This window comes from Eschrichtius robustus, chromosome 19, assembly GCF_028021215.1.
Source record: "Eschrichtius robustus isolate mEscRob2 chromosome 19, mEscRob2.pri, whole genome shotgun sequence".
Lineage (NCBI taxonomy): Eukaryota > Metazoa > Chordata > Mammalia > Artiodactyla > Eschrichtiidae > Eschrichtius > Eschrichtius robustus.
In genome coordinates, this window is record NC_090842.1 from 51,131,236 (window position 1) to 51,705,539 (window position 574,304).

The 574,304-nt window shown below is 46.1% G+C and overlaps 13 protein-coding genes, 1 non-coding gene and 2 pseudogenes across 26 annotated transcripts; 9 read left to right on the plus strand and 7 right to left on the minus strand.

The window, feature by feature from the left end:
* Positions 1–1,436: 1,436 nt before the first annotated feature.
* ANKRD27 (ankyrin repeat domain 27) lies at positions 1,437–53,225 on the minus strand. 5 transcript variants are annotated; one of them, XM_068527403.1, is made up of 30 exons: positions 53,120–53,225; positions 51,592–51,734; positions 46,123–46,254; positions 38,838–38,948; positions 36,767–36,923; positions 35,882–36,036; positions 35,378–35,437; positions 34,841–34,894; positions 34,669–34,734; positions 34,504–34,580; positions 33,545–33,666; positions 32,397–32,475; positions 31,765–31,897; positions 27,013–27,105; positions 25,829–25,956; positions 25,242–25,324; positions 24,300–24,415; positions 23,214–23,306; positions 21,630–21,827; positions 19,922–19,981; positions 19,712–19,831; positions 18,602–18,646; positions 16,499–16,621; positions 8,570–8,767; positions 7,764–7,883; positions 6,431–6,592; positions 5,273–5,384; positions 4,312–4,390; positions 4,047–4,119; positions 1,437–2,784 (listed from the first exon to the last, which is right to left on the minus strand). In XM_068527403.1, the coding sequence occupies exons 3-30, from the start codon at positions 46,222–46,224 to the stop codon at positions 2,551–2,553; spliced, it is 3,153 nt and encodes a 1,050-aa protein (XP_068383504.1). In that variant the 5' UTR covers positions 46,225–46,254; positions 51,592–51,734; positions 53,120–53,225; the 3' UTR covers positions 1,437–2,550. The 5 variants fall into 5 exon arrangements, with proteins under 5 accessions (XP_068383504.1, XP_068383502.1, XP_068383505.1 ...); XM_068527401.1 differs by lacking the exon at positions 53,120–53,225 and adding an exon at positions 52,804–53,012 and having other exon boundaries at positions 51,657–51,734; XM_068527404.1 differs by lacking the exon at positions 51,592–51,734.
* Positions 53,226–53,451: 226 nt separating this feature from the next.
* RGS9BP (regulator of G protein signaling 9 binding protein) lies at positions 53,452–56,686 on the plus strand. The gene has a single exon (XM_068527797.1). The coding sequence runs from the start codon at positions 54,335–54,337 to the stop codon at positions 55,046–55,048; it is 714 nt and encodes a 237-aa protein (XP_068383898.1). The 5' UTR covers positions 53,452–54,334; the 3' UTR covers positions 55,049–56,686.
* A 7,718-nt stretch (positions 56,687–64,404) lies between these two features.
* Positions 64,405–70,722, plus strand: NUDT19 (nudix hydrolase 19). The gene is made up of 3 exons (XM_068529017.1): positions 64,405–65,268; positions 69,193–69,400; positions 70,288–70,722. The coding sequence occupies exons 1-3, from the start codon at positions 64,555–64,557 to the stop codon at positions 70,491–70,493; spliced, it is 1,128 nt and encodes a 375-aa protein (XP_068385118.1). The 5' UTR covers positions 64,405–64,554; the 3' UTR covers positions 70,494–70,722.
* Positions 70,723–86,060: 15,338 nt separating this feature from the next.
* Positions 86,061–168,289, plus strand: TDRD12 (tudor domain containing 12). 2 transcript variants are annotated; one of them, XM_068528345.1, is made up of 32 exons: positions 86,061–86,129; positions 94,369–94,527; positions 100,473–100,609; positions 102,169–102,288; positions 107,149–107,204; positions 108,595–108,680; positions 112,977–113,166; positions 113,635–113,724; positions 123,432–123,529; positions 124,969–125,045; positions 128,827–128,907; positions 130,321–130,381; positions 130,724–130,831; positions 133,063–133,248; positions 134,858–135,014; positions 135,497–135,624; positions 137,309–137,500; positions 137,745–137,873; positions 138,768–138,885; positions 139,489–139,628; positions 139,762–139,982; positions 142,820–142,919; positions 154,228–154,415; positions 155,140–155,350; positions 156,579–156,671; positions 158,578–158,750; positions 163,963–164,072; positions 165,169–165,229; positions 165,318–165,431; positions 165,518–165,671; positions 165,756–165,840; positions 166,278–168,289. In XM_068528345.1, the coding sequence occupies exons 1-32, from the start codon at positions 86,106–86,108 to the stop codon at positions 166,367–166,369; spliced, it is 3,939 nt and encodes a 1,312-aa protein (XP_068384446.1). In that variant the 5' UTR covers positions 86,061–86,105; the 3' UTR covers positions 166,370–168,289. The 2 variants fall into 2 exon arrangements, with proteins under 2 accessions (XP_068384446.1, XP_068384447.1); XM_068528346.1 differs by having other exon boundaries at positions 165,756–165,830.
* On the plus strand, positions 88,034–88,501 carry LOC137753729 (2-iminobutanoate/2-iminopropanoate deaminase pseudogene; annotated as a pseudogene).
* Positions 168,290–168,434: 145 nt separating the features above from the next.
* On the minus strand, positions 168,435–204,883 carry SLC7A9 (solute carrier family 7 member 9). Of its 3 annotated transcripts, none has more exons than XR_011071433.1 (14): positions 204,818–204,883; positions 204,082–204,195; positions 202,404–202,551; positions 201,882–202,124; positions 201,322–201,447; positions 200,986–201,085; positions 200,168–200,212; positions 199,556–199,679; positions 198,610–198,713; positions 185,855–185,951; positions 184,705–184,854; positions 171,074–171,248; positions 169,101–169,215; positions 168,435–168,644 (listed from the first exon to the last, which is right to left on the minus strand). XR_011071433.1 is itself a non-coding variant. In XM_068528347.1 (13 exons), the coding sequence occupies exons 2-13, from the start codon at positions 204,166–204,168 to the stop codon at positions 169,151–169,153; spliced, it is 1,464 nt and encodes a 487-aa protein (XP_068384448.1). In that variant the 5' UTR covers positions 204,169–204,195; positions 204,818–204,883; the 3' UTR covers positions 168,824–169,150. The 3 variants fall into 3 exon arrangements, 1 of the variants encoding a protein (XP_068384448.1); XR_011071434.1 differs by having other exon boundaries at positions 168,483–168,647; XM_068528347.1 differs by lacking the exon at positions 168,435–168,644 and having other exon boundaries at positions 168,824–169,215.
* An 11,538-nt stretch (positions 204,884–216,421) lies between these two features.
* On the minus strand, positions 216,422–292,949 carry CEP89 (centrosomal protein 89). Of its 4 annotated transcripts, XR_011071533.1 has the most exons (20): positions 292,842–292,949; positions 289,516–289,622; positions 284,234–284,392; positions 281,290–281,476; positions 271,713–271,815; positions 269,074–269,102; positions 266,965–267,007; positions 264,501–264,719; positions 263,023–263,168; positions 254,430–254,480; positions 254,182–254,265; positions 251,755–251,858; positions 248,752–248,867; positions 246,857–247,037; positions 233,305–233,472; positions 232,580–232,721; positions 229,000–229,089; positions 223,935–224,104; positions 218,217–219,240; positions 216,422–216,859 (listed from the first exon to the last, which is right to left on the minus strand). XR_011071533.1 is itself a non-coding variant. In XM_068528936.1 (19 exons), the coding sequence occupies exons 1-19, from the start codon at positions 292,878–292,880 to the stop codon at positions 219,000–219,002; spliced, it is 2,376 nt and encodes a 791-aa protein (XP_068385037.1). In that variant the 5' UTR covers positions 292,881–292,949; the 3' UTR covers positions 216,422–218,999. The 4 variants fall into 4 exon arrangements, 3 of the variants coding, with proteins under 3 accessions (XP_068385037.1, XP_068385036.1, XP_068385038.1); XM_068528936.1 differs by having other exon boundaries at positions 216,422–219,240; positions 263,023–263,165; XM_068528935.1 differs by having other exon boundaries at positions 216,422–219,240.
* Positions 292,950–293,249: 300 nt separating this feature from the next.
* Positions 293,250–295,891, plus strand: FAAP24 (FA core complex associated protein 24). Of its 2 annotated transcripts, none has more exons than XM_068528447.1 (5): positions 293,250–293,374; positions 293,563–293,681; positions 293,795–293,934; positions 294,093–294,245; positions 294,992–295,891. In XM_068528447.1, exons 2-5 carry the CDS (start codon positions 293,576–293,578, stop codon positions 295,238–295,240), a joined length of 648 nt encoding a protein of 215 aa, XP_068384548.1. In that variant the 5' UTR covers positions 293,250–293,374; positions 293,563–293,575; the 3' UTR covers positions 295,241–295,891. The 2 variants fall into 2 exon arrangements, with proteins under 2 accessions (XP_068384548.1, XP_068384547.1); XM_068528446.1 differs by having other exon boundaries at positions 293,250–293,370.
* Positions 295,892–297,212: 1,321 nt separating this feature from the next.
* Positions 297,213–354,596, minus strand: RHPN2 (rhophilin Rho GTPase binding protein 2). Its single transcript, XM_068528445.1, has 15 exons — positions 354,519–354,596; positions 341,682–341,797; positions 327,873–328,001; positions 325,143–325,218; positions 317,046–317,123; positions 316,548–316,672; positions 314,990–315,156; positions 312,788–312,975; positions 312,224–312,380; positions 310,542–310,661; positions 308,388–308,582; positions 304,232–304,308; positions 303,727–303,873; positions 303,261–303,416; positions 297,213–297,872 (listed from the first exon to the last, which is right to left on the minus strand). Exons 1-15 carry the CDS (start codon positions 354,585–354,587, stop codon positions 297,606–297,608), a joined length of 2,067 nt encoding a protein of 688 aa, XP_068384546.1. The 5' UTR covers positions 354,588–354,596; the 3' UTR covers positions 297,213–297,605.
* LOC137753193 (translationally-controlled tumor protein pseudogene) lies at positions 344,343–345,251 on the minus strand (annotated as a pseudogene).
* Positions 354,597–363,357: 8,761 nt separating the features above from the next.
* On the plus strand, positions 363,358–406,662 carry GPATCH1 (G-patch domain containing 1). The gene is made up of 20 exons (XM_068528924.1): positions 363,358–363,571; positions 368,760–368,894; positions 371,272–371,357; positions 374,017–374,177; positions 374,775–374,872; positions 375,398–375,456; positions 376,169–376,411; positions 377,485–377,632; positions 380,865–380,944; positions 383,554–383,758; positions 385,661–385,957; positions 386,935–387,113; positions 387,383–387,510; positions 388,512–388,648; positions 388,989–389,155; positions 395,336–395,549; positions 399,176–399,283; positions 401,239–401,336; positions 402,775–402,923; positions 406,376–406,662. Exons 1-20 carry the CDS (start codon positions 363,499–363,501, stop codon positions 406,404–406,406), a joined length of 2,796 nt encoding a protein of 931 aa, XP_068385025.1. The 5' UTR covers positions 363,358–363,498; the 3' UTR covers positions 406,407–406,662.
* Positions 406,663–407,998: 1,336 nt separating this feature from the next.
* WDR88 (WD repeat domain 88) lies at positions 407,999–455,164 on the plus strand. The gene is made up of 13 exons (XM_068527117.1): positions 407,999–408,400; positions 420,790–420,900; positions 425,475–425,563; positions 426,625–426,688; positions 429,261–429,399; positions 430,763–430,892; positions 438,721–438,908; positions 440,982–441,064; positions 442,577–442,645; positions 450,196–450,288; positions 452,214–452,373; positions 453,973–454,314; positions 454,743–455,164. Exons 1-13 carry the CDS (start codon positions 407,999–408,001, stop codon positions 455,162–455,164), a joined length of 2,292 nt encoding a protein of 763 aa, XP_068383218.1.
* On the plus strand, positions 454,456–454,529 carry TRNAT-AGU (transfer RNA threonine (anticodon AGU)). The gene has a single exon. It is a non-coding gene; the product is annotated as a tRNA-Thr (tRNA).
* An 18,563-nt stretch (positions 455,165–473,727) lies between the features above and the next one.
* On the plus strand, positions 473,728–485,840 carry LRP3 (LDL receptor related protein 3). 2 transcript variants are annotated; one of them, XM_068527605.1, is made up of 7 exons: positions 473,728–473,954; positions 475,873–475,920; positions 481,213–481,387; positions 482,785–482,999; positions 483,461–484,577; positions 484,828–484,960; positions 485,185–485,840. In XM_068527605.1, the coding sequence occupies exons 1-7, from the start codon at positions 473,882–473,884 to the stop codon at positions 485,767–485,769; spliced, it is 2,346 nt and encodes a 781-aa protein (XP_068383706.1). In that variant the 5' UTR covers positions 473,728–473,881; the 3' UTR covers positions 485,770–485,840. The 2 variants fall into 2 exon arrangements, with proteins under 2 accessions (XP_068383706.1, XP_068383707.1); XM_068527606.1 differs by having other exon boundaries at positions 473,729–473,954; positions 481,249–481,387.
* Positions 485,841–487,140: 1,300 nt separating this feature from the next.
* Positions 487,141–502,420, minus strand: SLC7A10 (solute carrier family 7 member 10). Its single transcript, XM_068528262.1, has 11 exons — positions 502,261–502,420; positions 493,048–493,252; positions 490,796–490,947; positions 490,410–490,535; positions 490,181–490,334; positions 489,293–489,416; positions 489,107–489,210; positions 488,652–488,748; positions 488,313–488,462; positions 487,517–487,694; positions 487,141–487,274 (listed from the first exon to the last, which is right to left on the minus strand). The coding sequence occupies exons 1-11, from the start codon at positions 502,409–502,411 to the stop codon at positions 487,141–487,143; spliced, it is 1,575 nt and encodes a 524-aa protein (XP_068384363.1). The 5' UTR covers positions 502,412–502,420.
* A 59,740-nt stretch (positions 502,421–562,160) lies between these two features.
* Positions 562,161–564,691, minus strand: CEBPA (CCAAT enhancer binding protein alpha). Its single transcript, XM_068529010.1, has one exon. It carries the CDS (start codon positions 564,606–564,608, stop codon positions 563,544–563,546), a length of 1,065 nt encoding a protein of 354 aa, XP_068385111.1. The 5' UTR covers positions 564,609–564,691; the 3' UTR covers positions 562,161–563,543.
* Positions 564,692–574,304: the final 9,613 nt, after the last annotated feature.

Genomic DNA, 574,304 nt, shown 5'->3' on the forward strand with positions numbered 1-574,304 from the left:
ATTTGAGATTTTACTATGTTTGAGAATTGAAATTTGTAACCATAGATGCTGAAGAAAGTCAGTGTTAGAATAAAGTGTCTAGTATTCTTGAATAAACGAATGAGTAGAACCATTAAGAACATCAAAAATTTTTCAGAGTAACAGAGTAAATCATCAAAAGTAAAATGTGATCAAGGATTTTGAAAAAAAAAAAAATCCCAGTTACAGGTAAATTTTGTTTTATGTCTCGTTTACATAGAAATGCTGGCGGGAGACTAGACAATTCTCAGCAAGTTTGCTGCACACTTTCTCTTGCAGAATAACCACTGTCCTGATGGCAGCTACCGATGTGAATGTGTTTAAAGATTGTCAACCTCCCATCCTTCAGAGACACGCGAGAATGGAAAGTGACTCTGTACAAGGATAGAGGTTCTTGACTGCATCAAGGGGGTGGGGTACGTTTCCGTCCACGGGGTGGGGGGGTGGTTATTCTCAACTTTCTAATTTAACTTTGAATTCAGAACATTCTTACACAAAATAGAAATTCGGGCATTACCAATTTGAGTTGTCAAATTTATTTTTAAGTGGGAAAGTAACTGGAGAAAAACACAAGTGTTTTTAAAAATAATTGAGGTAATCACTTCAGATTGCTCACCCTGCTGATTACCAAAGGAGCTCAAAAGGAATCTTCTCCCCTAAGATTGACAGTCCCATTCATGGTATTTACATCTCTAGATGAAGGGCACACCAAGCTGGAATCTGCCAATTCAGGTGACACCGCCAGCCAGGGCTTGACCCCAGCTCTTGACGGTGCAAGCAAATTAGCCCCTTTATTTCCATGAACCTGGCTCCTCATTTGACAATTCTACCAGCCAGGACAATTGTTAGAAACTAACTGGGGGTATATGTGAAAGTTTTCAATATTATATTGCACCACCTCCAAAATTAGGTGATGTCAAATATACGTATTTGCATCTTGGAAATGGCCGTGCTGATAAACTGCATAGGGTCAAGTTTCTTAATTAGGATGGTAGAGAAGCACAGCAACTTAAGTCAATAAGGTGGTTTTGTTTAAAAGTGGGGGAAAGGAGTAAAAATAGAACAAAGAAACTTGCAAAGCAACAGTGCTTATTTCCTGTTTGGGCTAAGAAGCTGTGTTATATTCGGTTTTGCTCTTCTGACGTTTGTTAGAGGAAATTCAAACATCCTTGTGGGGGCCCTAGACACTGGGCTTACTGGATTAGGTAAGCCTTACTCAGGGCACGTGGGTAATGATCTGCTCCAGATGATCCAGTTTACATGCTTCAGTCGTACTTACATCTATAACTGAAAAATAAAATGTATCTCCATCCAATGGGGGAAGATGTTTCCATATACAAAGCACATGTTTATAGCAGAAAGGCTGAGAAACACATCTCCCTAGCAAAACAAACTCAAAAAAGTATACCGTGACACGCTCAAGAATCATAAAGTTTACTGTTTCTTTTCCATCATTTGGCACATGTCCAAGGCACATTAGAAAATTAAAAATCATAAATTACTTTGTAGAAAAATAATCAGCCCCTCCCTTCTGTACATAACGCAAGTGTTTCCAAGAACGTGCACAGAACCATTTCCCTATTACAAAGTTGTTTGAAAATGTACTCTGGACAAACCCATGTTTGCGGCTCTAGACCAATTGGTAACAAAAAAGAGTATAAGCTATAGAAATTTATAAAAAGGAATAAATGGCAATAAATTCTAATTTAAGGTAACTTTGACCTGGTTTGTGCTGTAAGTTTTGAATCTGAATCAAAAGACTAAGAAAAGGTGTGCCAAGTCTACTGTCTAGTTCAGGAACCATCCATCAGGTGTGACATTTAAGGGAGGCTCTTAACGGAAAGGGATTTTTCCAGAGACACTGCTACAGGTGTATAAGTGCAGTGATCAATTATCTGTACTTAATTTTTTAGAAGAAAAATTATACCCAACTTTCCCCACATACATAGTGTAGAACATGTCATATGTGTCCTTTCAACTAAAATGAGCATTAAAATGGCATTTAGGCATCTTTGGGTTCAAGTGTTGCTTGCAAAGGGACATTTTTCAGGTCCTATTTCCTTCATTCCAACGCAACGTTTCTGCCCGGCCTCCACGGTACCATGAAACCTAAATTGCTTTCCTTCAGCTTATCGCAGAGGGAGGAATCCTTTTAGCTGTGGTTTGCAAGTTTATACACATCCCAGAGGTCTAGCACCTTTCAGTAGAAGGAGGTCAGAATCTGGTGATGAAACCTCTCACTGTAACCAAGGAACCCTAATACATAAGAAGAAGCGTCTTAAGGATCTGGACACTACTGGAATTTTTGTCCTTTCCTTTTCAAGTGTATCCATTAGCTTTGAAGATGAAAGAGATAGTGATTGATAGCTTTTTGTTGTTGCATTCTTTCCATCAGCCACAGAAAAGCCTTCAGGACCTTTCTGCTTTTCTCTCAAGACAAACAGTAAGTTCATTTAGTTCTAAGCTGTACTCATGCTTGGCATCTTCTTGTTGAGGGCTCACTTCTTGGCAGTAGATAATTCCTTATTACTGTTAACGTGGGGAAATGCTAGCCTCTTGGGGAGTGGTCAGGTTGCCAGTAGTCTCTGGGCCCTTGGGTACAACCGCATCATTGACTGCGTGTCTACGGAGCATTCGCCTTTGTCCGGGAGCAGTTTGTCTCGGTCCAGGCCTCTCCGGCTGACCATCCTTTCCTTTGTCAGCCGTCTGAGAGCTGCTCTGGTCTGGCAGGTTATTCTGCTTCCGAGTGACTCTTTGCCTCCCTGGCTAAAGAAAAGGTATGATTCAAACAGTTCACATTTGTGCTATACTTGAAACAACCCACACAATAACAGCTACCCTTGAGTGCTTCTATGTGCCATCCAATGTGCTCAGTACTTTCCAGGCATAATTTCAACTCTTAACATCCCTGCAGTGAAAGTATGACATTTGCGCACTCCATGTATCAGACACAATGTAAACGCTTTACATGTTTTCACATTTAATCTTTACAACTCTTAACAAACAAGTGTGTACTATTGCTATCCCCATTTTACATACAGCTGAGGAAACAGGATCAGCAAAAGTTAAGCAATCTGCCTTAAGTCCCCCAGCTATCAAGGGAAAAGCTAACACTTGATTGAACCCAGGCAGATTTCAAAGTTTGCAGGTTTCCCAGCCAGCAGCAGGTCTATTAGCAAAGCCATGGAAGATTAACTATGAAATCAAAATTAGTCATCTTAACAAAAATCACTAATTCTCTAAAAGATTTAGAACTTCAGTATATTTGTTCCAACAAGCCTATGCCACACATACTATAAATTCTATTTCTCATAAATAAGGCATATATTATATTGGCAAGCAGCAACAAGAAAAGCCATGTTTCAGCACGGTCCTACTGTATAGCACAGGGAACTATATTCAATATCTTGTAATAAACTATAGTGGAAAAAATGTGAAAAAGAATATGTAACTGAATCACTTTGCTGTACACTAGAAACTAACACAACAGTGTAAATCAGCTATACTTCAATTTAAAAAAAAGCAAAGCCAAGCCATGTTTTCTGAGAAGAGCCACCTAAAAACACCACAGAATGTAAAGCAGGCTTCTTTTTATAATGAGAATTAAATAGTGCTATAGGAAGATGGCCACATACAGAATTGTCTATATGAGCAACTTTATACCATACTTGAAGTTTTTACCCATCTATATACAAATGTGTTTTCTTCCTTACATTAGTGATTAACACATTAGTGAATTTGCTTCCATAGTAAAATGTGAGATAGTTCATCTAGTAGGCACACTGTAAACAGCATCTTTCCATGCATTACAACTATTTCCCACTTTTTCTTCACTTTCCTTTCTCAGCTCAGAAACGCATTATTAAATATAACAATAAATGACCATGCCACTGAGGAACTCATTTTAATTGTTAGTAACTCTTATCAGTGAAGGGAATAATGAAATGAGAAATGTGTTTACCATGGATTAGTTTTGAAAAGTTCAGGCTTGAAAAAGTAAGATTATAAGCCAGTGTTTAATAACTCACCTCATGCAAAGAATCTGCTGCAAAATTAGGGACACTTCTATCTCTTGCCATAATCTCCCTTGAGGTCCTTCCCCTGAAACCCAAAACAAACTAAAATAAACGTTTGGGATAGTGGTGCAAAATACTCTGGTTGGCCACGAGGTGGAAGCATTTGATGAGTGGAGGGAGATTTATTTATAACCCATTAAAGCTGCATATAACCTGCTTGAGTTGTAAGTAAAGCTAAGGTCAAAAGCACAGAAATCAACTCGAATCTTATACTCACTTAAACTGACCAACTGAGTGGACAAAGTAAAACTGTCTTGTAAAAGGTTCATCTGGTAGATCATACATTTTGGAGTTCCCTGTAGATAAAAGGATAAACATCTGAAAACTTCCAAACTAGCTTAAGAAGTGTTTAAAAATTATAGCACAGATGCAAACTTTCAACTTTCTTTTTGTTAAAGTTTAACAAACTTTAGGAAATTAAGCACTGCATTTGATTACAGAAACGTATTAGTGGATACCTATTTATTGCTGTGTGAACCCCCATGAAACAAAGATAAACCCTTAACACACTGATATCCCCCAGGCACAGCCAACTAGGGTGAGACAGCCTCAGGATTATCCAGATATGTGAACGGGCTTATTCACATGACTGCATTGCAAACTACAATTGCAATTTTTTTAAAAAGTTGAACAAGGACCCATCTAAACTGTAACAACTTTTTAAAAAAGAGGAAAATACTTCAGCCCCACCCCCTGTTTGGCAGCTGCTGTTCTAATGACCATCTACCTCTGCACACCTGCAGATTAAAAAAGAAGTCTTTAAAGGTAGCATTTACCCCAGATGTCCAGGAAGTGCTGAGAAAAAGGCCTGGATTCAGAACATGAGACATGAAAGAAACTACCAGAGGTGGTCCCTCCTCCCTGGTTGGCGAGTGGAGGCCTGACCTTCAGGGTAATGCCCAGAGTGTCCATCTTACCTCTTTAGGGAGCATCACAATCAAGCAGAAAGCCAGCATCCAAACAGTGGAGGAGAAAGGATATTACATACATTTCTGGATGAAATGTATGTTACAGGATAGATGACACAGGATATAGCATACATTTCTTTGGTGCCTGTATCCCACCCCCAGTCATGATTATGTTTTACATTTACAATTAAGTGAAAACCAGCAACCAACCACTCATGAACTTCCAAATAAACCCAAGTTGAGAATTACAGAAAGTATGTGAGTTCTTACATTTTTTCCTGATCTTGACAGTAACATACTCGTCGTGGTCTGTTTCTCCAACATCATCTAACGTGGCCACGCAGCTTGGTACTACCTGAAGCAACTCCATTATTTTTGAATTCTACAGTGTGAAAGGGAAAAGGTAACAGTAACGTTTTTTATGCTTTCTTAGCAGGTTATTGCCTGTTTTTGATCTAAATGTCAGTGTTGGCATGGCTGGGCAGAAAAGCTAAGAAGCAGCTACAGACAAAACTTTGAGGCCATAAAGCCTAGTGGTGGAGAACAGCACTGCATTTGGAGGATGGCTCTGCTCTCTACTAGGTGGTACTCTGGGCCCGTGTTTCACTGCTCCGTGCAACTGGGTTGACAAGAATAGGATCTATTATTGTAGAGTTATCATGAGGTTATCAAGCGCCCAGCACATAGTAAGTGCTCAATAAAAGATATTCATCATTTGAGAAAGTGCTAAATTGAAAGTATAAAATTTTTCAATTCTGTTAAGGAACACAATTGAAAATTAGAAATTAATATACTAAGCCTATAAGTAGGTTGGATTTATGGTGACTTTAATATGTCAGTGGTGTCATTTAACAGCCTAGTAGCTGTCTACCTGAGTAGGAAACTAGATAAAGATTCAACATGAAAAGAGGAACAGTAAAGAGGTCCCTCCTTTAGTCTCCTCCTATTTCCTCACCATTTCTCCATGGCGCACGTCCACGCACTGGGAGGGTGGTAAACCGCGCATCACACTTCTCCTTACAGAACTCAAGGTTTGTTCACTAACTGCACACACTCCCTCCCTCGTGCTGCTAGGACCACAGGCGTATTCCCAGTGCAGGGAGGGTGAGACCAGGATGCTGTGTCAACCTGCTCCTTCCCCACGAGTACCTAACTGCTGGACTGTGTGCCAGAGGCGCCGAGGCCTGTGGTGGGTAGGGGGCACCTCTACCCAGGCCTTTGAAGACTACCCCAGCAGGCCGCCTCTGATCAGGTGACCAAGGACCAGGGATGCAGCCACACTCACAGACTTCCAGCACACCTACTCAGCCTGGCACGGCAAGTCAGAGGTCTGGCTACCGCTCTTTCAGATCTGGTTTAAACACAGGGGATCCCCGTGAGCTGTAAGGGAGCCTGGGACGCCCTCAGCAATGAAGCGCTCCCACCTACCTGTTCAGCACAGTCTATGGCTGTGCACTGCCTCTTGTTCAAGACCTGAACTGATGCTCCATGAAGCAGAAGCAGCTCCACCACGAAGACGTGCTTTTCTATCACAGCCTCGTGCAGTGCTGTGTTGCCCTTATTGTTAGAAGCATTAATGGAGGCCCCATGCTAGAAAGAGAAACGGCACAATCAGAAGGAATGTTGCATCGATGTGGTACCTATATGGGTGTGCCCTGCAACGTTCTTTCAACTTTGCTGTATGTCGGAAATTTTTTTAAGATGTTAGGAGTACGAGTAATACTGAGGAGAAAAGATTTATGTACAAAGATATTCATGGCAGCATTTATCATTATAACAGGAAAAAAAAATAAAAGTCACCTAAATGTATTGAGCAGAAACAGTTAAAAACAAAAAAGACCATGGTACATCCATAATTATGCAACCACTAAAAACTGAGGTTTTAATGAACAGTTTTCGGACTTCCCTGGTGGTCCAGTGGTTAAGAATCCGCCTGTCAATGCAGGGGACACGGGTTCGAGCCCTGGTCCAGGAAGATCCCACATGCCACGGAGCAACTAAGCCCGTGTGCCACAACTACTGAGCCTGTGCTCTAGAGCCCACGAGCCATAACTACTGAAGCCCGCTCGCCTAGAGCCAGTGCTCCGCAACAAGAGAAGCCACCGTAATGAGAAACCCGCACACCGCAATGAAGAGTAGCCCCCGCTCGCTGCAACTAGAGAAAGCCCGCGTGCAGCAACGAAGACCCAATGCAGCCAAAAATAAATAAATAAATAATAAAAACAAATTAATTATAAAAATAAAATAAATAAAATAAACAGTTTTCTATGTTAAGTTAAAACAAGCAAGATAGAAAACAATACTGATCTAAACTATGCACATTTTTAAAAAGTCACCAAAGTTAGTTGCCTTTCAGAAACAGGGTTATGGAAAAGTTGGGTTTTTCCCTACTTTTAAAAATTCTTCCTTCTACAGTCAACACATATACCCTTTATCAAGAGAGGAAAAAAGGAGCAGTGACATAAAAGGACATTCAGCTCACACTGCGGGTAACAATTCAACTGACCTGGTTAAATGAGGCAAGATCCAAACCCTCAGCAAAACGGCGTCTCAGTCCTTAACTCTGCATCCCTGATGCAGCTCGGACGCTGAGACCCCGTTATTGCAAAGCTCCCCACCCCAGGGCCAGCTTAAAGCAAAGGCCAAGCGGCCTCCCTCTCCCGCCCCTCCCCGGTGCACTGCCAGAGGCTCGCCGCGTGGCGGTATGCCCATCACCAAGCTGTGTCAGCAGCTCCTGGGCTGGGGGTGAGGGGGTCCTTACCTGCAGCAACAGTGCCGCAACTTCGTGGTGGCCTCTGGAACAGGCATAAAGGAGGGGTGTGTTTCCACTTATATCCTTTTTATTGGGTTTTGCATTAGAATCTAGTAGACATTTCACCACCTAGGCCAGAGAAGAAAAGTGTTCAACTTTAATTAAAATTTGCAGGGAGAGATCCTCTAACTTGCTATTCCTTTGAATTTTCTGTAAGCTTATCTAGAAGACTCTTAGATCCATGTCTGACCCTCAGGAGAAAGCAGACCAGTGAAGGGGGAGGGAGTAACATTTGCTGAGGGTCTTGTGTGTGTGGAGGCGGTGTACTAGGCATGCGTGTTTTTCATTTAGTCATTCCGTCTCCTCTGTGGAGAGCTGTAATTATTACTCCAGTTTCACATGTTAGAAAACTAATGCTAGGCATTACCTGAAATATGATTCCTAGCTTTAAAAACCTTACAGTGGAACTAATAAGGAAAAATGAAAAAATAAATAGATATTGAACTGTTTGGCACAGATGACCAACACCCAAGAATCAGAGAGACAGCTCCCGGCTGGGGTGAGAATCAGAATGACAGCCTCTGTGCTGCCAGACGTGAATGCCAGTGGCAGGGGGGTTGGCGCCACCCCCAGAAGCCCCAGGGTTCTGTGTTCTGTTGCTGAGTCGTCCTACCGTGTGCATCTCAGAATCTCGGCGCTGGGAGGAAGGAAATGGGCCCGTCCTCTGGGCCAGCAAGCAAACCCTTCCCTCGGCAGCACTCCTGCCAACTAAAGTTCTAACCCTATACACGCTGCCCAAGAGCCAGGACCCATACCTGGAAGTGGCCCTTCTGGCAGGCCAGGTGGAGTGGGACAGCCTGCTTTGCATCTCTGGCCCCCACACTGGCACCGTGCTTCACGAGGAGGAGGATGAGGTCCGCCCTACCATGCAGGGCAGCAATGTGCAGTGGGGAGGAACCATCCTGGTTGGTCACGTTCACACCAAGCCCACTGGCAGGAATCTTTGCCAGCTTCTAATAAGTGCAGAATGTGGAAACGGAAATGTTGTTAGTATTTAAGGAAGTCGGCTGAAGGAGCCAAAGCCATCCGTCCCTCACAGCCCCTCTGTAAAATCTGGAATCACAGCGGCATCCTGAACCGGGTTGCCCACAGGTGAATTACTACTTTAGAAAGGTATGATACATCGAAGGATTAACTTCCGTTTTCAAGAAAGCAAGCCCCCTACAATGATACCGTTTTATGCCATGGCAATTGAACGGGGAAGGCAAAGTCTGTTTGACAGATGGTGCTGGAACAACTGGACATCCACATATGGGAAAACTGCCCATCAACCCTTACCTCACACCAAACACAAACACTAAAATGCGTCACAGACCTAAATGTAAAAGCTACAGCTATTAAACTTCTTGAAGTAAACACAAAAGAAAATCTTTGCAACATTGGGATAAGCAAAGATTTCTTAGATAAGACACAAAAAGCAAAAGCCATAAAAAAAGTTTGATAAACTGACTTAATAAAAATGTTTAATGTTTGCTCTTTGCATGAGGCAAGTAAGAAAATGAAAAGGCAAGTCATAGAGGGGAGAAAAATGTTTGCAAGTATGTGTATCTGACAAAGGACTTGTACCAACCAGAATTTAAAAGCAAAACAAAACAAACTCTTACAACTCAACAAGACAATCCAACTTTAAAAAAAAAAAACAGGCAAAAGAAAAAAAAATACTTCACTCTGTATGACAGACTCTAGGTCCATCCACCTCACTACAAATATCTCAATTTCGTATCTTTTTATGGCTGAGTAATATTCCATTGTATATATGTGCCACATCTTCTTTATCCATTCATCTGTCGATGGACACTTAGGTTGTTTCCATGTCCTGGCTATTGTAAATAGAGCTGCAATGAACATTGTGGTACATGACTCTTTTTGAATTATGGTTTTCTCAGGGTATATGCCCAGTAGTGGGATTGCTGGGTCGTATGGTAGTTCTATTTTTAGTTTTTTAAGGAACCTCCATACTGTTCTCCATAGTGGCTGTATCAATTTACATTCCCACCAACAGTGCAAGAGTGTTCCCTTTTCTCCACACCCTCTCCAACATTTATTGTTTGTAGATTTTTTGATGATGGCCATTCTGACCGGTGTGAGATGATATCTCATTGTAGTTTTGATTTGCATTTCTCTAATGATTAATGATGTTGAGTGAAGTAAGTCAGAAAGAGAAAAACAAATACCGTATGCTAACACATATATATGAAATCTAAGAAAAAAAAAAAAAGGTCATGAAGAACCTAGGGGTAAGACGGGACTAAAGACACACACCTACTAGAGAATGGACTTGAGGATATGGGGAGGGGGAAGGGTAAGCTGTGACAATATAAGAGAGTGGCATGGACATATATACACTACCAAACGTAAAACAGATAGCTAGTGGGAAGCAGCTGCATAGCACAGGGAGATCAGCTCGGTGGTTTGTGACCACCTAGAGGGGTGGGATAGGGAGGGTGGGAGGGAGGGAGACGCAAGAGGGAAGAGATATGGGAACATATGTATATGTATAACTGATTCACTTTGTTATAAAGCAGAAACTAACACACCGTTGTAAAGGAATTATACTCCAATAAAGATGTTAAAAAAAAAAATAGGCAAAAGATTTGAAAAGACTTCACAAAAGAAGACAGTTGAATGGTCGGTCAATGAGCACAGAAAATAACATCTTTAGTTTTCAGGGAAATGCAAATCAAAATCAGGAATCACAAAACCAAAGGGTCAGAAAGCAGATCAGTGATGGTCAGGGGATGGAACATGGGATGGGGCAAACTTCAAAGGGGCAGGAAAGAATATTTTGGCTGATAGAGATAGCCTATATTTTGACTGTGCTGGTGGTTACACATTCGTTTGTCAAACCTCAGAAAACTGTTTGCTACTTATCTCTGAAGTTCACCTTCATTTTTATCATGGAACTTCCTTTTTATTCACAATGGTTTTAAAACCAATCATGAGGATATAAGAAAAATCCATCAGTAATTAAAAGGGCAAACAAAACAAACCAATAGAACTAAAAACAGACATTAAATTGTGATGTTGAATCATATATTTGATAGTGGAATTAATGTCAATGTTTTCTGTGATTGATCAAGGACTAAAACTTGGGTTATTGGGGCTTCCCTGGTGGCACAGTGGTTGAGAATCTGCCTGCCAGTGCAGGGGACACGGGTTCGAGCCCTGGTCTGGGAAGATCCCACATGCCACGGAGCAACTAGGCCCGTGAGCCACAATTACTGAGCCTGCGCGTCTGGAGCCTGAGCTCCACAACAAGAGAGGCCGCAATAGTGAGAGGCCCACGCACCGCGGTGAAGAGAGGCCCCCACTTGCCGCAACTAGAGAAAGGCCTCGCACAGAAACGAAGACCCAACACAGCCATAAATAAATAAATAAATAAATAATAGAAAATAAATAAAAGTAACCCAGAAGGAGTGCAATGTAGCATCTCTGTTAAAAAAAAAAAAAAAAACAAAAAAAAACTTGGGTTATCTAGTTCACTTTTCGATGATTAAAAATGTTATCTCTTTAAAAAGCTATGCTAAATTTAAAGGGTGAATTTCACTGTATATAAATTATACTTCAAAAAAATCAAAAACAAGCAGATGAAGAAGTAGAAGGGAAGAACATGATGAAATACCACTGCACACTTACCAGAATGGCTAAAGTTAAAAAGTCAAAATACCAAGTGCTGGCCGGGATTTGGGGCAACTAGAATTCTCACACCCTGCTGGCGGGAATGAAAAATGCTACAATCACTGTGGAAAACTGGTCATTTCAAGTTAACATATACCTCCTGCATAACCCAGCAATTATACTCCTAGGTAATTACCCAAGTAAAAATATATTTACACAAAGAACTGTACACAAATGTTCACAGTTGCTTTATTCACAAAGCCAAAAACAGGAGACTACCAAATGTCCTGATTCCAGGTGTTACATGTAATCAACAGTTTATTCTTTATCGCTGAACAGCGCCCCGTGGCATGCCCCTGCCGTACTTTGTTTAGCAGTTCACCCACTGAAGGGCACGTGGGTTGTTTCCAGTTTGGGGATACTGCAAATAAAAGTTGCTGTGTACATCTGTTTACAGGTTTTTGAGAGAACATAAGTTTCCATTCCTCTAAGATAAATGCCCAGGAATGCAATTGCTGAATCATGTGGTAATTACATAGTAATTCTATGGTTAGTTTTATAAGGAACTGACAACAAACACTGTTTTCCAGAGTGGCTTTTATATTCCCACCAGCAGTGGATGAGTGAACCAAGTCCCCCACATCCTCACCGGCATTTGGTGGTTTCACTTTTCCCTAATTTTTATTTTAGCCATTCTGATAGGCGCATAGCGTTATCTCACTGTGGCTATAATTTGCATTTCCCTGATGGGTGATGACCTTGAACATCCTTTCATGTGCTTATTTGCCACATCTAAATGCTCTTCAATGAAATGTCTGTTCATTCCCTTTGCCCATTTTATTATTGGTTTGTTTTCTTTCTTTACTATCGAGTTTTGAAAGTTCTTTATATATTCTAGGTTCTGGCCCTTTGTCAGATATGTGCTTTGCAGGTATTTTCTTTTAGTCTGTAATCTGCCTGTATAGCTTCTTTGCACGGGCTTCCACAGGACAAGTTTGTAATTTAGAAGTCCAGCTTATCCATTTGCTCTTTATGGATCATGCTTTGGGCGTCAAGTCTAAGAACTCTTTGCTTAGCCCTGGATTCCAAAGATTTCTTCCTGTTTTTTTCTAAAAGTTTTATAATTTTACATTTTACGGTTAAGTCTGTGATCCATTTTGAGTTAATTTTTGTACAGGGTGTGAGTTCATGTTGAGGTTCATTTTTTTGCCTGAAGATGTCCACTTGCTCCAGCACTGTTTGTTGAGAAGGCCGTCCTTCCCCCACCGACTTGCTGTCAGTCAACCTCAGTTGACTATATATGTGTGGGTCTATTTCTGGGTTCTCTGTCTGTCCTAGTGATCTGTGTGTCTGTCCCTCCACCAGGGCCACACTGTCTTGATTACTGTAGCTACACAGTTAGCCTTAATATTGGGTAGAGTGATCCTAATTTATTCTTCTTTGCCAGGATCGTTTTAGATATTTTAGGGTCTGCGTCTTTCCATATAAATTTTAAAATAAGCTTGTCTAGACTGTCTACAAAAACTTTGTTAGGATTGTGATAGGAATTGCGTTAAAACTGTAGATCAATCTGGGGAGAAATAACATCTTTACTAGGTTGAGTCTTCATGATCTGATATATCTAAGTATTTACGCATTCTTTGACTTTTTTCATCATTTTGTGATTTCCAGCATACAGATCCTGTCCACGTCTTGTTAAGTGTATACCTAAGTAGTTCATTTTTTTTTTTGAGCAGTTGTAAATGGTGTTGTATACATAGCATGTGTTCATTGATGTGCTAGCTGTCTAACTCAATGTGTATGTCCCATGCTAAGAAAATTAATTTGACTTTACAAAACATATAATGGTGTTATCCTTTGTACTGCAAGATAATACTACTTTATTAAAAAAGCTTCACCATGGATGTCTCTAACCTAAGAATATTGAAATGACTGAGTTTTTCATTCACTTGTAGCTTTTTCAGCTACAGGGTACTGTGTACATTGGGATGTACAACTTTTCTTCTGTCCGCATGCTGCTGGATATGTACAGTCCAAAAACTGACTTCCCCAAGGTGGGCTGCTGTGAAAAACAAAGGGATTAAAAAGGCAGATGCTGTTTCAAAGGATGTGATGTGAATGAAGCAGCACAGCCCTCAGGCCCATCAGTGACTGTATGGCTGGAAGCAGTTACTGTGTCTCTGCTGTGCTTCTGGTCATTTACCCACTCTGCTCTCCCCCACCTCACAGTTCATTAATTGTAGCAAGAAACTGAATTACACATTACAGCATCTGTTGAATTTATTGGATAAATTTATGTTCCTTGCTCTTTTAAAGCCTACTATCTTTTTCTCTTTTTGTAATTTCTCAAAAAGACACAAAAGTAAATTGCTTCATGCTGTGATTAAATTAAAACTATTCTTCTAGCCCAGTGTTGTGTTTAGAGTTTGCTCAGCGATGCAGAATAAACCGGTGATTACACACAACAACCTGGAAATCAGTCTAAGTGAACAAAGCCAATCCCCAAAGGTTCCATGCTGTATGATGAGTTTTATATAACATTTTTGAAATGACAAAATATTAGAACTGGAGAACAGATTAGTGGTTGCCAGGGGTCAGGGATGGTGGGTTGGGGTGACAGGGAGAGAGGTGGGTGTGATTATAAAAGGCAACATGAGTTATTCTCCTTGTGAGGAGAGAACTGTTCTGTACCTTGAATGTGGTGGTGGACACACAAACCTACACACGTGATAAAACTAAACAGAACGCAGGACAGTAATGGAAATACAAACAAAAATAAACAAATGGGACCTAATGAAACTTAAAAGCTTTTGCACAGCAAAGGAAACCATAAACAAGATGAAAGACAACCCTCAGAATGGGAGAAAATATTTGCAAACGAATCAACGGAGAGAGGATTAATCTCCAAAATATACAAACAGCTCATTCAGCTCAATATCAAAAAAACAAACAACCCAATCAAAAAATGGGCGGAAGGACTTCCCTGGTGGCGCAGTGGTTAAGAATCCGCCTGCCAGTGCAGGGGACATGGGTTCCAACTCTGGCCCAGGAAGATCCCACATGCCGCAGAGCAACTAAGCCCATGCACCACACTACTGAGCCTGCATGCCACAACTACTGAAGGCCGTGCGCCTAGAGCCCATGTTCCGCAACAAGAGAAGTCACTGCAATGAGAAGCCTGCGCACCACAATGAAAGAGTAGCTCCCGCTCGCCGCAACTAGAGAAAGTCTGCACACAGCAACGAAGACCCAACGCAGCCAAAAATAAATTAAAAAAAAAAAAAAATGGGTGGAAGACCTAAATAGACATTTCTCCAAAGAAGACATACAGATGGCCAAGAGGCACATGAGAAGATGCTCAACATCACTAATCGTTAAAGGAATGCAAATCAAAACTACAATGAGGTATCACCTCACACCAGTTAGAATGGGCCTCATCAGAAAATCTACAAACAATATAGGCTGGAGAGGGTGTGGAGAAAATGGAACCCTCTTGACTGTTGGTGGGAATGTAAATTGATACAACCACTATGGAGAACAGTATGGAGGTTCCTTAAAAAACTAAATATAGAATTACCATATGACCCAGCAATCCCACTACTGGGCATATACCCTGAGAAAACCATAATTCAAAAAGACACATGCAGGGCTTCCCTGGTGGCGCAGTGGTTAAGAATCCACCTGCCAATGCAGGGGACATGGGTTTGAGCCCTGGTCCAGGAAGATCCCACATGCCGCGGAGCAACTAAGCTGATGGGCCACAACTACTGAAGCCTGCGCGCCTAGAGCCCATGCTCCACGACAAGAGAAGCCACCACAATGAGAAACCTGTGTACCGCAACGAAGAGTAGCCCCTGCTCGCCGCAACTAGAGAAAGCCCACGCACAGCAACAAAGACCCAATGCAGCCAAAAATAAATTAATTAATTAATTAATTATTTTTAAAAAAAAGACACATGCACCCCAATGTTCACTGCAGCACTATGTACAATAGCCAGGACATGGAAACAACCTAAATGTCCATCAACAGAGGAATGGATAAAGAAGATGTGGTACATATATACAGTGGAATACTACTCAGCCATGAAAAGGAATGAAATTGGGTCATTTGTAGAGACATGGATGGACCTAGAGACTGTCATACAGAGTGAAGTATGTCAGAAAGAGAAAAGCAAATATCGTATATTAACGCATATTTGTGGAATCTAGAAAAATGGTAGAGATGAACCGGTTTGCAAGGCAGAAATAGAGACACAGATGTAGAGAACAAATGTATGGACACCAAGGGGGGAAAGGGGGAGTGGGATGAATTGGGAGATTGGGATTAACATATATACACTAATATGTATAAAACAGATAACTAATGAGACCCTGCTGTATAGCACAAGGAACTCTACTTCACCTTGCTGTACAGTAGAAACTAACACAACATTGTAAAATAACTATACCCCATTTAAAAAAAAAAACAAAACTAGGCAGAACACGTAAATAAACACACGTGCAGGCATGTGCGCACACACACACAAGCACAAATAAAACCGGGGAAATATGAGTAAGACGGATGGATTGTATCCACGGTAATATCCTGGTCGGGATATTGTACTGTGCTTTTGCAAGCTATTACCATCGGGGGAAACAGGGTAAAAGGCACAGGACTCTCTCTGTGCTTGGAGGGAGGGTCCTCCCGCACAGGGTGCACCAACGTGAGCAAAGGCAGTGGGCAGTGGCTCTTGCCTGCATCCTCCCAAGGGACCACGGCCACATGGACGGAGACGCCTGGGCATGTCTGTTCATAAGCTCCTGCCTTGTGACTCAGGGGCCTTGAGAGCCACTGAAACACTAAGCCCGCGTTCATGACCCTGTTCCCTGACCTGCCCATTCAGAAAGCAGGCAGCCGGAGCCAGATCCTGCATGAATGTCCACTTTCCTCTACCTTAAGCTGTATCTCAGGGGACACCTACAACCAGCCACTCGGCCGTTAGCTGGCTGAGAAGCAGACAACTTTCCTAAGGGGAAAAAGAAGAATTTGCCCTCTACCCCCATCCCCCAACAGAAGAAAAGCCAAACCTTTTGAGCTGGAGCACATTTGGGGCACTGGCACAAGGGGTGACAAAATTCAATATCCACCGCCCTGAAAGCATCCTCCGCTTCATCCAGGTCCTCCTCCATCCACTCCAACAGGTAACGCACCTGGCACCGGGCAGTAAGGAGAAATAGGGACTTAAAACCCATCCTCAGCTTCTTTACAAGTTATGGTATCTTAGATAGACAGACAGACACACAGACACACAGACACACAGACACACACACACACACACTTCTCTAATCAGGACCTACTGATACATTTCCTCAACCACCAAAGTAACTTATAAATGATGGCTGCTCCCTCTTGAGGATTCCAGGGTTCACCTGTGCTCAAGCCTTTCTCAGTCCTTTCAGTAGTGACAGAGAGAGACTGAGCTCCCATTTCTGCAGCTTGCGTTAGACTCTTTTCTTCTATCTTAAAAAGGGGCAGAGCGGTGTTGCTTCAGGGTGACGGCTTTAGAGCCCTAGTCCTGGAGCATCTCGTGAGCACCTCCTCTTACGTCGTCTCACTGTCCGCTTTCAACACCGGTCCGTCTCATCCTACAGGGGAGGAGACTCACTCCGGGGCCACTGGTTCAAGGCCACAGGATGAGGAGGTGGTGGCCAGAACCTCATCACAGGCTCTCTGATGCCACGCCAGTGTCCTTTCCACTTTAAGGCCCTAGCCCACAGGTGAAAGCACTGAAAAGACCCCTAACAGGTCAAATTTATGTTCCGGTAAACACAAGTTTCTAGGATATTAAACGTGAGAAAAGAAAACAATATAAATACGTTTCTAGGCCTGGTTCTGAGCACTGAGGAAGTCAGCAAAAGCCTGCAAGGAGTGACAAAGGGCCCCAGGAAGACCCGTGCAATCCCAAACACCCCCGCTCCAGGTCCCTTCCACGTTTCTGACAACAGATGCTCCTCAGGGTGGAAACACCAAAGGCCTCACCTGAACCGGGGCCTCACCTAACAGACTGGCGGGGACGGACCGGACCGAGGGCAGTTCCTCTTGGTGATTAGAAGGAACAAGACGGGGGAAGGGAGCCGAGGGGCGGCAGCCTCAAGCACAGAGCAGACGCATCATGACACAGGGGTGGTCACAATCTCTTCTCCACACTGGCTCTCGCCGCGGCTCATAGGGAGCCTGAGGAACTCTTCCTTTGCTTCCCCCCAAGAACACTGGGTGCCCTGGGGCTGGTCTCTCAAGGGGAGCAACAGCCAGATCCAGATGCCTGTGTCCTCCCCACCGAGTAACCATGTGTCAGGCTGATGGATTCACAGTGGCCTCTGGGCAGAGGCTAAGACACTGCCAACCATCTTCCGATTCTTAATACTCTGGAGGCTGTGATGATCAGATGCCAGGAACTTCTGTCCACCACCTCAAGCTCCATCACTGGCAAAAAGCACTCTTGAAACACACATCCCTGTGAAGCGCTCTTGTAAATCTGATCCACTCAGGCCTCCTAATCTGGTAAGCGCTAATTTACCCCTCCTTTTAAAGTGGAAGACAGAACAAATTCCTTTCAGGAAGCCAAAGGCAAGCCAGGGGAACTGCCCATGGGCATCTCCAGTGATCTCATCATAGATGCTCCCTGACACCTTAGCACCATCTCATTCGGACACTTGCTTGTGAGACCTTGGAGCCCCAAGTCTGAGACTCAACTTCCCAGCCAGGGATTCACACCGCCCACAACTCCTGCAGGGCCACACCAACACCCTCTGGGTTCTGGCCTCCCCTTCGCCACCTCCACCCTTCCCCACCCGGTCTGTTCACCCTGCTCCCAGCTAGTGGACTCTGGCCCCGAGCCCGCACTCTGTGCCCCTGGACACAGGCTGGTCCTCTTGCCAATATCGCTGCCCTCCTGGAATATGAATGTCTAAAGGGCAGGGATAGGCTCACACTGCAGCTTTATTCCACCTGCCTCGTTACTTGCAGGGGGCACGTCACATCCCATCACCAAGTACTCATGAAATGCACCCCTTCTGCGTGAACGTGAACAAAGAACCCTGACAGCTCCTGATTCACCTGGAGACAAGACACATGAGCACAGCTGCTTAAGCCGAGAGCAAGCTGCTTGAAATTCACTTCTAAAAACTCACCATTTCTAGGTCACCATCAGCAATGGCTCTTAAAAGTTTTTCTACCTTAATAAAAGGAAAAAGAATGTAAGGAAAATTATAATACAATAAGAATAGAAATAATAAAAACAACCTTCTGAAAACCTAGTAGCTTTCCTGTGTCTCTTGATCTCATTCAGTATCTTTCAAACACATCCCCAAAGTTGTTCAGATAGGGCATCCAGGAGGGGCCGGCGTGCACCTTCCGTGTAAGGTCTGTAAGATGACCCGCCATTCATGTGGCACGGTGGGACGACAGCCACCTGGGAGCACAGGCGCTTCCTAAGAGGGCAGAAACCCTTCAGAACTGCATCTATTCAGCTCTCATTATCTGCCAGCTACAGGAACCATGAGGGCAGGCACCCCCCTAGGAACGACTCCAGGCCTCTGTTAGACTCTGGAGCACGCCTCTTGGCTTTCTTTGCTGTGGTTCTGCATCGGGCTAGGCTTACTGGCCCTCCGAGGGCAGGTCACAGCCTGCGCGTGACAGGGGAGGAGGAGCCCGGGGTGGAGTCAGTGAGGGCTCCCCATCCGCAGGGGATGGGCACATCCACGCCACGGTCTGCTCTGTGGGCTGACGATGGACAAGGTCTAAGGTAGGTTAGACGGAAAAGAACACACAAACAAACAAAACAGGCTATGAGTCAGCTTTTACAAAACGCAATGTGTGAGAACATGTGCACGTCTACATAAACTCTGCAGGAAGTCAGGAACGAGACACATCAGGTTAACAGGGGCGCTGACGGAGCGGGAGATAAGGGCAGAGAATTTACTTCGTAAAATGATCTTAAAGCAGTGGACCTACAGGTGACTTTACCTGTACTTTTCTTAGAATACCCCCCCCATCTCTCTCTCTCTCTCTCACACACACACACACACACACACACGTCCGTCCGTGAAGGGCAAGCAGGGTGAGGCTGGCCGGGCTCCCCTCAAGGGCACTGACCTTCGCCACAGCAGACACGCTGCCCCAGCGGCGGCGAGCAGGCTGGCGGGGTGGCTCTCGCCAGGCCGGGGCTCTCTAGCTGGCCCCCAGAACACAGGCCGCCCCCCGCCACCGCCCCTCTCTGCCCTCCGGTCCGGGGGCCTCACCTCCCTGTAGTCCTTTCTGGGCTCCTCTTGCCTGGAGCTCAGCGACGCGGAGGAGAAGCTGGAGGCGGAGGAGCCCTGGCTGATGGAATCCACGGAGCACTGAGGGGGCCGCGCGGGCACCTGCAGCCAGGGAGCCCAGTGAAGGGTGGGTGAGGGCCAGACAGAGGCTGGTCTCAAGTAGGGCCGGCAAGCGCAGCCCCGTTCTCTTACCTCTGAAGACTTCTGCCCCATCTCGACGGACGGATGGTGGGCTTCCATCATGGACAGAATCTAGGAGGCCAAAGGGGACGCGAAAAGTACTGAGATGGGTCGCCAAGGTCTCATCACCCCTATGGCCCCACTGCACCCACCTCCTCGGAAAGCCACGTGGCCCAGCCAGGCCCTCAGAGAGACAGGGGGGACACCAAGGCCCAGAGCGGGTGGGAACCTACTCAGGACCACACTAAGTTCAGCAGGAGGAGCCAGTGCTCCCCACGAATGGCTCAGTGGACAAGGGAAGCCCAGGCACAGAGGGGCCTCAAAGGCTGCCTCATCCAGCCTGGGCTGGTGGTCCACAGGCCTGAGTGTGACCGTTCCACTGGCAGCCACGGGCCTTAAGTGGGACCAGCTCGGAGCTGAGCCCAGAAGGCCGTCTGCTCCTTGTGTCTGCAGAGCTCCCTCGGAAGGGCCTTTGGAGAAGCTCCAGTGCAGAGGTGCCCTCAGCCCCTCATGGGCATCTCAGGCCAAGGGTGGTATCACCCAGTTCCGTGGCTCTGGCTGCTACAAAGCTGAGACCCCGGGAGGGCATGGGCAGCTGAGGCCCCCAGGTCAGGAGCAGGGATTTAAACCTTCAAAAACCACACTCCTACAGGTCTTATGTTGTGTTCTTATCACACACACAAAATAATAATAATAATCTATAAATAAAGAGGGCGGGAGGAAACTTCTGGAGGTGATGGATGTATTTATGGCGCAGATTGTGGTGTTGGTCTCATGCGTGTGGACTTGTCTCCAAGGTCATCAAGTTGTATACACTAAATATGTACAGCTTTTTGTATGTCAATCATCCCTCAATAAAGTGGTTTAAAAACAAAAACTGTGCTACTCCTATAAGAAGACATAAACAAACTAAAAGAACTCCCTAGAAGAGGACTGGAAATTATAAAACATCAAGAGGCAGAAAGTAGGGCCTGTGCAAAGGGAGACACTTGGAGACCTGTATTAAAATGGCATCACCTATGTGAGCCACTAGCCGGGATGCTCTGGGCATCAGGACCTCGGATGGCCATCGCACGTGGCCCTAGGCTTCCTCTGGCTAGCTGGCCAAACACGCTTCTCTGCGGACACCCCTTCAACAGAGCTGCTGCTGGGAAGGCCTGGCCTCTGGAAGTTCCCATCGCTCCCCACCTGCTCATGAGCAAGCAGTGCACGACATGTGGCCCCAAACTACGTGCTTCCAGAAGTTACCAGCAGGACGTGCTAGTAGTTCATTAATGAACAATTTATGAAGGAAATTACACCCAACGATGTTCGAAGTTGGCCAAATCAGAATAAAGTTTTGGACGCTGAGGGTGAAGGAACAGGAAAACAGAGCTGATGCTTGCTGCTTCCAACACCCCGTCCCCGCTCTTCCCGGCCGGAGCCACCGTCCCATTTCCTCTCACTCCACCTGCCCAGAAACCAACAGCACTCAGAGGCCAGGGCAAACTCTGCTGGGAGCAGCTCTTGGCATGACACTGAGAAAAATGCCTACTAAGATGGAAAATAAGATGAATAGGTAAAACCCATGAACGACCAGGTCCCGAGCGCAGCAGAGAGGATGCGGCCAAGTTCTAGCCTTGGGGACTAATGCACAGTGTGAACAGCACGGCCAAGACGTAAGCTGCGGATGCTGATATTGTTTAAAGTCATACTGCTGCTCCGAGATGAAAAAGGCTACCTTTGAGTTTAATGCACACTTGAGGGGCGTTTCCTTCAGCCTGTTCTGGATCTCTGTGGACGCTCCGTTCTGTAGCAACGTCTCTATGATGCTTTGGTAACCCCAGCGGGCAGCGATGTGCAGGGGAGTGTCTCCTTTCTCGTTACCAATATCTAGTCTGCAGGACTGCACGTCATAGTAGACCAGAGCCTTCACACACTACAAACAGAATAGGAAAGGCCACCGTGAACTCACACGCCCGGCCTCGGGCAGATCTGTGCAGCCCGCAGCCTCGGCCCACGTCCCAATTCGATCAAGGCGCCATCTGCCAAGCAAACATACAGTAACAGAACATTAGACCTCCAGGGTTCCAGATCACCTGATCAGGACACATCGTTCCTGTTTTTTTTTTTAAAGAACCCAACTGTCAATCAATAAGAAATGGCTGAATAAATTGTCACACATCATGTGCAGAAAGGAGTCACCAGAGCAGGCCTGAGACCGCCATCACTGGAAAGGCCTGCTTGCAAGGCTGGGCCCCTTGACTTGCGATGTTCCTTGGGAGCTTGGATTTGGGGAGTGTTCTCACAGTCCCCTGACTGATGAGAGGGGCTCACTGGGCCTAGTTTGTCCAACAGTGGTTTATGCTGAACACCTGCTGTCCTTCTGGGAGTCTGGAATGTTGAAATGTTCTAGGCAAAAGGGTGTTCACACGACCGGCCTCCAACCAAAATCTTGGGCATTGAGTCCCTAATGAGCTTCCCGGGTGGAAAACACTTTGCACGTGTTGTTAACGACTCGTTGCTGGAGGAATAAGCTGTCCTGAGTGACTCCACAGGGAGATGCTCTTGGAAGCCTGCACCTCGTTTCCTCTGGACTTCATCCTTGGACCTTCCCTTTGGCTGATTTTGCTCGGTGTCCCTTTACTGCAATAAATCACAGCTATGAATACAACCATATGCTCATCCTGTGAGCACTCCTAGCAAACCACTGAACTGGGGAGTGGTCTTAAGGTCCCTGACACAACACACGTCATAGACTTTGTGTAGCGATTACAGAACGGGTTAGATCTACATTTATTGACCTATGGGATATCCATGATTAAGTTAGGAAAATAAGCTGCATAAAATTGTGTAGGGTATGATCTCGTTTTCACTCATCAACCACCTAACCCAGGCTCAACCCACGTCTGTATAAATCTACCCGGATATTACCATGGAGAGAAGCGAGAGAGTGGTTAGGAAAAAAAGTAACACACACACACACAGAGTTAAATATTAAGCAAACACGGAAATGATGAAATTCCTTGATATTTCTTTAAAAACATAACATGTAAAAATTGAGTATGAAGAAAGGTAAGAAGCAGATGGTAGCGGGGATGAATGCACATGATTTCATTTCAGGAAAAGACAATTACGTTTTAGATTTCTGTTATTTCAATACAGCATCTGTAATGTGTTTTTAAATTTTTTAATTAAAAAAATTATCTGCCAAATGTTCCAATAACTGTCGACATAAAATACGACATTCAACCAACTGGAAATTCACTTTTCTCTGTGAGAAAGGGTAAACACGGCCGCCCTCGGCGCAGCAAGGACCACTTACGTCTTCGTGGCCGTAGGTGCAGGCCAGGTGCAGAGGGGTGTTGCCGTTGTTGTCTTGCACTTCGGCGCTGGCTTTGTAGTGCAGCAGCAGCAGCTTCCAAAGGAGAGGGGAGCGCAGTGAGCACCAGCAAGCCCGGGAGTGCAGGCGCATGCTTCCGCAGGAGCACGGCCTCGAGCCTCACCGCGGGAAGTCGCTGGTCTCCATTTTCAACCTTATCTACTTACACTACAATTAAAATTATGTCAACCCTATAATAGAAAATAATCTGAAAAGGAATATATACTATATATAGAGAGAGAAAAACATTATATATATATACACACACACATATATATCTGAATCACTTTGCTATACACCTGAAACTAACACACTGTAAATCAACTATACTTTGAAACAAAAAAATTTTTAAATTTTAAAAAACAAAAGCAAAAAATATTATCATCACTCTCATCCTTCCTGATAAAAAGTTTAGAGATTACTTAAAAAAAAAAAAAAAAAGAGTGGATATATGTTTATGTATAACTGATTCACTTTGCTGAACACCTGAAACTAACGCAACATTGTAAATCAACTCTACTCCAATAAAAGTTAAAAAAAGAAAAAAGAAAGAAAGGAAAACAACCCCCATCAATCACTAGCAGTAACTGAGGCACTTTATGTACCAAACAACTTAAGCTGAAATTGAAACATCACTGACTGGCAAAATAATTTTGCCTTTCTAGTTTCTGGCCCGTCTTCTCATCAGTAGGTGTTAAGTCTACGGGAAAGTCCATCTCGGGGCCCTATTTAAAATATTTCTAGTATCCTGGGGGTGGGTGAAGGAAAATCCTATCTCATTATTAAAAAGTATGATACCAAAAAAAAAAAGTTTAGAGATTAAAAAAAATCTACAGCCCTACCCTTCTTCCCCCATATTACCGTGACATTTCAAATCTACACCTAACAGCTTTTGCCCAGCAGACCCTCGGCGAGGTGCCTGAGACCCCAGCCCTCCCTGCAGCCCAACCAAGCCAGCGTGGAACACAGGAGGGGCCAGCCCTGCCAAGCCGCACGCAGAGCCCAGCCCGTCCGAGCCCAGCTGCTCACCGTCACGCTCTGACAGCCCTTCTGACACGCGAGATGGAGCGGGGTGGAGCCGTGGTAGTCTGTAGCGTTCACCACCGCGCCCTTGGAAACCAGAAAGTCGATGAGAGACGCCTGCCCTACAGAACAGAAGGGAAGAGAGCGGGCTTTCCAAACCCTGCAAGCGAAGCCACGGCATTATTTCACCCTCTCATCCCCCGGCACGAGACACACCGGGAGGCATTTTTCTGCTTGGGGGGAACCAGTGCTAACGTGAAGTCAGACTCTGCAGATTCCAGACATTCTGGGGTGGCCCCTGGAGGGGACTCAGCTCCAGTCCAGCCCCCAGCCACAGAAGGTAGGAGAAAAGAGCCTTAGATGTCCACAGAAGAGTCCATGGTGCATCAATCCACAGGATGGAATACCGTGCAACCAGTAAAAAAATACTGACATGGAGAAATGTTCTTAACGTGTCGCCGAGTGAAAAAAGCACCGTACAGAAAAGTATGATCCCCACAGCATCATCTGTTTTATACACACACACTCACAAGCATGCTGACATTTCAGACAGTCATGAATCAAAATGATCTCTGGGAGACAGAAGGATGGCGGGTGATACTACAGATGTTTGTGTTTTCTACCTTGAATGCACACATTTTTTTTTGCATGTGCACTTTAAAAGACAGTATAGCACAGAGAACTATATTCAATATCCTATGATGAACCATACTGGAAAAGAATGTTTAAAAAAAAAGAATAATAAAATAAATTAAAGACACTAAAGTTATTTTTTTTAAAGGAGGAGTATAAGAACCCCAATTCTGAGGCCATTCTCATAGTGCAGATTCAAGCCTTCCCTGGCTGGACCACCAGCCCAGGGGCAGCGCCAGGCATCCACACGGTGAGACCCAGCAGCCACCCTCTCTCTGCAGGGCCGCCCTCGGCCCCATCCCTTTGCCCACGTACCGCAGAGGGCAGCCACATGGAGCGGTGTATGACCCCTGTCGTCTCTGGAAAATGGAGTAACAATGGAGGGGTCATTCAGCCTCCTAAAAGAGAAAGAGGATACAGAGAAATACACCAGGGTCCTGGGACAAGAAGACAGATCTCCGGGTATGATCCAAGCTGGGTCTCCTCTACCGTGTCCCAGAGAGCAGAAGCCCCGACTTCCGCAGGGCCTCTCTCCCCACCCACCCCTCCAGGCCTTGACAACCAGCAAAAGAGCCCAATAAGGATAAGGGGAAACCAAAAAGGTTACAGGCGGGAGCTGACAGTCCTCCCATCCTAAAACCCACTTTCCGAGCCTGGGGCACGCCCTCTGCCCACCTCCCCTGGTAAAGCAGCCGAGCAGGGTGCCAGGTATGTTTACAATCTTTATTCCACCTGATTCTCCAAAGGGGCAGACGTTACTCTCTCCACTTCACAGCAGAGGAAGCAGAGTGCAGCGAGGATAAGTTCCTTATTCCAAATCTCACAGCAAACAAGTGGGAAAGTTCCGCCCAGGCCCCGAGTCTCCCCCTTCCTGGCACTGAGCCCACATAGGACCCTCGTACCCAGAGACGAGTTTCTCACAGTCATCACAGAAGCACAGAGGGTGACACATCTTTTGGACGGCATCTTTATCTCGGTCTTCCTGGCTCAGAACTCTTTCCACTTCTTTCTGGTTACCTGATGCGATGTGCTAAAAAGTGACATCAAAAGCACTACTGATATGAAGGAACTATTCGCTCTCTAAGGTGTGAATTTTCTGAGCTTCCTTACAGAAACACACATCTACGTATGGATGGATGAAACAATTTGCTCTCTGGGACTTGTTTCAAAATAATTTGGGTGGATGGGGAAAAGTGGGGGCGGGGGATAGAAATGAAACAGGATTGGGAGATGGCTACGCAGGGGTTCCTTCATTGCACTACTCTCTTTTATTTTTATAAATGTTAGGGTTTTTCCAAAACTAAAAAAAACAACAATATGACAAAATTTCCAGAGCAACAGGAGTAGGGGGGCAATACATCCTGAGCCTTGGTGTAGATTTTGACCCCTCATTAGAGGGTCAAATCGTCTTGTAATCTAATAGAGCCTTGGTTTGCAGAACAGCTGCAATTATCACAAGACCCCATCAACAAGCAAACCTGCAGGGCTCACCCCTGTGATGCCTGGATGTATTCCCCACAGGGATGTTCTGAGGGGTGCATAGCTCTGGGTCCTCCATGGAACCCACTCTGGCCCCGGGTGGCCCTCTGACGACTGCCTCGTAGGGAACCTCGCCAGCCTCCCAGCGGCAGATCAGATCTGAGGAAGGAGCCGCCTGCCTGTGCCTGAGGATCAAACGACCACCACGTGCCTTGCTCCCAGCCCAGCACACTCACACAAACATCTGCAACTGGGGCTCCCGGAGCCGAGAAGAGGCACCAGTTCTGGCAGAGCTGCCAGTGAGGTGCCACTGAGCTGACTGTGAAGGACCGGCCATGTTTTGCCAAAGGGGGAGAGGAGGACAGCCGGGCAGAGGGTTCCACACGCAGGGCCCGGTGCCCTCGCTATGCTGCCCAGAGGGGCTACAGCGGAGCTCACGTCGGGGGAGACGGGCAGCCGAGCGGATCCAGCATCCCTATCACTCCCTCGAGCACAAAACGAACTCCTGCATTGAACTACGCAGACCACCCTGACGGATTCTACAGAGGTGTGGGAGGATGGAGAGCCCCTCACACATCTGTGCCCGCAGGACCTCTGCGTGTCTTACCTGAAACAAGCAGTCAATGGGAGTCGAGGTCATCTGAGACAGCAAGCTCATTCTCTGCTTAAGGAACAGTCTGTCGCCAAATCCCTCGGACTCCTGCAGGAAAAGCCGACAATCCGTTTTATCACACGTCATGAGCTGTCAGTGCAGATCCTTGAAAACAGAGGACCCAGGAACGATCCCTGCTGTTTCCCACAAAACAGGACCGGCAGTGCCTCTCCCCGCCCCAGGGAGCTGCACAACAGACCCTCATCAGGCTCGGAGAGGGGCTCCCCGTCTGCCTCTCCAGGAAGTGGGGCTCGGATGACAGCTTCCCAGCAGGAATCTGGGAGGGGGCAGCATGCTGGCTCCGTGTGTGTGTGTGTGTGTGTGTGTGTGTGTGTGTGTGTGTGTGTGTGTGTGTGTGTGTGTGTGTGTGTGTGTGTGTGTGTGTGTGTGTGTGTGTGTGTGTAATGTGGCATCTCTCAGTGTGAAAAGTGGCATGCACACAGCACCATCCCCCACGTGGAAACCTGGGTTGTCCCGGCCTCCCCCTCCTCTCAGAACATCTGTCCTAATGCCTGCAGAGCCCCTGTCCGCTGCATGTTACCTGGGCCCACAGACAGAGGAACCATGTGACAGGCTGGTCTACCCTTCCCAGTGTGAACCAGCAAGAGAGAGAAGGGTCCTGCTTTTTGAACATACTTACTAAGACATCAGACAACACGGCCACTGGCCCAAAGTCCAATAAAATATGGGGTCCACCCCAATGAATAAACTCAGGTCTTCATAGTGCAGGTAATTTTTACCTAGATATAGAAATCTAAAAATGTATCCTTTCTCTATGAAATCATTTCTAGTGAGACACTTCAATGCTCACTTGAGCACCTGTGACTAAATTGGTAACAAATTAACTTCCTTGAAAAGAATCTTGGTGGGAGACAGATGGAATTGTTTCCAGCCAGCTGCTGCCAGAAGAACTCACCAAACCCTGAGAAAATTATGGGAACATTTCTCTCTGTGGCCCCCTAGGTTCTGATGAAGAGGTCCAGTTAAAGAGAGAGCTGTCAGCACTTCTGGGGCCCACTGCCAAGCAGGGCCCCTCATGCCAGCCGCCCTCACGGGGGCGTCTTGGCAAACAAACACCAACCCTCAGACATAGAGCCACCTTTGCTCCCAGTCGGTATATGCTGTGTAAGGCTCGATCAACCTGTTTTATTCAGGGATTTACAGCTGAGCTTATTGTTCAGGTAAATTTGGGGCTCTTTCCTCCACTTAGGTGACTGTTTGAAGGGCACTGATGAAAAGAGGCAGGTCTTCCAGGACTGACTGGTCAGGGAAGAATGAGCAACCAGAAGAGATAGCATATCAGCTAAGACCAATTCGGGAAAAGGGTAAATACTATTTATTGGAAGCCCAGTAATGCGAAAAAGAACTGCAAAGCTGGAGCAGAGAAGGGTGGAGAGCCTTTCAAGGTTCTCCTCCATTTTTTTCTGTCCACAAAGGTAAATCTAGGGTCATCCCAGTAATGGTTATTTTCAAAAAAGCTCAAGTCTTCATTAATGAACATGCTTAAAGAATGTTTATGGTCATCTCAAGTATGATTATGTCTTGGGGAGAAAATTTCTGTGAAACTATATTATAGCATATAAAGAGTCACTAGTAAAACATTATTTGATTTCCTAACACTTAGTCCTTAATGCTTTTCAGAAACCTCACCTGCTGTGTGGAGATACACTTGGGCTCTTTCCCCGGGAAATTCTATCAATACCAACAAGCAGCCATGGCCTCGCACTTTCCTAGATGGAACTGCACTAAGGCACAGGCAATGCCACAGACGGAATCCCAACGCTGGCATCACAAAAGACAAGGAAGCCACCACAACACCTGCTCTGTCCATAAAGGTAAAAGGACATCTCTCAGGCCTGACCCACTCAAGACCCAAGGCTCGGGCGCCATGGCCAGCCGAGAGGATGGTGCAACCTTGTCGCAAGTCCAGGGGGACCAACCACCCTCCCATCCGGGAGGGCAGGACCAGGGTCTGACAGCCCAGACAAGAGGGGCGCACTGGGCTGTGTCCCCCGCCTTGCCCACCCAAGCTCATGGCCATCCTTGAGGCTATCCACGCAGGATGCACCAGAGAGCCAGGAAATAGAGACATCCAGATGCAGGTGTTGCAAGATCAAGGAAGGGCATCAGTATCACTTCACACTTCGAAAAGGCACTTTCAAATATGCCATTTGATCCTCGCAACCACCTGGCAGGGGTGAAATACACAACACGATCCCCAGTGTAGACAGGAGGGACAGAGGCTCAGAGAGACAAACAGACTTGCCCAAGGGCTGCACGCAAACCAACAACCAGCACAAGAGGGGCCGCCCCTCCAACACTCCCACAAGCCCACTTGGAATATTTTCTGAAGGAAAAGTGTGTGTGAGAAGCTGCCTGTTAAGAGTTTGGTCAACTACCTCTCTACTCTCTGGCCAAAGGCCTTCAAGCATTGGACTTCCTGCCTACATGCCACGGAAAAGTAAGAAAGCAGGATGGTTGTGGTACAGGATGGATGCAGCAAGGGGGGATGGGAGCACCTTCAAGAGGTGGGCACCTCCCTCCAGGTGACAAGGGGCACCCCTGGCCCCAGCAAGGAGCATCAGGCAAGTCCTCTGCAGGGTAGTGGGTCCAGGAGGGGAGACCCATCAGAAGGAAAGAACCAGAAGGGCAGGGCCATGATGGAAAACCTCCGCAGGCACCACGGGAACAACACGTGTTCCTAGAACCTCACAGAAGACAATTCAAACTAAGAAATCTTGCTGCCCAACTCTGGAAGTGAGCAGCATTTCTTTTTTTCTTTTTATAAATTTATTTATCTATTTATTATTTTATTTTTGGCTGCACTGGGTCTTTGTTGTTAGGCGCGGGCTTTCTCTAGTTGCGGGGGCCACTCTTTGTTGCGGTGCACTGGCTTCTCATTGCTGTGGCTTCTCTTGTTGCGGAGCACGGGCTCTAGGCGTGCCGGCTTCAGTAGTTGCGGCATGCACGCAAGGCTCAATAGTTGTGGCTCGTGGGCTCTAGAGCGCAGGCTCAGTAGTTGTGGCGCACGGGCTTAGTTGCTCCGTGGCATGTGGGATCGATCTTCCCGGACCAGGGCTCGAACCCGTGTCCCCTGCCTTGGCAGGTGGATTCTTAACCACTGCACCACCAGGGAAGCCCCGAGTGGCATTTCTGACTCTGCAGACCTGTGTGTATGCAGAGGCGCCCGTGAACACACACATGTGCATTCTAGAATGTTAATGATTTCCCCCTAAATTAGAAACAACTTTTCACGAGAGTCACAGCCAGCCACATCTGAGATGAGATGCACAGCCTCTAATTTCACCTGCGTATGTGTGTGGGCAATCAAATCAGAGCAGAACTTCTTTCTTCAGCAAGCACCATGATACTGTTGGGCTACGTGCCAGCAAGTGCAGCATAAGCTCAAATTCTGGTTAAAAATATAATTGTTAAGTACAGAAAAAAGACATATACCAAAATGTTAATAAGTCATCCCCAACTAGTGTGTTTATGGGAGGCTTTTGTTGTCTTCGCTGCTACTTTTTATATTTCACATATTATTTATAAGCAAATAGTTTTCTAATCAGAAAAAAACAGAACTATTCATTTTGGGGAAAAAGTATACAAGGCTATCTACAATACAATTTCAATTATGTAAAGTATACATGGCAAGGAAAAAGACTAGAAAATATATAAACATGTTAACAATGAATGAATTCAGGAAACTGCTTGTACCCGAGTGCTCCTGTCTGAACAGGGCTAAGTTCTTTACCACGTGTTTCAACTTATTACTTTGGGAGTTTCTAACATCAGGGGAAAATTAAGATCAAGTGAGTGTTCCATCCTCAGGACTCTTGGTGTGTTTTTGTTGTGTTTTTTTTTTTGGCTGCGTTGGGTCTTTGTTGCTGCATGCGGGCTTTCTCTAATTGTGGCGAGCAGGGGCTACTCTTCGTTGCGGGGCAGTGGCTTCTCTTGTTGTGGAGCACGGGCTCTAGGCGCGCGGGCTGCAGTAGTTGCAGCATGTGGGCTCAGGAGTTGTGGCTCGCAGGCTCTAGAGCATAGGCTCAGTAGTTGTGGCGCACAGGCTTAGTTGCTCCGCAGCATGTGGGATCTTCCTGGACCAGGGCTTGAACCCGTGTCCCCTGCACTGGCAGGCAGATTCTTAACCACTGGGCCACCAGGGAAGTCCCAGGACTCTTGGTTTTTAATACAGAAATCTCTTCATTCGATTGATTTCAACTTTCCAATTTCTGTGAGTACTGTCACGTTTTGCTGGTTGGTATGCAGTGAAATAAGCCAGCAGTGCAATCTTGGTTCAAGAGTCCCACAGTTCTCATGGGAACATAATCGCCTCCACTAGCCAAAGCTCACCAACCAACCAAGAAAATAATAATAGGGTCACTGAGTCCTGAAAACTGCAGACGTTAGCAATCTCATCTCTTGCCCATCGTGATCAGGATACCCCAATTCACCGCTTCTAGCTTCCCCTTCTGCCCGTGTGCTTTTGAGGATGACAAGGATTAATGAAGCAGATCAACAACGTGAAAGCCAAGATAATGCGCAAACTTTCACAACCTACCGGGTGCTAGTGTTCACTCACTGGGCTGAGGCCCCATTCTCTCGGGAGAGCATCTCTGACTGCCCCTCCCCCACACCACCCTGAGAACCCCATCACACACGCCGTGACACCCACAAAGAAAGGGCAGAGAAGGAGGGAGGTCTCACCGGTGGCTTAACGGCGAGGCTTCCCTGCCGAATATACTCAATTGCAGCCTCAACTGAGGTCAGGCAGTATCCCAGTTCATCTTTTGCTGAGCTGCTGAATCTGAAGTTTTTGATATAACTCAAATTTGCCATCCTAATAAAAGGAAGAAAAAAGTTTTATTGTTGTATACCCAATTAACACTTTGGCAGAAACAGTGCTATTGGCTCCATCATCAAGTCGGTTAGCTCCTGGGCGCTAGGGCTGCTTCTCCCTGGATCTTTATTTAGAGGGAGCACAATTAGGAAAATAAGTAAAGCTACTTGCGACTTCCCTGGAATGGGCTAGTTTTTAGAAAGCTGGTTATTAAAAAGGGAACTTGCATTTCTGTGGGAAAAGGACGGGCTTTGGCGCCAGACAGAATTGGCGTCTGCTTCCCGCTCAGCCACTGACTAGCCACATGCTCCAGAATGAGAAACGTAAGCTCGCTGGGCCTCAGTTTCCCCACCTGTACATGGAAGGACAGCCACCCTTTGCAGGACGAAGGCAGGGCAGTACCTGGCTCATAAGGGGCACTCAGTTTCGTAGAGTGACACTAAAACCACCCCAGTACAGTGCTGCCATTTTGAAAAAGCATTTTAACAAAAAATATTACCAATTAGGGATCTCTGTTTTCACAAGCAAATACAACAGGACTGATAGCAGATCATCAGCACACATGGTCTCCAAGTTAACTGCAAGAGAGAAACACATGTTCAAAGCCATCCTGGGACTCAAATGGACCGACAAGTGTTATCAACTCCCCACCACCATCCAACCCACAAAACCACAATCCAGGAAGATGACACATCAGGGAGAAATTCAATCGCACAATTTCCTTTCTAGTGTCCTGAATAGATGTCAGACTCCAGGGGAAAATGAATGCTTAGCATCCTCAGAACATGTGCAGAAGAAGCAAACTGCAAGCAGACCACCCCTTGCTACCTCCCGGGACAGATAAAGAGCCCGAGGAAGTCGGCAGTGGTGGATACAACTTGAAGGTGTGCCAGAGCCACTGCCAAAAGCCTCTTTCCTCCTGGGATCATTTCTGTTTTATACACCTCAGAGTCTAATGCCGATTTACAGCTTGACTCTATTTTTTTTCATTAAAATTTTAAGTAATCCATTCACACATTTAAAATTTCAAACAGTACAAAGAGCAAACCGTGCACATCTCTCCCATCCCTGCCACCCAGACTTCTTTCCCAGAGGCCACTGCTGTTGCTTCCCCCGTACCTGTCCACAGACAGTCTATGATCTCCCCATTGTGTATATGGATACAGAGTCGCCCCCCTTTCCGCAATGCTGCTGGAAGGGTACCGTACACACTCCTGTTCATTTCATTCACTGATAATAACGCTTCGAAGATCACCCCCTATCTGCCCACACAGATCTGCCTTCTCATTACTTTTTTCTTATTTTGTTTTTACTTTTTATAATGGAAAATTTTTAATGTATACAAAATTAGAGAGAACAACTTAACAGTTGAACCACCATGTTTCCATCACCAGTTTGGCTCGTTTTTGAGGCCGCTGCTTCTCCGCCAGCATTTTCTCACCCTAAAGATGCCCCACCTATTCCCCCCCCGACCCCCATTACTAGACACCCACTCCTCAGATCAGACTCCGGGGCACTCACACGGAAATGCTCTGCTGCACAACAACCCATCTCTGTGACCCTTTAAGACGGCACTGCTTCTCAACAGATGTTTGCATCTGGACGTATGCAGCCACCCCACTGCCAGCCCCTTCGCCGAGCACACACCTCTCTGGCTGGGAGACTGGGTGATCAGCTGCACCACCTTCCGCAAACAAGCCAGCTTCTGCTGTGGGGACGTGCACCTGTTCAGCTGAGCCAGCTCCCTCTTGGCACGAGGTATGTTGAAGCTGCAAAATAGTTTGGAAAGTGACCACATAAGACCACGGTGTGAGGGCCCTCCTTCTTGGATCTAATCCCATACCTCAGGTTCACATTTCTTACAGCAAACCGTAAGTAAAGACAAACAAAAATAGAAACTCAGAAGTAATCTGACTCGGGTCACTGGCAAAACCCAGCAGCTTTCAAGGTGCCAATCAAGCTGCCAGGTGATGTAGCTGCACCAGAAAATTAGAAAAAAAAAATCAGCAATCCTTAGCCCCAGAGTGAAATAGGCCAATGGGCGGGGGGGGGGGGGGGGGGAGTTTAGACATAAACAGTTTAGATTTTTTTTTTTTTTTTTTTTTACTTTTTGGCTGAGCTGCGTGGCATGCGGGATCTTAGTTCCCCAACCAGGGATCGAACCCGTGCCCCTGCAGGGAAGCACGAAGTCTTAACCGCTGGACCACCAAGGAAGTCCCTAGACATTTTTGTAATAAAATGAAACTTAATCCAAAAGGAGATGCCCCTAAGGCAGGGGTCCCTCAGACTGGCAGGTGAGGAGAGACATCTGTGTGCAGGGCCCACTTGGGTGAGCTGCGTGCCTGCCCAGAGACCAGCTGTGTACGACCCCACCCCTTCTGGCTCCCACTCACCGGATGCTGGCAGACGGGTGCAGGAGCATGCCAGCTCCAAAACAGTCATCTGCCAACTTCAGCCCCTTTATCTTTGGTCACAAATAACTACCCTGGCTCCATGGTCTGAACCACGTCAAATCAGTGCCGCCACTGCTGCTTTGGGGGTGGGGGGGGCATGGCGAACGGTGCCCCAGCCCCTGAGGACACGGCCACAGCAGCGCAAACCCTTACCTGAACTCAGGTTTCACACCAATATCCTTCTGCTGAAGATCTTGAAGGCTCCTTGTGATTTTGTTAAAGGCAGCATCCTAACAAAGAGATTTTAATGGAGCTTCAAATGTCTTAAAAGGCTTAGAACAGGGCTTCCGTCCTGGATGATGATGATGGAGAACCTACCTCGCTTGCTTCCATGGTCCCCACATATTTAAAGATCAGGTCGTAAATATCGTGCTGGACATACATCTGTGAAATCAACGGGACCCAGTTCAAGGCATGTGAGTCGGGGGTGGGCAACAAAGGAGCCCCCGGCACTGCCGTCTTCTCTCCCCTCGCTGCCCTGGCCCCTTACCTCTACAGCCTGCTTCATCAGGTTCATCTGGGCCTCCTGCTTGGCGAGCACTTTCTGGAGGACAAGACGAGTACAGTTACAGAGCATGCACTAGCATGTGGGCAAACTGTAAGTCTCTCTCTCTCTCTGTTTTTTTTTTTGGTTTATTTAGTTGATTCACAATGTTGTGTTAATTTCTGCTGCACAGCACAGTGATTCAGTTATACATATATATATACCTTCTTTTTTTAATATTCTTTTCCATTATGGTTTATCACAGGATGTTGAATATAGTTCCCTGTGCTATACAGTAGGACCTTGTGGTTTGTCCATCCTATATATAATAGTTTACATCTGCTAACCCCAAACTTCCACTCCATCCCTCCTCCAACCCGCTCCTCCTCGGCAACCACCAGTCTGTTCTCTATGTCCGTGAGTCTGTTTCTGTATCGTAGATAGGTTCACTTGTGGCATATTTTAGATTCCACGCATAAGTGATATATGCTATTTGTCTCTCTCTTTCTGGCAAGTCTCTCTTTTGAACGTCGTGCTGCTTACCAGGTGGGAGTCCCTCAGCAGCTGCTGGAGGCATCTGGTGTAGAGAGCATTCACGGAGTCCTGTGCAACACAGAGCAGACAGAGAGGTCACCCTCGTGATCCGAGGCCACGACACAAAACCCAGGACGTGTAACGTGTCCTGGGGCAAAGAGAACACTTCACAAAATGGATTTCCTGAGTGACAAGCTCTAAATCCTAAAGCAAGCTTATCAAATCAAGTGTGTGATTTGTTTTTCAACTTGTTTTAGGTATATGCGTTAAAAGTAGGAAAAAAGATCCCCCTTAGGGTTAACATAGATGATAACGATATTCATTTTTATACTTCTCTGTGATTTTCAAGTTTTCTACAGTGGTCTGTACTACTTTCATAGGTAAAAAGAAACATTTAAACAAAACTTCCAATGATGGAGGCAGCAAAGTTACAGAGTGAACCGAGAGGGATCCTGGTGCTCTGAACTGGCCTGAGACAAGGCACGCCTAGCAAAGCAAGACACGGCCACTGACTATGTGATGACGGAGGCTCCTCCTTTCACACTCTCTGAACGTTCGCTGGAAAGAGGCAATGTTCCTGTCGAATCTCTCTGCATGTCTTCCCAAAAACTCTCTCACATCTTCGATGGTTTTCAGGGAAAAGGCATCTGAGGGTGTTGAAGGCTCTTCTGAAAAAAAGACAGAGGGTCGGGCTGGCTGAAGGCTTCACTGTTTCCTAACAGGGCAAGTCCCACAACCCTTTGCCCTGCTCCTCTGGGATCTGAGGCTCCATCTTCCACAGGAGGAGAGGGATGACCTTATTTCAAGATATCGCCCAAGAGCAGCCCAGTTGGGGGTCCAGAGAGCCTGGTCCTCTTGAAGCCCTTTCCTGGGACCAAACCTGAATTATCTGGGACCCTAGGCATGACCTGTGAGGCTGTGGTGAGGAAGCCCTGATTCCTGACAATAAGAGCCTCGGATAGGAGCGTTTGGCACATTAATTGTTATCTCAACTTCGTGGGGTACCCAAGAATTATTATCTGGTAAAAATAATGAGATCTCAAAGAGGCACAGCAGTGGGGCTGGGTGGGTAATAATGCTGTAAGAGGTAGCCCTAAAGCCGAGGCCCAGAGACAAAGCCAGGGCTGCCACTTTGCACAACTCCAGGGGGCGACATTCCCACTAAGGTCTATGTGTGTAACATCCAACATGTACAACCACACACAGCAGCCTAATCCACATCACCTTGGCTCAAGATGACTTTCTGATTAAGTTTTAGGGGGAATTATTGTAAACAGTTATGCAGGTTTCTAGCGGGCTCTTGAATATTTTATAGGATGTTTACAACAGCTGCGTCAGGAGGAAGTTCAACAAGCACGTTTCTCCGAATCAGGAGAAAGGGGTTTTCTCCCAGAATACCTGAACTCTCTCTCTTTTCCAAAGGATGGGCTATGCACAGTATGCTGAAACTTTCTTCTTTTTCATTGTAGAAAGTTTCTTCAAAGAGAATGGGCACTGAGAGAAGACAGGCGAAACCAGCTCCTAGTTTAATCCTGTTTCCTTGGATAAAGACATCCTGGAACAAGAGAGCCGTCACTGCACCAGCAGCCCGTGTGACTGCCGACCCCTCTCAGCCTGGTCCGCATCCGGCACTTCAGCCCACCCGCCTGCCTCTGCTCCAGTGTGGGTTTGCGGGGGGCACCAACACTCTTCCAGCTTGCTTTTTGGTGCTAAAATCTTTTCTTCCCTCTTTGTTCACCCTGTCACTCCAGCTACATAGTACCCTGATCCTTTTCACATGTTGCAACCCAAAAGCACTGTACCCTCCACAAAAGGAAAAAGTAAGAAGGTTCTCCTCTCTGAATAAGAGATCAGAATGACCCGATGCTGCAACCCGGCAGCGCCGAAGGATGCGCGCTGCATCCCCTCCATGGCTCATCACTCTGGCCGTGGCCAAGGTGCCCGGGAGGACCAGCCACGATGAGCCCAGTGCCTCTGTTCTCTTGGTAGATTTGGGTACCGGGAAGAGAACAAGTAAACTGACGGGCAGCTGTGGTGAGCAGACCCCTGGCAGGAAAATAGCAGCATGCTTGGGAGCCATAGGGCTGCAGACCACCCCTCACCCCAGACTGGTGTACTGGTACCCACCCCCCTGGACCCATCCCTCCTCAACCCCCCCAGTGCCCACGGCCCCGGCTACACCAGTGTGGGCCCCCACTCCTGACGGCGGGTAGGCTGGGGACCACGGCCAGTCCTGACCAGGGATGGAACCTCCCCCTCTCGGAACCTAGCTGCTTCCGCTTAAAAAAAATAAGAGAATGCCTACCCCAAAGTTAACATCAACAATGAGACAGACTGACGTCACGTGCCTCCTGACACGATGCACTGAGAGAGATAAAACACCCTTCCGAGGCGTTCCTACTGAAAAGGCATAACTGCGATCTAATCATGGGAAACATCAGAGAAACCCACACTGAGGGAGAGTCTACAAAGCAAGACAAAAATGTCAATGTCATGAAAGACACAGACTGAGGAACCGTTCCAAATGGAAGGAAACTAAAAAGACTAACCACTGAATACACTGCATGATCCCAGACGTGATCCTGGATCTAAAAAAATAGATCTTTTTTGCTATAATAGAGTATTACAACCAGCAGAATTTGTTGAAGGACAGTATGCTGGGACTTCCCTGGTGGTCTAGTGGTTAAGACTCTGCACTTCCAATGCAGGGGGCGTGGGTTCGATCCCTGGTCAGGGACTAAGATCCCACATGCCGGGGTGTGGCCAAAAAAACCAAAAAAGATTAAAAAAGGACAGTATGTTGGAGAAGCGTATTCTATCAATGCTAAATTTTCTGTGTGATCACTATGCTGTATTACATAGGAAATACACGTTGTTTTGAAGCAAAGGGACATGGTGTCTGCAACTCTTACTCTTTCTGAAAAATGTTCAGAAAAAATAATAATGTGTGTGTGTAGACAGACAGAGAGATAGACAGATGGCTAGATGGGGATAGGGGTGAGGAAATAAAACAGATGTGGCCAAAATGCTAACAGTTGACCAATCTGGGCAGAAAGGAGGTATGTGAGAGTTCTCTGTACCTTACTGAAACTTTCTATAGGTTTGAGATGATTTCAAAACAAAAAATTCTTAAATTAGAAATTCATCCCTGATCCCAAGGGCACTGGGGATAAACAGCTTGCTCTGACAGGGCCTCTCTGGGGAGGTGTCCCAGCCACTCCCCGACTCCCCGGCAGAAGACCCGTGGGCTGAGGGAGAGGTGCCCGGCCCAGCCTCACCTCCTGGCTGCAGCCAGGACCCTGCTCCCCACCGCCAGCTCCTCCGCCCTCAAAGGTAGCTGGGCTGCTGTGGTATCAAAGCCATCATGTAACACAGACGTGAACGGGTGAGAAGCAGGATTCTCTCCCCTCCCCCACTCCCAAACACTGAGTGAGTGGCCCTGGTTGACCCACAAGAAACGAAAGAATACCTTTCCATTTAAGGTCTGAAAGTGTTCTTCCACTGGGATCAAAATATAGGACTCAAACTGACAAGTAGACTGAACACTGCCTGACAGGCTTCCTTTGCAGGGTACTAACACCTGGAAAAAAAAAAATTAGGGTGAACACTCAAGAGACGTGTCATTTACAAATTCAGCAGAACACGAGGCATCCAAAGACGCTCCAATGGAACTGCCATGGGGACCTGCTGGCAGAGAGAACCTCTGGGGTCACTGGCCAAAGGGGAAGCAGCTGATCTGTTGTCACTGTGGAAGCTGAGGCCCCCACCCAGCCAAGGGAGGCAGCACACGCCTCTTCCATCCCGGGGCCTCAGACCGGAGGGCTCACTCTCACCCCGCTGGGCTCTCCCTGAAGCTACCCCAGGGGCCCCCTGTCCTCAGCAGGCTCAGGAATGATTCCAGATGAAGAAACGATAGTTTGGAAAGTACAGAAAAGTGAAACTAAAAAATCACACGGAATCCTACCACCTGAATGATAAATGCAGCACAATGAAGACAGTTTCCTTCCCGTCTTCTTTCTATGCTTTTTTAAGCTGAACTGTGATCACAGTTTGTTTTACCAGCCACAGAAATACCGTTTCCTACTGCAGGCTGCCACCTCCACCAGAGATGTCTCAGGTGCCAGACTGTGTCTCTGGGGCAGGCTCAACCTGAAACGTGAATTTTGGTCCCACCGTGGCCACCGTGCTGACCGGGCACAAGCTTCTTTGCTCAACGCAGCAAAGGCAAGGACCTGCCCTGGCAACCACACGTGGATCTGTGCTTGGCCCAGGGACTCAACGTTTAAGAGGAATCTCTCAGATTCAAGTGCACCTGGAAGACGACGACCAAAGTGGTGAAGTCCCTCAGAGCCCCAGCTCCTAAAGCAGCCTGGCACAAGGCAAGCAGCTTCTGCACTATCCCCACTGTACAGACAAGGAAACTAAGGCTCAAGGAAGTGCAGCAACTTGTCCAGGGGCACGCAGCCAGTGAGTGACAGAGCCAGGACTCAAACTCCTGCCCCCCACCTCACCACAGCCCCATCCTGTGGCCTCCTGCAGGCCAGTGCTGGGAGCAGGGAGCACAGCCCAGCATCTGCTAGTTTCCTCTGTGAAGACACCATGAAACTCTGGGGTCTTCAAGAGCAGTTGTCATTAGGAGCTTCCTCAGGTAGGTCAGAAAGAGCTTCTCTCCCCACGAGGGATATGCCAATTGCTCACGGCAGAAAAGGGAGGCCCTCGTTGATGGAAGATCACAACTGTCTATGAAGCGGGCTTGTCCCTCTGCAAAAAATCAAGACTGAATCAGACCCAGAGCTAGACTTAACTACCAAGTTCAGGAAATACAGAGACCAGAGGACCATGGTAAACACCACCACAGGGCTGCAACCGGCAAAAGCCAGAAGGCAGGAAATTCCACAGGATGAATGACCTTGATACTTGAATTGTAAGGAAAGAAGGAAAATGAGGAAAGTGGGGCTTATAGTTAAAAAAAACAGACTGTGGTGATGATCTCACAAGTCTACACACATGTCAAAATGGATCCAGTTTTACACACTGAGTAGGTACAGTTTAGTTGTTCTGCTCAAAGTTTAGCTCAAGAAAGTTAGGAGGAAAAGAGATTTAAAAGGCATATCAAGCAACAAAAATTTACTGTATAGCACAGGGAACTATATTCAGTATCTTGTAATAACCTATAATGGAAAAGAATCTGAAAAATATATATATATATATATAAAACTCAATCACTTTGCTATACACCTAAAACTAACATAATACTGTAAATCAAGTATGCTTCAATTTTTTTTAAAAAGGCCTACCAATCCAGAATAATGTGTGGATCACCTTTGGATTCTGATTTAAACAAACCAACTGGAAAAAAAAAAAAAATTATGAGACAATCTGGGAAATTTCGACAGTGACTAGACATTTGACAACAGTTGAGTTATTGAGGAATTTTTTAGCTGTGGTAATGCTATGTGATTTTTTTTTAAGTCCTTATCATTTAAAACTACATTCCTACATATTTACAGATGAAATCACATGACTACCTTATATAATTGTCTGGAATTTGCTTCAAAATGATCCCCTGGCCAAGGGGAGAGGGCAGCAGGGATAGAAGTGAGATGTGCTGGCATCCGAGCCAGGCACTGCAGAAGCTGAGTGATGAGGGCGTTGGGTGCATTGTATGATTTGTTCCACTTGTACATGTTTGTTTGAAATTAAACATAATAATTTTTTTTTTAATTTTCAGATAGCCAACTTTATTCAACTAATTATTAAAATTTGAGTTTAGTTTTTCTGTTTTTTCTTCATTCAATATTCATGACACTGGGCACTGTTGGAGATACGGTGCTTTGTCCTCATGGACATTACATTCTAAGTGGAGGATACAGATTTCTGAATAATAAAACACATATTCCATATATCCGTAAGTTCTATGCAGAAAATAAAGCAGAATATCAGGACAGAGAATGACTGGAGTGGGGCAAGGGTTCGCTAACTCAGGTAGAGTGGTTAGGGAGGTCTCTGAGGAAGTGGCTTTTGAGCAAGGAATGGATGGAGAGAAGGAACCACCAACTAAAGATCTAAGGGAAGAACATTTTTGTCAGAAGAAAGCATGTGCAAAGGTCCTGACGTGGGAATGGGCTTGGTGGTAGCAGATGTGGAATAAGAAATGGGGGAGAAAAACATAAAAATTTTAAATGTTAATGAAAGTGCAACTTAAAGAAACGGGAGGCCCTCAGGTATGAGCCAGAACTGAGAAACAGCCTCAAGGTTCCTAGGTGGCCTCAAGGCAGCCGCGAACACAGAAAGAAGATCTTGGAAACCCGAGGGTTGGCCCCAGGCCAGGGGACAGCATCAACCAGGCCTAGGGGCCAATTGCCCCACTCTAGCTCAGTGGATGAAAGAGTCACATAGTCCCATCTGAGGAAGGGCCTCCGAGGGACCAGCCACTTCAGAGGTGCTTCAGAGACACCCCACCCCTGTCCCCACACCTGTGACTGCATTCTGTGAGCCTGTTTACCACACCTTCTCCGCCTCCTTAGCTTGAATAAGGCATGACCGGCTCCTGCTTCACTGAATCCCCATCACCAAGCACACTGCTCACCATACGGTAGGTGCCAATCAATATCTGTTGAGTGCACTAGGGGCCTCCAATTTCAGGGACTCCCCCAAAGTTTTCAGGCCCACAATGCTGCCCGGAGCATTTCATTGCAAGCACAAGCCAGGGCTGGCTCTCTGTGGCCCCATCCATCTCCACCAGGATCCTGCTGAGACCGGGGTGAGGAAGCCAGCCACAGAGGAGTGGGGTGGAGCAGCTATGAAGCCGCCCTCCGGAGACAGGGCCAGGCGCCTGGGGGCTCTCGTGAGATGGAGGTTCAGACTGCCTCTGGAACAGAGGTCATGGAGTTGGGTTTTTTTTGTTTGTTTGTTTTTTTATTTGTCTGCGTTGGGTCTTGGTTGTTGCGTGCGGGCTTTCTCTAGTTGCAGCGAGCGGGGGCTGCTCTTCGTTGCGGTGTGTGGGCTTCTCATTGCGGTGGCTTCTATTGTTGCAGAGCACGGGCTCTAGGCACGTGAGCTTCAGTAGTTGTGGCTCACGGGCTCAGTAGCTGTGGCTCGCGGGCTCTAGAGCGCAGGCTCAGTAATTGTGGTGCATGGGCTTAGCTGTTCCACGGCATGTGGGATCTTCCCGGACCAGGGCTCGAACCCATGTCCCCTGCATTGGCAGGCAGATTCTTAACCACTGCGCCACCAGGGAAGTCCCGAGGTCATGGAGTTTTAACAGCTGGTGTGGAGGACACAAACTTTACAGTGACCAAGCAGACCATAAGTTAGGGACCTACTCAGTTCAGAGCTTAACAATAAAACTTCTTATTATAGCCCCTTTATAAAATTTTTTAAATAACTAATAGTCATTAAAGAAAAGAAAGAATAAAAGCAAGAAGCAGCATTAGTCTTATTACCCCAGGGTGCCCTCCTGACTTCTCCCCAGGCTGGGTCAGCCACTCCACAGGAGCCCATGACCACTTCTGTCCTAATACTCATCCCTCTGTGCTGCAAATAGCCTGTTTCTGGGATTCCCTGAAGGCATGCTGTGTTCCCCATTCATCCGTGTAACCCTGCAAACCCAGCACAGTGCCTAGATGTTCAATGTCTGTCACCTGAATCTGTACTAAACAAATCCTGAGAACTGGAATTTGGACCTCAGCACCCTTAGCTGAGCTGTATGGGTATTTACTGGAAAGTCAGTTCTCTGGAACATGGAAGCCATTGCTGCTGGGTTCTCAGGCTAGCCCTCAGAAGCCTGAGTACCCCATAATTAGAGGGCCACAATAAAAGGACCAAATTTAATCCCCTTTTGTCATTTTTGTTTTTCCTACAGGCAAATGGACCCACCCACAATCCACCAGGGAAACCTAGAGAACTTTTGCCAAAGCTCCATGAACAAGAGACCCAGGGGTACAGCAGGCCTGCCCAACTGGCTCTGAAAAAGCCACGGTGCATAATAGCTGGATGGTTACAAGAACAGGTGACCACGAGAAGCAGTGTGTGGGTGTCACAGGCCTCTGGGATTGGAATGGGGGGACGTTGGGAGAGGAGCCTCCGCGGATCAGTCAGAGAGCAGATGGTGGAGGACATGGAGGCAGTCCCATCAAAGGCGGCCAAACCCGAGGAGGGGCTGGGGCAGGTGAGGGGCCAGCCAACCTCCACCCTCAGCCGTCGTGTGAGGGACATGTGAGGGCGGGGCCCAAGCTCGGCTTGCAGGGGGAAGGGGGAAGGCGGTTAACCCTGGGGGTACACACATTCAAAAGTCGTGACTTCACATTTTTAGAGTCCAGTAAAGGACTCTAATCCCCAGGGAAGATTCAGGGGCCGCCAAACTTGGCCCAAAGGCCAAGCCCCATGGAAGGAAATCCAGCATTCACCAGCTGAGGCCACGTGGGTCCTTCAGCGGTGGCAGAAAGGATGAGCGCTCTTCTAGAGGCCACTGAGATACTCTACTTTTTCATTCAACCAACGGACACGGAAGGAGCACTACGACAGATTAGACAGGGATGAGCCGGGGCTCCATCACATGGCCAGCAGTTGGCAGGGGCTAGTCACCAACACCTGGCCAGGCTGAGCAGGATGGCGAGAGCTAGCTCCCTCCCACAGCTGACCTGTGCTGGGGAGTTGGCCTTGCTGATTCTCGAGTCCACCGAACGAGGCCAAGGAAGGCCTGAAATCTAGTGCTGCCCAATGTGGGCCCCAAGCAGCCCCTCATGGATCTCAGTGGGGGCTGCAGTAAGGGGCCTAGGGCACCACTGGAATGCAGGATGACACAGCTTAAGAAGCATCTCTCTGCAAATTTCCTGAGCTGTTTTGCAGATGTGAACCACGCTGCCCCACAAATGGAAGAACTACTAGAGGACCATGAGCACATAGCCCAGGCCTCCTGGAGCCTAAGGACTGATAACCCCTGTGACACCACCCTGATGCCTCACCATCAGCCAATCAGAGAACTGTGTACAAGCTGATCACATACCATTCGACCCCCCCCCACCACCCCCCCGCCTTTAAAAATGCTTTGCCAAAACCCTTCAGGGAGCCCGAGGCTTTTCAGCGCACGAGCCACCTTGTCTCTTTGCGTGGCCCTGCAATAAACCTTCTGCTCCAAAAAAAAAAAAAGAAGCATCTCTCATTCCTCGGTGTACCTGAAAGGAAGGTGACCAAGGTGATTCAAAATTCTCTTTTTGCTGAAGTGAACTCAATTGGGTTTTCACTACTTGCAGCTGTAAAAGCACCTACTGGGCAACAGCAACCGTGCTATGGGCTGGCGACACAGCGATGAGCAAGACAGACAGGTCCCCCAGGCTTCCTGAGAAAGAACAGCGGGGTCTGCAGTGCAGCATTTCAAAAAGAGAAAGTTACATATGATGACACACTCTTACCTAGACAATATTTTTTTTAAATATCATAGAACAAAGATGGGAAGGAAGTATTTCCCAAGTGGGGTCAGGCCCTCCCAGTTAACATGATGGCTTGGCATCCTCTACTTTTTCTCTGAGACACTTACCAAAATTAGTAAATAGGTACCCACAGTGTGACCGTCTCTCCCACTAGAATTTCAGCTCCCTGAGGGTAAAGATCATGATGCCTATTCATAGTTTTGGCTGAATCCCCACATCAAACATAGTGCCTTGCATACAGCAGCATTTAATAGCTACTGTGAAATAAATGGATGACAGTGAATGCCTTTGGTGAGCTTTATGAGATTTTTATTTTCTTCTTTGGAAACAGCTCTATTCTCTAATTTTTTTTTTTATAACGAAGTTTATGACTTCTAAAATGCAAAGTAAAAGAATTCTGGGAGAAAGATATTAATCACAAAACCAATCATAAAAACAAGAAGGGACTTGAAAAAAAAAATCAGGTTTCTGAGGGCAGAGGGTTGGACTGGGTATGGGGAAAAGCCAGTTCCAAGCTTGCAGAGAAACCCGAGTTAACTGATTTCTCCATTGGTTCAAAGCCTCAGCCGCCTGACACACCTAAGATCGTATCACATGGCAAGAGAAGCAGGTACACAAGTAGGAGAAGAAAAGAGGACAACGCAGGAAAAGAAGAGGGCCCAAGGCAGATGGGTGGCACAAAGGCGCCCAGCTCGCTGTGTCCCACGGTGTGTAAGTAAGATGCCTGCCAAGTTCACCAATCTGGGAACCAGAAAGACCTATAGCACAGGGCCTGCCCTCCCTCCAGGCAGCAGACTATGGTTTCTCTCTTCTCTTGCTCCTGTTCCCTGGCTGCTCCTGTAGGCTTCTGAGGTTGTGGCCTCTATTACAAAAGTTCTCTCGGTTCTTTCTCTTTAGGAAATGCCTTTGAAGGTGACATACATGTGTGTGTATACACGTTCCCTTATCCTATGGGAGTGAGCACCCATCTCACAGACGAGGAGGAATATGATTTCTGCCCTGGAGAAGCCCTCCTGGTCCCCATGGAAACAAGAGAAACAGAGATGAATACCGTGAGACCAGTGACAACAGGGGCTGAGAGTTCAGAGAAAGGATTACACCCTGGGCTGGTGCAGTCCCAGGAGGCTGCCTGGAGGAAGCAGCTTGGGGCGGTCCCTCTCTGCTCGTTCACATACCGAGCATGGTCTGCGGCTTGGTGCACTTAGCAGGCCTGTACCTGACTCCCTCTAAACTTAACTGAAGTCTACCATATTTGTGGCCTTGTCAGCACTGCTCGGTCCAAGCCTAGTGGAGAAGGACCACCCTCGGGATCGATGCACTTACAATGCCACGGGTTTGGGCCACCTTGTTGCACAAGTCAGGACGCCACTTTTGAAGAGCCAGATAGAAGGGATTTTTCAGGAGGTCCTCATCATACAGAGCCATATGGACTTCAGATGGGGCAAAAAGAGTCTCCTGGGACGAGAGAGGAAAAAGCAGTAAATGACCACTTTCAGAATGACCTAACACATAAAAGTCCTGATCTAACAATTTCTAAAAAGCATCCCTGACACATATTACTCTACACTACAGACCTAACACGCCATCAGGAAAGATCAAAGATAACCCACCAATTCCAAGATGACTTTTTTTACAGGTTAAATGTATAAATTATGTTCAGAAAATCTTCTTGACTCCAAGTCACTGCAAAAGTTAAAAATAGCTGTTTTTAGAACATCATACATGACCCAAATTATAACATTTTAAAGATATGCATGTTTTTAATGAAATATTTTTACCATACAGAAAAGTAGAGTAATAATGCTAACCTACCACCCAGAATTACCGAATCTTACCACTTTGCCATATTTGCCTCAGATTTTCTTTTCAGAAATAAAGTATATCAGAGTAGACTGGATCCCCCATGTGCCCCTCCCCATCCCATTCTCTCCTCCCCTTTCAGAGGCAACCACTATCCTGAAGTGGTTTCTATATCCTTCTTGCTCATGTTTGCACTCCTTTTTAAACTCATGTATTCATAAATAATATAAAATCTTGTTTTTAAAAATATTTATTTATTTTTTATTTTTTGGCTGTGTTGGGTCTTTGTTGCTGTGCACAGGCTTTCTCTAGTTGTGGTGAGCGGGAGCTACTCTTTGTTGTGGTGCACGGGCTTCGCATTGTGGTGGCTTCTCTTGTTGCGGAGCACGGGCTCTAGGTGTGTGGGCTTCAGTAGTTGTGGCACGCAGGCTCAGTAGTTGTGGCTTGCGGGCTCTAGAGAGCAGGCTAAGTAGTTGTGGCGCACGGGCTTAGTTGCTCCACGGCATGTGGTATCTTCCCGGACCAGGGCTCGAACCCATGTCCCCTGCATTGGCAGACGGATTCTTAACCACTGCACCACCAGAGAAGTCCTAAAGTCTTGTTTCATGGGCTCCAAAATCTACATAAATGGTATCACACTATAAGTAGTTTGGAACATACGCTTTTCAATCACCATTATGTTTTCAAGTTCTAGCCGTGCTGATCCATACGGCTCCCATTCATTCACTAACTTCTGCTGTACAGTATTAAGTGAACATGATACAATTTATTTATCTAATATCCTATACTTAAGTTGCTTCCACATTTTCACAATTAAAAGCAATGCTAAAATGAACACTCTTATACCCTTATGTATAAAATTACTTGGTTATTCCTAGTTCTTTGATATCACATGAACTAGAGTCAGCTTATCAATTCCATGAAAATTCCTATTGGGATTTTTATTGGAACTGTACTAAATTTATGGACTGGAGAGTCAACGTCTTTATAATAATGAATCTTATCATCCATGATCATGGTATGTCTTTCCACCTTCATCCTCTTTTATGTCCTCCAATTAAATTTTCTTCATTAAAGATCATAGATCATATAAAACTTTTATTAGACATTATTTATATATTCTGTATAGATTTGCTCCTGTTGTGAATGGGGCCTCCAATGCCCCTGGTCTGTTCCCCTTACCATACATCAGTGTGGTTTTACTGAACTGTGAGAGAGGAATATGAAAAATGGGCACAGAAAAGAAGTCAGAGTTTTAGCCATGTCATTTCACCTCTCTGAGCCTCCATCTCAGTCTGTACAATGGACAATATGAATACCTGTCTTGCAGGATTCCCATTTACATGCTACCTTCACTATTTTTGCCACACTGCACACCAATGTACCGCCACTTTCTGCTAGCCCACATGGTGCCTTTTTGAGAATTACAAAAAGGCACCCCATCTTCCCAGTAGGTACAGTCCTGTGCCAGGGCACATGGCTTAGTAAGCAACTCATAGGCTATATATCAGCCTAGTTTGCCAACACCTCTCCTCCCCTGGGCAGGACACCTGTGCAATAAATAACCTGTACAGTTGTACACAATGGCCCTATTGTTAATGTTTGACATTTTCCTTTAAACACCTACTCCCATTTAAAATTTATTTGTAAAAGAACCCTTATTACTACTTTACATGGAAAAATAGTATCACTTCCCATTAAGATCATCTTAAAATTAAACATTATAAATCCAATTGACATTATTTAAAATCTGGCTACATACCACTGCCTGCCAAAGGTTCTGAACTTGAGCCTGAGGCTTCTTCTCTTCATTAAAAGAAGAAAATTAGCAACTATTAAAGAGCATCAAGTAAACTTACGCTTGATACAATCAGATGAATGAAATATGAGTGAAAAACTGAATTACTTTCTCATTATGTAACAGTATTCCCAAACACCTCTTTGGGAAAACACCAGAACAGTATGCATAAGTGCATTATGAATTCTATTCCTTATAGCTAATGTTAAAAACAGCCACCATTTGAGAGCATCCTTGGTCAGGCACTGTGATGACGTCTATACATCCTCATCCCATGTTAATGTTCACAATAACTATAGATAATTAACTATAACTAATGCTCACAATAACCATAGGTATCATTAGCCCCACGTCACAGATGAAGAAACTGAGGGTCAGCTGGCCAACTCCAGGTTAGACAGATGTCAGAATTTATTCTAACACCCATCCCTTTAACCACTACATTCATCATGTAAAATAATTATGCCTGGATTAGGGGTTATTTCATGAGCCACAGATGCACAGACTCTACACTTCATTTCTCCTAAAGGAAAAGTCCCCATGACAGCCACACAGGCTCAGCATCAAATTCTCTTGGCCTGGTCCAGCCTGAGCTGTCTTAGCTGCAGGCCATCCTGGGGACTGCCTAAAGAAGGCCCCTGAGCTCCCTGCAGATCCTCTTAGGGAGAAGAGCCTAGCATGAAAATGACTACGTATAATCAATCCCTTCACAGGCCCCAGCTCTGCAACCATTCAGGTATTTGAATTGTTGAATTCAATTATTACTGGAACCCAGATAATCCTTTTATGAGTCTCTACCAGAACAACTGGATAATATAATTTTGCTAGGACAGAGTCACAAGAAAACAAAATTCTTCCTGGTTCCCGACACAGCTGGTTCTACATGGCGGAGCACAAAAGTAAAGATGCCTTACATAAAAACCACATGAGAAACAGGATGCGACAAGGTCAGACTAAAGCTGGGAAGGGACACTCCTCCTTGCTCCTCAGACAAGATGCTGGCAGAGCACCAACACCCCTGCCCCCAAGATGGGCTTTGATGGAGGAACTAACCACCTAACTGGGAAGCAAGAAGAGTTAAAAAATAATAATAATAAAACAAAACAAAAACAGAACAGTGCCAGGAGAGGTAAGGATGAGATAGAGAAGGGAGCAACAGGGAAGGGGTTGGGGTGGGGAGTGTGGGAGGCATCCTTGGCAGGGACCAGAGCAGGGCCAAAGGGTCGGGAGGTGGGAACAGGTTCCTGGTGAGCATAGAAAACTCAAGAATAAACTTTTTTTGACTAGATGTGAAAATGAGCTCTGAGAAATAATAAGAATCCAAACACAGCAGGTCAGAGAGGGGCAGCATGGGAAGGGAAGGGCCCTGAATGCCACATTAAAACATTCAGTTCAAATGCATGAATGGTGTAAATACACAAGACTCTCAGCAAGCATTGCTGGTGAATGAGATGGAGCTGGCTGGTTTTCAATCCAAGTCATATGCTTTCTCTTGGACATCAGTCTCCTGGATGCCAATGACTGGATCCTCTGTCCAGGAGTAGGGATTCAGAGACCTCTGTCCAGCACTGTTCTCGACCTTTCTGTCCCAGTGTTAAAATATGTAATAATGTTTAATGCCAGAGTTGAATTCTTATATAGCGGCACATGCTTTAAAATAATCTGACAAGTTTACTTGCAAGAATTGGTTTTATATTTTAAAATACTGAATAACATGTAAAGTAAACTGACTTTTCCTTGTAAAAGTGGAAAGGCATGTGAATCCTCATATATAAAACTCCTTAAAAAAAAAAAAATTCCACCCCTTCCTAAGTGCAAATGATGGGATGATTTATAGAAAATCCAGTGAAGTTAGTCAGAGATACCAAATAACCCTGCACGTGAGTTATCTGAGGTTACTCTGAACAAGACAGCCAAGTGAGGCCTCAGACCCGTTCTGGGCATTTTCGGAGGTGGTGTGCACTCGTGGTTTTGTGGTCTTCAACCGTCCTGCCAGCCCGGATGAGTCTGGGTTGTCAGGGACCATCTGGTGACAGTGTGCAGCCTGGCTCAGCAGAATCCAGCCCAGGAAAGTCTGCACCTCCCAGAGATGCACTCCCTGCTGAAATCTCACTGCTGTGGCTTCTCCTGCCCTGCCAGGGCCCTGACCAAAGACCCCCACCAGGCGTATTCTCCAACTGGCTTAATTTGTGACTCAGAAGGAAAAGGCCAAAAGGGAAAACTTTTTATACATCTATGTTTAATACCAAATGGAAGCAATTTTATGATGTAACGTGTGGTATTACAGTCACTTGCGTCCTTCTGGCCTGTAATGTCTATGGCTCCTGTCCATATGTCTCTCAAAGCTCTTCTTCAAAGCACTATGAAGCCTCGCTGCCTGGCTCACTGCAGGCATGCAGTAACTGCTGGTCCACTTGAACAAAATGATAGTGACGTGTTAGAAAAAGATCAAGCTCCCAGGAAGGGATCATCTCTCACAGGAGCTGGAAATCCCCCGCCCAGATGCAGGGGAGGGTGAGGGGCTGGCCCCAGGCGGTCCTGCAGGCACTGGCAAAAAGCCATAAAAACGAACAGCTCAGAGCTGGCTAAACACAGTGACTGCTGGAATGTGGAGGATCACGGTAGGAGAGAAGGCCTCAGGGCTGGAAGAGGGGTGTGACCACTCACAGAGCGGGGAAGTTAGGAGAAGCATAACTGCCCCTCGGAATGCCACTCCACCACCCTGCTCCTAGAATTGCAGGGGAGCCACCAGCACCCACGTCCCTGCCAGTATTTTGGGCAGGAGGGCAGGAACTTCAAGGACCACTGCTCAGTGTCTGTCGGATGTGGAAGCAACCTCAGGACAAATCATGTCCAATTGTTCGGGTCTGAATCCTTTCTAGATCTGGTATCTATCATCGCATGGTCACATTCCCCTGCTCCCCTAGGAAAGGAGGACGTTACTGGACACCCACCTAATCCTGGCACTTCATAAACAGAGGGACAGGCCGCACAGAAACACTAACAGAGGCAGACGTGTGAAGAACAAAGCCCCAGCAGCCGCCCTCATATGAGGGCAACACAGTCCAAGAGCCACAAGGAGGCACAATCAAGACCTTGACCCAAGGCCCTATGCAGACACTTACTGCTGCTCTCCCTGCAGAGCTGCCAGGTGGGATTATTTCCAGTGACAAGCCAAGGTAAGGAGAACTCACCCAAGGTGTCCACCCAGCTTCAGCAGCCCAACTGCTTTCCTGCCACTAGGGCTCGTGAGAAGTACCTGTGTCTCCTCCCATCCTGCACTTCTCCCTCCGAGGCCTACAGGCCCTGCCTCTTGATTCACCGCAAACCTGTCCACCTGAAAGACACAAAGTGATCTTTCCAACACTGAAGTCTGTGCAGGATTCTTCAATGACTTCCCCTCCACTCCCTACCAGATGAACTCTCAACTTCTCTTCTGGGCATAGAGGGCCTCTCACTCCTGGCCTCCTGCCCACCTCTGCAGCTTCATCTCCCTCTGCTGTCTCCAGAGCTCCCCAAAGAGATGCGCTCTCCCTCCTTTTACCCATTTTGTCCTAAAAACTACTCTTCCTCTGTCAAGGCCCCATCTGGCCCATAGGTGGCTGACACCCTCCACCTCAGAGAATGGCCAAGGGCCAGAGTACCACCCAACCCTGGCCACAAACCACCAGTGAAACAACCAATTAAAGGACAGACTGCTGAGTGAGAGCGAGCCCTGAATCTAGCGCTCTGGACCCCAGAAGGCTGCCTCAACACCAGGCCCGGCAAGGCGGCATGGAAATGTAAATATCCTGCTAATATCTGCCGCTCTTCTCTAGGGCTGGTGGGAGGGTACATTACTTAATCAAAATAGGGGCCTCTCTCCCTAAAACCCACAAACTTGGAAAATTCCAGCTCGCATGGCAAACTAGTAGTCCCTACAGTCTCCCCTGCCCCTCATTCCCTGAATGTCCTAAATCCTCAATGAAGACGCGCCACTTGCTCTCGTGGCCCTGCACGGGCCGCGAGTGCCCACGTCCCCAGCACCTCCAGGGGCGGCCAGAGCGGCACGGCCTTGCTCTCGAGCCTATGGGCAGTCTATTTTCAACGAAAAGAACTGAACAGACCCAGAGTCCGGAACACCTCTTGGTGCTTCATAGTCTTCCTGGGGAAATCTTTACCCAGCAGGAAGACGAGACCCCACTCCATGAGAGGCAGGCTAGCAGGGATTCCCTCCTCTCTCCCCCGCGCTTTCATTACCGCGGTGACCACGACAGCTCGACCCGAGGCTCCGGACCCCCACCCCCACCCTCCCCTCCACCCGCCCCGCCAGGCCTCCCTTAAACCGCGGAAACCACCCAGCCCGTGAGCGACAGCCCTGCCCACTGCCCCCAAGTCTGACCTCCCGGGATCCCGGACCTGCTGACCTGTCCTGGAGCCGCGGGAGTCAGAGGGCACATTCTTCGCCAACCCCACCCCTAGCCCCGCAAACACAACAGAGGGGCAGAGCGAGCCCGGCTGAGGACAGGAGCCGGAGAGCGCGGGCGGGGCAGTCCACCCGGCGATGGGCCGGGGCCCTGGGGGCCACCCGGAGACCGCCAGCCCAGCTTGGGGCGCCGGAAGAGGAAAGGAAAGAGCCCCTCCCCCTTCCAGCTCCGGGGCCCCGCCCGGCCTCTGGGCCCCGAGGCGCAGCAGTCCCGAGGGAAGGAGGGCGCGGGAGGAGACAAGAGGGAGGACACTTACTTAAAAGGCTACATAGTTGCACTCCCCGCTCCTCCCAGAGCTGCGCCGACCCCTCCCGGCCCCTCGGTTCAGACCTCAGGCCCACCACCCCAACGCGGCGGATCTGCTCCACCGCCCACCCCCGTTGGGCGGAGCCGCGCCTCAAGATCTCTGGTCAGCCCAATGAGAGGTCGTCTTTATTCAGAGTGACGCGTGCGCAGAGCAATCATTGAGTCCGCCCAGCCGGGGGTGGGGCTCAGGCGGCACACAGCACTTCCTACTCAGGCTGGACCGGCCCAGAGCCACCGACTGCGCGTGCCCGGAATGGGAGTGGGCGGGGCCGAGAGCAGATCTGATCCAAGGGGTGGGGTCCAAGCTCTGTTGCTGGAAAGCGGGCTGGACTAGGAAGGGGAGATTCTGGGAGCCGTCCCGCCCCGCAGATCGCCCTTTACTGCTCGTTTTGGGAGACGGAGGTGCCCAGTCCTACGAGGCATACCACTCCATCGCTAGCAGGGTCTCAGAGCTGGCGGTGGCCATCCGCGCCCGACTGAGTCAGGGTACCTGGGTTCTAGCCCCTTCACTTGCATGGACGTGGCGTGATCTTAGCCGCCTTTTTTTTATCGAGCCTCAGTTTCCCCTTCCGTAAAATAGAGGAGGATTGGATCTGACGAGCGCTAATATTCCAGACAGTAATGGGGTGCGGAGGGGGTGATGGGGACCTACACGTGACCTCCCGCGTGGGGCCCCGCCTATCCCTGGTCCAGGGGATGGAAGCGCCCAGCGAGGACGGGAGGGGGTGGGCGGATCCTAAGAAATCCGACCCGGCCGCCCTTGGCAGCAGCTAAGGCGGAGGGCGCGGCTCCGCGGCCGGCTAGCCCTGGCGACTGCACCGGAGGAGGATGGCGACCGCAACCCGGGCTTCGCAGGTGGCTACCGTGGAGGCGAGGGCTGCGCAGAGATTCGGCGTGTGACTAGGAGCGCACCTGGGGAGGATGGACGAGGGGATGGGAAACAGCTAACGGGGCTCTCTCTCCGCGCCGAGTCCGCGGAAGCGCACGTCGTGGATCCTGAGCGGCTCCGTCGACAGCAGCGGCAGCGCCTAGCTCGTCTCAGGCCATGAGGAGTGCTGGGGCCGCCTGGCCAGGGGACGCCGTCGGGGCTGGCTGTGTCCTGCTGCGCTGAGGGCGTGAGGCTGAGAGGGGCGCAGGCGGCCGGGCTGCGCCGGAGAGCAGCGCCATGACGAAGGAGGAGTGCAAGGCACTACTGGACGCGCTCAATAAGGCGACTGCATGCTACCACCACCTGGTGCTGACCATCGGCGGCTCCGCGGACTCGCAGAACCTGCGAGAGGAGCTGCAGAAGACGCGCCAGAAGGCGCAAGAGCTGGCGGTGGCCATCCGCGCCCGACTGACAGCTCCGCTGCGCGACCGGGGCCTGGGCGCCGAGGAACGCGCCGAGTTCGAGCGCCTCTGGGTGGCCTTCTCTGGCTGCCTGGACCTGCTGGAAGCGGACATGCGGCGTGCGCTGACCTTGAGCACCGAGTTTCCGCTGCATGCGCCGCGGCGGCCGCTCGTGCGTACCGGGGTGGAAGGCGGCGCCGCGAGCGTAGCGGCGCGCGCCCTGAGCGCCCGCAGCCTGCGGCACGAGGCAGAGCGCGGCTTCGACGTGGAAGACCTTCACCAGCTGGAGCGGGAGATCCTTCAGGTGGGCGAGATGATCCAGGATATGGAGATGAAGGTCAACGTGCCCCGCTGGACGGTGCAGGCCCGGCAGGCGGCAGGCGCCGAGCTCCTGGCCAGCGCCAGCGCCGGCGTCTCCTCGTTGCGCGGTGTGGCCGTAGAACAGCGCACGGGGCCCTGCGACCTGAGCAAGGCCCTGGCCGCCACCATCTTCAGCGCCGTGCTGCTGGCGGCTGTGGCCTTGGCCGTTTGTGTGGCGAAGCTGAGCTGACCCGTACGCGAACGACCTCCGCCGCCACTACTCGCTACCCGGGGACACCCCTCGGAGAACATCTGCAACCGCCAGGACTAGGGATGGGAGTGGGATCTGGCGTGTTTAAGGGGAGCGGTTCTAAAACCCTGCGTGTGTACGTGTATGTTTATACGCGCGTTTCAAGCACACATCTGCCTGGGCAGAACATGGCTTCCTCTTGATGGCCCGGGAGGAGTTAATTTTGCGCGGGCCACCGGGTCATTACCGCTAATGTATGCAGGAGCTTTATACCCTATTAATAGAAAACCGTTCGTAGTGACCCGAGATTCCTCCGAGTTAATAGGTTACCGCCTGTGCTGCGGGGGCGTGTTTACACGGAGTCTGAGCTTGGTGTCCCCACTCCTGCCGGTGAGTCCCATTCTCCAGGTGGGGCAGTTTGGAAAGAGGGTGAGGTGCAATGAAGTGTGTTTTGGCCTGTGTGTGTGTCTTGGTTTTGTTTCCTAGACAAGAAAACAAATTGCAATAAGAGGTAAGCAGTTTTTATTACCTTAATCCTTTGGGGCCTAGCTTAGGAGAGTGTGCAAATAGAAGTTCATGCAACGTGCTTTCTTTTAGCACACGATTACACACTTCTGCACACCCTTGCCTATTGAAAAGGGCTCTGCCCAGTCAGCCTGGAAGGGGTGCAAGCTTTAGGAAGGGCCACCGGCTATCTAAACAGGCACTTTCTCCTTGGTTGGGGCTTATTTTTGTTCCAGAACTAGACTAGAGTTTTTTATCCTCCTTTGTGGGAGGGCTGGGGAATCCTCTTTGGAGCCCTTAATCCTGTCTATCCCTTGGAATTTGCTTGCTGGCCAGTAGGAGAGCTGGCTTTGGAGGGAGCTGCACAGCTCCCTGACCTGGACACTGACCCCTGAGAGGGTCAAGTGGCATCACTGGGCACAGAGGTCTTGAGCCAATTAGCCCTGAGACTGGGTTAGAACCTAACAGCTTTAACTTCAAATTTAAGGAGATTAAAAAGAAAAAATCATTTGTTAGAAAAATCCTGTAGCCACATTGTGTACTGTCAAAGCTGTTTTTTTTAATAAAGGACATTTGGCCACGAATTCATATGGGTGCCAATGAGTCATACACAGTGTCTTTACTTATATACTTAGATTGCTAAACATACATCTCCAACTATTTTTAAAATCTGTCTTCTTAAGGCAGGAGATCATAGCATAAACTACTGGAACCACAGATGTAGATGACAGAAGTTAGGTGGCCCTAGCCTCTTTGTGGCAGTAAATAAGGAAATGTGGAAAACACCTTAGGTCCCAGGCTGGAATTTGCCTGAGCACTGCCACCAGCTCCCACCTGTGGATCAGAGAGAGCCTTGTTGGGGAAGTAAGCCTGAGAAAACAGATGCGTTTAACTCTGAAGGTAGTTTGGAATAAAACCCAGAGATTGGTTTGGCTGAAAAGTGACATGGATTTTTTTTTTTTTCTCTCATTTTCACCCCAGAAGTGAGAAAGGGGACTAGGAGGAGGGAATTGGCAATTTTTCACAAGGGCAGTTTGGAGGGTCAAGGGTCAGAAGCAAATAGCAGCAGTAGTGCTGTCTGGGCACCCAGTCCGACAGGCCACCCTCCCAGCCTTGATCACCCACTCTCACTCCCACTCCTCCTGAGCACACAGATTCCAGTACTGTAGATAGTGAAAGCAGAGGATCTGTTTTGTGTGTCTCTGTGATAATGGTTTTAAAAGAGCCACGAAGTCTTAAGCCGATTAAGAGTTCTATCACAATAACTAATAAAAGCAACTCCTTCTGCTTCATCCAGTCTGGGTGACTGAATTGGGTCATGTCAAATTCTTTTTACACCTGCCTTCCCAGGGTACCTTCAGAAATGACATAGAAAGTTTTCTAACTCCCCTCTTCCTCATCCCACATGCAACACAACACAGAAGCTCTGTCACCTTCCCCAAAGTCTCATTTCTTTCAGGCAAGAGGAGGCTGGGGGGACTTCCCTGGTGGCTCAGTGGATAAGAATCCACCTGCCATTGCAGGGGACACGGGTTCAATCCCTGGTCCAGGAAGATCCCATGTGCTGTGGAGCAACTAAGCCCGTGCACCACAACTAGTGAGCCTGTGCTCTAGACCACAACTACTGAGCCCGAGTGCTGCAACTACTGAAGCCCTTGCACCTAGAGCCCATGCTCCGCAACAAGAGTGGCCACCACAATGAGAAGCCCGCGCACCACAACGAAGACCCAATGCAGCCAAAAATAAATAAAATTAAATCTTTTAAAAAAAAAAAAAGAGGAGGCTGGGGCATATTGTGACCCAGTGTTGGAAAATATCCCTAAATATATTCTACTGTCTCTAAAACTGTGATTCTTTGTCCTTATCAACGAGTTTTTGTTCATGATTCATCAGAATCTATTAAAGAAACAACCCATCAGAAGTTGTGTAATCCATTGCTTCTCTGCCTTTTGGCTAAGATCAAGTGTGGAAGTTGTGTAATCCATAGAGATCAATTGGGACAAGCAAATTTTTTTGTTTTCACTCTTTCCACCCACTTGGCAGATCCTTGAGTATTTACTTACATGTGCAATCAGATGTGTACCTGATTCTGAGAATCCTCTGCTTACTGAAATTAGTGATAAAGTATTGCACACACACCAAAAAAGCTGAATTACAATAAACATATTTATCCTGTGGACATGTTAACCTAAACAACTCTTTGAAAATGTTAAGCATTTGTAATATTTGGCATTATTTGGAGTTATAACACTGCCTAACAGGACTTTTGCTGTATGATGTAAGCAAAATCACTTTCTGCTTGAGCAATATGCTGCTCAATAGCAGCAATATCTCCCTGCTCTCATTTCTATGTATAATTCAAGAGGTTGCTTTCTGGTAGAAGCCTGATTCAATTTAGATGTTGGATATCAAAGTCATTAATTTTCTAAAACCATTTGTTATGATCTTATACCATGATACAAGTGATTTAAAAAATTACAAATATTTAATATAGGGTATATATGATAATGGTCAGTGTTAGAGTCTACTTTCCTAAATTAAAGGTACAAGTTAAAGGATAGATCTTTACCTCAAAAGTTAAGTGCTATTATAAATCTCTTGTAAAGTTAATACCTGTAAGAGAAAACATGCCTGGCTTCTCTTTTGGGAAAAATAGCACAGCTTTATCTGATACTGAGAAGACAAGAACTTGGAACGCCAAGGCACTTATCACGGGAACTTTCAACTATTCGTATTAGAAAAAAACAGAAAACATGATAATGTTTGTAGAAGAAAAATATGCCTGGCAAATTCTTTTTTCTGTTCTCTAAGAATGTATGCTTTTAAATGCCACAAGGGAAAATATTTTTGGTAAGTCAAATTAGAGCATAAACTTCACGATTTACCTAAGGGTTACAGTAAGCTACATAAGAGATGTGTGCTGTCCAATGACTAAAAAGCAGTCTGGGTTGAAGAGAGTTCTAGTTTGCATGAGGACCCTGATCATGCTGCATTTTCCTTTTCAATGTGCACATTGATACATTTTTAGCTACACAGTTACTTCTCAGAATGCAGTTCTCTGTTCTGTAATGAATGTTTGTGAAGGGTACAAGCCCCAAAGTGTGAGCCTGTAAGGCAGGCTAAGAAAGAAAAGTGCTGTAGGACTGGCCTCTGCCTTCCTTTGGGGAATGCCTCCTCCTGCAACGTGGGACCAGCTGTGATGGGCAGGGCTCTGCCTTTCTCTCCGAGTACCTCAGACAAGTCACTGACCTCCCTGTGCCTCACTTCCCTCATCTGTGAAATGGGCGGGGGATGGGGGTGGGGGCTGACTGATTAACTCAAAGTTCCCTTCCAGGGCTTAAAACATTTAACAGAATGCAGTTCAACAAAAAAGGGTTGTTTTGTTTGTCTGGGGTTTTGGTGGGGAGGGGGTTGTCATTGTTGGTTTTGGTGTGTATGGAAACGGAATCTTAGTTTGTCTAAAATTGGTCTGTTTGTAAAATTCCATATGAATTTTAAAAATCAGAATGAACTAAGCTTACTGTGATTTTAGTTCACATCAGAATTAGTGTCTGGACTTAAAAGCAAATTTGTATAAATGCTACTTATTTATAGTGTTTAAATTAGATTAGGAATTTAAATTCAGACTCTAAGTCTGAGTCCAAGAAAGCCTAGTGATTATTAAACAGTTTGTTTTACCCAGCAATCTAAACTGATTCTGGTAAATTACAGATGTGAAATCCCATCATTTGTCATGGAGTCTAAGAGAATCCTATTCTGTAACTGACCTGGTGCCCTCAGAAGTATAATTGCATTGGCTGCCTGATGTTGGGAAACTAGCACAGCATGGGCTGTTTTGTATGTGGCAACAGATCTTAGTTGGAATTAAATGCTCCGTGTCTACTGTTTGAATGACACGTCTAACTAAATGGCTATTAATAATTAAAAATTAAAGATAACGTGCAGCATTTATAACTTAGTTGAAAAAGGCACCCCCAAATGATTCAGCTATCAACTCTTATGATTTTTTAAGATATTCTTAATCTTCTTCATGCACATTTATTTTTTATTTATTTATTTATTTTTGGCTGCGTTTGGTCTTTGTTGCTGCGCGCGGGCTTTCTCTAGTTGTGTCGAGCTGGGGCTACTTTTCCTTGCAGTGCGCGGGCCTCTCACTGCGGTGGCTTCTCTTGTTGCGGAGCACGAGCTCTAGGCGCGCGGGCTTCAGTAGTTGCGGCACGTGGGCTCAGTAGTTGTGGCTCGCGGGCTCTAGAGCACAGGCTCAGTAGTTGTGACGCACGGGGCTTAGTTGCTCCGCGGCATGTGGGATCTTCCCGGACCAGGGCTCGAATCCGTGTCCCCTGCATTGGTAGGTGGATTCTTAACCACTGCGCCACCACGGAAGTCCTTCATGCACATTTAAATTGAAGTGAATATCCTGATCAACATATTTACCCTTCACATATTTCGTTACATAAAGAGATGTTCAGAAAGACTCCAGGATTATAAATCTCCAAGTGCTTTTCTACAATACAATTATACTCATCTTTTAATGCAGGATGGAATCCAGGAAGAATAGTAGGTCTCCACATAAACGATCTTTGGCTGTGGTCAATATAGATCAAAGTCATGTTCAAATACTGTTTCTTTGGCTCTTAGGAACCGACCGAAGGTGCAGGAACTGACCACATGCTGCAGCCCTCTGTCCATGAGCACAAGATGGATTTCTGGAAAAGCATTCCTCTCTTTCATTTACTTATTTTCATCTCATTACACAGAGGATTGCGGGTGTTTTCATTGCAGTACTGTGAGATCTTGGGCATCCTGCTTCTTTGGTGTTTCAGTTTAGAATGTTATAACCTTAAGGCTTATATGACAAACGTAAATAAGCCAAATGAGAACTCCTGTTGGCAAAACGATTTTCAAGAGTCCTTCTAACATGCTGTTGTCAGAAAGCAAATTTGAATGTCCTTTGTCTGTAGGTATGTGTTAGGCACATAGAGAAGATCTAAGAGGAAATATACAGAAATGAAAATGTACGTTAAGGTGGTGGAATTATGAATGGTATTTTTTCAATATATTTTTATTTAATATTGTTACATTGTTTTTACAATAAAAGTTTGAATGCTCTTATCATCTAGAAAATATTAGTTATTAAAATATAAATTTTAACAGTTAGGGTCTCATTTATAATGAGAAACAGTTTCAGAACACACACCCCCTCCCCCACCCCGCCAGGCGCCACAGACAGGCAAAGCAAAACTTTTGGAATCTTACCTGCAGGGAATCAGAAGCACGTTTTGAAATGCAGCATCAAGACAGAATAGCATCGAGGTTAGGAGCACTGACTATGGAATAGGGTACCCCTGAGTTCAGATCCATTCTTATTGAAGATTTTCATTAATCTCCCTGACCTCAATTTCCTTATCCTTACAATGGGAGTAATAATAGGGTATACTTCATAGGGATATTGAGATAAGACTTTTTTCAGGCACAGGGTTCAATAAATGTTGGCTGCCTAAAATGGGACGGTTGGGCAAAAGAAGCAATATATATGAAAACATTAACTTTCTATAACTTAGGTAAAATCTGCTGGAAATCATTTTGAAGATTAAAACTAGATAAACTTGTCAATGAAAGAAGGTATGTAATAAAAAGGTCAAGGTTACAGAGGGAAATTCAGGTTGATCTAGAAGTTGGAATCTGTACATTTTTAAAGTCAAACTTATTGAGGTATAATTTAAATACAGTAACATTCACCCTTCTTAGGTGTGCAGTTTTGAGTTTTGACAAATATGTACAACCATGCATCCACCCCTGCAATCAAGATACAGAATGTTTTCATCACCACCCAAAAGTTCCCGCATGTCCTTTGTAGGCAATCCTTTCCTCTCACCCCAGGATCTGGCAACCACTGATCTGATTTCTGTCCCTACAGTGTTGCCTTCTCCAGAATGTCACCTAAGTGGAATCTATGCATTTTTGAGAAAACATATTGTGAACCTTTTCTAAACCCTTTTCAAAAAAATTTTGAGAAATCATTTTTATGTGATGATTCTTGGTGCACTGGATGTTGCTGGTCATTCATAGGTGAATTCCATTTAACTGCAGTGACATGCCTTCGTTTCTAGGCAGGTTGAACAAACTCTCCTGCTACTGTGGATTCTCCAAGCTGAAGTCATCTCTCCATGGCTAGCCCCCGCATCCTCTTCCTTTCTTTTTCCACTGAAAAACTTGATAAATAATGGATAACAGAAATGAATTTGGGCTCAGTGAAGTAGAGATTGAAATAAAAGTCCACTTGGAGCTATGGGTAAGAAACAATATGACATGTTTGGAAAGTTGTTTTTTTTTTCTTTTAGGATCATGCATGTTCCGATAAATCAAATAAGAACATTTCTTATTGTAAAGATAGCTGGGGAAGACCAGACCAGTGGAACATAAGAACCAAGACTCAAGTGTCCTTCTCTGAAGTAAGCAACTGTTGTCATAAACAAAGTGAGTCAACTCTTGTGATCAAGTGGCACATGGTAACTGCTAGCCCTAGTAGGGGATGGTTGTGTGCACTTACTGTCAGGCCTGGGGTAGCTGGCACTGTACCCCTGGCAGAACAGGGCAGGGCAGGACACTCGGAGGACACACCAATAGGTCTGGAGACAGATTCCAACCAACACTTGCTGCACATGTGACCTTAAATAAATCACAATCAACTGCCTTTCCATATCTCTTGCCCATTTTCTACACAATTGGAGGTTTTTTCTTCTCAGTCCTTTGTGATAAGCATTAGAGATAATTTTCTCAGTTTATTATATCTTGGACTTTCTTATGGTGTCTTTTGTCATAATAAAGTTATAAATATGCATGGTGTGTCAAATTGATCAATCTTTTCCCTTATGCTTCTAGATTTTGAGTCAAAGACTATAGAGGAATTTACCTATTTTCTCCTAATGCTTCGATGGTTTTTTATCCACTGTGGTAGCCAGCCTCCAAGATGACCACCAGTGGTCCCCACCACCTGGTGTTTTCATGTAGTCCCCTCTGACACGGAATAGAGCTGACCAGAGTAACAATAGGATATTGTGGAAATGATGGAATGTGACTCCTGAGGCTGAGTCAGGAAATGCATCATGACTTCTTCCTTCCTCTCTCTTGGAATCATTAACTACCATGTCTCAAAGACATCCCAGCAGCACTATGGAGAGGCCAATATGGTGAGGAACTGAGGCCTCTGGCCAACAGCCATATGAGTGAGCCATTGTAGAAATGGATCCCTCAGCCCCTAATCAAGCCCCAGCTGACATGCTCACCACAATCTCATGGGAAATACTGAGACAGAACAACCCAGCTAAGATGCTCTTGAAATCGTGATCCACAGAAACTGTGAGATAATAAATGTTTATTGTTTGAAGCCACCGAGTTTTCAACCTCCCAAGCTAAAACTTTAATTCTTTCTTTTCCCTTGCTCTGCATATTCAACCAATTACCACATTACCTCAAGTCTACCTCCTAAATACTCTCTAGTGAATCATTCCCTTCTTCCCACCTCATCCCCTCTTCACAGCCACTCTCCTAGTTTAGACCCTCACCATTTCTTCCCCAGCACATTCCACGGGCTTCCAGAACAGCCCCATCCAATTGAGTCATCATGCTGTTGTCAGGGTGACCTTTGAAGATATGAACTTAATCATGTCACCACCTTTTATGGCTTCCCATGGCTTAAAGCACTGAAATCACCTGGAGAAGTTGGGGGATTGTTAAAAACACAGGCTCCAGGGTGCCATCCTAGACTCCACAATAGACTGTGAAGTGATTGTCTCAGAGCAGAGACCCATGCAGTGGGAAAGCAGATAAGGGAGGGGTCCCTAATTGTGGATTAGGTAGAGACTCAAGATGGATGAAATTTGGCAGACTCCACCCCCCTCCCCCAACCTGCCAGTACATGTGTGCTCCCTTGGCCTCTTGTGTGTTTTTCTAAACATGTGGTCTTGTTTCCTGTTTCTGGGATGTGGTCAATACACAGGGATCTGCATCTTTAGAAAATGATGCCAACAAAAATCAACCTAAATACTGCTGGTGCCATCTCTGGATTCTCCCCCAGGGAATATCCCACATTAAAATGATAGTTTGAAAATGAGGCTCAACAGTAGTCTATATGCTCATCCAGACACATAACAAATGCGTGATCAACTATAATAGCAATTGTGGAGAAACTGTTGGTAACTAATAAGGAGCTATAAAAGAGAAGACTGCTTTAACAGGCTCTTTCTAAAGGTGGAGCAGAGCGAAATTTCCATCTCTAGGCTTGGATTAAAATTCTCCCATGAAAGTGGAAATTATCCAATGACCTAAGATGCTTAAGGTGTTCCCAGGTGCCCTGACAATAAAAGGTGTCCAGATCACAAGACAGGAGCTTGTCTGGGGATTCAAGGAGGACCTTTCACACTCAGACTGTGCAGTGTGAAATTTGTAATTTGGTATCTGGTTCATGCATCAGTTTCTCATTGCTGGGGTTCATGTGAGCCTGCAAAGCTCGGACACCTAGCCCTTGGACGCCCCCCATATCCACCCCCACCCCACCCCCCCCGCCAAAGGAAACAAACCCTCTTTGTTTAATTGAGAAAGTCCTAGTTCTCAGGTTTTGGTCGGGGAGGTGTCACCAGGCCTAGGTTTGCATCGCACTTTTACCTCGACAGGTCATTGTGCGATCATAAGCATTCCTGCTCTTGGTCCAAGTGTCCTGAGTGAGGGTGTTGAGGCCCTCCTAGCAAGCGGCTGTGACAGCCCTTGCCCCGCGAGAGTGACCTGGCTGGGAACAAGGGCACTCGAGGCGGAGCTTCTCCGCGCTGGCACATCCCCCTTACAGGCAGGCGCGGGTGAGGCCAAACAGCCCGTGTTCACCGATCGCCCAGCGCGCACCTTGCCGGGAGTTCACCCAGCGAGACGCCGGCCTCCGTCCTCAAGCCCGGGTAAAACTCCAGCCGCACCAGAACCCTGAACCCGGAAGCCGCGCGCCGCCACCCGCCATGAGCGGCCCCCTGCGGCCGGGCCCAAGCAGTTGGCGCCGGGCGGCCACCGTGGTGCTGGCTGCGGGCTGGACGCTCCCGGTCCCCGCCGCCCCGCCGCGGCCCCCGCCGCCCGCCGAGGGCTTCCGGCTGCTGCTGCTGCTGCGCTCCGCGCGCCAAGGCTTCTTGCCCGGGGCGCACGTCTTCCCGGGTGGGGTGCTGGACGCGGCAGACCGCTCGGCCGACTGGCTGCGCCTCTTCGCGCCGCACCACCGGCCGCCCCGCTTCGGCCTGGGCCCGGCGCCGCCCCGACGCGCCACCTTCCCGGTGCTGCCCGAGGCCAGGCCCGGAGCCGCCGACGGGGACGAGGCGGCGCTGCCGGATGACGTTGCCTTCCGCATCTGCGCCATCCGCGAGGCCTTCGAGGAGGCGGGCGTGCTGCTGCTGCGGCCCAGGGGCCCCGGGCCCGCCGCGCCGGAGCCGGGCCGCGCCCTCGCGCCGCCGCCGGCCCTGGCCGATTGGCGCGCCCGCGTCCGCCGAGACCCTCAGCACTTCCTGCGCCTGTGCGCTCACCTAGACTGCACTCCCGACATCTGGGCGCTGCACGAGTGGAGCGCCTGGCTCACGCCTTTCACGCAGCGCCGTGGCCGCCGCTTCGAGACCACCTTCTTTCTGTGCTGCCTGTGCGAGCCGCCGCCGGTCTTCCCCGACTTGGTGGAGGTGGTGGACTGCCAGGTAGGGCGTCCTCCCGGCGCGGAGTGGGGATCCACAGGAGCTTGGGAATGAGGACCCCACCCCCGGCCGGCGGCCCAGGCCCACCCGGAACCTCCAGATAGGCTGGGCCCAGAGAAGCTAATTCGCTTGCTCAGGGACATACAGCCAGTACGCGACTGAGCGGGCATGGGACCCAGGTGGTCCGGCCCCCGGCCCAGCAGGCCAAAGCCATGACCTTGGTGAACTGCTTTCTACTTTCCCCGGCTTCACAGTCCCAGGGCCTCGACGATGTCTCCCCACGCGGTTTCTCCAGTGGGAGGCCAGCGGAGACGCCGGGAGCTCTGCCAGCGCTGATCAGGTGCCAGGCTCCTTCCTAAGCACTTGCCATGCATTAACTCATTTCAACCCCCAGCAGTTTAAGTGTTTCCTCATAGTTCAGTCTTTTAAAATTTATTTGAGGCTGTTTCATTTGAGACTTGTTTTATGGCCACGAATATGGTCTACCTTGGTGAATGATCCCTCTGCACCTAAAAAGAATGTGTATTCTGCTGTATTTGATGGAGTGTTTGTAGAACTGTCAGTTAGGTTAAGTTCGTTGATAGTGTCCTCAGGTCTTCCATATCATTTACCTGTTCCATCAAGTACTGAGAGAGGAATGCTGAAATCTTCAAAGACTAATTGCGGATGTGTCTTTTTCTCTTTTCAGTTCCATTTGGTTTTGCTTTGTGTGTTCTGAAGCTCCCTTGTAAGGTGCTGCATAGGACTATTCAAGCTTGATGGATTGAGCCTTTGATTGTGATGAAATATCTTTCTTTATCCCTGGCAATATTCCTTATTCTGAAATCTGAAGTTTACCGTCTGATACTAATATAGCCGCTCAGACTTTCATTTGATTAGCAATAGCATAGTATACCTTTTTCCATTCTTTACTTTTAATCTGTGTCTTTATATTTAAAGTATGTTTCTTGTAGGCAGCATATAGTCTTACTTCTTTATCCAATATGACAGTTTCTGCCTTTCAACTGGAGTGTTTAGATCATTTGTATTCAGTGTTATTCTCAATAAGGTTAACTTCAAATCTACCATCTTGCTGTTAGTTTTTTAATCTGTCCCCTCTATTCTTTGCACTGTTTTTCTTCTTTTCGTGACTTCTTTTGGATTAATTGAGTATTTTTAGGACTCTGTTTTATCTCCATTATTGACTTATTAACTATACTTCTTTGTGGTTGCTTTAGAGTTTGCAATATACATCTCTCATTTCATGTGTAGTATTAGAACCTTAAAATAATATACTTCCATTTCTCCCCTCCTGTCATTTATGCTTTTGTTGTCATACATTTGACTTTTATTTCTATTATAAACTCTGTAATACACTCTGATTATTTTTGCTTTAAACAGTCAATCTGTTAAAGACTGTGAAAATGAGGGGGAAATGTCTTTTATGTTTACCTGCATATGTACCATTCTTAGCACTCTTCATTACTTTGTGTGGATTTAATGTACAACTGGTATCTTTCTGCCTAAAGAACTTCCTCTAATATGTCATTTATTTCAGATCTTCTAAATTTGTTTAGAATGAATGAATCTAAATTCACTCTAAACAATGAATCTTCTAAATTTTGTTTGTCTGAAAATACTTTATTTTGCTTTTGGTTTTTGAAAGATATTTTGGCTGGGTATAGAATTCTATGTAGGTTAACAGTTTGGGTTTTTTTTTTCTCTCTCTCAGTACTTAAAAATGTTGCTTCATTATTTTCTGGTCTGCATAATCTTCTGTTGAGAAGTCTGCTTTTTTTTCCTCCAGTTTTATTGAGATATAATTGACATACAGCACTGTGTAAGTTTAAGGTGACAGCATAATGATTTGACTTACATATCCCATGATATAATTACCACAGTAAGTTTAGTGAACATCCATCATCTCATAGAAAAGTTTGCTTTTAACTCTCTGTTCCTCTGTACATAATGTGTGTTTGTGTTTTTGGTGTGTGTGGCTACTTTAAATATTTCCTCTTAATTATTGGTGTTCAGTAATTTGACTATGATGTGCGTGGTTTTCTTTTTGTTTTATTATTTAATTATTTGTTTCTTCAAATATTTTTCACCTCCCTCTGTTTTCTGGGACTCCATGTATGTTGGACTACTTGATAATGTTCCACAGGTCCCTGATGCCTTGTTCATTTTTTTTCCATCTTTTTTCCTCTCTGCTTTATTTTGAATAGATTTATTGCTATGTTTTCAAATTTTCTCCCTTTTCTTTCTTATTTTTTTAAATAAATGTATTTATTTTATTTATTTATTTTTGTCTGTGTTGGGTCTTTGTTGCTTCGCGCAGGCTTTCTCTAGTTGTGGCGAGCGGGGGCTACTCTTCGTTGCGGTGCGTGGGCTTCTCATTGCAGTGGTTCTCAACATGGGATGATTTACCCATCCCACCCTCAGGTGCATTTGGCAATGTCAGGAGACATTCTTGGTTGTCACAACTCAGGGACTTCTACTGGCTTCTACTGGATAGAGCCCAAGGATGCTGCTGAATATCCTTCCACAAAGAATTATCTGGCTTAAAGTGTCTGTACTGCCTAAGTTCAGAAACTGAGGGGCAACAGTGGAATTTAGAGCCAGCACCACCCCCCCCCCCCACCACCCTGTGAGTTTGAAGCCCAGGTTTTTTAGTTAGAGGAGCTTCCTTCATTTTCTCATCTGTAAAATGAGAGTATGCAGGGTTATCCTAAGGATTGGAAATATTTTATGTAAAGTATTTTTGCTCAAAATACTTTTACTAGTAACTAGTAAAACTAGTGTTTTACTAGTGACAAGTAACCAATAAACAATAAGTTATTTAAGTTATTTTAGCCTATGGTCTAGACCAACCTGAACAGGTTGAATTAAGTGAGTTAATGCCTATTGTTTAACCCTTTATTTCATTGTTACCACTGAACTCACATGGATACCTTAGAGATTGGGTGGTCCTTTGAGGCCAGAGCTTTGTTTTTCAAAATGTAGCCTTGGCCAACTTTAGAAGAATCTAGGGTGCTTATTAAACATAGATTGCTGGGCCCCATAGATTGAAGATTTAACAAGTTTCTCAGGTTTCTCATACAAGCTTGTAAACTTTGGGCCTGTAGTTATTCAAGGCAGTCAATCTCAACTCCCCGGCTTTGGGTGTGAGAATCAGTTTCCCCAGTGTAAGGAGATATTTAGTAAACCAGTTAAAGAAAGACCTGTTGGGGTTATTTCATATTAATTGAATCAGCGCTTTTTATCTAAATGTGTATGGAAGGAAGGCTTGGGAAAGTGGGCAGGTCACAGCAGTGAGGCCACTTAAGTGAAATGGGTAAGTGCTATCTGGTTGATACCGTGCAGTTATTACACTCCTGGGATGATAGACTGAGTCATGTCTCTTGACCTTCCTGAAAGCTTCTCTTGCTCCGGCCTCTTTACCTTCATTGTAACACATGGCACATATCACGCTACATTTTGTTTGCTGAAGGCCCTATTAGGGCCTGAGAGATCTTTGTCTCACCCACCACCACATCCTCAGTGCCTAGCCAAGGCACCCATTTATGGGAGGAATGAATGGACACTAAATTCTCAATCTGCTGTCATGAGTTTATACTTCAGGGTCTTCCTTTAGGAGTGACCAGAACCACCTTGCCTTCCTAGCATCTCCTGCCTTTTATGCTGAACAACGCTCCCAGGTCAACCCTTTGTGATCTATCCTGGTTTATTTACTAGTTCTCAGGATCAATGTCCCAATAATCAACCTCTGAAGGGGATCAACCCAGCTTTCTTCACCAAATCTTTTCATGTTGTCTCAGAGGAATCTAGCAAGACACATTAATGAATTAATATTACATTTTCAATTAGCTCTTAGGTACTGATCTAAGGATCTCGAGTTGTGTTGTCTATAGGATAAACTTCAGGAAGCCTTACCTTTGTCTTCCGCAGTGGTCATCTCCGTCAGAGGCAACTGAAAGCTTCATATCAAAGGAAATTTGGCTTGCACCTCCACAGTTCTACGAAATAAGAAGACTAGAACACTTTGCCTCTCTCTCTGACTTGCACAAATTTTGTTTGGATCGTGAATTAGAAGGGGTGGAAAGATGGCTGCCGATCACATTATTAACTGCTGATGGAATAATCCAGCTTTTACCAGGTAAATCAGTGAGTTATCAATGTTTTCATTAGTATTCACATTTAATGCTCTGGGCTGTATGGCAGTATTGTCTCACACAGAGACATGAATTAGTCTCTGTTTTACATACTACAGAGGTACTAATTAAATAAGATCAAGGTCTGTAAGATATTCATAGTATTTATTATAACCAGAAATTCTGGACATATTACTTTATATACAGTTATATAAATATATTTCCTAGACACTGACAAAGTTCTTTCTCATATATTAGCTCACTTTTTTACATTTTAATTTTAAATTATGCAAACTTGTAAATTGTACTTATTTGATTGAAAGAGAGTTTGTTGGCGGTCAATTGTTGTTGGGCGAGTACAGGATAGAGGTTTTGTAGCCACTTACAGTGGAGTTTTGTGACCTGTCTCACTTACGGCTGCTTATCTCACTTCTCAGAATTGTGAAAGTATTTGTTATTCATCCTACAGTGGGACAGCTTAGCAGTTTTGATGTGTAAATAATAATTTCTGTAATTTAACCTTAAAATGGTTAAAGCAGCCCACATTGAAACACCAAAAATATATGGATATCAAGGCCAACATTAACATTGAATGGGATAAAGCGAGTCATGAATTAGTATAAAAAATTATAGTTCAGAATGAAAAAATACTAGTCATAAATATTTATGTACCCAAAGAAAATTCTTGGCTGGAAAATGGAGAACTGGGGAGGGTAGGGGGGTATTAAAAACACAAGAAATAAATTGAGATAAGCACAAAAAATTAGGATTTTTTAACAACTAACTCAGTTCCAAACACCTGAAATAGATAAAAATAAACACTGATTTATATATCACAAATATATTGGAATGTTTTATAAAATAACACTAAAATTAAAATATTATTTTTCAGGAGATGAGATGTACTTAGAAGATTCAAACTTTTTAGAAAATCTTATGTCCACTGAAAAAAAGAATGAAGAAATCATGAAAGAAGGCAAGAAATTTCACCGAGTAGTGATGTACAATCGCCATGATTATAACATCCACGTGACAGTTCAGTCAAAGTATAAACATGTTTATCCTAAGAACTATGTAGTGAGTAAGAGCCGTCTGTAGAGAATGGCTTCTTTGTAAGCTGGCCTCCTTGAAGTTGTCCTGATGAAAAATGAGGGTTGACTAGACGTGCCTGGAACTTAAGGAACTTTGTGCCTGTAAGTTCTAATACTGTCTTTCATATTTCAAGTGTATTACGGAGCTCTCATTTTATTCTTTAAACCTTACAGTATCACACAAATATAAAGTATTAATGATCTTGTTACCAAAATGAGAAAAAAATTTTCACGAGGGTTTCCACTTCTGTATTGTTTTGTTATCAAAAGTTTAAATAAGATGTTCTACTGTATTGTCTTTTAACTGTATTAGCACTCTGCCTGATGTGCTGGGAGATTGATCCATGAATTCCTTAGACTTTCTGTTGGAATTAATTTAAGGGTGTATGATTAGATACATGGTGAACAGTAGACTGAGATGACCTTCAAGTGACAGTGTCATTATTTTCTTATGACTTTAGCTTGATGATTAAGAAATAATTCTGTTTAAAACTAAATGGCATGAGTTATTAGGTTTACCAAATTGGAAGTTAGTTCAGTGACTGTTGTAAAGAAATATGAAGCCATAACAAAAGCCATAATTATTTTTACCTTGGAGGGCTAGTTAACAGAATACAAAGAGCTTAGAGGGATGTAGAACTATTCATCATTTAATGGTGCTTACTAATGGTGTTTGTTTTCAGTGTTTTTAATATGGGTAATTTTTTCACCTCCTCTTAAGAGGAACAATGTTTATTGATTAAAGATGGGAAATGGTTTAGACGCCAGTTCATTTTAGATCTTTGACTATATTATGCATTGTACATTGAATTTCATTTTTCATGAAATGTTCTGGTTTTCCTACCTATAAAATAGAGCTATTGATAATTAAAGTTTATGTGTATTATTTAATCCTGATTAGAGGAATACATCTAGATCAGTGGTTCTCAATCCGGGCACTTTTGCCCTTCAGGGGCATTTGGCAGTGTCTGGATAAATTTGGGTTGTCACAACTGAGAGTGCGATGCTTCTACCATCTAGTGGCGAGAAGCCAGGGTTACAGTTTAATATCCTGCAATGCACAGGACAGCCACCCACAGTGAAGAATTATCTGGTCAAGTTTGAGAACTCTGATCTAGAGGAAAATCTATTGTCTTTGGTAAATGGTTCCAACATGAAAATTTTGAGAGCCACAGATAGAATTAGCATTCAGTCTGGCTTCGAATCTATAGACGTTCTCCTTACTCACTTTTGGCCTTGGGCATACTCTTCTTTCATTCTCACAGAAAACAGAATGTTATGATTGGAAGAACACCATGATTTTGCTGATGAGAAAACTGAGAAACAGATTCACAGAGTTAGTTAGTGCCACGGCCAAGAGTAGAACCTGATTCTTTTTCTAGCAAGTGGCATCTGTTGCCTGTCACTAAAAGCAGAGGTCTGAATATGTCTGCCCATCGCATCTTGGTATTACAGTCGCCAAGGAAACCACAACACAGCCAAGCATTGGATGAAACAATGCTTTCCTCACATAAAGAGGCAGAGCAAGATCAGCTTTTGAATGACCTCCGTAAGAAACCAAAACTGGGCTGGCATCAGGCTAATATGTTCTTGTCCTCACAGTTCTTTGTTAATATAAAACAAGAGTGCCCTATAACATGGGAAATATAATAAGGACTTGAATGTAAGGGGACTTCTTCTCTCCTGGGGGATGATTTGTTGGGGGAGCCCTCATATATGGGCATATGTAGGTCACATTCTTTAAAAAGGAAATTGCTTGCCTTCCACTTTCTCTTTTCTCTTCTCACTGGCTGGAAATGGTGGCAACTGGAGCAGCTACCTTGGACCCAGAGACAGAAGACAGATGTTAAAGCATAACTGCCTGTCACTTGGATTGCTCACCTCTTGCTTGTTATGTGAAAATGAAAGTACACTTATATTTTATATAAACCACTATATTTTAGGATCTCTTTGTTAAAACAGTTTAGCTTGTTCCCTGCTCTATACTTTTCCCTCCTAAGCAGGTTCCCTCAGCATAGCCTTCCCTGTATCAGAAGGGAAGTTAAGTTACCAGTTACTGAAGGTAAAAATCTGAGTCGTTCATGATTCCTCCCTTTCCTTCATTCCTATATCCAGGTGACTAGTAAGTCCTATTGATCTATTAAACACAATTATCTTGAAACTCCCATCTGCCCACCTCTGCACTGCTATCGCCTTAGTCTAAACCATAGTTGTTTCTTAGCCAACTGTAACAGCTTCAGAGCCAGTCTCTTCATTTTCGTTCTTCCCCCTCACAATGCATTCCTCCTGAAAAAGTGAACTTGACATTGAAACTTAAGTCATGTTCTGTCAGTGCCCTCATTAAAGCCCTTCCATGGCTTTTCCTGACACTTAAACACTAAATTTGTGGTCTACAAGGTGCCACCTTTCTCTCTGATGTCATCATACACCCCTCTCCCTCTATAATCCCATCAGAAGGGTCTTCTTTCTCTTCCTTGACTGCTCAGAGTTCTTTCCCACCTCAGAACCTTTGCACATTCTGTTGCCTTGAGACAAACCTGGATCTCTGAACTGTTTTTGTTCTTGGGTCTCCTTGTTACTGTAGCTTCAGAAAAACAGACATTAAGAACAGAGGTTGGGCATCTAATGTGGATTATTGGCATGTCTAAATGAAAATTCCAGAACAAATAAATAGAAGAAAAGCATTATTTAGAGAACAAAGTTTTCTTGAGCTGAAGGAAAATATTGATCTTCAGATAAAAAGGTCCTGCTATGGTCAAAGCAAAAATAAGAAAAATTGTTCAATACCTGGATGACATTTTGAATTTCAAAGACAGAGAATGCATAGATTTTCAGGGAGAAAAAGAAAAGATTACTCACAAAGGCACAAAATCTTCTTAGTGTGTATCACACAGTAACGTGATAAACTGGACAGCATATATAATATTCTGAGGGGAAAAGGACGTGTGTGGTCAGTAATTTTATATCAACCATGTGTGAAAGCCACAGAAGTAGTCCTTGTTTATATATGGGCTCTGAAGATTCCAGAGCTCTGAAAAATTTGATTTGATAGAAATACTATAGATAATTAAAATTTTGATTATTGGAAATAAAAACTTTTGAAGTAGAAATGCATGGTAGAAGTCCTAATGGTGAGTGTGGAAATAAAATACAGGAAGTAAGTATGAATAGTTAAATATGGCTAAAAAGCATTGCAAATGTTAAAAATAATTCAAATTTTAATGTATTTTGTAAAAAAAAAGTAACTTTCTTATAAAAATAATTTGGTTCAATAATCCCAGATTATGTTATCATTAACAGGAAGTGGCTACGGGAGGAATAAAAAAAAAAATGAAAGGAGGGAATCAATAACTGCAGGTTTGTGATAATACCTGTTTAAGTGTTTTGAAATGCAAAAGTGGCTATTAGAATTTAAAACAGAATGGTCACTTTTCAAATCAGTCAAAAGCAAAGCACAACCCCTAATGCAGAAGATAGAAAATATGAAAATGGCAACAAAACAAAAGCTTAGAATAAGACAGTTCAGGTAGGAATAAATATCAACCATGCTGATGCATGAAAATGGGTTAAAGTTATTGAATGATAAAGAATCTTAGATTAAATGTTTTTAAACCTAGTTATCCAGAGGAACTTGAAAAAGAAGAATAAACCAAGCCCAAAGTTAGCAGAAGGAAGGAAATAATAATAGAAACTTGAGCAAAAATAAATGATATAGAGATAGGAAAACAATAGAAAAGGCTAACAAAACTAAGAGTTGATTCTATGAAAAGATAAAATTGACAAACCATTAGCTAGACTAACCAAGAAAAAAAGAGGGTGCAAATCAATAAAACTATAAATGAAAGAGGAGACATTACAACTGATACCACAGGAATAGAAAGGATCATAAGAAACTACAATGAACACAGTATGCCAAAAAACTGTGCAACCTAGAAGACATGGGTAAATTCCTGGAAACATAGAACCTACCAAAACTGCATCAGTAAGAAATAGAAAATCCAAACAGGCCAATAATGAGTAAGGAGATTGAATCAGTAATTTAAAAACAAAATAAAAACCTCCCCAAAAAGAAAAACCCAGGACCAGATGGCTTCACTGGTGAATTTTACCAAACATTTAAAGAAGAATTAATGCCAATCCTCAAACTTCCAAAATTTGAAGAGGAGGGAACACTCCCAAACTTACAAGGCCAGAATTACCCTGGTACCAAAGGACACTACAAGAAAAAAAACTACATGCCAATATCCCTGATGAATACAGATGCAAAAATTCTAAAGAAAATACTAGCAAACTGAATTCAGCAGCACATTAAAAGGATCATACACCATGATCAAGTGGGATTCATCCCTGGAATGCAAGGATGGTTCAATACGCAAATCAATAAGTGTTCTACATCACATTAATAAAATAAAAGATAAAAATCACATGAGCAACTCAATAGATGTGGAAAAAGTATTTGACAAAATTCAACATCCATTCATGATTAAAAAAAAAAACTCAACAAATTAGTTATAGAATGAACTCAACATAATAAAAGCCATAGATGACAAGCCCACGGCCAACATCGTGCTCAGTGGTGAAGGGTTGGAAGCTTTCCCTCTAGTATCAGGAATAAGACAAGGGTGTCCACTCTCACCATTCCTATTCAGCATAGTACTAGAAGAAATCAGGCAAGAAAAAGAAGTAAAAGGCATTCGAATTGGAAAGGAAGAAGTAAAATTGTCTCTTTGCAGAACACATGATTTTTTTTTTTTTTTTTTGACTTAAAATAACACACATTTATTCTCCTGCAGTTCTGGAAGTCAGAAGTCTAAAACTAAGGTGTTGACAGAGTAGCTGTGTTCTTTCCGGGGGCATCAAAGGAGAATCTGTTTCTTTCTTTTTTTTTTTTTAATTTATTTATTATTATTATTTTTATTTATTTATTTATTATTATTTTTTTTCACACACACACACACACACACTGTATTTTATTTTTACAAGAGATAAATAGACTGACACCAAGCATTGTACGTGGATGACCACAACAAAAGCAACAATGATTGCAATTACCAAACATGAAACACACTCATACTATGTCATAATATTGACATTCAGTCCAGTAATCCTCCACTGTAACAGCTCCTTTACTTTGCAGTGAAAATTGATTTGTATATTCTTTGCCTCTCAGTCCTTGTGGGATTTTTTTTTTTTAATTCAGACAGAAAGTCACAAAAATTATACTCATCCTCATCAGTTCACTCAGTCCCATGTAATTAATTTTTTTTTTCATCTTGATCTTTTGTTAGCACTTTTATGAGTTCATCAGTTTTTCATTAGAATTCTGAAAATGCTTATTCATTCAGTTCAGCAGTACAGTCAGTTACCAGAAACCTGTACTTGTCAGAGTCTTTTCCATGAATTTCTTGAAGATGAAACCCTTTTATAGGAACATATTTGCAAAATCATCAGAGTACACCCAGAACTGTCTGTAAATGACAAAAGACTTAAAAATGACCACGGTTAAAGATTTGATGAAAGGTCATAATAATGCAGTTGACAAGAAAATTAGTTATTTCTGAGATATACATTTTAAAGTAATAACTAGGATTATGACTTATAACATTATACCAGAACATATAAGATTTTTAGAAATTTCATGTAATGTCTGAAACATTTATATTAACATGTTTCCATACATATTTCCATACACATACAAATATAAGATTTTTAGAAATTTCATGTAATGTCTGAAACATTTATATGAACATATTTCCATACAAATAACCCAATGAAAGTTTAGTATTAGTTGTTATGTTTGTTTTTTTATACTGCAGGTTCTTATTAGGCATCAATTTTATACACATCAGTGTATACATGTCAATCCCAATCGCCCAATTCAGCACACCACCATCCCCACCCCACCGCCGTTTTCCCCCCTTGGTGTCCATATGTCCATTCTCTACATCTGTGTCTCAACTTCTGCCCTGCAAACTGGCTCATCTGTACCATTTTTCTAGGTTCCACATACATGCATTAATATACGATATTTGTTTTTCTCTTTCTGACTTACTTCACTCTGTATGACAGTCTCTAGATCCATCCACGTCTCAACAAATGACTCAATTTCGTTCCTTTTTATGGCTGAGTAATGTTCCATTGTATATATGTAACTTCTTACAATGTTCCATTGTATATATGCAACTTCTTTATCCATTTGTCTGTTGATGGGCATTTAGGTTGCTTCCATGACCTGGCTATTGTAAATAGTGCTGCAATGAACATTCGGGTGTATGTGTCTTTTTGAATTACAGTTTTCTCTGGGTATATGCCCAGTAGTGGGATTGCTGGGTCATATGGTAATTCTATTTTTAGTTTTTTAAGGAACCTCCATATTGTTCTCCATAGTGGCTGTATCAATTTACATTCCCACCAACAGTGCAAGAGGGTTCCCTTTTCTCCACACCCTCTCCAGCATTTGTTGTTTGTAGATTTTCTGATGATGCCCATTCTAACAGGAGTGAGGTGATACCTCATTGTAGTTTTGATTTGCATTTCTCTAATAATTAGTGATGTTGAGCATCTTTTCATGTGCTTCGTGGCCATCTGTATGTCTTCTTTGGAGAAATGTCTATTTAGGTCTTCTGCCCATTTTTGGATTGGGGTGTTTGTTTCTTTAATGTTGAGCTGAATGAGCTGTTTATATATTTTGGAGATTAATCCTTTGTCCGTTGATTCGTTTGCAAATATTTTCTCCCATTCTGAGGGTTGTCTTTTCGTCTTGTTTATGGTTTCCTTTGCTGTGCAAAAGCTTTGAAGTTTCATTAGGTCCCACTTGTTTATTTTTGTTTTTATTTCCATTACTCTAGGAGGTGGATCAAAAAAGATCTTGCTGTGATTTATGTCAAAGAGTGTTCTTCCTATGTTTTCCTCTAAGAGTTTTATAGTGTCCAGTCTTATATTTAGGTCTCTAATCCATTTTGAGTTTATTTTTGTGTATGGTGTTAGGGAGTATTCTAATTTCATTCTTTTACATGTAGCTGTCCAGTTTTCCCAGCACCACTTATTGAAGAGACTGTCTTTTCTCCATTGTATATCTTTGCCTCCTTTGTCATAGATTAGTTGACCATAGGTGCGTGGGTTAATCTCTGGGCTTTCTATCTTGTTCCATTGATCTATGTTTCTGTTTCTGTGCCGGTACCATATTGTCTTGATTACTGTAGCTTTGTAGTATAGTCTGAAGTCAGGGAGTCTGATTCCTCCAGCTCCATTTTTTTGCCTCAAGACTGCTTTGGCTATTCGGGGTCTTCTGTGTCTCCATACAAATTTTAAGATGATTTGTTCTAGCTCCGTAAAAAATGCCATTGGTAATTTGATAGGGATTGCATTGAATCTGTAGATTGCTTTGGGTAGTATAGTCATTTTCACAATGTTGATTCTTCCAATCCAAGAACATGGTATATCTCTCCATCTGTTGGTATCATCTTTAATTTCTTTCATCAGTGTCTTATAGTTTTCTGCATACAGGTCTTTTGTCTCCCTAGGTAGGTTTATTCCTAGGTATTTTATTCTTTTTGTTGCAATGGTAAATGGGAGTGTTTCCTTAATTTCTCTTTCAGATTTTTCATCATTAGTGTATAGGAATGCAAGAGATTTCTGTGCATTCATTTCGTATCCTGCAACTTTACCATATTCATTAATTAGCTGTAGCAGTTTTCTGGTGGCAGTTTTAGGATTCTCTATGTGTAGTATCATGTCATCCGCAAACAGTGACAGTTTTATTTCTTCTTTTCCAATTTGTATTCCTTTTATTTCTTTTTCTTCTCTGATTGCCGTGGCTAGGACTTCCAGAACTATGTTGAATAATAGTGGTGAGAGTGGACATCCTTGTCTCGTTCCTGATCTTAGAGGAAATGCTTTCAGTTTTTCACCATTGAGAATGATGTTTGCTGTGGGTTTGTCATATATGGCCTTTATTATGTTGAGGTAGGTTCCCTCTATGCCCACTTTCTGGAGAGTTTTTATCATAAATGGGTGTTGAATTTTGTCAAAAGCTTTTTCTGCATCTATTGAGATGATCATATGGTTTTTATTCTTCAATTTTTTAATATGGTGTATCACATTGATTGATTTGCGTATATTGAAGAATCCTTGCATCCCTGGGATAAATCCCACTTGATCGTGGTGTATGATCCTTTTAATGTGTTGTTGGATTCTGTTTGCTAGTATTTTGTTGAGGATTTTTGCATCTATATTCATCAGTGATATTGGTCTGTAATTTTCTTTTTTTGTAGTGTCTTTGTCTGGTTTTGGTATCAGGGTGATGGTGGCCTCATAGAATGAGTTTGGGAGTGTTCCTCCCTCTGCAATTTTTTGGAAGAGTTTGAGAAGGATGGGTGTTAGCTCTTCTCCTAATGTTTGATAGAATTCACCTGTGAAGCCATCTGGTCCTGGACGTTTGTTTGTTGGAAGATTTTTAATCACAGTTTCAATTTCATTACTTGTGATTGGTCTGTTCATATTTTCTGTTTCTTCCTGGTTCAGTCTTGGAAGGTTATACCTTTCTAAGAATTTGTCCATTTCTTCCAGGTTGTCCATTTTATTGGCATAAAGTTGCTTGTAGTAGTCTCTTAGGATGCTTTGTATTTCTGCGGTGTCTGTTGTAACTTCTCCTTTTTCGTTTCTGATCTTATTGATTTGAGTCCTCTCCCTCTTTTTCTTGATGAGTCTGGCTAATGGCTTTTCAATTTTGTTTATCTTCTCAAAGAACCAACTTTTAGTTTTATTGATCTTTGCTATTGTTTTCTTTGTTTCTATTTCATTTATTTCTGCTCTGATCTTTATGATTTCTTTCCTTCTGCTAACTTTGGGTTTTGTTTGTTCTTCTTTCTCTAGTTCCTTTAGGTGTAAGGTTAGATTGTTTACTTGAGATTTTTCTTGTTTCTTTAGGTAGGCTTGTATAGCTATAAACTTCCCTCTTAGAACGGCTTTCGCTGCATCCCATAGGTTTTGGGTCTTCGTGTTTTCATTGTCATTTGTCTCTAGGTATTTTTTAATTTCCTCTTTGATTTCTTCAGTGATCTCTTGGTTATTTAGTAACGTATTGTTTAGCCTCCATGTGCTTGTCTTTTTTACGTTTTTTTCCCTGTAATTCATTTCTAATCTCATAGCGTTGTGGTCAGAAAAGATGCTTGATATGATTTCAATTTTCTTAAATTTACTGAGGCTTGATTTGTGACCCAAGACGTGATCTATCCTGGAGAATGTTCCGTGCGCACTTGAGAAGAACGTGTAATCTGCTGTTTTTGGATGGAATGTCCTATATATATCAATTAAATCTATCTGGTCTATTGTGTCATTTAAAGCTTCTGTTTCCTTATTTATTTTCATTTTGGATGATCTGTCCATTGGTGTAAATGAAGTGTTAAAGTCCCCCACTAGTATTGTGTTACTGTCGATTTCCTCTTTTATAGCTGTTAGCAGTTGCCTTATGTGTTGAGGTGCTCCTATGTTGGGTGCATATATATTTATAATTGTTATATCTTCTTCTTGGATTGATCCCTGGATCATTATGTAGTGTCCTTCCTTGTCTCTTGTAACATTCTTTATTTTAAAGTCTATTTTATCTGATATGAGTATAGCTACTCCAGCTTTCTTTTGATTTCCATTTGCATGGAATATCTTTTTCCATCCCCTCACTTTCAGTCTGTATGTGTCCCTCGGTCTAAAGTGGGTCTCTTGTAGACAGCATATATATGGGTCTTGTTTTTGTATCCATTCAGCCAGTCTATGTCTTTTGGTTGGGGCATTTAATCCATTCACGTTTAAGGTAATTATCGATATGTATGTTCCTCTGACCATTTTCTTAATTGTTTTGGGTTTGTTTTTGTAGGTCCTTTTCTTCTCTTGTGTTTCCCACTTAGAGAAGTTCCTTTAGCATTTGTTGTAGAGCTGGTTTGGTGGTGCTGAATTCTCTTAGCTTTTGCTTGTCTGTAAAGCTTTTGATTTCTCCATCAAATCTAAATGAGATCCTTGCCGGGTAGAGTAATCTTGGTTGTAGGTTCTTCCCTTTCATCACTTTAAGTATATCATGCCACTCCCTTCTGGCTTGCAGAGTTTCTGCTGAGAAATCAGCTGTTAACCTTATGGGAGTTCCCTTGTATGTTATTTGTCGTTTTTCCCTTGCTGCTTTCAATAATTTTTCTTTGTCTTTAATTTTTGCCACTTTGATTACTATGTGTCTCGGCGTGTTTCTCCTTGGGTTTATTCTGTATGGGACTCTCTGCGCTTCCTGGACTTGGGTGGCTATTTCCTTTCCCACGTTAGGGAAGTTTTCGACTATAATCTCTTCAAATATTTTCTCTGGTCCTTCCTCTCTCTCTTCTCCTTCTGGGACCCCTATAATGCGAATGTTGTTGCGTTTAATGTTGTCCCAGAGGTCTCTTAGGCTGTCTTCATTTCTTTTCATTCTTTTTTCTTTAGTCTGTTCTGCAGCAGTGAATTCCACCATTCTGTCTTCCAGGTCACTTATCCGTTCTTCTGCCTCAGTTATTCTGCTATTGATTCCTTCTAGTGTAGTTTTCATTTCAGTTATTGTATTGGTCATCTCTGTTTGTTTGTTCTTTAATTCTTCTAGGTCTTTGTTAATCATTTCTTGCATCTTCTCGATCTTTGCCTCCATTCTTATTCCGAGGTCCTGGATCATCTTCACTGTCATTATTCTGAATTCTTTTTCTGGAAGGTTGCCTATCTCCACTTCATTTAGTTGTTTTTCTGGGTTTTTTTCTTGTTCCTTCATCTGGTACATAGCCCTCTGCCTTTTCATCTTCTCTATCTTTCTGTAACTGTGGTTTTTGGTCCACAGGCTGCAGGATTGTAGTTTTTCTTGCTTCTGCTCAGAACACATGATTTTATATATTGAAAATCCTAAAAACTCCACTGAAAAACTGTTAGATCTAATCAACTAATTCATTAAAGTTGCAGAGTACAAAATCAACCTACAAAGATCAGTAGCATTTCTATACACTAACAACAAATTATCTGAAAAAGAAACAAAGAAAACAATCCCATTTACAATAGCATCAAAAACAATGAAATACTTAGGAGTAAATTTAACTAAGGAGGTGAAAGATCTCTATCCTGAAAACTGTAAACCATTGATGAAGAAAAGTGAAGACACAAACAATTGGAAAGATATCCCACATTCATGGACTGGAAGAATTAATATTGTTAAAATGTCCATACTACCCAAAGGCATCTATAGCTTCAGTCAATCGCTATCAAGATTCAAATGGCCTTCTTTTTTTAAACAGAAATAGAAAAAAAATTCTAAAATTTATATAGAACTACAAAAGACCCTGAATAGCCAAAGCAATCCTAAGAAAGAAGAACAAAGCTGGAGGCATCACACTTCCTGACTTCCTGACTTCAAACGATATTACAAAGCTATCAGAACAGTGTAGTACTGGCATGAGAACAGACACATAGACCAACAGAATAGAATCGAGAGTCCAGAGAATGAAACTAGACCCCTATCTTATACCACTCACAAAAATCACTCAGAATGGATTAAAGACTTAAATGTAAGACCTGAAACCACAAAAATAGAGGAAAAAGTTTGTTGACATGGGTCTTGTCAATAGTTTTTTGAATATGACACCTAAAGCACAAGCAACAAAGTTAAAAATAAATAAGTGGGACTACATCAAACTAAAAAGCTCCTGCATAGCAAAATAAATGATCAACAAAGTGAAAGGGCAACCAAATGAATGGGAGAAAATATTTGCAAACCACACATCTGATAAGGGGGTTAATATCCAAAATATATAAGGAACTCATACGAGTTAATATCAAAAATGCAATCCAATTAAAAAATGGACAAAGGGCCTGAATAGGTACTTTTCCAAAGAAGGTATTCAGATGGCCAATAGGTACTTGATAAGGTGCTCAACATCACTAGTTATTAGGAAAATGCAAATCAAAACCACAATGAGATACCAGTAGCTCACACCTGTTGGAACGGTTATCATCAAAAAGATAAGAGATAAGTGTTGGTGAAGATGTGGAGAAAAGGGAACACCTGTGCATTGTTGGTGGGAATGTAAATTGGTACAGCCACTATGGAAAACAGTAAGGAGGTTCCTCAAAAATAGAACTATCATATGATACCCATTTCTGGGTATATATCTGAGAGAAATTCTGAAGAGATATCAGCACCCCAATGTTCTGTGAAGCACCATTTACAACAGCCAGGACATGGAAACAACCTAAGTTGTTTCCATCAACAGATGGAAGTGTCCATCAACAGATGAATGGATAAAGATATATGTATCTATCTATCTATCTATTTATCTCTATATATGTATGTGATAGAATACTATTCAGTCATAAAAAAAAGGAAATCTTGGCATTTGAGACAACATGAATGGACCTTGAGGACCTTATGCTAAGTAAAATAAGTCAGACAGTGAAAGACAAATACTGTATTATCTTACTTATATGTGGAATCCAAAAAAAACCTCCTAGAAACAGAAATCAGATTTGTGGTTGCCAGAGGTGGGGGTAGGGTTGGGGGAATTGTGAACGTGGTCAGAAGTACAATCTTCCAGTTATTAGATAAATAAGGTCTAGGAATGTAATGTACAACATGATGAGAATAGTTAACAATACTGTATTATGAATTTGAAAGTTGCTAAAAGAGTAGATGGTAAAAGTTCTTATCACAAGGGGAAAAAATTTTGTAACTGATGGATGGATGGTGGTGATGGATATTAACTAAACTTACTGTGGTAATCATTGCACAATGTATACATATATCAAACCATTATGTTGTACACTTTAAACTTATACAATATTGTATGTCAATTATATCTCAAAACTGGAAAAAATTAAATCTAAATATAAGTTGTTTAAAAACAGTACTGCATGAGGGCTAAAAATAAAGAGGGGAACACAAGCAAGAAGAGCTTAGAGAGTACTAATCAGATGAGATGGAATTCATCATAGGAACCAATAAATAAAAGTTAATTTTAGTTTGATATATACAGTTAAAAATGAAGATACGAGAATCTTGCAGTGAGTAACACAATATTAAGCTATGGAAAAAATACATTAGAAACAAGGATAATCTGACAGATGTATACTATTAGTGGGAACCATGACAAATGCCTTCTCTGATGCACAGAACAAGTCCATAAAAGATAACTGAGGTGTCTGGGAAAAACCCTGGACAGGCATCAGGCTTCTGCTTTTGGGTTGAATGACATAACTGCAAAAGTTCATTCCCTCTCAACTGATGCAAAATAAATACAACTTTAAAAGTTCTTCTAGGGCTTCCCTCGTGGTGCAGTGGTTAAGAATCTGCCTGCCAATGCAGGGTACACGGGTTTGAGCCCTGGTCTGGGAAGATCCCACATGCCGCGGAGCAACTAAGCCTGTGCACCACACCTACTGAGCCTGTGCTCTAGAGCCCGTGAGCCACAACTAGTGAAGCCTGCGTGCCTAGAGCCCGTGCTCCGCAACAAGAGAAGCCACCGCAATGAGAAGCACGCCCACCACAACGGAGTAGACCCCACTCGCCGCAACTAGAGAAAGCCCGCGCGCAGCAACGAAGACCCAACGCAGCCAAAAATAAATTAAATAAATAAATTTAAAAAAAAATCAGCTGACAAAATGATGAAGCCAAACTTGTTTTTTATTCCTCTTTTGTAAAAAGGAGAATATTTTAAAACGGGGGAAGTATAGGCTGCCTTTGAGAATTGATGACTCCAGGGTAAGATCGTTTGAACTACATTTGGTGGGGGAGAGATCTGGGAGGGAGGGGAGCAAAGAGTGTCCTCCTGGTGCCCATTTTTCAGAATTATGTCAGTACTGGAAAACTTAGATCAGCTCCTACCGATACCTCTCACCCTACCATGAGCACACCGACAGGAGAGACTGGTCTGAGCATGACGGCAGGTCCTGCTATCTCAGACTCCCCCTCTTGCCATTCCTAATGCTTTGTCTTCTCTCCTTTTCTCCCTTCTCTTGGGGGTGGGGAGCAAAAAAAATATAAGAACAGATCACTCTCCACTAAGCCCTTTGCAGAATGAGAATTTCATTCCTGTGATGGGAGAGACCTATCATCACCCCCATGGTGCCTTCAAGAGCCAGTCTGCTCACGACAGCTTTTGGTTGCTTGCTGTGCCATGAGCTAGCCATGTTTCTGACTGACGGATATTAAACCTTCCTGCATTCCTGGAATAAGCCTTACAGCCTTCCTGGCCATGGCTTAAATTTTTTTTTTTAATTTGTCCTGGGTTTTACTTGGTAGCATTTTATATGGGATTTCAGCACCTACATTAGTCTGTAGTTGTTTGTGTTATCTTGATCAGGTTTTGGTACCAGGATTTAACCATCTTATAAAAATGCACCTTATTAAAATCTTTTCATCTTCTTATCTTTTCATTACTTTAAAAGTGCTTCCCACTAATTGGGGGAGTGGGGAGACAGGTACAGATATTGACCCCCTTCAGCCTCAAGAGGCCTGGGTGGCTGGAGCGCCATGCAGTGAGTTCCCATTTCGACAATCTTGACTCTTCATCTCAGTGTGATATATAAATATTTTCATTTTCTGTGAGGCATGCTGTGAAAAGTTTGGGAAACACCATATTGTAGCATGGTACCTAGTCAAAGGAAAAAAGTGTTAACCCCACACAAAGAACTGGGAGAGGGCTGGAACTTCCCTGGAGGTCCAGGGGTTAAGATTGTGTGCTACCACTGCAGGGGGCAAGGGTTCCATCCCTGGTGGAGGAACTAAGGTCCCGCATGCCCTGAAGTGCGGCCGAAAAGTAAAAAATAAAGAAAAACAAAAAACTGGGAGAGGGCTGTACTCTGCATCTTCTTCGGGGCTTGGGAACTGCCTCTGAGACCTCCTGTTTAAATCCGACCTGGTGATTTCGCTTTTTTTTTTTTTTTTTTTGACAAGGTCTGGAGCTTTCAGGTGATCTGGGCCGGGTGACTGGGGGGGCGAGGCCTGGTTAGCCCCATTCAGTAACATGTGAACTTCATGTACTTTGCGTTGTGCTTTCCTCCAGACTAGCAGCACATTTTTCCTGCTTGGGGCTTTAAGCACATGTTTACCTGACCCCGTGAACTCAAACTTACATTTAAAACTGAAGGTTTCATGTGAGCGCTCGCGAGGACCCAGGGAGCGAGCCACGTGACGCCCCACGCAGCTCCGCCCCCCGTCCGCCCCCGAGCGCTGTGAGCAGGGCAGCGGCCAGCTGTGCTGGCGGTTGGCGCACCACGTGGTTTCTGGAATCCTCCAGGCGTGCGCTGGCTGGGGGCGGGCGCAGGGGGCGGGGCGGGAGCCCTAGCGCGCCCTCGCCGGCGTCGAGGTTGGAGGACGGCGCGTCGGCTGCGGTTCGCTGCGGTGCTGGGCCAGGGCTGCGGGGCCAGGGCTGGGCGCGCGGGCTCCGCGGCGCTGACCTGGGGAGGAGGCGCGCCTCCGCGGAGGCCGGCCCTGCAGGAGACTCCGTTTTCGCCCCCAAAAGTTCATCTCGAGGGAGTAGCGACGGGGAGACCAGGAGCCGGGCGCGGCCGCTGCGCTGCGCGTTTTTCCGGGGCGAGTCTGCCGAGTGGCCTGCGAGGCTCGGGGAAGATGCTCCAGGTCCTGGTGCTGAAGGTGAGCGAGCGCGAAGCCCCTGAGCCCGGCCGTTCACCCGCTCCCCGTGCGGGGTCCGCCCCCGGGTGGGGACCCGCGGGAAGGGGTGCCGGATGAGATCCCGGACGCTTAATTTCAGATAAACAACGGGAAATTTTCGTTCAAGGCTGCCCCATGCAGTATTTGGGATATACTTAGAGTAAAAAAAATCATTCGTTGTTTCTCCGAAATTCGGATTGAAGCAGGTGTCCTGTATCTAGAACCTCAGGGGGAGGGACGGACTCTGACTTCTTCTCCCGGTCCCGGTTCGGCGCTGGGTGAGGCCCCCCTCGCGCCCCCGGTCCGTTGACCTATTACTCTCCCCCGACGCGGGTCCTCTCCGGCCGGTCCCCACCTGCATTGGACAGGGGCGTGGGTGACCTGTATCTCTCCGAACACACGCCCGTCCCGGCTGCACTCGTGGGGACCCCTGCCCGCTCGCGCCCCAGGACTCTGGCGGCCACCCCCTCCCCACGCGGGCTCCTCGGGACTCGCGACCTTGGAGTCGGGGGCGCAGCGGGGGTTCGCCCCGGAGGGGGCCTGCAGAGTGACCCGAACTGCAGCTTCTCCTTTGAGTGAGGTGCGTGCTCCTTAATGATGCCAGAGACCGGGAAAGCACATAGTGTGTTCAAGGTGTGTACTTGCAGGAAGGAGTTTACAAACCAGAGCAAAGGGGTGGGTATTGGGAAAAGGAAATATAAAGAACTTTTTGGAAAAGATCATACTTCAGTGGGCAGAGGAGAGGCATGATGGCATTTAGGAAAAAAAAAAAAAAAAAATCAACCTTCCTGCTCCTGTTTTATGTAGTTTATACCAACAGATTCACAAGCGTTTGAGGCAGCTGATTCTTACAGAGGATTTGCTCTGAGACTTTTAGGGTTTTGAGATGTAACTGGCAAGCTCCTCTCCACCACCTTCCCTAAATAGTCTGATTTCTCCTTTAGAAAGACAGGGCTCTTCCAGGGGGTACAGATGCTGCCATGTGCAAATCCATTGGGGCAGAACTTTGGAAGGAGTTGCTGGACTCTCACTGCCTCTAACTTGGGAACCCCTTTTTTCTCAGTTGGACCCAAGAACCCTTTTCTCTACCCCCTCAGCTCTGGTCTGGCCCCACTGCCGGTTCTTACCCTGCTCACACTCAGAGCAAATTTTCTATCCAATATAGGAGTATTTCCTCAAGTGTGGTACCATTACCAGCTGTAGTTTTCCAGATTAATTTAGCTTTTACGTGGATAAATTTTTTCCCCCAAGTTTTTACCAACAGATGAATGGATAAGCAACATGTAGTATATACATACAATGGAATATTATTCAGCCTTAAAAAGGATGGAAATTCTGATATATGCTAAACATGGATGAATCTTGAAGACATCATGTTAAGTGAAATAAACCAATTACAAAGGGACAAATACTGCACGATTCCACTTATATGAGGTTCCTAGAGCAGTCAAATTCATAAAGACAGAAAACAGAATGGTGGTTGCCAGGGGTTGGGGGGGGGGGCATGGGGAGTTACTGTTTAATGGATACAGAGTTTTAGTTTTGCAAGATGAAAAAGGTTCTGGAGATGGATGGTGATCAAGGTAGCACAACAATATGAATGTAGTTAATGCTACTGAATATGGTTAAGATGGTAAATTTTATGTGTATCTTATCACGATTAAAAATAAATTAAAAAATTTTAACAGTTATGTATTTGTAATATATTTTAGAAATAAAAACATCATAACTAGCATTACAGACCTGTTAGGATGCGGCTAAGGGAAAAAAAGGTGTTGATTAAAAATATATATAAAGGAAGCAGCCCAGGCAACATGCAGTTGTGTCAGAAGTGAGGAAGGCAGAATGCAGTGAGACCCAGAAGCACTGCGGGAGAAAAGGATGTCATGTCATCCTTGATCAGAAAGGTGAGCAGCACAGGGAAAGCCCCAAGGCCATTGGTCCTGCAGTCAAGCTTTGTTAGTGGAAAGGATCACTTACATTTCAAGACAGCTAGGTATGGACCCTTCAAAGGGACAGCTTGTGCCAGGAGGGGTGACAGAAGGAGCTAAACAAGGCTTGGAAATCGGGGTGAGATTCTGAAAGCTGCAGGCTGTGACCTCAATAATGTGGTAGAAGCAGCTGTTCTGCTGGCTGAGTGTATGACTTCAGTACCGTCAGTGAAGTCCACAAACAGAATGTCAGGAGCGGTTTTCCTGCTGGAGCTGCTTACCAGGTTGCTGCTTTGTTCTGAGGAGACTGGATTGAGATTGAAGCAGTAGCTGCCCAGGGACCTCTCACGACAGTATGACCAAAAGTGGGCCAAGTGCTATTTAGTCTGGAATTTTCATAACGTTTTAAAATTAACATCTTAATTTTTATAATTGATGTTGGAAAGTAAACTTGACTAAAATATCTGAAGTTATTATGCAAATACCATATACTAAGGGGAACTGAACATGAACTGATGATTAACAATGAGTCCAATTACTGATGTTATAAATTATACTTACACCCACTCATGTTACTGAATGTGGGAAAAGAGACACTCATTCCATAGTTACCCAGATAAATGAAAGTAAAGGGAAATAACATGTAGGAAACATGAGTTACTATTCCTGAGAAATAATAAAGAACACACTTTAATTCAATTAAATCCTATTAATTTAATGATGTGAGATATTTAGTTCTCATGCCAGATAGTTGATTCTACTTTTACTTGAGTAAAAATAAAGTATTCAAGTTTGAATGGTAGAGGTAAGGAGAAGAAAGTGGACCAAAATATTATACAGATATTACTTTTCTAATGGAAATAACGTAGACATGCAGGGAAAAAAGTGTGTAAGGCTGGTGACTGCAGTGTGGCAGCATTGCCTTATGGCATTGGCGGGAAGCAGCAGGCCCCAACTTTGGTGTAAGAGACGGGGTGGGAGGAATTGTGAGCCCATCCCTGCCTGGTAAAGCACATGGAAGAAATTGCAGCTTGAGCCACTTGTTCTTCTGGCGGGTAAAACTGAACCTGGCCTACATTTTTTAGGTTTTAGTAGCAGATTAACAAAAAAAATTGAAACAATCTAGAAACTTCAAATTATCTATGATGCCTTAAAAATATTTTTAAACATCTTTCCCCATCTTAATATTTTGAAGATTTTCAAACTCGAAAACAAGTTACAAAAACAATATTGAGAATAACCATATACTCTATACCTAGAGTCAACAATTGTTAACATCTTGTCATATTTGCATATTTCTTAATAATATATGTATATAAAATTGTTGACTTCTTTTGCCGAACCATTTGAGAATTAGTTGTAAACTCTAAATACTTATGCGTGTGTTTCCGAAGAACAAAGACTTTCGCTTACATAACCACAATGTAATTATCACACTTGAGAAATGTAACATTGATACACTAATATGAAATCCATACTCGAATTTCTCCAACTGTGCCAATAATGTATTCTGTAACTTGTTTTCTCTGATCCAGGATCCAGTAAAAAATTATACATTGCATTTAATTGTCATGGCCTTTTATTCCCCTTGAATTTGGGTCAGTTCTCTGGCGTTTTTGTATCTTTGATGTCATTGAAATTTATGAAGAGAAAGGGCAGTTGCTTTGCAAAATACCCTTCAAGCTGGATTTATCTGTTTCCTCATGATTGTGTTCAGGTTAAACATTTTTAGTAAAATACTGCATAGGTGATGCCACATCAGAAGACAAGAAGCTTTTAAAAAAAATCATTACTTTTGATGAAAAATAATTTAAAAATCCAACTTTTATTAGGAAATACTCTAGACATACAAAAAAGTATAGAAAATATTATAAACACCTGGACATCTATCACCTAGCTTTGCCAGATTTTAATATTTTGCCATATTTGCTACATATCTTTTTTAACCATAAACTATTTTGTTGTTTTTAATGTAGAGTTCTGCGATATTTTGAAAAATGCATAGTCATGTAATCACCACCACAGTCAAAATACAGAGCAGTACCATCACCCCCCAAAATTGCCTTGTGGTCCTTTGTAGTCATTTCTTTCCCCCACCTCTAGTCCTTGGCAACCACTGATTTGTCTTCTGTCCCTATTAGTTTTGCCTTTTTCCAAAATGTCATAAAAATGGGATTGTGCATATGGAATCATACAGTAGTATGTAGCCTTTGAGTGCAGCTGCTTTGACTTACCGTAATGCATTGGAGGCTCATCTATGTTGTGGCACTTGTTAGGAGTGAGTAGTATTCCATTGTATGGACATGTGACAATTTGTTTATACCAGTCACCAGTTGAAGGCCATTTGAGTTGTTTCCAGTTGAGGGAGATTATAAATAAAGCTGCTAGGAACTTTGCATACAGGTTTTTGTGTGAAGACAAGTTTTTATTTCATGGGTAAATCAGTAGGATTACCTGTATGTTTAATTTTATGAGAAACTTTTTCAAAGTAACTGTACCACTTTACATTTCCATCAGCAGTGCTCTACATCCTCACCAGCACTTGATATTGTCAGTTTTATACATTTTAGCCATTCTAGTAGGTGTTTACTGGTATCTCATTGTGGTTTTAATTTTAATTTCCCTAATGACACATGTGTTAATCATGTTTCCAGGTGTTTGTTTGCCCATCCTTCCATCTTTTTTTGTCAAGTATCTGTTCAGATCTGCCCATTCTTCTAACTTGGTGGTTTGTTTTCTTATTATTGACTTTGTAGAGTTCTTTATGTATATTGGATAAAGTTCTTTGTTGAATATGTGATTTGTAAATATTTTCTCCCCGTTGGTGGCTTATCTCTTCCTTCTCTAAACAATGTCTTTCAAAGAGCTGAAGTTTTAAATTTGGATTAAGTCCAGTTTATCAATTTTTGCTTATACAAATTATACTTTTGGTGTTTTATCTAAGAAATCTTTGCCTAACCACAGTCACAATGATTCCCCCCATGTATTCCTCAAACATTTTTTATAGTCTTATATTTTACATTTAGATAAATGATCCATGTGAGTTAATTTTTGTATGGAAAAAATCCAAGGAATGGATCGAGGTTCATTTTTTTGCATATATCTAATTGTTCCAGCATCGTTTGTTGAAAAAACTATCCTCCTTCCATTGAATTGCCTTTGTGCCTTTATTGAAAATCACTTGACTACACATGCGTGACTCTGTTTCTGTTGTGTTGATTTATGTATCTATGCTTTCTCCAGTACCACACAGTTCTGATTACTGCAGCTTTATATTAAGTCTTGAAATCAGATAGTGTGTCTTCCAACTATGTTGTTCTTTTTCAGAATTATACGGGCTATTCTAGTTCCTTTGCCCTTCCAATAAGAATTTCATGAATAGTTTGTTGATTTCACAACTCCTGCTGGAATTGAGTCCTTTTTATAGACCATTTTGGGGAAAATCAAAATCTTAACGTTCCATGAACATAGTATATTTGCATTACAGGCCTTCTTTGATTTATTTCACCAGTGTTTTGTACCTTTTAGCATGCAAATTGTTCATTTTTTTGTTAGATTTATTCCTAAGTAATTCCTGCTTTTTGGTGCTATTGCAAACGGTACTGTTTTTAAAATTTAAATTTCCAATTTTTATTGCTGGAATGTAGACGTGCAGTTGAATTTATTATATGACCTTTTACCCTGGAATCTTGCTACAGTCACTTATTAGTTCTAGTATATTTTTGGTAGACTCCTTAGAATTTTCTGCATAGATATTCTTATTGTGAATAGAGACACTTTTCTTTCTTCTTTTCCCATTTTCCTGACAATCTTTTCTTATTGTACTGGCTAGGACCTCCAGCACAATGTTGAGTAGGAGTGGTAAGCACACCACTAATAAATTTTTTATTTTGTTTGTTTCACTTTTTGGTTCTAGAATTACCCTTTTCCGAAGGTTATTTTTTTTTTAATAGTTTCCATTTCTTACGTGAAATTCTCCTTTTTAAAAAACAAACTCACTATAGCCATCTTATCCTTAAGTTTTTGAACATGGTATTTATAATAGCTGCTTTTAAGTCCTTGCCTGTTCACTTCAACATCCGGGCAGTCTTGGGTTCACTTTCTGTTGGCTGTTTTTTGCCTTGGCTGTGCACTGCATTCTCATTTCTTTGCCTGTCTAGTATTGTTCATGCTACACTAGGGGTTGTGGTGATTGGGAACTACTGTGTGCTCTGTCAGCGCTTTGGGAGGCTTGGTTTATAGTTCTTTGGAGACCTCTTGATTTTGCCCTTGTTGACAGAGCACATTCTCTTTGTCCTGCAACATGGTCTTTACTCCTCAGGCCTGGCACTGCAGGGGTTCTCAGGGAGCCTGAGGTGTTTACTGAGCCTCCTTAACTCCTGCTCCAAACTCCGTTTTCCTGTGATGAGTGTCAAACAGAATCAAAGCCGGACATTGGTTAAAGCAGTGAAAACAGATTGTATTCAGTGACTGCTGATGTAAGGGAGGGAGCTGAGTTCCGTTCCAATTTGTGTGGAGGTGACCGGACGTTTTAAAGGGAGAGTGAGGAGGACGAGGGGAGGGGCTCCAGTGGAAAATGACAGAGGGTGGGTCAGTGTCACTGTGGTGGGGCAGCTGTGTCCGCTGCCTCTGGGGCCAGGCTTCTGAATTCCCGCAGAGACTGGGAGGCCGGGGCCCTGTCCTTCCAGATGGTTACATCCCAAAGGAATTGGTTATCAGGTCCTTGAGAAGGAATACTCCAGAGTGGTAGGAGATACATACACATCCCAAAGGGATAGGTAGGCTCCACAACTGAGGCCCTTTTCAGTAAGTTCTGTGACAAGGGAAGGTCAAGGGCCTGTGTCAGGTGTTGGCTGGGACAAAAGTAGTTCTTTCTCAGGCAGGCATTGTAGAGGGGACATGGCCTTATGCTGTGAGTTTGGGTGGCCTCTTAGTGCAGAGGTTTGGGCAGTCACTCTGTGCCCAGAGTCCTGCAGTTCTCGTGGGCAGAAGCTGAAACTGTATTTCCATCAGCCTCCCGACTGTGGCTTCTCCCAGGACTCCCTGGAGTCTCACCATGCAGTTCAGGCTCTGCCGAGGATTTGAGGGGTTTTGTGTGCAGACTTCAGGGCTCTCCCCTCTGTGGCTCAGCATTTCTCCCCTTCATGTACAGCTGCTCTGGCAGCCCCAGACTCCGTTCTCTGGTTTCTCAAGCCACAAACAGGGTGGCTTCTGCTTCAGTTGTGTTCTGCACCCCCAGGACTGGGGCTGTTTTCAGGGGAAAAGCTGTTTATGAACATGGGTCTCACCCAGCCATGTTGCCTCCCTTCAAGGATTGAATCTCCCACCTGCTTTTGGTCACTCTTCAGTGCCTTCAGGTTGTCATTTTCTTTTTTTCCAGGGTTTATCATTGTTACTTGCAGGTGGGTTAGTCCATATGAACCACTCTGCCATTACTGGAACCAGAATGGCCAGCTGTTCTTTTTTCCAACTATTTATTATAAAAATGTTCAAACATTCAGAAAAATAGAATGCTTATGTACTCCTGTCACCAGGTATCTGGGATCCAAAATCTTGGGATGTCATTGCTTTTAGGCCCTCTCAGTAGACAGGAAATACAGTACATTTGAAAAATCATGAGCTCTTACTGATATTTTCAATTCAAATTTAACTTTTCATTTTATATTTGTATTCTTTCTCTAATGATGAAAATCTTGGTTTCTAATAACACTAATAGATAATAAGATACATTCAGAGAAGTCTTTCATCCCTCTTCCTTCTACCCCATTCCTGGCTTCCTCTGTAGGTAATAATTTGTATGTTTTTGGTTTATCTGCCATTTCTTTATTTTAACATGAGCAGAATGCACATACATTCACATTTCCCTCTCTTTCTTATGAAAGACATAGAGTACAAAAAACGCTGTTCTCAACCTTGCTTTTGTATTTTGTTATGGATATTTTGAAAGTACAGATCAAGGACATTGATCTCTGTTTGCTTTTTCAGTCACAGCACATGATTCTAAATTACATATTATTGGTTACGTGTTTTAGAGTTTTATCTTTGCATCTTTTATCGTTTTTCCGAGTTTTATTGAAGTATAATTGACATATGACATTATATAAGTTTAAGGTATACAAGGTGATAGTTTGAGGGTCTTTTATCTTCTATCTGACCATTTAAGACAGAAGTACTTGTCAAGAATTTGTTAGAGCACTTAAATTTGAAACAGTTACTGTGATTCTAAGGTTTATTATTTTATGGTTCCACTTTTAAATCATGCATTGTTTTGTCTTTTAAAAATTTTACAGATCGAAGATCCAAGTTGCTTCTGGGTTATTATAAAAGGACGTAGTCCCATTTTAGATAGTGAAGTTGACTATCAAAAACTAAATAGTGCCATGAATGACTTCTATAACAGCATGTGTCAAGATTTAGAAATGAAACCACTAATGTTGGAAGAAGAGCAGGTATGTATCTAAATGTGCTTTAAACAACATGTCTTGAAATACTACTCAAAATGTAGACTGTTTCAGCAACTCAGATGATAAAAACTTTTAGAGTATTTCAACTGCTTAAGATCATTGCCTTGTGTTAGGTTCATTTGGTTGCATAAGAGTTGGGCTAGTCATGGAAAGTGACAGTTCTTGTATCAGGTTCACATGGGGCAAGAGGAGATGGAGTGTCATCTAAATTCAGGCATAGAGTCATCGTCCTGGGGCTGGGAACCAGAGGATCATTCTAGATCCGTCACAGGGACCTTAGCAGAGGGAGCATGGGGGTTTCCAGTCTAGGGCCAGTGCCTCCCTTTTGGTTGCTTGTGACTTTGACCAACTCGTGGTGTTTTATTTTCCTTACTCCACATTGTGGCCCCTCCTTCCTTTCCTGCACCCTCAGCTCTGTGCCCATTGTCTGCTTCTCTCTGCAGGTTAGTCATTTCTCAGAAGAATTTGAATTTTTATAACAGTGTGATAGGAAAAGATTTATAAACTATGAGAAACATTAGAAATGATTTGAATTCCTCAGCCCACCCTAAATAATCATTAATAACATTATTTTTGGGGCTTCCCTGGTGGCGCAGTGGTTGAGAATCTGCCTGCCAATGCAGGGGACATGGGTTCGAGCCCTGGTCTGGGAAGATCCCACATGCCGCAGAGCAGCTGGGCCCGTGAGCCACAATTACTGAGCCTGCGCGTCTGGAGCCTGCGCTCCGCAACAAGAGAGGCCGCGATAGTGAGAGGCCCGCGCACCGCAATGAAGAGTGGCCCCCGCTTGCCACAACTAGAGAAAGCCCTCGCACAGAAGCGAAGACCCAACACAGCCATAAATAAATAAATAAAAATTTTTTAAAAAACCATTATTTTTTGCATGCCATTTACTTGTTTGTTTGTTTGTTTTTTAAATTTATTTATTTTATTTTTGGCTGCGTTGGGTCTTTGTTGCTGCACACGGGCTTTCTCTAGTTGTGGTGAGTGGGGGCTACTCTTCGTTGCAGAGCACGGGCTTTAGGCGTACGGGCTTCAGTAGTTGTGGCACATGAGCTCAGTAGTTATGGCTCGCAAGCTCTAGAGTGCAGGCCCAGTAGTTGTGGCGCACAGGCTTAGTTGCTCCGCAGCATGTGGGATCTTCCTGGACCAGGGATCGAACCCGTGTCCCCTGCATTGGCAGGTGGATTCTTAACCACTGCGCCACCAGGGAAGTCCACCGTTTACTTGTTGAAGAAACGAAACCAAGTAAGTTGTCCTTTTAAAATATTCCACGTTCTGTATAGCCTGGTTGCTTCCTTGTGGTGGTGGTGAACTTTTCCCTTCATCCCCTGTATTTCCTGCAGACTGATAAATATAAAGCTTTGATTACATTTATAGTCACTTTTTTTCCCCAAGAATGACTGGTGCTGTGAGGTTCCTCTTGTATTGAATTGGGAGAGAATCTCACTTTTGGTGACGCTGAGGTTGACCGCTGCATTCAGATGGCGGCAGCCTAAGTGCCGCCTGTGGTTCCCGTCAGCTAGTAATGCTGTCCAGTGACCACCACCGCCCAAATCAGCTCTTTCATTTATGCTTGCAAAATGGTCATTTTCACATTGCTTCTGCATTCATGAGCTGGAATTCTTCCATAGAGAACTTTCCCTCATCTGTTAGAACTGTTTGGCTTCCTGAAGTAATACTGGAAAGGTGGAAAAATTGCTTGATTCTTTCCCGTATTAATTTTCCTGTGCCTAGTTATCTACATTTACATCTAGAGGTTTGTTTTGTTTTTCTCTCCTTGTTATTTTTAAGTACTGTATTGAACTCATGGCTTTTAATGTATTCATCAGTTGTAATCATTTTTCTTGATGCTTAAATTATCTCTTTATTGGCTAGAGGAAGCCCTAGTATACCACCTTTTCAAAGTTAACTGACTGTGTGAATTATTAGCTACAGGTTTCTTTGACTTAAGCATGAAACAGAAATACCCTCCATCCTTTGGCACAATTTCTCCTGAATTATTTGAGTCCTGAATTATGTGAGGCTCTCAGGAACACATCCCTTGCAGAATAGCTGCCCTGTGTTTTCCAACTTCAGTTCCCAAGGGCAGGGATCTCCACTGTCCCACTTCTTCCCTGTTGGGCACAGCTCTCCCCGCTGAGCCACTTTATAAGCCTGTGGTCAGCATATGGTTTGCCTGTCTGTGGCCTGGCAGTCCCATGGGACAGTCAGGATGCCAAGCACTGTCACTCTAGCAGGGCAGTTTCCCTAAAAGGGGGCTGCAGGTATTTATGCAGTCATTCACTGAGTAGTTTTTGAAGACATAGTACCTGCCAAGCACTGTTCTAGGTGCTGGGAATATGGCAGTAAACAAAAAGACAAAAATCCCCTTCATCATGGCACTGACGTCCAGTTGTGGCTGATAGCAAACAAATGTTAGAGGGTGGTAAACAGGCATGGGAAGCAGAACCGGGAAGATGAGCCTGGGGTTGTGATTTCGTGTTGTCCTGGCACATGACTGACAATTATTTGTAAGTTTTGTTTTCTGATTTAAGAAGGTAAGGCAATGCATTTTCCTTATTTCACTTCCTAAAAATTCTCCTTAGTTAAGAAGTCAAAGTGATTGTAGTAAGAAAACCAATGAAATAGAATTCAGGTGCCCTGTGTTCTTGTTTTCCCAATAAGCAGTGTTTAGCTTGGGGTGATCCAGCCTCCTTGCATCTTTAAGGTAAAAGGTATGAGATGATGTTGAGAGTACCTTTTAGTTCTCTCATTATTGACTAGAGATTTTTAATTTAATTTTTAAAATTTTTATTGTAGTATGGTTGATTTACGTTATGTTAGTTGCAGGTGTACAACAAAGTGAATCTGTTATACATACATCCACTCTTTTTTAGATTCTTTTCCCATATAGGCCATTATAGAGTATTGAGTAGAGTTCTCTGTGCTATACAGTAGGTCCTTATTAGTTATCTATTTTATATATAGCAGTGGGTATATGTTAATCCCAGTCTTCCAGCTTATCCCTCCACCCCCCGCCCCCCAACTTACTCCCCGGTAACCATAAGTTTGTTTTCTACATCTATAACTCTATTTCTGTTTTGTAGGTAAGTACATTGGTACTCTTTTTTTGGATTCCACATAAAAGCGATAGCATATGATATTTGTCTTTCTCTGTCTGATTTACTTCACTCAGTATGACAATCTCTAGGTCCATCCATGTTGCTGCAAATGGCATTATTTCATTCTTTTTTACGGCTGAGTAATATTACATTGTGTATGTATACCACATCATCTTTATCCATTCCTCTGTCGGTGGACATTTAGGTTGCTTCCACGTCCTGGCTCAATATTGAGCTCAATAAAATAGTGCTGCAATGAACATTGGGGTGCATGTGTCTTTTCGAATTATGGTTTTCTCCGGATATATGCCCAGGGATTGCTGGATCATATGGTAGTTCTATTTTTAGTTCTTTAAGGAACCTCCATACTGTTCTCCATAGTGGCCATACCAGTTTACATTCCCACCAACAGTGTAGGAGGGTTCCCTTTTCTCCACACCCCCTCCAGCGTTTATTGTTTGTAGATTTTTTGATGATGGCCATTCTTACCGGTGTGAGGTGATACTTCATTGCAGTTTTGATTTGCATTTCTCTAATAATTAGTGATGTTGAGCATCTTTTCATGTGCTTTTTAACTGTCTATATGTCTTCTTTGGAGAGATGTCTATTTAGGTCTTCTAACCCACTTTTTATTGGGTTGGGTTTTTTTTTTTTGATATTGAGCTGCATGAGCTGTTTTGTATATTTTGGAGATTAATCCTTTGTCAGTTGCTTCATTTGCAGATATTGGGTTGGCCAAAAGGTTCATTCATTTTTTTCCTAAGATGGCTCTAATAGTGCTTGGTTGTCTTTAACTTCATTCAAAACAATTTTGTTAGATTGTATGGTGACATATCAGCATGCATTTAAAAAAAATAATCAAAATTGGTGAATTTCTGTGTAGCCATTTTAATATTGAAGATGGAAGGAAAAAAGCAACATTTTCCGCATATTATGCTTTATTATTTCAAGAAAGGTGAAAATGCAACTGAAACGCAAAAAAAAGATTTTGTGCAGTGCGTGGAGAAGGCGCTGTGACTGATCGAACGTGTCAAAAGTGGTTTGCGAAGTTTCGTGCTGGAGATTTCTCGCTGGACGATGCTCCACGGTCGGGTAGACCAGTTGACGTTGACAGCGATCGAATCGAGACAGTGATTGAGAACAATCAACGTCATACCACGCGGGAGATAGCCGACACACTCAAAATATCCAAACCAAGCGCTGAAAATCATTTGCACCAGCTTGGTTACGTTAAGCGCTTTGATGTTTGGGTTCCACGTAAGTGAAGCGAAAAAAAAACCTTCTTGACCGTGTTTCCGTATCCATTCTCTACTGAAACGTATTGAAAATGTTCCGTTTTTTAAACAAATTGTGATAGGCGATGAAAAGTGGTTACTGCATAATGATGTGGAATGGAAGAGATCGTGGGGCGAGGGACATGAATCACCACGAACCACACCAAAGGCTGGTCTTCATCCAAAGAAGGTGATGTTGTGTATATGGTGGGATTGGAAGGGAGTCCTCTATTATGAGCTCCTGCTGGAAAACCAAACGATTGATTCCAACAAGTACTGCTCCCAGTTAGACCAACTGAAAGCAGCACTCGACAAAAAGCATCCAGAATTAGTCAACAGAAAACTCATAATCTTCCATCAGGATAACGCAAAGACTGCATGTTTCTTTCATGACCAGGCAAAAACTATTACAGCTTGGCTGGGAAGTTCTCATTCATCCGCCGTATGCACCAGACACTGCACCTCCAGATTTCCATTTATTTAGGTCTTTACAAAATTCTCTTAATGGAAAAATGTTCAATTCCCTGGACGACTGTAAAAGGCACCTGGAACAGTTTTTTGCTCAAAAAGATAAAAAGTTTTGGGAAGATGGAATTATGAAGTTGCCTGAAAAATCATGAAAGGTAGTGGAACCAAAGGGTGAATACGTTGTTCAGTAAAGTTCTTGGAGAAAATGAAAAATGTGTCTCTTATTTTTACTTAAAAACTGAAGGAACTTCTTGGCCAACCCAATATTTTTCTCCCATTCTGAGGGTTGTCTTTTTGTTTTGTTTATGGTTTCCTCTGCTGTGCAAAAGCTTTTAAGTTTAATTAGGTCTCATTTGTTTATTTTTGTTTTTATTTTCATTACTATAGGGGGTGCTTTGAAAAAGACCTTGCTGTTATTTATGTCAAGAGTGTTCTGCCTATGTTTTCCTCCAAGAGTTTTATAGTATCTGGCTTTACATTTAGGTCTTTAATCCATTTTGAGTTTATTTTTGTGAATGGTGTTAGGGAGTGTTCTAATTTCACTCTTTTACATGTAGCTGTCCAGTTTTCCCAACACCACTTACTGAAAAGACTGTCTTTTCTCCATTGTATAGTCTTGCCTCCTTTGTCAACGATCAGGTGACCATAGGTGTGTGGGTTTGTCTCTGGACTTTCTATCCTGTTCCATTGATATATATTTCTGTGTTTGTGCCAGTACCATACGGTCTTGATTACTGTGGCTTTGTAGTATAGTCTGAAGTCAGGGAGCCTGATTCTTCCATCTCCATTTTTCTTTCTCAAAATTGCTTTGGCTATTCATGGTCTTTTGTATTTCCATACAAATTGTAAGTTTTTTTGTTCTAATTCTGTGAAAAATGTCATTGGTAATTTGATAGGGATTGCATTGAATCTGTAGATTGCTTTGGGCAGTATAGTCATTTTCACAATATTGATTCTTCCAATCCAAGAACGTGGTATATCTCTCCATCTGTTTGTGTCATTTTTGATTTCTTTCATTAGTATCTTACAATTTTCTGAGTATGACTAGAGGTTTTAACACTGAAGTTTTCTTTTTATTTTGTAGGTTTGTGTGGTTTATTGTGAGGAACTGAAGTGCTGGTGCAGGGCTGTAATTAAGTCAATAGTGTCTTCAGCAGACCATTACCTCACAGAGTGTTTCCTTGTGGATTTTGCCAAGTACATTCCAGTGAAATCCAAAAAGTATGTATGTATTATTTATTTTGCCTTATGCTCTTTAGGGGACAAATGTCAGTTTTCAAGGAGAATGTCAATTTTCAAAGTAAGGGGCGAGAGCTTCAAGAAGGGAAGACTTGCAGGTTCCGGTTTTACAAGCAGTGAATGTAAGAGCAGGTGCTCAGGATGAGGACTCAGCAGGCGGCTCCGGCCCTCCTTCTGCCTTCCTTCCTAGAAAGTGCAGGTGCTCTCTGTCAGCTGCTCTCCTGGCCTGGCGTGGCATGTCCCCTGAGTTTGCTCAGGTGATGGAATGGGTCCTTCGGGTTGCCTGGCTACCAGGAGGCAGAGAGAAACTCTTCTTGTTGCCACAGAAGGGGTGGTTTGCTGGCACAGCCTCAGATTGCAGAGAGCAGAGCGTGTGTCCCTCGTTGTCCTGCTTAACAGAGTGAGGGTGTGACTGTCACAGAAGACGGGAGGCCATTCAGAGTGACCCTCCGTGACTCCAGGACCACACACCACGGTTCCCTAGAAAACACTGTCAGCAAGTCAGTCTTGGTGTTTGTGGTAATTTTTTCATGGTTTCCTATCCCAGAGTCAGAGGATATCAGTTTAATAAATAATAAATAATAAACATGAGGACCCTTCTTCCGAAAGAGAAAGAGCGGTCCCAGCTGCAGGGGAGGCGGGTGCCCTGATGGGGAGTCTGTGTCAGGGAGCCGCTCCCACAGCGGGGCTGGCAGGTCTTCATGGAAAAGGAGGTGCCTTTCCAGCTTGTGGTTCTGCACCCTTATAACCATAGTGGTTATTAAAAATAACATCGTATTTAATGGTTTGGAGAGATTTCCTCTTAGTATTTGGAGTTTTAAGTTTAGTTTGTTTTGGGCAAGAGAGTCGTATGATTAGAGCAGGGAGGCCCGGAGGGGCGGTTAGGGCAGCCGCCTTTTCTAAACTGTCCGCGACCGAGGTGGCCAGGCTGCCCACACACGGCCCCTGAGAACCTGTTGATGTCGAAACCATATGTTCAAGTGCTCTGTTGTTTGCCTGAAGGAGAATGGAAATAAAAACGCTGAACAACTTATGAAACCTCAGTCCATCAGCTCTTTTGTGCAAAGTTGACCAATACTAATTCTTAAAACATCTGCTTATTTACAGAAGCTTCAAGGTAATTCGGGTCGTGTATTTGAATTGTATTTTAAAAACTTAAATAGAATTTGCTTCCAGGTTTGTTCGTTATTACCCAGTGTTTCTCAATCTAAGGAGACAGTGTTTTTCTAATGCCTCCCCGCCCCCATGCCATGAAATTTTAACGCCAAAGATTACTGAGTATCTTTTATGTACTATATGTATATCTGTGCTTTATACATAAAAAAGGAAGATTTTTCTCAGCCCCCAAGAACCAGTTTTCACCTTGCTGGGCAAATGTCTCCAAGCACTTGCTGCTGTTGGTGGCTATAATAGAAACAGAAATAATCATGTTTTGTGTGTTTTGTTTCATGTTAAGTATTTTAATTATGTAGGTGTACTTTAAAGAAATATGTTATATATAATTTTTTTAATCATGGAACTGTTTCTGTTTCACTGTTAAGCATCCGAGTTGCAGTAGAAACTTTTATGCGGCTTCCCTACAGAGCAAAAAAATTCAGACTATACTGCACAAAACCTGTCACATTGCACATTGACTTCTGTGAAGACAGCACTGAGATTGTGTAAGTACAGCTTCTAACATATGCTGAATCATTAGTAAAAGTCTTAAATTGAGTGTATGATGTTTATGTGAAATCAGATCCTCTTGAGAAGTGCTAAGCGATTTCAAAGGTCTCTTTGTCCTTCAGGAGGTGTCTTCTGAGTCACTGTGTCAAACCTGGCCATGTAGCCCCATCTCCAGAGGCTGTGGTGTGAGGGGGTTAGAGTATGGTCTGAGCTCTGAGCTATTCGGCTTCTTAACTTACAAAAAGGGATAAATTAAGTGTAAAGAGAAACATTTATACATCGGATCATGGAGCATTAAAAGAAAGTCCATGACATCCTTCTCCAGCCCCCTTTCCTCCCTCCCTCCCTCCTGGGAGGCCTCTGTGACCTGTTCAGGCTCTGAACTTGCAGACCTTTTTCAGTGCTTTTATACACATTCACATGCGTGGAGCTTTTAATGAAAATTAGAACACACTGTCTTATTGGCAAATTTAACTTAAGAATGTATTGAGTTGGCCAAAAAAGTGCCTTTGGTTTTTAAGTAAAAATAAAGGACACATTTTTCATTTTCACGAAGAGCTTTATTGAACAACATATTTACCCTTTTGTTCCACTACCTTCTGCCATTTTTCAGGCAACTTCATAATTCCATCTTCCCAAAACTTTTATCTTTTTGAGCAAAGAACTGTTCCAGGTGCCTTTTACAGTCATCCAGGGAACTGAAATTTTTTCCATTAAGAGAATTTTGTAAAGACCTAAATAAATGGAAATCTGAAGGTGCAGTGTCTGGTGTGTACAGCGGATGAATCAGAACTTCCCAGCCAAGCTGTAACAGTTTTTGCCTGGTCATCAAATATACATGCAGTCTTTGTGTTATCCTGATGGAAGATTATGCATTTGGGACTTCCCTGGTGGCACAGTGGTTAAGAATCCACCTGCCGGTGCAGCGGACACAGGTTCGATCCCTGGTCCAGGAAGATCCCACATGCTGCGGAGGAACTAAGCCCATGTGCCACAGCTACTGAGCCTGTGAGCCACAGCTACTGAGCCCACGTGCCACAACTACTGAAGCCGGCGCACCTAGAGCCCCGTGCTCTGCAACAAGAGAAGCCACCGCAACGAGAAACCCGCACACCACAACGAAGAGTAGCTCCCGCTCGCCAGAACTAGAGAAAGCCCCCGTGCAGCAACGAAGACCCGGTGCAGCCAAAAATAAAGATAAATAAATTTTTTTTTAAAAAAGTGGAAGCCAAATGTTTAAAAAAAAAAAAGTAGAGAATCGTATGCAGAAATACGGTCAGGAAGGTGTTTTTCGCTTAACTTACGTGGAACCCAAACATCAAAGCGCTTAACGTAACCAAGCTGGTGCAAATGATTTTCAGCGCTTGGTTTGGATATTTTGAGTGTGTCGGCTATCTCCCGCGCGGTATGACGTTGATTGTTCTCAATCACTGTCTCGATTCGATCGCTGTCAACGTCAACTGGTCTACCCGACCGTGGAGCATCGTCCAGGGAGAAATCTCCAGCACGAAACTTCGCAAACCACTTTTGACACGTTCGATCAGTCACAGCGCCTTCTCCACGCACTGCACAAATCTTTTTTTTGCGTTTCAGTTGCATTTTTACCTTTCTTGAAATAATAAAGCATAATATGCCGAAAATGTTGCTTTTTTTCTTCCGTCTTCAATATTAAAATGGCTACACAGAAATTCGCCAAAAAATTTTGATTTTTTTTTTTTAAATGCACGCTGATATGACAGCTGTCACAATACAATCTAACAAAATTGTTTCGAATGAAGTTAAACACAATTAAGTGCTACTAGAGCCATCTTATGGAAAAAAAGAACAAACCTTTTGGCCAGCCTAGTATTTTGAAGTTCTTTGCCAGTACACGTATTCCCTTCTACTTTCAGTTGTTTTCCTGGGTGAATACAGTTGGCATACTTGCTGTCTTTAACCACTCCCCTCTTGATAGCCAGCTAGATTGTTACCAAACCATTTTGCACTGTACATTCTCATAAGAATATAGGTAAATCAAAGTGAGATATATAGATGCAGAAATGTATACATGCATGCATGCACATGTGTACACATGTATCACACACACACACACACACACACACACACACCCCCACCCCTGTCTAGTAATTTGACCACATTGCCAGTGTTTGTACAGGATGGGTCCCTGCATGGGGCAGTGCTGTGTCGGAGTTCTGACTGTGATCTTTGCTGTCTTGAATGAGCACTACCTGAGGTCCTGGGGGTAGCCCCATCCTCCACCTCCAACACTGTGGCTTTGTGGGAGAAGAAGCTATGGGAAGCAGCACGATTTTGATTCAACTTGCACGTCCCGGTGATGTTGCATTCTAAGTTCTCTCTGAACTTGGAAGTTGCCTCTCTTATGGATGCTTTTGTGGGATCTGTGGAGACCCTCCCATCTCCATGCCCCCAGCCCTCATCACCTGTAGCTCCCTTGGGATGATGAATGCATCACTCTTGTGGCTGCCTCGGAATCCACACTGATAAGCCAGCTGGTCTCTGCTGAGGCCGCTGCTCCGCCAGGCTGCCCAGCAGCGCCTGCCCCCTTCCTGTCCCTCTTGCAGAGCAGCCAGCTCTCTGTGCCCAGCTCTTCCTCAGAGGCAGACCCCTGTCTTTCTCACGCCCCCTCTGCATTACCCCGTTCCCAGCGCCACCACAGTGCTCCCCAGGGGCCTTCCCAGCCTTGGACACACCCAACCCTAGGAGACCCTCAGTGTAGGCGAAGAAGGGCTTCAGGTAAGTGATCTTACTGGGTTTTGATCACCTTCTCTGATGTTGCTGGTTTTGTGTTTGCGCCTCATCTGGAATGTCTGTCTTAACGTGTGTATTACGGTTTTTGTTAAATTGCCCTTCCAAAGGACTAGTGGTCTGTACTCCCATCGCTGGGTATAGAAAGGGCTGCTCTCCCCACACAACGCAGAATATCATCAGGCTTTTTAACTTCTGCTTGTTTGCCGGACAATGCTATTTTGTTTTAAGTTGTATTTTTCTGACTTGTGAAGTTGGGTATCTCTTGACATAGTTAGTGTGTGTGTGTGTGTGTGTGTGTGTGTGTGCGCGCGCGCGCCTGTGTTGAGAGAGAGACACACATACACAGACACACAGACTCATTGATTAACCTGTGACAGACTTGTTGACTTACTTGTTCATAGACTAGATTGATTGATTTTTCTCTTGGGCCTTTTCCTTATTAGGAATCTACTACATTTTGTTAAAAAACAAAAAGCTTATTAGGTAATTTTTTGTATAGCAAGGTTTTCAAACCACTGTATTCGTTTGTTTGTTTGTTTATACCTCCCTTCGGAAACCCTTTGTGATTCTCTTGAAGTAATGTGCTTAGTATCTTAGTAAAAATAAAAATAACAGGGCTAAGTGCTTTATGTACATTACCTCATTTGATCTTTGAAACAACCCTTGGAGGATGGTGATGGCATCTCTGATACATAAAACCAGTGGAGAAACATAAAACGTATCACTCCAACCTTACTTTATTTTATTTTTGTTCCATGCTTCCAAATACTGGTTTTTCATGATCTTCCACTGCCTATAGCTTCTCCTGCGATTTTCTTTCCAAAGCATAGTGTGACTCTGACTCCAGTTTGGGAGTGTGTGTGTGTGTGTGTGTGTGTGTGTGTGTGTGTGTGTGTGTTTTAACACACCACCAAGCAATTAAGGCAGCTTAACCTGACATAGCATCAGATCCCACAGGTTAAGGGCTCCACCCTACAAGACCTCCCCCAGCCCCCCCGAACTTCAGATGCCAATTTCAAGTCTGGGTTGTCACCTGTGCTTCTGACTGGGATGGCTATAAATGAGAGGTTCCCTTCTTGGGTTTGATGAATTTGCTCTCAGAACTCAGAAACATTTTACTTACTAGATTACCAGTTTAGTATAAAAGAGATAACTCAGGAGCAGCCAGATGGAAGAGATGCACAGGGCAAGGTGTGTGGGGAGGCGCTTCCTTCCCTCTCCAGGCACACCTGTCCCCCACATCTCCACGTGTTCACCAGCCCAGAAGCTCCCAACCTGGGCCATTTTTGGTGTTTATGGAGGCTTCATTACCTAGCCATGATTGATTAAATCTTTGGCCATTGGCAATTGATTCAACCTCCAGCCCCTTTCTCCTCCCTGGAGGTCAGGTTGGTGGGACTGAAAGTTCCAACCCTCTAATCACAAGGTTGGTTCCCCTGGCAACCAGCCCCCATTCTTAAGTTACCTTGGTGCTTTCCACTCGTCACCTTGTCACTCTCATCACTGAACTCTGTGCCAGAAACAGGGGCAATGACAAAATACATATTTCTTATCATAAATCACAGTATCACACATAGGAAAGGACAAGATGATAGGGAGACATGGGACACGGTGAAAGGGGTACCACGAGACAGTAGTGGCTGCGTTTCCCACAGCCACTTTTAGAATGTTGGTTTAACCAACACGTGTGGAGCCCTCGCTCTGTGCCAGCCTGTGCTGAGCAATCCTCACTCAGGGTCCCTGTCCTGGGAAGCTAGCGTTCTGGCTGGGAGACAGGTGTCGCAGGTAATGGAACGATGGTGTTGGGACAGATGATGCCGTGGAGGTGGGCACGGTAGCTCAGGAAGCCCCAGAAAGGGGCCCATTCTCAGCGAGTCTCTGCACTGGCACAGGCGGGCATGGAAGAGAAGTTTGCTGTGGGGTGCAGCTGGGATCATCACCCCCAGGCCAGAGCCAGACTCCCCATTACCTGCATCATATGTTCAGCGTGTAATATCAGAAACATCCAGTGTATAATTTACTAAATGATGTTAGCGTACTGGCCTCGGCTTTTTACTTAATGAAGTTGCCTCTGTTCTCTGTTCCAGACCTGCCAAGAAGTGGGACAGTGCAGCTATTCGGTACTTTCAAAACATCCTAAAAGGTGAGGCAAGTGCATGATCACTGCAGCCTGCTCTGAACTGACACCTTCTGTTGATGAGGGGGTTTGAGATGTGCGTGCTTAGCTGTTTGACCCCTTTTTGGGGTTCATAAGTGACCTGGAGCTTCTTCCACCCCAAGTGTCACAGTGACTCTGCACCCCTGGAATTTTTGGGGTGGATGTGGGCATCAGTAATTGACAGGTGAAATCAGGAAGGAGCTATGTGGGTGAGGACCCTTACACAATAATAATGCCTGTCTCTTAGTTTGCATAGAAGCTGCAGCACTGCAAAATAAATGTACGTGCATTTCATTGAACCAACAGTTGATGAAATGCCTAACTTTTTTTTAGCGAGCAAGGGGTAGTAAATGGATACTTACTGTGTGATCACCGTCATTGCTAATGAAGATGTGTAGAATGTCTCAGTGCCTATTTAGTGTGCTCTTTTTATTTTATATCTTTGGCTGTAAAATAGACTCTCATTTGTGACATCTGTCCTAACCCCTGGCAGTCTGAGCCAAATAACTGTGCCGAACTCCAGGGCTGTTCTGAGGAGTAGTGAGTTTGCATTGCCTGGGGTGCTGGCCCCTCTCCTCCACTGCCCCACTGTCCAGGTAAAGGAGCAACCAGAGGCGTTGCACCTGGGAGAAATGGGAGGGAGGGGCGCCTCTGGTTTTGTAGCTTGGGCCCTTGTGAGCCCACAGGGGGCCCGGGAGACACAGGTTTGGAGGAGGCAGAGCGCTTGGGTTGAACACCATCCTGCTACGTCTGCGTAGCCTCCTCACCTGTAAAATGATAACAGCGCTTACCCCAAAGTGTTGTGGTAAGAGTGAAATGCAGTACGTTTGTAAAGGACGGAGTGGAGTGCCTATTGGTGCCCACACATGGAGCTGCTCTGTGGGGCATTTGGAGGGGTGGAATGGACTCAGGTGAAAGACTGTGACTCGGCACGTGGGTTTGGGAGTCACTGGAAAAGAAGAGAGGGCCCAGAACTGTGCTCAAGGTGCTGTCACGGGGTGGCAGGAGGAGGATGGCGGGCTGAGGGGGACGGAGGACACATGGCTGACTTCGTGCTGGGAGAGCCTGCACCTTGCCTTGCCCAGTGCCAGACCCCTTCTGCGGGAGGAAGCTGTTGAATGTTGTGGCACTGGGTAATCGTGAGTGGTTAGCAGAGGTTAATAGGTGAGAAATAGTCATAGTTGTTTAAAGCATACTTTTTTTTTTTTTTTTTTGGCCTCGCGGTGTGGCATGCGGGATCTTAGTTCCCTGACCAGGGATCGAACCCGCACCCCCTGCAGTGGAAGCGTGGAGTCCTAACCGCTGGGCCACCAGGGAAGTCCCTCAAGCATACTTTTAATATCAGCTACTTTATGTTTTGATTTATGCTATTTAGCAGCTACCCAGGTGGAAGCCAAATTGTGTGCTGTGGAAGAAGATACTTTTGAGGTTTTCCTTTATGTAACTACAAAAAATGAAGAGGTAAGTGAAAGAATTGTATTCTTAAAATATTATTTAGAATGCTTATTTTAATAAAACAGTACACACCTAGGAAAACAATGTCATTCACACAGCATATAAATTTTCTTAATCTTTCAAGGTCTGGCTTAGATCAGAAGTTAGCCAGGACTGTTTTTCTTCTTTTAATACTTTAAAAAACTACTTTAGTATTTTATTTAGACAGCATTTTATTTAGTAATGGACAAGAAATTATTCCTATAGCGAAGAGTGTGAAATGTTATTTTCTTGTAAGAGGACGTAATTTTCTTGAATACACACATTTGGTGTGGTTTTAGTTCCCTGCTTTTTCCTTTCCATAATTTTCTCATTGTATAGACTATGCTCACTGTAAAGAATTCAGATACCATAAGTAGAAAGGAAGTGGGCCTCACCTGTGAACCCCCTCTTTCCTCCACCCAGTAATTAGCTGTTCACCTTTGGCTGGCTGCCCTTTATGAAGGGTGGTATGAGGAAGCAGCAGCTCTGTACCTTGTGTGGAGGTGGATAGAGCTGCAGATCTAGGGCTGCTCAGGGCCCACAGAGGGCATCTAAAACCTGTATTTATTTTAAAACTTTGTTTTGGAACAATTTTACACTTACAGACGAGATGCCAAAATAGTGCAGAGATTTTTGTATGTGCTTTACCTGGGTTCTCCTAATTTTAACCATACAAACAAGTAGTACAGTGATTAAAACCAGAAAATTTACACTGATAAAATATAATTTAAAAAAATCTACAGACCTTATTTGAATTTTGCCGGTTTTTCCACTAATTTCCTCTCTCTGGTTTCAGATCTGATCTCAGATCCCACATTGCGTCTGACTGTCAAATCTCCTTAGTCTCCTCCAATCTGTGACAGTTGTCTTTCCTCCTCTTTTAAGACCTTGTCACTTCTGAAGAGTACTGGCCAGTTATTTTGTAGAATGTTACTCAATTTGGCATTATTTGATGTTTTCTCATGATTAGCTTGAGTTGTTGCATGCTTTTAGCAAGAATGCTACAGAAGTGATGCCCGTCTCAGTACGTCAGAGCGGGGGTTATGATGTTGATAATGTTTTATTATTTGTCATCTTAATCATGATCACCTGGTTAGGGTGGTGTCTGCTAGGTTTTTCCTCAACAGAGTTACTGTTTATTCCTTTTTGAAATTATTAAGTATCTTACGGGGAGATACTTGGAGACCATGCGGATAGCCATCAATGACTCTTGTCTGCAAAACTTATTTCTGTGGTGTTTGCCCATTTCCATCATGCCTTCTGCATTTTTAACTGGAATCTATGAAGAAGAACTGACCCTTCTTCCCATTTATTAATTGATTCAATAATTTATCTTAGTATAGACTCTTTGGATACTTATTTTACTCTGAGGATATAATCCACCATTATCATTATTTTCCTGCTCAAGTTGTTGCAGATTTAGTTGTTAGGAGCTTCTTCAAAGTGGCTGATGTGTCCTTTCTACGTGCCCCATCATAGTTGAAAACTCTTACTTTCTGGTACCACAGGATGCTCCAGGCTAATTTTGTCCTTTTCCAGTCCCAGCCCTAGAATCAGCCACTTCTCCAAGAAGTGGTTCCTTTTATTGAAGAATGGTCTTCAGATATTAAGATCAGGGCACTAGGTGTGCTCATTATTACTACTGGGGTGTCGTTGATTGCAGGCCCTCTCAGCAGACAGATAGGAAAGACATGTATGTATGTTAAACCACTTACACAAACATTTACACCACACGTTACAGAATTTTTTTCTGGTGATGAGAACTTTTAAGATTTACTCTTAGTAACTTTCAAATATGCAATACAGTATTATTAACTATAGCCACCATGCTGTACATTATATGCCCATGACTTACTTGTTTTATAATTGGAAGTTTTCACCTTCTGACTCCCTTCACCCAGTTCATCACCTTCCCCCCGTATTCCCCCCAACCCCAGCTCTGGCAACCACCAATCTGTTCTCTGTATCTATGAGCTTAGGTTTTTTTTTTTTTTGTTTATTTTGTTTTCTTTTGGTTTTAGATTCCACATACCAGTGGAGATTATATAGCATTTGTCTTTCTCTGACTTATTTCACTTAGCATAATGTCCTTAAGGTATTGTCACAAATGGAAAGATTTTGGGTTTTTTTGTGGCCAAATCACATTCCATTGGGTATATGTATATACAGCACATTTTTTTTAACATCTTTATTGGAGTATAATTGCTTTACAATGGTGTGTTAGTTTCTGCTTTATAACAAAGTGAATCAGTTATACATATACATATGTCCCCATATCTCCTCCCTCTTGCATCTCCCTCCCTGCCACCCTCCCTATCCCACCCCTCTAGGTGGTCACAAAGCACCGAGCTGATCTCCCTGTGCTGTGTGGCTGCTTCCCACTAGCTATATATTTTACGTTTATGCCACATTTTTTTTATCCATTCATCCACCCACGAAAGCTTAGATTATTTCCATTAACTTGGCTATTGTAAATAATGTTGCAGTGAACATGGGGATGCATGTATCTTTTCAAGTGAATGTTTTCATTTTCTTCAGATAAATAGCCAGAAGTGGAATTGCTAGACTGTATGGTAGTTCTATTTTTAATTTCTAGAGGAATCTCCATGCTGTTTTCCATAGTGAGTATACCAACTTACATTCCCACCATAAGGGTTCCTTTTTCTCCACATACTTGCCAGCACTTGGTGTTTCTTTTTAACAACAGCCATTCTGACAGATGTGAAGTGTTACCTCACTGTGGTTTTTTTTTAAATTTATTTAATGAATTTATTTACTTTTGGTTGCCTTGGGTTTTTGTAGCTGCGCGTGGGCTTTCTCTAGTTGCGGCGAGCGGAGGCTACTCTTCGTTGCAGTGCGTGGGCTTCTCACTGCGGTGGCTTCTCTTGTTGCGGAGCACAGGCTCCAGGCGCGTGGGCTTCAGTAGTTGTGGCTCACAGGCTCTAGAGCACAGGTTCTAGTTGTGGCGCACGGGCTTAGTTGCTCCACAGCATGTGGGATCTTCCCGGACCAGGGCTCGAACCCGTGTCCCCTGCATTGGCAGGCAGATTCCTAACCACTGCACCACCAGGAAAGCCCCTCATTGTGGTTTTGGTTTGCATTTCCCTGATTATTAGGGATATTGAGCATCTTTCCTTGTACCTGTTGGCCATCTGTATGTCTTCTTTGGAAAAAAGTCTACTCAGATCCTCTGCCCATTTTTGAGTTGGATTATTTGGGGGTTTGTTTGTTTGTTGCTATTGTTGTTGTGTGAGTTCTTTATGTATTTTGGATATTAACCCCTTATCAGACAAATGACTTATAGATATTTTCTCTCATTAAGAGTCTTTTCATTTTGTTGGTGCTTTCCTTTGCTGTGCAGAAGCATTTTAGTTTGATGTAGTCCCACTGGTTTATTTTTGCTTTTGTTGCCTTTGCTTTCGGTGTCAAATCCAAAAAATCATCTCCAAGACCAGTGTCAAGGAGCTTATCACCTATGTTTTCTTCTAGGAGTTTTATGGTTTCAGATCTTATATTCAAGTCTTTAATCCATTTTGAGTTTGCTTTTGTATATGGTGTAAGAACGTGGTCCAGTTTCATTCTTCTGCATGTGGCTGTCCAGTTTTCCCAACACTGTTTTTTGAAGAGACTGTCATTTCCCCATTATATATTATTGACTCCTTTTTCATAATTTAATTGACCATATATGTGTGGGTTTATTTCTGGGCTGTCTGTTCTGTTCCATTGATCTATGTGTCTGTTTTTATGCCAATACCATACTATTTTCATTAGTATCTTTTGTCCATTTTAAAATTGGTTTTGTTTTCTTTATATTCAGTTTTGAGAGTTCTTTATGTATTCTGGATACACGTCCATCCAGATATATTATTTAAAAATATTTTCTCCTTTTCTGTGGTTTGCCCTTTACAGTATCTTTTGAAAAGCAGAAATTTAAAATTTTGATAAAATCTAATTTATCAGTTTTTTCTTTTATGATTTGTGTTTTGTCTTCACCCTCTTCCCAGATCTTTGCCTGGCAAAGTCATGTTAGTTCTCAAGCACTTTCAAATAGACGTTTTTTAGATTTTGTACCGTTTCTTACTGTTTTTCTTATCAGGAAGGTTGGTCAGAAGTATCTAGTTCACCATTACTAGAGCAGAAGTCAAGAGATCAATTTCTATCAAATTATGTTCTATAAAATAATTTTTCTGAAGATTGAAATTTTCGGTTAAGTTTGGCCTATTTTCTGAACAGTCACCTGAGTATATTTGTCTTATTCATGAAATGTTTAAAATTATACAGGTTTGTGTTAACGATGATCTGGTTGCAAAGAACTTCGCTTGTTATGTATCACCCACGGAGAATAAAAACCTTGATTCTTTAGAGAAACCAAGATTGAGTATAAAGTCAGCATCCTTTTCCAGTAAACTCAATCCAGCACTTGCTCTTTGGCCAATGTTTTTTCAAGGAAAAGATTCTCAAAGGATGGAAAGTGAGTGGATTTCACCAATATGTTTCTCTTAAACTGTCTTATTTATAGGAATCTTAGTGTATTGATATAAATTGTTGTACAGACTTTTCCCCGTATGGAGGCAGAGACTTCGACTCTGAATTTAATATTTGAATTTTAATCCTGGTGAGTTTGTTACAAGTTTTGAGGTTCTAAAAGAGCTGCTGCAGTTTGTTTTTATGAGAACAGGATAAAAAACTATTGTCAATTTCTTATTAACATGGAGTTATATTTTCAGAAGTCCATGTGTTCATAGTTTAAAGATATTATCAAAACAAGGTTTTGTTTACTGTTTTAGATACTTTAAAAAAGAGCCATTTATTAGCATGAAAATATGAGAAGAGTCAGTCACGGACAATGCAAACAACTTTAAATGTTTCTCTCTACATCCACTTTTGCATTTTGGGTTTTATTTCATGCTTTTACCCTGAAACGTATTCTTTCTGTCAGAGTCAAGTGGTTTAACTTTTCTGGCAAAGTCTCTCCAGCATCCGTGGCCCAAGGGTGTCGGTGACCTCGGGCCAACCGCTAGGATCCTGGGTGAGTTCTCTTTTGCTCCATTTCATAGGCAACGTAAAAGAACACTCTTAACTATCTAAAGATTGTAGGGGTTGTTTAGAAGGGCTGTGGTAATTCTCTCTCTTTCTCCCTTAATTTAATGGAATCAATTTATGATGTAGATGCTGACAAAGATAATTTGCCTTGCAGTCCATAGGATTTTACCATAACATAAAGAACATAACAGGCACTTGTTCATGTGTAGGACTGATTTATTGCAGCCCATCCATAGGCCAGTGATTATTATTTGTCTTCAGAATACACATATGGATTTATGATTGATTTTTACTTTAAGCAATAGGATGCATAAAAATAAGAAAGAGGCGGGGGCTTCCCTGGTGGCGCAGTGGTTAAGAATCTGCCTGACAATGCAGGGGACACAGGTTTGAGCCCTGGTCCGGGAAGATCCCACATGCCGCGGAGCAACTAAGCCCGTGCGCCACAACTACTGAGCCTGTGCTCCAGAGCCCGCGAGCCACAACTACTGAGCCCTTGTGCCACAACTACTGAAGCTCGCACGCCTAGAGCCCATGCTCCACAAGAGAAGCCACCGCAATAAGCCCGAGCACCGCAACTAAGAGTAGCCCCCGCTCACTGCAACTAGAGGAAGCCCATGTGCAGCAGTGACCCAGCGCAGCCAACAATAAATAAATAAATTTATTTAAAAAAATAATAAGAAAGAGGCATTTATGAAATCAGAAATATCCAGTCTTTAATTCCATATCTCCAAGGTATTTAATGAATTGGATTTGTTGGGCAAGGGTGAAACATGCCAGCCACTCTGATGCTTGGCTCACCCTCTGTGGTGATTCCTCTGTGATCACTCTTACATTGGGTGTATGTATACCTATTGATATTTCAGAGATATCCATTGTGAACTTCAAGTAAAGTAAAGCTTTAGTCAACTAAAATATTCCGTGCACCTTAAATTTTTTAAATTACCTTGGTAATGTTGTTCATCATAGAAAAATACAGGTAGTTTTAAAAGCCTGTCACCTTTGATGTACCTACTTATTAAAATTTTACAGTTTTTTTTTTTCCAAAGTTTTCCAGATGTGAGGGTGTGTCTTACAGAAATGGGATCCTACTATACCTACCTCTTTGTAGTGGTTTTTCACTTCTTTCTAGGTCAAATGCATCCAGTATAACCTCTCTGAGGTGAGACTCTGTCAGTCCACTCCCTCCTCTGTGGCACCGGGAGGCCTTATTCCCTCCTGCTGAGTTGGGCCGACGGGCTCTCCTTGTGCAGAGTTTGTGTGGTGGATGTTGGCACGTGTGGCCCCCACCCATATTCTGATGTGCCTCCTGTAGGGGTCCCAGATGGGAATTTCTGCTGAGAGGAGCCCATTACTAATGGGAATGTGTTATTTCCGTCTGTGTTTTTTCCATTTCCACGAGAGCAAGAAAAATACCAGGCACTTAGATCGTGTTTAACCACTGCACAGCTTTCCATTGTATAGACATATTATTTCAAGTAGCCCCAGATTGCTGGGCAATAATTGTTTCCTACTTTTCTTTATTACAATCAGTGTTGGAATGAACTCTGCATATCTTTGAAAAGGAAAAGGTTGATGGTAAACAAAAGAAAGCTAATGTGAGATGTGACTGGATTATCATGTAAGAAACAAAATTATTAGATGTTACTTATTCAAGCAAAGATTTCCTTTTTCTTGTTAATTATTATGAGGAGCTATTTCAATTATATTTTTATTAAGTTTTGATACTTCTTGAAGTTGCCTTATTTTTTCAAAAATCAAAGTGTAGTACTTTTTAATACTTGGCTAAACAGTCAAATAGTATAGAAAGGCTGTAATGAAAAATAATTTTCTCTTGTCCAGCTTCTTCTCACCCAGGCCCCTCCCTAGAGGTAAACCGTTTATTTTTTCTTAGCTATTTATCTTGGCAGTTATCTTTAAGTTTTAAAATATTTATGATTATTTTACTCTGCCCAGGCTTATGCATTCTAGACCTTGTCCTGACTTCTGCAGCAGGTTAGCTCTCACACCCCCGTTCCACACGTCTTCGGTCCTCAGATACTCAGGAAGCGCCTACTGTGTGTCAGGCACTGTTCTAGGATTCATCAGAAAAGGAATCAAAATCTGTTTTCCTGGAGTTTACTTACATTTTCTCAATAAAACTTTTATTTTAGAATGATCACAAACTTCGAGAAAAGTTGGAGAGCATTACAAAGAACTTGATTTTATCCTAAACCATTTGAGAATAAGTTGCCGACTGGAACACCCCAGCTCTCTCCAATACTTGAGTGTGTTTTTCTTAGAAATAAGGGTACTCTCAAAAATATTCAAAGTACAACCCATCTAAATCAGAAATTAACGCTGATACATTGTGATCATCTAACCCTCAGCTACCATTGAAATTTTGCCAGTTGTCCCACTAATTCCTTTGTGGGAGAAAGACGGAGCTCAGCACCACGTGGTGCAATTCCCGGCCTCCCTCGGTCTGCAGCAGTCATCAGTCTTCCCTGGGTTCTCCTGACTGTGACACCTTTGAAGATTATGGACCAGTTATTCTGTGGAATGTCATCAATTGTGGCAGATGATTTCCTGTTCCCAAATTCATTGATTTTTGCTCTGATTTTTATTCCTTTTTTCTGCTTACTTTACATTTAATCTGCTGTTCTTTTCTAGTTTCCCAAGGTGGAAACTTATATTATTAATTAAAATTTTTTCTTCTATTCTAATATAAACATTTAATGATATCAGTTGCTCTTTACTGCTTTTGCTGAATCCCACAGATTTTGATAAGTTGTATTTTTATTTTCATTTAGTTAAAAATATTTTAAAATTTCTCTTGATTTCTTCTTGATCCATGTATTATTTAGAAGTGTGTTGTTTAATCTCCAAGTATTTTGGGATTTTCCAGCTATCCTTTTGTTATTAAGTTAGTTTAATTCCATTGTGGTCTGAGAGCATACACTGTACAATTTCTGTTCTTTTAAGTTTATTTAGGTGTGTTTTATGTGGTCTGTCTTGGTGTAAGTTCCATTTGAGCTTGAGAAGAAGGTATAATCTGCTGTAGGATGAAGTAGTCTGTAGATATCAATTAAGACCAGTTGATTGGTGGTGCTATTGAATTCAGCTGTACTCTTAACTGATTTTCTGCCTGCTGGATCTGTTCATTTTTGATAGAGGGGTGTTGATGTCTCCAACTGTAACAGTGTTCTCATCTATTTCTCCTTGCAATTCTATCAGTTTTTGCCTCACGTATTTTGATGCTGTCTTGTTAAGCACATACAGATTAAGGTCTGTAATGTCTTTTTGAAGAATTGGGTCCTTTATTATTTTATTTATTTATTTACTTATTTGGTTGCACTGGGTCTTAGTTGCAGCAGGCGGGCTCCTTAGTTGTGGCTCAAGGGCTCCTTAGTTGCAGCACACAGGCTTAGTTGTGGCATGTGAACTTAGTTGCCGCATGCACGTGGGATCTAGTTCCCTGACCAGGGATCAAACCCCAGCCCCCTGCACTGGGGGCACAGAGTCTTAACCACTGCGCCACCAGGGAAGTCTCTGGGTCCTTTATTATTATATACTGCTTCTATCCATAATTTTCCTTGTTCTGAAGTCTACTCTGTCTGAAATTAATACAGCTACTTCAGCTTTTTTTTTAAGCTATAAATTTTTTTATCGAGGTATAGTTAGTTGATGTACAATACATATAAGTTTCTAGTGTACAACATAGTGATTCACAAGTTTTAAAGTTTATACTCCATTTATAGTCATTATAAAATATTGGCTGTATTCCCTGTGCTGTACAATATATCCTCGTAGCTTATTTATTTTTTATGTAGTAGTTTGTACCTCTTAATCCACTACCTTTTTTTTTGTACCTCCCCACATCCCTCTCGCCACTGATAACCACTAGTTTGTTCTCTGTATCTGTGAGTCTGTTTCTTTTTTGTTATATTCACTAGTTTTATTTTTTTAGATTCCACATATAAATGATATAATACAGTATTTGTCTTTCCCTGTCTGACTTATTTCACTAAGCATAAATCCATCCATGTTGCTGCAAATGGCAAATTTTCATTCTTTTTTACAGCTGAGTAATATTCCATTGTGTGTATATGTGTGTATGTGTGTGTATGTACACACACATACACACATATACACCACACTTTCTTTATTCATCTGTTTATGAACACTTAAGTTGCTTCCGTATCTTGACTATTGTGAATAATGCTGCTGTGAACATTGGAGTGCATGTTTCTTTTCAACTTAGTGTTTTTGTTTTCTTTGGATATATACCCAGGAGTGGAATTGCTGGATCATATGGCAGTTCTGTTTTTAGTTATATATATTAAAGACCTTTTGTTTCCTTTGCCTTAGGAGACAGATTCCAAAATGAAATATCACCTACTGTATTGTGCTGTACAGTAGGACCTCATTGTTTATCTATTTTTTTTGGGGGGGGGGCGTGGTGCCACAAGGCTCGCAGGGCCTTTGTTTCCTGACCAGGGATCAAACTCGTACACCCTGCAGTGGAAGAGCGGAGTCCTAACCACTGGACTGCCAGGGAGTTCCCTGTTTATCTATTTTATATATAGTAGTTTATATCTGCTGCTCCCAAACTCCTAATTTATCCCTCCCTCCCCCTTTCCCCTTTGGTAACCATAAGTTTGTTTTCTATGTCTGTCAGACTGTTTCTGTCTTGTAAATAAGTTCATTTATCCTATTTTAGGTTCCACATATAAGTGATATCATATGATATTTGTCTTTCTCTGTGTGACTTCACTTAGTATGATAATCTCTAAGTCCATCCATGTTGCTACAAATGGCATTATTTCATTCTTTTTTATGGCTGAGTAGTATTCCATTGTATATATGTACCCCATCTTCTTTGTCCATTCATCTGTCAGTGGATATTTAGGTTGCTTCCATGTCTTGGCTATTGTAAATAATGCTGCTGTGAACATTGGGGTGCATGTATCTTTTCGAATTAGGGTTTTCTCCAGATACACACCCAAGGGTAGGATTGCGGGATCATATGGTAACTCTGTTTTTAGTTTTTTAAGGAACCTCCATACTGTTCTCCATAGAACCAATTTACCAATTTACATTCCCACCAACAGTGTAGGAGAATTCCCTTTTCTCCACACCCTCTCCAGCATTTATTGTTTCTGGACTTTTTAATGATGGCCATCCTGACAGGTGTGAGGTGATATCTCATTGTGCTTTTTTTTTTTTCCTTTTTTTTTTGGGCTGTGTTGGCTCTTTGTTGCTATGCGTGGGCTTTCTCTAGTTGTGGCGAGCAGGGGCTACTCTTTGTTGCGGTACATGGGCTTCTCTTTGAGGTGGCTTCTCTTGTTGCAGAGCATGGGCTCTAGGCGCACAGGCTTCAGTAGTTGTGGCTCGTGGGCTCTAGAACTCAGGCTCAGTAGTTGTGGCGCACGGGCTTAGTTGCTCCGTGGCATGTGGGATCTTCCCGGACCAGAGATCAAACCTGTGTCCCCTGCATTGGCAGGCGGATTCTTAACCACTGCACCACTAGGGAAGTCCCTCGTTGTGCTTTTGATATGCATTTCTCTGATGATTAGCGATGTTGAGCATCTTTTCACGTGTCTGTTGGCCATCTGTATGTCTTCTTTGGAGAAAAGTCTCTTTAGGTCTTCTGCCCATTTTTTAATTGGTATGTTTGTTTTTTGATGTTGAATTGTATGAGCTGTTTGTATATTTTTGAAATTAAGCCCTATCAGTCATGTTGTTTGCAAGTATTTTCTCCAGTCTGTAGGTTGTCTTTTGTTTTGTTGATGGTTTCCTTTGCTGTGCAGAAGCTTGTAAGTTTAATTAGGTCCCATTTGTTTATTTTTGCTTTTGTTTCCTTTGCCTTGGGAGACTGACCTAAGAAAACATTGCTAGGATTTATATCAATCTCTGTCTTTTATTTGGTGTATTTAGACCAATACCGTTTAAGGTGATTATTGATTTAGTTGGATTAATATCTGCCAAACTTGTTACTATTTTCTATTCATTCCCTTTGTTTTTGTTCTTGTCTTCCACTTTTTGTCATTTGTAGCTTTAATTTAGCATTTTGTGTGATTCTGTTTTCTTTTTTAGCATATCAGTTGTACTTCTTTTTTCACTTTTCTGAATGGTTGCCTTAGATTTTGCAATATACATTTACAACCAATCCAAGTCCACTTTCAAATAACACTATACCTCTTTACGGGTGTTGCTAGTACCTTATAATAACAAAGTATTCCTAATTCCTCCCTCCTGTCTATTGTATCATTGTTATTATTCATTTCATGCATTCATAAGTGTACATAGGTGTGTGTGTAATTTATGTATATTTATATATTTTTATATGTATATGCATAAGTAATTAAATACATTGTCGCTATTATTTTGAACAAACTGTTATCTATTACATCTATTTTCAAAAAGAAAAAATTTTAATTTGCCTTCACTTATTCCTTCTCTAATGTGCATATCCTCAAGCTCAAAGATTCTTTCCACAAATGAGTCCAGTCTACTAATAAGCCCATCAAAGGCATTCCTCATTTCTGTTAGTGTTTTTGATCTCTAGCATTTCTCCTTGATTCTTTCTCAGAATTTCCATGTCTCTGTTTATATCACCCATCTCTTCTTGCATATTGTTTACTTTTTCTATTAGAGCCCTTAGCATATTAATCATAGTTGTACTAAATTTCTGGTGTAATAATTTCAACATCCCTGCTGTGTCTGACTCTGGTTCTGATTTGCCCTATCTCTTCAAACTGTCACCTTCTTTGCTTTTCGATATGCTTTGTAATTTATTTTTTTGTTTAAAACCAGACATGATATACTGGGTGAAAAGTAGGCCTTTAGAGAGATGGTTGTAATACATGATGTAGAGGAAGGGTAAGCAGTCTATAATGCTACGATTAGATCTCCATCTTTGCGAGCCTGTGCCCCTGGGCTGTGACCTTCACATGTGCTTTTCAGTCCTCCACCTCTCCTGCTTTAGGGGGGACAGGATGGCTGGAGGGGGTAGATAGGTAGAGTGGGGTATTTCCCCTCCCCCAAGGCTATTAGTCTCTGGTAAAGCCCCAGTAGTTTAGGCTCTGGTTAGTTTCTCCTGAGGCCCAGCCTTGTTGAGGACAGAATGCTGTGGCATATTTCAAATTGGTTAATTTTCCCCTCCCCTACTGGCAGCCCCAAGGGGATTTTTATATGATCTTCACTATGAGAACCTGGTAGAGTTCCAGTAGGTAAGATTCACAAAAGTGTTGGGGGCCTCCTGGAATTGTTAACTTACTTTCCCACCCTGAGCCTCCAGGAAATGGTCAATTACAGTTCAGATTTTCCTGCTCCAGTGCTGGTTCCTGTGGAGATTTCTGCTGACATCAGTTGTGACTCTCTGTTTCGCCCGTCTGTCTCTCCAGTTGTGGGGGAAGAGGTTTGCCCTGCAACCTCATTTTTTAGGTCAGATCTAATAAGAGTTGTTATTTTTCAGTTGGATTAGCTTTTTACTTACTGTTATGATGGAGTGGTGAATTCCAAACTCCTTACATGCTGGAATCAAAACTGGAAGTTAAATAGAGTTTTTGGGTTTTTTTAAAATTTAGTTATTATTTATTTATTTTTGGCTGTGTTGGGTCTCCGTTTCTGTGTGAGGGCTTTCTCTAGTTGCGGCAAGCGGGGGCCACTCTTCATTGCGGTGCGCGGGCCTCTCACTATTGCGGCCTCTCTTGTTGCGGGGCACAGGCTCCAGACGCGCAGGCTCAGTAGTTGTGGCTCACGGGCCTAGTTGCTCCGCGGCGTGTGGGATCCTCCCAGACCAGGGCTCAAACCTGTGTCCCCTACATTGGCAGGCAGATCCTCAACCACTGCGCCACCAGGGAAGCCCCCTGGAAGTTAAATTGAGTTTTGAAATGTAAGATTGGTAAATATAAGATTACAGCATTTATTTTTTCTTGGAGATTCTAATCGCTTTTCTTTTTCCTGCTTGTATTATCTATCTTTATTGACTCCTTAAGTTGTTCCAGATTCTCAGTTGGGTATTATGTATCTGTATGACTTGAATCTTTTAAAATTTATTAAACGTGTATTATGACCCAGAATATGGTCTCACTTGGAAAAGGCTGTGTGTGTACTTGAGAAGAATATATGTGCTGCTGTTGTTGGGGAGAACGTTACATAAAGGTCAGTTACGTCATGTTGGTTGATAGTGTTGTTCAGGTCTTCTCCGTCTTTATTGATTTTTTTTGTCAACCGGTCTATCAACTACTGAAGGAGGGGTGTTGATATCTCCAACTTTGCAATTGTTTTATTTTTGTCTCCTTTCAGTTCTATCAGTTTCTGTTTCATGTATGTCGAAGCTGTTACTTAGGTACATGAAAGTTTAGAACTTTTATGTCCTCTTGATGAATTGATCTGTGTCATTATTAAATGACACTTTTATCTCAAATAATATTCTTTGATCTGAAGTCTGCTTTGTCTCAGCTGGGGCTGTCATCTGAAATACGTATAGTGGCCTTTCCATGTGGTTGCTTGGGCTTCCTCACAGCGTGACGGCTGGGTTTCAGAAGTGAGCATCAAAGAGAGCAAGTCATAAGTATATGATGTTTTTGTGGTCTAGCTTTGGAAGTCCCATAACACCCCTTCCATGTCTACAAGCCCACCCAGGCAATCGGGAAAGGAGTATGAGCCCATCTCTCTGTGGCAGAAGTGTGAAAGTCACATTGTAAGAACAGCATGTGTTGGGAGTCACGTTGTGACCTTCTTTGCAAAATAGATTCTGCCAAGTTGGGAAAATAAATTATGGTTAATTTTTAGCCATTAAAGAAATTTTTAAAACAGTTTTTAATAATAAGGGTTGAAACAAGATTTTTAAATTTAATCCCCTCAAGTAAAGTATAACACAGAATCCTATTCCAGGGCTTCCCTGGTGGCACAGTGGTTAAGAGTCTGCCTGCCAGTGCAGGGGACACAGGTTCGAGCCCTGGTCCGGGAAGATCCCACATGTCACGGAGCAACTAGGCCCGTGCGCCACAGCTGCTGATCCTGTGCTCTGGAGCCCGCGAGCCACAACTCCTGAAGCCCCTGCGCCTAGAGCCTGTGCTCCGCAACAAGAGAAGCCACTCCAATGAGAAGCCCTCACACCACAACAAAGAGTAGCCCCTGCTCACCACAACTAGAGAAAGCACGCGCACAGCAATGAAGACCCAACGCAGCTAAAAATAAATAAATTAAATTAAATTAAAAAAAAATCCTATTCCATAACAATTTTATATATTAAGGTTTTACAACAGTACTTTTTTTTAGTATAATCCTTTTTTTTCTTAAAGGTTTTTTTGGGGGGGGGGGGTGCTGTGTTGTGTCTTTGTTGTTCTGTGCAGAGTTTTTCTAGTTGTGGTGAGTGGGGGCTACTCTTGGTTGTGGTGAGCGGGCTTCTCATTGCGGTGGCTTCTCTTGTTGCAGAGCACGGGCTCTATGCACCCAGGCTTCAGGAGTTGTGGCTTGTGGGCTCTGGAGCGCAGACTCAGTAGTTGGGGCGCATGGGCTTAGTTGCTCCGCGGCATGTGGGATCTTCCCGGACCAGGGCTTGAACCCGTGTCCCCTGCATTGGCAGGCAGATTCTTAACCGCTGCGCCACCAGGGAAGCCCTAGTATAATCCTTTTTGTCCTATTTTCTATTTATTAGTAACACTTTCTAAGATAATTTTTATTACTATTTGTATTTTGCAGATACAGCTATAAAATGTAATATGGATTCATTGAGAGATTCACCCCAAAAAAAATCAGAAAAGAAACAACAGTGCATCTCCTTAAAAGATGTAAATAAGGTGGTATTTTTAAATGTTCATTAAATACAAAGTTCATATAATGTTCATTTTAGAATATTCTCCTTTAAAATCTACTAGGAACCAAAAATATGGCTGTGATAGTTTCATTCATGAAAAAATATAAGTTTACATGTTTGCTCTGTTTCAAAAGAACAGGATAACTCCAGCTCCTCCCTTGTCAAGTCCTTGTTCTTTTTTTTTTTTTTAACTTTAGTAGCTTAACACAACAAAACTTTATTTCGCAGTCATACAATATGCGTTCTTGAAGCAGGGGGGATGTTCTGCTCCATATAATCCTTACTCAAGGACCTGGGTTCATCACCTAGGACATCATAATCGTAGTGGCGGGGGATGAGGGGAAAAGAGAATTATGAACCTGCTATAAAGTCCTTCTACCCAGAAGTGACACATGTCACTTCTGATCACTTCTGATTATGTATCATTGGTTAAAGCAAGTCATATGATCATGTAACTGCAAAGGGTCATAGAAGTACGTTCCTGCTGATTAGCCAGAAGGAGAACTGGAAATAATTAATGAGCTGCAATGTTTACTATTATCTCCCAGAGATATTACTAAGTGAAAAGAAAAAGCATGCTTTATTCTTCATGTTAAAAAACATGTTACATATACTATATACTCTTGAAATGCATTGAGTATTTCTGCAAGTCCATGTTGAAAATAAGGAGATAGCTCTAGGTAGGCATAGAAAACCTGGGTGGTTTAATTTTCTTGAAGGCTTAATTTTCACTGTATATGATTTTGTATTTTATGTATTTCATACCAGATGCATGTATTATCTACTAAAAACATGTATTTAAAAACAAACAAAAATAAAAGGCATGCCCTTTGACCCTAAAACAAAGGGCAATATAAGAAATTTACCTGAATTTGCTTTCCCTTGAATAAAATGATGTAAGGGTTTCCCAAAAGGAATATGTGAGTCCGGAAGAGACTTTTAAAAAATTACTTAAATTAATAAAGATTTAGTAATCATGGCTTATAAATAAAATTTCCAAGTGGGAGACACTTCTAAACTCAAATCCTTGTTCTTGGCTTACTGACCACTCTACAAAATTGGGTATTTATTCTCATTTTAACAAGGGTGTAAAAATCTGGAATTATGGGACACTCTGATAGTTAAGGTCAAGTCTAACCTGTCCCTCCAGGTCTTTTGAAAAGACAGGTGAAAGTAATTCCAGGACATTTTAAATACTGATTATATGAAAAGGCAGCTGCCTGCTATTTGGACATTTCAATCTAGTGGTTATAGCAGTGGCATAATCACCCAGCTCTCCAGTTCTTGGTCTCTTCATATCTGTGTTGCCTGAATGTTATCTGGGATGGTTGTCTATGAGAATATCTCCCATGGAATTTTGGTTCCTCAAGAATGTATATCATGTTAGCATAATTATTCTTTCTGAAAAAAAATTTTTTACAGTGTGTTGAATCTTCAGTGTCTTGGCCAATGAAAAGAGGCATAACCATATATGCCGATCCAGATATACCAGCAGCAAGGTATGATTTGAAAACCAGTGTAATTGACTAGAGACTTAAGTATAATATTGTTTTATACAGCATTCTATAAGATTGATGATAGAAGAATATTCAATTTCAAAAAAAGAGTGACCTTGGAAATATCGATTAAACATATATTAATTTAAAATTAAAATGTTTGACAACTGGCTAGCAGCACAGTTGACCAAAAAGTGGTAGTGATTCTCATCTCCTTGTTACCTTATCAGACAAAGTTGTGTCTGTAAGGCAGGTCCAGTGACATTGTCTTGATGTAAAGGATGGGTAAACGTGGGCCAGATGACATTTCAAGTTGGTGGAAAGCAAAGAATGGTCTGTTATATTTTTGAAGATGAGCATCAAAGACTTTGTAACCCTGTCCTCATCAAGATCCATGTCAGTGATACTAATGAGATCACAGAAAGGATGTATTGTCATGTTATACATTTCACATATAGTGTAAGATCTTAAAATGGGAAGCTTCCCTTTCTCCCCTTCTGGACTTTATGCTAGTGTTGTCATACATTTTATTTATACATTTGTTATAAATGCTGGAATCTATTATTGTTTGTATTTAAACAGTGATTTTTCTTTTAGAGGGATTTAAATAAATAATAATAAAAATTATCTTATTGTATTTACCTATGTAGTTACCATCCATGCTTTTCACTTTCTGTGGAGATGCAGATTTCCATCTGGTACCATTTTCCTTCTACCTGAAGGACTTCCTTTACTATTTCTTGTATTATGGGTCTGCTGGTGATGAATTCTTTCAGCTTTTGTATGTTTGAAAAAATATTTTAGCTTCATTAAAAAAACAAAATCTTTGCTAGGATAGAATTCAAGGTTTAAATTTCTTTTTCCCTTTTTTTTTTTTTTTTTTTAATGTAAGGGCTTGGGTGCTCTTATAGCTACTTTATTTATTTATTTATTTATTTATTTTTTGACTGTGTTGGGTCTTCGGTTCGTGCGAGGGCTTTCTCTAGTTGCGGCAAGCGGGGGCCACTCCTCATCGCGGTGCGGGGACCGCTCTTCATCGCGGTGCGCGGGCCTTTCACTATCGCGGCCCCTCCCGTTGCGGGGCACAGGCTCCAGACACGCAGGCTCAGTAGTTGTGGCTCACGGGCCCAGCTGCTCCGTGGCATGTGGGATCTTCCCAGACCAGGGCTCGAACCCGTGTCCCCTGCATTAGCAGGCAGATTCTCAACCACTGCGCCACCAGGGAAGCCCTTCCCTTTGTTTTAAAGGTGTTGCTCCACCATCTGCTTGCTCATATTGTTCCCAGTGCAAAATCTTTTTTTGTTTGTTTGTTTGGTTTTTTTATACTGCAGGTTCTTATTAGGCATCAATTTTATACACATCAGTGTATACATGTCAATCCCAATCGCCCAATTCAGCACACCACCATCCCCACCCCACCGCAGTTTTCCCCCCTTGGTGTCCATATGTCCATTCTCTACATCTGTGTCTCAACTTCTGCCCTGCAAACCGGCTCATCTGTACCATTTTTCTAGGTTCCACATACATGCATTAATATACGATATTTGTTTTTCTCTGTCTGACTTACTTCACTCTGTATGACAGTCTCTAGATCCATCCACGTCTCAACAAATGACTCAATTTCGTTCCTTTTTATGGCTGAGTAATATTCCATTGTATATATGTACCACAACTTCTTTATCCATTCGTCTGCTGATGGGCATTTAGGTTGCTTCCATGACCTGGCTATTGTAAACAGTGCTGCAATGAACATTCGGGTGCATGTGTCTTTTTGAATTACGGTTTTCTCTGGGTATATGCCCAGTAGTGGGATTGCTGGGTCATATGGTAGTTCTATTTTTAGTTTTTTAAGGAACCTCCATCCTCTTTTTTCTTTGTTCCTCTGTTTGCAACATGTCTTTTTCCTCTGCTTTTAGGAGTTTCTCTTTATTGCTGGTTTGAACAATTTAATTATTGTATCACATGTCTTGGTGTAGTTTTGCTCACGTTTCTTATGCTTGGGGTTCATTAGGGTTCTTCATTTGTAGGTTTCTGTCTTTTCATCAAATTTGGTAAGTATTCGGCTATTATTCTACAAATATTTTTTCTGCACTCATCTCTTTCTGCTCTCCTTTTGAGACTCTTATGAGACAAATGTCCCTGAGGGTCTGTTCATTTTTTCAACCTTTTCTTCTTGCTGTTTGTCATATTAATAATTCTGCTGATCTGTGTTTAATTGACTCTTCTGTCATCTCCATTTTGCTAATAAGCCCATCCAGTGAAGTTTTTATTTGATGCATTATATTTCATAATTAAATACAATTTTTATTTAATTTTTTTCTAATCTGTATTTTCTTGCTGAGAAGAAAGGAAGGTTCTTATCATTCCATCCACAGTGCTCACCGTTCCTTTTCTTACAGAGCACGGTTATCATAGCTGCTTGATGACTCACACTTCTGAGCTGCGCTGGGGTTGGCACCTGTTGATTATCTTTTCTCTCCACAGTCTGTCTGATTTTCCTGATTCTTTGTATGTCAAGTAATTTTGGATTGCATTCCGGATATTTTGGGTATTATGGTATGAGACTCTGGTTTAGAATCCTCCGGAGAATGTTGACTTTGTTGTTTGTTTTAGCAGGAGGTCATCACTTCCTTAAGGTTCAGACCTCAAACTCTGTCTCACTTGCCGTGGGTGGTGATTGCGGCACTGTTTCCAAGTCTTTGGTACACTGTTTTGGGTCTGTTCTGAATATGCTCAACTTGGGGTGAGCGTGGGACTTCTTTTTGGGCCATAAACAGAAATAAGGGATTCCCCCCTCCACCCAGCTCTCGATCTCTTTTTTTTTTCCAGGATTTTCCTCACATTCGCCATATTCTAGATGCTCTCTCTCCCTGTTCCTCTGACCATATAGATGGTTTCTTGTGGAGAAGCTACCATGCAGTTCTGTGTGACTGGGGCTGCTTGTGTAATAAAATAGCAATAGAAATAAGAGAGGGAAAAAGAGGGGGATTTTCCTTGTACAGGCTTTAGACTACTGGGTCCCTATTTCCTGGTTCCTTAGAGGGAGGGAGAAGTTTTCTCTCAGGGTTTTAAGTGACCGCACTGCCATTACCACTGCAGCATGCAGCTCCGTGATCAGAGCTGCCCTTGGGGCAGGGCCAGGAGAGGAAAAGAGGAGAGAAAGTCGGGATTCCTTACATCTTCTGGTTTAAGGCCCTTCTCTCTTCTCTGGCTTGAAATACAGTCGGCCCTCCTTATTCACAGCTCCTGCATCCGCACTGACACAGGTCCCTTGGGTACGGAGGGCCGACTGTACTACACCATCTTCTGTGAGCATCCGTGGATTTCGGTATCCGCAGGGCTCCTGGAACCAGTCCCCTGTAGATACTAAGGGATGACGGTAAAGAGTTTCTCTCAGGGTTTTTGATGTCTGCATCTTCAACGCCATTCTGCAGCTCAGGCTGCCCTCAGCCCAACACCAAGAGAAAGCCAGGAAACTCTCCATAGCTCTGGTGGCTTTTCACATTTTGACTTCTCTCCGCTGTAGTTGCGTACTTCATCCCGAGTTTCTAGTTGTAATCAGTAAGGAAGAGAGGATGTAGTGGGCTTGCTCCCTCTTGGCAGCCCCAGGACTGTCAAAATGGTTTTCATACTCAGAGGACTCAGTTTCAGTTCTCACAGAATTTACTTAACTTGATCAGCTTATTCCAGTGGAACTTCTTAAATTTTCTCCCAGAAAATAACGGTATTTTGAGGTTTGGGATAAATGGGTTCAGAAATTTTAATAAATGTTTTTGATTTCTAGTGCTTTATGTCAGAAGTCAAATGAGAAACCACTTAGATTGGCTGAGAAGAAAGAATACAATGAGAAGAACGGCTGTGTGAAGTACGGATTTTTTTCTTGGCCTAAAGTTTTAATTGAAATAATTGTAAAAAAAATTATAAGCAGGAAGAGTTTAAATATGATTTTATTATTAATTTCAAACCTGCATTCCCATAAAGTAAATAAATATATATACACACAAGTTAGTTTTTTCTTTTCCATTTACTAGAGTAGATCTTTCTGTTTAAAGCTTTGTTCCACTGTAAATAGTCATTCTCTACCTCCTGTTCCTGATTCTCTTGTCAAGTGAACAGTTATATGAAACAAATTATATATAGTCGATCTTTTGGGGCTGTTGATTTTGTATGGGTTGGTGCTTGCTTTCTTCCCAGTTTTCTGATGTTAAATAGATCTGCCACCTGCTGGAGAAACTGTTTAATTATTTGCAGTGTAGAACTTCAGGATTTTTTTTTTTTTTTTTTTTTTGTCCTGCCAGATTCACAAAGTATTCACTTACAAGGTGTTAACAATAGAGTGATCACTTCATTTTATACCTGTTTAATCCACAAAATATTTTCATACCAATTTTTATGATTTCTTACCCTACTAGCTTAAAAACACTCTTACATTCCAAGTAACTGTGGCTGCTCTGAAACCACCAGAGTGACAAAGTGTTTAAGACAGTTCAGAAGCGGGTAGGTTGTACTGCACCCACTAACTGGCCTGAGATGACTGGGGAGAGGGTGTTGACCCTACAGCCATTATGGTGTCCCGACTTCCCAGAGGCCACTCTGTGGCCCTGTGATGTCCCCTTGCCCAGCAGGAGGTCCTCACCGTCTCCAGGGCCGAGGGCTCTGAAGGCTGCCATGGAGCCCATGGATCTGGGGGTGGCTGTTAATGTGCCAGAGTTGACATCCTCTTACCCAGGCATCCCTCCACCTAATACCTGAAAGTCGTGGTGCTACAACAGGTTATTTTCCTTGGAACCAAAGACCTTGCATTATCATGCAGCTCATTTCTTTTAGCTACATGCCCTTTACTTAGAACCCACTGGTGAAATGCCATCAGTTATTCTATCAGTCTATGGTGGGTTCCAGGGAACCTTGAAGTGATTAAAGATCGAACAGCAAAAAAGGAAGGAGGCAGTGGGTTTCTTAGAAGAAACATGAGATGACCTAGTGATCATGCAGTCTTTCTCCATGTCCAGAGGAAGTGGTCCTGGGATTGGCAGTGCTGTGTCCACAGAGCAGGGCCCGGTGCGGGAGGGAGAGGGGGCAAGCATGAGACTGGCAAGACCCCCATGGCCCCTTATGTAGCAATAGACAAGGCAAAACAGAACAAGCAGTTACGTCATAGCCATGCCTTGGGAGACAGAGTTCATTTTACCTCTATCAAGGAAGAATTAGAATAATAGTTCAACTGAAGAAATATAAACACTCCTTTTTTCTTCAAATTATCCTTTTAATTATTTTACAGATTATTGCAGTTTCTAAATCCTGATCCTTTGAGAGCCGATGGAATCTCTGATCTGCAGCAGGTATGGCAAACACCTGCAAGAGAAAGAAAACTGTTTACTCTTTAAATCCTTCCCCTTCCTCCCTCTAGATTTGAGATATGAAGAGAAACTCCTTGCATGGAGGACTTTGCCTGAAGACATCCTTTTAGAAATTATCTAATGAATTATTGCTTTAGAGACATGGCTCTTTTGGGTAATGGATAATCTTCCTTTTATTTTGGTAATTTTGATGGGTTTTTATAAGCATATAAACTTAGGGTTTTTCACTGAAACCAAACTCTTATATCTTCTTTATTTCCATAAAGTTCTTGGTATTCCGTGCTAACACCGCAGGGCAGAGCCATCTAACATCTGTGTTCTTAGTTGCAGAAGCTGAGGTCGGGCTCCCGGCTGCCCTTGGTCGTTCTGCGGACCAGGGTGGAGCCCTGCTTGTCCATCAACACGGCGCCACTCTCGGCAGACCTGAAAAAGGTGACAGGGCTCAGACCAGACTTGTGAAGGAGTACTGACCTGCTCTGACATAGAAAGATTTTTAATAAAACAGTTTTAAGTTTGCATTTATATAATTTCTTTGCTTTTGAAATTTTCTTTTAAGATTTTATTATTAATTTCTCATTTATTCTTAAAGTCGCAGGTTAACTTCTTATAAGTGAATAATTCTTTTGTGGAGAAACCTAAGTGCTTTTCTGAAATAAGTTTTCAAATGCACCTCTGAAAAGGGGCTTAGAAAGAGCACAAGTAGTCAGGGCAATTAGAATGTACTTCTTCGTATTCTTTTCAGAATTGCTTTATAGACCTGTGGTTTCACTTAGATCATCAGTTTAGATCATAAATCTTTATCTACTTCCCTCTCGATATTGAAAAAAAGTAAAAAAACAAACAAACAAAAACTCCAAGGATGAACAGAATGAGAGCGGAGCCTTTATTGGACAAGAAATGTCTACGGGCTTTTGGAAGACAGAAAAGAAGCAGCCGAGGATGGCTGACCACCTGAGGGAGGAGTGACATGGGGAGGGCAGTAAACTCCCTACCTCGTTTCCTGAACATCTGCAGCCGAGAATGGCTGACCACCTGAGGGAGGAGTGACATGGGGAGGGCAGTGAACTCCCTACCTCGTTTCCTGAACATCTTCAGCCAGTTTCTCAGGAAGGAGATTGGAGGCTCTGTTTGGAGAAACTGAACGGCCCTAGAGAATGACCTTGCGGTGATGCTGTTTCTGAATCCTCACAGTAAAAATGCATGCTTGCTGCCTGTCTCCCTGCAGTGGTGTGACGCTCACATAGTGACGAGCTCTGCCTGCCTGCGGATATAGTCAGCTTTCAGTGTCCTCGATGTGAGCAGACATCAGGGATCCTTGGACACTGGAAGAAAGCCTTAACCTAGGAAAAAAAAAAAACAACTCTGAAAGAAACAATGTTAGGAGTGGAAGAAAACATTAGAAAATAGATATCCTTAGAGATAAGAGAAGATATTGCTTGGATTTAACAATAATAGGGTGCTATTAAGAAAAGAGAAAGGAACAGTCAGAGATAAAAAGGGCTCTTAGAAATTAAAAATGCTATAGAAATAAAAAACAGTAGATATGAGAGGTAAAATAGAAGTTAACAATCAGAAAGTAGAACACAAAGACAAAGAGATGGAAATGGGGGGAAAAGAGAATTTGAGGGTCAATTTGAGGTCTCCTATCTGAGTGGGATTTCTAGAAAGAATGACGGCAGAGGACCGAAAATTCTGAGAATAACACATGGACACTTTCCTTACTTAATGGATATGACTTCCTAAATTACGAGAGTTTGCCGACCGCAGACCCAGCACAACCGAGGAGCAAGAGCGTGGACACGTTGCTGCGAAGCATCTGAGCTGGAGGGATTCAGAGACCGTGAAAGCTTCCAGAGAGAAGAAACCCATCCCACGGCGGGGTCGGGAATCAGGATGACTTCAGACTTCTCCACGGTTCACCAGAGGAGCAGTGACTCCACAATTCTCGTGAAAAGTTATTTCCAGCCTGGAGGTCTGTACTCAGAGCATTACTGAAGTGTAAGGATAGAATGAAGACATTTTCGCACGTGCAAAATCTCAAATTTCCTTCCCCTGTACCCTTTGTCGAGAAGCTACCAAAATTTGTTCTCCACCAAACCAAGAAATTCAACCGAGAAAGTTGCAGCAAAAAGGGTGATGTTGCAGGGGGATCCCAGTCCCGAGTGCAGCTGGGGTTCAGGGCCGGGGGATGAGACCTTCAGAGAGAGGGACGGTGCTGATCAGTTCAGCCTGTTGGCAGATCTCGTCAGGGTGGCTGGAGAACTCTCCTCTGTGGAACATTTGGGAGGTGTCGATGACAGCGAATTACATAGAAAAATAAGCAAACAAAGGCAAGTTTTTAAAAAACTTTATAAGTGGAGCTGATGGCACCAGCAGTTGGTCAGGAGGAGGAGAAGCCACGTCTTGGCTCTGGTGAGCATTAGACGCCTGGTGCTTCAACAGACTGCTGATTGGATCCTTTCAGTTTGGAGCCCAGAAAAGCAAGAGTCTTTGAGCAGGAGTTTGCCGCTGGAAAAGATTCAGGGGGTACTTACTAAGTTAGGTCTTGGAAACTACCAGATTAAGCAATGTATACTCGTTATTGGGGTAAAGTGAGCAATGAGAAGGAGTTTATTAGTTTTCTGGGCTTTATTGTTGTTTTGGTTGTTGTTGCTGTTTTGTAGGCTCTTCAGAGAAATAAGTTTCCGGGCCCCAGCCACACTGAATCTTACTCTTGGCCTCCCATAGCACGTGGCTGTGACGTGGTGGTCATTTCTCATTGTGGAAATGACCCTTTGTTGTACCTTCCACCACTGCTTACGATTTTGCAAACGGGGGGCTGCTACAAGTCATTACCGAGTAGAAATGGAGTAAGTTGAAGACATTTTTGTTTAACAACAAAGTGGATTAAATATTTATTTTAAATTTGACACCTAACCTTTGGTCAAGTTTATGTTACATTAAAACTGGCAGAACAGAGACCGTCCTATGAGAAACTCTTTTCTCAACACAGTCACTGATTCTCTCACACTGATTCTTACCGAGAACCCCTAGTTGTGAGCCATCGGCTGAGTTGGGAGAGTCCTGACTTTTAGTGATGACTGTACAGTTTATAGGATTATCTCACTGATTCGATTTGCCTAATTATCATGGCAAACCCTTGAGATGGTCAGGCTGTGTATTGTTTTCACTATTTTATAGGTGAGAAAATTAAGCTCATGAAAAATTACTGGTAAAAGTTCTTACCTGCTGACAAGTGTGACAAGAAGTGGGATTTGAATTTAGGATTTCTGTCATCTTGTCCCTATTCTTTAAATTATTTTCACAGAACCCCACACTGTTTTATAATCCCACTTTATTTTTCCCACTCATAAGAATCAGATAATAGCTGAGAAGGATGATGGAAAGGAAAGAAATTGGATGTGAGGGTCAAATGATGGTGAGGGGTTTTGGCTGTTAGGTGAATGATGTGTATGAGACCCGTCTCAGATCTTCTCCCAAGATACACTACAGATGGTTCCATCACTCATTATAAGGTGAAAAATAGCAGTACAAAAGACAATTAGAATTTCATCTTAGAAAAGATACTAGTTTATTTTTCTGATTATGCCGTGTAGTTTAATGAGTTCTCTTTGGAAATCTGTGTTGGCTGTGTTATGATGTATTGACTTAATAATATTAAATGGATACATTTATATCACTCAGTCAGGTAGCAGCTGAGCCCATTGATGAGATGCAGCTTGTGTTGAGATAGACCCCTGGCCGGGCCAGAAAGGAAGGTCCAGGTCTGCCCCTTGTGTCCATTCTGCTTTTTCTGCATCTCCAGGGTCAGTCTGCATGTAGGCGTGAGCCCTGGAAGCTGGCGCTTGCCTGCATCTGCATAAAAGAAAGAGGAGACTCATTTCTTGTCTTCAGTTAATTGAGGGCACGTGTCCAGGAAGGTGTTTGGCAGGCAGATATCGAGAGATATCTGTGGGATAGTGGAGGGCAGGGGTCAGATGGTGCAATAGGGAACTTAATCTCCTAAGGAAGCGATGTTAACCTTTTTCAAGGCCCCTTTCAGGAGGCAGTTCATCCTTGTGCTTAGGAGCAGGAGGTCTGGAGCCAGATTGCCTGGCTTTAAATCCTGCTTCTACTGAATATTAGCTGTGCAGCCTTGGGCAACAAACTTCACCTTTCTGTCCCTTAGGCTCCTCATCTGTGAAATGAGGTAGTAATAGGTCTCACCCTGTAAGGGGACTTTAAGGACTAAATGATTTAATACTTGTGTATAGTTTAAGCCCTAGCAGAATCTGAGTCAGTGTGTCTGAATCCATTCTAATGAAATTGTATTTTGACTTTTCTGACCTGCATGACAGTGATGATAGCAAAAACTTACAGTGCTGACTGTGTACAGGGAGATGTTCTGCATGCTTTACATACACTGTCTTTGATTCTTAACCTTTGTCCAAAATTACGTGAATTTATTTGTCTTTGCAGCCTCTGGCAGCCATCGTGTGCCCTGGGTGGAAAAAGGCCCAATTAATTTTTGAATTATTGGGAGACTATAGCGTGTCCTCCAGGCCTGTTCATCCTGTGGTATTAACAATCGGACTCCACAAAGACGAAGCCAAAAATATGAAGCTTCCAAGGGGTTGTAAGCATCCTTTCCAAGCTGTTTGGTTTTCCCTAGAGAACGCAGTGGAAGCCTGCTCAGGCAGGCCTGGGAGCCAACACTGACCCCGGGCTTGTGTGATGATCAGCCAGACCTCACTTGTCAATTACCGATCAGCGTAGGTGGTGAAGGTTTACTCTTGGCTTAACATCTGTTTTACTGAGAAAACTAAGCCTTTTCATTCATTTATCAACTATTTATTAAACACTTACTGTTTATTAGCTGTTGACTAAAACCACCCCCTGCCTTTCAGGAGCTCAAAACCTGGTGGGAACGCAGGTATTTAGTCAGACAGTACAGGGGCAGCCTGGGCAGGCCTCTTCTCACACCCACCTGAGTAAGAAACACAGGGTTTATTTCATCGAAAGGCATTTCTAGAAAGTATGTGGAATCTTAGCAAAGGAAATGTTAGAAAAACCTGTGGAAAATCTAAGGCGTTAACTGTGTTTTCTTTTAAAATGTAGGCAATGTAATTGTTACAACACCACATAGCCTCCTGAGACTTCTCAAATATCAAAGCTTGTTATTTCTTAGACTCTGTCACCTGATTTTGGATGAGGTGGAAGTATTATTCTCTGAAGCTAATGAACAAGTAAGTATGGCATTTATTTAGATGTCATTACTACTCAGAAATATATATATATTTTATATATATATATATATATATATGTAAAATTAAAGTCTTTTAGGAGTCAGGAAACGTGTCTAGTTGGGAAGAAGCTGGTTAATCTAAAACATTTTTCCCTTTAACTGCTGTAATTAAGAGGAGAGAACGTTTATCTGAATTTTCTACCCAATGTTGAAGTTCTCTTTGAAGAGCAAAATTTCTTTCCCAGGGAAATTTTCTAAAATAATCAATATTTTTCTGGTTATGTAAGCAATAATTTTATTTTAGAACATTTGAGAAATAGAGAAGAACACTTGAAAAACCCCAACATCCATAATCTTATGCTCAGAGGTAACCACTGTTACGATTTTAGAGTATTTCTTTCCTTTTTGTAATTCCTGTGTCTATTGATACCTATAGTTAATAATATCAGGACCTTATTTTATGTATTAGTTTGTAACTTGCATTTCAGTGAACAGCATTGTGATTATTGCTACTAACTGTTCTCTAGCATGATTGTTACTGGCCGTGTGGTATTGAACCCTGTGGACATAACATAATTTATTTTCTGATTGTCTAATATTTGGACACTTAGCATCATTTGTGTGTATGTGTGTAGCTGAAGAAACATCTTTTTGCACATGTTTTCTTAGGATAAATTCCTAGGAAGGGGATTAATGGATCAAAGGCTATGAATTCTTTTTTGTTGTTGTTGTTATTTATTTTTTATTTTTTTGGCTGTGTTGGGTCTTCGTTTCTGTGCGAGGGCTTTCTCTAGTTGTGGCAAGCGGGGGCCACTGTTCATCGCGGTGCATGGGCCTCTCACTATCGTGGCCTCTCTTGTTACAGAGCACAGGCTCCAGACGCGCAGGCTCAGTAACTGTGGCTCACGGGCCCAGTTGCTCCGCGGCATGTGGGATCTTCCCAGACCAGGGCTCGAACCCGTGTCCCCTGCATTGGCAGGCAGATTCTCAACCACTGCACCACCAGGGAAACCCCAAAGGCTATGAGTTCTTATAAGGCACTTGTTGGAAGCAGTGTAACAGGAAGATCAGGAGCATTCCTTTGGGAGCAGCAGTGGCCCCAAGGTCAAGCCCAGGCTTTGTTACTTACTGACTGTCTCAGTTCTTATTTGCAAAGCTAGTATCTGGAACACTGCCTTGTTCAGTGGCACTCTGAAAGTGTAGATGGGTTTGCACTCCCTCTGGCAGTGTGCCTCCACGCCACACTGCCTGCACCCCTGGCAGTAGGAGGCCCTCGTCCAGCTTTCTTTTCTAGGCTGATTGTTACACGTGGCATCTGATTTGCTTAATCTGTATTTCCTTGATTACTTTGTTAAACTGAGCATTAATTCATACTGGCCATTTGTACCCATTCTTCTAGGAGCTGCTTGTTTTCTTTCACTGGGATCATCTTTTTCTAACTAGTTTGTAGAAGTTTTTATATAAGGCTGTTCATCCTTTGTTACCCGTGTTGCCCGTATTTACCTAGATGTTTGTTTTAATTTTGTCTGTACATAAACATTTTTCCTTTTTAGTTTTTTCTTTTACTTTCATGTTTAAAGACCTTTCCCACTCTGAGAACGGAAAATATACGTTCCTTACCTTTTATGTTCTAATTATTAGTTTCTTTTGAAATAAAAATGAAATTAATTATGCTGATTTTTTAGATATTTCCTATATTAGATAACTTTAAAAAAAATATTGAAGTTGAAGAAAGAGAATCTGCCCCACATCAGATTGTTGCAGTTGGAGTTCATTGGAACAGACATATAGAGCAGTTAATCAGAGAGTTCATGAACGACCCCTACATTGTGATCACAGCCATGGAGGAGGCTGCCCTCTATGGCAGCGTCCAGCAGGTAAAGAGTCCTGGGTGTGTGTGGTGGGGGGTTGGTGAGCACAAGCAAGTAACCTTTATTCATGGCCTAATATTAAAAGATTATAGCATTAATTTCACATACAAATCTGTAATTGTGTATTTAAATTTATATTGTTTTTCTATATCTTCTTTTCTATTAAAATTATGACTTTGCCATAAAAAGTAAAACTGGAGCACCTTGAACATTTTTTTAAAATCCCACTGTTTCTGCATTTCATTAACAGGTAGTACACCTTTGCCTGGAATGTGAAAAGACCTCTACTTTACTCCAAACGCTTGATTTCGTTCCAAGTCAGGCACAAAAGACCTTGATCTTCACCGGTTCTGTAGCTGAAACAGAAATAGTGTGTAAGGTGAGCCCTTCCACACATGAAACGTTCTTACTGCTCGTTTAAACTGTGGTTGAATCTTGAGTCACCAGAGAATTACTTGGGGTAGTTACGTATTTGACAGGGAAGTAAAATTTTGCAAGTTCAGTATCAGTCAGAATGGGCTCTGCCACAGAGCACTGGTGGCAGTAACAAAGGACAGCAGGAGGCCTGACACTGAGAGGAGGAGCCAGGCGTGTGGGAGGAGCCTTCCCACAGAAGCCAACTGTCCAGAAGGGGAACCTGGCAGAGCATGAAAAGGATCTGGTTCATGAAGAAGTGCCAACATCTTCTGAACCCTCTATTTAAGAAAATAGAGACGATAATGCTAAAATATATCATCATTTAGCCAGAAAAGCCAAATAAATTGGCTAAAGATTTATTTAATCTAATTGTATATAAATTAATGCTAATGTGTAGAAATGAGGCCAAATACAAAAGAATCAGTAGTGCATCCACCTTTAGCAAAAATGAACTAGCAGGTATAGTGAAAAACAACAGTACCCTCTTGACAATAGTACCATAAATTTCATGTATACGTATACATATCTCTACAGATAATCTGTGTAGGTAAATGTACATACACACGAGTATGTATACATGCACATATATGTATGTACATGTTATTTTAAAAGGAAGGAAAATAGTTCTAGCAAAATAATGTGTGTTTCACTGGAGCAAGTTTTTAGATGTAAACCATAGAATTTTGAAAATATATTTCTTTAAATTTACAACCATTTCATTCTTAGAATTAGTGGATCAGTGAGGTAAGACCCTCACAGATAATTTTAAATGATTTGTATCGATAATTATTGATGAAAAATTATCTTCAAGCTTATGTTCCTGACTGTGAACTGGCCCCTTTGGTTTCATCTTTAGGTAGTAGAAAGCAGTTCCATATTTTGCTTGAAAATGCATAAAGAAATGATTTTTAATTTAAAAAGTGTTTCAGAACAGTGGAAGAAGAAGTTAAGTTCTGGTTCTCACATTGTATTAGGTAAGTATTTTAATTTCTACTTGTATTTAGAGAAGGCTGAGCTAATAGGAATTATGTCTTCAATTCGTTAATTTATTTACCTCTTCTCCAAATTTCTCGTCATTTCCCAGATTTATTGAGAATGTATTAGTAATGTGAATTTCAAAGTGAAAATTAACCTTGACTAAGATTTTGATACTGAGGTGGAATCCAAGTGTCTCAGGTTCGTAGGCAGCGGCCCTTGGTCTAGCCGTGCTCCCTGCAATTCCAGCTTAAGGATCACTGTCGTATGTATATGCCTATGATGAAGCGCGTTGTAAATGATTGTTAAATTTAATATTGGAAATATAAAAGTCAAAATGTATAAAATAAGTGAAAACCACATGGGCAGCCAAGAGTTGTAATAGAGGCATTTTTCGAGTTAAAAAGGAGACCACTTTTCTCTGGAATTTAATTACTGGGCTTTGAAATTTTGGGAAAAGAAATGGGAAGGAAGTTTCTTTACATCTGAAAAGTAAAATGCAGTAAAGAAATGTCTCGAAGTATGGTTCCTGGAATTGTTCCGCAAAGTATGTGCAGTAAAATTCCAGCTTCATTTGAAATTGTCCGAATCCTTTTCTCCAGCCTTAACAGATGATTGCATACCACTCTTGGCCATCACTGATGCCACGTGTGTGATTCACTTCAGCTTTCCTTCCTCGCCAAAAATTTTTGGTGGACGCCTGTATTGCATGTCTGATCGTTTTCAGAGTGTAGCTGAACAGGTTTGATTGATTTATATTATCATTTAATATTTCACTGGCATTTTCCACATAATGACAAATTCAGAGTCCGGGAAGTTTTATCATTTAGACTGGTATGGATGATCCACTTCCTTTATTCACCCCCAATTTTAAGGGTTCTCCTGCAGAACAGGGAGATAAAAAAACCAAATCTGTATTGCTGCTGACGGAGAGAAATGCCTGCCATGCAGTTGGTGTCCTGCGCTACTTGGAGCGAGCAGATACCAAGATTCCTTCAGAGCTGTACGAGTTTACTGCAGGGGTTCTGGAAGCCAAAGAAGATAAAAAAGCCAGAAGCCCTCTTTGTCCGTATCTTAAGGCTTTTGGTTTTTGCAAGTAAGCCAGTCATCTTTTTTATAACTGACATGTAACATACAGTAAACTGCACAGATGATAAGTTTACAGCTTGATGATTGTTATATGCGTATGCAACCCATGTGAGCTACTACCCAGCTCTGAGGGAGCCCCTGCAAGATCCCCTCCTGCTCCTTCCCAATTTGCTCTTCCTCCAGAAGTAACCACCCTTATTCTCTCTACCAGCATTGACTAACTTTGCTTATTTTAGAATTTTATATAAATGGAATTGTAGTGTGCTCAATCTATCAATACTGTCTGTGGCATTCATCCATGTTGTTGCACGTATTGGTATTTTATTTATTTATTTATTTTGTGGCTCAGAATTCTATTGTGTGGGGACTTGCCTGGTGGTCCAGTGGTAAAGAATCCGCCTTCCAATGCAGGGGACACAGGCTCGATCCCTGGTTGGAGAACTAGGATCCCACGTCCCGCAGGGCAACTAAGGCCGTGTGCCACAACTGCTGAGCTCACGCATCTCAACTAGAGAGCCCGTGTGCCACAAACTGCTACAGAGTCCACATGCTCTGGAACCCGCGCCACAGCTAGAGAGAGAAAACCCGCACGCCACAACTAGAGAGAAGCCCGCGTGCCGCAACGAAGAGCCCGCGCACCACAACAAAAGATCTCAAGTACTGCAACGAAGATCCCGTGTGCTGCGACTAAGACCTGACGCAGCAAAATAAATAAATAAATATTTTTTAAGAATTCTGTTGTATAAATATATCATGATATATATATCCATTCTACTCTTGACGGGCCTGTGAGTTGTATTATGTATGAAGCTGCCATGCACACTCTTGTACATGTCTTTTTCTGGAAATATGCACCCGTTTCTCTTGGGTATATATTATACTCTGGAGTGGTATTGCTGGGTCATGGGGTAGACGTGTGTTTAACTTTGCCAGAGCGGTTGGTCATCTTATGACCCCACCAGGTGTGTGTGAGAGAGTTTGGGTTGCTCTGTATCCTCACCAACACTTAGTATTCATGGGGGTGTAGGGGGAAACCATTGTTATTTTTATTTGCATTTCCCTAAGAATTCATGACATTGAATGGCTTTTCACATGATTGTAGGACATTTGACATCCTTTTTTGTGAAATGCCTGTTCAGGTCTTTTGCCCATTTTTAAAATGGGGTATCTGTTAGTTTATAGGAATAATTTGTTTATTCTGGATACAACTGCTTTGTCAGAGAGATGCGTATATGCATTGAGAAACTTCTCCCAGTCTGTGGCTTGCCTTTTCACTCTTTTAAGAGTCTTTCAATGGACAGACATTTTTAATTTTGATGAAATGTTTTATGCTTACTGTTTTATTGTGTTTTAATATAAGAAATAATTTGCCTATCTCTAGACCATGAAGACATTCTTCTATATTTTCTTCTAGAAGTTTTATAGATTTAGCTTCCACATTTAGGCATATAATCTATATTGAATTAATTTTTGTGTATAGTGTTTGATATGGGGCAAGGTTTACTTTTTTCTGTATGGATAATCTCTTGCTCCAGCATTCTTTATTTAAAACGCTGTTGTGTTCTCACTGAGTTGGTGCCTTTGACATAAACCAGACGATAGTATATGTGATCCATTTGTGGACCCTCTCTGTTACATTGGTCTATTTGTCTATTCTTAGACCAGTACTACACTTTTTTAAGTACTGTAGCTTATAGTGGGTCTTGGGAAATGGTATTTAAGTCCTCCAACTTTGCTCTTCTTCAAGGTGGTTTTGGCATTTTAAGTCTAATGCATCTCCATGTTTATTTTAGAATGGGTTGTCAGTTTCTTCAAAAACATTGCTGGAATTTTGATAACTGCATTGATTATATGAATCAGTTTGGAGAACATGGATATATCTTAACAGTCAGGAGATCCCTAAGTCAGGGATCCAGACACGATGCCAATACTTGATCAGTGGATCTCTGGGACTGAGTAGTAGATGTCTGTTAGATATCTACTGGATTGAATTTAATTTTAAGATAACTATTGAAATTAACTTCTTTGAATTATGTACATTATCCAGGTTATTAGCAGCAATTTAAATTATGCCTTTAAATAAAATATTGAATTTTAAAACTGAAGCTTTAACTATTTCTCAGTTTGGGTTACGGAATGGCTCCTGGTTTAGAGGTTCATTGGCCTCTGTTGTGGGTTATAGTGACGTGTTTCTGATGCAGAGTCTTTATTTTGGAAGTATGTTTTGTTCATTTACGTACTGCATTTAAGACTGGAGAAATAATGCAGTAACTCTGTCCTTTTTTTTTTTTTTTTTTTTAAATTATTTATTTATTTATTAATTTATTTATGGCTGTGTTGGGTCTTCATTTCTGTGCGAGGGCTTTCTCTAGTTGTGGCAAGCGGGGGCCACTCTTCATCGCGGTGCGCTGGCCTCTCACTATCGCGGCCTCTCTTGTTGCGGAGCACAGGCTCCAGACGCGCAGGCTCAGCAATTGTGGCTCACGGGCCCAGTCGCTCCGCGGCATGTGGGATCTTCCCAGACCAGGGCTCGAACCCATGTCCCCTGCATTGGCAGGCAGATTCTCAACCACTGCGCCACCAGGGAAGCCCCAACTCTGTCCTTTAAGTTTCCTCAGTGCCAGTTAAATTTTAGGATGCCTTTCCACTTACTTACACACTGTTAGTGTCATCTGAAGGATTTAATTAACTTTACAGCATTTGGTTACTTAACTTTACAGCATTTGCAATACAACTTCTCTGATTTTGATGCTAGATTAATTTTCCTGGTGAATACTTTAAAATTGATGTTGAAAATTGTTATTGTTTTTTCCTGGTTTTAAAATCCTGTTCCTTTTTTTGCAGAGACAAAAGGATCTGTCCTGATCGACACCATGTTAATCCAGAAGTAGACATGCCAAGGAAGTTATCCAACCAAACTCTACCAGTGTCTGGATACATAAAAGTAAGTCCTATTAAAGAACTTGTCCAATGATTAATGGTCATTTTAATGAACAACTTTCATTCTTTAAGAGGTAGAATTTAATAGAATGCAACTATGACAGTATTAATTACCACCATTAATCTGACAGTAGGCACTTATTTTAAGGGTTCTTATATGGTGCCGTATTTCAAGGTGCCAGTTTGTTCAGAAAACCAAGATCAAATTGGAAGATAGATAAACCACTTAAATTTAGGGATTTCTTAGATATATTTTTAGAAAGTTGTTTCCCTTTGGGGACTATTAAAAATAATGTGATGATTACGTGAACCTTTTCAGATCATCCGTGATTATTCCTTTGGGGAATATTCTGAGATGCAGATAGAATTGCTGAGTTGAGTTGTCACTTTCTTGTGACTCTTTTTTTTTTATTATTATTTCTTCCTTTCTTTTTGAGTTTGAGTGTTCTGCCTTCACCTTCCCTTTCCCTTAGGGCGAATCTGTTATGTTCATTCATGCCTGTGCTCCTCCTTGTGTGGCTATGCTGTACTCGTTTCCTGGGGCTGTTGTACAGATACCATGAACTGGGTGCCTTAAAACAGCACAGAGTTATTCTCTCACAGTCCTGGGAGCCAGAGTTTGAAATCAAGGTGTCAGTCAGCAGGCTGTGCTCCATCTGAAGACTCTGGAAGACAGTCCTTTTCCTGCCTCTTCCAGCTGCTGTTGACTCCAGGCGTTCCCTGGCCTGTCCTCACCTCGTGGCCACGTCCCTCCAGTCTCTGCCTTCATCTTCACATCACCCTCTCCTCTTCTCTCTGTGCCTCTTACAAAGCACACTTGTCAGTGGATAAAGGGCCCACCCGCATAATCCACAGTGATCTCCTCACCCAGAGATACTTAATTACATCTGCAAACACCTTTTTTCCAAATAAGGTCACAGTCAGAGATCGTGGGAGTTAGCACAGAGATAGTTTTCTTTGGGGGCATGGCTGGAGGCATGGATTACCATTCAACCCAATACAGGTTTCATTGATGAAATGATTTTTTTCTTTAATTTCTGATTCTTTCCCAAGTTCCATCACCTCATTTCTACATTTTAAAATTCTGATTTATGTGGTTCTTTTATATCATATATCATTTTCTTAATAAGCTAAAAGGCAGCTAGTTTTGAAATTGGAGTACAGTTTTAATCTGTTTTGTGGGTACGTTTTTCTGGTGGCCTTCATTGTCTCTAGGGACTGTTATTCTGCTTATTCCCTTTTTTCTTATTGTAACTTAACATGGGATTTGACCTTGATACTTTGCTGTTGCTCATTTTTTGACAAAATTCCTTTTCCTTAAATTTAAGGAGGAGGTGTGGGTCAGGATAACTTTTCTAATTTCAGAGTTTCCATTTCTGTTGTTTCCATGTCTTGTTAAAAAAAAAAAAATGAAAACACAGTTTCTGAGATTTTTGAGATGCCCTGGCTCTGTGCCCCTCACCCAGGTATATCTGGCCTTTTTCTTCCTTCATCTTTCTTGTCCCTGGGTGGACAGTTAGGAGATTTCACAGGGGCCCAGCCTTCACCCACTATCAGAATGCGTGAAAGCCTTCCGGTTCAGCTGCCCTTGTCAGCCCGGCCCACCGTGTTTTCGGTGAATACCTGCTGCCTCTTGTGGAATCCTCCTGGTCCTAGTCTTTCAGACGAGCTCATACCTCCCACTGCTGCTTCCTGCACAGACAGTGATGCCATGCAGGTCTTGTGATGTGGGTGGGTTTTACTCATCTGCTATTTTTGTTGTTGTTATCTAAGTTAATAGATTTTATTTTTTTGAGCAGTTTTAGTTTTACAGAAAAACTGAGCAGAAAATACAGAGTTCCCCAGTACTCTCCCCCGGCACCCCCCACCAGTTTCCCCTGTTATTAACATCTTTCATTATTGTGGTACATGTGTGATAATAGATGAGCCAATATTGATAATTATTATTATTATTTTTTAAAAAATATTAATTTATTTTTTAAAGAGCTCCTGACTTATTTATTTATTTATTTATTTACTTTATTTATTTTTTTGGCTGTGTTGGGTCTTCGTTTCTGTGCGAGGGCTTCCTCCAGTCGCGGCAAGCGGGGGCCACTCTTCATCGCGGTGCGCGGGCCTCTCACGGTCGCGGCCTCTCCTGTTGCGGAGCACAGGCTCCAGACGCGCAGGCGCAGTATTTGTGGCTCACGGGCCCAGCTGCTCCGCGGCATGCGGGATCCTCCCAGACCAGGGCCCGAACCCGCGTCCCCTGCACTGGCAGGCAGATTCTCAACCACTGCGCCGCCAGGGAAGCCCCGGAAGCCCCCCTGATAATTATTATTAACTAAAGCCTACAGTTTAAGTTAAGGTTCACTCCTTGTAGTGTACGTTCTATGGACTTTGCCAAGTGTATGACGACACATATCCACCATTACAGCATCACACAGAATACTTCCACTGCCCTGAAAATCCCCTGTGCACTCCACCCGTCCACCCCTTTACCTCTTCCCCAGAATTCCTAGCAGTCGCCCATCTTTTTACCGGCTCTGTAGTTTTGCCTTTTTCAAAATGTCATATAGTTGCAATCATACAGGGTGTAAGTTTTTTGAACTGGCTTCTTTCATTTAGCAGTTTGCATTTAAGATTCTTCCATGCCTTTTTGTGGCTTAATAGGTTATTTTTATTGCTGAATGTACTACAGTTTGTTTATCCATTCACCTATTGAGGGACATCTTGGTTGCTTCCAATTTTTGGCAATTATGAATAATGCTAGGATAAATATTCAAGTGCAGGTTTTTGTGTAGACAGAAGTTTTCAACTCATTTGGGTAAATAAATACCAAAGAGTGTGACTGTTGTGTGTGATTATATATAGTAAGACTATGTTTTGCTTTGTAAGAAACTACAAAACTGTTTTCTGAAGTGACGATACCATTTTACATTCTTACCAGCAATGAATGAATGAGACTTCTTGTTGTTCCACAACAATACTTGTTGTGCCAGTATTTGACGTTGTCAGTGTTTTAGATCTTAGCCATTCAATTAGGTGTGTAGTGGTATCTCATTGTCTTAATTTGCAATTCCCTGATGACATGTGATGTTGAGCACCTTTTCATATGCTTATTTATCAGCTGTATGTCTTCTTTGCTGAAATATCTGTGAGATAATATGTTCAGGTTTTTTGCCCAGTTTTTAATTGAGTTGTTTGTTTTCTTATTATTGAGTTTTAAGAGTTCTTTGTATATTTTGGATACTAGTCTTATCAGATATGTGTTTCGTAAAAATTTTCTCCCAGCCATTGGCTTGTCTTTTCATTTTCTTTATATAGTCAGCTCCTGTTATCCGTGGATTCAGCCAACCTCAAATCTAAAATATTTGGCAAGCAAGACTTGAATTTGCAGTGGTCCAGCAACTATTTACATAGCATTTGCATTGTATTTACAACTATTTACATAGCATTTACATTGTATTAGGTATTGTGAATAATCTAGAGATGATTTAAAGTATATCCTCAGGCTGTCCTTAGGTTATATGCAAATTCTTACACCATTTTATGTAAGGGACTTAAGCATCCAAGAATTTTGGTATTCACAGGGGGTCCTGGAACCAATCCTCCGTGGATACTAAAAGATGATTATAGTGTCATTTGGACAGCAGAAATTTTTAATTTTAATGAAGTCCAACTTTCCAATTTTTTCTATCACAGATTGTGCTTTTGTCGTTATATCCAAAGAGTCAGTGCCAAACCCAGGGTCACCTGGAGTTTCTCCGATGTTATCATCCTCATCTGCTTTTATTTTGGGGTCCATGGGGATATTTTGTTAATTACGTTTTGTTGCAGTATGTCCCTGGCTTTGGCTTTGCTGTCTCACTGCTCTGTCTGTCTTTATGTGGGGGATTCAGAGAGAGTCAAAAAATATAACGGCTCACTGCGGCCACCTTCCCAGAACCCCTCCAACCAAGACCCTCCTTTTTATTTAATTTTATTTTTATTTTTTACTTTATTGAAGTATAGTTGATTTTCAATGTAGTGTTTCTGTTGTACAGCAAAGACTGATTCAGATACATATATATATATATATAGATATAGATATAGATATCTATATATCTATATTCTTGTTCATATTCTTTTCCATTATGGTTTATTACAGGATATTGAATATAGTTCCCTGTGCTATACAGTAGGACCTTGTTGTTGTTTATCTGTTTTATATGTATTAGTTTGTATCTGCTAATCCCAAACTCCTAATTTATCCCTCTCCCACCCCCTTTCCTCTTTGGCAACCATAAGTTTGTTTTCTATGTCTGTCAGTCTGTTTCTGTTATGTAAATAAGGTCATTTGTGTCATATTTTAGATTCCACGTATAAGTGATATCATATAATATTTGTCTTTCTCTGTCTGACTTACTTCACTCAGTATGATCATCTCTAGGTCCATCCATGTTGCTGCAAATGGCATTATTTCATTCTTTTTTATGGCTGAGTAATATTCCATTGTGTATATATACTACATCTTCTTTATTCATTCATCTGTTGATGGACATTTAGGTTGCTTCCATGTCTTGACCGTTGTAAATAGTGCTGCTATGAACATTGGGGTGCATGTATCTTTTCGAATTAGAGTTTTCTCTGGATATATGCCCAGGGGTGGGATTGCTGGATCATATGCTAGCTCTATTTTTAGTTTGTGAAGGAACCTCCATGCTGTCTTCCATAGTGGCTGCACCAATTTACATTCCCACCAACAGTGTAGGACGATTCCCTTTTCTCCACATCCTCTCCAGCATTTATTGTTTGTAAACTTTTTAATGATGGCCATTCTGACCGGTGTGAGGTGGTACCTCATTGTAGTTGTGATTTGCATTTCTCTAATATTTAGTGATGTTGAGCATCTTTTCATGTGCCTTTTGGCCATCTCTGTGTCTTCTTTGGAGAAATGGTCTTCTGCCCATTTTTGATTGGGTCATTTGTTTTTGTTCTTGTTTTAGAGTTGTATGAGCTGTTTGTATATTTTGGAAATTAAGCCCTTGTCAGTCGCATCATTTGCAAATATATTCTTCTGTTCCATAGGTTGTCTTTTCATTTTGTTTATGGTTTCCTTTGCTGTGCAAAAGCTTATAACCTTGATTAGGTCCCGTTTGTGTACTTTCGCATTTATTTCTGTTGCCTTCAGAGACTGACCTAAGAAAACATTGGTACAATTTATGTCAGAGAATGTTTTGCCTATGTTCTCTTCTAGAAGTTTTATGGTGTCATGCCTTATATTTAAGTCTTTAAGCCATTTTGAGTTTATTTTTGTTTATGTTGTGAGGGTGTGTTCTAACTTCATTGATTTACATGCAGCTGTCCAGCTTTCCCAACACCACTTGCTGAAGAGACTGTCTTTTCTCCATTGTATATTCTTGCCTCCTTTGTTGAAGATTAATTGACTGTAGGTGTGTGGGTTTATTTCTGGGCTCTCTATTCTGTTCCATTGATCCATATGTCTGTTTTTGTGTCAGTATCACACTGTTCTGATTACCATAGCTTTGTAGTATTGTCTGAAGTCTGGGAGAGTTATGCCTCCAGTTTTGTTCTTTTTCCTCAGGATTGCTTTGGAAATTCTGGGCCTTTTATGGTTCCATATATATTTTAGGATTATTCTAGTTCTGTGAAAAATGTCATGGATAATTTGATAGGGATCACATTAAATCTGTAAATTGCTTTGGGTAGTATGGCCATTTTAACAATATTAATTCTTCCAATCCAAGAGCATGGGATGTATTTCTATTGAATCATCTTCAATTTCCGTTATCAGTGTTTTATAGTTCTCAACATACAAGTCTTTCACATCCTTGGTCAGGTTGATTCCTAAGTATTTTATTTTTAAAAGGGATTTTTTTTTTTAACTTTCCCTTTCTGATATTTCATTGTTAGTGTAAAGACATGCAACAAATTTCTGTATGTTACTAATCTTGTATCCTGCTACCTTGCTGAGTTCATTTATCAGTTCTCGTAGTTTTTGTGTGGAGTCTTCAGGGTTTTCTATATACAGTATCATGTCATCTGCCTATAATGATACTTTCACTTCTTCTCTTCCAATTTGGATACCTTTTATTTCTTTCTCTTGTCTGATTGCTGTGGCTAGGACTTCCAATACTACATTGAATAGAAGTGGTGAGAGTGGGCACACTTGTCTTGTTCCAGATTTTAACGGGAAGGCTTTCAGCTTTTACCATTGAGTATTATGTTGGCTGTGGATGTGTCATAAATAGCTTTTATTATGTTGAGATATATTCCCTCTGTACCACTTTGGTAAGAGTTTTTATCATGAATGGATGTTGAATTTTATCAAATGCTTTTTCTACATCTATTGAGATGACCATGTGGTTTTTATCTTTACTTTTGTTGATGGAGTGTATCACATTTATTGATTTGCGTATGTTGAACCATCCTTGTGACCCTGGGATGAATCCAGCTTGATCGTGGTGTATGATCTTTTTTATGTGTTGTTGGATTCAGTCTGCTAATATTTGATTGAGAATTTTTGCAACTATATTCATCAAAGATATTGGCCTGTGATTTTATTTTGTGGTGTTATCTTTGTCTGCTTTTGGTATCAGGGTGATAGTGGCTTCATAGAATGACTTTGGGAGTGTTCCCTCCTCTTCAACCTTTTGGAAGAGTTTGAGAAGGATTGGTATTAGTTGTTCTTTGTATGTTTGATAGAATTCCCCAGTGAAGCCATCTGGTCCTGGACTTTTGTTTGCAGGGAGTTTTAAAATTACATACCCCCATACCCCTGGTTCCCAGGGTATCTGCTTTCTGTCACTATGGTTTTGTCTTTTACTGGAATTTCATATTAATGGAATTGTACAGTATGTGGTCTTTTGAGTCTGATTTCTATTACTCAGTGTATTACTTTTGAGATTCGCCTGTGTTGTTCTATTTTATTGCTGTGTAGGATTCCATTGTGTGTTTGTCTGTTCACAGATCGGTGGACATTTGGGTTGTTGACAGTTTCTGGCTGCTTTGATCATTTGTGTTACATCTTTGACAGTACATTTTCTTTTCTCTTGAGTAAGACCTAGGAGTGGAATTGCTGAGTCATATGATAAGTGTATGTTTGTAAGAAACTGCCAAACAGTTTTCCAAAGAGGTGGTACCATTTCACATTCTGACCAGCACTACATGCAAGAATTCCAGCTGGTCCACATTCTCATCAGTACTTGGTATTCTCAGTCTGTAATTTTTGCCACTCTGCTGCATTTGCACTGGTATCTTATTTGTGTTACCCTGGTGATAAAGAATCTTAGACATCTTTCCACTGCTTACTGGCCATTTGTATCTCTTCTTTTGTTAACTTTCTGTTTAGAATTTTTGCCCATTTTTTATTTGGGTTTCCTTCTTGTTGAATTTTAACAGTTCTTTATATATTCTAGATATCCTTTGTCAGATATATTGCAAATGTTTTCTCCCAATGGAAGAGCAAAAGTTTTTAATTTTGATGAAGCCTAGTTTTTTACTTTTTTATTTTGTATTTTGTGCTTTTCATGCCATAAGAAATCTTTGCCTACCATATGGTTGCAAAGATTTTTCCCAGCGTTTTTATTCTAGAAGCTGTATAGTTTTACATTTAGCTCTGTGATGCATCTCAAGTTAACTTTTGTATGTGGCAGAGTTTTTTAAAAGGAGGCAAGGTTTTTTCTTCTGGATAATTGGTTGCTCCAGCATCATTTACTGTAAAGACCTTCTTCTTCCCCTAAGTTACGTTGGCACCTTTGACAAAAATTAGGAGACCATATATGTGATTTCTGAATTCTTTTTTTACTATTTATTTATTTATTTGGCTGTGTCAGGTCTTAGTTGCAGCACGCAGGCTCTTTGTTGCAGTGCGTGGGCTCCCTAGGTGTGGTACGCAGGCTCTAGAGCACGCAGGCTTAGTTGCCCCCCTCACATGTGGGTTCTTAGTTCCTCGACCAGGGATCGAACCTGCGTCCGCTGCATTGGAAGGCAGATTCTTAACCACTAGACCACCAGGGAAGTCCTGATTTCTGAATTCTTTATTCTGCTCCTTGGTTTCTTTGTCCTTATACAGTATCACACTGGCTTGATTACTGTAGCTTTATAATCTTTTTTTCTTTTTTTAAATTTTATAGCTACTTTTATTTTTATTTATTTATTTATTTTTGGCTGTGCTGGGTCTTCGGTTCGTGCGAGGGCTTTCTCTAGTTGCGGCAAGTGGGGGCCACTCTTCGTCGCGGTGCGGGGACCGCTCTTCATCGCGGTGCGCGGGCCTTTCACTGTCGCGGCCCCTCCCGTTGCGGGGCACAGGCTCCAGACGCGCAGGCTCAGTAGTTGTGGCTCACGGGCCCAGCCGCTCCGTGGCATGTGGGATCTTCCCAGACCAGGGCTCGAACCCGTGTCCCCTGCATTAGCAGGCAGATTCTCAACCACTGCGCCACCAGGGAAGCCCAAGCTTTATAATCTTGAAAACTGGTGGGTAAGTCTTCCAACTTTGCCTGTCTTCTTCGGTATCCTTTTGACTATTACTTTGCATGTCCATATAAAATTTTAGACTCAGGTTACCAATATCTATTATACTTAGAATCCTGGTGGGATTTTGATTGGCATTTCATTGAGTCTGATACCGAACCAACCTTGGGTCCACTTGCCTGTGTGCATGGTAAAGCCACTCTACTGACACCAGGTTGTAGTGAAGGAAGTTCAGCGTTTATTGTAAGGTGCCAATACAAGGAGAACGAGTGGCTCATGCTTTAAAAACCCCCAACTCCCCAGTGGGTTTCAGGAAAGCATTTTTAAGGCCAGGTGAGGGATGGGGAGTGAGAGGGTAGGTGATCAGCTCCTGCACAATTCTCTGATTGGTTGATGGTGAGATAACAGAGTGGTGTCACGGGGATTAACATTATCAATCCTTAGGCCCCAGTAGGCCTGGGGGCTATGTGCTCATTGGTCATCAAGTAGTTAACATCTTCTATTTGGTGTGGGGTTTTCACATCTGTAAAACAACTCAGGAAACACGCACAGATACAATTACCTGGGTACTTCATAGAGAAGCTAAAGCAGAGGATATGGGGGAGGGGTCTGCCATGGGAAGGCCCCACAGGGTCCTACTCGGTTTCAAGTCTATAGATTAGTACAGGAAGAATTGACATCTTAGCAGTACTGAGTCTTCTTAGTCCATTAACGTGGCATATCACTGCATTTGTCTAGGTCATCTTTAATTTTCTAAGCAATGTGTTACAATTTTCAGTAGGTCTTTTACTTTTTGTGTTAAACTTATCCCTAGTATTTCGTGTTTTTGGATGTCATTGTTGTTTTTCCTTAAACTTCATTTTCTAATTGTTTTAGAAATGCGATTGATTTCTGTATCTTACCTTGTGTCCTGCAACCTTAACAAACTGAATTACTGGTGAGAGGGGAATCGAAACAGGTGGGGAGGTGTGTGGCCAGAAGGGACCCTCCCACGTGCCCAGGACTGAGGGGTTTCCCGCCACCCGGGATGTTCGGTGCTGGAACCAGGACGAGTGGGTCACCCGTCTGGAGGCCTCACGCTCTGCCCCTCCTGTCAGGAGAGTCCAGTCCACAAGCTGCTTTTTGCCACCTCCGTTTTTGCCAGCTCAGTGTGTCGTGGATGTGCTGATGCCGTGTGGAGGGGACTGCCACAGACTGATGCCTGCTCGGCCTGGACTTTGTTCATCAGTGTGTGCTGAACACAGAGCCTTCTAACGTAGGAAATGTGGGGGAAAAGGAACTCTCCCCTTATTCCTGCCATCCTAAAACAGTCACCATCGGCATCTTAGTATATTTTCTCTGTTACTTTTCTTTGTGCATCTTTCAGGAAATATATTTGCAGTTGGAGTGTATGTTATATCCTGCCAAGCTCTCATAACATTGTAGTGAGAGTTTTTCCTATCCCCTGCACCTCCTCCCCACTGACTCCTGTCACCCAGTGGGCTTCTGTCTGGGATGCCAGGTTGTTGGGGCCCCTAAACCATAGGGGAGAAGACTCCCTGGGAGAGGCCATGTGCCAGGCTAGAAGGAATACTGAATTCCCTGCCCAAGATGAGGGCCGGCTTAAAAGAGCACTGGGGGTTCACTGAGGCAGATTCTCCACGGGCTGGAGGATGGCTGGGTTGGGAACCATGATAGATGTGCTACTTGTCCTCTCCCGGCTCTCCTTCCAGTGGGGATGGTCAGCAGTGAGTAAGATGGTGACCGTGCTGCGGAGAGGATGAAATGCAGTGAAGTTCTGCGGTGTGTGCTGGGGGACACGGGGCCCTTTGGAAATTAGAGGCAGGGAGGGGCCCTCTGAGGAGGGGTCAGCTGCCCTGAGGGCCAAATGATAAGAAGGATCCAGCCATGAGACTATCTAGGGAAGAATATTCCAGGCAGAGGAAGCAGCAAGTGCAAAGGCCCTGAGGTAGGAGTTATGTGGAATGTTTGTGGAGTAGGACAAGGCTTATGGCGAGTGTGAAGGGGGCAGGCAATGAAGCTGGGGCGGGGGGCAGCACAGAGGAGAGCCACAGGCTGTCAGCCCTGTGAGATCCAGCACCTTTTGGTCACAAGGGCTGACCTCTCCCCTGCCTGCCCTGCCTCCCAGATGGCACTGCCCACCAAATAACCACTGCTCACTCCTGCCGTCTGCTCACTCCTGCTCTGTAGCCAGGGCTCCCTGCCCTAATGCATACTGCTTGCCCCCCGTCTGGAAGGCCTCCTCCGTACTCTTGCATACCTGTGCACGCCGACACCCCGACACATGCCAATAACCCTGTGTACGCTTGCCTGTGAAGAGTTATCTTCTTGACCACACACCAGCTGTGGCACATCTGTCCACCCATGGTTGCTTAGGGTCCCTGTAGGACATGCTTCCTCTCTGTGTCCCTTGTGCCTCATACACAGCAGGCTCTTACTAAAATACTTCAGAAAGGGCTCAAGAGACAAGGAGGCTATTTTTTTTAAGGATTTTTATAAAGTGCAGTTAAAAAGTAAACAAAGGAACACTTACTAATAATAAAGCTTTAGACTAATATTTACCCAAAGCCCCTTCCATTAGATTTAAAGTGAAACTATAATTATTTGTGTGTACGCTAAGGTTTTTATTTTGTGTTTTGGTCAGTTTCCTAGTTTATTTTTAAATCCCTGTTGTGTGCTTTGGGCTCTTAGGTCAGGTGCTGACTTCTGCAGATACCTCTTTGCTTCAGAGTGAGGTTTTTTTTGAAGGGATTTTATTTTATTTTATTTCTTTAACATCTTTATTGGAGTACAATTGCTTTACCATGGTGTGTTAGAGTGAGTTTGTTTTCTGAATATGTTTACTGTTTATGTTTCAGATAATACCCTTTTATATTTTGAATGCAACAAATTACTTTGGTCGTGTAGTTGATAAACATGTGGATCTTTATGCAACTCTTACTGCTGAAATGAAAGAGTATTTTGAAGATTCCAGTAACAAAACAACTGTTGAAAAGGTGGAGAAATTTGGATTATATGGATTAGCAGAAAAAGTAGTTTTCCACAGGTAAACTGTCTCTTTATTTCATCTCAAGAGGTTGTGAAGCATAAGGTAACTTCAAGTGGCGTTGAATCCCTCTTTTCATCTCTGTGCATCTGACCGGTGTACACATACTGAGCCTGGCTGCCTCCCGGGAGGGTGCTGGTGGGGTCGCGCCCACCCTAGTCCGGCTCAGCTGTGCTCTCGAGGCTCATCTGCCCTGGGGCTGCTGAGCACAGAGCGTGGATGACAGTGTGACATTTACATATGGGCCGTCATCGACTCACTTAATTCTTAAGACATTCCTATAAAGTGGGCACAGTTCCCATTTTACAGATAAGCAGACTGAGCCCTGGTGAGGTTACGTAAGTTAGCTAGGTCAGCTCAAGAAGTGGCGCTGTCAGCGTTCCATCCTGCCTCGTGTGCCTGTTTGCACCGATGTCCCTCGAATGCCCCACCCGTCCCCGCTTGGTGATAGCCCAGATTGAGAACCTTGGAACATTTAATTTGCTATGTTAATTTTCCTTGTGTTGTCAGATGAAGGAATTTCCTTTATTCAACATAGGTATACTTGAATTAAATAAATCATGGCTAAGTGCTCTTGATGCCCCCAGTTATTTTATTTCTAGTATGGAGTAAAGCCATGCAGTTTAGGGAACTTTTGTGGGGTTTGCTTCTAACGAGGAAGCTGAGGCGACGATTATGTCCCTTTGGGTCTCTGTGTTAGACCGAGGCCACTGTTGTCCTGTAGGGTTCAGGTGTTGGAGACAAGCCAGAAGGAGGACACGTGGGCCCTGGATAATGTCCTCGTGAAGTTCATAGATGAAGGCAGGACCGAACTCATCGCAAGAGACCAGTTGCTTCACCTCCCAGAAAGTTTCCACACTCTGCCCCCGCAAGCTGTGGAGTTTATCGTTTGTAGAGTGAAACCCGCGGACAATGAAATTGAATGGAATCCAAAGGTGAGTTATTTTGGCTTTTTATATTTTGTTGACTTTCAGAATATATTTAACCCAGAATATACACAGAATTGAGGTGTATTTGAATTTGGAGTACTGGGTTTGGGTTAACTGCTTCATGTTTCTGGGCAGGAATGCACTTAACAGTGCTATGTGTAGACTAGCTCTGAGCCCAAAGAGAGGCCGGGCGTGATTGGCCATGGTCGTCATTAGTGCTCACACACTTTGGGTGTAAAATATGCACCGTGCTAAAAATAAACTGGCTGTTACTTAAAGAGAATAAACAGTGTACGCACTTAGAAAAGCGGATACCCCTGTCACGGGGCACATAGGTGATGGACACTCTCCGGAGGGACCAGGTAATTCCACTGGGGTTGGGAAGATGGGCAAGGAAAGAGAGAGAGAGAGTCCAGAAAAGCTTCCAAAGGAGGGGCCATTCCCTCTGGGTCCTTCAGAATGGGTAACTAGGATGTCACCAAGGAGAGCGGATAAGGCACTGTGAAGGCGAAGAAGCCCCCCTGTACCAAGACGTGGGGCACATGCTGTCTCGGGTGGGTGGAGAGGCCCAGCCCTCGGCGCGGCAGGGACATCACCAGAGCAGTAAGTCCTGTTCATAACGAGGCTCCTGATCCTTCAAAGGAAGGCTAAATTTCGTACAGTCTGATGAACAGGATGTGACAGAAGCCATTGCAGTTGGCAAGGCAGAAAGTTTGCTTATAAACAGTGGAGCTGAATGAGGACGGGTGCAGAGGGGAGTCCCAAGCACAGGTCTGTGCCGTGGACTCGTCACACCGCGTGGTTCCCAGCGTGGGTGCGTGCCCCCCATCCCCTCTGTCAGCTGTCAACCTGTCTTTAAAGGATGGAGGTTTCTTTCTTTGGAAGCTCAGTGAGAGAGTGAGGAGAGAGAGTTCTGCTGTTGGTGGCGACCAGGGCCCCTCAGCCCCAGTGTCCCTGCTGCTGGGCAGCCCCAGTGTGTGACCTCGTCCTCTGGAGCAGCTGGAACACCCAGTGCTCGGGACTCACCTTTGCACCTGTCCTCACTCGTCTCCACTGACAGTTACCCTTGTTGGTGAAGGGGTGTGATGGCCTCCATAACCTGCCTCGTGGGGTGGTCGTGAGGCTCAAATGAAAGGCATGGAAAAGCTTCTTGAAAAACTATAGAGCACATACAGAATAAAGTATTTTCTTAAAGCTTCAGATAAATTACTTAAGTGTTTTGTTTTTTTTGCAGGTTACTAGGTACATTCATCATAAAATTAATGGGAAACTGCATGATGCAAAAGTGATGTTGGCTTTAGGAAATACGGTTTGGATTGATCCGATGGTAAGTATGCAGTTTTCTTGAAAAGAAACTTGTGTTTGAATGGGCCCCTAAAATTATCCAAATTATTCTAACCTGTTGCCTGAATAACTGTTGGCCTCACATAAACGGAGGCTTATTTGATAAAGGATCTGTGTAACGGAGAGCTTTTTCCATGTTATTTGGGTCGTGAATGTAGTCATGGGTTTTTTGGTTTAAGGGGACCTTTTACATTGTAACCCAGCGCTCACAGGTGTGTGTGTGTGTGTGTGTGTGTGTGTGTATAAATCACACACACTCACACATACAGCCGAGACAGAAACTTCATGAAACTATTGTTAGCACACGCGACAGCCTCTGCCATTTATAATTCTCTTCCAAGTGGCGGCTGTGCACTGGTATCCGATTTCACAGTCCGCTGCCCGCACGGGTGGGAAGCCCTGGACAGGATCCGCTGCCCGCACGGGTGGGAAGCCCTGGGACAGGAACCGCCCTGCAGAAGCGCGGCCGTGCGCTGGCGTAGCTGTAAGTGATCTTAGAGTGGTCAGTAATGTGGAGGATTCCGGTCCTCAGGCTTTTTCCAAGACAGATTTTATTATGTTCACGGTTCCTACCTCGTCCATTCACCAGATATTTATTGAGCACCTACTGGGTGCTAGGACCTGTACGGGGCACTGGAATTCCATCCATGAGCAGACTCCTACCCTGTGGGAGTGGGTGGGACTGAGCATGAAGCCAGGACATGTGACTCGGGGCCTCAGCCCGTCCCTGCTGAGGCCGGCACCATCCCTGCTCTGCTGGCACCCTGGGAACTCTACTTTTCAATTCAGAGTTTTGCTCTGTTAGAGTTAAATCTTAATTATTATGATTATTTATACGATTTAAAGGAATTCAGTTCATAAAAACTGTTTTGTTGAAAGTTATTTTTATAAGAGTGAAAAAGCCTTAACATGGAAAAGAAGAGTTTGGGTATAAGATTTAAGAGTAAGAGGAGAATATGGTTTTTAGAAGGGAAGGTGGAGACTACCAGTGCAGGTAAATGAAGAGGTCTGGGGGGTCTTAGTCGATGTCATAACAGTCAATATTGTGGTGCTTTTTAATCAGAGAAAAAAATGGAAACTTTATTAAGCAAGGATTTTTTTTAAACTATAGCTAAGAGAATGAAGAAAAAAAAAAAAAAGGAAAACCCACCTGGCAAACATGCTTCCGCAGCTCCAAAGTGTAGCAGTGTTCATGGCACGCTGGAGGGGAGGCAGAGCCCACACCTGCCGCCTTCTCCCACTGGCACCAGCTCGGTCCCCAGGCTGAGTGGAGAAGGGCTCTTCTGCTGTCGCTCGACGGGAGTGCATTCCTATTCCCGCGCTCCCTGGGGAGGCGCCCCAGCCAGCGCCAGCCCGGTCTACTCCGAGCCCCGTGAAAGTCCTGGACCCACACCTCCCACCAACAGGAATCAGACAATTGCAGATTTTCATGCTTTACTTAATTTTGTGTAAACTGAAATGGATGAGAATGTTTTGGTTGCAGAAAAAAACAAGTGGAGGAAACTGTCCAGGACGCAGGGTTTAGGGCCTTGGTGCGGGCCCTTTCTGGGCATCTGAAGACCCGGAGCCTTCTTGTTAGGAGAGGTGAAAGCACAGGAGGGAGAATCAGGAAGATCTAAGAATTGTGCGTGTGGTTACAGCATCACGGACGGGTCTTGTCTGGGATTTTACCTCAGGACTTGATCTTGGCCCCAGCCCCACAGCTGATCATATTTCTCCAGTACGGGGCTGGGTTCTGGAAGATTCCAACGAGGAGGCCCTTGTGATGGCACATGCCCTGGTGCATCAGGCATTGCACAGTGAGATCAGGAGGCCACGGTGCGGGTGTCTGTGGCTCATCTAAAGTTCTAAGTGTAATTCCTGCAAACGTATTTTTTCTTTCATTCAAGGTGCACATTACAAAACTTTCAAACTTGAAAACTTCTGTCATTGATTATAATGTTCGAGCTGAAATTTTGTCAACGGGAATGGGCATTGATAACTCAGAGCATGTAGAACAGCTGAAAAAATTATACGAAGGAGCTAAAATGACAACTTTTGAAGAAAGCGTGAGCCAGACCCCGTAAGTGGATTTTTGTCTCCTTTCGGAAGAGCTGTCTTGTGGCGGTGTAACTCACAAGCGTTAGGGACATTTTCTCTGAAAGTAGAATAGTTTTAATGGGTCGCTACGTTCCCATCACTCAGCTTCAATAATTACCAGTATTTGGGGAGTCTTATTTTATCCAAACCCCAGCCCACATTTTTGTTTTTGTTTGACTATTATAAAACAAATTCCAAATATATTTCATCTGTATCTCTTACAGAATGAATTTTGTTAGCTTTTTATTGACAGCGCACATACAGAAAAGAACACATGTCATAAGTGTGGCTTGGTGGATTTTCTGAGCACAGAAACCAGCCCCAGATCAGAAACAGGGCATGACTCAGAGACACTTCCTGCTCCCTCCCCAAGGGCAGCTGCTTTCCAGACACAAAACAGCATGGGTGGCTCGTCCCTGGTTCATACTTTGAATGGAATCATGCAATGTGTCTCTTTCGTATCTGGCTTCTTTAACTCAGCATTATTTGTGAAATTCATCCATGTTGTGCATGCAGCTGTAGACCTATAGATTCTCATGGCTGCGTCATATTCCATTGTATGAATATAATTTATTTACGCATTCTGTCGAGGGGAGAAATTTCCAGTTCTGGGCCACTTCAAGTGGCACTTTAAACATTCTCCTACATGTGCTTTGGTGCACTTACAAATGTATTCCATTTCTTACGAACGGCATGGAATTGTTGAGTCATAATTAGACTACTGCTCAACAGTTTTCCACATTGGTTGTACCAGTTTTCACATCCACAAGCAGGATATGAGAGGCTGTGGAAGTCTCTGAGGAAGTACACTGGCCACCCCCAGAGGGGAGGATGGACCCAGCATGTGCATCCACCGAAGGACTCGCATTAAGAGCTCCTTTCGGTCAGGAAGAAATAGCAGACACCTAATAGAAAACGGGGCAAAAGATTTGAACAGACACTTCACAATGTCCAATTCATTAATTGTCCAATAATTAATGTACGAAAAGGTGCTCAGACTCATGACTCATCAGGGAAATGTAAATTAAAGCCACAGTGGAGCAATACCGCTTCATAGCCACAAGCAATGAGAGAAAGGAAACGCCAAGTGTTGGCAACGATGTGGGGCAACAAAAGCCTTTAAAAAACTTGACTGAAGTGCTGTTACCACAGCCAGCAAAGTGAACGGTAATTTCTTAAATTGCATTTTTTAAAAAATGTGTTAAAATATAATACATAACAGAATTTCTCATTTTTATTTGCTTTTTCAAAGTGTGGTAAAATACACGTAAAATCTATCACAGTAACTGTTTTTTAAGTATACAGTTCAGTGGCAGTAAGTACGTTCACATTGTTGTGTAACTGTCACCACAGTCTCCAGAAGTTTTCATCATCCCAACAGAAACGCTGTACCCATTAAACCGTAATGCCCATTCTCCCATTCCCTCGGCCCCTGGGAACCTCCGTTCTGCTTTCTGTTTCCATTAATTTACCTGTTCTGGGTACCTCATATAAATGGAATCATACAATATACGTCCTTCTGTGTCTGGCTTATTTCACTTAGCATAATGTTTTCAAGGTTCATCCATGTTGTAGCAGGTATCAGGATTTCTGTCCTTTTAAGGCTGAAAAATACTCCACTGTATGGATATACAGCATTTTGTTTATCCATTCATCTGTAGTGGATATTTGGCTGTTGTGAATAGTGCTGCTGTGAACATTGGGGTACAAATATCTGTTTAAATTCCTGCTTTCAGCTCTTTTGGAATTTCTGGATCATACGGCAATTCCACGTTTACTTTTTTGAACTGCCAAACTGTTTCCACAACAGCTGTGTGTTATGTTCCCACCAGCAGTGTACAAGGTTCCTGTTTTCTCCACGTCCTCGGCTAGAAATCAGCCTGAAGTGAAAGCTTAGGGTCCTCTCAGGACTTTTCTGAGCGTGCGTCTTGCCTCGGCTGCACATGGCTTTCTCGGTCCCCTTTTGAATGTCCTAATTTCCAGTGAGTCTCCCCCTAGCTTCTCCAGGCCTTCGATGGTCTGTTGTGTGTCTCCTTGCGTCATACCTTGCCTCGGGTGTCCATGGGTCTGTAGTGGCCTTTTCTGAGCAGTGCCCACAGCTTTCCTGCCTGTGTTCTGAGTTCCGTGAAACAGAGGTGAGCATCTCGCATGATAGTCCCTCAGGTATCCCCCAGATGGCTTCACACACGAAGTCTGCTCTGCCCTCTCTGGTTTTGGGGGTGGGGGGGTGGGGGAACAGGAAGGTGGTTCAGACAGCTTCTGGTGGTTCTTTCAGTGTGTCTATGGGGAAATGGGAACTTGGAGCTTCCTAATCCGCCATTTTGCTCTGTGTGTGTTTTGGATGCTGGAATATTTTGTTCAGTCTAACTTTGTTTCAGTTGACCTAATTAATAGATAAATACTTTTAACTGAAGTTGCCAATAGGTGAAGTTGAAATTTTAAAATTTGTTCATTTATTCAGCAAATATTTATTGATTGTCTACTGGGGATACAGTAGTGAACAAAACAGATGAAGGGCCAGCTCACATTTCAGTGGAGACAAACGATAAACAGGTTACAGAAATACATAGTGGATAATGTGGTGGTATGTGAGATGGAGCTGATTAACACAGAAGGGAAGACAGGGTAGTTTGGGGTCTGAGACGGTGAGCAAAGACCCAAGAGGTGAGGCCTGACCCAGGCAGATACCGAGGCGTAGACCCATGTGGGCAGAGGGAAGGCTTGGTTATTCCTTGGTTCCAGGAACAGAGAGGAAGGTGCAGTGACCAGAGCAGCAAACAAGGGGAAGAATCTAGGTGTGGAGGTCAGATCTTGTTGGACCCTGTGGCCATTGCAAGGGTGGGCTCGGAGGAGGAGGAGGTGGAACCATGAGAGAGTTTTGAGCAGAGGAACGGCTTCATCAGAACATTCTGGGCTACTGTGTTGAGAACAAACCGGAGCGGGAGACAAAGTCTGTGCCCAGAGTTCAGGACAGGATGACAGCGGCTCAGACTAGGGTGGTTTTGTGGAGGTGGTGAGGAGCAGCGGGTTTCTGAATGTAACTGTAGTGGGCGTGTGGTCTCAGGGGGCCTGGTCGGCAGATCCTGGGATTGAGAGCCGGGATGCTGGACGAGGCCGCGAGGGACTGAGCACCGGGACTGTAATGTTGAGGGGTGGCGGGCAGTGGGGGCATGGGGGAGGAGCCTGAGCAGCAGCCTGGAGCTGGGGGGGCGGGGAGGGCATCCAGGGCAGCAGAGAAGGGTTTCGCAGAGCAGGGAGCCATGGCTGCCAGGTGCTGCGAGGCCAAATGAAATGAGGACTGAGAACTGACCAGTGGATTTAATGCTGTGACCACTGGAGACCTTGAAGGGTTCCTGAATTACTGCTGAGAGTAGGAGAATTTCAAAGAACATGGCAGAGATTAAAAATAGCCTTAAGTGTGTAGAGTTTTCTATCTTAATAAAATTGGGTACCTGTGGAATTAGGATATATTTTGTTTTCTACACACTTTCAGGAAACAAAAATTGCTCCATGCTTACTTTTAAGATAGTCTTTTAAAAATGAAGACGCTACTGCAGTTCAGTCGATTTAATCAGGACAGATTGATCGCTTATAGGAAACACCGCAACGACTGCTGAGCCCCAGCTCCGCACAAGGCACTCTGCTCAGTCCCTTTGCACACGTGATTCTGTGGTCGCACAGGAGTGCCGCGCACCTTGGTGATAATCACAGGTAGAGGGGCGTGCAGAGGCCTGGAGATCTACGGGGGGAGCCCGCCTCCAAGAAGGGACTCCACTTGGGGAGATGGTAGGGGAGCTGTGATGCTTGTCTGGGTCAGAGACGAGGAGGATGGCGCCATTCTTACAGCGGACTGGGAAAGAGGACAGAGTCTGGGGGCTTGAAGACCTGGGAGCCGTAGGGCTGAGTGGCTGGCAGACACAGGGCCGTGTGATTGTATAATTCTGAGCCCTCATGACTGAGAGCAGCCAGCTTGGAGAGGAGGAGGTACTGAGTGGGTTTGGACACGAGTTTCAGGCTAGTGAAGGTGTAAGCCTGGAGCTCGGGAAGGTGGCTGGGGAGGCTCTGGTTTGCTGGTGTTGGAGGAGAGTCAGAACTTGTGTAAGTGTGAGAGGTGGAGGGAACAGGACCCCAGGAGATGAGGGTCGAGGGGAGATCAGAGCCGTGGTGGCGGAAGAGGGTGGGCAGCAGAGCGTCTGGGGCTGCACAGCGGTGAGGAGGGGTCCCTGCCTGGGTGGTTGGAACATGGGACACTGCCCTGCACGCCACAGGCTTCGTGGGTGTCCGTCAGTCGTCCCCTTGGAGACACACACGCACACTCCCTAACCACAGGTGTGTGTGTGTGTGTGTGTGTCTGTGTGTGTACACATGTGTTCAATAGGTTTGCTCCTTTAGGCTTGAATTATCTCAAAAAGGATGCACAAAAAATGAATTACATTGTCACCCATGAGGAAGGAAATTGGTGGCTGGGGAACAGAGGTGAGAGGTAGATTTTTCACTGTGTAGACCTTTCTATTTATTTTAAAATATTGAACCACATGCACGTGGTTACCTGTTCAAACAACCAAAAGAAAAGCACAATTAAAAAGTTTTACAAGAATGAGATAGCCCTCTATCTACTGATATGGAATAATCTCCATTTATTAAGTACAATAAAATAAGGGGCAGAAAAATGAATGTAGTAGGTTCCCATGTGTTTAAACTTGCGTGTGTGTCTGTGTGTGTGTTTTAGATAGAAAGATACAGATGGCAGTATTTGCCTTTTCATGCAAAGAATGTTTCTAGCAGTAGATCCAGACTGGTAAGAGGGTGCCTCTGGGAAGCTAGGGCAGGAGAGGAAAGGAGATGGCTTGTGTTATCCTCTTTGAAGTGGGGAGCAGTGCATACTGTCCTCTAAGTGATTTGAAAAGAAGTTTATTTCGGTAAATGAGTTCCTGCCTTTATCGGATGATATGTGTGTGTCGATCAGCTACTCTGCACCCGTTGCCAGGGGCGCAGTAGTGCCCAGAGCTGGCTGACCTGTCCGTCATCTGTAAATGAGCTGTAAGCTCTGTGCGGGTCTGACTTGTGGTAGGAGGTACTTCACCTCCTACGTGTGTTGCTGGCCTGCCTCCCTCTTCTTGCCGGGAAGTCCCTGTAGGGAGCCAGATTTTGCCTGTCTCCTCGTCTCACAGTTAACCTCTGCCTCTTCTACCCAGGATGCCTTCTTCCACAGAAGAAGCTGCTTGTCTGCAGAGCACACAGCGAGAGGACAAGGGCTCAGGGAGAGGTGCTGACTCCCAGACACACTCAGAAAGCCCAGCACACGGTTGGTTATGTAAAAGACGGTTAACTTAAAATCGTTAATGCTTGGAAATTTTCTAATGTTTAGGCTTTCTACTTTTAGATGAATTAGAAGGTGACATAAACTGATATTACCTAACTTTCTATTCTTGACAGTACGGCTTCCAATTTTTTTGGTAACTTTTTTCTTTTTTGTTATTTGAAGTATAATGCTCATCCAGTAGAAGTGCACAGATCTTAAGTGTACGGCTCGTCAGAATTTTTCCTATGTGTATTACCATTACCCACACCCAGATCAAGCTGTTGAACATTTCCAGAACCCCAGTGGTCTCCCTTACTTACGCACCCTCCCTGTCTGTAACCCTGCCCAGTAACCCCTGTTCTGACTTCTGTCACCATCAGTGTTGCTGAATTGGAAGCACACGGTATACACTCTTGTGTCTTCTTTCACTCAACTTTATGTCTGTGAAATTCATCTAGATTATTGCAAGTAGCAGTGGTACTTTTTTATTGCAGAGTTGTATTCCGTGATATGCATATACTACAGTTTATTTAGCTGTTCACCTGTTACAAGACGTTGATTGTTTTCAGTTTTTGACTACCGTTAACAAAGCTGCTTATAAACATTTTTGCTCAAGTCTTTGGAAGCTTCAAATGTTTCAGATTGAGAATTTAAATTGCACTGTTTTAGGAAATGTTATGTTCAGCAGTGGTTCCTTGTGTACTGGCTGCTGTTCTGGAAGTCATCGTTAGTGGGGCCCTAGCAGGTTAAGATAGCAGAGACACTGGAGCATTTGTATCCTGTGGCCAATAATTATATATGGTTCCTTTTCAGAGAGTTTACTTTCCCAATTGTTTAATCATAATATTTAACAAGGCAAATATTTGTTTTCTTAGTCTGATATTTGTTTTATTAGTTATACTCAGTGATCTGCATTTTAATTTTTTAAAATTATTCTTTGGAATTGGATACTTTGGTTACTATGAAGTTTATACTCTTACAGTCTTAGTGAGTAGTTCCTCAACTAAAAGTTGCATAAAATGCAAAAAAGTACATATATATACATATATTATGGAGTCACATATAAATAACCTATAGGAAAATTTGACTTCTTGTACAGAAACTTTACCTGAAAACACTGGAGATGCTTCCATTAACAAAACTACAGAGCCTCTGAAAAGGTATGCTCACCATTGCTGGGGTCTGCTTTCCTTCCTTGCCTAGCGAATAAACAGAGATGAGTGTATAACCCTCTTCCCTTTCTTCTAGCTTCCACCCACAAATAAAATGGTTCCAAAAAGAGGATGTGGTCATATTGAAGATAAGCATAAGGAATGTAAAAGATTACAAATGTAAATACTTTAGAGATAGAGTTGTTTTCAGGTGGGTTTATGGATAGCTTATAAAGTAAAAGAGAAATAATTTCTCACATTTTAAAAGGCTGACATCATTTCTTTTTGTAAATCTAGTGCCTGGGTGGGAGAGAAATTTTACTTGGCTGATTTGGAGCTGCAGGCCAACATAATAAAAGATGATTGCAAATGCATAGTGAAAAATGATGAATCAATAATCACTCTTTCGAAAGAGAAAAAGGAGTCTTGGTGTGGCTTACTCAGACAGAGGGTGAGTTGAAAGCAGCTGTGCTTGGGCTTAACACGCTGAGCATGTTTTATTCTCTCACTTAATGTAAACTGTTATATTGAACAGAATCCTAACGTGGCTTTTGATTTTGATCACTGGGAAGAATGTGACGAGGATAAGGAGGATAGCCACTTCTCCAGGGTAAGGGGGGGCACCCATCCCTTGGAGAGTCATAGGTCCTGAGCACCATGGGGGTGGGCACAGTCACTCAGCTGACTTCAGGAATGTGGCCTTCGTGGAAATGGGTCTTAATGTAAAGCTCTTAGGTATTAGTTTTCTCCTCGTGGTTGATCTTGGTGCTAAATGTTCTGCTTTGAGGAAGTATCAGCTCTTGGTTATAAACATACCTCCTTATAACACTTTTACAAATATTTCTCCTAGGAAAATAATTTATTCATAAGCAGGCAAATTTTACCTGCTTGTTTCTTGCTTAAAATGATGAAAATATAAAATAGGTCACAAAATATAGAGCTAGAGAACCCAAGGGACTTTTTCTGCGATGACCAAAATAATGGGGGGGTGAGGGGTGGGGGAGACTTGCTAATTAATCTATAATTAGTAACATATTTTTAATAATATCTCTCTTAGCTGTAAATTCTAAAAACCCGTCCTGCAAAGTGGTAGAGTTGGTTGAGACCAGTGACAAAGCTTCAGATGAAGACGAAAGCGAGAGTGCATGAGAATGTGAATTAAATCCTGCAGAGCGGCCAGAGGGCTCTGAACAGAAAAGGATGACGCTTAGTGACCGAAAGCTGAGAAGACAGGCAGTCACGTTCAGACCTTTTGTCACTTCAGGGATCAAGTATTACTAAGTGCCACCTTGTGGCACTGGGATTAGTAACGGTGAGGAATTCTTAACCGATTGAAAAAATGGGCCGATGATGAGACTCTGGAAGGAAGGTGGAAGCAGAGACACAGCGAGTGCTGGGCTGCCCTGCCCATCGCCTCTGGTGTGAAGCCCGCCTCAGCCCTCAGGTTGAGTGACGCCCGCCGTGGCGTTCGGGTAATGAACTGTACCATCTGGAGTTCGTTTTTCATTTTTTTCATTTAGACCTGTGTTTGGTACATTCTTAAAACCTGCTCTTGTGCATATAAATTGAGATTTCTTAAAATTCATACCCCACACTGCTTAACAGACCTTTTCAACCATGAGTTAGTTGAGATTCAACGTTAACGGTCTGTGTACTAATTCTCCTAGTGTTCTTTAGATATTGATAGCTACCCAGGGTAAGTTTACTTCTTGTGAAGAGATAGTCCAAGGATGAGAATGGGGTTGCCTCAGCAATAGCAGCCTGACCCAGGGCTTTCTGGAGGTAAAGCTAGTGCTTCCGAAGAACCCTCGGAACCTGCAGAGTCCTGGACAAATAGGACACAGGTTTCTCTCCAGTGGAAACTGAAAAGGTCATGTGGGGTGCCTGGAGGTAACCCTCCGAATACCTGGATGTGGTGAGCCCTGAAAACATTCATGACGCCATCCTGGCATGAGGCTGCGGTGCCTTAATAAGGTCACGAGGTTATCAAGAAATGTGTATTGCCCGTTGCCGCTTAAGTGGGGGAATGCCCAGAGCCTGACTCTTCATGGTAACTGGAAAAGTTAGACAGGCGAGCTGTTGGGAAATTCACACCTTGTGCACTGCTGCAGTGTGGGTCTGGCGGCTTTGCCTAGAAGAGGGAAAGAGCATTGGTAGGCTGTTGGGACTGCCCGCAAGATCTTTCTTCTTTTTACACATCAGAAAGCACAGGTGCCCAGGTTTGTGTATGTCCCAGGTACAAACCACCAGGTATGTCCCAGGTATTAAACGAGAGGTGAACTCTGTCGTCAAGCTGTCGTGTCCCGTGAGCAGGCGTGGATCACCCTCTGGCTGTCAGTTTCCTCATCTGTGAAATAAGACGTTCAGCTCCTTGTGGGGCCTCACCTGGCCTCGGGGGCCCGGAGCGCTGCTGGGCGGGGTCAGGCCGCTGCCCTCTGGTGGGAGGACGCGGCATCCAGCTTGGACAGCTGCCAGGAGCGCATCCTTGCTGCCGCCGTGACTCCCGTGGGTTGACTGGCAGGTGTCCGATTGGCACATGAAGTGTACGGGGAGTGATTTTCCTTTTTCTTGGCTAAATAGGGCAGGCTCTTTGGGAAGTGTGAAGTTCTGGTGTCTTTGCTGGCAAAGGTACTGATTCTGCAAAACTCTTTTAATGGCCTCATCCGGTTTACTTTGCTTCCACCGGGAAGGGCTTTGGGTCGGCGGCCAGGCCTCCTGAACTGCACTGGCTTTCCTTGAGATTGTCGGCCACCTGCAGTGTGTGCTCGGTTGTATTGTCTCTTTCGTAAAACAGCACACAATAATAGCAAGCAGTAGAGCTGCACGAATGTGTGTGCTCTCAGAGAAGATATAATACTGATTCTCTCGTGTGGTTCACTGACAGCTAAATGAAAGTATTGGGCAGAGGAGGGTACATGTTTAAATGTCAGTTTCTTTTTTTCAGACATTTACTGTTATGTGAAGTTCTGAATAACATTTTGTAAGACATAGGACACTGGCTTGTGAAATGTAAACAATTACTAATCGCTTTTTTTGTTCTCTACTATTAATATGTACTGACTGCACGTTTTGGGGAAGTTTCTGAAATGCATGGTAAAAGTACTTTCGTCTCTATGCTTCTAAAATTGCTCACATACTTAGTAAATTTTGGTGTGAATGTCTTCTGCAGTATATCAATAAAGTTTCAGTGTTTTCACAGAAATGTTACTTTTTTCCATCTTTTTAGACCGTATTTTGTCAGGAAAATCCATGAGTGCCCAATGCAAAATAGAATTTTATACACCACACTTTCTGGTTTGACCAAAATGCCAGTACAGGCTGTCAGGGAACCTGTGATGCGGAGCCCCCTGAGGACACAGGCTTGCAGATGGTTCCGGACGGCCAGCTTTGCACCGGGGGCCTTGACATCCAGCCTGGGACAGACCTGCTACATACATCCGAGGTGAAATATGGGTAGGCAGTAAAGCGTTTGTATTTTAGTATTTTAAAAATCTATTTCAATCAATCAAAGCAAAAGTTCCACCGATTTTATATTTTTATATATATATATATATATATATATATATATGTATGTATGTATATATATATATATATATACACACACATATGCACCTTTCTGATCACTGAGTTTAAAGAATTCCCTTTATTGAAGTAGGTGTGATGTGCCCCTTGTTAAAGAGTCACCGTGTGGTGGGGGCCGTTCTGACTCAGCCCGTCCCTGGCCACCAGCCTGCTGCTGGGTTACACCCTCACCTGCTAACTGCAGCAAACACCCACCCAGAGAACTAAGGATAGCTAAAAATAACAGTATTATACACACGTGAATACATTGTTTTCTTAAGAAAAACATCAGGAAGAAACAACCGCAAATATTGCTTACAAAAATAAATTCTTCACAGCTTAGACTTGGCCACAGGAGGCTGAGCTTTGTTACTCTGGAGCTTGCTCTGCGGGGACGACTTCCATCAGCATCTGAAGGTGCATGGTGAGAGGATCTGGAGGGAAGAAGTGCAGTCAGAAAACCGTAATTTAAAATTAGCTTCGCCTTGCTTATCAATGAGCAGTGATACTGTTACTACCCCTTGGTGATGTCTCCTATCAGAGCCTGTGCTCAGGGGACACAAGTGGGTAGAGGTGGGCAGACCCATTCTGGGAGCTACGGTGGTTCTTTGGAGATAAGTTATTTCCCATTAAAGCATTAGGAACCTACTAAATATTTTACTGCCACCAAAACATTTACAGGAAAAATATGAATGACTCAGTTATATGTGTATATTTAACTACCACTGACCAAAGATTGAATGTTTGGTCTGAAGTCACTAAGTCTGCATCTTGTTTAAAATACAGGTTGTTAATTCTTTTTACCTCCTTAATTTTAACTTCTTTTTGGTTTCTGTAGGGAACAGCTTGGCTAAATATTCTAAAGCTGAGAAATAAGACATATTTCGGGCCTTTAGGTTGTAAGTCATCCTAGCTAGATTCTCTGTCAGTGTGATCAAATGCAAGTCCATTTTCAGAGGCATGGGAAAAAGTGGCCATTTTTCAGGTAGTAAAATACCTTTTCTTTCGTTTCCATAGTAGTGTCCCTGCAACCCCTCTCAGCTTCGGGCTTAGATCAGCGTAAAGAGGTTAGGGGTAGGGGGAGCTATTTCAAGAAAGGGGAAAAGTCCTTGGGAAATAATAAAGCCATACTTTGGTTTTGCTGTCCCTTTGTTAACGAACGTGAAACAGATTCTCTGTCTCTTAGAACACCCCTGTCAGGTGAGAGGTGGTACCAGTTTCACAGGTGGGGACACAGAGGCAGAGGGAGTGGAGGCAGGCATCCCCGTCGCTGGCGGCTCAGTCTAAATGGAGTCTCAGGGCCAGCTTCCCCCGGTTCCAGTTGGGTTTTGCTCTTCGCTACCTTGTATGTCTCCCTAAGTTGTATGCATCTAAATAAAAAACCACATAGGGGTGCCTGAGGAATGACTGTACTTCCCTGGTGAGACGAGCTGAAGGAGAAAGAAGGCAGATTTTTCATCACATTTACTCAAATACTAAGTGGCTGCTGTATAGACCCAGGATTAAATTGTACACAGCCCAGTTCCTGCCTCCGGGGAACTCACGTTTAGGGTGAGGGAGACCAGGCAAGGCTGTGGGTCACTGTTGGTCTGGTGAGGGGCTCGGGAGCCTGGCAGGCTTTTGTGAATGGAGTTCCGTGCAGCTGGCTGTGCCATGTAGAATATAACACACCCTTGGGTGTACTTCAGCGTCCTCTGATGTACCCTGCCATCACTGCTTTCTTTTTCAAAATGAAAATGGCTAACGCAGCTAAGCTTTTAAACAACATTCCTAAAATACACAAGGAATCGGTACTGCTGAGTGAAAAGCGAGAGCCGTGGCCTTGGTGTTGGAAGGCTCAGGCCCTCGTCCCAGCTCTCGCTTTTTGGGTGTCTCTGGTATGCTGCTGCGACTCCCAGATGACGTCTGGGTATCAGGCACAAGGAGGCAGTGCCTCGGGTATGGGATGCACAACAATGTGAATATTGTCACTACTGACCCATACACTTAAAAATGGTCAAGATTTATGTTATGTGTATGTTACATTTGAAAAAAAGAAAACAACCCGGTGCTTCCTTTTCCTGCTTGTTACAGGAATTGATGGGAACAAAGGAAGAGGCCACAGGTGGACCCCAGAGGTGTCACACGGAGGAGAACAGGTCATGCCTCCTCCCAAAGAGGAGATGAAATTTGTTAGCTGCGCAAGACCCTGTGATAAGAAGGTCCTGGTAGAATCGGGACAGATGAGGCGACAGGACGTCGGGCCTGTCTCACTTTTGCTAACAGCAAAGCAGTCCCTCAGTTGATACTTACTTGAGATTTTCTGAGCCCATCCAAACTTATAGTAGACAAAAAGGAAATAAAATATAAGGCCACTCAGCATAAATAACACACAGTAGAGATACTCCCATGCAGGTTGGCTGATGATTGGGGCCAAAACCAAAAACACGGATAAGAGAGTCACCAAGATGGGGATGAAAATGGGCACCTGTAGGCAAAACAGAGTGGTGTCATGATTTGGCCATGTGCATTCATTTCCTTTTCGAAAATTTTCATTCAAAACAAAACACTTGACAGAAAGAAGAATATAATGAGCTCCATGCACCCCCTCCTCCAGTCTCAATCATTTGTAAGTAAAATTGCCAACCTTATTTCATCTTTTTCTTTTCCCTAGACTGTAAAGAAAATGCCATCATGTCATTTTACCTGTAAAATACGCATTATACATCTCTAACTGATGACGACTTTGTTTTTAACCTGTTTGTTCCCTCCTCTCTTTACCTTGTCATTAACTCGTAGGAATTGGATGGTTTATCCTATACAGTGTCTTCATTCTAGCTTTGCCTGATAACTTGCTCCTCTGTCCCTCTTGTTTCCTGTAAACCAGTAGTTAGCTGTGGAGGCAAGAATACTTTGTAGCTGGAGCAGTGCACTTCCTTTTGTAACACATCATGAGGCACTTAAGGTCCGATTGTCACACTTTTGAATCCCTAAAGTCAATCAGTGGATTCAGGGGCTGGAGAGGAATCCAGTCCCAGCAGATCTGCATTCACCCATTTCTCCAGGGCGTTTGGTAGGAAATGGCATTTAGAAACCGTAATCTGGGTGGTTGGGAGTACTCAGTGTTCTTTTACAAGGACAGAGAAAAAAAGTTTTTTTCAAGAAGGGAAAAAAATTCGTAAATTTCTACTGATAGTTTCTGTTCAAATGTAAGATTGCACTTTTTCCCTTACTTTCTCTAGACTTAACGCCTTCTTTCCTTATGCTTCTGAAAATCTTCTCAATGGCTTTCACATAATTATTTTATTTATCCTACAATGTGCCTATAATAAACTTCAAAATAACTGTACCAATACTACCACTGTAAGTAGTAGTATGAAGTTTAAGAGTTTTTTGCAGTTCTTTTTAACTGCACAGTATAAGCCACAAGGGAGATGCATTCAAAGTCCTGCACTTTGGTATCAGTTCTAGTGATTATGTTCTCTGTGTGGTTTTGTCATCTACTTGTTACAGAGTAAGGTTTCTTTATCTCCATTTGTTTCCAGTTTTTAGGGATTTGCTTTTTCCCTTTTTTATTTGATTTTTTTAATATTATAAATTTTTTTCTGATTTTGCTTTATTCTTCCATTATTTCTCTTTCAGAATAAACACATGTATATGCACAAATGTACATACACATGTTCATCTTCCACTCCTCTTACATAAAAGGTAGCAAATGCATAAAACGCAGTTTTGTGCCTTGCTTTTTTCCATTAATATATTCCGGAGAGTCATAGTACTGTATAAAATTACTCATCCATTTTTTTACTGCTGCATACCACTCTAGTTTGTGGATGTATCAAAACTTATTCAACCAGTCTCCCATTAATTGACATTTGGGTTGTGTTGAACCTTTTGCTATTACCAATTAATGCAACAAGTAAGCTTATGTATATTTCATATTTTTGTCGACTTCACTTAGGGATAGACTACCTCAAAACAGGATGGCTGGGTCTAAAGGTAAATGCATATGTAATATTGCTGGATATTGCCAGGTTTCCCTCTCTAGTGGCCATACCATTTGTATTCCACTAGCAGTGTTTGAGAAGGCTGTTTCCCCATAGCCTCTCCCATGGAGTGTGGCCAAACTTTGGGATTTCTGCCCATCTGATAGGCAAGAAATGGTATCTCGTTAGAATTTTGGTGGGCGTTCTCTTATTAGAAACAAAATTGAGTTTGCTGGGGTTCATTTGTTTCATGTTTAAGTGTCGTTGCATTTTTTTCATTGAACTGTCATTTTATTTTCTTGTGTCCATTTATGTCTTTTGTCCATTTCAATTGTTAGTAATTCCCATCTCAATTTTAGTAACTCTTTAAATTAGGGGTATTAATCCTTTTTTGTGATATGATTGCAAATATTTTCCCCGATATTTTATGTATATGTGTTTTCAACTTTCTTCTCTTTTTTTGAATGCATTCATTTTTATTTTGGGGGGGTTATGGTTGCCCCTTTTTAAAAAATTACTCCTTGATTTTGAGTCATGGGAAAGGTTTTCTTCATTCTTGAATTGCAAAGCAATTTATATTTTCTTCATGCATCAGCACCATGATATTTAAATTTTAGAATCTATATTTTATTTATTTGTTTTTGAATTTTTGAATTTTATTTTATTTATTTTTTTATACAGCAGGTTATTAGTTATCCATTTTATACATATTAGTGTCTACATGTCAATCCCAATCTCCCAGTTCATCCCACCACCACCACCACCCTCCACACCCCCACCCCCCCCCCCCCACCACTTTCCCCCCTTGGCTTGTTCTCTACATCTGTGTCTCAATTTTAGAATCTATATTTTAATATTTTTCTTATTTTTAGATTTTCCCTGGCTATTTTTGCTAGTTTGTTCTTCAATATGAACTTCATAATCAACCTGTCTAACTCCAGGAAAAAAAATTAGGTGGTGTTTTTTATTGCGATCTCATTAAACATCTAAATCAATGATGCTGAGTTTCCCTATCCAAGAACATGATGGATTTCCATTTGTTCAAGTTATCTTTTCTGTCTTTCAGGAGAATTTTACTTTTCTACTGTGATGTCTAACCTCTTGTTAAATTTATGGCTCGGTGTTTTTTGGTTTGGGGATGAGTTCTCCTCTTTCGTTATCTTTTAATTGGATATCATTTTTATAAATGAAGGCTGTTGATTTCAGTGTGTTAGTTTTATGTCATATTACTTCACTATATTTTCTTGTAGTTTTTTCTTTGATCCTTTTGGGTTTTCCAGATGTACAGTTTTATTTTCTTTGAAAGGAGAAAGTTAGACTTTTGAAAGTCTTTTCTAATTCTTAAGCTCCACATTGCTTTCTCTTGTTTAGTTGCCTTGCTGATACCTTCAGAACAGTGTTAACCGATAGCAGAAATAGAAGGAAGGCATTTTTGTCTTCACCTTGGCAGAGATCTCTCTAGTGTTACCTTATCAATTAAAATTGCTTTTTTGCCGTAGGGCGTGTTTGTGTGTGCCATCATGTCAAGGAAAAGGTTATAAATTCCTATTTGTGTTTTTATCACTAATGTATGTTGAATTTTATCTGGTGGTTTTTGGCAACTGTGGGAGGTGATTATAGGGGTTTATTCCATAGGTATATTAATATGATGAATTATATCCCCATGAATTAAATCCAGTTCATTCTAATCTTTAGCCACCCTTGCACAGACTTGACTTAGTCATGATATGTTTTTAATATAATTGGATTCTATTTGTTAAAATATTTAATTTAAGATTTTTATATCAATATTCAAAAGTGAGATTGGTCTGTGATTTTTCTCTCCTCCCCTTTTTTGTGCTATCTTTGCAAGGTTTGGTATCAGTGTTATAGTCCATAAAAATAATTTGAAAAATCAATAAAACATCCTGTAGCTTACCTTAAAAAAAAAAAAAAAAAGAGAGAAAGCATAAACACACAAATAGGAAACAAAAATGGAGAAATAATCTCCAGAACACAGGAAGTTTTTTAAAAAATCATAAACTATTTTGTATAACTCTATACAAATAAATTCAAACACCTAGATGAAATGGACAGTTTCCTAGGAAAATATAGTTTACTAAAACTAACCCCAGCAGAATCTGAATTCATGGTGAAATTCTAAAAATCAGATAATCCAGTTAAGAACCTTAAGTGCTTTCTTTATGTTTATTAATTCCTTCTATATTCTTTTGGTTTTCTTTGTTGTTCTTTCTCGTGCCCTCTGAGTTGCCTATTTAATTTGTTTTCGTTTTTATTGATGTAAGTAATGTAGTGGCACTTCCTTCAAGTACCAATCATAGATTATATGTCTTGTTTTCATTATTGTTATCTTTAGGAATTTATGTACTTTCATTTCCTATTTCCTTTTGGACCAAAAGTTTTAATTTTTAAAATTAATTTCATGTTTTATTGCATTATAGTCAGAGAATGTGATCTGTATCATTTCTGATTTTTTAAAAAATAAATGTATTTATTTTTTATTATGTATTGTTTTTGGCTGCGTTGGGTCTTCATGGCTGCACGCGGGCTTTTCTCCGGTTGCGGTGAGCCAGGGGCTGCTCTTTGTTGCAGTGCGCAGGCTTCTCGTTGCGGTGGCTTCTCTTGTTGCGGAGCGCGGGCTCTAGGCGCCTGGGCCTTAGTAGTTGTGGCACGTGGGCTCAGTAGTTGTGGCTCATGGGCTCTAGAGCACAGGCTCAGTAGTTGTGGCGCATGGGCTTAGTTGCTCCGCGGCATGTGGGATCTTCCCGGACCAGGGCTTGAACCCGTGTCCCCTGCGTTGGCAGGCAGATTCCCAACCACTGTGCCACCAGGGAAGCCCCATTTCTGATTTTTTCAATCAGGGTTTTTCTTTGTGGTATTAAAGATTGTCAGTGGTCAGACCTGTCCCATATGCACTATGTTTGCTATTTTGGGGATTCAGAATTTGAAATGAATCTCTAAGATGTACCTTGTTATGTTTTTATAGATCTGCAGTCACTTTTACTAGTGATGTGCCTGGATCTGTCTTGTTCTGAGGGAGATGTTTTAAAGTCTCCTATTAGTGTGTGTGTCTGTTTCTCCTTGTATTTCCTATAGTTTGTTTCGTAAAAGAAGTAATTACTGTGTGGCGTGGTGAATAGGTTTTCATAACTGTTATCTCTTTATTGTGAATTTTAGCCTTTAGCATTACTAAATGGTCTTTGTCTTGTGTTTTGGGCCTGAGTGCTTGTCTGATAAGATCACAACCCCTGTTTTCTATGTATTTTCATTTGCTTGATTTTTCTTTGCCTATCCTTTTACTTTGCATTTTTCACAGCTCTGTAAACCTGCCTGAAAATTTTTTTCTTTTAATGGCTGATTTAAACCCATTTAAACTGAATAAGCTGGTTTATTCATACAACTGATAAGTTTGGTCTCCATATTGCTTCATATTTCTATATAAAGTATCTTTGACTTACTGTCAGTTTTCTGCCCTTAAAGAGTGACATTCTGTGGGAAAACTCTTACCGGGGCCTACTTCCTTTAAGTGGGAAAATTACCATGTATCATATGAAACCCCAGACTTCTAACCAGTGTTTTCAGATATAACAAAAAACAGTAAATGCATATATATATCCAACATGTGTTAACCTGGAAGTAAACTGCTTTAAAAATGACTTGCTGGTGACCAGTTAGTATGATTGTTAGTAAATGGTTACCTTTAATGCAATAACATGTTTCCCAACATCTGAGACACACATGCCTCACACTTTCCAATATGCCTCCATACGACTGTGACTTGTGTTGGATTTGGAATGCCATTTGAAACTTTCCTCACATACGTATTAAAAATATTGTATTGCATTTGGGGAATTTAAATATTCATTTTTTTCCATATAACTATCAACTAGAAATAAGAGTATTAAGAGATTCATAGATTCTATAAAGTTTGGGGATGTTAAAAATCAATAAGCAAAAAACAGTAACAACAAAAAACCCTAATAAGCATTCTACCGAGAAATTGTCGACCAGGAAGATATTCTCATTTGTTTCCCTATTCGAGTCTTTATATATAGGTTCTTTTATGATATGGTTTCGTGGATGTGTTTGTGTGTGGGTGTGTGTGTGTTGGATATATCTATCTATAAACACTGTTTTTGTTCTGAGAGTTACCATTATAAATAGTAGGTATTAATACCTTTGTCTCCTCTTTTTTAGATATTATCTATAATAAGCAGTAATGAAATAAGCTAGGATTTCTTCTCTTTCCCCCCAGCATCTAATTTTAAATCATATCCAAAGGCAATTTCTCTGACATACTTTCCTTAACTGGCATACTTTCATATGATTTCTCTCCCATTTTTGTTGTATTATGTTGTCAGTGCTTAATATTTATATACTGTTTTGCTATCTTTATCATCTCCCATCATTTAGTCTTAGTTCTTTAATTAAATATATTCACCTTATGCCAATGACTTTTTGGTTTCTAAAGCTCATTCTCTAGCGATTCCTTAGGTCTCATGTAACAATATATGCTTTGAGTTATTTCGTTGGTAACTTTATTCTTCAAGGTCAATTTGGATATAAAATACTTGACTTAAATTCTTCTTCCTTGAATATCTTAAATAAGTTGCCCACAGCCTTACAGCATGAAGTGTAGCTGATGAGAAGTCTGATGCCTGTATTATTTCCTTTACTTTATAAGCAAATTGGGGTGAAGGAGGACAGGAAAGGGGAAGTAGATATACCCAAAGCATTTTTTTTAAAAAGAAACTCCATAGTTTTATCAGAATATATTTCTTTGTTGCCCAGTCTAGTTCGGATTTCCCAGTTACACTGTATGCCTTTCAGCGTGTTGGTTCAAGTCCCCCCTCCTTTTTTGTGGTCTCCCCTCCCACATTCCCTCCCACTTCAGGAAATGTTTCTTGAATCATAGCTTTTAAGCTGTTGGTGGGAATGTAAACTGACACAGCCACTATGGAGAACAGTATGGAGGTTCCTTAAAAAACTAAAAATAGAATTACCATATGATCCAGCAATCCCACTACTGGGCATATACCCAGAGAAAACCACAATTCATAAAGACACATGCACTCCAATGTTCGTTGCAGCACTATTTACAATAGCCAGGTCATGGAAGCAACCTAAATGCCCATCGACAGATGAATGGATAAAGAAGATGTGGTACATATGTACAATGGAATATTACTCAGCCATAAAAAGGAACGAAATTGGGTCATTTGTTGAGACGTGGATGGATCTAGAGACTGTCACACAGAGTGAAGTAAGTCAGAAAGAGAAAAACAAATATCATATATTAACGCATATATGTGGAACCTAGAAAAATGGTACAGATGGACTGGTTTGCAGGGCAGAAATTGAGAGACAGATGTAGAGAACAAATGTATGGACACCAAGGGGGTAAAGCGACGGGGAGGTGGTGGTGGTGGTGTGATGAATTGGGCGATTGGGATTGATATGTATATGCTGATGTGTATAAAATTGATGACTAATAAGAACCTGCTGTATAAAAAAATAAATAAAATTAAATTTAAAGAATTCTGTTACTTTCATTTTCTTCTTCAAGGACTCCAGTTGTACATATGTTAATCTCTTTTTTTTTTTCCTGTCTGTCTCCTTACTTCATTATTTTCTCTCAAATCCTTTTTATTTCTGTTTGAGAGATTTTGTGCAGATTAAAAATCTATGCTACCGGGCTTCCCTGGTGGCGCAGTGGTTGAGAATCTGCCTGCCAATGCAGGGGACACGGGTTCGAGCCCTGGTCTGGGAAGATCCCACATGCTGCAGAGCAACTAAGCCCATGTGCCACAACTACTGAGCCTGCGCGTCTGGAGCCTGTGCTCCGCAACAAGAGAGGCCGCGATAGTGAGAGGCCCGCGCACCGCGATGAAGAGTGGCCCCCGCTTGCCGCAACTAGAGAAAGCCCTCACACAGAAACGAAGACCCAACACAGCCAAAAATAAATAAATTAATTAATTAATTATTTGTTTTTAAAAAAAGTGAAATTCTTTAAAAAAAAAAAAAATCTATGCTACCATAATGATTTTGCCTGCTTGATGCCCTGATTGACATGGAACTGCCTGATTCCAGCAGGCTGCTCCATGCCTTCTCTGACTTCAGCGACTTGGTGATAGTCAAGCTACTGTGCCAGAAAGACTTTTAACCAGATTTGTGAAACAACATTCCGAAGCTAAAGACATTATCTATCTTTATTCTTGCTCTAGTTACTGAAGCCCTCTTCTTGCCTACCTTTCTCTTACATCTTCACTAGTTATCATAAGAATAAATAGCATAGGTTTTCTTAAAAAAGCAAAAAACAAACCAAAAAATCCTGTAACATAAGCAAAATAAAATACATTCTTCTGAGAGCCTCCCATCAAGCCTCTTAGATAGCCTCAACCACCAGAGGACAGACAGCAGAAGCAAGAAAAACTACAATCCTGCAGCCTGTGGACCAAAAACCACAGTTACAGAAAGATAGACAAGATGAAAAGGCAGAGGGCTATGCACCAGAGGAAGGAACAAGAAAAAACCCCAGGAAAACAACTAAATGAAGTGGAGATAGGCAACCTTCCAGAAAAAGAATTCAGAATAATGATAGTGAAGATGATCCAGGACCTCGGAATAAGAATGGAGGCAAAGATTGAGAAGATGCAAGAAATGATTAACAAAGACCTAGAAGAATTAAAGAACAAACAAACAGAGATGACCAATACAATAACTGAGATGAAAACTACACTAGAAGGAATCAATAGCAGAATAACTGAGGCAGAAGAACGGATAAGTGACCTGGAAGACAGAATGGTGGAATTCACTGCTGCGGAACAGACTAAAGAAAAAAGAATGAAAAGAAATGAAGACAGCCTAAGAGACCTCTGGGACAACATTAAACGCAACAACATTTGCATTATAGGGATCCCAGAAGGTGAAGAGAGAGAGAAAGGACCAGAGAAAATATTTGAAGAGATTATAGTCGAAAACTTCCCTAACGTGGGAAAGGAAATAGCCACCCAAGTCCAGGAAGTGCAGAGAGTCCCATACAGGATAAACCCAAGGAGAAACACGCCGAGACACATAGTAATCAAAGTGGCAAAAATTAAAGACAAAGAAAAATTATTGAAAGCAGCAAGGGAAAAACGACAAATAACATACAAGGGAACTCCCATAAGGTTAACAGCTGATTTCTCAGCAGAAACTCTGCAAGCCAGAAGGGAGTGGCATGATATACTTAAAGTGATGAAAGGGAAGAACCTACAACCAAGATTACTCTACCCGGCAAGGATCTCATTTAGATTTGATGGAGAAATCAAAAGCTTTACAGACAAGCAAAAGCTACGAGAATTCAGCACCACCAAACCAGCTCTACAACAAATGCTAAAGGAACTTCTCTAAGTGGGAAACACAAGAGAAGAAAAGGACCTACAAAAACAAACCCAAAACAATTAAGAAAATGGTCAGAGGAACATACATATCGATAATTACCTTAAACGTGAATGGATTAAATGCCCCAACCAAAAGACATAGACTGGCTGAATGGATACAAAAACAAGACCCATAAATATGCTGTCTACAAGAGACCCACTTTAGACCGAGGGACACATACAGACTGAAAGTGAGGGGATGGAAAAAGATATTCCATGCAAATGGAAATCAAAAGAAAGCTGGAGTAGCTATACTCATATCAGATAAAATAGACTTTAAAATAAAGAATGTTACAAGAGACAAGGAAGGACACTACATGATGATCCAGGGATCAATCCAAGAAGAAGATATAACAATTATAAATATATATGCACCCAACATAGGAGCACCTCAATACATAAGGCAACTGCTAACAGCTATAAAAGAGGAAATTGACAGTAACACAATCATAGTGGGGGACTTTAACACCTCACTTACACCAATGGACAGATCATCCAAAATGAAAATAAATAAGGAAACAGAAGCTTTAAATGACACAATAGACCAGATAGATTTAATTGATATATATAGGACATTCCATCCAAAAACAGCAGATTACACGTTCTTCTCAAGTGCGCACGGAACATTCTCCAGGATAGATCACATCTTGGGTCACAAATCAAGCCTCAGTAAATTTAAGAAAATTGAAATCGTATCAAGCATCTTTTCTGACCACAACGCTATGAGATTAGAAATGAATTACAGGGAAGAAAACGTAAAAAAGACAAACACATGGAGGCTAAACAATACGTTACTAAATAACCAAGAGATCACTGAAGAAATCAAAGAGGAAATCAAAAAATACCTAGAGACAAATGACAATGAAAACACGAAGACCCAAAACCTATGGGATGCAGCGAAAGCCGTTCTAAGAGGGAAGTTTATAGCTATACAAGCCTACCCGAAGAAACAGGAAAAATCTCAAGTAAACAATCTAACCTTACACCTAAAGAAACTAGAGAAAGAAGAACAAACAAAACCCAAAGTTAGCAGAAGGAAAGAAATCATAAAGATCAGAGCAGAAATAAATGAAATAGAAACAAAGAAAACAATAGCAAAGATCAATAAAACTAAAAGTTGGTTCTTTGAGAAGATAAACAAAATTGATAAGCCATTAGCCACACTCATCAGGAAAAACAGGGAGAGAACTCAAATCAATAAAATCAGAAATGAAAAAGGAGAAGTTACAACAGACACCGCAGAAATACAAAGCATCCTAAGAGACTACTACAAGCAACTTTATGCCAATAAAATGGACAACCTGGAAGAAATGGACAAATTCTTAGAAAGGTATAACCTTCCAAGACTGAACCAGGAAGAAACAGAAAATATGAACAGACCAATCACAAGCACTGAAATTGAAACTGTGATTAAAAATCTTCCAACAAACAAAAGTCCAGGACCAGATGGCTTCACAGGTGATTTCTATCAAACATTTAGAGAAGAGCTAACACCTATCCTTCTGAAACTCTTCCAAAAAATTGCAGAGGAAGGAACACTCCCAAACTCATTCTGTGAGGCCACCATCACCCTGATACCAAAACCAGACAAAGACACTACAAAAAAAGAAAATTACAGACCAATATCACTGATGAATATGGATGCAAAAATCCTCAACAAAATACTAGCAAACAGAATCCAACAACACATTAAAAGGATCATGCACCACGATCAAGTGGGATTTATCCCAGGGATGCAAGGATTCTTCAATATACGCAAATCAATCAATGTGATACACCATATTAACAAATTGAAGAATAAAAACCATATGATCATCTCAATAGATGCAGAAAAAGCTTTTGACAAAATTCAACACCCATTTATGATAAAAACTCTCCAGAAAGTGGGCGTAGAGGGAACCTACCTCAACATAATAAAGGCCATATATGACAAACCCATAGCAAACATCATTCGCAATGGTGAAAAACTGAAAGCATTTCCTCTAAGATCAGGAACGAGACAAGGATGTCCACTCTCACCACTATTATTCAACATAGTTCTGGAAGTCCTAGCCACGGCAATCAGAGAAGAAAAAGAAATAAAAGGAATACAAATTGGAAAAGAAGAAGTAAAACTGTCACTGTTTGCGGATGACATGATACTACACATAGAGAATCCTAAAACTGCCACCAGAAAACTGCTAGAGCTAATTAATGAATATGGTAAAGTTGCAGGATACGAAATGAATGCACAGAAATCTCTTGCATTCCTATACACTAATGATGAAAAATCTGAAAGAGAAATTAAGGAAACACTCCCATTTACCATTGCAACAAAAAGAATAAAATACCTAGGAATAAACCTACCTAGGGAGACAAAAGACCTGTATGCAGAAAACTATAAGACACTGATGAAAGAAATTAAAGATGATACCAACAGATGGAGAGATATACCATGTTCTTGGATTGGAAGAATCAACATTGTGAAAATGACTATACTACCCAAAGCAATCTACAGATTCAATGCAATCCCTATCAAATTACCAGTGCCATTTTTTACGGAGCTAGAACAAATCATCTTAAAATTTGTATGGAGACACAAAAGACCCCGAATAGCCAAAGCAGTCTTGAGGCAAAAAAATGGAGCTGGAGGAATCAGACTCCCTGACTTCAGACTATACTACAAAGCTACAGTAATCAAGACAATATGGTACCGGCACAAAAACAGAAACATAGATCAATGGAACAGGATAGAAAGCCCAGAGATTAGCCCACGCACCTATGGTCAACTAATCTATGACAAAGGAGGCAAAGATATACAATGGAGAAAAGACAGTCTCTTCAATAAGTGGTGCTGGGAAAACTGGACAGCTACATGTAAAAGAATGAAATTAGAATACTCCCTAACACCATACACAAAAATAAACTCAAAATGGATTAGAGACCTAAATATAAGACTGGACACTATAAAACTCTTAGAGGAAAACATAGGAAGAACACTCTTTGACATAAATCACAGCAAGATCTTTTTTGATCCACCTCCTAGAGTAATGGAAATAAAAACAAAAATAAACAAGTGGGACCTAATGAAACTTCAAAGCTTTTGCACAGCAAAGGAAACCATAAACAAGACGAAAAGACAACCCTCAGAATGGGAGAAAATATTTGCAAACGAATCAACGGACAAAGGATTAATCTCCAAAATATATAAACAGCTCATTCAGCTCAATATCAAAGAAACAAACACCCCAATCCAAAAATGGGCAGAAGACCTAAATAGACATTTCTCCAAAGAAGACATACAGAGGGCCACGAAGCACATGAAAAGATGCTCAACATCACTAATTATTAGAGAAATGCAAATCAAAACTACAATGAGGTATCACCTCACTCCTGTTAGAATGGGCATCATCAGAAAATCTACAAACAACAAATGCTGGAGAGGGTGTGGAGAAAAGGGAACCCTCTTGCACTGTTGGTGGGAATGTAAATTGATACAGCCACTATGGAGAACAATATGGAGGTTCCTTAAAAAGCTAAAAATAGAATTACCATATGACCCAGCAATCCCACTACTGGGCATATACCCAGAGAAAACCGTAATTCAAAAAGACACATGCACCCGAATGTTCATTGCAGCACTATTTACAATAGCCAGGTCATGGAAGCAACCTAAATGCCCATCAACAGACGAATGGATAAAGAAGCTGTGGTACATAATATACAATGGAATATTACTCAGCCATAAAAAGGAACGAAATTGAGTCATTTGTTGAGAAGTGGATGGATCTAGAGACTGTCATACAGAGTGAAGTAAGTCAGACAGAGAAAAACAAATATCGTATATTAATGCATGTATGTGGAACCTAGAAAAATGGTACAGATGAGCCGGTTTGCAGGGCAGAAGTTGAGACACAGATGTAGAGAATGGACATATGGACACCAAGGGGGGAAAACTGCGGTGGTGTGGGGATGGTGGTGTGCTGAATTGGGCGATTGGGATTGACATGTATACAGTGATGTGTATAAAATTGATGCCTAATAAGAACCTGCAGTATAAAAAAAAAAACAAAAAAGAAAACAACTAATACTAAAAAAAAAAAAAAAAAAAAATACATTCTTCTTCCTCGTTGGTATATGGACCCACACCAGCCGTGGAGGGAGGTGGGAAGGAGCCCAAAACAGACTGCAAACACGGACCGTTAGTGGTTGCATGCATAGGAATGGGTCTGGGCCAGAATCAGAAGTCCCCATCGGTCGCCAGAAAGTGTATTCATGAGAGGTCCTGGAACTATCAGAACTGGACATCTCACTTTGGTTAGAGAGGCAGGTCACAGGTATTGTTGCTAACTTTAATAAATTAATTATGAAATGGCTGACTGGATCATAATCTATAATATGAAATGAGTAAGAGCAAACTCCACTCTAAAGTATGATGTTCAAGAGAAGAGTCAGGTTGAAAATTGAAAGCATGCTCCTAGAAGTTAAAATAGTCACCTCTACCTAGTTCATTTCAGGAAATCAAAGCCACTTGTGACATTTGGGGAACTAAACCTACCTTGATAGGCCTTTTCAGTTCTTTCCTCGTAAACCTCATCACAACTAGTCCAAAGATGGTCAAGCCATAAAACAGCCATGCAGCAAAACTGAAGTAATTGACTAATGAGTTTATGTCACCAGGGATGATATAAATGGTCGCTATGATACCCTGGAAGAAAGAAGAAGGCATTCTTAGGTCATTAGTACATGAAAACATTAACCTTATCACTTCACAAAAGATGGAAGAAGCCGTTTTTTTCTGTGGATAAACACTTTAATGTGAAAGCAAACTCCTATGTATCCCATTATATTTGGGGTTAAACCAGACTGGTGCTATGACAGCTCTTCGAGGTGTGATGGAAAGGACTTGGCAAATGTGTAGCTCGTCTAAGCGGGGGAGAAACAAAATGTGTATGTATATTGCACCAGCTTCCTAATTATGAATTTTCCTTCCAGAGAGTTTTCACTGGGGGAAAGGGCCCTGCATCATAAAACCCAGGCTGTCTAGGTCTGGTCTTCACTGCGTTAGCCGCACAGTCTTGGACTTGTAATTCCAAGGGCCTTGTAATTCTGGGTCCTTTTTCTCATCTTCAAAGGGAGTAGGTTGACAGAGAATAGGGGCTCTCCTCTGGGGGTGGGAGGAAGAATCTGGCCCTGAGGCTGGGGTGTGGATGGTCCAGAGGTGCCCAAAACAGTTGCATACAGCCAAGGACTGTCCCTCACTGAGAAATTCCAATCAGAAGATGTCAAACGCCTATAAATCACAAGGGTCTCATGACTTCTGAATTATTGGACCGTAATGAGAAGCTGTTGTCATTAGCCACCTTGTAAAATGCCTTACTCTCCTTCCTCATAAGCTAGTGTGTTTTTGTACAGTTCGTTACCAGGGACTCAGAACATAACAAATGTGCATGTAAGAAGTGTAGAGGGTACAAGCTCGGAAGATTCAAACAGTGTCTTTCGTGGATAAATTCAGAACAAGGAGCAGAAGTTGGGTAAATTATTTGAATTGTTTTGAACTTTTTTATATACCTATTTATATAACTGAGGGCTGGGGGAACCTGGGTCATTTGAAAATCACTGAGCTTAGTGATCAAGCTTACTTCATCATCCAAACTGAGGGACCCTCTGCCCTAAGGGGGTGTTTTTATGGCAGAATTCATACTTACATAAAAGATGATGGCAGGGGCTGGAGTGAGGCGCTTGACGCTAACATAAGAGAGCACTTTAAGCATGTGGCCTTCCCGGCCTGCAACGTAAACAAGTCTGAAAGGGCAGTAATAAGGAAGTCAGTTGATGAGGGTGAAGGCTGCTGTATGATCACCATGTAAGTGTGTCCTGAGCATCACTACCCAGGCCACAGAGAAAGGGACTGAGTTATGACCCTGGTGTCTTCAGGTAGGAGTCTAGCCTCTTGAGATGACTGCGTTTTGCAGAAGTAAGTGAGGTGGTTAAATGAGGAATGCATCCTGGTGCAGTGGGGTCACCTGTGGGGGGTGGGGTGGAGTGGGAGGTTGGGGAGCCCCTTTCAAGGAGGAGATACCTGATCTGAGTCCTGAAATTTATGCAAGAAACAAATGTAAAAACTAGTCCAGGGCCTATGGACCTCAGTGCTTCGTGCACCTGACAGAAGCCAACACAGACATGCCTTGAACTTCCTAAATCCAAACTCTGCATTTTAAAAAAAATCAGAAAATCAAGGGTGAGTCACAGCAGATGCAAACAAATGGCTGAGCCACCCCGTCTACCCCCCAAGAACTTCTGATGATTTAGGAATCTGAAAGGCTATCTTTAAAATGGTAAAGAAAAAGGAAAGGAGGGCTAAACAGAATTCCTAAGGAAACAAAAAGTTACTTTAATTAAAAATTTGATCAACAACAGACAAATACAAGTGAAAAAAGTAAAAGCTAGACTGAATATGAAGCATAGAGAAGCGGAAAATGTAGACATGAAATTAGGAGAAGAAACCTAGGAAGAAGCTCAAGTATATTGAATGGGGTAAGAAATTCAAAGAAGAGCAGAGAGACTTTGCACAATCAAAAAACACTGAGCCTTCAAACTGAATCCTGTTCTAGATAAAAACATGCCCAGATATAAACATTAGAGTGGAAGGGAAAAAAATTTAAGCTACTGAATTTAAAAGATAGCTACAAAATTAGGACAATCAGAACAACAGCCATCGCATGAGAAACAGCACTTTCAAAGTGATGAGGGAAAACTGATTTGACTTTCAGATTAGAATACTGCACAGCTAAACTATCATTCAAGACTACTGGCAAAATACATTTGTAGATAATAACTGTGAGACATTTACAGTTCTTCAGTCCTTGTTGGAAACTATTAAAAAGTCTACAACAAAAGAGGACACTGAACTGAGAAGGAATTGATTGAAGAAGCAACATTAAGGAAATAGCAGTAAAGCACATTTGGTATGTATGTAAGTATTGGATTTTTTATTTCTGTCATGATGGATTTTTTTTGGAGGGTTGGTTGGGATTATAAACAAGGTGTAGCTGATACACTAGATGATATGAAAGGGAGAGCCCTTGCAAGAGAGGGAAGAGAACTGAGATACTGATAGGCTCTACTAGGTATTCATGTTAAATTTTAAAGGTAATTGCTAAAAGAATAGAAATATAACTTCCATCCACATCAGCAGAAGAAAAAAAAGGAATAAAGGACATTTGATGGTTAATAAATCAGGGTAAGATTTTTTTAAGCCAAGAAAACACAAAGGAATACGTTAGAAATTAATCTAGCAGTAATCACATCCAGTGTGATCAGATTCCACTTGCCCAGCTGGAGACTCTCGGGTTGGGTTTGTTGAAAGAGACACAAGCCACAGCCCATGACACTGAGAAGTAGACAATAAAAGGGATGGGACATGTTACCGAAAGTAGCAGCCTGAAAGACAGCTGATTCAGCAATATCAGTATCAGAATTTAAGGCAAAAGAGGGAGCATTCCCACTGAAAAAGAGAACAGTCAGAAGATATAAAAAACAGAAGCCCTTGCAAATATACAGTAAAGGTAGAAAATCAACCACGTACAAAGCTAGTAGGAAGGTTAAAAGACAAAAGTAGTAAAACCATCTATATCCACAATAAGCAGTTAAAGAATACACAAAACAATTAGATGTAAAACATGTTGTCAAAAACAGTAATCGTAAGGGGAGGAATGTACAAATGCAGGGTTGTTAAATGCATTTGAAATTAAGAGAACAGCAACTTAAAACAACCATATATATATATATACAGTTTGCTATATATAAACTTCACATAAATACAAACCAAAAATCTATACTAGATACACACATAAAAAAGAAAAAGGAATTAAAACATAACACTAAAGATAGTCATCTAAATTAAAAAAAAAAAAAGATAGTCATCTAATCACAAGAGATGAGAACAAAAGAAGGAACATAAAGGCCTACAAAAACAACCCCAAAACGAATAACAAAATGGCAATAAGAACATACATATCAATAATTGCTTTAAATGTAAATGGACTAAATGCTCAAATCAAAAGACATAGAATGGCTGAATGGATACAAAAACAAGACCCATATATATGCTGCCTACAAGAGACTCACTTCTTCAGACCTAAAGATACAGATTGAAAGTGAGTGGATGGAAGAAGGTATTCCACGCAAATGGAAATCAAAACAAAAGCTGCGTAGCAATACTTATATCAGACAAAATAGACTTTAAAATAAAGACTATTACAAGAGACAAGGACATTACATAACAAACAAGGGATCAATCCAAGAAGATATAACAAGTGTAAAAAAATGTGCACTCAACATAGGAGCACCTAGATATATAAATCAAATATTAACATACATAAAAGGAGAAAATGACAGTAACACAATAATAGTAGGGGACTTAAACACCCCACTTACATCAATGGATGGATCATCCAGACAGAAAATCAATAAGGAAACACTGGCCTTAAATGACACATTAGACCAGATGGACAATATATATAGAACATTCCATCCCCAAACAGCACAATACACATTCTTTTCAAGTGCATATGCAGTGTTCTCCAGGAGCGATCACATGCTAGGCCACAAAACAAGCCTTGGTAAATTTAAGAAAATTGAAATCATAGTGAGCATCTTTTCTGACCATAATGCTATGAGATGAATCAACTACAAGAGAAAAACTGCAAAAAACACAAATACGTGGAGGCTAAACAATATGCTACTAAACAACCAATGGATCACTAAAGAAATCAAAGAGGAAATCGAAAAATACCTTGAGACAAATGAAAATGAAAACACAATGATCCAAAATCTATGGGATGCAGCAAAAGCAGTTCTAAGAGGCAAGTTTATACTGCCTACCTCAGGAAATGAGAAGACTCTCAGACAACTTAATTTTACACCTAAAAGGACTAGAAAAAGAACAAACAAAACCCAAAGTTAGTAGAAGGAAAGAAATCATAAATATCAGAGCAGAAATAAATGAAATGGAGATTAAAAAAGAAAAATAGAAAAGATCAATGAGGGACTTCCCTGGTGGCGCAGTGGTTAAGAATCTGCCTGCCAATGCAGGGGACACAGGTTCAAGCCCTGGTCCAGGAAGATCCCACATGCTGCGAAGCAACTAAGCCTGTGCGCCACAACTACTTAGCCTGCGCTCTAGAGCCCGCAAGCCACAACTACTGAGCCCGCGTGCCACAGCTACTGAAGCCCGCACGCCTAGAGCCCATGCTCTGCAACAAGAGGAGCCACTGCAATGAGAAGCATGTGCACCTCAACGAAGAGTAGCCCCCACTTGCCGCAACTAGAGAAAGCCCATGCACAGCAACGAAGACCCAGTGCAGCCAAAAATAAATTAATTAATTAAGTTTAAAAAAGGAAAAGATCAGTGAAACTAAGAGCCGTTTCTTTAAAAAGATAAACTCAATAAACCTTTAGCCAGATTCATCAAGAAAAAAAGAGGGCCCAAATCAATATCATCATAACTGAAAAAGGAAAAGTTATAAGCGACACCACAGAAATACAAAGGATCATAAGAGATTACTATGAACAAGTATATGCCAATAAAATGGACAACCAAGTACAAACTGACAAATTCCTAGAACTGTACAATCTCCCAAGACTGAATCAGGAAGAAACAGAAAATATGAACAGACCAGTTACCAGTAATGAAATTGAATCAGTAATTTAGGAAAGTCCAGGACCAGGTGCCTTCACAAGTGAATTCTACCAAACATTTAGAGAAGAGCTAACACCTATCATTCTCAAACAATTCCAAAAAATACAGAGGAATGCTTCTGAACTCATTCTATGAGGCTAGCATCACCCTGATACCAAAACCAGACAAAGATATCACAAAAAAAAGAAAATTACAGGCCAATATCACTGATGAACATAGATGCAAAAATCCTCAAAATATAAGCAAACTGAATTCAGCAACACTTTAGAAAGATCATATGCCATGATCAAGTGGGATTTATCCCAGGGATGCAAGGATGGTTCAGTATCTGTAAAACAATCAGTGTGATACATCACATTAACAAATTGAAGAATAAAAACCATATTATTATCTCAGTAGATGCAGAAAAAGCTTTTGACAAAATTCAACAACCACTTATGACAAAAACTCTCCAGAAAGTGAGTAGAGAGAAAACACACCTCAACATAATAAAGGCCATATATGATAAGCCCACAGCTAACATCATACTCAATGGTGAAAAGCTGAAAACATTTCCTCTAAGATCAGGAACAAGACAAGGATGCCCACTCTTGCCACTTTTATTCAACATAGTATTGGAAGTCTGAGCGACAGCAGTCAGACAGAAAGAAAGAAAGAGAATGAAAGAAAGGGAATCCAAATTGGAAAGGAAGAAGTAAAACAGTGACTGTCTGCAGACAACATGATACTATACATAGAAAATCCTAAACACTACAAAATAAAAATTAAAACTACTAGAGTTCATCAGTGAATTTGGTAAAGTTACAAGATACAAAGTCAATATACAGAAATCTGTTGCATTTCTATACACCAACAACAAACTATCAGAAAGAGAAATTAAGGAAACAACAGCATTTACAATTGCATTTAAAAAAAAAGAATAACACACCTAGAAATAAACTTACCTAAGGAGATGAAAGACCTATACTCAGAAAACTATAAGACATAGATGAAAGACATTGAATACAACACTAACAGATGGAAAGATACACCATGTTCATGGATTGGAATAATTAATATTGTTAAAATGACCATACTACCCAAGGCAATCTACAGATTCAACGCAATCCCTATCAAAATACCAATGGCATTTTTCACAGAACTAGAACAAATAATTTTTAAATTTGTATGGAAACACAAAAGACCCCAAATAGCCAAAACGATCTTGAGAAAGAAGAACAGAGCTGGAGATGCCACACTCCCTGGCTTTAGACTATACTACAAAGCTACAGTTATCAAAACAGTATGGAACTGGCAAAAAAACAGATCAATGGAACAGAATAGAGAGCCCAGAAATAAATCCACATGCTTATGGTTAATTAATCTACAACATAGGAGGCAAGAATATACAATGGAGAAAAGATAGTCTCTTCAATAAGTGGTGCTGGGAAAACTGGACAGCTACATGTAAAAGAATGAAATTGGAACATTTTCTCATACCATATACAAAAATAGACTCAAAATGGGTTAAATACCTAAATGTAAGACCAGAAACCACAAAACTCCTAGAAGAAAACATAGGCAGAACACTCTTTGACATAAATTGTAGCAATATCTTTTTGGATCTGTCCCCTAAGGAAGAGGAAACAAAAGCAAAAATAAACAAATGGGAACTAAATTTAAAAGCTTTTGCACAGCAATGAAACCACTGACAAAACAAAAAGACAACCCACCGAATGGGAGAATATATTTGCAAATGATACGATCAATAAGGGGTTAATAGCCAAAATATATAAATAGCTCATACAACTCAACATCATAAAAACAAACAATCCGATTAAAAAATGGTCAGAAGAACTGAATAGATATTTTTATAAAGAAGACATACAGATGGCCAACAGACATGAAAAGATGTTCAACATCACTAATCATCAGAGAAATGCAAATCAAAACCACAATGAGATATCTATCACCTCACACCTGTCAGAATGGCTATCATCAAAAAGACCACAACAAATGTTGGCAAGGATGTGGAGAAAAGGGAGCCCTTGTACATTGTTGATGGGAATGTAAGCTGGTGCAGCCACTGTGGAAAACAGTATGAAGGTTCCTCAAAAAACTAAAAATAGAGGGACTTCCCTGGTGGTGCAGTGGTTAAGACTCTGTGCTCCCAGGAGGGGGCCTGGGTTTGATCCCTGGTCAGGGAACTAGATCCCACATGCATGCTACAACTAAGAGTTCACATGCCACAACTAAGGAGCCAGCAAGTCGTAACTAAGGAGCCCATGAGCTGCAACTAAGGAGCCCACTGGCCGCAACTAAGGAGCCCACGTGCTGCAACTAAGACCCGGCGCAACCAAATTAATTAATTAATTATTTTTTAAAAGCTAAAAATAGAATTATCATATGACCCAGCAATTCCACTCCTGGGTATATATCTGAAGAAAACAAAAGCACTTAATTCAAAAAGATACATGCACTCCAATGTTCATAGCAGCATTATTTACAATAGCCAAGCTATGGAAGCTACCTAAGTGTCCATAAACAGATGAACAGATAAAGAAGGTATGATATACACACACACACACACACACACACACACACACACACACACACACACTCACACACACATATATACACAATGGAATACTACTCAGCCATAAAAAAGAATGAAAATTTTCTATTTGCAACAATGTGGATATAGCTGGAGGGTAGGTATTATGCTTAGTGAAATAAGTCATACAGAGAAAGACAAATACTGTACATTGTCACTTATATGTGGAATCTAAAAAATAAAACAAACTAGTGAATTTAACAATAAAGAAACAGACTCACAAATATAGAGAACAAATTAGTGGTTACCAGTGGGGAGAGGAAAGTGGGGAGGGGTTTAAGAGGTACAGACTACGATGTATAAAATAAGCTACAAGGATATACTTACTGTACAGCACAGGGAATATAGCCAATATTTTATAATAACTATAAATGGAGTATAATCTTTAAATATTGTGAATTACTATGTTGTACACCTGGGACTTTTACCCGTGGGACATATAATATTGTAAATCAACTATACCTCAATAAATTTTAAAAAAACAGGAGCCCATGAAACATAGGAGGCAAAGCTTGACAAATCCACTGTGAGAGCATAAGATTTGAACAGTCAAGGTACAAGCTTAACGATAACATAAAAACCTAGAAGTTAGCAGAATACATATTATTTTCAAGACCATGGGAACACTAATAAAAATGGTGGTAAGCCACAAGGGAAGTCTTAAAACTTCTGAAGAAGTAATATTGTAAAGATCACACTCTCTGAGTACAATACAATAACATTAGAAGTCAGGAATACACAGGCCAAAAAGACTCATTATTAAAAACTACTTTTTGAACTTTGAAAAGATATAAACATAGTATTAATCCCCAGAACAATTCAGTGAAACTGGGAGGAAAGGGATTGCTAGATGGAGGGGAGACTTAGACTCAAGATGATGCTGTGAATTCACTCTTTAAATTCCATCAGTTCTCCACAAATCAATATATAAATTCCATGCACTGAAGATGCAAGCACAACTTTTGGAACTGGACAAAATTACTGTAAGTGCATCTGGAATGCTAAACAGGCAAGGAGAAGTCTGATGTGGGAGCACCAGTCCTACCAGATTTTACATTACTGAAGCTGTGAAACATGTAATAAGTATGATAATAGCACAGGAAACTAACAGTGAAACAAAGTGAATCAAGTACATTGGAATGATAATGCTGGATTTCAAACCAGTAGGAGAAAGGGTGGACAATAGGTAAATGTTTGGGGAAAAAAGTGAGTTTTATGCCTCACGTCAAGATGCTTTCCAGATTGATCAAAGAGCTAAGGTAAAATGCTAGAAGAAAACATAGGTGGGCATTCTTGAAAGGAGAGAGGAAGGTCTGTCTATGTGAGATAGAAAACTCAAAAACCAGTAAGCAAAAATCTTAGATTTGACCTCATAAAAATGATATCCAACATAATTCAATATAGCACAAGTCCCTGGCCAACCCCCAAGCTGCACAGGTACATAACTATACAAAATTAACTCAAAATGGATCATATAGCTAAATGTAAGAGCTAAACCTAATAAACATCTAAGATAAAACAGAAAAGAAAATCTTTGTAACCTTGTGTTGGACAAAGGTTCTTAGATATGACAACGAAAGCATGACACATGAAAAAAAACCCAAAAACCTGATAAACTGCTCTTTGTCAAAGTTAAAAGCTTTGGTGTTCAAAAATACCACTAAGAAAATGAGAATACAAGGCACAGACTGGGAGAAAATACGTGCAAATCAGATACCTGATAAAGGACTTGTATCTAGAATATATGATGAACATGTACAACTCAATAAGAAGATAAAAGGAAGCCCAATTTTTAAAATGGACAAAAGATTTGAATAGCTATTTCACCAGAAGATATATGAATAGCTAATAAGCACACAAAAAGATGCTCAGTATCATTAGTCATTAGGGAAGTGCAAATTAAAACCACAATGACAGGGGTTCCCTGGTGGCGCAGTGGTTAAGAATCTGCCTGCCAATGCAGGGGACATGGGTTCAAGCCCTGGTCCAGGAAGATCCCACATGCCACGGAGCAACTAAGCCCACGAGCCACAACTACTGAGCCTGCACTCTAGAGCCCATGCTCCGCAACAAGAGAAGCCACCGCAATGAGAAGCCCGCGCACTGCAACGAAGAGTAGCCCCCCACTCACCGCAACTAGAGAAAAGCCCGCGCGCAGCAACAAAGACCCAACACAGCCAAAAATAAATTAATTAAAAAAAAAAAAAAAAACCACAGTGACATACTAACACCCAGTGGAATGACTTTAAGCAAAAGACAAATACAAGTGTTGGTGAGAATGTGGAGAAACTGGAACTCTCACGCATTGTTTACAGAAATTAAAATGGAGCAACCACTTAGAAAACAGTTAAGCAGTTTCTTTAAAAGTTAATCACAACCGGTCAGAATGGCCATCATCAAAAAATCTAGAAACAATAAATGCTGGAGGGGGTGTGGAGAAAAGGGAACACTCTTGCACTGTTGGTGGGAATGTAAATTGATACAGCCACTATGGAGAACAGTATGGAGGTTCCTTAAAAAACTGAAAATAGAACTACCATACGACCCAGCAATCCCACTACTGGGCATATACCCTGAGAAAACCATAATTCAAAAAGAGTCATGTACCAAAATGTTCATTGCAGCGCTATTTACAATAGCCAGGACATGGAAGCAACCTAAGTGTCCATCATCGGATGAATGGATAAAGAAGATGTGGCAGGCTTCCCTGGTGGCGCAGTGGTTGAGAATCTGCCTGTCAATGCGGGGGACACGGGTTCGAGCTCTGGTCTGGGAAGATCCCACATGCCGCAGAGCGACTAGGCCCGTGAGCCACAACTACTGAGCCTGCGCGTCTGGAGCCTGTGCTCCGCAACAAGGGAGGCCGCGATAGTGAGAGGCCCGCGCGTCGCGATGAAGAGTGGCCCCTGCTTGCCGCAACTGGGGAAAGCCCTTGCACAGAAACGAAGACCCAACACAGACAAAAATAAATAATAAATAAATTAAAAAAAGAAAGAAGATGTGGCACATATATACAATGGAATATTACTCAGCCATAAAAAGAAATGAAATTGAGATATTTGTAGTGAGGTGGATGGACCTAGAGTCTGTCATACAGAGTGAAGTAAGTCAGAAAGAGAAAAACAGATACCGTATGCTAACACATACATATGGAATCTAAGAAAAAAAAAAAAAAGGTCATGAAGGACCTAGGGGTAAGATGGGAATAAAGACACTGGCCTACTAGAGAATGGACTTGAGGATATGGGGAGGGGGAAGGGTAAGCTGGGACAAAGTGAGAGAGTGGCATGGACATATATATACACTACCAAACGTAAAATAGATAGCTAGTGGGAAGCAGCCGCATAGCATAGGGAGATCAGCTCAGTGGTTTGTGAGCACCTGGAGGGGTGGGATAGGGAGGGTGGCAGGGAGGGAGACGCAAGAGGGAGGAGATATGGGGACATATGTATATGTATAACTGGTTCACTTTGTTGTAAAGCAGAAACTAACACACCATTGTAAAGCAATTATACTCCAATAAAGATGTTAAAAATAAATTAAAAAAAAAAAGTTAATCACAAAGTCACTATATGACGCAGCAATTCTATTCCTAGGCATCTACCCCAGAGAAATGAAAACATTTATGTCCACACAAAGACATATATGGACAGCTCTTTGGTGGGGCTAATGGCGGACTCCGGGAGGGCTCACGCCACGGAGCACTTCCCAGAACTTCTGCTGCCAGTGCCCTTGTCCCTGCGGTGAGCCACAGCCACTCCCCGCCTCTGCAGGAGACACTCCGTCACTAGCAGCAGAGCCAAATGAGATACGAGTAGGAATGCCATCCCTCAGAGTTCCCAGAGACACCCTGCAGCTTCATCCAGGCTAATTTCCTTCCGCAGATAGGCCATAGAACTTGCAAAGAAAGAGCGTCCTCCAGGTCTGCACTCAAGGCAACTTTGTTTCTATAGCATTAAAAGTGTTCTGTTACTGAGAAAATATCCCCAAGCAGAAGATACTTATATGTCGCCACGCATGGCACTTGGGGTAGCTCCACTGTGAAGGCACCCGGGTTTTCGGGCATGGATTTGTGCTAGAAAAGCCTTTTCAGAGATCTCTAAGATAAGTTATGGGTCCTTCTGCAACGAGCAGACAAATGAGAGGGAACCAGGGACTCACCGGAATTCAACTCTTTCACGAGAGAGGACTTGGTGTTAGTGATAGAATCCGCTGCTACTAGAGAAGATGCCCTGTAATGGACCTTCCTTTTTCCCTCAGAACAGAGAGTACATCATTCTCTCCCTTCAAAATGTAAGCTTTTATCCCCTATAAACAGTGGATGAGAGCATCTTTTTCCTCAGTCTCCCTGGATATTACTGATGTTAAACAATTTTTTTTGAATCTGCTAGGCAAAAGATCTACATGTGAGGACCTGGAAGGATGTTCATGATATATCGCTAATTCAAGGAAGATGCAAATCGCAGACGAAAATGCAATGCATGATCGAATTTGTGTGAAAAGAGTATATGTCCATAAAAGCACACTTAAACATTAAAAAAAAAAAAAAAAAGACATATATGTACATGAACGCTCACAGCAGCATTACCCACAATAGCCCAAACTGGAAACAATCCGAATGTCCATCAGCTGGTGAATGGGTAAATGAAATATACATCTATAAAATAGAGTACTATTCAGCAATTAAAATGAATGAACTGATACCTGCTAGGACATAGAGGAACCTCAAAAATAATATGTTAAGTGAAAGAAGCCAGATGCAAATGTCATACTGTATCATTCCATTTACATGAAATGTCTAGAAAAAGCAAAGTCATAGAAACAGAAGCAGATCAGTAGTTGCCTAGGGCTGGAGGTGGGAAGGGGATTAACTATACTAGGCATGAGGGAACTTTCTGGAGTGATGAAAATGTTCTAGAATTGGATTGTGATGATGTTTGCACAGCTTCGTAAATTTACTAAAATCACTGAATTGTCGAATTACAAAGTGAGTTTTATGGTATTTATTCCTCAGTAGAGCTGTTTAAAATGTGTTTCTATATACCTGCAACAAACCATCAGAAACTGAAAATGTTTACATTTTTGAAAATACCATTTACAATAGCATGAAGAAATATGAAATATTTCAGAGTAAATCCGACAAAATATGTGCAAGAATTTGTGTACTGTATACCGAAAGCTGCTACTCAAAACAATTTTTTTTGAAAAAAATTAAAGGAGACCTAAATAAACGGGGAGAGAGTCCATGCCCGTAGATTGGAAGAATCAATACTTTGAAATGGCGGTCCTCTCCGAATTGATCTATACGTTAGGTGAAGTTCTACTCAAAATCCCTGAAGGCTTTTTTGTAGAAATCGATAAGCTGATTCTAAAATTCAGATAGAAGTGCAAAGAATCTAGAATAGCCAAAACACTTTTGAAGAACTGAAAGGGCTAGCACTAAGGAATGATTTTGTGGCATGTATTTCTCTTTTCTTTTAAGCGTATACGTGCTTAACGTTTGGCAATTTCACTCTCAGAACTCTATCCACTCAGAACGCTGGACAGCTGGGAAAAGACGTGTTCACGAATGTCCCCTGTCGCAGTGTTTGTAAAAACCACCCCCAACAAGCCCGTGAGTGGAGGTGATGTGAAACTATGCTCCATCGTAAAGGGGATTCCAAAGCAACCGTCTCTACACCGGATAGGGTCCAGAGGCTCGGCAGGGGCTGGGAAACTGCCTGTTTATGCGAATAAAGTTTTAGTGGACCGTAGCCACAAGCTGTTGGCCTTTCTACTGCAAAGACAGAACATGACAGGTTTACACGGGCTGCAAGCCTAAAACCTTCACTATCTGCCCTTTAAGTTTACCAATCCCTGATCTAGACTGTGTTATCTGTTAACCTGAGAAGATGTTCAAGAAAGCTCATTCGGTGAAAAGTTCCACGGGTCAACCTCGCTCACCCGGGTCGCGAAGCCCCGCCTTGCGCTGGGGCGGGCGGCACTGCCCCCACCCCCACCCCCCACCCCCCACCCCCCGCTCGCTCGCTCGCTCGCTCCCTCCCTCGCTCGGGGACTGCGGGCCCGCGCCACGCGCCGGTCCGCGCACGCTTTCGGCTCCATCAGCCCAGCTCAGGCCTGGCACCGCCCTGTGCGCGCTCCGCCCCGGGGTGGGGGCCTGGCCCTACCTGCCCGCCGTAAAGCACGTCCCGTTAGCGGCGCCGATGGTTGAAAACGCCACGAAGAGTGGAACGACCCACGAGGCGGGGTAGAGGACACGGTCGCCAAACGTCTGCGAGAGAAGTGGGTGCGTCCTGAGACCGTGCGCGCCCCCAGGAGCCACCGGCCCCGCAAGCTGCTGTGCCCTCCCAGCGGCCCCGCTGAGCTGGGCTCCCGGACACCTCCGGGAGGAACAAGTGGAGCGCCCGTCGGGAGGAAACGACCTCCTCTGCGGATGGTGATGGAAATCTCTTCTCCACCGCTCCTTGGCATAATTCGCAGTGTTGCAGCAACCTCTGACGCCCCTGCCTCTCCCTCCCTCGGAATGACCTGGTCTCCCTCCCACCTGAGCCGCCTATTCTCCGGTCAGTGGCCCGTCACCAAGCGGCATCTCTCCACGCTCCCCATCCTTGTCACCTCATTGCCTGTTTTTAGTTTCATTTCCTGTCCCGCTCCGCTCCAGCTCCGCAGGCCTCCTCCAGCACGTGGACCCCACCCACCTTTCCACCTGGCCCTCACATCCATCCCTCTGTCCTCTTCCCTCCTCCCCCAGCTTGAATTCCACAATCCATTATTATAACTCCCTCTTTTAATGACTCCTTTGCGCTTTCTCTCCCCTGCACTTGCCTGTCAAAGCCCCAACCCTGGTGAAGTCCAGCCCTGCTGCAGCTACACTCTGCGCCTTCCCCGGGCAGGCGGGGTGTGCTGGGAAAGCAGGACCTGCCACCTGCTGGCAGCCTGGAACCTCAGCTGGGTCTCTGGTACTGCCCTAACCTGCTCACCCTCTCCGTGTCTGGTCTCCTAGACGATTATTTCCCTCCCCCGCTGTGAGGGCCTTTCAACTTGAGCACTTATCCCTTGCCTGTCCCCTTCCCACAGACCAGGCACCCTCCCGCAGAGACCCTGGGCGCTCACCACGGCCACAGCCTGGGACTGCAGGAGCTCGGTGGCTGTCATCACAGTGAAGTAGGACACGTTCATGAGGATGTAGCACCCTGTCACCAGCGGGATCCCGATGATGATGGCCAGGGGCAGGTTTCTGGGAGGGGCAGGGACCCAGGGACCCAGTCAGACCAGAGCATCCTGTTAGAGACTCACAAGATTGTTGTCTTCGTCTAGTCCTTTCTTCCACCCGCCCCGGCCAGCCCTCCACCTGCTCCCTGGGGTGGGCTGGGGTCACAGCTGCCCTTCCTGAGGTCCACCCAGAAGCAGGGGGCTTGTGGGACAGCAGAGCCCCAGTGGGGACATGTGACATTTTCAAATGAGAAAGAACTCTCCCTCTCTCAGACTCCACGGCAGTAAAATTGAATTGGTTATAAAGCAAAATAAGCTAGAGTTCTTCCTTCCTCTTAGCAACCATTCTACTACCCCAAACAAAACCAAGCTCTCACGAGTGTAAATGAGGAAACCATCCGCTGCGTGGAAGGGGGTGGTGGGTGATGACGGGGGAGCAGCTCCACTTTATGGTTGGGGGAGAGAAATACCCTCACCTGTCCACTGTCTCCGGCCCTGACTCAGCTTTCTTACCTGAAAGGGTTTCTAAGTTCTTCTGTGATATAGTTGAGTTGATTCCTAGAGGGGAAAAAAAAGTAACGTGAGTAACATAACTTTGACTTTCTTTGCTAAGATCATGAAACACAAAATAATAAATGTAGGTCTCATTTAAGCTACTCCATCATAGAGAAAATTCCCCTTGTAGGAATTTCGGGGCAATTTCTTTCGGAGAGAGCCCTGGTGGTGGTGGGACTTCTAAGATCTGCACATCTTTCAGCTGGTAGGTCTTTGCCCTCCATGGGAATCGTGTGAATTTTCAACAGTTATTGGGAGTAATGAGTCCCCAGAGTGCTTTGAAAAAAAATGGAAGATTCTTTGTCTGAAAAGGGAATGAAGCCTGCGGATGCTTTGCATGAGGGAAAGACCAGTGTCCCGGATGGCCACTGGACATAAACAGAATCTCATCGACTAAACCTAGTGTTTGCACGGTGGAAATAGAAGTGCTACTGAATATTTGCCTTGTGCAGTGCCTGGCAGCCCTCACTGCCTCCAATCCAGCTGAGCCTGTGTGTGTCTGGTGAAGCTTCTGGCACAGGGTCCCACCACTGTGGGCTCACGGGCCACCGTGTCAAGGGCTGGTGGCACGTGAGCGAATGGGAAAGGGGCAGGTGCCTCAGTGTCTCTGGGGTCCAAGGAGAACAGAAGCGTGAGGGTGGGGTGCTTAACAAAAGGGAGATGCGAAGGTAAATGTCAGGCTCCCACCAAACCCCCAAAAGGAGAAGTCATTGCTTTCCACACGGTTTCGGTAAAATAGCCTAAAGAAACCCACAGCCAGACGTGTGCCATCTTACCATCCATCATACGCCCAGAGTCCATTATAAAACGCCAGACCGATGGCTCCCAAAGACAGTTTTGTGCCCTCAAAAGAATTTTCAAAATTCCTTGTATTTCCTGTAATTAAGCCAGACAGTGAGAAGTGGGTGTCAGCTGACCAGACTGGAACTTTGCATCGTCTGCCTGTGAAGGCAGGGGATGACTAATGACCTCAGGTTATTAAACACACTCTGAAAAACTGGGAAACTAAAGATTGTTTCTGTTGAATTCCTGCCTTAAAGATACGCTTAGGAGCAAGACTTCCAGATGGTCTGTGCTGTGTGGCACCACACTCCCCTCCAGCCAAAGGTCACCTTGGGCCAGGAGGACGAGTCCGCTGATGATGATGACGACCACGATCACCATCTTGGCCGCTGTGAACACGTTCTGGACGTAGCTCCCCAGCCGCACGCTCAGCGCGTTCACCGTGGTGATGAGCACTGCGGAAGTCAGAGGTGGGCGACATTCTGTGTCTGTGGGCTCAACACCTCCCTCCTTTCTTAAGGCCCTGGAAAGAGTTTCCTTTCCACTCCCAGGCCCACCCCTCCAGCCTCCCCTCTCCACCGCCACATCCATCAAATGCACCTTTGAAATCCAGCCTGGCTGCCTCCCCCCAAGAGCAATGGAGAAGCAGCCGGGCCCCTGTGGGACAGCCTGCTGCCAGCCGTCCCTGACAGCTCAGATGGCCCCGCAGAGCAGGGATTGGACGGCAAAGGGCATCAGGCTCGGGCCCAAGACCAGACCCGGCCCTGCTCCTCACCAGCGCCTCCAGGCCCACTCGGCCTCTTTCTGGCTGTGCAGGAGCCGAGTCTCGCCACACCATCTGTGCCAGGTCTCTTCTGACCCCTGCCCAGTGTTTCACACATGTACTCACAGATGGCAGCGGCAGCCAGGAGTTTAATGACAACTTGAGGAGGGTTGCAGCCTGAGTAGAAGGGCGCAGAAACGTACTCAGAGAAGCTGAGACAGATGATGGCAAAGGACGAGGGCTTTATGACGAACAGGCTGGTCCAGGAAAAGAGAAAGGCAGGAATGGGGCCAAAGGCTTCCATCAGGTAAGGGTACTCGCCCCCCGACTTGGTGATCATCGTGCCAAGCTCCGCAAAGCACAGAGCGCCTGGAATACAGAGAGGAAGGGGGCCCCGGGCCCCTCGTGAGGCATTGCCCTGGTCGAGGGAACCCCTCTCCCCTGTGGAGGACATGCTCCCGGAGCCCATCACGGTGCCTCTCATCCTGAACTCTGGCCATTGGACATTCTGTGAAGCCCGATTTACACCTATCTGTGCACAAGCATTGAAAGGGATCCAGGCAGCAGCAAGGCCAGGCACCGACAGAGCTCCAATAGCAGCCCCACACTCAACAGAAGGTGCTCGCCGGGGCGGGGCATCTTTGTTACCCAGTGTCGCAAGAGTCCCACAAGCCGCCCATATGATGAGACAGGGTCCCACGGCTTCCATGTTGCTGAGCACAGACTTGGGGGAAATGAAGATCCCAGAGCCGATGATGGTGCCCACAATGATGCAGATGCCGCTGAACAGGCCCAGCTAGGGTGTGGAGAAGGGGAGAGGAGAGTTAGCGCTGCCACCCGGTGGGGCTCAAGAGGCCTGGACGCAGCCCTCTCCCTCCCTCCCTCCCTCCCACTCTGGGTGTGGCCAGGGCAGCCCCAAGTGCCCCAGGCACCTTCACCCTGTGCTGTTGCAGGGAGAGCACCAGGAGGCTGCTCCTGGGGCTTCGCTTGCATAGATTAAGTCAATTAATCCTCACCAGAGCCTCATGAGTCGGGTACGCCATTATCATACCCATTTTACAGAGGAAAAAATAGAGGAACAGAAAGATTCTGTTACTGCCCAGGGTTCACATCCAGTACGGTTCATAGGCCCGGCTGAGGTTCCATGCGCCAACCCTTACCACCCTTGACAAAGGGGGCCCAGATGGTAAATAAAGGCTGATTTGACAATCAATCACCAACAGGAAAGGCCCTTGGGACCTGCCTCTTAGGTGGGCAGAGCAGAACAGAGCTTTCCCCCCCCCCCCCCCGCCCCCGACCCCAGACAAAGAGTGAAGTCAGGGTTTGGGGCTCCTGGCCAGGGGAGTGGGGGTGAGGGGGTGAGCAGCAATGTCTCCAGGGACAGAAACATTCGGGGGCTGTGACCTTTCTCTCATGCCATTCTGTAGAGTATGCGCTTCCTACCAACGAGACCCTGCTCAGACACACCCTGTATGATTCCACTCCTATGAAATCCCACAACAGGGAAAATTAATCTGCAGAGATAGAACTCGGGGGGTGGAGCCCTCCTGGAAAGGGGCAAGAGGGAACTTTCTGGGGCGACCAGTTTGTCAAACACTTCAAACTGAACACTGAAGAGATGTGCATTTCACTCTGTGTAAATCATACGTGAATCAAGAAAAAAAAATCTTAAAGGAATAAAATAGTCTGATTCAGTATATATAAGTCCATGCCACTCTCTCACTTTGTCCCAACTTACCCTTCCCCCTCCCCGTGTCCTTACATACACGACCAAATGTAAAATGGATAGCTAGTGGGAAGCAGCTGCATAGCACAGGGAGATCAGCTCGGTGCTTTGGGACCACCTAGAGGGGTGGGATAGGGAGGGTGGGAGGGAGATGCAAGAGGGAGGGGATATGGGGATATGTGTATATGTATAGCTGATTCACTTTGTTATAAAGCAGAAACTAACACACCACGTAAAGCAATTATACTCCAATAAAGATGTTAAAAAAAAGAAGGAATAGGATTTCCCTATCACTGGAGGCATTCGAACGTAAGAGGGACCGACATTTGGTGAAGGTGCTGTACAGGGGACTCCACATCAGAAGTCCTCTCTGACCATCCCGGAAAAGGCCACGGGTCTGAGCAAACAGCAGCCCCTCCAGGTGCTTACCCAGCACGCAGAAGCACACATGTATTAACCTCACAAGAATATGCTGAGTTCACTGACGAGAGGGAAAGAGGTGAGTACAAGGAATCGTTCGATCAGAGATGGGGTGGGGGGACTTGGCTGTGCACCCCGTGGCTGGACCTGGGAAGGGCCTGCCCCTAAGGACGGCCTTACCTCCTTTTGGAGATTTGTGGTCTTGTGTTCGATGCTCTGGATCGACTTCTCATCCTCTCTCCTTTTTCTCAGGCTTGTCTCTTCCATTTTCCACCCGCTGCCAATTCTAGGAGGCTGCAAGGAGGACACAGGTGTTCACTCAGCAAATGCTCCATCGGACAAGATGCAAATGGGGGCTGAGCTGTCGCGCCTGGGTTGTGGGAACTGATTCTATGAGCAGATGGTTAGCTACAGTTTGGGGGAAATGCAGCTGTCGACCCCTTAGGGATAATTTGCTCAGTCCCAGCAAAATTTTGACTGCCGTTCAGACCCTGGGCAACTGGGGTTCCAAGCTCTTTTCCAAACTACTCCGGTACCCCCGTGCCCCCTCACCTATCCTGTTTGCCCTAACCCTCAGCAGTGACAAGCCTGAAAGTCATTCTACAGCCCAACCTCATTTTTTTCAAAGGCTTTTAAAAAGAAATATTTAAAAACATACTGGAATATCCTTAGTGGAGTCAAGTCTGAGGAAGGAAGGCTTTGCTCATAATTACTTCCCAAGTAATTAAGGCACCTCACAATAGATCCACGGTATAGATATTTTTTTCATTGAGTGATGCCAGGAACGTTGCTGAGGAAAATCAGTTCAAGGCTGAACTAGTTAGTGCTCATTCCCTGTTCCCTTTCTCCACATGAAGTCCCTCTCGGGTCCCTGGCCAGGGGATCAGCCAGCCTTCCCATCACCTGGTGGCCTTACCTTCTCCTTGACCTCGAGGAGCCCAGGGACCTGCCCGGGGCAGCTGACCACCTTCCTCTGCACAGTAGTGCCCTAGGAATGGCCATGTCTCGTGCCCAGGAGAGGAGGAAGCCAGAAGGTACAGAGGTCAACAAAGGTAATTATTAAACACCTTTTTTTTTTTAAGCAATGGAGCTTGGATACACCACACAAAAAAAGGAGGGTAGGGCAAGCTAGTTTCTCTCCAAACTATTTTTATTTTGTTCATTTGTGTCCAGGCCAGTTTGTTTTAAAATTAACCAGATTCCCCCCAGATCAGCTACATCCTGGAAGGAGAAATCTCTCTAAAGACTGGAACCAGAGGAGATAAACTTTGGAACCCACTCTTTTATTATCTTAATAGGTTCTATTTACAACTCCAGGCAGGTGGCACAAACAGTAACGCTGCACTCAGAACTCACAGGATGGGGGGAGCCGTTCCCCTCCCCACTGAGGAATTTCCTCCAGGGTCCTTGGTCTGCCTCCCCCTGGTTCTGACCAAGCTTGTCTGGCCCCTGCTGAGACCTTATCTGGGACGGAAGAGCTCAGCCTGAAGCATTGCTGCTTATCGCCCATCTCCTCCGGCAGTTTTGCACTGGGGTAGATTTAACAGCATCCCAGATATCCAGATGAGACCAAAGGTCACAGGACAGAGTTGGTGAGTCACTGAGGTGCACTTTGGGGGCACTTTGGGACAGGCGGACCTGAGAGGAGGGCAGATTTCTCAGGGTCATCTCTTAAAGCCTACTGAGAATGTGGGGGACCTTTGCTTCCCCAGAGTCAGGGTCCTGATGTAGAAGTTTGTTACCTGCCCCCCCTTGATGGGGCCATGCCTGTTCATCAGGGCACCTGATCCTCTTGCCAGCCATGGCCAGAGCCCGAGCAGAGTGGTCATTCACGGGCTGTCTCTCCAGAGCATGGAGGCAGGACCTGCCCACAGGCTTGCGTGAGGCACCCCTTAAGCATTTGCCAACAGTGCAGCACTCAGAGGTTGGTCTGGCCCATCTGTACTTGCAGAGCTCCCTGGGTCGAGGTTGCCCCAGAGGGCTGATATTCTAACCGAAACCACTGAGGAAAGCAGGGTGGGGTGGTGGTGGTGGTAGGGAGTGGGAGGGTCCTGTGAGCCCACACCAGCCACATGGTCTCAGAGTTACTTAGCCTCTCTCCAAGCATTGAGTTCTGAATCCGTAAAATGGGCTAGTATTGGCACTCCCCTTCACAGAACTGTGAGAACTGCAGAAGGTTATGCATTAAGCGTCAGCATTCTGTTAATGCAGAGGATCCCGTTGGGCTTCTTGGGCCTCTGTCAAGTGCTGAGTTTGGAACATCTGGGCATGAGAATCCTTGCTGAGGGTCAGAAATCTACTTCATTTTTGGTCCTTGGTGTGCATTTCTTTTCTTGAATCTGTGGTTTCTTCTTGTTTCGTTTTTCCCCAGCAGAGTGAGTGTTCAACCAATTATCATAAGGTTTTTTTTCCCCCCTCAGGGAAAATAATGTGGATTTGCCTTCACAATTTTTTCCCCAATTCTTTAAGACCTTTGGCTCATTGTGCATCCAGCTCTTCTACCACATGGCTGAAGTTTTACCTCGTTGCGGTCAATTCCCTCTCACAGTTAATTTCCTAGGAAGTTTCATGTTATTTTTTTTTTTTTTTTTCATACAACTCCATTGTTTCTTAAGTTTCTGCTAAAGCTCTTGACCTTCACTTTCTTTTTTCTTCTTCTGGCTGAGCCACGTGGCATGTGGGATCTTAGTTCCCCGACCAGGGATCGAACCCAAGCCCCCTGCAGTGGAAGTGTGGAGTCTTAACCGCTGGACCGCCAGGGAAGTCCCGACCTTCACTTTCAAACTGTGCTTTTTCCAATTGCACAAATGCTTGCAGTTTGAAGATGGTAACACCATTTGCATTTTATCGTCCTATATTTGGTACATATTTGGTTCCCTGGTCCTGTAATGGTTTATGAAGACACGTTTAGCCCGGCAGTGTAAATCCATATCCCCACAGCCTCTTGGCATCTTATCCTCTGAGTCACTGTCCTCTGAGTCAGGGGCAGAGTCAAACCTTCAGGACAGATGCCAATTCTTCCTTTACCACTTAAAACTTGTCCCAGACCTGGCTTCAAGTTTTCAAACTTTCTTCTGTTCCTAAGTTTACTCATCTTATATTCCTTCCCTCTGCTGCTGACAGTAGTTCAGAGCTTTGCGGGGGACCCAAAAGACCATATAGCAGGTGTTCACTTACCTATGAAAATCCCAACCAAAAGAACTCATAAAGAGTCAGTGGAATGTGCAAAGTCTTTAAATGTCAAGGATTTACAGCCTGACTGTAAAACAATCAGCAAGGAAAGCACAATTTAAAAAATCTTAGCTGGGAAACAATCTCTATCTATATGTATCCAAGAGCTATTGGAAGAGTGCAATTCTACCTTAGAACTTTGTCCATCATTTTTTTTTAGATATAATTGACATGTTAGTTTCAGGCGTACAATGATTCGATATTTGTATATATTGTGAAATGATCACCACAATAAATCTAGTTAATATCTGTCACCACACATAGTTACAAATTTTTTTTCTTGTGATGAGAACTTTAAAGATCTACTCTCCTAGCAAGTCTCAAACAATACAGCATTATTGACTATAGTCACCATGATGTATATCACATCTCTTAAGACATTTATTTTAGAACTGGAAGTTGTACCTTTTGACCACCTTCACCCATTTTGCCCACCCCTCACCTCTGGCAACCACCAATCTGTTCTCTACATCCATGAGTTGGGTTTGTTTGGGTTTTGGGTTTTTTGTTTGTTTTTCTGTTTATTTGGTTTTGGGGTTTTTTGGGGGGGAGGGATCCTGTTGATACATTCAAGTGAGAGCATTCATATTTGTTTTTCTCTGACTTATTTCATATAGCATAATGCTGTTAAAGTCCAGCCATGTTGTCATAAATGGAAAGATTTCCTTCTTTTTATGGCTGAATAATATTGCATTATATATATGTATATATGTGTATATATATATATCACATCTTCATCTATTCATCCATTAATGGACACTTAGGTTGGACACATCTTGGCTGTCATAAATAATACAGCAATGAACATGGTGGTGCAGATATCTTTTCAAGTTTGTGTTTTTACCCAGAAGTGGAATTTCTGGATCATATGATAGTTCTATTTTTAATCTCCATACCGTTTTCCATAGTGGCTGCACCAGTTTACATCCCACCAACAATGTACAGGGTTCCCTTTTTTCCACACCCTTGCAAACACTTGTTATTTCTAGTCTTTTTGATAATAGCCATTCTGATAGGTGTTAGGTGATATCTCATTGTGATTTTGATTTGCATTTCCCTGATGATTAGTGATGTTGAGCATCTTTCCGTGCACCTGTTAGTAATCTGTATATCATCTGCTATGGAAAAATATCTATTCAGATACCTCTGCCCATTTTTTAATTAGATGATTTTTTTTTTTTGCTGTTGTGTTGTATGTGTTCTTTATATGTATTGGATGTTATAGTTTCTATTGAAGCATATTTTTTTTTTCTCTAAAGTCACTCTCATTTCTACCAAAGATGGCCAAATTCACACTCATTTGTTTTCAAAATAAGTTTAGTTTCATTAAACTTGACCTGATTGTTTACATAAGTTCAGCAAGAATAGCAATTGACCATATAGGCTGTTTTAAATCTGATTTGCTGGAACTTTTCATAAGGAACCTCCAGATTGAACTTTTTTTTTTTTTTTTTTGCAACCACTCATGAACATTTCTCTATGTCAATGTTTGTTTTTTTATCTTCTTTTTTTTAATTAATTAATTAATTTATTTATTTATGGCTGTGTTGGGTCTTCGTTTCTGTGCCAGGGCTTTCTCTAGTTGCGGCGAGCGGGGGCCACTCTTCATCGCGATGCGCGGGCCTCTCACTATCGCGGCCTCTCTTGTTGCGGAGCACAGGCTCCAGACGCACAGGCTCAGTAGTTGTGGCTCACGGGCCTAGTCGCTCCGCGGCATGTGGGATCTTCCCAGACCAGGGCTCGAACCCGTGTCCCCTGCATTGGCAGGCAGATTCTCAACCACTGTGCCACCAGGGAAGCCCCAGATTGAACTTTTAATAGCCTCTTTAGGCTAAGAAGCCATGTCAAGGATTTGTCATCAGACTCGCCTGTAATACCTATAGATTCGGGTGAATTTCTCTCTTCTTGAAGTTCCCCCAAATATCCTGAAGTTCCTGTGCCTGCCAGAAAGTGACCTTCCTTACTCACCTGGCAAGGCTGTTGGGAACTGTGTAAGCAAGGAAGCAGGCTGTTTTTCCAAGGGCCTTTATGGCTCCACAGTCAATCTTAGCTCCTTAAAGCTGTCTGTCAAATCTGATTCTATGCAAATTCTCAAATATGACATTCCAGTCAAAGCCATGGTGATACAACTAATGTGTCCTGTTACAAAGAGAACAGATTCTTAGTGAACTTATATAAATAACTACATTGTCATGAAAATAAGAATGCTTACTAAGAGTTTCCAAATTCTGGAGGGACCAGGGAGAAAGATAAATGTTTCAATTCTGCTTGCAAAGGTATAATTTACCAAACTGCTCTGATTCATAGTTAGCGTTAAGACGAAAGGCTTTCTTATATCTGGAAAACAAACATTAAAAAGCCGTATAACATTTCAGATAAAAAGTCATAAAAATTATAATCATATTCATCAGTTCATTCAGTCCTATGTAAGTAATTCTTGTTGATCTTGATCATTTGTTAGCAGTTTTATGAAGCCATCAGGCTTGCCATTAGAGTTCTGTAATCTTACCCAGTTCAATGGTATGAACTAAAAGTTATCAGAAACCGATATTTGTCAAAAAGTCCTTTCTATGAATCTTCTTGAAGATGGAGCATTTTTGCAGAAGCATCAGAGTAAAATAATAACTGTCTATAAATGACAAAGGCAAAATGGCATGGTTAAAGATCTAATTACGATGCAATTGACAAGGAAATTTCGTTATTTCAATGACACAATATTTTAAGGTAATAGCTAGAATTATGACTGATAGGATTTTATCAGGACATAGATTTTTAGGAATTTCACATAATTTTTAGAACATATATATTCATCAATGCAATATAACCTAAGATGGTTTATCACCACTTATTTGACAGTGCTTCCCATGTAATTTAACATGCTAATTAGTTTAATATCTCTCTTTGAGACGTTTAAGGGACCCTCTGAAAAATCCCAAAGCTTGCTAGAGGTCAAAAGGACTTCATTTAGAATTTGATTTGGGGAAGCTTATCAAAGATATCAGAAGGTTTTAAAACATTTGTTCAAATAGGATCATAGATCACTGTGAAATAATACTTAGTTATTCACTTAACCAAAGTGACAAAGACTTCACAGGCAAATACAGAAAGTTTGATAATTGTTAATAAAAAAAACAAAAACCTTAGCTCTTGTAATATTAAAAAGACTCAGTGGACTCAGTGTAAGTAATCAAAGACCTGATAAAACGACACAGGAAATTATTTTGATGAAACATAAACATCTCTGCTTTTTAGGCAGACTACTCAGAGGTAAAGAAAAACCGTTCACAGTTTCCCTATAATAGAAGACTTTTGTCTCTTTAACACAGAGAGAAAACCAAATTCTAATTTTGCACCAGTTTACTTTTAGTATTTATTCACTCAGTTAAACTCATTTGAATCTTAGCCAGTCCTGACCATGCACAAAACCTTTTTCTAAGGGCTCCTTTCTCCCAAACCTTCTGTAACTTCCTTTTTTACATTCAGATTTTATCATATGCTTTCCCTCTTTTTTCTTTTTTTAATTAATTTTTATTGGAGTATAGTTGCTTTACAATGTTGTGCTAGTTTCTACTGTACAGCAAAATGAATCGGCTACACATATACATATATCCCCTCTTTTTTGGATTTCCTTCCCATTTAAGTCACCACAGTGCATTAAGTAGAGTTCCCTGTGCTATACAGTATGTTCTCATTAGTTGTCTATTTTATTCATAGTATCAATAGTGTATGTGTCAATCTCAATCTCCCAATTCCTCCCACTCCCCCCCTTTCCCCCCTTGGTGTTCATACGTTTGTTCTCTACGTCTGTGTCTCTATTTCTGCTATGCAAATAAGATTATCTATACCATTTTTCTAGATTCCGCGTATATGGATTATTATACGATATTTGTTTTTCTCTTTCTGACTTACTTCACCCTGTATGACACTTTCTAGGTCCACCCACATCTCTGCAAATGACCCAATTTCGTCCCTTTTAACGGCTGAGTAATATTCCATTGTATATATGTACCACATCTTCTTTGTCCATTCATCTGTCGATGGACATTTAGGTTGCTTCCATGTCCTTGCTATTTCCCTCTCTTTTTTAAAACCTCTCTTTAGGACAAAATTACTTGCTTTTCCCTTAACAACATGCATTTCTATTCCTTATATCTTTAAAAAAAATTTCCTTGCAGATGAACATATTTTTCTTATTTATTTTAGTAGTTTTAATTACATGTAACAATTAGAGTTATTAACCCTTAGAAACCTAAATTTCTAGTGAAAACTAAAAAGTAAGCAAGTGTGAATTGTTTGCTATACCAGTATTTTTTGATTGGCAAACTTATGAATACATTTCAGAGTTTCTAGAAACATATATTTCCTCATAACATATTTTTTTTTCAGTGTGGTATAAGACATGTTTCTAATGGACCCAAACGTCTTTAGTTTTTCTGTAATAAGACAAAAGTAGGTAAATTTAAGACTTATTTAGCAACTAATGTTTCAGTATCTTCTCTTATTTGGAAATTTTCTAGACATTCAATGAATTCCCACCATTTAACTTAACTTAGCAAAACTCTAAACTTTTAAGTTACCAAAAGATCTTGGAAGCTAATTTTAAGTCTTATCGCACTTATGTCTATCTAAATCATTTGTTCTCAATAACTATGTGTAGATTACCCATGAAAACTTCATAAGATATTAGACAAAGTCAACCATCGTCCCAGGCTATGTTCCTTGCTGACAAATTTTGTAGCAGAGATAACATGAACTTATTTGACTTTTGGTAAACCTCGGTAGAATAAAAGTTTTACATTTAATGCTGATAACTCTAAAGACAGGCCTATTTTAATTAAACCAATAACTTTAAATTTGCTTTTACTTCCTAAAGGTTAATCTTAGACCATGTGAACTTGAAAAACATTTGGGTTACTTTCTGTTACACTTCTGAGATTTAGAAATATTTAATTCATAAGTGCTTACTTTTAAGCCTAAATTAAATAGAGCTCCTTTACAAATTAATTTTGGCAATACCATCTGGAGGTAGAAAAACACCATATCTAAAACAGACACTTGTAGGGACTTCCCTGGCGGCACAGTGGTTAAGAATCCGCCTGCCAACGCAGGGGACACGGGTTTGATCCCTGGTCCGGGAGGATCCCACATGCCGTGGAGCAGCTAAGCCCGTGAGCCACAACTACTGAGCCTGAGTGCCACAACTACTGAAGCCCACGCACCTAGAGCCCGTGCTGCGCCACAAGAGAAGCCACTGCAGTGAGAAGCCCGTGCACCGCAATGAAGAGTAGCTCCCGCTCGCCACAACTAGAGAAAGCCTGCGAGCAGCCAAAAATAAAATTAATTAATTAATTAATAAAACGGACACACGTAGACACACAGACACAATCTGAGATCTCATAGCTTTCATTTTAAAACTTCAGTCATGAATATGGGATAACAATATAAAATTCACTATTTTATAAATAACAGCTGGAGTAAGTTATCTGCTCAGATGGTTAACGCTTTTTACTATTTGTGAAAAAGACTTTTTAAGATTTGTATTTGTCCTTGACAAATCCTTGAGGCTGTGAATTAGATTTTGAGTGAAGGAGCCTTTCCAGCAGTTGGTACTTTTAGAAAAGGTCTCTTTCCCTTTGGTTTCAGGTTCTACTGAATTAACCAGGTTCAGTCTCAGGGGACTGTGGGCTGTGTTTACACTTCTGACTTCGTAGAAATTTGCAAGATGAAGACAGTTATTTTCAATTCCCTAAATATCTGGGCTGCCACCTAAATGATATCAAAAGGCTGATCTGCTCATCCAACTACATTTTCTTTAATTTGCTTCTTTATATCGGAGAGAAGGTTTCCAAATAAAATGGAAATAAAAAGATTTCTATGTTCTAGAATTTCAGGGTTCAGTGTACCATGCCTTCAAAAAGTCTGCATAAGGCATTCAATAAAGGCCCTCTTTCCTAGTGCACAAGTCAACCCCAGACCAAGTCACCCTACAGGCAAAAAGCCTCCACTATTGCTCCTATCTGTCCCGAATATCAGTCCCTAGTTTCCACCTCACACCATGTGGGTTCAGGCAACCCTATTCGTTCCCTTTAGTACGTTCAATTCACTTTGCCTGAAGGGTGGATTTACATGCCCTATTTTACAATATTAGGCAGGGAAAACATTCTCCAGCGAGAAGGTGACCATCCCCATAATACAATCAGGCAAAAGAGATGCAACTGAAACAGGAGGGAAATGGGCAGGGCACAACCTTTGAGAGAATGACATAGCCCGAGGACATGACATAAACTGATTAGAACCAAATGGGCCCAAGATGGCGGACAAGGCGACTTCCACTAGACCTTGAGCCTCAGTATATGCTCACTGTAACACATCAGCAAGCTAAATGACATACTCACAGGCGCCATGACAGTTCCAAGGCCAACCATAAGGATCAAAAAGTGGGCGGTGGCCCAATTCCTGGAAATCCCCACCCCTTCCCAAAATAGCTGGAATACTCCTCCCACTCATTAGCCTATGAAATTACCCACCCCTATAAAAACTGACAACCCCATACCCTGGTGCCTTTCTCACCTTCTGAGATGGCCCACACTCTGTCTGTGGAGTGTGTTTCTCTCTAAATAAACCCACTTCTTACCCATCACTTTGTCTCTCACTGAATTCTTTCTGCGATGAGACATCAAGGACCTGAGCTTCATTAAGTCCCGAACCCAGGTGTGTGATCTCAGTTGGAAGACCATGGGTTCTGGCCAGGTTTGAGTCCTGGCTGCATGGGTTCAAGTCCCAATCTGAGGTGCACGGTTTCACAACCACCTTACACAAAGCCCATTCAAATACACCAATTCTCTTATAAACTTTCACCTCAATTCTATCCACTCTTATACTTCTAACCACAGCCTCCGCTAGGACCCCATCAACAAGTCTTGGTCTTATAATATGGGGTAGGGGAAGTGTTCCCACCCAGATAGAACTTCCATTCCCATAAAACACTTAGGCCATGTTGATATAACCTCTTCACATAACGTCCATTCAAACGTTTCAACCTTTATAATCCTTTCAACCCTCATATGTTTACATTTTCTCAATCTAAGTGTAGGCCAAGTCAGGCTTCCATCAGTGGGTTTTGGTACCACAGCTCATGGGACTCCCGCATCAAGGAGTCCTGGAAACTTCTCTCCATCACCTAGCAGTCTTACCCACTCCAGTGTAAAAGGCTTTGGTTCCCAGTGAGGGATGGAGGCAAGGAACCCAGTTCCTTTGTTAGTCTTTAACTTGATTAATTGGCCTAACTGTTGCCCCAAGCAATTGCTGGTCAGGTTTCTCATTGTAATGTTTTCCTTCTGGCTTTTTAAAATTTCACCAAACTGGGGTAAATAGAGCAAATTTGTTTGGTGCCCTTTAATGTTAGGGGATCTTAGGGGGGGGGGTCCCTTTGGCTCACCCAGCCTTAGGTTGTGCTGTTTTAAAACGTTTGTTTTAATCCCATCAATGTCTGTTTCATTTATCTCATTTTTAAATAACCATCTAAAGATTTCCATCCTGCTGGGATGAGTCCTGTGACTCTTTGTGATTCCTCCTTATTCTGTCACTTTCAGTATTTGCTTTATTTACCTTATTTATTAATAACCCTTTAAAAATTTCCACCTTGTTGGGAAGAGTCCCTTTGACTTTCCCCTCAGCTTCTTCCCATTCTCTTAATTAACCTAACTTTTTTATTAGGAGGGCAATTTATAAGGAGATGGAAAAGCAAATATTTGGTAGATAGATGTTTTCTGGGCCTTGCAGAGACAACAGGATACAGAGTGGACTCTAATCTCTAGGCCCTGCTGAGTTCCCCCCACCACACCGTAGCCCACATCCTTTGCAGGTAATGTCTGGTGACAGCTCTATTCTGGGAACAGGCCCTTTATCTAAATTCTTTAGGCAGCTAAGGGGAGCGTGAAAAGAAAGACCTCCTGAGTCTCTGTTTCTTACAAATAACCAGTCTAAATTAACCCTCATGCCAATGAGACATGTTGGGGTGGCAAATTTTGCTTCCCTACAATAGTAGATAATAATAAAAAATATGACAGAGTTGAGGATTAGGAAGACACAGGGTCTCGAAGTATCTATTTCTGTGCTTAAAAGGGAGCCTCCTCTGAGGGGACATAGTGCCGTGGACTCATGGCTTGGGGAGGGACACGTATGAAGAACAAGGTGCCTCTTCCTCCAGGACACATGCTTGGTGAGAGGAGTCTAGGCTAGATTCCAGCCCCACTGACCCCTCGGTTGTGTGCCTTTTTGCAGTGCACAAATCACGCAAACTCATGGGGCGACCCTGCAAAGATCTGTCTTTTCTTTCGTGAATGATCCATTCTATCATGAGATGCTTATACACTTATTATCCTTTCTCCGTGTTTATAGAACAGCCTCTTTCTTTGACTAAATTACTTATTTAGTCAGGGCCAGTAGTCCCAGGACTGACAGGGCTGTGAAGGGAACTATGGGTGTGTGAATCTCTGGCAGACCCAGCCAAGGGGAGCATGGGGTGAGAAGAGACAGGGTCTGAGGACACAGCAATTAAGGAATGGGCAGAGCCGAGAGAGCATAGCATCCCTGAATCTACAAGGACAATGGCTGTGCCGGGCTGGAAGCTGGTGTGTAGCGCCAGATGGGGAGCTATAGCAGCTGGGACAGCAGCCAGGCTGGGCTCTCCACGGAAAGGGGAGAAGGTGGGGTCCAGGAGAAATTTCTTGATTGGATGGGGGACACCTGAGGGATCCTTACTGCTGATGGGAAAGTCTTGTAGAGACAGAAAAGTTGCCCAGAGTGACCTAGACTTCAGGTCTAGAGTATCTGGGACTGTTCCAAGTCTTCCCAGATGGAGGTGACCCCCACCCACTGAGCCCAGCTGCTTGAGGAGTCAAGGAGGTGACAGTCGCCCAGTCAGAGGGGGACAAGCGGGCCTGTCCTGGACAGTTCACAAGCCCTGCTGGTGGGAGCAGGGCTGGGAGCCTGCAAGGCCAGGGGAGCTAGCCTGAGGCTCACTCCTGCTCTTCCCGTTTTTCTCTCTCCCCCTCTCTTTTTCTCCCTCTCCCTCTCTCCCCGACCCAAAGTCATGAATTATCTTCTAGAAGGTTAGTTTTGCTTTTCACATTAAGGTCTAGATAGCACTGTCCAAGGGAAATATAATAGGAGCCACATATGGGATTTAAAGTTTTCTAGTGGCCATATTTTTTAAAAAGTAAACCAAACCAAAAAACAAAACAACAACAAAAACAAAACAAAACAAACCCCACAACCAGGTGAAATCAATTTTAATAACATTTTATTTAACCCAATATATAAAAAATGTTATCTCAACATAAAGCCAATATAAAAATTATTAGATATTTTACATTATTTTTTTCATAGTAAGGCTTAAAACCTGGTGTATACTTTATACGCCAGATGTGTTATAGCACATCTCAATTTGGGTGCTGGATTTTCATCAGAAATACTTGACCTATATCTAGATTTCATAAAATTTATAGTTGAGAAGGCAGGTTCACCTACCCACGTGCTCCAACACACACGTCAGTCTTCCCGTGACGCACTGAGACCCTGCTTGCTCTGGAAGCTCGTGGCTCTGGGCTTCTGTCCTGGCGCTTTTCTTCTGAGCACCTGGCACGCTCTATAATGATGTCTGCCTTCGTCACTTCTGCTGTTCTCAACAAACGGTGCACATAGGTAAGCATCCACAGCATATTTGCTGAATAAACAGATTTACATCAAAATTAATCAAATCCAGAATTCCCCCCCCCTCCTAAGAGTTAGATGACCCGCCGGTCTACAAAGATGTAAGCTGTTGGAAGAGGGTGGGGTCTCTCCCATCTTCTCAGAGGTTGAGGGGCAAAGGCGTCACTTCTGATCCCTCCACCCCTCTGCACGGGACAACTGCAAGACAGGACAGCCCCCCAGCTGCTGTCACACCAAACTCACACCCACACTTGCGCCTGGCCCCTCTCCACTCAGTCCTGACTTCCCCAGGGCTGCTTTTAAATAGTGCCAAAGGCAGCAGGGCTCACTTGGGTCCCTAGGTCATGTTTTCTAACTGTTTGCCTTGGGTTACTTTCAACCTGATCAGGACCTTTCCAGAGCCACATGAAGACTCACCAGGACCAAGAGAGAGTGGGACTGGTTCCTGCTCAGACTGGAAACCGGCAGGATGACAGGAGCCCCCCTCCCAGCAGTCAGGCCTTACTGCCCACCCAATCTCTAGCCCCAGAGCCCCTCCCACTGCTCACACAGCCCCATTTGCCCTTCTCCAGCTCCTGAGACCCTGTCCATTCTGCAAGGCTGGGTGTTCCAGGTCAAGTCTGGGCTCTGTGCCTCTCAGCGGCATTGTCTTTCGCCATCTTGCCTGCTTTGCCCTCCTTTGCATCCCAGACTCTGAGCTCACCTGCCCATTTGCTACAGCACCCAGTAGGAGGCTGGCAGAGGCTGACTGCTGCGTGAACACCACCCTGGGGGGCTGTGATGAGGTCCAGGGGTCACTGAACTTGCAAAGTATATTTGTAACATGTGATAAAGCAGAAATGTAAAAACATTCACTTCTCAAGGGAATAAAATGTTCTCTTTGAAGGCAGAGAGAAGACAGGGATAACACACATGATTCTCTAGGTGATGTGACAACAGCAGCGCCCCATGGACAAGCCATCCCCTGAGCATTGGTCTGGAGACAAGAGGCTCATGGGCTGCTGCCACCGTGCAGCCTGTCTACAGATTATTAGATGGTTGGCACAAATTCCCTTGAAATAACATCAAAGTTGTGTGCTAGGTCATCTCCTAGGAGCTGATACCTAGTTTTAAATCCTGTCTTTCTATCCACGGTAAAATGAAAATAAATTAGAATTCTTTAACTGTTGAATAAAATGTAAAAGTTTAATAAAATGTAAAAGAACAATGACTTTCTATCTCAACTTCCCACTTAGCGACCAAAGAGCGCACGTGTAACTTTTATATATGACCAGGGACCAACGCTGGGTCTATCTGCACACCTGAAGTCACACAGGCCTTAGCTATGAGGGGTTTGGTAAAAGGATGCGGCAGGATCCTACCCTCCATACCCTGTTCAGGATCCCTTGTAGCCTTCTTCCAGCGTGCCGGGGACAAGTGGCCCTAGACAGCTGGCACGCCCGCCAGGAGTCCCAGGAATGGTCCGGGAGGCAAGGATGATCTACCTGAGGAGGTGGTACAGGGAGGAGAAGGGCTACGGCCCCGGCATCCTTCTCGGCGGTGGCAGTGGGGCAGGGACCCCACCTTGGAGCTCAAAGTCAAGGCTCTCAGAAGGGGAGGGAGGTTACGTGGCCCCAGAAAAATTACCTTTCCAGGAGGACAGGGAAGGGCTCGGGGAGAGAGCAGGACAGATTTTGTACAATCTACTGGGGCATGAAGACCAGCACCTGTTTTTTGCCAAACAATAAAATACTACCCAGAGTGAATGCACAGGTCGCATCGCTGGGGCTTCCGTCGATGGCTCATCCAATGAAACTAAGTCATCAAACACACAGGCTGAGCACTCGGGCCTGCCCGCCCTTCCCTCTGGGGCTTTCCCAGCGCAGATCTAGGAGCCCAGAGACAGGCCAGCTTGCCAGGTGACCTGTTAGCCTGAGCAATGGATCTCACAGAGCCCGGCTCGGTGGCAGTGGGGTCAGAGGACGTGCACCAGCTAAATATAATTCAGCAGCACATTTTAAAAATAAAGCAAAATGTAAAAAAACCGGTTAAATTTCTGAGACAGTATTTCTTCCTTGCCCTGAGGAGAAGAAACGCTGCAGCGGTGGGCGGGAGTCTGCCCTCTCCTCGGCGCTCCCTGTCCTGCGTAGGGCAGACCTCTCCACCGAGGGGCCCTAGCCCAGGGGCTCCCGCAGACCCTGGTGGGCGGTGGGAGGCGGCTTCAGGTCACAGAAGCTGAAGTGGCAGCCATCCTGCACGTCTCCCTGAGAGATGCCGTCCAGGCAGCGGTCCGCAAAAGCTCTGGTGTTGTCCCACGGGCCTGTCCTCTCCAGCGTGGCCTGGAGAAGTTCTCGGATCCTTCGGTTTTCCTTGGAGGTGGACTCCCAAACAACCTCAAGCTCACCTTCCATTTCTCTGAGAGAAATAAACAATATAAAGTTTAAAATAACACAATTTAAAAAATATTCATAGAGCCCTTATGAATCCTAAAGTAGTGAGAAGCCAAGTGGAAGAATGTTTAAAGTCAGAGAACAGAGCCCATTGTGCGTGGGTTCTGAAGCAAAGATTCCCAGTGTCGAATGAAGCCCGATGTCCCCTGGAAATAGAAAAAAATACAAAGGCACAGGCTGAAAATGACGTCTTAGATTTCCTCTCTACGTTTTGCCTTTTCTTCTATTTTGGCACCAGTGCACACACGCTTTGTTCTCCATGGCATTAATGTTACAAAAATAAAACACAATAACTGCAGTGGCTGACCTACAGCACAACGGCCTGGCTGTGGGCGCCCACACAGCATGGGCCCTGTAGGCCTCTCCAGTGTCCCCTCTGCCCGTCCCCACTGCGACCTGGCCAACACTCAGACACCTTTCACAGCCTCCATCCACAGAGCCACTGATGGGCCCAGACACAGAGAGTGAGTTAGAGGGTGAGGAGGGGACCGACTGTGGGGAGTGAGGAACACAACCCAGGTCACAGACAAGACTGGCCCAGACCATGTGCCAGGAGGGCGAGTGCCCAGAGGGAACCAAGGCTGAGCCAGGACTGTGTGGCGGGCCCCGTGTGGGGAGCTGAGGAAACAGGGCAGGCAAGGTACACGTGTCCTCACAGGGCTGTGGTCCACTGGGGGAGCAGACCAGATACCTGCCACCACCTCACATGAGCCCCATGGGGAGGGAAAAGCAAGCTTCAGCCTGAGAGGAGGAATGGGCCTCGTGCGGGACGGCAGGGCTGGGAAGGCCAGCTCCTTCACAGACGCTGCCCGGTGGTTATGCAAAATGTTAGCAACTGGATTACCAGGTGGACTCAGCACTGTTGTTTAAAGAGGAGGACACAGAGATTCAGGGAGGCCAGTGACACACCCACTCGTCCAGTGTCACTTTCCTTGTGAACTCTTGTTTCCTTCCAAAGTCCATGATGCCCACTAATTACTCTATGTCTAAAAAATCTCCATGCTTCCGTTTTCTGACGCAAAACACCCAGATGTTTGATACGCTGCATCATGATAATGTACAGCTAAATTCAAAACAGAGAAGGAAATCTCTAAGGGCAGAAAGAAAAAAAAAAGAGGATTAAACTGAAACCACAGAGGCTGGCAAACAAAATGTTTGTATTGCTTTCAGGACAAAAGCCCATGCTAGAAACCCAGATTTCTGTAGAATGGAGACTAGTCTTGGGCGCATGCAAACTGGGTGCAACAGAAAACCGCAGGGCTCACTCCCACCCATGTTTCCCCTCTTCCTCCTAGCAACACTGTGAACTATGTGTCCCAGAATTAGGCAGGTAAGTGGAGATATGTGAAGAACCCTCAAAGGAAGGATGGTTGGGTGGAAAAATCTGCCAGTCTTCAAAAGAAATCTGCTCTGAGAGGCTCCTTGGGGACTGTAGCCACTGACTTGTTCTCAAATGAATCTGGCGTTTGAATCTACACTGTTCCCCATATTAGAGTATCCCCAGCCCCTGACTGGAGTGAACCAAGAGTAAAAAGACATTTTTGAGACAATCAGGGAAAAAACTCAATGGCAGAGTTAAAAGTACATTGGACACAACCAAAGAGAGAATTAATGAAGTGGAATATTGAGCAGAGGAAACCACCCAGAATGCTGCTCAGAAAAATATATATTAAGAAGTTATACATTCATTATAAATGTAATAATGGCATTGTGAAATTTTTTTTGGTTTTGGCCATGCAGCTTGCAGGATCTTAGTTCCCTGACCGGGGATCAAACCCAGGCCCTCAGCAGTGAAAGTGCAGGGTCCTAACCACTGGACCGCCAGGGAATTCCCTGTGAATATTTTTAAAGTCCTTTTGTATTTAAAAAAAAGCATTACTGTAGATTATTTTTTAAGTTAATAATAAAATTAAAGTGACTCCAGGTTTGGAAATACTCTCCGGCACCAAAGAAAAGCAAATGCAAACCTTCTCTGGAGAAAACATCCTCAGTCCAGGCCCCTAGGACTCCACAGACTAAATTCAACCCATCCATGAGTTCATGGTAAAAAAATTACTGTACATAGAACGAAATAAGCCACACAGGGCAAGAGTCAACAAAACCAGATTTCAGACCCCCAAATTGCAGATAATGAAGCTGTCACACACAGAATATAAAATAACTATGAATAAAATGTTAAAAGAAATAAAAGATGTATTAAAGATAAGCAAAGACCAAAAATTTATTTTAAAAACGACTAGGTAGATTTTCAAAAGAACCAAACAGTACTTCTGAAATTGAAATATACAGTTGTTGAAATAAAAAACCTCCATGGCTAGGTTAAACAGAACATTGAACAAAACTGAACAGAGAACTAGTAAACAGAAATATTGAGAATTACCCAGAATGTAGACCAGAAAAACAAGGAGATAGAAAATGTAGAAGATAAGACACATGGAAGATTCAATAAGAAGGTCTAACATACATTTAATATGAGTTCCAGAAGGAAATCTAGAAACAATGAGGGGAAAAGGCTTATTTTAAGAGATAGATAATGACTGGTAATTCCCTGGTGGTCCAGTGGTTAGGACTCTGGCACTTCCATTGCAGGAGGCACAGGTTTGATCCCTGGTCAGGGAATTAAGATCTCACAAGCCACACGGCACAGCCAAAAAAAAAAAGAGAGAGAGATAACGACTGAGAGTGTTCTGGAAGTAATGAAAGACACAAAATCACAGATATAGAGAATAACTTATACCAAGCAGATATGTGAAAAGAAATTCATAGTTAAATACAATGAAACTGCAGACTACAAGAGACAGAGGAGATCTTAAAATAGGCAAGAGAAATGATGGATCATCTAGTTTTGAAAATGACAAAAGACTTCTCAATAGCAATAATGAAACAGAGAAGACAGTGGAATGTGCTGAGAGAACAGACTGTCAAGGTAGAACCCAGCAAAAATCAACTCACAAGGATGAGGGCAAAATGCAGACATTTTCAGATAAACAAAAACTAAGAAAGCTTACTCTCACTAAAGAAACTTCTAAAGCATGTACTTTCGGAAGGAGGAAAATAATCTGAGAAATAAGGTCTAAGATGCAAAAGAGAATAGTAAGCAAAGAAACTGGTAAACTCTAGGTAAATCAAAATAAAATAACTATATTGAAACTAGTAATATGTAATTTCTGGGGCTAAAAACAATGATATAAAATAGATCTTTGCTTTTCATCTTCACATATCTGTATCTACATGTAATGACACTAGACAACAAGAGCATATAAACTGAGTGGGAAATAATTAGGTTAGAGCGTTAGGTCTTGCATTTGCAGGCAGAAATGTAGAGGTGCTGATTAGCTTTAGATTTTTGTTAATGTTAGGCATCCATATGAAATTTCAAGGGCAACCACTAAAAGAACATAAATAGAATGTTTAACTTTCAAACCATTAAAGGGCAAAAAATGGAATAAGGGAGAAAGTGAAAAACAAAGTTCCATTTTATTAACGCAATTCTAAACCTCCTGTCTGGCAAGGAAGTTGGTATCGGCCCAACTTTTACAAAGTGACCACTTATGGTGGTAAGAACTTCTGTGACTACAGAAAACCTGTTAGATAAGACTTCATTTTGCCTGGCATTAAGAAACATCCGGCTGATAGAAAACATAAACAGCTGTCTGCATTCTGCCTGGTAACAAATACACGGATTCTACTATAACTTGAAGAAAATCACATTCGAGTGTTATTATGATTCTTCCACATGCATTAGTTTATGTTCCAGTCTGTCAAAGACAACACAGCCACTCTGAAAAGGCCGACTTAAATGTGAACCCAAACTACGTGAGGGGACCACCAGGTTCACCTCCACAAAACATGCGCTCTTCCCCAGGGTTTTCAATACACTGGCAATACCTCCTCTATCACACGTTTAAAGGACAAAGGTATAACTGACAGAGTACCTTACAGCCACAGAGAACATGATACACCCATAATCTTATGACTGTGTTCTTACAAAAAGGGAAGAATCTGAAATTTAAAGTTCTCAGAGATGAGAACATAATGGCAGAAATAAAACATTTCATCAAAAATTAATAAAATCTCCCAAGAAAATGGAATAGAATAAAAATATCAAAGAGATGGAAAAGAGGGGGAAAAAGGGAAGGACAATGAGAGGACTGGATTGATTTAGGAAGTCCAATATTCAAACAACAGGAATTTTTAAAGGAGGGATTAAAGAAAATGAGGACCTGGGATCTACTGTACAGCATTGGGACTATAATTACCGGTACTGTACACTTGAAAGTTGCTAAGACAGTAGATCTTAAATGCTCTCACCATAACAACAACAACAACAAAATGGTAATTATATGAGGTGAAGGATATGCTAACCGCATTGTGGTGATAATTTCACAACATATATGTATATCAAATCACACTGTACACCTTAAACTCATACAACGTTATATGTCAATTGCTAGGGAAAATCTTCTCAAAGAAAAAAAATGAGGTGCAAATAAAAAAACCAATATTAAAATATATTTAATACTAAAATCAGATAAAACTAAAATGTAAAAACAAAAATAAGCGATCAAATGAACAAAAGAGGTCCAGAGGGTTTTACTGGAGAATTCCACCAAGCATTCAAAAAACAAACACGTTGCGACGAGGCTGGGGCGGCCAGACCTTTTCTGCTGTAGCGCCTTGTCCAGGACATCCTGCTTGTCCTGCAGCATCCGATGGAGGTGCCTCATCTCCTGCTGGTACTGAGCTGTCTTGCTAGCAAAGTCTTCCTGCTGCTCTGTCAGACGGTGACTGATGTCACCCAGCTTCAGTGCCGCCTGCTTCCTGTACCCCTGGGGGAGGAGGATGGTCTCTGAGTGAGGGGGTGCTGCCCGTGGCCCAGGTGGATAGCTTTGTGGATGCGTTCCCTCCCCACTCCTTGGCCTGTCAGAGGCCCTGAACTGAGTAAGCCCTGGGCAGGTCTGATCTGGGAGGGCAAGTCTGGATCACAAAAGTCACATAAAGTAATAAAAAAATTTAAAGTATAATAAAACCAAATTTCTGACTTGTATTATGCCTAGTTTTTTATATGCCACAAATAAAAATTAAAACAGAAGGACCTGGCAAGGTCTGTTCATACTCTATTGGTAAACAGGTGACTGAGATAAAAGCCTGATTCACTTATTTTCCTTCTTACATTTTTATTGTATAGTACTTAAGGTTAGTAGATTTCCCTCTGAGCACTTCCAAAACTGTTGTCACATAGATTCTGACTTGTAGTTCCCATAGGTTCAGTTCTCATTAGAAATTATGACATTCAATTTATACATCTCCTCTGACCCAAGAGTTAGTTTACTATACCGTTTTTACATTTCCAGGTGAAAGAACATTTTCTGCTCTCTGATTTTGTTTATTAATTTCTGGTATTTATCTTTTTGATCAACAAATGTCTGCCTTATTTCTACTTTAGGGGTTTATTGAGGTTTGTTTATTTTTTTGGTAGCCAGTCCATGATCAATTGTTGTGATTGTTCTGTATGTGTCTGTGTGTGTGTATACACACACACACACACACACACAAAACACATATACAAACATAAATAAACCTTATAGATTATGTTGTAAAATCTTCTATATCCTTACTTTTGTATAACTTCTTGATCTGTCTTGGACCAAGAGAAGTGGATTAAAGCTCCTATTATCACTAAGTTTCCATTTCCCTTTGTATCTCCCGTAGTTTATAAAATTTGCTGCTGTGTTATTTAGTATGTAGACATTCATAACTACTATATATTATTAATTGTAGTCTTTAACATTATTAAGGCTTCTCCTTTTTTTTTCTTTTTTGGTCTCATTGAGTGCTTTTGGCCTGAATTCTCTCTTGGCAGATGTAAAGATCGCAACTATGCTTTCCTTTTGTTTGCATAAATCTGTATTATCTTCACTCATCCTTTTATTTTTAATCTTTCTAAAACACTGTTCCTGACTGTCTCTGTCTCTTGGTTCTGGCACGTAATAGTGTTTTCCTTTATAATATAATCTAAAATTGTTTCCTGTTAATGGGTGAATTAAGCTCATTTATATTTTCTATAGGGCAGATTTGTTTGCCTCAATTTTGTTATCTTATGTTTTATTGTTTTCTCTACACACATTTTTAAAGACTTCAATGTAGTCTGTTTTCTTTGCTCTTTTTTGCTATTAAGGAATGAATCTCTTTTGATTCTTGTGGTTACTTTTATTTTTATGCCTTTATATTACATGTCCTTAGTCCCCTCATTTATTAAAAGTAACATAATGTTAGCTCCTAACAATCTTTTCTTCACTCTTCCCCTACTTAAATATGCTTAAGCTCCTCCTACTGAATTTTTCATCTTTAAATGATATCCTTTGATCTCAGTTATTACAGGTGACACAATCAGCAAGTTCATTCTACTTTCTAACTTCCTTCCCCCTTTACCTATCATTTTTTCCTTGGTTGTATTACTTCTACATTGTCAGGTTGTATTATGTCTACGTTTTATTGCATCAGCCTTATCCCTGCTTTTTTAAAGTCTTAGTTCACAGTTAAATATATTCTTTGCTCACGAGCAGTACTTTTCTGAAATTTGCCCAATCATTTCTTGGCTGAACTCAAGTTGATTGATCCTTAGGAAAGGTTTATGGAAAAAATGTTCCAGAGTTCTTATATGGTCACAGCTGTCTGAAGACCAGCCTGGTTGGATGAAAACATCCTTGAATATTCATAGATGGAATTCCACTGTTCTCTGGCATTCAGTGTTGTTGTTGAGAAGTGTGATGCCAACATGATTTTCTTTTTCTTATGTCTTGGTCTTTTGCTTGGGTGTCCAAGGTATTCTTTCTTTATCTTGAAATCACAGGTCTTGGTGTCAATTTTCTAGGGCCATCCTGGGTCAGTTTTTCATAGGTACATAATGTGCCCTTTCAATATGTAGATTCAACTCCTCATTTATTTCAGAAAATTTTATGAATAAAAACTTTTAAGAATTACTCTTTGGAGCAGAATAAGTGCCATTGTTTTGATTTCTGCTTTAGGTAAATTGGATGTCTATCACTTTCTACTAGTGTTTTTTTTTTTTTTTTTTTTTTGGCTGCACTTTGTGGCTTGCAGGATCTTAGCTCCCTGACCAGGGATCGAACTTGGGCCCCCAGCAGTGGAAGCACAGAGTCCTAACTGCTGGATGGCCAGGGAATTCCCTCTACTAGTTCTTTTTACATGTTTATTTCTGCCTTCTTGTCTTTGCCTTTCTCATTTATCCTTTATGTCCCTTATCCTGCTTTTATGATCTTTCTCCCTGGGCTCCTTATAATTTAGTCTACATTTCTCCTTTCCTTCTATTTCTTCCCTGAGTTGTGTCAGTTCCATTTCACATCCTCCTTTGTCTGGCCATCTGTGTCTCTGCTTTTTGGCATTTTTTCCCCAGCTTTTACTGTTTTATTGAGTTTTAGCTACCTGGCTACCTGCCTACCTCCTTACTTGTCTATCTACCTACCAACCTATCAGTTCACCTTAGAGTACAGGTTTCAATTTTGATCTCCTTTGTGGCAACATTATTTCTGATGCGCTTTCATCACGTGTAAGAAAATTATACTTCTATTTTTCTTAAAGAATTTTTGTATGGAGGCCACTGAATTCTTTTGGGATGAGATGAGGTTCCTGGGAGGGTGAGAGTAATGGGTCTACTTCCAAGCTTCACACACCACTTCTCTTGCAGTCCCTTCTCTGGCTCTCTGAATCCAGCCTGGTTCTGAAATACTTCTGCCTGCAGCTCTGATTTCCCAGATCTCATCATTGCCCTGACTTCCAAGTTGATGTCCTCACTTTTAGGAGGGTTTTGCTAAGGTTTCCTGAGATGTCACCTCTGAATTTTTTTTTTAAGATTTTTTTTTGATGTGGACCAGTTTTAAAGTCTTTATTGAATTTGTTAAAATATTGCTTCTGTTTTTTTATGTTTTAGTTTTTTGGCTATGAGGCATGCGGGATCTTAGCTCCTCGACCAGGGATTGAACCCGCACCCCCTACATTGGAAGCACGGAGTTCTCAACCACTGGACCGCCAGGGAAGTCCCTGTCACCTCTGAATTTTGACAAGCCTTTTCCAGGTCTCTTCTCCTCACTTTCCCAGAGATCCTGCCCTATCTGACCTGGATCTGGCTCACAGATTTCTTCTCTGGGTGACTGGGTGGAACTTTTTTATTTTTACTGTTCTTATTCAGATGAACAGTAATGAGACAAATTCCCAAGACAAGGCCAACCGCTCTGAAGATCAGACCTTCTCTTTTGGAAATAAAAGCCAACAGGAAAACCAGGAAAAAAAGAACAAACTATAACTGCTCTTTATTACTCATAATACTTCTATGCAGATTCCCATCATTAATAGTGTGGTGTAGTCCTTCTAGCCTTTCTGATGCAGAGTTGAGATACTGTTTTGTATACAGCTTTTGATCTTGTTACATTTTTAAAATTGTAAAATATATTATTTAATTCCCCCAATAGTTATTGAATTAATTGAATACTATGCACCAGGTGCTATTCTAGGTGCTTGGGACATACCAGTGAACAAAAACAGAAAAAGAAAAAAAAATCCCTGCACTTGTTATTCTGGTAAGAATAGACAAACAGTAACCAACAAACATAATAAACAAATTACATTGTCTGTTAAAAGGTAATGTTGTCTCTGGAAGAAATAACAAAGCAAGGATAGAGCCTAGAGATATTTCTGTATCTTTTTTTGTTCTTAAACAGCTGCATGGTATCTTATTGTGCAGATGAACCAAAGTTTATTTAACGAATGGAGAGGCGCTATTTCTTTTTTTTTTTTTTTTGGCCACACCGCATGGCATGCAGGATCCTTAGTTCCCTGACCAGGGATCGAACTCGTGCCCCCTGCAGGGGAAGCACAGAGTCTTAACCACTGGACTGCCAGGGAAGTCCCGAGAGGTGCTTTTTAAAAAAATTTTTATTTAATTAATTTATTTATTTTTGGCTGTGTTGGGTCTTCATTGCTGCACGCGGGCTTCTCATTGCAGTGGCTTCTCTTGTTGCACAGCATGGGCGCTAGGTGCGTGGGCTTCAGTAGTTGTGGCACGCGGGCTCAGTAGCTGTGGCTCACAGGCTCTAGAGCACAGGCTCAGTAGTTGTGGCACACAGGCTTGGTTGCTCCGAGGCATGTGGGATCTTCCCGGACCAGGGCTCGAACCCGTGTCCCCTGCATTGGCAGGTGGATTCTTAACCACTGCACCACCAGAGAAGTCTGAGAGGTGCTATTTCTGCCACAGAAACCCAATACTGCTTTACTCTGTGGATGATCAGTGATACATACATGCAAAAGGGGTCATTTTCTTTTTTTTTTTTTTAAGGTTTTTTTTTTTTTTTTATATTTATTTATGGCTGTGTTGGGTCTTCGTTTCTGTGCGAGGGCTTTCCCTAGTTGCGGCAAGTGGGGGCCACTCTTCATCGCGGTGCGCGGGCCTCTCACCATCGCGGCCCCTCTTGTTGTGGAGCACAGGCTCCAGACGCGCAGGCTCAGTAGTTGTGGCTCACGGGCCCAGTTGCTCCGTGGCATGTGGGATCTTCCCAGACCAGGGCTCGAACCCGTGTCTCCTGCATTGGCAGGCGGATTCTCAACCACTGCACTATCAGGGAAGCCCCCTCATTTTCTTAAACATGGAAATCTGACCCTGGGAAGCCCATTCCCATTAGAATGGGAATCCATTCTACCTTCCACTTACCTTGACTTTTTCCTCTAACCTTCCCAAGCGAATATTGCCTTCTATGATTTTGTTGAGAACTCCATGCTTCTCACTTTCTAAACATTTAGCCTACAGAGTAAAGTGAAAAGAAAAACAATGGGCTCTTAGTTTAACAGGAAAATTAAAATAATAAAAAATCTTCTGCTAAGAGTATTACTGCAAAGAGTATTACCATTCTGCCACTCGTCCTGGCCTGACACCTCTCCAGCCCCCCACCTCCAGATTCCTACCCCCTGTGTGAGGGCTGTGGGCAGAACTTGGACCAACAGCTGAGGAGGGCAAGAGCCGGGAACGGCAGGCTGGGTGCCTCTCCTGGGTACAAATGGAAAATCTGAGCCCCTCAAACACGGGGGATGTGAGCTTCCAGGACACTTCTCTATTCTTGGGGAATATACTATTCCTTCCATCATATCCAAGGAACAAGCCCCAACATGCAAATAAAATTCTCACTGGACTGTTTGAATAATTAACAAAATTAAAGATAACTTGAGATGAACGCACAAGGCCATTCTCCAAACCAAATGTGACGGGCAGTAGATCAAAGAGGGATGTCACTGAAGTGGAATGATTTAGATTAATATCCAGATAGGACACGAACTACTACACACTATAAATTGACCATTTCAAATGGTAAAATTTTTTTTAAAAGTAAAGGTGAGCATTCCTTCTAAGGTAGTACAGTAGTGACGAGTGATTTTCTAGAAAGGAAAAGTAAGACCCAGGGAATTAAACTTGCCACAAGTCACATGGAAACCCATCCTAAAGGGATTTGAAATGAAGATGCCAGTATCAATAAATTACTATATAAGGGACTCTCACAAGGCCCAGGAGACCAGGACAGGGTAAGGTGAGGGTGCACGGCCAACAGTCCCACGACAGGGCAGAGGCAGCCAGTACCACCCCCGAACCCCAGCTACAGAGGCTGGTCTTGGGGCTGCCAGGGGCAAGGAGCCTGCAGGGCCAAGCGGACAGCAGTCCGTGTGCACACAGAGGTCTCTCATGGCGGGTGGAGGCAGGGCAGGCTGAGAGCAGCTCCCCCCGCATCTGGAGGGTCTGAAGATTCTAAATCTGAGCCTGGCTTTCAGGCCATAATAACAAAGGTCAAGGCGGGAGGAGAGAACACATTTTATTAATAGTCTGTTGGCTTAATCTGTAACTTTTAAGTATTTGGACAAGCAGTATATGGCCTCCATTTGTATTTCCATCCTAGATCCACAAATATGAGGAGTGAGCCTAAGGGGACCGTTTGATGGTCGAAGAGGCTCTTGACTTCATCATGGAAGCCTGGGATTTTCTCTGGCCCAAACAGGAGGTACAGAGCCTGCCTCCTGGGGGAACCAGCATGTCCCACCCTGTAAACAAGATGGCCCTGACACGAGGCAGCCAGGTTCCCATGAGTGTTTGCTAGATGAATGCATTTGCTTGGCACTTTCCATTTTTCAACAAGCTTTTGTGTTGCCCTAGATATCTCAGTGGGTAAGCTCAGGAGACACAGCAGAAGAGGAAATGGGCACTCAGCACTGGTACAGAACATGCCAGAGACTTCAGCACTTGGGTTGGGATAGTGACCTCTCAGGAGGGGACTACTGGTTCAGGAGGTCTGAATGCTTTTAAGGCTCCTACCATGGCATGTCAAAGTCAAATTGCCTCTAAAAGACTCGGGGAAGGGCTCAGAAATCACCAGTAATGTATAACCACGCTTACCACACTCCTACCAGCAACTACTATAATTAAAAAAAAAAAAGAATTTTGTAACATTAATGTAAGTGCAAAATGGAGTCTCAAGACTGGCTTAATTAGCATTTCTTTTATTACAAGTAAAGATCAACATTTTGCCCCAAGAGCTATATACTATTTATATGTCCTTTTATGTAAACAATGGCTAAAAGCCTGTGTCCATTCTCCTATGGAGGAACTTAACATCTTTCTAACAGATGGGAATAAGCCTGTGACACATCCTGACAGACTCTCTGCCCCTCAATCACCCTGAGGAAGGGCAGAGTTACCTCCAAGTTGGCTGCTTTCTGACTCTCACAGAAAGTCTGCTGGGCTCTTGGGATGACATGCATTAAATTATTACCTCTGATCCTATGCCACCAGAGATTTGCAACATTGCTTAAATAAACATGTTTAAATGTACATAAGCAATATGTATTCAAAGTAGAAAAATCATAAAATGCAGATAGGTAAAAAAGATTTTTTAAAAAATCACCTGTCATTTCACCATTTGGAGATAGTTATCTAACTCACCGTTATATTTTGTGGTAAATTCTATCAGACTTTTTTCAACACATAGCTTGGCACAGCATCTGTCTTCTTTCACTGCACAACCTGCTGTAGACATCTTTTAAAATCAGCGTGGAGAAGTGAGATCATGCCCACAGCATCACTCTTGCTGACTGAGCAGTGCTCCATCATCAAGGGCAGGGTTCCCCAACCCCCGGGCCACAGACCGGTACCGGTCCACGGCCTGTTAGGAACTGAGCTGCACAGCAGGAGGTGAGCGGTAGGCGAGTGAGTGAGTGAAGCTTCATCTGTATTTACAGCCGCTCCCCATGGCTCGCATTACAACCTGAGCTCCGCCTCCTGTCAGATCAGCGGCGGCATTAATTTCTCATAGGAGCGTGAGCCCTACTGTGAACTGCGCATGCGAGGGATCTAGGTTGCGCGCTCCTTATGAGAATCTAATGCCTGATGATGTGAGGTGGGGCTGAGGCAGTGATGCTAGCGCTGGGGAGCGGCTGCAAATACAGATAATCATTAGCAGAGAGGTTTGACTGCACAGAGACCATAGTAAATGAATTGCTTGCAGACTCATATCAAAACCCTATCAGTGAGTGGCAAGTGAAAACAAGCTCAGGGCTCCCACTGATTCTGCATTATGGTGAGTTGTATAATTATTTCATTATATATTACAATGTAATAATAATAGAAATAAAGTGCGCAATAAATGTAATGTGCTTGAATCATCCTGAAACCATCCCCTGCCCACCCTGGTCCATGGAAAAATCGTCTTCCATGAAACCGGCCCCTGGTGCCAAAAAGGTTGGGGACCGCTGATCTGGGGACCACCAATAATGGACTCAATTCCTTTCCTCAGGACTGGTGCTACTAGAAACAATGTGGGATGAGTACCCCGGGAGCTACCTCTTTGTGCCCTTTCAACTGTGTCATTGGGATGAACTCTATTTAACCTGTCTAGGATTCTTACGTTTCATCTTCAAACAGGGACTGCATTAAGACAACTTTACAGAGAGAATATAAAGATGCACCTGTGTGTGTAATAGAGGCCTTATGACTACTGTTCCCAGTTGAATGGACTGATTCCGGTAGTTTACCTTCTAAAATATCATTTGCCAGTATTTAAAAGTTTGGGTTATTTGCTTTTCAAAAATGTTTTTCACTGATGGTTGAAAAATAAAATTTTGGAGAACTTGAAAATTTATGGTTGAAATGTAAAAAGATGCAGCTTTTTATGGATCATTAAAAAAAAAAAAACCTTTAAAATTATGTTTGCATATTAACTTGCAGCATACTTGAAGTAACTGAGGAAACTTACCAAATACATAAGATTGTCACGTTCCTGGGTTATATTCTCTGCCAGGACAACAAGATTTGCCAGGTACTGGTGAGCAGACATTTCGTTCTCCATGGCTTTTTCCACCTGCTTTTTGAAGACATCAATTTTCTTCTGAGATCTCCTAGAGAGGTCCCCCAAATGGTGGAATAAAAAATTCATTAGCCTGCATGGCCAGGGCATAGTGAATATCTGTATTATAAAAATAGCAAGCATGTTAGCACTTAAGTGTATTTTGCAGTAACCTAAATCTTCTATTTAGTTTCAAGGTGAGAAGAGGTAACTGAATTTAAAGGAAGCATAATTACTGACTCCAAGCCAAGTCAATAGGAATCACAAAATGCTTAACACACTTAACAGACTAATACATATTATTCTATTAATTTTTTGGCTTGTGTTCTTTAAAAGATATTTTTGAAAAAGGAATCCAGTAATCCCTGGATTAGACTTTTGGGAAACACTTAGTAAAGAACTTCTAGAACTTGCAGAGTCTTAGGGTCAGCATTATGACTATCAACCATAATTGAACAATAATGTTGGTTAACGTTGGTCATATTTTATATTTTGGTATTTAATAATCTCATTTATCCCTTTCCATTTCATTGCCAATATTAGAAAAAGAAAAGATAAAGAATATGAAATAGAATATTCAATTGTCTTTTTTAACTATTAAAAAAAAAAAACCAGCTTAAGAAAAAAAAACCCACCTATTTATTTTCTGTGCCTTTTCGAGTTCAGCTTCCAGACCCTTGTTTTTAGCCGTCAGATTTTTCTTCTCTAATAGCAGGCTCTTTTTCTGCACTTGCAGGGCTGCCAACTTTTCCATCAACTCTTCCATCTCGGCATTTTCTTTCTCTTCTTCCTTCTGCAATTGGCTGATGGACAAAAATATCACAAGCCTGTATCCAGTACACCGAGGTTAAACGAAGCAACCACTGGCAGGCAGTGATAGCACAGCCCTCCGGCCTGGGTGGGCCCTTTGGAGGCCTCTGTGGGAACATCGTCATCCAGTCCCTGGCAGAGCTGGTGGGGAGCTCCTGGAGGGCAGCAGAGAGGGCGTAGCTGGTACACACTGCTTTGACGGTAATGATCTAATCCCTTTTTCTGCCCACCATTTTTGCTTATGTCTGTGTGTGTATGTGTATGTGTGTATATATATATACTTATTTATACTCCCTCCAGAAAGAATTTAAGACAGCTTAATTTTTTACATAGTTATAATTGCCCCTCCTTCAAATCCTAATGCTAAAACAAATTTTATTTCATACTAAAATAATTATGTTTTTCTGATAAAAGAAACAAAAACAAGGAGGGCATACAATCAATATATAATTCTGGCAAAATGAACAAAAACAAGGAGGGCATACAATCAATATATAATTCTGGCAAAATGATGCCCGAGAGAAGAGTTATTCCTTCACTGGTTCTCTCGGTCAATTTTCATGAAATAACTGAGACCGAAGAGGTAGGGCCAGACACACAGAGGCTGCCCAGCATTCTGAGCGATGGGGTCTCCCAGGGCACCACGTGGGGTTTACTACTTCCTGGCTGGCTGGCTGGCTGGCTAGTGAACAAGCCTCACGCTGCAAGTGTTTGGGGTCTGCCTCACTTGCCACACAATTTCAATGACTTCAGCCTAGGTTGGCTCCCTGAACACCCAGTCAGGAATTTTCCAGTCTCCACTGCTTTCTAGTTCACTACTCTTAGTTAGTCAAAGAGCAGAGGACACACCTGGGCAAAAACCACAGAATTGGGGTTTGAATTAAACTCATCTTTTATCTTTTTTCTTTGCTGTCTTTTGTTTTGATTTTAGAAGTTTATTTAAAAGTATTTTTGCCACTTACCTGACACCAAAATCAATCAGTTGACAAAATCAATCAAAAAGTTCACCATGAAAAGCAACCAAAGACAATAGGAAATGCTGGGAAAGTGCTGGTGGGCGTGCACAGCCGCCTCAGAGAACAATATGTCAAAATCTAGAAAATGCATTTACGCTATGGCCAAACAATGCCACCTCTAGGTATGTATTTAGGGAAACCGATAAACCGTACAAGAAAGTTTACTGGGGCATTGCTTAAAGGAACAACCTTAGAAACAATTTAAACTTCCATTAATAGGTTAAGTAAAATGCAGTATTTCATATGATGGGATACCACCATGCAGTTAAAAAGAATAAACTCTAGGACTTCCCTGGCGGTGCAGTGGTTAAGAATCCACCTGTCAGTGCAGGGGACGTGGGTTCGAGCCCTGGTCCGGGAAGATCCCACATGCAGTGGAGCAACAACTGAGCCGGCGAGCCACAACTACAGAGCCCGTGTGCCACAACTACTGAAGTCCGTGCGCCTAGAGCCGGGGCTCTGCAACAAGAGGAGCCACTGCAATGAGAAGCCCGTGCATCGCAACGAAGAGTAGCCCCTGCTCGCTGCAACTAGAGAAAGCCCGCGTGCAGCAATGAGGAACCAACGCAGCCAAAAAAAAAAAAAAAAAGAATAAACTCTATGTATCTATCTCAACATGGAAACATGTTTGAAAATTGAGTGTAAAAAGTGAAGATACTAAAAGTATAAATTCATTTATGAACACATAAAACACACCAAAAAAATACTATGTCATTCATGGATACATGTAGAAATAAAAAACAGATTGGAAATATAATTCCAAGTTTATGATAGTGATTGCTTTTGGAAAGCCAGGGAAAACAATGGGACTAAGGATGGTGGTTAAAAGGGGCTTCAGCTGTATTTCTAACAATATAGTTCTTAAACAAAAAAAAGGTGGAAACAATTTGCACACACATACAAAAAGTTAACACTTAATATTTGGTGGGAGAAATAGTTGATTAAAAAAATTTTTTTTAAATAAAATGTTTCCTAGTCCATCCCTAGGGTCTCACTCCCCAGAAGAAACTTCTACTGACCCTTTCTTTTCCTTTTTTTTTCTTTTATTTATTTATTTATTTATTTATGGCTGTGTTGGGTCTTCGTTTCTGTGCGAGGGCTTTCTCTAGCTGCGGCAAGTGGGGGCCACTCTTCATCGCGGTGCGCGGGCCTCTCACTATCACGGCCTCTCTTGTTGCGGAGCACAGGCTCCAGACGCGCAGGCTCAGTAATTGTGGCTCACGGGCCCAGTTGCTCCGCGGCATGTGGGATCTTCACAGACCAGGGCTCGAACCCGTGTCCCCTGCATTGGCAGGCAGATTCTCAACCGCTGCGCCACCAGGGAAGCCCTGACCATTTCTGATTTTAGTTCTTCTGGTGAAAAACCATGACTTAAATTTTTAAATTGTGAAATGTAATATAGAAAACTAAACAAATGGTAAATGCATATTTTAACAAACAATTATAGTGAACACCCACATAATTACCACACAGGTCAAGAAACAGAACATTTCTGGTACCCCAGACACTCCCATGTGTTCTCCCCCGCAACCCCCAGTCATAGAGTCCCTCCTTAATCATCTCTATAGTGACATCGCCTATCTATGCATCACTACAGCTTAGTTCAGTTTGCCAGTATTGGAACCAGATATAAAGGGAACCAAGACCCATAATAGGTGCACAAAGGGACTATATGTACTTTAGTGTCATTACGCCTCTAAGACTCACCCGTCGTTTTGTGTGGCTATAGAATATTTCATTGTATCAGTACACCAAACGCTATACATTCGTTTTCCTGTTGACAGTCACTTGGGCTATATTCTGCACACACACTTGCAGGATTCTCTAGGGCAGTGCGACTCAAAGTGTGGTCCTCAGGTGGATCAGATGGGCAGTCTCCAGCTGTCTGTTACTCATCCACAAGGTAAGCACAGAAATTGAGAAAATGGCTCCAAAACCTTCATAGCATTTTAACATTGCCGTGACATCTGGGCAGTCTGAGGTGAGTGAACGCATTCTGCTGAACAGCAGCTTGGGTGTTGTCAAGTTTGCAGAGAGAGAAGCATGTGGCAGGAGCCGCATACTTGTCATGTGCAGCAGGAATACATAATAATGTATGATTTTAAGGTTAATTTATCAACTGTAACTCAAGAACATATAAAAACCAGGGCTTCCCTGGTGGCGCAGTGGTTGAGAGTCTGCCTGCCAATGCAGGGGACACGGGTTTGAGCCCTGGTCTGGGAAGATCCCACATGCCCTGGAGCAACTGGGCCCGTGAGCCACAACTACTGAGCCTGCACGTCTGGAGCCTGTGCTCCGCAACAAGAGAGGCCGTGATAGTGAGAGGCCCGCACACCGCAATGAAGGGTGGCCCCCGCTCGCCGCAACTGGAGAAAGCCCTCGCACAGAAACGAAGACCCAACACAGCCAAAAATAAATAAATAAATTAATTAATTTTAAAAAAAGAATATATAAAAACCAGAATTCATTTATTTCACTGAAAAATAATTTATCTATTATTTTACTGGACACACTGACCTGGATTTACGATAAAGGGTTAAAGAAGAAGGCTGAAAATACAAAGACTTCTTTCTGCTTCCAGCCAAGACAGAGTTACAGAGACCAGATTTATTCATCTAGAAAACCAGGCAAAACATACGAAACAACAGTTTTCAGACTTTGGACACTAAGCAGTACAGGACTGTGATCCCTGAGAGGGAAATAACACGGTGAGTACTATGACTGCTGCAGCTTACCGCCTGGCTGCAGTACAGAGAGGGAAAACCCAAGCCAAACCCAGTGGACTTGCTGAGTTGAGGAGTCAGAGATCAGAGATCAGAGAGGCCAAGGCAGCTAGAGATTGTGGGCAGAGAGGAGGGAGTTCCAGGGAGAGAGGAAGGGCTCTGGAGATCTTTAGGTGGGGTCACCACCAGTCTTTGGCTGACTACTGATCTGCACACGTATGAGAGGAAACTACCTGAGGCCGAGGAAAGAAACACGAGAAACAAGGAGGCAGAACAATTCCTGACATTCACCAAGAACTGGGAATACTGCATGAGCCCACCAGCCAGAGTAGAAAGACCTTATAATATAAGGGAGATTGGCAATAACCCTCAGAAGGGTATTACTGCCTTTGTAGTAGGGTTAAACTAGCCCTGACTAAAGGATGCTTTGGGCCTACCCTAACAAAAGCAAGCTTTGAAAGAATCCAACTACTGCCTAGTAACGTAAGCGTGCACTAGAACAAAATGTAACACTATTCAAAGCAATGCACTAAATCTAGCATCCAGCAACACAAAATCTACAATAGTCAATACCCAATCAAGCATGGGAATAAGCAATAAAATAGGGTCCATGATCAAGAGGGGAAAAAAAAAATCAACAGAATGGATCCAGAAGTCAGAGAGATGATGGCATGTAATAGAGAATAACAGCAGGGTGAGGAGAGAAATGAAAAATACAAAAAGACTCAAACGGATCTTCTAGTGATGGAAAAAAACAAATGGAAGAGGTAAACAATACATTGGATGAGAATAAAAAGATTAGACACTACAGAAGAAAAGATTAGTGAACTTGAAGACAAGCAATATAAACTACCCATCTGAAGCACAGAGAGAAACAAGAGCAGGAAAAAGAAATGGACGGAGCATCAGAGGCCCATGCTACAGTATCAAGTGGTCCCAGGCGGAGAGATAAGAGGGGGAAAAATACAAAAGAATACTGAAGAAATAACAGCTAAATTATTTCCAAATCTGATGAAAAATATACATCCACCGCCCAAGAAGCTCAATCAACCTAAAGCTGAATAAACATAAAGAAACCACACCAAGGTACATCCTAAGTAAATGCTAAAAACCAGCAACAAAGGAAAATTATTAGAAGAAGCCGAAGAGAAAAGACATATCACTGTTCAGAGGAACAAAGATAATAACAACTGCAGATTTTCATTAGACACAAGGCAAGACAGAAGGCTATAGAGAACACCTTTAAACTGAATGGGAAAAAACTCCAAAACCAAAAACCCGTCAACTTGGAATTCTTTACCCAGTGAAATTATCACTAAAGTTTAATGATTTTTCCAATAAAAGTACTGTGAATCTTTCTATTCCTTTCTACTTGTGACACTTTGTAGATAGTTCTTTCCTTCCTCCTTTCTTTCCTTTTTTTTTTTTTGGGGGGGGGGAGGTCTTTTTCAAAATCTCATTTTCTACATATTTATTCCTACAAAGAAATACAATCGATTTTTATAAATTGACTTTGTTTCTACCAACGTTGCAAAAATTCATTATTATTTCTTTTTTTATTGAAGCATAGTTGATTTACAATGTTGTGTTAATTACTGCTGTACAGCAAAGTGACTCAGTTATACGTATATACATTCTTTTTCATATTCTTTTCCATTATGGTTTATCACAGGATTGAATATAGTTCCCTGTGCTATGCAGTAAGACCTTGTTGTTTATCCATTCTATATAAACCAGTTTGCATCTGCTAACCCCAAACTTCCAATCCATCCCTCTCCCACTCCCCTCCCCCTTGGCAACCACCAGTCTATTCTCTATGTCCGTGATTCTGTTTGTGTCTCACAGATAAGATAGGTTCATTTGTGTCATATTTTAGATTCTACATATAAGTGATATCATATAGTATTTGTCTTTCTGACTTACTTAGTATGATAATCTCTAGTTGCATCCATGTTGCTGCAGATGGCATTATTTTGTTATTTTTTTATGGCTGAGTAGTATTCCACTGTATATATATATGTACTACATCTTCCTTATCCATTCATCTGTTGATGGACATTTAGGTTGTTTCCATGTCTTGGCTATTGTGAATAGTGCCGCTATAAACTTAGGGGTGCATATATCTTTTTGAATTCTAGTTTTGTCTGGATATATGCCCAGGAGTGGGACTGCTAGATCATATGGTAATTCTATTTCTAATTTTCTGAGGAACCTCCATACTGTTTTCCACAGTGGCTGCACTAACTTACATTCCCACCAACACGGTAGGAAGGTTCTCTTTTCCCGACACCCTCTCCAGCATTTGTTATTTGTAGAGTTGTTAACGATGGCCATTCTGACCAGCATGAGGTGGTACCTCACTGTAGTTCTGATTTGCATTTCTTTAATAATTAGTGATGTTGAGCATCTTTTCATGTGGCTATTAGCCATTTGCATGTCTTCTTTGGAGAAACGTCTCTTTAGGTCTTCTGCCCATTTTTCAATTGGGTTTTGTTGTTGTTGTTGTTGTTACTGAGTTGTATGAGCTCTTTGTATATTTGGGAAATTAAGCCCTTGATGGTTGCATCGTTCGGAAATATTTTCTCCCATTCTGTAGGTTGTCTTTTCATTTTGTTTATGGTTTCCTTTGCTGAGCTAAAGCTTGTAAGTTTGATTAGGTCCCATTTGTTTACTTTCGTTTTTAGTTCTATTGCCTTGGGAGACTGACCTTAGAAAACCTTGGCATGATTTACGTCAGAGAATGTTTTGCCTATGTTCTCTTCTAGGAGTTTTACGGTGTCACGTCTTATGTTTAAGTCCTCAAGCCATTTTGAGTTTATTTTTGTGTATGGTGAGAGGGTGTGTTCTAACTTCACTGATTTACATGTGGCTGTCCAACTTTCCCAACACCACTTGCTGAAGAGACTGTCTTTTTCCCATCGTATATTCTTGCCTCCTTTGTCAAAGATTAATTGACCATAGGTGTGTGGGTTTATTTCTGGGCTCTCTATTCTGTTCCATCGATCCACATTTCTATTTTTGTGCCAATAACACGCTGCTCTGATTACTGTAGTGTAAAAGTCTATTATTATTTCTAATGATTTATTTGTAGATCTGTTTTCTACATATGGAATTCTATCATCTATAAATAATGACACTATTATTTCTTTCTTCCCAAACTTTATAACTTTTCTTTTTCTTGCCATGTGCACTAGTTACCATTTAGGAACCAATGTTGTTTATGCTGTTTAGAAATGGTATCAGAGGGCACCTCTGTACTGTTTGCAGTCTCAATAGGAAAGCTTGCAACATTCCACCACTGAGAGTGACATTTACTGTAGTTTTATTTTTCAGCAGAACCATTAAAGAAGTTCACATCTATTACTAATACTGTTTTTAGAGTTTTTACATCTAGATTCATGAGTGAAAATGAAATGTGACTTTCCTTTCTTATACCATCATTGCTGGGTTTTGGTATCAAGGTTATATTTACCTCATAAAATGAATTAGAGAGCATTAACTCTTTTTCTGTTCTTTAACAAGTGTTTAGGTGAGACTAGAATTATTTCCTCCTTGAATATCTTTAGAGCTCTCTTGTGAAGGTATCTAGGCCGGTAGTTTTCTTCAAGGGAAGATCTTTGGATTCAATTTCTTTAATGACTAAAGGAATGTTCAGGTATTCTTTTTCTTTATAAGTCAATTTTGACAAGTTATATTTTTCAACGAATGTGACTATTTCATCTAAATTTCCAAATGTATTGGCATGAACTTATTTTTAGGTGCATCTATTTGATGGATTGAACCTTTTATCTCTATGAATTGATCCTCTTTGTTATGTGGAGTCTTTACCTTAACATTTATCTTGTCAGATGTTAATATAACTTACCACCTTTCTTTTGGTTCGTGTTTGAGTAGTATAGCTCTTTCTGTCCTTTTACTTTTGAACTTTCTGTGTCCTTATGTTTGAGATGTATATCTTGACGACAACACAGAGTGGCTGTTGAGAGTTTTGGTAAACTACTCCATGATACTGCTGCCTTGGCACCATTTTGTGTGGCCAAGCGGCCTGCAGGGGTCTTGAACTGACACTAGCCCCGCTCTGGAGCGCAGGCCTTATATCAGCCGGCAGAGTCACAAGTCAATGTAAGTTCCTGATATGACTCCCCCAGCGACCCTCCTTCCTCACCTCGCAGGGCCTTCCCCTCATGCGCCCTTTAGGTAAGAACCCCCTCTCCCCCTTGAACCTTACCAAAACCCTGCTCTTTTCTGGTTTGAACTGACCAATTGGCCTTAGCCCAGGAAGCCCAAAGCACTCCACCCACGGACCCTAATAAAGGCATGTGCCCCAGGTCCTGCGGCTTCTCTCTGCCTGCACCTGCCTTGACCTCCCACGTGGCCCCGCGAGGAGTGCTGTGCACCTCCTCCAGGACCTGTGAGTGATGACTTTCTCTATTTCACTTTCCCTAATACCGATATACTTGCTTGCAAATCTAACATTTTATTTTGTGTTTTCTGTTTTCCCACTTGCTCTACCTTTTCTTGACATCATTTGGATTACTTTTCAAAAAAATCATTCTTTCTTTCCCTAAACTAGTTTAGAAGTTAAACACATTCTGTTCCCAGAAATTTCATCATGCATATTTTCAAACTATAAAATCAACACCTTTATCCTCTTCTGAATGATACAGACTTCAGAACACAAATTCCATTTACCACCCTCACTAATTATATGCTATTTTTGTTGTACATTTTAATTCTATGTACTTTTAAGTCCCCAAAGATTTATCATTATTGGTTTATAGAATCAACGTTCATTTACATTTATCCACAAATTTACCACTGTATTTTAGTTCCATCTTGCTTCTCAGACGTCCCACCTTGAGTTACTTTCCTCCTCCAGACTTATGCCTTCTATACCCTCCTTTAGAATTGCCTTTAATGCAGGTCTGCTGGTGGTGACACTCAGTTTGGGTTGGAAAATACCCTTATTTGACTTCCCTTCTGAAAGGGATTTTTTCTGGTCATAAAATTCTAGGTCGTCCAGGGTTTGCTTGTATCCAGCACTCTGAAGCTAACATTCAAGGGACCACAGCACCCCTGTTAAGAGCTTGCTGCCGCTGAACTCCTCTGAAGGAAACCGTCCCGGCCGGGCTAGCACAAACCATGTATTGTCACCTTCGGTTGGGGAAGATTCTCAGCTATCCTATCTCTAACCGCTCCTTTTGATATAAATATATCCCTATGCTGATTCTTGTCTCCAATCTAGTGGTACCTCAACCTTTGAACACTCTATGTCATCCCGAACTAGTTTTGCTTCTGACCTATTTCAGTTCACTATTTCACAGTTCAGCTGTGTCTAATCTGTAGTTAAGTCCATCCACTGAGTTTGTATTTTTCAGTTCTAAAAATTCTATTTCTTCCTTTTCAAACCCACTATTGTCACGTTTTATAGTTCCCTGAAGACAATTTGGAGCTTGTCTTTTCTTTCTTTAAGCACACAGCCACCAGTTGCTTTATAGTCTTTGTCTGATAATTCTGGGTTCTGTGGGTCCTTTTCATCAACGGCTTCAGAGATCTGGAAATGCCCTTCAACTATTAACGTCTCCCTTTCCATTTTCTTTAATCTCTCTGTGATTCCGGATGATCTGAGGCTGGACCTCTTGGATGGGTCTTCCATCTGTTATCTTTTCTCTCCATTCCCAACTGTTTGTTTCCTGATGTTCTAGGTGAATCCACAAATTTATCTTTCAGCCCTTCTACTGATTTTTTTTGAAAATTCTGGTAATCGTTTTTAATTTTTCTTATTTAGTGATTACACTTTTTTTGCCATGGCATTTTATTCTTTTAAACTCTCCTTGGGAGGTCCCGGATGGCCTAGTGGGTTAGGATTCCGGGCTTTCACTGCCAAGGGCCTGGGTTCAATCCCTGGTTGGGGAGCTGAGATCTCGCAAGCCGCCTAGCGCGGCCAAAAAACTCTCCTCAGTTCTCTGTGTTATCTCAGTTTTCTTTGAAGTGAGTTTCTCTGCTCATCTAGGTCTCTCTCCTTTGCAATTTCCCCCCTACACCCAATGCTCCTTGCTGTTGGTCACATCTAGCCGTCTGTTCTTACTTTCGGATGAAGACTGGGTATTTGGTGTGCACTGTAGTAGGGGACTGTTCTGTCCTGGCGCCTCCCTGAGCAGACACATCGCTGACTGATGACCAGGACTCCGTCTGTGTAGGTGAGTTATGCGAATAGTTGGCTTCACTTTAGGATACAGGACCCCCCAAAACCAGGATAAGGAAGGCTTGCCTTTTGCAGATACCACTAGCCACCGCAAACCCTTAGCTCTCCCCAAAAGAGTTTGCTAAATTTCTTTAGTCACGTAGGTTGACACCCGGTTTCTCTCCCATCACCCAAGCCGAGTAAGCTCGAGCTTTCTAGGCAATAGTAAAAGCAAAGAGCAATCTAAGCTTCAAGTTGTAACCACCAGTCTAAGTCTAAGCCAACTGGACAGTTCACTAGGAAGATAAGCTTCTGCCGTTTCCTGCATCACAGTTCCTTCCAGGCATGGTTGTCAATAAGTAGAACAAGCAAGACAAAATGGATAAGCCACTCTGGGTTTATTATCTGCACTGCCTTCAACAGGATAGGAGAACAACACATATGTACCATACCTAGAAGCTCACAGAGCACAGGTTCAACCCAACCTTTTTTTATACAAATAATCTTTTCTTCATGACCTCACCGTTGCCTGAGGTACAACCCTTTCCTAACTCAGACTCACCCCCATTGTAGGAGCTAGCTCAACAGCCACTCTGCTGCTAGTTAATAATTCCTCTTTTGTATGTGGCGTTACCTCTATTATGACAGCAGCATGGGAAGGGCTCCCCCTCACTGAGGCAACCAGAGGGCAAGTGCACTGAAGCCCCAGAGGCCCTTCTGCCACCTTTAGCCTAACTCCAAGGTGTCCTTGGCTCCAAGGTGTCCTTGGCCCCTGTGTGTAGTAGCCCAGACCAAAACACTCTGAGTTTCCTTCTCCTTATTTTGCCTATTTTTCTACCAGGTCTTGGTACCGCCTCTGCACACTTCCCTGAATTCACATATTCCGTCTCTGATGAATCCATGCCCCTCTTCCCACGTTACAGATTTCCTCTCCAAGCAAACACTGCCCCTTCCAAGAGCGCCAACAGGCCAACACTCCCCCACCTCCACCCTCCTCATTCCCCTATTCCCTACCCCACCTGTCAACTCGGAGCCCAAAGCCTCTCAGCAAAAAGCTGGCACAAAGGCTTTCCCTCCTGTAGCGTAAGAACCTGACAATCCGCTTTTCTGACCATGATGTAAGTGCTTGACATTAAGCTTTTGATTGCTGAGGCTTCCATTTCAAAGACATTCTTCTCGAATAAACATACTGCCGGCCACACAACTAGACAAAGAGCCAGGCCGTCTTACCCATAAGGTTCCCCTTTTAGAAAGCTCTGGGTGACCTAGGTAACTGACCGCTTCAGTGGCCCCCTTCCTGCACCCAAATTCCTGCTTTCGCCAGTAAAGAGTGAACCCGTGACACCCTAGGCACCTCACCCTTGACCCCGAAAAGGGCAGAATCTCAGGTCTGCGCTGTCTCTCTACCTTCGACCTTGTTGTGTGGCCCCAGGTGCACCGTGAACCCTCCAGGACCTGTCTGTGAGGAATGAAACTTGTTTCTTCAGCGTTTCCTGATGGTGCTGCTGGGGTGCATCTTACAGTCAGAATAAGAACCTGTAAGGGCCGGCCCAGCCAAAACAACACCTGGGCGGGGCTGGGGTGGGAGGGGGTGGCTGGCCACAAGTAGGATGGCCCAGGTGGGTGCTTCAGGCATTGCTACCCGACAGCATCACTACTGACAGGCTGAGACTAGCAGGAAACACCTCCCAGGCCAGTGCCTTCTGAGCCACTACACTCCTGACCCAGTTTCCACTTAAAAGAGATTTGATGACGTTTGTTTCTTCAATGACCACATCTCCCATTGCTTTCACTCCCATTGCCAATTAGTGGCTTCCTTCAGAAATTTTTTATACCTTTTATACTCACCTCTAGGGGGCTATTAGGATATGTGGTTATGATGCATCCATAAAAAAAAAAAAATCAGCCACAGGAGTGGGTATTTGAGGAAAATAAAATCATAAAGATGAATATGACTTCAAAAAAATTTCCCTCCTCTACTGGAACAGAAAAGTAAAGTACAGATCTGGCCCAGACAGCATGCAATAGTATAGTCAAAACACTGGGCTCCTGTACTTGAAATCATCAGCATTTACTGATACACCAAGCTAAGCACTTTGTATGCACTAACTCATTTATTCCCCCGCATCAACCACCTTGAGCTGAAAGCCCCACCATTTAAAAAATTATTTCTTCTCTATTACAAAAGTAATATGCATTCATAACAGAACACTTGGAAAGTAGAGAAAACACAAAGAAAATTTACATTACATTACTCATTATGATAGTTAAGTTTATGCATCAACTTGGCTAGTCTATGGTGCCCAGTTGTTTGGTCAAATACTCGTTAGATGTTTCTGTGAAGGTATTTTGTAGACGTGACTAACATCTCAGTCAGTTGACTTTAAGTAAGGGAGATTATCCTTGATAACATGGGCAGGCCTCATCCCATTAGTTGAAGAACTTATGAGCAAAAACTGAGGTTTCCCAAAGAAGAAAGAATTCAGCCTCAAGACTATAACATACTCTCAGGTTCCAGCCTGAGTCCCCAGCCAGCTGGGCTGCCCTATGGAGTCTGGATTTGCCGGCCCTCAAAACTGCATGAGCCGCTCCTTAAAATAAATCTCTCTCGCTCTCTCCAAATATATATATACATATCCTATACATAGCCTATTGGCTGTTCCTTTGGAGAACACTGACTATTGATACACCCATAATTTCACCTGCCAAAGATAATTTCTATTACTATTTTTCCATTCTTCCAATCCTTTCTCTATGTACGTATGGTATATAAGTAATTTTATGTACATATATGTAATTATACAGACACAGACAGACATACACACACGAGAGTGATGAACTCGTCCCAGTCATCTTCGTTAACACGAGAAGTCCCGCATCCTGGGAAACCCCTGAGTCCCAGGCAAACTGGGATGGTTGGTCAGCTTAATACACACACACACACACACACACACACATACACACACACACACACACACCCCTTTTTTCTTTTTAAATAAAATTGCAATCATTCTGTACATACTGTTTTGTAACCTAATCTCTTCACTTACAAATATATTGTGGCTATTTTCCAATGTCAAAAATATTCTTCTGTGACATCCTGTTTAATGGCTGCACTGCATTTCATTTTATGGTTCTGTCCTTTCATTTCACCAGTTCCCCATTACTGGAGATCTAGATTTCCAGTTCTGCTACTTTAAATTGTCTTTGGATCTAAAAACAAGAGAGGCTGGAACAGTAGGGGAAAAAATCATATATATACTCACAAACTGTAGACCACGGCCCTCAAGGACGGCCTTGTTCTACTTTAAGAAAATATTTACCATTCTTAGTCTTGGACACCTGTGCTGGTGTAGCTAAATGACTCAAAAAAAGAGGGAGCACCCTCTCCCTACCTGCCTGTAACAACATGCATGGTGATGCATTAACACTTGAAAAGACATTGAGTCCTTACCTTTTTAATTCATTTACAATTGAAGTGTGAACTTCTATTGCAACTTTGCTGTCCAACTGTAGTTTTAGTTCCTGGCATTCCGTCCGTAAAGTTTCCAATTGCTCCTTACTTTTAGTTAGCTCCTTTTCTTGGCTCTGTGTTTTAGTCTCCAGAAGCATTAGCTGTTTAGTCAGTTTAGAAACTGAAACACAAAAGAGATGGATAAAGACTTGGTACAGAAGAGCTAATAAAGCATGAATACTGACTACTAATACTAGTGAGAGCTTATAAAAGATGATCTTTAAAAAAAGATATGCTGGAGATTTAGAAATTAATACCAAAGCAATTACTGTCCCTATATTAAGTAGTCACTAAATATACACTTTCTTACTGGGGATCAATATACTGATATTATTGTTAAATATATAATATTTAACAAGACATGATTCCAGTCTTCAAGGAACTGACTTTCTAAAGACTGAAGCCTTAAGTCACACACAGATGTACAAGTGTACATCATGATGTCGTCCCTAAAACTGCAAGATTTTCAAGATTTTAAGGACATCAAGTATGGCCCAACTAAGGGCAGAATTTGTTTTTCTTCCCTTTCTTCTTTAACTTTTTATGTTTAGTGTCCTACATCTAAAGTAAATCATAAATATTTTCATCCTAAGTGACATGGAAGTATGTAATATTAAGACACTGCCTGGGCATCTGCTGAAACTAGCACTCAGCGTAGAACTCTAAATCCTTCTGTTCTGTGAAAACATTTAGTTGATCGAAATGAATAGCTGTTTCTGGGAAATGGGAAAATAACATGGGCAGCTGACTGAATCACACAGGCCAAAATAACCATCCTACCTGTTTAGATCTGCTGTGTTTGAGATTAAGCTCAGTAAATATGAAATTAACTTCCCTGTCGTCTCTGATCTTTGAGGCTTTCTCTCCCCTCCACCCCAAGCAGTGCCAGGACAAAGGCAGCTACTCCTGTGCCTGCTCAGTCTATGGGGAGGAAACTCCTGCTGGATTGAGAGCTGCTCTCACTGCGGACCCGGCCTGGTTGATAGACACAAGCCAAGCGCCAGCCCCGCAGCTTCAGCTACAGCAGGGGCTGGTAGCGGACTCTTCCGTGGTGTGGAAAGTGGAGCCGCTGAATAACAGGTGCAGAAGGGGAAACAGAAAGGACTCACGCTGGCTCACAGAAGACAGCTTGTATCTTGGCCTCCTGTCCTACATTGTTCTTCACCGGAAAGGAAAAATCAGTAAAGCCAAAGAAAAAAAAAATACCACTCTCTTTCGTGCTCATAAGTTTTGGTTTTAATCGAAGTGGAATAAATGACTCAGTCTGGCCACTTCAAAGTCCACTGTCATACGCTGTGAGGCTCCTGGGATGGGGCGGCGGGGCGTGGTGGGGGGAGACATGTGGGGAGAGGAGGCCCTCACAGAAAGGATCTGATGGAGATTTAAGCTACGGCAGCACCTGCAGTGCTGAAGGAAGGGCGAGAGCACAGAGAAACTGTTTGGAGAGTCAATGGTTCCTACTTATTTACTCATTCAACAAATTTTGGGGAACGTGTCCTCGTGTTGTTTCAAATATTCATCTCACACGATTTTTCCCAGTTACGTGGCACACTGTTTCCCCCCAAACTCAGTTCTGCTCACTCTAAAGCTGTCATCCACAACTGATTTACAAAAGAGAGTAACTCGACACCGTGGAGTCCAAGAGAAAGCAGTCAGTGCATCACGGGTGATGGCTGGATATGCTACAACATAATCGGCTGTCCTTCAGTAAAGAAGAACATGTTCTAAAAAACATGACTTCCAGTGTCTTCAAGGGGGGGGTGGGGGGTGCCAGTGTAAAATGACACAATGGCGACGTCTCAGCATCACCACCACTCGCGGGAAGGACCGCTCACCTTCCTGGAGACGCTCCTGGTGCGTGTCCTTGGCTTTTCTTTGCTGAATCTCCAACTGCTCTATCAACAACTTGTTTTCCTCTAAAACCAGTTCTGCTTGAGTCTGAAGCTGACGCCTACAATTGATTTACAAAATTAAATACTGACATTCAGGTGCAGAATGGTTACAGAGACACTCCTGAGTCTAAAAGAAAGCATCAAATGTGTTGTAGGTAATGACATGTTTTAATGCTAAACACGTTATTAACAGGGTAAGTCTTGCCACTTCCATTAAACTGAGGGAAAGGACAGAAATGAAGTTTGAATTACGAACTGCTTTAGTAACTTGTTAAAATGTAAAATTTCAAACATATACAAAAGTAGAAAGAATAGAATAGAAACTCCCATGTACAAAACGCCCCGCTTGAACAATTATCAAATGGCCAGTTTTGCTTCATCTATATAAACCTCTAATCCCCCCACCCAGTGGATTATTTTGAAGCCAGTATGAAATATTTTTAAAGAATTTAGAAAGTTCCCATTTTAAGCACAATATGTTCGCTTGTACTCGGTAGCATATTTGCCAAAAGACAATGACTTTGTTAAAAGCCCTTGTACGAGTTCTTAAACTGTACTAAGACCCCCAGGCTGAATTTCACATGCGCAAACCCTATCCTGACAGTTGGTGCAAAGTAAATCCCAGCTCAGCTCAACCTCATGATCGCAAAATCCAGTGAGAATGAGCTAAAGGGATCTTAGAAATCATCTAGTTAAATGTTTACCACCCGAAGTACATGGTAAACCAGTAAATTATCTCAACTTTCCACTTTAGACTCAAAAAAGTGAGGTGGAGGAAGGAGGGAGAAAAGAGGAAAGGAGTCCAGCGCTAGTGATGACCTCCCTCAACAGAGGCTGCGCACTAGCTCCTTGGCACCTGGAGGCGTCCCTACCAGCTGCCCCACCGGTGGTGTGGAGGAGGCCCCACGCTGCACCGCAGCGGAGCTCCCCTAGGCGGGGCCGCTCCAGCCTCCTCATGCCTGCCTCAAACACAGCAGCTCCACTCTGGACTTTCTTATCAGACTTCCTCCCTCCCTCCCTTCCTCCTTCCTTACTTCCCCCTTCTTTCCTTCTTTCCCTACCTCTTTCCTCCTTCTTTCCTTCCCTTCCCCCCTCCCTTCCACCTTTTCTTTCTTTTTTAAATGAAAGGGATCTCCCATTCCTAAAAAAAAAAAGGTCAAAACCTCAAATTTAGTTTAATGCTCCTTCCCATTTTATAGGTAAAGAAACTGAGGTCCATTAAGCATGAGGTTACCCAGCTGGTCAGAGGCAGTTAGGGAAAGAGACGTAGAGTTTAGTTGCAGCCCAGAAGTTCATGGAGAAATTATCTGAAACGAAGGAGGAAGACTCTGCTGACGTGTGAGGTCAGCGTGCCCGAGCATCGGACGGGGATGCACTGCGCCTCACGCCCGCGCAGGCACAGAGAGCAGCAGCCAAGGCGGGCAGGTGAGGGCACGACTGGGACGGGCTTCGCGGTGGCGGCAGACCTGCCTACAGAGTGCGAGGCCCCGGTCCTGCCCCAGCTGGAGGACAGTGAATTCAGAGTAGGGGGAGGCCGGTCGCAGGGCCTCAACAGGCCCTGTGCAGAACTAACAGCTTTCTGCGCCCCAGCCCTGTGCCACAGGCCACCAGACTAGAGCAGGACGCAAATTTCGAAGTCTTATAAACAGGACTGGGGAAGATAGTGGGCATGCGGATTTCAAAAGTGGGGTCTGCCTTTCTTTCCTTTCTTTTATTTATTTATTTGTTTTTACCGTAATGAGAAGTAAACAGGTTTGACTTACAGCTACACACAAGGTTAGAGAAAGAATCTGAGGGTTTGGGAGAGGGCTCCTGGAAGCAGCCCAACTGACCTGTTTTCTAGGGCACTATTCAAGGAGGGTTTGAGGGGAGACACACTAGGAACCCTGACAGAAGAAAAGCAAAGTTCAACTGGGGAAGCCACAGTACAACAGGATCCAGTAGCTGCCCAACCAGTCCCAGCTGACACATCAGTGGCCATAAAATCAGGCAGAACCCACCTAATAGTAAGAATGCTGTTGACTCAATTCTAAATTTCTATATATCACATATAGAAAATATTTAATTTTTTTCAGGGATGTTAAGACATTTAAAAAATATTAACTATAACATACCTACCCAAGGCAAAAAAGATCTACTTGAATAGCTTTTGCTTTCTTGGTCCTGCTTGGGTATCGCCTTTAGACTTTTGAAGACATTTACTTTCTCAAATGCACTGAACAGGCATCTGTTGCTGCTGTGCTAGATGAACAGGACACGGCCCTGCCCCTGAGATGCTCCCAAAGGAGAAGAGGGAGACAGGTGTGAAGACACATAGGTAGACACAGCATGGCAGGTACCAGGACAGGACGTGTGTTTAGGGCCAAGTCAGAAACTGAGACAAAGGAACAATTCACTCTGCCTTCAGGGAGAGCTACTGACTAGCACCATTTGAGCAAGGCCCTAACGGATGTACAGGAGGGCAGAAAGGGGTGTTCCGGTGGGAGGGAAGGGCATCAGCAACAGGCTGGAAGTGAGGCAGCACTCAGCTGTCTGGGAATGGAAGGGGCAGGGCAAGTGGGAGCTGGGAGTGCAGGGCCTCATCCTGGACTGCCTGTCCTAAAGCCCTGGGAGCCATCAGAGGGGTCTAAGAAAGGGTGTGACTCAACAGGTTTGGGACGGGAAAAGTGCCCTAGAAAAATACAACCTCAGAAGATAAAAATGGAGACAGCAAATATATATTTATATATATATATATATAAACCTATTTAGAATTTTTAAAGTAGTCTTTAAAATACAAGTTTAGAATAATTTACTAGTTTTCACTACACCTTATTAGTTTCTTAGAAACTCTCCATTAAAATGTTTTAGTTAAAATACATATATATTTGACAATTTAATAAAGTTTATTCCTATTATCTTTTCTTTTTCTAATTAGCAAAATACCAGAAACACAACACCACTTGCCATTCCTCACTGGTGACAACACTATTCTTATTCAGCTCTTGGTGCAATTCTTCATTTTCTTTCACCACTTCTTGGACTCTCATCTTAAACGTCCTCATTTCCTCCTGAAACAAAATTTATGTAAACTGTAACACACACATATATTCATCTCTGTATTTCTTTGTTCTAATGCTGTCCCTGTGGCTAAAATCAAATGTTAATAGTGTTTAAGCAAAGTCTCATAGTACCGGCAGCCTTAAACTTGGTACCAGCACCAAGTGCCTGCCCTCGAGGGGCTCACGGTCTAGCGAGAAAACACAAGAGACAGCTGCCATGCAGAGAACAAGGGACAAAGCACCTCAGGTTTTAAATATTCGATTCCTAACTTGATAACATTTTTCTATAACTGCCAAATATTTGAAAAGATAAAAAGGGGAATAAAAAAGGCAGAGATGCCTATAAATGCCATAGTTTTTTCTTTGTTTAAAGACTTCGGAGGATAAATTGGAGCTTTTTAGATAAAAATAAGAATTTTTCCTCCTAACTAAAGCCCATTTTGGTGGGGAAGAGCTTAGTGCAGGCGTTGGAGTCTCATAATTTTTCCCCATTACAATCACGAGAAAGTCTCCCTTACTTAAAGCCATCAGTCAGTCCAGCTTCATCACTCACTGGCTCCCACATGAGGACTGTTGCTTGGTCTGTTTTCGACTGCTAACGGTCTGTGTTTGTGGCACTCATGCTGGGTGGCCTCCATCATGACTTTTCTCAGCTAGCCCTTGGCCAGCTTCAGTATCGTGTGCTGTCTTTTGGTGAGAATCTTAGGTGCTAATATTTATTCTGGGATGCTTCTAAATATTCTTCTCCCAGCTAGCAGACATTTATGCTTATAAAAAGCAACAATGCCAAGCAACTTCTCTTTCTCTCACCTTTCTGCCCAAACGCACTCCCTAATTTCTAGCAGTCCACTGGCCCTTTTTCAGAACATGGGTGGGGCAAACTACAGCCCACAGGCCGGCCGCCTGTATTGTCAATAAAGTTTTATTGGAACATAGCCACACCCATTCGTTCACACCTGCTCTGCAGCCGCTTTCATGCTACAGTAGCAGAGCTGAGTAGCTGCAAATAGAGACTCCATGGCCCCCAAAGCCTAAAATTGATACTAAGTAAATGTTTACAGAAAATGTTTCCCAAACCCTATTTTAGAAGGAACACTAAATAAGTATTTTTATTATTTGGATTGATACTTAACCAATTATACAAGATTAATTTGCCCTCTTAAAAAGTTAAGTGTCCTGGGCTTCCCTGGTGGCACAGTGGTTGAGAATCTGCCTGCCAATGCAGGGGACACGGGTTCGAGCCCTGGTCTGGGAAGATCCCACATGCCGCGGAGCTACTAGGCCCGTGAGCCACAACTACTGAGCCTGCGCGTCTGGAGCCTGTGCTCCGCAACAAGAGGGGCCGCGACAGTGAGAGGCCCGCGCACCGCGATGAAGAGTGGCCCCCGCTTGCCGCAACTAGAGAAAGCCCTCGCACAGAAACGAAGACCCAACACAGCCAAAAAATAAATAAATAAAATAAATTAAAAAAAAAAAATTAAGTGTCCAACAGAAAGTCTAGGAGAAAAGGTTCACAACTGCATTACATGGGCCATGTACATGGGACAGCAGAACAAGAACAGGCTGGGTGACTCTTAACAGACCCTTCCAATCAGGGATCCCAGAAATACCAACTCTTTTCTCCCTGGATCCCTCCAATTCCAGAGATCTCTTTGGTCACTTAAATAAGGAACATAGAGGTTCGCAGCACGGAAAGGCATGGGACGTATCTATAACACCTGCACAGCCTTGGTTTCCTGTATAATTAGAATGAACTCTGCTCCAGGAGCCATTCCCATGGAAAAGAGCGAACACGGCAGAAACAAAGAAAAACCTCACTTCCCCACCATTACCGATAGCTCAGTAATTAGACTTCCTGGGGGTCAGCTCTTCATAGAATTAAGAAGCATCTAAGTCTGCCTAAAACATCCCCGGTCTTCTACCTTCCTTGTCTGCCCAAATGTCCCTTTTACCAGTGCTGTTTGCAGCTGCACAGGACCAGGAAAGTAGCACCTCCCACTGCTGCCTTCTCCGCACCCCAAGATCCCAGCCCACGTGGGGCTGCCTGTCTGGGAAATCACGGCTTCCAATGCAGCACCACCCCGTCCCTCCATGCTTCTCCCATCAATCCCAACCCACCCCTCCTGCTCCGCCCATCACTCTCTCCCGCCTTCCCTCTTCCTTCTCCCCGTCCCCACCCTGCTACACTCCCCCCTTCCTCCTTTCCTTCTTTTAACAAACACTTGAGTACCTGCTAGATGTTGGCTATACCTATCTTCAAAATGTTGCTTCCAAGTTTGAATCGGTCTTCTTTTTCACAAACCTTGTTCTTCTGAGACTTTTGCCCACCTACCTGAAGGCTGGCATTGAGCTCGTCCTTCTCTTTCATTCTGTCTTCATAGGCCAGCAACAAGGGGGACAGGTACTTTGTATCCACCTGAACATAATGGAGTAAAGAAGGTTAATATCTTTCTTACATCTAAACACAATCAGCACATCTTTAAAAAGGAAAGAAAATTTACTTCATTTGGAATGGTTTGTAACAGCTATTCAATTATAGCCCAGAAAATATGGGCCTGAAATTAAATAACTTTCACTTACCAGCCAGGGCGGTATAGGGCCCTTTGATGGGAGGCCTTCAATATTTAAACTCTAAAAACAAAACACATGGTGAAGACAAATTAAATTACACTTCCTCTGAAATATCAAGTCTTAGCTATTCTTAACCTAGACTGGGCATCAGCTATCTAGGAATCTTGTGTGTGTGTCTATATAAATTGATATATTTGTGTATATATTTATATGTATATAATTATCTGAAGTGTTTGAGAGTAATTTACAGACATAATGCTCCTTTTCCTCTAAATACTTCAATGTATATTTCCTAAAAGCAAAAGCATTCATCTATTTGACCACAGTACCATCATAAAAATCAGGAGATCAAGACTGATGCGATACTCTATTCTAATCTATAGACTATATTGAAATTTTGCCTATTTTCCCACTGATGTCCTTTTCTGGTCAAGAATCCAATCCAGGATTACATGTTGCATTTCGTTGTCAAAACTTTTCAGTATTTTAAAATGTGGAACATATCTAATAATTTTTTATTGGATGCCAATAAAACTTTTCCAGCGTTATGTCGTTGAGTGTCTAGATTTTGTTGTCTTCTTTTAAAGTGTTTTGTGTTCTTCTTTTTCTCTTGTAGGCTCTTAAGTTACGCACAAAAGACGATGCTTTTGAGGCTCATCTCTTTACCCTGGCTGGGGTGGGTCTTTACTGAAAGGCGGGTTTAGCCATACTGCTAAGGCATGGCCCTTCTGGGCTCCTCACTCAACGCTGCGGTGTTCACCAAGGTCTCCCCACTGTGGCTCGTCAGAACCCAAAGGTCTCCAGGTGCTGATTATTTTAAGCTCACAGCTCCCTGAACTTGTTTTCTGCCTGGCCTCACAGAGTTTCATCCTGTACATGTGCAGGTTAGTGTTCAACAGAGGACTGCCAGGAACCCCATGTGGATTTATGTAGCTCTTGCCATGGCTGCCTCCTCTCTGGTGTTCCTGCCCCGCAAATCCTAGTCTCCTCTGCTTCCCCAAACCTGACCTGTCTCTTCAGTTCAGACTGCTGTACTCTGCCTGCGTTGCTGCACCCTGCGCTGTTACCCGAGAGCGCCTCCAAGCAGAAAGCAATGTGCTCATAAGGCTCATCTGTTTATCCCCCTTCTCCCCATGATCACATGCTGCCTACTGCTGTCTGATGTCTGTAAAGAGTTGTATTATTTATTCTGCCTGGTTGTCTAGTTGTTTACAGTAAGAGGCCAAAGCTGGGAGCAGTAATTCCATCAGGGCCAGAAGCAATGGCCCTGATGGCATAATTCCTTATTCAACAAAAATTTTCATGATTCATTCAGCAAACACTGAAAGCTCACTAAGCCATTGTGGGCGTTACAGCACATTTCACTGTTTACAAGGATTGTTTGGTTCCACACAGAGATGGGTCTTCTCACATAGCACAGGGCAGAACGTGCCTTGAGAGTGGTACAAACAGAAGCCTGCAATGGTTGGAGACAGAGATCACCTCTGGCTGGAGGCATCAGGGGAGACTGTCATGGAGAACGGGGGCCGCAAAGGGTAGAATGGTGTGCACATTTTGGGGGGGCGGGTGAGGGCAGCAGCCAGTCACTGGGCCTGCCTGCCCACAACCTTCTGAAAGAGAACTGGCTTGCCCACAGCCCTGCAGAAGGCCCTGGCCTAGGAAGACTGTTTTGGATCCTAGGACCCCAGGAACTTTAATATTTTTGTTAAAAAAAAAAAAAGTTAACATTATGTTAGGTGAAAGAAGTCAGCCACAAAAGACCACCTATTGTATGATTCCACTTATATAAAACATTCAGAACAGGCATATCCACAGAGACAGAAAGTAGTGGTTGCCAGGGCCAATGTGGGTGGTGGGAAAGAAGGGGGAGTGACCGCTAACAGGTGTGAGATTTCTTGTTGTGAGTTTTCTTGCTGTGATGAAAATGTTCTAAAACTGATCGTGGTGACGGTTGCACAGTTCTGTGAATACACTAAAAATCACTGAATTGTATACTTTAAATGGGTGAATTAGATGGTATGTGAATTATATCTCAAAACTGAGATTTAAAAATTTTAAACCTAAGTCCTACTTCAAAAAGAAAGAAAGCAGCCCATAAAGCTGCCCGGAACTCCCAGGAGCCACGTGACTACACCATGCACACCTGGCTTCCCCCCCCACCCTGATCCCAGTAGGAGCCAGTGAGCTGGGCGTCCTGACAACCCCACCGCGCCTCCAGCCCCACACAACCCTCACACACATGAGCCTCCAGGGCACAGACCTGAGCTGCTGGCCCCTCTTGTTGTTCCTCACAATTTTTGAGGTTTGCTCAGAACCTCAAAAATAGCGTAGTGGTTTGCTCAGTGAGAGTCTGTCGAATTGAATTCTGCAATCCTGCTTCTAAAGTAAAACCTAGTCTGTCTTCTCTCTTTATATACACATACACTGTGAAAGGATCTCCACCTCCAAGTTAATTACACACCCATCACCCCGCATATTTACCATTTTGTGGGGAGAGAACACAAGTTCTACTCTCTCAGCAAGTTTCAACTATACAGTACAGTATTATCAACTATAGTCACCATGTTATACATTAGATCCTCAGATCTCACTCACCTTATACCTGAAAGTTTGTACCCTTTTACTTGCCTCTCCCTATTTCTCCCACGCCCCCGGCCCATGACAGTCACCATTCTACTCTGTGTTTCTATGAGTTCGACTTCTTTTTTTAAGATTCCACATATAAGTGACACCAAGCAGTATTGTCCTTTATCTGGCTTATTTCACTTAGAATAATACCCTCCATGTTCACCCATGTTGCAAGTGACAGAACTGCCTTGTTCTTTAAGGCTGAATAATATTCCACTGTATGTCATATGTTTTTTATATATATGTATATATATATGTATATGTGTGTATGTATATATATATATATATATATATATATATATATATATATATATATATATAAATAAAACATGTGACATATACCACATTTTCTTTATCCATTCATCCTGACAGACACACAAGTGGTTTTCACACCTTGGCTATCATAAATAATGCTGCAATGAACATGGGAGTATAGATATCTCTTCAAGATAGTGATTTCATTTCCTTTAGATATATACCCAGAAGTGGGATTGCTGAATGGTATGGTAGTTCCATTTTTAATTACTTGAGGAACCTCCATACTGTTTTTTATAGTGGCTGCACCAACTTACATTCTCACCAATAGTGTACAAGGGTTCCCTTTTCTTCACACCCTCACCAGAATTTCTATCTTTTTTAAAAAAAGACATGCTAACAGGTATGAGGTGATATCTCATTGTGGTTATAAGTTGCATTTTCCTGATGATTAGTGACGTTGAGCACCTTTTCATAAACCTGTTGGCCATCTGTATGTCTTCTTTGGAAAAATGTCTATTCAGATCCTTTGCCCATTTTCAAATTGGGTTATTTGTTTTTGTGCTATTGAGTTGTATGAGTTCCTTGTATAGTTTGGATAGTAACCCTTTATTGGACATGTGGTTTGCAAATATTTACTCCCGTTCCATAGGTTGCCTTTTCATTTTGTTGATAGTTCCCTTTGCAAAAGCTTTTTTAGTTTTGATGTAGTCCATTTATTTATTTTTGTTTTTGTTGTCTTTGCTTCTGGTATCAAGTCCAAAAAATCAATGCCAAGACCAAGGAGTTTTATAATTCAGGTCTTACATTCAAGTCCTTAATTCATTTTGAGTTGATTTTTGTGTATGGTGTACAACAGGGGTCCAGTTTCATTCTTTTGCAAGTGGATATTCAGTTTTCCCAGCATCATTTACTAAAGAGACTATCCTTTCCCCATAGTATATTCTTGGCTCCTTTGTTGACCGTATACACATGGGTTTATATCTGGGCTCTCAATTCTGTTCCATTGATCTATGTGTCTGTTTTCATGCCAACAGTACACCGTTTTGATTACTATTTCTTTGTAATATAGCTTGAAATCAGGAGGTGTGATATCTCCAGCTTTGTTTTTCTTTCTCGAGTCTACTTTAAATATTTGAGGTCTTTTGTGGTTCCATATAAATTTTAGGATTGTTTTATCTGTTTCTGTGAAAAATGCCACTGGAATTTTGATAGGGATCATTCTGACTCTGCAGGTCACTTTGGGTAGCATGGACGTTGTAACAATATTCTTTCAATCCACGAGCACAGAATATCTTTCCATTTATTTGCATCATCTTTGATTTCTTTCATCAATGTTTTATAGTTTTTGGTGTACAGATGTTTCACCTCCTTATCTCTTCTCGGCCTTTTGGCTAAGATCAAGTGTACATGTTTCACCTCCTTAGTAAATTTATTCCTAACTGTTTTATTCTTTTTGATGCTACTATAAATGGGATTGTTTTCTTAATTTCTCTTTCCAATAGTTTTTTGTTAGTGTATAGAAACACAACTGATTTTTGCATATTAATTGTGTATCCTGCAAATTTACTGAATTCATTTATTAGTTCTAACAGTTTTTTGGGGGAGCCTTTAGGGTTTTCTATATATAATTTCATTGTCATCAGCAAATAGAGGCAATTTTACTTCTTCCTTTCCAATCTGGATGCTTTTTATATCTTTCTTGCCTAATTGCTCTGGCTTGGACTTCTAGTATTCTGTTGAATAAAACTGGTAAGAGTGGACATCCTTGTGTTGCCCCTGAAGGTTTCAGCTTTAGATGCAGGCTTGTCATATATGGCCTATTACTATGTTGCAGTATGGTCCTTCTACACCCGGTTTGTTGAGAGAGTTTTTATCATGACAATATGTTGAATTTTTGTCAAAATTTTCTGCATCTATTGAGATGATCACAGGTTTTACTCTTAATTTTGTTAATATGGTGTATTATACAGTAAGTCCCCTACATACAAACCTTCAAGTTGCGAACTTTCAAAGATGCAAACATGTGCTCCATCAACATCAGGCATGAGTGAACCTGCAGTTTGCCCTCCGTCTCCTGTTGCTGATGATCCTTCAGCTCTACCATCTCCCACCTCCTCTCCCTCCTCCAGGCAGTAACTCTTCTTGCCTGTTCACTCAATGCCAGCCCCTGTATGCCAGCTGTTGTACTGTGCTACTGTACTGTAATCTTACTCTATCGTAAGATTAAAAATGTTTTATTTTTTGTGTTTGTTTTTTACGTATTGTGTGAAAAGTATTATAAACCTAGTATGGTACAGTACTATATAGCCAATTGGGTTAGTTGGGTACCTAGGCTAACTTTGTTGGACTTAGGAACAAATTGGACTTACAAATGCGCTCTTGGAACGGAACTCTTTCATATATAGGGGACTTACCGTACTGACTAATTTGCAGATGTTGAACCATCCTTGTATCCCATGAATAAATAGCCCCTGATCGTGGTGTTTGATCCTTTCAATGTACAGTCATCCCTCAGTATCTGTGGAGAACTGGTTCTAGGACTGGCTGTGGATACCAAAATCTGCAGATGCTCAAGTCCCACAGTTGGCTCTCCAGAGCCACAGTTCTACACCTGCAGATTCAACCAACCATGGATTCTGTAGTACTGTACGTATTTATTGAAAAAAAAAATTTACGTATAAGTGGACCCATGCAGTTCAAACCCATGTTGATTAAGGGTCAACTATACTGTTGAATTCAGTTTGCTAATATTTTGTTGAGGATTTTTGTATCTCTGTTTATCAGGGACATTGGCCTACAATTTTCTTGGAGTGTTCTTGTCTGGCTTTGGCATTAGGGTAATGCTGTTCTCGTAAAATGAGTTTAGCAGTGTCTCTTCCTCTTCACTTCTTTAGAAGAGTTTGAGAAGGGTTGGTATTAATTCTTGGTATGATTTCAAACAATCTGCTTAGTTCCTTGATCTTTTCTATTTTTTATTTAATTTACTTCTGCTCTGATCTTTGTTATTTCCTTCCTTCTATTAACTTTGGGCTTCATTTGTTCTTTTTCTAGTTACTTGAGGTATAAAGTTAGGTTGTTTACTTGAGATTTTTCTTGTCTCTTAGTGTAGGTGTTTATTACTATGAACTTCCCTATTGGAATTGCTTTTGCTGTATCCCATAAGTTTTGGTACATGTGTTTCCATTTTCATTTGTCTCAAGATATTTTCTGATTTCTTCCTTGATCCACTGGTTGATCAGAGCAGCATGTTGTTTAATGTCCACATATTTGTTAATTTTCCAGTTTCCTTCTTTTAATTGATTTCTAGTTTTGCACTATTGTGGTCAGAAAAGATGCTTGATATGATTTCAATCCTTTTAAATTTATTAAGACTTGTTTTGTGGCCTAATATATGATCTATCCTGGAGAATGTTACATGTGTGCTTGGAGAAGAATGTGTGTTCTGTTGCTTTTGGATGCAGTGTTCTGTATACACATGGTCTGATGTATCATTTAAGGCCAATGTTTCCTTACTGATTATCTGTCTGGATGATCTATCCATTAATAAAAGTGGGGTATTAAAGTCACCTACTATTATTGTATGACTGTCTGTTTTTCTCTTTAGGTCTGTTAATATTTGCTTTATATTTTTAGGTGTGCCTATGTTGGGTGCACAAATATTTACAAATGTTATATCCTCTTGTTGGAGTGACCTCTTCATCATCTTATAATAACCTTTGTCTCTTATTACAGTCTTTGTCTTAAAGTCTATTTTGTCTAAGTAAAGCCAACCCATCTTTCTTTCGGCTTCCATTTGCATGGAGTACATTTTTCCATCCCTTCACTTTCAGTCTGTTTATGTCTTTATATCTGAAGTGAGTCTCTTGTAAGCAGCACATACGTGGGTCTTGCTTTTTTATCCATTCAACCACTCTATGTGTTTTGATTAGGAGAATTTTAGTCCATTTATTTTTAAAGTAACTATTGTTAGGTATGGACTTATTGCCATTTTGTTCACTGTTCCCTGGCTATCTGTAATTCCTTTTGGTTCCTTTCTTCTCTTGCTCTCTTCAAGTGTGATTTCATGATTTTCTGTAGTGCTATGCTTAGATTCCTTTGTCTTTACTTTCTGTGTATCTACTATAGGTTTCTGCTTTGTGGTTACTATGAGGCTTACATAAAACAACTTATAACTGTCTATTTTAAGTTGATAACTTAAGTTTGAATGAATTCTAAAACCACATTTTTTATTCTCTCCCCATTTTGTTTCATTTTTTATTCTCTCCCCATTTTACATTTATGATGTTGCAATTTACATCTTTTTATCTTGTATATTCATTAACAAATTATTGTAGTTATATTTTTACTATCTTTGTCTTTTAACCTTCATACTAGATTTATAAGTGATTAACCCACCAACTTTACAACAGATTATCTTTAATTTTACTCTCTATTTACCAGTGAAATTTTTAATTTCATGTTTTCCTGTTACTAATTAGTGCCCTTGTATTTCAGCTTAAAGAAAGTCCTTTAACATTTCTTGTAAGGCTGGTCTGGTGGTGATTAACTCCTTCTGCTTTTGCATGTCCTGAAAACTCTTTACCTCTACTCCAATTCTAAAGGACAACTTTGCTGGGTAATATATTCTTGGTTGAATATATTGCGCTACTCCTTTCTGGTTCGCAGTTTCTGCTGAAAAATCTGCTGATAGATCTTATGAGGGTTTCCTTGTATGTAACATGTTTTTCTCTTGCTGCTTTTCAGACTGTCTCCTTGTTTTAACTTTTGACAATTTAATTATAATGTGTTTTGATGTGGGTGTCTTTGGATTTATCTTCTTTAGAACTCTCTGGACTTCCTGGATTGAGATGTCTATTTCTTTCCCCAGGGAACTTTTCAGCATTATTTCTTTAAATGAGCTTTATGCCCCTTTCTCTCTTTCCCCTCTGGGACCTCTGTAATCCACTTGATGGCATTCCTTAAGCTATCTTCACTCTTTTTCATTCTTTTTACTCTTCTGTTTGGATGAATTCCACTGCCCTGTCTTCAAGCTCACTGATCCTTTCTCACACTTACTCTAGTCTGCTGTTGAACCCCTCTATTGAATTTTTCACCTCAAGTATTATATTCTTCTGCTCTATGATTTCTCTTTGGTACTGTTTTAATATTTTCTATCTCTTCATTGAAATTCTCACTTTGTTCATGCTTTCCTGACCTTGCTGAGCATCTTTATGACTGTTATGTTAAACTCTCTATTGAGTAAATCACTTATCTGGATTTCTTTAAGATCAGTTTCTGGAGATTTATCTCGTTCTCTTCTTTAGAACATATTCCCTTTTTTCTTCATTTTCCTTTACTCTCTGTGTTGGTTTCTGTGCATTAGAAAAAACAGCCACCTCTCCTGTCTTGACAGAGTGGTCTTGTATAGGAGATGAGTCTCATCGATCAGCCTGACCCAAGCTCCTGGTTGCCTCTCAAACTCTGTGATTGTCCAAGCTGCTGTCTTTATTCTTAGTGGTTCCCAGTAGTTGGGGATGTACCAAGACCCATCAGAGAAAGGGAGGGGGGGAAGGAGGGAGGGAGGGAGAAAATAGAAAGGTGCTCAGAAAGACTCTACTTTGGATGTATCTTTTTTTATACCAAATTATAATAAATATGAGCCCTTTAGAATTGGAAACCAATTCAACAGGAAAGGCTAAAATATCAGAAAACTGATTTTCTTAATAGGAAACATTACCTCTTCCTTGGATAAATGCCTGAATTTTGTTTGATATCTACTCAGTTCTACATTCAAACAATGAACAGTCATTTTCAATCCATCATTTTCATCCACCAGTTCTTGAGCTTGTTTTCTTAGATAATGTAATTCAGGTGCAGCGACTACTGAAAAAAATAAATTCAATATTATACCATAAGAACTTATTTCAAATTTATCAAGATTTTATATAAATTGCTGATTGTCCTTCTTTCCCTTTTAGGCTCACAAAGGCAGTGAATGACAGATATATAGATATAAATGAATAAAAGTTACTAAGTTTTTTTAACATTGGATAGTCAACATTGTTTTGGAAGTTTGTGAGTTTTTCCATGTACAATTAAGGTAAAATAAAAATTTTAGGTTGAAAAAAAGTCGTTTCAGATGATATACAAATATGTTCCTTGAAAATTATATAGAATAAATGGAGAATTTATTACAACTAATAACTTTCCCACATAATAGTAATGTCTTATTAGAAAACGTAATAGAAAATAGATCCCACAAAATAATAGCACAAATAATATAAAGTATCTAGAAATGTGCCTAAGACAAGAAATATGCAGGGTCTGTATAAAGAAAACTAAAACATCTTTCTTAAGGCCATAATATTAGACTTATATAAATAGATAAATATACAGAGAAAACATTGAAAACAGTGAATATTTATATGACCTTAGCATTATTATTATTATTTTTTTAGCCGTGCCACGCAGCACATGGGATCCTAGTTCCCAGACCAGAGATTGAACCCGCCCCCACCACACAGTGGAAGTGTGGAGTCTTAACCTCCAGGGAAGTCCCTGATCTTGGCATTAAAAAGAACTTGACACCAATGGCATAGGTCATAACAGAAAAATATCCTATACATTTAGCTGAATTATCAACAAACTGAGAAAATATTACATACATGACAAAGGCCTAAAATCCTTAATATGTAAAGAGCTCCTACAAATCAACAGAAAAGATCAAAGCATCTCAATTTAAAATGGGAAAACTTATAAAAGAGAAAGAAAATGACCCACAAAGATAATGAAAAAAATATTCAACTTCATCAATAATAAAATAAATAAATTAAACTAAAATGGGATTCTTCTTTTTTTTTTAACCTATCAAATTCGCAAGGAAAATACAATCCTCATCATTGGTAAGTATGTGGTGAAAGAGCCACTTTTATATGCTGCTCATGGGGATAAAAACTGATATGAAACATATGTACAATACTATGCTAAGAATCAAAAGAAGTATTGGAATTTTAGCATAATAATAATGACACAGCAGATGAAATCAAATTTCAACAAGTATAAGGATATTAATGAAAGACCTTAAAATCATAACAAAATATCAAGAACATTAATATCAACAAATACTGTAACATAAAATATTAACTTTCAAAATAAATAAGAAAATTTGAATTCTTGTTTTTTCCTTTAATAAAAGAACTGTGTAGTTGTCCCCACCTTCCTGAGAGGATGCTTTCTCAACTTCTTTCAGCTTTCTATTTTCCTTTTCCATCCTTTTAAGTTTTAACTGTAGTTCTTTCATTGTTTTTTTTATTATGTTAAGTTCAAGAGTAAGGGTTTGATTTGCATTGTTTAGATGCAAATTTTCTTCTTTTAATTCCTCGAACTTTTCTTTGGTTATTTCTATATGTCTTCGATGTGTTCTACCATTTACATCTAAAAAGGCACAGGAAAAATGTTTTAAAATATTAATTGATATTTACAATTCTACATCAAAATTACAGGAGACTATTTCAAAAACCACATGAGCAACTCTTCATGTCAGTGCCTGCAAAGAGAATGGCCTATACAGCAAAGAGTGCATGGTCTGTTGGGACTACAGTGAGCAACAGGAAGAGGGATGACAGAGGGGGAGGCAGGAGCCGGTGGAGGCTCTACTATTGTACATAGTATTGTACATATCATAATATGCAGAGTGGAGGTTGTATCCTGCAGGCCACCAGGAGCCAGAAAGCCTTTCAGGCAGAAGTATGGAAAGAAGAGGCTCTACTCTCAGACGAATCCCTGAGGCCAGCAGTGAAGAAACTGAACAGGAAGGAGGCGTAGCCCAGAGGCAGGGAGACCAGTCAGGAGACTCCTAGAGTAGGGATGGAGAGGAAAGGACAGGAGAGAAGGATTCAGGGGCAAAAACTCAGCAGGGCTCAAGAACTCACTGGGTGTGGACAGTGAGGGGGGGCAAATCAAGGATGAGCACCAAGCACCTGTGGTTTGGAAGACATCTAGCCAGACAAGGGACACAAGCGTGGCAGGGGAAGGGAAGCTCAGGCTAGGACACGGGCCCGAAGCTCTGAAGGCAGCCTCAGCTGGAGAGACTGAGGAGCCACCAGCATGTGGGCATACCTGAAGGCACCAGGGTGAGAAAAAGCCAGAGACCACGAAGGAGGAAGGAGTAGCAAGAAAGATGGAGGAAAGCAGAGAGCGATGTCCCACAGGGAGATCAAAGGAGGTGAGGACTACGATGGGCTCCCAGCCGGGGCAGAGCCTCTGTGTGCAGATGTGCAGACAAGGGCGGGAATGCTGGTGGCTCCTGACAGCCTCCCCTGACCTCTGACACACACATCCCCAACCCCTAGAACATGAAAGGAAAGTCTAAGAAATGAGTAACTCCACAGCTACACTGAAAACAAGAGGCGAGCCACCAGGAATCCTGGAAAGAAAACATTTGAGATTAGATTGAAGATGGAAGCTGCAGCCTCAAATATGCCAGGAGAGGTCAGCTACAGGAGGTGGGAGTGCTTCCAGGGATGTGCTTTGCCCTGGCAGGTAGTGGGGACACAAAGTGACCTAGAAAGGGCTGATGAGGTATCCAGTTAATGTGCCAGACGGGATCAGCAATGGTTCAAGCCCCCTGGGCCAGGTAGTACAGACAGGCCCTGAGGACTGAGGCAGGCAGGTACTGGGGCTGGGGAAACTCAGGAGGAAGAGGGACCCCCGAACCCCCTGGCTGACCACACACCCTGTCTGTCCCTGTCAGTCACTGGAGGCAGGCTGTACTCCTGACAGCCCACTGGTTTCCCCTCTGAGCAGCCTGCAGTAATCAGATACAGCATCCCCAGGCAGACCAACAGGGACGCCCAAGGACCAAGGTGAACACATCACCAAGAACCATGTGAGCTATAAGAGAAGCACCAAAATCAAATAACAGAGGACAGAGTTGGCTGCTCAACAACTATAAGGTTTTTGAATGAGTGTAGTTAAGATTCCAGAGAGATGTTTGTCAATACTTAATAGAAATCAAGGAAACAAACAGTTTCATTCACAATACAAATTCAAAGGATGGGCTGAGCAGCGGAGTACATACAGTGAAGAATGAACCTGTGGGCTAGACATTAGAGCCCCAGCAATATCCCAGAATACAGCACCAAAAACACCGAGATAGAAAGGGTGAAAACAAAGCCAATCAGACATGGAGGACAGACAAAAGCCTTGATTCCTGATAGGATTTTCAGATTAGCAATGTGAGGCTTAACAGGAAAAAATTACAAAATCCACCTTGAAAGCTAATGAGGCTCCCCAAACTGTAGAGGGGATAGCACCCCAGAAAGTATCTCTAGACCCCTCAGCTCTGTCTCTAGCCCCTGAGCAGAGCCCCTGTTTGCATACACCCCACCTCCCAGTGTCTGCCTATATTCCACAGGTCCACTCCCCTCCCCAGAATCTGAGCACATCCCACGGGGACACATATCCATCATCCAACGTGTGAACGTTTGGACTCTCTCTTTTGAGGCAAAGGTGGAAATTCAACAAACTGCCTACTCTTCCCAATTTTCATAATGGGACAGAAGCAACAGCCTTTACAGGGAAAAAAAAAAAAAGTGATCTTTATTTTATGTGAGATTATTCTGGGTATTCGCTAGAACAATCAGCTTTTCAATCACAATGAAATTCAAAAGGCAAATACCTGGAGAGGGTGGAGGTTTTCCACACAATGGTGATTTTTCATCCTAGGGAAGAAAAAACATGAGAGTAATGAATTAAGAGTCTCAGCATCTTCTAAAAGTGGATTGGCACAAGCAGGTAGGTCATCGTATATCAAATATTTAAGTACTTTTTTCCCCCTTCATTTTGGCTCTTGTAGTTGCTAGTTTGTTTTAGCTTTAGAAACTTTAATATTCACTGTTTCTTTTAAATGAACCGAAACCTTAAGGGTTTTCCCCTCTTGGCAAGTTCTCTGAGCAGCAAGGGAAGTCCTGCTTTCTTCCTGACTTTTTGTCCACGAGTTCAGTGGCTTTTTTTTTTTTTTAATTGAAGTCTAGGTGATTTACAATATTGTGTTAGCTTCAGGTGTACAGCAAAGTGGTTCAGTTATACATATATATATATTTCCAATTCTTTTCCATTATAGGTTATTATAAGATACTGAATACAATTCCCTGTGCTATACAGTACATACTAGTTGCTTATCTATTTTATACATAGTAGTGTGTATCTATTAATCTCATACTCCTAATTTATCCCTCCCCCCCATCCCCTTTGGTAACTATATGTTTGTTTTCTATATCTGTGAGCCTATTTCTGTTTTGTAAATAAGTTCATTTGTATTATTTTTTAGATTCCACATATAAGTGATATCATATAATATTTGTCTTTGTCTGGCTTACTTCACTCAGTATGATAATCTCTAGGTCCATCCATGTTGCTGCAAATGGCATTTCATTCTTTTTTATGGCTGAGTAATATTCCATTGTGTGTGTGTGTGTGTGTGTGTGTGTGTGTGTGTGTGTGTGTGTGTATACCACATCTTCTTTATCCATTCATCTGTTGATGGGCCCTTGGCTATTGTAAATAGTGCTGCATATGAACACAGTATCTTTGCAAATTAGAGTTTTCTCCGGATATATGCCCAGGAGTGGGATTGCTGGATCATATGGCAACTCCATTTTAGTTTTTTGAGGAACCTCTATACTGTTGTCCATAGTGGCTGTACCGATTTACATTCCCACCAACAGTGTAGGAGGGTTGCCTTTTCTCCACAATTTATTACTGGCAGTCAGTCACTGTGTTTACATGCAGGTCCCATGAGTGACAGGCCATCAGTTCACATTCTAAAGCATGTGATATGACTGTAGGTGCTGAGCAGAGATGCACAAAGCAAACTCTAACTGGCCTTTTCTCCTTGGGATATGCAAAAAGACCCCATAAGCTTCAGAGAAGCACGTTTTCAAAGCACTGAGAAAAGAATACAACATCCTCCTTTTCAACCCAAAACTTAAAGGAAAGGGAAGTCTTTGAACTTTTGTTCATTTTTCTACTACACATCAGTCTGATATTAAGTTTCTAATTTCTGCTGAAAAAGTAGATAAGGTTATAAATTAACTCTGCTGAGAAGTCTTTAATTTTTAAACTCCTTTGACATCGCAGAATTAAAAACTTAAGTAGAACTATTTCCATGTCTGAAAACTGGTTATTGTCTATTCATTCTACACAGGAAAATGTAAATGTAAGTGATTTCTAATCTCTCAATACATTACATTCGTTTTCAACTATGCAAAACATGAGTTTCTTCATGTTTTAAAACTTTATTTTAAAAAACATTCAATGGAAAAGAACTCTTAATGAAGTTTTTTTCCCCACAAATCACAAAAGTTGTTTTGAAATTATGGTAGAAATTCTATTAATTGAGAAAATCAGTTTTTAAAAAACAATCCTTGGGCTTCCCTGGTGGCACAGTGGTTAAGAATCCGCCTGCCAATGCAGGGGACACAGGTTCGAGCCCTGGTCCGGGAAGATCCCACATGCCTCGGAGTAACTAAGCCCATGCGCCACAACTACTGAAGCCCGCACTCTAGAGCCCGCGAACCACAACTACTGAAGCCCGCGTGCCTAGAGCCCGTGCTCGGCAACAAGAGAAGCCACGGCAATGAGATGCCCGCGCACCACAACAAAGAGTAGTCCCTGCTCACCGCAACTAGAGAAAGCCCGCGTGCAGCAACGAAGACCCAATGCAGCCAAAAATAAATAAATAAAATAAATAAATTTTTTTAAAAAACCAAAAAAAACCAATCCTTACCTTTAAATTCAGAATAGAATGTTTACCATCTGATTAAAAAAAGAGAGAGAAAACTTTGTAAAGCAGAGAAAGACACCTGACACCTCAGAAGAGTACAATCTTAGGCACTCACCTTCTGCAGATGGGCTACACCAGGCCCGGGCGGGCAGCCTTCCCAAGGTCACATGAGAAGTGGGTCCAGAGCCAGGCAGGAGCCCAACTCGGAGATGCTCGTCTCTCCCCGCTGCTCGTTCCTGAGCACCTTCAGCGGCTCACATGATTGCAGAACCAAGGCCAAACTCCTCAGCGCGACTCTGAGCCTTCCCCACCTTCCCAGCACTCCCCCTCCCAGAGCTCTCTACCCGCCCCACCGCCACTCCCCCGATGAGCTGAGGCTGATGCCTCCCCGCCTCCCCGCCTCCAGTAGCAGTCCACTCAGTCAGATGCCGGAGCCTCGACCAAAGGATGTCAGGGTCCGAGCTTCTTGGCCGGGTACTGCTAGGGCACAGAGTGGCACCTCAGGCTGACAGAGTTTGAGGCTTTAGCCTTTAGACAATAATTATCAGCTAGCATTTACGGAGGATGCTGTGCTTCACACAACATACGACTAAATTTAATCCTTATAAATTTAATCCTTATAAGAACCTGATGAGAGGTGCACTCAAACTGAGTAGAAGTGGGGTTAAGGAACTCACCAAGCCTCTCGCCACCTGGAAATGACAGAACCAAAGCCCTGAAAACCAGTGTTTCTGATGTGTTGCCTAAGGATCACTCACATCAGACTCTCCAAAGAGCTTGTTAAAAATACAGACCCTCTGGGGCTCCAGCCCAGAGTCACTGGCTCAGAATTTGCGGTTGGTGTGGGGCCTTTTCACAAGTGTCCAGGGGCTTTTAATGCCCATCACAAACCAAAAACCACTGGAGGAGCTGAACTCTCTCCCAACCACCACCTGCGTTCCCAGTTCAACACCACCTGTGTTACCAAGTGCGCCAGTTACCACACTGCCTTTCAACTCCAAACCCACCTTTATTGCTGGCTTGTGTTACTGCAGCAGCGCTACCTTGCCAGGTGGCGCAATAATAAACTTCATCAGTAGAGGGCGCAGAAGAGACACTGGAGGAGGAAGGGGCTTGGGTTCCTCATCCCAGAAGGCTGTCTCCGCCCCTCTCTTTCCCTGCGTTCCTCTTTTTCTCTCCCCTCTCCTCCTTTCTTCCCTCTTTCTAGGTGGCCAGCAGCACTTCCCCATGGGTGGCTTCTCCTGGAATTCCCCTGGAGAGGGCAGCTTTCCAGCGAATTCTGTTAGCAACACACCTCGGCTAACTTCTCCACCCGCCAGTGGGCCACAGCTGCACCCTCTCCAATGTCTGCATTGGAGATTCTCCAAATGTTTCTTCTCTTGGGGGCTCTCTGTTAACTAAAGAGGGAGCAGCTGTTCCCTCTATCTGCTATTCCTGCATTCTTTAGATTTCTCTCTACCCCTTAGTAGGCATCCTGTTATAGTCGATAATTCTTTACATTAAACTCTCCTTTTTCAAATCACCATGTACACTCTGTCTCCTGATTGGATTCTGACTGATATGTAACACATCAGGCCACAGACATCAGAAAGTGGATGGACATGTATGAACACAGAGATATTCAGGATGTGTTATGATTTTTTAAAAAAAGCCAGGTAATAAAATAACATGCATTTTATTCACAGACGCATTCGAAGTTGTTAAAATTGTACTCTACGGGAGTACAATTATGTGTGTTTAACCTCCTATATTTCTGCATTTCTGTTTTTTTTTTTTTACAGTGAGAAAGTATTAATTCTGTAATTTAAAAAGAGATATACTTTTTACTTGAATTGAACATACACATGGATTTCCCACAGGGATAAAATACGCTGGCCTAATCAACTGGCATTTTCTGGCACAGGTATTAGTAGGTTGGCCTTCTGTTTGTCAATCAGTCCCCTTGTGAACTGACTTATATGAGAGTCTTCTTGAGCCTAAGCAACTCTGAGGGTCCTGATAAAGCAGTGACTGGTGCCCACTGTATGCCAGGCTCTCCTTCTCACTTCTCAAACATAAGCCACCTCTTAGGAAACGGAAAACTACCTTTGTTATTTAACGCGCTGAATTCTCTCACTGTGCCAAATGAAACGTACAAGGATGCGCTATTACAAAGTTGTATTATAAACATGTCCATGCACTCTTTCATCCAAAACACCTGCAGTGACAGCCTGCCATGGGCCAGGACCCTGATCCAGCCACTGGAGCTAGGCTAGTGAACAAGATAGACAAGCTCACTCGCTCATCCTGGGGAGACCACTGGGTACCCGCCCCTCACAGCGCTAGACGTGGGGCGCAGAGAGGAAGGAGCGTGTGGAGCTTCAGAGCCTGAGCCCTGACCCTCCACCCCAGGGGGCCTCTCACGGCTGCCGGAACCGACAAAATGGACTCCAACGTGAGGGCCTCATGCTTTAAAGATGACCTAACACCCAGGCAATCAACTATTTTCACTGTAACCCAGTGAAAACAAAACTCAGGGATATTCCCACTTAAAATCATGGAACCACAGTATGAAGGTGCAAGGGCTACATGTTCCCCCAAGTTAACCAATATATATTGCCACAAAATGCTTTTTTATATTAAATTAAAAAATTTTTTTTTACCTTTTTCTTGTGTACGCTCTGGTGGAACAGGTGAGCCTGGAAACCCATCTTGTTCAGCAATATTTTCCTCATCTTCACTGTCTACCCCATGTGACGATGGAACCTTTTTGTTACAAAAGACAAAGGAACAACCAACTATGTGATAAGTGCTTCTGTATCAAATTTCTTCCCAACAAACCCAAACGTCTTATTCCATACCTTCTCCACTGCTCCCTCCTCTCTAAGACATAAAAGGACCACACCTGGCAGGGCTGGATGAAATCTCGGGTCCCTCAGGAGAAGCCCAGTGGCAAAGGCAATGCCGCCCAAATTATGCTTAAGCCATCGAGAACTTCACAGCCACCCCTACCCCCCCGCCCCCAAGTGCTACCTGGGCAGCTCGCCTTCCCCATTCTGCCAGGGACCAACTCAGGAAAAGGGGCTGCCTCTGGCCTGCTCTGCATAGCACCCAGTACCACCCTGCCTTGGTACTGATGCTGTGTATTCATCTCCGCATGGGACAAGACCTGCTGACGAGCCCTGTGACAGCCCTCATCCAGGCAACTGTTTGGGATCGAGGTCCATTATGTTCGCTGGCTGTGAGTCCACTGTGAATGTTTCCTGATGGAATGGAACTCTCCCCTCTGTTGTCTGAGAGCATCTTCTACGTAGGTATCATGAATGGTGGCAGGGCTGCAGAGCTGCCCCTCACAGACCTGTGGGCCATGACTGGGACCTCCCCTGATGAACAGGAGACCACCCCACTGGCAGGGCTCTGGGAGGTGGGGACAGAGGCTGCCCAAGGGGAAGAGCAGTGAACCATGTCTTGTACAATAAGCTGCGACTGGTGCTCCCTGGCTGGCTTCCCTTCTGCTATCCTGAATAGTATCTTGCGTATGTGATCAGCTTGGCTTAGCTGTGCTGTGCTGCAGGCCGTGGAAGGGTCATCCCCATGGCTGGCAGGGAGGGGGCAGAACTCACCGGCAAGATGCCCAAGAGAAGGGGCACTTCAGAGCCAAAAGCTAAGGCTAGGCCCACCAGGCTCTGGGTACAGGGCTCCAGGGCGACCCAGCTCGGAGCAGCAGAAAGGTCTCCCACTCTACTCATCATTTGAAGGGATTAAAAAGAAATGACCTCTTAGGTTTTGTCTCCTAGGAACCCATCTGCCTTGTTCACCCTGTCAAAGGTATATTATGCTACTCACTTTTATCAAGGAAATACGAAACTGCTAGGGGCCTCCCTGGTGGCGCAGAGGTTAAGAATCCGCCTGGCAATGCAGGGGACGTGGGTTCGAGCCCTGGATCAGGAAGATCCCACATGTTGCGGAGCAACTAAGCGTGCACCACAACTACTGAGCCTGCGCTCTAGAGCCTGCGAGCCACAACTACTGAGCCCGCATGCCACAACTACTGAAGCCTGTGTGCCTAGAGCCCATGCTATGCAACAAGAGAAGCCACCGCAATGAGAAGCCTGTGAACCGCAATGAAGCGTAGCCCCCGCTCGCTGCAACTAGAGAAAGCCCGTGCGCAGCAACAAAGACGCAACGCAGCCAAAAATAAATAAATAAAATAAATAAACTTTAAAAAAAAGAAAATGCTAAATATACCCTGTTGTGGAAAATAATGTTTGGCAGCATCTACTAGCACTAAGACTGATCGTACATATGCCCTATGACCATACATATATCACTCATCAGTATATATGAGCGGTATAGACCCACCAGAAATATACACACAAATGTTAATAGCAGCACTATTCCTAAAAGCCCCAATCTGGAAACAACCAAATATTCATCATCAGTGAAATGAATAACTAATTGGATGTTATAATTGTACAACTGGATATTATACAGCAATAAGAATGAACCAACAACTGCTACACACAATGACAGAAGACTCTCAAAAACTCCAAAGAGTACGTACTGTATGATTAAAGTCATAGAATCCTCAGAATAGGCAAAACTAACCTACGGTGATTTTCTAAGATCTAGCCTACTCTTGGAGTCAGGGCAGTGGTTAACTCTTGGGGAAGTAGTGAGTCCTCTCGGTCACAGAGGAGGACTTCTGGGGTCCTAGTAGTGTTCTTTTTCTTTTAATCTGGATGGGGGCTACTTTGTAAAAATTCACTGAGCTGTACACTTATGGCTTATATGCCTTTTGTGTATATTTAATACATCGATAAATAAGCCTAAAGAATTTGTGGCAATATTCTAAAAACACTCTAATTTAAAAGTTTTAATTTAAAACATTTTTTAAACTATTACATACTTCTGAGTAGGAAAATCACCTGGTTACTACAACAAAAATTGTTTGGGTCCTGAAGGAAGGGAGGAAGAAGCCGGCCAACTCAGCCACGGTGCTGCCATCAGGGATGCCAGGAGTGGCCTTTCCCTCATCCGTCTGCAGCCCTGGCCTAAGCTCCTTCATCTTCCTCCTGCTTAGGACGCTAACTCAGATTTTAAAGGGTAAAATGTACATGCTAGAATTTACAGGGTAGTTATCAGAAAAGAAAACAAGCCAGTATAATTTGCAAACTAGTAGAGGGAAAGAAATAGAACTAAAAAAATCATCAATCCAAAAGAATGGAAGAGGAAAAAAGATACAGAGTAATAGGACAAGTAGGAAAAATAAAGATGGCAGATTTAAACTCAAATATATCCATGTAATACGTTAAACATAAAAGAACCAAATGGTCCAGTAAAAAGACAAAGGAAAAGTTTGTCAAACTTGGTTAACAGAAACTATATGCTGCATTGAATTGTAAACATTAAATGGATGAATAGTATGTATGTGAATTATATCTCAGTAAACTTAAAAAAAAAAAACAACTAGATGCTATTTACAAGACACAGCTAAACATAGGGATACAGAAAGGTTAAAATTAAAGGATGGATTGGGAATTCCCTGGAGATCCAGTGGTTAGGACTTGGTGCTCTCACTGCCGGGGCTGCGTGGCATGGCCAAAAAAAATTAAAGGTTGGAAAAAAATAGACCACGCAAATATCAAACAAAAGAAAGATGGAGGGGACATCCCTGGTGGCACAGTGGTTAAGAATCCGCCTGCCAATGCAGGGGACACGGGTTCCAGCCCTGGTCCGGGAAGATCCCACATGCCAAGGAGCAACTAAGCCCGTGTGCCACAACTACTGAGCCTGCGCTCTAGAGCCTGTGAGACACAACTACTGAGGCCCGTGCACCTAGAGCCCGTGCTCTGCAACAAGAGAAGCCACCACAGCGAGAAGCCCGCGCACCGCAACAAAGAGTAGCGCCCGCTCCCTGCAACTAGAGAAAGCCCACGCGCAGCAACGAAGACCCAACGCAGCCAAAAATAAATTTAAAAATTAATTAATTAAAAAAAAGAAAGAAAGATGGAGAATGTCAGATGAAACAGACATTATGGCAAAAAACCTCTTTAGAGATAGAGAGGGTCACTTCATAGTGACAAACTGTTCAATTTACCAGGAAGATATAATTTTAAATTTGTACACACCAAAAAATGTAGTCAGATGCAAAATAATACACGTTCTATGATTCCATGAATATAAAGCTCAAAAATATGCAAAGCTAATCTGTGACATCTTCTCTTACTTGGAGGTGAAAGCAAGATATTGGAAAACCTGGCAACATGGCAAAGAAGCTGCAACGTCTAGGTTCCTGTGACTGTGGGGCGAGCCAACTGTAAGAGCCGGCGGTGATTAACCCTGAGGGCGCACAGGGTGCAGCCCCAAACGGCACTGGCACCTTCCCAGATGCCCCACCTCAGATCGATGATGCCAACCTAAGAACCCCAGCCCAAAGGGACAGACACTAGTGGTGCAGCAACGGAAGGGTTCACTTAGCTCCACCTCAGGGTAAAGTCCAGGCAAGAGTGTGGTCAGATTGTGCAGTGGACCAAGGACTGACTCTGGGAGGGGCAGTTTTGATTTGTGGGGTAGAGGGACCGCGCGGGCCTGCACTGGGACCTTTGTAAGCCCGACAGCATGCTGGACCTCCCCTGGTTTGGCACGTTATGGCAAGCGAAATAAGCATTTGTGAATCCACACCTCCTCACCGCTGCATGGAGGAGACCCCACCGCTGGAAGATGGCAGGGCTCACTCACTCTTGGTGGCTTCTGCAAATTGGCTGCAGTGACAGCTTGGTGCCTGACTTGAGATCCTGGCCTTCTACTGCCACCAACGCGGGTCCAGCTCATGCAGAGGTGCTTGCATTGGTAGAGCAGAGTCAACGGTCTACACGTGCATACACTAACCGTGGACATTCCTATCCGCACAGGGATGTGTGTGTGTAAATGTGGACAGGGAGACTGCAGGCACCGCAGCCCACCCGGCAGTCAGTGCCCCGCTTCTACCTTGCTGAGAGAACCCTGATTTTGTTCAGCGAAAGTGGGCTCAGCCCATAGTAATAGTAAACCTCTTCCCCTTAGCCAGTAATTGGCCAAGGGATGGGCATGTGACCAATGAGCCTCCTGCTGGGAGGCTCCCAGGAAAAAATGTTCCCCGTAATCAACACAGCGCAGCCTGAAGGACCTTGCCCCGCTTCCTCCTTTCTGCAGGAAGAACTGGCTGCATTTGGTGACCTCAGAGAGCAAGCCAAGAGAATCTCAGGTGCCAGTCTTTGACAGGCAGCTGAAACAATTTGGAATCTCCTACCTTTTGATTTTGTTATGTGAGAGAGTTAAAGGTCTATTATTTAAACCTTTTGTTTGCCTATTTGATTATTTGTAGCCAAGAAAATGATACAGACATCAAAGTGACCGCAGAGGCTTGTCCTGGAGAAAAGAGGAGGGATGGAATGGCAGAGTTTCAGGGCAGTGTTTGCTTTACATGCAGTATCAAACGTTTTTATAAGACATGGGGATTCATGTATACTTGTGTAACAGAAAGAAAATTTTAAAGAAATTAAAAATTAAAAACTGTGGAGAGAGAAGGGGGACATTCCTAATCCTCAACCACAGCAGCAAAAGACTCCCTACTACTCCTTGGCCTCCAGAAGTTTCTAGAGATAACTGGTTTACCCCTGCATGAATGATTCCTCTCTGGATCCAAGGACATGGCGGACATTCAAATATCCGTTTGTTGGCAGTTGGCTGGATGAATAAATGAACAAATGAATGAATATATGATATTTTATGACAAGATGCTCTGCAAATCCACAAACACAACAAGAGCAAGAATGTGTGACAGAGGAGCTTCAGTAACATCTTATCGGTGACTTCTTGAAAATGGTAGCAGGCAATTAGACTACACTCTCCTCCCTTAAAACCTGTTGAAATCAATTGAAAGAATGAAAAGAAAAAAGCAAGCAAGCTTAGTCAACGGCCAGAAAACAGCTACCAAACCTATGAAATGTGGAAGAGAGGGAGAATGCCAGAAGCCGCCAAACTTCCTCAGACGTCAGGTATGCAGGTGCTCCGACAGTCACAAACTGTCACGGTTGCAAAGGTCCACAGTGATTCTCTGACGGGTGCACTGAGAGCAAGGATGTGATGGTCCCAGGAGACGTACAGTAACTCCCACAGGGCAGAAGGGAGGGCGGGCGAAGCTAAAGGGAGACACTTGGGAGAGCCCACCTTTGCCATCCAGAATCCAGCTCTATACTCTCAAAGAAGTTAAAGACAGCACAGTCTGACATGAGGAACCCAAAGAAGAGATCCAGGAGATCAGGTAAAGTGATAAGGCAACAGAAAGATGTGTGAAGTAAATCAGCAGAACTCACAAAAACAAAAGGCAAAATAAAACCAATACAGAGGTAAAAGCTACACGAGAAGCCATAAAACATAGTGACAAAGTGCTGAGAGAGATGAGGATAGACAGAGTAAATCACACAAAGTGAAGCTGCAAAGAAAATGGAGGGACAAGGGATTACAGAAAATATAATAGACATGGAAGACAAAGGATATCCAACAAACGCATAACTAGCGTTCCCAATGGAGAATACAATGAATGGATGATGAAATCAGTCAAAGATAAAAGAGGGGAGGAAATATTCCCTGAAAATAAAGAAGGGAGATGAAAATCTATGTCTGCAGAACTAAATTATATGCACTAAGTTTCAGGAAAAAAGGACAGAAAATAATAAACACCACGATTAATCCTGGTGATATTACCAAACTTCAAAAGATAAAGAATGAACCTACAAAGGTATCAGGCAGAAAAATCAAGTGACCTCAAAGGGGAGAAGAAACGCCTTAACTCGTTCTTTGCTGTCACTCTCAGCAGTCCTCTCAGAAAAGGTTATGTGGTCTCATGCCACCGTGTACCCTTCCTTTAATTAATTACTAATTGTGTGACTATGGACTCTGTCTTATACTGATTCTCCAGCACCTAGCACAATACCTAGTACTCAATCAGACGCTCAACAAGTAAGTGTTGAATTATTTACCTACCCAAAGACAGTTTCCTCCCTAACACAGTCCTTTATAGGATGAAGAAGCTGAGGCACAGAGACATTATCAGACTTCCCAAGTCACACAACTGGGAAGTAGAGAAGCTGGGACTTGGACTCAGGTCTCTGTCCGTGGCGTTGCTCTTTCCACTGGGCCCTAGTGTTGTGGGAACTGACCACACATTCACCCACCCCACTTCCCTTGCAGCCTTACTTTTGGGTGGCACCAACAAGACAGCTGCTGAAAACAAGACTTGCTTTCCATTTGTTAGGCCATTTCTGAGTGGGTGCACACCTCACATGAAGATGTTTGCCCAAACTACCCTGAAACACAGAGAGAGGCATGAGGTAGAGACTTATATCCAAATTGCCTGATGTGGGTTGGTCTGTTTCCTTATCTTACTAGTTTCGATAAAAAAGAATAAAATTGTCAATTATTTACCTGAGATTACAGAGTGTCTATAGTAAAAATAAGGAGGGCAATTTTACTTTTTTTTTTTTAAATTAAAACATACCCCATTGGCAGTATCTCCTTCAGAGCTAGTGCCATCTAGTGATTAAACAGCAGTTTTACATGCTCCACACATCTATTCTTTTCAAAGATATGTATTTTAATCATATAATAAATTTAAGACTACTGGCTCAGTTTCAAAAAAAAGCTCTATGTCTAAGAAATATTCTTGATAGGCACAAGGACTGTAAACACCAATTTAAATTCTAAACAGGGAAAACTGGTTGCCCTGATCTGAATCCTGCCTCTGCCACTGGGTGGTTGGTTGGATGATCTTGGGCAAGTTATTTATCCTGTTTCTTCACACACTTACCGCCAGGGGTGTGAAGTAAATGAAATGGCACGTGTGAGCTGCCTAGCAAATATCAAATGCTCAGAAAAGGTCAATGTGTCTTCCTCCCCCTATTGTACTAATTGTAAGGCTGTGGGAAACTGAAATCCCTTTCCAGCTTAAGGGCCCCTTCATTCATGCCATCTGCAACCAGCCAGGACAATGTCCAGGTTATGATGAGACCTTTCAACTGCAATCAATTACTAATACTCCACCTCTGGCTCCTGGGCTGTATAGGGAAAGGCTTTCCTGTTGGCTGGGATGTACAGAAAGGTGGAGACCGACACGCACATACTGCTGCTGGGAAGGCAAATGGGAACCATTGCTTTGGAGAACAATTCGGCAACATCTAGTGTGAAGAAGCACACATAGGTACACGTACCAAACGTGCAAAGGAATAACCTAAAGGTTCATCAGTAGGTGAGAAGATAAATAAATTAACATGTATCCATCTCAAAACTTCAGTGCTGAGTGAAAAAGCCAAGAGGTGGAAAGATTGATTCAGTACGGTGACCTTTGTACAATTAAAAACATATATATAGTAATACATTTGTTTATTGACACTTATTTGCAGTAAAAGAGTAAAAACAGACTTCTAGAACACATCCCAAATCCAGGAGAAGATGGCTATCCAGGGATGGAGCAGATGGGAGACAAAGATTTCAACCTTAATTGTAATTTTCTTTCTTTTATTAGAAAATCTGAAGCAAAAAAAAACGAAAAACAAAAGATAAGATGTCAATACTCGTTCATTCTGGAGCGTGAGAACACTAACGTGCTATGTTATTTTCTGCTTCTCAGTTTCGGGGGGCTGGGTTATAGAAAATGCACGTGTTCAGCTCCAATAGACAGCGCCAAACAGCTCCCCACAGCGGCGGGGCCAACTCCCACTCCCGCAGCATCAGAGAGCTCCTCCACATCCTCACCAACCCTCGCCAGTATTTGTTGCCTTGCTCTACTTTTCAAATTTTTAAATAAAAAACATTTCCGAGACTTCCCTGGCGGTCCAGTGGTTAACACTCCGCACTTCCAACACAGGGCACGCGGGTTAAATCCCTGGTCGGGGAAGTAAGATACCACATGCTGCACGGTGCGGCCAAAAAAAAAAAAAAAAAAGAAAAAAAAAATTTCCATACTGCACATGGGTCCTACAGCCACCATGACACACTTGCCTAAAAAATAAACTATCTGTTCTGTTAATGACAAAGGAGGTTGTACAGGTCACTACAATCTCTCTCCTCTGAGGGAAATGTGGTAGCAAGCTTTACTTCCAAAATAGTTGAGTGATACAGCTCTATCTGTAACCTGGGTCCAACATACTAGCCAGGAAGTGTGCAGACTAAGGGGCAGTGGGAGCTCACATAGGCCTTTTAGAGCCCCTTTTGGAGCTCACATAGGCCTTTTAGAGCCCCGCAGACCTCCTTGGGTTCTTCGCAGCTGTCTGCCTGTCCAGTGCTCCTTGCTGTAGAGAAACCTAACTCTGCATGTTAAAGTCTGTATATGCTAGAAAGTGATGGTTAGTTTCTGAAATACTCACATAAGGATTCCTCAAAATAAGTTCCCTAATGCCATTTAAAATGTGATTCAGTATAGTGGAGGATAGTCAATATATTCAATATGTATATATTATAGTTGGATGCTACAAGTCTATAAGTATACTCACTACAAATAACACATTATAGTGATGGTGAAAAAGAAAAAAGCGAGAAAGGAAAAAGAAATTATGGTGCTGTCTCTTGCCATTAAAGAAATGGCGCTATCCAGTTTCCAAAACCCTGGGAGCAGAGTGTTTAAACCAGGGCACGCGGGCAATGGTGGAGAAATGGGCTCCTTCAGCCTCTCTGGCCCTTGGCTCCCCCATGTGTGATGGGGCCGTAAACGGAACCTACGTCACCAAAACAGCAGGAAATCAATGCGTGTGAGAGTTTGATTTACAGACTCACACAGGGTAAGCACTCAAAGAACATCTGCTGCCAAGGAGAGGCGAGTGATAATACTCCTCTCGTCAGGCATGAATTTGAAGAAACGTTGCAACGTACACATCGATACAGAGAAGTGACAGGAAAATTAGCTTTGGGGGGGGTCAAAGGAAAGAGCAGGATGACCAGTATTGGATGGAAACCTACGTTAAGAATGTGAAGATGTTTATCTCTGTTTTTGAAGGACTTGTCTTGAAAGATAAAGGAAAGAGTTTTGAATTTTAGCCTAACAAGACAGAAAATGAGACTGGACATGTTAAAAAGAAATAAGCCCCCAAACAAAAGCCATCAACTGCCGAAGAGAGAAAAGGAAAATCCTTACTAATGCACTTGACACAACTGACTCTGAGTTAATGTCAAGGTGCAGAAGGAACGCTGGAACGATACAAGTACCTGATTTCTGTGTGGCACGGCATACACGGCGTCGCTGAGGCTTCCCTCTTCTTTGCAAGCACTTGTGTCCCCCGACTCCCTGTGGCTGCGTGACAGGTGCGTGTCAGTGTCCTCTTCCTCCTCGTAGCCCAGCATTTCAAAGGATGGCAAAGAAGATCTTCTTCCCGTCTCATTCTGCCTATGTGGTCTGTATTAGAACATTCAAGAGCAAAATAAACAAACAAGCCACTTAACGCTTCACATAGGTTCATATACGTGTATTAAATGCACTGCCTCAAGTCCCACTGTAAAGTATTACAACCACATTACAAAATAGACAGAAGCTAAAGGGTGGTATCATCCACAATTCCATCTCTTTGTACACTGTTAGCATTTCTTTCTAGCTTTTCACCTAGGTTTTTATAGTTATTATCACTGCATACATATACAATTTGCCTCCTCGTTAACAAGTTTTTAAAGTCAAGAGGTTAGGTTCATACACCAGTTTTATCACCCGTTCCCCTTACTTAGGTTTTTTCCCCCAATTTTCACCATCATAAATAACCCTGTAATGAATGTCAATGTGCAGCAAATCTCTTCTATATTGAGTATTAGTCCCATAAAACAAACAACCATATGGAGAACTGCTGAGTCAAACAGTATAAACACACACACACACGGAAAGTACACCACCAACAGTAGGAACATTTCGTGGGTCCACACGCGTCCGTGCAAAATCATTTCCCCAACCTGCAACTATGTTGGTAATAATTTTCTAAAACTTGCCAAAATAATTGAAATCTCACTGGAAAAATGTGCATTTCTTCCTGAGACGGAATATTTTTCCATGTATTTGGATGTGAGCCCTGGTTCCTCTACTGCGAACTGTCTGCTCATGGCCCTTGCCCATTTATCTACTCTGCTTCTAGTACGTCCATTCCAATTTGAAATTAACTTTTCCATCTACTAAAATTAAAACCCTGACTTTGTATTTACTATAAATATTTTTCCTATTCTATTGATCTTATTTTGACTATAAATTTTTTTAACATACAGATGATTAAAAAAAAATTTTTTTTTTAACCTTCCAAATTCTTAGCTTGGAAGTACACAGCAGGCATCTCTCTCTGGGAGGCTTGATAAGATTGGATATAGGATTTCATGATCTTATTTCCATGTACATAAAAATTAGTCCTTTCATTCAATAAGAATTTGTTTTGGTGTATGAATTAGGAAAGGCTCAAAGCTGATTTTTTTCTAATACTGCTAATGAATATACTGTTGAATTCTTTCCTTTCCCTTTATCTGTGGGGCTGCCTTTATTAAAGATTCAATATGCCTGCAAACACTAGGCTCACCTCAGGGTGTTCACGTGCACCTCTCTATCATTGAACCAGCACTCCTCTACTTTAACTACTTCAACTAAATGTTTTAAAATATGATGGGGCTGGGGCTTCCCTGGTGGCGCAGTGGTTAAGAATCTGCCTGCCAATGCAGGGGACACGGGTTCGAGCCCTGGTCCAGGAAGATCCCACATGCCGCAGAGCAACTGAGCTCGTGCGCCACAGCTACTGAGCCGATGCACCACAACTACTGAAGCCCGTGCACCTAGAGCCCATGCTCCGCAACAAGAGAAGCCACTGCAGTGCAAAGCCCGTGCACCGCGACGAAGAGTAGCCCCCGCTCACCACAACTAGAGAAAGCCCGCGTGCAGCAACGAAGACCCAACGCAGCCAAAGATAAATAAATAAAATAAGTACATTTATTAAAAAATATATATATATGATGGGGCTAATGCAGCCCTCCCCCTGAATCACTATTCTTCCTTTCCAGATTTCCTCTTATGGTCTTATCTGCTTATTCTTTCCAATGGATTTCAGAATCACTTCCTCATCTTCAGTTCTTATTCAGCCAAAGTATAAATTCTTACCGGGAGAAAAACAGGCTATATTCAAACATCTCAAAAATGGAGTCAAGATTAAAATTCAAAAACCAAAAATATAAACACATCCTAGAAGGAAATATGTGAGCATTTGTATAATGCTGTAATAGGAAAAATCTTCCTAGATTTGACAATAATGTCAGAAACTACAAAGACTGATAGCTCTTACTACAGAAAAAATAAAGAATATTTTGGTATGTTAAAAAAAAAAACAACCTCAAAAACCAAAATTGAATAAACCTGGCAGACACAAGGCACATCTAGTGACGCATCCCCCACCTCCACCCCACAAGCCCTTAAAGTCCTCAGGGTCTTCCCACTGCTCCTGGGGGAGATACCAAACCTCAGAACAGGATACCAAAGGCACCCCCAGCCTGCCCACTCCTCCGGCACCATCTCGAATGACTCCCCACCTCACTTGACTCCTCCCAGCCACAAATGTCTTCCTTCAGTTGCTCACATGTGCCATGCTCCCTCTTCTCTCATCCCAGCCCCACGCTGACCACCTCCCAACCCATTCCCAGTTGGTTCCTGTATAGCCCGCAGCTCTCCCCCAGTGCCCTCTCCCTCAGGAGGAAACCTTCCTGACTCCTGGCCCTATGTCAGCTCTAATCCAGCTCAAGCAGTAGAGAAAGTGATGTTAAAGAAGAAAGGTTACAGTAGGCGTCAACAAAGGTAAATTCAGTGCGACCGTTCAGAGAGGAGATACACGAGAAGTGGGGACTGACAACTCTCACCATCTAGGTTGTGGCTAAAAGCAGCACTGAATTCACCAGCTCAGTGTTGCCATGAAAGCAACCGGTGTCTTCACAAACTATAATTTAACAAGATCCACTCTAGAGAAAATTTGGATACAATTCAAGACCGATTAATGTCCCAAGACAGTATTCCTTTGACGCTGGTGATGAAAACCTGAGTATTAAGCTCTAGACCTAGCCACATGCACCCACATGCACACACACATGCTCAGAGCTGCCCTGCCTCTGCCCCGAGAGGAAGCTGAACCCGTGACATGGTCCTTACTGATGCCTCAGCTCCGAGATGGTGGCATAGGGCTCGATGAAACTGTCCTTTTCAATGTAGGTCGTGTCACTCTCAGAGTGGGATCTCCGACGAGGCTGAGGAATGGCAACAGTCCGGCCAGTCAATGTTGTTGCTAGAATGGCTGCAGCCAGAGCAGATCTACGGAAAAAAACATCCCAGTGAGCCAGTGAGACACGAACCCTCAAGCTGAAGGTTGAACAACAGGATACATGAATTAATCAAGGTTTACTTTCAGTTCTACAGTGTTCAGTGTGTATCTACTGGCTACGTGCCTGTAGTCTGTTATGTGCCATCACACAATCTCACTGCATTCCCACAGCAACTGTATGAATGGATATTACTGTCATCTCCATTTTTCAAAGACATTAAATGACTTGTCTAAGCTTTCCTAGCTAATGGGAGATGAAGCCAGGTCTGTAATCCAGGCAGTCTATATTCAAGTAGTGTTCCTATAAAAATGAAAGACCAGAATGGGGAAAAAAAAGGAGAAATAAAAAGATATAAAAGAAATGAAAAGGAATTTGAAAATTTTGCAAATTATTCAAAACTATAATAAAGGAAAGACAGAGTCATGGGTTTACCCTCCCACTTGAAAAAGCAAAATAAACAATTAATTGTCCCAGCTTACTGCTTGAGAGAATTTCCGGGTCACAGCACAGGGAGGAGGAAATGAGGTGGAGCCAGGCCGAGTTGTGGAAATGGAGTGGAGAGTCAGGGAACACCAAGGCAGATAGAATTTGCAGGACAGAGTACCAGAAAGGAAAGAGCTGAACAGAGAGACCTCCAGAAACCTGCAGAAGGCCCCCTGAGTGCTCAGCAAAATGCTCCTCAGTGCAAGAGTGGGAGGACACTACAGAAGGCTGGGGGAGAGCCATCCACGAGGGTTAGAGGAACAGTGCCAGGTGCTTACACAGGGCTGGGGATAGTGACTGCTCCCACCAGACAGATGAGAAAACGTTATAATTCACGGGACACTGGGTACAGCACTCTAAAGGTGGTGGAGAATAAGTAGCCCTAGACTGAACACTGCTCCAGACCCTGCCTAACAAATCATAAAAGCAAGACCCGAAATATCAAACTGGTTCCAAGTAATTTAACTGCATCCCAGAACAAAATTCAAGAAGACTTATAGGAATACAAAAATATCCAGCACTCAACAAGGTAAAACTCACAGAAGTGTCTAGTATGCAAACATACATAAACTAGGCATGCAAAGAGACAGAAAAACATGACCCATAATGAAGAGAATAATCAATCAAAACCCATTCAGAGCTGACACGTTAGAAGTAACAGAGAGGGACATTAAGACAGTTATTATAATTATGTTCCAAAAGGTAAGTAGAGACATGGAATATTATTAAAAAGACTTGAACTTCAGGAGATGGAAATTACACTGGATGGGATTAACTGTAGGTTACACATTGCAGAAGAAAAGATTAGTGAAATTAAAGGCAAAACAATAGAAAATAACCAAAATGAAATACAGAAAGGAAAAAATAACTTAAAGAGCATAGTAAGATATGAGATAAAAAACGCTACTGTTTTATGTTTTAAGCCACTAAGTTTTGGGAACTCCCTGGCAGTCCAGTGGTTAGGACTCCGTGCTTTCACTGCCGAGGGCCCGGGTTCAATCCCTGGTCGGGGAACTAAGATCCCACAAGCCACGCGGCATGGCAAAGAAAAAAAAAAGCCACTAAGTTTTGGTGTAATTACTTACATGGCAATAGATAATGTTCATCAAATGGTGCTGGAACAACTGGATACCCACGTGCAAAAAAGTGAACTTGAATCTACACCTCCCACACCATACACAAAAATTAACTCAAAATGCATCATAGACCTAAATGTAAAGGCTAAAACTATAAAACTTCTAGAAGAAAATATAGGAGAAAATGCTTTATGACCTTGGGTTAGGCAAATATTTCTTAGATATGATACTGAAATCATGATCTGTAAAAGAAAAACTTGACAAGTTGAACTTCATAAACATTAAGAATTTCTGCTCTCTGAAAGGCTGTTAAGAAAATGAAAAGATAAGCCATAGATGGGGAGAAAATATTTGCAAATCACATATTTGTATGTGATTTGTATGTGATACAAGAACTTGTATCCAGAATATATATCCAGAATAGTGTATATATACAGTAATAGGAACAAAACCCAATTTTTTAAAGTGGGCAAAAGATTTAAACAGATACTTTACCAAAGAAGATATACAATGGCAAATAAGCACGTGAAAAGATGTTCAACACCATTAGTTACTAGAGAAACGCAAAATAAAACCATAAAGATACCACTACACACCTATTAGAATGCCCAAAATTTAAAAGACTGGCTAAGACAATCCCTTCAACCTGGGCCTGGCAGAATGGCTCTCACAAAGAAGGGTGGAGAGAAGAAGGGGCCAGTCTGCCATCAATGAGGTGGTGACCAGAGAATAACCCACCAACATTCACAAGCACATCCATGGAGCAAGCTTCAAGAAAGGTGCCCCTTGGACACCTGAAGAGATCCAGAAATTTGCCAGGAAGTTGATGGGAACCACAGATGTGCACATGGACTCCAGGCTCAACAAAACTGTCTGGGCCAAAGGAATAAGGAACATCCCATACTTTATCAGTATGGTTGTTCAGAAAGTGTAACGAAGATGAAGATTCACCAAACAAGCTCTACAGAGCATTGTTATCTATGCACCTGTCACCACCTTAAAAAACCTATAGACAGGGACTTCCCTGGTGACGCAGTGGTTAAGAATCGGCCTGCCAAGGCAGGGGACACGGGTTTGAGCCCTGGTCTGGGAAGATCCCACATGCCGCGGAGCAACTAAGCCCGTGTGCCACAACTACTGAGCCTGCGCTCTAGAGCCTGCGAGCCACAACTACTGAGCCCGTACGCCACAACGACTGAAGCCCGTGCACCTAGAACCCGTGCTCCACAACAAGAGAAGCCACTGCAATGAGAAGCCCGCGCACTGCAATGAAGAGTAGCCCCCGCTCGCCGCAACTAGAGAAAGCCCGCAAGCAGCAACACAGACCCAACAAAGCCAAAAATAAATAAATAAATAAGTAAATAAATAAATAAATAAATAAATAAAAAAACCAAAAAAACCTATAGACAGTCAACGTGAATGAGAGCTAATGGCTAATTGTCAAACAGTTATAGAGTCACAGACACAGACACCCACACACAACTGATCAAACCAAGCGTTGGTGAGCACGTGAAGAAAATGGAACTCATACCCTGCTGGTGGGAACATATATGGAATAACAACTTTGGAAATAGTTTGGCAGTTTCTTAATAGGTTAAATATATCCCTAGTATATGACCCACCTATTCCACTCCTAAATATTTACCCAAGAGAAATGAAACCACAGGTCCAAAGATTTGTGCACAAATATTCATAGCAGCTTTATTTCTAGTAGCCAAGAAACTAGAAACGGCCCAAATATCCATCAACAGGTGAATGGACAAACAGTGGCATATTCATATAATGGAATACCACTCAGCAATTAAAAGGATGAATTACTGATTTTCACAACAATATGGATGAATCTCAAAATAATTATGCTGAGTGAAAGAACCCAGCGTAAGTATTTTGTATAATTCCGTTTACATAAAAGTCTAGAAAATGGAGGCTAATCTTATAGTGATAGAAAGCAGATCGATGGCTGCCTGGGATGGGGATGAGGGTGGGCTGGGCCGAGGTATGGGAAGTGAGAGGGGGAAGGAGGGAGGAATTACAAAGGGGCATGAGGAAACTTGAGGGGATGATAGATACATTTATTATCTTGATTATGGTGATGGTCTCACAGGTATAAACATATGTCATAACATCAAATTATTCATTTAAATATGTACAGTTTATTGTACATCCATTATATAATAAAACTGCTTTAGAAAAGATAAAAGACTATCTAAAGCAAAAATAAGAACACCATATTGTGGGGTTTATAACATATAGAATTAAAACGTATGACGACAGTAGCAAAGGATGGGAAGGAGGAAACAGAAGTGATTGCTGGAAGATTCTTACACTATTACACTAGACGCGAAGTGGAATAATGTCAGAGGTTAATTTGAATGTTAGTTTTTAGAGTAAAATAACCTAGAAATGGGCCAAATTTGCCAAAACCATGTTGATTATTTGGGGCTAATAAAGATTATAATCCAGAAATATATTTCTGGAAAACACAGGAGACTACAAAGATTTTCTAACGAGTCCACAGCATGCTTGCCGCGAAACGACGTGGTCTTTTGTTTGTTTTTCTGCTTTATAATGGAATGTGAAGCTAACGCTCTCACTACCTTTGCTCCATAAACACTTCAGTTCTAATGACACAACTTAAAGGTTGTTCACACAGACACTGAAGAGCCAGACAGACCTACAAGTCCATCGCAGCGATGCCACCACCCACCAGCCGTGAGACTCTGGGCCAATGACTAACACTTGAGCTCAAAACAGAGATGCCAACAGGACCTCTCTCACAGGATCGCTGAGAGGATGAAGTGAAACAGTGCTTCTTAAGCACTGACTAGAGTCCTTGGCACAGAGGAAACACTAATAAATGGCTATTCTTGTTATCAAGGTTGTACCGAAGGAAAAAACAAACACTAAAAATATTTCAAAGTGTTTATTATCGGGAGGCATACAATATTCCAGTTTCAAAGAACACTAAAAGAAGGTACCACCCTTGAGTGAAATTATTTCTCATTGTTAACAGTTAAGCCATGTATCCATGTATTTTATGGATTAAAAAGAAAAGTCTAAAATTCTCCTGCGCCTAAAATTTTGGAGGACATAGGCAGGGGTCTTAGGTATAAAAGAAGTCAGCTCTCTGGTGTGTTAGGAGCACTGAAGGATAGGGGAATCTCGGGCCCTGGCAAGCAAGCTCACTTCTCCTTCCTTCCTGCAAAGCAGTTCTTCTGAAAGGCAGACTTGTGTTTAAAAAGAAAATTATGTGCACATTTCAAATTCCTTTTAACATACTATCAATCTAAATATTTGCACTTCAATGTTTTATATTTTGAAAAATTGCATTCAATTATGACATGTGAGAGCTCCACAGACTTGAAAGACACAGACCATTATCCCACGGAGAAACCATATTAAGTGCTTCGTTATGGAACCGTGATACGTATTTCAAAGGACATGATTCTAATCACCCTCCTTGTGATTTTCTTACCCATCTGAACAGTCCCGGGACCCAGCACTTGGTGGCTGAGCTCAGGGTGACCTCAGTGCCTGCTCACCTGATACTCACCTTGGTCTCTCTGGAGAGGGGTTGGGGCTGCGTGGAGGAGGTGTGCGGGGCACAGCTGGCTTCGGTGCGATGCTGGCTGCAGGGAGAAGGCCATGGATGATGCGTTTCTGCACAAATGAAACCCAGCAGAGGTCAATGGGATCATCTCTGGGGACTGCGACCACACCTCCCTGGGCCTGGGAGGGAACACCTGCACTGGTCACCCAGGGATCTAGTCACACCAGGAGGCCCACTCCTCCCCCTGCCATCCTCAAGCCCCATCTGGCCAGGCACACGTGCCCATGCAGGGAGCACCGTATAGCTGCCCTCGGTGGGGACCCTCTGGTCCTTCCTTCCTCAGAACAGCTTCCCTGACCATCCCGCAGAGCCACTCTCCAGCACCCCCAACTGGTCTCACAGCACTGCCCCTGATGACCCTACTTACTCACTTGCCGCCCCCCCGGCCGGATGGAAGCTTCCTAAGAGCATGCAACCTTGTCTTTATCAACCCTGGAACTCTGGCACTTAGCACATTGTCTAACACCTGGTAGGGGCTTAATAAGGATTTTAGGTAGCTTATCTCAAAGATGCAGGGTAACAAAAACTAGTTCTTACACACAATGAAAGTCGGAGAACCCTGCTTTAGGCAACTGGGAGGCCCTGAGAAGTTTCTGAGTGTAGCCCAATCTTCATTTTCTGTGCACCAGCCATTCATTTGTATCTACTAGAGGCAAAACGCCATGACAGCGTTTCATGACAATGAAGAAACCTTGTCCTCATCTTTAAGGAGGGACAGTACAGAGGAGAAACACCCAGATATTTATAATACAACACAGAATCATGGAAAGCGCCAAGGGAGAGGTAAAGACAAAGTGCTGAGGTGACCCAGGGAGGGAAGGGCTCCTTCAGATCTAGGGGCCAGCAAGGGGACCGCTGATGTCCTGTTGGAGAAAATCTCAGAGCATTTAGACTGGGTCTTCAAAGATGGCCACTGCTCTCACATTTGGGAAATGCGATAGAAAGGCATTCCAGGAGGAGGGAGCAACAGGAACAAAGGAATGAAGCAAGACGTTAGTGGCAGTGTTCTAGAAATAAGCACTCCAGTTCGCTGGAATACAGAGGCATCTGAGTTGGAGAGACTAGAAAAATGAGCTGGAGTCAGAGTGGGGACTGTTTCCATTTAAGAGTTTTGATACCAGACTAAGGAGATCTTGTGACCTAGTGAGAAGCACCCACTGAAAGTGGCCCCGGGGAAGACTAATCAGGCTGGGGTGGGCAAAAGGTACCGGGGCGGAAAGGAAGGTGCAACCAAGGGGAAGAGCCAGGGGTCTGAGCATCCTTCAGGAGTGAGGGATGAGCAGACCTTCCAAATGTCTTCTGCAGCCCTCCCACCCCCACCCCAGTCCCACGTGCATTGCCAACCCCAAGGGCAGGTATTCCAGAGCAGCCACTGCTGTATCCCACCATTCTCCAGGATATACACTTGTCTGCCGCCTCCCCCATCCCCCACTGCCTGGCAGATGCTCAAGGACAAGAAAGGCTTTTCTTCACCTTTGAATCCCCAGGGGCTGGCATCCAGAAGGTCCTTCAAAAAGGCCTCGTGAGTTTTGTTTGTTTGTTTGTTTGTTTGTTTGTTTATTTATTTATTTATTTATTTATTTATTTATTTGATGGAGTGAATCTCCCATAGTATGCTGAACATTTCTCCCCTGTACCACGATAATCATTTCCTAACTATGGTTCTCCTGCCTCTAGTCTCTAATAAAACACAGGATGATCCTATCTCAACCCAGCATGAAAACTCTCGGGTTGACAGAGAAATGTCCTCTCCTGGCACAGAAGGCTGCTAAGGCTGCTATCAGTTGGTTCCTATCAATGGCCCCAGATTCTCTTCTGGAGGGCCCTCCTCATCCCTACACATGCTGTAGCGCTCAGAATTGCCTTCCTGTTCCCACATAGCAAACGACTCTTTGTCAGACTTTTGTACATGCTGTTTTCTCCACCTGGAATTCTATTTCCTTACTCCTCCCAAGGCCCAGGTCAACTCTCTGGGCTGACTTTGCTGCCCCTTCCCTGGTATATGCCTCTTCAGCACTTTTTCCCTCACCATTTTGTGTTGAATGACTTATAGGTTTGTCTACCCTTTAGCCTTTGGGGCCATAGGCTGTCAATCAATTGTGGGTATCTGGCACACACACAGTAGGAACTCAGTAACGCAATAAAAACCTCAATAAAGATGCTGAGTTAGCAAAATTGCAATGGAAAAATATGCTTCAACTATGCCTTCCTTGCTTCTCAACATCCACCTGTCTAAAATGACTTCAGCAGGTCATAGGGCTGAGAACACGAAGCCAAGTCAGACATGCTTTCTGATCCCAATCTGAAACGGAGTTCAGGAGTACCCTTGTCAAAATGCTTTCTCTGCATTTAAAGTATTACGTTTATGGAGAACTGGATGTAAGTAGGTCTGGGGTTTCACCAGGCAAGTATGGAAAAGGGAGACAGGAGCAACGCCATTGGGGTGGGGGGCAGTGGATACAAAGAAGTATCACGGAGTCAGGAATTAGGGCTGGGAAAGAGAGCAATGAGGACATTGGTAGGACCAACAGACGGGGAGAGGGGAGGATGTCAAAGAATTGTCGGTATCAGGGTACTAAAGTAACTGAGTAGCTTCCTAGTAGGAGGAGGGGTCAGAGAATGAGCCTGGAAGTGTGCGCCCGCAGTGACAGAGTGGCCATGGTAAGGTCTGGAGGGAAGCATTCCAGACAGAAGAAAGAGCAAAGACAAAGGCCTGAAGAAACCTAAAGGTGGGAAGAGCTGGAGCGTCTGCGTGTGTGACTTGTGGGCAGTGGGCACGATCAGAATTGCATTTTAAAAGAATCCCTTTGGCTGCTTTGTGGAGAACGGACCTAGGGGAAGGGCAGGAACGGAGACCGAGAAATAGGGAGGAGCTGCTGCAGCAGTCCAGGTAGATGATGGAGGCCGGGGTGGGAGCGGGGACGGCTGCCAGATGCATTTGGTGGGTGGAATCTATGGAACTTGCTGGTGGGGTGTACATGGTGCGTGGCGGAGTAAAGAATCAAGAATGACTTCCCACAGAGGAATATTCAGTAGTGGAGCAAGTTTGTGCCGGCAGGAGTGAACTCCCCGACACCGGAGCGAAAGTTACAGGTGAGACAGGGCGAGTCCTATCGACTGAGGCCGACACTGGGATAGAGGATCCGTGTTCCAAACACGAAAATTCAGGGCTTCTCGAAAGAAAAACCAATTCCTCTTGTGCCGCTACCTTGCCTCCATCCCAAATCCTAACCCCTTCCCACTTAACTCCCGGGCGCAGATATACTTACAAACTGCCTCTTGCCGCCTCTCCGGAACCCCAGGAGCATCCTTGCTGCGGGGGTTGGCCTGACCGGCACTAGACTGACAAGCAGGTCTCAGAGCCGAGTACCACTCCCTAAAGTGGGCCGCCTCCAGCTGGCCTAGCCCCAGACGCCTTTTGTACGCAACGGACTTCGCAACAACCACGTCTGCCATTGGCTCTGCTTTTCCCAAGACCAATCAGAGCGAAGGTTACTTCACACCCGTCGCTCATGGCAACCAGCCGGTACCTCTCAAATCCTCTCCAGGGCTGAAATTGTATGCGCTGTCCATTCTCTTATTGGCCAGTCACGTGTCGATCTCTGAGGCCATAGCCTATCAGACGCCAGGGGAGGCAGAGGGCGGGCAGGATGAAGGACTTGGAGAGCGCGCAGGAGAGAACCCGGAAGTGGAGCGCCGCAGGTAGTGTCGCGGGAGACCCAGAACTGGGTCCTGGCCGGCTCGGCCCCCGCCCTGGACTAGATGGAGGAGCCACGGCGCGGGAATGTCAGGGGCCAGGCAGGTGACGCAAATGAGGGACGCGGCTTCTAGGACAGGAATCTCCTGGTTCTTAGACTTTGGCTAATAATCAAGCCTCTTAAAGAACACTCTGCAGACGGGCTCCTGCCAAAGAGGCCCGGGCTGGGAGTGGAATGCGGGGCCGTGTGCCGGAGAGCCTGCTCAAGTGCCGTCTTGTATTCCCCTCATTAGATCCAGGCCGCTGATGGAAGGGAACACCCCTGATGGCACAGGCCCCATGCACGTGCCGTTTGGGCACATTGTGGCCAATGAGAAATGGCGCGGGTCGCAGCTGGCACAGGGAATGCAAGGTCGGTGGGCTTCCTCTACTAAAGCCCTCTCTCATCTCACCCCACTTTTTAAAAACGTTCCACCTATTTTCATCCAAAGCTCACGGAACTTATTTTCTTGTCTGTATTTTCAGGAAAAATTAAACTTGTTTTTGAGGATGGACTGACACCGGTAGATTTTTACTTGTCTAGCAGATCCTGCATTCTGTATATCACTGAAGCTGATTTGGTGGCAGGAAATGGCTACAGAAAGAGACTTGTTCGGGTTAGAAATGTAAGTACTGAATTAACGAAACAAATTGAAAATTAACTTCTATCTCTTGGAATAATTTATATAAAACCATTGGCCATTCCAAGCACCCTTGGATAGCTTCTTAATCTTGAATGGAATTTTGTTACAAAATAGTTTCCTGTCTTTTTTTTTCTTTGAAGTCCAGTAAACTTCAAGGGATTGTAGTAGTTGAAAAAACACAGATGAGTGAACAGTACTTTGCAGCTGTACAGAAATTTACTGTGCTGGATCTTGGGATGGTGTTGCTTCCAGTGGCCAGCCAGACGGAAGCGTCCTGTCTCATTATCCAGTTGGTAAGTACTGATTCCTACTCCTCCACAATAGCCCTGTATTAGGATTCTTGACTGACCTTCCTGGACCTGTTAACTCTGACATCTGCCCTTATTATAGGTACAATCCATCAGGTCAATCTCTATCAGTGACTGGGTTGGTTTCTAAAACCTTTTTGAGGAATTTAAGTTCAGAAGCTGCCTCTGCAGCTAGCTGAGCTTGCCCCCCTTTCTAGGCAAGCATGTAACAAAGCAAACAAGTTGGAGACCTGATTTTAGCCTCCCAGGCTGTGATGACTCCATCATGCACTATTCTGCACTTAGGCTGGGGACACTGTCAACAGCTTCTTCGCCTCATCCACACGTATCTTCTTTTTTCTTTTTTTTTTCGGCCGGGCCACGCGGCATGTGGGATCTTTGTTCCCCGACCAGGGATCGAACCTGCACCCCCTACATTGGAAGGGCAGAGTCTTAACCACTGGACTGCCAGGGAAGTCCCGCCATGTATCTTTTGTTAAGCATCAGCACTTCTGTCTGCAAGTTCATGTGTTGTATTTTTTTCACCTAGTGGTTTTCCATATAGTTCATCTTTTAATAATTTTACTGATGCCTGAAAAATTATATTCGTGGTATATATGAGAATATTTGCAGTGGTGAATCAAGCTGAACCAAATGGAAAAACTAAAACTAAATTTCCACAAAACAAAACTTTAAGAAACCTCCAGTCTTCTAGAGGGCACTCATGTGCTTTTCCTTTCATCTCGGTTCAGGTTCAAGAGCAAACCAAAGAGCCCAGTAAGAACCCTTTTCTCAGGAAGAAACGGGCTCTGATCTCTGAGCCAGCCCTCCTTCGAACTGTGCAACAGATCCCAGGAGTCGGGAAAGTTAAAGCTCCTCTCCTGCTTCAGAGGTTTCCAAGTATCCAGCAACTAAGTAATGCTTCCATCCAAGAACTGGAGCCGGTGGTTGGACAATCAGTGGCCCAGCACATTCATGCGTTCTTCACCCAGTCCAGGTGATGGCTCTTCCCACGGCATCTCCTTTACACCACGAACCACAGGATCTTGTTTTCTTTCACATTAAGAAACAATATTTCCTCTCACAGAAACTAGGGAAGGATGAAATGAGGCCTGAATGGCACCTGCCAGTTGTCCTGCCCTGCTTTCTGGGCTCAGGCATTTACTTCAGTTAGTGTGCCCCAGATGGCACTGCCTGCATCCTGCTAGCATGAAGAGGGCTGGTGGACACCTTCCTAAGGGAGTCGGTTTAAACAGGGACTCTCTCAAGATTCAGCAAAAAGCCAGCTTGGGCAGATTTTAATGTGTGACGTTGACCTGTATGTATCATGGAAGGTGGTGGATGTGACCGTCTAAAGGAAACAAACCTACAATGAATGAAGCACTGTGTACCATAAGCCCCTTGTTCCTTCTGGCAGAGCCACAGTTCTTCAGGTCTGGTCTTAATACACCTGTGCTTTGAGGGTGGCTGCCAGTGTAAACAAACAATTGTACTGCCTTTTTTCTTCCTTCCTTTCTCCCTCCATCCCTCCCTTCCGGGTAGCTGCACAGTTTGTTTGTAATCACTGAGCATGGCTTCTGAACACAGAAAGCCTGGAGTCCAGAGTTCCCATTTTAAAATAAAAAGCCAATGTGTGCGAGGGAGGGAAAGAATGTGTTTGTCAATGTATAGCCCAACAATGGGAAGAGACACAGGAAAATGGCAGGGGCAGCTGCATCCAGAGAGGAGAGCCTGGGGATCAAAATGCACAACTGCTCATTCAAAAAATAAATACAATTAAAGAGGCTATATGTTTTCAGGGATACTAAGATAACTTGAAAGCTAAGTCCTGTTTTGTGAAATGTTAGTAATTTTTAAAAATCAAATACAATAAAAACATTTTGTGCATTAGGGTAAAAATGTTTTGAAAGAGGAGGGAATTAAAGAGAAATCAAAGTGGAAACCATTAACTCAGGCAAATGAATGCGTTTATGTAAATATTTATACAAAAATAGCCCTAAGGGCAATGGATACACTTTCCCAAATATGGTTGCTTCCCTTTTGATATTACACACTAGAAAATATTTACGTTTGTTAATTCTCAAAATTACATGTCAATGATATATTTTTAAAAGCTATATAACTTGTACTATGCCAACAGTGAATCTAATTAGAGTCACAGTGTCATCCAACGTATAGCAAGAGAAATCAGCTGGTAAGAATGTCATTTTAAAAAGTCAAATAGAGCTCTAAACTTGAATCATTTACATCCTGACCTTATACAATATTTTTAACCCTTCTTAAAGACTCTTAAAATATACAACTATGTACTTTCTACTTTAAACAAAATGAAAAGTGTTTTGAGTATCAAACAGTATATTATCTACCTTGTAGACAGCATCTTCATCTAACACTGCCACTGTGTTAGCGACTTTTAAATGACATAAAATAGAAGAAAAGTTGCTCCTAAATGGTTTTTTATCTAATAAGTCATGACAAATTTGGCACTAGGCTTTATCTGGAAACAGCATTCATATTATTTAGAAATAATAGTAAAATCTTGTTGTTTTAGGTTAATGAATTCCCCTTAGGAAGGAGCTCTTTGGGACAGTTTTTTTTTAGTGTATTTATTTAAGCACATCACTTTTCTTTCTTTCTTTCTTTCTTTCTTTTTGGCTGTGTTGGGTCTTCGTTTCTGTACAAGGGCTTTCTCCAGTTGCGGCAAGCGGGGGCCACTCTTCATCGCGGTGCGCGGGCCTCTCAGTATCGCGGCCTCTCCCGTTGCGGAGCACAGGCTCCAGACGCGCAGGCTCAGTAATTGTGGCTCACGGGCCTAGTTGCTCCGCGGCATGTGGGATCTTCCCAGACCAGGGCTCGAACCCGTGTCCCCTGCATTGGCAGGCAGATTCTCAACCATTGCGCCACCAGGGAAGCCCCTGGGACAGTTTTTAGTAACACTAATTTAAGTCTATCATTATGGTCCCTTGCCCTGACTTAATTTGGGGTCATCTGAATTCTGAGTTAAGGAATTATCTATCACCCAAGTCTGGAAACTTACAAATAGAACCAGTATAGGAAATCCTAATTTAACTATGATAGTAAGTAACTAAGAGTCTTAATTACAGTCGTTAAAAACAGCCATATTTCCACATTATTCTATTTACAATACTTTATATAATAAATAACTTGCAGCAATATGGTGACACTCCCCTAATAAGTTTGTTTTCCACAAATTTCTAGAGGTTTCTTGTTACTGTCATTCATAAAAACATATCAATTGTAGGTTTACGCTGTGAGAAAATGGGATTCGAGAATATTTAGAAATTTTCCGCTATGGCACAAATACGAAGGCCCAGTCAGCATGGGAAACGCTTTTGTTTCCTCACGTTAGTACAAAGAACTGTCGGAGGTGAGAAGGCTGAACGGAGAGGGGAGCTTCTTCTTGACCGGAGGCCCCGCAACCCTGACCCCAACCGATGGGAGGCACAAGGTGCTCGCCGACTTCTGTCTGTTCTTGTTGGTGCTCCAACTCAAAAAGGACAGCTTTTTCGAGATTTTCTTGGTTTTATCAGTTTTATCATCATCATCTATGGCTAAGCAGATCATGGAGTAAGTTTTCTGCATTCCCACAGAGTATGTGGCACATTTACTATGCTGCACACAGAAAAGGAAAGAGAAAGGTGTTAGAAGTCAAGATGTCAGAGGAACGATTGCGAAGTTTGAGACTCAGATTCTGCACTCATAGCACCCTCTTTAAAATTACACTGACATAATTCTGAAACTCAGTGACAAATGCTTATATAGAATTAGGTTCTTAACAACAAGGACAATTCTTAAGGAATATACTCAGTAGTAGTAATTTAGGCTACAGACCACTACCTTTTAAGGTTATTACATTTGAAAAAGTAATACATGCTCATGGTCAATGATATGAAAATGCATGAGGTGAACAGTAGGTGTCCCTCCTACCTGGGCTTTCAGGCTCTTCCCCTGAGGTAACAACTGTCTGTTACACTTTTAGAGATAACATTCATATACAGGTATTGATATGTGTGTAAGTATACATCACCATTTGTCTTTCCTTAAGAATACACTACACACACTGGTCCGCGCCCTGCTTTCTTCACTTACTGTATCCTGGATTTCAGCGCACACCAACAGATAACAGATCAACTTCATTCTCTTTAAAGACAGTACAGGGTCCATGGTGATGAGGATATTAAATTTTTCCAATTTTTTAAACGTGAAATAAACATAACATCAAATTTACCATTTTAACCATTAAGTTATGCTTATTTCACCAGTTTAAAGACATGCCCTCCCAAGTGCCTGGACCCTCTCACTCCCTCTCTCCTCCAGGTATCCCCTCCTTTCTGCTCTCCTGTCTCCTAAACCTTTCCCATCTGCACACACGCTAACTGTGCTATCAACACACACACCTCTGAAAAACTTTCCTTTACCCTTACGTCCCCCTCCCAGCTACCACCGCAATATCTCTGCTGCCTTTCACAAGTCTTCCCTTCCTCTCATTCACCTGTTTCCTGTCCTCATCCAGCACGCCACGACCCTACTACCCAGTCCCCAAATCTTCCTGGGGCGCCCCTCTGACACTCTCAGGGCTTTATGGAGCACAGCTGGAAACCACTGCACTCATCTAAATCTTAGATTATACAGCTGAGGACCATGAAGCCTGCTGAAGGTCAAACAGCTTGTTAACAGCAGGCAGGGCCTGATTCCAGGTCTTTGATTCCAAGCCTGGGGTTCTTTCCACGACATCAGTGGTAGTCAGAATGTGCTCCACGGAGAGGTACTAGGGATCCCCACCGTAATCCAGGGAGAGTGGGGGAGCAGGCAACCAATTCAGCCAGAGCACTGGGCTTTATTGTTCCCATGATTTGCTTTTGTTTGAAGAAGAGGCTCAGCAGTTAAAAACAGTGCTCACAGCAAAGGAAACCATAAACAAGACGAAAAAACAACCCTCAGAATGGGAGAAAATACTTGCCAACAAAGCAACTGACAAGGGATTAATCTCCAAAAAATAGCTCAGGCAGCTCAATATCAAAAAAACAACCCAGTCAACAAATGGGTGGAAGACCTAAATAGACATTTCTCCAAAGAAGACATACAGCTGACCAACAAACACATGAAAAGATGCTCAACATCACTAATTATTAGAGAAATGCAAATCAAAACTACAATGAGGTTATCACCTCACACCGGTCAGAATGGCCATCATCAAAAAAATCTACAAACAATAAATGCTGGAGAGGGTGTGGAGAAAAGGGAACCCTCTTACACTGTTGGTGGGAATGTAAATTGATACAGCCACTATGGAGAACAGTGTGGAGGTTCCTTAAAAACCTAAAAATAGAACTACCATATGACCCAGCAATCCCACTACTGGGCATATACCCAGAGAAAACCATAATTCAAAAAGATACATGCACCTAATGTTCACTGCAGCACTATTTACAATAGCCAGGACACTGAAGCACCCTAAATGTCCATCAACAGAGGAATGGATAAAGCAGATGTGGTACATACATACAATGGAATATTACTCAGCTATAAAAAGGAATGAAATTGTGCCATTTGCAGAGACATGGATGCATCTAGAGACTGTCATACAAAGTGAAGTAAGTCAGAAAAACAAATACTGTATGATATCGCTTATATATGGAATCTAGAAAAAGGATACAGATGAACTTATCTGCAAAGCAGAAATAGAGACACAGGCGTAGAGAACAAACATATGGACACCAAGGGGGGAAGAAGGGGATGGGATGAATTGGGAGATTGGGATTGTATATACAATAGTATATACACTATTAGTATATACACTACTATATATACTACATAGTATATACACTACTATGTATAAAATAGATAACTAATGAGAACCTACTGTATAGCACAAGGAACTCTACTCAATGCTTTGTGGGGATCTAAATGGAAAGGAAATCCAAAAAAGAGGGGATATATGTATACATATAGCTGATTCATTTTGCCGTACAGCAGAAACTAACACAACATTGTAAAGCAACTATACTCCAATAAAAATTAATAGAAAAAAAATTAACAAACACACAAAAAAAACCAATGCTCAATTATCTAAAGTCCATGCTGGGTGAAAAGAATAGCCATGTCATGGTTATTACTCTTCTGACACCTATTATGAATTGAAATGTATCCCAGCTACACACCGTTTTCTCTATTTTCCCGAGGCTCAGAGCAAGTCTCTGACGCCCAAGGTCATGGAACTGGTGAAAGCCAGGATTCAAATGCAGGCAGTCTGAATACAGAACCCTTGCTTTCACCCCTACATCAGATTCTTCACTGGCCTGGTTCAATTAAAAGTGTGACAGGACTAACAGATAAGCCTTTCAGTCTCTTCAGGGGCAGGGCCGCTCTCTAAAGCTGCAGGTCCTCCGGCTGTGCTAATAGACTCCAGCCCTCAGGCCAAAGCCCAGGACTTTTATTTATCCACTTTCTGGACAAACTTCTTTTGTTTCTGGTTGAGACCTTGATCACTAGTCCAGCAATGCTATGGATTCCACCCCTAAAAGTGCCATTTTTCATGATCCCTTCTCCCAAGATGCAATGTGAGTCCCTTGACTACTTTATCTTCTTTTAATTGAGTTATAATTCACATACCATAAAATTCACCATTTTAATACAATCCAGTGGTTTTTAGTATAGTCACAGAGTTGTGCAACCACTAATACTACCGAATTTCAGAACATTCCCACCCCCCTCCAAAAGAAACCCTGGGGACTTCCCTGGCGGTCTGGTGGTTAGAACTCCGTGCTTCCACTGCAGGGGGTGTGGGTTCGATACCTGGTCGGGGAACTAAGAGCCTGCAAGCCGTGCGGTGCAGACAAAAAAGAAGGAAAAAAAAAAGAAACCCTGCCCCATCAGCTGTTACTCCCCATTCCCCAGTGCCCCAGTCCCTGGCAACCAACCACTAACCTACATTCTGTTTCCATGGGTTTGCCTATTCTGGGCATTTCTTACCAATGGAATCACACAATCATTCACTCTCCAACCCTCTCTAAGTCTGAGTTCTGTTGCCATTTCCCCATGAAAAGTGTCCTTTTGTCCTGCTGCCAAATATAACAGACACGGCTCTGCTTCCCTCATTCTCCACCTCTTAACTGTATTCAACACAAACCACCACTCTTTCCGGGCAGGATTTTCTTCTCTTGGTTTCAGAAGCTCCTCTTTATCCCACCTGTCTGCACTCCCCTTCGCACCTACTTCTCTTCTACCTGACCTCCAGACGCTTGTGGTGTCTCTCAGGGCTGAGTCCTCCACCCTCAACCCCTCGGGGGTAATTTCGTTTAGTGTCTTACAGCTTTAAATATCACCTCTGTGCTGATGATCCTCAAATATTTAGTTCTAGGCTGACATTTGCCTTGAACTGAAGATCTGAACATCCAGCTGCCTACTTTACATCCGGATGCCTAATGGCACGCGAACCACACACAACACTTGTTTTTCTCTCTCCGCTGCCTCCCTCACCCTTGCCCCGTCTCCCGTCATTAAGAAAAATGATGCAGTAGTTCAAGCCAAAACCTGTGCAGTCCTCTCTCGTTCCCGCATCTTTTTTATACAAGTCATCTACAAATCCATCAGCTCTATATCCAAATTACGTCTCAGGTGCACCCACCTCTCTCCACCTCCACTGTCACCCCCTAGTGGGACGGTGCTAACGTCACTGGCCTGGGTGACTGCCACAGCCAGCTTGCTCTGCGGCCACCCAGCTGGCCTCCAGACAGCAAGACGGCCTTCTAAAATAAACATCATGCCACGTCACTCCCCGTCTCAAAAGGTTTCAAACTCCCTCCACTGCCGATGAAGCCCTGCCTCCCTCCCACCGCATTTCCTGCCACTCTCGCCCTTGTCAAGATGCTCCGGCCGAAAGGCCTTCTTTTAGTTCCTCTAGCAGGTGAAGCTCATTCCTGCCACAGGGTCTGGTCTCTGCGCCTGTTGGTGCCCCTGCCCACGTGCTCTTCTCGTACCTCTTCACATGGCTGGTTCCTCCTGTCACTCAAGCCTCAGGGCAAGCCCTGCTCAGGAGCCCCTCCCAGCTCCAGTCATTCTAGCACATTACACATTTTATTTCCTTTACAGCACTTACCCAAAATCACAACCACTTATTGCTTATTTAGTGCCAGCTTTGTGGGGGCAGGGACCTTATCTGTCCAATTCCAGCTGTAGCTCCAACACCTGAGAAGGGCCTGGCACACAGTTGATGCCCAATCAATATTTGTTGAATGAATAAAACACATACTGTTCTAGAGGGAAGTGTCCAAGGTACATAATTGAATGCAGCAAGCACAGAAGAGTGCGTATGCCACAATTCCTCCGACCTGGGGAAACAAAGGGATGTAACTGTGCACATGGACTTGCGCAGGCTCAGACGCTTCCCAAGATCTCACAGGAAACAGCTAACACTGTCTCGGACATGCAGAGAGCATCTTCCACACATCATCTCAAGCCCTTCTGTATCAATTCAGTATTCTTTTTAACCATGAGTATGTACCACTTTTGCAACTGAAAAGAATTTAACCAGAAAAATAAATCAATTGGTTCTTTTATCCATAGCAGGGGTCCCAACCCCTGGGCCGTGGACCGGTACCAGTCCACAGCCTGTTAGGAACCAGGTCGCACCGCAGGAGGTGAGTGGCGGGAGAGCGAGCAAAGCTCCATCTGCAGCTCCCCATCGCTGGCGTTACCGCCTGAACCATCCCCCCCGCCCCACCCCACATCCGTGGAAAAAGTGTCTTCCGCAAAACCGGTCCCTGGTGCCAAAAAGGCTGGGGACCGCTGATCTATAGGATTAAAAACAAAAAGCTTTCCAGTGATCTCTCTGACCCAAGTTGAGCACGTCCCAGTGACGACGAGCTTAGGAGTTCAGTCATTTGTGGCACGTTACAAATGCAGGCAGGAGGCAGGGGTCCGGATAAAGACCTCTGGGGCTGGGCTCACACTGACTTCACTCCACGTCGCTATTTGCTGCCAGGGGGCATCAGCACTCACCATGGACGACGTGGCATCCAGGAGGCTCACGACCTTCATTTCAATGTCGTTCTGGCCAAAGCTCTTCAGCAGCTTTATAACCTCACTCACAGTCAGCCACTTACAATCCACGTCTTGAATGGAAACAATATAATCCCCCTCCTTGGCTCCTGCCACCTATGAAAGTATGATTTAAATAAAGGTCAATGTTCTGTTCATTCAGATCCCTAAAGCAGTTCCCAAGTTCATTAATAAAATAGTTATCTGCACAAGTTTGCTTCAAGAAGGCAAAAATTAATCCTCTTCTCTTTGGGCAAGAAAGGTATGAGAGGCCTTTCACATAAAGCAAGGCCTTTTACACAGAGGAACCCTAAATTGAATCACCCACATACATTTGTTTGGGCAGCTCTCTTTATATTTTACCAGTTTCACCGTCTGCAAAGATGCCAGTGAGTTTTGCTCCCAATTTAGAAGGGTCCACACTTACCGCAGCAGAGCAGTACGGATCCAGGAAGTGGACTTGAACTGGGGAGTTTCCTCTCAGGGTGAACCCCAAGTCTCCTTCTTCTGCAGCGAAGTGAATGCTTCGAGGAGGCGTCCATCTCTTATTAGCCGAAAACACAGATAAAGGGCCCTTTGGAATAGAGCATCATTAGCTGTAGGAGCTGAAGGCTGAATCAGGAACTTTTGAAAGCCAAAGGAAATGATGCCTTATTGTCCTTACAGATTTCATTCGGCCCTGCTCCGAGACTAATGATACCATCTAGGATAATACGTGCTACAAAGTCATACAAGAATGTTAATTGCCATTTTCTCTAAAAGATCCAATACATTTAAGATAAAATTATCTTTTTAAAATTATCTTAATTTAAATCATCTTATATAACATCTCTAATTAAAAATCAAAAACATCTAAAAGTAGCCTTTTACATACTTGCAACTTATAGAAAAGCTTTCCCCTCAAGTCATTATGAAATAAATGTTCAACATACCAGCTTCTGGAAGAAGTCTGTTACTGTCACCTTGGAGAACTGTGGCGGTATAATTTCAACCTCTCGCTCAGTTTTAGCTGGAAAAGAATATTAAAAGTAAAAGCATAAATGTTTCTGTCATTGAAAGTTATCCTTGAAAACTCAGGGCTAACTCCATTTGGGTATCTACTATGAGCTATATCCCACTCTGGGGCTGGGACAGAGTAGTGACAATAAGACAAATTCCCTGCCTTCGAGGAGCTTATTTGTATTCTAGGGGACATCCTCTGGTATTCATAAAATCCTACTGAGAAGTAACCTCCCTTTCAGGTGTGGCTGTTATGGAAATACCATGCTTTCAGCACAGTTTCGGGCGAGATGAGCTTCCTCTCTTCAGTATTGTGTGATGCGAGGATTTCACAGTGAGAAGTGGGTTTGCCAAATCTCCACTATCATATTCATGGCAGGCTCAAGCCAACCCTTCCCATGAGGCTAGTCAGTGTCTAACAAAGGATCCCAGTGCAGGCTAAGTATACATGAACAACAGTATAAAAAGAAAATACGGGGAAGAAGACCGGCACTGCCAAGAAGACTGACACACCCCTGTATTCACGGGACGGCCCTGTGGTTTCTTACAGACAAACTGCTTCACACAGCATTGGGCTCAGACAGGTTACTCATCCACTGCAAGAGTGGTGCCACCACCCCCAGACAGCCTCGCCAGGAGCTGTGCATCTCCCTCCCTCTGTGGAGGTTGTCTCTACTGTGTGGACAAGGGGGCCAGGGAAGTGGCCTGTGTCCATGAAGGAGAATCCCTGAGCACCACTCCTGTTTCCACCAACCAGCTTGGTCACCTGGAACAAAGACTTTGATCTCTCTAAGCCTCCATTGCCTCATCTTTAAGATGAGGGTGATACTAGTATCACCCTCATAGTACTGGAGAGCGAGATCTCACTTACATGTGGAATCTGAAACGGCCAAACTCTTCAAATCTGTTTATGATAAAAACCCTCAATGAAGGGGGTATAGAGGGAACAAATCTCAACATAATAAAGGCCATATACGACAAGCCTTGAAAACTTTTCCTCTAAGATCAGGAACAAGACAAGGATGCCCACTCTTACCATTTTCATTCATCATAGTATTGGAAGTCCTAGTCATAGCAATTAGTCAAGAAAAAGAAGTTAAGGCATCCAAATCAATAGTAAAACTGACACAATTTACAGATGACATAATCCTACTTACAGAGAACCCTGCAGACTTCACCAGAAGACTGTTAGAACTAATGAATGATTCAGTAAAGCTGCAGGATAAAAAATCAATATACAGAAATTCATGGCATTTCCATACACTAATAATAAACTGTCAGAAAGAGAAATTAAGACAATCCAATTTACAATTGCATCAAAAATAATAAAACACCTAGGAATAAATTTACCCAAGGAAGTGAAAGACCTCTACACTGAAAAGTATAGGACATTCATGAAGGAAACTGAAGAAGACACAAATAAATGGAAAGCTAATTCCATGTTTGTGGATTGGAAAAATTAATATTGTTAAAATGGCCATAATACCCAAAGCAATCTACTGATTCAATGCAATCCCTATCAAAAATCCAATGGCATATTTCACAAAACTAGAACAAATAATTCTAAAATTTGTATGGAACAACAAAAGATCCCGAATAGCCAAAACAATCTTGAGAAAGAAGAACAAAGCTGGAGGTATCATGCTCCCTGATTTCAACTATACTATGAAGCTACAGTAATCAAAACAGTATGGAAAGGGCACAAAAACAGACACACAGATCAATGGAACAGACCTGAGAACCCAGAAATAAACCCACACAGAGATGAACAATTAATTTATGACCAAGAAGCAAAGAACAGACAACGGAAAAAGGATGGTCTCTTCAATAAATGGTGCTGGGAAAACTAAACAGCCACATGCAAAACAATGAAACTAGATCACTATCTTACACCATACACAAAAATTAACTCAACATGGAGTAAAGACTTGAATGTAAGACCTAAAACCATATAATTCCTAGAAGAAAACATAGGCGGAAACCTCAGTGACATTGTTCTTACTGATATTTTGGGGGATCTGACTCCAAAGGCAAGGGAAACAAAAGCAAAAACAAACAAATGGGACTACATCAAACTAAAAAGCTTCTGCACAGTGATGGGAGCTACCATCAGAATGAAAAGGCAATTTACTGAATGGGAGAAGACAGTTGCAAATTATATATGTGATAAGGAGTTACTATCCAAAGTATATAAAGAACACATACAACTCAACAACAAAAAAACAAACAACTCAATTAAAAAATGGGCAGAGGGTCTGAATAGGCATTTTTCCAAGGAAGACATACAGATGGCCAACAGGCACATAAAACACCACTAATTATTAGGAAAATGTAAATCAAAACTACAATGAGATATCACCTCATTGGCTATTATAATTGGCTATTATCAAAAAGACAAGAAATAACAAATGTTGGAGAGGATGTGGAAAAAAGGGAACCCTCGTACACTGTGGGTAGGACTGTAAATTGGTGCAGCCACTATGGAAAAACAGTATGCAGATTCCTCAAAAAGGTAAGCATAGTTCATATGACCCAGCTATTCCACTTCCGGGTATTTATCTGAAGAACATGAAACACTAATTCTAAAAGGTATATGCACCCCTACGTTCATTGCAGCATTGTTTGCAATAGCCAAGATATGGAAACAACCTACGTGTCCACAGACGGATGAACAGGTAAAGAAGATGTGGTATATATATACAATGGAATACTACTTAGACAAAAAAAAAAAAAAGAAAGAATGAAATCCTGTGACTTGCAACTAAATGGATGGACCTTGAGGATATTATGTTAAGTGAAATAAGTCAGATAGAGGAAAAAAAAACACCATATGATTGGAATCTAAAAACATCCCCCAAAACAAATGAACAAACAAAACAAAAACAAACTCACAGATACAGAGAACAGATTTGTGGTTACCAGAGGGGTCTGCGGGGGAGGGATGGGCAAAATGGGTGAAGAGGGTCAACTCTACGGTGATGGATGGTTACTAGACTTGTGGTGGTGATCACTCTGTAGTGTATACAGATGTTGAATTATAATGCTGTACACCTGAAACTCATACAATAAAAAATAATAAATAAATAAATAAAGTCAAACTCATAGAAGCAGAGAGCAGAATGGCGGGTGCCGGGGGCAGTGGGGGGTGGGTGCTGTGAGGAAATGTTGGTGAAAGGGTACAGAGTTTCAGTTATGCAGGATGAGTAAGTTCTAGAGGTCTAACACAGTACGGTGACTGTAACAACACTATATTGTATACTTGAGGGTAGATCTTAAGTGTTCTCACCACACACACACACACACACACACACACACACACAGACACGATGAACTAGATTTTGAAGAAATTTTCACTGCCAAAGTAAAAACTTTTCCCTGCATCCCCTGGATCCACTGTATCAGTGAAAATTTTACTTCTTGTTTCGTAATAAAAATAATTTTTGTCTGGGGAAAAAAAAAAAAAAGAAAACGGAGAAAACAGGGTAAAGATCAAGCCTTGGAGCAAGAATAAGGATGCAGGTGGCTTTCAAACTATGGAGCCAGAGGTAAAAGACAGATAGCAAAGCGCAGTTTTCCAGAACGCAGGTGGCATGTGGGTGGGTATGGAGCGTAGGGAAAACGTCGAGGTGAAAGGCAGTTCTTGGGGTCTCCTGACTAGCGGTGGTGGCTGGAACCCCAGGGGAGGTCGTGAGACTTTAAGGAATCTAGAGGAAGCAAACCAGGGAGAGGAGACCCTCAAGAATGACAGGAGGGGTGGTGGGTTTGGGCAAGACAGTCAGCAAATAGGGTGGAGAGGAAAGTGAGGGCAGAAAGAACCAAGGTGGCAGGGCCCTGAAGCCATAGGTGGCGTGTTGAGGGGCAGGAGGGGGTCAGCTGCCACCAAGGGGTCAACGAGGACAAAGACCATAAAGAAGGCCCTGGATCTGGGAATGAGGAGGTGAGGACACCAGGGCAAGAGCAGCACGTGGCCCTGTCCCAGTGCCCGGCACACAGCGAGGGTTTGCCCGGCCCCTGCAGGATGAGCGCCCGAGCGCCCCTGCCTCTCACATGGCACACTCTGCACCTGGCACCGGCACCCAGGCCACTCACAGATGATGTCGGGAACATCGATCAAGTTCAGCAGGTCATAGTCCTCACGGAGCTGAGTGTACTTGAGCCGGGACCGCTGGTGTGCCGCAGACAGCACCTCCTGCAGCACCTCGATGTTCCGGAGCTTCTTGCACAGGCTGGCCTCCCTCACGGACTCCTCGTGATGGGTAACAGCTCGGCACAGATGGGACTTGCCTGCCCGCAGAAAATCAAGACCACAGGACACATGTCGTAAACTGCAATGTGAGTACCTCAAGGAGAGCCCGAGTGCCCAAGGATTCGCCCAGAAAGGTGGACGTTCTCTTTTCTGAAGGATCTGCCTGGATGGCTTCAGTCCCTCTTAAATGTGTGTACAATATGCTCACTTGTGTCTATAAAACTTTCATTCAGCAAACATTTACCGAACATTCTAGGCATTAGAGATAAAGCAATGAACAAAAACTCGCCTGTGCATTCATGGAGTTTACATGCTAGTGGTTGAAGACAGATAATTAACAAGCAAAGAAATATGTAATGGGTCGTGTGGCTATAAGGTTCTGGAGCAAAATAAAGCAGAAATAAAAATAGGCAGATGTGGCACGAGAAGATGGGGAATGGGGAGTCGCCCTTCTATTATGGGTGATCAGAAAAGGCCTTTTATTTTATTTTATTTATTTATTTTTTATTCATTTTTACCAAGAACTTTATTGAACAACGTATTCACCCTTTTGTTCTACTACCTTCTGCCATTTTTCAGGCAACTTCATAATTCCATCTTCCCAAAACTTTTTATCTTTCTGAGCAAAGAACTGTTCCAGGTGCCTTTTACAGTCTTCCAGGGAATTGAAAATTTTTCCATTAAGAGAATTTTGTAAAGACTGAAATAAATGGAAATCCGAAGGCGCAATGTCTAGTGAATATGGCGGATGAATCAGAACTTCCCAGCCAAGCTGTAACAGTTTTTGTCTGGTCATCAAAGAAACATGCGGTCTTGCGTTCTCCTGATGGAAGATTATGCATTTTCTGTTGACTAATTCTGGACGCTTTTCGTCCAGTGCTGCTTTCAGTTGGTCTAATTGGGAGCAGTACTTGGAATTAATCGTTTGGTAGAAAAGGCCTTTTAGAAGGTAACTTTTAAGCAGAGCCCTGAAGGAAGTGAGGGAGCAGTCAAGAAGATATCTGACAGAAGAGCGCTCCTAGAACAGCAGCAAGTGCAAAGGCCCTGGGGCAGGAGCATGCCTGCATGTTTAAGGACAACAAGGAACTTGGGAGTTTGGTTGGAGGGAGTGAGGGCTGGAGAGAAGGGTAGGGAATGAGGCCAGAGGGGAACAGAGGCCTGACCATGTCCAGCCTCACAAGTGCAGGTGAGGAATTCTGCTCCACCTCTGGGTGAGATGGGACCACGAGGGCTCCCTGGTAAAAAGCTGGGCAAGCTGTGTGACCTCTCTGGGGCTCTGCTTCCTCAGATGAAAAATGGGGAATCATACCATATGTATCTCATAGGGTTGTGTGAGGTTTAAGCGAGTCAATGTCTATTAAGTAAGCACTACGTAAGCTTGGACCAGGGTGGTAGGTAAGAAGTGGTCAGATTTGGGATATTTTTCTAGGTAGAGCCAACGGGATTCGCTAATCAAATGCGGGGATGAGAAAGAAAGATGAGGGCGGAGAGTGCGTGCAAGGTTTCTGGCCTGCACACCTAGAAGGATGGAGCTGCCATCCTTGAGATGGGGAAGGTGCATGTGTGGGGTGGGGGGACAAGTTTGCGTGGAGGAAGAATTCAGGTTTGGACATGGAAAGCGATACTCACTCTGAGACCTGTTAGAGACCAAACTAGGACAATTCATTACCAGTTCTTAGGTGTGGCCTAAGAAATGTGTCCTTCCAGATTAGCATGACCAAGGGCCATCCCCTGGGCCACAAGGGTGTTGGAAGATTGCCAAAGCTCTGGCTCCATCGTGGGAGCCCTGGTCCCTCGCAGAACCTGTGAGAACACAGCTCTGGAAGCCCGTTGAGGCCAGAGGACTATGCCTCCCGGTTTCTGAATCCAGAGTGGCCACGATGACTCGGGAAGCCCTACTCTCCGGGCCCTGCCCTGGGGACCTGTCTGGAGTTGCTGGTGAGTGGGAGTATCAGGTGGGGCACAGGGAGGGAGGGAGCAGGAGAGCCGACACACACCCAGCTGCTGGCGCTGGTGAACGCTTTTCAGCGTGGCCAAGGGCGTCATCCCCTCTGGCATGTGGTCATAGAGCTGGGACAGGCACTTCTCCTGGTGGTCCTCATCTGTGCCAGGCTTCACTGCAACAAGAACCACAGGATAAATCCCTTCTTGTGGCTGATGGCACCGCAGACCCACTGAGAGATCCCTCTTTCAACCACATCCCCAGGTTCCCTTCTCCAGCTTTACAAGGCACTTGGGATAATAGGTCTCCTTTCCACCCCTGGACATACCCAGGCAATCCAGCCCAAGGTCTCTGTGCAGGGGGCCCGGCACACTCTAGGGGCTCATGATTTGGCTCCAAGCCCCTGCTCTCTACCTGCTCCCCATCACCCATCTCATGAACCTCCAAGCACAGCCCCACCTCAAACCTCTGGGGTCCTCCGTGCCTGCACCCTCCCTGGCATGTGTCCCCTCCTGACCTCACCAAACCACCCACTGCCACCTCAACACTTCCGGCCTCTGTTCCAGGGGTCACTCAGATCCTGTTCTCACTCTAGCTGTCCTTTGCCTCCTCGTTCAGCTGGAAAAGTCCTCCTCAGAGTCCCAAGTCTAACTCGAATGGCACCGCCTCTGAGGAACCATCCATGACTACACCAAGGACTCCAACTGCTGCCTCATTTGTGTTCCTACCACAGTGACTGAAGCACTGTATTTCGGCTGGTTTACATGACTTCTCCTGCCTAATAGACCATATAATAATACTAGCAGGAGCAGCTGACACTTCCAGAGAGCCCACCATATACAAGGCACTATTTAGCTTTGCATAGAGGCATTTCGTTTTCACAACAGCCTGTGAGATAGGTTCTCTTCATGTCCCCATTTTACAGATGAGAAAACTGAGGCATAGAGCAGGTAAGTAACTTGCCCAAGATCACCCAGCTAGTAAATGACAGAGCTGAGATATGAACCCAGGCAGTCTTGGCCCCAGAGGTTATCCTTTTCGTTACTCAGAGGGCTGCCTTGATTAGCACTAATTGCAACAAAAGTCCCACCCAACCTCAGATCAGAGCCAAGACTACGGGGAGGAGAGTGAGGCATTCACTGCAGGCTGAACATTTAAGGGGGTGCCCCAAACTCAGCCATCAAGATATATATGATATTTTAATACAATTTTCTAAATATCAAAATTAATACAAAAATATTCATGATAAACAACCGATCAAAATTTTTTTTTATTTCAGGTTCCCATGTGGCTCAGTACAGCACCGTTATTGCTCTGTGTCCTTATTTAAAATTTTAATCACCAAGGATTTTTTTGCCTTCGTTTTGATTCATTCACAATTTTAACGTTAAAATATTATCTCAGTTACTGAGTTTATCCCCGTAGATTTCGTGCCTGAGGCGAGTGCCTCCCTGGTCTAGTCCTTGCCCTAGATTCCAGGTGAAACATCATCTCCATGAAGCTGTCTGTTCCATCCCAGGCAGAAGGAACGCTACCCCTCTTCCTCCCACAGGAAGGAACAACATAACCCCTAATCCCACCCTGTTGCCTGGACCAACATGTAATCCCCACCCTCTGCCCCCAGGCTGTGAGCTTCTCCCAGGCAGGCAGACAGCTCTCACTCAGCTCAGAATCACCCAGAGGCAGCAAAACCACAACCCTGACCAAAGCCCAGAGCCCCGAGATGCCAAGCCTTACACCGGTGGTCGATGAGGAGCGTGGCTGTGAAGTAGTGGGCCAGGGCTTCGTAGTGGTGGGCCTTCACGCAGGCCAAGCTGGCCCAGGAGTATGGGATGTTCTCCTTCACTGGCTCCTGGTTCATGGCCGTGTGCAGCTGCCGATAGACCTCTCCCACCTAAAACGGAAAAAATGTTGGGAACGAGGAGGCTGGCACAGGGGCCCTCACGTACCCGGGCTGCAGAAAAAGAGTCCTTTCTTCTAGGCAGCAGCCCCTGCCAGAGGTCGCTCCAGAATCTGGGAGCAACTCCAAGGTCTCCTAGCGCTGTCAGTGTCAGAGTTAACAGGGAGATCAGGCCACTGTCATTATGCTGGTTTTTAGGCTAAGCTGCAGATGGAATCAGTGATCCGTATCTGAAACACCATTACTTGCCAGGAAAATGCAAGCCAGCACTCTGGCCAGCCTGGGCGGGCATGCTGCCCAGGTCACGGGCAAGCTGCCGTGGGAAGCCCCCGCTGCGTCCAATGGGCCCACACCAACGAATCCCACTCACTCCGAAAGTCACGGCAAACAGCAAGGCTTACCTTGGCGGCCTCCTGAGCCACCTTCACCAGCATGAAGAACTCGTTCTGGATCCCAGAAAGGCAGATTTTCTCAAACGTGCTTTCTTGGGCTTGCGCGAGCATCATTTTGACCAGCACACTGAGCATGGCGGGACTCATGTCGTAACTCGGAGTGTGAGTAAACGTCTCTTTCAGGTAGTTTAAAACCCCTACGATTGGAATTGTTTTGCACGTTAGTTGGGGATCATATTTATTTCACCATGCTGCTCAGGAGTATGGAAAATGACAGAAGCAAAAATATAAAACTGGTGTCCTGAAGCATCTTTGGAAAAATCTGATTCTCAATTACCATAAGATCCAGCAATTCTACTTCCTAGGTATAACCCCACAGAATTGAAAGCAGAGACTTAAACTGATATTTATACGTGAACGCTCACGGCAGCATTATTCCCAATAACCAAAAGGCAGAAACAACTCAAATGTCCATCCACAGACATGGGGTACACAAAATGTGGTATATACCTACCACGGAATATTTCAGCCTTAAAAAGGAAGGCAAGTCTGACACACGCTACAACATGGATGAAGACATTACACTAAGTGAAATAGGTCCATCACAAGGACCAATGTCGTATGATTCCACTGGGTGAGATGAGGTATCTGGAATAGTCAAATTCATAGAGACAAAAAGTAGAATGTTTCCCAGGGGCTGAGAGGAGGAAGGAATGGAGATTTAGTGTTTAATGGGACAGAGTTTCTGTTTGGGGTGATAAAAAAGTTCTGGAGATGGATAGTTGCACAACAATGTGACTGTACTTAATGCCAACGAACAGTAATCCTAAAAATGGTTAAAATGGTAGTTTTGTTATGTATGTTTTACCGTAGCTAGAAAACTTTTGTTTTGCAACTCTCTTCCAAAACATTTATGTCTGTATCAAGCAAGGAAACCAGCCTGCTCCCTGGCCATTCCTGTCTCACCTGGGACACTTGTGAGAAATTCCATACGTGACTAGACATTTGATGGAGGTGAAGGCAGAAGGCAGACAGAACGACGGAAGGGCTCTCAGGGGGGCATGCTCACACTTAACCCCTGGGTCATTCAGAAATTCCGGGCTTTCCCCCAGGACCTCAAGAAAGATCAACTCAGCCACTCCAGTGGAAATTTTCATGCTGTAGCCCTCAGCTGACTTTTTTATGTGTTAGAAAAGTGTCACAGCATTAAATGACAATCAACCTGGAGCTGAAAGAAAATCTCCAGCACAAATCCCATCTGACTGGTTCTTCTGGTGTTGCTGCAAAGCATAAACTGCCCTGCAGAAGGAAGGCGACGGCTGCGGGCTGTCTGCTCCTTTCTGGGGTTCGCTCCTACTCTGTTCTCAAGCTTTGTTTTGTCCGTATCTCTGGAATCTTAGAGACAGGTCACCAAGCATAGCTGCTTCAGAGTCCTCAGAGAGAAAGATGAGCCCAGAAAAGGATTTACAGTGAAAGAATTCAACTCCCACATGGAATTTCACAGTGTCGTTTCCTCCCAAGGGATCAATCATTTTAACCAAGCAATTCCATGATCAGCCAAAATGGCAAAGCCACAGTTCTTCACGGCCTTGCAGAGCAAAGTGAGATACCCCAGAAGGTTTTCTGCCAGGGGTAACACCCCGAAACAGAGTGACAAGGACCGGCACAGAAGGAAACTCGCTGTGGAGGCCTGCCCACTGCACCTGGCCTGGCAGCCCCCAGTCCTCTACAGGCTGGCACTAAGTGTCACTTGGTAGGGGGCCGAGAAGAGCAACCCTGGGTGAGTGAGCTTCTCAGAGTAAGCATAACAGAAAGGCAAGGGTAGTAATATGCACCAAACAGGCACGTCTGATGAAAGAGAAAAGAAAAAGCCTACATTCCCACCATTTGAGAAAACTTATTCTCTTCTTCGAAACTGTGTTCAAAGAAACAGTCCATTGACTGCCATCTGTGGGGCCACTCGTTTGGAAAAGATTAATCATTAACTACTGTGTACACGAGTCATATTCAGACAGAGACAGACAGGGTTTGAGCCAATAAGCGATTTTCTTGGTGGGAAGATAACACCAGCTCTGGCAACTGGCCTGGCCCTTTCAGGCCTGTGAGGCCAAGCGCGGGCCTGGGGAGGACCCACAAACCCCCTTCAGCTGGGGTACCAGGGCCACCTGGCAGGGCCAGGGCTCTATCCCGGCAGCCCTCGCAGAGACACACCTGCGGCTCTCTGAAAGGCATCCACTGCGCTCTGCAGCCCAGCTTCTGTCTGTCGATTGCACCGGGTCCCGATCTGTGTGTAGAGGGCTCCAATGTTAAACAGAATGCTGGCCTTCTCCAGCAGCAAGTTCTGTTGGCTAACCGGAACCCCCGTGAGGGAGTCATACCTATTTAAAAGAAACGTCTTTTGAGAATATGGATTCCTTGGCTAGTGAGTGCCACCTTTGGGTAAAAATGGACAAAACTTATTTCTTGAATAAAACTCAAAGATGCACACGCAATGAGGTTTTATTTCCAAGCAAGACGATGGGCCTGATCATACTGAAAAAAGACACCCACAAGCGCAAACAGAAATAGGGATTCTCAACCGGGACGTCCTTCCATAGGTGAATGGATATAGGATTGGGGGGTGGGGGGGGTGGGGATGCCTAGGTGGAAGGCAGAGGATTGTAGGGTAGTGAAACTGTTCTGTGTGACACTATGATACGATGTGGATACATGTCATTATTACATTTGTCCAAACCCATGGAAGGTAGCCCACCAAGAGTGAACCCTACTGTAAACAACGGATGTTGGGTGACGATGAGCCAATGTAGGTTCATCAGCTGTAACAAATGGAACACTCTGGTGGGGGGATGTTGACAGTGGCGGAGGTCGTGGGTGTGCAGGGGCAGGGGCTACACGGGGACTCTCTACACCTCCCCCTCAATTTTACTATGAACCTGAAACTGCTCTAAAAAATACAATGTATTAAAAAAAAAAAAAAAAAAAAGAAGGCTTCTCCTAAATGAAATATAGCAATTCCTAACCCCTCATAATTCTTCCTGAAGTCTAAAAGACTCAGGATATGTTTTAAAGTTCACATATCAACCAGGGGATAGATACAGAGCTTCTTCCTAATTCAACACTAAGGAGAAGTCACATTTGGCCCTTTCACCCACGTGCAGGCAGCTAACACATCTTTAGGAAAAGTCATCTGCCTTTCCTTCCAAAAGGAAGCATCAATAGCCATCTGCTGTGGTGAAATTAAACTCTGAATATGCCCCTTAGCTACCGGGATTTACTTTCATTTCACACAGCCCTAAGCAACTCAGAGAAGAGGTATAGCATCTCCAAAATATTTAGACAACACTAATCATGGAAAGTACCAACTCTGGGGAAGAATCCAAGGTTCTGCTTCAGTTTTTAAAATCTGATCTATTTCTGTTTGCTGCCCTTGTCACTGGGACAAAACCTGATTCCCACTCCCTTGCCATCTGGGACAAGAATCTTGTTTCTTGTTAGTTCCACCTCAGAGCCCCAGTGTGTCCCCCGCGATAAAATGAGCATGAAAAAAATGCCTCTTCTCCTCGGCTCACTTGCTCTGAGAAGCAAGAAGCCACGGTCCGTTGGAGCCTTCTCCCCCTGGATCCCCTTCATAAATAAACACTGGTTTATCTACACGTCTCCTGTATTAACGGGACAGTTAGGAAGACGAGGCCACAGTGCAGAGGAGCCCCCGTGGGACAGAGGCTCCCAACTGGGACCAGAGTGGGAGAGCCCCAGCCCAGGCACCTACCAGGTAAACAGGATCCCCATTTGTCGGGTGGGTGGGAAGAATCGGCTCTCAACAAACCCCAGCTGGATGAAGTAACTCATCAGCAGCTCGACCCCAGCCTCATCTCGGCTGGGCGTCCGACAGGCCTGAAAGGAAAGGAACCACTGAAGGGGTGAGGGGGTGACCGGGTGAGCATAGAGCAGACAGCCAGGCAGGCAAGATGCTCACACACGCTATTTCTCTGGAGCCTAGGCCCCAGGGCTGGTATCATGAACTCTAGGAGAGATGGGCAAGGCTGGAGTGAACTCATGAGTCCTGGAACCCAGCCCCAGACATGTATGTCTGTCCCCTCTGTGGTCTTCTTATGTGGCAAGTTGAATGGACGATTCTGAAAGCTCCTCCCTATCACCTCCGACCACCAGCGATTCTACAAGTCTTCAAATGAAATAATGGGATCGTCTGAAGACTCATCAAGCTCTAGTAGCCACCCTCCTGACCCTGCCGCACACAGAAACATACTTGTCTCAGATCCACAAGATCTGCTATTTCATCTTCATAGAGGTAGCTATCTTCACTGTAATGTTCCAGAATAAAATCCTGTAAGAAAAATGAGACACTGTAAGGTGTGACTCAAAACCATAAACAGGTAAAATAGTAATGTCTAAGGTGCCCCCCCCCCTTTAAAAATACATGTAGCTGGACTTCCCTGGTGGCGCAGTGGTTAAGAATCTGCCTGACAACGCAGGGGACATGGGTTCGAGCCCTGGTCCGGGAAGATCCCACATGCCACGGAGCAACTAAGCCTGTGCGTCACAACTACTGAGCCCGTGCTCTAGAGGCCGCGAGCCACAACTACTGAAGCCCGCGTGCCTAGAGCCCACGCTCTGCAACAAGAAGCCACTGCAATGAGAAGCCCGCGCACCACAACGAAGAGTAGCCCCTGCTCGCCACAACTAGAAAGCCTGCGTGCAGAACGAAGACCCAACGCAGCCAATAAATAAATAAATAAATAAATAAATAAATAAATAAATAAATAAATAAATGTTTCTTTAAAAAAAAAATACATGTAGAATTCATAAAAACTTACGGGAGAGTGTACACTGCAGTGATTTTCTAAGTGGTGGGATTTATTTTCTTAATTTTATTTATGTATATATAAAATTTTTGTTTTTGTTGCTTCAGTAACAAGGGAAGTTGAAGTTATTTTTTATTTAAAAGTGGGGACTTCCCTGGCGGTCCAGTGGTTAAGACTTCGCCTTCCAATGCAGGTGGTGCGGGTTCCATCCCTTGTCAGGGAGCTAAGATCCCACATGCCTAGCGGCCAAAAAACCAAAACATAAAACAAAAGCAATATTGTAACAAATTCAGTAAAGACTTTAAAAATGGCCCACCTCAAAAACAAAATCTTAAAAAAAAAGTGTCTTGGCAGCACAGTTAAGTGACTTGCATAAGTGACTATAAGTTCAATAATTCTAGCAAACATCACAGACATTCAGGGGCTCAGACCTTCGTCCTCTGGGCACAGGGTCTTCCTGGCAGAGCAAACTCATGTCTGGGGACTGTTACGAGGACGCTACCCTCAGGGTCTGTGATGGGAACCTTTGTGAGAGCAGCTCCGTGCACTTCCACAAACAAAGCACCCCTGTGAGACCCCCAACGGGGTCCAGTGTTTCATGACCACTTGGTGAGTTCACTCGGTCATAAGATACATTGATGAACACCTGCTATGTGTCAGGCACTGTTCACAGTGTTGGGGCTACTTCAGTGAACAAAACAAAGATCTGCCCCATGGAGCTTATAATCTCACAAGGGAGCACAGACATTAAGTAACAGGCACAACAAATAGGTAAATTATATATTAGGAGGAGGCAAGTATTACAGGAAAAAATAAGATGAGTATAATGGGTATGGAGAATGGATTCTTGCATAACATCCGCCATAAGTGCTGGCTCTCCCCGGCTGCAAAAAGTTGAGGAGAGAGACTGTTCATTACATTTTCCCAAGTGTCTGGAGTATTCTCTCTACACGCTTTCTACATTAAAGTCCCTTCTGCTTTTTGTATGTTCAGTGAATATACCTACACATACACCCGTATACTCTCCGCTTACAAAAATGGGACTGTACTGAATGAATATACACCATCGCTTTGCTCTTTTTTCTTGTTTTTTGGCTGCACCGCGAGGCATGCAGGATCTTAGTTCCCCAACCAGGGATCGAACCCGTGCCCCCTGAAATGGAAGCGCAGAGTCTTAATCAGTAGACCATGGGGGAAGTCCCTGAAATGGTTTTCAAATATAATTAATTATGTTATTAGTGACATTAACTATGGTGAGGATGATCTGGGGGACAAAGCTCCTCTAGGGCTTCTCCGACAACATCCCTGAGAGCAGCGTTAGGGCCACGACTCAGGAGATGCTGCAGCACGAGAACTGTATCCTTTCCAGAGCAGCACGCTGCTCTGTCAACTTCTACTGTGGACACTGGTAAAAATGTTCTTAAAATTAGGAGAGAAATTACACTTCAAATGAGAAGTTAAAGGAGAAACTTTACGTCAACCTCACAGAGGTCAAAGAGGATATCGATACATTCTAAATGTATTCTTGACTTTGAAATTTAGTAATCTAGGATAGACTTAAACATAGTTAGCAGAATAAAAAATACCAAGCTGAAACCCACTGTAAATATCAGGGGCAAGACAAGGACGGCTACCACCACTGCCATTACTTAGCATAATTCCGAAAGTTCTCTAGCCAACAATTTAAGAAAAGTAAGATATAGATGTTAGAAAGGAAGAAACGAAATAATTTTTGTGCAAAATAACGGTGTTTTTACAAACTCCAAGAGCGTCAACTAAAAAAACCACAAAACTGATAAGAATTCAGTACAATGGCCAAAAAGTTAATACTAAAAGTTAACAGTCTTATAAAGAACAGACTTGTGGTTGCTAAGGAGGAGGGGCGAAGGAGAGGGATGGATTAGGAGTTTGGGATTAGCAGATGCAAACTATTATCTATAGAATGGATAAACAATGGGGTCCTATTGTACAGCACAGGGAACTATATTCAATATCCTGTGATAAATCATAATGGAAAAGAATATGAAAAAGAATATATATATGTATAACTGAATCACTTTGCTGTACACCAGAAACTAACACAACATTGTCAATAAACTATACTACAGTTAGAAAAAAAAAAAGTTAATAGTCTTCCTTTCTTACACAAACAATAACCAGTCAGAAAAATAGAACAGGGGATCAAAAACTTTCACAATTATAACAAAAGTACAATATCCCTAGGGATAAAATTAATTTAATTAATTAAGCAGATAACTATTAAACGTTACTGCAAGACGTAAGTTATTTCATTGTTTCATTTATTCATTAAATCACTTTTTTTAAACGAGATAGGCATGATCCCTGCCCCCATAAAACTTGCTGTTTGTTGATTGTCAACAATTGGAAATATTACGTTCATGGATGAAAATGTACAATATTGTAAAGATGCAATTTTGTCCAAATTAAGCTATGAATCTCATGAAATTTCAGTCAAAACCCAAAAGCGCTATTTTGGAGAAACCTAACAAAACACGGAAGTTAAAAACACGGAAGAAAAGCCAAGAACATTTCGGAAAGCATAGTAATAAAGAAGGATTGCTCCAACTGGTGTTAAAACACACAGGGATTAAACAATGAAACCAAATATGGAGCAGAAACAAACTGAAGCAGATTCGAGAATCAGGTATATAACATAAGCCAGTATTCCAAAGAAGAGGAAAAGCCTGGAGCATCCAGCAGCTCCAGGCAGGAAGGAGGGGCACACACAGGTGTGCCTGATGTGAATTTAAGGGAAGAACTCATCTAGTGATGTGGGCAGGGTTATGGGAAACCATAGGATTGTGCAGGACCTCCAGAGCCACTAGAACCACAGAGTTGAAGGGTCAAGGGGGAGAAGGAGCTATGGGAACCTGGAGAGGTGGCTGTCTGAGGTGAGCATCCAACAGCCACGAGGACCTTCCCTGCTCGGGGGGTGGGGGGGTGGGAATTGTAAAAGGCACCCAGCTGAGGGAGCTGAGGAGTTAAAAGCCCCGACTTCCCTCTCTTCCCATCCTCTCATCTCCTGCTGTTGGCTACTCCCCCTCGGACACACCCAATAGAAAGCCACAGAGCAGGAATCTGCTGCTGCCCCCCCGGCACAGAGCAGGGTAGAGGAGGGCTGAGGGGGAGGGAGGGGCACGCAATGAAATGGACAGCATCCAGCACCACAGATGGATTCTTTTTTTTTTTTTTAATTTATTTTATTGTATTTATTTATTTTTGGCTGTGTTGGGTCTTTTTTGCTGTGCGCGGGCTTCCTCTAGTTGCAGTGAGCGGGGGCTACTCTTTGTTGAGGTGTGTGGGCTTCTCATTGCGGTGGCTTGTCTTGTTGTGGAGCACGGGCTCTAGGCGCACGGGCTTCAGTAGCTGTGGCACGCGGGCTCAGTAGTTGTGGCTCGCTGGCTCTAGAGCGCAGGCTCAGTAGTTGTGGCACACGGGCTTAGTTGCTCCGCAGCATGTGGGATCTTCCCGGACCAGGGCTCGAACCCATGTCCCCTGCACTGGCAGGCGGATTCTGAAACACTGCACCACCAGGGAAGCCTCACAGATGGATTCTTTATACATAGTTCAGGGGAAACTGGCTACCTATTTTTTGGTGAAAATAAAAAGTACTACACCTCATTGTTTTACACACAAATTCCTGATTGATTAAAGATTTAATGTTAAAAAATTTTAAAGCACTGGAAGAAACTATAGTAAAATATTTATGTCTTCTTGATGTGGAGAATGCCTTTCTGAACACGTTATCAAGGAAGAATTGTTAAGGGAAGAACTGTTAAGCTTAACAACATAAAATCGTTTGGAAAAAAAAAAAGATATACTTTTTAAACTGGTATTGCTTGTAAAACAAGTTAAAGGAGAGAACCTACTGGGAGAAATATTTGTAACGTACATAACCAAGCATTACTCTCCTTCATATGTAAAAGAACTCTTAAAAGCAACTCTATGGTAAAGCAGACAAAGGACAGAAATAGGTATTTCCAAAAGGACACATGTAAAGGACAAATAAACAAAAGCGGGAACTCTAGTACTGATCAAAGAATGCAAACTGTCATGATATCATTTTTGCCTGACCTCACAAAATCAAAATGATAAGCGATACCCAATGTAAGCAGTCATACACTGTGGGAATGTAAGGCAGGACCACTTCTGGTGGGTACTTTTCTTTTTTTTTTTTTGGCTGTGCTGCATGTGGGATCTTAGTTCCCTGACAAGGGATCGAACCAGTGCCCCCTGCAGTGGAAACGCAGAGTCTTAACCACTGGACCGCCAGGGAAATCCCTGACATGTACCTTTGACCTACCAAATCCTCATCCAGAAATTTATCCAAAGGGAATATTCAGCAAAGTGTGCAACATGCTCAGAGAGCTGCTGACAACAGTATTTGAAAGCTGCCTTAAGAATGAAATTGGGACTTACCTGGTGGCACAGTGGATAAGACTCTGCACTCCCAATGCAGGGGGCCCGGGTTCAATCCCTGGTCAGGGAATTAGATCCCACATGCATGCTGCAACTAAGAGTATGCATGCCGCAATTAAGGAGCCAGCGAGCTGCAACTAAGGAGCCGGTGAGCCACAACTAAGGAGCCTGTGAGCCGCAACTAAGACCCAGCGCAACCAAGTAAATAAATAAAGATAAAAAAAAAAGAATGAAATTAATAACTACCTTATTTAGCACCTACTACCAGAAGACACCATGCTACGCCTGAACAGATCACAGGAGCCTCACAGCCTCCTAAGGCAGGCCCCTGATCAGAGGACAAGATCGGGTGCTCAAAGATTAAGTACCGAGCAAGTTACATAGCTCAGTGGGGAGATGGGGGGCGGGGGAGGGAGGTGTGTGGCTGTGAGGGATCTTTACGTGTCTTGATATTTTCTGAATGTTTTGCAATACTGTTCTCAGTTGGAAAAATAAAGTAATAAAGACATATTTAAAAGCAAAAAAAAACCGTGAATTCTCTGAAAGGGAATTGATTTTGATCGTGTTTTTTTATGAAGCCATTTTAAAGTCCATTTATTTAAAACAGAAAAAAATCAGACCATGAAGCTTCAATGACCATTAAACATCACATGGATACACAGATTTGAAAGACAACTTGAATTGCCCTAATTCAGTCGGCCAAACTACTTCTGTGGCACCTGTCTGTGTTACTCTCAAGGACAAACGTGGAAGGAAAAACAGAACATCCCCCAAACATTCTCATTTTTGTATGACTGACATTTGTAGAGTCCTTTTTAGACTAAAATGACATGGCTGGAAGCCTCAGCTGAATAGCACTTGGCCATACCCACAACATGTGATTTTTTTTTCCCCCACTGGCTTTAATGTGAATTCAGCACATAACATGTTTGGATCCTTACAGATGCCCATGAAATTCCCAAGTTTCTCCAAGAGTCTCCCTTTTAAATGCCTGCGTTCTGTATTTTTATTTTTATTTTTTGGTAACCTTTACAATTCCTTCCAAACTCAGACATTTTGTGGTTCTAAGTATGTCTTTTTTTTTTTTAACTGAAACATAGTTGACCACAATTCTATGCTAGCTTCAGATGTACTACATATGATTTGACATTTGCATACATTATGAAATGATCACTACAGCAAGTCTAGTAACCATCTGTCACCAAAGTTATTACAGTATTAGTGACCATATTCCTTAGGCTGTATATTATAACTCCCTGGCTTACTTATTATATAACTGCAAGTTTGTACCTCTTAATCTCCTTCACCTACTCCGCGCCCCCCTCCCCCAAATGCCTGCACTCTTGCAGCTCTGGCACCAAGCAACAAACTAAATCTTAAAAGAAACTATTCTACAAAAGCAACTAAAACATTTCCACAGACGTAAGCATTGTCTGGAGTCTCACAGACCTGTGGCAAGTGTCACATCTAAAAGTTCAGGGGACCTGTGAAAAGCTGCCATATAGCTGTGGATTGTTTCCTACCCAGAAAATAAAATCTTTGGCAATCCTGCATCCAGCAAGACTACCAATGTCCCTTCTCAAACTCCAAAATAAACCCCAAACTCACAGGGCCCGGGACCTGGATTTAAACAAGCAGCAGTCCACAAGGCCATAAGTGAAAGCGCTTATATGTCAAGGGACTCACGCGGTCTCTGATTGAGATTGGAGGTCAAGTGCAAAGGCTTCTGAAGCATTAACCAATTGCTTTTTAAAAGGACAAATTGTGTAGGGCCCAAAATGCCATATGATCATTTTTTCCTTTTCTAAATTAAAAGCAGTCCAAGATGAGTCAACTAACAGGATTACTGTGAAAAGAAACAAAACTCTCTGGAGCATTTTTCACGATGCTGGGATTCATTCCTATACACCATGCCTGTGCTGGAAAGCTCAGAGACAGGCACTACCTTCCACCTCATCGCCACTTTCTCCTCCTAAATGGAAGTTTGAGGTGAGTCAGTAAAACTCAGAGTGATGGATGCGGGGCGAGGAGGAAGAGGAAAGCATTCCAGGCACGGGGAGGCCTCTCCTGGCCCCAAGGCATCTCTGGGTGACTCCATCAAAACACATCTTCCACTTCCCACCTGGATCCCCCACTGAACCACGGGATCCAAAGGCAGGGCCTGTGACATCAACAGCACCCTGCACAGTGACAGACACAGATGGGCTTACAAGTACTGCTGCTTGCCAGGGACACCCTGGCTAAGGGGAGGCCAGATACCGTTCACTTTAAAGATGTGAATTGTGCGGTGTGTGAATTATATCTCAATAAAGTTGTTATTGGAAAAAAAAAAAAGATGGAAGGAAAGAAGGGAGGGAGGGAGAAAGAGGGGGAGAGAGAGAAAGAAAAGAGAAGGTAGACATCCAGGAATTAGGGAGCAGGGGGGATCCATAAACTCTAGCTATTCAAGTATTTAAGCTATTCAAGTATTTACTTTGTTTTGGTGTTTTTTTGTTTTTTGTTTTTGTTTTTTGGCCAAGCTGCGTGGCTCGTGGGATCTTAGTTCCCTGACCAGGGATTGAAACCAGGCCCCGACAGTGAAAGTGCCAAGTCCTAACGACTGGACCGCCAGGGAATTCCCTGATTTACTTTGAAATGTATCAAAAAATAAAATGGATTGATGTATAGATCCAGGGGTGCATAAATGGACGAATACGTGATAAAGTGACTACAGCAAAATGTTCACGGGAGAACCTAGGTAGTGAGTATATAGGGATTCACTGTAAAATTCTTTCAATTTTTCTATTTTCACAGTAAAATGTTGAGGGGCATAAACTTTGGCTATTCTTCCAAAAACGTGGCCTAAATTGGTTATATACCCTCTTTGACTTGCCTCCTGGGGTGGACTGGCCCGGGTTTCCAAACCCTTCCCCAGAAGCCTCAGTGACCAGATGAAAGGGAGCATCTGAAAGGACGGCACAGGCTCTGAGGGGGCTCAAGGCCACCCTGCAGAAATCAGCTGACAGTCGGCACATTGAGCCTAAGGCCACTCGCAAGGGATACACAACTTCTACATTTCCCTTTTAAACAGTGAGTCCAGTGCCCCTTGCTTTGAGATTTACCTTGAGAACGACTGAAAAGTCAACGTCCTTGGTTTCCTTCAGGCCAAGTGGAATCAGGGGAATCGTAAATGCCTCCCTGGAAGGAACACAGCAAGGTACATGAACATCCGTATGCCGGCCACTTTGCACCCCCCAGCCTTCCCCCAGCAGCCCAGCTCACGTCCCCACCCGCTCTCCCCCCTCCAAGCTAGCACACACCAGGTCATTTTCCATAAAGAACACTCGGGTCACGTCCCCATCTCTGTTCCAAAACTGGTCCCGGTCCCCGGCAACTTTTAAACGACCTAGCTTAACACATGAGGCCCCTACCAGCTCCACCCTGATTTAACCCTCCAATCGCTACACTTCTTTGAGTAACTGTGCTGAGAACCTACTGTGCACCCGGGGCTGTGCCTGGTGTGCTCACTGCTCCACCATCTCCACCCAACCCCCATCCCCCTCCGCCTCTCCTCACTGCAGCGGGTCCCATCTCTCCTGCAGCCCTCCAACCCTGGGCTCTCAAGGGCCTCCTCCCATACGGCGTATCCCTCTAGGTGTCCCATCCCCATCACAGGAAGGCCTTGAGGGCAGGGGCCCCATCTGACACCTCAGTGCACCTGGCTCCCAGCCCTGGGTCAGACCCTGACCGGCTGTTTCCCCTCCACCTCCTTTCCCCGCACTCACCAGCTGGTTACCCAACAGGTCGCCCTGGGAGTGGCCTTAGGGGCAGAGCTAACAGGAAGTGAATGGGGCTCAGCTCTGTTTTGCAAACAGGGATTTCGCTCCCTGACCTGTAACAGGAGACCTCCTGGGGTTGCTCAGCCCAGCCCAGGGAGGAGGCCAGGAATGCAGGCAGGGTGAGTGGACAATAGGCTGTAAGCTGAAGCTGCCTCTGTGGGGGACAGAAAACAACAGGGCTAAGCTGAAAGCAGGCGAGCCCCAGCGGGGTGTATAGCTTCCCCAAAGCCCTCTCCTGACGGAAAGCTGGATCCTGCTAGAAGGAGATGAAGCCAGGCCGTGCTGCTCTCCTCTGGGCCCCAGCGTGCTCCTGGCCTGACCCCCACGGGGCTGGCTCTCCCTGTGACTGTCCAGGAGCAGCCAGCGTCCCGAGGCCTCCAGGCCAGGGCGCCCCGCCCTCCATCTTGCGCTAATATAACTTTTTCCGTAACTTCCGGCTTCTCTGTGTTTTCTCATCTGCACAATGAGATTGTTTCTTCCCTGTCTACCTCATAGAAATGTTTAAAAATCAACCATGCTGAGAAAAAAACAATCTGCTTTGAAAACGGGAAGAGGGGCAGATGGAAATGCAAGGTGTCATTATGCATCTGCACATCTCTCTCCCCTCTTCCCAATGCACAGGGGACAGACCGGCCACTTTAGAGCCGCACCGTGGTCACACAGGGGCCTTAACTGCATGTCTCTGGGGGACACCCTCGTGATGGACAGCCCTGTGCTTCAGTACGGTGAGGGGGGAATATAAAACATCCTACATTTATCACCAAAGTTTGGTCCGGCCTTGCTTCCTCGAGGAACTTTGACCTTCTGGGCAAAACACTGGAATTTAATACCAGAGCATAGGCTGGGGGAAGTTGTGCATTGACTGTTCTGATTAGGTGTCAGACTGCACTGGGAGCCCACAGGTAAGCGAGGCAGGACACACGGGCTGGCTCATGGACAGTCACCAAAGGAGCAGAGGTTTCACACGTGACTCAGAAGAACACCTCGGGGACAGTGCAGAGGATTGGGGACAATCAGGAAAAGCACATTCCAAAGGTGACTCAAGGTTCCCCAACATTTTCCTTCTGTTAATCCAGGGAATTATTTTCTGACTGGGTTTCCCCTGGGACTCCCTTACCTTTTGAGAAGTACCACTTCCCCACACAGAAAAGTATGTAAACTGTTCTTTAGAGCTCAAAGTTTTTTCTTTCTTTTTCGGCTGCCCCACGCGGCATCTGGGATCTTAGTTCCCTGCCAGGGATCGACCCCGCGCCCCCTTCGTTGGAAGCACAGAGCCTTAACCACTGGACCACCAAGGAAGTCTCCTCAAAGTTATTTCTTCTTAAAGATGGACTTTTCTTTCCAAGGTAGCTCACCTTGGGGTGGGAGACTCTCTGAGCTTTTCTGAAGGTCACACCTCAACATCTGGTCTCCTATAAACACTCCCTAAGGGATGCTTCTGAATTAGAACATCTGTTTCTCAAATATTTAATGAGGGACATTTCCAAAGTGTCTCAGTCACACTGTCTCCTCAGGGAACTTGCAAAGGTCTCATAATCTTTGATATAAAAGGCAGTTTATATGTTTTTGTACTCTTATCAACAGAATGACCCAGAGTCAGACCGTGTGCATGGTGCTGAGGCTGACAAGGAAGAAGGCAGGGCTTCCTGGGGCCCATCTGGCAGGCTGGCTCTCAGAGCTAACCACAGCCGCCGTTCCAGGGTATCTTTATGACCGAGCCACCACCCAGGCCACCTGAGAGACGCCATCTCCCCACCTGGACCCAGCCACACAGCTCTCCTGTAAAACTATGTCCCGTGTGTCCCCAGGACAAATAAATGCCTTCTTGCCCAACTGGCCAGGTATTTCCAACAAACTCCATGGGTTCATCCCTTTAATTCCTACACCTTGCTCAACCCCAAATTGGATCAAAGTGGGGTCTGCCACACCCTCAGGCCTATCTGTGCACCATCCCTGATGTAGGCATGTTCCAAGGCTCAGAAAGTATCCAAAAGAAGTGTTGCCCCCACTTACTCTGTGCTCTGATAGACTCCCACCGAGATGTTGAGCCCCTCCAGCTCTTCCTTAAGCATTTGCAGGTCTGAGTTCAAGAAGCTCAGTTCCAGGCGCACCTGCTCCCGTACCTTTTGGTTCGTGGCTGCTCTGTTAAAAGAGAGGGGGGAGAGAAGCATCCTCAGCCAAGCATCCCAGCTGCCAGGTGAGCAGATACCCCAACCCTTGTCCCCGTAGGGAAGTTCTGAGGGTCTGCCTGCAGATGGAGGAGCCAGATGTGATCAGATAAGGTGTCTCAGGGATGCTGGGCACCTGCCCCATTTTGAGCCACACCTGCCAATAAATGGACCTAGGATATAGCCAATGACACTGAGCTGCCTGACATGAATGCTAAGACCTCTCTGTAAGAATTAGCCTTGAGAAGACAAAAAGGAGTTGCTCCTAGTCACCCATAACAGACCATAAATTTTCCCCTTAAAAGGAAATGGATGAGGGCTTCCCTGGTGGCGCAGTGGTTGAGAATCTGCCTGCCAATGCAGGGGACACGGGTTCAAGCCCTGGTCTGGGAAGATCCCACATGCCGCAGAGCAACTAGGCCCGTGAGCCACAATTACTGAGCCTGCGCATCTGGAGCCTGTGCTCCGCAACAAGAGAGGCCGCGATAGTGAGAGGCCCGCACACCGCGATGAAGAGTGGCCCCCACTTGCCGCAACTAGAGAAAGCCCTCGCACAGAAACGAAGACCCAACACAGCCATAAATAAATAAATAAATAAATTTAAAAAAAAAGGAAATGGATGAGAAAATAGAGGCGGTAACACTCCCCAGTTCATCCTATGAGGCCAGTATCACCCTGATCCAAAACCAGAGGAAGACACCACAAGAAAACAAAACAACCAATCAATATCCTTCATGAATACATATGCAAAAATCCTCCGTAAAATATTAGCAACTTGAATCTAGCAACATATACAAAGGATTATACATCACGACCAAGTGGGATTTATCCCAGGAATGCAAGGTTGGCTTAATATCCGAAAATCAATTAATGTAACATACTATATCAACAGAATAAGGGACAAAAAATAAATTGTCATCTCAACAGATGCAGGAAAAAAAGCATGTGATAAAGTCCAACACAGATTTATGATAAAAATCCATAACAACCTAGGAATAAAAGATAATTTACAAAACTTGATAAAGAGCATCTACAAAAACCCACAGCTAACATCATACTTAATGGTGAAAGATTGATGCTTTCCCCCTTATGATCAGGAACAAGGCAAAGATGTCCACTCATGCCACTTCTAATCAACACCATACTGGAGGTTCAAGCCAGCAGCAATAAAATAAATAAAGAAATGAAAGGCATCTGGATTGAAAGGAAGAAGTAAAACTGTCTTTATTCACAGCTGTCATAATCTTGCATGCATAAAATCCCCAGGCATCCACAAAACAAATACTGGAACTAATAAATTTAGTTAGGTCACAGGATATAATTCAAAATATACAAATCAATTTTTTTTCTATATACTAGCAATGAGCAATCTTGAAATGAAATTAAGAAAATTTCACTCAAAATAGTATCAGAAAGATCAAAATACTTAGGAATAAAATTAAGAAAAGAAGCACAAGACTTGTACACTGAAAACTTCAAAACATTGCTGCGATATTTAATGGAGAAACATTCCATGTTTATGGATTGGAAGACTCACTATTGTCAAGACGTCAATTCTCTCCAATTGATCTATCAATTCAAAGAAATTCCAATCAAAACGCTAGTAAGCTTTTTAGTAGAAACTGACAAACTGAGCCTAAAATTTATATGGAAATGCAAAGGGCCTAGAAGGGCCAAAGAAGTTTGAAAAAGAACAAAGTTAGAGGATTTATGCTATCTGATTTTAAAACTTACTATAAAGCCTCAGTAATCAAGATGTGGTATTGGCATAAGGAAAGGCAATGGAACAGAACAGAATCCAGAAATAAATCCTTATATTTATGGTGAATTGCTTTTGACAAAGGTGACAAGAAAATTCAAGGGGGAAAAAGTCTTTCTGACAAATGATGCTGAAGCAATTGGACATCCCTAGGCAGGTCAGTGTCCCCAAGACCACCGCCAGGTTCAGTGATTTACTAGGAGGACTTGCAGGACTCAGGATATAGTTGTACGCATTGCTCTGACTTATTACAGCAAAAGGACACAAAGCAAAATCAGCTAAGGGAAAGGTGCATGGGGTGAAGTCTGAAGGAAACCAGGCACAGGCGCTAAGCGTCCTCTCTCCCAAAGGAGTCACACAGGACATGCTTAATTCCTTCAGCAAAGAGTTGTGACAACGCATGTGAAAATGCTATCTTCCAAGGAAGCTCATTGGGGTATTTACTGGGGGCTGGTCAGGTAGACACCTCTGCCTAGCATGTTCCAAAATTCAAAACTCCTAGGAGGAAAGCGGGTATTCAGTATAAACCACATTGTTTGTGCAAATAGTTTAAGTATAGTGAGCTCCTCTTATCAGTTCTGGGAATGGTGGGAACTCTTCTGAAATCTAAGTTTCCAGATACCAGCCAAACACCAACCTTGCAAGCAGGGCTTTCTAAGGATAGCCATCTCAGGCCGACTATGATAACTCTTTTCTGCACAATAGGCAAAAAATAAATCTCAATCTAAATTTTACACCAAACCAAATATTAAGTCAAAATGGATCAGAGACCTCAGTAAAAGAGCAAAAACTCCAAAACTTCTAGAAGAAAATCTTCATGACCTTGAGTTTGACAAAGTATTCTTAGCTACACACCAAAAGCACAATCCATAAAAGAAGAAACTGAGGACTTCCCTGGTGGCGCAGTGGTTAAGAATCCACTTGCCAATGCAGGGGACACGGGTTCAATCTCTGCTCCGGGAAGATCCCACATGCTGTGGAGCAGCTAAGCCCGTGTGCCGCAACTACTGAGCCTGTGCTCTAGAGCCCGTGAGCCACAACTACTGAGCCCATGTGCCACAACTACTGAAGCCCGTGTGCCCTAGAGCCCATGTGCCACAACTACTGAGCCCACGTGCTGCAACTACAGAAGCCCACGCACTCTAGGGCCTCCATGCCGCTACTACTGAGCCTGTGTGCTGCAACTACTGGAGCCCGCGTGCCTAGAGCCCATGCCCCGCAACAAGACAAGCCACCACAATGAGAAGCCCACACACCACAACAAAGAGTAGCCCCCACTCGCCGCAACTAGAGAAAGCCCGTGCACAGCAACTAAGACCCAACGCAGCCAAAAAAAATAAAAAATAAATAAAAATAAACTGCACATAAAAAAAAAAGAAATCGATTAACTGGACTCATCAAATTTAAAAACTTCTGTGCTTCAGAAGATACCATCTAAAAAAACAATGAAAAAAGCCAGACTGGGAGAAAATATTTGCAAATTATATAGCTGATAAAGAATCTGTGTCCAGAATATATAAAGAGTTCTGTTAATTAAATAACAAAAAGACCACTCAATTTTTTTTAATGGGCAAAAGATTTTTTTAAGTTGATTATAATTGACATACAACATTATATTAGTTTCAGGTGCACAACATAATAATTCTATATTTGTATATTTTCAAAATGATCACCACAATAAGTCTATTTGCCATCTGTTACCATACTTAGTTACAGAATTTTTTTTCTTGTGATGAGAACTTTTAAGATCTACTCTCTTAGCAACTTTCAAACATACAATACAGTATTATTAACCATAGTCACCATGCTGTACATCACATTCCCATGACTTATTTTATAACTGGAAATTTGTACCTTTTGACCACATTCACCCATTTCATCTCCCCTGCAGCCTCCACCCCTGGCAACCACCCATCTGTTCTCTGTATCTATGAGCTTGGGGGTTTTTGTTTGGTTTGGTTTTTTTTTTATTATTTTTTAAAATATTTATTTATTTATTTATCTGGCTGTGCCAGGTCTCAGTTGGGGCATGCAGGATCTCTTAATTGCGGCATGCAGGATCTTTAGTTGTGGCATGCAAACTCCTAGTTGTGGCATGTGGGATCCAGTTCCCTGACCAGGGATCGAACCCAGGCCCCCTGAATTGGGAGCATGGAGTCTCAGCCACTGGACCACGAGGTAAGTCCCTAGGAGTTTTTGTTTGTTTTGTTTTAGAGTCCACATATAAGTGAGATCACACAGTATTTGTCTTTGTCTGACTTATTTCACTTAGCATAATGCCCTCAAGGTCCATCCATGTTGCTACAAATGGCAAGATTTCATTCTTTTTTATGGCTAAGTAATATTCCATGGTGTGTGTGTGTGTGTGTGTGTGTGTGTGTGTGTGTGTGTGTGTCTATCACATTTTCTTTATCCATTCATCCATTGATGGACACTTAGGTTGTTTCCATATCTTGGCTATTGTAAATAATGCTGCAATGAACATAGGGGTACATATATCTTTTCAAATTAGTGTTTTTGTGTTCTTCAGATAAATATCCAGAAGTGGAGTACGTAGGTCATGTGGCAATTCTATTCTTAATTTTTTGAGGAATCTCAATACTGTTTTCCATAGTGGCTGTACCAACTTATAGACCCACCAATGCTGTATGAGTGTTGGGATTGTTTTCTTAATTTATCTTTCTGATAGTTTATTATTGATGTATAGAAATGCAATTGATTTCTGTATTTTGATTTTGTATCCTGCAACTTTACTGAATTCGTAAAATGGGCAAAAGATTTGAATAAACATTTTACTAAAGAAGTTCTATGAATGGCTAATATGTGCACATGAAAAGATGCTCAAAGTCTTTAGTCAATAGGGAAGCGCGTGTTAAAACCATAATAAGATACCAATACACAACTACTAGATTGGCTATGATAAAGAAAACAAACAATAACAAGTGTTAATGAGGATGTATAGAGAAACTAGAACCCTCCTGCACTGCTGAATGTAAATGACATAGCCACTTGGGAAAACAGCTGGGTAGTTTCAAAAAATGTTAAAACATAAACTTACCATACAACCAAGTAATTGCACTCCTAGGAATCTATATGAAAGAAATGAAAACATATGTCCAAACCAAGACATGAGTGTGAACGTTTATAGTAGCATTATTCCTAATAGCCCCAAAAGTAGAAAGAATCCAGATATCTAACTGGCAAATGGATAAGCAAAATGTGCTATATCCATAGAACGGAATAGTGTTAAGCAGGATGGAGGAACAAACTTTACCCAAGTTCTCAAAGCAGGGTTTCTGCCACCTGCTCAAAGACCTTACAGGTGCGAGCTCATTTTACAGATTGGGAGTCACTGCGGAAACAACTGTGGCAATAACAACCCAGTTCTAAGCCAGGTCTTGCTGAGCACATTTCCTTGAAGCATTCTGGCAAGTCCTCAGCCATGGCTCAGGCCAGGTACCAGAACTGTCCTCATCCGTGAAATGGGTCACCAGCCAAGAGCTCCAGCCAGCCAGAGAGACAGTACCTGACCACCTCCTCCTCCGCAGCTGATGAAAATCCATCCAGCTGTCATTGGCCTGCTTTGCTCACCACCTGTCCACCTTTCCTCCAGAGAGCAAAGCGCTAAACCACTTCCCCTGCAGTTGGCCCTCTCCCTTGGGGCTTTCCCCGCCTTGCACATATTTGGGCCCATCAGTTTCTCTCCGTGGTGCATATATATTCCCTTCTTTCTCTCTCTCTCTCTCCCTCTCTCCCCCTCCTTTGCTTCAGCTAGTTCTCCATGACCAACCAACAAGCTTATGCCCCCTCAGAAAGAGCAGCTGTGACCTGGCTGCAGATAGGATGGCACGTGCCCTCTCACTGCCCAGTAAGTTTTCACACATGCACGTTTGGACTCCCCAGCCAGGCAATGAGATATTGGAAGCTCAGATGGTGAATGTCATTGGTTTGGGAATTTCTTTTGGAGAAGGACACGATCACCAGTAAGAAATGCATTTAGGGCTTCCCTGGTGGCGCAGTGGTTGGGAGTCCGCCTGCCAATGCAGGGGACACGGGTTCGTGCCCTGGTCCGGGAAGATCCCACATGCCGCGGAGCGGCTAGGCCCGTGGGCCACAACTACTGAGCCTGCACATCTGGAGCCTGTGCTCCGCAACGGGAGAGGCCGCGACAGAGAGAGGCCCGCGCACCGCGATGAAGAGTGGCCCCTGCTCGCCGCAATTGGAGAAAGCCCTCACACAGAAACTAAGACCCAACACAGCCAAACTAAATAACTAAATTAATTAATTTAAAAAAAAAAAGCAATGCATTTATATCACAGCACAGTACACACATACACCTCCCGCCCCAAAAACAAAAGTCTCACAAAACCATACTCTGCCATACATGTGATGCTCTCCAATATATTCTGTTCGAACTCTAATAACTTCTCTTTTAAAAACAATAATGTTTGAAACTCTCCATTTCTGATTCTCTGACACCAACTGGGTGCCCAACAATTCAATTCAATTCTGACACCAACTCCCAGAGTTAGAAGAGACCCCACAGGTTAAGGGCTCAGTGACACAAGGCTGCTCCCACTTCGGGAGTCAGTTGTAAGCAGGTGGGGGCAGGGGGAGGGCACCTGAACTCCTGACCAACCAGCTACAAATCAGAGGTTCCCACAACCCCCTTCTCAGTTTCAATAATTCACTAGAATGACCCACAAAACTCAGGAAAACATTTTACTTCCATTTACTGGGGTTTATTTTTAAAGGATACAGCTCAGGAACAGCCAGATGGAAGAGATCCACAGGCCGAGGAGGGCGAGGAGGCACCATCCCCCCTCCAGGCAGGCCTCCTTCCCTGCCCCTCCATGTGTTCTCCAACCTGGAAATTCCCCATCACTTAGGGGTTTAACGGAGGTTTCATTACTTCATTACCGGGGCATAACCGATTAAGTCACTGGCTACTGGTGATTGAACTCAATCTCCAGCCCCTCTCTCCTTCCCAGAAGTCCAGGGGTGAGGCTGAAAGTTCCAACCCTCTAAACAGGCTTGGTCACTCTGGCAAATAGCTCCCCCTCCTGAAGGCCCCCTACCCCCATCAGGTGTCATCGCATTAGCACACAAAAGACGTGCAGGAGGTTCCAAGGGTTTTAGGCTCACTGTGCCAGGAACCAGGCACAAAGACCAAATGTTTATTTTTTATTATACCACAGCAACCCACTGAATTGATTTCATTACACACCGTGGTTCACAATCTGCCCCTTGTAAAACCTGAGCTACAGAGATGTTATTGAGAACATGACTGATTCACTAGCTGATAAAGTCTACGAGGGTACAAGGGAGGAAATTCTCCCAGCCCTCAGTATTGGGAACAACTTCTTCTTAGCAAATGGTCTGCTTCCAGCTAATGGGTATGAAATGTGTTCCAGGTCACATTCCCTTCTTACTGCCTGCCGGAAAACTCGGAGACAAACATGGCCCACATCTAACAGAGGATATAAGACCTTGTAGCGTGTACTAGCCTTACTTCCAGCTAAACCCCTTTTAATCTTCTTCCTCCTGCCCCCATATCCTCACTCGTTCCTGTTTTAATCTTACATGCTGTACGAGTGTGTCAGGGTGCCTCAAATACATGTTAGAGTGAGGCAAGACAAACAGTTATAACTCCTGGAGGGCCAAGACCTTTGCCTACTATTTCTCTGTATTTCTCTTGGAACCTGACATTGTCCTTTCCACATGGTGGAGGCTTTCAATTTCAGTTGATGAAAGAACAAAGGGCAGAGTAAAAACCACTCTCTAGAAGCAATGGTGTGTGAGTCGGGGATGGGGCTGGGGGTTTGCAGTATGGGGGGGTGTGATTCGTTCTCAGCAACAGAATGGGTCCAGCTTAAATATGACCATTTAGGCCCTAAGACCCCCACCCAAATACCTGGAGAACCTCCAAATATGCCAACTCTTGATTTTCCCACCTCTATATATGGATCTGCTACTTCTTCTAGACTTGGCAACAATTTGAGATTTAGGATTTGCAACAAATCAGTGACCTGCTCTTTGGACATGGACCTCTTCACGTGAGTCATGCGTCACTCCGGAAAAAGTTGGTAGCCAGGTGGGGCTCTCAGGGTGGGTTTCCACAATGCTGACCTTAGGGTGCAACGCTGATTCAGAAATGAACCCTAGAACGTGTGCTGTTCCTAGTACAGGTCATGATTTTTCACAGATTCACTGGTGGAAGGGGGCTTCTCGAATGAGGTGCCACCGGTTCAACATGGTGGGTGTGCCCAGTACCCCCATGTCCCAGCTGGGGGAAGAGCTGGCCCAAATCAGGGATGAAGACCAGAACCTCGGGCTCCTCAGTACTGGTGCTCTGCACCTGGGCTGCCTTTCTGGGTGAAAATGAATCCCTTCTAGGGGCCTTTTTGGAAGAACATGGGTTTTCTCAGCTTTCACTTGGGTGTGCTTCTACTCTGAAACCCCTGTGGTCTGATAACTGATGTTACAGCCAAAAGAGGCCCTGAGACCAAGCAGGATGAGGCAGAAGGGTGTTTCAGCCCTTTCCTGCCCAGGGTCTCCCCGCCCACGTTCTCCACGGCCTCCTTCTGGCCTGGACCACCAAGGAGAGGCCGACTCCCTCGGGTTTTTCCTAAAGAGCATACACATACTGCAAAAGTCAAGAATGAAAAGGTGGGACTTCCCTGGTGGTGCAGTGGTTAAGAATCCACCTGCCAATGCAGGGGACACAGGTTAGAGCCCTGGTCTGGGAAGATCCCACATGCCGCGGAGCAACTAAGCCCATGCGCCACAACTGCTGAGCCCGCGGCTCTAGAGCCCGTGAGCCACAACTACTGAGCCTGCGTGCCACAACTACTGAAGCCCACACGCCTAGAGCCCGTGCTCTGCAACAAGAAGCCCCTGCTTGCCGCAACTAGAGAAAGCCCGTGCACAGCAACGAAGACCCAACGCAGCCAAAAATAAATAAATAAATTTATTAAAAAAAAAAAAACTTTAAAAAAGAAAATAAGAAAGAAAAGGTGTCCAACTTACTCTGAGTGATCAAGCCACCATATGTGAACAGGAAAAAGAAGGCCACAGTCAATGATTTCCTGAGGCCACTGACAACATCCAGGCATGTCCCTCAAGTTGGAGCCTCTGAGACCTTTTCCACTATAGACACCTCATGGGATGTATGGTTTCTTTGTCCCAAGTCCAAAATTTCTCTAACATCCCCATGTTTTGTCTTAAAGATGTACATGAATTTGCATTCTGACCCATGTATCTCCATTTATTTTAGTGTAATTTTTCTCCCAAGTCTTTTAGTAAAATTGTCCCTCCAGGAACAGGCTTGTTGACAGGTAACACAGGCTTGTACCAGCTTCACAGACCTTACTGGAACAGTTTGGCCTTAATCTGTCTGACCCCAAATCCTGCTCTGCCAGGGATTCAGGAAAGCTAGAGCAAGTATTGCCCAGTGCCCTCACGTGGCCACCTGGCTAAGGCAGAAGATCAGCCGGTCTGGCAGGACACCTGCCTCCAGCCCATCTCTCAGTGTAGAAAGGCAGGCCTCAGAGTTGGTGCAGGCCCCCAAGGCTTTGGCTCGTACACCCCACTGCCCAGACACCAGCCCCTCTCAGAACTGATGGTGTGAGCAGTCATTAGCCTCAAGTCACTCTCATACAGCCCAAATCACCCCAGGGCACCCCTGTCCCAGAACTTCATGACCCTCTGGTCCAGAAGTCGCAAACTGGAGGTCCATGGGACTTGCTCACTTGATTCTCAGGGTGTTATTTCTTCCCCCTTGAATTAGTTGCCAATATTTTAAAATTCAACTATCAGAAGATAAAAAAGGGGACAAAAGTCAGATCTCTCTCTTCTCCTGAAAAAAACAAAACAAAGCAAAACTGAAGATCTGGCAACCCTGGCCCTGCCCCCCATATGGGCCACACTGTAGTTGCCCCCTCCAGAGAGCATATGCTCTGCTCTTTACCGCAGTCCCCACCACTCCCTATCGCATCACAGCACCAGTCCCAGCCCCCTTCACTCTTTTCCATGCGCACCTGGCCCCGAGAAGGGAACCTGAAGCCCAAAGATGTTAAATGACCCACCCTTTAGAACCAATGACCACCTTATAGAACCCAAAGAAACAGTTAGTTAAAATTGAACTATGTGGCAACTTGCTTTAAATTTCACAGAGGCCATCTGTTTTTGAGAAACATCACCACGTTTCTACCCCAGCTTTTCTCAAGGGAGGGAAGGGAGCTAGGACAAGAGAGAGAATATTATCCTTGCTTAGCCTAAAAAAGCACATTTAAAATATCTGATATCTTCCTAATCAGACTCCAGGAAGCTCATGGACTCTTGGCCAATATGGATCAGAGAAGAAGGCCTTAAAGGGGTAGAAAACCAGGCTCCTCAGGGCACCGGCCCAGACTCAAAGCTCCCTCACCGATGCAGGTAAGGACTGGGATTCCCTAGTTCCTGCATCTGGGGGGACATTTTCCCAAACGCCCACTCCCCCAAACATTCCAACTGCTCTGCCTTTATCAGGGAGCAACGGTAGGACATTTAGGAACCTGAAAACAGACAGACAGGACGGCAGGGCCCGGTTTATGACTGAAACTACCCTTTGCTGGCAGGGACAATCACCTAATCGGCCGCCCAGAGAAACTCAAGGGCCAGAGCTGGTCTCGTCGGCTACACGCCCTATTTGTTTTCGGGAAACCATTGGTGCCGGTTAAGTCAGATTAATAAATACCTCTAGGGTTTCCTCTGACAACATTCCCCAGAGAGGGGCACTTTTAGCTTTTAGGTCACTGCAAGAATCATTAACAACCTCACCCCACCCCCACCCCACCAGCTTGACAACTGCCGACCCGACAATGAGCCTCAGAGAGGCTGTTTGCTGGCGTCATTAACAGAGCAAGACAGACAAAACCGCCCTAGGCCCCGCCTTAGCAACGCCAAGTGCCCTGGCCAGAGGGGGCCTCCCTGACCACCCTCCGTCTCCAAGGCCGCATCACACTGCATCAGCCTCTATCACATTTCCCTTTCATCGGTGCCCTAGAAAACATCACCTCCTGACGTGACTGGATTTGTTTGCTTGTGTATTTCGGTTTCCCCTATGAGAGATTAAGCATCAGGAAAGCAGGGCCTCGTCTGAATTGCTTGCGGCCTTATCCCCTCACATCTCAGACACGGCCTGCCACTTAGTAGGTGCTCAGTAAATCCATTTGTTGTGTGAATGGACAGGCACAGGGTCAGGGCTGCCCACCTGCCCCCTCAGCCGCACAGCTGGCCTGGCAATGTGTCAACCAAAACCCAAGGCCACAAAACACACCAAGGGGACCGCACCTGCAGCGTCCTCAGCACAGCAAGCTCAGCACACGGCAGGACTTCCCAAAATCGGGGGTTTGGACCTCCCTGGTGGCGCAGTGCTTAAGAATCCGCCTGCCAGTGCAGGGGACACGGGTTTGATCCCTGGTCCGGGAGGATCCTACATGCCATGGAGCAACTAAGCCCGTGAGCCACAACTACTGAGCCTGCGTTCTAGAGCCCGCGAGCCATAACTACTGAGCCCATGCACCACAACTACCGAAGCCCACGCACCCTAGAACCCCCCCGCTGCAACGACTAAGCCCACACACCGCAACTACTGAGCCCACGTGCTGCAACCACTAAAGCCCACACACATAAAGCCCGTGCTCCACAATGAGAGAAGCCACCGCAATGAGAAGCCCGCGCAATGCAACAAAGAGTAGCCCCGCTAGCCACAACTAGAGAAAGCCCGTGCGCAGCAACGAAGACCCAACGCAGCCAAAAAAAAACCACCAACAAACAAAATCGGAGGCCTCTCTCAAGCTGCACTGGCCGCTGAGGCCCGCTGTGCAGCAGACCTGACAACTCCCAGGTCCAGACTTCTCTGGGGACAGGGACACGGTCAGTCGTTTCAAAAGGTGGAATGTTACCGTATTTTCCCCAGTCGGCTCCAGGAACAGCCTCCCTTCCACCCTGTTACAGAAGTAGCTGGAGGAGAGGTTCCCAGACACTTGGCCACCCCAGGACTTGCTAGTCCATGAGCAACAAAACCAACACAGGCACAGCACTGTTGTTCCTGACCCAGGGGCAGTGGGTTGCTTATATTATTCTTCTAGGCCTTTGCAGTATTTCACAATAAAAACGCATGAAAGTTGGGGCTTCCCTGGTGGCGCAGTGGTTGAGAATCCGCCTGCCAATGCAGGGGGCACGGGTTCGAGCCCTGGTCTGGGAGGATCCCACATGCCGCAGAGCAACTGGGCCCGTGAGCCACAATTACTGAGCCTGCGCGTCTGGAGCCTGTGCTCCGCAACAAGAGAGGCCGCGGTAGTGAGAGGCCCGCGCACCGCGATGAAGAGTGGCCCCCACTTGCCGCAACTAGAGAAAGCCCTCGCACAGAAACGAAGACCCAACACAGCCATAAATAAATAAATAAAATTTTTAAAAAGGCTTTAAAAAAAAAAAAAAGCATGAAAGTAATCCACGCACTTTGTTAAAAGAACATTCAAACACTGAAAGGATAAAGTGACAAGAAGGAATCAGGTCTACCCACCCAACCCTGGTCTTGCTCCCAAGAGCCCACTCTACTAACAGCTGTTTCTTCGCCCCTTTTGGAAAAAGTCTATGCATACGCAAAAGCATATGCACGTATTTTTAAAACACATATGCAGGGCATGCTGTCCTGCATCTTTCTTTCCCCCATTTCATACCTCAGAGATCTTTCCTAACCAACAAATACAGACCGATTCAGAAATGAATTTACTCTTAGTTCATGGTGAGAAACCCTCCTCTTGTCTTTTACTGAGTGCTCGGGTGAGCGGCCCATATGGAAGAGCAGATCACACTATTCGTACATATATGTGACCGCCAGAGTCTTGTGGCTCTTCTACCAATCCACCTGGTTTGGTGTATTTGTTTTTCCCAACAGCCTCCAATCAGCCTCGGGGCTCCCTAAGGCCTCCAACAGTGAAGCAGACCTACTGGGAACACCCATTATCCACATCCTGCCAGGTTTCCAGGTTCCAGGTCCCAGCAAACACTCCACATGTCTTTCTGAGGCTCCAGGAAGCATCTGTCTCACTTAGCCGGGCAGCAGGCATACTGCTTGCCTCCATACCCAGTGCAGAAGGCAGCATGGGGCTGGCAAGAGTCACCCCTAGAACGCTGAAGAAGAAGTCTGAACTCTTTGTAAACACGAGGAAGCTGCGACATCACCTTGCATTGCACTGAAGGGTGTGGGGAGGGCTTAGAGCTGCCTACAGGTAAGGCCTCTCTGAGTTCTATGCTTGATAAGTAACTATGTTACCATCAGAGCATAATAATGAGTGCCCCAAGAGTCCAGAGCTGTACTGGGCCCCTCTCATTAAAGATGGACACTGGCAGTTGAAAGGCTCCTATTCCCTCCTTTCTGCCTTCCTTTTCTTTCTTTCTTTCTTTTTTTTTTTAACTTTTTATTTTTTCAAATCTGATTTTTTTAACCGCAGTATAGTTGATTTACAATGTTGTGTTGCCTTTCTTTTCTTTATACATTCAACAAATATTTAGCAAGCAGTGATTCTAGATCAGGCATAGTGCTATGCAGTAGAGAAAACAGGTCCCAAAGAAAGCAGGGAAAACAAACAGGAATCAGATAACTGGACTTCCTCCATCACCCTTCTATCCCAAACACACAGACAGGCTGTGTAAAATACTTCTCTTTGACACAACCAAGCACTAGGCGAGACAGGGCCTGCTCCAGGTGCCAGAAATGAGGAGGAAACTCAAAGCTAAAACCAAGAGCTGAGAGGAAGCTGGGCAGGCCTGGGAGTTTAGGAAATAGATGGACAGGCCTCAGGAGAGTCCAGGCTCCCAGCCAAGGTGGTAGAGCCAGCAGACACCTACTTCAGAAGGTTCTCCGCTCCCGTTCTCATCCGCACGGCTTTCAGGATCTGCTGGTTCAAGGCAGCCCTCTGATTCTGCAGTTTGCTCCGGCCAGTCTGTGCGAGGGGATTGCAACCCTGAGGGAAAACAAGAGATGCCCCTTCAGAGGTCAGCCACTCTAAAGATGATGACAAACGTCTAATACAACAGAAAATGTTTTTAAAAACTCATTTTTTCTGAAAGTAAAAGTAATATATTTTATATATTTTCCAACATGGAAAATATATAAAATACGAAAAATATAAAAAAAGAAAAGTCAGTCCTAATAACACAACTCCAAAACAGCCACTGTGATTGGTTTCTTTCCTGCCCACCTATTTTACAATATATGCATATTGTTACTTTCCACATTAGCGGCTGTGTAGGGAGTTCCCCAGACCAGCCCCATGTCTGGAGTTTCACAGGACTCAGCATACAGTTGCACTCACGGCTAAGATTTATGACAGCAGTTTAGTAAATAAAGATACATAGCTGGATCATAGGGAAAAAGAGGTAGAGTCTGGAGGAATCCATGTGCAGGCTTCCTTATGCTTTCTCTGTCCTACGAGGGGTCACACAAAGCACACTCTTCCCCCAGCAACAAAAATGCAGCAACATGCATGCAGTGTCACTGCCCAGGTTGGCCCATTAGAAAATCAAATTCACGGTTTTTATTAGGGGCTGATCACAAAGGCAGCTTCTGCCTAGCACATACCAAAATTCCAGGCTGCCGAAAGGAAAGCAGGTGTTCATTGTAAACCACATGGTTTTCGCCATTAGTTTAGACACAGCGAGCCAACTTCATCACTTAGGGGATGAAAGGAACACTCCAAGAGCCAGGCTCCCAGGGACCAGGCAGGGGCCAACCTTGCAAGCAGGTCTTCCTAAGGAAAGCAGCCTCAGGTCTGCCATGTTAACCCTTTTCTGCACAGTGGCACGCATAGGCTATCATGTTTTCTCACTTAATACTCTATCATGAAAATTTCCTTTGTTATGAAGTGCTCCTCAAAACCATGATTTTAATAATTGCATAATGTTGCCTTTTTTTAGGATTTACCATTTCCTTATAGTCGCACAGTTAGATTGTTTCCAAGTATCTGCTATTATCTATAATTATTTGATGCATATCTGTAAACATCAATCTTTGTAAACCTCAAGTTTTTCCTTTAAGGTATATTTCTAGGACTGAGTAACAGGGCGTCTAACCTCTTTAAGCCCCCTCCTCCCCCTAAGCACCAGCCCAACTACCCTCCAGCAAAGAAAGGTACTCTCTATTTCCTGTCCCTTCTCCCCGATAGCATTAGGCAACCATGAATCTATTGATAATTTCTGTCTGTACAGACTTGCTTATTCTGGACATTTCACTTAAGTGGAATCATACAGAATACAGTCTTTTGTGATGGGCTCCTTTCACTCAGCATAATGTTTTCAAGGTGCTTCCGTGGTGTAGCACATATCAGTACTTCACTCCTTTTTGTCCCTAACACTTCAATCAATACGAACATTCATTTATCCATTCATCAGTTGATGGACATTTGAGGGTGTTTTCACTTTTTGGCTCTTATGAATAGGGCTGCTTATTTGTGTGTAAGTTTTTACGTGGATGTATGTTTTCCTTTCTTCTCTTGGCTATAGATCTAGGAGTGGAACTACTGTGTCATATGGTTAATTCTATGTTTAACCATTTGAGGTCAAACTATTTCCCAAAGCGGCTATAATATTTTACATTCCCACCAACAGTAGACGAGGGTTCCAATTTACCCCTATCCTCATCAATACTTGTTACTGTCTTTATTAGAGCCAACCTAGGATGTGTGGTATCTCACTGTGGTTTTGATTTGCATTTCCCTGATGGTTAATGGTGGTTGAACCAAAGATGGTTAAACATATTTTCATGTGCTTATTGGCCATTTGTGTATCTTTGGAGAAAGATCAATTCAGATTCCTTGCCCAATTTTTTTTTTTTTTTTGCCACATCACAGGGCACGCGAGATCTTAGTTCCCCAACCAGGGATCGAACCCTCGCCCCTGCAGTGGAAGCACAGAGTCTTAACCACTGGACCGCCAGGGAATTCCCTCCTTGCCCATTTTTAAACTGGGTTATTTTTTACTGTTGAGTTGAAAGTATTATTTTCAATCTTTGCCAAATTGATATGCAAAAAACAGGTATCCCATGCTCCCAATTTGCAAGGATTATTAGTGAAGATAAACATTTTTTTCATATATTATTGATCACTTGAATGGCTTTTTCAGTGAATTGTCTGTGTTCTCTGTCCATTATTTCCTGGGGTATTTAGGTTACAATCAATGTTTCATTGTGAAAAGTTTAAGATGAGAAAAAGAGTTTCCTTTTTTTTTTTTTTTTAGCTGTGCGGCTTGCGGGATCTTATTCCCCACCAGGGACCGAACCTGGGCCACTACAGCGAAAGCACCAAGTCCTAACCACTGGACCGCCAGGGAATTCCCATCCTTTTTTTTTTTTTTTTTTTTTCTTCCAACTGTGTTAGTCTCTATTTATTCTTTTGGCAATTTCTTCCAGAGTTAACTACTTCCATTTGTAGGTGATGAAATGTGTAAGAAATCCACTTCAAATGTTGGCACTGCTATGAGCATGGTCTTTCCCTTTACTTCAGCTGAATTACTGTTGATTCTTGTTTATATTCCAAGTCCCGGAAGTGGTTTTCACTGTGGAAGTTATCTGAAGATGGTCTTACGCTTTCTAGTAGTGGTCTACAACCAGGTTCTAGCTTCTCCAGGAAGGCTACACAGGATGGATTTAGATATTACCTATTAAACTAAGAGGCATTCTCTCAATTGAGTTTAAACGCACTTTATTTTTAGACAACCTACATGACATGTTTTTTTTTTTCCTCAAAAACAATGCCTCCGCTCCAAACAAATCAACATCAAAACAAAGAGCTCAAGATGACATCAGTCCCATTGTCTAAGTCCTGGTGTTGTGTGGACGAACAGCAGCAGCCAGCCAGTTATGACGAGCAGGTGATAGATCCAAACAGCCAAATCTGTTGACATTTTTCCATTTCTAGACCATCCTTAAAGAAAATCATACATGGGGTCACACCATCCTCATGGTAGTCCAGCAGAGCAGCCATGCTACCTGGATTCATGTTCTCACCAATAAAGAACTGATCGTTTTTTTTTTTTGAAATTAGCAAGGATGTGCTTGATTTGTTCTGCAGTCCCTGTCATAAAAGGTTTTACTCTTTCTGGTCTCTGTTCTTCAAGCTTCCCTTTGATTAACTTCATGTAATCTTTGATGCACTTCTTGTAGGCTTCTTTTGTGAAGCTGGTTTCCTGCAAGTGATGGTTCATGACAACATCCACACCAGTGATTACTGTGCAGTCGGTACCTTCGCCCTCGGGGCCTTCAGCGGAGGCATTTCCACCAAAGAGTGAGTCATCAATGTTACCCTCTGTCCTACTGACCATATTCCCCTCCACCTCCAGACACAGCCCGTCCGAGACCTCCCGGATCTTGTAGATGTCAGAGAACATCTCACCATGGCTGATGAGGTCCCGGTAGATGATCATGATGGAGGGAGACATCGGTGGCACTAGCTTAGTAGGAGCCCGGAGCTCAGAGCGAGCGTGGTGCAGCCGGAGCGGCGCTCGGGGGGAAGGGGGAGCGGGCGGAAAAGCTTTTTTTTTGTTTTTTTAAATTAAAGTATAATTGATTTACAATATTGTGTTAGTTTCAGGTGTACAGCAAAGTGATTCAAAAAATTTCCTTTTAACCTAATAGTGTTTTTCCCACCCCAGCAGGTAGAAGCCCAGGGATCTGAGGGAACGCTCCATTCCTTTCTGAAGCTTATCTTTCGGCTCCGCCCACTGACCGGCCAGTAATCACACCCTGGGAGTGGCTGGTGGGCAGTATTTGGTGAGGGGACTGCCCTTTCTCTCTGCGTCACTGCCTTGGTCACCGCCATCACAGCTCCGCAACACCTAGCCTCCCACACCTCTGCCCAAGCCACATCCATGGCCTTGACCCCAAGGAAGAAGAAATGGGTTCTCTGCAGCCCCAACCTTCCCAGGGATTCCCATATCAGTGGCCTTTAGACTAGAGGGTCAGAAATAAGTTACATCTCTCCTTCCACAAAGATTTTTCACTCTCCCATCCCAGCAGGTGGCCACCCACCTGTCCCCCATGCAGCCACCCAAATTCAAATTACACAGATATTCAGAATCTGAGTTGGAATAGTCTTAAAATTAACATCTTTCAAACCATTAAATGATCCCTGATTTAAAATAAAAATCAGAAAACTAATTCTCTCTTTCCAGATCTAAGATTAAAATGTCTTTAGTAAAGGGCTAAAATAATTGCCAGTCTCTTTCCTTTCCACGTCCTAAAATTACTATGAAGGGATGGCTCAATCTGACTTAAAATTACATGGTTCACCAAGGCTGTGTTCTATTTTACAGAGAAGCCTTAATAACTAATTCCTTTACATACATTCCCAGACCTAAGATTAAGCAGCCATTCCAGCTCACGGATAAGAACTTTTTCCTGCTCCCATACTTCACCCAACTTCTGGCTGGCCTGGAATCACTACACCCTAACCAGCCCACAGATGTAGGGTCAAGTTTCCAGATAAGACATAGGAATGCTTAGGATTAGATTTGACTGAGTAATTGGACCCTAAACTACATTACTTCTTACTGACAGGTAGGAATGCCAGACCTGTTGGAAACACCAGAAACGCCCGCAGGGCTGTTTGGAAACTTCCCAGAGCCCTGAGAGATGAATCTGGGCGAGACTGTCCAAAAGACCCCCTGGCATTATCAGAGACTGCTAGCTGCCCACTGGCCCCTGCCAGGGGTTCTCTGCTAGTGGGGACCCACAGTCCTCAGCCATACCTTAGTTCTTAATTGGTTCACAACAGGATGTAGAGCTGCTCCAAACTGAACTGAGGGTTTGTGCCCAGGACCGAGGCAGCACCTGTCACGCCTGCCTGGCCTGGGAAGTGGGGAGGGGTTTGGGGGGAACAAATGAACTGTCCTTGCCTCTAGGGTCACTGTCCACAAGTCTTACAGTGAAGTTGAGTCTGTCCACTACACAGAGTCTGTCAGTTACCTGACCAGCCTAAGGTTTGGGCATGGGCGTCAGTCTCGATACGTGGAAGGATGGTCCGACTGCCAACACCCAAGAAAAGCAAGTACTGAGTAAAGCTCAGCTTCCTCAGCAGCTTAGTGGAGTCTCCCACGTTGTCAGTCAGCCCACGTGGACTCTGGTATGGCATCTCGGACCCCACAATTCTGAGGCTTGGAGGGTAAGTGAGCTACTCAAGATGCTACAGGCAGTAAGGGTGGGAGGGGGACTTAAGCCCACGTCCTTCCTGCCACTCTGAGATGAGCCTGAGCAGCAGGAATGTGTGGGAACGCGGGGACAGCTCGCCCGTCAACCCCCAGACACCCCTTACGTGCTTCCTGGCTGAGGGCTGCCCAGCATCAGTGCATATCTTTCGGCCACTGTGACCCACGTCCCACTCTCCCACCTCACAGCCCATAGCGGTCAGGGGTTGTAAATTCATGCTCCCACACCTCCTTTCCAAGGGGAAGGACATCTGATTCATGCCTGGCTCATTGGAAAACCAAAGGCCCCAGCCCTGAGTTTGATTCAGGGTGAGCAGCTGACATAGGACAACAGAGCCCATCAGGAGGGGCCTTCATTTCTCCCCATCAGCCTTGAACTTAGGAGGATGTGAGACTGGGTAGCTGCAGGCACGTTATCACTGTGGGGGTAGTGTCTCCCCCCAAATGAAGCCAACCTAGGGGGAGCAGAGCTGAGAAACTGAGTTTTGGTGGCAGCATTTGAGCCCTAGATCAAGCCAGGCCTGAAGCCATTCCTCTGGGCTTCTCAGTTACAGGAGCCAAATGCATTCCCTTTCTTGCCTAAGCCATTTTTTAAAAATTGAGGTATAATTTACACATAATGAAATACATAGCTTTTTAAGTACATAGTTCAATGAGTTTGGATAAATGTGTATACGTATGCAACCACTATTCCAATCAGAATATAGACGATTCTCATTACCCCCCAAGGCAACCAAGACTCTGATTTCTATCACCGTAGACTTTTGCCTGCTGTAGAATGTCATATAAATGGAATCATAGGGCATGTATGCTTTTGTGTCTGGCTTATTTTGCTCAATAGTATGCTTTGAGATTCATCCATGTTGTACTTATCAGTGGTTTGCTCCTTTTAATTGCTGAGTAGAATTCCATTGTAGGAATGTACCATGGTGTGTTCATCTGCCTAAACCACTGGGGATTCGATCTTCTGGTAACCACAACTAAGAAAGTCCTAAGTAGAATAAGTTCACCCAGAGTGAAAACTCTATTTGTTAATATACACGCACAGGCCCTGAGGGTATAGTTACGTTGTTCAGCTGGGAAACAAGTATTTAAGAGCAGCAACTAGGCAAAAACCGGAGTCAGTGGATTTGGAAGACAGGAAAGGCTACTTGACCTACAACACGCAGAGACTGACAGTGAAAAGGCAGATAGGCCAGGCCACTGGGAAGGCAGACACAGAGTAGGGAGCAGTCTTTCCTTCCCAGCAGGGGGTGGGGGGGACCTGCTCTAGGCAGTGCCTGGCGCCTGGCTCCCCTCCACCCCAAGAACCAGTGAGGGCCTTTCTTCCACACAGCCAAAGTTAAAGCCCACACTTGTAGATGTGTCTCCAGCAAATTGAGGGCACAGTGTGAACTTGGAGTCTCCAGGTCAGGAGTAAGACTGAGTGAGAGTGACCACGCAGGGTCCCCTGGCTAGAGACCCTCACGCAGGGCATGGAAGAGTGGGGTGTTTTTTGCTGCCTCTCCAGCACGGAGATATTTTCTCTGCCTTCCTTCCTAGTCATGCAACCCCTCACTCAACCACCTAGCTCTGGAAAACAGAATTGTTTGTTTATGAGTTAGCCAGAAGCTGTCAACCAGAAAGCACAGAAATAGCATGCAATACCCTGCAATACACAAAAACACATCTAATTTAACTTTTCACCATGCTGGAGATTCAGGGCAGTTTGGATGAACAGAATCTACCTTTTCCGTGTCCATAAAAATTAAAACATGAATTTGGCACTTGTAAAGAGGTCTCCTGCCCTTCCAGGATCTCCGCCAGGTGCCTCCCTCTGGCGTCCCCATCCATTCACATGGGGGTAGGGGGCCACAATATGAACCGGCTCCCTTCAGTCACTTCTACAAATCTTTACAGACACCTACTGTGTGTGTACAAAGTGTGTGCCACTCTACAAAGATTTACAATCACCAAAATTTCTAAGAGACAAATGTATTTTCAGACCCAACTGATGACCCGTTTATTTCAACTGGTAGGATGTACTCACCACTAGTTTACAGTCCTTGGTTGGGGGGAGATGGTATGTGTGTGTGATTTTGTACATTTCTGTTATTACCCTTTTTTACAACAATTTATGTTACTTTTCTAATACAATAATATTGGAGAAAAAGAAATTACTTCTGAAGTTGTAGTTTTGGATCACCTGCCTTTTTCTCCTCTTAGAATCCAATCGAAACAGGATTTTCTAAGGCATATGGCCCTAGCGAACTCCGTGGGTCTAGCAAGGCCAGAAGGACCTGCATCTCTCCCTGTTTCTGGCGCTACGGGCGGGAGACCTTGTCCCCAGCTGGCACCCCTTGCTGCCAGCTCTGCCAGACACTCAGTCTGGCTGAGCTGCACCTGCGGTTCCGCTGTCCTCTGTGGCCACCTCCAATACAGCCTTTGTGTCACGAGACTCTAGTACCTGAGCCAAAGGAGGAAGTGGTGATCAGGCTAAAGCCAATGCCCTGTATCATCAGGTGGTGTCTTGGAATCCGTCCAAATAGCCCCAGGAAGCAAGGGACATTTACAGTGTTATACCTCATCATGCTGACTCTCCTCTGAGTCACCTGCAAATACTGTTTCTGCCAGGGGACCCCCTCCTGGCCAGGATCCCGCAATGTGAGGAGAAGTTTGTCCACCACGCCCTCTGGGCTGCTGGTGTGCACCAGTGCAGCTGGACAGACCCTCACCAAGGCGATGATCAGCCTGGATCCAGCCTGGCCTGTAGGGTCTGGCTCAGACCATGGTGGGTAGGGGGTGGGGAAGAGGCTGCAGCACAAACTTTTACACCCTTCCTCCTCCCTCCCCCACCCCCACCTGGAGAAACATCATCACTACCCAATAAAAATGGCGCAGGGACTTCCCTGGTGGCGCAGTGGTTAAGAATCCACCTGCCAATGCAAGGGACACAGGTTCGAGCCCTGCTCCGGGAAGATCCCACATGCCGCGGAGCAACTAAGCCCGTGCGCCACAGCTACTGAGCCTGCGCTCTAGAGCCCGCGAGCCACAACTACTGAGCCTGAGAGCCACAACTACTGAAGCCCATGCGCCTAGAGCCCGTGCTCTGCAACAAGAGAAGCCACCACAATGAGAAGCCCGCGTGCCGCGACGAAGACCCAACGCAGCCAAAAATAAATAGATTCTCAAAAAAAAAAAAAAGATGGACTGGATGAGCCCCCATGACCCACCCTGGACTCCTCAGACTCAGCCCAGCATGTCCCTCCACATGTGCTTATATATGATGCACACGTGTGTCTAACATGAAATTACACCCCACTAAGATGAATGGTGCAGAGGAGGACCTAAGAGGAGCCTCTGGGTTAAAAAAAAAAAAAAAAAGAATTCTCTTCCTTCCTTCTCTGCTGGAGCCTTGAGGAAATCCAGAGTAAACAGGGACCACGAACCAGGACACAGTGAACCTTGGGGCCCTGTCCAGCCTGGAGGCTTCTGTGAACAAGAAACAACTTCTCCTCCAGCTCTTGGGTAAAAACAATGGAGCTAAATTCATTTTGGGCCATTAGTGTTCCCAGAGGATGGCGAGGCAGAGATAAGGTCCCACAATGCTGCACTTTGTACCAACGGTCTTCTTCCCCTTACTGCTAAGGTCTTTCATTTAGGCCCTTTCAACAGCCTTGGGGAACATCTTTCTCTAGTTTTTTTCCAGCTAGTTTTCTCTTGGCCAAGAACAGGTTTTCCTGTGGGTTTCAGGACTATAGCCCCCAGAGAGCCCTGGAGATGGGACCAGCTCTCAGGATGTAGTGTCTTGGAAATGTGTATTACTCTGCAGTAACTATAGGCCCGAACACACATTCTTCCAAGACTTTCATTAGGATAAGCATAAAAATTTGTTTGGGAAAAAGAAACTCCATTTCCACTGGTCATTCTTTTAAGAAAATAATTTAGTATTTAATTATTCTTATAGAACTGTACCTCTATTTAAACATATTAGTGTCAAGAAAGAAAAAAAAAAAAGTGAGAAACCAGAGAAGAGAGAAACATATTGTGATAGACCAGAAAGTATTCTGTATTTTTTGTATGTTTTTAATTCAGAGAGCCCCCTGCCCCAAGCTGCTCACCCAGGAGGCCAGGGTCTGTACTGGTGTCCATGCCTGACCTGGGGCCAAACTGAGTCCGTGTCCTCGGGCTCTGTACAGCCATGTCCTGCACAACCCCAGGAAGACCCTGATTTGCCAGGGGGCCCTCTCTGCCAAAAACTGTCTCACACGTTCAGGGTCCAAGACCAGCAGGCAATATGAACTTCCTCAATCTAAACAAACCTGCCTTCTTCTCTCTCCTCTACCCCCATCCCCCCCAGCAACTATTGTCTCTGCCCTTCTTCCACCTGTACTCCACCACACTGACTTTAAAGATTTTTCTTTGATGTGGACCATTTTTAAAGACTTAATATTTTATTGAATTTGTTACAATATTGCTTCTGTTTTATGTTTTTTGGTTTTTCGACCACGAGGCATGTGGGATCTTAGCTCCCCGACCAGGGATCGAACCCGCACCCCCTGCATTGGAAGGTGAAGTCTTAACCACTGGATCGCCAGGAAAGTCCCCACCACACTGACTTTTGCCCCCAATTCTCCACCTACTCATTTACCAACAACCCCCTAAAGGACTAAACCCAGTATTTTCCAGGGCTCTTCTGACTTGTCAACCTCATCTCTCCACTAAAAAGATCTCTCTTCTCTCAGCTGCCTTGACACTGTCACCCTCTGGGCTTGTTTACCATCTCTCTGCCTGTCCCTTAAATGGAGGCATTATTCTCTTCTGCCTTGGGTCCTTTTTCACAATATCCCACCGCCTCCCACACTGGTGCCCCCCAAAGCTGCATCTCCAGCCAGGGTGCTCTCGTGGCTGCTGGGTTCATGGAGTGGACACCCCACTGGGACCACCATTCAGATGTCGCTTAGGGGCCTCAAGCCCACCACCTCTACCTCAGCCTCCTGGTTGCCCCATCTCAGTGAGGTGCCTGACCATCCCCCCAGCCACCAAAGGGCAGACATTTTGGACTCCCATCAGCAGCACTTCCCCACCATATTTGGTCCATTAGTTCTTCCCATCCCTGTTGACTGCCTTTGCTCAGGCCCTCATCACTGCACCCTCCCCACTGGGATCCCTGCCTCCAGTCTGGACCCCTGGTTTGAGTCAGGGGTGCAAGCTGGTGGAAAGGATGGGTGTGGTGAGGCTGTGTTTACCTAGTACTTTACATAACTGACTGAAAAGTCATCAGTAGTCCGTAACAGAGTAGGACACAGACAATGAGGATTAACCTTCCACACTCCTCCCTGCCTGGCTCCACCACTGCCTCTCCCCCATCGCTCACCTACTGATCACTCAGCTTTCAAAGTGGTCTTTCTGTGACACAAATCTCACACGTCTGGTCCTGCATGAAGCACTTTGATAGATCTCCAGGTTCCCTTCCCATGCATCCAAGATGCATGACTCCCGAACAGCCTAGTTCCCACTTACACCTCCACACCCCCAAGGGTTCACTGACAAACGCTCACAATCCTGTGCCTTCACCCATGCTGTTCCCTCTACCTCAAGTGTTCGTCCTCCCCTTCTTCACCTGTATAACATCTACCTCTCATTCAAGGAGCATTTGTTTTAGGACAAACTGGCTCAGATCACACATCAGGGAAGGTTCCATGTCGACACCTTTTATTAACCTTGTACTAGGAACACTCTTTGGACTACTATGACGTAGCACAATGATCATTACAAGGTCTCGTTTTCCAAAGAGATGTTTCTAATTGCAAACCAGTGATTCATCTTATTTTGCACCCATGATTCTCGTTATCTACCACCGGAGAAACCGCACCTGAAAAACACTCAGCTTTGCATCCTTTCACAGCTCCCTTGCCTTCCACTCGGTCCTATGCACATCTTCCCCTGGAAAACCTGTTCTGGAAGACAAGGGAACATAACCCTGGCAGGTGTTCACCACCTCTCCTGCCCCTTCCTCTGTTGTTTCCCCCAGATGCTGCTATAGGTCCAGACCTCCACCTGTTCAGAGGACAATTTGGGGAGGAAATGAAGTCCCAGAAAGAGGCAGCAACTTGCTGAAGTCTACAGTGCAATTCTGTGGGGGAGGCAGTCAGGGTTTGAGGCCCTAGGGCTGAGATCTAGGGATTCCCAGGCCTGGCCTCCTTCTGCAATTCCATGGCCTGTAATGCTCTGTCCCAAATGCCACACATAATTAGAAGTTATAATCCTATAATTCCATAATGACATCTTTTAACTTAAATACACCTTAAAACTACTCCTTTTTTTTTTTTTTTTTTTTTTTTTTTAATGCTAAAAGCAAGTTAACCAAAAAGAATTTTTCCAACTCTGTCCTCACCTGTTTCCAGATTCTCCTCCTGCCCATCCTCCAGGGACACTGCTCCTCACCAGAGAGCAAAAGCCCAAAGGCAGCGTCATGGGAGAAGGAGGAAGACGCCAAGAGCATTCACTGACTGGATCATTAGGCGTGGAACAATTAAGAATTGACTGTTCTGTGGGAAACAGTTTCACTGCCCTGTTTATAATTTCGTCCTCTGCCTTCAGTCATAGAAGTTATAAAAAAACAGTTTCTCAACCCACCTAGTCAAACATGGCCAAGAGCCAAAGGCTATTTTTAGACTCATAGGGACAAGGAAGAAGGATGGAAAGTGCCCCGTGCCTCCGGGCTCAAAAGCATCTTTGTAGCCCAGGCCTTGCAACCTGCGGACATCCCAGCGACCCCGCTCCGTGGATTGGGGCCACTTTTGAGGGGCTGAGCTGCAAACCTTCAGGGCGGGAGGCCACGGTATGTGCCAAGCTCCCGCGGAGCCCGCACCTCCCGCAGGTCTACCCAACAATCGGATAAATCCGCTTTAGCGAAAAGTGGTGAGGGAGCGAAACCGCTGCCCTCACGTCTGCAGCGCGCACGCCCTCCTGGGCAACTAGGGGCAGAGAAGGGGGCGACGCTCGAGGTACCCTCCCATCCTCGAAAAAGTCGAAGAGGCAAACACTGGAAGCATTCTGGAGGCAAAAGGGGAACGCCATCCCTTCTGAGGGGCTCCTATTTCCGCGCGCCCCGGCCAAGCGCTCGGGTGGAAGCTGGGCTCGGGTCCCCACGCGCCGCAACGCCGAGGGAGCCAGCGCACTGGGAACCGGTCCCTTCCCCAGGGCCGCGGGACGGCAGGCGGGGGCGACCCCGAGCACCCCTCCTGGCCCTGTCCTCCGCCGGCACCTGCGCGGGGCGGCCGAGACACCACTCCCCAGCCCCGTAAGTCACCTGCTCTCGGCCGCCGGGTGCACCGCCGCCGCACCCCTCCACTCCGACCCTCCGCCGGGCGCGCCCCAGGCCAGTGCGCCCCCTCCCCCTCCAGGCCTGGTCGACCCCGGCCGCGCGCCCTGCAGCGCCCTCCACAGCCTGGGGGGAAAGAAGTCTGGAGCTCGCAGAATCCCAGCCCGCCCGAAGCCGCCCACCTTCCGAAAGTAGCCGTCGCCCTCCTTCTCCAGCGGCTGGGGGGCCGCGGGCAGCAGAGCGTCGGTCATGCTGGCAGCGCGGGAGCGCAGGACAGACTGAAGCTCATCTGCGCGCTGGCCCGAGAGGGCGCCTGACCCCGCCCCTGCCCCGCCCCTCCCTGCCCCGCCCCTGCCCCCGCCCCTCCCTGCCTGAGCGACCGCCCCTCCCCGCCTGAGCGACCGCCCCTCCAGCCCCGCCTGAGGCCCGGCCGGGAGTCCTGGAGACCAAGCCAGGCCCGCCGAGACCACGCCCCCGGTCCCGCCCCGGCTCCGGATTGGCCGAGCGCAGCCGTGCCCCAGGCGAGGCTGGCGGAGGGGAGAGCAAAGAGCCCCTCCGCTCTTTCCCCCCCCTTCTCCCAGCCTCAGGTGCTTAATCTGGGAGTGGTTGCAGCCTCAGCCCGGGAGCGCAAGGGCGGGCCGGGGGTCTCCGCTGCTGCCGCGAGGCCCGGGTTGGGGATCCAGCTCCTCGTCTGGAACCATGGGGGTAAATGCAGCGAGTGGGTGAAGCTACGGCTCCTGCGCGCACGCCGCGGGGACAGTGACCATACCCGACGCCACGTCGAGGGCGCGGCGGGAGCGCTGGGCCCTGGGCCGAGCAGTCAGGAACAGCTTCCCGCCAAAAGGGATCCCGGGGCAGAGTCCGGGACTCTGAGGGAGAGTTGGCGGCGCCACCGAGGGCCTTGGCGGGTGACTCAAACCTGTTGACACAGCGATCAACCCCCTGTCCCCCAACCCGCTCTGCAGAAACCAGGCGGATCCACTGGGAGGTCACAGATGGCGAGGGGAGAGGGGTCCACCCAAGGAGGGATCCCCAGAAAGGGTTTCGTGCCCAAGAGACTCGACGAATATCCTTGAGCACGTTTCTTAACCACCACTTCGAACCTCAGATTTCTCAACTGCAAAATGGGTCCGGATCACCCTCTCTTGACCTGGGGCAAGGTATTACAACCAAAGTGGTGTATAAGCGCTTAGCAGCGCGGTAGGGACGCGAATAGCTTAGGAGCGAAAGCGGGACTCCTGGGGACAGGGGTCGCACCGCTCTCGCTCCCAGCCCCCCTGATCGGTGGACTGCGCGGGTAGAACTAGCAGACAGGGTGCCGGGACTGGGCTGCCGGAGCCGGAAGCCCCCCAGCGGCCGCGCCCCTCCTGGCCAGCGTCCTGCAGTTCCTACCCCCTCCCCCACCTCAGGGACACCTTTGCGCAGTTACTGCTGCGTTTGGCCGTCGCGGTAGGTGCCACAGGTAGAACACAATACAATCTGCTTTCAAAACAAGCCAAGTGTTTCCTTTTCTTCTTAAAAAAAAAGAAAAAGAAAAAAGTATGTGCATTAGGGGGTGTTCAAGAGTTTAAAATAAATGGTAGCAACAGACAAGTAAATGTTAAAAAAAAAAACTCATCATCACTGCCGGCTCCAAGACGCAGCACAAGGAAAGGCGTTCTCTGAAAGGACTGTTTTAATACTAAGAAAGAACCTGAAGAATCTTAAGCATCTGGGACAGGTGTTTGGGAAACTCTGTGGCAGATGCAGAAACTTCCCTTCTCTCGTAGGGTCAGAAATAAGTATCAAGCTAATTTCAGCATTGTCGGTCACCCTAGAATTAATTCATGGCCCTGGAAATGTACACTCCCCTCCCCCAGCTGGGACTTGAAAACAACCGCTTCCGTTTTGGGGATCCAGGGGTGGCGGGTCACTGTATTACATTTGTAACACTACTGCTGCTACTACTAGTAATAAAGTTATCAATAATAGAACCTCTATTCTAGCCAGAAAGTTTGTAGATATTATGTTTCACGAAACTTCTGCAAATAAGAGAATTAAATAATCTCCATTTAACAGGTGAGAAGACCGAGGCTCAGAGGAGTGAAGTGGTTAAGGGCACGCTAGCCATTAGTGGGCTGAGATCGGTGTTTAGTTCAGGGCTGCTGACTCCAGTCATTTCCTACCACTCTCAGATTTTTGTCATCTCCTTCTACTACCCTAAAGCTCCAATCGCCTTTACAGTTTGTCACATATACGTGTCACTTGTACTATTATCGACTTAATAGTCTTCTTTAAAATTACTTTAAAACACACACTTCTGTCATACAATAGTTAAAGAAATATAGTTTGTATAATAAATACTATATCTAGTGCAATAACCCACAATTTTATTAGAACTGAAAATCCTAATCAGACCTGACTAATTTTCAGAAATAAATAAATAAATAAAAATAAATAAATAAAGTAAAATTACTCACTTTAACAAACTTTATTTTAAAACACAACTATGTCATAACAATAAGCAGAAAACCAGTGCTACTTTGACCTATGCGGACATACACATAAAAGTGAATATAGTGAAAACCAAAATCTGTTATTTAATCTAGCCCAACACCTTTGCCTTCTTGAGCTGCTTCTTTTATTAAAAAGGAAGAAGAGCAAGAAAAGGAAGCCTGGTGTTAAGGACACACCAGCCCACCCTGATACTAGCTTCAGAGGAAAAGAAGCACTTCTCTGTGCATCCCAATAGGCATCTCCTGGCCCTGTGAACCATCTGTGTGTCACTCCTTGAGGCTGTGCAGGACCAGACATCTCTAGACATTCTCATGGCTCCTTGCAGGGGGCTCACAGGCCTGATCCCGTATCTCTGATCCTGCTGCGATCAGGAAATGAGAGCTGCTGCAGCTGACCCAGCAGGAGAGTAACATCTAACCTCCTATTTGTCAACCCAGTTGGTGGTGTGTGTCACAAGAACTGCCAGTGAGCCCCCTGTGCTCCTAACAAAAGAGTCGGGGTGGGAATTTCTGAGATAGGCAAAGGTTAAAAATCTCAACTGCAAACAATTATTTTGTGAGGTCCCTGTTTTACCATCTGGCTGGGGCCAGCAGTTGACTGTCCAGGTACTCAGTTTCTTTAAGTAAAATGTAAGTCATACCTCCTAAGACCTGCTTGTTGACAAAAGGAGCACTGGCTTCTCTAGGGGCAGCCTGATGTACATCCTCTCTTGGAGAATCTGATGAAATTTGCCAAATTAAAAGCAGAAATCACAAGTTAACCCTTAAGTGAGTGAAATTCATTGTAAATTATAGACCCAATTTTGCAATTTTTATGAAAAAAAAATCTTAGAAATTGAAGCCATATGGTGCCATGGAGCACTGACTTGAGAAAACCACACTAGATTTGGCAAGCTCTGCCACTAAGTCACCTTGGCCAGATCCTGCTACCCCTTGTGACCTCAGTTTCCCCAGCTCTGAAATATGGTCTTAAATACATAGCAGTCATTTATTCCATACTTTATGACAGGAGCTGTGCTTTGCATTTTGCATACACGATCTCAGTTGAGCCACAACCCTATGAAATGGGTACTTTTTCATCCCCATTTTAAAGAGGAAGAAGCTGAGTCTCAGAGGTCACCAGTCTGCTAAGTTAGATTGCCCGATGCAACACCATGCACTATGCTACTCTACACTGTTCCTTGCAATTTAAAAGGAAAGATATTTTGTCATATTTGGAAGAAGTGATTATGGATTAAAAATAAATGAGTGGGACTTCCCTGGTGGTGCAGTGGTTAAGAATCCGCCTGCCAATGCACAGGACATGGGTTTGAGCACTGGTCCAGGAAGATCCCACATGCCGTGGAGTAACTAAGCCCATGCGCCACAACTACTGAGCCTGCACTCTAGAGCCCGCGAGCCACAACTACTGAGCCCACGCACCGCAACTACTGAAGCCCGCATGCCTAGAGCCCGTGCTCCGCAACAAGAGAAGCCATTGCAATGAGAAGCCCGTGCACTGCAGCGAAGAGTAGCCCCCGCTAGCCGCAACTAGAGAAAGACCGCGCACAGCAATGAAGACCCAACGCAGTCAAAATAAATAAATAAATAAATTTATAATAAATAAATAAATAAATGAGTGACAGAATGGCAAAATATACCAAGTATTGGTGAGAATGTCAAGCAACCAGAATCTCATACATTGCTTGTGGGAGTGTAGATTGGTACTACCACTTTGGAAAACTGGCATTTTCTACTGAAGAGGGACATATGCATAACTTATGAACCAGCAATTCCGAATCTAGGTAGATAACCAACAGAACTGCATACATCTGTTCTCCATAAAACATGTACAAGAATGTTCACAGCTGCACTTTTCAAAATAGCCCCTAACTGGAAACTACTCAAATGCCCATCAACTGTAGAATGGATAAGAAATTGTGGCATATTCACATAATGAAAATGAACACATTACTATCACAAGCAACACATATGTTGTGAGCAAAATATTTTGCTCACAAAAATATTGTTGAGCCAAAGAAGCCAGAAAATATACTGTATGATTCCATTTTACATAAAGTACAAAACAGAAAAAATTAGTCTATTCTGGGATTATTGCTTCTGGGTTCTGGAAATTTTCTATTTCTTGACCTGCTTGTTGTTACACGGATGTGTTCACTTTGTGAAAATGCACAGAACTGTGTGCATATATTGTATTTCAGTAAGAAAACTCAACAGAAAAAAAAAATGAGTGGCATTGATTCCCAAGCATATAGATCAGGTTTCTTTGTATGTCATGAGTGACCATCCCACTGCCAGCACTGATATGTGGACCCTAGGAACAAATTACTCCCTACCCAGATGATTCAGCCCATCTTCCCATTGGGCAGTTTCCTGAGATTTGTGCTTTCTTGCCTGTCTGAATAAGAAAGGAAGGGTATGTGGTGTTTAAGCTTCTACAGTTTTGCATAAAAACACATTGTTGAGAGAGTGGCATGGACATATATACACTACCAAATGTAAAATAGATCGCTAGTGGGAAGCAGCCGCATAGCACAGGGAGATCAGCTCTGTGCTTTGTGTCCACCTAGAGGGGTGGGATAGGGAGGGTGGGAGGGAGACGCAAGAGGGAGGAGATATGGGGATTTATGTATATGTATAGCTGATTCACTTTGTTATACAGCAGAAACTAACACACCAGTGTAAGGCAATTATACTCCAATAAAGATGTAAAACACACACACACACACACACACACAAAACACATTGTTTAGGGGTTCCTACTGCCAAGAATCAGGAGTATTGGGTAATAAGTGACCAGGGTTGCAGATGAAGCATCCAGCCGTTCCTTCTGAAGATCTGGAGTCAGAAAGGTTGGTAATTACTGTTTTTATTTGTTTTGTTTTTTAAATATTTATTTATTTATTTTGGCTGTGCCAGGTCTTCGTTGCAGCACGCGGGATCTTCGTGGCAGCACGCGGCTCTTAGTTGCTGCATGCGGACTCTTAGTTGTGGCATGCAGACTCATAGTTGTGGCATGCACGCAGGATCTGGTTCCTCGACCAGGGTTCAAACCTGGGCCCCACCCCACCCTCATTGGGAGTGCAGAGTCTTACCCACTGGACCACCAGGGAAGTCCCATTACTGTTTTACTAAATGCAGTGATTGTCAGAAATCTAATTAAGTAAACTCTCAGTAATAAATTTATTGGGTTTTTCTTGCCTCTTTAGAAGCTATAAGCTGTAAGAAAATTATTTGGGGTAATTCAGAAATAAAATCACGGACCTTCATGATTTGTCTGGCTGTATGGGTTAGCCCCCAACCTTCTTTACTTTCAATATCTACATTTATTCACATGATGATCAAAGGGTGATGCTGGGACCCTGCAGGGCTTCAATAAACAAAGATGCTTTCTCTTTAGTACATTAAATTTCTCAAGGCAGGAAAAGGGGTAATACATACAAAAACCTTTAAAATGAAAACTAAGACACTGACATAAAAATGTTTTGGAAAAAATACTATGGCTGTAGCTCAAAACAAAAATTCAAGGGGTACAATGCTGTATACATGTATCCCTCCTGCTGTGATTTCCTTTGATCAGTGGCAACCACTGTTACCAGATTCTTTGGGGAGTTCACTGGAGATACAGCATATGTGTGGGTGTATTGTGTCCCTACATTGTGGATGTAATATGTTTTCTTTTAATATAAATGGCAGCATCCTGTGTACTCCGTCTCACCCCCTGTTTTGCTCATTTGACAGCATATGTTGGATATATACCCCACCAGCATTTTAAAATGCTTTACAGTATTCTATCATATAGGTTGTTCCAGTTACTATTGCTGTTAACAAATTACTGCAAATCTTAATGGCTCCAAACAAGAACAATCATTTTATTCTTACCTCTCATGGTTCCAGAGGTGGCTGTACTCAGCTAAAAGGTTCTTACTTGTGGTCTCTCATGCAGCTGTAGTCAGATGGCTGCTGGAACTGGAATCATTTTGAATCGTCCTTGCTCATGTGTCTGGTGATTGATACTGATTGTTAACTGGAACCTCAGCTGGGTCATAGGCTGGAATACCTACACATAGCGTCTCTTCATGGCCTGGGCTTCCTCACAGAATGGAGGTTGGGTTCCAAGGTCCAGCATGCCAAGAAACAGAAAGTTGGAGCTACCAGTTTCTTTTTTTCTTTTCTCTTCTTTTTCTTTTTGGCCATGCCGGGTGGCTTGTGGGATCTTAGTTACCTGACCAGGGATCGAATCCCAGCCCCTACAGTGAAAGCACCGAGTCCTAACCACTGCAACACCAGGGAATTCCTGCTACCAGTTTCTTCAAACTTGGGTGTGGGAAATGTTATATTGTCAGTTTCACTGTATTCTTTTGGTCAAGCAGTCATGGAGCTTAGATTCAAGGGAGGGGACATGGACTCCACTTTTTGACCAGAAACTTGCCAAAAATTTTGAGGTTGTGTTTTTTTTTTTTTTTAATTTTACTTTTTTTTTTTAAATTTTTTTTTTAATTTTTGTTTTTTTTTAATGATATTCTTGTCTGCTTACATTCTTTTTACTTATGTAAGTATGTATGTATGGCTGTGTTGAGTCTTCGTTTCTGTGCGAAGGCTTTCTCTAGTTGTGGCAAGCGGGGGCCACTCTTCATCGCGGTGCGCGGGCCTCTCACTATCGCGGCCTCTCGTTGCGGAGCACAGGCTCCAGACGCGCAGGCTCAGTTGTGGCTCACGGGCCGAGTTCCTCCGCGGCATGTGGGATCTTCCCAGACCAGGGCTCGAACCCGCATCTCCTGCATTGGCAGGCAGATTCTCAACCACTGCGCCACCAGGGAAGCCCGAGGTTGTGTTTTTAAAATAATTTTTTTTGGCCTTGCTGTGAGGAATGCAGGGATCTTAGTTCCTCGATCAGGGATCGAATCTGTGCCCCCTGCATTGGGACCTCAGAGTCTTTTTTTTAAGATTTATTTATTTATTTATTTATTTTTGGCTGCATCGGGTCTTAGTCGCGGCACGTGGGATCTTCACTGAGGCATGCGGGATCTTTCACTGCGGTGCCCAGGCTTCTCTCTAGTTGTGGCATGGGGTTTTCTCTCTCTCTAGTTGTGGTCCGCGGGCTCAGTAGCTGCCCCAGGGCATGTGGGATCCTAGTTTCCGGGCCAGGGATCGAACCCGCGTCCCCTGCATTGGAAGGCGGATGGATTCTTTACCACTGGACCACCAGGGAAGTCCCTAAAATAATTTTCTTTTTTAAAGTCATGTACCATGACTTATTTAATTAGTTCTTCATTCTTCAAATTACTTATTGAGTGCTTACTACATTCCAAGCACTGTTCCAAGCTCTGAGGATACAGCAAAGGAAGAAAGAAAAACTGGTTCAAATCTGTCTTCTTGGAGCTTACGTTTCAAGGGGAGCTTACATTCCATTCCATTGGGAGAGAAAGACAATAGACATATAAATAGGTAAACCAAATTATATAAGGTGACAAATGTTGTGGAAAATATATAGTAGGGTAGGGGGTGATAGGGGTTGTTTTTTAGAATAGGGTCAGAAAAGTTTTCGCTAAGTAACCTTTGAGCAGAGACCTGAAGCAAGTGAAGCAATGAATCATGCTTGTAGTATTCCAAGCAGCGGGAACAGTGAATGCAAAGGCCTTGAGTCCAGAGTGTGCTTGGAATGCTCAAGAAACAATCTCAATCCCAGAGATTCTGATTCAGGAGGCCTGGGGGACGGGTAGGAGGGACATTTTAGCAACATGTTAGTGATTCTCACTCACACAGACTTCTGACCCTCATTTTGCAGACCCAGGCTTCGTTTCTCTCTTCTGTAAGAAGGAGGTTTGCAGTGGGATAACAGCACCCTATTGGACAGATGTTTGTTTCTTTAGCTTCAATAAGGGAGCCCTCAGCGTCCCTCACCCCACCTCACAGCAGCCTGTTGCTTGTCCGCTTGCATTTTCTTTCTCCTTTCTCGTTTTCTTCGTTCTCTTTTCAAATTTCTTTCCTATTTTATTTTTCTCTTTATTCCTGTTTTCCTCTGCCCGTACCACGCCCCCCCCCCTTTCCTTCTCCTTTTCTTTTAATCTCTTCTTCCTTTATTTTTCTCATTGACCAAGTGTTGTCCCAAGCTACCTTCACCGTGGGCATCAGGGTTCCCCTGTCTGAATCCTTCCAGAGGTCTGGAAGGGGACTCCACTTACGTCAACCTAAGGGTGACATATACAGAGTGCGTGTGTCTATCTGGGAGTACAGGCAAGTTCCCGCAGATGGCAGGGGTAGGACTGAGGGGAGCATGCCGGCAGGCGAAGTGGGGGAAGAGCACGGACCGGGTTGGGGAGGGGTGTGGGGTGGGCAGACTTCGCGGAGAACCACCCCTGCAGCTCGACAGCGGAGTGCCTTCCACCTTCTCCCAGGCGCCTCCTCCTGACCGGCACATGGTGGAGCTAGGATGGGATGTCGTGGCAGCCAAAGCCTCCGAGACAACTCCTGCCGGGGTCCGCCTCCCACAGGACGGGTTTGAGAACCACCTGGCGCAGATCCGAGAGAGGCTTGCCGGGCAGGGTGAGCACTTTCCGCCACCTGCGCTTAGAGCTTCGCTGCGGTTCGCGGAGATTAAAGCGCGGAAGGCATTTTGCCCATTGAGGCCTCCGTAGCGAGGGGGCGAGGCCCGGAAGGGAGCAGGATGGCGGCGCTGGATGGAGACAGTGACGAGGATTTGGTCAGCTATGGGACGGGCCTGGAGCTGCTGGAAGAAGGTGCGGGCTACATTCGTCGCCGGGGCCTGTGGAAAACAGGCCGGGGGTCCAGGATTCGGGGCAAATACGCACAACTCTGTGCCAGACCTTGTCTGGCACCGGGGGAAAGGCTCGCCTGCTACGGGCTCTGGGAACAGTGATCGGAGAGGCGTGCACTGTGCTTGCGGGGTGCTCACGTTTTGCAGGGACGGATGGGAGGCCCGGAGGGATGGGAAGAAGAAAGATGACAAACAGGCTCGTGTGAGAGCGGGGGGAGGGGAAGAGCGGTGGTCAGGCAATGTTTTTCCTAGGAGAGGACGTTTGAGCTCAGCCTTGAAACAGAGAAAGGAAGCAACCGTACGAAGATTTGGGGGAAGAGCATTTCAGGCGAAGCGAACAGCAAGTGCAAAGGCTCTGAAGTCGGAGCCAGTTTGGCAAATTCAGGGACAGGCAGGACTGATGTGGGTGGAGCAGACAGCACCAGGGGCAGGCTGGTAGAAGATGATGTCAGAGGGGGAGGCGGGGGTTGAGTCTTAGTTGGTATGGTCAGGGAGTTTGGATTTTAATACTAAGTGTAGAAGAGTCATGGGGGAGGGGGTTACACAAAGGAGGGGTATATTTTTCAGATTATTCTGTCCTCGATTTTGAGGGTAGGCGGGTTGGGGGTGGGTAGGAGTGAAGCAGGGAGATTAGCAAAAAGAGGCCAGGCGATGATGGTGGCGGTGGTTAAGTAGTGGTGAGTTGAGATGTGCTTTGAAAGCAGAGCTGACCCGACTCGCTGGTGGAATGTGGGGGTGAGTGCAAGATGAAGCAAGATTCTCCCCTGTGTTTCTGGTCTGATCCACTTAACGACTTGATTTGTTTCGTAAAGCATGTATTGGATGGCTAGTAAGGTCTGATGGCAGTGCTAGCCCTGTGGGAAAGACAAAGGAAGTTTGGTGGGCTAGGAGTTATTTGCAAACTCTCCTTTTTTCCTACCCTGACCACATCGTGTCAGGTTGGTTGTCCTTCTGGGACGTTGCCCCTGATTACCCTGTTATTCCCTACAAACAGTTCTAATCATTAGAAGCTTATGCCAGATGCTGGCCCTGTTCCTACTGTCTGCTTACAAAAGACAGAGAAATGCTAGTCTCCTGAAAGCTTCTTATGTGTTTAAGGACACCCCTTGCATTTCCTCTAAGACATCTCTGTACCACACTCAGTTTTTTAATAAATTAAGTTTAAAGTCCCCTCAACCCTAATTTGTCGGAGCTTTCTTCAAGCATGGGACCAGAGTGTGGGTAGACTGGGGCCATTATTAGTATGTCCTTCATTTTAGACTGTATTTCTTTACCACAATCTAAGCTCACATTAGCTTTATTAGCAAACACATCATCCCATGGTCTCAAGGAATTGGTTGACAAAGATTCTTAATTTGAGGGGTTTCAAATCTAGTTGAGAACAAAAGTATGAGGTTCACAAGTGCTAAAGTATGTGATGTAGAGAGGAAATAACCTACACAAGCTAACAGGGAAACCTGAGAAGGCAGGATGGGACCCCTTGAAAACTGGTTAGAATTTAGGTATGCAGGAAGAGGACAGGGTTAAACATGCATGGGTGGAGGTTATTACAGCCCTGCCAAGCAGGAGTTTGTGTCATTTCTATATTTCTGGTCTCACAGTTGTTTCCTTGTGAAGTGACATATTGTAAGTCATCAACTATTTGACCTATATTTTTCTAATTCTTCCTGTTTTGATGGTGTATAAAATCTGTGATGAAGCCTAATGGTCTAGTCAGGCTCTTGAAGTAGAATGGACTTTTTTTTCCCCCCCTGGCCTAAAATTACCCTTTAACTTCTCAGTACTAGGTGTTTTTGAGGATTGATCCATTGTTTCCTAAGCACCTTGAAGTTAAAACATACTCTGACTACATTTTACGATGTAACATACTAGACCAATAATCACTTATACCTCCTACTTTGAAGTTCTAGTGACAGGTTAGACAAACATTGGTAGAGGAGGGACTCCATTACTTAATTAAAGTTGCTGGCCCTGACAGAAAGTTTTATTGGGTAAGAGAGTGGCTGATCTGTTACACACAGACTCATAGACACATACACCCTCTGGCCTGGAAGGAAAGTGCCTCAGTGCTTATTTAGTCTTCCCTTAGATACATTCACTCGGCTGTAGAATTCTCCTCATTGCCTGCTCATCCTGCACTCAGATTAATTTAGGACCATTTTCTTCTTCCTTGATGTTGTGACTCGCCCACTTAAAACTATCTGTGGCTCCCAGTCACCCACAGGACATACCCCAGACCCTGCAGCACTGTGTTCCAGGCCCGCTGCACTATCTGCCCTTTTGGTTCCATCTTCCGTGCCTTCCCTGTCCTCCAGTCAGGCTAGACTACTTTCTCAAACATCTGACCTTCTCCTTTTCGACCTCCTGTTTACTGTTTACTGATGGAATTAATGCCTCTGTGGGGAATTGTGTCCCTATGTGCAGCTATCAAATGCTGCTCGCGCCTCTGGGTGACTCTGATGTTGTGGACCTTGAACATTGTCAGAACAGTTCCTATACATGCAGGTCTCCTCTGCTGGGCTCGGAGTGCCCTGGGAACAGGGACGGAGTTGTATTCAGTTTTCCACACCCAGCATCTAGAACAGGGCTGCTTCCACGGAAAGGCCCTCAGGAAACTTCTGGTGGGGAACAAGTAAAGGACAGAATGGGTTGTGTCCCTGGCTTGGAGGCAGAGTTGAGATCTGATTTCAGCTTTGTGCTTATTAGCCGTGGACCTTAGGGCACTTACTTAATCAGAGCATCCTTATCAGGGTATGATAAATGAGATAATACTATTAGTAACAGTAATTATAATAGGACCTGGCTAAAATGCCACTTCCTCCCTGGAGTTCTCCTGTGCTGTGGTTAGAGGCGGCTCCTCCCCCTCAGGAGCCCTGTGGGACCTGGTCAGCCACACTGCTTGGCCCTCATCATCTGCTGTCCGGTTCTACCTAGTTGCCTGCAGATCTTATCTCCCCTTTCAGCTCAGGAGTACCTGGAGAACAGAGCAAGAACAGAACCTCGCATTGGCAGGACCTGTCCTCTCTCCCCTTAACCCAGTGGTTCTCAACCAGGGATGAATTTGCCCCGCTAAGGGACATTTGGCAATGTCTGGAGACATTTTTGGTTGTCACGCTTTTTCGGGATGGGGGCGTTACTGGCATCTAGTGTGACAGGCTAGGGATGCTGCTAAGCACTGAACAAGACAGTCCCCCACAACTAAGAATCGTCCAGTACAAGCTGTCAATAGTGCTGAGGCTGAGGAGCTCCACCTTAGCCAGGAATCGTGCCAGGTGCACGTGCAGTAAAGGAGCATGTGTACTGTATTTTCTAAGAAATGGTGAAAATCTTGGACAGTGGGACCTGAGTTGTAATTCAGTTCTTTAGAGTGAAATGAAATTGTAGTGATATTAACCAAGCTTTGCTATGGCCAGGGGCTGTGCTCAGTTCTCTGCGCGTGGTTTTTAATCCTCGGCACCATCCCACAAGGTGACTTCGGTTATTATCCTAATTTTATAGTTGTGGAGACTGGGGCGTAGAGAGATCAAAAAACTTGCCTATAATCACAAAGCTAGCAAGTAGGAGGGTAGGGGGATTTGAACCCAGATCTCCTGTCTTCAGAACCCTCTTGATTACCCTGCTGTGGGTTATATTCTAGAAATCACCTAAAGCCTCCGTAAGCTACAAGTAAGAATTTAGGACTATGAGGCTAGACATTTCTTTACTTTTTGTTCCATTATCCAGAAGTAGTAACTGGCTTAATTATTGAAGTAACAGGTATACATGGGCTTTAGGTTACATCTTACCTACTGTATGTACTACTATTACTATAACAGCAATAGCAGCTAGGGGACTTCCCTGGTGGCCCAGTGGTAAAGAATCCTTCTTACAATGCAGGGAACGCAGGTTCGATCCCTGGTCAGGGAACTAAGATCCCACATGCCGCGGGACAACTAAGCCCGAGCGCCACAACTACTGAGCTCGCGCGCCTCAACGAGAGAGCCCGCGTGCCGCAAACTGCAGAGCCCACGCACCCTGGAGCCCTGTGCCACAACTAGGGAAGAGAAAACCCGCACGCCACAACTAGAGAGAAGCCCATGAACCTCAACAAAAGACCCCACATGCCGCAACGAAGATCCCCGTGTGCTGCAACAAAGACCTGACGCGGCCAAAAAAATAATAAAAAATACGTAAATAAAATAAATTTAAAAAAAGAGCAGCTAGTACTTTAAATGTGTTTATTGTGGGTCCCTCTTTTTGCTAAGCACTTTACAGGCATTATCTGATCCAATTTGCATAACAACTCTATGAAATAGATATTACTATTAATGTCCCATTTTACAGATGAGGAAATCGAGGCACAGAGAGGCTAAGATGACCAAAGTCCCTAGTATAGGTGACCAAAGTGCTAGTAAAGGTGGGCTTAGCTTTAAAATCCAGAGTGCCATGACTCTCAACCCCAAGCGCTTAACTACTGTCTAACTTGCTTTCAGTAGTGAATGTTTGAAAATAACTTGATGGTTACTTTTTGTTTTAAATAGATTCAGAAATTTTAATTAGAACTGATAAAATTAGGCAGTAATTTGTGTCATGAAACTTGAAACCTAAGGAAATTTTTAGGTGAGCCTAAAATGTTCTAAGTTCCTTTTCGCTGGTGTTATTTAGCACCCCAGCCCTTTTCAGCCAAGTAAGTAAAGGAATAAGCTTAAAGAACAGTAATTACGACATCAGGAAAGTCCCAGAAATAAGGAAACTCAAGATTTGGGGAAAACGGGCAATGCCAATGGAAGAATTCTGGAGTCGGGGATGCTGTGAATTTCCAGAAGAGAAAACCTCTGCACACCATGTGCCACCCCAGCAGCTTGCCTACTTTACTGCCAGCAGATTTCACCTCCATCTCTGAACCCTTCGCCCTATAACTCAGTTTTCATAATGGAATTTAGTGGGAAAAGCAGGCCATTTTTGCTAAAACATATTTCTAATATAAATAAGAGATATTGCTTTCTAAACTACATCAGGTACTAAGGTCTAGGAATAGCAACTTAATTAAACTTGTTATATTTGAAGTTACAAGAAGTGAACAATGCATTCTGTTAAAGAAATGATCTTTTCCTTAAATCCTCTCTAACCCACCATCACCTTCTGTCCCATTCAAAATATTACTTTTTCAGGTGAGAGACCAAAGAAACCAATTCCTCTTCAGGATCAGACTGTCAGAGACGAAAAAGGAAGGTATAAACGATTTCATGGAGCCTTCAGTGGAGGTTTCTCTGCTGGTTACTTCAACACCGTTGGTTCAAAAGAAGGTAGGATTTCCCTGCTTGTAGCTACTATATCGCTAAAGCAAATGATTGAAATACCGTAGGAGTTTTGCTCCCCTCCCTCACCTCTCCCTTTTAAAAAAACTTTTAAAAACATTTTAGTACATACACTGTAGTCTTTTGTGTTCTTTGAATTTTGCAATGTTTCCAGAGACAACTTGTGTGTTGTTCATTGATTACAACCTGAAGGTGAGAGAGTTTTCTTTGACTTTAAAGAAAAAAAATAGATACGTCATAACCAAATGACTAAATGATAATAAGGACTTCTGTTTTATACTGTATCTTGCCACACACTCAGTGCTCTCACACAGAGTCAATCAGGTAATCGTCGTCTCACATGACTCTGTGCCTAAGGAGGGCAGGTGTCCCAGCTGATTTGTGGCTGAGTACCCTGCGGGTCCCAACACTGGGTTCCACAGCGTCACTTGTCAGTACATGTTCTCCACCTGGAGAAAAGTCAGTCACATTTTCCGCATTATGCAATACAATAACTTCTGTATTGTTTAAAGTAATATATGTTGGGAATTCCCTGGCAGGCTTCCACTGCAGTGGGCCTGGGTTCAGTCCCTGGTTGGGGAACTAAGATCCCGCATGCTGCGCAGCACAGCAAAAAAAAAAAAAAAAAAAAAGGAATGTATGTTTTTAAAAAACATTTTGACACAGAAACTGGAAGAAAATGTCTTACGTATATCAAATACGAATGAGTATGACTGATTAACTCACATAGCAGTTATTAAGAACAAGATGAGCCAGATCGTTTGTATATATTTTTAAAAGTAACTCATACATAACAATGATAGTAGGGACTTCCCTGGTGGTCCAGTGGTAAAGAATCCGCCTTACAATGCAGGGGGACGTGGGTTCGATCCCTGGTCAGGAAACTAAGATCCCACATGCCGCGGAGCAACTAAGCCCACATACCACAACTACAGAGCCCACGCGCCCTGGAGTCCATGCGCCACAACTAGAGAGAAGCCCACGCGCCACAATGAAAGATCCCACATGCGGAAACTAACACCCAATGCAGCCAAAAATAAATGAAATAAATAAATACATAAAAATAATAAATCTAAGAAAAAACGACGATAGTAAAATAAAGATGAAACACAATACAAGAAAGGGGTGGGGGAAGGCATGTAAGAAAAATAATTAGGGTAAATAAGATGGTTAAAGTTCAGTATCCAGAATGTATAAAGATCAGTTCAATGAACAAATGATCAAAGTATTTGAACAGTTTACCCCAGAGGAGATAGAAATGCTACGTGGAATATTCAGCCTTATTATTAAGGAAAGCAAAAAGTAAGGTAACTAAGGCACTATTAAAGTAGCACACTTATTAAAATGTTAAAAATGGCAGTAGAATTTGTGAAGAAAGAAGTACATGAATACATTGCTGATTGTTATAATTATGGCTGTGCTGTATATTATAATTGAAAAGTAAGACCAGCTCAAATGATTAGTCATCACAAGTAGACTGTGATATGTTAACACACTGGAATATCTCTTTACCATTAAGAGTGACAGATTCAGGTCCTGTGCAGATACAGGGCAAAGACTATAGACATCCAAAGTGGAGGAAGGTGCTGGGCCAGGGTATCGCCTGGAAGAGCTGGTCTTCACTGTCCTGGGGTTTCTCCCAAGTTGGCCTACAAGGCTGCTCTACCCACCTACCAAGAATAGGTCTGCCCCATACTCCTCAGCTCCCTAAGACTCTGGTAGGAAGTCAAAAGGAGGTGTGCCACTCTTAGAGAAAACTAAAAAAGTGTATCTTAGAGGGTTACAGATACATTTGACCTCTGGGGCATTTTCTCTCTGTAGGCACAGCACATGCTTGGTTACCATGGGTGGGGAACAGGGGTGTTAGTTATAGGACTCAGGTATTTGATGGAATTGGGGGCCTGGTATGGTCATCGCCTGCCCTTAGATTAACCAGGTTGAATCCTTTCATGGCTGACTAATGTACCCTGACATACTGTTTCTTTGATGTGTTAGTATGTTGGTGTATATTGCTGTCCTGGTGGTCTCAGAGTGGTCCTGCCTTATAAGGTGACCTTGCATCTTTTTTGCTGAGATCTACTTGTGTTCCTTTCACAGTTTGACTTTCAATGTATCGTTTTATTCCTCTTGGTTGCAAATTCTTACGGGGAAACCTTACTGTATCCACCAAGTTCTGACAACAGGGCGTATGGGGGTTAATAAGAAGTTTATGTGGCCTAATTGTGTCTATGTGAGCAGTGAGGTGAGAAGTAGCTAAGAGTTTGTAGTTATTGGAGGTTTCAGGTCCACACGTGTTACTTAATTATTTGGTTATAAACCAAAATACCATCTGGGATTGTAATGTTCTAAACGCTTTTCTTTCAAGGATGGACACCCTCTTCCTTTGTGTCTTCACGACAGAACAGAGCAGACAAATCTGTTTTTGGTCCCGAAGATTTTATGGATGAAGAGGTGGGTGTGCAGAACTTTAACTGCCAGTTAGCCGGTGAGATGTGGGTGGTTGGTTGCTGTAGCACCTTCCCTCTCCCCAGAAAGTTCAGTGTACGATTTCCTCTTTGTTTGTAAGACTTTATCTTTTTGGTATTTGGACTCCATAGTGCCCTGTACATCAATGGATTCTTGTTTGTTGGCATAGTGCCTTAACTGGCTGGTGCCAGTTTCTGAAGTCAAGAGTGTAAGGGGGGACTTGCCTGGTGGAACAGTGGTTAAGAATCCACCTGCCAACACAGGGGACACAGGTTCGAGCCCTGGTCCGGGAAGATCCCACATGCTGCGGAGCAACTAAGCCCGTGTGCCACCACTACTGAGCCTGCGCTCTAGAGCCCGCGAGCCACAACTACTGAGCCCACATGCCACAACTACTGAAGCCCGTGCGCCTAGAGCCCGTGCTCCACAACAAGAGAAGCCACCACAATGAGAAGCCCGCACACTGCAACGAAGAGTAGCCCCCGCTCGCCGCAACTAGAGAAAGCCTGCATGCAGCAACGAAGACCCAACACAGCCAAAAATAAATAAATAAATAAATAAAATTAAAAAAAAAAAAAGAGTGTAAGGGGAAGGTCATATACAGGCAAATTTACTTGAAAAAGCCCCAACTGCCCCAAAAGTGCAGTGTCTGTCAAGCTGAGTCCACAGCCTTCCATGGTGACTCTTTTTTTTTTTTTAATTTTCCACATAATTAAAAAAAATTTTTTATTTTATATTGGAGTATAGTTGATTAACAGTGTTGTGTTGTGTTAGTTTCAGGTGCACAACAAAGTGATTCAGTTATACATATATGTGTATCTATTCTTTTTCAAGTTCTTTTCCCATTTAGGTTACTACAGAATATTAGGTAGCATTCCCTGTGCTATACAGTAGGTCCTTGTTGGTTATCTCTTTTAAACATAGCAGTGTGCAGTATGCTAACACATATATACGGAATCTAAGGAAAAAAAAAAAAAAAAGGCCATGAAGAACCTAGTGGCAAGACGGGAACAAAGACACAGACCTACTAGAGAATGGACTTGAGGATATGGGGAGGGGGTGGGGTGAGATGTGACAGGGTAAGAGAGTGTCATGGACATATATACACTACCAAATGTAAAATAGATAACTAGTGGGAAGCAGCCGCATAGCACAGGGAGATCAGCTCGGTGCTTTGTGACCACCTAGAGGGGTGGGATGGGGACGGTGGGAGGGAGGGAGATGCAAGAGGGAAGAAAAATGGGAACATATTGTATATGTATAACTGATTCACTTTGTTATAAAGCAGAAGCTAACACACCATTGTAAGGCAATTATACTTCAATAAAGATGTTTAAAAAAATAAATAAATAAATAAATAAATATAGCAGTGTGTACACGTCAATCCCAAACTCCCAATCTATCCCTCCCCCTCCCCCTCCCCCTTGGTAATCATAAGTTCGTTCTCTAAGTCACAGTAACTCTTACGCACACTGCAGTTTAAGGAGGAGTGAGTGACTAGACTAGAGAAAGGAGTGAAGGAAGCCCTGTGCAGGCATCTGGGCACCTCATTAAAGTGACCATGACCGCCTGCTTCTTAGGGGTAAACAGTGGGGGGTTTCTAAAGTGATCCTACCGGCCTGCAGCCTGGGCTACATTTTCTGGTAAAATTAAGCCTTCTTACCTTAAAACCTAGTCATGGGTTCACTTGTGATAAAGATTAAGTGAAATACCTACCTGAGCATGTTTTAGGCTGCAGGTAAGTGGCAAGGGGTGGTCCCCTTCCTGTTTGACTAGCAGAATCTATGAGGAAACATATCTCATGGAACAAGAAGTCCAGGTGTCAGCAAGGCCCCAGGCTCTCAGGTATCTTCTACACGTCAGCTTGTCCTTCCACGATCTCACCTCACTGCTGCAAGGTGGCCACAGTAGTTCTAGGTGGCACATCCAGGATGACATTATCCAGTGGGAAGGAGGACTTTCTTCTTGGAATCTTTCCTTGAGAGCAAAGAAACCATTTGGTGGATTTTCCCTCACATCGGCTCCAGTGAATTGTTCTACAAGCCCGTTCTTAAAGCAGTCCCTGGTGAGGAAGATGGGATCAGGATGACTGGCTTAGGCAAGATGTGAGCCCCACTCCCTAACCCTCCCCTGCCCCAACACATTCCCCCCAGGGACATCACTCCTGAAGGGCATGGTGGCGCAGAGCCAGGCCGGTGCCTGGAGAGCATCAGGGCTCCGTGCAGAGAGTGGAAGGGGCTGTGGCTGCTGGACACACAGCGGATGGTACTTAACTCTAAGCCTGGCACAGAGGTGCTCCCGAATGCTTGCTGACTGTGCCTCTAAGACCTTTTCCCCCTTCACACTGACCTTTGAGGTATTGTCCAAGAAGAACAAAGAACAGAACACTTCCTTCCTGTCTTCCTAGCTTGGCAGTGCCTGTTGTGGCTTCACTGAGTGGCCACTGTCATGCCCCTGTCCTCGGGCACTGACCTTAGCTTATCCAAAGTCAGGGCGTTAAAATCAGCTGCTCTGCTGATCCCTAACTCAATTTTGTAGTTTTAACTTTTTTTTTTTTTAAAGTAATAAAGCTGTGTAATGTATCATGTTTAATCACTTTCCAAATAATGTAAGTCATTCTGTTTGAATTTTTTTTTTTTTTAAGGATCTTAGTGAATTTGGGATAGCACCTAAAGCGATTGTTACCACAGATGATTTTGCTTCTAAAACCAAAGATCGAATACGAGAAAAGGCCAGGCAGTTAGCAGCGGCTACTGCCCCTATTCCTGGCGCCACTTTGCTTGATGACCTCATAACACCAGCAAAGTAAGAAGTATTTAATTCTGACTTCTCTGATCTTGGCATCACTGCCTTGCATATGTGTGATGATCTTACTTAGGGATAGTTTGGTTGCAAGTAGGAGAAGCCCTCTCAGCCTAGCTTGAGTACAAAAGGGGGTTTTGCCAAAAGGACCTTGCGCTGTTACCACATGGAGTGCTCTAGAGCTCCAGGCACTGGCTGTGTTAGTGGGGCTCATGGCAGCTGGAGAGCTATTAGGAACTGGGGTGACTTCCCTCCCAGCCCCTGCCTCACAAGCCTTGAGGGCTCTCTCCTCATTCTACCCTCTTTCTGCATACTTCCTTGTTCTGCTCCTGGGTATGTGGCCTGTTGTGGCAGCCTCAGACCATCATGGTTTCCCAGGCCACATGTTTGGCATCTATGTGCCCATCCCAAAGGCCTGGGAGAGGGGGCATCTGATCAGCTTCCCCAGGTCCAGTCAGCTGTGGTGGGAACAGCAGGGCCATGCAGTTCTAATAGGGATGGGGGAAAGGGCTGAGGCATGACAGGTATATGAGCTGCTTATTTCCTACTGTTTGTTAGTGTTTTAAAAAGAAGTTCATTTTCAATGCCTTGATATCCTAGGTTATCTGTTGGTTTTGAATTGCTAAGAAAAATGGGTTGGAAGGAAGGACAAGGAATTGATCCTCGAGTAAAGAGAAGACCACGCCGACAGAAACCTGGTATGTGTACTGATTGTCATTAACTCTACAGCAGACTTTTTGATGACTGCATGTTTCTAGAAGTAAGATTGCTGGGTCAAGCGGTGTGCACGTATTTTAAGGTTTTTTGTGTGTCATGCACAATACCTTTCTGGAAGGATTGTACTAGTTTACCTTCCCACCAGCAGCATATGAAAGTTCTTGTTTCCTACTTTTGCCAAAACTGTGTTATAGCTTAACATGATTATTTTCTATTATTCCCGTCCCTTGGTCTCCCCAGCCAGACTGTGAACTCTTGGAGGCAGCAGTACTTTCTTTCGGGTTCTCTGTGGTTCTGGGCAGTAGTGGTTACTCACCATGTGCATCATTGCCAGAGGGCAGGTGGGGCAGGGGCTGGTGGAAAACAATCCCTGAGTGTTCAGTGTCCGACTCTAAAGCTGTAGCGTCTTTTACAGGCTCAGCCGTCTACCCCTGAAGAGTGTCAGTGAATCAGGTTTCTGTAATTTTAGTCACCTCTGACTAATGCATTTGAAATCTCTTTTATAGATCCTGGAGTAAAAATCTATGGCTGCGCATTACCCCCTGGAGGCTCTGAAGGATCTGAGGTATTGTATGGGGTGATTGACCTTCAGTTTGGCCCAGTAGCACCTGTTACTTTATGAGCGTGAAATTTAGGTTCGGAAAATTTTAGAAATCAGTCAGATCGCATTATAGGGAAATACCCATACCCTAAAAATGTCCTCATTATGTCAGATACTGTATTTAGCAACATCCCAGCCCCGTAGATGTCCCAAGTCTGTTCAGATTCTTAATATGGAATTGTTTGTCAGAAATAGGCTCACAACTAGAAAACAAACTTATGGTTAGCAAAGGGAATAGCGGTGGGGGCCAAGGGGGAGAGATAAATTGGGACTTTGAGATTAACATATCCATACTACCATATATAAAATAGGTAAACAACAAGGACCTACTGTATAACACAGGGAACTACAGTCAATATCTTGAAATAACCTATAATGGAACAGAATCTGAAAAAGAATATATATATATATAAAACTGAATCACTTTGCTGGGCACCTGAAATTAACACAACATTGTAAATCAACTATACTTCAATTAAAAAAAGGTTAAAAAAAATGGAGTTGTTTGTGTTAGTATCGTTTGTTCAGGGGCTTGATTTAGTCATTTGTAATAGTGGAAACGAAAGTATGATAATTGTTCTGTTTGGAATTAATCACTGCATTTGAAAATAGTATTTTACAGGCTTTAAACCAGGCAGTGACTCACCTTCATTCCATTTTGAAACACTGAAAATAGGATGAAGATGATGACTACTTGCCAGAAAATGTGACCTTTGCACCCAAAGATGTCACACCTGTGGATTTCACACCTAAAGATAATGTACATGGACTGGCTTACAAGGGCCTGGATCCCCACCAAGCACTGTTTGGAACTTCAGGAGAACATGTTAATCTTTTTAGTGGTGGACCCGAGGGCACCAACAATCTTCTTGGAGATGTTGGAGTGAATAAAGGAAGAAAATTGGGAATTTCAGGCCAGGTAAAAATGTTTCTGTTTTATAAACAGGGAACCGTTGACAAATGAGAATTCTTGCTGTATTATATTAGCCCCATAGTAAGCACTCGTTATTCATTGACTAAATGAAGACCTTAAAGTGGTTGTATTGTCCTTAGGAGCTTGTCCGAAGACATGTAAAGCACACCGTCCTAATTTGAATATGTGTTCCTGAGACCCTGTGACCTAACGTGCCTGGTGGAGTTTGTGTGTGAGGAGTGAGGACTGCTTTCCCACACGCCTGCGGGGCTGAGCAGAAAACCACACTCACCTCTTTGATTTAGTTAATATTTGAATTACAATCTGCCTCTCCAAGTTCAGGTCCAAGTTGTACTTCCTCTCCGACTCTTTCCTAGTGCTGCAAGCCCTAAGTCAGGAACCTGGGTGTAAGTTTTACTTTTACCAAAGGACCTTGGTAAAAAGACTTAACTTTTTACCTTTGAGGAGATGGAGAGCCTTTCCTGATTGCCTGTCTTCTCAAATTGATTCAGAGTCTCTTTCCTAAAATAAGTTCAGAGAATGGTTACTTTGTCATTTCATTTGTACCTTTTCTTTCCTTCACATGTTTTTTTTTCCAATCCTTTTAACAAAAAGTGATATTTGTTCTTCATCATTTCCCACAAAGATTAGGAGTTCTTCTAGCAGCTGTTAGAGTAGCGGTGGTCTTCAGACCCTGGTCACCAGCGCTGGCACCAGACCATGTTGTTCAGTAGATGAACATTCTGCCTTTCTCCTTTCGGAGGCCTCATTTCTCCCCCTGCACTGCTGCTTGGGTGTCTTCTCCACTCCTCTTCCTGCACTAAGACCCAGACCCATGGCTGCTGCTGAGTCTGGAGGACAGCTGCAGCGCTGGAGGCATGACATTCACCTCTGGTCATTGTTTTCCAAAAGACTTGGATACGTGTGTTAATCTGGGGCTCCCATTCGCTTCTCTCTTGGTGATCTTGAAGTGCTAATGTGGTCTGATCAGTCCCATCCTTATGGTAGCCTTATCCATCAGTGCAGGCAGGCATATGCTAACACCTATAATGGCTCAGTGTGAAATCTTGGTTTTGAAGGCTTTTGGTGTAGGTGCCCTGGAAGAGGAAGACGATGATATCTACGCCACGGAAACTCTATCCAAGTATGATACCATTTTGAAGGATGAGGAGCCTGGAGACGGACTCTATGGCTGGACAGCACCCAGGCAATATAAAAATCAGAAAGGTAATTCCATGGACCCGCAACTGATGGTAGACCAAGTGTTGGGACATTAGCCTCCGTGGAGCAGGGAGTTGTTGGTCGAAGATGCAGAGTGAGGAACAAGTGGGGATCAGAGAGGCCCATTGTGGGAAGTAAGACAGAAGTGGGATTTAGACCAGTTCAAGGCCAAAGCCAACTGTCAAGACAGAGTCAAGTGGGGAGGAGGGAGGGGCCTGGAATCAGGGAAGGAGCAAGTGTGTGGACACGTGCTTGCTCGTGTTGCAGGTCAGAGCTGACAGTGGGTCAGAGGGACGCACTCCCAGCTCAAGGAACTGGGCAGGTAGCCAAAGAAGGTCAACTGAGGCAGCAGGTCAGGAGGCCAGGCATGGGAACCAGGTGGTAGGTACACAGAGAACCTGCAGCAAAATGGAGATTGGTGCCCAGCTCATCTCATCACTTAAACTTATCTGGTTCCTAAGGGGCTCTTGTTGAGCTAGGAGATGAACATCTCTTGACACACCTGGAATTTCAAGTCAGAGTCGTATAGTGATTTGGATTCTATGGTTCTAAGTAGAATTTCAGTTTTTCTTTCCAGAAAAGGTATAGGAAGGAGTCAGTAGGTATTAATGGCATGTGATTTTGATTCAGTCAGACCTGGATTTGAGTCTTAGCTCTCAATCAGACCCAGATTCGAATCCCAGCTCTCTACTGCCCAGCTGCATGACCATGGGCAAGGCTTGTAGCCTCTCTGGGCGTCATTTGTAAAGTGAGGATAAAATCCACTCTGGGGGTCATTGTGAGGATTAAATGGCATCACAGGTTTGGCATAGTACCTGCCTCAAAGACTGAATAAATGGCACCTACTGTAACAACCACTTAAAGTAAGGAGGTGAGAGTTCAGATAAAATAATCTATTTAGATGTTTTTAGCTATAGTCAGATCAAGTTTGATCTAACTCTTATAAAATACATCTAAATAATCTAAGCATCACTCCCCAAAATGATGCCAATTTTACATTTCTAGAAGAGAAAAAAGCAGGTGAGAAACAGTCTTTAGTTTGCTTAATGGCTGTGAGCACAGACTCTGAAGAGAGATTCCCTGGGCTCCCGTCCTGGCTCTCCCCATTTATCAGCTGTGACCTTAGGCAGGCTGTTCAACCTCTCTATGCCTCAGCGTCCTTGCCTGGGCAATGGGCACAGCAATGGCTTACCTATCCCACGGAAATTTAATGTGCGTAAAGGGCTTAGAACGTGCCTGGCACACAGCAAGCACTCTGCAAGTGTGAGCGGCCTCTGTCGTCATCGCCACGAAAAGAACCCAGGGTTTTACACGAGGTGCTGGGCGGGTGTGCACCCAGACGTTAGTAGATGTTACCTCTGGGTGGGAACTAGGCTACTTTTATTTTCTTCCTTTTGCTCACCTATATTTTCAGATTTTTCTACTAAGACTATGTATTGTTTTTATAACTTAAAAGAAGATATATAATATATTAAATTAATATTAATTAATATTATAGCTTATATTAACGTGTTAGTTATTACTTACACTAACTATATCAACATACTAACACACATACTATATTACTAATATTAATATAATGTATTAATTTATAATAATTATTAAGCTATAATAAATATACATATTTAAATCTGCCTTCTCAGCCAAATCTTTGGCTTTTCCTTTGTATAACACCTTTGCCCTGGCTAATTAATCCCAGCCCTTCCCCCATCAAGCCTGGGTTGGTGCCTCCGTCTGAGGTCCCCACCTTCTGCTCACGCCCTCTCTGCCACAGTTCCCGCTCCTACCCTTAGGGTCACAACATCTATAGTTTTGACCTTACGGTTTTTCACTGAGTCAATCTATACGTAGCCAGTCTCCATGGCTGATTTTTAAATTGTTCTTGTGTTTTTTCTATGATAAGTAGGGCTATAGTATTCTCATGGCTCTCTCTTTGTAGACATTTGTTTATTTCTTCATAAAGATGAAATTGCTGTTTGTTTTTTTTTTTAATTAATTAATTTATTTTTGGCTGCGCTGGGTCTTCGTTGCTGCGTGCAGGCTTTCTCTAGTTGCGGCGAGCAGGGGCTACTCTTCATTGCAGTGCGCGGGCTTCCCATTGCGGTGGCTTCTCTTGTTGCGGAGCACAGGCTGTAGGCGCGAGGGCTTCAGTAGTTGTGGCACACGGGTTTAGTTGCTCCGCGGCATGTGGGATCCTCCCAGACCAGGGAACGAACCCGTGTCCCCTGCATTGGCAGGCGGATTCTTAACCACTGTGCCACCAGGGAAGTCCCAAATTGCTGGGTTTTAAAAGAATACAAAATTCGAAGAATGTAATTTAATCCTATATTACCCTACAGAATTTTAGGGACTTCCAGAAGCTGGTCCAAAAGTTCTACGTCAGTTGAAGTGCAAAGAATGAGATTGTGGGGAGGGTAGTTACAGGGCAGTGCTGCATCTTAAGCAGCTGAAAACCTCAGTGCCACCTGCCCCACGGGCAGCCGTTCCTGCTTCAGGGTTCAACACCCAGCTTGTGTAAGTGCTGGTGGTTATGTAGCATGGGCTTTTGGCAACAGAAAATGCAGTTCATGCATATGGATTTTCGACATAACCTCTATGTGCAGAAAATCCTTGAGAATCAAAGGGGTTGTCTCCACGACCAATAGATCATCCCTGGCTGCAAGTTAGAGGGTGTTAGTCATATCCTGAATTAGTGATCTTTATCTCTCGTTAGAATTTCAGTTGAGAAAAAGACAAAAGCACCTTTTAATTGGTCCCACAGTTAGATTACAGGCTGACCTGGTTGTATTGCCTTTTGTGTCTTACTTGGATGGTTGCTAAAGAAATTGGGAGGTCATGTCCCCATGGTTCTTCACCTAGTTTTAGAAATGACTCTTTCAAAGTTATTTTTATTTTTATCCATACTTGTTCTCTTGATGGTTTTTCTTGAGATCTTTTACTCTACAGAGTATATTCTTTGGTGCCCCTTAGCATAGGACCTTACGTACTTTTTCTAAATAACGATGTTGAGGTGCCATTGTTACCTGGACAGCCTAATCAGCCCAGGGCGGTGTGGTCTGGGCTGCCAGTCACTGAGTCAACAGAGGTGTGAGGGCTTTACATGCCATTCTTTCCTCCCTTTTACTGATTGCAACTATGACATGTAGTGTTTATATTCTCGGAGATAAAAAACTGAGGTCTTTTGTCTTATTCTAATTTTCTCTGCCTCTGGAATTAATCAAATGACATCATTTTGTAGAATCAGAGAAAGAGCTTCGCTACGTTGGCAAAATTTTGGATGGATTCTCCTTGGCTTCTAAACCTTTATCTTCTAAGAAAGTAAGATTTTTCTTTTTCTTTTTTTTTTTTAAACTGATTTAGCACTTAAAATATTTGCTGCTGCGTAATCTGAGTTATTCTATTAACAATTGAAAAGGTAAATAAATTCTGCTAACAGAAAGCAACAGTCTGGTTACTAGTGGTTGTCCAGGGAAACACATTCTGCACTGGAAATGTCAGTCGGTAGCCACATCGTGTTCAAAACATCTAACTGCTAATCTTTTAAATCCCAACTTCAAGTGAGTGGTTATTTCCATTAAGGAAGAATTACATTAGAAGCTGGTGGGAGAATGGAATTGATCTAATCCTAGGGGCAATGTAACTTAAAGAAAATTTCAAAGAGCCGTAACAGCCCACGGTCCCAGCTCCTCCTCGGTGCCGTGGAGCACATTAGCTGCTGTGGGCAGGGCTCCCTGGGCTCCTTGCCTGTGCCGAGCGGAAGGGAGGGAAGCTGGGAACGTGTGGGTCGAGTCCTGGGGAGAACTCCTCATGCCTTTCCGGGTAGTTCTGTTTCTGTGAGCCTTTCTACAGCTTTGGCCACGTGGCTCTTTAACACCCAGCAGAGTCACGTGCTCACAGGTTAGCATGGGTGCTGGTAGCTCAGGAGGGGTGCCTGGCCCTTTGCCTCCTTGGCATCCTTGTTTTAGATTGTTCCACACTTTAATGGGCTTTTTGATTTTAACTCAGCGAACATTTGTTAAGTACCTCTGTGGCTTGGCCTGCGGTTCTCCGGAAGCAGGGAGGCCAGGAGCAGCACAGCCTGAGAAACCACATACGTTATTACAGCAGCTTTGATTTGTTTAGTCGTGATAGTTAATGTGCTGTAACAGAGAGCAGAATATGTTCAGAACAGTGTTGGGCACATAGTCAGCCGCTGTTATTTACCAGAAATGTCATATTATGTCAAAGGAGAATGTGAGTTTTTTACATGTATGAAAAGGGAGCATAAAAATGGTTAAGTACTCATTCAGCTTAGGACTCAAGGGTAAATAGGACTATTTAAATAAGTCTTGGCCCCCAGGTAGCTCCTGCTCATCGAGGGTGCCAGACAGACAAATGCACTGTCGTGGCAGAGTGTGTAAATGGAGATATGGGCCCTGGAGGTTCCTCGCTGGCATAGGGCTTTGGGTGTGAACGATTCAGAGCACGGCTGTGTTCACTGAGCCTTTCACAGAGAGGCAGGTTTTCTAATATGTGGCTAAAAACCCAGCCTTTGGATCCAGAGGCAAAACAGAGCAGTGATTTAGCAGAGGGATTGAAATACTTTGAATCCGATGGCGGATATTAAGAAGAGTCATGTGTATACATCCCTCCTATCTGCCATGCTCCTGTGGTTTTTTTGTGTCATGGTAACACGAGAGTGTTTGCTGGCTGACTTGGGAGTTACGTTTTTCAGAGAAGGCGGTCAGGCTAAGATGATAAAAAAATGAGATTTCCTAACAATGATAATAGCACTCTTTCATGACTTTCATTGGACCAGGTGCTCACCCCAGGCTGCACTTTACAACCACCTGGGAAGCTTGGGAAACTCCAGCTGCAGTCGACTTTTCTGTGGGATGGGACACAGGCATCAGCATTGTTAAACCTCTCGAGTGAGCGCTGTGTGGGGCTGAGAACCACAGCCAGAGAGTGTTGAGTGCTTCACTGGTTACAGAGCTCAGAATTCCAGGTAGCTGAAAAATCTAGAAAACAGCTTAAATAGGACTGTCCATAACTATGTGTTTGTTAGACCAAGAGCAAGGGAGACCATTTAGAGCAATAATTTAAAAATATCTAATACTTTCTTTTAGCTTATCTGTTCTACCATCATTAATACCTGAATTTCCCAAATGTATTTCAATTTCACCTCAGTCAGCTTTTGAATGAAAACTACCTTGGACCAAAAAATAAGGCCTGAAACTCCAATTTGGAACTGAAACATAACCAGAAAAAGAATTCTGAATTTATTTATTTAGAAAAAGTTTTTTTTAAACCTAATGTGATTTTTAAAAATTAATTAATTAAGTAGTTAATTAAGGCTGTGCCGGGTCTTAGTTGCAGCATGCAGCCTTCTTAGTTGCGACATGCGAACTCTTAGTTGCGGCATGCATGTGGGATCTAGTTCCCCGACCAGGGATCGAACCCGGGCCCCCTGCATTGGGAGCACGGAGTCTTACCCACTGGACCACCAGGGAAGTCCCAAGAATTCTGAGTTTAAAAGTAACTTATTTAAAGTTATTCTTTTTATTTAAGCTGTGAATCATACTTTTCTAAATTTTCTCATTCACAATGGGCCAGTTTTGCACGTGGGCCAGTAGTAGTAACTATAGTTATCGTTATTGTTCTCATATAAAACATGCGTGTTAGCATCTCTGAGTAGAGTGGTCAGGGGTGATATTTAAAATGTCTGGCCACGAGAACAGTGTGGTTCTGGTGACCCTCCAGATCCAGGACGGATGTTGGTGGGGCACCTGGGCAGGCTGTTCCCGGTGCTGCCTCCCTGCCAGGTGCTAGCCTGGGAAAGGGTGGCGTTAACCACGCTCACAGGTAATGAGTTTTCTTGGTTAAATGAAACATGATCACCTTGCAGCCTGTATGTTCTGAGTTTTGTTTTGTTTTGTTTTTATAAGATTTATCCACCACCTGAATTGCCAAGAGACTATCGACCTGTGCATTATTTCAGACCTGTTGTGGCTGCAACCTCAGAGAACTCCCACTTACTTCAGGTATTATCAGAGTCAGCTGGAAAGCCAACACATGACCCAGGGACACATAGTAGGCACCAACTGAATGCCTCCAAGCGGGGAGAGTTGCTAGGAGAAACGCCTATTCAAGGTACGTGCCACAGAGAAGATTAAAATCATTACATTTATAATAATCTGAGTTATCCAAATCAAAATGGAAAGTCATTTTCCCACTGAAGTTTTTTACATAATTTTGTACTCCCAAACTGTGGGAATAAAATTGTTTATTGTGAATGGCGTAGTTAACAGTGTACACATCCTTTACTTGTTGTTTTCCCACCATCAGTTGAGTTGTGTCATTAAAATTATAAACCCAGTCTTAAGTGCAGCAGTTTTCAGACTTCTGATAATTGTCCCAAGAATGGAGCAAAGACTAGGGCCATGTGTACCTTCACTTTTTCTGCACAGCCTGGGAACGTATTGTTTTTTTTCTCAGGGGAAAAGGGTACTGTTGCTCTTTTCCTGAAAGCCTAAAAGGAATGAGTGTGTCTGAAAGGATGGATAGGTGTGGAGAATCCCCTTGTAGGCTGGAACCGAGAGACCCACTATGAGAGGTGGACTTGCCGTTTGGGAGCCTAACAGGTGCCTCAGCTACAACAGACCAAAAGAGAGCTCTTGGTTGCCCGCTTCCTTCCCCAGAGTCGCTCTTTCTTCAGCTTTCTCCTTCCCGGTAAATGATACCACCAGTGACCCACTGCGTGGCCCAGAACATAGGAACCCTAATTCTTAGCTCCTTTCTTTCCCTGCCTCCCCCTCCCTACCCAGTCCCTCAGCAAGTCCTCTCAGCTCTACCCTCATCATGCGAGGGGACCCCTTCCACTTCTCTTCGTTTCCGCTGCTTCTACCCTGGTCTCGGCGCCCATATTCTCTCACCTGGATCATTGCAGCAGCCCTTCATCGGTCTCCTTAGTTCCCTTCCTTTTTCTCTGCAGCCTGTTCCCTTTAACAGCAGCCAAATGTATCACTCCCCACCTGCCCCCACTAAAACGCTCCAGTACTGCTCACACTAAGGAAAAGTCCAGACTGCCCGCAGGGCCCTGTGGACCCCACCCTGCCTACCTTTCAGGCCACAGCTTACACCACTTCCCCTGAACCCCCTGTGGTCCAGCCTCATGATTCTCCCTCCTGCCCTCTGAACCTGCCGACCATGGTGCCGCCTCGGGGCCTTCATATTTCCTCTGCCTCTCTTTTCTCTCACATTTTGGCTCTTTTTTTTTTTTTTGGCTGCGCTGTGGCTTGTGGGATCTTAGTTCCCCGACCAGGGATTGAATCTGGGCCTTCGGCAGTGAAAGCGCGGAGTCCTAACCGCTGGACCGCCAGGGAATTCCCGGCTCCTTCTTTTTACTTAGAACTTACCTCAGATATTATCTTTTTAGAGGGCCTTTCCAGGCTTTCCCTGCCCACTGTTTAAGCTAGTTATCTCTCCCTCTGCCCCTGTGACCAGCCCTCTCACATAGGTCGCCCTGTTTTTTTCTCCCCACCGTCCTCCTCTCGTGCTGGTCCTCTGGTGTTGATTCGTGGTTTCTTTAATGTCCGTCTCCCTCACTAGCGAGAGCAAGACCTCATCTGTGTTACTCTCCCAGCCCCAGGCCTGGCAGTGGGTGCTCAGTGAGCATTTGTGACACGCGTGAGTGTTTGATGGGTAGCTGTGCTCTGAGCCAGGGCTTGTGCTGGGCAGGACCATGGAGATGGTGGTTGCCCTAGACTGGAGGTCTGGAGTCTGGGATGTCAGGTTCCTCATTCTAGGACCACTTACTGGCGTTATAAACATCCAAGTACTAACCTTCACTTTTGCCAACTATAAAATAGGTGTGTCATTATTTTATTACTGTCTAGTTCATAGGGATAGTATGAATACAGATGAAACACTAAATGTAAAATACTCCCCTCCAATTACATAAATTTGTGATATTGAAAATGTATGTAGAGAGATATGTGAGTATAGATGTCTTATGGTACTTTTCATCTCTTGCCATTATTGTTTCTTTTTTAGGGGCACCTACTTCAGTATTAGAATTTCTGTCCGAAAAAGATAAAGAGAGACTCAAAGAAATGAAGCAGGCAACTGACCTTAAAGCAGCTCAACTCAAGGCCAGGAGTCTGGCCCAAAATGCCTCTAGCAGCAGACCCCAGCCCTCCTCTCCAGACGTCGGACACTGCTCTTGGCACATGGCATTGAGTGGTGGCACAGCCCCCGTAAGAGCCAGCAACTTCAAACCTTTCGCAAAAGAGCCAGAAAAGCAAAAACGATATGAAGAGTTTTTAGTAAATGTGAAACGGGGTCAGAAAGGTGGGTGCTAGGCCTGGGCCTCCCACGTGTCGCCAGTGGTAGTGTTCTTGCTGTTCTGACCCTAGACCCAGATTCAGAATTGAGGTATCCTGCTCTGGCAGTGTTTTACTTTGCCCTGCTGTGAACACTGTAAAGATTTCAGGCCCTGGCTCTTGACATGAGAAAGCAAGAACAATTAGTCTGTGTTTCTCTGTATCTCGGGTCCCAAAGATAGCAGTTTAAGTAGAGAGTGTGCCTTGGCAGTGGCTAATGCTAAATTACAGACCATTTACTGTTTGCAAATGCTTGACTTCTGTGTAAGGGTTGCATTTCCTGCCACGAGAACAAGGTCATTTCCCACTCTGTCTTAAGATCCTAACCATCTAGCTCTAAATCATAGTCTAAAATTTAAGTTACCAAGATAGTTGGCTGTTGAACCCTTACATGGGGAAAAAGTCACTCTATGATCTATGAAGTAAATATGGCAAGATTGAGGCAAGAGATTGCTCTTATACGCAGTAGTCCTTGTGAGAGCTTGTCAGCAAATTAGAGGGGTTGGTTTTCAAAAGCAGATCTTTGTGTACTGTGCCTTAACTCCCCACTAAGATTCCACACCCCTAGTGTTTACATGTTAAATTAAAAAAAAAAAAAGTTAGAGAAAGGAGTGTTTTCTGCTCAAACTTAGGAATATAGTTGGGATGAATTTTCACTGTCTGGGACTGGTAATAAGTTCCTTGCTTTGAAAATATAATCAAGCATTAATCCCCAAATGTTTTTCTCTGTTACATGCAGTAGACAGAATTCAATAAAAGCATCATTTTGAGGGAGGGAGCAATATTACCTGCCAAGTACCTCCCGCCATGCTCTTAAAAACCAGGATAATGATTATGTGTTTCCTCTGGTGAAAACTACAGGGATACAGTGGTGCCCACTAGATGTTCTCCTTTAAGTTCTCCATTTTTCCTAGGAGTGAAGCAGTTTCTTGTTCTCTACCATAGATGCTCTGGAATGTTGTCTTGATCCCAGTATGACAGAGTGGGAGCGACGCCGTGAGCGGGATGAGTTTGCTCAGGCAGCCCTGCTGTATGTGTCTTCCCATTCGACCTTGTCCTCCCGGTTCACTCATGCCAAGATGGAAGACGATTCAGATCAGGTGGAAGTCCCTCGGGACCAAGAGGTCTGTCGCCATCATTCCCTATGTGGTGAATTTTAAAATTAAAACACTGTATAGCCAAAAACGTTAAATCCCTCATTGAAAAGATCAAAATACACATGGCACTGTAGAATAAGAAATGGCTTTATGCTTTTAGCTTCCAGTGTACTTTAGCAGAAGTGTAGCATAAGCTGTTTTGAAATTTTGGAAGATTGTTTGCAAACTTGTAAATGGAAAAGCAGACAGGTCAGTTGTGTGGCCACTTGATGAAACAGACGACTGTCTTTTCCCAGAATGACGTCAGTGACAAGCAGTCAGCTGTGAAGATGAAGCTGTTTGGGAAGCTTACCCGAGACACATTTGAGTGGCACCCTGACAAGCTTCTGTGTAAGAGGTTTAATGTCCCTGACCCATATCCAAGGTAAGTTGGATAAACCTGCCCTTACATCAGTACTTATTCCCCTGTATTAAAGCTAACTCTCCACCTACATATTCATTTAAATTTCCTTTTTCTAGATGAACTTACTTGTAAATGCTTGGAGCTGCAGACTTTGCAGATTTAACTTGTATTAATTTATTACTAAAAAAAAAAAAAGCAGACATCCAGGTAGCAAAGATAGGAAACTCAGATACACCAAGTTACAAAAACATAATGTCTGTCTAATTTGCCACCTTTTTAATCACACACAGAGAGTTTACATTTAAAATGAAACTTATGTTTTCTGATTCTCTATACAAGTTCAGTACCTTCTTATTTGATTGTGAACACCACAAGAAAGCATATACAGTTGAATCAGAGACTTTGTCAGAAAATTGAGGTATATTTTTGGCAGTGGAACTTTTCCTTCATGGAAATCCATTGTCAAAGTTAAATTCTAGGGCTTCCCTGGTGGCACAGTGGTTAAGAATCTGCCTGCCAATGCAGGGGACATGGGTTCAAGCCCTGGTCTGGGAGGATCCCACATACCGCGGAGCAACTAAGCCTGTGCGCCACAACCACTGAGCCCGCGAGCCACAACTACTGAAGTCCATGCGCCTAGAGCCTGTGCTCCGCAACAAGAGAAGCCACGGCAATGAGAAGCCCGCACACCACAATGAAGAGTAGCCCCCACTCACCGCAACTAGAGAAAGCCCGCGCGCAGCAACGAAGACCCAACGCAGCCAAAAATAAATAAATTAAAAAAAAAAAAAAGTTAAATTCTAGCTCTTACTATAATAATAAAAAACTCATGGCTCCTAAAGTCAGACATTCCAAATTCTAAAATTGCTTTGAGAAGCAAAAACATCTTAAGGGACCTTTTCAGCCAAGTAGAAGAGCTACTGGTGAAAAACATGAGATGGACAGCCTTATAGGAACTGGATTTTATCCTCACAAGTTGTTATTAAAATTATTTATATATATGTTTCCTTTTCAACCCCCAGTTCAACTTTAGTTGGCTTACCAAGAGTGAAACGTGACAAATACTCAGTCTTCAACTTTCTGACAGTCCCAGAGACAGCTTCCTCACCTGCAACTCAAGCATCAAGTGAAAAAGTTGCACAGCACCAAGGTCCCGACAGTGAGTAGGCCTTCCCCCAGGTCCATGGTCTCAACCCCTAGCCTGTCGGGAAGACAGAAGTAAAGGGTCATCTTGTCATAGGGGTACATGTAGTGTGAACTCTCCTTCCATTAAAAGAATCGTTCATGTGAATACATTAGCTCATGCTGAAGTGGTCCAGATATACACTGTTTTGGGTTGGAGCTCTGCTTCAGCATCTGCCACATTCCCAGCACATTGCACAGTGCCTGGACCATACATAGTAGGCTCGCTGATGTTCTTGAATGAATTAAAGAACCATAATGCAGAGCTTGCCTTTTGCTTGCTAATTCTAATGTTAGGTCTATGTCCTACCTTTCAGAATCAAGAAAACCATCCAGATGGGATACATCTAAACAAGAAAAGAAAGAAGATTCCATTAGTGAATTTTTAAGTCTGGCTAGATCAAAAGTTGGTCCACCTAAACAAGAGTCCAGTCCATTAGTAAACAAAGAGGAAGAGCATACAATGGAATCAGTCTCAGATAAGGTATTTGGGGCTCTCAAGTTCTCTTTGCCAGGCTGACTGTGGCCTTTGCCTCTCCCTGTGGTGATGCTTTTTGTTATTCGATAGCAGTGGTCAGCAGACTCTTGCTGTGAAAGGCCAGATATTAAATATTTTAGGCTTTGTGTGCCATACAGTATCACAACTATTCACCTTTGCTGTTGAGTGTGAAAGAAACCACAAGCAATATGAAAAAAATTGAGTACATCTGTGTTCCAGTAAAACTTTATTTACAAAAACAGGCAGTGGGTTGGATTTGGCCCATGGGCAGTAGTTTACCAACATCTGCTGTACAATTCACCAATTTCGGTCATAGCCTTAATCATTTGAGGAGAGGTTATAAACTTCTCTGCCTAGAATGGCTTTCACTTAGCATCAACCACTGAAACAAAATTCAGTGTATTGTATAGAAAATACGATTTTTCAAGTAACAAGTAATCCCTTTTGTGGAGAGTATAGAGAAAATATCCGTTGGATTTTTTAAAAAATTACTGCTTTAATAGTTGAGTTGAACTTAATAAAAAGTTGGTTTTATTTCTAATAGCCTCATTAAAATTATTTTTTAAATTAACATACATTAAACTTGACTTAAAAAAAAAGCGCAGTTCAATGAGTTGTTATACAAATGTAGATTCATGAAACCACTACCACAATCAGGATGCAGAATGATACCATCACCCCAAAAAACCCCCTCATGCTGTCCCTTCATAGTCATACCCTCCCCTCACCCCAAGCCCCGGTCCACCATTGATCTCTCCTCTGTCTCTGTAGTTTTGCTCCTTCCAGAACGTTATATAAATGGAATCAGACGATATACATATGTAGCCTTTTGAAACTGGCTTCTTTCACTCAGTGTCATACGTTTGAGATTCATCAGTACTGTGTGTGTATCAGTAGTTCCTTCCTTTTGATTGTTTAATGATATTTCACTGTATGGGTGCACCACAGCTTGGTCCATTCACTCTTTGAGGACATATGGTTGTTTCCAGCTTTTGGCTGTCATAAATAAAGCTGCTATGAATATTCATGTGCAAATTTGTATATGAACATAAGTTTACACTTCCCTAGGGTAAATACCTAACAGTGGGATTACTGGGTAAGAGCTAAATATGGATGTAACTTTATAAGAAACTATCAAACTTTATTCCTAAGTGCTTGCTTCATGTATTTTGAAACTCTCTTGTTAGGTGCATACACATTTAGGATAGTTATATTTTTTTAGATGAATTGACCCGTTCATCATTATGTAATATTACTCTTTATCCCTGATTATTTGCATAGTGTGTATTTCTCCATCTTTTCACTTTTAATCTATTAGATTATATTTAAAGTGGGTTTTTTTTTTTTTAATTTTTATTTATTATTTATTTATTATGTTTATTTTTGGCTGTGTTGGGTCTTCGTTTCTGTGTGAGGGCTTTCTCCAGTTGCGGCGAGTGGGGGCCACTCTTCATCGCGGTGCGCGGGCCTGTCACTATCGCGGCCTCTCTTGTTGCGGAGCAGAGGCTCCAGACGCTCAGGCTCAGTAGTTGTGGCTCACGGGCCCAGTTGCTCCGCGGCATGTGGGATCTTCCCAGACCAGGCCTCGAACCCATGTCCCCTGCATTGGCAGGCAGATTCTCAACCACTGCGCCACCAGGGAAGCCCTAAAGTGGGTTTTTAATAAGCAACATGTCATTGTCATAGGTGCTTTATTTTTAAATACATTTTGATAATCTGTATGTTTTAATGTTTGTATGTTTTGACCATTTGTATTTAACGTAACTTGTTGATGTAATTTGGATTTTGGTCTGCAGTTTTATTGTTTGTTTTCTGTTCCCACTCTTTTTTGTTTCTCTCTTTCTCCTTTCCTACCTTCTTTTGTATCACTTTAATAATTTTTAGTTTTCCATTTGAATTTATCTATTATATATTTTTTTACTCTATTTTTGCAGTGATTGCTCTAGGGATTACAATATACATACTTAACCTTTTCACCATGTATTTAGGATTGATATTTTACCACTTCAAGTGGAATAGACAATCCTTACTGTCCCTTTTCTCTCCCTGCTTTATGTTGTAGTCTTATATGTTACAGTGTATATATATATAATGAAAACCTCATCAGACAATATTTAAATTTTTGCTTTCAGTTGTTATACACATTTTAGAGAACTGCTGAGGAGATAATGGTCTATTTGATTTACTTGGATATTTATCATTTCTGTTCCTGAAGTTCCAGGTTTCCCTCTTTTAAAAAAATTTTTTTTTAATTCTTTTATTTTTTGGTTATGCTGCACAGCGTGTGGGATCTTAGTTCCCCGATCAGGGATTGAACCCGTGCCTCCTACAGTAGAAGTGTAGAGTCTTAACCACTGGGCCACCAGGGAAGTCGCAGGTTTCCGTCTCTTATCATTTCCTTCTGTCTAAGGAACTTCCTGTAGCATTTCTTTTCCAGCAGTTCCAACAACTAATTCCCTTAATTTTCTTTGATCTGAGAATATCCTGTATTCCATCTTCACTCCTAAAGGGTGTTTTGGCTGGATGTAGAATTCTGGGTCAACAGGTCTTTTCTTTTAGCTCTTTAAAAATGTTGTGCCACTTCCGTCTGGCCTTGTGGTTCCTGATGAGAAACCTACGGTCGTTCACATTGTTGTTACTGTCCTTGTAGTGATGTGACTTTTCCTCTGGCTGCTTTCAAGATTTTCACTTTGTCTTTGGTTTTTAGCTGTTTGGTAATGATATATCTGGGTGTGCATTTCTTTGAGATTATTTTGTTTGGGGTTTTCTGAATTTCTTGAATCATTAAGTTTGTCTTTGACCAAATTTGAGACATTTTCAGCCATTATTTTATTCAAATATGTTTTCTGCACCACACTCTCGCGCCTCTCCTGAGACTCTGATGACATAAATGTAATACTTTTTGAATTCGTCCTATAGGTCTTTGAGCCTCTGTTCTGGTTTTCACTCTCTTTTTTTTCCTCTCTGTTGTTTAAATCAGATAATTTCAATTGATCTGTCTTCAAGTTCTCTGAGTCTTTCCTCTGTCATCTCCATTCTGCTATTGAGCCCATTCAGTGAATTTTTCATTTGGGTTATTGTATTTATATCTTTTATTTCTTTGCTGAGACCTTTTTTAATCTTTTCTTCATTTGTCTTTATTCTTGGAGCACAATAGCTGCTTTAAAGTCTGTCTCGTAATTCCAACATTTTTGTCGTTTTGGTTTTTGTCATTTGGGGTTGGTGTTTGTTGATTATCTTCTGCAAGTTGAAATTTTCCTGGTTGTTTGTATACCAAGTAAATTTGGCTTGTACTCTGGATACTTTGAATATTATGTAATGAGACCCTGGGTCTTGTTTAAATTCTAAGGAGAATGTTGACTTTTTGTTTTGTTGTTTTATTTTGCTTTAGCAGACAATCGACCTAATTAGGTTCAGGCTACAAGTTCCAACCCATCTTGGTTGAAATGTCCTTCCGTTTTCAAAGCCTTTATAGTACTCTTCACATCTTTCCTGTATGTGCTCTTCCTGGTGGTTGGTCTGGGACCTGGCTGGTAGTTAATCCCATAGTTCTGTTATCAGAGGCTTTGATTTGCTCATAGAATCAGATCCATGAGCTCAGAGGTGAGCGAGAAGTACATAAACCACTATATAGGATCACCCTCTTGAGCTCCTCCTCTTCGTGATCTTCCTGACATTTTCTATAATTTTTAAAATTTTGAAACAATCTTAAAAGTTTAAATACAGTACAGATAATTTTGTTTCCTGAACCACTTGGGTATAAGTTGCCAACCAGATGCCCTGTCACATCTGTGTTTCCTTTAAAGAAGGGCATTCTCTTATATAAGCACAGTACATCTATCGAAATCAGGAAGTTAACATTGATACATTACTACTGTCCAATCCTCAGACCCATTCAAGTTCCACTAGTTGTCCTAATAATGTCCTTTATAGCAAAAGAATTTAGCTCAGCATCACTTGTTGCATTTAGCTGTCATGTCTCTTTAGTCTCCTTCAGTCTGGAACAGTTCCTCAGTCTTCCCTTGACTTTCATGATCTTGATACTTTTCTTTTAAATTTATTTTTAAAATTTATTTTAAAAATGAAATTTAAATTTTTTAATTTAATTTTTTTTTTTTTTGGCCAAGCCGTGCGGCATGTGGGATCTTAGTTCCCTGACCAGGGATCGAACCTGTGGCCCCGGCATTGGGAGCACGGAGTCGTGATCTTGATACTTTTGAAGATTACAGGCCAGAATTTTGTAGAATACCCCTCAATTTGGGCTCATCAGGCGTTTCCTCAGGATTAGATTCTGGTTCTGCATTTTTGGCAGGAACACCTCAGAAGGGATGCCGCTGTGCTTTTGTTGTGTCCTGCCAAGTAGAACACGATGATGATTTTTCCCGTTACTGATGTTCACTTTGATTATTCGAGTAAGGTGGTGTCTGCCAGACTTCTCCACTGTGAAGTCAGTCTTTTCCCCTTTGTAGTTAAGTACTTTTATTTATTCATTTCTTATTAATTTGTACTTTATCTTTAATACACATCTAAGAGCTTTGAAATATATAAATACCCTGTCCTTCATCAAACTATTCATGTCACTGTGGACCCACGGTTTCCTATTTTATCCAGAGGGATAATTCAGTACTATCATTATTTATTTTAATGCTCCAATTGTGCTAGTTTGGTTAGTTGAAGCCCCTTCAGGTTGGCTTCTGTGTCCTGTTGAAATGTCCCTTTTACGCGCTGAGCATGTCCTCACTTTCTGGGCACAGTAAGATGTTCTGGCCTCATCTTTTTATTTCTCAGCCCCAGCTCTAGAATCAGTCCTTACTCCAAGGTGTCCTGGTTATTTTTAGTGGGCAATGGTATGCTTTTCTTCCTTAATTTTTTTCTATGAAAAGGGTTTACTTTTAAAATCATAAATTCCACTATCTTGTATCGGTTTTCCTCACGTGCGTATTTGTAACTCTGCTTCAGAAATTGGAGGCAGTGTGGAACTGGGGAGGGACCCCAGGCCAAGAGCAAGGAGAGCTGGTGGTAGAGTCCAGACCCACCCTGGGCACGTAGCATGCGTGCATCGTTGACAGAGGCTCTTGTCGCCCCTGACCCACGTTCTTCAGTGGTAAAATGGAAGGACTGGAGTGGGTTCTGATCTAGGCCAGTCCTGGGCTCTCTCGTCGCTGCTGTTCACACTTAGCACGTTAGATCACCCCATGTCTGTCTGGTGATTAGCTGTTAGGATGTGGGAGCCATGTCTTCTTCATACCTTTGCTCCTTGTTTATAGAATGGAGTGTATACAAAGTCACTGCCTCTTTATTGGCGAACCTGACTCTCCACACCTGGGCTGCTTTTAGGAAGGGTGACGTGCAATTGCAGAGGGGAGCTCCAGGACCATTTTGTTGGCTTGTTCTCGGTGCCCTCCCCATTGTGTGGAGGCCCCCAGTTTTCTCTTCAGAACTTTTAAACGAGTACACTGTCTTCACTGCCTTTCATGTGGGACCTCTGAAGGCTCGGATAGACTTTTTTTTTTTTTATAAATTTATTTATTTATTTTTGGCTGTGTTGGGTCTTCGTTTCTGCGCGAGGGCTTTCTCTAGTTGCGGCGAGCGGGGTCCACTCTTCATCGCGGTGCGCGGGCCTCTCACTATCGCGGCCTCTCCTGTTGCGGAGCACAGGCTCCAGACGCGCAGGCTCAGTAGTTGTGGCTCACGGGCCTAGTTGCTCCGCGGCATGTGGGATCCTCCCAGACCAGGGCTCGAACCCGTGTCCCCTGCATTAGCAGGCAGATTCTCAACCACTGCGCCACCAGGGAAGCCCATCGGATAGACTTTTGAAAACAGGACAGAGGCACTGTGCTAGTCCCTACTGCCTTTTTCTGGGTCCTTTGCAGTTCTGATTAATGACCTATTTCCGTGTGTAGCTTCAGCTGCTTCTACCAGTCAGCACAATCTACAGGTGTTGAGTCAGAAGCACCACAAAAATGATGCCATGTGAGTGATCATTGTTTAGTTAGGCAGTGCGTGGGTGTGGAGACCCATGTAAATGAGCGCAAACATAAGTATGTGTGCATATGTATGCATGCGTGCGTGTGTGTGTGTGTGCACGGGTGCCATGTTCTAGAACACGTGGCTCCTTTCACCCTTGGTTCTTCATTTCTGACTGTTATTTCACTGTTAATACAGGTAAACAAAGGTGTGGATTCACAGACTGAAGGAGAGGGTAGCCGCCCATCCATGGACTTATTCAAAGCCATCTTTGCCAGCTCCTCAGATGAAAAGTCTTCATCCTCTGAGGATGAGCAGGGCGACAGTGAGGATGATCAGGAGGGTACCCGGGAAGCCGACGTCAAAGGTTCCCAAGAGACTGACTTGGTGGAGACGTCATCTGTGGCGCAAGGTATGTCAAATACTTTAGACTTTGGGATCTAAAAAAGAAAACAATGATGTTTCTAGAGAAGCTGCTTTCTTCATTTAGTGTGTAATTTGGAACCAGGATAATTAGCAATTGATGATTTTTTGATGATGTTTTAATCTTTTGTATTTTTTAAGTTAAAAAAAGTTTTATTTAATTATAGTTAATTTACAATATTATATTAGTTTCAGGTGTACAACATAGTGATTCAAAATTTTTGTAGATTGTACTCCATTTAAAGTTGTTATAAAATATTGGCTATATTCCCTGTGCTGTACGATATATCTTTGTGTCTTATATATTTTATACATAATAGTTTGTATCACTTAATCCCCTACCCCTCTTTTACCCCTCCCGCCTTCTCTCTCCCCACTGGTAACCACTAGTATGTTTTCTATGTCTGTGAGTCTGTTTCTGTTTAGTTATATTCATTCAGTTGTTTTATTTTTTAGATTCCACATGTAAGTGATTACATACAGTATTTGCCTTTCTTTGTCTGAGTTATTTCACTTAGCATAATACCCTCCCAGGTCCATCCATGTTGTTGCAAATGGCAAAATTTCATTCTTTCTTATGGCTGAGTAGGATTCCATTGTGTATATACACCATATCTTCTTCATCCATTCGTCGTCTGTTGATGGACACTTAGGTAGCTTCCATATCTTGGCTATTGTAAATAATGCTGCTGTGAACATTAGGGTGCATGTATCTTTTCAAATTAGAGTTTTCGGTTTTTTTCTGGAAATATACCCAGGAGTGGAATTGCTGGATCACATGATAGTTCTATTTTTAGTTTTTTGAGGAACCTCTATACTATTTTCCACAGTGGCTGCACCAATCTACATTCCCACCAACAATGTACAAGGGTTCTCTTTTCTCTACATCCTCACCAACATTTGTTATTTGTGGTCTGTTTGATGGTAGCCATTCTGACAAGTGTGAGGTGATATCAAAACCAGGATGACGGAAAAAAAAAAAACACAACAAGATTTATACAGTAGTTGTCTTTTCATTATGTTGATGGTGTCCTTTGCTATGCAAAAGCTTTTTAGTTTAATTAGGTCTTATTTGTTTTTCGGTTTTTAAAAAATATTTATTTAGTTATATATTTATTTATTTGGTTGCACTGGCTCTTAGTTGCGGCAGGCAGGCTCCTTTGTTGCGGCTCCCTGGCTCTGTAGTTGCAGCATGTGGGCTCCTTAGTTGTGGCATGCGGACTTTTAGTTGCGGCACGCATGCGGGATCTAGTTCCCCAACCAGATATCAAACCCGGGCCCCCTGCATTGGGAGTGCAGAGTCTTACCCACTGGACCTCCAGGAAGGTCCCTTATTTATTTACTTTTGCTTTTGTTTCCTTGCCTTAGTAGACGGATTCAAAAAAATATTTCTATGATTTATAATCTTTTGTATCTTTAAATGGGGTGGAGCAGAGTTCTTTTTTTTTTTTTTTTTTCTCTATCTGCTGTAAATCTCTGGTATATTTTTAGGATGTAAAGATGTGTTTGATAATATTGATTTTCCTACTTATCCTAGTTGAGAAGAATTAAAAAATAGTAAAATTTTCATTTAAAAAATAGCTTCTTTCTTTTTTTAACCTGGTTGCTGATGAGGTGCCAGGATTAGTGGAAGACATTTGGTCATGACATATACAGGGTTTCTTCCTGCTTTTCCTCTCTGTAGGGCAGATTGTATGCTCTGGAACAGCCGTCAGATGGGCATTGCCTGGCACATAAGTAGCACTTGGTAGACGGTGTCTGTTCTCGTTACAGTGAGTCTAACACTTGGTCAGTAGCCTGTCCTACTTGTTCTGTTTACCCCAGCCAGGAGTTTGGGCATAGGAAAGGAGGCTGTCTGGTGCTTGCAAGGGTGGGAGACTTTTCAGATGCTTGGGTGGATGGACAGAATTTCCCGTCTCAGTTTTAGATTGTTCTGCCTGCCCCTTTCAGTCTGTGGTGGACTTGGGTTTAATTTCTGAGGGCCTTTAACCAAAAAGTTACATAGAGATATAAAATACTGTTTGTTCTTAGGTGATTGCAAATGTCAGCCTATTTCTTTCTTTGTGAGAAAAAACAACTTATTTTTTTATTACAGAGTCATATATTACTTGAAAAGTTTAAAAATATAGAAATATAGGGACTTCCCTGGTGGTCCAGTGGTTAAGAATCCGCCTTCTAATGCAGGGAATGCGGGTTCGATCCCTGGTTGGGGAACTAAGATCCCACGTGCCACGGGGCAACTAAGCCCGTACGCTTCAACTACTGAGCCTGCACGTCACAACTAGAGAGCCCAAGTGGTGCAGCTACTGAGCCTGTGCGCTCTGGAGCCCGTGCCACAACTAGAGAGAAGCCCGCACGCCAAAATGGAAGATCCCACACGCCACAACTGAGACCTGACGCAGCCAAAAAAAAAAGAAAAGAAATGTAGAAAGCTTAAGTCTCTGGGAATTCGCCCTTCCCCAGAGATAACCACCATTAATGCTTTGATGCATATTTTTTCGGACTTTCCCCATCTTTCTCTCTTCTCTCTGAAAACCTAATCATCTCTTTTTAAAAAACGAGATTATTGATGTGAACACGATAATTTGTTTATATTCAATTTTTCTCCTCTTTGATGATTTATTTTGAGTGAAATGAAGCCTTCTGAACTGGGACATAGTCTTACATCCTGTTTTTTTTTCCTTAATTAATTAATTTATTTATTTTTGGCTGCGTTGCGTCTTCGTTGCTGCATGCGGGCTTTCTCTAGTTGCAGCGAGCGGGGGCTACTCTTGGTTGCAGTGTGCGGGCTTCTCATTGTGGTGGCTTCTCTTGTTGTGGAGCATGGGTTCTAGGCACACGGGCTTCAGTAGTTATGGTGCGTGGGCTCAGGAGTTGTGGCTCGCAGGCTCTAGAGCACAGGCTCAGTAGTTGTGACGCACAGGCTTAGTTGCTCCGCGGCATGCGGGATCTTCCCAGACCAGGGCTCGAACCCGTGTCCCCTGCATTGACAGGCGGATTCTTAACCACTGCACCACCAGGGAAGCCGTACATCCTGTTTGTTTGTAAGTCTTTATTCTCCTGAGATGGCCCTTCCTCGAGGTTGTGTTTCTACCTTTTATTTTTATTTATTTGTTTATTTCAGTTTTTGCGATATTGTATTTAGTCATCTTGGCTGGCTTAATCACATTGTTGTTTTTGTTTTTATTTTTTGGCCGTGCCACGCGGCATGTGGGATCTTAGTTCCCTGACCAGGGATCGAACCCGCGCCCCCTGCATTGGAAGCACGGGGTCATAACCACTGGACTGCCAGGGAAGTCCCGATGGTGTTTCAACCTTTTAGGTCTCAGGTGATGTGGAGTGTGTGCCACAAGTACCCTCGCCACCCCTGTGGTACAGCCCCTGGGGCACCTGCTTGCAGGTGCCCTTGTGTGGCCGACATCCCAGCTCAAATGTCCAGGAGGTCAGAGGTTGGGCCCGTGTGTTCACTGCTGTGTCCTCAGCACCTGGTGTGAGCTAGTTATGCGGGGTGCTGACGAAAAGCACATGCTATCTGGTAAAAACAGACATTAATTGAAGACTCAAGCACATTAATATTTGGCATGTATCTAAAATTAATATCCTGGTGTTTTTCAGCTAGCGAGCCAGCACCCCAGGAGCCCGCACCCTTCTTCCCGATTCAGAAGATACAGATAGATGAAAGAGAGGAGTTCGGCCCGCAGCTGCCTCCCGTGTTCTGCGCCAGTGAGTCGAGAGCTCCTTATGTCATCTGTTTGCATTGGGGCCAGAGTCTCTCCTAAGATAGGACAACTCTAACCACATTGTTCTCTCTGCCAGCGTAATCCAGCATGAGGCTGACCAAATATATATGTTTGTTTCTAGTTTATCCGTTCTCAGCCACGTTTGGAAAATCAGTGCTTCCACCTCGTGCCTAAATGATAGCTGTTGCTTTTCAGCCTTAGAGTCCTTTAATTTTTTTTTTTTAACTTTTTAACAGATAGGGCCCTAAGTATCTCAAATTTTGTCACGTATAGAGATAAAAAAGTAAAAATCTAGGGCACAAAGATGGGATAGGAATTGTAGGGAGAAGGATATTCTGAGACTTCTTTATACTTTGGCTAATGTAGCAAATAAAATAAAACTAATCCTTTCAGAAGGAAATATAGCCCCTCCTCCTCCCCCAGTATCTGTTAACAACTTCTGTTCAGTGCCAGCTTAAACTGACATCTCATGTTAAAATGTTTAGACTGGTTGGCATCTCTTTGAAAGCTGAGTTAACAAACATCTGATAATAGAGCCCAGATATAGAAATGACATAAAATTCTATTATCTACTTTATAGTTTCCTGTAGTGCCCACATATGCATATTGGCTTGGTTAATTAACCCAGCCTTCAAAGAGATGAAAGCAGAGAGGAGTCAAATGTGTGAAGTTTTGAAAGATTGTGGTGAATGTATTTCTCATTTGTGTAATTATTCAGATCTTTAGTTTAAAATAAGTGTCGGCACTTGAAAGCTAAGTTACTTATGCGCATTTCCCAGACGGTTCTTGATATCCTTGTAATAGTTGATAACTTAATTTGGTCTATGGGCTATTTTCCAAAAACTAGCATCAAAAAAAAAAAAGTTTGGGGAGGTCAACTTGGGAAATATTTGACCAAACTGTAGGACTAGAAAATTGCAGGCATCAGTTAACTGGGTTTGGGAAATAAACCATCCTCCTGAAATACCTTGGAATTTTTCTTTAGGTAGAAAAAAGTTGATTTAATGACTTACACTGTTTCTGCTATAGATAATTTTCTGCTGGTTTGAAGACCTGGAAGTTAATGACCTATGAAAATGTTTTGGTTAGAATTTGGAGGTGGAGAAGTGGAGCGCATGCAACTTGTTTAGTCTTTTTTTTTTAATTTTATTTAATTTATTTTTTTATACAGCAGGTTCTTATTAGTTATCCATTTTATACATATTAGTGTATACATGTCAATCCCAGTCTCCCAATTCATCCCACCACCACCACCACCCCGGCCACTTTCCCCCCTTGGTGTCCATACGTTTGTTCTCTACATCTGTGTCTCTATTTCTGCCATGTTTAGTCATTTTTAATGATCATGTACATTATGTTGTTTTGGTGCTAATTTTTTAGTGTTTCTGCTTATAAGACAAACTCATATGAAATGTGCTTTTGTAAAGGGTGGACGCTGTCAGAGGGGTGGACAATTATGTGCCAGATTCTGGGCTATGGGATTCATGTTCATGGTCCCATCTAATCCTCTCTGTGTCCCCAAAAGGATAGGGATTCTTATTTTCCCCATTTTTCAGACAGGAAAACAGACTTGGAGAGGTTTAGCAACATGCCAAAGATCACAGACCTGCTGACAGAGCCAGATTCAGACTCTGGTCTATCTCTGAGTTTACCTGAGGATGTTAAATGACAGAAGGCTTGTAGGCATTCTGGTCTGACTTTATCTTCATCTGGCAGATAAGACTGTGGCCAGACACCAGTTGAATCACTCTGGTCTTAGGTTTCTGGCAGTTTCTAAATATAGATCTACAACGTGATATGCTAATCTGCTTGTTTATCAGTGAGGCAGGGCAGGAGTTCTGCCTTAATGGTAAACATTCCGTCTACGTCAGATTCCTAACTCAGTAATTTAGCCTTCTTTTCCCCTATAGTAATGTCTTTATTCCATTCGTGTTTCAGATGCTCGTCAGAAACTTGAGGCACCTCTCAAAGAGAAACATAAAAAGAACAAAGAAAAACACAAGACCAAGAAAGAGCACAGACGGAAGAAAGAGAAGGTGACTTCTGGGTGTACCAGGATCAGTGTGTGGGGTCAGACGCCCCTGCTTCTGTCGTCCAGACCAGCCTCCAGGGGTGACCCATGAAGCCAGTCAGGAAGAGATGGAGGCCACAGGTCTCTCTACACCTTGACAGAAATGTTGATAGTCAATGGAAACCCTCGATTTTCAGAAAAACTTTTTTTGTTTTGTTTTGGCCAAACCGCATGTCATGCGGGATCTTCCCTGACCAGAGATCGAACCCGTGCCCCCTGCCGTGAAGCGCAGAGTCTAACCACTGGACCGCCAGGGAAGTCCTGTTTTTCTTTTAGACAGAATATTTTAATTTATTCAGTTGTACTCAAAATTTTTTTTTTTATTCATGAACATTAAAAAGTAGGAAAGAAGGACATTTAAATATCTTAGAGTTGAGAATTCCCTGGCGGTCCAGTGGTTAGGACTCTGGGATTTCACTGTGGGGGCCAGGTTCAATCCCTGGTCAGGGAACTAAGATCCCGCAAGTTGCTCGGCCAAAAATATAAAATAAATAAATATCTTAGAGTAATGGTTGAGTATTAAATAACAGAATAGTTACTGTGTTTAATAAAACAATTGTTTTTAATAAAATAATTATTTAGATAATGAATAAAAGCATTTGATATTGATTATCGTTCAATATTAAAGGAAGGTATTAGTTTGAACATTTCTCAACTACTTTGTCATCATTACAAATAGAGATATGGGTCTGTAGCTTGCCATTTGAAGTGATGGACACTTTAAAGAACACTGTTGACACCGCTGTCTCAACATCTGTGTCTTCTTTTGAGTTATGGCACAGGCTTTTAATTCAGTTAATGTTAGTGCTGGGTACCCACAGTGATCTGGGTAGTAGTAGAATTGATTAGAAACAGTTCCTCTTTTGGCTACCAGAAAAAAGGATTCTTGAGCATGGAAGGTAAGAGAAGTTCCCCTGGAGTGAAAGGAAAGAAACTGGTGCTGACAGATTTGAAAACCAAACTCACGTGTTTCTCACCGGCACAATATGTGCTGTTCTCTGACCTTCTACCAGTTTCTTCTTTGTGCTTTTCCAGGGAGCTTGCCATCCTGATATGTGGTTTGTCACATATGGCTAACAAAATGGAGCAGGCAGGTTCACGGGAGGGGACAGGGTCACCTTGGATGAGATGGGGGCTGAGTGTCATGATGGGGTCCTGCCTGTGCCTGCTTGGTTCTGCTGTGTCTGTCGCCAGAAGATCAATTCTGTGAGCATATGCACGGTGGAGAGTGTGCCCAGTTGTGTGTCCTGGTCTGTCCCACACTAGGCTAAAGCTCCCCCAAGTGAAGTTTTTTGTTTTTGAATGACTCCAGCAACCAAATGCCTCATTAGCCTGCCACTGCGTGGAATTAGGAAGGGAAACGCCCATTCGTTCTCCTTGATTTGTTTATTTATTTATTTCAGAAAAAGAAACACCGGAAGCACAAACACAAAGGCAAGCAAAAGAATAAAAAGTCAGAGAAAAGTAGTAGTTCCGAGAGTACGGACAGCAGTGACAGCCAGAGCGATGAAGAAGGAGCCGCAGACCTGTCACCCCAGGAGCTGCTGAGACGGTAGGCGACAGGAGACAGTAGGCTTTCAGAAACCCTCAGAGGCTCGTTGAAACCTTGCCGTGTTTGCTTAGAGGGAAATGTCAGAAATGATAAATTTGTGCATTAACTCGGCTTTTTAAAAAGTGAACTTTTAATTGCATAAGTAATATGTAAATATATTATCATTGTGAAAATTCAGATCTTACAGATAAGGCTTGAAGTGGCCGGTGACCAATTCCCCAAATCTCTCTTCTCTCCTCAGTAACCTCTGTCATCTGTTGCTTTGTAACTCTGAAGACTTTTTTGCGCAGCCACACACACACACACACACATACACACACACACACACACACACACAGGTACACGTGCATTTTGTTGCACATTTTTAATATAAATAATATAACTTTATGTAGCATAAATCTAGAGGGAATGAACATTTAGAAGGAATAAATATCACCAAATTGTTTCCACAAGTGGCTCTATCCATTTAAATTATGAAAGCACCTTGTTATTACATCAGTTACAAACAGCACAGAGATGTTTGCCAGCCTGGTGGGTGAAGAATGGCATGTCATCTTCATTGCATTTCGTGAATCAGTAATGAGGCTGAGCAGCCTTTCCTGTGTGTCTCAGCCTTTGCTGTGGGCTCTTTTGTGAATAATGTGCTCCTGTCCTTTGCACAATGTTCTGTTTTCTGTTAGATTTTTATACTGGTTTTTAGGTACTGTTTTTACTGATTTTTAGGAATCAAAAAATAATTCTGGATATTAATCCTTTGTGTTTTAGAGTGTTACCTGTTATATGACTTTAAACAATCTTTGTTGAACAGAAACTTTAATTTTGGGAACACTCAGTTTTACGAATTTTTGTGTTGTCGTTGGTATGTTTTACATTTTGTCTTTTTAAGGCCTTCCCTAATGTAAGATTTTGTGTATGTATATAGACTGTTCTCATGCTTTTGTAATTTTGTTTGTGTTTAACCTATTTGAATTGTTTTATTTTCCTTTTTTTTTGTGAACAGAGTAGGGTAGGCATCCAACTTACCTTTCTCCAGATAGATGGCCGGTTGTATTAGTGAGAGTGAGTAGGCGAGCTGCGATGAAAAAGAACCCTCTCAACCCAGTGGCACAGCACAATGGAGCATAAATTAAATTGAGAAAGTTACTCAGGATCCCAGTTTGTTCCACTCTAGCATGTGGCCCTCAGAGGAGCCAAAGGGAACGGGTTGGAGGATGGTCTTGGAGGTTGTTATGGTCCTGGCTGGAAGTCACTGTCTTCCCTTCCCCTCCAGCCCACGGGCCGGAGCAGCTGGGTGGCCCTGCCCGGCCAGCACGGGACCAGGTAGGGCAAGTCCAGCTGTGGGCCCAGGGTGATGGGGGATACGGCAGGCGTGAGCCCTGGCCACTCGGCCCCACCGGTGCTCTGGGCTGTTAAGGGAGGTGTAGCTTGATCAGATTCTAAATGCCTATGCCCATGTGGATCTGTTCCTGGATTCTCTGTTCTGGTTTCTTAGCCATTTTTCTGTTTTTTCATCCACCCTGTTTTAATTACTCTGGCCTTATAGTATATTTTGCCGTCTGGAAAGACAAGTGCCGCTGCCTTGTTCTTTTTCATTTATTTCTTTAGAGTGGACAGGACCTTCTCATGGTTCAGAAACAACAAGGATATGAGCATTTCAGTTTAATCCAGAGCTCCCCTGAAGCGGCTGTGTTGATTCAGGTTTCCCTTTCCTCAGGGCGCGTGCCAGTGGTGATAGGGCCGGGCCAGGCACTGTGAGGCACACCATGGGTGTGGGCTCGTTTAGTCCTCACAGAAGCTGTGACTTGTGTCCCCTCCTCTCACAGGCGGGGAAAGCAAGGCCCAGAGAGGCCCACTGACCCTCACCAACACCTGATATTTTCACCCTTGACTGTTTGGGGCCATGTGATGAGTCATTCCTGCGGGGAGGCATTTGCACTTGCACACGTGGAAGCCCTTCAGTGCCCAGCGGGAGGGTGTGGTGGGGTGGGCTGAGCACAGCAGACAGAAAATGTGGGCAGGTAGCTGTGTGCTGACTGGCATCTAAAACTTACCATTTAGAGACCAGAAGCTGCAGAACAGTGTATATGCCTGGTACTGCTGTCCTCAGGCCTTTGGATTTCCCCGCATGCACATGTATGTACATCCTTGCGTAGAAAAGGGCTGGAGGGGTTCTTACACCCCTGAGAGCACTTATCTCTGAGGCGGGGACTGGGATAGAGGGAATGCAGCATCGGAGGTGTGAAATGTATTTAAATATTACTCTTGTGGTTGCTAAAGGTATAGTTTCCATAGCCCCTCACCCCTAAGCTTCCTAGGTTCTCCCCAGGGAGCCTGGAGGGGGCCCCTCCATCTTTTGTGCCTCACTCCACTCTGTGTATTACCTGTCTGCATCTGTCTCCTGCAAGGGGCATTTTGAGGGTCACGACAACATGGGTCTTACTTGCATCCCCAGCGCCTGGCTGAGGTCTCACTCTTGTCAAGGGCCCCTGCTGCTTTCCTTCAGTGACGGCACAGCCTAGTTCTGGATGGACTTGCAGTCTCCCCCTCCATCCCCTCCCCGGCAGACACTGATCTTCCTCCTGTCCCTGTAAGTTAGCTTTGCCCATTCTAGAATTTCACAGATGTGGAAACATACAGTTAAGTACACTCTTTAGTGCATTCACACTGTAAGTTCCCAGCTCCATGCATGTTCACTCCCTGAATATACCTAGAGCAAGGAATAAACCAGCACTCCAGAAGCCCCTCCCACTTAGCATCCCCACCCCCACCCCCCAAAGGTAACCACTCTGGCTTCTATCACTGCTGATTACTCTTGCCTGTGTTTCAGATTTGTTTAAGGGACGCATGTACCATGAACTCTTGCATCTGGCTTGTGAGATTCCTCTGCATTGTCGTAGCAGCAGCTGGTTCGTTCTCATTGCCATAGAGTATTCCTTTATGGGATACACCACAGAGTATTCATCTGTTCCGTTGTTGGGGGCATTTGGTTTTCCACTTTGGGGCTGTAGAGCAGGGATCTAGAGTCAGTGTGACCCAGCTCTTCTTGGTGAGTAGAGCCGCCATGAACATTCTTGTGTGCACGAAGCTGAGATTTAAGACTGACGGCTCGGGAGCTTTTGGCCCTGGAGCAAACATGGTTTTGTTTTTTGTGTTTTTAGTTCCTTCCCAAAGGTCATACGTGAGATAGGTGTGTGCAACCAGGATTAGAACTTGCTTTTATAAATGGGTCTTAATATGAGATGTGGAGGAGTGAGTCTCTCTGTGTGTTTTGGGGGGAACAGAATCTTAAGAGTGCAGATTAAACGGTACTTTCTTTCATGGTGTGGGTCATCCTCTGTATTTTGTGCCACTTTGGCTCAGGGAGAGGCCTGGCATTCTTCTCCCGCACTGAACTGTTTGGTTTTTCCGTTTGTATCTAACTTTCCTCCTCTCTCTTTTATTTCCTTTTCTAGGCTGAAGCGTCTTCCTCTAAGGAGGCAGTAACTGAATTCTGCCCTGGCCTGTCCCAGTACCAGGTCTCCTCCCGGATGGAAGTTCATTGGTCACTCAGTTAATAGATTGTACAGATTGTATTTATATGTAAATTTTTGCTGTAAAATAATTTTTTTTAAAACCTTGACATTTCAAAGCTTGCCTTGGAAGGTTGCTGAAATTGATTTCTATTTTTAACTTAATCTGTTAGTGTCAGAGGAAAAAACTCAGACTGTACAGTTTAATTAAAATGGCATTTTTCTATTTTTTTCTTGATTTTTCATTTCCTGAAACTTTAAAAAAGAAATGAAAAGCAAAGGCTTTTCTCTGGTTTTGTCGTGAAGAAAGCCAGGTTCAGATAAGGACAGTCTGACTTACTTAAGGACCCGTGTGGGAGGGAGGTGGTCGCTTTCCCATGTTTTCCTGGGGAGTGTGGTTCCTCCCTCATGTGGTTGGTGCTGGTGGCCAGGAGCCAAGTGGGCAGCACAGTACCAGGATCCTGGCAGGTGGCCTCAGCCTCTTGGGGTAGATGCCACCAAAGTGTCTGAGAAAAGCACTGGGACCAAGAGTGGAAGAGTGTGTGCCCACACCCTGGGTCACACAAGCTCCAGGTCTTTGCACTGCAGCCCTGGGTCCCTGCTCTGAGGCTGCCTCATCTGCCCTCATGAGACCTTTAGAAAAAGTAGAGTGCAGAGGTTTTTTTCCATTATCAAAGTAACATCATAGAAAAATCAGAACAATTGTAAAAGGAGAAAGAAGGAAGAAAATCACTTCTACTTCTACCCCCCAGGGTTGACAACCCTTGCTCTTTTGTTATAATTCCATGCAGTCATTTTCTAGCATTGAGTCTGCTCCCGGACAAGAGGTGACTTTTTTTTTTAAGTGTTTTTTAAAAGTAATTAATTAATTAATTAATCTATTTTTGGCTGTGTTGGGTCTTTGTTGCTGCGCGCGGGCTTTCTCTAGTTGCGGCGAGTGGGGGCTACTCTTTGTTGCGGTGCACGGGCTTCTCATTGCGGTGGCTTCTCTTGTTGTGGAGCATGGGCTCTAGGTGCACGGGCTTAAGTAGTTGTGGCACGCAGGCTTCAGTAGTTGTGGCTCATGGGCTCTAGAGCTCAGGCTCAGTAGTTGTGGCGCACGGGCTTAGTTGCTCTGCGGCATGTGGGATCTTCCGGGACCAGGGATTGAACCCGTGTCCCCTGCATTGGCAGGCGGATTCTAAACCACTGCACCACCAGGGGAGTCCCAAGAGGTGACATTTTGTTCTTTGGTATTTCATTGGCATTATGACAGGTATTTCCCTCACGTGCTTATATATTTTGTGTACCTACCCCTAACAGCTGCATCTTAATTAATCCTGGGCACATTCTATAATTTATGGACCGTTTCTCTGTTGTTGACGGTGAAGTGGGTTGGCCAGGAGACCCCTACAAAGGCAGAAGACACACAGTTCATTCCGGGAGGCGGAGCCAGGAAGACCCTAAGCGAGGCCGCGAGGATGGAGCTGCCGGTTTCACACACTTGGCCTCATTCCTTTTACGCCCAGAACTAGAAGTCCATTTTTCTGTGGCTAACCGTGTTGGGCGTTGAGCGGAAGCAGCGAGATGTCCGGGCTCAGGAAGGGCGCGTGGGTCCCAAGGCGGGGGCGCGGGCACGCGGCGCCACCGTTCGTGGCCAGGCCGGGCTCCGAGATGGCCTCCCAGCCCCCGGGCGCCCCCAGCTCCGCAAAAGCCCTGGACCAGGATGGGAAGACAGCGCTCCAGAGAAGTAACGTGCAGCTGTCCTCGCTCCACATCCGCGACGGCGCGCATCGGCCCTGCAAGCTGCCCTGGGTAGCCCTGGTCAGGGCCTGCGGCCGCTTCAAGCTCTCACTCTTAGAGGCGCGGCGGGGCCGGCTGCTGCCCTCGCTTAACCCCCTGGCCGTGGGCAATGACTTGCCACCGCCGGAGAAGCACTGGATGCCTGAGAAGGCAGCGTTCTGGGGCGACCAGGAACCCCTCTCCAAGGTCAGAACCGCCCCCAAGGGGAGGGGGTGTGGCTTGTTCCCAACAGGTGGGGAGAGCTCAAGAGCCGGCAAGGGGACCTGGGAGGGAGCCACCTGGCTTGCTAGGCCTGGGCCCAGTCCCCTGCCCCAGGCACACCTAGTGGGCAAAGTGGCCCACCCAACCCAGACCCTGTGGGCTCCGGCTGAGCCTCCCAAATGTCCCCATGGTGACACTCCCAAGTGCATGCCCTGGGGTCAGTGAGGGAGCCCTGTCACCCATGAGACAGCACTAGAAGCAATAGAAAACTTAGAATAATAATAATACAGAAATAAACCCCCCAAAACACTACTTTGTATTCTAAATGATATTTGAGAGACAATGCATTGATGAAAAGTAGGCCGGTGGCTGGGAAGAAGAAATAATCTGAACAGAGAGAAGTCTTGGGGATGAAAAAGAGGATTTCCAAACGAAAATCCTCCATGGAGGCTTTAAAATCAGAGCAGAGAACTGGAACAGGAAATTAGAAAACAAGCTCATGGGCTTCTCTGAGAACTCAGAGAAAAAATATAAAGGAACAATAATTATGAGAGAAAAGAGAAGAGGAAGGCAGGGGAGATGCAGAAGAGCCAGTAAATATATGAGGTATTGGGGTGGGGGGAGGGAGCAGGAGGAGGAAAGAAATACAGAAGGAAACAAGGAAATCTCCCTGGGCTGAAGAAAGACTGGCGTGCGCATGTGGAAAGAGATGATCAAGTTCACTGCAAGATTGGAGGGAAATAAAACCTACAGGTGGTGAATGCCTGCACCGCAAGATAGGAGCAAGGCTGTCCCTTTTCCAATGCGGATGGAAAAGCCTGCGATCAGACTGAGAGGGAGGCTTCTCCAGCTGTCAGAGGACCTCGCAGCTGAGTCCACAGCTGGGCCTGTCGAATGGCTGACTGTCTCAGCCAGTCCACCACAGGGGTGTGTTGGGGTCTCTGTGCGGAAGTCTGTTTGAAGAGAAAGCAGTGTGTGCCAGTGCTTTGCTTGCTTTTATTTGTGACAGTTATTCTGATTTTTAAGTAAAATTAAAGGAGAGCATAGGCGTTGTATTTTATTTCTGTTCTCCATAGAATACCCCCAAGATCCAAATTCAATAGATAAAAAAGGTTTTGGGCATTTTTGTTCTTTACAATTAAGTGTCTCCCCACGGACATAGTGGGTTCTCTATGTGGTTGCCAAGGGGGAGGGAGGGTGGGGGAGGGATGGATTAGGAGTTTGGGATTATATATAGAAATGAATCACTTTGCTGTACACCAGAAACTAACACAACACTGTAAATCAACTATACTTCAATAAAATAAATTTTTTAAAAGAGTCTCCCTAGCACCCCCCCGCACCACCCCCGCAACTACCCTCTTTCCCTCTACTGAGGCAACAAATGTTTCTAGTTTCCTCTGCATACTTAGAGATATTTTGTGCACATACCAGCACATACATGTATATTCTGACCCCTCTGTTTTTTTACATAAATGGAAGCACACCTTAGACCTCTTCTGCACCTGGTTTTTAAATTTTTTTTTTTAATTTATTTTAGAGATCTTTCCATATTAAAAAAAAAAAAATTATTTATTTACTTTGGCTGCACCAGGTTTTAGTTGTGGCACGCAGGATCTTAGTTGTGGTATGCATGAGGGATCTAGTTCCCCCAACCAGGGATCGAACTTGAACCTGGGCCCCCTGCATTGGGAGCGTGGAGTCTTACCCACTAGACCACCAGGGAAGTCTCAAGGTCTCTCCATATTAGTAAGGAAACAGCTTCCTTGTTCTTTTTTTGTGGAGAGTATTCCATTGGCTGGCTGCCCCCTGATGGATTTAACCAGTCTTGGGTGCGTGCACATTCAGGTGGCTTAAGATTTTTTTTGGCCTGAGGTTTTTATGATCCATTAGGTTAACAGAAGTTGAGAAGTTATATAAAACTCTGGGAGAAAAGTTTGTGACCTAAAGTATTCTCTGCCTGGCCAAACTGCTGGTCCCTGATAAAGCCAACAAAAGGACATTTTCTTCAGAGCTGCAAAAACTCAGAAAGGATGCCTCTCTTTGAGGAAAAAGTTACTCAAGGGAATACTCTGGCGAACAACAAAAACTCAGAATTAAGAACTGGAGTAAGAAAAAGCAGTTTAGAATAAACAGAGGGGAGCAGTGATTGAAAACAGTACACCTTGGAAGTGTTTATACAGAAAGGTTAATGCAGTTGTTTAGCTCAGTGAAAATGTTAACAAATGATCTTTTGAAGTGAAGGTGCACAATGCAAGAATAATAATGTTCCAGATGATTTCATCCAACAATCTGAGATGGTTTGCTAAAGAACATTCTCAATGATAATTCTTCATTCTTGGCCTTTAAACAAGGCACACTCACACATGGATGTGTCACAAATTTTAAAAATAATTGGCTCAAAACCTCTCCTTGGCTCCCTGGCACATTTAAGAGGAAGTGAGGAGATCTGACCATGACCTTCCAAGCCATTTCGGCTCTACCTCATCTCTCTCCTCTTCCATCTGACTTGCTGACGTTCAAGCCCGTCAGTCCGGCCTCCGGTGTCCTCGTTTTGTTCCCCTCCCCCCGAGGGAGGGGGTGTCTCTCCCTGCCCTCGGTCTAAAGCAGCGCTCACCTGGCTCTGGCCATAACCTGGCATCGCGTGCCGCCTGTGCAGTGGCTGCCCCCATCTCCCACCCTGGCCCCTGAGAGCAGGAGCCCGCCAAGCGCACTCCTGGTCTGGGGTCTTTGCTCCCCGGTTCCTGCTGCACCGCGGCACCGCGATCAAGGCCCGGCCAGGGAGGCGCAGGCGGATTTGTAGAACATATTTGTGGGACGCTACATATATCTAAAAAAGAGCTCACATTTTTTGCTTTTACAAACATCGGACTGTCTTCTATATGCTATTTTTGTTAGGGCCTCGGACAATGTACCTAGAGTACAAGAGTGTGGAACTTCTCTGTGTGGCTCCTGGGGCTCCCTCTCCATAATGCACCCCAAAAGTACTCTGCCCAGAAAGGTCCGGAAGGGGGTGGAGGGATTTCCCCGCTCTTGCTCTGTTTTCCCATACCAAAGTTCTGTTTTTGTGATGAGAAAAAGAACGAAGCACCGAGAGCTTTGCCTAGAGGCGGAGACAGCTGCCGAGCAGGGAACTGAGGGTCGGCTGTCTCGACCCCAAGGCGCAGGCTTTGGCGGTGGAGCGTGGAGAAGACCAGTGACCGGGTCTCGTCCTGGGCCCCGCAATCGGCCAGGGCTGCAGGCAGCCTGCTGTCCAGGCCCCGCCCCCTGACGCGCCGCCCCGCGCCGCCCCGCGCCGCCCCGCGCCGCCCCGCGCCGCCCCGCGCCGCCCCGCGCCGCCCCGCGCCGCCCCGCGCCGCCCCGCGCCGCCCCGCGCCGCCCCGGCCCCACCCCCTGACCGGCCCCACGCCTGCCAGGCCCCGTCCCCTGACCGGCCCCACGCCCGCCGCCTGGCTCAGTTTGCCTGCGCCCCCTGGCGGCCCAGCCCCGACCTGGCGCCTCGCATCTCGTCTCCTGGCGGCCCAGTTCCTGTCCCACCTCTCCCAGCTACCCAGAGCCGAAGGGCCGTCTCACTCCCGCCTTCCCACAGCCCCGTGTTCCCCACAACCCCGAAACCGCTCCCCTACCCTAGACCCCCGCCTCCCCTCATCCCTGCACCTCGGACTTCACTCGCCTCACCCCAACCTTTCCCGCCATCCAGAGTTCCTGCATCCGTGGGGGCACTGACTGGCGGCAGAGCCTCAGATCCCTCCTCCCAGCACTGTCAACTTAAAAGAAAAATGCACAGTGTAAAAGTTACCAGTTCACTTTTATTCCTGGACCTTACTGCGGACTGTAGCATGGGAGACAACCTCTCAGATAGCTCTGAGGGACGGCTCCAGAGAGGTAAGGGAGGAGCCAGGGTATATGAACTTTTTGCCGGGAAAAACATGTAGTCAAGCATAGAAAGCTTACTGCTAATCACAAAGAACAGACATCTCAAGTTAATGATTTTAGTGCTTTTCTGTGTATGGGAAGAAGACGGAAAAACTGGGATCATTTAAATGTTCCTTAAGGACTCGTCTTAACCATGTAGGGGCTATTGTATCCAAAGCACAAAATGCTTCCTGTTTTTCTCTGTCTTGAATTCCCCTCAGGTGCACTGTCTGTGGGCCACTGCAGTAGCTAATGGCTTGATCCTTGTAGAACTGGAAGAGCAGGCAACATTTTTTTTCTTTGCAGTACCCCTACATCCTGGACACCTCCCTACCCCCTGTGTTGATATTAGTAATTTGTGTTCTCTCTCTTTTTTTCTTAGCCTGGCTAGAGGCTTATCAATTTTATGGATCTTTTTAAAGAATCAGCTTTTGTATTAATTGATTTTCTCTATTGATTTCCTATTTTCAATTTCACTGAATTATGCTGCAATTCCGAGTATTTTTTTTCTCCTACTTCTTTTGGATTTAATTTGCTCTCTTTTTCTGTTTTCTTAAGGTGGAAGTTTAGATGATTGATTTTAGATTTTCCTTCTTTTTTCATGTATGCATTCAATGCTATAAATTTCCCTTTAAGCACTACTTTCACTGCATCCCACAAATTTTGGTAAGTTGTATTTTCATTTTTGTCTAGTTCAAAATATGTTACAACTTTTTGAAATTTCATTTATTTATTTTTGGCTGCATTGGATCTTCATTGCGGTGCCCGGGCTTCTCATTGCATTGGCTTCTCTTGTTGCGGAGCTGGGCTCTAGGCGCGCGGGCTTCAGTAGTTGCAGAGCGTGGGCTTAGTAGTTGTGGCTCACTGGCCCTGGAGTGCAGGCTTAGTAGTTGTGGTGCACAGGCTTAGTTGCTCCACGGCATGTGGGATCTTCCCGGACCAGGGCTTGAACCTGTGTCCCCTGCATTGGCAGGCGGATTCTTAACCGCTGGTGCCACCAGGGAAGTCCCAAGATACGTTAAAACTTCTCTTGAGATTTCTTCTTTGGCCCGTGTGTCATTTAGAAGTGTTAGTCTCCATGTATTTTGGTATATCCCAACCATCTTTCTGTTATTGAGTTCTTGTTTAATTCCGTTGTATTCTGAGAGCAGACATTGTATGATTTTTGTTCTTTAAAATTTGTTAAGGTGTGTTTTATGGCCTAGAATGTGGTCTATATTGGTGAATATTCCATATGAGTTTGAGGAGAACATGTATTCTGCTGTTGTTGGATGAAGTGGTCCATAAATGTCCATTATATCCAGTTGATTGATATTGTTGAATTCCTCTGTATTCTTACTAATTTTATGCCTGTTGGATCTGTCCATTTCTCATAGAGAGGTGCTGAAATCTCCAACTGTGATAGTGGACTCATCAATTTCTCTTTGCAAATTTAGTAGTTTTTGCCTCACATAGTTTGATGCTCTGGTGTTCTGCACATGCACATTAAGGATTACTATATCTTCTTGGAGAATTGACCTTTTTATCATTATGTAATGTCTCTCTTTAGCCCTGATAAATTTTCTTGCTGTGAAGTCTGCTCTGTCTGAAATTTTTGATAGTGTTAGTATGGTATATTTTTCTTTATCCATTTACTTTTAATCTATATGTGTCTTTATATCTAAAGTGGGTTTCTTGTAGACAACATATTGTTGGGTCTTGTTTTTTGATCCACTCTGACAGTCTCTGTCTTTTAATTGGTGCATTTAGACCATCCAAAGCAGTTGTTGTTATAGTTAGATTAATAACTACCATATTTGTCACTGTTTTTTATTTGTTGCCCTTGTTTTTTGAATTTTTTTGTTTTTTGGTTTTTTTGGCCGTGCCACGCGGCTTGCATCATCTTAGTTCCCTGACCAGGGATTGAACCCATGCCCCCTGCATTGGAAGCACAGAGTCTTAACTGCTGGACCGCCAGGGAAGTCCCTGCCCTTTGCAGTTTTAATTGAGTATTTTATGTGATTTCATTTTCTCTCCTTTCTTAGCATATCAGATGTACCTCTTTTTTACTTTTTAAAGTGGTTGCCCAAGAGTTTGCATTTATAGTTTACATTTATAGTTAATTCAAGTCTACTTTCAATAGCCCTATACCACTTAATGGGTAGTGTGGGTACCTTAAAGTAACAAAATATTTCTAATTCCTCCCTCTTGTCCCTTTCATTGCTGTCATTTATTTCATATATACATATATATGTAGTTGCTATTATTATTTTGAACAAACTATTGTCTGTTAGATCAATTAGGAATAAGAACAATTAAAGTATTTCTTTTACCTTCACTTTTCTCTTTTTTTGATGCTCTTCCTTTCTTTATGAAGATCTGGGTTTCTGACCTATGTCATTTTCCTTCTCTCTAAAGAATTTTAAAGTTTCTCTCAAGGCAGATCTACTGGTAACAATTTTCCTCAGTTTTTGTTTGTCTGAGGAAGTCTTTATTTCTCCTTTACTTTTGAAGGATAATTTTGCAGGATACAAATTTCTAGGTTGGTGATTTTTTTTCTCTCAATACTTAAAATATTTCAGTCTATTCTTTTTTAAAAAATATATATTTATTTATTTATTTTTGGCTGCGTTGGGTCTCCGTTGCTGCGTGCAGCAAGCAGGGGCCACTCTTCGTTGTGGTGCATGGGCTTCTCATTGAGGTGGCTTCTCCTGTTGTGGAGCACGGGCCCTAGGCACATAGGCTTCAATAGTTGTGGCACGCGGGCTCAGCAGTTGTGGCACACGGGCCTAGTTGCTCTGCGGCATGGGATCCTCCCAGACCCGGACTCGAACCTGTGTCCCCTGCATTTGCAGGCAGACTCTCAACCACTGTGCCACCAGGGAAGTCCCCAGTCTCTTCTTACTTGCATGGTTTCTAAGAAGCAGCTGGATGTCAGGCTTATCTTTGCTCCTCTATAGGTAAGGTGTTTTTTCCTCTGGCTTCTTTCAGGATTTTTTATCTTTGATTTTCTGTACCTTTAAAATGATATGTGTAGGTGTAGTTCTTTTTTTTGCATTTATCCTATTTGGTGTTCTCAGAGCTTCCTTGATTTATGGTTTAGTGTTTGAAATTAATTTGGGGGAAATTCTCAATCATTATTGCTTCAAATATTTTTTTCTGTTCCTTTCTCTCTTCTTCTGGTTTTCTTGTTATGCATATGTTACACCTTCTGTAGTTGTTCCACGGTTGTTGGATATTCTATTCTGGGTTTTTTTTTTCCCCAGTCTTTTTTCTGTTTGCTTTTCAGTTTTGGAGGTTTCTATTGAGATATCCTCAAGCTCAGAGATTCTTTCCTCAGCCACGTTTAGTCTAATAATAAGCCCATCAAAGATGTTCTTCATTTCTGTTATGGTGTTTCTGATCCGTAACATTTCTTTTTGGTTCTTTCTTAGAATTTTCATCTCTCTGCTAACATTGCCCACGTGTTCTTGCATAACTGTCTACTTTATTCATTAGAGCCCTTAGCATATAATCACAGTTGTTTTAAATTCCTGGTCTGATACTTCCAACATCCGTGCCATATGAGTCTGGTCTTGATGTTATATTTGTGCTGACCCTTCAAACTGTGTTTTCTGCCTCTTCGTATTTCTCGTAATTTTCTTTTTTGATGGGCAGACATGATGTACTAGGTAAAAGGAACTGCTATAAATAAGCTTTTAATAATGTGGTTGCAAGGTGTGGGGTGTGGAGAAGCGTTCTACAATCCTATGATTAGGTCTCTGTCTTTTAGTGAGCCTGTGCCTCTGGATTGTGAACTTCACATGTGCTGTTTAGTCTGCAACCCTCACCCCTCGCTTTCATGTGGAATAGGATGGCTAGAGGGGGCTGGGGTTGGGTGTTTACCTTTCCCCAGGACAGTTTGTCTCCGATAAAATCCAAGCAGGTTCGGCTCTGGTTAGTTTCTCCTGAGGGCAGAGCTTAAGAAGAACAGGTTGCTGTGGCGTATTTCAGGATGGTTCCTTTTCCCTCTCCCTGCTGGAAGCACGAGGGGACTTTTCTCCAGCTTTCACTGTGAGGATTAGGACTGTTCCTGGAGGTGACACTCACAGAAGTGGGGGGACTCAGTAACGCAGCTCTCAGAGTTGTTCACACTGAGCCTTCAGCCATTTGTCAATTACAGTTCAGGTTTCCCTATCCTGCAGTTGGTGCCCATGGAGGTTGCTGCTTCTGGATTTCTGCTCTGGTAACTTGGAATTCTTTGTATTTGCCTGTCTATCTCTCCAATTTGGCGGGCAGCCATTCGCCTTGTGACCTCACTTCTCTTATGGATCTAAGAAGAGTTGTTGATTTTTCAGTTTGTTCTGCTTTTTCCTTGTTGTGAGGATGGAGCGGTGACTTCCAAGCTTCTCACATGCCATATCAGAAGAAGTCCTTCATTTCTTTTTTATTGCCTAGTAATATTCTATTGTGTGGATATGCCTCATTTTATTTATTCATTCATCAGTGGATGGTCATGTTTGGATTGTTTCCAGTTCATCTTTTCAATTTTTAAAAAATTGAAGTGTAGTTGATTTACAATGTTGTATTAGTTTCTGGAGTAGAGCAAAGTGATTCAGTATATATATATTCTGAATATATGTTGTATATATTCTTTTTCAGATTCTTTTCCATTAGAGTTTATTACAAGATGTTGAATATAGTTCCCTGTGCTATACCATAGATCCTTGCTGTTTATTTTATATATAGTAGTGTGTATCTGCTAATCCCAAACTCCTAATTTATCCCTCCCCTCCTTTTCATCTTTGGTAACCATAAGTTTGTTTTCTATGTCTGTGAATCTGTTTCTGTTTTGTAAATAAGTTCATTTGTATCTTTTTTTTTTTACATTCCACATATAAGTGATACCATTTATTTGTCAATCTCTGTCTGACTTACTTCACTTAGTATGATAATCTCTAGCTTCATCCATGTTGTTGGAAATGGCATTATTTCATTCTTTTTTATGGCTGAGTAATATTCCATTGCATATTTATACCACATCTTCTTTATCCATTCATCTGTCACTGGGCACTTAGGTTGATTTCATGCCTTGGCTATTGTAAATAATGCTGCTATGAACACTGTGGTGCATGTATCTTTTCGAGTTAGAGTTTTCATCTTTTCTGGATATATGCCCAGGAGTGGGATGGCTGTATCATATGGCAGCTCTATTTTTAGTTTTTTGAGGAACATCCATACTGTTCTCCATAGTGGCTGCACCAATTTACATTCCCACCACCAGTGGAGGAGTGTTCACTTTTCTCCACACCCTCTCCAGCACTTATTATTTGTAGATTGTTTGATGATGGCCATTCTGACTGGTATGAAGTGATACCTCATTGTAGTTTTGATTTGCATTTCTCTAATAGTGATGTTGAGCATCTTTTCATGTGCCTGTTGGCCATCTGTATGTCTTCTTTGGAGAAATGTCTGTTTAGGTCTTCTGCCCCTTTTTTTGATTGGGCTGTTTGTTTTGTTGTTGTTGTTGAGTCGTGTGAGCTGTTTGTGTATTTCGGAAATTAAGCTCTTGTCAGTTGCAGCTTCATTTGCAAATATTTTCTCCTACTCCATAGGTTGTCTTTTCATTTTGTTTATGGTTTTCTTTGCTGTGCAAAGAAACATCCAAACATGACCATCCACTGATGAATAAGTTTGATTAGGTCCTATTTGGTTATTTTTGCTTTTACTTCTTTTGCCTTGGGAGTCTGACCTAAGAAAACATTGCTATGATTTACGTCAGAGAATGTTTTGCCTATGTTCTCTTCTATGAATTTTATGTTGTCATGTCTTGTATTTAAGTCTTTAAGCCATTTTGAGTTTATTTTTTGTGTATGGTGTGAGGGAGTGGTCTAAATTCATTGTTTTACATGTAGCCGTCCAGCTTCCCCACACTACTTGCTGAAGAGAATGTCTTTTCTCCATTGTATATTCTTGCCTCCTTTGTTGAAGATTAATTGACCATAGGTGTGTGGTGTTTCCAATTTTTGATTATTATGAATAATATTTCTATGAATGCCCATGTTCAAGTTTTTATGTGGACATTTGGTTTCATTTTTCTTAGGTAAAAACCTAGGAGTAATGTTGCTGGATCATAAGTTCACACATATGTTTAAATTTTGAGGAATTGCTGAACTATTTTCCAAAGTGGCTGCACGATTTTACATTCACACCAGCCCTATATGAGAGTTCCGATTTCTCTTGTTATTGTCTGATTTTTTGATTACAGACATTCAACTTGGTATGAAGTGGTATCTCAATATGTTTCTTTCTTTGTTTGGTTTGTTCTGTTTTCTATATCTAGGTACTATAATCGAATGTCTTTTTTTCCCCAGTTTTATCGAGGTATAATTGACATACGGCACTGCATAAGCTTAAGGTGTACAACATAATGTTTTGACTTACATACATCATGAAATGGTGACCATAATAGGTTTAGTGAGCATCCATCATCTCATATAGATACAACATGAAAGAAATAGATAATATTTTTTTCCTTGTGATGAGAACTTTTAGGATTTACTCTCTTTACACAACATGGTTTTGATTTACATTTCCCTAATGGCTTAAGATGTTGAGCACGTTTCCAAGTGCTTATAAATTATTTACATATCTTTTTTGGAGAAATGCCTGTTCATATCATTTGCCTATTTTTAAATTAGATTGTTTCTTTATTGTTGAGTTTTAAGAGTGTTTTACGTATTCTAGATACAAGTCCCTTACCTGGTATATGATTTGCAAAAATGTTCTTCCGTTGTATGGGTTGTTTTTCACTTTCTTGATTGTGTCCTTTGAAGCACAAAAGTTTTTTATTTTGATAATGTCCAGTTTATCATTGTTGTTGCTGTTGCCGCTGCTGCTTGTGCTTTTGTTGTCATATCTAAGAAACCATTGACTAATGCAAATTCACAAAGATTTACACCCATGTTTTCTTCTAAGAGGCTTGTAATTTTAGCTCTCACATTTAGGTCTTTGATCCATTTTGAGTTAATTTTTGTATATGGTATGAGGTAAGGGTCCAAGTTCATTCTTTTGCATGTGGATATTCACTTGTCCCAGCACAATTTGTCAGAAAGATTTTTCTTTCCCTTTTTAATTATCTTGGCACCCTTGTTGAAAATCAAGTGACCAAAAATATGAGTGCTTATTTCTGGATTCTTAGTTCTATTTCATCCATCTATATGTCTATCCTTATGCTAATACTACACTGTCTTGATTACTGTCTCTTTGTATGTTTTGAAAATAGTTTTGAAGTTGGAAATTGTGAGACCTCTACCTTTGTTCCTTTACAAGAATTTTTTGGTTATTCTGCTTCCCTTGAGTTTCTGTGTAAATTTTAGGATTGAGGTAGGAGGTAGATGGGCCCGTGGGCTGAACAGCTGGTTTTTGTCAAGTGGAATACAATCGAAGCTTTGTTTTCCCTGGACACGCCAAGGACGAGGTTAATGGCAGGAGCTGAGCTCTGCTGGAGTAAAGAGATAAGATGACCACTCCTGAGGTCAAGGGAAACTCCCTGACTTCACAGGTGCAGAAAGACTCCTTGGGGGTTAAAAAGGAGGGACCACCACCCCATAACAGGTGACGCCAAGCCTCCACAAGCCTCTACGCTGGAATCCATCTAGACAAAAAGATGTGCACGCATGTTGGGGAGTGTCCTAGAACAAGTCAGATGTGGGAAAAGAAGTAAGAAAACTGGCCAAAGATGTGGAAGAACTGCCCCTATATAAATGATTTAACCACCTCTTTACTGCACTTTTCCTCATTAGGGAGGATGCCCACAGTCTTGCTCTCCAGGTGTGTATTTCTGCCTTGCTTCTGTCTTAAATAAACAAACTGTTTCTCTGTGTGCTTTCCCACTTGCTGTGCTATGTCTCTAATAATAAACTTTGGGCCTGTTTTTACAATTTTTGCCTCTTTGAGAAATTCATTTTTCAAATGGGGCAAGGGCCAGGGGAACTTTGCTTCTAGCCTCTAGCCCCTGGTGGTCTAGCGACTAGTATTCCTGGTTTTCATCCAAGCTGCCCAGGTTCAATTCCTAGGCAGGGAACTAAGATCTCTCTTCAGGACCGCTCACTGCTGTCTCTCCGATACCAGGATCAGCTTGTCAATTTTAGAAAAGAAGTCTGCTGGGATTTTGATGGGATGGTGTTGAATCTGTAGATCACTTTGGAGGGTATTTTCATAAGAATAGTAAGTCTGCTAATCCATGAACATGGGTTGCTTTTCCATTTATTTAAGTCTTTTAAAATTTATTTTAACAATGTTTTGTAATTTTCAGAGTATAAGTGTTACACTTTTTTGGTTAAACTTATTCCTATTTTGATGCTTTTGTAAATGCAATTTTCTTCTTAATTTTTTTTCTGGATTGTTCATTGCAAGTGTATAGGAATACTATTGATTTTTAAACTATTGATCTGGTATTCTGCAACCTTCTGAACTCATTCAGTCTATCCTTTTTTCAGATCCCATTTAAAATTATGAGGGGACACCAGCACATTGTGAGTTCCTGTCACTTCTGTGTGGATGACACAAAGGTCCTCAGTGGCTCCTATGACTGCACCGTGAAGCTGTGGGTAGGTGGCCCAGTGTTAGGTGGAACCAAAATGTCCCCATAAGCTTATGTCTCCTCTTGTGGAGAGTTCCCCAGTACTGAGTTCCCAGACATTCAAGGATCCCAAAGATTTGGAGAGACATTTCTGAGCAAAGTGCAAGAAGAAGAAGCAAAGTGAGGGCTCACCCTAGTTTCAAGTCACCAGAGAGAGATGAGGTTAATGTGGCAGCTGTCAGCCTGTTAATTTGGAAACAGTGGGAGCAGGGATGGAGACCGCTGGACCAGGAGCTCACCACCTTTTGTTAGAGGCTGTGCCTGAGACCCACCTGGGGTCTCTGAGCTGTGTTATCTCTCTGGGTCTCCTTCTCATTTGGAATATTCAGTTCCATCCACAGAGATGGTATTACGGCTAGGCCTAGGTGATCACAAGAGGACAGAAAAGTGGCCAGACCTGGGACCTGTCCGTGAAGGGTGATTGGGAGAGGTAGGCCTGAGCACAGGTCAGTGCCACAAGGGGCAGGAAGCAGGGGCAGAGGAACAGGGATGTGATGGTCAGATGAGGTTACAGAGAGGTGGCCACCAAGAACTCTTCCAAAGTCTTCTGGGCATAGCCAGCAGACCCTAGTGGGCCTGCTTGGGGGCACTGCCGGTCAGTCAGGAGAGGGTGAGGAGGGAGCAGGGCTGGGAGATGGCAATGGCCATCAGGGGCCAGGCCATAGATGACCATGTGGCTGGGACAGGGCCCACTGGGAAGGACAGTCAGTTCCGAGTTTTGCTGTCTCATCTGGCTTCAGGGGCAGGAGGGGGACAGGGCGGAGTGAGTCAAGGCTGGTTCCTGGGTTCTGGTTTGGGTAACTAGGTGGAGGATAGCTCCTTACCCTCCAGATCACCTTGGAGGAGCATCTTCTGTGTCATCTTCTGGGTCTTGGTGGGTACCAAGCCAGGCAGACTAGGCAGGAGGGTCTGGGGACTATCCAAGTGGTTCAGGCCCCACATCAGTGACCTACCAGCTGTTTGACCCTGGGTGGTTACATGACCTCCCGGGCCTCCCTAAACCTCCCCAGGCCTCACAGGATCAGCTGTGTGCTGGGGCCACCCCAGGGCCTGCCTGGCACATACCAGGTCCCGACAGACATCCACTCTCTCCTATTCTGTGGCCCTTATCCACCCCCCATCCCCCCACCCAGCCCCATGATCTTCTTGTTGGGAAAACCACTGCTTCCTCTGGGAACCCTAAGCCCTATCCCAACCCTCTGGGCTGACTGAGAAGGCCTGGGGGTGAGGGGGTCTCTGCTGGTTGTCGTCACCCAGGGGGAGGGGGAATGGTGACTTTCCAAGTGTGCATTTTGCTTTGTCATCTCCAGATGCTTCTCATGTTCTTCTCACCTTTTGAGTCAGTGGAAGAACTCTCAGGGGTTTCTGTCTATTTTGGCCAGAGGGCTTCTGTCTCTATAAGGGAACATCTGCCTGTTTTCTCTCGTTGTCCCAAGATTAGGGACCATCCATCAAGATGTCCTTGGCTCCCCACAGCGGCCTCACTGCCCTTGCTCCCTGCCTACTCCGTGCCCCATCCAGGACACTGTCACGTCAGCCTGCCCAAGCGTCCTCAATACCTGACTTGCTCACAGCCCTACCCCCTGCCACCACCTTCTCCAGCTGCCCCCTCCGTCCCTCTGCCCTCCTTCACACCTCCACCCCTAGTTGCAGAATCACTAGTTCTCTGGTCTCCCTGCCTTGGCTGCCCCTCCAATGGTCCTCTTTCCCCCTCCTGGCTCTCTTTTCCCCATCTTTTTCTCTGCTCCTGCCTCCTCCTGTGGCTCTCCCTGCCCCAGCGGCAGCTCATGGCGCGAGCCCTCCCTCAGGAGGTGACTAAGCCATTACCCCGCGCATCACCTTCTCTGTCACAGTATCTTGGGCAAATGTCTCCTTACCTCTCCCTTCTCTCCTCCACTATCATCATCTCCCATCTCCAGTCCTTCCTCTCAACCCACCCAAAGCCAAACTTCTGGTTTAATCTTTTAAAAAGGTCCCTTTCCCCTAACTGTGATCATTGTGAATAATTTAGAAAGACCATAAATGTATGAAGAAGCTGAGAAAAAAATTATCCTTAATCCTGTGCCCAATCTCTCTCTAATAATGGTACATCTCTTTCCAATCATTGTAAAAAAAATCACTGGTAGTTTTTCTCATACTATGAAGGTAATATGGTTTTATCACCAAAATACATAAAGACACAAAGAAGAAAAAAAAAACCATCATTCCGTGAACCCTGAGTTAACTACCATGAAAATGTTGGAGTGTAGCTTTTCTTTTTCCTGTTCGCACATGTACACACACATTTATGAAATTGAAACCATACAGAAAAACTGTTTATATAATCACAATAAACTTGGGCTACAAATATTGTCACATCTCCTTTATGTTTCTAACCACTTATTAGAACCCCTTCCTCCCCATTCATTCAAAGTCCAACCAACATCCCCCCTTAAATTATCTGAGTCCACAGAAAGAATTCCTGGTTCCAAATGCCCGGTGAAGGGGGAACTGTCTTTGTCTTCTCACACCTCTAGCCAATGGCGCATTTATTTCAAGAAACATTCAATACAAAACAGAGGCATTTCCACTGTCTTTGGAATTCACTAACAACATCTGGCTTGTATTGCCGTATACTGAATATCTCCTGCCAAATCATTCATGACTGTGCACATTTTCCAAGAGAGTTATCTGTCCATGGTTGCTATTCCTCCTCTTGGCCATATGGCAGCACTACTGAATACTGAACCCGCACAGTCCCATGGACATCAGTCCATTCTAGTACTGCCCTTAACTGGCCCGGGGCCCTGCACAGACTGCCGTGGGCCTCAGCCCCAGGCCCCACGATGATCATTTTCTTAGTTCCCGGACAATGTTTGTCCTAGAGCAACACACCAGCCAGGGAGGCTGAATCACAGGCTGTCAGAGCCAGCCCTTTCTTCCCAAGCCATGAGGCTCGTGAGCTGGGCCTCCAGCCTGAATGTGTCCTGCTCCCATGAATTCCTCTTTGGGATATCTTCCTGTCGGTGGGCTTTGATTAAGGCCTGCTGGGTTCACCCAAACACAGCCCCACCGTTTCAAGTTTCATGGAGCAGGGGTTGGGAGACTGGGTCTGTGCAGAAAAGAGTTCGCACAGTAGGCCCGAGACTGCTGTCCTTGGAAAGGCCCACTGGCAAGCGCGCATCTGGGAACTTGACTGGTAAACAGTGTTCTATAATCATATGAATCTTTCCCTAAGTGATAAAGGGGGCTCACAGACGGTTTGTGCAAACCACGCGGTTGATGCTGTACACCGGCTCTCCTTCTGGGAGTCTGGAATTTTGGTGCATGCTGCAGAGTGTCTGTGTGACCAGACCGCGATAAGAACCTGGGCCCCGAAGTTCAGGTGCGTCTCCCTGGTAGACAGCACCTCACACATGTTGTTACAACTGGTTGCTGCAGGAATTAAGCATGTCCCGTGTGACCCACAGAGAGAGACTCTTGCAAGCAGTGCCTGGTTTCCTCTGGACCTCACCCCATGTACCCTTCCCTTTGCTGATTTTGCTTTTTGTGTCCTTTGGCTGTAATAAATCTTAGCCGTGAGCACGACTATATTCGGAGTCCTGGAGAATCACCAATCCTGGGGGTGGTCTTGGGGACCCCTGACACAGGGTCCTTTGCCTCCCAGCAGGCTTGGGGTCTTCATGCAAAGTGGTCTCTGCATATCAGGAAGAATTGTCCCAGGCCTGCCCTGGTCAGGCCAAAAGCTCCCCCAACCGGGCACCATAATTTCATATAACAGTGCAAGGCCTTTCTATGAATTCACTGTCTTACTAATAACATTTGTTTCAAGGGGACTTTCCACCCCTGCTTATCCTGAAAAGCTGTGGACACATTTCTTACTGAAAGTATTTTATCTCTGCCACAGCACATACCCTTCGCTTTGGTATCCCGATTGTTCCCATCATATTGTCAGTTACTACCCTGCTCTGTTCTCATCGTATTCTGCAGTTATCTCCCTTCAGTGTGATCAGTTGCTTGGGCCCCACTGTTGGGTGTGCTCAAATTTGTTTTAACTGCCCCCTTTAGGTGGACACAGACTGTTGCCAGTGTGTTTGCCGTCTGTCCCCTATAACACGTGACAAACCTTTTTCACGCATAAGTCTGACCGCAACTCAGATTATTTCCTTAAGAGAGACCCCTCAGGATAGAATTGCTGGGTCAAACAGTGGGAACTTTTAAAAAGTTCTTGAAAGATCTTGCTAGATTTTGTGGTGCCTCTTTGGCCAGTAGAGAATGAGAAAATTACCTGTTTGCAGCTCTGCCCTCAGAGCTGCCTGTTTCCATCGGCCACTGTGGGATCGAGGGCGAGTTTTCCGGGGATGCCGGCAAGGGTGTCCTTCCTGCTTTGGGAGTGGAGGGGAAGTCCTTTTGCCCCTCTGAGCTGGGTGAGAGTCATAGGACAAGGTTCTCAGGTTCTCAAGGTTCTCAGACAAGCCCAGGGCTGATGCTGAACTCAGTCACAGCTTCAGCCGACACCTCAGTGACCTCTGGCCCTCTCCCCCTCTCTCCCGCTGATCTGAGGATGCCGTGGATGGATCTATTGTTCGGAATTTTGAGCCGGGGCCCGGAGCTCCTGTTTTAGAATGCAGCGTCACGGCTGACAGCAGAAGGTGACTTGCCCTCATTTTACTCTGGTCAGGAAAGTGAGAGGGAAGAGCATGCAGCACACAGCACGCCCGGGACAGTTCACTGTCTTTTAAGCAAGTACCCAACCTTACTCCCATATATCGGTCTCACGGTTCCCATCTTTTGCTGTGAGAATCAAGTAGATGTGATAACTCTTTGAAAATTTAAAATGCTAAAAAGGCGAAATTTATCGTGGCTAAAGCCAGTCTGAATGTTCTTCACGGAGTTTATTTCCTGCAGTCACACCTGTGGACTGGGTCAGCTGCAAGGCTCACTAGCGATTCAGTCCAGGCCCTCATTTCACAGGGGAAACCGAGACCCAGGAAGCAGAGGCAAGCCCAAGCTGTCACCTGGGGAGCGTCGGGGCTGGGAGGCAGCCTCTGCGATGCACTTGCATTTACCCCTCACGCAGATGTGAGACGGTCCTTTAAAAGGGGATTTGCTTTAAAGTGGATTCACTTTTATCCTGAGCAGCAGCTACAAAATTAGTCTACTAGTGAAAACTAGTGAGGGAATTTAAGTTTCATGAGCATTTATCTTACATAGAGGACAGAGATTGTCACAGAAACATGCAATATAAGAAGACAAGGGTACACTTATATTATTTTACTAAATGTACAAGAAAGCATTTCAGAATGAGATGAGCTATGAAAGTCTTTTCCTGTAAAAATATAGACAAGTGACCAGAGAAAGAAGTGACTGATCCTTGTGAGTTGTAGCTCCTTCTAGAAGAAGACAATTACAGAACAGAAGAAATGATACCTTTAACGCCCCAGATATAAAAGAACATATTTGTGTGACCGAGGGATTAAGGAAGAGAATGGTGCTGTGGTGCCTTCTGTGTTAGGGGCTCTCTGTTTTCACTGAGAACCTCTGTTCTCCGGGGGGCTCATGGAACATCTTTAGGAAGATTCAGGTATTATTTGCAATGTTGGTCCTAAACTATAGAAATTTTCTGTAAAAATTTCCTATTTTTTTTTTCATAGAAACCACAGGCATACTAACCTGGGTCATTAAGACCCTATGTTTGTCATTTTATTTCCAGAATTATTGCAGCATCTTATGACAAAACAGTGAGGGCTTGGGACCTTGAAACAGGCAAGCTGCTGGTACGTATCCTTTGCCCTAGTGGGGATATCACAGCACAGGGTCTTTTTGTAAAATTAATTTTTATGGCAGTATAGTTGCTTTACCATGTTGTGTTAGTTTCTACTGTACAGCAAAATGAGTCAGTTATACATATACATATATCCCCTCTTTTTTGGATTTCCTTCCCTTTGAGGTCACCATGGTGCACTCAGCAGAGATCACAGCACAGGGTCTTGTCTGGGCCTTAAGTGGCCTTGAGCTGGGCATGGAGTGTGAAGAGTAGCCAGTCTTTCAGGGAAGGAAAATTTTCTCAGGGACCCAAAATGATGGAGGGTGGGCTTTAGGGAAGGAAGGCTTTCTGAAGCAGGCAGAAGAGGGCTTTGTTTGAGGGGTGGGGGAGGATGTGGAAGAAGGGAAGAAGTGGAGGTGGGGGTGGGAGGTGGCATTCCAGGCTGAGGGAACTGCATGGGAAAAGAGACCCTCCCCTAGGGATGTCTGCTTTTGATGGGGCAAGAAGCAGAGCTGAGGCCTTGGGACAAAGGCCATGCAGGTGGCCAAAGCACGAGGCTTCTGGGCCCTTCCCAATCTGTTCTCCATCTAAGAAGGTACCACCGTCCATCCATCCAAACTGGCCCGAGATCCCCCTCTCTCTCCTGCCTGGTACCCAGGCAGCCCTGACCCTGCTCCAGGGGCGCCTCAGGGTCTCCTGTCCCATCCCCACCGCCCTTCCGCCAGCAGCTCTCATCACCTCTCCTCTCCCTTCCTCCTCTCTTCTCTCCTTAAAAAAAAAAAATCTTCCTTCCTGGTGTGAAGATCAATTTATATTCATTGTAAACAATTTTTGGAAAGACAAGATAAGCCAAGTTCAAAAAAACAAACACAAAAACCTTAAAACAACTCCCAGAGATTACAGTTAACACCTTGGTGTCTCTTTTCCTCTACACATGTTAACTGTGAACACGGGCAAGTATATTCTGTTGACAACATAGTGTCATTATATACTAGCAGATATATGAGCATCAGTTGCTCCTGACTTTGAGCATTTTCCCAAATGCTTATTTCTAGTTTATTTATTTGGCTGCACCAGGTCTTATTTGTGGCATGTGGGATCTTGGTTGCCGCATGTGGCAACAAAGTTGCCACATGTAGGATCTAGTTCCCCGACCAGGGATCGAACCCCGGCCCCCTGGGCCCCCTGCATTGGGAGTACTGGACCACCAAGGAAGTCCCTATTTTGTTTTTAAATACGTCCATTTGTATCATTTTTTTAGATTCCACATATAAGTGGTATCATGTGATATTTGTCTTTCTCTGTCTGACTTACTTCACTGAGTACAATAATTTCTAGGTCCAGCCATGTTGCTGCAAATGGCAATAATTCATTCTTTTTTTATGGCTGAGTAATATTCCATTGTATATTTATACCACATCTTCTTTATCCATTCATCTGTTAATGGACTTCAGGTTGCTTCCATGTCTTGACTATTGTAAATTGTTCTGCTGTGAACATTGGGGTGCATGTATCTTTTTGAATTAGAGTTTTCATCTTTTCCAGATATATGCCCAGGAGTGGGATGGCTGGATCATATGGTAACTCTATTTTTAGTTTTTTAAGGAGCCTCCACACTGTTTTCCATAGTGGCTGCACCAATTTACACTCCCACCAACAGTGTAAGAGGGTTCCCTTTTCTCCACACCCTTTCCGTTTATTATTCTGATGATGGCTATTCTGAACAGTGTGAGGTGATACCTCATTATGGTTTTGATTTGCATTTCTCTAATAATTAGCGACATTGAGCATCTTTTCATGTGCTTTTTGGCCATCTGTATATCTTCTTTGGAGAAAGCCCTGGTTTCTTTTATGACCTAGTCACACACTATCACTTCTGCCATACTGTATTCAAAGAAATGAGTCACTAAGTCGAGCCCACACTCTTGGGGCAGGTAATTAAGCTCCAGCTTGTGGAGGGAGGACTGTCAAAGAATTGGTGGGCGTATTTAAAAACCTTCACAAGGGCAATACCATAATTTAGAACGTACAGAGAGATCCTCCTTTCCTAAATATGTTGAGTAGCTCTTCGTCCCAAGGGGCTGAGGCTGTAGGGTCTTGTCCACAGGGCAGACATTCAATAAACACTCACCAAACTGAACAAGAAAAAAGTTGGCCAGGGGGAATTCCCTGGTGGTCCAGTGGTTAGGACTCCGCGCTTTCACTGCTGAGGGCTCGGGTCCGATCCCTGGTCGGGGAGCTAAGATCCCACAAGCCACTTGGTGCAGCCAAAAAAAAAAAAAAAAAAAAAAGAATAAGGTCGGCCATTACTAGAACCTTCCTGCCAGTTCTGCTAGATGTTCCCTATCCTTGTTCATCTGTCCTAGACACACATTAATTACATTTATTAATTAAAAATTAATTCATGAAAACTAAACAAACAAAAATTCAGTTCCTTATTTGCGCCAGCCTATTACAAGTACTCCATGGCCACACGTGGCCAGTGGCTGGCATACTGAACAGTGCATAGAGAGAACGTTTCAGAAAGTCCTGCTGGGATGCTGGGCTAGAGAGAAAACCTTTGGATTGTCGCCCTATTGCAGTGGAAGCTCAGTCATGAAACCTTCATAGTCTCCTGTAAGTTTTCCCCCGATGGTAAATACGTGGTCTCAGGCTTGGATGTGGACCGTGGAATCTGTATAACAGATGCGGAAGACACCACCACCGTGTCCCACATCAAAGGTGAGTTTGCGTGGGCTCCCTGCTCTGTTCTGTCTGTGGTAACAGCCACTTGTCACTTGACAGACAGTGACTTTCGATTGCTTTATTTGGTGAAACTGCAATACTCTGAATCACATCATTAAAGATGGGACATTGATTGATAAATGCACAGGCAGTTAAAACTAAGACTGCTTAAGGCTTTTCCGTTCAGTCTCCTGCTTGTAATAAATGAAGCAGTGCTCTGCTCCAACCTCACATGGACATTTAAAGCCCAATTCTTTATTGAGCGGAGTCCCAGCCTTCTTAACATTTTTATCTGTAATTTTTAAATATAAAAGTAATTATCACAATGATTATTAATAATGCAAGTAAAGTATTTATTGTAGTGCTTTACAATGCTGATGATTTGCAGTATTATTATTATTAATTGTCACGTAGAAAGACAATTAGAAAAAGAACAGAATGGCATCTACTGAAAAAAAAATCATCGTATGTCAATTTCCTGGTTGTAATCCTGTATAATGATTAGCAAGATGTTATCGCTGGGGGAAACTGGGTGATGTAATCTCTCTGTATTATTCCTTACAACTGCATGTGAGTTAACAGTTATCTCAAAAGAAAAAGTTAAAAAATACGTAATCATTGTAAAAAAAAAAAAATTTGTAAGTGTGTAAAGTAAAAAGTGCAAGGCTGCCGTACCTGTTTGGACTCCTTCCCGGAGGTACGTATTATTAACAGTACATTGCTTCCTGTGTGGCCTTCCTGTGTGTGTGTGTGTGTGTGTGTGTGTGTGTTTGCACACACACAGTACTACCCACATGCATTTAATGTATTTTTATCAACATGGAACCGTGATAGGTGCACTGCCCCACAGCTTGCATATTTCCCTTAATGTATCACCTCACACTCTACCTCTCCTCACGCTCGGAGTTCTAGCTGCACACCATGCCCCTCCATGCTCTGTCCCCACGCCAGACCTTGGCACATGCTGTTCTTTCTGCCTAGAGCACTCTTCCTTTCCTGCTTCCCTCGATGACTTTTAGGTCCCTTCCTCGACCTCTCGGGGCTGGGCCAGGCTTCCTTCTGCTGGCTGGGAGCCATGGCATATGCTGCAGATCATTGCCTGCTCAAGGGTGTCTCCCCATCCACCTGGGAGCTCTGCAGGGGCAGCGGCAGGGGCAGGGGGCAAGGGGCAGTGCTCCTTGTCCAAAGCCTGGTTCACAGCAGGCACTTTGTGTGAGTGCATAGTCCCTTGTGAAAGCCAGAGTTGCATCTCTGTAATATTGTCGCTGTCTAGGGGAGCAGGGTGAGCCTCTGTGTCCCTTGCAGCCTGTGGCCCAGAGTATGGAACGCACGGTAACGAGTCACTTTCCCTGTGCCTCAGATCATCACGGGATGTCGGTCACAGCATGCTGCTTTGACCCAGACAGCCAGAAGGTGGCTTCCGTCTCACTGGACAGGAGCATCAAGATCTGGGATGTGACATCCCAGGCCACGCTGCTCACCATCCCCAAGTGAGGAGGCCCTGGGAGGCCGGGCAGCATCCTGCAGCGGGGAGGTGGGTGGGAGTCCCCAGTCACGCCCTCCTGGATTCGGCCTGTGACCCTTTGGATCCCCTTTGGATCCCCTTTGGTGTCAATGTGGGGCATCTCCAACTATGGTCCACTGGTGCTGTGAGGAGGCTGGAGATGGAGAAAGGGAAGGGGACAGACAGGCAGGGGGAAACCACTAGCTGTGGCCCGTGGGCCGGGGCGACCCTCAGATGCATTCATTGCAGTGTGAGCCAACACTGGTAAACATTGTGCAGTGTCCCACTCCCACCGCAAAATGTGGATTTCCAGCATCCCATGTAAAATGGGAAGATCTGATAATCCAGGGCCTGCAAGGGTCACTTTGTCTGTGGCCACCGGCGCCAGGTGGGTGGCCAGCCCTCTCCAGCGGGCCTCGGAGTCAGGATCCCAGAATGTGCATATGCCCTGTCACCCTGCCCGCTCGGCTCAGTTACGAGCCCGGCCGGCTTGGACCAGGCTTTCCCCTAGGGGTCTGGCCCGGGGTTAAGAGAGTGAAGGTTCTCATCCTGGGTGACCTTGGACCTTAGTTTCCTCACCTGCAAACTGAGCCCAGGTGAGGTCTGCACGAGATAACACACAAAGGTCCTTAGCACAGGCTGCATAGTGGGCGCTCAGCACGGGCTCTATTACCAAGGGTGACTCCCGTGGACACGGGGATCGGGAGGGGCCGTGGGACACCTGCCCTGCTCCTTAGACCTACTCCGTGGTGGCAGCGAGGAGGGTGACACAGCAGAGGCGGCCGCAGCTCCAGCTGTGGGTGTCACAACCCACTCCACTTTGTTTCCCCAAGGACGGTGGAAAGGGAGCTAAGGAAAATGTCTGTTGGTATACTGGATTGACCCACATTTGTGAATTTTCTGGAAATGTAGCTTTTAGCAAGAAAATATAGAGACAAGGATTCTCAGGGCTACAGGACAGGGCTGGCTTCATCGCATGAACCTCTGAAGTTACACAGGGCCCCCCACACAGAAAGGCTCACGCTTGATTTAATGCTCTGCCGTTGATATCTTGAAATTCTTCATTTTTGAACAAGGGACCTCAATTTTTTATTTCAAAAATATGTAATTTACTTTTTGAAAATGTAAAACATGCAACACAGTACAAAATTTAAAAGGTACAAAAGGATATATAGTGAAAAATCTCTCTCTTACCTGTCTCGTAACCATTGTTTCTCCAGAAGCCATCACTTTTCCCCCTTCTTTCCTGCCTGCTGCCTGCCTTTCTTAACAGCTTTATTGAGATATAATTCATACACATCATACAATTCACCCATTTCCAGTGTACAATTCAGTGGTTTGGGGGATATTACATTATTATTTTTTAAATTGTGGTAAAATATAGAATTTTAACCATTTTAAACTAATTTCACTGACATTACATGTACAATATTGTGCAACCATCACCACTTTCTATTTCCAAAACCCTTTTATCACCCAAACAGAAACTCGGTACCCATTAATAATAATTCCCCACTCCCCCCAACCCTAGCCCCTAGTAACCTCTGTTCTACTTTCTGCCTCTATGAATTTGCTTATACTAGATATTTCATATGAATGGAATCATACATTATTTGTCCTTTTGTGTCGGGCTTATTTCATCTAACATAATGTTTTTGTTTTGTTTTTTTTCACATCTTTATTGGAGTAAAATTGCTTTAAAATGGTGTGTTAGTTTCTGCTTTATAACAAAGTGAATCAGCTATACATATACATATATCCCCATATCTCTTCCCTCTTGCATCTCCCTCCCTCCCACTCTCCCTATCCCACCCCTCTAGGTGATCACAAAGCACCGAGCTGATCTCCCTGTGCTATGCGGCTGCTTCCCACTAGCTATTGATTTTACATTTGGTAGTGTATATATGTCCATGCCACTCTCTCACTTTGTCCCAGCTTACCCTTCCCCCTCCCCATGTCCTCAAGTCCATTCTCTAGTAGGTCTGCGTCTTTATTCCCGTCTTGCCCCTAGGTTCTTCATGACCTTTTATTTTATTTTTTTTTTTAGATTCCATATATATGTGTTAGCATATGGTATTTGTTTTTCTCTTTCTGACTTACTTCACTCTGTATGACAGACTCTGGGTCCATCCACCTCACTACAAATAACTCAGTTTCGTTTCTTTTTATGGCTGAGTAATACTCCATTGTATATAAGTGTCACATCTTCTTTATCCATTCATCTGTCAATGGACACTTAGGTTGCTTCCATGTCCTGGCTATTGTAAATAGAGCTGCAATGAACATTGTGGTACATGACTCTTTTTGAATTATGGTTTTCTCAGGGTATATGCCCAGTAGTGGGATTGCTGGGTCGTATGGTTGTTCTATTTTTAGTTTTTTAAGGAACCTCCATACTGTTCTCCATAGTGGCTGTATCAATTTACATTCCCACCAACAGTGCAAGAGGGTTCCCTTTTCTCCACATCCTGTCCAGCATTTATTGTTTGTAGATTTTTTGATGATGGCCATTCTGACTGGTGTGAGATGATATCTCATTGTAGTTTTGATTTGCATTTCTCTAATGATTAATGATGTTGAGCATTCTTTCATGTGTTTGTAGGCAATCTGTATATCTTCTTTGGAGACATGTCTATTTAGGCTGTCTGCCTATTTTTGGATTGGGCTGTTTGTTTTTTTGATATTGAGCTGCATGAGCTGCTTATAAATCTTGGAGATTAATCCTTTGTCAGTTGCTTCATTTGCGACTATTTTCTCCCATTCTGAGGGTTGTCTTTTCGTCTTGTTTATGGTTTCCTTTGCTGTGCAAAAGCTTTTAAGTTTCATTAGGTCCCATTTGTTTATTTTTATTTTTATTTCCATTTCTTTAGGAGGTGGGTCAAAAAGGATCTTGCTCTGATTTATGTCATAGAGTGTTCTGCCTATGTTTTCCTCTAAGAGTTTGATAGTGTCTGGCCTCTCATTTAGGTCTTTAATCCATTTTGAGTTTATTTTTGTGTATGGTGTTAGGGAGTGTTCTAATTTCATTCTTTTACATGTAGCTGTCCAGATTTCCCAGCACCACTTATTGAAGAGGCTGTCTTTTCTCCATTGTATATTCTTGCCTCCTTCATCAAAGATAAGGTGACCATATGTGCGTGGGTTTATCTCTGGGCTTTCTATCCTGTTCCATCGATCTATATTTCTGTTTTTTTTGCCAGTACCATACTGTCTTGATTACTGTAGCTTTGTAGTGTAGTCTGAAATCAGGGAGCCTGATTCCTCCAGCTCCGTTTTTCTTTCTCAAGATTGCTTTGGCTATTCGGGGTCTTTTGTGTTTCCATACAAAGTGTGAAATTTTTTGTTCTAGTTCTGTGAAAAATGCCATTGGTAGTTTGATAGGGATTGCACTGAATCTGTAGATTGCTTTGGGTAGTATAGTCATTTTCACAATGTTGATTCTTCCAATCCAAGAACATGATATATCTCTCCATCTGCTTGTATCATCTTTAATTTCTTTCATCAGTGTCTTATAGTTTTCTGCATACAGATCTTTTGTCTCCTTAGGTAGGTTTATTCCTAAGTATTTTATTCTTTTTGTTGCAATGGTAAATGGGAGTGTTTTCTTAATTTCACTTTCAGATTTTTCATCATTAGTGTATGGGAATACAAGAGATTTCTGTGCATTAATTTTGTATTCTGCTACTTTACCAAATTCATTGATTAGCTCTAGTAGTTTTCTGGTAGCGTCTTTAGGATTCTCTATGTATAGTATCATGTCATCTGCAAACAGTGACAGCTTTACTTCTTCTTTTCTGATTTGGATTCCTTTTATTTCTTTTTCTTCTCTGATTGCTGTGGCTAAAACTTCCAAAACAATGTTGAATAATAGTGGTGAGAGTGGGCAACCTTGTCTTGTTCCTGATCTTAGTGGAAATGGTTTCAGTTTTTCACCATTGAGGATGATGTTGGCTGTGGGTTTGTCATATATGGCCTTTATTATGTTGAGGTAAGTTCCCTCTGTGCCTACTTTCTGGAGGGTTTTCATCATAAATGGGTGTTGAATTTTGTCAAAAGCTTTCTCTGCATCTATTGAGATGATCATATGGTTTTTCTCCTTCAATTTGTTAATATGGTGTATCACATTGATTGATTTGCGTATATTGAAGAATCCTTGCATTCCTGGGATAAACCCCACTTGATCATGGTGTATGATCCTTTTAATGTGCTGTTGGATTCTGTTTGCTAGTATTTTGTTGAGGATTTTTGCATCTATGTTCATCAGTGATATTGGCCTGTAGTTTTCTTTCTCTGTGACATCTTTGTCTGGTTTTGGTATCAGGGTGATGGTGGCTAACATAATGTTTTTAAGGTTCATATATGTTATAGCATGTATTAGAGTTTCATTCCTTTTTATGACTGAACAATATTCCATTGCATGTATATACCACATTTTGTTTTATCTATTTATCTGTTGAGGAACATGAGTTGCTTCTGTCTTTTAGCTGTTGTGAATAATGCTGCAATGAACACTGGTGTACAAATATCTGTTCAAGTCCCTGCTTTCAATTCTTTTGGCCATATATCTAGGAGAGGAATTTCTGGATCATGTGGTAATATTATGTAAAGCTTTTTGAGAAACTGGCACCTTGCATTTTAATCTTGCACTGGGCCCTGCAAATTATATAGCTGGTCTTACTAGAGAAGTTTGAAAATTCATAATCTCAACTGATTTTGAAGCTTGCAAGGAATAAACACAAGTAGTTTGTTATAATTTTTTTGCATCAGTTGTCAAACATAATTTAGAAAACTCAAGAGGAGAGGGAAAATCTATTGTATTTACCCATACTTTTGCTTACCATGTTCTGTTTTCTGGTATTCCAAGTTTCCTTCTTTCACCATTTTCTTTCTGTTTAGAAAAATTTCCTTTAGCTATTATTTTAGGGTAGGTCTGAGGGCAACAAGTTCTCTTTGTTTTCCTTCATCTGAAAATGTCTTGATTCCTCCTTCCATCCTGAAGGATATTTTTTGCTGGATATAGAAATCTGGGCTGACAGTTCTTTTCTTTCATCATTTGAAAACTGTCATATCACTTTTTTCTGACCACCGTGGTTTCTGATGAAGAATCCACTGCCGTTCAAATTGTTTTTCCCCTACAAGTAAGGTGTCATTTCTCTTTCGTTGCTTTCAAGATTTTTTTCTTTTTCTCTACTTTTCAAAAGTTTAATTACAATGTGTCTGTGTATAGATTTCTTTGGGTTTATCCTACTTGGGCTTCACTCAGCTTTTTGAATCTGTCCTTTGCCAAATTTGGTAAAATTCTAGACAATTTATTTGATTATTTTTTCAGGTCTATGTTATTTCTCCCTTTCTTCTGAGATGTTGATGACCCAAACGTTAGGTATTTTGTTATAGTCTCACAGGTTTCTGAGGCTCTGTTTTCTTTCAGTCCATTTTTTGGATTGGTTAAGTTATATTGTCTGTCTTCATATTTACTGATTATGTCCTCTATCTTCTCCATTGAGGGTTTTTGTTGTTGTTGTTATTGTATTTTTCAGTTCTAAAATTTCCATTTGGTCATTCTTTATATCTTCTATTTCTTTGCTGAGGCTTTCAATCTTTTTGTTTATTTCAAGCACGATTATAATTGTCCATCAAAGCATTTTTGTGATGGCGACTTAAAAATCCTTGTCAGATAATTTTAACATCTGCGTCATCTCAGTATTGGCGTCTGTTGACTCTCTTTCCCGTCATGTTGAGATTTTCCTGGCTCTTAGTATGATGAGTGAATTTCAGTTGCATCCTGGGCATTTTGAGTGTTGCATTATGAGACTCTAAGTCTTACTTAAATCTTCTGTTTTAGCAGGCTACCTCATTAGAGTTTGGCAAGGGTGGCAGTCTAGACTTTGCTGACAGTGGTGGGGATGGGATTGCAGTTTTTCCCAAGATTTTTGGCTGGAGTAAGGCAGACATTGTGTAAAGGTTTTCTGTCTTACTAGGCAATCCCTTTGGCTAGGGAGAACAGGCTTTTCTTGGGGGCTTTTTATCCAGTCCTTATTGTTTTGGGGGTTGCAGACTTTCCCGGTACCCAGTCCAGGATATAAGAAACAAAAAGAAAACTACAGGGACTCAACAGCATGCCATCCTTGGGTCCCAAGATCCTTAGCTGGTCTGCCTTCTCTTCTCCACCTTTTGCAGTCTTCTGTTTGCCTTATAAATGCCCAGGGTTGTTAGCTGTACTTTTTTTTTAAAAATTAATTTATTTATTTTAGGCTGCATTGGGTCTTTGTTGCTGTGTGCGGGCTTCTCATTGCGGTGGCTTCTCTTGTTGCAGAGCCAGGCTCTAGGCAGGCGGACTTCAGTAGTTGTGGCACGTGGGCTCAGTAGTTGTGGCACACGGGCTGAGTTGCTCTGCGGGGTTGCTCTGAGGCATGTGGGATCTTCCCGGACCAGGGTTCGAACCTGTGTGCCCTGCATTGGCAGGCGGATTCTTAACCACTATGCCACCAGGGAAGCCCCTGTTAGCTGTACTTAACAGGAGGAAAGGGGAGCAGTACATTGACTCCATCTTATCCAGAACGCTTTCCCCAGACTTTTATACTAAGTAAAATGGTCTTTTATGATATGTGGAGTTTATCTGAAATGAGAGCCGCATCCTGGAAAAGAGAGAGAGCCTTGGTTTAAACCTCAGTGACAGTCTCTGGATTCAGAGGAGGGCTTGTTATTCATCTCCGGTATATGCTGGGATGGTTCTTGCCCCACCAGGCACTGGGATTTGGACATTTTAAGCCTGGACACCCCTGGGAAGCTGACATTTCTTCTCCTTTGATCCTACTCAGTTTGTGAGCTTCAAAGAACTAAAAGACTCTAAAACTCTGACTTGAACTCTAGAAAACTGTTTTGTTCAAACTTTTCTTCATTTAGATGAATTGATATTATAATCCAGGCTACTCAGAGATGCTCAATTATGTTTATAAGTTTGCTTGAAAACTCTGTTTGTAACAGGAGATGACAGTCACAGGGAAAATACTGTGAAGATCATAACAAAACAAAGGAAAGCAAAATTCTGACAATTCTTTTCTCTAAAAAAATAAGACATTTAAAAATTGAGAATGAATAACCCCAAACTTTATTAATTAAATGCCCAATATTAAAATATGCTTTAGTGACACTGAAGACAGATAAGGAGAAGGGGAAAGGAAAAAAGAGAGCATTTGGGGTGAGAAGAAGTAGGGGGAGTGAGTGAGAGAGGAGTGGGAGAGGAGGATGGGTGGAAGGAGCCATGCGCCCATGTCTGGGAGAGAAACGAGGAGGGAGGGAGAGCAGGAGAGACCCACTTTAAACCTGAAAGGCTGTTAGTCCATTAACTATCAATCACTGACAACTTTTCCAGCTGCTCTTTTTCCTCAAGCCTCAAGTAGCTCTGAATAGGGCAGTGGTTCTCAGCCAGGGGCAATTTTGTCCCCCAGTGGACATTTGGCAATATCTGGGGACATTTTTTGGTCGTCAAAACTGCGTGTGGAGGCTACCAGCATATAGTGAGTAGAACCCAGGGATGTTGCTAAACATCCCACAATGCATAGGACAGCCCCCTACCACAAAGAATTATCCAGCAAAAAAAAGTCAATATTGCCATTATTGGGACATCCTGGAACAGTGTGACATAGTCAGAGTAATTAATATTTAGACCATTTAGGCAGTGATCAAAGGAATGATGTCCATGAGGTCACAGGGGATCAGCTCCAATGCCCCCTCCACTCACCTCCCCTTTAGTGTGTCCTCGGATCCTCCAGAAGTGATGTACTAATGTGTGCACCCTTCCATATATGTTTCAGAGCACACACCAATGCAATCTCAAACTGCTGTTTTACCTTCAGTGGCCATTTCCTGTGTACAAGCTCTTGGGATAAAACCTTAAAAATATGGAACGTCCATACAGGGGAGTTTCGAAACCGTGGAGCCTGTGTGACTCTGATGCAGGGTCATGAAGGTTCCGTGAGCTCCTGCCACTTTGCCAGAGACAGTGAGTAATTAAATGTGGAAGGATTCCACACCCATGCGAGTGCTGGGGTAGATTTCCTCACATTCCATTCATGTGGACTTTCCTTAGTATAAAGAGGTGATTTCCAATGATGCCAGTGGTGAGGGTGGACTTATTATCCACGAGAACAGAAAAGCCAAGAGGGAGATTCATATGCACAAGTTTGCAAATGATGGAAACTCAGTTTGATATAGCTTAAGCAACAAGATAAATCTATTAACTTTTTTTAAAAAATCTATTTCTTTTATTGTTTTTCTTTTTAATATCTTTATTGGAGTATAATTGCTTTACAATGGTGTGTTAGTTTCTGCTGTATAACAAAGTGAATCAGCTATATGTATACATATATCCCCATATCCCCTCCCTCTTGAGCCTCCCTCGCACCCTCCCTATCCCACCCCTCTAGGTGGTCACAAAGCACCGAGCTGATCTCCCTGTGCTATGCGGCTGCTTCCCACTAGCTATGGATTTTACATTTGGTAGTGTATGTATGTCCATGCCACTCTCTCACTTCGTCCAGGAGCTGGTCTCCCTTCAGGAGGGCTGTGTCCAGATGCTCGGACAATGCTCTCAGGAAGCCAGCCCTTCCACTCTATCCTTCAGCTCAGCTTCTCTCTTGTATTGACCTTTCTCCTCAAGGAGGCCAAGATGGCCTCTTGTGGTCCAGGCCAACAAAGGTTCTGGCCACTGGCAATCCTAGAGAAAGAGAAAACCTCTTTCTGGGGGTGCCCGCACAAGTCCCAGGGAAGACTCGCATTGGCTCAGCTGGGGACACATGCCCATCTCTGAACCAGCCCCTTTAGCAGGGGATGAAAGGCTCTGATTGGCCATGCCTGCGGGACTTGCCCATCCTTAGAGCTGGAGGTCAGAGTCGGTACCCTTTGAGCCAGAGGCACTGAGAATATGTGAGGGGTGTTTCTGCATGGGACATTGGGGAGCTGTTTCCAGATGAAGGGGCATGGATGTGACCAGGAGCAGTGCCAGGAAACAGCCAGGGGCAGCTGGCCCCAGTGAGAGCTGTGACTGCTCCTGACACCCAGGAGCCAAATGTTATTACTATACTCCGCAGTCCTCATGGGGAGTGGGGCTTGCTCTGTGTGTCAAGGGGAGTACCCAGCCAATATGCACATAGTCAGGGCCTGGCTTGAGAAACGTTTCCCTCTTCAGAAGCAGCCTCTGTGTAAGTCAGACCCCGCTGTGAGGTGCCCCACCAGCTTCTGTCCTTGGCATTATAGGTTTCAGAGTTGCGTATAGTCAGTCAGTCATCACTATTTGCGGATTCTGTGTTTGTGAATTTACCTACTGGGTAAAATTTATTTGTAAGCCTAAAATCAATACTCCTGGCACTTTTGCAGCCACCCACAGATACATGCAGAGCGGCAACAAGCTTGCCATGTGCACACGGTCCCAGCTGAGGCTGAACAAGGCGACCCTCCGCCTTCTTTCAGTTCTCTTATCATAAGGTGTCCTTGTTGTGATCTATTTAGTCCCACTTTTTTGCATTTTGTGCTTTTTGTTGATGATTTTGCTGTTTAAGGGGGCCCCCCAGCATAGTGCTGAAGTGCTGTCTAGTGTCCTAACTGCAAGAAGCCTGTGATGTGCCTTACAGGGAAAATACATGTTAGATACGCTTCGTTCAGACATGAGTTATAATGCTGACGGCCATGAAATCAATGTTAATAAATAAGCAATATGTATCAACTAAGGTGTCGTTAAACAGAAACAGACAGAAAACAAGGTTATGTACTGATGGGTTAATGAAAATGTTGTAACCAGAGGCTCACAGGAACCTAACCCTCCATTTCCCCTAAGACCAATCATCACTCATTGAGTGTTTGTGATGACTTTGTAGAACGCAACTACCATGAATATCGAGCGTCAGCTGTAATTGATTGGGGGTTGTTGAGTCACACCCGGAAGGGGTTTGAGTGTCCTCAGAGTGAAGCCACGGTGGCACCTCACAGATGCATCCGCAGCCTGCTTTGGCCTCACCAGAGGAGGAAACAGTTTGTTGAGGAAGGTGACCCCCTGAGACTCTTTCATTTTGTGTTCCAGCCTCTTTTCTTGTGTCTGGAGGGTTCGACAAGACTGTGGCTATTTGGGATGTAGGAGAAGGCTACCGGAAGCTCTCCTTGAAGGTACCAATGCCAGCCTCAGATAGAAGATCTGAGCTTCATTCTTCATTTCATGCTGGGTGCTGGGTGCTGGGGATACAACAGTGAGACAGACCTAAATGTTCGCAATGGAGCTGACACCTCTGTGGGCACGGTCAGACAAGCAAATCCTCAATAGTGATGAGTGACACAGAGTAGCCACAACAGGGTGATATGATAGAAACAGACTCCAGGGACTAATGCACAGTGGGAGGGCCTCTTGGAGAAGGTGGCATTTGAGCTGAGAACTGGATGGCAAAGAAAGGCTGGATGAGTGAGGATCTTGGGGAAGGGTGTTCCAGGAGGAGGAAGCAGCAAATGCAAAAACTCCGAGGAGGGGCAGTGTCTACGAACAGCAGAAATTACTGTGCATGCATAGAAAGCTGTGGGGCTCCAGAATGGTGGGTGTCAATGGTGGGTGAGTACTTTTGGCTGCAGGTTAGAGGAGACTCAAAGTGGCTGTATGGTAAGGAGATGGATTGTCCAACACAACGAGAACTCAAAGGTTAGGCAGTCCCAGGACTGGCTACTTCAGTGCCTCTGTTCCAGGTGCCCCCACCCCAAGACTTCTGCATACCCCTTGGTCTTGTGATCTCATGGCCACCGTTGGCTGTGAATGCTTGCATTGATGACTCTTGGTTTCTCTATTTCCTGTGACCCAAATGTGGACTGTGTCCCCTTGATCACCATAACATTCAGGATCCCAAAGCTGTTCTACCTGACCCTCTTCTCTGTGGGTTCGGAGAGGCAAGGGGAGTTTACATCATAGCATGTGAATGGCTTAAAACTGAATGTTCAACCTCACTGTGGTTAGAAGTCCCTTTGTGTTCCCATCAGGCCATTCTATCCTCCCTTCTCCTCTCCTCTCCTCTCTCTATTCTTCTGCCCTCCGATTCCTGTCCTTTTGTTTTGCGCAGCAGTTTAACCTCACTGTTGCTCCCTTCCCTCATACCACACCTCACCATTCACCTCTTTCCACTAGGGGAAGGCCAAAGAATGAGACAGATGCTGACACAGAGCTCTGACATCATTAAGTGTCTGAACCAGCAAGTGTTTGTCTCCTCTAAACTCCTTTCACCCCAGGAAAATAACCCCCATTTATTTAAGCCACAGTGGGTAGGTTTGCAGTTACTTGAAGCCAAAAGCTCCCTCACCAACAGGATTGCTAAGTGGTATTTCCTAGAACAAAGAATATGCAAACAAAAACCTGCAAGAGGTGCTCTGGGACCAGCTGGGACTATAATTTTTTTTCCCCCATTGTGCTAAGCACCAGAGTACTATTTTTAAAAACTCATATGGTGCTGTGATATATACATGAATCCCAAGCTTTTACACTTTGTACTCCACTTTAAATATCATGGGTGAAACCAGGGAAGCACAATTAATTGCTCTTAAAAGTAAGCAACGTTGGATTCTTGACTTTGTTTTTTGGGTTTTGGTTGTTCTTTCAAAGGTTTTTTTTTTTCTAGGTCCTCTTAAAATTCTACTTTTCTTCAGGGCCATAATGACTGGGTGATGGATGTTGCCATTAGCAAAAACAAGAAATGGATCCTGTCTGCTTCAAAGGTAAAAGTGGCCAACCTTTGAGTGACTTAAAATCTCTATCACATTTGTGAGAATTGGTGTTAGCAGAAGTGCATTGTCAAGTAAAATTCCTCAGTCTGAAGGACCGAGCAGCTCAGTCTGAAGGCCACACCTGGCCAGGCCGACCCCATCCAGGAAGCGGGAACGTGGGAAGTGGGTCCTTTGCTCATATGGGAAGTTGCCAGGTATTTCTTTGCACAGTTGTCATTTGAACTTCATTGGAGCAAGGGCCTGTCCAGACTGGTAAGTGATGGAGCCAACAGGGGGCCTTGGAGGGAAAGGGGTCAGCTCGTGGGCAAGCAGACCACCCCGAGGCTCCAGGTGGGTTTTCCCTCGCTACTCACTGCATCCTGGGATTCCCGTGCCAATGGCACATAACGGACAGCCCAGGATATCCTGAGGGCTGTCCTTCATGTGTGAGCACCAGAGAAGTGGGGTCCAACCTTGTCCCCCAACCTTTGTTAGAGCCATCTCATTCTCTAGGCTGGGGGTTTCTAGCTATATAAAAATGTGGGCAAGACTCTGCCTGCCATGATCAACTTCTTAGAGAGCCAATGCAGGATACCGTCACACCTGACCAAAAAAACCCCATAATATTATAATACATAATAAAAATTATATGCCAATGTGTTGTTACTTTAGCATAAAAAATATGAAAAATATTGTCAATTATATCTCAGTAAAGCCGGAAAAAAGTAAAAATACAAGACAAAATATCAAAAATGAGTGTTTATTTGAAATTATGTCTTATTTACTTTTCTGTTACATAAATGCTATTATTTAAACAAAAAAACAACAGAACTAGTCAATAACAGTGATTAGTAGTAACTGATAGTAGGATAATTAAGCAAATATGGTTAAGAAAAATATATTTTATAATGTTTCTTTCTGTCTTTTGATATAGCAATTTACTTTGACTTTAAAAAAACTTTGTTGGTTATTTAAATTTTATAGGCTATATTATTATATATGTATTAATATTATGTATCTTAATATTTATGTATTAAGATACATAAATGTAAGACTTAAAAAATTGAATATAAATACAGTAAGATTGGTTAAACAGACACTTTATGTATTTATTTTTAACAGCTTTATGAGATATAATCGACATGTAACATTGTGTAAGTTTAAGGTGTACAAGGTGTTTATTTGATACACTTATATATTGCAAAATGCTTACCACCGTAGCCTTAGCCAACACTTCTACCGTGTCATATAATTAGCATTTCTTTTTTGTGGTGAGAACATTTAAGATCTACTCTCTTAGCAAATTTCAAGTGTATTATACAGGATTAATAACTATAATCGCCATGCTGTATATTAGATCCCCAGAACTTGTTAATCTTATAATTGGAATTTGTACCCTTTGACCCAATATCTCCCCACTTCTCTCAGCCCCTAGCCTCTGGTAACCACCACTCTATTCTCTGTTTTTATGAGCTTGTTTTTTTTTAGATTCCACATGTAAGTGAGATCATACTGTATTTGTCTTTTTCTGTCGGACTTATTTCACTTAGCATAATACTCTCAAGGTTCATTCTTGTTGTCACAAATGGCAGGATTTCCTTCTGTCTCATGGCTGAATAATATCCCATTGCGTATATATACCACATCTGCTTTATCCATTCATCCACTTATGGATATTTAGGTTGTTTCCATACCTTGGTTATTGTGAGTAATGCTGCAGTGAACATGAGGGTGCAGATATCTCTTTGAGATCCTGCTTTTATTTCTTCTGGATATACATCCAGAACTGGGATTCCTGGATCATATGATAGTTCTATTTCCAATTTTTTTAGGCACCTCCAATACTGTTTTCCACAGTGGTTGTACCAACTTACATATTCCTACCTACAGTTCACAACGGTTCCCTTCGTCAACACTTATCTCTTGTCTTTTTGATGATAGCCATTCTAACAGTGAGGTGATATTTTACTGTGGGTTTGATTTGCGTTTTCTTAATGATTAGTGATGTTGAGCACATTTTCATGTACCTGTTGGTCATTTGTATGTCTTTTTTGGAAAAATGTTTATTCACTTCGTCTGTCTTTTGTTGTTGTTGGTATTGAATTCTATGAGTTCTTTATATATTTTGGATATCTGACCCTTATCAGATATATGATTTACAAATATTTTCTCTTTATGGTTTCAGGTCTTATGTTTAAATCTTTAATCCATATGAGTTAACTTTTTGTGAGTTGTATAAGATGGGGGTCCAATTTCATTCTTCTCTATGTGGTTATCCAGTTTTCCCAGCACCACTTATTGAAGAGACTTGCCTTTGCCTGTTGAGTATTATTTGCTCCTTTGTCAAATTAGTTCACTGTAGGGACTTTCCTGGTGGTCTAGTGGCTAAGACTCTGTGCTCCCCATGCAGGGGACCTGGGTTCGATCCCTGGTCAGGGAACTAGATCCCACACGCTGCAACTAAGAAGTTTGCATGCCTCCCGCATGCCGCAATGAAGATCCCGTGTGCCGGCACAGCCAAATGAAAGAAAATAACATTAGTTCACTGTATATGTGAGGGTTTATTTCTGGGCTGTCTATTTTTATGCTAGTACCATATTGTTTTGACTACTATAACTTTGTAGTATAGTTTGAAATCAGGAAGTGTGATGCCTCCAGGCTTTGTTCTTCTTTCTCATGATTGCTTTGGCTATTTGGGGTGTTTTGTAAATTCACACAAATTTTAGGATTGTTTTTCAATTTCTGTGAAAAATGCCATTGAGATTTTGATAGGGATTATCCATAGATGGCTTTGGGTAGTATGGATATGTTAACAATATTAATTCTTCTGATCTATAAACATGGAAAGATATCCTATGTTCATGGCCAAGAAGACTTAACGTTGTTAAGATGTCATTACTACCCAAAATGATCTACAGATTCAACACAATCCCTATCAAAATACCAATAGCCTTTTTCACAGAAATGAAAAGTTGATCCTCAAGTTCATATGGAATTGCAAGGGGCCTGAATAGCCAAAACAATCTTGAACAAGAAGAATAAAGTTAGAGAACTCACACTTCCCAATGAAATACTACAAATCTATAATAATGAAAACTGGACAATATAGATCAGTGCAGTAGAATAGAAAGCCTGGAAATAAACCCTCACATATGTGATCAATTGAGTTTCAACAAGTGTACCATGATCATTCAATGGGGAAAGGACAGTCTTTTAAATAATTGGTGCTGGGAAAACTGGATATCCACATGCAAAAGAGTGAAATTGGACCCTTACCTTATACTATATACAAACATTAATTCAAAGTGGATCAAAGACCCAAACTTAAGAGCTAAAACTATAAAACTCTTAGAAGAAAACATTGGGGAAAATCTTCATGACTTTGTCATAGATATGACAACAAAAGCACAGGCAACAACAACAACAGCAAGAAAAATTGGGCTTCATCAAAATTAAGAACTTTTGCACATCAAAGGATACTACCAAGAAAATGGAAAGACAACCTACTGAATGGGAGAAAATATTTGCAAATCAATTATCTTATAAGGGGGTAATAATAAAATACATAAAGAACTCCTAAAACTCAACAACAAAAAACCAAACAACCTGATTCAAAAGTGGGCAAAGGACTTAAACAGATATTTCTTCAAAGAAGATATACAAGTAGCCAATAAACACATGGAAATATGCTCAATATCATTAGTCCTTAGGGAAATGCAAATCAAAACCACAGTGAGATATCACTTCACACCTACTAGGAGGACTATAATAAAAAAAAAAAAAAGGAAAGTAACAAGTGTTGACAAGGATATGGAGAAACTGGAACACTTGTACATTGCTGATGGGAACGTAAAATGGTACAACTGCTCTGGAAAACAGTTTGGCAGTTTCTCGAAAGGTTAAACATAGAACTACTGTATGACCCAGCGATTCCACTTTTGGGTACATACCCAAAATAATTGAAAGCAGGAACTCTAGGAGATGCTTGTGCACTCATGTTCATGGCAGCATTATTTACAATAACTAAAAGGTGGGAGTAATCCAAGTGTCTGCTGACAGATGAATGGATAAACAAAATGTGGTATATCCATACAATGGAATATTATTTGACCATAAAAAGAGAGGACATTCTGACACATGCTACAACATGGTTGAACCTTGAGGAAATTATGCTGAGTGAAATAAGCCAGTCACAAAAGGACAAGTACTGTGTGATTCAACTTATATGAGGTACCTAGAGTAGTCAAATTCATAGAGACCGAAAGCACAATGGTGGTTACCAAGAGCTGGGAGAAGGGGAGATGGGGAGTTATTGTTTAAAGGGTATGTAGTTTTTTTTGGGAAATGATAAAAAGTTTCAGTTACAGATAATGGTGATGATGACACAACATTGTGAGTGTATTTAATGTCATTGAATTATACTTACAAATGGTTAAAATGATAAATATTGTTAAGTATATTTTACCACATTAAAAAATCCAATAACGACATGTTTCTTTCTGTCCCATAATACAGTAGGAGATTTTTACTTTTATGTTTCCCAATAATATTTCTCTGAACTACCTTCAGCCTTTAGGACATCCTTCTTTTCTTTTATGTAGTAGTAAGACTAAGTGCTGTCAAATGTAAAATTCACGATGACTTGCAGCTCTGCTCTTAGCAGCCCACATTTCATTGATTCCTGGTGTCAGCCCAATGTTATGACATCAAAGTAAATACCCTCTCAACAAAAGCTGTTGTGCATGGAATACTTAGGATTTTACTTATAGCAACAACAAACTTTTAGATTTGTAGGAATTATTTTCCAGCTCTCCAAAAATATCCAAGTATACGAAGTCTGAAAGCTTGTTTTAGTAGAACAGGTATTTGTCAGTCAGGTTCTCTGCCATGATAAATTCATCATATAGGCTCTCCATTGTCTAAAATGTCCATTATTTTAGACACTCTGAAGTATTACATTTGCTGTCATCGTAAGTCAAATCTCTCTTTCTCAGGGAAATGGTTTTAAAGCACAGAGGTAATTTGAATTTCTGATAATGAAGTTGGATTCCAAATAAGTTACAGTTTTAGTTAAGAAATTGAGAATGTCCTGTTTAACTTGGCTGTCCTTCTCTGGTAATTTTTTAAAAAGTACTGAAGCTGTCTTATTTCCAAAAAATGAATCTTTTTTTTTTTCTTTTTTTGGTTATGCCGCGTAGCTTGCAGGATCTTAGTTCCCCGACCAGGGATTGAACCCAGGCCATGGCAGTGAAAGCACCAAGTCCTAACCACTGGACTGCCAGGGAACTCCCAAATCATTTTTTCACTGTATGAGTTTTTGTAACAACCTACAATTCAGGTGAGGTCACTTCATCCTTTTTTTATGCTTGTGTGGCCTCTTTAAAGATTATAAAACAGTTTTGGGAAACAGTATATCACTGTCAGTGTTATTGTAATCCCTTTCTCCATTCTCATTTTTAATGTATTTCAAAATTACAGGACATTCTTCTTGTCCCACATTTAAAAATATGATTTTATGGCAGGCCAAGATTTTAACATCTTCTCTAAGGCCAGCAATGATAATAGCCATCTTGTAGACATATATTTAGGGAAGATATCGTCTTCCATTTCTATAAAGTCATCATTTTTATTAAGTGCTTCTGCACATTTTGAGAAAGGTGAAAACTGACTAAAAACGTTTATTAGGAAAGACCCAACACCACAGGTAAGCAAATCGCACTCCTTTTTAGGATGTGCAGGCCATTTAGCAGGTAAGATATTTTCATTTACTTTGGTAAGAAGTTAATGGACTGAATGGAATTTGCCAAAATTCACATTTGCACTGTCTGCTGAATATGTAGATAGATGAGCAGCGTCTAGTCTGTATTTGCATAAGATGTCAACATGCTTTTGTTTTATGTTGTCTGCAGTTTCATTAAAAACTTCACAGAAATCAAGAAGATGATTTGAAACTCCACCTTTTGAATCAAAGTATCTAAGAGCTAGGGGGAACTTTGTTGTTGTTGTTGTCTATCATGATTGGACAACTCACTTGATATACTGTAGAAAGTATGATTGTTGATAAAATCTGACAGCTCTATACTGTAAGGGCCAACATATATGTCACCAGACTTTCTCCTTTTGTTCTTCCACAGGATGTTTAGTTGCAACTGCCAAATCAGGAAATGTAACATTATTTACTGTGTTAGTTTTTTAATATTATTATTACTGCTATAGTAAATCACCAGACACCTCACTGCTTAACATATATTTAACATCTTACAGTTCTGTAGGATAGAAGTATCCCAATTTCTCATTGGGATAAAGTCAATGTGTCAGTAGGACTTCCCTTCTGGAGGCTCTAGGGAATAATCCACTTCCTTGCCTTTCCAGCTTCTAGAAGCCACCCATATTCCCTGGCTTGTGGTCCCTTCTTCCATCTTCAGAGCCAGCAACGTTGTATCTCTCTCTGCCTTTCTTCCATTGTTACTTATTCCTCTGACTAAAACTTCCACTTTTAAGGACCTTTGTGGTTATGGATAATACAGAATAATCTCCCTATTTTAAGATCTGATTAGCACCCTTAATTCCATCTACAACCTTAATTCCCCATTGTCATATAATCTAACGTATTCCCAGGTTCTGGGGATTAGGATGTAGACTTCTTTGTGGGGGGGTGGCGGGGGAGAACATTATTCTGCTGACCACATTCAGTTTCATAAGACTAATCAAAGGAATGCTGAGATAATGGATTTGAGTGGTATTCCCAAATTAATTCAGTGACCACTATTTTCTAAGGAGCATAGATGTCTTTTTTAAAAATGGATTTTATTTTTTTAGAGCAGTTTTAGGATTACATAAAAATTGAGCAGATCATACAGAGGGTTATATATAACCTCACCCTCCAGTTGCCACTTGCATTGAGTGTGGTATATTTATCACAAATGTTGAACTAATATTGATATATAATTATTAATTAAAGTCCATGGTTTAAGTTTCACTCTTTATGTTGTGTGGGTTTTGCCAAATGCATGTCATGTAGCTACCATCACAGTATCATACAGAACAATTTCACTGTCCTGAAAACTCCTTGTGCTGCACTTGTGCTGCATCCCTCCCCTTCTTCCCCAGAACCCCTGGCAACCACTGACCTTTTTACTGTCTCCATACTTTTGCCTTTCCCATAACGTTATATAGTTGGAATCATACAGTATGTAGCCTTTTCAGACTGGCTTCTTTCACTTAGAAATATGTATTTAAGGCTCCTCAATGTCCTTTTTGTGGCTTAACAGCTCATTTCTTTTTTTTTTAATCACTGAATAATATTCCATCACATTAATGTACCACAGTTTGTTTACTCTCTTATTCAGGGACATCTTGGTTCCTTCCAGTTTGGGGGACGTGGGACTTCCAGTGCTAAGGCTGGGATGGTGCTAGAGAAACTGGGACAGTTGGTCACCCTAACTGTCCCTCTGCAGGTCGAAGCTGTCCGCATGTAACCTGGATGCCATGCCCCTCCCTGGGTCATCCAAGCCTAACGAGCCCATTTTGTGACTGCTGGTTTGCTGTTTAACTTGTTTTAGGATAAGACCATGAGACTATGGAATATTGAAGAAATTGACCAAATTCCTTTGGTAATCGAGTACAAAAAGGCCCGGGGCTTAAAGCTGAAACAGGTTGGTATTGGGTAAAATGAAGCCAAACGAAGGCTTTCATTAGTTCTCTCTACAAATTTATTCTTTGAACAAACTGGGCAACTGGGGATAAAACTATGAACAAACAGATGGACATTTCTGCCCTGAGGAAGCTTACATTTCTAAAAGGGGAGACAAACAATGAATAAAGAAATTAGAAAAATCTGTAGTAAGTCACATGATGATAAGTAATTTGGAGGAAAATAACATAGGAAAGGGAAACAGGAGTGCTGGCAGTTGCAGCATTCTAAAGGGTGGTCAGGATAGGTCTCATTGAGAAGGTGACATTTGTTCAAAGACCTGAAGGTAGTGACAGAGTGAGCTGTGCAGCTCTTTTAGGGAAAGAACATCCCAGCAAAGGGAACAGCCCATGTGGAGACCCTGAGGCAGGAGTGAGCAGGGTGGGTGGGAGGAGATGAGGCTGGAGGGAGTCCTGGAGGGAGGCTGGCACACAGGTGGACCCCGTGTAGGCCTCCTACGCTCCCGCCACAGAACTCCGGCCAGGTCCCCAGTGCCCCGTTTCCCATGGACGAGGCTCAGGTCCCAATTCTCTAGTGGATGATCATGGTGGGTACATCTTCTGCTTCACCAGGTATAGCCAGGGCTGGCCCTGGGCAGTGGAGGCCAGTCCCTGCTGGGGCCTCGCAGTGCAGGCACCTGGCTGCCACCTCAAGAGGCTGAGGAGTCCCTGCTGGGCCCTTGTGAATCCTGGAGCTCCCCAGGCCTGTCTCCACTCAGAAGGCCTGGCTGGGAGCCACTGCTTCTGGGGATGGCTAATTGGAGAATGGCACCGGCGGGCAGAGAGGTGAGGGGTGGGACCCAGGTGGAAGCCCGTCTTTGTGGCCGGCTGGTCCTCATGGCCTTTGTGGCCATGTCAGCCCTTAGGCCCTGGAAGCTGACGGTACAGAGCAGTGCTTGTGTCCTCTACCTGGCGCGGGCCCCAGGAGCTGCTTCCTCTGAGCCCTGCTGTTCTGGGCTTGGGTCGTGGGAAATGATGCTGTAGAATAAGGCAGGTAAAGGATTGAATTTCTTTCTTGCAAAAGAAAGAAAAGAAAGAAACCTACCTGAAGCTGTAGCAAAGATGAGCTCGCGGCATTTGACCTGCTCTGATTCAATACGAGGAACTTCAGAGGCCACACTTCCCAGAAGACCTGCCCTGGGCGGGGTTGGCCCCGTCTCTCCTGCAGGCTTTGGTGCCCTGGAGCGGGCAAGAGCGGCAAAGCACAGGGGCTTGGAGAGCCAGGGCAGGGGCTTGCCGCCTGCCGGCTCGTCTCAGGGGGACCGCGCTTTGGTGGGAGCCCTGAGAGACCTCTGCCCATGGCCTGAGAGCCCACCCCCCGGTGTTGCTCACTTGCTGGTGGGAAAATGTTGCAAGTGAGCTGTGCCGCTGTATCCACTGTCCTCTGGGTGCTTCAGCTCAAAGACAGAGAAGGATGCTCAGCACCTTCATCATCTAGAAGAAAACTCCTGCTTTGTTCAGAAGTCTTGCCTACTTGATTCTCAAAAGTCAGGTGTCCCCAGGATGTCAGGGAGTTAGGATAGACCCTCGGCCCTGTACTTTTGCTCTGCACAGAACAGAGGGTGAGGTTAGACACCCACCCCAGGTCCTCAGCACTGTCAAGTGGCTCTCCACTCCTCCCCGCCACCCTGGGACCCCACAGCAGGGGGACATGAGCTGCAAGGACCTGCATAGCTTTTGAGAGGGAAGAGAGCGCGAAGCCTGTGCTTATCCCCTCTCAGTGGCCTGCAGTTTCTACCCTTGTGCGCTTAGAGCCCCAGAGAGGGGAGGCAGCTCTTGCCTTGGCCCGGCGCAAGGCAGTTGGCTCAGGGGGGAGAATTCTAACTGCATGCCTTGATCTCCTCTGATCAGCACCTCCCTTCTACTCTTTTAAAATATTTCATGTCAGTGTGAAGAATGTGACAGGCCTTTCTCCATCTACGAAAGTGACATCTTTTCTGAAACAGTCACCAAATGTGTGTTCTGCCGGATCGAAGCAAAAAACTTGTCAATAGAGGCCTCACCATCATCAGAAGGGGAGGTCTCACTGTCAAGGGAGTACAGCCGGGGTGAGGATGGCTGATGGCCACTGGAGCCTTTGGGTGACTTGAGCACAGGCCACCTGTCATATAGGTTTCGGGGCTCTGCACAGGCCTTTCTCTGGGGCCCCTCCCCAGCGGGTGGGCCTGTCAGACTGGGGCAGGGGCCACGCTCTGGCTGGGCTCCCACCACTGTGCTGCCTCCTCAGCTCCACAGCCCCTTGGGGATCCCTCTGTCTTTAGTTTCCATGCAGAATAAATATAGATTCTTTTGGAAAACAAGTGTGCATTTGAATTCTAGAAACATTTTTGCTCTTTCTAAATTCTATGTCCTGGTGTCCATCCTGTCTCATTTTTGGAACACATTCTGGTCTCTGGATTTGCCCTGTAAAGCAGCCGCAGCCTCTGAGGAAGGGTTTGTTGAATGAAGAGGAAGCTGTGTAGCTCCATCTGTGGAGGGGACTGTACCGTGGCACTGTGGGTGCCTCCCTGGCTAATGCCCCCAGATGGCCACTGCTCAGAGCAGAGGAAGGTCTGGTTAGGCAAGTGGGTGGTGGGCATTTCCATCACAGAATGCTTCTTGCTCTCCACCCTGGTTTCTTTACTTTCCAGAATGCCCATGCATGTGTACAGCCTCCTTCCTGCTTCCACGCGTACAATGTAATCAATTACTTCACAAAGAGCAAGGTATCAGTTAAACGTGAAGGGCTCCCTTTTCCATTTGGTATGGCTTACAGGATCTCCATCAGATATCATTAGTATGCCCCTTGGTCCTCTTTAAAAAACTTAGTTGCAGGACTGATTTATTTAATGTTAATTGATTGGCATCCTATAATTCTGCCCATGAGCACCATAACCTGGTAGTCATTGCTTGGGCGGGTCCTGTGCTTGGTGCTACCCTCCTTAGTCACAACCAGGATGACTGCCCACCTTCAGCAGGCTGTTCAGTATTTATCCATTAATTTACATGAATGATGCGTGAACATGGCAAAACTCCACTGCATCAGCCTCCCAGCAACTGGGCTCATTTTGGAAGAGAAGTCTCATCCCTTCTCTGGCACATGAAGACATACATACATGTATTCTTCCTCACTGCTGTGGAGGATGTCAGGCCTGCATCCACTGTCCCCAGGGACGGGCAATTGGGTTGCTTCTCGTTTTTTGCTATTACAAACAATACTGGAGTGAACCTTCTTGTGTACATACTTTTGCAGAGACTTACATTTCTGTGGATGAGGCTCTCCCACTGAAGAAATCGCTGGGCCAATGGATTAAAAGGTTTTGGTTTTGTTGCTGCTCAAAGGCACTCTAAAAAGTGTTGTGACGAAGTGGCTGATGTGTCTGAGTGAGGAGCCCCAGAGGGGCAAGTGAGACGCCTGAGTGGGGAGGGCTTTGCCTTTCTCTGGCAGCGGAAACCTCCCACGTATGGCGTTGATGCTCTAAGGCCAGCGGCCTGGGCCCCTTTAAGCTCTTGATCGTTCAGTGCCTGCTCAGGGTCTCCTCAGTGCCCCCGGACTCTCCCCGTGCTCAGGGTCCGCGGAAGAGGCCCCACTGAAGCTATGGGTCTGGTTTCCACCGGCGGGCGAATGAGCCCCCAGAGCTGACGGCGCCGGAGACCCCGGTGGTCAGCGTGCGGCCGAGGAGGGCAACCGGCCTCCCAGGCTGAGGGCGCCAGTGTGATGGGTCCGACGCGTGGTCACTGCGGGACCACGGCCGGGTTGAGCCCTGATTCGACGCTGGGGAGCCGGCAGCCCGGCCGCGCTAGCGGGCCCTGGATCTCCGGACTGGGCCGGGGCTCGGCCTCGCCGGACAGCTTGCGTCAGTTCTGGAGGGCCGAAGACCGGATCTTGCGCGAGCATCCCCCAAAGATGGGCCACCCTGGCTCCACGCCGGGGGCGGACACTACAACACTGGGAAGACTAGCCCGCCCGGGCCCGCCCACTGCTCACTGCCCGAGCTTCCGGCTTCCGAGTACAACTCTTCGGTCTAAGCCGCCTGTGACGAGCACCTTACACAGCGCATGCGTTAGCCGCCGACAAACCTTGTGCGCGTGCACGCAGCCTATACAGTAAATGGTGATGGGGAACAGACTCTCGCGGTAGTTGTGCGGGCGGCGCCGTGGCTTAGTTGGTTAAAGCGCCTGTCTAGTAAACAGGAGATCCTGGGTTCGAATCCCAGCGGTGCCTCAACCGAGCGTCTCGGCTCTCTTTTTACCCACGCCCTCTTTTGCTCTGCGCCCCTACCCAGTTCCTCCTCGCTTTGAGGGTGTGAGGGGGAGCTTAAGAAGCCAGTTTAATCCCCCCCCTGCCCGCGGCGGTGTGGGGCGCTGGCCCTCCTCAGAGTCAGCCCCTAGGGTTTCCTTGAGCTGCGGGGCATCCTTGACTCGGCCTCCGGAGCAGAGGGGACGTCCCCTGGAGGCGGCGCGGGACTCCCCGGGTGCCGTGGGAACACTCCTGGGGTTAGAGATGCCCCGCAGGGCGAGCAACCCGCCCAGGTTCCGCCGCCGCTGCGTTGGGAGGCCGAGCCCGGGCACTCCTCCGTCGATTTCTTCCGGAAGCGGCCGACTGGACCTGACACCTCTCACACAGGCCTGCTGACTTACTCCCCTCTCTCCAGCCACGCGATCCGGATCATCATTCCCCAGACTGAAGACTGGGGCTTTCAGAGGTCAAGTGAGGCCCAAAGTCACGGGCGCCTGGGAGAGCGGAGGATTGAACCCGGCCAGCGTGACCCTCAGGCTGATGAAAGAATGAAATTTCCAGGGAGGGAAGCTGGAAATTTGGGACTCCCTGTGCCAAATTTACAGCCGGCTTCTGGCTGAACTCTAAGGCCCGGGGCTGCACAAGTAGACGGTTGTGGGTCCTGACCCAGAGAAATTGCATCGGAGTCTCTGGGGGTGCAGTGAGGCATTGGAATTAAAAGTTACCCAGGAATTCTCATGTCAAACGAAACAAAATTCAAGTCAGATGCAACAGGACAGTCCCAACGAGCTGCAGAAATTGCAGTTACGGTATCAGCCTGTGTTCCCAACAGTCAGATCACCTGCCCCAGAAGCAGCTCCTTTCTCTCCGTCTCCCACGGGTCTGAGTTTACTGTGTGTGTGTGTGTGTGTGTGTGTGTGTGTGTCCTCCCTCTTCTTTGGGGGTCAGTTCTTGCCCTTTGCAGCTTGGTTGGTTTTGATTGGCGTTGCATAGGAAAACCTGTAGGGATACTTTGAAGCTTTGCATTTCTGTTGGGAGCACCCTCCTAATCCAATTGGAGATGAGTTTATTGGTAATAAGGCTTGAATCATTGTGGCGCTGGGTTTTTTTGTTTTTTTTCTGGCTCATCTTTACTGCTAGCCTGAGGTATTCCAGGTCAGTTTTGAGCATTTACCTATTAGGTGGCTAAGGGGAGATGTTGGTTGTGGGTGTGAGTCTGGGTCTTAGGGAGGGTCAGCTGGAGAAAAGCATTTGCGGGTCACCAGTCTTGCGTGCAGCAGTTAACTTTGAAGGTGTTGCAAGGGTGAGCACTCCTGGGCAGTGAGCAAAGCCAAAAAAGACAAAGAGGCCCAGGGTTGAGTCCACCCCTCCTTCTTTTCTTTAAAAATGCCATGCTATTCCTGCTTAGGGCCTTTCTGCTTGCTGTGCCCTGTGCTTGGAATGCTGTTTCCTGCGCCTTTTAAAGAAATGGACTTCAGCAAGTGTATCACCTCTTTGGCAGGCCTCATCTCACCATGCTCTGTCCAGGAGTCTCTGCCACCCCCCAGGCCAGCATCCAATACCTCATCCTGCTTATTTCCTTTACAGCCTTTTCACGGTCGAAATCATCTTGTCTATTGTCCATTTTCTCAAAGAGAATTAAGCCCCGAGAGGTGGGGAGCCACATATGTCTATTTACCTAATGGTTCTTGGAATATAATAGGCATTTGTGGACACATGACTTTTTAAAAATTGGTCACATTCTCTTGATTGGATTATGCATTTTGAGGGTTTTTTTGGACAGCTAGCCTGTCTTTTCAAATGCTGGGTTGTGCAAATAGGGATATTGAATGATAAATTTAATTTTAAGGGGAAAAGAAAGATAACTTACAAACCAAAAAGAGATATCTGTAATACATATGAGTAACAAAATAATTTTTGGCAGAGGAAGGGCCCAGTGGGGTTAGCAGAACAGTAGAAATTATGTCATCTTATCAGAATTAGAAAAGTCAGGTTATCAACAATCCAAGTATTTATCCAAGAAAAATTAGTATTTAGCAAGAGAAATTAAAACAATATCCACAAGAAGACTTGCACACAAATGTTCACAGATGCTCTAAGTACAATAGCAAAAACTGGGACCGGCCTAGGTGTCTGTCACAGGAGATAAACTGCGGCATATCCAGGCCATGGACTTCTACAGAGTAACCAAAAGGAATGGACTTCTGATACTTACATCCATGTGTATGAAATCTCACATTGGGCAGAGTAAAACAGTACAGAGTTTATGATTCCATTTACATAAAACTTGAGAAAGTGCCAATTAATCATAGGGACAGTAGATTAATGGTTGCCTATATGGTGGAGGGAGTGACTGAGAAGGGGCACCAAAAAAAACTTTTTGGGGTGATGGCAGTGCTCTTTATCTTGGTAAGGGTATGTATTTATCAAAACATTTATTTATTTATTTATTTATTGTGGCAATCTTTGAAAAAATTTTATTGAAGTATAGTTGATTCACAATGTTGTGTTTAATTTCTGTTATACAGCAAAGTGACTCAGTTATACATATATATATTCTTTTTCATTATGGTTTATCACAGGATATTGAATAGTTCCCTGTGCTATACAGTAGGACCTTGTTGTTTATCCATCCTATATATAATAGTTTGCATCTGCTAATCCCAAACTCCCAATCCTTCCCTCCCCCAGGCAACCGCAAGTCTGTTCTCTATGTCTGAGAGTCTGTTTTGTTTCACAGATATGTTCATTTGTGTTGTATTTTAGATTCCACATATAAGTGATATCATATGGTATTTGTCTTTTCTTTCTGACTTACTTTGCTTAGTACCTCTAGGTCCATCCATGTTGCTGCAAATGGCATTATTTCATTCTTTTTAATGGCTGAGTATATTCCATGGTATATATATATATATATATATATATACCACATCTTCTTTATCCATTCATCTGTCGATGGACATTTAGGTTGCTTCCATGTCTTGGCTAATGTAATTAGTGCTGCTATGAACACAGGAGTGCATGTATCTCTTTGAATTATAGTTTTGTCTGGGTATACGCAGGAGTGGGATTGCTGGATCCTATGGCAACCCGAGGTTTTGAGGAATTTCCATACTGTTCTCCATAGTGGCTGCACTAACTTACATTCCCACCAAGAGTGTAAGAGGGTTCCCTTTTCTGAGTGTGGCAAGTTTTGAGGGTTACCTCTAGGGAGTCAAGAAGTAAAGCCTGGTGCTTAGTAAGGCGGCCCCCAGTTAGCCAGTGGTGGCCTTTGATCTCTAGAATACCTTGGAACTTGATGGGGGGAGGGTGTCCGGACTTCCAGTGACTGTCCAAAGGTAAGCTTGTTAGGTTCTTCCACTAATAAAGTGGTGGCAGCTACTGCCCAAAGGCAGCCAGGCCAACCTCGGGCCACAGAATCTAGTTGTTTGGAAAAATAGCGTAGCTGCTGTATTAGGACTCCCAGAGCTGTCCCCTGCTTTTCAGCCATGTACAAAATGAATGGCTTTTTAAAATCGGGGAGACCCAGAGCAGGAGCATTAGCGAGGGCCTGTTTGATACTATTAAAGCCTTTTCCTGTTCCCCAGTCCAAAGTAATGGTTCTGTATCTGGGCTTTTAGTGGTTTCATATAGGGGCTTAGCCATTAGCCCAAGTCCTGGGATCTAGACTCTGCAAAACCCTGCCATGTCTAAAAAGGTACGGAGATGTTTCTTTGTCTTTGGGGCACTGAGACCTAATATAGTTTGTTTTCTATCTTGAGACAGCTGTCTTCTTCCAGAGTTTATAATGTAACCCAGGTATTTAACTTGTTGCTTTGAGATTTGTGCCTTTTTCTGGGAGACCCTGTAACCCTGGGTCCCAAGGAAATTAAGAACTTCAATGATGTTCTCATCTGAGGCGTCCATGGTAGGGCTACATATTAATATATCATCCACATACTGTAGAATAGCCCTTTCTTTTAGGCATATTTCCCTTTGTTCCTTTCCTAGGGCCTGGTTGAACAAATGTGGGTTGTCCCAAAACCCCTGTGGTAGTACTGTCCAGATGTATTCTTTCTTCTGGCCCGAGTGGGAATTAGTTCACTTGAAGGCAAACAGATATTGTGAGGGGGGATGAACTGGGATGTAAAAGAAGGTATCCTTGAGGTCGAGCACAGCAAACCATTTAGCATTTTCAGGGACTTGGGCTAGTACGTTATAAGGATTGGCCACAAGGGGGTGAATAGGGACCATGACATCTTTTACTGCTGAGGTCTTGCACCATCCTGTATCACACATTTGGCTTAACTGGCAGAATAGGGGTATTGCATTGAGACTGACAGGGCACCAAGAGGCCATGTCTTAACTATTTATGAGGGGTTGTAACCCCTTTTTTCCTCTAACCTTATGGGGTATTGTCTCTTGTTAGGGTAAGTGGCTTCTGGCTTAAAGCTAATTTCCGCAGGTTGGGCATTTATGGCCCTCCCAGGGACTCCTTTGTCCCAAACTGTAGTTATTCTACTGCTTGTAGAATATGGCTGGGAATAGGCCCTTCCTCTTCTTGTTGACCTGCCTTCGCCGGGGTCGAGATAAGGGGCTGCTTGGGGCCTCCTAACCATAATATGGCCTTGAGGGAGCCCAGAAGATCTCTCCCCAGTAGTGGGGTAGGACACTCAGGCCCAACTAAAAAGCCATGTGATATCAAATGCTGCTCAAATTGGCAAGTGAGAGGCCCAGTAAAGTACCTGGTGCGAGGCTTTCCATCGACACCCGTCACTGTGCAGCTTTTAGAGGAAAGAGGCCCAGCATGAGAAATCAGGACAGAGTAAATGGCTCCTGTATCAATTTTAAAAATTGATCTTCCTACCTGCTACATCAGGGACCACTGGGGCTCCTTGATGGAGATAGACATCTTGTGGGAGGAGCTGCCAGAATCCCTGGGCTGCCTCAGTCTTCCAGCATGGCCATCTCAGGAGCAGGAGCCCCCCTTCCCCTTGGGGACCGAGGGCATTCCCATTTCCAATGACCGGTCTGTTTGCAGACTGCGCTTGGCCCAGGGGGCTCCTTCTGGTACTCATGGGCCCAGTGGCCAGTTGACTTGCATTTGAAGCGTTCCCCCTTGTTGGTCTCATCTCCGGACTGCTGGTTGAAACTTCTTGCACCCTTTGGGTTGCTCTGAGGTTGCAGGGCGTGGCTGACAGCAATGGCTATCAGTTTAGCTTGAACCTTGGCCTGCCTTTTTTCATGTTGAGTTCTTTCCTCCTCCTCAGTTTATTGTGATTATTAGATATCCCAAAGGCTACCGCTAGGAGTTGTGACATAAGGGTTTGTGGGCCAAATTGTAACTTTTGGAGTTTTTGCCTAATATCAGGGGCAGACTGGCTGGTAAAGTGTTGTCCCAGTAGGGATTGACCCTTGGGAGTGGAGAGGTCTCTGTTAGTAGATTTTCTAACAACCTTCCACAAGCTGTTCCTGAAAGAGAATGGGTTTTTTCTTCCTCATGGGTAACTTCTTTGACCTTTTCATAGTTGACTGGCTTCCAAATGCACTTTCTCATTCCTTCTAATAGGCACTGGACCTTGTGATTCCTGACCCTTTTCCCCCCAGGGGATTATAATCCCAAGTGGGCTCCTGATTTGGGACTGTGTCCCCACCCACATCATAAATGTTGGATTGGTCCCTGGTGAGCTGGTCAGCGTGTCCCCTCCAGAATTCCTGGGCTGCCTCAGAAAAAGAGAATCTTTTGCTTCTCTTCATGGGTACAGCAGGTAGAAAAGACAATTTGGACGTCCTTCCAAGTTAAATCAAGGGCCAGGGTTAGAGCTTGAAATCCTCCGTGAATCTAATCCCAGAGGTGTTTCTTCTGACTTAGAAGGGGACGCTCCCATGTTAAGCAATCTTGAGTCCAGGGATCCGAGTCAGGGCACCAAGGGCCCTAGACTGATGCTGATTTATGTTAAGGTCTCCAGCCAGGTCACTGCCAGTCTTGTAGGGAGAAGTAGATCTAGACTTCCCAATGGAACTGGGAGGGAGGGGGAGGCAGAAACGTGTAGAATGCTGAGGACCCAGGTGGGGCTCAGATGGAGTCTGGACCCGGGGGCTAGGTTGGCTGGTGGGTTTGGGCTACCTCCCCAGCCCCCTCTGGGCCCAATTCCTCCTTCGACTGTGGCGCACGAAACCACCAAGAATGAACTCTCCCACCTCGTACTTGATCCCGAAAGACTCAAAACTCATTTAATTGTACACTTAAGATGTAAGTATTTTACTGCATGAGAGTTAATCTCAATTAAAATATTAAAATAATCAAAGTCGTGTCAGCAGCAATCTGGATCTTTACCCCAGTCTGCCCCACCAGCTCCATGCAGATTTCACTCTTCTTGCCTATTGCCTGTGTCCTCATGGCAGGGCCAGGCCTCCATTTGGGGGCTGTGTTATCACCCCCTATTTCTACCTCCTGTGTAATTCCAGCTTGAGGGGCTCCAGATAGGGGTTCATCTGGGCCAGGAGGACAGAGATGTACACACCCCACTAGCTGCTTCCTGGGAAGGGTTTCACATTTAATGATCATCTGGAGGTCTCAGCCTTGGGGATGAACCTGCTGACAGCCTCTGGGGAAGAAGCCTGACTGTCAGGGAAGGGCCCAGAGCTGGGTCTCCACTGTGCTGGGTTCTCAGCTGGGGGAGACAAAATCAGTCATGAATTTCTCTTACCCCAGCTCTGCTCAATCATGTGGTTATTTTTATCAATCAAACTGTACTGTTGAATGTATTTGTACAAATTATAAGATTTTATTATTTAACTTAATAGGTAACTAATATAGAAACAGAAAAAAACATTTCACACCGCATTATATTTCTTATAATTAATTAGATTATATTTTAATACAAAAACTCATCAAAATTTCACTTAAACTCAGCAAACATGAAGTATCTACTAGGCGTAGAATGATTTATTTACTCTGTGCTCTGGGAGCTGTAACATGAGGTTAGAAGGCCTGGGTGGGGGGCTAATTCAGGCTGGAGGGGCATTAAGATGGGGAGCAAAGGGCAGGTGTAAGAATTAGTGTGGGTTGGTTTCCAGCCTTGATGTTTTTGTTCCTCACCGGTCTGTGCCCCTGAGATACTCCATCACTTCCCTCTGAACAGAGAGTGGCTTCTTAGAAGGCTGTTGCAATCAGTTATTTATTTTGTTTTATTTATTTTATTTTATTTTTTAATTGAAGTATAGTTGATTTACAATGTTGTGTTAATTTCTGCTGTATAGCAAAGTGATTCCATTATACATGTATATGCATTCTTGTTTTTATATGCTTTTCCATTATGGTTTATTACAGGACATTGAATATAGTTCCCTGTGCTGTACAGTAGGACCTTGTTGCTTGTATTTTAAACAGTGAAGCGGTACCAAGTCAGCCACTAGCTGTGCTTGCTCTGCTATGTGCATCAGATGACCTGGCATACCTGTGTGTACCTGGGACTGAGTTGCATCAAGGAGCGTGGGAACCTTGCTTTAAGGAGGGTTCTGGAGGCCGGTTGATGCTCCAGGGAGTGACTCTGCTGATGAATTCCTCAGCAGAGCTTCCTCGGGTCAGCCCCAAGGGCACATAGCTAAGGGTGGCCTCAGAGGTGGAGGCCATCCTGGGATGGCTGCCAGGCCAGTGACTCAGTAAGTCCATACCTATGAGAACCAAGACCTGGAGAAGGCCAGGCTGATCAGTTTCATGGTGGAGGCGCACCCCTGATTTCCCTCTTTCAGTGAGTCCCAAAGCTCTTTTTAATGCATGACAGTAAAGAATTTTGTTTGAATTACCATAACTTATAGAACAGAATATAATTATATAAACCTATTCATCAAGCAAGTATTTCTAAACCGCGTTTTCTAAGTTTGTAAAATATCATTATAGAGCTAAGAGTTTATTCTAGATCACAGCACTTCAAAATGAGATTGGAGGTAAACAAATGAAGAGATCTGTAATTATGAGACCTGTATTATTTCTTTACATTCTAAAATGAACAAATTTGTAATTAGCGTGTAACAATTTATTATCTACATAAACACGTACAACTTCTCCCAGTAATTTTGAGAGAATGCTGGATTTTATATTCACAACCAACCACGTTTACTGTTGCATCTTATAGTCTATAATTTTGGTAACAATTTTAAAATAATAGTATAATTCTTTCAAACTACATCCACCACCCAAATGCTAAACAAGCAACATGATGGAACAGAACGTGCAAATGTAGGTAGCAGTCTTTGACAAAGGGACCAATGGATTCTGACAGATAAAGTGGGTGTAAACCAAGCATGTGCTGCTGGCTGGGTTTTGTTTCCTGGTATTTTCATCAGTGTCTTTTGGAGGCGGGTCCAGTCGAAGGAGACGGTGTCAAGGCACATGGGACAGAGGGCATGAGGGCAGCCTGTGTGGCAGCTCAGAGGACCGAAGCCCTGGCGGGAAGGGAAGTGACCTCTCGGGTGGGAGCCCAGCACCTGGTCCCTGCGTGCTCCTTAGGACTCCTTCCACTGAAGAAAAAGAGAACTTGGCTGGGTCCTGACCCTGGGAAGTCCCTGGGTGGCGCTGGCTTCTGGTTGGGTGGCCTAGGCTCTCCAAAATGCTTCAGGACCTGCTCATTCTCCATCCCTTGGCTCTGCTTCCCTTGGGGTTGCCTCCATTCCAGATGGGAGGGGAGTTGGTTGCTAGCAGCTCCAGACGGACATCCCGCTGCCCCACCAGCTCAGGGTAGAGTTTCCCCAGTTTCGAAATCTTGGGCTGAGCTTTGTGAGCCAGAGGTGGGCCTCAGGGCTTTCCTGGGTGAGATGCTGTCACCCGGAGGAAAAGAGGGAGGGCTGGGTGGGCGAATCCCACAGTGTCCCCTTGGGGCCCTGGCGACACATCAGCATCATCTCCTGAATGACTCAGAGACCTTCTGAAGGGACAAAACCAAATCAAACCAAACCAAACCAGAGGAAAGAAGATGCATGCAATGTGATAGTGTTTATTATGCTTAAAAAACAAACCCAGACTCAAGTGGTGTATTTTCTATGGTACGTACACATATAGGTATGTTAAAAAACTTTTTTTTTAAGGGTCAGAAGGGTAGACATGAAATTCATTTCAGTGTTTACCTCTGAAAAGGTGGGGAGGAGACTGGAATGAGGCATCAAGAGGGCTCTGACTTTATATATACTAGCCTAAACTAAACTTTAAAATTTAATTTAATAATAATTTGCATATAACTAAACAATCATTTACATATTTTTGGTGTATAGTGTTGAATTTTGACAAATGCATGAAGTCGTGTAACTACCTCCACAATCATGATGAAGAAGTTTCACCACCCCCAAAATATCCCCTGTAGTTAACCCCCTTACAGTAGTTAACCCCTCCACAAATCCCAGCGTCTGGAAACCACTGATCTACTCTCCACTCCTAGAATTTTGCCTGTTAGAGAGTCATATAAATGGAATCATACTGTATGTAGCCTTTGGGTCTGGTTTCTTTGGTCCATGTTGCTGTATGTATCAGTAGTTTGTTCCTGGTTTTCTGCTGAGTGATATTCCACTGTCTGGATGTACCACAGTTGGTTTACCTTGTTGAAGGAGATTTGGGTTATTTCCAGTTTGGGGCCATTATGAATAAAGTTGCTATAAGTATTCAAATACGGATTCATGTGAACATAAGTTTTCACTTTTCTAGGGTAAATACCTATGTGTGGGATCGCTGGGTCATAGGTAAGTGTATGTCTCACTTACCTATGACCAGATTAGAAACTGCACTCTCTTCCATAATGCTTATGCCATTTTGCATTCCCGTCAGCAATGGATGAGAATTCAAGTTCAAGTTCTACCACGTTACCAGCACTTGGTATCGCCAATGTTTTTATTTTAGCTGTTCCAATATGTGTGGTGGTTTCCATTTGTGGTTTAAAAGAGACTTTTTATTTTGAAATAATTTTAGACTTCCAGAAGAGTTGCAAAAATAGTACAGAGAGTCCTTTCTCAGATCCCCAATATTAACATATTACATAATTTGGTGTGTTTATCAAAACAAAGAAATTAATATAGGTGCAACACTGTTAACTAAACTGCAGACTATATTCAGATTTCCCTAGTTTTTCACTAAGGTCCATTTTTGGTTCCAGGATCCAACCTGGATCTCACATGGCATGTAGTCTTCCTCTCTCATTAGTCTCTTCCAGTAGGTGCTGGCCAGGTATTTCGTGGAATGTCCCTCAATTTAGATTTGTCTAAATTTTTTTCATAAATGGACTGAGATTATGGGTTTTGGGGAGCATACCATGCAGTATTTTTTTTTTTTTTTGTCTTTATTATTTTCTGGCTCTGCCAGCTCATCTGTGTATTCTCAGTCCCAGCCCTGGACAGTTTTCCCCAGGGACCCCTGGTTCCTTGTATTAGAGAAGAGTATTTAGAAACCAAGTTCTGGGTGCTGGGTGACCTCACTGCTACTGAGGTGTCACTGCTTCTAGGCCCTCTCAGCAGACAGAGCTAGGGAATTCTAAACATGCATATATACATATCTATTTTCTGTCTGTCTGGGTACATACTGATACTTTAACACATGAGTTCATACTGATATTTCTAACTGCAGTCCAGCACCACAGTGTTCTTTCTTGCATTCCCCCCTTGCTTTTTTGGTAACTTCATTCTCAGTCAGTGAAAAACCTGTCTCTCTCATTATCTCCAATACATTTACTTATTTGTTCAACTCTACTAGACATGTAAAATGGTTTCAGAATCCATAGCTTGTACCTGTTTGAGAAACAAATCTGCCAACCAGAGCACAGTTTATGTACAGTTCTTTTTTTCTTTAGTCTTACAGTATCTAGTCAATATACACTGTCTTAGCTCCTTTTTTCTTCACCAGTTTCAGTGTGGTTAAACCATCCATTTGTAAACAAATTTATTTGTCACAGTGTGCATTTCATCTTGGATTCCCCTGACATTCTGGGTGATTTCTAAATAATTTTATACAGTAAAATTTACTCTTTGTGGTGTACAGATCTATGGATTTTTGACAAATTATACATGCTGATTTTCCAGTGTTGAACCAGCCTTGTATTCCTGGGATAAACTCCATTTAGTGTCCTTTTAATATATTGCTGGATTAAATTTGCTAATATGTTGTTGAGGAATTTTGCATCTATGTTCGTGTTGCATATTGGTCCATGGTTCTCTTTTCTTGTAAATTCCTTTTCTGTTTTTGGTATCAGGATAAATCTGACCTCATACAGTGACTTGGGAAGTTTCCCTCCTGTTTTATTTTCTTGAAAAGGTTGTGTAGAATTGATATGATTTTTTTCTTAATTGTCTGATAGAATTCACCAATGAAACCATGTGGGCATGAAGCTTTCTTTGTTGGAAGGTCTCCGTTACAAATTCAATTTAAAAAATAGATATAGTACTATTTATTTCTTCTTGAGTGAGCTTTGGTGGCTTCTTATACATACATTAACCATACATTAATCATACATTAAACATATTTGCAATACAATCAGCAATCCCACTCCTAGGTATTTGCCCTAGTGAATTGAAAACTTCTGTTCACACCAAAACCTTTCAATTCAGAAGCCCATGGTAAGTTGTAGCACACACTATAGGAATATCTAGGAATGGCTCCTGCTTGATGCCAATTCCTAGGGCTTCAAGATCAGACAGCCCTTGGCTCCCAGTTGAATAAATTAGGTCTAAGCATATCTATGTGGATAAATCTTGTAAACATAACACTGGATGAAAAGCAAGTTGTCAGAGGATACAGCAATATGTAACCACTTAAGTAAAACAATATGATACATTGGTCATGGGTATATACTGTGTAGTAAAAGTATAAAATTGAAGAGAAAGTATGTGTACCAAACTCAGGCTGGGTTAGGGATGGAGAATGGGATGGGGCAAGATTCTCTGGAGGTGATGACTGATTCCAAGGGATGCTGGATAGACTCCTTTCCTAGGAGTCCCATAAGTTGGGACTTATGGAATGAGAGATTGGAGACACAATAAAAGAACAGTATTTCTGTAGGCAGCCCGAGCCATGCTGCCACCTGCTTCAACTCAAGTCAGTAAACACCCGCTAATTACCTACTAGGTAGGTGTGAGCAGAGCTGCCCTGGATGATGAGGATGTAAAAGGTAGCTTAACATCTCTAGGGAGGAGCTGACAGCTTAAGGACACAGACAGCCATGGAAATAAGACTGTAAATAAGACAAGAGGATGATGTGTTCAGCCCCAGAACGCTGTTCGAAGTACAGAAGAAGCAGTGAGGTGGGAGGGAGTTTTATCTTCCTCTGGGAGGGCAGACAGAGTATAGCTGGCCTGGGTTCTGAAGACTGAATAGGAGTTTTTCTGAAGGGGGTGCAGTTGGATAATGGCTAGTATTTACTGAGTGCTTACTCTGTGCCAGGCACTGTTATAAGTGCCTTGCGAGTATCAGTGCTTTGAGTTCTTACCATGATCTAGTGAAGTAGGTACTGTCGTGGTCCTATTTATAGATGAGGAAACCAAGGTTCATAGAAGTTAAACCTGCTCACGGGGGGAGTGCGTGGGGAGCCAGGTTGAATCCTCCGCAGGTTGACTCCAAAGCCTCTGTGCTTAATCATGCCCATCTTCCTGCTCGCGTGATGTGGGATACGGGATGTGTGGGATGACTTCTAGCGGGACTGGGACGATCTGGGTCAGGACTGTCACATCCTGCCGTGAATGCTATTGAACCACGATGCCAGGATGTTACTCTCCCTTCAGTTCTTCTCCAGTGTTTCTCATCTGATGGAGGAGAAAATCTTTGCTTTGAAGCTAGTGTGTCTTGAATGCTCTAGCCTTCTTCCTAACTCTCCTTGGTGGAGATTAATAAACAGAAAGACAGAGACAGAGAAACAGAGACAGAGAAAACAGGGATGCAGGCAACAAAATGTGCCATGTTTTGTTTGGGTCATGCTTATAGTTATAGTTATATAGAGGTAGCTTAAGTAAATACTTAAGTAAAATGAAGCAGGACTACTTAAGTAAAATGAGTTGACTTAAATACAACCATTAAGTCCATAATAAAGGCTCACCGTCCGCCATGGTAGAAGAGGGGTCCTCTGAGCCCTGGCGAGTGAGCAGTACTGCACTAGGCTCCCCGTGTGTCCCCCCGGAGTCCTAGGAGCTCTAACAGGGACGTGTGGCTTCCCTAGGAGCCACCCGGAGTCCCTCAGTGGGCTGATTTCATCTCCCACGTGTGCTGGAAGTGAGCTTGGCCTCCACTCTCTTGACCTTGACCACGAAGGAGACACTTTGGGATGTGAGGGCTTGTCTCTATGGCTTTTCTAGTCTATCCTTCCTGGCTTGGGTCTCCCAGATCTGCACCCGTGCCTCTGGACTCGGGCTCTCAACCTGTCACCTTTATTCCTGCGGCAGCAACACAGTTAAAGAACAAACAGTATCTGTTAACCCACCTCGGGGTTCTGATGTACTTTGCTCCATTAATACTTTAGTGAGGTGGACTGAATTGGATTGATTCTCCCCCAAATCAATATACAAATGATTATCATTTCAGGGCACTTCTGAGTGGTTCAGCAAGGCTGAGGGGAGCTTTCTGATTGAAAATTGGAACCACACTCCTTGTTCAAAATTACAGTGGAGAGGGTTATGTAAAGTAAGGGGGTGACCCGGCACTAACCTTTTTATTGCAGTAAAATCTTCTTTTTCTTTTTGGAATGGTGCTTTTACGACATACTTCATACTTACTATCACTGTTCCAGGCCTATAATTTGAAAATTACTGCTCAGTACTGAAGGTGAAATGGTTTTACTGCTACTATTCTATTATTCTCTTAAAGTTGGAAGAACCAGCAATGGCTTGGAGAGTGTCTATGGCTAGATGTGCTTCGCCGTGCTGAGCCCATCACCAGATGTGTCTGCAGATGTGGCCTGTCATTGGGCTGTGGCTGGGATGCCTGGGCGTCACACAGGGTGGGGCAGGTGCTCAGCTCCGAGCCCTCCTCTTCCCCCATCACCCCTGGCAGACCAAGGTTCTGGGAGGTTCCAGTATTGAGCCACACTAAATCCAAAGCAGCAACTCAGGCTGACCCGCTCACCCCACAGAGCCCAGTGGAAATGGTGTCACAACCCTGAACTTTGCCAGTTTATTTTTAGTAGTTTTTAATTGTGGTAAAATACACATTACACACAATTTACCATTTTAACCATTTTTCAGTGTGTAGTTCAGTGACATTAAGTACATTCACATTGTTGTGTAACCATCACCACCATCCGTCTCCAGAGCTCTTTCATTTTCCCAAACTGAAACTCCGTACCTGTTAATCAATGACTCCCCATGCATTCCTCCCTCCAGCCCCTAGCAACCACCTTCCTACTTTCTGTCTCTATAAATTTCACGACTCTAGGTCCCTCATATAAGTGGAATCACACAGTATTTGTCCTTTTGTGACTGGCTTGTTTCACTTAGCATAATGTTCTCAAGGTTCATCCATGTTGAAGCATGTATCAGAACATCCTTCCTGTTTAAGGCTGAATAACATTCCATTATATCTATATCTGTATCTATCTGTCTCTATCACATTTTGTTTATCCATTCATTTATTAATGGGCACTTATGTTGTCTCTACCTGTTGGTTATTGTGAATAATGCTGCCATGAACACGAGTGTACAAACATCTCCTGGAGTTCCTGCTTTCAATTCTTTTGGGTATATGCCCAGAAGTGGACTAGCTAGATCATATGGTAGTTCTATATTTAACCTTTTGAGAAACTGCCAAACTGTTTCCCACAGCAGCTGCACGATTTTACATTCCCATCAGCAATGCACTAGGGTTCTAACTTCTCCACATTCTCGCCAACACTTGTTATTTTTTCTTTCTTTTTGTAATAGCCATCTTAATAGATGTAAAGTGGTATCTCATTGTGTTTTTGATATTTGTAGTATTTTTAATGCAAATAAACCTTAACTCCCTTTCTCTAAAGCTATTCTTTCTCTTCTTGCTTCCTCTCCTGTCCTTCCACAGTCTTGTTTCAAAGTTGTACAACATTAACTGCTGTTCAGAAATCCCACAGTTGCAGGTTTTCATGTTAGTTTCTATATAAATGGCTCACATTTTAAAACATCATTTGAGAAACACGGATTTTAGTGTATCTGAGAGCAAAATAGCCATAGAGAAGGCCCTGTACTGTGAGGCTCCACTGCTGGGTCCCAGAGGGATCTTATAAAGCGTCCGAGGATGGTTTCTGCCCAAGGAGAGACTTATCTTTTAAACCTTTAAAAAATGTATTTATTTATTTTTGGTTGCACTGGGTCTTCGTTGCTGCGCGCGGGCTTTCTCTAGTTGCGGCAAGTGGGCGCTACTCTTCGTTGTGGTGCGCGGGCTTCTCATTGGGGTGGCTTCTCTTGCTGTGGAGCATGGGCTCTAGGCACGCGGGCTTCAGTAGTTGTGGCACACGGGCTCAGTAGTTGTGGCTCGCGGGCTCCAGAGCGCAGGCTCAGTAGTTGTGGCGCATGGACTCTAGAGCGCGGGCTTAGTAGTTGTGGCTCGCTGGCTCTAGAGTGCAGGCTCAGTAGTTGTGGCGCACGGGCTTACTTGTTCCGTGGCATGTGGGATCCTCCCGGACCAGGGAATGAACCCGTGTCCCCTGCATTGGCAGGCGGATTCTTAACCACTGCGCCACCAGGGAAGGGAGAGACTTATCTTAAATGAATACAGAACAATCCCTCCACCACTGGCTCGAGTGAGTGGCTGGCCTCAGGTGCTTGGAGTGCTTCTCTCCAACGGGGCCCTGGACACGTGGGGTCAGTCAGAACGTCCACACACTGGAGGGGCTGCTCACAGGGCTTAGAACATCTCTCTGAATGCTCTCTGGCTCTGCTTCTTGACTGTTCTCCTGGCCAAGAAGGAAGAGTAGAAATTAGCTCTGGGAAGGGTGGAAACGTTCTGAGGCCAGAACGAGTTGGGTGGAGAGGGGGGCTTGGAGAGGTGGTAGGCAGGGCTAGTCCCACAGGATCACAAAGCTCAGGTTAAAAACTTTGAAGTCCGACCTGGAGCATTTTCTGCAGGGAGCATGGTCCACTTTGCATGTTAAAAATGTGAGCTGTTGATTGGGAGGCAGGGGACCACGTAGGAGGCCCAAGAGAGAGGAGATGGTGGCTGGGACCAGGGAGGTGGCCATGGTGGTAAAGAGAAGTGGGTAGATTCGAGATACATTGTGGGGACGAGCTATCAGGACTTAGTGATGGATTGGCCTCGGGGGATTGGAGTAGAAATTATTGACTCAGTAAATGATGTGGCCAGAACTGAGCTGGGCACCATAGGGAAGGTGCAGATGGCCGAGTGGGAGGTGTCTGGACAATGAAGAGTTTGCCTGCCTGGAAGTCACTTGCAGTAAACCTGGACCAGGTGGTCATAAGCCCTTGTTCCAGCTTGGCTTGCCAAAGCCGTATTTGGCCTTTGATCCTCAAAGAAATTAACTATTTGAGATCAAGAAAGACAATTACCAGGAGTTCCATGGTGGTCTAGTGGTTAGGATTCGGCTCTTTCATTGCTGTGGCCCAGGTTCAATCCCTGGTCAGGGAACTGACATCCTGCAAACCGTGCAGCATGGCCAAAATAGAAAAAAAAAAAAAAAAAGAAAGACAATTACCATCCAACTTGGCATCCTCTACATAGTGTCCAGCAACCAGCTGGGTAAGAGCCGGCTTGAGTTTGTGCCTGCATTTTGGTGAGTGGGTTCTTCCAGACAGGGATTTATGTGGGACACGTCCATGCCCCTTCCTTCTCCTCTCTGCTTGCCCTCTTCTCCTCACTCCTGGAGCAGATTGCTGAAGGCTTCAGTGGCCCACAGGCTGAATCTCATGAGACATGTGTGAGGGACAGTAGCTTTGCTTCCTCCTAACTGGGAAGGCCAGCTTCCTGCCAGGAGGACCTTGATCCCCCGCCTGGATCCCTCTGCCCCGCTGCTCCCTTGTCTGCCCCAACCAGTCTGCATGTTCTCAGGGTCTGTTACTTGCATCACCCTCTTTCCAGTACTAAATTCTCCAGTAGCTGGAAGATTTTGGGTTGTGAGGGACACAAACCTCCTGGATACAATCAAGCCAAGGTAGAATGTTTGTTAAAAAGTTGAGGGGGACCCAGTGACTGCAGCCAGGGTGTTGAGTCCTCCCGCAGAGATTAGGCTGCCAGGAATTGCTCCAGAAGTAGTGAGAAGTGTTGGGGGAGAGGACTGAGCCAGGGTTACACTGGGGACCCCTAGCGAGGCCCCTGCGTGGGGCGGCAGCCTCTAGAGGGCACTAGACCACTGTGAGACTAAACCGGAAAGGGGTATCAGATAGCTAAGGTCTCAATATGGGCAGGGGGACTAAGTTTGTGCCAAAAAAACCAGTAATCAAGATAAGTCATATTTTAAAAAATCTAAATGCAAAAAAAATTCATGCTGAACAAATTATCAAAAGTTTAAATAAAGTTAGGTTGTTGTTGTTTTATGACTCTGCTGTACTGTGCAGTGGGAAGGGTTGTTTCCAACCGGCCTGAGGTTCCCGAGCTGCCTGTCCCCTGCTGTGTGGGTTTCTAAGGGTAGACAGCAGGGTGTGAGCAGATTGGGCAACTTGGAGCTTTATATATAGCCATGTTTTCCCACATGGTTCAAGATATTGGATATTTGATAGTTTGGTAAGTGTATATAGGGGCTCACATTTTTCTTTTTGCTGCAGGCTCCACTAGGACTCCCCAGGGCATTCATTGGCCTCAACCCTGGATTCCTTATAGAGCTTGCAAAACATACACCGAAGTAGAAAGCATCTTCAAATGGAAACAAAACTGCAGACCTTCACTGTCAGTGTCCCAGCTTCTGCTGAACATTTTTGCTGAGCATAAACGCCCATTGCAAGGCGGTCAGCAGCCTGAGGAAATTCTGAAACCAAATTATAGCAGGCTAGTGCTCTTTACCATAAATGAGTCATTTATCCCATTATTTGATTTTTAAACCCTTTAATACATCTCCCAAGAAGAAGTCTGCTATGGAAAAATCACCAGAAGAATTAGAAGAGAGAGAACAAGGAAAGAGAGAAAACCTAAAGTTGGTTTTTTTTCCAAATTTTTAAAAATTAAAATCCAGTTGGCCTGCACAGTGAAAATGAGTTAGTTGAGTTACTCTCTACTTTCCTTCCTAAACAGGGAAAATCAAGGGGGAGAGGGGTCCTGAGCCTCCATCAGGGCAGGCGGGACAGGCTTTGCCAAGCCTCCCACGCCAGGGAGGGAACCTTTGGGGACCTCTGGTTTCACATCAGTCTCGGAAGGAGGGTTGGCCCTGCTTAACCCTATATGGCCTCCTCAAGCCGTTTCCCCGGTTTCTGCTTCTACTGGGCCCAGAACTCTCCCAGACGGGGCCCCAAGCCTGGGAAACAGGCCTCCTCTCCATTTCCCAGTGCTTGTCGGGATGACTGGCTGGGCTCAGGGCCTCTTAGAGTGGTCACCAGTGTCCCCTCACAGGCCTCGCTCTGCGCAGAGCGATTCATCTCAGGGATGTGGCAGGGCTACTTGGGCTGTAGCAAACGAGGGGGGCAGGTCGGAGTGGCAAGAACCTCACGCGGAAGACAGGCCTTAGTCCTGCGCCACCACGCGCCGTCCTGCCTTCAGCCCCTAATCAGCCCCGCGTAGCCCCTTTCTCTGCCACCCTCTTCCCTCCCCTCCCATCACAGCCGGCTCCGCGGAGGATCGAGTCTTGGGCGGGGAGGAGGGCTGCTCGGAGAGCCAGGCTCAGGGGCCGGAGGGCACGCACTGGCCGGGGGCCGCCTGCGCGGAGCTGTCCAGCACCCGAGGCGGGGCGCGCGCCCCCGGCCCGCCCCAGCAGCCAGCACCCGTCCTGCCAGCGCCACTGCGGCTCGGCGGGCGCGTCACGTGGCTGGCGCGGCGCGGCCTCCGGGCTCAGGCGGGCGAGGGGCCGGGCGGCAGGACCCACAGACCCGCTGACGCTCCACCGGCGGCACCGGCCGGGCGGGCTGGGAGCAGCGCGGGGTGGCCGGGGGGCGCCAGGGCCGGGCGGGCTGCGCGCCGCGGGGCATGGGCGCGCCGGGGGCCCCCGGGCACAGGCCGGCCGCGGCGCGGCGCCCGGGGCGCGGGGGCAGCGGCGGGCAGGGGTCCTCCCTGGCGGCCGCCGCTGAGCCCCCGCGGGGCCCGTGACGCCGCGGCCGATGTGGCCCCGCGCGCGCTGTGGGCCTGCACCGCCGCCTCACAAAGTCGCCGCCGGAGCCGCCGCCCGCACCCGGGCCGCAGCCGCCGCGGGAGCCCGAGCCCGAGCCCGAGCCGGAGCCGCAGGCGCGGGGCAGGAGGCGGCGTCCGCGGGCGGCCGCCCGGCCCCGGCATGGAGAAGCGGGCAGCCGCGGGGCCGGAGGGGGCGCCGGGCGCCCGGGCACAACTCGCCGTCGTCTGCCTGGGTGAGTGGGCCGCGCGGGCACGGCGGGGGTCTGTCCCCTGCCTCTGTAGCTCCGCACCTCTCCCTGGTCGCACCCGGGGCGCCCCTCTCCCCCGGTTGCGGCTGGAGTTCCCAGAGCGGGCACTGCGAGAGCTCCCGCCGGAGGCCGCGGAGACTGCGGCCCCCAGGACCCCGGCCTGCTGGGGTCGTAGGCCTGGGAGGGCGCCTCCGGCCGCGGAGCCCCGGCTCCCGCCCGGCTCGGAAGAGCGTCCGGGAGCCCGGGTGAGCGGTGCGCAGGGCGGCCCGCTGTGCAGGCGCCTGGGGTTGGCAGGCAGTGGCTTTCTGCCTGGGCTGCCCGTGCTTAGCTTGGTGGCGATGGGGGGTCGGGGGCCTCCGGAGCTGCGGACAAAGGCGAAGCCAGCTGGGCTGGGGCCGGTGGCCCCCTCAACAAGGAACTATTTCCTGCCCAGAGTGGGTTGGGGGCGGGAGCTAGCCGGAGCCGGGTCAGGATGCCGGGCAGGAGGCAGCTGCTAGAATGACTCCTGTTTTCCCTTTGTGGCTTCTCAGACCCAGCGGGGCAGGCCTCATCAGCCCAGGTGGTGTGTCTGGGGAGGGCCAAGGGACCCATCCAGGCCTGGCCACCCCTCCAGCCCTACCGGAGTTTTTCTGTCCACCTTTCCAGGGCCTTGTGTGGGGGAGAAGGGAAGGAAGGAGTTAAATCCTCAAGCCACATGGCTCCTTTATTTACCATGATGAAGGAGGGAGGCCATTATCTAAGCCCCGGGTCATTAGGGGACACCCTATGGTGTCATTAGTGAAGGCTCTGTAACCCCAATAGGTTGGTTGAAGTCACTGAAATGACAGTAAAAAAGAAGCCTGTTCATTTTAGGTTGCACCCTCCTCTACCCCCAAGAACCCAGGAGCTGGGGGAAGGCCCCTGCTTTAGCTGTGTGAGCGGGTCTCAGTAAAGGCCACGGCCCCCAGAGTGCCCACTCCCCAATCTGTCAGTGGTCACGTGCTGCTGGGTGCTGGGCTTCCCCAGGGAGCAAGGCAAGGGGCAGACCCTCTGGCCTTCCCAAGGCCCTCCCTGCCCAGATGAGGCATAGGCTCTGCCCAGCAGAACCTGGGTGTACTGCTAGGGGGCAGCTGGCCCTGCTTCCTCACCAGATGGGGGCTGACCCCTGCAGAGATGCTCTCTGCTTCCCTTGGCATCCTTGATGTTGGGGAAGGAGGCACCCTGAACCCCTGGAAGTTGAGTTTGCCCATATCTTCCGTTCCCATAACCCCTGCGGGAAAGCAGTAGATGAAAGCAAAGGGCAAATCCCATGGTGGTGGGTACTTGAAGGGGTAGGTGGCAGGCAAATTCTTTGCCTCTCTTCTCAAGGTCAGTATGGCACAGTGAGGAGGACCTTGAACCCTGTTAGCTGTGAGTGCCTGTAAAATGGGTGTAATCAGAACTGTTTCCCTCCCTCCCTGGCTGGAGAGGCCCCTCAGAGGGAGGAAGCCCTACAGGGTGGTAGGAGCCCCCTTGACAAACAGGCCACCTGCCCAGGTTGAGCAAGGGCCTCTCTCTGAAGGATGGTCCAGGCCCATGGTTCCCAAGCCTGAGAGGAAACAGAAACACACCCGCTCACAAGTAAGTTAGAATTCCCAAGTGTGGCAAGTGGCAGGAGCTGTCTGGTGCAGTCGGGCTTGCACCCTGCTCTCTTCCGCTCTGGGTGTTCAGGTGGGTGCTGAGACCCCGAGGTTCTCGCTTCTGCCCATCCCAGCAGGACTGGGGTGGGAGCACAAGTCTCTGTGGCAGCACTCTGGGCCTTACCCTGCGAGATGAAGAGAACCAGCCTGGAGTTTGGGCTGTGTTGTCCTGTGCCCCAGGTGCTTGAGCCCCAAGAGCCACGCCCCTCCCCCAATCCACTGAACTCTCTCTGTGTCTCCCGCAGTGAACATTGTTCTCACCGGGCGGCTCAGCAGCGCCGTTCCTGCTTTAGGTGAGTAAGATGCTTCTCCCCTTGCTCCTTTCCTCCCTGCCCTCCTGGCTTAGTGACCTCTGAGTACCAGCCTTCAGGATCCTGGCTCCACCCCTGAGGTCACCTGGCCTTTTTCTACCTCAATCCCTGGGAATCTTTTCTGCATCACAAAGGAGCTGTTTGGCATTGGGCAAACTTACACCTCTCTGAGTCTCAGTTTCCTGTTCTGTAAAATGGGTGCAATAACAGGCGCTACCCCAAAGCCTGCTTATTAGGGTTAAATGGGCAAATGAGGTAAGGTGCTCAGCACAGCGTTGGCACATGGTGGCCTAATACCACTAGGAAACTGTCACAGCCCACACAATTGACGGATTGTGCTTCCTGTAGGCTGTAGGGTTCCCAGAGGGCCATGGGGCGCCATGAGATGCCTGCCTGCTTTAAAATTATACCTGGGATTTAGTTGATAAAGATATGGCTGACTGACAACACCGAGAGACCAAAGCCATTGATGGAGGGATTTATTACTTATGTGTCTTGTGAGGAGGGCACATGCCATGCCACATAGGGTCACAGGGGAAATACCAGGTTTGGTCAAGGCAGACATAGGAGTGAGGCGAAGGCCTAGGCCAGAGCCGTGATTGGAGTTTCAGTGGGAAAGGCAAGGCAGGGCAGCGGAAGCAGCTTAGGATTGGCTAATTTGAATAATTCCCGAGGGCTCTGGGCTATGGGGGTGGCCTCTCGGTGCCTGGTACCTGACCCTGGGATGAAATATTGGCTTGGTGTGTGAGTTAGATAAGAAGAGAGTGAGGAGACTCAGCCTCAGATCAGCCAGTCTGCCCAGGAAAGACCAGTTTCAGGCAAACTGGTTTGCAGGAGAGAGGTAAACACTTTGGCTGATAGTTTGGCCCTGTGGTTAGTGGATGCCAAATAGACATATGGAGTCTAAGAAAACACGCTTAGAACTCCGCGGCTGCCTCCTGCCTGTCCGCGTGGGTCCGTCCATCCACTGGCCGTCTTTGTGCTTGGGCCTAGTGCCGAGCACAGCGAAGGCTGCCAGGAGCGGGAGGGAGGCTGAGGCCATCAGGAGCATTTGTCCTTTGCTGAGGGGGCTGCCAGGGGTTGGCGAATGCACAGGCCCAGGCCCCTGTGGTCCTTGGTGCCACTGTGAGACATCTTAAGGGCCTTGGGAGCTGGAGTCTGGAGGCCGCGGACTTGTTTGCTGTGTGCTGAGCTGCATCGTGGGGCAGGAGGTACCTGGGATTTCTAGTTCTGCTCAGGGCCCGGCTTGCAGCAGAAACCCACTGAGGCCGGCTCAGGGAGAGGGCTCTCTGCTGGCTGCGGTCCCTGGGATCGGGGGGCTCAGGGTCCACAGAAGCTGCTGTCACGGGCCCGTCTCTCAGACGCATCCTCAGTCTCCCTTCTCCCTGCCCACCAGCTCCTGCTCCCGGCAGCCTGGTCTTCTCTGCTGACTCTGCTGGCCCAGGGCCCTGCCTTGCTCAGCACTGAGCCAGCCTCGGCCCTACCTGGCGTCCTGGCCCCCACAGCTAACCACCCAGTCTCCCCATCCTCATTTCCAGGAGAAGACTGACTGGCCTCACCTGGGACAGGTGTCTGTGGCTATGGTAGAGAGTAGGCATGGGGGAAGGGGACGTGAGGGTGTCAGGTCTTACAAATGTGAGTCCAGGCCAGCCCTCCTGCTGGTGTAGTGGGTGGACATGTGGCTCCAAACATGTCTGCTCCACGTTTAGAAAAGAAATGCTCCAGGGACTAGGTCCACTCCTAGAGCCAGGAAAGACAGCCATCCAGGTCCACCCTCATGTTTGGCTGCCAGCAGTGTCCAGCTTGCCTGTGCCTGGCACCCCGCAGTGTCCTGTGCGGCCACAGGTGGTGGTCTGGGCCTGGGACTGTCCTGGGGCCCATCGCTGACCCTCTAGCATTGCTGAGGGAAGTGGAGACCAGTTTGTGCTGCCAGAGGTGCCTCCCTCCACCCAAAGCTTCATGCTGCTGCGGTTTTCAGGGTTTCCCTGCGATTCCTACTGTGAGGAGCCCAGACCATCACTGTCTGGCCTGCCCCTTCCCAGCTGTCACTGGGCTCAGACCCCCCGGAGGGCCCAGCTGGGCTGCCCGGGAACCTCACAGGTTTTTGCCTCTCAGACCCCGTCCTGCCCCAGGTTGTCAGGCACTAACTGGGTCGGACCACCCCAGACTCTGGGCTCCGCTGTGTGGCCACTGTGACCCGGCGGGGTGGTGAGCCTGGGCAGGGTCTTCAGGCTGTTCTCCCCTCACCTGGCAGCTGCGCCCAAGTGCTTTGGTGGGGCTCCCAGTTCCCTGTCATTGGTTACAGCAGCAGGTTGTCCGGAGTAACGATGGTCTCTGGAAACCAGATCTGTACGCTGCGCGCCCTCAGGCCTTTCTTGTACCCTCTCAGGAGTATTTGACGTCTCTTTGGACCAGGAAAGAAGGACACTGGTCTAAAAGTGCTCAGTCATCCCTTGCCCCCTTGAGCAGGCCACCTTGACCCGAGGGCCGAGCAATCTTCTGCCCGAGTGAACATAGGTCACCCCCAGTTAAGCTCAGACAGATCTCTCTGACTGCCCCTAAACACCCCCCAAGACCCTCCACCCTGCATCAGTATCTCCCAGCTCCCCTTGCTGCCCACCCATCATCACACACCCCATCACTACCCTCACCTCCCATGGGCATCACCGCTACTCAACCCAGCGCACATGTCTGCCTAGAGACTGCCGCTTCCCCAGATCTCCCAGCCACCCTGAGACAAGCAGCACCCACTGACTCCATTTCACTGATGGACAAGCTGGGGCCTAGGGTACAACGGTGTATCTGGCAGTGTGGACCCCAGGACTGGATTCACGAGGCTCTTTCCGCTGCCTGTGCTTGGGTCCTGGGGTGGTGGTGGAGTGCGGGTGAGGCCTGCCGTCACAGAAACGAGATAGCCGGGGGCCGGTGGTCTGAGCTGATGATGCCCTCCAGGCCCACGGCCAGGCAGCGTCCAGTCTGGGGCCCTGCACGGACTCTGGCCTCCCTCCTGCTCCACGGTCTCTTTGCATGGGCCAGGCCGACGGCTGCAGAAACCATGGTCTCTGTGGCCCCCTTTGGAGAAGAATAAACAGTGACTGAGTGACACTGCTGCCCCCGACGTGGGAATTTCTGGGGCAGCCAGGGGGCACTCAGGGGTGAGACTGTTCGGGGGTTGTGTTGTCAGGGGCTTTGCTGAGAGGCAGAGCTGGGCTGGCAGCTGTCCAGTCATCTGCTCTTGACTAGGCTGGTGGTTGGAGAGACAAGCTTCCCTACTCATGAAAGAAGGGCCAGACACAGGTCCTTGCGGGCCTAGCTTTCCCTGGCCAGTGTGGGAAACCTGGCCTCCATGAGTGCTCCATCCCATAGGGGAAGCCTCTGGGCCAGGGTAGGTATTGCTTTGCCTCAGGCCTTGTCCTGGGGGCGGAGGGGACAGGGGGTGACTCCCACACTGGTTGGTGGAGCCTCCAACTCCAGGTGTAACCTCTGCTTTAGAGACTCAGTGAGTGGGGAAGATGTGCTCCCAGCCCTGCCTGGGGACCTCCCACCCAGCACCCTGCAGGAGGAGAAGCCTCTTCTGGGTTTCATAACCTCATGCCTCCCAGGGTGTCCCCAGGTCAGCACCCAGCGTCTCTGTGAGGCCCATAAAGCCGGCGGCCTCACCCGTCAGAGGGAACACGTTGCTCAGGCCCCTGGCCGCCCCTCCGTTTGTTTAGTCCTTACCCTCCTGGGCTGTGAGAAATCTGAGGCTCAGGGAGGCTGGCCTCCCAGGCCACACTGAGTGCCAAGCGGAGAACCCTGGCTGGTACCTCGCCGACCCACGACTGTCGCTCTGATGGCGACCTGAGCGTGGTCAGCCTCGCTTTAGGGTCAGGGTGAGTGTTTCTCTTCTAGTCCCCTGATGCTCCTGTGAGCCACCGCTGGGGGCTAACTCCCTGCTGTCACAGTGTTGGATCACCCGGACCTCCGCGCGTACCCTCCTAAGATTGTGGGAGGTGGCTGGAGGGCTTTCACTCTCCCTTCTGTACCCGAGCCCTTTGGGGTTTCAGAGTCTTGTTGAGAGCTAGCAGAGAGACCCTACTTCCAGGGCAACGGTGGAAGGGGCCAGGCAGTGGGAGAGAGGAGGTGGTATTGCTGGGCTCGGGAAAAGCGTCATCATTTGTCTCCCCGAGCCTCAGTTTCTCCATCTGTATAATGGGCCCCACCTGTGCTGCCGGCTGTTGTGAAGATCAGATGAAGAAGTATGACGGAGGGGCTGTGAGGGGTGGGGGCAGCCAAGCGCAGGGCCTTCCTGGTCCTGGGAAGGCCAGGGCACACCGGGGCAGGGTTTGCCGCCTTCAGGCTGGGTGGGCTCAGCTGGGAAGCAGAGGGCACGTGTAATGACGTGGGTAAAGTGAGGCCGGTGGGGCTGGGCATAGAGGCACTCGTCACCCGTGCTGGCCGGCGTGATGCCCTGAGCTCACCGACACAGTGTACGGTGGACACTTCATCAATGCGTTGGCTCAAGGCTGGCAGTGAGAGGCCGAGCCCGTTAGAGGACCAGGGTGGGCCCTGACTTACCTCCTGTGTGGCCATGGGCAGCTCAGTTACCCTCTCTGAGCCTCAGTTTCCTCATCTGGTTACAACATCCACCCCTGGTGGCTTCCCACTTAGGCTCAGGATAAAACCCAAATGCCACACAAGGTGCCATCAGACCCAGCCTGCATTTCCAGCCACCTTGGGACATCGGGTCCTCCTTTCAGGCCTGTTTTATAATCTTCACTTCACCCAGGGTATCTGCATAGTCTGTCTGCTCCTTCCCCAGCCTGTGAGCTCCACAGAGCCAGGCTTTTGCCTGTCTTACGAGCATGCCTACCGCTTGTGCTTGCCATATAGTAGGTCTTCAGTAAATATGTGTTGGGTGAGCAAAGCCCCTTCCCTCCTGGGCTGAGGCCTGTATTTAGTCAGCCCCGGGGTGGGAGGAGGGGGACAGGCAGGGAACCATAGTGGGTCTGCCTGCGCCTAGGGCTGCAGGATTCTCCACTGAGGTGCCAAGGGGAGTTGGTGGGCTCGCTCCCAGCCCTGCCGGGGATAAGGGATAAGACCTAGGCTCTGGGGCACAAGGTGGGCCCTCCTTGGCCCACGCCATACACACCACTTCCATGAAGTCTCGAGTTGTGGCCTTCCTCTTGGCCATGACCACCTTGGCTGGCCTTGATCCCACCCCGGGGAAGGCCTGTGCTCAAGCCATGGGGGGCTCAAGTGTACCCCTCCCTCACTACCCCCTCCCACCCAAAGGTGAGGCTAGCATCTCTCAGCCTCCTCTCCTGACAGCCGCCTGCAGCGGGAAACTGGAGCAGCACACGGAACGACGCGGTGTCATCTACAGCCCAGCCTGGCCCCTCAACTACCCACCGGGCACCAACTGCAGCTGGTACATCCAGGGTGACCGTGGGGACATGATCACCATCAGGTATGGGGGCCCTGGGGGTGTCAGAGGGAACCGATGTGGGCCTACACACACTGAATGTGAGTGTGATGGTGTGCATGTGAGGGCACGTGGCAAGCACAGTGACCAGATGTGTGTGCACATGTGTGAGCACTCAACGTGTGCTTGTGTATGTGCGTGAGCCCCATCTGAGCAGGTATAAAGGACAGGTGTGTGTGCATGTGTGAGCACGTGTGTGGGTAGGTGTGGTGGGCACGAGTGAGCAGACGTGTATGTGTGCAAGTATGTGTGTGAGTCTACATGTGCACACGTATGAGTTGTATGCATGTGGGTGCATGTGAGCGTGTGAGTGTGGGCCTCTGGTGCTGGCTGCCCAGACCTGGGCCTCGTCCTGCCCTGAGCCTCTCTCATGGGCTTGCGGGGCTGTCCATCACCTCAGGCCTGCCAGGGAGGGGAGCCCTGGGACTGGTGGGCATGGCCCAGCTGTCTGTGAGGTGGCAGAGGTGTCCTGTCTGTCCTGCAGGGGTGGCTTGAGGCCAGGCTGGCACTGAGCCCAGAGCACGTTTTCCCCAGGGGCCTTGGGGTGGTCTCGGCAGGAAAGGAGACCAGGCAGGAGCCCAGGTGCTTGAGCTGCGGGGGCATGCAGAGGGAAACGGGGTGAGGTGACCAGATGGTGGAACTGAGGCTGGACCCCTGGACTGGGGAGGTCATGGGGAGTCACTCTCCTAAATGCAAAGCCCGGAAGCCCCCAGTCGCTCCAAGGCACAGGGGTGTGATGGGCACCATCAGGGTCTGGGCCCGTTTCCCTGTGGCCTCTGGGAGTCTCTTCAAAGACTCCACCCTTCCTGGCCACCTCTAGAGTACTCCATGGCTCTGTTTATCCCACAGCCTGGGCCAGGGGGTCCAGGGCCAGTGTTTCTCCCCAGGTGCTGAGCTGTGCCCCAGCCCCAGCCTAGGCCAGCCCGGTGCGCACGGGTCCCCTCAGTGTACAAGCCTGGGATTTGTGCAGCGTCTGTCCCAGCAGAGCCAGCACAGTGGGGATCTGAACCCTTGGGCCTTGTCCTTCAGGGGAGAGTGTAAGTGGAGGGAATTGCCTACCATGGGGCGCCTGCCTCCCACTCCACTTCCGCCTTGGGTTGGGGTGCCATGTGCGTGTGTATGTGTGTGTGTGTGTGTGTGTGTGTGTGCGCTGACCGAGGGTGGAGAGGCTGCACTGGGGCTGACATGACCCAGGCTGTCCACGCTGTCCTGATTCTTCATGGAGCCACCCTCAGACCCCTGGAGGGCCCACCGAGCAGCTGGGAGTGGAGGAGATGAGGGACAGTGGGGCTGGCCGTCCTTGCCGTGAGCTCAGGCATGACCGTTCCTTGCTGGTCCCCGGCCACCCACCCATGTCGGCGGCCCTCTCCGCCCCCCCGCAGCTTCCGCAACTTTGACGTGGAGGAGTCCCACCAGTGCTCCCTGGACTGGCTCATGCTGGGCCCAGCAGCCCCGCCCCGCCAGGAGGCCTTCCGGCTCTGTGGCTCCGCCATCCCGCCCGCCTTCATCTCTGCCCGGGACCACGTTTGGATCTTCTTCCACTCGGACGCCTCCAGCTCCGGCCAGGCCCAGGGCTTCCGTCTCTCATACATCCGAGGTGATGCCGGTGGTAGGGTGGGCAGGGCACCTCAGTGTCTGCACATGGGCTCCTGGGGGGCCAGGGCGGCACCCTCCATCGACCCACTCCCTGCAGGGTCTCCCCCAGCAGACCTGTCAGTTGGAGCCCAGTGTTGGGATGGAGACTGGTCATGTTGCTGCCGCAGGGTGCCTTGGAGCCCCTCGAGGTCACTGACCCCGCTTCATAGACTTGGCCAGAGTGGGGAGCTCTCCCCTTACCCCCAGCTCAGGTCAGGACCTGGGCCTGCCCTGGCATTTGAAGGGTCTCTGCCCCTCAGCTGGCCATGGAGCGTCCAGGGCCCTTCTCCTTGGATCCTGCCTCTCCCTGGACCCTGCAGAGGCCCCGCTGGGATGGGGGCACCACATGCCGGCTGCTGGCCCCAGGCTGAAGGGCAGCTCTGCTTGCCCCTGACTGTCTCTACTACGCACCTCACCCCACAGGGAAGCTGGGCCAGGCATCCTGCCAGGCTGACGAGTTCCGCTGTGACAACGGCAAGTGCTTGCCGGGCCCGTGGCAGTGCAACACCGTGGATGAGTGCGGCGACGGCTCTGATGAGGGCAACTGCTCGGCGCCCGCCTCCGAGCCGCCGGGCAGCCTGTGCCCCGGGGGCACCTTCCCCTGCAGCGGGGCGCGCTCCACACGCTGCCTGCCTGCCGAGCGGCGCTGCGACGGCACTCAGGACTGCGGCGATGGCTCCGACGAGGCTGGCTGCCCTGACCTGGCCTGCGGCCGGCGCCTGGGCAGCTTCTATGGCTCCTTCGCCTCCCCAGACCTGTTCGGTGCGGCCCGCGGGCCCTCGGACCTTCACTGCACGTGGCTGGTGGACACGCAGGACCCACGGCGCGTGCTGCTGCAGCTGGAACTGCGGCTGGGCTACGACGACTACGTGCAGGTATACGAGGGCCTGGGCGAGCGTGGGGACCGCCTGCTGCAGACGCTCTCCTACCGCAGCAATCACCGGCCCGTGAGCCTCGAGGCCGCCCAGGGCCGCCTCACCGTGGCCTACCATGCCCGTGCCCGCAGCGCCGGCCACGGCTTCAACGCCACCTACCAGGTGAAGGGCTATTGCCTTCCGTGGGAGCAGCCGTGTGGGAGCAGCCGCGAGGGCGACGTGGAGGACACAGGGGAGCAAGGCTGCTTCTCGGAGCCGCAGCGCTGCGACGGCTGGTGGCACTGCGCCAGCGGCCGGGACGAGCAGGGCTGCCCCGCCTGCCCCCCCGACCAGTACCCCTGTGAGGGTGGCAGCGGCCTCTGTTACACGCCGGCCGACCGCTGCAACAATCAGAAAAGCTGCCCCAATGGCGCCGACGAGAAGAACTGCTTCTCCTGCCAGCCGGGCACCTTCCACTGTGGCACCAACCTGTGCATCTTCGAGACGTGGCGCTGTGACGGCCAGGAGGACTGCCAGGACGGCAGCGACGAGCACGGCTGCCTGGCGGCCGTGCCCCGCAAGGTCATCACCGCCGCGCTCATCGGCAGCCTGGTCTGCGGCCTGCTACTTGTCATTGCCCTGGGCTGCGCCTTCAAGCTCTACTCCCTGCGCACGCAGGAGTACAGGTGGGCGGCGGGGCCAGAGCCTCGCTTTCCTCCTGTCACTGGAGCGAGGCCCTGGGCTCACTGTTCGTACAGCTGTGGGCTTGTGAGCTGGGGCTCGGGCCATCCACACGGGGCTTCTCGGGTCTGGGCACCCCGGGATGTATGGACGGAAGGACAGGGTCCCACGTCCTGCTGAGGAGCCCCCGTGGGAGGCGGGAAGTGGGGGGGTCCCCTCAGCCCCGCCATGCTGCCCTTCTGCCCTTGCTTTCAGGGCCTTTGAGACCCAGATGACACGCCTGGAGGCTGAGTTTGTGCGGCGCGAGGCACCCCCGTCCTACGGGCAGCTCATCGCACAGGGCCTCATTCCACCCGTGGAGGACTTTCCCGTCTACAGTGCGTCACAGGTGAGCCAGAGGGCATGAGACCCCACCGGCCAGACCTTGGAAAACACCCAAGACAGGGAGGCCGAGGGGCGTGCGGCCAGGCTGGTCCAGGGGTCGAGGGAGGCGGGAGATGAGGCCTGGACAGGTGACATAGCAGGCCATGGCCGGGGAGGGGACAAGTTGGTCTCTGGGTCCTCGGGGGTCGTGCTGACCTCTGCCCCCTCAGCCGCCGCCCCACCCTCCAGGCCTCGGTGCTACAGAACCTTCGCACGGCCATGCGGCGACAGATGCGCCGGCACGCCTCCCGCCGCGGGCCCTCCCGCCGCCGCCTCGGCCGCCTCTGGAACCGGCTCTTTCACCGGCCGCGGGCACCGCGCGGACAGATCCCGCTGCTGACGGCTGCGTGCACCTCACAGACGGTGCTGGGTGACGGGCTCCTCCAGCCGGCACCGGGGGCTGGCCTAGACCCCCCGGCACCCCTAACAGACACAGGCAGCCCAGGGGCAGCCGGGGAGGGGCCCCCCGGCGCCCCTAGCCACGCACCGGAGGTGGGGCCTTCTGCGCCGCCCCCCTCGGGCCTGCGGGACCCAGAGGCCAGGCCAGTGCACAAGGACAGAAAGGCCGGCAGGGACCCTCTGGTGGATAACCCAGCCCCTGTGGACATGCCTCGGGAGTCCTGCTTGGCCCTGGGCCCTCACCCCCCGGCCCCCACTGCCGGCAGCACCCTAGGCCCCCACCCACCAGAGCCACTGGGTGTCTGCAGGAGCCCCCCGCCACCCTGCTCCCCAACGTTGGAGGCCAGTGACGACGAGGCCCTGCTGGTCTGCTGACCCGCCGGACACGCTGATGACCGCCACAGCCTCGCTTTGTAACCAGGGAATACACAGTCGTTTCTACCCTGCCTCCGTGTCCTTCTTTCTTATGGAGAGGCCCACCCAGAAGCCCAGCTAGCTTCCTGCATCAGCGCCCTGGCCCCCCGCTGGGCGTGATGGGCAGGGGACTGCGGGGGTTGAACGTGGGACGAGGGCAGAGTGATGAGCCCACCCTCTGCAGGGCCCCAGGGTACACAAGATACCTTGGGGCCCATGCCTACCTCCCCCGACTCTATTCTGGGAATCCTTTTCCAGAGAAGCGAGAGGGCCAGGGCAGGGCTCCCTGGAATGTTTCCGGTGACTTCTCCCTTCATTCACCCTGTGGGGCACCAGAGCTGTCCCTGGACTGAACAGCGACATGGGTACATCAGAGCTAGTCCATGGTGGGCGCTCTGGTGGCACTGAACCCTCCTCCGTCCTCCCAGCAGGCCCCAGAGGAGCTGGGCTAGGAGACTTCTGCCCCCAACCTCATGCTTGTGGGGTCAGCGTGGGCCTGGCTACTTGATGCCCTTTGCCCTCTGGCTGAGGGGTAACTCTCCCAGGCAGTACTGCAGGGCTGGGAAAGTGGGCACAGGGTAGAGAAAGCCCATGGGGTCTCTTGCAGGTCCTGAGGCCCCCAGAAGATGTTGTTTGATGCTTTCTCAGGGGCAGAGGCTGAGGCACCAGTTGCCAGGAGGCAAATCCATCCTGTCCTGTCTCAAAGCCTCAGTTTTCCCACCTGTAAACCAGGGCCAGGCCGTGGGCTTTGAAGTCCTGACACTCACTCCGTGGGGATTTATGGGAAGAAAGGCAGTTCCAGCGGGAATCCCGGGCTCGCCTGGGTGACTGAGCCTCCAGCAGGTGTTGCAGGGCCTGGGGGAGGGGCGCACCCAGCGGCTTCCCAATCCTCCATGTCCCTTTGGGGCAGGGGTGGCTCCGGACCCCATGGTGCCAGCCCCGGAGAGGGAGTGCCTGGCTGAAGCGGCAGAGCCCCTGAATGCCAAGGGCCTCCTCCTGGGCCGGCCGGGCCCCCTTCTCCAGCCAGCTCCACGCGTGCCCCCCACGAGGGGTGCCCACCACCGAGAGGTGCCCACCAGGGACTCACCTGAGATACGTACACCACCAGCCCTGTTTTATTCGTAGACCTTTCCAGGAAAAGCTAGCAGGGCAGCGCTGACAGGGGACCCAGTCCACATCTTCAGGGCTTCCTTACCACAGGCCTCTAAGAGTCGGGTCTCTTTTTCCCCAGGAAAGAAAATTTTTTTTTTTTTTTTTTTTTTTTTTTGCAAAAACACCTCCTCATAAACAACATGTAAACAGAAACAGCTGCTTCAAGGCTCCACAAATGTCTCATTGTGTCTTCAAGGGCTTGTCAGTGGCGGCGGGCAGTGGGGAGGGCTGGCAGGGGCCATTTTCCTCCTCCTCCGGAGAGCCCTGGGGGTAGACCACGAAACACAGCTCCTGGCCCCAGCGTGTCATTGACTCTGAGGACAGACAGACAGGCCGACAGATGGACCCTGAGGTCTGACCCTGTGGGACAGGGTCCTCAGGGAGCTGCTCCCTCTGCGCATGGGACCTGGACACTTGGGCCAAGCCACGGGGAGACATTTGGTGGTGGTTGGGCCCCTTGTGGCCACCGTAGCCGCCGGGAGACCCCGCTCTAGGGTGAGCCCCCAAGAGGGCTCCATCTCCAGGCCCCGCCCCATCGGGGAGCTGCCTGGCTCACCTGTGAGTCTGTGCACACACTTTGGTTTGCTTCTCCAGAACACTCCCAGGAAGAAAATGGGCACCCCCGTGAGGATGATGATGACGCCCACCCCGCACACCATGGGCTCCGAGATGAAGCTGAAGACCAGCAGGAATGCCCAGAAGACCAAGTATGCGATGGGGACGAGGAGGTTCACCTGGGGGAGAGCGAGCGGCAGTGCCAATGGCGCAGGACCCCTGGCTCTCCTGCCCCACCACCCCGGGGGTCTGAGGCCCTTTCCCCCCGCTCCTGGGAGCTGAGGCCTGAGGGGCCCCCTTCTGCCAGCAGCCCAACGTGGCCGGCTAGTTGGCCAAATTGTTGAGGGTTTGTCAATTTCAGCGGCTCTGAGCTCCACACAGCGACTGTATGTGGACTTGCCACTCGCACTCGGCTGAAGGTGAATGATTTTTGGGTGTTTCACGTTCCAGGCACTGAGCACTTCTCCAGCTCAAGGATTTATATGCAAACGGGAGGACGTTTCTTTTAGCTCGGTTTTGGGTCTTCTGTTTTCTGTGGGCTCGTGGAATCCTGTGTGACCGTAATGTCTGAGCCTTATTTTCCTGCCCGTGAAGGGGGAGTATTCACAGCACCCACCCCACGGGGCTGCCTTAAGGACTGGATATGCCAGTGCACACAGGGCCCTGAGCAGGGCCCAGCACACGGCAAAGGCTGGCCTCACCATCGCTGCCATCGCCGCCCCTGGTGCCCAAACGGGTAAAGGGGTGGCCCTGACTGCTTCCGGCACGTGGGCTGGCTGGTCCCCTCCGGGCCTCACCTTGATGGGCCTATGGAGTGCCGGCCACCTCCAGCGCAGCACGAGCAGGCCCAGGATGGTGACGCCGTAGCAGAGGTAGTTGATGAAGGACACATAGTTGATCAGCGTGTACGTGTCTCCCACAAGCATGATGACTGCCGTGGCCCCGCCCTGGGAGAGGACTGGGCTGAGGGCTGGCTCCCACCTGCCTCCTGTCAGCCCAGCAGGGGCCCTGGGCCTGCCGACTCGGGCCAGGAGGTCAGCGAGCCCGGCCCTCCCGCCCCCACCAGGGCCAGGCCTCATCCCTGCCATTACCCACACTGCTGCGTGGCCCTCCCGAGCCTGGGTCCCCCAACTTACGCAGACGAGGAGGGCAGGGATAGGGGTGCAGTGTCTGACGTGGATCATGGCCAGCAGGCTGGGCAGGTGCCCCTCTCGGGCTCCAGAGAAGCACAGTCTGGGGGGTGGGGACAGAGGTGGGTGGGAGCCATGAGCCCAGCCTGGGGCCTCGCTGCTGGCCAGATCCCGACCTCAGCTCTAGACCTGATGGCCCTCTTGAGCTGTCACCTCCGACTCGCTGCTCTGGGCCCCAGCAGCCCCACTGGGCAGTTCTTCCCCTCATCTAGCCCGCCTCCCTCTTGCTTTCTGCTCCTCGCAATTGGGATCAGACATCTGTTACCGGGGAGTTCATCGTCCCAGCTTCAGGTGGGCCCCACCGGGCAGGACTTCACTTCCTCTGGCCCCCAGCACTGCTCGTGTGCACCAGGGCAGCTGCCTTGCCTCACCTTGACCACCCTCTTCCCCAGTCCAGTCACCTGGAGGAGGTGAACAGGTAGCCATTGATCCCTCCGAAAGTGGAAAGTGCCACGGAGACGGGCATGACCCAAGAAAAGTAGCCCAGCAGCTTCTCCCCGAAGGTCTGGGTGGGCACAGAAGAGAGGTGGTGCATGAGGCGGGGCGGGGGCCGGGCAGGAGCCAGGACCAAGTGGGGCCCCACTCACCACGGCCACTGCGTTAGAGGCCAGCAGCTCCTGGGGGGACATGGCAGTGAAGTAGGCGACATTGGTGAAGGTGTACACGAAGGTCACCAGGGGGATGGAGATGAAGATGGCACGAGGTAGGTTCCTGGGGACAGTGGTGCAGTGTGTCAGCATCAGCCCTTGCGGGGCTGGGGGACGGGGCCTCAGGGTGGTGGGGAGTGGCAGGGGACCCAGCAAGGGGAGCAGCTTTGAGCCTCCATCTCCTGGGTCTGCTGGGGGCCTTGGGGCAGCGAAGGGGGCAGCACTGCTGTCTGTCTCCCCCCTAGTCCCCAGCCCAGCCTTGGCACAGGCTGGTGGGAGGAAGGGCAGATGGAGGAGGGGCCACTCATATCCTGGGGAGGGGGGCGGATCTAATGTCTGCACATGAAAAGGACATTGCCTACAGCCAAAATCAGCCTTGAAAATCCTCAAAGCGCCCTTAGAGCTCAGTCCACAGACCAGGGTCCCCTGGGACTCCCATCAGCCCCAGCTCCAGCTGTAACTGTTCACTGTCAGGGTCCCAGCTGAGCATCAGAGGGAGCCATTGGCTTCATTTTTAGGGACCATGTTGCGTGCACATGTGTAATTTTTGGCCAAATGCAAATAGCTGGATCCATTTACAGCAAGACAATGATACTCAGTGTTTCTGAGGCCCAGCAAGGGGCCGTGACTCATCCACAGCCATACAGAACAGGGTCAGGCTGGAACACAAGCGTCCCGGCTGCCTTTCCAGAGCCGTTCCCGGTGGGTAGCAGTGTGGTCAGGCAGACAACCAGAGCGGCCAGAGGTGACAGCGGCTCTGTGTGGGGAGGCTGCCTCTCCCACCCCACGCCACACCCCTTCCCAGGGCCTGGCCGGAGCCCCACTCACTTTCGAGGGTCCACCAGCTCCTCAGTGACATAGTTGAGGAAGTTCCAGCCACTGAAGGCAAAGGAGCCCTGGAGGAAGGCCAGGGCCAGGTGACCCACGGACGGCGTCATCCAGAAGTCGAAGGCGTTGCTGGGCCTCAGCTCCTCGAAGTGTCCTGGGGGTCCGGAGGTCAAGGGTCAGCATCGTCTCCCTGGCCCTGTGCCCAGCCCCCCCCACAGCCCAGCCCTACCTTGGAAGATCTGGACAAAGCCCACGCCAATGATGAGCGAGAGGGCCAGCAGCTTCCCGCCGGTGAACACGTCCTGGATGCGCGTGGCCCAGCGCACGCTCGAGCTGTTCACCCACGTCAGGAGCACTGAGGAGGAAGGGCGGGTGGCTGGGTGGGCAGGCACCTGAGGCCAAACCCCTCGAGGTGGGCCACAGCCAAGTCCAGCCCGGGCTGCAGGAGGGCGGTGTCCCCTGCAGCAGCTGGAGTGCCAGAAGCCCAGCCCCTGAGGCCGACTTCACAGGGACTGACAGCTGGAGGGACCTTACCCCAAAGTCCCCCCACGGGGGCAGGGAGCAGGGTGGGCCCTGGGGACAGAGGCCCAGCCCGGCCCCACGGTGGACACTCACTAAGGCAGGCCATGGAGAGCGCACGGGAAGCAGCGGCCGGGGGGATGCAGTTGGGGAACACGGGCTGCAGCACGTAGTTGGAGAAGGTCATGGAGATGACGGCCAGGCTGGTGGGGTACATGATGAGGACGGCACTCCAGAGCAGCAGGAAGCTGGAAGGAGTGAGGGCCCCAGTGGCTCAGGCCTCCCGGCACCCTCCCAGCCAAGGGGGCCCAGATGTGTGGAGCGGGGCTGCACCCTGGGCCCCGGCACCCAGGGCTGCTGTGGGGGCCAGATACCAGCTTTGGTCCAGGGAGGCAGGGCCAACCTTGTCGAGGTCTCTGCTCTATTTGTGAACTGTTTCAACAGAGACAGTGTTCAGCACAAACAGCTACGGGCTGCCCTCGGGCAGGTGTGGAGAGAGACTCTGGAACCAACCACTTCTCTAATGGCCACCTAGTCCCCGGTCGCAGGCTGTTCCTGAGCTGGGATGGGCTGTCCCGGGACCTCCAGTCACAGCTCCAGCTGCAGTTCTCAGCAGAGCCCTGTGGCTGCAGGTGGCCAACTCTGAGCTGTGATCCCCGAGGGACCGGACCTTGTAAAGACCCCTGGCTGGGGTGACAGGAATTTATATCCCATCTGCCAGAATCTCACCTCTGCAGGTGCCCACGTGGGAGTGAGGCCCAAACTGTTCCTGGGGGCTCTGCCTGCACCCAGGGGAGTGCCTGTCCGTGGGGGTGGTCCTAGTCCCCTGTCTGTCCCACCTTGAGGGTAGGGATTGCCTCATCCAGGGACACCAAGCTCAGTGGCTTCCTCTTGGTCCTCACCTTTGCTCTGTGCCCTGCTTCCTTACCTCTTGCTTTGCACCACCTCTCCCCCTTTGGCTTCTGGGACATCCTAGCTCCGTGACCCTCCTCCCATACTGGGTGCTCCCCTCTGCCCACCCTCGATGCTGGGTGCCCTTGGGGTGGGTCTCGGGTCCTCCTCTCCCTCCCATCTTCTTGAGTATTCCACCACACAGCAAAATTCTTCTGCTTTCTCGGGTCCCAGGCCCCTTTGAGGACCCTCTCCCCAGAGGAGAACACCAGGGCCCCATCCTCCACTGCCCTGTTGAAGGCCCCTGACCACATCCCTCAGAACCAAACTTTAAATACTTCAGCCTAGACCTTTCCTCTGCGCTCCAGATCTCCCACCCAAGGCCTGACTCAGCGTCTCCCCGGACATGCCACAGACCCCACCTGTGTGGCAAACCCCAACCTAGAATCTCCCTCTCCCCATCCCAGGAACCACCATCTATGGAGTCTCTCCAAGCCTCTCCTTCATGCCACACTGGCCACCACGTCCTCCCAATTTAGACTCCTAAATGGTTCTGAAATCTTCCTGTACCTTTGTTCTGGCCCTCAGCACGGCTCAGCTGGATAGCTGCAATAGCTTTGATGGCCCTCCACCTACAGGCTGCCCCGTCCCAGACAAGCCCCGGCGTCTACGATGGACCTGACCTCGCCTGTGGCCGCGGCAGACAGACCGAGCTCGCCCAGGCCACCACCCTCTGTATGTGCTACCCCTCCTCACTGGTCGGCCAACAAAACCCCACCCTTCCTCCAAGCCTTGGCACAAATGTGGTTTTTTCTGGGAGTCTTCTCTGGGTGGTGGGCACCCTGTTCTCTTGGCTGCTGGGCTGCAGCCTCTCACATATCTTCAAAGCAAGGATCCTCCTGGTCTTAATCACATTTGAAGGATTATTTCCCTTCTGTACTGTAAGCAACTTGAGGCCCGGGATGGATCTTTTTATCATTTGCGTACTGGCCCTCAGCACAAAGTAGGTGCTCAGCTAATGTTCATGGTGAATAAAGGAACATCGGGAGCTATTTAAAGGGGACTTCTTGCAGGGCATTGATAGGACTATCATGCCCCCCACCCTGCATTTAGTTTACTTACATCAAGGTGTCCCTGACTGGATGTTGGCATGATCTAGAGGTTTCCATAGTAAGGTCCTCCCCACCCATAAGCACCTGGGTGGGGAGTGGGGCTTAGAGGAGCTCTATTTAAAAGGAAGAACAGAGAGGTCAAGGGGCCAGCTGGAGTGGGGTGGGCATTGGTCCCGCCCACCCGGGCCTTAGAAGGCTGCCCAACACCTCCCCTTCCCTCCATCCACTCCCATGACCTCCCTGCGATGTGAGAAGCAGAAGAGGACACCGGGGTCCTGGGCCCGGCTGGTCATCCATTCTGGAGAGGCTGTCCCCACCCCACGGCTGCTGGTGCCCCACACTCACCCAGCAAGGCCCCCGAAGATCTCGGTGACATAGGCGTAGTCCCCACCAGACTTGGGGATGGCGACTCCCAGCTCCGCGTAGCAGAGTGAGCCCAAGGCAGTGATGCCCCCACCCAGGACCCAGACGAAGAGGGCCAGACCCACGGAGCCACAGTGCTCCAGGACCCCCTTGGGGGAGATGAAGATGCCCGAGCCGATGATGTTTCCTGTGGGGGGGAAGAGGTGGGGAGGCATCAGGTCTGGGAGCCCCAAGCAGGGCAGCCTCTCTGTGCAGCTCCAGATGCTGCAGTGAGGAGGGGAGCCCGGGCTGCTCCCTCAAGGAGGAGGGTGGGCCTGGAGGCATGTGGATGCCATGGGTCCCTCAAACCCTGCAAGTCCCACTCTGGCCACCTCATCTCCCCTCCCCAGCCCCTGGCATGGGGAGTGGCACTTTGTCCAGACAGGCTCCCCTGCCAGAGATGGGTCCTGTTCCGAGTTCCTCTGCCCCCAACTAACAACCATGAGGTGGGGCAAGCACAAGCAGTGGCAGAGTGGCAGACACTCCTGTGCATCCCCACAGGGCCCAGGCCCAGCCCCTCGCCCCTGGCCAAGGCCTCCAGGCTTGTCAGCCTCCAGCCACCTGGCTTCCTCCCAGCCTGGCCAGAGCTGTCCACCTAAAGCAAGACTTTGACCATGATACTCTCTTGCCACCTTCCTATTGGCCGAAATCCAAACTCATGCAGTGGCTTGGGGACTGGCACCTCCTCCATGAAGCCCTCCTTGACCACACTGGTAAGGCTCCTCCTCCCACTTCACAGCCCCAGACCCTGCTCCGTACTTTCTTTCTTTACCTTCCATCTCCTCTTTTCCTATTAGAGAGCCCTTTGCCTGCTGGGCTCCTCCCTGACCTAGGACCCATGCTGTGGACGCAGACCCGGAAGAGACCTGGTTTCCTGGCATTGTTAAAATGTTTCAGGTCCTGGGCAAGGGTCAGTGGGGTGAGGGAGAGGAGCTGGTGCATTTTCAGGGGTGGGGGTTGCTTAGCAGCCATCGCTGAAGGGATGGGGTGGATGATGGCAGGCTGGCAGGACTCAGTTGGCTCAGCCTGGGGTCTGGACACAGATGCCTCTCCCTTGGGAACAGCCCACTGGTTGCAAACAGGGGTCACTGCTCTAGTCCTAGGACCACAGTGGGAAACTCTGGCTGGGGCTCAGGAGGCCGGGAACCTCTCCCCACTCATGTCACCTCTTGAGTCCCATCTATACAATGGGACTGTTGTGAGGATTCAGCGAGGTACTGTACGGGAAGCCTCAGCTCATCCACAGCTGTATCCAGATGTCCTTTGCATCTTTGCGTGATTCTGTGTGTACCGTCTGCGACCTCACCTGGGGCCTCCAGCACACAGTTGGTGCTCGATACACATCTGTTGAGCAAACTACAGGATGAGTGAATGGCCTGATGCCCAAAGTGGCACCAGTGCCACTGAAGGACTGACCTCCTCCTCTGTGAAGTGGGGGGCAGCAGTCTCCACTCGGCCCTCCCAGAAGGGGACTGTGGGCAGGAGCAGAGGGGGAGGCTAGCTTCCAAGGCTTGGGTGCCAGTGGACTCTGCCAGGTCATGGGTCACAGAAGGCCCGGCCTGCCCCTGGGCTGAGTTTTGCAAGGATGGGCACTGTGGGGCACTCATGGGGTCTGGGAGCAGAACAATGGGAAACGCCCAGAGGGCCAAGCTGGGGGCTGCAGAGCAGGTTCCCAGGATGAGCAAAACGCTGAGCGCCCACTTAGCCCCGAGCTCCCTGGCAGTTAGGGCAAAGAGGGCAATGTTCTGCGTTACCCGGGTCTCATCATCTGTGCAAATGAATCAGGTCACATCACTGGTGATTTGGACTAGGGCCTGCCCAAGAGGGAATAATCCCAGAACCCACAGGCCACATGAAGAAAAAAGCAACACTGCTGGGACCCAGGGCTCAGCCCCTCCACGAGATGGCCCCACCTGCTGGGCCCCAGGGGGGGAGCGCATGTCCATCAGGGCAGACCCTGCCTGCTCCGCCTGCCAGGCCCACAGGCGGGTCTGGACGAGGACACAGCTGGGGCGGCCCATCTGCATGCGTTCCCTGTCCACAGTCCTACCCCACCCCCACCCGGCCGGCACAGATTTCCAGTCTGGACGGCCACGACGCCCCACTTGGTTTTCTAGTCACGTCCCAGGAGCCCTAAATACATCCAGATAAGGAGGAAAGAATTCCTGTCTCCCAGCCCCAGAGGTAAGCTGTGCCCTCAGCTCGCCTCCAGGGAGAGAGGGGCCGCTTCCTTCATCTGCCACGCGGCCCAGGGCCTGGGTGGGCTATTAGGCTTCTAAAGAGCCTTTGCGTTTGCTCTATCTGGCAGTAGAGCCTCTGTTCTCAGGACCTGGTGGAGTGGGATTTGCCAAAAGCCAGGGAGGTTGGAAGCCAGTGGGGGCTGGGTGGCCTTGGAAGGAGCTGGGTGCATCCAGGGCCCTGAGCCACCCACCCGTGGGGACGCCCACCACCGTACACAACTCAGCCTGATGGGGCCTCACGAGTGTAGCCCTCGGGGAAGCCACACCTGGCACCTGTCCTCCAAGGCTGGAATTTGAAAGGGACACATCACTTGTCTGTGCCCAGTGGCTGAAGACTCGGGGGATGGGCCGGGGGTGAGGACTGCTATTGTTTTAGACACATGGCCGCAAGCTACAGTGCAGGACTTCTCCCCACGTGGCTCAAAGGAACACATGTGCCAGCAGGTGTCTCTGAGCTCTCTGGGGGCCTCTTCCTCTGGGCCTGGACAGCCTCCAGCACCTGCCTCAGGTTTGTGCTGGAAGGTGGCAGAAAACCCCATCGAGGTCCACTGGCTGCTCTTGGCACCATGTGGGCTGGACGGGGCTCTGCAAGGAGCAAGAGGGGCGGTAGGCTTGGGTGAGGGGCAGAGGGCAGGGAGGAGGAGGGATGTTGCTGAGGACGGGGGTGGGCGTCTCCAGCACTGAGTGATTTCAGGAGGTGTGGAGAAGGGACCATGGAGCTGTAAGGCAGTGCTGCAGGGGAGCCTGCCCATGCCTCCTGGTGGTGGGTCCAGGCCTCCCTTCCCAGCCCTCATGTTCAGGTCCAGCAGAATCAGCTCTGCCCGACTGGGTGAACTGCAGTGGACAAGCCCAGCCCTTGGGGCATCCTGCTCTGGAGGAAGAGGAGGAGGGGCAGGAACCACAGACTGTGGGATGGGCCGGGAGATGTTGCTGAGCACCTGGTCAGGTGTCTGATTGACGGCAGGCTGGAGAAATGTGGGTTCCGAGACCTCCATGTTCCCATCCACCCAGTGGGACGGCTGCTCTGTGGTCCCTGCAGGTCCTTGGCAGGGCCAGAGCTCCCACGAAGGTGGGTGAGGATGTGAGTCCCTCAACTAGGGGCCCCCCTCCAGTCTCCTCCCGCCCCTCTTCCCTCAGGCCAAGCTGGGTGGTTTTTATCACATTAAGATGTGTGGCCTGATGGGGCTTACCCGGTCCGTGAAGGAACGAAGAAAGAGCCATTGTTCCCCCGGCTGCAGCGGTGAGTGCTGACCTATTTCTGGGAGGCATGAGCCGACCACGGAGGTCACAGGGGTGGACTGCGGAGGTCGTGTGGGTGGAAGGGGCCAGCTGCCCTCGGTGTGTGTGTGGGGAATGTGCAGAGTCGGATTTGGGGGAGGGGTCAGGGAGGTCCTGTCAGGCTGCTGGCACCACCCCTCATCCCTAGAACACTTTCAGGAGTCTGTTGTGTGACCTCAGGCCCGTGCTGCTCCCTGGGCCTCAGTTTCCCCTTGTGCCAGGAAGGGCCACTGGGCTAGGGGGCAGCAGAGGGCTGGTGCAACACTGACTTTGGCTGAGGCACTGCTGGGCAGGAGGGACGCGTCCTGCACATCTGCACGGGGCCTGAGGAAACACAGTTTCTGCTTGGGGCCCTCTGTCCCGCATTGTGGCAGGTCTCTCCCCAGCTCACTGGCTTCCCAGAAGCAACGCCACCCCCAGGAAGCCCTCCCTGATCTCCCATCCTGATTCCTATAACCTGGCCCCTGCTCCTCTCCCATGGTACCTGGAGTATGGCCAGGAAGTGACTCCTTTATTTGCCATCCTGGGTGGACCCTGCATTCCCAGAGGGCAGGGTCTGTGCCCTGGCCTGCTGAGATGAGAAGTCCAAGCCCCCTAGTAGGACAGGGAGCCCCCGGGACCTAGGTCCCCTTACATGCGCCTGGCCTATGCCTGCCTCTTCAGCGAGCAGGGCCATGGCGGGGCCTCTTCCTGCCACGCTGGCCTGCTGGCCTGGCAGAGAGTAGCTCAAGGCTCCTGGGCCTGATCAGGGGCTGGCCATGGGCCAGGCCTCCTTCTCTTGCCCTGGGCAATGCGTCCCAGCACCTCCCTGTTAGGATGTGACCCATGAGGCCTCTGGGGAAGAGCTCCAAATCCCCGTTGGTAAGTCCCAAGGCCCCTGAGGCCATGGGCAGGGCCAATTACTAGTTGAGAACCCCTACATCTGGGTTTGAATCCCAGATCCCTCATGGCGGGAGGCTGTGGACAAGGCACTTCACTCTCTGAACCTTCTTATCTGTAAGATGGGGAGACGAGGCAGTGATGTGGGTCTGTTCCCACACTGCCTGCTACATCAGAGGCCCCAGGAAGTGCTTTATGGGTCTCACTATAGTCATCTACCTTGGAGACACCCCCCAGGCCACCCAAGCTGCCCTTTGGATCTGAACCCTATGGGACCTCAACACCCTGGGGTCAGCGGCCAGAGCCCTGCTTTGGGGGCCCTGCTATTGCTCTGGGTGAAGCCTGTGACTCCCAGCACAGTGTCCTTATGGTGAGCATGGCAGGCCCCCCTCTAGGGGGACAGCAGTGCCCGCTGAGGTGTTGGCAGAACTCCAGGGAGGTGAGTGGGGACGTTTCCAGGGCATGCCTGGAATTGCCAATTGGTCAGCATGCGCCTCCGGCCTAACCCACTTTCCTTTCGAGAGAGGGATGACCAGGAGTGTGGAACTCTCTCCCCGGGACCTGCTCATCTCACAGTCTTCCCAGGTCAATTAATGGCAAACCATGCTCCCAGCTGCTCAGGCCCCAACCTGCTGTCACCCAGACTCCACTCTGCTATACCTTGTGTCCAGTTCAACACATTTGGCTCAATCTTCCAAACACACCTAGGACTGAACCTCCTCTCAGCACCTCCACTGCTGCCACCCTGCTCTGAACCACCATCATCTCTTACCCAGGTGACTCAAGTACCCTCCCGACTGGGCTTCCAGCTTCTGCCTCTTCTGCCCACAGCCTCTTCTCCACAGTAAGCCCCAGGCCATGCCATGCCATGCCGTGCCACCACATCCCATCCCACCCCACGCCATCCCATCCCATACCACCCCATCTCATCCCACCCCATGCCATCCCATCCCAACACATCCCATCCCATCCCACACCACGCCATCCAATCCCATCCTACCCCATGCCATCCCATGCCATCCCTCTTCTGCACAAAGCCCTGACAAAGAGAAAAAGGCAAAGTCTTTACTGTGGCTGCAAGGCCTGCACAGACTGCACTCCATCTCACTCCTGACTCATCTCCTACCTACAATCCTCCCTCCTTCATTTTCTCACCTTAGCACTTATCATTACCCTGGCAGCTAAACATTCAGCTTGTTTACCTTGCTTGCTCTTTGACTTCCATGCTGGAATGTCAGCTCCAGGAGGACAGGGATTTTCTCCGTCTTGTTCCCTGTTGTGTCTCCAGCACCTAGAACAGTGCCCAGCACTGTCCAGTACCTAACTGTTGAATAGATGAATGAGCGTGACCAGAGCTAGCAGGCCCCATCCGTGTAGCCAGAGCTGCTTCAGCCCCCAGCGGTGTCTTAGAGCACACCAAGGGCATCTGACCCTGGGCTGGTTGCAGCCTCAGGTCCCCAGTTTCCTCATCTGTAAATTGGGGCTATGGTGAGGTACAGACAGCCTCCTGTTTGGTTTTATGTCCCCTCAGGGTCCTGGGGAGGATGGGTTGGGGTTCTGGAGAGGGCTATCCTCTGAGCAGCCCAGCACCTCCAGCCCCAGAGACAACGGAGGGACCTGGCCATGGCTGGATGAGTAGAGATTGGCTCCTAAGGAGACAGGGTTCATGAAGGGGGTCCCTGAGTCCTAGAACATACTTGAGCCTGATTCACAAACATGGGCTGGATATTTAAGTCAAAGGGAGAGAGCGAAGGACAGGACAGTCTGGTCAGCAGACCTGGCTGATTCCCACTCTGCTGAACCCGGGCACGACCCTTCCTTGGGTGTGGATGGGGAGGGAGCTGGTTGTGGTCCCTGAGTCAGGACAAGAGACCCTGTACATACAGCCCTGGGTGGGGGTGGGGGAGTCAGAGGCTATTTCTCTGTCCACCTGTTTGTTCACCTACCCATAGTAGAGTGGGGAGCTCACTAAATCCTGGTTGGATGAGTTCCCAGCTCAATCCTCAACCTTCCCCCATCATGGGCTCTGCATCTGGCCCCAATTTTGCCCTGCACCAGAGCAGTGTGAAGAAGGGCACTGGATTGGGAGAAGAGTCCAATTCTGGTTCCAAATTCCGAGTCCACCACTTGCAGCATTGTCATTTAACTTCCAACCTCAGTTTCTACATATGTAAAATGGGTATAAAAATTCCCATCTTGCAAGGCAGGCAATCAAATGAGATAAAGGGAGAACATGTTTTCATAATGTAGTAAGGTGTGTTTTTCTGAATAGGTATTGGATGTGGTGATGTCTTGCACAGTCCCTGCCCCAGAAGGCTCTTTTTCCTCCAGGCTGGCCCGTTCCCCTCCAGTTGTGCTTGCTGCAGCCAGCAGGTGCTCTCCTAAACACATTTTAGGTGGAGTCTTGTTCTAGCCCAAAGCCCTTTTATGTCATTCCATTCCTACTCCTCAGCCTGGGGCAGGAGTTACAAGGGGAGAGAATTATCGGATCTTCTGGGAGGATCTATTTGGAAGTTTTGGAGATAATAAGCTGCTATCAAACAAGAAAGATTATGGAGGAAGCTATAAAGTTTTCAAGACTTTTAAGGCTAAACTATCACACTCAGCAGACATTTTTTACTTTGACCAGGCTCCCCAGGGCAGGAAAGTGGGGAAAGATGTGGGAGTCCGGGCTCCTGGAACAGTGAAAGGGCAGGAAGTGGGGGCTTTCAGGGCATCGGGCTGGGGAGGGCAGTGCAGTGATTCAGCCCACCCCTGCCTCCTCTGTCATCTGCCACCTTCTGGACCAGGTCCATCTTCCCCTTGTCTGTCTCCTGCCCAGCCCAGCCTCCTGCCTGCTGAAACCCCTCAAGGCTCCCCAAGCAGGCTTGTAGGACCACCCCTGAGTGTCCTGGGCTGGAGTCAGGTCATCTGGGTTCTGTTCCTGAGTCTGCCACTCTTGGCTAAGTCACTCCTAACCCCAGCTCAGTCCTCAAGGCCTGAAGCCAAGGGGGCAGTGGACCTGGAACAGCAAAAATGGTATGAAAAGTGGGGGAGCTGTAAGGGCAGAGCTGCGCTGCACAGAAAAATTCTTGCAGAATTAGCCTCATCCACTCCCACCATCACCACCAGGGCCCTCTTTTGAGGAGAGAGGAGCCAGCAGCCTCTGCCTGACCTAAGGGGGATGGGATGCGGGGAGGAGGAAGAGTAGGAATACAGCTCGAGGGTGCTGGGTTTAGCTGAGGCAGCCCAGCAAGTACCACGTCTCTCCCTGCACCTGCCGGGCACTGTAGCTGGCTCCAGACACAGTCAGCCTCTTGACCCCAAGGCCCACCCATGATGTATGGGCTTCCTCGTCCTGAGGGCACAGCTCCTGGAGAGGGTGTGGGCCAGGGCAAAGCTCTAACCAGTACCCTGGCCAAATCCCTGGAACCAGCCCTTCCTCCCAGCAGTCAAGCAGGGGCACTCTTGGCCAAGAAGGTCTCTGGACCAGATCGGGACCAGCTCCTAGAAGACACCTTTCCAGGTGCAAGTGGGTGAGACAGAGAGGTACCTGCACAGGCGCTGTGTGCTGGGGCAATTCTCAGTGCGAGTGCAGGGGATGACCAAGAGCTAGACCCCAACCTTGGCCCAGGAGCTCCCAGTGTGGGGGCAGAGGAGGAGGAGGTGAAGACACCAGTCTGCCCTCCTGAGCCCCCAACTTTTTCCATCTCCAAGGGTCTGAGGATGGGTGGGCAGTGAATGCACAAGCAGCACCCACTGGCTGGGGAGGGGAAGACTGGGCAGTTGGTAAAGTGAGAGCGGTCAAGACCCTTGCCATTCATCCTTCCAGCCTGTGTCTCCTGGGACACAGGAGATGGAACAGACTTCTCCCACGAGGGTCTCTGAGGCACCTGGTGTGGATACAGGCACAGGTCTGGGTTAGCCAGTTCCTGAGGCATCAGTGTTCTTGACTTGGGACAGAAGGCGGAAAACCCCACCACCGTTCTCACTGTGCCCTGAGCCCTCTGCCTACCCAGAAGTCCCCAAATGGGGGCAGGATGCACAGACTCATTCTCAGGTGGGGAAGCTGGGCTAGAGAGTGAGAGGATGCAAATGGGATCACAGCCCAGGAAGCAGTTGGCCTTTCGAAGGCTGGGTCTGCCCACCCCAACTGGGCCTCCCCCGGTCACTGGCTGCTCCTCCCCCTCCGCCAGGGTCCTGCTGCAGAATTCTGCACTAATTATATACTCCGAACCGATTCCCCTCTGGGCTGGCTCTCCCTGTCCAGGCTACCCACAGTCCTTCCTGCTTGTGAAGAATAAATCACTCACACTGCACGGCACCTGGACCCTGCACACAGTAGGAACTCAGTTTAAGCCACAAGACCCAGAACTTGGGGCCTTAGCGGGGGTCAGCTCACCGAGTTCCCACACTTGCAAGACTCCTGCACTCAAGGCAGGACCACAGCCATCTCCATGCTATAGACGAGAAGACTGAGGGCAACTGCCTTGCGGAAGTCCATGGCGAAGTAAAGGCAGGAGGAGGATTCCAGCTGTGGATGGGACCTGCACCTCCTTCAAGCGCAAAAATTCGGGGCACTTGGGGAGGTGGAAACAAGAAGCCCTGTGGCTGCTGTGTGAGGGGAGACACCGCAGGTGCCCCGGGCGGGCATCCCCTCATCCACGTTCCACCGTCTCAGACCGGTAGGCGCGCCCGGAGAGGGGTGCTCCTTGCTCCGAACCGCCGTGAGCCTTAGGCCCTACCGCCCCAGGCACCCGCCCGCCCCGCGCCCGCTCACCGATGATGATGGTGCAGGCGCTCACCAGCCCGATCTCCTTCTTGAGCGCCACCCGCTCCGAGGCGCCGGGCCCGGGGCCCGGGCCGGGGGAGGGCGAGGGAGCAGGGCCCGGGTTCCCGCGCCCGCTCGGCTGCTGCGTGTGGCCGGCCATGTCGCTGTCCCGCCGCGTCCCAGCTCCCTGCGCTGCCCCGTCTGTCCGACCAGCCGCCAGTCAGTCCGTCCGTCCGGCTGTCGGTGCGCGCCGCTCTCGCAGCCCGGACAGCGCCCACAGGCGGGCGCATGCGCTGGCGCGGGGCCCTGGCCCCGAGCCCTGGCCCGCGGGGACCAGGGAGGGGCGGAAGGAGGACCGGCCAGCAGCCCCCTCCCCCACCTTCCTTAAAGGGAACTCCCCCCGTGGCCCCCACCCTCCCAACGCGGGCCTAGAAGGAAGGAGAGGATTTGGGGCAGACCTAGGAAGAACTTCCTGGACCCAAGAAGGCCTAGGAAGAAGGCCTGGGGTGGGGGCGGGGGAGCAGGGCTCAAAGGCAGGACTCTCCCTGCCCTCAAGGAGACTGAGGAAGCTGGCAAAAATAATAGCCGTCTGTGTATTGAGACCTGCTGTGCGCCAGAGCTGCCATACTCCTTAAATCCTGGCACGGACCCCTAGAGTGTGTGTACAGGCAGAGGGGTGGAGATTGGGCTCACTCTACAGGGGAAAGCTGAGGCCCCGGGATAGTAAGGAAGGTCACAGAGCAAGTGGCAGGGCCGAAGTGCAAACCCTTTCTGATGCCTCCTTGGCTTCCAGACGTTGATGGGGGTGTGTGAGGTATAGCTCTCGGAGGGGTGGGGGCTTTGTCCAGGATCCCCTGGGGTCAGGAGACCCTAAGCCCCATCATCAAAAGTCTGGGGAGACAGGGTCGGGGTGAAGACTCTGGAGCCCCTAACCGTCATCCAGAGGGGACCCAGTGACTTGGGGGGGTCCTGGAAGGGGTTCTGCTCTAAACCTTACCTTCCCCCGCCCTCCGCCGCCCAGCCCGGCTCTGGACTGGGTCCGGCAGGTTCTACGCGCAGACGCCTGGCCACAGAGTCGGGGCTCAGTGGACTAGAAATCGGGTCTTTGGCGAAGGCCCCTGGTCTCTTGAGTCTAACCCTAACTGCCCGGGAGACACGGAGAAGGGGCTGTGGCCCCTGGGGTCGCAGGAGCAGGTAGGGCGTGCAGGGTCCGAGGGAGGCTGCCTCCTCCTCCCGGAAGCCGTCCGGACTGTGCAGCCGGGCCGGCGGGACAGACGCAAGGGGGGGCCGCGTCGGGGGCCACCGGGGCGGCGGGCGGGACGAGCCTGGCACTCTGCGGCCGGCGGCGGAACAGCCTTTGTCCCTTCCTGGCGGCCGCCGCGACGCGCCGTCCCCTGCATGTGGATGAGGCCGTGCCGCGCGCCCCGTCCTTCCCCCGCCCGCGGCCTCGGGGCTTGCGGGGTGGGGGTGGGGGTCGCCCTGGTCCGACGGGCGGACCGGGGGTTGGGGCGGGGTCCGGGGTCGGGTCCCGGGCTGTGGGAGGAGCATCGGGGGGCGGGCGTGGCGGTTCAGGGGGGTTGCGGGCGAGGGGCACCTTCGAAGTCGGGGGCGGGGACTTGGGAGTAGGAGCGGGAAGACCCTGGGGGGACGTGAAGGGGGAGGCCGCCCGGCGAAGCTTCAGCCCTTGCGCTCCTGTCGTCGGAGTGCGGCATTCTTGGCGCCCTCCGCCTCCCGCCCCAGAGACGCGTTCAGGCCGACTCTCTTAAAGGAGACTGGCGCAGGCGTGGGGCGGGGGAGGCGCACGAGCTGTGCAGACTCTTAATTGTCTTGGGGGGGGTTGGGGGGGTCTGACCCGTTCACTCTCCGCACGCACTTGCCCTTGCAACGCTAGAGTCTGTTGGGAGAGGGTCCTGCCGGGGCTGGTGCCCCCCGGGGGTTGGTGGTTTTCGAAGGGGAGCCTCTCATGGCACCTGAAATGTGTAGTCAGTGTTTGAGGAGAAGGGGTGACTCTAGGGCACTGCACAGGATGGAATTTGCATGTTGTTTTCCAGGCCCACAGTTCAGGAGGTGATTTTAGTGGCATAAAGCAGAACCTGCAAACCCTGATGGGAACACAAGATTGGTTTACCATCCGAAAGACAAGCAGTAGAAGTCACCACATAAACAGGAAGAAAAAAAAAGGAAAACCATAGGATCTTCTCAACACATTCAGAAAACAGCCTTCCACGTTTTAAACAAACCAAAAAACCCTTAGCAAATTAGACATAGAAGAGAACTTGCTCATGCCCTCCTGCAGGCCTGCCTCTGTCATAGCTCACTCTGTAGGTTTGTGAACCTTGACACTGTGCATCGCCCCCTCACACCCGGCACAGCTACTTTAAAAAAAAAAAAAAAAAGAAGAGAACTTTCTCAATCTGATAAAGGTATCTTACCAAACCCCCAAACCCTCCAAGAAACAAAAAACAACAAACAAAAGCCCTACAGCTAACATTGTGCTTAATGTTGAATGCTTTTCCACTGAGACTGGAGATGAGAAAGAATGTTAGCACTCTTTTCTCTACACCACTGGGCTGGTGGTCCTCGCTAGTGCAATAAGGCAAGAAAAAGAAGGAATAAGGCGCAACCTTTTAATGACCAAAATCTGGAATACTGACAACACCAAATGCTGGTGAGGATGTGTAGTTACAGGTGTTTATTGCTGGTGGGAATGCAAAATGGTATAGCCACTCTGGAAGACAGTTTAGCAGTTTCTTACAAATCTAAAATACTCTTACCATACAACCCAGCAATCGTGCTCCTTGGTATTTACTCAAAGGAGTTGAAAACTTATATCCACACAAAAACTTGCACATGGATGTTTATAGCAGCTTTATATAGAATTGCCAAAACTTGGAAGTAATCTAGATGTCCTTCAGTAGGTGAATGGATAAATTGTGGTACATCCACGTGTGGAATAATACTCAGCACTAAAAAGAAATGCACTATCAAGCCATGAAAAGACACGGAGAAAACTTGAATGCATGTTACTAAGTGAAAGAAGCCAATCTGAAGAAGTATGAAGCTAGGAAAGGAAAATATAAAACTGTCATTTACATATGAAATGATTGGGTAGAAAATCCAAAAAAAAATTTATAAACAAACTTAAGGTTTATTAGTTAATTTAGTAAAGTAGCTGATTCTAAAACATATATAAAGAAGAACAAAGTTGGAGGACTTACACTACAGTTAGGGAGACAGGTGCAAGGATAAACAAATCAACTAGGAACAGAATAGAAAAAGAAACAGACCCATCCATCTATGGACTCCTGTTGTATCACCACAAGGTTGACATCGCAGAGCAGGGGAGAGAAGTGGGACAGACTTTTCAGTAAACGGTGCTGGATCAATTAAGTATCCATATTGGAAAATAACAAAAAAAAAACCTCTTCATCTCTACCTTACACCATACCCTAAAACCAATTCCATGGATGTGCGCATGAAAACAAAATGTATATGTGAAAGGTAAAACAACAAGGCAGCTAGAAGAAGACTTAGGGGAAAGAATAGATTCATTTTCTTACACAGGACACAAAAAGCATGAGTAAAAAAGTGACAGATTGGACTCCATTAAAATTAGAAACGTCTGTTAATTAAAAGGCATGATTAAGAGAGGGAAAAGTAAGCCACATTTGAGAGAAGCTATTTCAATACATACATCTGATAAAGGACTTGTATCTTAAAAATATGAAAACTACAAATCAAAAGGAAAAAGACTTTAAGTAGGTGCTTCACAAAGGAGGATGTCCAAATGGCTGGTAAGCTTTTGAACAGGTGTTCAACCTCATTAGTCATCAGGGAAATGCAAATTAAAACCAGAATGAGATACCACTGTGCATCCACCAGAGTGCTTAAAATTAAACACCAGCGTCGGCAAGGATGTGGAGCTACCTGAGGCTCTCATACGCTGCGGAGGGAGTGTGCATTGGTGCCACCAGTTTGGAAGACTATTTGGCAATATTTCTAAATCCCTATGGCCCAGCCTCTCCGTTCTGTGTCAGACACCTGCTGGGTACCACCTCAGATCCTCCAGCCTCACCTGGGAGGCCTTGGTTACGTTCTCTTCCTTTTCAAGTACAACCTGTGGACACCTCCCATCACTCTCCCCTCCCCAGGGCTTCTCTGCTACCCCTTGAGGCATGAGACAGTGAGGGATGAAACTGGTACCCACAAATTTGTAACCAAAAATGCAGGGGAGTTAGCACACCTTGGCCTGTCTTTTGACGATGGCAGGTGGAAGCCAGTGGACAAATTCTCCCCCATTCCTCATCCCAGATGGACTGTCATGAATCCTATTCATTATAAAGCCTCTTGCAAGAGGGGGTCCCAACAGCCCAGCAATCAGATGCTTTTGGCACCAAGCTGTGGTCAGTTCAGAAACTCATCCTTGTATTGGCTCTCTTGTCTTCCCTGCCTCACCCCCTTTCCCCTCACTCTTGATTCCCTGTGATTGCACCCCCTGATTGAAAAGCACCACCTAAGCTTTTGCCTCGGGCTCTGTTTCTGGAGAGCCCGGGGCTAAGATACACTCCCAGGTATATACCCAACAGAAATAAATACAGCAATGCACTGAAAGATGTTTACAACGTTATTCATAGCACCACTTTTCACGATAGCCCCAACCCAGAAACCATTATTAGTAGAATGGATAAATATGTCAGAGTACATTCAAATCCTGGAGTCCTGTACTGCAAGGGAAATGAACAAACTACTACCACGCCACAACCTGGATAAATCTTATAGACATAATATTGAGCAAAAGAAGCCAAATATGATATAAAATTCTGGGATAATCTCATTCATGAGAGGTGCTAAAATGGGCAAAATTAATGTATGATGCTAAAAGTTAAGATAGAGGTGCTCATTGGAGGTGGAGACTGGAGAGGGGCACCAGGAGAGCTCTGGGGTGCTGGTCATGTTCTGTTTCTTCATCTGGGTGCTGGTTATACGAATATGTTCAGTTTGTGAAAACTCATCAAGTGGAACACTTAGGATTTATACAGTATTTTGTATGTAGGTTATGCTCACTTCAACAAGAACAGGACATCGAACATGTCCTTTCAGGGTCCCTGGGTGGGACAGGATCCGAGTGGGGGGGGGGGTCCTTGGGTCTGTTCTTTCTCCGCCAGCTCCTCAAGGTCATTGAACCTGCTTGGCTCCCCCATACCTGTTCTGGCCTTAACTCCCTTCTCCTGTTAACTCACATTCTAACCTAGGTAGCCACTCAGGCAGCCTGTTTCTCCTTGGTTTCCACTATCCTGATGCCAAGCCGCTCCCTAATTCTCAAGCAACTCTTTGCTGATGGTTCTTGGGAACCCCTCTCTGTTTCTGTCTCCTGGGGCTCTCAGCCTTGGACATAGTTGCTGCCCCTTCGTGTTTCCTCTCTCCCCTCTCGGCACCCTCCCTGGACGGCCACTGCTCACATCCAGCCCTAACACTGGTAGGCCCAGGGCAGGAGTCCAAATGAAGGCTCCACATGCTATATGCCTAAATATTTAGTGAAAATCCCCTCTCCTAAGGTCACTATGGAGCAGAGTGGAGAAAGCACAGGTATGGGGAAACCGGGCTGCTTGGACACTGTCCTTGGTGATCCGGGGCAGCCAACTTTAAATGAAAGCTTCTTCTCTTTTTCTGGTTTCTCAGGGCGGAGGCTATGACTGCCCCCCTACATGCATGTGCATGTGTGTGTACACACACACACACACCCCACCACCACTCTTAGCCCAGCATCTTCTGACTTGGGGGGCCCTTGTATTACACCTGTTCCTCTCCCGCAATTCTCCTCTGTGCAATTAGTTATCAAACTTTAAAATATTCTGTGAGACTGAAATTTTTAAAAAACTCTTTGTATTTGGTTCTGGTGACATTCTGGATCTGCATGGTGTAAAGGTCCATGGCAGGGACCACCTTGCCCAGGGCTCAGCCTGCACATTCAGTGCTTCTAGAATGATCAAATGAAGAGTGTGTCACCACACCGAGCCATCTCCCACTCCCTCCTGGGATGGGGACCCAGATCCCAGTGTCCACTCCCAGAGCTCTGACGGCCTCCATCCTCCACACCATCCTCCCCCGCCCCAATACACTCTACCACCCACCGTATCCTCGAGACTGACTGACGACAGCTTCTTCGCCACCCCAGCGTTGCTCCAAAATGCAAATCAAATCCTCTCCCCCATCCCAAACTGTCCCTGCTCAATGCAGCCCTGGGGGTGAGGACCAACCCCCTCCTCGGAGATGTTTCTGTGGGGAGACCATTTAACTAACAGTCCAAACGGGGACCCTTTTGAAAGTGCAAAGGGGTGCTGTTAATAATTACAGCAGGATGACAGGTGTAAACCAGATGCCTGAGCAAACTGGGATGTGTGGTCACCCTCTTGAAAGCCACTGTCCCTGGCTCTGCATGCTCAGATGTCAGTCCCCACCTTGCCTTGCCCATGCTGGCTGCCTGGCCTGCAGCCCCTCACACACACCTTCATGCTCACGTGCATCCCTTGTGAGTCAGCCTGCTCACCACCTTCTCCAGGAAGACATCCTGGTCCCCAGACGGGACCACGAGCCTCTTCTGTGCCCACCTTGCCACCTCTCCTTATTGCTTCTCTCCCCGCTGGGCCAGATGCTCCTCAAAGGCAACCTGGCCTTCCTCCCAGCATAGTCCTCAGTGCAGGTTCCCAGGTGTCTGGCCTGGGAACTGAGAGATACAGGTTCTAGCCCTAGCTCTGCCCCCGACTTCTGAGCTGGATGAGTCACTGAACATCTGTGAGGGGGAGGGAGCGGGGACGGGTTCTCATCCCTCAGTGCCACAGCTGTCCTGGGGGGCAGCTTGCCCAGGCCCTGGGGTTCCTGGGCCTACTAGTCAGAAGAGGGAAAAGGAGGGGACGGGTGACCTGTTGGTGAGTCTGGGACTCTCGCATCCTCCTGTGTCACCCCATGTCCTCCCCTGAGACCCTCATAAGCACAGCCCTCTGCAGCCCCCTGTAGGTGGGGTGGGGACCGTGGGTAACAGGAACCAGTAGAGAACGTGAGAAGCTGGGGCTTGGGCCTCTGCTCTGGAACTGGGCTCTCCTCTCCCTTCTGGTTGTCCCAGCCCCAAATCCTACGGGGCCAGCCTCCTGAACCTGGACCCTCCGCCCTGGGCAAGGACATCTGCCATTCCAAAAGGCGCCACCAGAGGGCAGCCTCCCTCACCAAGAGATAGACCCTGTGGCCTGCCCCACTCCGCCATCAAGGAATCCAGGCCCCTGGCGGACCCTGTCCTAAGGTGTTGGCCCGGGCTGGCCAGGCTTCTTGGGACCAGAACCCAGCCTCTCTTGGGACCACTGGAGTTAGCTAGGAGCCAGGGAAGTCCTTCCCAAGGGCTGCCCAGGCTCCCTCCTGTTTGCTGCCTGAGTGGGGAGCCTTGCCTCCTGGCCCTAGAGATGCAGGGGAGGCCCCGGGGGCCGTAGGTGCTGGCCTGGGTCAGGAAACTCATAGTGAAACCAGAGAGATCTCGTAGTGAAATTCATTCCGCGCAGCACACCTGCCTCGGGGCAGGGCTGGGAGGGACTGGGAGGCGATAGAGCCTCTGCGGTGGCGGGAGGGCCCAGAGCCTTATCTGATGGGCCCTGGCCTTTCTCACAGCTGAGCGGAGCTGCCCTGACAGGCCGACCACGGCCTGGTGGGCAGGGGCTCTGCAGGCCCCAGGGGCCCAGCTTCCCCGCCTGCCCAATAGGCAGGGAGGCAGTGAGCCTGGGAAAGGTGCGGGCGGAGGAGTGGGTGCAGCTGGCGAGGGGTGCCCAGGCAGGCCCCTCGGAGACCCGGTGCCTCAAAATACCGGGAAATGTCAAAACCAGTTACAAAACATTGGGGCAATCTAGGCGTGTACTTGTAACGAACTAATGCTTTTAATGTGAAAACAAGACTTTGCACGTCACCAGATACTCTTTGGATTTGAGACACATCAGCCCCTGGGACACTGCAGGACCTTATTATTCCACGAGTGGGGACTGTCCTCCGTCTTGCGGGTGGCTTGGGGACCATGCGTGGAATGTCACTGGGGGACCACACAGAAAGTCTGAACATGGGGCCCTGTGGACAGGATGGCTCTCTGGGGGCCCCCCACCACCTGGATCCCCCTCCTGGGGGGGCACTCCCTGTGCTGACTGGTGCCAGAGCTGGTGGGGAGGGCAGGAGTCTGACGCCCCTGGGTTGTGGACGGTGATCCACTCTGGAGAAACGCAGGCCCACCTACTTTTCCAGGGACCCTGTCCAGATGGGCCTGCTGGATCCTGGGTGCCCTCAGAAGGGTCCGGGGAGGAACCGTCTCAATGTCACAGGGGTCTCCCAACCCCTGGCCCCCGGCCACCTTCCTGGGACCACCTCTTTGGGCCCAAGACACCAGCCACTCTGGGTGGGCTGGGCTGAGATCTCCATTAGGGGAGGATTCAAATCTGGCCTTGCCACCCATGTCCTGATATGAGTCATCAGGGGGGCTGCGAGCCTCGGGCCCACTCAGCACCATCACCAAGGGTCCTTGGGACCAACGGCTATTGGAACTCTTTCCCAAGAGGAAGATGGCGCATTCTCTTGGGTCCATCTTACAGGGAGGAAGACATGTGAAGTGGGGATTCTCAGGGCCTCATGGGCGGGGGTCAGCTTGGCCAAGGGTGGGTCCTGCTAAGAGGGAGGTGCTGGCCTAGCCAAGCCATGGGATAGGATCAGGGCATTGTCTGGGGGGTAGATGGGAGTGGGGCCGGCAGTGTGTTGTCTTCTCATTTTCTTTTTTTTTTTTAAACATCTTTATTGGAGTATAATTGCTTCACAATGGTGTGTTAGTTTCTGCTGTATAACAAAGTGAATCAGCTATACATATACATATATCCCCATATCCCCTCCCTCTTGCGTCTCCCTCCCACCCTCCCTATCCCACCCCTCTAGGTGGTCACAAAGCACTGAGCTGGTCTCCCTGTGCTACGTGGCTGCTTCCCACTAGCTATCAATTTTGCATTTGGTAGTATATATTAGTCCATGCCACTCTCTCACTTCGTCCCAGCTTACCCTTCCCCCCACCCCGTGTCCTCAAGTCCATTCTCTACATCTGTGTCTTTATTCCTGTCCTGTCCCTAGGTTCATCATAACCTTTTTTTTTTCTTTTTTTTTTTAGATTCCATATATATGTGTTAGCATACAGTATTTGTTTTCCTCTTTCTGACTTGTCTTCCCATTTTAAAGGTGGAAAAGCTGAGGCATGGAGTGGAAATAATCAGCCCAAGTTCACATAGCTGATAAATGCGGAGCTGGGATAATCAGATCCAGAAACTGCAACCCCTGGGAGGCGTGGGCCTCCTGGTCCTGGGGCTCCTCACCCCCATCCTGCCCTGGGGTCCCTCCTGGCACTCAGCCCAGTCTGTCGGTTTGATGGGCAGAGACCCTGGTCTGCTGATGGCCCTGCTTGGACCCACAAGGCTTCTTCCCAGAGCTGCCTGTGGTCTTGCAGGGAGGTCCCCAAATAGGTCAGAGGATGTTTGACCCCTGCTGTGCTCTCACCAGGCCCTGGAACCGCTCACACCTCCCTCAGGGAGCCACTCTCAGACCCCTGCCCTGAACTACACTGCCCGGTTGTTCTCTGTCCTGTCCATGGCCCCTGTCCTCCTTCTGCCCCTGCGATGCCCCTGGGGCTCCCTCCAGGGCCACCATCCCTCACTCAGTGATTTGTGGTCTGCAGTTTCCACTCCTCGCTGCCCCACCCTAAGGCCCAACTCCCCTCAAGCCAATGGTCCCATGGGCAGTATCCAGCATCTTCCTTCGTGCCCAGGGCCCCTACATTTCCTTATCCAGGGGGGCACCCTCATCTGCTGCTCAGGCAAGAACACTGGGGCTTCCTCGTCTCTCCCCTATCCCCCACCTCCCGTGAGCACTTACATCTGGTCAATCCAGTCAGATTCATTGCCCCTTCTATAAAGAATCTTATAATTCTTGCCATCCCCAAATAAAATTCATAGATAATATAACCTACAGTCATAATTTAAAAAAAATCAATATAATGACCTATCTTTAAAACAAGGGAGAAATAAAAGGAATGTAATTTATAACTTCAAATGTGTATTTGATTTGAAAAATGCTTGCGTATGACCTACAGAGGACTCAGATACTGGTTGTGTAGCATCGTTGAGGCTGTAGCAGCTGCAGACGCAGACGGGTCAGAGCATCCTTCCAGGCTCAGATGGCTGCTGGAGCCACGGCTTAGGGATGCGGTTTTCCAAAATGGCAAGCAACTCTTGGTAAATAGCCAAACGAAACAAGGTTCCATTTTCCTTAGATTGCTGCATCCCTAGGAAATTCTGTATTTGGAAACCACGTAAAAAGAAAGCAGATTCCGGACTCTGATCATTACCAACAGGGTTTTCACCTTGGCCGAGACTCCTCGGCCTCAGTACTACTGACGCGCTCTTGTGCACTGTGGGATGTTGGTGGCATCCCTGGCCTCCACCCACTAGATGTCAGTAGCACACCCAGCCCAGGTGGTGATGATCGGAAATGTCTCCAGACTTTGTCAAAGGTCCCCCCGAGGGGCAAAATCACCCCCAGTTGTGAACTACCCGCCTACCCGAGTGTCCGGTGGGATCTTCAGACACTGTGTGGGCACAGGATGACTTGCTGCTGGGCAGGGCAGCCCTCACACCCAGGCCCCACCGACAATGCCAGTAGCACCCCCATTACCACAACACCCAGTTTCCCCTCCATTTCTCAAACACCCCGTGGGAGAAGCACAGCCACTGTGAGGGCCTCTCACCCACCTGGTCCTCTGATCCGGGGGCGCAGCCAAGCCGAGAAGGGGGCGCAGCCAAGCCGAGAAGCCCCTTCCCCTTGCCTGCACACACTGTAAGACCTGCGTCCTGATTTCTCCCTCGGGCCCCGTCACCACTGCCTCACCGGCCCTTGTAGGGACATCTGGCCCACCCACGCTATGGCCCCCAGGGCCCCTGTGCTCCAGCCTTGCCCACCTCGCCCCTCCTGCCTCTCCCTTCCAGTTGCTCAGGGTCTCGTCCTTCCCAGTGCTGTTTCCTCTGCGTCATTACCCTGGAATTCCGTCTGCGTCCTTGGTCTGGAGGAGCTTTCTCAGCCCAGGTGTCTTCTCCAGGGAGCCCTCCCTGACCGCCCCCTCCCCCGCACGGCCTGGGCCAGCGTTTCCTTCCAGGTGTCCCAGCCCCCAAGGCAGCGTCCGCCCAGCACACGTTTCTCACCTGCCCCCCGCCCCGTCCCAGAGTCTGGCTCCACAAAGGTGGCATGGCTGAGACTGCGACTCAGTTCAATCCTGGTTTCATCCGCTGAGGCCTCCAGTGTCCACCCCACAGACTGGAGGAGACGCCTGCTGAGGGGCAGGCCTGGGAGGCCAGTGGGTTACAGCCCTGGGTGGGGCGGGGGGGGGGCACCCGGAATCTCGTCTCCCTACCCGGAACTTCTGCCCCTTCTCCCACAGGATTGTGGGAGGGTGGTGGCTGGAAGCATCGGGGGGACATCAGAATTTCTCTCTCCGAAAGTGTCTACTGGGGAAGGGCTGCTGCAGTCCAAAGTGGAGCTGGGGCTGAGGACGAGCACTGGGGGGGCAAAAGGGACCCCAGCCCAGCTCCTGGCATCTACCCCTTGAGGAGCAGGAACTTCCAGCCCCTAAGGTGTCCCTGGGACGTGGAGCACCGGGCACAGGCAGCAGCCAAAGGCATCCTGAGCTGGCCTTCACCTCAGTCCTTGTCTCCCCACAAGCCTGCCCGTGCCTAAGCAAGGTTCGTGCCCTGCAAGCAGGTGAGGGCTGTGGGCAGTACAGGGAAAGGCTGCAACCACCCCTACTTGGCCACCCCTCAGCCCTTGGCACCCCATCCCGTCCTGTGGGTGCCTGGCTTCTGGGACACCTCCTGTCTGCGGTGCAGGGGCTGGAGGCCAGGCCGAGGGGGTTTGGGGAGGGGTGCGCTGATGGGTGAGGCCATCTCCAAGCAGGCAGAGCTGGGCACACAGCGGTGAGAGACGCCCGGGTCCTGGGAGGATACAGGAGGTGGAGGCCCTGACACTCAGGAGCCTAGGAAGTGAGGCACCAGCAACTCCTGTCTCTGTCAGCTCCTGTCAGGCCTCAGTGCCCCCAGCTGGGAAATGGGGAAAGTGACCTCTGCCCTCCTCTCCTGGTGGCTATTACAGGAGAAGGCCGGCAGCATACCTGAAATGGGTGCCTCCAGCTCCTCTGAGTCTGGGGTCCCAGGCCCCAGGCCCCACCCTGTGCTGCTGGCCACGCATGCCCCATGCCTCTGTTGGAAGTGTCCACCAGGCCTTTCCTCCAGTTCCTCGGGCTTCTCTCAGTGATGCAGGCAGCCTGGCCCTGGCTCAGCTGAGGTACCTCTTGGCCAAGGCAGACATGCCCACTCCTGGGCCTGGCCTGGCTCCCAGGCCCTTTTCCTCCTCCTGGCGTCCTCAAGGGTCACCGCGCTCATTCGTGCGGGCGTTGCCCATGGGCTGGTTCTTCCTGGGCTTCTGGTCAGGATGGTGATCTCCTGGGTTCTTGCTGGTTCTCGACCTTGGTCTTGTGCCCCCGCCCTGGTTTGTTTTTATCAGCAGTATCTGTGACGCCCAGCGGGAGGGGATGGGCAGGGAGCCCAGGGCGTCACTGCAGTCTCCCCTCCAGGCCTTCCTCCCCAGGGGAACTAGCTGGTCATGGTGCACCTGGGTGGGTGTGGGGAGGCTGGCGGGTGGGTGCCAACCCCTGGTGGGGCTCCGGTGAAGACCCTTTGCCTGGAGGGCCCAGGGACACCCCATGGGCCCCATGTGGCTCTGTGACTGTGTGTGGGAGGGACGAGCCTTGAGAGAGGGTGTGAGAGTGAGCGTGTGGGTGTGGACCCGGAGACAGGGATCGTGAGAATGTGAGTGGGTGAGACCAGGGGGCAGGGGTGCCCTTGCTGTCTGGGACATCCCCTGGGGAGAGAGTTCAGGGAATGGGGAAAACAGTGTATCAGGAATGCTGGCCACTAGGTGTCACCAGGAGCCCAAGGGACAGATGAAAAGCCCCAGGTGAGGGGCCAGAGCCCCTCCTCGCCCCCAGGCTTGCCCCTTCCCACGGGCAAGCGGCGCTCCCTGGTCTGTCAAGGCATCTGAGCGTCCACTAGCTGTGTTTAGCCTGTGGGGTGGCATTGCCCCCTCCAGGAGGAGACATTCTCCATGGAGACCACCCTGTTCCCACCTCCTACCCACACAGACCCAGCTGAGGACAGAGCTAGTGAGTGGTGGGGAGGCAGCACCAGCTCCCGGCCACCCGGCCCCTCCCTGGCGCAGCTGCCTTGCTATGGGGGAAGGGGGAACCTTTTTGCCAGCACTTCCAGGTGAGCACTTTGACTGCACACTGGCCTGCCTGCCAGGTAAAGGAGGAGGGTAGAGTCCCACTTGCCCCTGCCCACCTGCCCCTGTCCAGCTCAGCAGTTAGATGCCCACAGCCCTACTCCAGCCCTCTCAGGCCCAGTCCCCCCACCCTCTTGCCATGCACTCACTTGTGCAATGCTCGGCGAGGACCTACTGTGTGCCAGGCGCTGGGGATGCAGCCACAAACAAGACGACTGGACTCCACCCCATGGAGCTTGCATGCTACAGAATGCTAAAGTCTCCCATAAATGAATCAGAGAATTTGTGATGGGGACTCTGTCACACAGGAAAACGATCATGGAGGAACTGGGAGGGCCATGGGGGTGGGTGTTTTGGAGGGTCCAGGGAGGGCTTTTGTGAACAGGTAATGAGGAGGATCAGTGATGTGAAAACTGGAGAGAAGAGCATTCAGGGCAGCTGGAACAGTATGTGCAAAGGTCCTGAGGCAGGAACAAGCTGAACCTGTTATTAGTGAAACACCTAGGCCTGTGTGGATGGGATGCAGTGATAGAGGTTGGAGGGTGGGAAGAAACAGACTACAAAAGGCCTCGGGCTGCATTGTCGTCTTCTCCCCAAGGACACTCGATGTGGAGAGGTCCTCGGGGGCTATCCCCTCTGCAGAGCAGTGGAGCCTTCCTGCTGGGATGTGGCTGAAGGGCTTTGTCCTATCTGGGGCTGGTAGTGGCTGGTAAGGAGTGGATGCCACAGCTTGTGGTGGATCCAACAGGACCTCATATCTTTGTGGTCTGAGAAGCAGTTAAAACCCCAGAGGGTCTTTCCCCGCTGGTTGAGGGCTCCCCAGGGCAGGACAGGGCTGGTCTGTCTCCAGGCTCCTGGGTAGTGTCTTCTTGGCTGGGAGCAAAGTCAGAGGGAGTAGGGCAGAGGGAAGGGCAACAGAGTTCCTGTCTGGAATCTCTCCACCTCTGAATGAATGAATGGGGATGAGTGGGTCAAGGCTGTCCCCATCCCTCCTGACCTTGTCTGGCCACCACAGGACCATCCTTGGGCCTTAGCGCCCATCTCTCCGTGGAGCAGAGCCAAAGACCTAAACCAGGTGTGTCTGCCCCAGAGGTCCCCAGACTTTGTCATGCTCTGCTTGGTGTGTTGTGGCCATACCCCCTGGAGGGAATTATAGGGAAGTGGCCCTCATGGGGAGGTTCCTAGGGCCAATCTAAGCTAGAAGTTGTCGGCCAGGCTGGGGCCATGCTGGGGCCAGGGTGGCAGAGCCACTGCCCACCGCACCTCTGGCCCCGCTTTACGCCCCTGTGAACCATGTTCTACATCCAGCAAATCACATTTTACGACTTCAGGCAAACACAGCAAGGCGTGAAATGCGGGCAACGTGGTGTGCCCCATGTGTTATGTGCAGGCACTGGGAACATGCAGGCGGATGCAGGAAACCACATGGCAGGGTGGGACCAGCTGTAACTGTCCTGCTCCCTCTGGGGCGGTGGGGAGCTGGTGGGCTGTTGGGTGGAGATGCCCTGTTATCAGGGTCTCCCATGTCAAGGCCCGAGTGGTGCGGCAGCACTTGCCCTGGGAGCCCCTCACATAACATGCCCTTTTATCGGAGGGCATGAACTCGGCCCTCGCCAAAGGGCTGGGCCCCAGGGGACCGCAAGGCTGCCCAGCTCTGAAGTGGACCCTCTCTCCTTTTTGCCTCTTCTGGTTTCCAAGAGGTATTTAAATCAGAACCCAACCTAAAGTAATATTGTAGGCCTGGCAGGAGATAATGGGGTTAAAGCCCAATGAATTGTTCTAAAAGCAGATCTAACTGAGACACACTCATAAATAGACTCCTAGAGCTGAAAGGTCAAAATCAGCCTGGAGATTTAAAATATTTTTGGAGAAATATCTTCAAAAGTTCAGTGCTTAAAAGCAATGCTCTTTTGAGGAGGAAGGTGGGAAGCTGGGAGCATCAAATTTTGGGAATCCCTGGAGAGACCTGAAGGAACCCCAGGGTTCCTTAGCTCACAATTTGAAAACCATGCATATCAATCCACTGCTCCCTGCAGGGAGGAATCCATTGAGGCGAAGGGGACCCCTTTCCCTCACAATGGCTTATAGAGCCAGTCTGCAGTACCTATGTTCCCAGCAGGGGTCACTGCTAGGAGGCGTCCCCTGTCAGGCCCTGGTGGCATCAACGACAGCTCCAGACCCCAGTGTGCCACGTGCCTCTGCCTCAGTGCCAGTGACCTCGAACCTAGGTATGCTCTGAGCCAGGGGCCACCACATGCCTTCCCAGTGGACAGAGCTGCCCTCTGGCCATGCTGCCAGCTTGGCTGGGGTTGATCAGAAGCCCTCAGCTCTAGGAGAGCTGCCAGGGCCAGGGCCATAGGGACTGGTAAGGGTTTCTGGCTAAGCCCGGATCAAGCCATTCCAGGGGACAGCTGGAGTGTCTCTCCAGTCAGCGCCTGGAAGGGGGCCAGCCCAGCCCCGGGCCTGAGCCAAACACATGTGAGTACACGCAAACGCACACACACAATGCTCCCACGTGCACATAATCACACACAGTTCACTCATGCACAATCACGTGTTCACACACGTACCCAGTGCACATAAACTCACACAAATAACATGTGCACACATAGCCACAAGCACATGGATGTACACACCTGCGAATACACATGCGCACACACACAGGTACACACACACTCCCCTCTCTCTCTCCCCAGGCAGGCTCCAGGATGGATGGAGAAACACCTTTGGGTCCAGTCTGTTTGGGGTGAGTTCAGTTTGGGGAGGTGCCCTTCATCCTCTTGGTCGCGGAGGCTCCCCAGCTCCGGGCAGGCCTTGGCCCGGCCTGGACTTGTGGATGTGTGTGTGGGGGACGAGTGAGGCGGAGCTGGAGCGTCTGGCCGCCTCTGGGAGGGCTCTGGGCAGAGGCTGGGGCGGGAGCGGGGTGGATGCACTACATCTTTCTGGGGAGGGAGCGAGCTGGAATGGTGCCTGCATCCCACAGAAGCCAGCTGGGTATAGGACCCGAGGTGGGGGGGCTGCCTGATTCTGGGGTGAACAGGTAAGACTGGGGGAGGCTTCTGAGGGTCACTGCAGCTGTGTACCCTCCCCCAGGAAGCCAGCCCGACCCTCAGCCTGCAGTTCTCTCGAAGAGGATGTTGGGTTTCTTGACTCCTCAGTTCCCAGCTCCCCCAGGTTGGTCGTCTCAAACCTGTGAGGGCTTCGGGTGCTGGAGCACGCAGCTGCCCAGGTCCCTGTTGTCCCCCTGGCCACGCAGACCCAGGCATGTTAGACCATCAGCCCAAGGATGATAACGGAAATCACTTGTGGTATGACAGTTGGTCCCCTGCCTGTCGAAGGACCTGGCGCCATGAGAGGGGCTCTGTAGCCCCCAGCCCCGCATCCCCAGGAGCCTGCTCTGGGGTGGGCTCTGCTGAGTCCAGCTTGCTGACCACCAGCGCATGTCCATAGCCCTTGGCAGGGGACAGAGTTCTGTCACCTCCCCCACCAGATCAATACCTCCAAGCCTGCTGTCAGCAAATCTTTGACCTCTGACCCAGCCATGCACTGTGACCCCTGAACCTCTCGGCATTTCCACCAATCCTTGCCCTGGTCTCTGGGGTGGATGAGGGGTGACCCATGGCTCCAGCCCAGGCTGTGAGGGGAGGGAGTGTGAGGCCCTCAGTCTCCACGGCCCAGCCTCTTCCCTTCACTCCACACTCAGGGCTGCGGTCAGCGGCTGGCCCGGGGCAGGCGGGTGGCCGGCTCTGCAAGAGGGCCCTGCCAGGCAGGGGAAGATGCTGGGCCTTGGAGCTGAATACGCAAGAAGCCAAGGGCTGTGAATGAAGGATTCGAAGGTTCCTTTCTGGGGCCCAGGGGCCTTTGAGGTCCAGCCATCAGGGAAGGGACTCTGGGCTTCCTATCTCCTATCTGAGGCCTACTAAGGCATCCCTCTACCCTGCCCCCTGCAAACTGCTGTGCATCAGGCCAGGGACCTGAGGCTCAAGACCCCTACCCTCGGCATGGTCCTGGCTGAGAAGGGGGCTAAGACCGGAAGGAGTGCAGCTAGGGATGGCTTGTAGCCTACGTTGGCCCCACCTGCCCATAAACCTCTAGGGGATGGAGGGACCCTGGCTTCCCCATCCAGTGGGTCCCCTCCCTGCAGCCATCCCCCTGACCAATCTGTGTCCCAGGTCTGTGTCTCAGCCCTGAGCTGAGAATGAGGAAAAGGCTGCTTAGAGCCCCCTACTGAGTTACCTGGGCTGGTCCCCTTTGGCTCAACTGGGCGTGTCACTGCTCTGGCCACCCTGTCCTACCCACCCAGACTCCTCCAGCCTTGGGGGTGTTTAGCCCATTGTCCCATTGAAATCCCCTGTGAACCCTGGGGGCCTTATCCCCTGAACCACCCTGGGATGCAATCTGGGGAGTCCTGGGCTCCCAGGCAGATACTGCTGTCACAACACTCAGCCCCCAGAGGGTCTGGCCAGGACAACAGAACCTGCTGGTCACTCACCGTGTGACCCTTACCTGGTTGCCTTTCTTGGCACCTGGAGTGTCTCCACACTGGCTCCTGCTTCTAAGAGGGGACCCCCTCCCCCACATGGGTGTTCTGAGGGGGCCATGGGGCCCAGCAGCCCTCTGTCCTGGGTCCGTCTGGGTCTGCAGTAGTGGGAGGGGCGATGGCCCAGGAACTCCAGCAATGAGACCTCCCCCCAGGAGAGGAAGAAGAGAAGGGGAGGCTGAGGAGGAAAGGAAGTGGGGAGAGGAACAGAGAAGGAGGATGACCAGGGGCCGCCCACTAAGACGGGAGATGCAGGCAAGGAGTGCATGGAGGTGGGGAGACAGAGAGGCAGGGAGGAGGGGCACGCCCGGATGTGGGCTCAGGTGGGCCTGACCCCAGGGTTGCCTCCCTGGGGCATTCTCAGGTGCCAGGAGGGACGCGCCCGTCCTGGGATGGAAGACTGGTTGTGCTGGCCCAGGCTGGTAGGTGCGTTGGCAGCAGGCCCTGAGGTCGATGGGTGGGCTGGGGTAGGGCTGGGGGACCCAGGAGGCCCCACCATAGCATCTGAGGCCCACCTCCCACACTTGCATTGGCCATGCCCTGGGCCACAACTCTGCCCGCCAGTTCCTTCTCTGCTTGGGACCTGGAGCAGTCAGGTGGAAACAGCCTGCCTCAACCCAGCCAGGGGGTCCTGGATTGGGGGAGGTGGGGGCACAACAGCAGTAATGGTCGCATGTGCTGGGTGACCCCTCTTCGCCCGCCATGAGCTAAGCTGGTGCGTGGTCACCCCACCCAGACCCCGGGAGCTGAACCTGAGAAAGGGGAGGGACTCACACAGTACACTCAGGGGACAGAGCTGGACTTGAACCTCAGGCAGGGAGTTTCAGGGCACCAGGTGGGAAATCCTGCTGCAAGTGCAGACACAGTTCGCCACCGGTCTCTGGTTGGCACATGGCTCTCTGGGTCAGGGCCAGAGAGGGGAAATGCGCCCCAGGCTCGCTGGGCCCCTGGGGCTTTGGGCAACATCCGGGTGGGTGCAGATAGTGCCAGCACCCTGGTCCCTGAGGTGCCTGCACCCTGCACTGCACCCCCTGTGACGTGGCCGCACGGGGAACCCAGGTCCTTCCTGATGACCACTCCTGGGCTCCTCAGGCTCCCTGTGGAGCTGCAGACTCTGCACGTGCCTGATGGTCAGCCTCTCGGACACAGGCACACAACACACACAAACCACACACCACACACAGACCCACACACCACACAGAGACCCACACACCACACACACACTGACACACCACACACAGACCCCAACCGCATACAGACCCACACACCACACACAGTACCCACACCACACACAGACCCACACACCACACACACAACCACACACCACACACAGACCCACACACCACACACACAATCACACAGATCCACACACCACCCACACACCACACACAAACCCATACACCACACACAGACCCCACACACCACACACAGATCCCACACACCACCCACACACCCACACACCCACACACCATACACAGACCCACACACCACACACAAACCCATACACCACACACAGACCCCACACACCACACACAGATCTCACACACCACCCACACACCCACACACCCACACACCACACACAGACCCACACACCACACACAAACCCACACACCACACACAGACCCCACACACCACACACAGATCTCACACACCACCCACACACCCACACACCCACACACCATACACAGACCCACACACCACACACAAACCCATACACCACACACAGACCCCACACACCACACACAGATCTCACACACCACCCACACACCCACACACCACACACAGACCCACACACCACACACAAACCCATACACCACACACAGACCCCACACACCACACACAGACCCACACACCACACACACAAAATCACACAGACCCACACACCACCCACACACCCACACACCACACACAGACCCACACACCACACAGAGACACACACACTGACACACCACACACAGACCCCAACCACATACAGACCCACACACCACACACAGTACCCACACCACACACCACACACAGACCCCACACCACACACAGACCCACACACCACACACAGACCCACACACCACACACACAATCACACACCACACACAGATCCCACACACCACACACAGACCCACACACTACACACACAATCACACAGACCTGCACACCACCCACACACCCACACACCACACACAGACCCACACACCACACACACAACCACACACCACACACAGACCCACACACCACACACAGACCCACATACCACACACACAACCACACACCACACACAGACCCACACACCACACACAAACCCACACACCACACACAGAATCACACACCACACACAGACCCACACACCGCACACACAGCCACACCACACACAGACCCCATGCCACACACAGACCCACATACCACACACAGACCACACACAGACTCACACACCACATACACAGCCACACCACACACAGACCCCACGCCACACACAGACCCACACACCACACACAGACCCACACACCGCACACACAGCCACACCACACACAGACCCACACACCACACACAGACCCCACACACCACACACACAATCACACACCACACACAGATCCCACATGCCACACACACAACCACACACCACACACAGACCCACACACCACACACAGACCCACATACCACACACAGACCCACATACCACACACACAACCACACACCACACACAGACCCACACACCACACACAAACCCACACACCACACACAGAATCACACACCACACACAGACCCACACACCGCACACACAGCCACACCACACACAGACCCCACGCCACACACAGACCCACATACCACACACAGACCCCACACCACACACAGACCCACACACCACATACACAGCCACACCACACACAGACCCCACGCCACACACAGACCCACACACCACACACAGACCCACACACCGCACACACAGCCACACCGCACACAGACCCCACGCCACACACAGACCCACACACCACACACAGACCCCACACACCACACACACAATCACACACCACACACAGACCCACACGCCACACGCACACCCACACACCACACACAGAATCACACACCACACACAGACCCACACACCTCACACAGACACACACGCCACAGATACCCACACCACACCACACACAGCCCCATACACCACATAGACACCACACACAGACCCCAATACCACACACAGACACACACCACACAGACCTCCATACCACACGCTAACACAGACACCACACAATGCCCACATCACACATACCACAGTGATACAGGCCACAGACACACACACCATACACAGACCCACACAGCATACACTGACACACAGACCACACTGATACGGCCCACAGACACCACACACCACACAACGACACAGCCCACAGACACACACACAACATGATTGACCCTGCCCCACCTGCCACACGCCCCGCCCTACCATGCACACAGACTCACAGTGCCAGCCAAGTCACCCTGCAGGAGCCCTGGGGCCACGTAGCCCTTCCCCCGTCCCCGAGGTTCCTCAGCCTCCACTTGGCAGAAGCCAGAGCTCAGGGGAGGGCAGGGTGTCCTCGGCTGAATGCCTGATGGGAGAAATTCAGAGGGGAAGCCAGGGCTTCCAGGGGCACTTCCCGCGGGGCCAGGACTTGTCGGGGGCTTTGGGTGCACTCAGGGGTGGGTGACTGGATGCTGAGGCCTGAGGCTGGGGGATGTCCCCACACTTCCTGCATCCTCAGGGTGGGGTCTCTCACCTCCTTGGGACTGCTTCTGCCACCCCCCCTGGGGTATATGTGGGCCCAAAGAGGCCCTGGTCTTTGACTACACCCATACCCCTTCATAGCAGATCTGGGGTGTCCTGCTGGGCCCCCACCCTGCTGCCCTCCTGGCTTGGAACACAGGAGTTCAAAAGGAGGGGTCCCGACATCTCGAGCCCAGAACAAGGGGCTTGGCCCCTAGGGGTCACCCGTGGCCTGGGCCAAGACCCACCACCCGCTCCAGGGCACGAGGCCTTTCCCAGACCCTGTGGCCAGGCCAGTCTCGGTTCCCCGAGCCTGAGCTGGTCGGAGCAGAGGTCCCATCTTGAAGAGCAGGGCCTCTCACACCTCTGACCCACTGCGTCTGCCTGACATTCCAGCACTGGAGCCGGATTCTTCTGCTGGAAAGTGCCCAAGGCTCTCCTGGGCCGTTTGTGGATGGGTGGAGGGGGTGGGGTGCTGACGGCAAGTGGGGCCTGGGTGAGGGGGGCTCCTAGGAGGAGTGGGTTTTCGCTAGTCCTGTGGGGATCTTCCCAGAGGTCAGGCGTGGTGGGCAGTGGGATTCTGAAGCGTCAAGGCTGCCACTCCCTCCCTGGCTGGGTCCCAGTATGGTGGTGACAGGATAGCAAAAGGTGGAGCCAGTGTTGGGCCCCGGCTCACGCAGTGTGTCTTGTTGCACAGCTGCCCGCTGACACTGCTGCCCCCTGAGAGTCACCACTGTCTCCAGTCAGTGCCCACTAGGCTTCACTGCCAGCAGCCCCCTGCCCAGTAGAAGGCCTAGGGGAGGATGCAGAACTGGGGAGCCCTGAGGGTGAGGGACCCCCTTCTCTCAGGAAGCCCCCCTGCCTGGGTCTGGTTGGACTCTGGCCCTCATCCCAGTCAGCAGCAGGCCACCGTCTCCCAGCCTCAGGCTCTGGCCCTTGTGGAGGCTGGCCGGCCGGCCTGTTCTGGCAGGAGTCATGTTCATAGTCAGGATAGGATGAAAATAGGAAGTGGTCTCCAGTGCCAGGCGGGTGCCCATCTGCCATTCTTCCCGGGTGTGGGGCTAGCAACTCCCAGGAAGGAGGGCCTTAGTCACCCACCAACGGCTGTCGGGAGCCCTGTGCCCAGCCTCTGGGGAGCGCTGCTGGCCTTCCAGCTGGCTCAAAGGCCCACCCTGCTGGGGCACGCATTAGGAACCAAACCATGCTGAAGGCATCTGCTCGTTATTCCTATTCATCTTCCCAGGACCCCCGCCGGGCAGACCCATGCTACAGATAAGGAAGCTGAGGCCCAGAGATCTGCTCAGGGTCCCACAGCCAGTAGCTGGCAGTGCCATGACTTGAAGTTGGGGCTATTTAGGCCCAGGGTCTGACTGTGAGGACAGTGAGGTCCAGCCTCCAAGGCCTGGGCCAGGGAGCAGCTGGGAGGGTGAGGCTGAGTGAGCCCAGCTGGGTAGGGAGTCATCAGGGTGGCCTGCGGTTTGGAGTCAGTGGCTGGCATTGCCCACCCCCAGTGCCCTCTGGGTTTTCAAAGTCACTCCCCCTACCCCAAAGCATTTGCCTACTGTGTGCCCTGTGTTGTGCCAGGCACTGGGAACACAGTGGTGAGCAAGACGGGCTCAGCCCTGCCTTTGGAGAGCTGACATTCTGGGAAGACACGATGATCAAAGAGTAAACAAATAAGGATATGACGTAATTTCAGCTTTTGAGAAAAACCATGAAGGACACGAATCAGAGTGATGTGGGAGATGAGAGTGGCTGTGGGGTTTTAGCTAACGAAGTGGGTCAGAGGTGATCTCCCTGGGAGGTGATACTTGAGCCAAGACTTGAATGACAGGAAGGGGCCAACGAAATGACTCTAAGGGGGAGGTGTGTACCAGGCAGAGGGAACAGTGAGTGCAAATGCCCTGTGGCAGGAACAGGTTTGGAGTATCTGAGGAACAGACAGGAGCCAGGGTAACAGTGGTTCCAAGATGCAGGCCACACCCCCCACGCAGATGACCTGTCTCGTCCGCGGATCTGAGTGGGGCTGGGTATCTGTCCTTAGGCCTGTGTTGCCAGTCAGGGAAGCTGTGCTGGGCCTCACAGTGGGTGGAGAGTTCCTGCCTCTGAGGATTCATATGTGGAGTCCTAGAACTTTTCCTCCATGTCTTCCCAGAGAACAGGTCAGGAATAACAGGAAGTGATGAGAGCTTGACTCCACCGCAATAGAAGGCTGATCCATTACCCTCTGTGCTCCAGGTTGACCCACAGGACCCCTTGACCCCATGTCTCAGGCACTGAGATGGCAGCTTCTCAGAGTGATCCTGGGGTAGTCGTAGGCATTCTGACCCTCCAGCTCCATTACAGACTTGCCCTGACCAAGGGCATCTGGGGTGTGGCCGAGCCTATGGACAGCCTCTGATGAGTGAGCAAGGCATACTTCCTGGCCACCCACCAGGGAAAGGGAGCCATGGAAGACTTGTGTGGGAAGCACAGGTGAGTTTATACGGATCCTGGGGTGGGTGTCTCATAGGGAAAGAACATAGATATCCAGATAAAGATAATCTAAGATAGTTCATAGGGAGTTCATGGAGGAGAGACGTTGCATCTGGTGAGGGGTCAGGGCAAAAGAGGTAGCGTCTGGGTGGAACACAAAGAGTAGGTCAGGTGGAGATGTAGAGAAGATGTGGCTGTGCCCAGAAGCCAGCATGGCTCCAGGGCTAAAGGTGTCACTTTTGACCTCACCCTCAAAACCTTGTCAAAACCAGACACAGAGCTGGCTTGCAGGGCTTCTCTTACTACTTTCTCTTGTTCTTTTCTGGAACAGTTTCTGACCTTGTCTTTCACTACTTTCCTGTCTAAAGTGTCCATCAAAAGTGAAGCCATTCTCCAAAAGGCCAGATTGGCCCACCTCCTCACTCTGTCCCGCCACCACGATTGTTTTGGAGACCCTCAGTCCTACTCCTGATCCCATGAACACTATCTTCTCACCACAGATCCTGCTTCCAACCCACTTCTTGTGTTCCAATTCTTTATTTCACTCTAGTTTAGTGGGGTATAGGATTCTTGGTGGAAAGTTATTTCCCTAAACACCTGGAATATATGATTCTCTAGTCTTCTGGTATCCATTGCTGCTGAGGAGAAGTCTGTTGTCAGTCTAATCATCACTCCTTTGTGGTAATTCCTCATTTCTTGCTGGTACGTTTAAGATCGTCTTTTGTTTTTAATGTTCTGTAGTTTTACTATGATGTGAATTTCTTTTTATTTACCCTTCTTAGGACTCAGTGTGCATCTTCAATGTGAGGACTCATTCTTTAATTCTGGAAATTTCTCAACCTTTAGGTCTTGAATATTTCCTGTTTTCACTTTCTGGAATTCCTATTATATGCACGTTGGACTTTCTTGGACTATCTCATTTTATCCTCCAAGGGCCTTTGTATCTTATTTTTCCTTGTTTTTATGTCTTTGTGCTGCATTTCATGGAATTTCTTCAGCTGTGTTTTCCAGTTTTCCCATCCTCTCTTCCACCACAACTAATTTGCTATATAATCCACCCACTGAGATTTTATTTTATACTGCAATGACTATTTGATTTCCTTTGAAATCTATCTGTTCTTTGTTTTTAAATAATATTTTTATTAAGTCTTCCACTCCCTCTTCTATCTCCTTAATAATTAAAAAATTTTGTAATGTAGTCTTTTTCAAATTGTTCTAGTATCTGCATCTAAGATCTCCTGCTGATGCAGTGGCTTGCTTTTTTAGGTCATTCATAATTTCTTTTTATTGTGAGCTCATCTTCACCAGGGATTGTTTTTTCTGTGGAAATTGCTCTGGGTGGAAATGTCCATACAAAGTGGGTAGAAGTAAGTTTCTCTCATGGTTCTTTATTGGTTTTTATGTTAATTTCTAGACTTGAGGCTGTAGAACCCCTGGATTTTGTACATTTGAATTCCACACCTATTTATAGCTCTGGCTAGGGTTTTTGCTTCTCAAAGGTGCCTCCTTTTTCCCAGCCCATTGTCCCAGGAGGATGGAAAACTTCACTTCTTGGGTCAGCTTTACAAGTCTTCTTTGTTTGGGGCAACCCTTTCAGCCCTGGGCTTTACGCGAGGATGTCAGTTCTAGTACACCACCTTGGGGAGTCCAGGATGCATATCATGGCCCTGTGTTCTGCCTGTGTTCTGCCTGATTCTGTAGCTTTTCCCAGTCTTTCTGGTCTAGGATGCTGAGTGCCTCTAGGTGACTCAATGCCCTCCCCAGTACATCTCCTTGACCTTCCTTTGAATGCAACTTCCCACCTTCACCATCCCCTTTCCAGTCCCAGGGCTCCCCTTTCTGGCTCCAGGTTCTGTGACACAGTGATGCCCAGAACCCCAGAGGGGGCCCGATAGCACAGACCCCTCAGACAAACACACCCTGCAACTCCCAAGAGCCCCAGACTCTGACAAATTACTGTCTTTTGAATCTGTGACCTTCTAGCACAAAACTGTAAAACAGGCCAAGTGAGACTTGGAACATTCTAGCCATGGAAGCCAGGGCCTTCTCAGGTACCTAGATCACTGGTTATCAACCTGGGACAATTTTGTCCTCCCAGGAGATATTTGGCAGTATCTGGAGACAGTTTTGATTGTTGTGACTGGTGGTGCTGGTGGGGAAATGTTACTGGCATTTAGTAGATAGAGGCTGGGGACGCTGCTAGATATTCTACCATGCACAGGACAGCCCCCAACAACATAGAATCAATTATCCAGCCTAAAATGTCAACAGTGCCACTGTTGAGGAACCCTGATAGCCTCTTCTTCCCTTTCTCACAACTGGGTTCTGAATCCCCAGGCGCCGAGCCCTATGTCTGTGATGGAAGGGAGGGGTAGAGGAGCAGCCTGAGACCCTGACCCCAGGGTATTCCCAGTGAGTGGGACAGAGGAGTCCTAGGACCAGCCCCGGGCTGAGAGTGCATCTGGAGGAAGAGTGAGTTTCATCAGACCCAAGGGACCCCAGATGCCCGGAATGTTCCCAGCTCGCACACAGAGTTCATCTGGGTCTGCCCTGTCTGCCCACGAGGACTTCTACTTGGCTCCCCCCGCCCCCTGCAGCCCGCACGCGCCAGCCACACACTCCCGTGTGATGTGGGGAACAGGCCCCGTGTGATGTGGGGAGCAGGCGTGCGGTCGTTGGAGCAGGCCAGGCCCTCCTGGGAGGGGGTGAGGACATATCTCTGGTGCCATCTTTCCTGTTCTGATAAATAACTGATCTGTGGTTGAGGCAAGAAGGTCACCTCTGCCCAGGGAAGCTCGGGAACAAACCACTTGTGACCGGTGGGAAGAGCCCAGGGTGAGGGCAGCGGGAAGTCTGCCTTCCCTGGCCACCAGGCTGCTGGGGGCAGATTTCAGAAAAGGGAAGTGCTGAGCTGGGGCAGCGCTTCCTGTGGTCGCGGCAGTCAGGGCATCAGGGCAGGCATGGCAAATCAGAGGGGCGGCTGCCCTGCCCCAGGAGGAGGCGAGGTGAGCCTTCCTGAGCCGGCCTGGGCCGGGGGACCTCATCTAGGCAACCTGCTGCTGTCCTTCGTGGGTCAGGGCTGGGGGCCCTGGGAAGAAGGGACTTACTAAAATGCCCGTGGGGCCATGGGTCCCCTGTTTGGGGATCTCCCAGTGCTCCGCTCTGCCCTCAGAACGAGGTCCGCCAGGGCTTGGAGATTCGCTTCTTGCCCCTCATTATCTCCAGACGCTGCCCATCCAGCACCTGCTCACGCAGTTCCTCGGAACTGACGAAGGGCCTCCCCAGAGGCCTGCTGCCCCTTCCCCTCTGGGAACCCCTCCGCCCCTGGCCGGGCTGCTCTGTGGAACCCCCTTCCTCCCCAAGACCTGAGCCCAGAAGCCTGTGCAGCCTGCCCAGCACCGATGCTGCTCAAGCGGGCGGCTGTCTGCGTCCTTCCGTCTCTTGTTAGGGAGGCGCCAGGAGTGGGGGCCAGGGAGCGAGGGAGGTGGCCGGGCCCCCATAGCTCCTGGAGCCCACCTTCCCTCCTCCGAACGTCACAGAGCATGAGCCCAGGCTCTGACCCCCAAGGAGAGCTGGGCCTGGGAGGGGAGCTGAGGGGAGAACGTGTTCCCTCCGCTCCCAGCCCGGAGGGCGGCCGGCCCCCTGTCCCCATGGTCCCAGCCTCCTGCCTCTCAGTTGAGTCCCTCCCACCCCACCTTGACCGTCCAGCTTCACTCCAGCCCCACCAGACCTCAGCAGGATACAAATAACCCCTGGGGCGCTCCTCCGTTCCTTCTGCCCTGGCTGAGCCCCCGTGCTGGCGAGCACTGTGGCTCGATCAGCCCCACAGCCGTGCAGCCTACAGCCCCGTGTTCCTCCAGAGGCTCTGGGGGGTGGGTGGGTGTGCGGTACGGGGTCTGGAGCTGTTGCCCCTGCCTCCCTGCTCCCAGCTGGGGTCTGTGCCAGGCTGGGGTCAAGTCAGCAAGACCAGCCCCCGGCTCTGACCCACTGTGTTCAGGCTGCATGGGCAGTGCCTGGGAGGCCAGGTCAGCCCACCCCGCCATCTCTATTGACCTTGGGTCACCTCTTCTCTCTTTCTCTGTCTCTCTTAGTCTCTTCTATTTTTCTCTCTCTTTCGTAAGTCCGTGCAGCCCCCGGGACTCCCAACCCCTCTCTACCTATATTTATACATCTGTCAGTCTGTCTGTCTTGCTCTCCATGTTTCTCTCTCCTTATCTCTCTTTCTCATCACCCTACCCTGACCCCGGCTCCTCTGCGTCTGCCTGTGTCTGTCTCCATCTCCCTGTCTCCCTGCTTCTCTCTCTGTCTCTCTCTCCTTCCTCCCCCGCCCTGTCTCTCTCCCTCCAGGCTCACCCCCGACCCTGATCTTCCTGAGGCTCTGCGGTCCAGAGCCCCTGCAGGCAGCTCGGCCACAGCCTTGGCAGGACACGCTGGGGCATTTCTTAGTCCCCCATGGGCCCTCATCCTGCTATCAGCTGGAAATGAATCAGAGATTAGGAAACGGGGGAGTCGGGCTGTTATCGCCTAGCGCACGTGGGGCTCTCAGCTAATCTCTGGTGGCCCTGGGTTCGAGAGGAAATGCAGTTGCAACACCGAGCTCTTCTTACTGTCACTGTCATGTCCGAGGCTAGGCGGTGGGGGACATGGGCGCTAGGTTGGCAGGGGAGAGGGAGAGGACTGAGGGCCAGGTCTCAGCCCCTGGCAGGCGTGTGCACACCCACACGTGCACACATGCATACGTGCACACACACACATACACAGGAAGCCTCCTGGACCTTTGCACACTTCCCCCGTCGCCAATCTTTGCACCTCATCCTTCCACCCTCCTCACTGCACGGCTTCTCAGGCCCTGCCCCAGGCGCCCTGCAGCCCATTCTTCTCTTAGCAGACAGGGTGGCCCCTCTCCTAACCAAGCCCTCTCGCGGTTCTCAGGACCAGCCCACTGCCGTCACAATGGCCTCCAGGCTTTTATGTCCAGCTCCCGCCCCACTCCCTGCCTTCGCCCTCCACTGCCCCTCAGCTGTCTTTGCTCCTGCCACCCTGGCCTCCTTACCCCTCCTCTGTGCCCCAGCTTTTGCACATGCTGTTCCCTCCACCTGGAACACTTTCCTCTCTCACCCACCTGGCCGACTCCCATGTGTCACTCAGCTTTCATGTCACTTCCTCAGAACATCGAGGGTCCCCATTGGTCCCCTGTCTCAGGGGCTCTGGCCTCCCACGCTCTGCCCTCACGGCGTGGCTTTCCCATCACCACTGAGTTATGCGTTTCAGGGGTGATTCCTTGTGAACCGCCCACCTCTCACCAGACTGGGTGTGATGAGGCTGGGACCGAGCCCTCCACCACGCATCCAGGACCTGGCCCGGGACCTGGCACACTAGACAGCTGTTGAATGAACAGAGACACGGACATTTGCAGGTGCACACACAGAGAAACACACAAACACATCCACGGGCAAACCACGGGAACTCTCACATACACAGACACCCAGCCAGACTCACAGACATGGGCTTGCAAACCTACGTACACAGAGAGACACAGAGAGACCGAGACACGCACACGTCCCCACTGTCCCCTGTGCTTCTCATCAGCCAGGGTGGCCTGGCTTATGGGCGGCCCCAACCCTGCCCCTCAGGTGGGACCCCCTGTCTGTGGGGTCCTCCTGGATTCTGTTGCCCTGGCCTTGGCTTCAGGGAACCCAGGGCACAGCCTCCCCAAGCAGGATCCTCTGGGCCCTGGCAGAGAAGTATTAGTTCTTACAACAGGTAGCTTTCAGGCCCTACGCATAGTACCATAGCCAGCGTGAACTAGCACGAGGGTTAACAGTGGGAGCACAGCATCAGCTAACCTCTTACACAGCATTTTAAAGAAAGTTGACAGTCCAGGGAAGGGATTGGAGCAGCACACACGAAGATAAAGCTTGGTATTTTTCTCAGCAACGTTTTGCTTTCGGAATCACTGCTGAAGTTAACCTGGTTAGGGTTTCTGTCCCAGGCTCAAGGAGGTTCCAGCTGGAAACAGGCAGTCGTGGCGGCAGACGGGGGTGAGGGGTGGCAGGCCGAGGAGAGGGCAGGCCCTCAGGCAGAGGTGGGTGGTGAAGGCAGACGGCAGGAGGGCAGCAGGCAGGGCCCAGAGACGGTGGCATGGAGTGGGGAGGGCCTCAGCTGGCTTCGGCTGGGGCATCTGGCCCCAGGAAGCCAGAAGAGGTGAGGGGCAGAGACGGGCTTTCATCCCTGCAGCAGGGAAGGGGGTCTTGAGGCGTTGAGGCGACTCGTCATCCAAAGCACCTCCAGGCAGCTTCTCTGTCTCTAAGGTGGCTTTTGTCATCATCGCCACCCAGCTGGGAAAAGCAGTGAGGCCTCCTTGGGGTTCCGCTCACCTCTGAGGGTCCCCACGTCAGTCCTTGCCTGGTGAGAGCCTGCTTCTCGGTTGTCACCAGCCCTGAACGAGAAAGAACTAGTACCATGTGCACTGGACCCCTGGTGGGGGAGGAAGACCCCAGGGGACGGCTGCTGGGACCTTCTTTCAAATCGAAGGGCATCTTCGCAGTTACCCCCCATCTGACCCTCTGCCAGCCAGACACTACCCTCCCCTGCCCGAGAAGGGTGCTCTTGAATTCTCCGCCCCAGGCAGCCCTAACAGCTTCTAGGCCCCTCTATCCCGATTTCCAGTTTCCTCCATCAGGCCCAGGCCTTGCCCTTCCCCAGACCCCACGTTTCCAGATGTATTGGCGGGAATGGTGCGCTCTGGGGAAGGCAGGAGGGGTTTCCGCAGCACCCAAGTCTCTCGTGCACCGTTTCCTTGTCCCCCGGGGGCTGGTGGCTGGCCTGGCGTCTCTCGGATGGAAACACTGAAGACTCCTAGGCTGATCTGAGAAACGTGAGAACAGGGCTGGGAAAATCGGCCGTTTTTGTGGTTTGGGGGTTTGAAGCAAGTTTCACAACTGATCTCCCAAGAACACGGTCCAGTCAGATGTGCTCCCCGCCGGGGGGCCCATTTCCCTGCTGGCTCTGGTGCTGACCGCCTGCCTGGCTGGGTGGCGAGGGGAGGGCTGAGGCTGAGGCGGGGGCTTCGCCCGCCCACCCCACCTGTTCCCCGCTTTCCCTCTTTAGGGGATGAGCACGAGGAGATGAGAAGATGGAGCCATTTGAGGGGTTCTTGTGGCTTCTGCCTCATCCTTTGGCATGGGAAGAGGCATCCGCCTGGCACCCTTCTGTCCCATCCTGGAAATCTTTCTAGATGCCTCTGGGGCAGCCGTACCTTTTACAGCCTTCATTTGCGGGGACAAGACGGCCGATAATTTCTTCTGTTGCCAGGATCTTGGGCTGGGGCTGACTAGCATGGGGTACCGGAGGGAGGTTCAGGTGGTTCAGGGAGAGAGTGGGGACCCCAGGGAGGCACATCCAGCCCACCCTGGATCCCCAGAACTTCCATTGCCCCCAGCCCCTGCCTCCAAGTGGCCTGGCCCCCCAGCCTGTCCTTCCACTCTGGGAAGTCCCAAGCTGCCTCAGGCTGGCCAGGGCAGAACTGAAATTGGTGACATCTGCCTTTCTGGCCCCTTGGCTCCCGCCCCCGCCCATTTGCCCCAGAGTCTTTCTGCAGGAGCCTCCAAAGCCGGGAGCAGCAGCGGGTCTTGCCCTCCCTGAGTGAGCGCCGCCCTGCTGTCTCCCCCCCAGCACCGCCCCCCCACCCTGGCCCGGGCCCTGCGTGAGCCAGACACCCCCTGGTTCTGGAGGTTGGCGCGTGATTCTGTGCACTGCCGTCCTCTGCTCAGGGGCACAGTGTTCTCAGACATTCCATCTCCCACCCCACGCAGCAGAGGGGAGACTGAGGCAGCAGGACATCCTGCCCCAGGACGCGGGCTGAGGCTGTGGTACGTGTGGGGCAGACCCCCGGCTTCCCGCCTCTGCTGAGGGGACCAGGACAGTCCTGAGTCCAGTTACCAAGTAAGAGTGTGACTGCAGACTTGCCACGTCCCGCAGGGCGGCTGGGAAAACAGAGCTGGGGCTGGGAGTCATCAGAGTCACGGCCAGGGAGACGGCTAGTCGCATGCTTGGTCAGGGGAGTGGTCAGGTGGCCACACAGACAGGGTGGGTTGGGGAGAGTCAGGCCAGCCTGGTGGAGAGTCCCACATGACCCCACGCAGGGGCCAGGGAGAGGTGGCGTGGCCAGACCCAAGTGTCTGGGTGAACAGGAAGATTCGAGCAGACCCACGGAGACCTCTCGATCAGGACCAGATAAGCCTGGACCATTGAACACAGCCAGGTGGACGATTAGCCAGCGTCTGAGAACCCCGCAGGGAGTCTGCCCTTTGGGTGGGTGTAGCTGGGCGGGTGAGCCCAGCGGCACCGGGGTCAGGCGGAGACATGCAGACACGGCTGCCGCGCGGGACCCAGGAAGGCTGGGGCTCTCTGGGAGCGTCTGCTGGGTGCCTGTGTCCCCCTCCCGTTCCCTATCCATACCCCCCCCCCAGCTTCCTGTTTCTGTTTTGGGGCCGCAGGAGCTTCCTCTTCTCATCACGGCTCAGAAAGGCTCGCTGCTCTCAGCTGGAGGCCCAGTGTGAGGCTGGTCACCCCAGACCAAGGGACGGCAACAGAGGGAGGGAGAGGGGGGCTCTGCGCCCCTGGGATGTGGCGGGGCCCACTGAGATGTGGTCCTTCCCACAGCGCTGCAGCTGGAGCCCCTGACAAGGCTGCCCCAGCTCCTCGGGGCTTCTGCCGTGAGCACTGCTTGAGGCCAAGGTGGCTGGACCCCGCTGGCGTGACCTTGCACAGTCACCGTGGCCCCTTCCTGCCTCAGACAGAGGACCCGGAGGGTTTCTTACCCTCCCCTTCTTCCTGCTTCCTCCCAGGCACACTCGTACTTGACACAGGCTCTCAGGAGCAGCACCACGTTGGCCCACGGTGCGCACACACGCACACGTACTCACACACACACACGTACTCACACACGCACACGTACTCACACACACACACGTACTCACACACGCACACGTACTCACACACACACACGTACTCACACACGCACACGTACTCACACACACACACGTACTCACACACGCACACGTACTCACACACACACACGTACTCACACACGCACACGTACTCACACACGCATGCTTGTGGCCCCACCAGGAGCAGAGCTGCAGCCTCCTGGATGCTGAGGCCTGGCCTTGTGTGTGCATGCCTCGGTGAGTGTGTGTGTAGGATCCAGTGGGGTGTGCACACGAGTATGTGTGTGTGGGTCTCTCTGGGTGAGCTGGTTTGGGGGGCACCGTCTCTTCCCAACCTCATCCTGCGGGCTGGGGATGCAGCCTCTCCCCCGAATAAAGCTGAGTTGTGTCCTGCCAAGTCCCTGAGCTCACCCTCAGGAGGCACAGGGTGAGACAGTGGGCTTCCCTCCCCCTGGGGAGTCCTTGGGTGTGCTTAAGGTGAGGGTGGGGGGCGTGGTCATGCACAGGGAGGGTGCCCAGGGCAGTCCTCAAATTGCCACCTTGGGACCACCTTGATCCACTGAGGATGTGAGATCATGCGCACCTCGTGAGCACCCTGGGCCTGGGGTGGGGCGTTGGGGCGAATGTGGGCAGCGCTGCTGAGGGGCCGGGCTTGCGTCCACCTCCCTGCTCATCCAGCTGACCGACCGGGGATGGAGCTGAGGATTCAAATGCTTCCTCCCAGGGGCTGGGGCAGGGGTCGAGGTCAGGACAATGCCACTCCACCAAAGCTTCCGCTCCAGCATTTCCTGAGCACTTGCTACAGGCCAGGGGTCTCCTTCACTGTCTGATGACCAGTACTGTCACCTACAGATGAGCAGGCTGAGGCCGTGTGGTCAGGAGGCTGTGGCTCCAGGACCCAAAGCTGGTGGCACGCTACAGGGATGCACACCAGACTCAGGGCCTGGCCACCTCCCTCCCTGGGGACGGCTCCACAGGGAGATAGCATAGGGAACTCAAGAGCCCAGGGTCACCCGGTTCCACTCCTCTGCACCTGGCTTGTGTTGCCCTGAAAACTGAAGGGAGGCGCAGAACAAACACAATGATTGTTTACGCGGAGGTCTCCAGGCCATAATTAAGATGCCGAGAATCAGGCCTTTATCGGCCAGGTACCTTGAGCAGCCTCCGAAGGGGAAACATCCCGGAGCATCTAATGAAGGAAAGTTGGACGGGTTTAAAGACTTTTTTAAACCGTGAAGAATAGGCTTTTGTTGCCAGCTCCCCTCTTGTGGCAGCCTGCCTGGTCCCTGGACTCCGGCCAGGGGAAGGACCAGGCGGCTGCCCCGGGCCAGAAGAAGGACCAGCCCTTGCAGCCCACACCCTGCTGGGCTGAGCCCCTAGGCCCCGACCACCAGCTGGCTCCTCCTTTTCCACTGGCACTGCTGGCTGTGGGCAGGGCCCCAGGTGTGCGGTCCTAAGGATGCCCCTCCCCTGCCCTCAAGGCCCCACCTCACCCTGCCAGATCCTGACATCCGCCTTTGGTGGGCACCGCTGCCAGCCTGGAGCCAAACCCAGGTGGGGGTGGAGTGGGGCTGGCGATGAAGGATGACCTCTGATTGACCAAAGCCCTGCATTACCTGGCTCCGTGTCACCTCCACCAGGTCTCGGCCTGCCCCTTTCTCAGCCTCTGCACCTTTGCTAAAGCTGTTCCTTCCACCCGGAATGCTTTTCCCTGTTCCTTTTCCCCTAGCAAATTTCTACTTATATTTTAGGACTTAGCCTGGGCATCACTCCCCCGGGGGCCTTCTCTGCACTCCAGACCAGGTTCCCTGACCCTCCTCTGTATCCACTCCCAGCTAAATGGTCGGTCTCCACACCCCCGGGTAGGTGTCCCTTGAGGGCAGGTCTTGGGTGTCAGGCCAGCCCTGTGCCTGACACAGAATTTGTAAGTGCTTAGTTCCTGAAAGGGAAAAAATAAAAGAAGAGTGAGCAGGGGGCAGCCATGTCACCCAGTGACAGACTGTAAACCCTGGAGTCCTCACGGCCGTTCTCTGACGGAAGAGCCTTCGTCCCATGGTACAGAGAGGGAAGCTGAGCGCTGGGAGCAGAGGCGATTGGCCCACAGCCAGTCGGATGGTGGGTGGAGAGTCTAGGGCAGCGAGCAGCAAACTTTCTTTGTAAAAGGCCAGACAGTACATTTTTTAGGCTTTGTGGGCCACTTGGTCGCAGTGACAACTATTCTGCTGCCACTGCGGGGCAAGAGCAGCCACAGACGGGGCATACACGAAAGGGTGTGTCTGTGCGTCAGTAAAACTTTATTTACGGATTTCATATCATTTTCATGTGTAACGAAATACGATTCTTCTGTTGATTTTTTTCTAGCCATTAAAAAAATGTAAAAAATCATTTGCTCACAGGCTGTATAAAAACTGGCAGCAAGCCTGATTCAGGCTAGGGGCTGTGGTTGGCTGATCCTTGGTCCAGGGTGAGAACAAAACTCTGCCCTCTCTGAGACTGGCCTGGTCAGTGGTCCCTTGGGGCCCCCATTCAAACATGGTGTGTGCTCAACAAATGGAGGGAGCGAACGAATGAGAGAGCTAACTAACCAACTAACCAGTTAACTAAGCCCTTATCTCCTGGGTTCAGAGTAACCCCCTTCTCATCTCTGGGCTTCTTTAGACCTAACTGATCCCTTGTCCCCTGACCTATCCCACTGACCTCTTGCCCAACCGCCATCTTTCTGACCTCTGGCCAGGCCTCTCATCAGCCTTCAAGTTGCCCAAGGTGGTGAAGAGAAGCCTAGGAAGTGCCTAGAAACTTCTAACGGGCACTCATCACTGCCAGGCTAAGGGTGCTGCCTGGCAGAGGAGCCTGGGGTGGCTCTGCGTGGTGGGGAGAGGGCTTTGGGGCTGAGAGGGGGTTTTGGCTGCACCCGAGGGTAGGGCAGTGTTGCCCGGGCAGGCGGAGGACACATTCCAGACAAAGGTTCCAGGGGTAAGAGCTGTCAGAATGCACGGCCACAGTAAATCCAGGGGAGTTGATACAAGGGGCTCCTCTCTGTACAGGGCTGGGAGCAGCCAGGGCAGAGCTTAGTCCCATCAGGAGCAAAGGGCATGGGCCCCAATCCCAGTCCTAGCCCTGACCCACTCGGCTGGGTCTGCCCATGTGGTGTGAGTGAACCAGGAGGCCCCACCAGGAGGCCCCAACATGCCTGCTGTAGGCCTGTCCCCACACCTGACACATGGCCCTTTCTATTTCAGACTCATGAGTTTGGGTTCAGTATTGCCCCGTCTCGGTCATTCATTCACTCAACAAACATTGGTGCGCCTCCCACCGACTACCCGCCGGACAGACCCCCTTTGGGATTCAAAAAATACAGACAAGGTCCTTGTTTCATGGGACTGACAATCCAGCAGGAAGACAGATAATGGACAAGCAAGTAAGGCCAAGAAGAGGGCCATTTCTAAGAGCACGAGGAACTGGGAGTACAGCATAGCAGGACAGTGTTACTGGGCAGTGACTGGGGCCTGCTTCAGGAGGGCCTCCCTGGGGTGGGGGCAGTAGATCCCAAACCTGATTGAGGAAAAGGGCCAGCCAAGCAAAGACCCAGAAGGAACCACAGTGCAAAGTCCTGGACAGGAGCAAGCTGCTTGAGGGACAGCCCAGAGGGAGGGGCAGAGCGACAAGCATGGGGAAGGGAGGTGGCCTGGCCACGCAGGACCTTACAGGACACTGTGGGGAGGGCAGCGGATATAAGGGCCTGGAGAGCCTTTGGGAAGCCAGGCCAGGAACATGATCAGATTGACATTTGCAAAGATCCCTGGGTGCTGCTGAGGGCGGGAACTGCGGGCAGGACACCTGTCCCCAAGTGCGCTGGGAGGCTGGTGTGTGGACGGGAGTCTGGGTCCTATGGGGAAGTCAAGGGCTGGGTCTCGTGCCGGAGCAGGCGCAGAAGGCTGGGCGAGACGTGGGCGGCGGGCAGGCCCTGCGATTCCGCTCTTGGCCTGGCTCTGGCGTTGGCTTGGTGCGCTGTAGCCGGGGAGCCGTGTACGGGCACGTCTCAGGGCTGCCCGCCTGCCACCCCAGAGGCAGGAGCCTTGGGCAAGCTTTCAGCACTGCGGAGTGAGGCGGGTGGCAGGGTGGCAGAGGCCTCCCTGGGCCGGAAGCCAGCCCACAGGACCGAGAGCCCCTCCGCCCTCACCAGGCTGTTGTCCATCTGTCCAACCACTCCGTAACAAGGGCCCACTGTGCGCCAGACACAGCCCCATCCCAGGATCTGTCTAGCCAGGCAGACCTGCAGGAAGTGAGCATCTGGTCTGATGGGTGCACCACCTGCATGCGATGGGTGCCCTCTCCCACAGCAGGGTCTTGGGCACCTCCAGCCCCAGCCCAGTCCCAGCTGAGGGGTGTCAGCTGCTGCCTCTCCTCCTCCCAGTGCCCATTTCCCCAGTGGTGCCAGGACATCCAGGACAGCATCTGGCCCCAAAGACAGAGCCCTGTGTGAGGTTCAGGTACTCAGTCCTGGTCTCGAACTTCCTAGGCTGCCAGACGTGGGCTCCTGGGCAGCGGGTGGCTGGTGTCTTCAAGGGAGGGCACCAAACAGTGCGAAGGCCACCAGGCAAGCAGAGCAGAGGGGTGTGTGTGGGTCTGCGTCTGTGTGCGTGTGCAGGGGTTTGGGGGCAGGAAGGCCCGTGTGTGCGTGTCTGTGTGTACACATGTGAATCTGAGGGCAAGCGTGTGCATGCAGGTGAATGGTGAGGATGCACGGGTGCATCTGTATCTGTGTGCGTGTGTGTGTATCTGTGTGCGTGTGTGTATCTATCTGTTTGTGTGTGCATGTGAGACTATAAGTGGTGCAGGGGCTACGAGTGTGTGTGCACGGCATCTTCGTGTATACGTGTGACTGTGAGCGCATGAGGAGGGTCTGTGTACACCCGTGTGCATATCTTTGTGAGTGTCAGTGTGTGTGTGTGTGTGTGTGTGTGTGTGTGTGTGGTCTGCACTCCTGGGGCTGGTGTGGTTCAAGGCGCGTCCCGAGGCCTGTTTTCCTTCTCCCCTGCCCTCCTTCTCAGCGAGTGTTGACTCAGGGAGGGAACGGCAGTCTTAGTTCAGGATTTCCTGGTTGGGCAGAAGTGGTGTCTTGAAAAGGGAACAATTGTATCCCGAAGTGGATGCTGAAGGGCTTGGGCTGTGCAGTGCTCCGTGGGGCCCAAGGCCGCACGCCCTCCCTGACTGGGTTTCCAGAGGCAGCTGTAGAAACGCTTTGCCCCTGAGTGGACCTGTAGGACTTGCCCTAAAACCCTTCCCAGTGCTCCGCGGATACACGGGAGCCACACAGGCTGTGGGCTCTGGGCCTGGATGCCCCCTTTACAGCCTGGAGGGGAGGATGGCACAGTGTGAGTGAAGGGCACCTCCAACACCCCCAGGCTCTGGCTGTCCTAGGTGCCCCGCCAGGCTGGGCCAGGATATCTGGTTCCCCGGCCCATTTATCCCTCCACTGGCCCCATCCACCAAAGGCTCAACAGATAAAAATGAAAAACTTCTGAGGCTGATTGTCTCAATCTAAGAGTGAGTGAAAAGTCCCAGGAGAGCTCTGCCATGCGGGGGCCTCTCTGAAGCATTGCCTCTCTCAGGGGGTCCAGGAGCTTTGGCCCTGCTGGACGCTCCTGAGAAATGCAGAGTCCTGGGCTGCGGACCTGCTGAGTCAGCCCCTGGGCTTCAGCAAGGTTCCCTCCAGGTGCTGCTGTCACCTTGCAAGAGAAGCACTGGGTGGTGACCCGGCCCTGTCACCCCAGTCCCCCTGGTGAGACCTGTCTCTTGGGTGGGATGAGGGCAAGGCCGCCCGGGGCCAGGAAGCTGAGAGGGTGGGGCTCTGGGAGGCCTGGCTGGAGCCAGAGAGGTGGGCAGCCAGCCCTGCCCCTGCGCTCACTCCCTTCTCCAAGCCCAGTGCGAGGGCCAAAGCTGCAGGACAAAGTGGGGATTTGTGGCCCAGAAGCTGCTAATTGGGCTACAGCTCCTCTGTCAGCACCTGCTCCCTGGAGAGGGAAGAAGCCTCCCCAGGGCACAGGGAGCCACCTGCCCTGGCTCGTTTGGGACATTGATGACTAGGAACTCAGCTGTCCTTGCGCAGGGTCAACACAAGCGACGGTCCCAGAGAACTTCCAGCTCAGTCCTCGGGTGCCCTTCCCCCTCAGATACTGCCACCAAATCTGTCCCCTGCCAGAAAAACAGGCTTCACTCTGGCCGGAGCTGGGGAGGAGGGTGTCAGAGGTGCCGGGGGCTGCAGAGGCAGTGCCTTTTGCGGCTGAGGGGCGGGGAACGCTCCAGGGCCCCCCTTGCACAGGGTGGCAGCAGGGGGCTGGGGGGCGGTGGAAGTGCCTGGGCTCCGGTCTCCAGCCTCTACCACACCGGGCAGCCACGAGCCGGGTGGCCGTTAATAATTAACCCTGGGCCTGGGCCTTGACCTCGTGGGCCTCTGAGTAAACAGGCCTTTCTGGCCAAGCGTCCTCAGCCTGGCTGGAGCCCGCTGGGCCCCTCATGGCCTCTCCACCCCTTGACCTCTTCTGGCCTCGTGGGCCAGGCCCCCCCTGCCCCCTTCAGCTGCAAGCTGCAGCAGCAGCCAGTGGTCTGGATGCCTGGGCCTCTCTGACCCCCACCCCAGATCGGCCTACCACCTTTTCCTGCCCCAGCGCTTATTCTCTCCGCACATTTCCCCCCCCACGCCCCTGGCCTTTAGGTGAGGGCCTCTTCTCGGACTAGGGTTTGCTGATGGAGTGTCTCAGCCCCTGCATCAGCACTGCTAGGACCTGTTGAGCCCAGAGCCCCCAGCACAGCCTCCAGCCCATCAATGCTGACCTTCTGTGATGTGATTCGTGTGGACACTGACGTTTGGGACCTGCATCCCAGGTCTGACCGGTTGGTCTGGGATGGACATCACAGGCCGGTAAATCAGAATCTCCCAGGCGGGCAACATGCAGCTTGGGCTGCATTGAACACCCCTGTATAGACAGTCAGGATCAGCTGTCAAAAGGCTCCTGTTCTAGTTCCAGCTTTGCGCCGTGTGACCCTGACCCTCTGGGCCTCAGTTTCCCCATGTGCACTACAAGAAATGGCACAGAAATCCAAGGCTTGCCAGCTCCAGGATTTTAGACTGCATTCTGTTTTGGAGGGAGACCTAGGGCAGGAACAGTGCATGCCCCACCCTGCCCCAGGTCATCACTCATGGACAGAGTCATCTGGGCCAACCGTGTTCCTAGCTGCCATCATCTACTTTCTTCCTCTAGAGCAGCCCTGGTGCTCCTCTGGGGAACCAGCCCTCTCCTTCTCTCAGGCCACGTGGTTCAGGCAGGGCTGCTGCAGCCCGGGCCTCCGGAAGTGGGTCACATGTCCTGGGCCTGCCCAGTGGGTGTCAGCCCTGAGACTTCTGCTGGAAATACTGGGAAAAATCATTTTCTTTTTCCTAGGTGGCAAAGCAGAGGAATGTGAGCCTAGAGGCTGTCCTGCTGGGAGCCTGCCAGAAGGTGGAGGAGCACACAGGGTAGTAGGGCTGGGAGAGGGACACGGATTTGCACAGCTGAGAGCCAGCTGTGCCTGAAGCTGGTACCATCCTGGGCTTTTCCAACACAAGAGCTGATAAATTTCCTTTCTGCTCAAAGCAACGCAAATTGGGTTTCTTCCCCGATTTGCACATTCTCACACCTGACTCAGACCCTGCAGAGAAGATGCCACAAACACACACTAGCTGCAGGTACACACACTGCTAAACTTCTGCGTAGAAAATGTGAATGAAGACCAGGTCCAGTGAGGGAACCAGCCTGGCTGTAGCGAGGGGGTGGAGGGAGGAACTAGTGAGCACGAAGGAAGGGTTGGGCCAGGCCAGGTAGTGACAGGCAGAGACCTTGGTACCCTGGGCTCTTGGGAGCCACTGGAAGTTCTGGGTGAGGGGATGATGGGCAAATGGGCGAGGCTGACAGGCTGGAGCTCACCAACAAGGGAACGAACGTGAACGTTTGTGCTTGTGTGTCTGTGTGTGCCACACTGAGCTTTGCATGCAACAAACATTCTGTGGCCCACTCCGGGAGCCTTTGAGAGGAGCCAGAGGCCTGGAGCTGACTCTGCACGTGAGTGGGTCAGAGGCCTCTGGTAAGTCAGGCCCCTCCACCTGCGGCTGTGTGGTTCCTGGGAGCCCAAGAACCACTTGAGTGGGGGGAGCGAAGGGAGAAGGGGCTGCGTCTCCTGCTCCACAGGGTGGGAAGGACGTCTGGGAGGGCCTCTGGAGGGTTGCCCCAGGGCCACCAAGGAGGGCTGCCTCATGGGGCTGGGCTCAGAGAGAGGCCTTGTTCTGGTGCTCGGCCACCCCCAAGACTCTGGGCAGTCGAGAGCCTTAGAGGCAGAGGGCTTCAGAAACATGGTACACACCGTACACACACACACACGATAGCACACAGATGACACACTCACAGATGATGGCCATCTAGTGTGAGCCCTGGGGTGGGGAAGGTGGGGGGGCCTCTGTGTGGGCGGGAGCAGGGGCTATAAACAGGGAGCCCCACCTTCAGGGCTCCTGCCTGACTCCTGGGCTCTGGCCTCTTTACTAGTAGTGGGACCCCCTGGACAGGGGACCTCTCCAAGCTGCTCCTCTGGTGCTCTTTCTCTGTTCCTCTCCCTTTCCCTGCCTTGGCTGTGGCCTCTTTCAGCCCCTTCCCCATTTTCAGCTCTCCTCTGTCTATTGTTCTCATTTTCTGCTGCCCGGAAGGGGGAACCCAGGGGAGGGGCTGAGCCTAGAGCTCGGGCTCAGGCCACTCGGTCACTCCGCGCAGCTCTCATCTTCACGCTGCTCCCTGCCCTGCTTCCTTGCTCTGGCCAGAGCGTCTTGCCCTTTGTCCTGGAACTGCCAGCACCCAAGGGGGCCAGTAGCCTCGCCCCCTCCCCCAGCCTTTGCGGCCCCTGCTCCTCTCCTGGGAGGCTGGCCAGCAGGCTGGACCGTGGGGAGGCCACAGAGCCAGGACACGTGTCCTGGCCCCAGGCAGAACCCGAGCCCTGGCCGCAGAGCCACACTGGCCAGGCCCAACTCTGTTGCCTGAAGTTCCCGGAGCAAGTAGAGGGCAAGGCTCCTCCACTGGGTAGTGTGGACCCCCGACCCACTCCAGGTTGGGAAACTGACCCCAGCTCGGAGCAGGAGTCCAGGTGAAGCAAGATGTGGGATGGCCCCCAGCAGAATCGAGGTCCAGCCAGCAATAGCCCTGTCATCCCCCTCAGTGGGGCCTCAGGGAAGAGCCTTCCCTGGAAGGGGAAATGAGAAACAGGGATCCTCTCACAGCTGTGGATCTAGCCAGGGTGGGAGCTGACACAGGGGCATCCATTGGGAGGATGGGGAGGAGCGTCTTCCAGCCTGGGCAGTCACTGTCCTGGGGCCCTTATTGTGCTCAGTGCTGTCATTCAGTCCAGAGCCTGCTGGCACCCACCTCCAGGAAGCCCACCTGGGCTGAACCAGAAGTGGGAGGACCCCTGATCAACCGGCCTTCTTCCTCATCAAGCACCTAGACCAGGACTTGTCCTCATCATGCTCCTTAGGCTAGAAGTCGCAGGACCAGGGCTGAGTCCTCCACTCTTGGAAGACCTAATCTGCCACCCCGCCTTCTTGGGCCTCAGGGCTGGGCTGGACACTGGGAGCCAGGGCTGCACTGGAGATGCCCCGACTTGACATCTCAGAATCCAGGGCAAGGCCCAGCTTCTGATCACCAATGGGCTGGCGTCTGAGCAGGGCCTCTGCAGAGAAACCCTCAGCCCTCGCTGGACCCAGAGCTGCAAGTTGCTATGGCAGATGAGCCCGGAAAGTGTCAGGAGGTGCCAGGAGTTGGAGAAAGGGCAGGTGGGGGCAGTGATCAGTGTCTACCATGGCTGTCTGGGTTTGCATCTGGCTGTGCTTTTCCCTCTAGGAGTCTCAGCTAATAACTGGAGTGGGTTGTGAGGTAATGTGCATATGTGCCCAGCCTGCTGCCTTGGAACAAACTTAGCCTTCAATCAATGTAGCCAATTAGCCTTGTTCAGGTCAACAGGCTCAGAGGGCTGAGAATCCAAGCCATTTCTGCAGACTTGGGCAAGGCCTGCCACCAGGCAAAGGGAAACAATCCTGACTAAATCTCCCCTTCCTGGGCCCCAGTCTCCTCCAGGCACAGACATGCACTTGTGCGCGCAAGCGCGCACACACACACATACACACACACACACACACACATACACACCTGGCTTCACTCCCCAGGACCCAACCACCTGCTGGAAAACCAAAAGCTGCCTTTTCAAAATAATGATTAAGAATCAGCATTGACTATTCAAATCGAAACTCCCCAAGCCCCTCTCTGGGGTATCAGCTCCTCTGGAGCCTGTGGGTAAAAAGCTCTTACCATAGTGGAAAAAGTAGTGTGCTGAAACAGAAATCTTCCTCAATTTAGCTGAGTCATTTTCTTATGGTTAAGGAAGTCCAGGTCGCCTCTGGCCCTTCCCCTGATGCTCACGGCCCAGCCAGCCTGGGGGACCCCAATTCACACTCCCCCCATGCCTGCTCCCAGCTAACCCCAGGGTCCTCCCAGCAGAGCCCTTGACGGTAAGATACCCCAGCCCACCTGCTGCCTCCCGCAGCTGCTTTCTGCTCCTAGGTGGGAGTCCAGAGCCCTGGAGAACCAGGAGCCCAGGTCACATCCCACTGTGGACTGTGGGCTCCAGTGGCATGAGAAATGGGCAGCTCTCGGGGGGCTGTGCTCTGGGTGCTCACTGGCCCATTGTTTGGGCCCCAGGGAGGCTTGCTGCAGCCAGGGGGTGGGGCCTCTGTCTCATCCTGGATCTGAGGCGCCTGAGCCCACGGGCTGAGATGCCCAGCCCAGGAGTGGCAGGTTCCTGCCCAGCTTGGGCTCTCAGTTCAATGGAAGCTCGTGATGGTTGGTGCCCCTGCCTGGCCACAGGCTACTGCCCCTCCCTTGGAGACCCTTAGGAAGCTTCCAGAGGCCGTGCTCTGGGAAGATGGAGGGGTGGCGTGGGCAGCCACCTGAGTGCCGTGTGGGGCCCTGAATGCGCCAGTTGCCTGGCAGGAAGGGGAGGCCGGCTCTACGGGCCGGGTGTTCTCTAGGTGTGTGTGTGTGCCACGTGCCAGAAACCAGGGGCCTGCTGGGATGGCCCTCCAGCCCAGCCCTGTGCTTCCGACCGGGGTGCTCTTCCTGGGCTGTCTGGAAGTCAGCAGGAGACGTGAAGCTGCCCACTGGTCTGCCCTCAGGCCTCCCTCCGCTGCCATGGGTCACGTGCTGTCCGGGCTCCTCTTCCTGCTGAGAAATGCGGATGCCGATGCCCACGGATCAGGACTGTTGGGAAATGAAAGGAATGGCAGAGTGAGAGGGAGCCAAGAGACCAAGGCCCAGGGTGTGTGTGGGGTAATCGAAAGCCCTGATGCAGCTGGGGGAACAGAGGACACCTGTGCTTCACTTGCAGGGTCCCAGGGGCAGTGAGACTCAGCACCACTCTTTGCTGGCCTGGGGAGGAGCAGTGTGGCCTTGAGGGCTGGGGCGAATCCCAGCTGGGTGTTTGAGGTCACCTCGGGAGCAACCCTTAGCCTAGAGTAGCAGGGTGGGGAGGAACCAGCCAGGCATTACCTGTGTCCCGGGATCTCTGGAGAGACTGCATGGCTTGGAGTGGGTGTTGGGGCCCACGTGGGACCCCAGACCGGAAGGATCAGGGGCATTGCAGCAGATGCCAGGGAGGCCCACCTCCCTGGAGGGCCCCTTGGCCCATCTCCATGCCCAGCAGGCATCCGCTGGCCTGGCCCCGGGGGCTGTGTGGACCAGAGTCATCCCACACCCACTTGGACTGGGTCCTCCTGAGGCTCTGGCAGCCAGCGTTTGGGAAATTAGGTGAGGGGGGTCTGGGACGAGGGTGAGGAAGGGAACAATTTATGTCTAAAAGTCATCCTGAAATTTTCAACATATTTTTTATTTTTCAAAACAAAAGCTCTACACGTGCTGGGGGGTTGGGGGTTGAACCTAGCTTTGTGGGAAATGAGTCAGACGGCCATAAAATGTGTTTTTCTGAGCTGAGGGGATTATTTTACATCTTGTGGCATGAAGACACTGAGAGGAAGCCCTCCTCCTTGTCCCTGGCAGGGCTCCCCACTTGCCAGCCTGGGCCACAGTGCCCCCCTCCCTTCCTGAGCTGGGGCCTCTCACCCTACCAGAAGAGATGAGTGCTGTGCTGCTTCTGACGGCCTTGCTTCTCACCTCCCAGGCCTCTGCCTCTGCCTCCCTGACCTCACTGCTCATTCTGTTCGGCAGGAGGGAGGCTGGGGAGGGGGGCAGCCTCATGGTGGGTACCGGCTTCCCCATTTATAGTTAGAGAACCTGAATGAAGTCCAGTGGACCTCGGGAGCCTCCTACCTCTCCTCCCGTGGGCAGGCTGGTGTGGGGCCATCCCTGGAGCAGCTGAGAAACTTACAAAAGCGTCTGCAGGCCACTGGTACTCAGGGAAAGGCTCTCCTTCCCCACCATCAAGCAGCATCCTTGAGTACAGGTGACAAGGAGTGTGAGGGGTCACCTCTTCCTCTGGAGGTTCTTCCTAAAGCCAGAAGGGCAGGAGTCCTCTCCTAACCTCCCCTACGTAGCCAGCACCCCCATCCCCTCACCATGCTCCTTCCCCCTCCCCCAGCTCTGGTCCTAGGGATCAGGAAGCAGAATTCCCACCCCAGGGCTGGAGGCCTCAGAAGGGCTAGGATCAAGGTATTCCAGGGGCCCATGGGGGACAGGACCCAGTGACCCCAGAGGCCTCGGGTTATACCTCTCAGCCTCTCATCTCCCCCCAGGTAGGTGTTGGGTGGGAGCAGTACGGGGGGCTTCTGCCTGGAGCCCCTCTGAAGTCTCTCTTGGGACAGCTGTCCATCGCCACGTGTGTCCCCAGCAGCCCCACCTCCATGGGCTAGAGTCACAGATCTCAAGGATAGCCTGGAGCCCAGAGGACCTGTGTTGCCTGTGGGGAGAGGTTGCTGGTAGCCTGAGGTGGGGCAGAAGTAAGGAAGGGATCTGGGGCCCCAATCACAACAGCTGTTGCCAGAAACCCCCCACTTGCCTCCCCCAGGGTGGTGAACTTGCTTTTTCTCTGGAAGCAAGGAGTCACCCTGAGTCGTCTTCACTCTCCACGGGCTCTATTTCTTTCAGGGACACCGGTACAGTGGACACCAGCTGTTTTTTGCCTGCCTCACTTTCTCTCATTCCAGCCCAAACACCTGGATTTGCCTCGGAGAACCTCCCCCTCCCCCACTCTCATTCCTTGCAGTATGAGTGAGGCTGGCTCCCCCTCCCAAAGGGTTTATGGCAGGGGTAAGAACATGACTCAGGATTGGCCAATTAGTGTCTTCCATCCTCCTGGAGATACTAGCTGTTCAGTGAGGAGCCTATGGTCCAAGAGAATCTAATTCCAGGATTTTTGATGGAACTATTCAAAAACTGGAACTTCCCTGGTGGCGCAATGGTTAAGAGTCTGCTTGCCAATGCAGGGAACACGGGTTCAATCCCTGGACCGGGAAGATTCCACATGCCGCGGAGCAACTAAGCCCGTGCACCACAACTACTGAGCCCACAACTACTGAAGCCCACGCGCCCTAGAGCCCACACGCCGCAACTACTGAGCCTACGTTCTGCAACTACTGAAGCCCGTGCACCTAGAGCCTGCACACCACAACAAAGAGTAGCCCCCACTCGTCACAACTAGAGAAAGCCCACGTGCAGCAACGAAGACCCAATGCAGCCAAAAATTAAAAAAAAAAAAAAAAAATTGAAGCTCTATTCTGGGTTGCTGGGTATCTGTTTGGAGGCCTTGGGTCACTGGGAACCTCTAACAGGAGACTGAAGGCAGCACAGAGGATGGCAAACCAGGAAATGCTGTGAGAGAGGACTCTTGATGACATAGTCAGGCTGCTGGATCCAGCTGTGCCTGAAGACACATCTGGCCAAGTTTTGTCCTCCTCACTGCACTTGGCTCTATGCCTGAGTCCCTGGCACAGAGGCAGGATTTTGGGTGAGATGTGCCAGTGTCATATGCTCCTTTCTCCTTAGATCACTCAAGCTAGGATTCTGCGAGCATTTGGAAGCCTGTTACCTAGAGCTAAGGACCAGCCTGGCGTGAGGGCCCGGTCAGAGCAACCAGCACAGAGCTAGGCCCGCCAACCATGGAAGCCTAGGTATGTGGGTGAGAGGGAAGTCAAGGGCAACCCATACTGAAAGTGGCTCCCCACGGAGACCTCCTTCAGGGGTAAATTTGGGAGCAGACTTCATGGGAAGTAGCTTATGATTTTCCAATTATTAAATTTAGAAAAAGAACCAGCAGGCTGCTCTTTTGACTTCATCTTTCTATCTGTCCAACGGGCGCCTTGACTTGTCAAGGGCACTGAGAGTGGAGAGTTAGTTAATTTTGTTAGACGCGTGTCGGCATTTCTAACAGTGGAATGTAAGCTCCATGAGGGCAGAAGTTCTGCCAAGTGTGGCTCATTGCTGTGCCCTGGAGCCGGGGAGGGTAACTCAGTAAATATTTGGTGAATGAAGGAAAAAGCTTGGATCCTGTCCCTCCCGTGCTTGAAATCCTCTGATGGCTTCCCATTGTCGTAAAAATATGAAAAATCTAGATTTCTATAAGTAGGGTGACCGTGTCATTTATTCAATAAGCAGGGGTACTTTGTGAGTCAAAGGGGATGCTATAAACAGTTATGCTGGGACAGGGGAGTAAGCTAGGGCTGCTTCATGTCATCTGGGACGTGGGGCTGCCCCACTCCAAGGCCACCAGCGGGTTGGTCTCTGCCCAGCTCTCCGGCCTCATCTTCTGCCCCTCCCCCTCATCCGGCTCGCTGACCCTCCCCTGGACCTTTGCTCTGTTTCTCTACCTGGAGAAGTCCTCTGAGTGCCTGGATCTTTCTTGTCACCTTGGTCTCCCCTGAACACTGCCTCCCCGGGGGGCCTTCCCTGACCGCCCCCCCCCCCACCTCCACCCAGGCAACCTCTGCCATGAGGATGCGTTTCGTTTTTCTTGCCTTCCCCTCGGCTCTGTGCCCGAGTGCCCAGCACAGAGGCTGGCGGGGAATGGGCAGAAATGAACCCAAGATGTTTGGGAGCCCATTTCTCAACATCTGTCAACCTCTGAGTAGAGGCTCACATTCCCAGCACACATCTCCAAAGTGAAAGTGAAGGGAAGGAGCTTCAGCTCCGGAGTGAGGCGGGGAAGCAGGAGACAGAGGAGAGGGAGGGAAAGAGCAGGGAGAGGGGGTGTGGGTTCTTCCGGAACTGCACTCAGCACTGGGTCCATCACATCCACCCCAGAAATCAGATGCACTTTGACCCCCGCCGCTCGGACACTTCTTTTAAGAAGTGTCTGGAACCTGAATGTGACTGCGGATTGGAAAGCAACGCCTCTGGAACTCCCAGTGGCCAAACAGAAGACACCAGATATGTTTATGATTTTCCTAATTACCTCTGTCCTCTCTGATACTGGGGCTCTATAAAATTGTCACAGCCGTGGTTGTCACTGGGCTCTGGCTCACCCTGCACGCACGCGGGTGTTTGTTTATGGAACACAGATGGCGGCAGGGCCTTCATGTGGCTCGGACACCACCCCTTTGGCTGCCACGAGGGACTGGCCCCTCTCCAGGATTCCCAGACAGATTTGCTTCTCCAGATTCTTTAAAGCAAAAAAACCTGAGTATTGATGGTCACTCAAGGGTCCTTGGCAGAAAACCAAACTCAGCCTGGATGCTTCCAATAGAGGGGTGTTAACAAAGGGACAATTTGTGGAGTGTGACCCGGGTTGAGGGAATCAAGGAGGGATGTCAAGGTCCCCAGAGACTAGCCACAGCGGCAGTGGTCACCAGCATAGGGCTCCAGGGGTGAGGCAAGGAGTTCGTGCTGCCAGAGCCCCATGAGAACTGGACCCATGGAGGGCAGAGCACAGGCTTACCCGAGGGGGGCTGTAGTCTTGTGGACATGCAGATGGGGTGCTGAAGCCGAAAGAGAGCAGAGATAAAACGCCCCAAGCTCTCTCTTCTTCCTCCCTCTGACCTCCGGCTGGTACCTACCATTGGCCAAACCCAACAAGAAGCCAGAGGCCCGGGAGGTCCTCAGTGTGGCCCACACAAGCCAGACTCCCAGGGCAGAGAGGAGGTGTCGAGTGGACCCGAGAGCAAACCAGCAGGATCCGGGAAGGCATTCTGCGACAGCTCTGTGGTCAAACTTGGGGGAAATCCTTCTTCTCTTATCCCCAAAACATCTCTTGAATCCGTCCACCTCTGTGCTGCAAAGCCCCCTCACTGGCCTCACTGATGCCCTTTCCCATCCCCCACACTTCAGCAGAGGGATGGTAACAAGCAAGCCTGACCTTGATGTTCTCCACGGCTGTTACTGCTCTTGGCATATTGACCAAAGTCTGAACCCCTGCTTGTGAGAGACTGATCGTCTGACCCAGCTGCCCTCCAGCCTCACCTCTCATCCTCCACCCACCGTGCCAGGTACGGTGGCCACACTGGACGTTCTTCGGTACCTAGAATGTCATGCTCCTTCCTACTGCTGAGATTTGTATATGCTGTTCCCTTTGCCTGGATTCTCTCCATCCAGCCCCCGACTGCTTATAAATCCCACCGATTCTTCCGATCTCAGCTTAAAAATCCTATCCCTCAGGGATGACTTCTCTGAGCCCACGAAGCAAGCAAGGTCTCCTTCTCATCACTCCTGAGTTTCCTTACTTCGCAATCCTCATCACAGCAGTAATTAACTAATCAACTGAGTAACTCTCTGTTTATTGTCTGTCTCCCTAGAGAGACGGTGAGCACCACAAGAGCCCCCTCTGTCTGTCTGGTTTGCTGATCTGCCCAGCACAGTGGCTTCCGGGCACACACTAGACACCTCACCAATGCTTGCTGAGTGACTGACAGAGAACTTCCAGCTTCCAGTAATCAATGGCAGGCCAAATGATTTGGGCCCATCCTAGCACTGAAAACAACTAAAAATGCTGGATAAAATTTTAAAAACATTAAATGCACTGAAGAGTTGGCAGTACCAAAGGGAATTGCCAGGCCAAAATTGGGGGGAACAGGAATCCAGACAGGTAAGCAAGAGGAGAAGCCACTTTTTTTCCTTGAGGCATTGTCTGATACCAACAAATTTGAATTTTATATTGACGGCCTCATGAAATGAGAGAGACAGAAATCAAATCTCAGGGCTCACACAGGTGGGTCCATATAATAAGACACCATCCCACATTGATGTGGAACTCCAAAGTGCTACACCATCAGGATATGGGTGAACCAGAAGGAGACCAGCCCTCACATGATCTTGCAATCTAAGTCTCGTCTCCTAGGTGGGCTATCCTTAAAGGTGGGTTAAGGTGGTCCTGAACTAGCAGTATTCCTCGATGTTTGGCAGGAGCAAATAAAAGTGCTCTCAAGTGGAAGGTACTGTTGTGATAAATCAAAAATTTTTCTTGCAAACAATTTTTTCTAAAACAATGACCTGAACATAGTCAAAGATCAGACACACAAGAAAATAAGGCACTAGAGCAAAAACTAGAAGAATCAACAGAAAACAGAAATAGACCCTTACGAAGCAAATTATTAACTATGAAAGAACTGTGCATATCACATTTAAAGAAATATGACTTGCTTAAAAATAATTGCAGGGAATGGGAATCTATGAAAAGTAACATAGCATATCTGCAAAAGAATCAAGTTGATGTCTAGATGTGAAAACTACAATAACCAAAATGAAGAACTCCATGGACAGGTTTAATAGCTGAGGAAACACAACTGAGAAGAGAATTAGGAAATTATAAGAGAAGTCAGAAGAAATGATCACAAATGTAGCACACAGAGACAAAAAGAAGACAATATGGAAGAGGTCATATGAGATAAAGAGGAAGAGAAGGTTTAACATATGATTAATATTGTCCCTGATGGAGAGGAGAGAGGAAATGAAGCAGAAGCAATGTTTTAAGGATTAACGGGTAAGAATTCTCTGGAACCAATGAATGAATGTATGAGGGATGCGCTGAACCATTTAATGGTTAGTTGTGCTTTGGTAACACAGCTCCATGTTTCAGACAACCCAGGGCTCGAAGAATACTGATGAGAGATTCTGGACCCAGTTTGCCCTTGGCCAAGGGCCATGATGTTGTACAATGCCAAGTTCAATACAGCAAAAGACACAAGAAACAGGTGAAAAATCAACTCTTGCCTTTCCCCTGCCTCTACAGTCCACCCCTGCCTTCTTAGCAACTATTTGGGCAGCCCTGAGATGACCACAGCTTCAGCCTCCTGTTCCTTCTTCCCTCTTGCAGGCCTTGCTGACCAGTCACTGGGAGATAGCAGAACGCCATTCCCTAGTCAACTGGGGGTGCAGTGGCATGAGTGGGTGTCCTACCCTGATTCGGTACAGATGGTGACATCCTCCTCTTAGATACTATGTCTCTTCTCTCCTCTGACCCTGGTCTCCTTGTGGCTGGGCTCCCATCTCAGCCCTCAGGGGTGCTTGATGGAGACTTATTGACTCACTGGCTGATATGGTCTGATCCCGGCTGGGGTGGGGGGATCTGAAAGAGGAGGTGATGCTGGAGTGTCCCTTTGCCACAGCTGAAGAAATCTTGATGATGCCATCACCACCTGAGGGTCCTTCAACCCCAGGCCCCAAGATAAGCCAAGGAGCACTGATGTCCCTGATTGTCCAGCCCGCCAGCATCACCTACAACCTGAATGGCAAGGATCTAGAAGCTGGGCTCCAGAGGCAGGAGGAGAAACACCCAACCCTTGATCCTGCAGCCCTCTGGCTTCCAAGCCTGAGCTCTCTTGGGCAGGAAAGTGACCTGGCTGGCAGGTGGGTAGTTTGTTTCTGACTCACCCTCCCCTCTCCGCTGCCAGGTGGCCCGGTCCTGGTCCTGCTCAGTGTGACTCGTCCTGGGATCAGGTTCTTGTGGTTGCTCTGTTCTGCAGGGACACCCATTCATCATCTTGCTGCTGGGAACCTCGGCACACCTCTCAGACACGCTCAAACAGAGAGGCCGCCAAACCTGGGATTGGTCACACAGCAGGTGTGTGGTGAGGCGAGGACACTTATGGTCTCACGCCTCTGGTGGGTGGGGATTCAGACCCATCCCTTGTGTAACCATTTCCCCACCCCCAACAGCAGGTCCCTTCAAACCACTGTGCTGCGGGGGTGCCATCCTGCGGCTTGTCTCAGGCGCAAAGCAGAAAGAGATCTCTCAGGCCATGATGAGTGAAGATGGGGGATGGGGCGTGCGGGCCCCCTAACCTGGCTCTGCAGTGTCTCTGGCATGCCATTCCAATTTCTGAAATTCTCAAAAGGTGTTCCACACAACGTGCAGTTGATTTAATTTAAAAAATTAAAAACTCAAGTAAATTAAGTTGAGGAATGTTGGGTGGAGGCAGGGGAGGGGGAGGGTGGCATGGAATGCAGCCAGTAAGGAGAGGCTTAGGAACACACGAGCGTTTCACTCCCCTGGGTGGACTTGGGCTTGGAGAGGGTGAAACTCTCCCACTGGATGCGGAGTGTAGGGGGGCCCAGGTGCTGATACTACCCCTGCCCTGGTCTCATCACTGGTCCTGGCAGCCTGGGCTCCTTGGCGAGCATCTGGGCCTCCGGGGAGCCTGGGGTGCAGCCCGGTTGGCGAGTAGAGAACAGGAGAGAGCTGCTCTCCTTTCTAGTTCGGTTCACACACACCCTGGGCAGTGCTGCCCCACATAATTACATAAATGGCACATCACTCAGGATGCTCATCTTGCCTCTGACACAATTCGGGCTCGGAGCCATTGACCCCAGCTCCCCTCGGCTCAGGGGCCTGGCTCATGACTCACGTGCCTCTACCTCTCCCAGAAGAGATCCTCCTCAAATAGAGGTCGGGCCGTGGTGAACATGGGAATCGCTCTTGGGAGGACCCTTCACCCCTCCCGGGCCTGAAAGCTCCTCCAGCCCAAGGCTCCGAATTGGCGCCGAGGTTGTATGCTCACGGCTCACACCTGTACCTGTGCCCACACCCCATGGCCACCCTCTCCCCAGGGAGTTGCCCCCAGACCGGACGTGCCCTCTCTCCTTTCCAGCACCAAGCCCAGCTGACCTGGCTGTGGACCTGCTTCCCTCCCTTGACAAGTGGCAGCTAACTTCTTCCTGTGGTAGAGGTGTCCCAGAGGAAGGCTGCCTTCCCTCCTCGCCTGAGGAGTTTGCTCATTAACCCAAATTACTCTCATGGTGGCATTCCCAGCAGCCAAGGGAGAAGCAGGGTAGGTTCCAGAGCTCTTTCCTACTGGTGGCCCCAGCTCTGGGGAAGGCTTCCTCACCCCTCCAGGACCCCAGGGGCTGCCTTGGTCGTGTGAGCTCAGCCAGGCCGTCCCGCAGGGCAGAGGCCAGCCTCCCTCCTCACTTCCTGGGCTCGAGCTGGGTTGGCAAATGGGAACCAGCTGGTTGGCCAAGCGCCGCTGTGACCCAGTGGGGAACCGAGGGAGGCAACGGGGCGGGAGGTGTCCACCCCCCGACAGACACACAAGTGTACCTTCCACTCCCATCCACCAGTAATGGGGGAGGCAGGGCCACCCTAGTCGCTGAGGTCCCAGCCTCCCAAATGGAAAGGAGTTAGTGGGGAGGCCCAGCGGAGCAGGACTGGGGGTCTTTCAGGATCTGGGGAGGCTGATGCCCCCCAGGTGTGAGAATGCTTGTCCTCACTGACCAGGACTCATCCCCTGGGATTCTGCACTGGTATCAAGAATCTGTTACTGCGACAAGCACAAGGGGCATCCTTGCCTGCTCTGTGAGAGCAGTGGAGGAGGGTTTGACCTCCGGCTCAGCCTTCAAGGTCACTGGCAAGAGGGTTGTGCACCCAGGAGGAACTTGTTAAGTGTTTCCTAAGCAAATGGAAGGTATCCTGGAAAAAAGAAAAATCTAAGCAACGGTAAAATGACTTCAGTAACTTGGTTATTCTGGGTACAAGGATTTTGCCCTAAATTATCCAGACAACCGTCTCCTTCCAGGAGAGCTTTCAGGGGCTGGGCGTGGCCTCTGTGCCCACTTCGCCTCCTGCCCTAACACACAGCGATGGCAATCTCCTTAGACTGAGCCAAGCGTCTCACAAGCTTTGCCTGTTTACCTTTCACAACAACTGGATGATGTGGGGTTAGTTTTGCATATGTTTTGCATAAAAGGAAACGGAAGCCGGGAGAAATGAAGAGACTTGGTGAGGGCCCCACAGACAGTAAGAGGCAAAGCCAGGAGTTGGTTCGTGCCGGTGCCACAGGCACACCTCCCGTGGCCCATTCCGATCACAGGATGGGAGAAAGAGGAAACGTCTATTTATCACGCGTGAACAAATTGCTTTCCTGTAGCACCCAGCTCAGCGGTGGGTGCGTCATGCCAGGACAGCTGGGCTGGATGCATCTGCTCAACACGGACCATTGACCTACTATGTGCCAGGGCTCTGCAGAAGAGCACTGTGGTCTTTAGCCCACACTCACTGTTACTGGCCCCAGGCGAGTGGCACTTGCAAGGCTGAATTAGACGTATAGTTAAGCAGTACACACTCGAGTGTCTTCCAGTTGTCCTAGGATAAATCCTTTGTCCTGTGGACTCCTGGGTTAAGGCCAATTAAACTGCTGCCAGGTAAGGCTTATTCCCTATAAATCAGTGGGAATGTGGTCACACGAATTTTAACTATCAGATTAAAATCAAATTAGTGGGAAAATTTGGAACAAATTGCCTTCAAGTACAGTGAATGAGTCTATTTTTAAAACGTTGCCGCACCAGGCAAAATAGTGAAGCAAACACATTTCCTAACAGCGCGTAGACACCGTGGTGTTCGGAGTGATTTGTCATGCTGAGTCACTGTAATTGCTCCAGCAAAACTGAGGAATCAAATAAAACGTGTTTGCAAATTGTAAATCACTTGAGGAGGCTACTTCAGACGGGTCCAAACCTGACTTTGAAGGCCACGGTGGCTCCCTTTGGGGCAGGCACCCCAGCCCTGACACCCCTCGTCCACGTTCTCTGGGTAGGGGCTGTGCTGTCACATCCAGCCGAGATGACTGCCCAGAGTGTGTGCAAGAAGGGCCGCCATAAGTCAGCCACATTTCCTCACCAGCCAGAGCAGCTCAGATTCCTGGGGGCACCGGGGAGAGGGGAGAGCGCTTAGGTTGGCTGGGGGAAGGGGCGGACTCGCTAAGGCTTCCCTGTCTGGGTAGGGTGGGACCAGGGGCTGCTCAGGAAGGACAGGCTTGCTTTCTGGTGAAAGTCTGGCTGCCACTTGCCAAGAAGCAGAATTATTTTTGTATCCAAGAGGGCTTGGGACTGGCCCTGATGGTTCCCTTTCAACCCTGTCTTGGTCATCAGGTGACGTGTCCTGGCCCTAGGCCACCACATTTGGTCATTGATGTTCCCACTCTTGGGCCATAGTCTGTCAAAAATGACTGCCAGTCACCCTAGAGAGACACAAAAGGGGAGACACAAAGGCTGATAGACCTTTACAGCAGAAACGCTGTGGCCCCAGCTGCCCGGCGTCTCTGAGCCGCCCTGGCAGGCTTGGGGCGCACTGCACTGCCTCGTCCTCCTCTCCCGCCTCCTCCTGGAATCTCACCTTCTCCCTGTACACTCCCCACGAGCATGACCATCTCACTGGGGCCTGGCTAGACCTGGTGGTAAGCTAATCACTCAGAGGTGTTGAGGATTATCTAGAACAGGATAAGTTACCTTTCTTAGGATTCTTGCATTTAAAAATTAACTTTGTAGAAGCAACAACTCCCCTAAAGAGGGCCGGCACAGTGGAGTTTTATCTCTGGTGCCCTTGTGTTGCCTCCCAACCCTCAAACCCCTGCTTGGTGGACCTCAGGCCAACCCCACAGACCCCTGCATGAAGAGGAGAGGGTGTGGATGCTTTTTAAAGGGGAGAGATGAGTTGCAGAGAGATCTGTGCTTTCAGACACACGTGTTGAAGACCTGCTGTGGGCCAGACACTGGACGTCCACTGGGGCCAAATTCAGCCAGAGGCCAAGAAAGGCAGGATCCCAGGCGAATTCATGTGATTTGACTCCCGGAGCTCATGGTGACCTTGGGGAGAACAGTTTCCAGGGGGGGGTGAGGGTGAGGGTGAGGGTGGAGGGTGGGGACAGGCAAGGAGAAGATGAAGTTCAGAAAGTGGCTCTTTGGGTATGTAAGAAACAAAGGACGTTTGTAAAACACAAACTCCCATCCCAACTTGATGGATATAAGAAAACCACATCTTTAAGTCCACGCTGGGTGGGGCTCCAAACCATGGTGTGAAAGATGGGGCTACGGAAGACTCTGCCTTGGCTCTGCCTAGAAGAGGCTTCAGAGCAGCAGAAGGTTCTTTTCCTGTGGTTCTCATTCAGCCCCTTCTGGGTCCCACAAGGCCGCCAGGCGGTATGGACCCCTGCTCCCCTAGCAACCATGCCAGCTTCTGAGAGCTCAGCTGGTCCTGCCAGAAATGCCTGCCATTCTGTACTCTAAGGGGAGCCCCTGGGGTTCGGGCCCCACTAGGTCCCCAACCCCAGTGGGGGCCCGCTGTTCTCAGGTATGGGCAGTAGGTTTGGACACCGCTAATGAAGAGGAAGAGCATCTTTGGGAGACATGCACCTGGGGAGGTCTGTTTCAGATGGGTGGGGTCAGAAGGCTAGAAAAATAATAAATACAAATAAAAGTGAAGAGAAGCAAAGCTCTTGGGTGCCAGAATGGGGCTGGCCGAGGCTGTGGCTGCCTGGGTAATGGGTTCCACATTTGTCTGGCTCCGTCTACAATGACCAGGATCCAGGATGCACCGTGGGCCGTTGAGGGGCTAGAGGGGACAACCCAGCTGTGGCCAGACCTAGGCATACATGCTCTTTGTGATGGCCCCATCCCTGGTTAGCCACAACGCGGCTGAGACCTTGCTTTAAGCTCACGCTCCAGCACCCCAGCCTCCCCCCGCCCCCGCCCACAGCCCCTGGGTCCCTGCCGGCCTGCACAGATTGTTTGCGTTATTAATGCCGTTTTCCCAGAGATTCCATCTGGCTTTTTTAATTGCTCTGGGATGGGGCTAGGATGCTTTGATAGTGAATTGGTATCTTTCCTGTGTCTCTGCTTACGTCAAATCCTCCATCCACAGACAGGGGTATGGGGGAGGGGGAGAAGCAGGGATGTCCAGAGAAGGGAGACAGCACAAGTCTCTCACAGAGACAAGAAATCTTTCAGAGGTGCTTGTGGTTTAGTTTCATTTAAAGAAGAGAAGAGTAAAGCCTTGCCCCTCCCGCCAGCACAGGAAAGAGATGGGATATCGCCTCTGCCCGGGGCAAGGATACTGCCCGACGTCTGTGGAAGGCCCGAGGGTGCCTGGAAGGCGAGGCTTCATGGCTGAGCAAGGTCCGGGTTTCTGCTCCCCCTTGACCTGTTCCACGCGTGGCTTCCCGCTTCCTCCCCCCACTGCCCCCTCTCCTCCCATGAGGAGCTTTTGGAGGAGGCCTGGCAGGTTCCTGCCTGGGAAGGAGGGAGCGGAAGACCTGGGAGGGGCAGACACTCCTCACCAGTCCCAATGGCTCATCCCGGGTGTCAGGGCCAAACCCCATGTTCACAGATTCCCAGGAGATCCAAGAGATAAGGGTGACATTGTGACACTGCTCAACCATTAGGAGGCACCTGGTGCAAAGGGACGCTTCCCTCTCTCCCTTCTGCCCTTGCTCCTTCCCTGGAGGCTGGCTCTCCTGAACAGTGCTTTCAGGGGACACTGGGCTCGAGTGGCCTACTGAGGACGTGAGGTCCCTGTTGCCTCCCACGGGAGAGTACAAGAGAGGGGCATCCAGGCATGTTGGACTTGGTCCATGGCCAGGTCTTGGTCAAAGCTGCTGCCTCCAGGAAGCCTTCCTTGGTGGCCTCTATTCACACTTTGAACTTCCCCTTATTGCCCTATCACCCTTGAAGCTCATCTTGGGTCCACAAGGCTGTTCATTTCCCCTGATACACAGTAGGCATCCAGTAAATACTTGGGGTGTGTTCGGTGCCAGGCTCTTGAAGTGGGTCTTCATGAAGGCTGCAGTCAGGGGGGGAACCGTGGGGAGCCCTTCAGGAAGCAGTGGGTGGCGGGGAGCCACCCACTTGGGGACCCCTCCGGCGGGGCACAGAGCACGTGCTGGGCAGTTTCACCCCATGCTGCCCTCTCTCCCCAAGCAGGCTTCTCTGTCTACTGGGGACCCCACTGGCCCCATCCCTTTCCTGGGGCTGACTTGTCCCCAACAAAGCCTGCCTTGGACCTCAGGATCTGCGGCAGGAGCGTTGCCCTTTTGTGAGCTGACAGCTTTGAAAGAGGAAACCCCTGGAGCTGGGACAGTGGGACAGGAGGGGGAGGAGTGAGGGCAAGAGGGGTGCCCCTCCCCCACTTGTCTTGGGATCTGTTCTGGGGGCAAAGGGGGAAGCCGAGGCTTGGCCCCCTCAAACAAGAAAAACTGGAATTAGCACTGAACTCAGAGAGGGTTTGCTGGGGCCTAGCAAGCTGTGGCCTGCCCCAGGCCTCTAGGCAGGCGGTGGGGCTCTGCGTCCTTGGTTCCCAGGCGGCGGGGCAGGCTGCCTCCTCCTCACCGGGGCTCGCGGCCTTTCTTCCGCCAAGGGCAGCCATGGGTGAGGAGGAGGCAAGACACCAGACGGAGAGACAGAGGGCGGCCGAGGGGGTGGGGGAGTGGGGCGGGACGGGGGCAAGTCACCCCGCTAACCACACAGGCAGGTGAAGCAAAAGCTTTCAGAATTTAAAAAGAATGTGTAATTTCTTGAAACGGTCACAGCCCGCATTGGCATATACTGTCAGCTGCTCAATTGAACGCTCTGCAGGTGAAAACAGAAGGTAAAGGGTTTTGCCTTTTACCCTCAGAGAGGGTCAACTCTGAAAGCCCTGCCAGCCTCCTGGGCTACCTCCCCCCAAGGCCCTGTGCTTTCAGGCATAAGGGCGTGCCCTCCCTTGGTTGGCCATCACCGCTGCCAAGGGGGTTCCAGGTGCCTGTCCTCACGGGGCGGTCATTGGAGTGGGGGGCTTGGTCCAGGGTGGGCACAGTGGGGAAGCAGATGCTGGGGCTGTCTCCTTGCCAGGCAGTAGGTGAGGAAGGGCCAGACATCCCGCGCAGGCCTGTGGTGGGTCCTCCTTCTTGGGTGGGCTGGGGCAGGGCAGGTGAGGAAGGCTGGGTAGAGGTGTCCCTTCAGGGCCCCGCTGGGATAGGCTGCAGCCACATGGGCCAGAGCTAGCGGGGAGGGGTGGAGGGTCCTACCGCTTGTGGCCTCTACCTGCCCGCCCACGGTCCCGCCGGAGGGCTGGGGCAAAGGAAGGTGTGAGCAGCGCTGCTCCAGAGCTGGAGCTGTCAGTGATCTGGAAGTAAGTGTGGTCAAAGGGCCCTTGGAGCCTGGAACCCTGGGGCAGGCCTGCCCGAGTCCCAAAGAGGCCGTGGCAACTTCAGGCAGAGGGCCCCCCCTCCGAGTCCCTCTTCTCCTCCCAGGGGCTGATGAGAGGCCACACCAAGGCCCCGTGACACCCCACACACCCCCCCTCCCCCTGCCACACGCCCAGAGACTCTTCGGGCTCTGGCATTCTCAGCTTGGAGCCTGGTCCTCCTTCTGCCATTTATTTGCCTTGGTTGGGAGAAGTCACCCCTTTAATGTAAAGAGGGGCTCGGGATGGGTGGAGAGCTAATGAAAGTCAGGCTCTCAGCCAGAGAATATGCTGTGATTATTTACAAATGTGACCTGGCCCACAGAAAACCTTGGAAGTAGCTTTTCTGGTTTTACAAAGACACCAAAACTGACTTTGATATGTTTATATTATAGATATAATACATAAAACATCTAGCATGAAACTCTGTGTTCTCCCCAAAGAAGAGAACCAAGCCAGCCTTCCCTGCTCCCAGGCCCAGCGATCTGATCTGTGAGTGCTGGCTGAGGCCGCCTCCCTTCCAGACCGGGAGCCAGGGCCTCTGCGGGGGACAAAGCTGTGGGCAGCCCGGGCTGGAGGGGACCGAGGCCCACAGCTACCCCCAGGGAAAGCTGAGGGGAAAGGGGAAGCCCACCTCGCCTCTTCGGTTCCCCTGGGAGCAAAAGCAATCCCAAAACCAAAAGGAAAGAGAGCCGCAGACCCTCCCTGCAGCTGCTGACGAAGAGTCTCATTTTGGCAAGTATCTGAGCAAAACCAAAACAAAACAAAAACCAAATAAAATGGTGGTTTAGCATAGACGTGCACATTCACATTGCACAAGGCACCGCTGGGACACAGAGAGGCCAGATACAAGTGTTGATATCGGCTGATAAAGCAAAATATTTGGAAAGCTTCTCATAACTTCGGTCCCTCTGGGATGGACTGATTGTGCTTCATGTTTGTATGGCAATGCTGGCGACATACAGTACAGACAAGGCTGATGGTCCCAGTGTCCCTTCACCACCCCCCTACTAACCCCCAGATCAGATCTCTAGGTTCATCTCTCCCACCAGGCCACCCATGAACATACGTCCTCATACCTAACCCACGACCTGGCTTTCTGATCTGACTGGGGGCCGGAGGCTCCCACTGGTCACCTGGTGACGCCCATCTCAGTGAGTTCTGCCCAGAAGAGTCCAGCCTGTTGCAGGCTGGGAGTTTAGAGGCAAGGAACTAGGGACCCTCCACCTTCATGCAGAACTAGGGGAACAACCTTAGGTTCAAAGCCCCAAGTCCCTGTGTTTCCTCCCCTCCAAGGATAGGCGCTCAGGAGCGGCTGGGGCCGGCTTATCGGGATCTCTGCTCCCTGAACCTTCCTCCTGCCGGGGGTGGGGGGGGGACCTGCACCCCTTCTTCTCTCGCGGGGCCAGGAACCCTCCAAATAAAATGACAAGGCACATATTTGCTCCCCCTACTCGGTAGGAATCGGAGCCGTGAGTTTGCGTTTCCAAGGCACAGGGTTATTCCTTTAATACTAGAGTTGCCGGGCTCCCGGCTCTGCCCCACGGCGCTTCTCCTCTCTGTCTGACCCCTCATCTTAGACGCACCGTGTCGGGCGCAGAGGAAGGCCAGGGGCACGCGCGGCAGGCCAGGCTCTCAGGCTGCACCGGAATCTCCTAGTCCTGGCTTGCGCGGCTCGGGCAGTCTTGAGATCCGGCGACCCGAAACCACTCCCTGGGTCCCAGCCAGCGGCCGGCCCAGGGCGGTCCCGCCGCCGCGCGCCTCACGCGCAGTTGCCCATGGCCTTGACCAGGGAGCTCTCGGGCAGCTGGCGGAAGATGCCCCGCAGCGTGTCCAGTTCGCGGCTCAGTTGTTCCACCCGCTTGCGCAGGCGGTCATTGTCACTGGTCAGCTCCAGCACCTTCTGCTGCGTCTCCACGTTGCGCTGCTTGGCCTTGTCCCGGCTCTTGCGCACCGCGATGTTGTTGCGCTCGCGCCGCACCCGGTACTCGTTGCTGTTCTTGTCCACGGACTTCTTGCCTTTGCCCGCGCCGCCGCCGCCGCCCGCGCGGATGTCTGGGTGCCCGACGGCCAGCCCCTTGAGCGCGCCACCGGGGCCTGGCAGGCCAGCGGCGCCGAGCGCGGGCGCTGGGTGCGGGCTGGGCACGGGCGTGGGCGGCGGCGTGGGGTGGCCGGGCTGCAGGTGCATGGTGGTCTGGCCGCAGTGCGCGATCTGGAACTGCAGGTGCGGGGCGGCCAGGTGAGCGGGCGGCGGGTGTGAGTGCTGTGGTGGCGGCGGCGGCGGAGGCTGGTAGGGAAAGAGGCCGGCCAGCGCCAGCTGCTTCGCCTCGTCCTCCTCGCGCGGCTCCTGCTTGATCACCAGCGGCCGCAGAGCCGGCGCCCCGACGCGCTCGTACAGGGGTTCCAGCCTGCCGTCCAGGTAGCCGGCCGCCGAGCAGCCGTAGCCCGGCGGGGCGCCGTGCGCCCCTCCGGGCATGACGGCGCCGCCGGGGCCCACGGGGGCGCCCGGGTAGTCAAAGTCGCCGCCGCCTCCTGCGGGGGCCGCGGCCGCCTTGGCCTTCTCCTGCTGCCGGCTGTGCTGGAACAGGTCGGCCAGAAACTCGTCGTTGAAGGCGGCCGGGTCGATGTAGGCGCTGATGTCGATGGACGTCTCGTGTTCGCAGATGCCGCCCAGCGGCTCCGGGGCGGCAGGTGGGGCTGGGGGCTGCGCGGGGCCCGCACCCCGGAGAAAGCCAAAAGCGGCGCTGCTGGGCGCGTGCGGGGGGCTCTGGAGGTGGCTGCTCATCGGGGGCCGCGGCTCCGCCTCGTAGAAGTCGGCCGACTCCATGGGGGAGCTAAAGTCCTCCCGGCATGGCGAGCCTCGGCGGCCTCCAGCCTGCGCGGGGCGCCGCTGCTGCCGCCACCCACCCGGAGCCCCTACTCGCTCGCGCCCGCTCGGCTACCGGTCGCGAATGGCCAGGCCCGCGCGGGCCCCGCATTTATACCGGGTTGGTGGTCGCCCTCTAGTGTCCAAACCCGCCGTGGACCTTCGGCGACGACGGAGCAGCACCTCCTGGGTCTTAGCGCCTGCGGTCTGCAGAGGGCGGCGAGTGAGGCGAGAGCGCAGCGCTGGCGGGGAGGGGCCGCGGTGCAACGCCCACTACCTCCTGCGCCGCCAGCCGAACCGCGACCGGCGCGCGGTGCCCCACCCTCGGCAGAGTTGTCGTCCCCGCGCACACGTGGTCGGTGGTAGGGCCCCCTCCTCTAGCCTCCGCAGGGCGCCCAACTCCAGCCAACGGTCGGGGAGTCCGGGAGCACCCAGGCGCCGCGCAGGGGGGTGGGATTGGTTGGGGGGGCCGGGGGGGGGCAAGTCTTGGTCTCTGAGCTTCTCTGGCGCGGACTCGCTTTAAAAGCTAGAACTAGTCCTGTCCGGGTCCGGGCTCTCTGGAAGGCGGCGGCGTAGAGAATGGGTGGGGGGCAGTTTGGGAGGTGCGGCCCAGCGCACACTGCCGCGTGGAGAGGCCGAGGGCAGAGGATTTTGCGACTCTCTCTGATCTCCAGGCGTCCTCACCGACTCCGCGCAAAAGTACCTCTCCTCCCGCTCCGCCCCTCCCAGTACTCCGGGGTCCCGCGGCCCCGCGGTGCAGGGCGCTAGGACCCCGCGGGGAGCGGAGGGAAGGAGAGGCGGCCGCGGCCCGGCTGAGGACCCGGCTGGTCCACCCGCCTGGGCTGGAAAACTTTTTCGTTTTGATTACTTCTCCTAGCCGGAGCTCTAGGTGTTGCTGGGTGCACGGAGTTGGCGCTGCTACCCGGCGCGGGGCCGCCAACTTTTTCCTGCGGGACGGGCCGAACTGGATTCCCCGGCTGGGGTACCGGGGCGAGGGGGGGACGCACAGAGGGAGGAGGCGAATTTGACTCCCAGACTGGGATCGCGAAGCGGGGCCGGCGGTCAACGGAGTTGGAATCCACAGCCTTCTCCCCTACGCCCCATTCAGGTGCTCTCCAAGGAGGGAGCAGGGGTGTCGAGGGAGTCGGGGCCTCCGAGTCTCTGCGGCCCAGGGTCCGAGCACCTAATGAGAGAACCCTGCAGGGTGGTTCGCGGGGCGCTGGGTCCCCGGAATCCTGGGGAACAAGGCGGTCCGGCCCCGGTGACCCCTGGGCGCCACGCCGCCTCCGCACTCGCTGCTGCGGGGGGAAGGGGTTCAAGGCAGCGCGTTTCCCCAGCCACGTGGCGCCTCGCGCGTTCTACTTCGGGATCGCGGGGACAGCCGGCTCCCAAGGGGCCTCGTGGGCCCGCAAGTCGCTCACGCCTGTACCCCCCATTGCCCCTTACGGACTAAGTGCCCTGAAGCCCAACGCCGCCTGGGTGCTGTTTGGAAGTTTGCCTGCTTGAGAATCGCCGGGCTGCGCTGGTCAAGACCCCTTCCGGACAGCGGCCTTCAAAAGGCTGGCAAGACGCCACAACCGGCCCAGGAGCCCTCAAGGAGGCGCAGCGTAAAAGCAAGGCCCGGGGAGGCTGAGCTTCCACTGTGGTCACATTAAAGAAGCAACCTCGTCTGGGGAACGCATACTGTGCTTTAATCAAGTTCCTATTCAACATATTCCCAATGATTAATGGCCCAACTGCTTCATGCTTTGGTCCAGAGCTTGATGCTTTTGGACTGGGGGTAAAAGTAGATACATTAAATAAATAGCCTATGTGAGCTGAGGAGCTCTGGGCCCGGGTGTAGGACCATTTATACACCACGCACCTGTGGAGACCTGGAGGGAAACCCAAAAACATGGCATGGGATTTTCATTTTTGCTGCAGTGCTAAAAATAACGGTCTGCTCCAGTGCAGGAACGAAGAAAGGGCTACGGAAAGTGGCCTGTCCTAGCGTGTACACCTGCTCTCCTGCGCAGGCAGCAGGAATGTCTCCTCTTAGGATCCGAGGAAACCGCAGAGGCTCCTGGGGCTGGAGAAATATTGGAATAAGGCCTTGTCCAGCCTGCAGCTGCAGGTCCTCCCATAGCAGAAGCAGAAAGCTCCCCACGAGGCCAGCTCTGTGCAAGGTGCCTAGTGCCCAGAGGTGAGTGAGAAGTGGCCCCTGCCTTCTCAGAGCTCTGGGCACAGCTGGGGAGACAGACAGGTTATCACACAAAATCTGCTGAGAGACAAGGGCCTCCTCACAGAGGAGGTGATGCTGAAGGAGCAGGAAATGGAACTGGGTAGAGGCATGGAGTCCATTAATTCATCAAATGTCTGTTAGGAGACACAAATGCGGATGAAGGATGAATGTGCTGTGACAAAGGGATGTCCTGCTCTAGCAAATATGGCTTTGGAGGAGGGTGTAACCAGCTTCGTCTGAGGAGGTGCTATGGGCTAAATTGTGTCCTCCTCAAATTCATATGTTGAAGCCATGACCCCTAACGTAACTGTATTTGGAGATGGATTTTTCAGGAGGTAATTAAGGTTCAATAAAGTCATAAGGGTGGGGTCCTAATCTGATAGGATTGGTGGGCTGATAGAAAGAGGACAAGAGGGAAATTCTCTCTCCCTCTGCCCCTTGTGAGGGCATAGGGAGAAGGTGGCATCTGCAAGCCAGGAAGGGAGCCCTCACCAGAACCCGACCATGCTGGCACCCTAATCTCAGACTTCCAGCCTCCAGAACTGCGAGAAAACTCATTTCTGTTGTTTAAGCACCCAGTCTGTGGCATTTTGTTATGGCAGCTTGAGCTGACTGAGATAGGAGGTTGGAGAGGGCTTCATGCAGGAGTGGACCTTTGAGCCCCAGCTTGAAGGATGAGCAGGAATTTGCTGGAAGGATAGGTGCCGTTTGCGGAACGGCAGGTGCAAAGGTGGAGCAGCTGCAAGTGCAAGGCATGTTCTGGTAACAAAGGACAAGGCGTTTGACGGGCTGGAGCGCAGGGATTGCTGAGGAGGGGCCTAGATAAGGCTGGATCCACAGACAGGGCTTGGTTCATGGCCAAGGCGGCTCCAGGTGAAGGAGAGAGCCTCTCAGGCTTTTGCCGTCCAGCTTTTAGCAGGGGAGTGCTGTGATCCAATCTGGGTTCCTGAAAGGCCACTCTGGTAGGGGCTGGAGAGGGGAGGGTGGATCAGATGAGAAGCAGTGGAGGCCTGAGGCCCCAGGATGGGGGATAGAGGGCAGGGACGGGTTTGAACGAGATGTCAGGACTTGGGAGACTGGGTGGGGGCTGAATGCCTGGCTTCTGGCTGGGGTCACCATCCCCCAACATATGTGATGCAGGGAAAATAGAGGGTCCCCTCCAAGCCCCTGGGGGTCTTGGGATCTCACCACCCACAGGACACCCCCTGCGTGATTTGCGATTCTGGAGGAGAGGACCATGACCCAAGAACAGCCGCTAGGATCCACGTCCATAGTCTAGTTTTTCCTTTGAGGTCTAAGAGAACACCTTGGGGTGCGGAGGAAGCGGTTTAGAGGGCAAGTAGTGGGTTGCAGAGGTGAGGGAGAGTCCTGGGGCCTTCTAAGCCGTGAAACAAGAACGGGCTGCAGAACCTGGGGGAGACCCCAGGGTTGGTGGAGCCACTTTCCCTGGGAGGTGCCCACGGCTGGAAGGGGGCTGTGGCCTGATAGGACACGTGGGCAGCCAGCGTTTGGCTGGAATGGGAGGGAAATGGCTTGGGAGGGAAATGGCTCTGTGGCTCACGCTCGGTTGAGGCAGAGCCAGTAAAAAAAAGAAGCTCGTAAATCTGACCACCTTTACGATCCTTCTGCTTCATCTTAATTGATGGCACTTGGCAGTGCTTGAGGAGCGAGTAGAGGGAGAGCTTTCTCATAAGCCCTGGCCTCAGTGCGCTCGGCAGGGGGGCATGGGGCAGGGACCCCCAGCTCCGAGGCCACCAGCTCAGCCGGCCTGACTTCTGCCACCGCATGAGCCCGGGGAGAGGAGAGGCGTGCTCTGGCTCTACTTTTGACAAAAGAGAAAATCAGCCACAGAAGTGAAAATGCATTTCGTAGGTGTGAATTATGCTCCAAACAGCTCAGGAGGGAAGGCTGCTGAGCCGGGGGTGGGCAGGCCGGGTGGGGAGCGAGTGGGCGGGAGCCCTCCCCTCCATGAATTGTGGTCCTGAGGTTGGGGTGCTCTGGAATGGAGCCTAGTTCCAGAGTCGTTCACAATGCTAACCACTTTGAGAAGACAGAGCGAGGAAGTTTTTATTTTACTTTGATTCAACCTTCCTAATGCAACGCATCCAAGAGATTAGTACCTACGTTTGAAAATCAATTGAATGCTGAAGAGCAAAGCTGGAATAAACCCTTCTGATTTAGTTTCTAACTTTATCTACAGCTAAATGGTTGTAGGATTGGTCACTCCAAAGCAGGACTAGTTAAGGTAATTAATAAGGGCGAATTAAGATAAAAGACAAGAGCTATATTTTCAGTCACAGTTTGCCCTCTGGCTAATATAGGATATCTAATAGTGATTCAATAAAATACTCTCAGAGACCTTCCTAGAACTTAGACAAACAAAACAAAACACCAGTTACTTTTTGTCAATACAAATGCACTGGCTAGTGAGTTTTATACTATTCGTCTGACGCTTTAGGTATTGACAGGTAAAGCATATGAACTCTGGACAGTCAACCAAGAGTCTAGTGTTTCTTACGAACAGATTCTGGGTACTTGGAGAAGACATTCTTATTACTCTTAGATTACGTGTTCTATCTCACAGGAGGTCCGGTGGTGTGTGGGATTCCTCAGACCTGTTAAAACCCCTACTTCAACACTCACTAGGGTGACCTTGGGAAAGTTATTGAATATCTCCGAGCCTTTGTTTTCTTTTCTGTAAATTGGGGGCAATAATTCACTGTAGTGCATTCTCAGCTTGTTCTAGGACAAAGCACTGAGAAGTCACACGGAATATTACAAGGCATAATTAATTCTGTCACCATGAGCTAGAAGTGATTTAACTGTTAGGAAAGATGACTATATATGTATATGTATGTATACCATATGAAATCACAACCATGAGTACTCAGGTCCATAAAAAATCCACGCTGTCAGATTCAGCTGTTTCCAGTTTTCTCTCAGTTTTCATCTACTCTAATGTGTATGGGGTTTGTTATGTTTTCTGTTTATGTGCTCGCAGCTGCTGGCAGATGAGCGGTAGCAGGCAGCAAAGATTTTAGAAAGAGAAAAGTTGAGTCAAAATAAAAGATTCAGAAAGCTCTATCCATTATCTTAATTTTGCTTAGCGAGTTGGGAAAAGTCCTTTATGTTGGTAAACCCCTTTGGTAGATAACGGATCCCAGAACTAGTCATCGAGCATTTGGGGGACACGGCAGAAAGCAAGCTGTGGATGTGGGTGGGCCCACCACCTCATATTTTTGTGGGATCCGGAACAAGATTACAAATGGCAGCCCCCATACCATCTATTTAAACATTAAAAGTTATCAATCAAATGCAGAAACTGTTAGATAAAATATGTTCTACCTTTCTGACTTGACAAATAAATCTTCGCAACATCCTAGAAGGCCAGATTTAAATTTAGAACTGGACTCTGGGACACGGTGGTGCCGGGAGAGCCAACCACCCCCTTCTCTTCCCACCCCTTGTGCCATCCCCCACCAGAAGGGTCCTTAGTCAGCGGGGTGTAGGTTCCCAGCACAGGATTCCAACGTTACCCATACCCCCTGAAAATTTCCCTCCTCCCGTCACCCCTTGATCTAGGGGTGTGCACACTGCCAAGTGCCTGGAAAAGCGGCCCGTGAGGGCCCAGGCAGCTGGCTCTGGGCTGTTTGGGCAGGAAATTCCTTGGCCTGTAGGGTCCTCACCCAGAGGGAAGGGAGCAGCCAGAGGAGGGCATGAGTGGCGCCCTTTAATGTCAGGGGTCCAGCTTGAGGGTCCCTCTCAGGGGCCCCCATACCTGAGTTGAAGGATGATAGGGGGGATCCCCCAGGCAGGGTCTCAGCACCCTGGCGGGGCCGGCACCCATTCAGTGCAAACAGGAGGGTGTGATACCACTGCTTCTGGCCTTGTCTGGAGGCCCCAGGCCTTGCTTCTGTGCAAGGACATGTCAGCCAGCAGTAGTCCCAAAGCTGTATCCCAGTCCATGGCTTCTCTCCATCTCACTGCAGACATCCTGGTCCCACACTCTCTCACCTGGACCACACAGCAGGCCTCTAAGTGTCTCCCCGCTGCCCTCCTTGCTCCTTGCCCCCCAGCTCTCCCCCACGGAGCAGCCTAAGTTACCCTTTAAACATGCAGTTGGATCATGACACTCACCTGCTTCACCCTCCCGTGACCGCCCGTCGCGTGTGGAAGAGGACGTGCCGCGTCTCGGCCTGACCACAAGGCCCTGCAAGGCTTGGCCCTCACCTCTCCTTACACCTCAGACTCTCCCTGGCTGCCCATTGGGCTCCCAGCCTCGGGGCGCTGCACTCTGCTCTGCCGGCTCCCTGGAATGATCTTCCCAGATGTTGGCAAGACTCTTTCCTTCCTGTCATTTGAGCCGCACCTTCTCCAAGAGGTTCCTCTCAGGTACGCGTTGCACACGAGCCACCTCCGCCATCACTCGTTAGGCCATTGTGCGTTTTACTTTATCCTCCTGGAAAATGGTCTTGTTTACTCTTTTGACTTGTTCCCTGTCTGGCTTCCCCCACTTAGAATGCCAGCTCCACAAAGACTGGACCTTGTCTGTCCTGTTCTGCCTACTTCCAGAGCTAGAACAGGCCTTGGCATATGGTAGCGCCTCAAATATTTGTTGAATGAACACAGAATGGACTCTATTCAGGAAAACTGCTACCCGGCCACCCTCCCAGAGCTCAGTTTGTTCCCAAGCCTAGGAGGGCAGCTCAAGGGTGGGCCCAAAGGATGCTGGGGAAGACCCGACCCCCCTGGGTCAGGGCTCCCCAGGGCAGACCCATCTGGAGCCTCCTGAAGCTGTGCCAGACAAGACTGCCAGGGCTTGGAGAGTCTGCTTAGTGCCTCTGAGCTGACTCGGAGGAAGCCCCCCTCAGGCACATGCAGCCCCCAGGGGTCTGGCTGAGCAGAAAGTGCCTTTGTTGGGAGGAAAAAGGGCTCCTTTCTCTGGAGAGATGCAGCCAGGCCAGGACACAAGTCTTGGTGAGTGGAGGCCTCCTGCATTGGAGTCGTTTGTGTAGCGCAAACTTCTCAGCCCTGCATGACGACCCTGGACCTCTCCCTCCACCTTGGCTCCAGAGCACCTGTTCTCCGTAGGTCACTGCTGGGAGGGGGCCCCAGGAGAGCAAGACTTAGTCCTTGGAGGTGACTGGACATCAGATCCACCTGGGAGAACAGGCCGGCCTCCTGCAGGCCCACGCAGGAGGCAGGGGCTGGTCCAGGGTGTAGACCAGACAACCGCACTTCTTGAGAGATGGGGTGAGGCTCCTTGGAGCCCACTTCTGTGCACCCACCATTTTGACCCCATTCTTTGTCTTTGCTGATTCCAAGGACTTATGCAAGGTGCATCTTAAAAAACAAAACGCCTTAAATTAGGTGAGAAGACAAATCTTTTGAAAATCAAAATGAGTTTTTAGGTGCTGGCTCGTGAAGGCCTCAGTTGGAGCCCTTTTTCCTTGGGATTAGACTTAGCAACTCCCTCCAGTCTGAGCACCCCCAAGTATGTATAAAACGTCCCCCAGGTGCAGACATTGGAGCTACAGGAGGAATGACCTGCATACAGTGAGCTATTTGATAGGTCTCCAAAGGCCTTATCTGTTCTAGCCCATTAGCTGGGGCTGGATTACTCCCAAAGGAAGCCATATCTGTGGTGATATACTGTCAACTTACAGAGTTAAAAAACTGATTTGCAAAAGTTACCATTCTTGACATCCAAGATTAATCCTTAACCGAAAAAAATTAAGTTACAGAACAGCATGCAGCTTCCACTTTTTGAGGAAAAAATTATTTAAATACATATTGTTGGTGTATGGAAAGCAGTTAGGAGGAATACACACCAAACTGTTAACAGGGGCACTGCCTTGGTAGGAAGAGAGATAACTTGTACGTTTAAATTTACACACTTATGTATATTGGACTTTAAAAACAGATGAGTATATATTTATGGCTTTTATAATTTTATAAACTATAAAAATATTTTAAGTCACGTACATTTTATACTTTTGTAATTTTTATAGTTTTATAAACTATAAAATGTTTTAAAGTCACTTTAATTTACTCTGCAAACATGTAATGCCATAATGGATAGCATAGTTTTGTAAATTACTTCAAAATGCTTTTTAATGAGCATACTTTCCAAATAAAAAAAATCTGGAAACATGCTCTAAGAATGAATTGTTCCTGATTTATGAATTTGCTCATCTGAAGAACCACACCTAGTTATAGACACAGAATCACATCTAGTTCTACATTTAACAAGTCTTCTTTACTTTTCTTTTTTTTTTTTTTGCTGATAATTCAATTCAACTTTTATTCTTTTTTTCTTAACTTTTTATTTTATATTGGAGTATAGTTAATTAGCAATGCTGTGATAGTTTCAGGCGTACAGCAAGGTGATTCAGTTATACATATACATTCTGTTTCAAATTCTTTTCCCATTTAGGTTGTTACATAATAAGGTCATCTTTACTTAAAATGAGGAAAGCTCATTTACTTTAGAAATTATATATATAATTTATATATAAAGAACTTCTACAAATCAATATGAAAAAGAATCACAGTCCAAAGGAAAATGGGCATGGCCAGAGAGTTTATTAAAAAAAACCAAAACAAAACAGTAAGTGCAAATGGATTTTAAACATGTTTAAAAGTGCTAATACTCTGAATAAAAGATATACGTTAAAACTACACCAGTTGGATAGGTGTAATGTGCTGTACTGATAAATGGGTAGGGCAAACAGCTAGGATTGTATATTGATTAATACAATCTCTTTGGAGGCCAAGTTAGCAACGCCTATCTAATTTGAAAGTGTTATTAACCTTTCACCTAGTAATCTCACTTACAGAAATTTAATCTCATGAACTCTCATATGTGCACAAAGAGGTACATACATGGATATTGACCAAAACATTGCTTAGAGTCACGAAAGACTGGAAACAATGGAATGTCTGTCTATTAATATAAGACTGGTTAAATAACCATGGGATAGCTGGTTAATAATCCTCTGTATCTCTGTTAAGAAGAAGGAAAATCTGTCTATGAACACATAGAGCTCTGATATATTCATTCATATATACATATGTATAAAATACACTTGCACACATGTGGATATGAATATATATTATACATATACACCCAGTGCAGTAAATGTGCTTCCATTAGTGTAAAAAGAAGGAGGGTCTACATGTATGCTGTCTTTGTCTAGAACATCTCAGGAAGGGGGCATAAGCAGGGAAACTAGAGAGGAAATTGCAAATGGGTGAGACTTTTTATTATACATAAAGATATATAAAAGAATTAAACAATAATTAAATAATAAGAAATTGGGATTGCTCCAAAAATCCCAAATCATATGACTGCTGAATAGACCCTGAAAACACTAGCCTTAGGATAATGAGACAGGGATTTAGTTTAGCTTTCATATACTTGAACAGAAATAAAT

Coding starts and splice junctions, on each gene's coding strand:
- ANKRD27 (XM_068527401.1), bottom strand. CDS start 52,836: ATGTGCCCTCTGACTCCCGCGGCTCCAGGACAG. Junction 24,416..25,241: donor CCATGTGGCTGCCCTCTGCG/GTACGTGGGCAA, acceptor TCTGTTCTGTAG/GGCAGGCGTCTCTCATCGAC. Junction 5,385..6,430: donor CCATAGACTGTGCTGAACAG/GTAGGTGGGAGC, acceptor TTCACACTGTAG/AATTCAAAAATAATGGAGTT.
- RGS9BP (XM_068527797.1), top strand. CDS start 54,335: ATGACGAAGGAGGAGTGCAAGGCACTACTGGACGCGCTCAATAAGGCG.
- NUDT19 (XM_068529017.1), top strand. CDS start 64,555: ATGAGCGGCCCCCTGCGGCCGGGCCCAAGCAGTTGGCGCCGGGCGGCC. Junction 65,269..69,192: donor TGGAGGTGGTGGACTGCCAG/GTAGGGCGTCCT, acceptor TGTCTTCCGCAG/TGGTCATCTCCGTCAGAGGC. Junction 69,401..70,287: donor AATAATCCAGCTTTTACCAG/GTAAATCAGTGA, acceptor ATTATTTTTCAG/GAGATGAGATGTACTTAGAA.
- TDRD12 (XM_068528345.1), top strand. CDS start 86,106: ATGCTCCAGGTCCTGGTGCTGAAG. Junction 86,130..94,368: donor TCCAGGTCCTGGTGCTGAAG/GTGAGCGAGCGC, acceptor AAAATTTTACAG/ATCGAAGATCCAAGTTGCTT. Junction 135,625..137,308: donor TCTCTGAAGCTAATGAACAA/GTAAGTATGGCA, acceptor CTGATTTTTTAG/ATATTTCCTATATTAGATAA.
- SLC7A9 (XM_068528347.1), bottom strand. CDS start 204,168: ATGGAAGAGACAAGCCTGAGAAAAAGGAGAGAGGATGAGAAGTCGATC. Junction 171,249..184,704: donor AACTGAAAAGGCCTATCAAG/GTAGGTTTAGTT, acceptor TTTTGCCTACAG/GTGCCCATTTTCATCCCCAT. Junction 169,216..171,073: donor ATGGGCTCAGAAAATCTCAA/GTAAGTATCAAC, acceptor TCTTCCCTCCAG/ATCCTCTCACCATGCACCTT.
- CEP89 (XM_068528935.1), bottom strand. CDS start 292,880: ATGCTCCTGGGGTTCCGGAGAGGCGGCAAGAGGCAGTTT. Junction 267,008..269,073: donor ATTCTATTCTGAATTTAAAG/GTAAGGATTGGT, acceptor TTTCTTCCCTAG/GATGAAAAATCACCATTGTG. Junction 248,868..251,754: donor GTTGTCACCAGTGAGGAATG/GCAAGTGGTGTT, acceptor AATCAATTGTAG/GCGTCAGCTTCAGACTCAAG.
- FAAP24 (XM_068528446.1), top strand. Junction 293,682..293,794: donor GCTGGCACAGGGAATGCAAG/GTCGGTGGGCTT, acceptor CTGTATTTTCAG/GAAAAATTAAACTTGTTTTT. Junction 293,935..294,092: donor GACTTGTTCGGGTTAGAAAT/GTAAGTACTGAA, acceptor TTTTCTTTGAAG/TCCAGTAAACTTCAAGGGAT.
- RHPN2 (XM_068528445.1), bottom strand. CDS start 354,587: ATGACCGACGCTCTGCTGCCCGCGGCCCCCCAGCCGCTGGAGAAGGAG. Junction 312,976..314,989: donor TGCCTTTCAGAGAGCCGCAG/GTGTGTCTCTGC, acceptor TTCCAATCGTAG/GGGTTTTAAACTACCTGAAA. Junction 303,874..304,231: donor CAGACTTCTTCCAGAAGCTG/GTATGTTGAACA, acceptor TCTATTCCAAAG/GGCCCTTTATCTGTGTTTTC.
- GPATCH1 (XM_068528924.1), top strand. CDS start 363,499: ATGGCGGCGCTGGATGGAGACAGTGACGAGGATTTGGTCAGCTATGGG. Junction 374,873..375,397: donor ACCACGCCGACAGAAACCTG/GTATGTGTACTG, acceptor TCTCTTTTATAG/ATCCTGGAGTAAAAATCTAT. Junction 395,550..399,175: donor GACGTCATCTGTGGCGCAAG/GTATGTCAAATA, acceptor GGTGTTTTTCAG/CTAGCGAGCCAGCACCCCAG.
- WDR88 (XM_068527117.1), top strand. CDS start 407,999: ATGTCCGGGCTCAGGAAGGGCGCGTGGGTCCCAAGGCGGGGGCGCGGG. Junction 442,646..450,195: donor GGATCCTGTCTGCTTCAAAG/GTAAAAGTGGCC, acceptor AACTTGTTTTAG/GATAAGACCATGAGACTATG. Junction 454,315..454,742: donor CCCGAGCTTCCGGCTTCCGA/GTACAACTCTTC, acceptor CCTCCGGAGCAG/AGGGGACGTCCCCTGGAGGC.
- LRP3 (XM_068527605.1), top strand. CDS start 473,882: ATGGAGAAGCGGGCAGCCGCGGGGCCGGAGGGGGCGCCGGGCGCCCGG. Junction 473,955..475,872: donor ACTCGCCGTCGTCTGCCTGG/GTGAGTGGGCCG, acceptor TGTCTCCCGCAG/TGAACATTGTTCTCACCGGG. Junction 483,000..483,460: donor CCGTCTCTCATACATCCGAG/GTGATGCCGGTG, acceptor CTCACCCCACAG/GGAAGCTGGGCCAGGCATCC.
- SLC7A10 (XM_068528262.1), bottom strand. CDS start 502,411: ATGGCCGGCCACACGCAGCAGCCGAGCGGGCGCGGGAACCCGGGCCCT. Junction 490,335..490,409: donor CTTTGTCCAGATCTTCCAAG/GTAGGGCTGGGC, acceptor CCGGACCCCCAG/GACACTTCGAGGAGCTGAGG. Junction 488,463..488,651: donor TCCCTGCCCTCCTCGTCTGC/GTAAGTTGGGGG, acceptor GTCCTCTCCCAG/GGCGGGGCCACGGCAGTCAT.
- CEBPA (XM_068529010.1), bottom strand. CDS start 564,608: ATGGAGTCGGCCGACTTCTACGAGGCGGAGCCGCGGCCCCCGATGAGC.